The 576,716-nt window shown below is 43.1% G+C and overlaps 5 protein-coding genes and 2 long non-coding RNA genes across 20 annotated transcripts in view; 1 reads left to right on the top strand and 6 right to left on the bottom strand.

Moving 5' to 3' along the window:
* DNAJA2 (DnaJ heat shock protein family (Hsp40) member A2) overlaps positions 1 to 14,715 on the bottom strand; it is a 19,745-nt gene extending 5,030 nt beyond the window's left edge. Inside the window, exons 1-5 of the mRNA XM_079988892.1 lie at positions 14,400 to 14,715; positions 9,300 to 9,359; positions 8,306 to 8,529; positions 4,314 to 4,394; positions 602 to 735 (exon numbers count right to left, since the gene is read on the bottom strand). Coding sequence (XP_079845018.1) covers positions 602 to 735; positions 4,314 to 4,394; positions 8,306 to 8,529; positions 9,300 to 9,359; positions 14,400 to 14,477 — 577 coding nt within the window. The 5' untranslated portion in view covers positions 14,478 to 14,715. The remainder of the gene's footprint in view (positions 1 to 601; positions 736 to 4,313; positions 4,395 to 8,305; positions 8,530 to 9,299; positions 9,360 to 14,399) is intronic.
* Positions 14,716 to 44,908: 30,193 nt separating this feature from the next.
* NETO2 (neuropilin and tolloid like 2) lies at positions 44,909 to 86,886 on the bottom strand. 2 transcript variants are annotated; one of them, XM_079988847.1, is made up of 9 exons: positions 86,043 to 86,886; positions 65,929 to 65,985; positions 64,170 to 64,310; positions 58,248 to 58,496; positions 57,406 to 57,450; positions 57,184 to 57,311; positions 54,969 to 55,197; positions 50,298 to 50,411; positions 44,909 to 47,961 (listed from the first exon to the last, which is right to left on the bottom strand). In XM_079988847.1, exons 1-9 carry the CDS (start codon positions 86,074 to 86,076, stop codon positions 47,381 to 47,383), a joined length of 1,578 nt encoding a protein of 525 aa, XP_079844973.1. In that variant the 5' UTR covers positions 86,077 to 86,886; the 3' UTR covers positions 44,909 to 47,380. The 2 variants fall into 2 exon arrangements, with proteins under 2 accessions (XP_079844973.1, XP_079844974.1); XM_079988848.1 differs by having other exon boundaries at positions 57,427 to 57,450.
* A 10,156-nt stretch (positions 86,887 to 97,042) lies between these two features.
* ITFG1 (integrin alpha FG-GAP repeat containing 1) lies at positions 97,043 to 213,218 on the bottom strand. Its single transcript, XM_079988808.1, has 18 exons — positions 212,789 to 213,218; positions 209,731 to 209,803; positions 208,541 to 208,680; positions 207,224 to 207,281; positions 206,659 to 206,733; positions 200,778 to 200,872; positions 184,760 to 184,821; positions 181,714 to 181,798; positions 166,783 to 166,877; positions 162,843 to 163,009; positions 141,522 to 141,672; positions 138,248 to 138,356; positions 131,539 to 131,582; positions 128,483 to 128,561; positions 109,962 to 110,086; positions 109,101 to 109,183; positions 101,857 to 101,974; positions 97,043 to 98,205 (listed from the first exon to the last, which is right to left on the bottom strand). Exons 1-18 carry the CDS (start codon positions 212,997 to 212,999, stop codon positions 98,146 to 98,148), a joined length of 1,830 nt encoding a protein of 609 aa, XP_079844934.1. The 5' UTR covers positions 213,000 to 213,218; the 3' UTR covers positions 97,043 to 98,145.
* Positions 213,219 to 213,319: 101 nt separating this feature from the next.
* Positions 213,320 to 356,858, top strand: PHKB (phosphorylase kinase regulatory subunit beta). Of its 9 annotated transcripts, none has more exons than XM_079988739.1 (33): positions 213,320 to 213,494; positions 220,433 to 220,501; positions 228,598 to 228,612; positions 236,098 to 236,187; positions 239,687 to 239,825; positions 250,067 to 250,166; positions 260,661 to 260,768; positions 264,334 to 264,414; positions 271,170 to 271,285; positions 281,507 to 281,570; positions 290,408 to 290,503; positions 297,162 to 297,359; positions 299,728 to 299,785; positions 303,615 to 303,692; positions 305,770 to 305,928; positions 306,779 to 306,873; positions 316,584 to 316,639; positions 317,674 to 317,767; positions 320,042 to 320,125; positions 320,527 to 320,631; positions 322,065 to 322,147; positions 322,235 to 322,325; positions 327,472 to 327,533; positions 327,692 to 327,854; positions 328,675 to 328,756; positions 331,054 to 331,111; positions 334,888 to 334,978; positions 338,815 to 339,017; positions 346,275 to 346,409; positions 350,629 to 350,758; positions 352,106 to 352,213; positions 354,246 to 354,386; positions 356,098 to 356,858. In XM_079988739.1, the coding sequence occupies exons 1-33, from the start codon at positions 213,428 to 213,430 to the stop codon at positions 356,233 to 356,235; spliced, it is 3,357 nt and encodes a 1,118-aa protein (XP_079844865.1). In that variant the 5' UTR covers positions 213,320 to 213,427; the 3' UTR covers positions 356,236 to 356,858. The 9 variants fall into 9 exon arrangements, with proteins under 9 accessions (XP_079844865.1, XP_079844861.1, XP_079844862.1 ...); XM_079988733.1 differs by having other exon boundaries at positions 213,323 to 213,494; positions 220,413 to 220,501; XM_079988731.1 differs by having other exon boundaries at positions 213,323 to 213,494; positions 220,408 to 220,501.
* LOC307223146 lies at positions 233,975 to 236,650 on the bottom strand. The gene is made up of 2 exons (XR_013841989.1): positions 236,354 to 236,650; positions 233,975 to 234,149 (listed from the first exon to the last, which is right to left on the bottom strand). It is a non-coding gene; the product is annotated as an uncharacterized lncRNA (long non-coding RNA).
* Positions 356,859 to 503,505: 146,647 nt separating the features above from the next.
* Positions 503,506 to 573,968, bottom strand: LOC307223012 (ATP-binding cassette sub-family C member 12-like). Of its 5 annotated transcripts, XM_079988713.1 has the most exons (29): positions 573,586 to 573,965; positions 571,815 to 571,970; positions 569,248 to 569,395; positions 568,811 to 569,044; positions 566,278 to 566,451; positions 564,265 to 564,412; positions 563,273 to 563,421; positions 561,890 to 561,997; positions 561,197 to 561,469; positions 559,915 to 559,986; positions 557,225 to 557,349; positions 555,103 to 555,175; positions 552,099 to 552,302; positions 550,558 to 550,692; positions 549,270 to 549,354; positions 549,125 to 549,190; positions 545,900 to 545,989; positions 544,653 to 544,756; positions 543,680 to 543,817; positions 535,051 to 535,277; positions 526,867 to 527,004; positions 525,773 to 525,959; positions 520,451 to 520,540; positions 519,511 to 519,700; positions 516,989 to 517,148; positions 514,030 to 514,108; positions 510,966 to 511,079; positions 506,941 to 507,105; positions 503,506 to 504,667 (listed from the first exon to the last, which is right to left on the bottom strand). In XM_079988713.1, exons 1-29 carry the CDS (start codon positions 573,609 to 573,611, stop codon positions 504,575 to 504,577), a joined length of 3,951 nt encoding a protein of 1,316 aa, XP_079844839.1. In that variant the 5' UTR covers positions 573,612 to 573,965; the 3' UTR covers positions 503,506 to 504,574. The 5 variants fall into 5 exon arrangements, 4 of the variants coding, with proteins under 4 accessions (XP_079844839.1, XP_079844840.1, XP_079844841.1 ...); XM_079988714.1 differs by lacking the exon at positions 561,890 to 561,997 and having other exon boundaries at positions 573,586 to 573,966; XR_013841945.1 differs by lacking the exon at positions 503,506 to 504,667 and having other exon boundaries at positions 506,966 to 507,105; positions 517,003 to 517,148; positions 573,586 to 573,968.
* Positions 508,590 to 510,179, bottom strand: LOC307223154. Its single transcript, XR_013841999.1, has 3 exons — positions 509,648 to 510,179; positions 509,340 to 509,447; positions 508,590 to 509,275 (listed from the first exon to the last, which is right to left on the bottom strand). It is a non-coding gene; the product is annotated as an uncharacterized lncRNA (long non-coding RNA).
* Positions 573,969 to 576,716: the final 2,748 nt, after the last annotated feature.

The raw sequence follows: 576,716 nt of genomic DNA, 5'->3' as shown, positions 1-576,716 counted from the left end.
CACCCATGACCAGGCAGATCAGGTTATGAGGAATGTAGACCAGTTCCTTCCATGTCATTTCTTGCATATGCTTTCTATACTCCTACATTACTGGAACAACCACCTCACCACTCCTGCAATGTAGGAGTTAGGCCTAAGGTGTCATAATGCAATTGCCACTGATGCATCTAGTACATCAGGTTGCAAACATGTGGGAGGCACGCTGGCAACCCGCAGCATTGCGTCTGTGCATGTGTGATTCGGTGTTTCTGCACAGAAACCCGGAAGTAACCCGTTCCGGTACTTCTGGATTTGGCACGGTCCACAACCCAAAAATGTGCAACCCACAGTGTTCGCAACCCGAGGTATGACTGTAGATGGCTAGTTGTATGTGTATCATCCTTAAGAGTTCTATATTCCCACTGCACTGACAAACCACACCAATGAAAGCAAGGCAAAGGGCAAACCATGTTGCCAATGTGTCTAAACAATTCAATGGGGAGCAGGGATTTATGAGCTTCTCATCTTGCTAACTTGCAACCTGGTTTTAGCTATCATAATGTATTGAAACTTAAGGGACTTTTCTTGAGATCAGATGCTTGTGGTGAATTGATTGGCTTACCTTCTCCATTGCAGTCAGAGCAGACAGACTGCATCTGCTGAACCATCCCAGGAGCCAGCTGCCTGATCATGATACGCACACCTCTGCCTCGGCAAGCCGCGCACTTCTGAACTGCTCCAGATTTACCCCCTTGGCTAGATCAAAAATATGTTGATTTCATATTATTATAAGCACAAAAAGGAAATGTAGTTTAGAACTCATGTAAACATTTCGAAGGGGCAGAGGAACCAGAGACCAAATTGCAAACATGCGCTGGATTATGGAGAAAGCTAGAGAGTTCCAGAAAGACATCTACTTCTGCTTCATTGACTATGCAAAAGCCTTTGACTGTGTCGACCACAGCAAACTATGGCAAGTTCTTAAAGAAATGGGAGTGCCTGATCACCTCATATGTCTCCTGAGAAATCTCTCTTTTTTTTATTTTAAAAAAATATTTATTTATACAACAAGAAAAAACAAGAAAACACACACAGAAAAAAAACACAAGTACCAAATTACACACAAATTACAAAAATAACCATAGACACATAATTTTCTTGGCAAACAATAAAACATCTATGGGTCTTAACACTAAAGACCCAACTTCCCGTCTATTCCATATTTCAAGTTCAAATTACTTATTGCCAATACACATTTTTTTTCATGATTAAACTTATTCTCAATAAATCTAATTTCTTCTTTCTACCTAGCAACTATTACTGAAGTTCCTCGAATGCTGCAACAGAATTTAAACTACTATATTTATTTTTCAGATATTCTTTGAAAACCTCCCATTTAGAAACAAATTCCTGTTTGGATTTATTCTTTATTTTTTCTGATAAACCATCTAATTCAGCATATTCTGTCAGCTTTTGGATCCAATCTTGTATAGAGGGGATTTCATTACTCTTCCATTTTGCTGCGATCAAAACTCTTGCTGCCGCCGTTGCATATAAAAAGATACCCTTCCTCTTTTGTGGAATATCCAAATCTGTTATTCCCAGGAGGTAGGCCTCTGGTTTTTTATTGAATGAGATCTTTAGCATTTTTTGCAGTTCTGCATGTATACTCTCCCAGAATACCTGTATTTTCCTACATGTCCACCACATATGGTAGAATGTTCCTGAGTCTCCGCATCTCCAACAATTACTTGACACATTTTTATACATTTTTGAGAGTTTCCATGGTGTTAGATACCATCGATGTTGCATTTTTTGAAAGTTCTCTCTAATCGTGTAACAATTTGTGAATTTCCAATTGATCTTCCATAAATTTTCCCATTGGGCCATGGTTATTGAATGGCCAAAATCTTGAGACCACCTCACCATTGCCACTGTTACCTCCTCCAGTCAAGGAGGAGTCGGTAAGTTTTGGAAAGAGTTTTTCTTTTAGAATTTACAAGATCAGATTCGAATCGGGAAGTTTCTACTGAGAACCCCTTTTGTTTGTCAGATTTAAATTTTTCAAATAACTGATGGTATTGGAACCAGTCTGAAATGTGTTCTCTTATTTCCTCAATTTTTTTAAATTTTATTTGGTTATCTTCATTTTTTAGAAGTATTTTATATGTTGGCCAGCTTTCCTGAGTATTTTTCCGTTTTACTGCTATGGCTTCAACTGGAGAAGTCTACCACGGGACTTTAGGCTCCATCAGGTTTTTATATTTTTCCCATACAGCAAAGAGTGACTTTCTTATTATATGGTTGGTAAATTTTTTATGAATTTTCGCTTTTCCATATATTAGGTAGGCGTGCCATCCCCAACGGTTGTCAAAACCTTCCAGGTCCAGGAGGTCCGGATCCTGCAACGTGCACCAATCTTTTAACCAGGTGAAACAGGCTGCCTCATAATAAAGTTTTAGGTCGGGTAGGGAAAAGCCTCCTCTCTCTTTTATGTCTATTAGGATCAGGTGTTTAATCCTGGGTTTCTTCCCTTCCCACAAAAATTTGGAAATTTCTCTTTGCCATATCTTGAGACAACCTGCTTCACCGAGTATCGGAATCTTTTTTAATAAAAAGATTAATTTTGGAAGCACATTCATCTTTATAATGGAAATCCTACCGAGAAATGTTAATTTTAGTTTACTCCAGGTTACCAAGTTTTTTCTAATCTCTAGCCAAGTTTTGGTGTAATTATCCTGAAATAAGTTTATGTTCTTGGGGGTGATCCAAATACCCAAGTATTTCGCTTTTGAAGAGATTTTCAAGCCCAATATTTTTTCTAAGTTGTCCTTTTCTTCTGTGGTTACATTTTTAACAAGCATTTTTGTTTTTGTAATATTCAGCTTAAAGCCTGCCACTTCTCCAAATTCTTTAATCAGTTCCAGCACTCTTTTCAGACTTTCTTTAGGGTTTTCAGTCATAACGAGTAGATCGTCCGCAAAAGCTTTAATTTTATATGTTTTGTTTCCCAGAGTGATGCCTTTAACAAGCTGATCCCTTATTATCTGATTGTTCAATACTTCCATCACCAAGATAAATATCAGTGGAGACAGTGGGCAGCCCTGTCTGGTTCCCTTGTTTATTTTGCACTCCTCAGTAATTCTTCCGTTGATGATCAATTTTGCATATTGTTCTGAGTAGATGTGGGACAAGAAGCTACAGTTAGAACTGGATATGGAACAACTGATTGGTTCAAAATTGGGAAAGGAGTACGGCAAGGCTGTATATTGTCTCCCTGCTTATTTAACTTATATGCAGAATTCATCATGTGAAAGGCTAGGCTGGATGAATCCCAAGCCGGAATTAAGATCGCCGGAAGAAATATCAACAACCTCAGATATGCAGATGATACAACCTTGATGGCAGAAAGTGAGGAGGAATTAAAGAACCTTTTAATGAGGGTGAAAGAGGAGAGCGCAAAATATGGTCTGAAGCTCAATATCAAAAAAACGAAGATCATGGCCACTGGGCCCATCACCTCCTGGCAAATAGAAGGGGAAGAAATGGAGGCAGTGAGAGATTTTACTTTCTTGGGCTCCATGATCACTGCAGATGGTGACAGCAGTCACGAAATTAAAAGACGCCTGCTCCTTGGGAGAAAGGCGATGGCAAACCTACACAGCATCTTAAAAAGCAGAGACATCACTTTGCCAACAAAGGTCTGTATAGTTAAAGCCATGGTTTTCCCAGTAGTGATGTATGGAAATGAGAGCTGGACCATAAAGAAGGCTGATCGCCAAAGAACTGATGCTTTTGAATTATGGTGCTGGAGGAGACTCTTGAGAGTCCCATGGACTGCAAGAAGATCAAACGCATCCATTCTTAAGGAAATCAGCCCTGAGTGGTCACTGGAAGGACAGATCATGAAGCTTGAGGCTCCAATACTTTAGCCACCTCATGAGAAGAGAAGACTCCCTGGAAAAGACCCTGATGTTGGGAAAGATTGAGGGCACAAGGAGAAGGTGACGACAGAGGATGAGATGGTTGGACAGTGTTCTCGAAGCCACAAACATGAGTCTGACCAAACTGCGGGAGGCAGTGGAAGACAGAAGTGCCTGGCGTGCTCTGGTCCACGGGGTCACGAAGAGTCGGACATGACTAAACGACTAAACAACAAACATTCTACATATCTGGATAGGCTTGTCTAAACAAAAAAATATATTTAATTTTCATTTTTAAATCTTTGCTCAATTTTTCAAGAATCAAATCATTAATCTTTTGAAGACAGAGGAATGCAAAACAACAACAAACAAACAAACAAACAAAACCAAGCAAACAAAGAAACAACTCACCCGTTACATGAACTACAAAGGACATTCTTGCTAAGTTGTAGTTTGGTAGTCTTTCCATTATAAAGATCTTCTAAAGAAACTCTGAGTAAGGGAAAGAGATTGTACTTTAGGTTTTGGTTCAAGTATCAGCAGAAGACTGAACACATCTTGTTTTAACATACTTGCAGGCACAACTACTGAAAGGCTACATGAAGTGGCAAAAACATATTCCAGATACCAAATATACACTGGTAAAAAATGTTAGCACTATTGTTTTTAGACCAGCCCAAGAGCTAGATGAGCTGCAATGTAGAAAAAGTATGCCCACCAACTTGTTGCCATTATACGGTAGCTCTACGTTCTCTTACCAGGATTTCACATGTGCACCAAAGTCTCCATACCCCATAGCATAGCAATGCATCATTACTACATGTATACTCTACCTTCCTTCCAATGAACTCAACATACATGAACCTTCTAATTCATCCTCACATAGCCCTGTGGGGCAATTAGCCTAAAACAGAGATACTCAACTTGGCACCCTTGACAGATTGTTTGACTATAATTCCCATTCTCCCTGACCATTGCCATTGCGGCTGATAAATGCTGTAGTCCAACAATATCTGGAAGGCATGGCAAGGGCTAACCCTAGCCTGAGAGCTAGCAATAGGTCCAAGGTCACCCAGTAATTCAGTAGAGATTTGAACTTGGGTTTCTCTAGTCCTACCTCAGCACTCTCACCACAGCAAAGGACTGTCTTACTCCTATCAAGGTCTTCAGTGGAGGCTGTGTTCTTGGTACCTTCACCTTCACGGAGAGGTTAAGGCAGGTAGCTACCAGGCGGCTCTGCAAGTAAGGAACTGCTGCCTTGTGTGTATCTCTCAGATGTCTGTATTAGCATTTAAGCACCAGCTCAGTGTTCCTGTTCACACAGGCATACAGCAATATCTAGAACCCTGATCTTTCCTGACCTTCCCAATGGGGTTTCTCTTTTTTATATTGTAATTTTATGTTATGAACCACCTTCAAACCTATGAGTATATGGCAGTATACAAATGTTAATAATAATAATAATAATAATAATAATAATAATAATAATAAAAAATATTAATGGTTTCTGTTGAAAGAAATCTAGCAGCCTGAATGATTAAGTGTGGATTTTTTAAGATACAGTTATCTTAGTCTGGTGACATGTAAGATATTTTAGTGATTCTATGTTCAAAAGGCAGGCTACAAACATTTCAAATACATGATTATGACAGCAAACCAAGGTGTTCTGTAAATCAAGAGGCTTCAGCTGTTTCATGGAAATTTTTAATTCAAATTTTGACTAGAGGAATAGCTACTAGTTTTTATTGCTGTCCTCTTTCCCTTAATTGCTGCCCATCCTTTCTCAAGCAGCATAGTGAGGACTTTCACACCCAACACAGCAACCATTTTAGACCTAATCTCATAGCGCATGGTTGTTTTTCCTTTGTACCACTGCTTATTCCAAGAGCAACGCAAAAATATGACGACACATACTGTAGCAGCATAACCAGTAAAAGCCATCAGCTGAAGATTAAACAGGAAGGATCTTACAAACCAGAGTTAAAAGCTGCAGCCAGTTTCTACAACCCTTTAGTGAAAAATACAGATTTTAAAGGCAGCAGATTCCAGTTTATGCTTTCAGCAGGAAAAATAAAATATCACTGAATTCCAGATGGAGACATTTTAATGGAATATTTCACATATTATTTGTTTGAAAAATCTGTATATGACCCTTCAGCTTCCAGGGAGATTAAAAAAACCCCCAATATTAAATACATATCATATTGAGAGAGAAAAACAGACATCAAAATATATTTAGAAGGCCAGGGAAACAAAAGTATATTTTGTTGGCACTGAAAGGATAACAATGTTAGCACTATTTGGGCCTGCCTGGTAAGGAACCTTCTTTAATATATTTTCCGTACCAGTCAAGTATTTCACCCCTCCCCCCCGGGCTTTTAACATCATTTAAAATTATTTACATTAATATTCTAATCTCTGAATTTCACTGGGGTTTAAGCTCAATGAAGATGTTTTGTGGCTCTCTTTAACATGACTATGGATGAAATTATGTTATCTGCTAAGACATGGCTGTTTCACATGACAAGATGTTGGTATTCAAGTTAAAAGCAAAAAACAAAACCAACAATGATCATCACCCTACAACTCTGTTAATGGGGCAACTCATAAATGTCAGAAAATTCCACAAATGGAGCAATGGCACTGAAAAGGCTCTTCCTGGTTAACTCCCAACCCACCTCAGGTGAAATTAAGGATTTTGTTTTGACTTGGGACACATTCATGGAATAAGAACTATATGCTACAACTCCTCTAGTACATTTGCTCTGTCAGAATGCAGCATTCTAAAGTAGAAGTAACACTTGGCTAGCTCCTGCTCAGGCTTCTGTATACTCACTTTAAAATGAATCAAATAAACAAACCATTTCTGCACCAATGTAATCTGAATTTTGCAACTTGCATAATTAATGGAAGCAAACTGGCATTTGCTTAATTTTGCACCATTAATTTTGCTTCTGCTTTTTATTGCTTCAATTTTATATGCTGCCTTTCTGCACTTGGCACCCAATAAAGGCCTAGTTAAAGACTGGGGAAAGGAGCTATGCAGAACATTAAGCTCGCCTCCTGCCAAAAAAAAACGACTCACCAATACTCTAAGATAAATACACTTAGAATCTTACTGGATATAAAGGGTAGGGTTTTTTGTTCTTTAAAAAATAAATTTCAGGTTATTCAGTTCTGTACCCATCACTGCCTGCCTAGACCACCTGCTGCGTTAAACTAGAATTTCAGAATACCTGCCTCACTCCATCTACTCTTGCAAAGGCTTGCTTTCTCACCTGATCTGCTTGGAACAGTCTGCTGTTCCAACTTGTCTGCTTTTCATTGTAAGGGATTCTGAACAACTTGAACTTCAATGTTTTTAATCACATTGACTTGGTAGAACGATAGCCTCAGGTTTAAAGCGATCTATTCACTAGGCTGTTAATAAGTGGTTTTGCTGCAATGATTACTCCAACCCGTCTTGTAAATGTATCAAGTTACCTAAAGCATGGGTGAGGCTTTAATATTCCATTCACTGATGATTTAGTGGCTTGGCCTTATTTCTTTAGTAACTTGCCTTGGCAGAAACAAACCAACACATAACCAGGTACCAGTTCCTTGGGACTATCTATTACAATGCTGGATTACTTTTTTGTGTTCAAGGCTAAACCCAGAATTTTTTTCTCTAGCTTTTTAAAAAACCCCATCTGAATTTAAAAAAACCCACCTCATCTGATGAGAGAGAGAGAGAGAGAGAGAGAGAGAGAGAGAGAGAAGGCTCCATGGAGAAGCAGGAAGAACATTAATCTTTTGTAAAGGTTTGGTTATACCTCCATTGCCACATCCAAAGGGGAAACATTGGGCCCTATGGAGATCTTGTCCCACCTACACTCACAATGGAAGGGTCATGCTAATCATTTGTGTTGAGTCAAGTGTTACACAAACTCTGCAGGTAAGGTTTCAGCCTTAAAAAAATGAAGGGTTTTTCTGCTGTGGTGCCACTCTACGTAAGTTGATTGCCAGGTGAGATGCACCAGACCCATCACTGCATCCTTTCAGGTGCCTGGTGACAACATGGCTTTTAAAGACAGCTTTTAAATGTTGTGCTGGCTTAAGTTGTGTATATTTTAATAACTGGGTTTGTTTTGTTGGGTTTGGTATGGAATGTTGTGTGTACAATACTGTATTATTATTTAGTTGTCTTAAGTTTCCTTGGAAAATAAGGCAGGGTAGACTTAAAAAAACAAAACAAATAAATGCTGGATCGCCAAGGCTATTTTGGTATCAGGTAGCTTCAGATAATTTTAAATCATGTGTACTTGAAAGTCCTTCAGTTTGTCATGAGAACGTCAGCCCACCAATAGAGCAATTATGCATTCAAGACAGGAACTTCCTCCAGAGACAATAAGCCAGGTACTTACTTGAGTGGATGCATCATATCTTCACCTCTTCTTCTTCCGTTGCGACTTCTACTCTGACTACCCATGAAACTGAACAGTCCCCCACCAAATATGTGGGAGAAAATATCGTCCATTCCTCCACCTCCACCACTACCTTCTCGGAGGCCTTGTTCTCCATACCGGTCATACAATTCGCGTTTCTCGGGATTTGAGAGAACTTCATAGGCAAAGCTTATTTCTTTGAACTAAGGAGGTAAATGTAAATGAAATGCCTATTATTTGCATGTTTGGCAATATATGTACAATAGGAAAGGAAAGTGTTTCAGCAGATACACTTCTACTACATTACAATTACTGTTGTATAAGCAGATATATGCAAAATGCCAGCCCAGTCTGGACTCTGGCAACAGGCAGGTGAGCCAACTCTGGGCATCCAACTCTACTGCATTCCTTTACTGATCTATCTTCAAAGAACAGGCCTCTCCTTTGCTTCTGAGGAGGACTAGGTATATCCTGCTCTGCACAGCTGATCCATCCTTCTTCTGTGCTTTGCTCTCAGGCATCTCAGTGATTCACTACACAAGCATGTCACATCTGTGTCATTCATGAACTTTCTCCATTACTCACATTGATTTGAACAAACTGCTCTCTGCAGTCATGTGTCAAAGCACAGCTAATGGTAAGAAGGCAGCTTTGATTATCTTATAACATTCACATCCCACTGCTACTCCAAAGAGACTAGTTTAATGCACATGAATATTGTTCCATTTTATTCTCACAACAGCTCTGAGATAAAACTTGGGCTGTTAAGCTTCACCACAGAGTATGGATTTAAACCAACATTTCATCCAGTTAAAGCTGAGTACTACCCACACCTCACCGATGGCACATTTTCACCATTTTCCACACATTTTCCTCTTTTCAGTTATTCTCAGACTACGTGTTCACAAGTTATTTTGGCTAGCATTGTGTCTTGTTCATCTTAAAATGCAACGATTTGCAGGAGAAGTCTTACCTTGTCACCTGCATTTGGATTCTTATCAGGGTGGTACTCCTTGGCAAGCTTCCGGTATGCCTAAATGGCAAAAGGAACCAACACAACTAGTTAGTGGGGAAATGAATACAGATTTTCAGTTCAGCTTGTCCTTCCCCACTCCCAAAAAAGCCCCTGAAGTCAACTAGTGCTTGAAAAACCTATTTTTTATTTTTTAAAAATCCATTACAAGACCAAGATTGCATATGAGCCCCCATTGAAATGAAACTAGATTAAACAGCATTAGGTTATCAAAGATTGAACCCAATTCAACAGCAATTATTTGAGCATGGCCAAACTTCAGCAGTCTGAACAGGAATAGCTACAGTAATCTGAAGAGGCTTCAGAACAGTGCAGATGTACAATAACCTTATCAAAGCCCAACACATCTCAGATACATCCTCCTGAGGGAAAACTTTATAGCTGTCTACAGTATTTCCATAGGGGTTCATGTATCATACTATAGCACCACTGAAGTGCAATAAAAGACTGCCTGGTAGCTGTTAACCACATTATTCGTGGCAGCTTAGAAAATTAAAATTATGCTTGCTCTTTTGAATATCCTTGAGTTTCTCAATCTCTTCCATGCACACAAATCCTATTCATATTTGCTGCTGCCATAAAAAAATCTGCCCTTAATAAAATGGTGTGAATTCTCAACCAATTCATTATTCATACTCTCCCTGTTTACATTAACAGCAACCACTACTTCTACAATTAAATATGACCTAGTGCTTTTAATATGTGCTTTATAACTGTTTGTGTTTAACCTTGCAACCATCCCCTTAAGAAGATCACCACTAAAGGTTTGATATGTGCTCAAAGTCCATATGCACGAATGGAAATAGGGCCCACAAATAAAAAGTTAATTCTCAACAAGACACATTACTATTTCCTCAAAGTCAGCAAGAATCTCCAAAGATAAACAATGAGAACAATTTGGAGTTGGTTATAGTGAAGCTTCACTGAAAATCTGTGTGACTGATCAACTTTCAGTGAGAAAAGCCATAGTTGCTAAGAAGTAATTCTGTAACATGACCAAGACTGAAAAGTATTTTCAGTGACTGCTCTGAGTTAATACCGTGTGCCAAACTATTGAAGTTGAGATGCTACTAGGATTACAAACATTGTCAGAAATATCAGCCATCCTGAACTGTTTCCATTAATGACATCACCATTGGTACCTATTTGAATGGACCATCTCTCTTTTTTTTACAGTATCCCGATTCCTGGACACAACTACGCTTTCCTCTACATAGAGTGGTACCTTGGGTTAAGTATTTAATTCGTTCCAGAGGTCTATTCTTAACCTGAAACTGTTCTTAACCTGAAGCACCACTTTAGCTAATGGGGCCTCCTGCTGCTGCCGCACTGCCAGAGCACGATTTCTGTTCTTATGCTGAAGCAAAGTTCTTAACCTGAGGTACTATTTCTGGATTAGCGGAGTCTGTAACCTGAAGCGTATATAACCCGAGGTACCAGTGTATTTTGTTAGACTATGCAATGAAGTAGCATTAAGATTTACAATGTTGCTCATCAGGACACAACTTCATATTTTAAGACCTAGGACCTATCTTTAACCCAAAGCAGGCACAAACTAGCAATTGTTTCACTGAATGAATCTCTTCTCTCTAGTGACCAAAGATGGACGGAAATTTTACATGTGCAAGCTGTTACATGAGAATTTTCTTATACATTAATTAAAAGTAATGTAGCTCTGCCCTCTACTTCAAGTCATCCTGAATTTTTAACCTTTACTGTTTTAATTTTCTCCTTCCAAAAGGGAAAAAAGCAAAATTATTGTAGTACTAGTGCAAACCAACACAGGCTGGAACGCAACCCACTTCCAGGTCCTAATCTACCAATTAAAGAATAACCTTTAAAAAGTCAAATGGCGTCTTCAGCCATCTGTTATATCCAATGATTGCAATTCTGAGACCATCATTCTGTATGTACCAAAGCTTACAAATAAGCAGTGGGAATTTTGATTCCCACACAGAAGCCTTCCCATGCCACACTGTTAGCTGCCTTTGATATTCCCAGGGCTCAAAAACTGCTTGCTGCGATAAGCAATATGTGCATCTGTGAAAAGAAGGTTCTCTAGCTTCTGGAATATATTTCTCCAAAATATATGCAAGTGCAACACAATCCTGCTAGCAAGTCCAGTTAAATGTTTGCCTCTCACCTAGAAAGCATCTATTTCTGAAATATTAAAACGGCAACAGTTATTCAAAATTACACCCTAATTTGACTTTCTATTTTTTGAAAAGTTTAGATCATGCAAGTGGTTCAAAAACAAAAATCACCTATCAATGTAACTTCCATGAAGTTTTCCTGGATATGTTCTATTTTTAAAGGGACATAGTCAAAAGGAATATCAGGGCATAGTTAATTTTGCTACTCACCTAAACTTTCATTTTAAAGGGATAAGACATTGCGAAATCTCAGCAGCCCTTAGTAAGCAATCACCTATCATTGTAGTGACCAAACACCACTTTAAAGGAGGAACGTGTTCACAGAATATAAATAGGATTTTTCTGAATCTACATGAAGGAACTTATTTCCTGTTAACCTCAGAACCCTTTTATCGCTTATGCTTCCTCCAAAATACCTGCTTCCATAACAACGAATACCCAGCCCAAACAAATTATGCTATTACACGCCCAGATGAAGAGGATCTATTCCCCAGTAGCACCACCCTTCCGTCACAAACAGGCAGGACATGGTTATTAACCAGCTGAAGGCTCTGTTGTGGGATGGGGTTCTCAAAGACTAGATGAGGAAAAGAAGTGGGTTGTGCCTAACAAAAACAAGTTAAGGGCAATTAATCTTGAAAGGGTTAACATGAAGGGGTTATGTTACCTAGGGACTTTTGACCTTTCCACCCCCACTCCCCTTTTTGAACAGCCAGGATGAGAAGGGATCACCTACAGAGGTATGAAGGTCAAGAATGAAGCCTGTGCTTTTGTAGACAGAAACAGAATGTGCCCAAATGAGATTCAGCATACGTGGAAGTAAAAATAAAGAGAATATAGGTTGGGATACCATTCTTATTACCCTCCCCAAGAATGAAGTGGAGAAATGATCTTCAGGTAAAACCAATTCCCAGGAGGCATGGGATTGGGGCAGGCATGGCCAAACTTGGCCCTCCAGCTGTTTGGGAATACAATTCATCCCTGACCACTGGTTCTGTTAGCTAGGGATGATGGGAGTTGTAGTCCCAAAACAGATGGAGGGCCAAGTTTGGCCATGCCTGGGTTGGGGGTTGGTAATGGACAGAAGAGTAGAAAATAAAAGGGCAAAGAGCTAACCTCCAGATTTCCCTCACCATCATAAGAAACTCCTCAAGGTTACAGGAGATGGAGTGACAAGGGGAATAAAAAATGGTGAGATGTGGAGACTGGAAACTGACAGGTCATCCATGTTCTCACATGGCCAATCCAGAAAGGCACAAACTTGTGAGGAGAGGGAAGACAAGTAGGCTCTTGATACCATGCAGCAAGCCTCAACTGTGGGGAGGAAATAAGAATATTGGTGAGATAGTCTCTGTTTTCCCTTACTGCTACCCTAAGTTTAACTTTCAAGGCACAAAAGGGTTTTTTATGGGGGGTACAAGAAGAAGGCAAAGAGAAGATGGGGAGAGAAAAGGAAGGCCAGCCTCTGGCTCACCCTTGCCACCATGAAGCAAGGCACACAGAATTTTGAAAAATGGGGGACCTAATCCCCAGGTCTTTCTTCTTGCCACCGTAAAAATAACTCACCAGCCATATAAAATCTATGGGTGCTGTGGTTCTGGATAGAATGTTAGGTTTTAATGCTGAAATCCACTGAAGGTCAGGCAACAAATTAAATAATAAAGTCTGCAAAGGGTGGAGAGGATAAAGAGTGGAATTAACATGAAAATATCCCTCCCCTCCTTGTGATCATGAAGCAAGTCTTAACTCTCATCTAGGGGAGCGGTACACAGGAAAGAAAATGGGGAGAGGGGCAGCATCCAGCTTTCCCTCACTGCCACTCTAAAAACAATCCCCAAGGTACAAACTACTGGGAAGCTGGGATGGGTTATTGTTGCTTCTGAACATACCTTTCTATCTAGTAAAGTATTATGGGTTAGATAACAACACTAAAGATGGGAGGGGGAAGAGAAGGAAAAAAGAAAGCTTGTCTCTGTCTGACCCATGTAGTCCAGAATCCTGTTCTCAACCAGATGCCTATTATGAGAAACCCTCAAGAAGGACCCAAGCACAAGAGCACTCCATCCGCCCCCCCCCCCGTCCAACAACTGGTATTCAAATGCATCCACTTTGCCATTGTGGCTAGTAGACACCATCAGCTCTTTCCTCCACAAATTTGTCCAAGTAAGATGGCAGGGGGGGATGCATAAGCAACCCCCACCCAAATGTATATTTCAATGGTGTGGAAAGAGAAGTGGCTCTAGGATATAAACCCAATCAATCCAACACAACGCAGCACCCACCTTCTCCTTCAGGGCCTACTTACCTTCCAGAGCCAACACCACAACAAACACCGGCTCCCGCCTCAACCGGTGGCCCTTCCTCCTCCACACAACACCCACCACTAACCGGCATGGTGAGCGCGGAGGTGTGTGTTTGTGTGTGTGCATAGGTTGGATACAAGCGCCACAAGCAAATTATATATGTATAATTATATAAGCAAATTATATATGTATAATCTTCCCTCCCTCTCCTCCTGGCAGGAGGGCCACCTTCCAGGGCCAGCCGAGAGCTCACTCCCACCTCCCCCCCCCCCACAAGCGGCCTTCCCTTCCTCCTCCTCCACATACATAAACACGGCCACCCAACAAGCCGGGGCCTGACCCTGAGCTCCTGCCGCCTCCCCCTCCCCGCAACCGGCCCCGAAGGCCCCATCCAGGCCGCCGCCTCCTCCGCCCCCCCCCCGCCCGACCCCCGGGCAGGCCTAGTCAGGCGAGGCCTGCTCCAACCCCGGGCGTCTCCAATGACCCCGGGCACAAGCCGGCCCGGCACCGGCGGCTTCCCTCCCGCCTGGGCCTCCCTCTCACCGCTGCCGCCCCACCGGCTTCCCCCCCCCCGCCCCGCAGACCTTCTTGAGCTCGTTGTCCGAGGCCCCCGGCGGCACTCCGAGGATGTCGTACAGCTTCGTGTCGGCTACGTTCGCCATGGCGGCCGGCTGGGAGGCGGAGGGAAGGGCGACGACGACGACGACGATGAAGCCGCCCGGGTAGGTTGCGGGGAGAAAGGCCGGGAGGAGGAGGAGGACGAAGAGGAGGAGCAGGCCGCGCGCGCGCGCCCGCGTGTGTGTGAGGGAAAGAAGGAAGGGAGGGAGGGGGGAAAAAGAGGAGAGAGAGAGAGCGCGAGAGAGAGAGCGGGTGAGTGGAAGAAGGGGGAAGGCCCTCCGTCACGCACGCGCCGACGTCGTCACGTCGCGACGCACGCACCGCAGCGCACACCCGGATGACAGGGGAGCGAGAGGGAGAGGGTTGGTGGGCGGGGAGTAGAAGGAGGAGGTCCCGCCCACTCGCACCGGCCTCGCGGAGAAGGAACGCCCCGCCCCTCGCTTTCTCCTCCGCGCGAACTCCAGGAAGTGAAGGGGAGAAGGGGGGGCGGGAAACACCGGAGTGGAGTTAGACTGAAGGGATCGGGGTTCTTAGGAGTTTGTGCTGAACGTTAGTTGTCGCCACTGTTGCCCCTTTTTTCCCTAGTGAATGCTGGGAATTGTAGTTCTGGGCAGGGGCGGATTAAAGGCCTTTTAGAGGTGAAAAGGTGATTGTGTTCCCCCAACCTCCGCATATATAATTCAAAATAAAAACAAGCTAATTAAGCCCAAATGGCATAATGTGCATTATTTTTATAGGGGTGTGTGTGTGTGTGTGTCATATAATTTTGCATATCACGTTTACACACACACACACACACACACACACAGAGTATATGCCTATGTGTGTGTGTGTATGTGAGGAAAAACAAATCCAGTACGCATAACTCAGAAAAACTTATCAATAATAAAAACTTGGATCTGAATTCCTTGCATTATTTTGATCTATATTAGTAGGACACCCTTTAGTTTATTGAAAGAGAACAGGGGAAAATGGGGAAAGGGTGTGGAGCGGAGTACAAAGAAGTCTAACGAAGTTCCCAGGATGACACCATTGAGGTTTAACAAAAATCAAATGTAAAATTCTTAGTGATAATAATAATCCCCCCCACCCCCTGTTTTTGTGCCCCTGAATCTCTATTGGCAGAGCATTCCATAGGATTGGGCTGATGGCACTAAAGGCTTGGTTCGTTTATTTTTTGTCAAGGAGCCTCAGCAACTCTGGAAATGACCAGCAACACTCCTGCCAATTATCTCTGTCAAGCTGGGATGCCCTTGAGGTATCCTGGACCTAAGTTGTTCAGGGCTTTGTAAATTCATACAAGGAGCTTGAACCTGACTCAGTAGTAGAGGGACAGCCATTGCAGCTGTTTTAACAATGGCGTCACATGTTCTCAACCAGAAGCCATAGCTGTCAACTTACAGATTTGAAAATAAGGGACCAGCAGCCTTGAAAATAAGGGACCAGCAGCCAAAATAAGGGACCTGCAGCGTCACCTGTTCCAGGCACTCCAGTCTTCCTGTCCTCCTGCAGTCTGGTCAAACTCATGCTGGTAGTTTCGAGAACACTGTCCAACCAACTTTGGTTCCAGAGGCTCAACTGAATAGAATCTGGATCACATGCACCGCAAGGCCTATGCAGCCTCAGCTTAAGATGGCTCCCCGGCCTGGCTTTGCACTGCAACGTTTGCAGCAGCACGTGCAACAAAATGGCGTCCAGCATTCAAAAAACCCCTCAGCTTGCATTAACTAGCCACACACAAGGCATGCAAGCTCCACCCTCCAGTCGTTCTTAATACTTCTTATTGGGTGAGCAACACAGCCAAGCAACACAGTTGGAGCCTCCCTCCTCCCTGGCCAGCAGGGAGGGAGGGAGAGGAGCTGCTTCCTTTGAAATTTAAGGGACATCATTTAAGGGACATTTAAGGGACATCCATCAATAAGGGACAGCAGCGGGACATGGCGCTGGAATAAGGGACTGTCCCTTCAAATAAGGGACACTTTACAGCTATGCCAGAAGCTCCCCTTAGCAGTCTGGCTGCTGCATTCTGCACCAGCTGGAGTTTCTGAACCAGACACATTGCAGTAATTTGTGCAGAGGCAATGTGCGGGCCAAGTGGATTGTTCACGATAATAGTGACAAATACAGTAAATGGCCCCTAGGGATGTGAGAAGGCACTGTTTTCCAACCCGTTCTGGTTCATCTATTATTTGTGTAATCAAGCCCTACTGACCACAAATGCCAATGCTCTTGAAATTATGTAAATTACGTTGTCCTTGCATTATTACACCCCATTCATTTCCACGGAAAGGAAACACAGTGCAAAATGGGGGGACACACACACACAAACACGTAATAATTTAAGTATCCTTTGGAAACCGAAAGCAGAATCAACAAAATTGAATATGGAGGATGTCTGCTGGATTACATCCCACTCCAGACATGGGACAGATAAATGAACGCTGGCAATTTGTGCTCCTGTTTCCGTCGGAATTCTCCAGCATCCCTACTGGCCACAGATGCTGTGGCTCTTGAAGAACAATTTCATGGGGTCTAGAATGGGGTTGGACAACTCAATAACATTCCTGGCAAGTAGCGCCATGCACACGAAAGCTTATACCAAGAACAAACTTAGTTGGTCTCTAAGGTGCTACTGGACAATTTTTTTTATTTTTATATATATTTCGACTGCGTCAGACCAACACGGCTACCTACCTGAACCTAGATCCCTGGCAAAGCAGCATCCCCATTGCTGTCTCTCAACCATTGTCTCCCAGCATCACCTACCTCACAGGGTTGTTGTGAATCTATAATGGAGGAGCCATGCACACTACCTTCAGCTTCCTAAAGGTCCGCTTGCAGGTCAAGCTCCCCATCACAACTTCTGAAGAAGAGGCTATGAAGAAGAAGAACTAAGGATCCACGTCAGCTTACAGTATATGGTCCTTGTGGGTTAACTGATCCCAAGAGGTTTAAGGCCTTAAAGATCAAAAGCAGCACTTTGAGTTGTACCCATAAGCTATTTTCAAACATTTGGGAGATTTAGGTGTGTGCTTTCCTCGAACTTTATACTTAAATGCTGTGATAGTAACCAACAAAAGGGCAAGGTCTTTGTAACACAGGATTGGTTTGTCTTAGGTCATTATCACTTAAAAAAATAAAAAAAAACCAACCCAGAGGGAACATCATATGAACAAACGATAGTGATATATTTTGCGGCTATGTTATTCTGGCAGAAAGGGCAACTTTTCAAAGTAAGTGATGTTCATTAAATTAAGGGACTTCTGTAAGGGATATAATAAAAGGGCCTGTCTAACCTACAACCATAAGGGATATAATGCTCCTTGTCTCCCTCTCCCCTCTCTCTTTTTCTTACACACACTAATTCCCAAAGTACTGTATTTTTCGCTCCATAAGACGCACCTTTTTCCTCCTAAAACGTAAGGGGAAATGTCTGTGCGTCTTATGGAGCGAATGTGTGGTCCCTGGAGCCGAATTTCCCAGGGGCAGGCAAAAAGCAGATCATGCTGTTTTGTTTTTTTTTTTAGAAAGAGGGAAGGGGGTGTTGAAACAAAGCCGCTGATCAGCTGATCAGCAAGCGATCGAAAGGGGAGATAAGGGACTCTAGCGATAAATGAGGCTGCCTGGGAGGGGGGAGGTAAAGACAGTGAACTTGCAAGGAGAGGAGACAGGAAGATTAAAGCAATGAGGAGAGAAATTAGAAGAAAAGGAGGAGCAAAAAACTGCTCCAGCTAAGGAAATGATATACCGCTACTTTGTAAAATATGCATGAACATGGATGCATGTGTGTCTTTTATATGCCACTTTTCCTCCAAGGTGCTCAAAGCAGTGTACGTAGCTCATCTACACTATTTTATCCCCACAAGAGCTGTGTGAGGTAGGTTAGAGTGAGAGACAATGAGTGCCCCAGATCTTGCAGGAAACTTCATAGATTAGCAAGGGTTTTGAACCCTGGTCTTCCAGGTCTTAGTCTGACACTCTAAGACAGTATATTACACTGGCTCTCTCTGTGTGATTGTGTGTGTGTTTGTATAATATCATCCAACAGCACTTCATGTAAGGTGGCTCTGGAACCCTTTAAGGATTTCGTTAATCGCTAAAATAATACATACATAACTGTGATTAACAAACAGAGCAGTTAAAATTCTAGGTTGCAAAATGCTTCAGCTCTCACCTTCATCAGCTTCTCCAATAAAAATGTTTGTGTGTGATTACATACATGCAAACACATACATCACTAAATCTTACTAAACCTCTGTGTTCTGTATGGTTTGGCATTCTCTGGGCTTGCAGGGGGCTGTTTTAGAAATCCAGAAAAACATTGCGGCTTAGAATTCCCCCCATCCTGCCTCCGAGTTGTCTTTTCTTCCAGGCGGGTTTCTGCCTGCATGGTGGTGGCAGCCTTTTGTAATTCCTTTTTGGAGAACCTGGAGAGAAAAGGGGACTCCATGTACTGCATGTACATTCCCCATAGGGCTCTGGAAAAAGATGAAGAGCAAGGTCCCTATATGCTTTAATTGGAAAGGATGTCCAATTTTTTACTTATAGTGACTGCAAGAACCAAGGTAAAAGAAAAGTAAAAGGCCTCTTATGTGCTTTTTAATGATGTTCTCTGTTTCCAGGGAAGGGTGAGGGTGGACACAATTTTATCCTTTGACTCAGCTGGCAATGAAAGACAGTAAAAATCATTTTTAAAGGTCACACAGTTGATATGTCTCCTCCGATATTAACATCGTTTGGTTCTTAGATCCGTCTGCTCTTTATTCCTCAGTGCTGGGCAGATGGGAGAGGATCAAATGTTGTGTGGGTCAGAGAGGGGTCTGTCAGGAGGTTGAAGAGATAAAATGGGTGACATTTGGCAATTGCCACTGGCAGGAGCAGGTCAAGGGACTGACCTTTTGCATGAGGCAAGATGGACTCATCACTGAGGCAGGGCCTTCAGGTGGGCCCGTGGGAATGCAGTTCAGGGGCAGCAGCAAATACATGAGAGTTTTGCACAAAATGTGCTGCTGTCGCTAGAAGCTGCTTAATCACATTGACTCCAGGAACAGTGATGGAGTAGGAAAACGAAGGGGTTGAAGTGAGTTCAAGAGATGTGTCTAGTCAGAAACTCCCCTTCCCTTTCTGGGTAGAGGCAAATTTAAGGCATTGTCACCGGTTCCCCTGCACTGGCTATAACAACCAGTGGGGGCGTTCCATGACAGATCCCCACACCTTTACAATGTCTGTGCTAGGCTCAACCTTTGGGATTGTTGAAATGTATACAACAAAAATTAATTTACGGCCTAGGACCCTCGTACCTACGGGACTGCCTCTCCTGGTATGTCCCACAGAGGAACCTACGGTCTGCAAATAAAAACATCCTGAAGGTCCCAGGCCACAGAGAGGTTAGGCTGGCCTCAACTAGAGCCAGGGCTTTCTCGGCTGCGGCTCCAATCTGGTGGAACTCTCTGTCACAAGAGACTAGGGCCCTGCGGGACTTGATATCTTTCCGCAGGGCCTGCAAGACAGCTGTTCCACCAGGCCTTTGGTCAGGACGCAGCCTGACTCCCTCCTCTGGCCATCTGCACAGAATTTTGCTTAATGGTTGCCATCAATTTGATTTTAATTAATTTTTATAATGGAATGTTTTTAGAATGTGGGATTATTTGATTGTTGTTAGCCGCCCTGAGCCCGGCTTTGGCTGGGGAGGGCGGGATATAAATAAAATTTATTATTATTATTATTATTATTATTATTATTATTATTATTATTATCATTATTATTATTTAACCCAATGGGACTCAAATTAGGCCAAGGTAAAGGAACCCTTGACCATTAGTTCCAGTCGTGGCCGACTCTGGGGTTGCGGCGCTCATCTCGCTTTATTGGCCAAGGGAGCCGGCGTACAGCTTACGGGTCATGTGGCCAGCATGACTCTGGTGAACCAGAGCTGTGCACGGAAACGCCGTTTACCTTCCTGCCAGAGCGGTACCTATTTATCTACTTGCACTTTGACGTGCTTTCGAACTGCTAGGTTGGCAGGAGCAGGGACCAAGCAACGGGAGCTCACCTTGTTGCGGGTCTTTGTACCACTGACTTTCTGATTGGCAAGTCCTAGGCTCAGTGGTTTAACCCACAGCGCCACCTGCGTTCCTTATACAAATTAGGCCTAAAGGTAAAGGTAAAGGGACCCCTGACCATTAGGTCCAGTCATGGCTGACTCTGGGGTTGCGGCGCTCATCTCGCTTTATTGGCCGAGGGAGCCGGCATACAGCTTCCGGGTCATGTGGCCAGCATGACTAAGCTGCTTCTGGCGAACCAGAGCAGCGCACGGAAATGCCGTTTACCTTCCCGCCCGAGCAGTACCTATTTATCTGCTTGCACTTTGACGTGCTTTCGAACTGCTAGGTTGGAAGGAGCAGGGACCGAGCAACGGGAGCTCACCCCGTCGCAGGGATTCGAACCGCCGACCTGATCGCCAAGTCCTAGGCTCTGTGGTTTAACCCACAGCGTAGGCCTACTAGGCCCCAAATTTTGAAGCAATGTGAACTAATGCGGCTCTGGCATTAGAGTTCCTGAAGCTTCGTTAGTTTTATAGTAGGTCCATTCCTGGCCCTGCATGATTTGCTGACATGCAGATTGGAAAGGAAGCTGTATAGCCACCCTGAAATTTTTGCAGACCCAAGCCAGCCCTAAAGGTGTGGGAAACAGTATTAAATAGTAGTGATAGCAGGATCCTATATAACTGCCCTGATACCATCATGAGCACGAATCATTGTGAATCTGCAATTAAAAGGGGACACCTGCTAGATAGACTTTCAGTCTCTGTCTAATCTAGCAAGGCTCTCCTGAAATTCTTCTCTGATATATGTCACCAGCTTTTCCCTGATGTTGACAGCAGAGGGCGCTTTTGCTTGCGAAAGTTTTCCCCCCACTCACAATCTCGCTTATTTCGAGGAGGGAAACCGAAGGAATTGCAAGGTTAGCAAGAAGAAGGCTGTACAAAAGATGAAAAGTGATCGCCACTGTAAATGCTGACATGCTTTCCATTTTTCAGATTGCACTAAAAGTGGCTATTCTGTTTCAGCTCAGGACAGAGAACCCATGCTTTTTACGTAGAACAAGGGTGGGCCACCTTTCTCAGTCTGAGGAACACATCCCCTTGCTGTCAATTTCCTGGGGGCCACATTCCAGTGTGGGTGGAGCTGGTGGCAAAAGTGGGTGGAGCAACAGAGGTGATGCTTCCCTTTGTACTGTAGGCTACATTTCAGCCATGCAATTCAAGGTTTCCATATTCCCACTCACTCCCACCTCTCTATCCATCCAAGCAAGCAAGCAAGCAGGAGGCATCATTTTTTACATGTTATTTATTAGATTTCCACTTCCTCTTCCCTCCAAGGAGCCCAAGGTGCCAGCACGTATAGTTTTCTTGCTCCCCATTCTGTCCAGGGAGCTCTAGGACTTGTGACCCTGGCAAGCAAACAAGGGTTTCTGTTTCGGCTTTCCCACGGGAAAGAAAAGTGGATTATAAATACTAAGTGGAAATAGACTGAAACTGCAAAGGGGTCTCTTTAATTCTTCTAAACCGTGTCATTAGTATCTGGTGCATTTCTTTATAGGCTAACGTGGGTTAAAAAAACAATCCAACTTTAATTTTTTTTAAAGAAAGTGATTTTTAAGGCAAATGTGGCTGATGTGGTCTAGTTAAGCGATATGTATTGCTTTTGCTTTCTGCAGTTTGTCCAGGGACAGTCATCAGGGGCCGAGAGACCAGAGCATGCGAACTGACTGCTGGCATCTCCGTGCATCCTTGGTAAATGCACGATCAATCTTGCTGCATGCTGGACAGCAGGAGCAAAGGAGGGCACCATATGGTGGAATGCAAGGACCATATGGCCCTTTCCAAGGCTAAACTCACTCCTGATGAAAACAGGTGTGACTCTCCTTGAAACCGCAGAGTTGTGATTGTGGAAGCCAGAGGCAAACGCTGCACTCAGAAGTGGCAGTCTGGCACGCTGAGTAAACCTGTGTTAAATCAGGATGCAACCCGGATGAGTGAGCATGTCCTTGAAGTATACCTGGTGAATGGATTCTGAATAACAAAGCTTGCTAGGATGCTTTTATGAGTTTAATAATATTACTACTAATAACAATAAAATTACTACTAATAATAATTTTCATTTAGAGAAAATAAGTGTATGTTTTTGGCACATTTCCACACATTTATTTTATTTTATTATTAAATTTGTATCCTTCCCAAAGGATCAGAAAAGGACCATCAAAATGATCAAGGGGTTAGAGTGAGTCCTCTATGAGGAAAGGTTGCAGCGTTTGGAGTGTTTTAGCTTAGAGAAAAGGTGAGTAAGAAGTGGCATGATAAAAGTTTATAAAATTATGCATAGCATGGGGAAACAAATGTATCCCCCTCTCTTGAAATGAGAACTCGTAGACATCCAGTGAAGCTAAATGTTTGGAGATTCAAGATGGACAAAAGGAAATACTTTCCCCCACTCATCCCAAAGTTAAATTTTGGAACTCACTTCTGCAGGATGCAGTGATGAACCACCAACCTAGATGGGTTTAAAAGAGCATTTGACAAATTCATGGAGGAGCAGACTAATGTTTCTGAATACCCTTTGCTGGAAACCACAGGAGGGGAAAGTGCTCTTATGCTCGGGTTCTGCTTGAGTGTTCCCCACATGCATCTGGGTAGCCACTCTGTGAACAGGATGCTGGACTAGACGGGTCTGTGGTCTGATCCAGCAGAAGCTTCTTTCGTTCTTATTATTCATTTAGCAATTGGCAAAGCAAAGCAAAAGCAATTTGCCATGTTTTCATGTGGAGGAAATAGCCAGGAAGCCCAACTAAAAGCTACATGGAAGGAATGAGGTGAAGACTTCTGGAAGCTGAATCGTTCTAATGAAGAGGCAGAGGACATGGAGTGGCACTTGTAGTAGAAAGCCAGAGAATGATCAAGTCAGATTAGTCTGCAGACATTAATGCCTGCCTACTCTACTAACGCTCCCAATGTAATAGGTATATCTGGCAAGTGTGGGAGGGACCAAAGCTCAGCGCTGCATGCAGAAGGTCCAAAATGCAACCTTCAGCATCTCAAGCAAAAAGGATCCAGCAGAAAAGCGCACAAAAGATCTCTGCTTAAGACCCTGGCAAGCTACTGCCAAACAGTGCAGGCAAACCTGGGCACTCGGTCAGAGTGTAAGACCAGGACACACATATATGTACCACTAGTTCACACGAGCTATTTGCACTAGTTTTTCCCTACCCAGATGCTTAGGTTTTCCTATAGGGAAGTATCCCCACACACAAGACACACAGAAAGGATTGAAACTGAAGCAATTCTGTAGCGCTGCAAGACTATGATTAGAAAATCAAGTGCTAGTTATTAGGGTTTTCAAAAGCTTTCTTTTCCTTTTAAGAAAATGAACTATTGGAGTGAAATGCAAGGAATACAAACAGAACCAGAGACAACAATAAGAAACATATAAGCACGGCCAGAATCCTGAGTGTAGTTCGGTAAAAGAAAAGTGTTGTACATGAGTTTATTAAGACAGCCACATTTCATGTTGTACCATAGAAAGGGAGTCCTGTATATCTGAGTCTGAAGTATATGAGATAAACTTCCCCCCAGAACTGCACAGAACTGTTGTTGATTTTCTGTACCTTTTGAGATACTTAGTTTATGAGATTCCCCCCTTCCAAGCAATAACTAAAGTTCTCATATTTTTGTACCAGAGGGAGAGCTGCAGATCTTGTCATGATTTCCGTTTCTGGGCTACAGAAATCATAGCACCTGCTAGCATCCAAGTTAAAACTTCCTTAGAGTGAAAGTGTTTCATTTGATCATCCCAAAGCCATAATAAAGCAAGCTGCGGTGAAACCGGGATGGGCTGTTTGAGGATATTAGACTTTTCCTCACAGACCACAGCAAAGGGGGTTTCTTAAGCAGTTCAAATATATTTTCCCCAAAGGGAGTAAAAGAGTCTTATCAGTAAGTTCACTGGCCAGCAACTTAAAAAAAAAGCTATTTGATAGAAGTGCACTTAAAAGAACGTCTCGCCCCTTATATACCCATTCACTGCTGTCTGCAGGTGAGGGCCTCTTGCAGATACCATCTTATAAGGCGTTCCAATCTGCACCATAAAGGATTTGTGCCTTGAGTGTGGTGGTCTCAACCATTAGGAATTCCCTGTTTTAAAACATTAGACAGGCACCGTCTCTTCTCTGTTCTGCTGTAGACCTCCCTTCCTCTTCTGACATGCCCTTTAAACAGAGCTCTTGCCCAGTCTGCATATGTAGTGTAACATTGTTTTTAGACGTTTTCCAGACTTTTTCTTGTTTTGTTCATTGTTGTTTGCCACCCTGGGCTACTTTGTTTTGTTTTTATTTGCATTTTCGAAAACAGGAACAGAGAACATATTTAACCCCCCTCCCCTCCCCTCCCCCTGTCCCACTTACAACTTCATACCAAATACAGTGTGTATACATATACCATATGGCTTCCCTTCCACACTTTTCCTGGTTCCTTTTGCTTTTCTACTACTCCGCGTAATCCACATCTTTTTCATCATCCAATTTGTTATCTATTAAATACTCTGCTGGATTTACACGAAACCTGCTAAGCTATGTATTTGTCTACACTGGTTCTTGAAATAGTCAATAAACATTATCCATTCCTCCTTATATTCCTTGTCTTTGTTTTCTCTTATCCTGTTTGTCAGACCAGCCGGTTCAGCATATTCAAACATTTTACACTGCCATTCCTCCTTAGTGGGTACTAGACTTGTTCTCCACTTTTATGCCAATAAGGTTCTAGCTGCAGCGGTGGCATATAGTAGTAAACTCTTTTGTTTTGGGGGGACCTCAGTTGTTACCATCCCCAAGAGGAAAATTTCAGGTGTTTTGGAGAAAGTTTTTTAAAGTATATTTTAAAATTCATTATACATAGTTTCCCAATATTCCTTAATTATTTTACAGGACCACCACCCTGGGTTACTTTGGGAGGAAGAACATACGAACATAAGAAGAGCCGTGCTGGATCAGGCCAGTGGCCCATCTAGTCCAGCATCCTGTTTTCACAGTGGCTAGCCAGGTGCCCCAAAGCCAATGAAAACAAGGTTGAGTGATGCCTTGCAATTTTATTATATAGTAAGACATAATAGAATAAAATAACCTGGAAGATAGTTCAGCCTTTTAGAATATAAACTAAGCTGCTAAGAGCTAGTAGTCTACCTGCAGTTTAAATTTGAGGAGAAAAGAGGACCCGATCTGGATTGGGACTGCAAGGCAAAGGCATAAAGCTGCCTAATCTTCACATCCCACATCCATGGCATCCTGATCCAAACTGGGGAGAGGCACACCTTCTATTTCCTTTTAAAGAAAGGAATTCACACAATTGCTCAGTACATGGATGGCTTTGTGTCTTGGCAGAGCAAAGGGGACATTGATGCTGGTCAGGAGCAGACCAGTTGTGGATGACTCCAGCGTTGTGGATTTAACTTTCAACCCTCCCAGACAGCCTTTGTGTTCACAGCTAGCTGGTTTTCCCCATGCACTTCGAGGGCTATTCACCACCAAAATGAGTCCGGGAGCCTATACTGCTCCATTTATAATTATGAGTGTGTCAGGCGCATTATTTGCAAGATGTGAAGCGCATGGAACAATAACCTCTCCCCGTGGAGTTCATTATCTTGATGGTGCAGCACATCCCCCCATACGCTGCTCAGAGTTCCTGGGAGTGCACGAGTAAAACAAAATGCAATAAAGGAAGCCTCCCCTACAAAAATACACCAGGATGCTTGGGAATGTCTGTTGTTGGCATTGCTGAAAAATTGTGGGGCTAAATTATTACATTGCCAGTAAGATAAGGACGGGACATGGATGGCACTGTGGTCTAAACCACTGAGCCTAGGGATTGCCAATTGGAAGGTCGGCGGTTTGAATCCCCGTGATGGGGTGAGCTCCCATTGTTCGGTCCCAGCTCCTGCCCACCTAGCAGTTCGAAAGCACGTCAAAGTGCAAGTAGATAAATAGGTACCGCTCTGGCGGGAAGGTAAGCGGTGTTTCTGTGCGCTGCTCTGGTTTCGCCAGTCATGCTGGCCACATGACCCGGAAAAACTGTCTGCAGACAAACGTTGGCTCCCTCAGCCAGTAAAGCGAGATGAGCGCCGCAACCCCAGAGTCGTTTGCCACTGGACTTAACTGTCAGGGGTCCTTCACCTTTACCCTTAAGATAAGGACATAAGAAGAGCTTGCTGGATCAGACCAATGGCTCATCTGGTCCAGCATCCTGTTCTCACATTGGCCGACCAGATGCCTGTGGGAAACCAGCAAGCAGGATTCAAGCACTCTCCCCTCCTGTGGTTTCCAGCAACTGGTGTTCAGCAGCATTGCTGTCTCTGACCATGGAGGCAGAGCACAGCTATTGTGGCTGCTGGCCATCAATAACTCGCTCCTCCATGAATATGTCTAATCCCCATTGAAAGCCATTGAGGTTGGTGGCCATCGCTGCCTCCTGTGGGAGTGAGTTCCATAGTTTAACTATGTGCTGTGTGAAGGAGTACTTTCTTTTGTCTTTCTTGAATTTTCTAGCATTCATCATTCAGAATTTGGCCCCCTAGTATTACAAGACAATTTGTTCTGGGCTTATTGTGTTTGCTTGCAGGGGCGTAGGAAGCAGGGTGTGGGAGTGCAGTCCACCCTGGGTGTCATCCCTGAGGGGGTGACAAAATGGCGCTTACCGCGCAGCCTGGCCTGCATGGCGCCCAAGCCACGTGTCTCTCCTGCGAGTGACGCGGTAGCTTAGGGCCCGTGCTGCCCAAAACAGCAGTGTGGGGCTTCTGTCTGCCAGGCGGACTCTGTATGTGGATCGTCACAGCCCCGCCCCGGGTGCCAGAGCAACTAGCTACGTCCCTGTTTGTTTCTGGAGCAAGGCTCGGACCTAATCATGGTGCTGGGATCTGGGTCAGTTTTAGCACTTCTGCTTCCGGTGTCACAGGTCCAATGGATCTGGCTGGCCCCTCCTCATTTCTTTTATTCTTAGATTAAATTATTTAATACTTTTTGGAGTTATTTTTATTTTATACCAAACTGTGTTACAAAAGAAATGTTAATTATTGTCTAAATGTAAACATAAATTGCCCCCCTCCCCCCCCCCCATGAAGAGTATTTTGAGAGTCAGGTTACTTTTCTTTAAAACACAATACAAGCTGCTAGCAGGATTAGGAATCTTCTGCTCAACATAATATTTGATCTACTATAATATATAATACTTTTTTCCCCATTTACAGCATCCACTGTTTTCTATGACCTACAATCAGAACAAATGGCTCCATTAATTAGATCCACATTTCCTTTTCCTTAATTGATCTAACCCTTCTTCCATAAATCCTTTTTAAAAGACCAAGCCATTTTATATGTAGCTGAAATTGAACTACCAGATACCTGGCTATTTATAAAATCAATAAACAAATGCTAGCCTGCCAAAAACCTGTCTGTTTTCCTTTGACCTTGAGGTTTGTGAGACAATCTTTCCAAAACAATTATTTGCCAAAGTTACAGGATCAATGTCCTAAAATTCATGAACTTTAACAATTTCTAATATTTAGCTATTGTTGCTCTTGGTGAAAAGAAGGAGATGTGAGTAATCAGTTCCTTTTCCTTCCAATCTTTAATATTATCCTCAAATAAGTTCATCAAGCACAGGTAGGAATGGTTTTGATCCTTCATTTTACCCATCCTCATTTGAGTCAAGCCCAGACTGCTGCTTAGAGTGAGGGTCCTGAGCATCCACTTTACCTTATTCCTACTCTAAATGTGGACCTTTTCTAGTGTGACTCCAGTTTCAATTTAATGCCAAGGGAGAGGTGTGCCTGAGAAGTTTGGGCAAATTTTACAGCTCTTTTTAAGCTGCTTTTCACAGGCACCAACCTGTGGACATAGCTGTCTTGAAAACGGAAGCCAAGATTTTCAGCATCGAATTCCGAGTTAGATAACCTGTTCATGCAGTGCATTGTTGTTGTTTAGTCATTTAGTCATGTCCAACTCTTCGTGACCCCATGGACCAGAGCACGCCAGGCACTCCTGTCTTCCACTGCCTCCCGCAGTTTGGTCAAACTCATGCTGGTAGCTTCGAGAACACTATCCAACCATCTCGTCCTCTGTCGTCCCTTTCTCCTTGTGCCCTCAATCTTTCCCAACATCAGGGTCTTTTCCAGGGAGTCTTCTCTTCTCATGAGGTGCCCAAAGTATTGGAGTCTCAGCTTCAGGATCTGTCCTTCCAGTGAGCACTCAGGGCTGATTTCCTTAAGAATGGACATGTTTGACCTTCTTGCAGTCCAACACCATAATTCAAAAGCATCAATTCTTCGGCGATCAGCCTTCTTTATGGTCCAGCTCTCACTTCCGTACATCACTACTGGGAAAACCATGGCTTTAACTATACCGACCTTTGTTGGCAAGGTGATGTCTCTGCTTTTTAAGATGCTGATGCAGTGCATTAGCGAAGTACAAAAACTTTTGTTTTAAACTAATACATTTATATTCGCCTAAAACCTTGTTATGAAGGATGGACCAAGAGAGAAGCCTCACTTTCACCAAGATCAAAGATTGAACTATACTGCCAAGAACTGGAGAACATAACATTTTTGAGTCACTCACCCTTTGAAGCTTGTAACAATGGAACATTATTTTCATCCCCACTCTGGAAAAGGTCAGCGAGTAGCTGAGGAATCTTTGTTTTAGTGTAATTGCAAAAGCAACAAGAAATTTCTCTTCTCTGCCTACCCGCCATTTTGTTCTGATTCACTTTGTTGTTTCTTTGTATACTTAAAGCAAAAATCTAATAATGGCACATCTTTTTCCTGCAAAGCAAATCAGAGCCAGCCCTAAGGATTTGTGATTTCCGCACCATCATTCCTTTAAGAGGCATCAAAGAAAATGAAAGGACAAAGTGAAAGGACAGCACGGCTACACCAAGAGGCAGGTTCAGAAAAGGGCAAGCAAAATGGCCAGAGGAATGGAGAGACTCTCCTATGAAGTAAGCTTGCAGCATTTGGGACATTTTAGTTTAGAGAAAAGGTGAGTAAAAGGCAACATGATAGAAGTTTATGAAAATATGCATGGCATAAGGAAGGTGGCTAGAGAAAGGTTTTTCTCCCTCTCTTGTAACACTAGAGCACATGGACATCCAAGGAAGCTGAACCTGAGCACAGCAACACTTTACTCTCCTGTTAGAATTCCTGCTCCGTGATTGCAGTCATGGGATTTTGTCTTTCACGGTATATGTTTTCACTCCACCGAGTGGGATGTGATGGAGACAGGATGTTTGTGTTACTGTGTTCCGTGAAGTGGGACTATTGCCCTTTGTTCTTTTTCTCTTTGCTGTCTGATGCTAGAGAGAGAGGGAGCCATGTTGCAGTGCTCCATGTGTGTTTATATGTAAATAAAGTAGATTAGCCAGAACGCTGAGTTGCTGAGGTCTGTTACGCAACTGTGCAAACTCTGCGGATCCCTAAGTGTGTGAGTGTTGGTTGGCATCGGTCGCTGTGATGTTCGGGCTGAAGAAAGCTTATGAAGCTCCCGAACGATTGACCAGGAGGGAGAGATCATGCCAGTTGGGTATGTGTCTCTGCCAGGGTCCTACTCGAGTGTAGGCTGAACTCCTGACAGTTTCCAGCATCTGGCATCCAGAAGCATTGCTGCCTCTGACTCTGGAGGCAGAGCAAAGCCATCATCAATGGCGAGTAGCCATTGATAGCCGTCTCCTCTATGAATTTCTTCTATCTTCTTTTAAAGCTGTCCAAGTTGATGGCCATCCCCGCCTCCTGCAGGGGTGAGTTCCAAAGTTTAATTATGTGCTGTGTGAACAAGGACTTTCTTTTGCCTCTCCTGAATCTTCAAACGCTCAGTTTCTAGTGAGAGGGGGAGGAAAAACTTTTCTCAACATGCTTTCTCCATGCCGTGCATAATTTTATTGAATTTTATCATACCACCCCCAACTTGCCTATTCTCTAAATTAAAAAGCCCCAAAGGCTACAACCTTTCCACATAAGGGAGCTGCTTGAGCTGTTGCTCATTTCCAGTTGGGAATCTGCTCCCCTTTAATCATTTCCCTCAGTTTAGATGGATGTATGCTTTGTATATTTATTCCCAGAGCTGCTTACTTGAGAATTTACGCTTGGTTTAAAAGCATCCCCTCAATTATCATGGTAAGCATTTTGAGGGGTTATAAATAACTTGGAGGAGGGACTGATAAACGACAGGCAGTGCTCACTTTACTTAATTTGTAACAGGGACTAATTAGCTAATTATAGAGAGGTCTCTGGCATTAGAGTTTGAGTTGGCCTGATGAGGAGCAAACTCTGTTTGAGAACCGGAGAATCAAAATATAGAAAGCAGGACACAGGGGAGGGAAAAGATCTTGCCAAGCAGTGTGCCTCAAAGACATATTAGTATATTGTGAAAAATAAATTTAACAGACCTATTCAGAGAGGGACTGAGCACAGTGTGGCTGTTCAAGGACTCTGGAATCTTGCAGGAACAAGGATGGGGATATAGGGAATGTCAAGGAGGAAGAGAGGGGCTTCCCTACAGAAGTGACCCCAGATTTCTTCACTGCCTTGGGAGATCATGTGCAATCCCTGCCATCTCTGAGTAGGGCTGGAATGTCCCCTGGCTGAAACCTTGGAGAGTCACTGCCAGTCAGTGAAGGCAATACTGAACTAGATGGGCCAGTGGTCTGACTCAGTAAAAGGCAGCTGTCTTTGGTCCTCCGTAAGAGAAGCCTGTGTCATCAGCACCTCTCAGACCCAATGAGGTTGCACTGGCACCTCCAGAGTCTCAAGCAGAAGTCCTGGAAGAACTAAGGGCTCCCTGCAACTACTGAAGCAGGTGAGGCCCCTTTAAGAGAAGAGATAGATCCAGTGGCAGATCAGGGTGAGGATTTCCCTGTGGTTGAGACTACTGTGTGACTCTCCAGCCTAAGCTTAACAGGGAGCTATCCAGGGTGCTACCAACCTGCACTTTGCTCTACTGGTTCCACAAACTTGTCCTCTCTCTCTTTTTGTTGTTGTTGACATCTTCTCTTTGGAATCTCAACTCTTCCTTGTTTGACTCTACCTGCCTTCCTTTCCCATAACCTGAACTCATGCCTGGTCTCTCTTCCTACCTCCATGCTTGTATCGAAGCAACGGACCATCTGCGTTGGCCAAAAGTTCATTTGCGTTTTCACCATCTTCAAAGGGGCATGGCTATGGGGCCCATCACAAAGAGCCCTTTTGCACTTTTAGGAGATGCCACCACATCACAGCTCTGCAATGAACCATTGCTACAGTTTTTTCCTGCTCCATAAAAGGCATACAAATTAAAACGTCTCGTAACGACACCACGTCCGTGACAGCTCGCCGGTGGCTCAGAACTGCCATGGCCAATTTGTTTGAGAGCTGAGTCGTGATCCAAAATGGGCTTAATCAATACGGCAAATGGTGACCCCTCCCCCCCCATCTTAATGCTTCGTAAAAAGGATTAGCAGTATCTCAAAGCTGAGACCGGGGCTCAGGGGACGGAAAATGATGATGCTCGGGTTTCAGATTAGTCAGCCTCTATCCTTCTATCACATCAGTTTGACATGCCCTCCACTTGCATGGACTACACAGCTACTACAATGCTCCTTCCCCTCACTGCCCGCCTCCCCAATATTTCAGTTGCTGTGGATACCAAAGAATAGCCTCCAAATGCACGTAGCCAGTTGCCTGAATACTTTTTGGATCCCACACCAGTTCTTCAAAATCTTGTTAAGTATATATTTAGCTCAGAATTAAGGGAAATTATAGTGGTTGGGAGACAGATAGGAAAGTGCCTTCTACTGAGTCAGACCATTGGTCTATTTGGCTCAGCAATGTCTTGCAGTGACTCTCCAGGGTTTTAGACTGGGAGTCTCGCCCAGCCCTTCTTGGAGATGCCAGGGATTGAACCTGGGACCTGCATACACAGCAGGTGCTTCAGCAATGAGATGAAGGCTTCCAGTTGTGCTGCTGCAGATGCACCACGGCGTAGCTTCTCTCTGCTTTGGCAGCAGGACATCTCGATGCCTTCATCTGTCCCAGATGCAACAAAACATGTATCCACTGTCAGGTGCTCAGCCTACACTTGAGTAGGACCCTGGTAGAGACACATGCCCAACTGGCATATTCTCTCCCTCCTGGTCGATCGTTCAGGAGCTTCAAAAGCTTTCTTCAGCCTGAACATCACAGCGACCGATGCTAACAGACATCTTTGCAGCTTGCGTGACAGACCTCAGCAACTCAGCATTTTGGCTAATCTACTTTATTTACATATAAACACACACAGAGCACTGCAACATGGCTCCCTCTCTCTCTAGCATCAGACAGCAAAGAGAAAAAGAACAAAGGACAATAGTCCCACTTCACGGAACACAGTAACACAAACATCCTGTCTCCATTGCTTCCCACTCTGTGGAGTCCAAACATACACTGTCATGTGATAGACAACAATCCTATGACTGCAATCATGGAGCAGGAATTCTAACATCTACAGCCACAGCAGGCACTGCAACCTTCCAACTGCTTGACCTCGCCCCCAAAGGCACATTCCTCCATTGTCTCCTGAGACAGACAGATACCAACAACAATACCATCCTTCCCACTTAGATGCTCATCTGCTCAGCTACTAGTACATGTTCTCTGTGCGTTTCCCCAACTCTTTGTGAGGCTGCCACAAAGCAGCAGCCACAGAATATCCCTTAAGGAGGAAGGACATAAGAACCCGAGAAGAGCCTACTGGATCAGTCCAAAGGCCCATCTAGTCCAGCAATGTGTTCTCACAGTGGCCAGCCAGATGCCTGTGGGAAGCGGGCAAGCAGGACGTGAGTACCGCCCCCTCCTGCAATTCCCCGCAACTGAGATTCAGAAGCATTGCTGCCTTTGACTGTGGAGGCAGTGCAAAGCCATCATGGTTAGCAGACATTGGTAGCCTTGTCCTCTGTGACTCTGTCTTTTAAAGCCATCTTCATTTGGTGGCCATCACTGCCTCCTGAAGAAGTTCTTTCTTTTGTCTGTCCTGATTCTTACCTTCCCAGGCCGTGATACTCACGTGCAAGCATCTCTCTCTCTCTGCGCATGCATGCACGCACACACACACACACACATGCGCACACGCACACAATCCCCACTAGCACAGTTAATAGTATTAGTGGCAATGGTGGCAATGGGAGCATTCCCCCTCTAACACTAATTATTGCTGCCACAGAAATCCTTGTGTTCATTCCGCAAATGGGCTTCTGCTCATCCTGGGTTTGCCCACCTTTAAGCATTCAAACTGCAGCGGGATCAGTCATCAAAATCTGCCCTTTTAATTCAGCCAGCTGATCCACTTCCTAATGATTTCAATTACTCAAGAGCTATTTCCCCCTTCGCCACGATTTTAATTTCCTTAATGTTCCCCGTAATCATATTATGGCTTACAAAGGTAATGGTATTAGACAGGCTGGTTTTGTGTGTGAATGTAACGATATAATTAAGACCGTATGTCCTTAATAATTGAATCTTTTGGGAAGGCAGACGTCTCAAACGTTTCCAATGGGCCGGCAAGTAGTGCCAGGCCTCTGTGACTTCTCCACCTAGGGATGTTGACTTCTAGAAGGGACATATGGAGGGGGATTTAAAATAAAAAATAAAAAATTGCTACTTCCTCACTTTTTTGAATGCTTTTGAATTATGGTGCTGGGGGAGACTCTTGAGAGTCCCATGGACTGCAAGAAGATCAAACCTATCCATTCTGAAGGAAATCAGCCCAGAGTGCTCACTGGAAGAACAGATCCTGAAGCTGAGGCTCCATTGCTTTGGCCACCTCATGAGAAGAGAAGACTCCCTGGAAAAGACCCTGATGTTGGGAAAGATGGAGGGCACAAGGAGAAGGGGACGACAGAGGACGAGATGGTTGGACAGTGTTCTCAAAGCTACCAACATGAGTTTGACCAAACTGTGGGAGGCAGTGGAAGACAGGAGTGCCTGGCGTGCTCTGGTCCATGGGGTCACGAAGAGTTGGACACGACTAAACGACTAAACAACAACACCACTTTCATTTATTATCTGTGAAATTTGTGTCACACTTTTTAAAACATCTCTCAGCAGTCATAAAAAATTGTTTGCTAAGGGTGCTGAGACCCCTATCCACTCATGCAGCGTGGTTTAACTATGAATCCTGCTAAACAAGAAATCCAGAGTTCCCAGGCAACTCTGAAAATTGTAGCTCTGTGAAGGGAACAGGGTCTGGCGCGTGCGGGGGGGGGGGTTGTGTCCTATCAAGTCTTGGCACCTTTAACAAACTACAGTTCCCACGATGCTTTGGGGCAGAGTGTTCCAAACTTTCCATGTCAGTGACACACTTTTTAGACATGTGACACAGTAATTCAGTTTTACTAGCAAACTGGAGGTTAAACAAACTCCTTTCCAGCCCTGGGAGGAGCACAGGGAGCTTTTGCATGACACACCTATACACCGCAGCTGACACACTAACATGTCGTGACACACAGTTTGGAAATCTCTACTTTGGGTTGAAAGCTATGACTGTTAAAGTGGTATGATATGGCTTTAAATGTATGGTGCAGAGAGGGCCTTAAATCAGGTTTCTTTCTCTTCAAGGTCCTTGTGCCCAAATACTTAGAATCATAAGGTTGGAAGGGACCTGAGGGTCATCTAGTCCAACCCCCTGTAATGCAGGAATCTCAGCTAAGTCATATATGACAGATTGCCATCCAACCTTAACTCTGACTGAAGCACATTAGTCTGGCCAGATGTCTTATTATAGGATTGGTTTGCAAGGGCCCACTCCCTCAACCACAGACCTTCTGACCTGCTGCTCACTCTATGCCACTTCCAGAGTAAATATCTTTTCCCATCCTGTCCACTGCTCATTCTGTCGCATCTGAGAGTTAATCAACAATGCAGCCTGCATCTCCATCTCTTCTGCCCTTCCTTCTTTTTCTCCTCTCCTTTCTATTCTTTTCCACCTACGAAAAAAGAAAGTGAAATTGGTTTCCACTTCTCCAATTTTATGCTGAAGCAGGGCTTTCCTTTCAAAGTTTCAAAAGATCGCCTCATGTCAGTTTCCTAAAAAATTGGATGAGGACATGATCTGTAGGGAAGGGGTGTGGGTGGGTCACTTCCTTTGAGATGCGGGCTGTGTGTATTTGCCTTCAAATCCTCCGCTCCCTTTTCATATTGCTGTTCTTCGGCACTTAGAGCACTCTGGCACACTGCTCTTGTTGACGAGTAAATCCCATGTCTCCGATTCCCAAATTTTGAACCCGTACCCATGTAAGAAATCCATTTGAAAGCCTTCTAAAATATTTATCCCACTTGCGATCTGTCTTTGATTTGAATTGATATCATGTATAATATTGTTGTTTTGAACTGTTTTTAAATATTTGCCATTGCTTTTTTAAAAATGCAGATATGCAAATTGTTCTTATATATGTAACTGCTATATGTGCACGTGTGCTATAAAATTGTAAATCACTTCAAGGATTCACCTTGTGGGAAGTGATTCAAAAGAAAAAATCATAGTGCATTTGAGTGTACATGTTGAATTTTTGAAAATTCAATAAAATATAATTATACAATATCTTAAAAAAGGAAATGTCTTCCCGCACAGGCGACTTCATAGCAGTGCTAAAGACCTCTTGCTTTCTGTAGCTTTAAAAGCAAACCAGTTGACTACCACCAGTTGACAACCAGGAAGCAATATACGTAGCAGAGAGGCACAGCACACAAAAAAAGTCCCAAGTCTTTAACAGTTTGTGACCAGTTTATTTGCAAAATCACCTTGCCCCATATTTGCATACTTGACTGCTCCAATCTGCAGAACTGGCAGTGTTACATTTTGTTCCACAAAATACTTGTTCTGAATTTGAAATAAATCCCATCTTTCTGTGCATCTTTGGAACTCCCCGCCTATTGACATCAGGCAGGCAGCTTCACTGTACTATTTTTGGTCTCTGCAAGTTGTGTAGAATGCTTCGATCTGTTTTTAGCTTATTGTTGATTTTAATTATTTTTTAAAGGTTTTAAACAATTGCTTTTAACAGACCATTGCATTGTTTTATTCTTTTGGTAAACTTTGTGGTTGGTTATCCCCTCCTTAAAAAAAATAAAGTCAAGCAAGTGGTATATAAACTTTATGAAATAAATAAAAACAAAACAAATATATACAGCTCCGGTGATATATAGCTCTTTTGGGCTGAAACACAGGCCTGAGCAGTTCTGAAAATGAACTAACAGCAGTGAAGATATTCCAGGGGAACATTGCAGAGTTGAGTAATTTTGGCACAAACAGCTCCACTGGATCCTGGGTAATTTCATGTCTGGGGCTGAGGCTGTGCAGAGACAGCAGCCCCTTAGGACTCTGTCTGTCTACAGCTGTTCAGGAAATGCAATAAATAGCCAGCCGAGCTGCCTGTATAGCATCCTGGCATCAAAATGAAACAACTCAGGATTTGCAGTGTGCCCCTTCTCACTCCTCCAGAGATCTTAGGGTTGGTGTCACTGCTTTTATCCCACATCACCACACTGCAACGCTCCCTTTTGTAGATTTTGTATGTTTTGATGAAATTCCCAACTGACTGGAGCTTGTGCGTTGTTTGCTAATACTTAGGAATGAGCTGCCTTTGCTTCTTTATTCTTGCCGCAATCCATGCTGTTATACTGACATTTTCATCAAAGCCTCTCTGATTTTCTCCAAACCGGTGGCTGATGATTCCACCCACCCAGAGACTCTGTATCTTTCTCATTTGGAAACAGATGACGCAGGCTTACCTTTCCAGGATATACTGCTGCTGTTGTATTACATTATTGCCTTTTTAAAAGGACATACCCCTCCCCTGCAGGGATGCGGGTGGCGCTGTGGTCTAAACCACTGAGCCTAGGGCTTGCCGATCGGAAGATCAGCAGTTCGAATCCCCATGACGGGGTGAGCTCCCATTGCTCGGTCCCAGGTCCTGCCAACCTAGCAGTTCGAATGCACGTCAAAGTGCAAGTAGATAAATAGGTACCGCTCTGGCGGGAAGGTAAATGGAGTTTCTGTGCGCTGCTCTTGTTTTGCCAGAAGTGGCTTAGTCATGCTGGCCACATGACCCGGAAGCTGTCTGCAGACAAACGTCGGCTCCCTTGGCCAGTAAAGCGAGATGAGCGCCACAACCCAAAGTCCTGTGTGACTGGACTTAACTGTCAGGGGTCCCTTTACCTATACCTTTTACCCCTCCCTTGCACCCAAGCCCATTTCATCAAACCGTTACAGAGGATATTGTCCCTTATATTACTCAAGGTTAGCTTTAGAAAAAAAACCCCGGGGAAAATATTTGTTGGAATTTATCTGTGGGGAGAATTTTGCCACACTCAGGGCACGACCTGTTCTATACATTTAAAAATCTGTGACACAGCTTTAACACAGGAACTGCTTCCCCCAAAGAATCCTGGGAACTGTAGTTTGTTAAGGGTGCTGAGAGTTGCTAGGAGACCCCAATCCCCCTTCGTGAACTACAATTTTCCAGAGTGGTTTAACAAGCAATCCCTCCTCCCAGGGATCTCTGGGAACAGTAGCTCCTGGTGCTTTTAAACCCAAATAAGGTTAAAAGTGTGGCACTTGCTATAACAACTTCATGGTCCGTACCAGCACTTAAGAAAAAAAAGCACTGCCTGAACTCCCAACACACTTAACAAACTACAGTTCCCAGGATTCTTTGGGAGGGAAGCCATGACTATTTTAAAATGGCGTGATATTACTTTAAATGTAGGGTGCGAATGGGTACCTAGTCGGTTAATGTGCTTTTTGCTATTTGGTAAGGAAAACTATGTTATTTTGTGAGTTTCTTTCATTATACTGGCAGCCAGAAAATTTAAAGCTAAATTTACAGCTCAAGTCTGCATCTTCTTTGTTATGGCTTACAGCTAAGGAAATAAAATTATTACCTACCTACTGTTGTATTATTTTGTTGTCTTTTTGAAAGCACACATTCCCATCCCCTGCTTTAACTCCAGGCTACCTTTTCTATTTTTAATTTTTTTTACAGCATCTCTTAGGCTGTGAGCAAAGACACCAGCAGCTTCCCAGCCTTTTTTTCCACCCTTCAGAAAACAGATGAGGAAACATATTATATCTCTCCCCCCACCACCACTTCACTGCAGGTCTAACAGTAAGTTTGTGTGTGTCATCTGGCCTTATTTACATTACATCTGTTCCTTTACATTACATTTCTTTACATTTACACCTGTTACAGGTGCCACCTAAAACTCTTTCTGCATTTGCAAGAAATCCATAGTTTAGTGTGGCAGCTCCCACACTTTGGAACTCCCTGCCTATTGATATCAGGCAGGTGGCTTCCCAGCACTCTTTTCAGCACCTGCTAAAAACATGTTTGGTTTGTTTTGTCTACCTAGACGTGTATGAGAATGTTGAGATGTAGGCTTTCGGTTTATCTTTGCTTTTAATTACTCTTCCAACTTTTTAAATGGCTTGTTTTTTATTGATAATTTTGCTGTTTTATTCTTTCTGTAAACTGCTTTGAGCATTCCCCCCCATTAAAATGTATATAAATTTCCACAGGCTTCTGGTAGGGCTAGTTCAAACGTTGGATCATATCTGCTTTTGACAATGAGACTATTTATAGATCTGACAGTTCTTCCTTTTTCTTGTATGCATTTTTTTTTAAAAAGCCCACTTCCTTTTGAATATCTTCCCACACTACAGAGAAGCCTCTACAATACACTGATGCTTTTGAGCATGGCAGGAATAAAACATTCAAATAGATGCATTTATTTCTGGTAGCTCCTGTGATGTATGGGGAGGGCTGTTCAGTTAAGTTTGCAAAAAAAACAACAACAAAAAACACACACAAATGCTCATGATAGAAGAAGAGTTTGGATTTGTTATCTTGCTTTATCACTACCCGAAGGAGTCTCAAAGCGGCTAACATTCTCCTTTTCCTTCCTCCCCCACAACAAATACTCTGTGAGGTGAGTGAGGCTGAGAGACTTCAGAGAAGTGTGACTAGCCCAAGGTCACCCAGCAGCTGCATGTGGAGGAGCGGAGACGCGAACCCGGTTCCCCAGATTACGAGACTACCACTCTTAACCACTACACCACACTGGCTGGCGAAGATATTTGACATCAGCCACTAATAGCAGTTTCAATGACTCACAGAGGGCTTCCTTGAGGAAATCAATGAATATGTCCAACCTCAGCGAGGTCGACTCAGTAATCAATGCGCTTGCTGACCTCGGCGTGGTGTTGTTCTTCAAGGCAAATGTGTTAAGTGGGTCTAATTGGTTTGGCAACCTTAGAACATGGGCTGGCAAGAGACACTGTATATGACACAAGGAAGGATGTGCTACCCACCTCCCCAACCAGCCTAGGAAATGATGCTAAGACTTAGGGCTCGTCCAAACCTGCTGTTTACCACTGAATCAATTTTTTCAGACTGGATTGAGGTTTGTTTTGATTCGGTGGCAAACAGCAGTTTTCCCCGGGGAAAGTGTTGGGGTGTGTGGGTGAGCCCTAAGGTAGACGGGGAAAGGAAACGTAAAAACGCTTCAAAATTGTATAAGAAAATAAGAGTGCTCAGGTTAAAAGTGGGGAGCTGAGTGTCAGAGATATAAGCTTTGGAAGGCGCCCATGAGTTGTAGTTGATGCAGCACAATTATCAGACTAATGCAGTTTCCTAACTGGTACAGATGATCCTAGCTCAACAGTCTCTATAGCATTTCACTGGTACAGAATATTTGAACTGGGCTACCTGCAACAAAGGCTGAGCTTTTTAACGTCAGCACCCCACCAATTATTCTCAGAGCTGGCCTATATTCCCCTTGGAGGCTTCTAAAGGCAGTTCGCAGACAGAAAGGAAATAGCTAAAAATAGCCCTGGTGGGTTTTGATTTCTCCATTATGTACAAATAATGTCTCTTCTCTTTGTTCTATTGGATTTCTTGGCTTTTTCTGCCACAGCAGCAAAGGCACACACAGGCTTATCAAATTCTGCAAGATTATTACAAAAAAACCAACAACCCACCCCTGTGCGCAATTACTATAGCCTCATCTGCTATAAAGAAAAAAGAGGTGTAAGAGGCTAAGGCTGCGATCCTTTGCTCTTACCTGAGAGTTGGTCCTCTTAAGTGGGACTTACTTCTGAGTAAAAATTTATTGGCTTGTACTCTTTGAGATCTAGCAATGTTCTTTTCGGCTTTTGTACAAGTGTGATGTGCCAGAATATTTTAAGTAATTTTCAGTGCCCATCACAGTACAGGTATTTGAACTCAAAGTGTGTTGCTTTAATCACAATTGAATAAAGAAATTACCAGCTTCTAATAGTTTCAAAATGAGTGAAAACTGACAATAACTGGCTTTTTAATATCTGTTACAGATAGGTAGCCGTGTTGGTCTGCCATAGTCAAAACAAAATAAAAAAAATCCTTCCAGTAGCACCTTAAAGACCAACTAAGTTAGTTCTTGGTATGAGCTTTCGTGTGCATGCACACTTCTTCAGATACACTGAAACAGAAGTCACCAGACCCTTCTATATAGTGAGAAGGTGGGGAGGGGTATTACTCAGAAGGGTGGTGGGATTGGGTGATTGGCAGACAACAGGCTCATCACAGCTATCTGCCAATCACCCAATCCCACCACCCTTCTGAGTAATACCCCTCCCCACCTTCTCACTATATAGAAGGGTCTGGTGACTTCTGTTTCAGTGTATCTGAAGAAGTGTGCATGCACACAAAAGCTCATACCAAGAACTAACTTAGTTGGTCTTTAAGGTGCTACTGGAAGGATTTTTTTTATTTTGTTTTTAATATCTGTTTGTGAAAGTGAAAAAAGAAAATTGAAGCTTTTTCCTTAAACCAGAACATGTTGATACATCAGACATGATAAACATGTCAGGTGTCATATGGCCATATCAAAAAGGATAGTTTCTGACTGCTATAATTTAGTCACAGCCTGTTTCACCATCTAAACTGGTATGAGCTCCAAATTGTGTTACTGTCAATCTCCGGAATATGGACCTTGTGACTGAAGTTTCAGAGTCAGCTGTAGCCATGAGCGCTACATGATTCATGAACAAGGTGATTATTCAACATTTACAACACCGGGACTTTCAAAAATGGCAAATGCCTCAGCTGATGTGCTGATGTCTGGTCTCTGTGGGTGTGATTAGGGAGAAGTGTGTTCTATCTGCATGTTTTGTGCTGTATTGTGGACAAAGCATTTGCAGAGGCTTGCTTAGAAAGTTACAGAGCAAAGTAATTAGTGTTGCTCACTTGGCCAAAACTCACAGACTCCGAATGAGGCAAATAAAAACTTGGATCAGATGGTGGATTGCAATGAGGCACAATTTAAGAGCAGATGACTTTCAGGAGATTGGAAAGAGCCATCGGGCAACTAAGTATAAAGGAAAACTGTTCCTATTGAGACACTCTTGAGAGAGAACTTAAATAGCTCAACATACATTTGAGTTCTCTTAATAAAATTAATTCTACAGCCAGGGATTGAGTTTCTGATGAATCTCTTTCCAAGGTAGAGCAATGGGGGGTGGGGAGTGTCCTGGAAACTAACCAAAGGGGATCCCTTCAAAATTTATACAAAATAGCTTCGGCTATTGCATATTGAGATGATTATTTCTATGCATTGTGAAACCGAAGCACAATCCTGACACCACTCATTGAGATGTCCAAAGAAACCAAGAACTCATACAAGCCGAGATAAGAGTTTTGCATTATGAGCACATAATACCAGGTAACTATACGAATAAAAAGAATAAAAAACAAGATAACGAACGTGGGGACGGTCTCCATCTCTTAATGACACGCATGTTGACATTCTGTTAGTGAACAGGGTAGACAGCCTTTCCCCTGGGAGCTAATCTGTTAGGGGCAGTAGTGGGAAGATTCGTGGATAAGGCTAGTACACACTATAGCTCTGCTCTACCTCCACTGTTGGAGAAAGTATACATCTGAATGCTGGTTGCTGGGACCACACATGGAGAGAGTGCTATCATGTTCATGTCTTGCTTTTGAGCATCCCATAGACATTTGGCTGGCCACTGTGAGATGAGAATGCTAGATGGTTAGCCATTGGCTTGATTCAGCAGGGGGGTCCGAGGAGAAAATGGGGAGGGGCCATAGCTCAGCAGTAGACCATCTGCTTTGTGTGTAAAAGGACCTGGCCTCTCCAGATAGGACTGGGAGAAAGCCCTGTAGGAAACCCCAGAGAGCTGCTGCCAGCCCGTGCAGACAGCACTGAGCTAGCTGACTCAATACAAAGCAGCTTACTATTCTGGATAACACTAGAGTGATAAATATTGCCCTTCTTCAGTTTTCACCATGGCTGCCTCAAATTAGAATTCCCAATTCAAGGAAGATCTGCTCAGAAGCAAAATAAAGTAAAGGTTATTTCTGAGTAGTCCTACAGAAGACCGAGTACTAGACCAATACATTTGGGAAAGGAAATGGAAGTAATTCTTTTAGGACTTTAGGTGACACACAGAGTGTGTGTGGCAGAGGACAACCATCCCCCCCCCAAGACAGCTAGGTTAAAAACTTATTTTCTCCTACCAGAAAAAACATCAAAGTATCACTTGTTTTTCTCAAATAAAGCAGCACCTTCCAATTATTCTGGAGCTGCATAGGAAGAAGGAAACACACTTTTAAATGCCAGAAAAATAGGGAACCAGCAGGAGGGAAGGAACCCTGATGGGATGGGAGACGGGGGCAGCTTCAGGAGGCATCAGGCACCCCAGTTGCACACCTGTGCTATAGTGCTTAAAAATAATGCAGTTTGAGACAGCAACATTCTTTCTCTGAAATATCCAAACACCCCACATCCCTCTTATAGCTTAAAAGGACTCCTGAAAATGCCACACATTTAAATGAAAACGTGGCCAATATTTTCAGGTCTTTGCTTTCTCTCCTCATGGTCCAGTCTTGTGGAATCATAAAGGCTTGTGGCAATGAAGCCATTACATTCCTCATCCTGGATTACTGACAACAGCTGAATGCTGGAAAAAGGAGAAGCTGGATTTCAAAATTTTCACGATTTTAATACCTGAAGTAAATGGAAAACAGATTTAGCTGATGCAGCATTTGTGATCTCCCTTTTGTCCATACCTTCCTTTCTCCCCTCCCTCATCAGCTGGGTCTGAACAGTGCTTGCATTAGGAAAATAATGGAGAAAAGGGAATTGTGACTATGTGGTTCATCCAACCAGACGAGATTAAAAAAAGAGAAGTAGTAATCCACTTTTGAATTGCTTGTCATACATTGGGATGATTCAACGTTTGCTTTCATTGTTCTGCAACATGACAAAACATTTCTGCATCTCTTGTACCAATAATGTGTGGGTACCAAGTGAAATATATTGCTCGAAGAGAACACAACACAGTTTCTCTTAAGACTGTTGGAGGTTCCTGGAGATTACATTTTATACCAACTGCTTCCACTCAGTTACCTAAGCTGCCCTCTTTTTGAACGTTTCCCTTTACTAACCATGCAAACTAAGTCAGCTAAGATGGATCTGCACTGTTCTAAATGGTCTTGTGGTTAGACTGAAAGCTTCAACTTGCTCACAGCAAGCAAGCAAACTTCCAGGGAACAGACAACTCTCCTTTCTATTAGGCGACTGAAATCCAGTTGTGGGTTGAGAGAACTACTGCAGAAACCAGGAAGACCTTTCACACAGGTAGGCCGAAATCACAGATTATAAGGTCAACGTGATTAATAAAATAGGCTTGGCGCTTGATAAATTCAGCTTGGCCAACCCTATGTCACTGAGGAAGTATTTTACTCCTTGTAATGCTTGTTTTTTCTGATTGCAATCCCCTCACAAGCTGCTAAATAGTCCAGGAGTTGGAAAAAGACAAGTTTTTTTGGGGGGGAGGTGCATCGGGAGAGGTAGGGCACACCTGCTTTTAAGAACAAGATTGTTGGGAGATTGTTTACAGATGACCATGTCATGTCTACTTTGGCTCAGTTGATTGCAAAAGTAGCAATATTTAAAAATCCCACTGTTTAAAAATCTTGTACCCAGCAAGATATCAGAGCCCGAAAGTTGAAGTCACTTTGGGATTATTTTGCACCAAAGAATATGACCAAAATAGTGTGTGCTTATTGCACTGAATGCTGAAGGTACTACCCTTGCTTGTGTGAAAAACCCTTGCTGTACATCTTTGTGCAATCGTTTTTGAATGATGCTATTTTTAGGGCTGTATTATTCCACACAGTAACTGTGACCAAGTTTTTTCCTAGAAGAACAAAACTAATTATTTGGTCATTCTTGTTTTGGGGAATGCCCTAAACTAAAGACTTGAGTTGTTACGCTTTACCTTTACAAAATCCCAGTAGTCTTAAAACACAAGTACTTGAATTGCAAGTATCTTAACAGTTACACAGCAGCCTGCAAGTCAGTACAACAAATAATTTGTAACTTTCCTTTATCATACATTTTTTTAAAATACAGGGTATTGCCCATTGGCTCAGAGTTGCAAGGTCACATTTAGTGAAAAACAGATATGTAAACAAAGAAAGCTTAAGAAACCTGTGGATTTATAAAAGGCTAGATGGTAAAGAAACCAGGTGTTCTTCACAAGTAGCAACACTGCAGTTCATAGCTGTTAACATGCACACTGATAATCAGTTTGCTGTACAGGTGCTTGAGTGGCAGACATAGGTCATACAGTGTCAAGTTATATCAAAGTCTAAGAAAAGTTGGAGAGTTCCATTTATAAACCATTTGATCATAAAAATATGGAAGCCATACCTGTAGAGTTAAGAATATATTACAAAAATGTGAAGTGATACTTCTTTCTTCAGCCTGACCTGCAAACAGACCTTGGCCTAAAGTCAAGGAGCACAACTTACAATATTCCATGACAGGACAAGGCAGGACAAAGACACTAGAGAAGTGGGATTTGTGGCTCCTAGTCCAGCCCCTGACCAAGCCACATTCTTCAGAGAACCTTCTTTCTAATGGATAGAGAGAACACCTTGTGTCTAGAGCAGCAGTAACAAACTTGTGGCCCTCCAGATGTTGTTGGACTAGAATGCCTATCTTCCCTGACCATCAACCGTGCTGGTTGGGGCTGATGGGAACTGAAGTCCAACATCATCTCAAGTTCTTTTCTGAGAGGCAACAAGTAGAGAGAATAGATGTTTTGCATTACAATTTCTATAGATTAGCATATGGCATAGGAGCCAACTCCTAGGGGCTGAGGTCCCTTTGGCCCACCCAATAAAATATTTGGGGGGTCACCCCCAAAAAAGTTGATGGGTGTTGCCATTCAAATTGTGTGCATGCACTGTATCATGTGATCATGTGGGGTTGGGCTTACCTGCTCCCCCCCCCCAATATTTTACTCATGTTGGCATCTGGGCTTTGATGGCTTGGGCTGACTAGTAACCAATGCTACTTGTGGGGAAAGAGCTCAATGAATGGTAACCAATCGCAGGTTAACGCTTTTTGCCTTTGAAGATGGTCAGGGAAGCCTGAGCATTGTGGCACTGGAGAACCTTCCAACAACAAGGGTACCAAGATTCCTGGTGGAAAGCCTCATAAAGGCATTTGAATCTAACTTGTAAGTAGGCATTCCACACAATATGTAATGAATTTAAATAGTGTTCATGTAATACACACATCATAAAAAAGTTGGCCTAGGGCTTGGCTCAGCTCTGCCATACAGAGTAATCTGAATTCTTGCAACACAGGGGGGAAATGTATTTCTCAACAACTTGCATCACCAAAGGAAAGCAAAAGCTGTTTATTCCACCAACGATATGTGCGGGAAGAACGCTCAGACTGCTTTAGGACACCAACATTGCTGCAAATCTTTTGAAAGACACGGGCCAATATTCTTTCACAGTTAAGTACCTGCAACAATAACGTTTGCACCATGTTAATATGGCAGAAATTGCCTTTCAGCAGTTTTCGAAATCCCTGATGTATTGCTGCAAGAAGATAAAACAAGTCATGGTCTAAACGTTGTTAACACATTTTTCTGATAACCGTCAAACAAGTGTTGTGGTGATGTCTTACCTGTGCTTAGCACAAAGTGCTATCAGTGCATGATAGGATGTTAACACAACTAGAGATTTGGTGTGATGCTGAAATTACCAATGGATTTTCTCTGCCAAAGACAAAAAACTTGATTTTCCTAAAGGAACTGAGTTCAAAGATAAAATTAAAACGCTTTTAAAAGGCAAGAAACCCATTTCATTCATTTCCCCCACAGAACTTGGAGGTCCTGAATATTTGTGCTGGTATGATGTCCTTAAAATCTTGTCCCATTGTCACCAGAAGCAGCCGCCAGTGTACCATTTATTTGCTGGCATAGAAAGCCTTAGGACTGGGCTTTAAGGAGTCAGTAATTAAAAAGGCAGCGATATAAAAATTAGACAAGATGAACCAGATGGAATGCAGTGTAACTCATTTGAGTCTTAATTGGCACTTAACACAATAACTCTAGCTACAATTTGACAAATATGATAACTGCTTTCGATGTTAAGCTATATGGTGTTGTACCCACTTATTTTTTATTATTACTGGAGTAATTAAGCTTTTGACTTGAAGACCAAGAACCTGCAGGAATGAAGCAAGGGAGAGAGTATACACTAATTTATATCTTTGTGTTTGTGTGTGTGAAGCCTCATGCAAAACCTGTTATTCTGTTCTCCAAGCAGATGGGCAGTTCACAAGGAAAAAATGATTTATGAAGAGTTTTTTTTCAGGGGGGAAAAAAACAACAACCCTAAAATAAATGAGCTAAAAAAAAAGAAGGAAAAAAGAATGAATACACATGTCTCCATCAAATTCCGTATGGTACATTTTTGTACATTCACATACATTATATTTATATAATATTTACACACACCCATTTCACCTTCAAAAGCAGATTAGAAGTCCATTGATAATGAGCCTTGAGCAGCGTCCTCTCGACCCCTCACGTAGATTTCGCAAGGGATCTCTTCCATCACCCTGTCCTCTATCACCTGCTCTGGACACTCGTGAGCCTGTTTGAAGGTATAGCTACTTTTTTTGAAAGTGCTATTGAAGGTCTTCATTGGCTGAGGTTGTGCAAAATCGTTGCGGAAAGGAAGTTCCATGGAACTGAGGTTGGTCCTGCTTTGCTTTACAGTTGCGGCTTGGGAGCCACAGTGGTGGTCATGGATGCACCTCGAAGCTGTTGAGGAGCGTCTCATTTTCTGGTAGTTCTCAAGTTCTTCAGACAGGTCGGCCAAGTCGGCGGAGATCTCTTTGTCTCTCAGGGAGAAGAGCTCGTAATGAGGTGGGTCAAAAACCTCCTGGAAACCAGTTTTGTTGAACGTGGTTTTGCACGCCATCACCTTCTTGCGGGGCTGCTTGACCTGCACCAGGATCGAGATGATGAGAAGGACCAAGACGATTCCTGAAGTAATACCAATTATTGTCCCATGGGTTTTGGTGATTTGCTCAAACAGCCCTGTTTTTTTCTTTTCTAAAAAAAAAAGAAAAGAAAAATGGAACGAAGCAGCAACAAGCAATATTAAGACTGTCATATGACAATATTAAGTCCGTCACCCAACAGAGAGGGAGAAAACCCTGCACTCTGCTTTTAAAAAAAAAATCCAGCTTTTGCTGCTGAACTGTTTTACATGTTTTATCTGCTATCTTTCGCCCTGTTTCCTCAAGGTTGAACCGGTGTGGAGCAGAGTAATCATCACCCAGGAATTCTAAAACTTAACAAGTTTTTTGTGCAGTTTCTACCAGCTCCAACTTCTTCACTTCTTTTATTTACATAGGAGCTGCTTATGTGGGAGATTATGGTCGCAAGCAGGGCAACTAACTATGAGGGCAACGCTACATAAGAATACATGCAGAGCCTTGTGGATCAGGCCATGGGCCCATATTGGCCAGTATCCTGTTCTTGCAGTGGACAAGCAGGTGTCTGTGGGAACCCAACAAGAATGGTTGGAGTATGTCAGTTTGCATTTCTTAGTGCAGAAAGTATTGATCTCAGCTTTCCTATTATAATTAATTCAAGAGGGTTCTGGAAGCTTCTCTGTGTGAAAGAAACAAGCAGAAGGTTCATGATGTTTAGGTTATACCTTCTGAGAAGCTGAATACAGCTGACTTAAACTGGTTCTGTTCTCTCTTTCAGGCAAGGTCATGCTGACTATAAAAGTAGGACCAGAAGGAGCCTGGGTTTCACTTTCTCTTTCTATCTCTTTTCCCTCTGGTGTGGTGTTCTGTATATAGCGTTAAGGTTTAGACTTATTGTAAGTTAAAGTTAAGTCTGCTGCAACTGGATTTCTTAAGGACAGTGCCAATCCTGATTGTATTGGATTTGCGACCATTATGCTCATTTGCCTTCAGTAGCAGTAAAGCTCTGCTGGATGAAATATTAATTGTCTATTATTATTATTTTAATCCTGCAACGTGTTTAAGTTGTTACTCTGCTAACTATACATTGGAATCTACTCTGGATCAATATTGAGTAGAATTTCATGACAGAGTACAAGAGCACTCCCCACCCCACCCCCCATGATTTCCTGGCATTCAGAAACATTGCAGCCTTTAACCCTGGAAACAGAAAATAGCCATCATGACTAGTAGCCACAGACAGCCCTCTCCTCCTTTTATCTTTGTTTTGATGACTGGAGGGTCGGGGGAAGAGACGGGCCACAACCTGAAGCGCTAAAAGTTAACACCACGTGACAAAAACCATAAAGTGATGTGAGCACTTCATATGAAAGCACACAAGATGGCACTAGCGGACTGCAGTAATTTTATATATCTAGCTACTTAAAGAGAAAAAGGGGTGGAAAAGCAAGCTTTAGAAGAAAAGGTCATTCTTCTGTATGGCAAGAGGCACGAGCATGAATAAAATAAGATATTCAGAAGGGGTATAGTGACATTATTATCTCTTGGGTATTAAAAAGAAAAGTCCATTCACATCTACAGACAAAATATGAATAGTAATTTATTTCAGCCCAGAGGATGGTGTTTGGCTCCAGCCACGCAACAAACGCTAGAACAGATTTCTGAACTGAAAGGACACAGGCAACATATACAGAAGCATCATAATTGTTGCCTAGAGAATTGTTGGTAAAAAGGCCACCCCGACTAGGATTGATTCATGCTAGCAAGCTGGAGGTTCGTTAGGAAAAAGATTGTTGTAAATGATCCAGAGTTGGTCTGTGGCTGATTTATTTTTGTTAAGCTATAAAACAGGAAACCGAGTCACTGTGAGCAGAGAGATATAGTGTTGCACAGTAAGTGCATCTGTATGGTTTACTAACTCAAATGAAGGTGCTTCAAGGTGAAGAAACAAATCACAATTGATACCGAGCTAGAAAATGCAGCTTAATACATAAATAATCCAGAACTGCACTTCAAGTTTAATGTGCACTTTGCCTTATAAAGTTTAGGTAGGCAGATCTCCATTAGGGAGAATAATTCTATTAAATTTTAATTTTTTTGCTTATACAGTGGTACCTTGGTTTAAGAACAGCTTAATTTATGAACAACTGGATTAAGAAGGCTGCAAACCCAGAAGTAGGTGTTTGTGAACTTTGCCTTAGAAGGGGAACCTGTTTTGCTTCCTGTTGAGTGTGTTCCACTTGTAAATTGAATCCCCCGCTGCTATGGGAAAGCATGCCTTGGTTTAAAAACGCTTTGGTTTAAGAACGGACTTGCAGAACAGACTAAGTTCATAAACCAAGGTACCACTGTAGTATTTTGGTCTCAGAACCTGACCTTGACTCATTTGAGAGACGGGGGGAATCAGAAGGCAGGCAGCCCCAGTTGCCCCTCATAGCAACACACACTCACCTTTGCAGTGGTTTTCATCCCATGGGTATGCACAGTTTTGAATGCCGTTGCAGACTAAAGAATTATTGATGCACATGTTGCTATGGCAAAAGTATGTGCTGCCTGAGCAGGGGGCTATGAAGGAAGGGGAAAAGAGTTATGAGTTACCCAAACTTAAGAGTGATAGATAGATAGTCACTTCCAGTGCTTTTCTTCTAGGAAAAAGGGTGCCGGTACTCTCCATGAACTTGTTACAGTAAGTGCCACACTTTTAACCAGTGGGGGGGGAAGGTACCCTTGAGTACCCCCCCAACCCCCAACAAAATAAAACACTGGTCGCTTCATAATTGGACTTAGAATTTAAGGAAGAAGAAGTCTTCTGCATGCTACAAAGTGGCACATTCATAATAATCCCACAGCTGTGACCACTAAAGTACAGCATCAATCTGCAACTGTTGAGTTGGAATATTAATGGGTGCAATTCCCCGGAAAAAAGGAGGAAACTATTTCATATATTGAAAAAAGAACAATTGGACATTATTTGTTTTCAAGAAACACATGTGACTAGGCTCCACAGAAAAGTGCTAATAAATAAAAGATTAGGCCAAGAATTTATTTCTTCGGATCGAGTTAAGAAAAGAGGAGTGGTGATCTATGTAAAAGAGAGCCTGTCACCTAAATTTTTGTTCAAAGATGAGCAAGGAAGAATTTTGGCAATCGAGATACAATACCAAGGAGAGAAGTTTTTGATATTAGGAATTTACGCACCAAATGAGGGGAAATCGGAATTTTATAAGAAGTTGCATGAGAGCGTCCTGGACTATCTGGACTATGACAACATCATTATGATGGGAGATATGAACGGCGTGGTATCAACCAACATGGATAAGTCACATAATCAAAATGTTACAAAAGATGGCAGACTACCTAAGACCTTTTTTTTTTAATAATAATATTTATTAAATTTTTGTATAACCAATAAAAAACATACATAATAACAAAATATTTTCCATTATCCACATTTCATTCTCAACTTTGGACTTCCTCACATCTCTTGTTCCTGCTTTCTAAACATAGATTTTACCAGCAAATTATTAACTTAATTTAATTCATATAATATAATTTTCCAATATTTAATGTCTCAAATTTTGGGATTTAACAAACTCTTATTGAAGCTTAATCATAAAATATTACTTATCCAAAATTTATCTTTTCATCTACCAATTAAATTTAAATTTATATTCTTTATAACTAGTTTGTTGGAGCCATGTTTTTGCTAATCTTACATCTTTCTTAACATTCATACAATTTACAATATTTTTGTAGATAGTCCTTAAATTTCTTCCAGTCCTCCTCCACCAGTTCTTCTCCCAGGTCTCGGATTCTGCCAGTCATCTCCGCCGGTTCCATATAGTCTATCAGTTGCATCTGCCATTCTTCCAGTGTGGGTAATTCTTGAGTTTTCCAGCTTTTAGCGATGAGTATCCTTGCTGCTGTTGTAGCGTACATAAAAAAGGTTTGAACTGACTGACAATATGGACTTGATTGACATCCCAACTTAAATTAAGAGAGACTTAGAAACTTGGACAAGATTGAAACTTTCCTTGTTAGGCCGAATTGCTGCTGTAAAGATGAATGTATTGCCAAAAATGCTGTTTTTATTTCAAACATTGCAGATTGTGGACAAAACAGAGTGTTTCCGGAAGTGGCAGAGAGATATTTCCAAATTTGTCTGGCAGGGCAAAAAGCCCAGAATTAAGTTTAAGATATTAACTGATGCGAAAGAAAGAGGGGGCTTTGCCCTGCCAGACTTAAGGCTGTATTATGAATCAGCAGCTTTCTGCTGGTTAAAAGATTGGCTGCTTCTTGAGAATACTGATGTATTGGATTTGGAAGGTTTTGATAATGCGTTTGGTTGGCATGCATATTTATGGTATGACAAGGTTAAGATTAATAGGAATTTCAAGAACCATATCGTCAGAAAAGCATTGTTTAATGTCTGGACAAAATACAAAGACTTATTGGAAAACAAAACTCCAAGGTGGCTTTCACCATTGGAAGCTAAGGCCCGAAAAAGACTCAATATGGAGGCCAAATGGCCGAAATATTGGGAAATATTAGAAAAAGATGGAGACAACTGGAAATTGCAGAGTCAGGAGAAAATGAAAGACAAAGTGCGAGATTGGTTACATTATGCTCAGATTAAAGAAGTTTTTAAACTTGATAAAAAGCTAGGATTCCAGGTGGAAAAATCGAAGTTAGAAACGGAACTGTTAGAGCCTAAGACTAAGGTACTTTCAAGAATGTATAACTTGCTGTTAAAATGGAACACACAAGATGAAATGGTTAAATCGGCTATGATAAAGTGGGCACAGGACATTGGGTACAATATTATGTTTGAGGACTGGGTAAAATTGTGGACTACTGGGCTGAATTTCACTGCATGTAATGCTTTGAAAGAAAATGTAATGAAAATGATATACAGATGGCACATGACCCCAGTCAAACTTGCAAAAATATACCACTTGTCTGATAATAAGTGTTGGAAATGTAAGGAAAATGAAGGAACGTTCTTTCACCTTTGGTGGACTTGCCCTAAAGTGAAGGCTTTCTGGGAAATGATATATAATGAGCTGAAAAAGGTATTTAAGTATACCTTCCTTAAGAAACCAGAGGCCTTCCTTTTGGGTATTGTTGGCCAAGGGGTACTAAAGAAGGATCGAACATTTTTTATGTATGCAACAACAGCAGCAAGGATACTCGTTGCCAAGCATTGGAAAGCTCAAGATCTACCCACACTGGAAGAATGGCAGATGCAACTGATGGACTATATGGAACTGGCTGAGATGACGGGCAGAATCCGAGACCTGGGAGAGGAGACGGTGGAAGAAGATTGGAGAAAATTTAAGATTTATTTGCAAAAGTATTGTAAATTGTATGAATGTTAAGCAGGATGTTTGATCATAAACAATTGGGCACCATGGAAACAAATGAAGTGAATTATGAAGATAAGTTAAATTTATGAAAAAACTAAATTTTTAGATAATTATTGGGTTAATCTTAATGCACTGAAGAGGAAATAAACATATCTAAAATTTAAGATATAACATTGTAAAAAGGGATTTTAAGGTGGGGATAAGGTGAGAAATTGCTGGTTTAATTTTTATAAATTTGGAACGTAGGAGCGGGAGATGTGAGGAAGTCCAAGGAGGATCAGAAAATATGTTATGACACATGACATTTCTGTATGTTTTATTTTGTTTGTTGTATTTAAAAAATCTTTAATAAAAATTATATATAAAAAAACAACAACAACAAAGATTGTGTTAAGAGCACCAGGGGGCAGAGTGGGAGCTGCAATTATGGGTGCCAGCTTAGGTTTGCAAGGGCAGTAAAGAATGGACAGAAATCAACTGGTCAGCTATGCATCCACAGTAACCCGCCCTCAGACCTTAGGGTGAAGTGTAGGCAATAAAATACAGTATAAATATAATAAATAAATATTATAGCAGCTGCAACAACAATAAATAATACATATTCAGTATATAAGCATACAGCTGCTATGTGAATTAGGACAAATGCATACTTGAAAACGTGTCATGCAGGTATAGGAATCAGATATCTCTGATTAGCTACAGTTCCTTGTTGGGTGTGCTCTTGTGAGCACCCTGAAATATGCTCCACTGAGAAATACAACATGTCCCTCCCAGAGAACTGGTATTTTTTAAAAAACAAACGAGGCTATGAAAATAAAGCTTGCTTCAGGTTGTGTCCTTACTAAAAAAAAATAAAATAAAGTACAGCATCAATCATACACAAGCACACAGAGTATTTATTCAAAGCAGCATATCAGCGCTATTCTACCCTCTCACCCCGGCAATGATCTTTGGGTGGTGTTTATTTTGAGGGTTATTTTGTTGTAAATACAAGTGTTCTAGCATTTTTCTTTACTGTGCTTTCCCCAGCCTAGTCAGTGGTTGAAAATGGCCAATGCTTTTAGTTATGAGTCATATTCTCTAAATTATAACACTTTTTGCCTTGTTGTTTATTGAGGCTTAAAGTGTAAAGCTGATTATTAAGGTCAACAACCAATTAGGTATCACATTAATGCAATTTAAAGTTAATTACGCTTCTTGCTATTTCCAGCTGTTCTTAACCATGAGACTTAGTTTAAGGAAGGCAGTGACTCCGAAGTTTCCAGGAGACTGCACTGAAGACTAGATTTAGATCAAAGCGGTCAATGATTTCAGATAGACTTCCAGTTTCAAAATGCCCAATCTGTTAAAGAAGAAACCCTGTTTCCTTCTATACTCTAAAAGCCACATTCATTATTCATCCTGCAGTTCTGCCACAAATAAAGGAACAGGACTTTTCCAAACACAGAGGTCAACCGCCCCGCTCTAAAGAGAGAACACAACACTGTAGAAGTGTAGCTGTTCTATAGCAAGGCAAAGCTTGCAAATGACATCTGAATCTCGCAATCGCCTTCTCTTAAAAGATTCCAGCTGATGAGTCTTACATGATATTTTATATGGTTTGGAGTCACCCACTAATATATAGCAAAAGTAGTGTCCGTAAGCAGTCATTGTCAATTCCGTACATTCATGGAGTAAACAGAAAACAGCTCTGAGTTTAAAGTTCTAAACAATATTTTGCCATAGTTCCTAAAAGGATGCATTACAGTACACTTACGGTCCACGAATGATGTGAAGAGCATTCTGAACCTGCTCAATCTACTGCCTTCGTCGGCCCACATTCGTACCACCCCAATTCCGGTCTGCAGCATCACATCGTTAGCCACCGTGCTGCAAAACTTTGCTTTCAGGTTTTCGATAGAACTGCTCCCATCATACACAGCCACAAAGTTTCTCTTGCATTCATTTGAATGTTCCATCTGGTAGTCTAGAAACCTCAAATATATCTGTTGGTAAGGGGCAGGGGAAAGCTTTTAAAAGAAGTAATAATAATAATAAAACTAAAAGCCAAATATGTAAACATTATTTTCAATTTTAAAAGTTTACACATTTCGTTTAGATGAAAGGCGCAAACAGCTTGTAAATATATTTTAGGCATATATAAATATAAACTTGCAATTTCCAGCTATACTCCTTACCCTGCCATTCTCATAATAAGCCTGATTTTTTAAAAAAACAGTGACTAACAGCCATTCCATGCTTAAATAAACATGGTACTTTTGCAGACAAACAGAATAAATATATTTTCCTCAAACAATTCACGCCATTAGCTCACCTAGTCACATCTGCATTTACATGCATACCTGTCAATGGTACTGTCTGGTTATTAGATGGATATTTATTTCCAGATGGAATTTTAGCCGTAAAGTGCTAAAACACAAGATAAGCCCAGTAGCATTTTGAATCCTGACAAACTTAGAGCTTGATACACCATAAATAATCCAATCAAAGCACTGCGAGTTAGGAAGATAATTCAATTCAATAAGCGCAGAACTGAAGATATGCATTCCAGCAATATTCAATGAAATTTATAAATAAGCATCAGATATTTCAAATATAGATGAATTGGGAGGGATATAATTTGATTTCTTACTCTTGGAATACAAGCTGCGATGTCGATAGCTTACAGTGCTTTAAGATTCACAAATCAATGTGAACAGCAAGTATATTGTTTATATTCCCTTATGCACTACTCTTAAATAGTTTTTTTAAAAAAACAAAACAGAGCAAAACAAAAGCACCAGAGAACTTTTATGGATGTGTGTGTATGCTGTTGTCATGGTCCTACCTAGTTCTGGGTATCTAAATTGTGGGGAAACTTATGCACAGCATCAAGCCCTTTTCAAATTAATCTGCAAGTTTAACCACAGATTGGGTGGAGATGTTATTGAATGTTAACCAAGAAAATAATTTCCCATCATAGGCTTGTGTAGAGAAGATGCATTGTGGTGTCAACTAGAAAAAGATGCCAAGATTTGAATAAGTATATTGAAGCTAGACTGGTTACAGTTTTCTTTAACCTGACATAACACAACAAAGCATGCAATTTGGTAAATGTGAAGACTATTTTGTTGCACCCTCAAATAGTCAACAATCTGCAGTATTAAAATATAGATCTGAATCAGAAAACAAATTAAAACTATAGCAGAACCACCCTGGCCCAACCAGATTCCATGAGATTTTGAGAGTTATGTAGTTTAGGAGCTACCTAGCAAAGCTTATTAAGTTTGGAAAGAAATGTTCGGTTACGAAATGTAACAGTGGTGTCCATTAAAGCACTGATGAATAGTTTCCAATATGTTGCACAGCATAGTATTTTAAACTGAGTAAGTTGTCTTGTAAGCATGGCCCAGGGCTAGGCCCAGGGTGTTTTGCTGCCCTAGGCAAAACTGAAAATGCCCCCCATTGGCATGCATGGTAGCCTGGGGAGTAAAAAGAGGTAGGCAGCAGTGGTTGTGGGTAGATCTACCACCTGAGGTGACTGCCTCATCCCACCTTATGGGTCTGCTGGCCTTGGCCTGGCCCCATAGCAAAGGGATTTTTCTGATAAAAGAATACTATTTCCATGCATTTGGACCAACACCTAAGTTAAATCTAAAGAATAGTAACACCAAAGAGGAAAAATAAATCAGACATTGGAGCCGAGTTGGAAGAAACCATATTCAAATATTTATATCCATCTTTTGACCCCCACAACCACTAATGGCTGGTTTCTAAACAGCAGAACGGTGCAGATTGGGTCTGAAAAAGTAACACTTTTTTGTGCACCAGAAGCAGTCTGTGAAACCAACATCTGTCTTCGTTTCTCATTACCACCAACAGGTAATTAATTTAAATGAACGAGATGCAATATGCAAACCATTACTAATGGCCATTCCCAGTTACTAATGACCTGAGAGCTCATTACACAGTGAATGATTTGGAGGGCCCACCTTGGCATTTGGAGTGGCCTTGATGGTCCATATGCAGTCAACAGCCTGCCCAGGCTTTGTTTTCTCTTCTTGTTCCACCTGACTGGAGCGCACAATCCCATCAGCCCCTGAGAGCTCAAACTGGCAATCTAAAGCGAGGCAGACACAATGTGCTGTCAAATTAAAGGTAAGAGAAATTTAAAAATCTAATATGCAAAAGAGATTAGTACTGCAATACTAGACCTGGGATGGGATTTAAAATACCTCCTAGGTATGTGAAGTCAGGATCTGTAATGAAGAAGAAAAAACATAATGATTCAGGATCTGTAATGAAGAAGAAAAAACATAATGATTGGCCTGGGAGAGCTGAAGGTTTAAACAGAAAGAAGGACCTTCTAGATGCCAAAAAAATAATAATAATATGGTACACTAGGATACTGAACTGAGGGGAGACAGGTTCCTTATCACTCAGTAACATATGTACCTTACATTTCAAGCTCTATAATATGACTCCAAACAGTCATGGCTTCACCCAAAGCATACTGGGAGCTGTCATTTGTAAAGGGTGCCAAGAGTTGTTAGGAGGCCCCTATTCCCCTCCCAGACCTACAATTCACAGAGTGGTTTAACCACCAGTCCCTCTTCCCAGGGAACTCTGGGAATTGTAGCTTTGAAAGGAGAATGAACATGCACACAACTCTAATCATATCTGCATGGTGTGTGGATTTATATATAAAATGCCAGTTTCCACATGTGTATGTGGAGTGAGTGAATGAACAAGAGAGAGATGCCAATTTCCCTATTTAAGGATGATTTTAAGTTTCAAGGCCTACAAGGCACCCTGTCATTCACAATCTTGGTTTGTGAATCTCTGCTTCTGGATAGCTGTGTTTACCCTCCTGCAGTCATGAGCACAAGAACATTAAAGAGAAAGTTCTGCTCCATGATTTTTATATGCAGCCTTCAACAATAACCAATTCTGAGCAAAATATATTGGGTTAATATTGATTTACCCAACTAAATTCAATACCAGTTGGGCAGAATCTCTAACAGGCAAAGAAAGGAACAGCATATATTTTTTTTACCTGGTATAAACGAATATTTTGCTTTAAATCCCTGTCCTTCTAGTTCTTCATCTGAGGTAAACTTTATCCACATAAATCTCCCTGTTGACCTAATTAGAGTAGGGCTTTTTAGACCACAGTAGCGATCAATGAGTGGGGAGAAACCAAAAGGTCCATCTCGAACTTCGAGGTGATCAAATCGACATTCAAATGAAGGCTCTATGTAGTATGGTTCATCAAAGGTTAGCTCTATTCTTTGCCGTGGGGCAGCTGTGACAGAGTAAAAACAATCTAGATCAATATAACTTTCAGCAACAATGAATTAAAACAATTTCCAGAAAGACGTGAAGTTTTGTATTTCTCAGCATAGGTGTGGAGTTAATTGGTATTGCAGTCCTAGCATGAATATAAATATAGATCTTCACAAATAGAATTTAAGATGCCTACACAGAAATTAAGTCTGACTGACTTCAATGGTTTTAGCTAGTTGGGCACAGGATTGCAGCCTAAACATTATCCAGAACATGCACACAAATGACACATGTGTTAGAGACACATGAGCGCCATGAGTTGGTTGCCTCTAGATTTGATGCTTTCGTTCTGGAATTTGTCCCATGCTGAAATTCTTAAAAAGAAAAAAGCACAAAGCAACTTTCTGAAAAAACACCTATTTGCACATTTTTAACCTATTTTACATGAATAATTCACAAGGCTGCAAAAAACACACATACCCAGAACAAAACCTCATCAGTTTATGCAACAAAGTAACCGAGCCAGCAATCAACAGAAATAAACCTAATACCTAGGATATTACTCTGATTAAAGCACTTGGTTTATATTGCAGGTTCATGCCAGCCTGAAATTCAAGATTTCTTCCAAAATACTGACTCATTCAAGTGTCAGTTTCAATATGAGATTGCAATGTTCAGCAAGGTGGAGGATGTAAACATCTCCGGAAGAAAAAGCTGAATGCAAGAATGCACAGTTAGATAGGCTGTACCATTTCATCCGGTACTGGCATGCTATATTCATTACATACCTGTAAATACACCATCGTGGAACCCAGGGTGGTACATGCAGAGTTTTCCCAGACACTTTCCCATCCACGGCCAGACCTGATTGACTTCTGCTTGGTGGTCTTTCACACTACCAACTGGGTCTACTCTTGTATTTATTATTATTAACAATTTGCCTTTGGGAAGGTCATCAGCAGATCATTAAAAGATTATACCCATTCCATGCTTTCTTTCCCACTTCAGAGGTATACTGTCTCTGAACATGGGGGCTCCATTTAGCAACTCCCCACTGCTGACAAGTGGGAAACCGCAACAAAATGTTACAGTGCATTTCCAACCCCTAACAAAACTATTCTTGTTTAGGGTTCCAACTGACTTAGAAAGGAAAGTTTGTAGTGCTTCCTGGAGCTGCTTACAGAAAACATCCCCTTGGTACTTTCTCTTGCTGTACAATATATGCTTCCAGGCTTAAACCTGATCACTTTATTGCTGCATCTCATGGTGTATATGTGTGTTCCTGGTGCAGGACAAAATTGCCTTTTGCTTTTCCCCTCTAATAAAACTTCTTCATATGGGAGGTTGAGGTTGAGGTTGTAAGAGGGAAGGCAGTTTTTCTAGCTCTGCAATACATGTTTCACTCCCTCCTCCAATGTTGAAGTTATTAAGTTCTGAAATACTTCATTTCTGTGCTGTATGAAAGCTCAGAAAAGCGACACCACACGTTTTACTTTGGGAACATGACATTTAGCTGTCTATGGGAAACGAAGCCAGCCTGCCATTGTTCTTCTTCGGTTTACCTGATGCAGCTTGGAAAAATCCTAACCAACCTCCTGGTATCCACCTTTGTGTCTTCAAAGGAAGGCCCAGTTTGTGCATCACATTAAACCATAGTTAAAAATAAATGAGCACAGTGTGCTGGTGTATGCTGCTCATTAGTGCCCACTTCACTCCACCCCAGAAGTGGCTCACTGGGTAGGGCACTCACTTCCTAGCAGGTGGGTTATTGTTGTCTATCAGAAAGGAAAGGGGAGAGGCAGTGGGGAGGTTCAGCATGGTGCAAACGAACCAGCATGAGCACTGGATTTGCTCTGCTGGTATGTTTGCACTTCACTGACCCCCCTTGCTGCTTCATCTCTTCCCCTGCTGGTAAGCAACAGTAACCCATATGCCAGGAAGCTACTCTTGACAAGTCACTTCTGCTTCTCCCCCATTCTCCCTAGCCACACCATGTTGGAAACAAACCAGAAGCTGGCTTAGGGTGGTCTGTGAACCAGTGCTTGCAGGTTGTTTCTCTCCAAACATGAGGGGAAGCCAGGGTTTGTTTTTGGTTTACTGTTCAGAACTCACTTTTCACATTCTAACAGAAGCTCTCAAACAAACCACAAGTGCTGGTATGCACATACAGCTTTGGAGATAGATACTGTAAAAAGCAAAGTTTGCACTTTTTGTTTTGTTTTGTTACAATGTGGAAAGTGGGCTTTGTTTTCAGGTTTTAATTTATTTATTTAAAGGAACAACTCACTGACCAGAAAACCCATTATTCCACAGCAGGAAATAACATGGAGACGAATGACCAAATTCTATATAATTATAACATTAATTAATACATTAGTATGGCAACATAAGATTTATTTATTCACAATGTTCCAGAAAAGTACCAAATTTATACCGTATGTAAAAGAATACATAGTAATCATTTTCAGATAAGGAGGACGTGTGCAACTGATTCAATAAATTCGAGCATGGTATAACACATACAGTAGAAAGTCACGTAACAACTGTGTACTTTTTCATATGAGCACCAAAGTCACACTACATGGACCAATGCATCATGAATATTATGGGGTATTGTGGTATTATACTTTTAAGCATGCACAGCCCATTGAGCATGGTATAACACTATGAATGGTGTGACAGACATGCTTTTTCATTTAAATGCCAAATGTGCACTACTCCATTGTGATCATTTTGAGATATGACTCAGTGTGGTGATGCACATGCGCCGCCAATTCAATATTTGAGCATGGTACAACACATAGTGAATGAAGGTTATATGAACACCGTTCTTGAAGTCCCAGTTAAGGAAGTCATTAAAAACACAAGGATAGCTTTGGAGAATCATATAGTTATAATTTTTAGACATTTTAGGCATAATAAACATGCACAAAGTAATGTCTATTCGTTGCATATCAGGGTCATAGAATAAAGCAGAGATTTGGGTAATATGTTGTGAAAAAGTAGCTTCGGTTTTTCATTTGTTAAAAATCAGTGCTGATCCAAGATTGTTTCAGATGATCAAACTGAATTGTTGGAGCATTTCCCCTCACAAGAGCAGAGTGCAGTGCATAAGTCCAGCTTTTTTCCACTTGTAGCTCTTCCCACCCCGTTTCATGCAGTCACAAGACAGTTCATAAGAAGTCAGGGAAGTTAAGGGATTATTGGCCAGAAAGGCTCAAATAGTCCAACATCCATCTGAATCCAGCCTAGCTTATAGGGGAAGCAAGGGCAGGCCTTGAAAATAGTGCCTCACCCCTGATGCAACCACGAAGGTGGACTTCCTTCTTTACATGCTACTCAAAAGAAGCTCACCCTAGTTCATATAAAGAGGGAAAGGCTGAAGCTCAGTGGCAGAGCATCTCCTTTGCAGAAGGTCCCAGGTAGGGCTGTGAGAGACCCTTGCCTGAAACCCTGGAAAGCCACTGACTGCCAGTCAGTGTAGACAATGCAAAGCTAGATGGACCAATAGTCTGATTTGGTAAAAGGCAACTTCTGATGTTTCCAATTTGAAAACATCTTCTTTCTTGTCTTATCCAGATCAGTCCAGCTGCTTGTTCAGTTATAGACCTGTTTGATGAACCTCTCGAATGGTATGCATAGTTTCTTCTGGAATGTTAAATGGGGCCCGTACACTAGTCTTAGAGGTACATCAGCCATATCTGACAGAACATTCCATCTGGACCAGGGTGTCATCTTTGCACGCCCAGCAAATGATGATACAATGCTGCATTCTGTAAGTGTGTGGGATATTGGTGTAACATGTGATTTCCCAGGCTCAAGGCAGGTGCGATTTGTAAGGAGCAGCCAGGTAAACCATTCCATGGCTGCTAGAGATGCAATGAGAATCTTGATTTCTTCAGACATGAAAAATCAGGCATGGTCCTCCTTTACCATCTAATGAAGGAAGTCCTTCCATTTTCCTGGTTCAGGTAAAACCCCTACAACATTCAGTTGCATTTTTACTTTCTGGTCTTGCTCTGGTTGTACTTTGGCAGAAAAGGCTGCTCTAGAGAGGTCCTGTGCCACATCCTGGCATGATGCACTTCGTAGTTGCCCAGGTCATGTGGCATGTGCATACATGTGCAATACAACATGCCCCCATATCTGAAAATGATCACAATGCATTTAGTCCACATTTGGGTACAATTTTTGGTGCTTTCATGAAAGAAAAGGGAATGGTTGTTGTGAAAAGATGAGCTGTGCTGCCACACTTAATGCCAGAAATACATAGGATGCTGTAACTCAGTCTCTCCACATTATTTCCTGCAGTGGAAAGAGAAGATTTTCTCTGGTCAAGACAATAATCCTTAAAAAAAACCAACACACACAAACTTACTTTGCAACAAAAACTTTGTGCAAGCATCATTCCTAATGCCTTTTCTGGGATTTGACTCAGTGTAGTAAAGAGGAGTGGGAGAGGAACAGAGGAGACAGTAATGACCAGAAATACACTGCTCACTTTCATGAAAACCACAATCATTGTGCACCTGTAACAATGAAACTGGATATCTTTATCTGCCTCAGCTGCAATAAAACATGTCTCTCCCATATACCCACAGCAGGCGCTGTAACCCTTCAATGGTTTGACTTTAGCCCTGATGGTGCATTCCTCTATTGTCTCTTGAGACAGACAGATGCCAACAACAACTGATTTAATGTGACTGGATATCCGGATATGGTTGTGTTTTCTTTATGGGATCCATTGCGGTATGGGCACTGCATGTGAATGAAGAGTATTTTCCTGTATCAGTGTTTGAAGTCGGTAGAGAATAATGTATGTATGTGTATCTCAGACAAGATAGTAGCAATGGTAAAAAAAACAAACGCTGCCCTTGCTTAGTTTAATGCTTTGTGGTATTTTCATTTAGAGTCCAAGTGATTTATTTACTCAATAGTTGCCTAGATACCTGGACTGTTGTTTCCCTGGTTTTCTTCCCAATGATATCAATATTTGTTGAAAGATATTTGAAACCTCTGAAACTCTAATCCCCATCTCTAGAATACTCACTATAATCTCTTTGGGGTATTAGAGAGAATAATTAACCCATCTTTCCATGAATTATTATAGTCCTGTTTAGAAGTTTAACTCTCACCCTCCCTATCATAGTCTGGCTAGAACAGGTAGTATTGATATTTCAAGGGAACCCTTCATTGGCACCAATGGAAGCACCCCCTGAAATGCAAATGCTGCCCTCAGAGAAGCAATTTCTACAGGATGGTAGCAGGGAAAGAGAGAACGACAAAGTTCTGCAGTTGCCATTTATTTATTTAAACAAAATTGTCTACTGTTTGTATGCAGTTAACAAAAATATGAAACAAAACATTAAAATTATTAATAAAGAGCTATTTAAAAACATCCACAAGATAATTAAAATCAACAATAGGTAAAAATAGGGCTGCCATATCTTGTAGAACAAAAAAGAGGACAGCCTGAGTCACTGCCAACCCAAGCTGGGGAAAGAAGCACATGAGGCCACGGAGGCAGCTACGTACCTCTTTTCCAGCTTGGGCTGGCAGCGGCTGTGGTGTGTTGTCAGACTCCTGCCAATGCTTTATGGATTTTGTTTTATTTAGATGTCACTAAGTTGTGCTTAAACACGCATACTTTCATCAGTGGAGTACACAAAGATGTAAACAACAATGTCAATACCTTCTAAAATATAGACACACTCCTGGTTGGGTGGGTAGAAATTAGGGAAGTTTGGTGAAGCGAAGTGGCCTCCGTTGCTTGTCCGTACCCAGTCGCTACACTGGGTAGTTGCTAAGCGGTTACCTCCAATATTCTGCCCACCTTTTCAGAAGAAAACACAAGAAAACAATTCATAATAATTCCAGGATATCTCCACAAACAACAATCCCCCTCAGAAAGGCAAGCTCTGGGTACTGGTACGAAGTCTGTGAAATTTAGAGAAGAGTAAAATCTCGTTCGTAACCAAGTTCCAAAACCACCCATTAGTCTGAGACATGAGGATAAGGTCAGTTTAAATCGGAATGAGCAAAGATCGAATTCCTAAAGGATCTCAAAACCACACTAAATGTGAAAATATCTCTAAAGGGAAAGTGCTTGTTTCTTAAAACTGTTTGCTCTTCAAGGCTAGACCAGGGGTCAGCAAGTTTTTTCAGCAGGGGGCCGGTCCACTGTCCCTCAGAACTTGTGAGGGGCTGGATTATATTTGGGGGGGGGGAAATGATGCAAGAGCACCACAAGCCCCAGTGGCTGTTCACCTGTGTCTTGCGAGTGGCAGGGGCTGGCGGCGGAGGGACGATGAGCAGCGTGCAAACGGGCTCTGGAGAGGGGCTGCTTAAAATGGCGGCTGCTTGAGTACTGCTGCTGCTGCTGCTGGCACCAACAAAGCCCAGCCCCCTTCCTCCTCTAGGCAGGGCAGGGAGAAGTCAGGGGGAGGGAGGGAGGGAGGAGGAGGAGGAGGCACCAGTGCCGAGGGAGGGAGAGGGAAAGAATGCATGTGCTGGCGATCCACACGGTGGTTCCCAGACCGTCCGCAGGTCGGATCCAGAAGGTAATTGGGCCTGATCTGGCCCACGGGCCTTAGTTTTCCTACCCATGGGCTAGACCGATCCCACAGAAAGGGCTCCGAGATTGCCAGAGCAAAGACTCCGCTCCATGCTGACACTCAGAGGAAATACTGTTGCTCAGAGGTGGAAAGGCAGCATGCTGAAAAGAACGGGCAGTGTTTTAAGCAGTGCCCATAACTGAGACTCCTGTTCCCTAGACAATTCCTCAAAGATTTCTAGAATTTCAAAAAATGTATATGTTCCACGTTAGAATGCTCACACCTTTAGAAAAAAAATTAACCCCATCCAAAAATTAAGAATTCAGCTAGTTGTTTCTTTTCTCTATAGGAAGAGACTGCAATCTGCTCTTCCTCCCCAAAGACAGAAGCTTTGAAGGCAAAGGTACATATAATGCATATAAACATCTTAAATGTCAACTTATTTCCAAGAAAGCAAGCCAAGTGCTAATTACTCAGCAGTGACTTTCCCCCCACGAATGCTTCTTACCCAGGGAGCAATTAACACACACAGTATTGCCTTGTGAAAAAGTTAATTAGCATAGGCCTTTAACAACAATATGCATGTGAACGTGTGTTGAATTGAGAGTTCTTGTTCTTCAATCTCTATGGTCGCGTTTGTCACAAAACCACCCCAGATATGCACTGTGGCCACAAGCTCCCCACTCTTCTCATTGTGCACCAGCTTCAGTGCAGAAATCCTGGTTCACATTAAGCCAGAGTTCCCTGTAACATCCAAATTGGGTCCCGCCCGCTTAATGTTGGTTAACTAACAAGGATAATAAGCTAGGAACAACATTTAAAATTGCATTAAAAAAATAAAATCAAACTTTTTATGTACCGACATGTAATTACAGCGAGCATTCTCCAGAGAAGTACCTTGAGTCTTTTGGGCCACAGCAATTCCTTCCACGACAAGTATAGTTATCAAGAACACTGGTGAGAAAAACAGAACAGAAAAAAAAACATAGATCTATAAATATAGCAGGAGGCGCTGTATCTTAGCTTCACACCCATCCTGTGAGGCAAGTTTGGGTATCTCAGAGTAACTGGATCAATATATTTATTTAGAAGGGAACACAAAGTAAAATCCCTCAGCTACTTCATCACCGAAACAACTCCCTCCCCCCACTACAACCTTAATTTTCATTAAGTGTTGAGTTTTTCTGAACCAGTAAAGGGACCAGTGCTGTACAATTCCTCTGGCTATTATGCCAATACATCAGTTAAGACCGCTTTCTGAGATTAATTCAGTGTGTGTGTTTTAAACAGCAAATCACATTGAATAACAATTTCTGTACAGAAATGGCCCTGTATAATCAGCATTGATAATAAAAAAGGATTAAAGACATTCATTATTGATGGCTGTGCCATCCAGTTGATGACTGTACCATCAAGAGAAATCTTACTGAGACAGTGGTGGCTGGTACCCATTGATTGGGACTGGTAGGGCAGAAGACAGGGAAAACCCACAATGGGCAGAACCAGAGCCAACGACAAGCAGAGCCAACCAACTCCAGTTTTGTCCTCCTCTTCCTCCCTGCTTCCAAAGCTCCAAAAAGATACATGCAATGCCTGGGCAGATCAATGACTGGAAAAACCCACTAATAAAATTTTGCCATATAGCCAAATGGGCCCAACTATGTATTATTTTTTAGTCCACGGGTAATCTCTTGAGCTTCTGATCGCTCAGTATTCATATTTAGTAAATTACGAACAGCAGGCAATATTTTGGAAGAGTAAGTTTTTCATAAAGTGTGAAAAACTCTGGTAAGAGCTCTTCTGTTATATAATGTGAGTTATTACTTTACAGTGCAGCCCTATGCGTGCCTACGCAGAAGGTAAGTACATATAGGCACAAGTAAACCATGGTCTCAGGTAAGTGCATATAGGACTGCAGCCTGTTTTTTATTTTAGTAATTACCTTTTCCCCACTGCCAGTTTCTATGAAAATAACTTTGTTACCCAACGATATCTAAGTAAGATTGCTTATGTTCTGCTCCCCAATTTCCTTGATAAGCTTTCCTTCTGTTATTGCTCTCTCTTCATAAGGTGATATTTTCTAAGCCACTGTGTGCAGAAAGACTTTATTCAGATCCCAATGAGCCTGCAACAATATTGCCCTGGGAAAAGTTCTGGGTTAGCACCAAACCTTTGGAGGTCTTCATTTTGAAGAAGTAGTACACTGAAGCACTATGTGTTTCTCTTACTCCACCCCAGGCATTGCTCCTCTGTCGTTTCAGACACATGATCAGAAACAGAATCTCTGTTTTACTCATCATATGATCTGCCGTTTTCTGTGAGGTCAAAATATTGTCTCTGTAAGAGTGCAAATAGTATGATATTGAACAAAATGTATATTCTTCTCTGACAGATTGATTTCCCTCTCTCCAAATATCAATATTATTGTTCCTGAGGCTATTTTGTTAATAATCGAGGTGCTTCATCAGTGCCACACTTCACTTTCCCTAATATATGTACCAGCAGCCTTGTGGGACATCTTCGGGAGAAGAAAAGGCTAAGGAGTAAACCCTACACAAATCCAGAGTGGAGTCCCCGAGGCATTTGGATGGTGCCTTGTACACCTCCTTCCAGCAACTCTTGCAGCCAAGCTGGTGCCAAATGTATTGCCTTGCTTTCCTTTGGACCACATCTGCAAGGCTAAGAGAGGGGTCTTGTTGTCTGGGCAACCCAGGACATCCATACACACTGCCCAGGCTTTGCACTTCAGTGCTGCTAATGCAGTGGATAGATTTCACCCCCGGAGGCACACTCTCTTGTCTCTCAACACAGATGGATGCTAACTCCATTTATATCTCTCTCCAATGATTAAAAATCTTTATCTTTTGAAGGGTTGCTGAAGTGGATTATTTAAAAAAAAATCTCCACTTAGTACCCTTTTCATAAACAACTCTCAATCAAGTTGAAAAGCATTCAACTCTGAACTTGAAGCATGGGAAGTCCTTTTCAAAATTTATAATTTGGCAGAATATTCAGTTTATTTGATATGTACGGTATATGTATAATTTGGAATATTTAATGTGATTTGATTGGATTGTTAAAGTGGAAAATTTAATAAAAATGAATTTAAAAAGAAAAAGAAAAGTATTCCTTGCCAAAGAGAAGCCCTCCACCAGTCCAGAATTACCATGCCAATCGCACCATTTTATTGACACCTTGGTTGAGATTAAATATGCACCTAACCTACCTTGTTCATTGTTAACTGGTCATTAGTTGAGGGAAGGGTGTATTTCAGTGACAGAGCACATGTTATGCATCAAAACGTCCTAGGTTTGTGACAGAAGAATTCAAGATTGAGAAAGGGACACGACAAGGTTGCCCAGTCTCTCCATTGCTCTTTATATCGGTCCTTGAGGTTTTGTTAAATATGATTAGAAAGGACCAAGAGGTTAAAGGTATACAAGTGGGAGTTAAACAGTACAAACTGAAAGCATTTGCTGATGACTTAGTGTTGACTTTACAGGAGCCAGAACCTAGTACTAAAAGGGTATTGGAACGGATTCAAGAATTTGGACAGGTAGCAGGTTTTAAGTTGAATAAGATGAAAACTAAGGTTTTAGAGAAAAATTTAACTGTGAATGAGAGAGAAAAGTTTCAGGAGGAGACAGGATTAACATTGGTTAAGAAAGTGAAATATTTAGGGGTAAATATGACAGCCAAAAATGTGAATTTATTTAAGGATAATTATGAAAAATGTTGGACTAAAGTGAAAAAGGATTTAGAAATATGGACAAATATGGACCTTTGGTGGACATGCCCAAGGATTAAAACATTCTGAGAGATGATTTATAATGAAATGAAAAAGGTATTTAAATATACCTTCCTGAAGAAACTAGAGGCCTTTCTCCTGGGCATGGTCGGCCAACTGGTGTCAAAGAAGGATAGAACATTTTTTATGTATGCAACAACAGCAGCAAGAATACTCATCGCAAAATATTGGAAGACACAAGATCTACCCACCCGGGAAGAATGGCAGATGAAGTTGATGGACTACATGGAATTGGCGGAAATGACTGGCAGAATCCGAGACCAGGGAGAAGAGTCGATGGAAGAAGACTGGAAAAAGTTTAAAGACTATTTACGGAAATACTGTAAAATTAATGAATGTTAGAAAAATGTTGGAATGAAGTTATATGGCTTTAGCAGAAATGTTGTAAGGAATTAAGGACAAATAGATTAATAGAGTATTAAAGGGAAAATAAGGTTAGAATGTGAATGTGTTAAGATAAGTATAGGATTAAAAATAGAGGAAGATGGAAAGGAATTGCTGAAAGAATTAATAGAAGTGGAATACAAAAAGGGAGGTGTGAGGAGGTCACGGAAATAAGGGAATGAAAGATAAGATATTGAAACTATTTGATGTGTTTTAAATTGTGTTTGTTTTGTTTTGTTAGTTTAATGTTAGTGTTTTGGTTTTTTGTTTGTTTTTTGTATTGTATTGTATTGTGTTGTATTGTATGGTTTTCATTCTTTGTAGTGTTTAAACTGTTGGAAAAGGTAATAAATATTATTTTTTTTAAAAAAAGGTCCTAGGTTCAATCCTTAGCATCTCTAAGTAGGACTGGGAAAGACCCATGATTTCAGTACAAAACACCATCCTATGTTTCTCCCCAAACTTGGGAACTACAACTCTTTCAGCTTCCAACTGGGGCAAGGGATCTCCAAGGGATCTCCAAGGTGGGCTGCTGTGGAGATGGCAACAGCTCATGCTACTCTAGAAAACTTTCTCACGTACTCTCCTCAGTCTCACACTATGGGAAATTCAGTTCATACCCATCCAGTCCATGTAATCCAGGCAGAAACGTAAACAAAGCTCACATTTTGTGATGGAGGCAGATAGGCACTGGATAGGCTTAGATTTGGATGGAGGGGAGGTTGTAGCCTCCACCTGCCCCTCCATGGTAAAGGGTATCTTGTTAAAAGGATCAAATGGGCATCCCTTGGGGGGCACCCCTATGTGATGTAAGTCATAGGGCGCCCCTCCTGGTTGGGTTTACCCTCAGCCCCACTTTCAGCAGGTGGGCTGGAGTGGATTAGTGGTGGCTTCACCCAATGCCTATTGTCAAACTTTCACATCTGTAACCAATAAAGTTGTGGCCTTAATTTATCCCATAAATCAATATACTGTGTTTTGTCTGGTTATTTCACCATGGGGACAGGGTGGTCTCTGGGCCTCGTCATGCAATGGCTTTTTGACAAAACCAGTGTTCTGTCCACTATTAAGAAACATGCTGTGAGGCTGTTGATTGTATATTTGTGTGCTTTTGCTGAAAACTGATTACTAGGATACTCTCAAGTAACCAGCAGCTCTTGGGTTAAGGACTCCTGAAAACGGCAGCAGCATTTGCACTGAACCATCACTATCCAGAAGGCAGGTCCAGAGAAGCGATTCATCACAGATTTAGTACATGCATTAAAGTAGTATTAACTAGCATTATTCAATTAAGCCAATTTTTATATATATTTAAATGGATGTGGATTTGCATAATTATTATTCTTCAGGGGCAGAATTTCTCTTCCTCAGCATAAGTTTTTTCACTGGCTTGTCTCAAAGTTCCTGCAACCATTCTGTGTTGGGACTGTGCCTCTTCAGTTTTAAGATTCAGCACACGGCTCGCACCAGATAGTTGTAAAGTAGCAGTAAAACATTAGGCATCCCACCCCAGAGCACTTGAATAAGGCATCTTCAATGTTTGTTTTCGGAGATTCTGGAGAGCCTTGGACTGTTTCATGATTGCATGATTATAATCTTCCTTGAGAGTGAAATGGAAATGCATGTGAACATTATACCACTTCTCAGCAAGAAGCCCTACATAGACCTGGGGACTGAGGATAAGGCTTATCACATTGCCTGCAAAGCAGCAGGTATACCAGCATTGCTGCAGGTCTAACCCAGGACTGCAGTGGTGCAGAGTGAGCTGAGCCATCCAAGGATAGAAACTTAAATCTCAGCCAGCACCGTTTCCTTAGGGAACTAGCAACAGTTCTTCAGCACTGCATGTAAATCTTAATCCCACCCCCATATTATTTTTTTGAGTACAATAAATAAAACTTTTGTACAGTAGAATTACTGTATAAACAGTTGTCTGCTGTGATTTGCATTATGCTTAGACGGGCTTCCTTCTACCTGGTAGTAACTACTGAGCAAGGGATTTTATAGGACCCATGACTGAGAACACCAGGTGCAGTGTCATTGCTGAAATTAAGCAAGTGCTGCCTTTATTATTTTACTGGATGTGAAACCTCTGGGAACCCAATGTCAGAAGACATATATATATTTAAAACACAGTTTATTGCAATAAGAAACAGAGACTGTCATGTGAATCTGAGTTTTTCCTTTTTAAAAAGTATATTGGATATGTGTAATGCATATATGCAAGATACATGTCTTTCTTAAAAATTAAAACACAGAGCAATTGATACTACCAGCACATGACTTCCTTGCAGCAGATATCTCACTGTGTTATGAATTTGTTTCCCGGGTTATCATCAGTCTTGCTTTTTTTTCAGCTTTTTGATGACCCACATTTTCTTTTTCTGAGCTTCCCCTCGCACTCATGACTCCAAAGCTAAAATGGTTTGTGGTCCTCTATCCCTAAACAGTAGACATCAGGTAAGCCTGTTGTAACAAATTAATTCTCAAGGCCTCTAATATATGTACAATGTAGTCCAATACGTACAATTTGAATGACAGCATTATTTTGGTGTAATGCTTTCTTTTCTTTCTCCTAGCACAGCAATTCCCAACTGGGAAATCATCAAAGACTTGCAAGTAAAGTGTCAGGCTCAGCAAGAAGTGTTGCCTCTACCATGTACATTGGCAATTCTTTGTCTATGTTAGAGGAATGGTGCAAGTTTTGGCTGTCCGACATGGTTGCATGTCATGGGCAGGTGCTCACAGAAACTTCCTTGATGCAGGAATTTTTGAGGCACACCTCTAATTTGTACAGGGATTATTTAAAACCACTCATACAGCCAGCAAGGACTACTATAGTCCAGACCTTGTTGAACTACAACTCCCATCATCCCATGCCATTGGACATGCTGGCTGGGGCTGACGGGAGTTGAGTCTGACAGCATTTGGAGAGCCACAGGTTCCTCATTCCTGTACTACAGCGATACTTTTATTCTGACAAATGCTAGACGACTGATAAGATATACTGCAATGTATGTAGAAGACAGCACACTCTGCAGACCACTTTCCTGCTAAGAACTGAAGTACAAATTGCATGTCTTTTATGGCCATGTTATACAATGGTCCCAGTGTACTTAGCTCCAGAAAGTACGCTCTGCAATCCTACACTCCCATAAAAACCAACACTTTGCATTTTGTACTCTGTGACACAAAGAACATGTGCTTTTTGAACTTTTCCTACAATATTTCCTAACCCTGGTCTTCAAATGCAATGCATTATAGATTTCAGACTGTGAAATGTGGGAGAGATCACATTTTTTAATACTGACCAGCAATTTATTTATTTTTTCAAAACAACCACCACTGCCATGTAAGTTGAAACCTGGTAGAGTAGGTAGGAAACAGGCTGGGCTTGAACCTTTCTGCCTGGTGCAGTAGTTAAACTGATAGTTTTGTACACAAGAACACAACTGCAGTTTGAAGTGGCACAGCCCACTCTACCGCCTCCATTTTGCGACCTGTATAAACCAGGCTTGAGTTTCAATTACAAAGTGAACACATAAGCATATCTGGGCAAAATTAGGAGCTGGGGAAATACAATCAGTCTCCTTAACAAAAAGTATTGGGGCTGATGCCTATGTTTTGGACTGCTATGATAGATACAGATCCATACTTTAGAATAATTATTCCATTTTCAACCCCTTCCCCAATGAACTTGTACCACGTAACTGCCTCTTCGTACAGACAACCATTTCCTTACTGCAGCCAATGCACGTAGCAGCTCACAAAGTCTGTCAAACAATGTTAATGTTTCTTAAAAGACATTGCTCCCTCCCCCTGGTTTAAGCATCAGACAATGTTTGGTTCTGCTCTAGCCTTTCAAATTCCCATATGTGCCGGAAGTTCCATTAGTGTTAATCTATAGCAAAGTATGACTTCCCAACAGACGGTCTCCCATCTGCAACAGATGGTTAACTGCTTTCCTTCACTACTGACCTACTCTGGACATTGAACAAGCTCCATAAAGGAGAAAGTCGTATTTTCCATTATGGGTTTCCAGGGCATTGCTGAACAGCCAACTACTTACCACCAAGAAAAGAAAAGACAGAATTTCAACCAGTCTCTTGGTTTCTAGATGTTGCTGTTAACGGGTTCAGCTGTTTACTGAAGAACTCTGGAACTCTGCCAAGTGGGGCAGCCCTTCCATGAAGTGGGTAGAAGGTTGGCCGCTGCCCTCTCAGTGTGTCTTACCACTCCCAACTTGTGATACTGGGCTATGGAGACCTAGTAGAACATAGATTGTTCTGATGTAAGTGTGGGTGACATAATTTATGTATGGTGGCTTGTATTCAATATCAGACATCCTCAGAGAAGACCCGTTGTAATTAGTCAACCTAAGTTAATCATGCTAACTAACTTCAATAGGTCTACTCTGAGTAGGACTAACATTGAATGCAACCCAGTGCTTATAAGAGAGCCAGAGTGGGATAGTAGCAGCTAGAGTGTTAGACTAGGACCAGGAAGACCAGGAAGACACCTGGTCATGAAACTCACAGGGTAACCTTGGGACAGACTGTCTGTCTCTCTAACTAACCTACCTCACAGGGTTGTTGTGAGGATAAAATGGGGAGGGAGGATGTATTGCACTTGAGCTCCTTGGATGAAAGGTTTGATATAAGTGCAATGACGGTAATAATGATTATAATAATGAGAACCCGCCCTTCACCCAAGGGTGGGCTACATAAAAGTATTACAGAAAACAAATGAACAGCAGAACACCAAAACAGTAGAGGATTCACTAAAACTTCATCTTGCCCTACCCATCTCCAAATACCTGGAGGGGGAGGCGCATTGAGCATTTCAAATAGTGATGGCATTGCCTGAATTGTCCCACAGAACTTTGCCAATGGCTCCAATTTCTCTTGAACAAAATTAACCCAGTAAGTTCTGAATCCCAACACAGCATGCTACTACCAAGGATAAACACACATCTGAATCTCTTTTACCCCAGCCTGGAGGGACAGAAGCCTACAGGGGTGGACCTTTCTACCAATCTGGCAATGAAACAATGCAGAGAGTGTCTGGGAGGCTTTATGTAGTGCTGTGGGCATCGAGGAAAAATATGGTGCTTAATTATCTGTGATTGAAGATGGAATAGTACTGAGAAGTCTGTTGGATACAGGTGTGTGTGTGTGTGTTAATGCTAGGTTCTGTATTTTCTACAAAGCTCTGAGCATAAGGATCCATGTGAAGGAGAGAGTATTCTGTTCCATTATGCTCTAACAACTGCACAGGAGGCCTCTTCAATTAAGTGGGTAGGTCAGTGTGTTCTTCAGGGTTCTGAATTACTGCTAACAGACATGTGCATCGGATTCTGTAAAACTGCACTTTTGGTTTCAAACCATACCCTATGAATTCAGATGCTCTCTGTCTCTCTGCCTTGTGAAACTGTATCCTTCAAAGCTGCACTGCACACACAAAGAGTGGGTGGTGTACATGTGTCAGTTCCATGGATACTGCAAACAGATCTGGGACTGTTTAAATACCATTCTGTGTTTGGCTTGCACACTCCTGAAAGAACTGGAGCTTTATTATGTGCAGCTGAATAAAGAGAACTAGATTCTGATGCAAGGAGAAAGGAGATCTTTCTGACTGGGATGGTAAGTAGAGAAAGAATGGGCGATAAGCTCCCCTGACACAACACACTGCTACTTCGCAGAAGAAGGATGGGATGGTCCACCTAACCAGGACAAAATTATGCCCTTGTTCACACACATGACGCTAAGCCAAACCAAGGTATAGTGTGCATGAGCAAACATGTAGGCTTCTGGAGAGGAGACTGCGGCTGCTTTGCTCCCCACCCCCCAATCATTTTGCTGCTATGTTGGCTCACCATGCCATCTGAACCTAGGCTCATGGTTGAGCTCTCTCCAGACAAACCACAAGCTGCAAACCATAGCACAAACTCAGGTTGGACAAACTGGAACGTGTCCAGAGGAGGGCAACCAAAATGGTCAAAGGCCTGGAAACGATGCCTTATGAGGAACGGCTAAGGGAGCTGGGCATGTTTAGCCTGGAGAAGAGGAGGTTAAGGGGTGATATGATAGCCATGTTCAAATATATAAAAGGATGTCACATAGAGGAGGGAGAAAGGTTGTTTTCTGCTGCTCCAGAGAAGCGGACACGGAGCAATGGTTCCAAACTAGAAGAAAGAAGATTCCACCTAAACATTAGGAAGAACTTCCTGACAGTAAGAGCTGTTCAACAGTGGAATTTGCTGCCAAGGAGTGTGGTGGAGTCTCCTTCTTTGGAGGTCTTTAAGCAGAGGCTTGACAACCATATGTCAGGAGTGCTCTGATGGTGTTTCCTGCTTGGCAGGGGGTTGGACTCGATGGCCCTTGTGGTCTCTTCCAACTCTATGATTCTATGATTCTATTCTATGATTCTAGGTTTCTGTTCATGGTCTGTCTGTGAGAGCTGAACCATGAGCTCAGGTTTAGACAACATGCTAAACCAAACCATGGTTTAGCTCAGCACAGCACAGTGGCAAAACAACTAGAGACAGGGGTGCCAACTTGAATAAAATATTTTTGGGGTGGGTAAGCCCCACCCCACTTCACTGATCACATCATGTGGTGCACACACACCATGGCTAGGGAGGAGCAAAGTGGCCACAATCTCCTCTCCAGGAGCTTGCATGTTTGTTCAGTCACACTATGCCATGGTTTGGCTTAATGTTATATGTGAATTGGGCCACTGTATTGGCGGTATAGCTCTTCAGCTACAACATACACTGCTTTTACATCTAGCATATGTAGGTGAGTTGATAGGGCTGATACACAGCTGTCGTTTTACACAATGGGGGGGGGGGATAATAAAACCATGGAAGACAAGACAATACCCACAGAATCCCATACAAGAAATATGCAGGCTTCTTAACAATAATGCACATTTAACATTCCAGGCATCCGATCACTTTCAATTGACAGTGATAAGTCTATTTACTACTGCTGCCCCTTTATTGCACACTTATTTTAAGAGAAGGAAAAAGAAAATCAATGAACATCAATGCTTGTTTCTGTGGTACGAGCCTTTTTGGCATTCTGAATTAAGAGGGAAAACAAAGGACACCACAGGCTACATTTTTCAGTGCCACTATCCAGCAATTTCACTTCTTTCACTGCTGCAGCTACAGAAACAAACCTCCTGGAGGATTTATAAAATCTGATTGGTTTTCACTAAAGCTCATGTTGATTCTATAAATAGTTGGAGCCGCTGCGTGTGTGTGTGTGTGTGTGTGTGTGTGTGTGTGTGTGTGTGTGTAGAAGAGAAGCCTACACTACAGCATGGGTAAGTAGCAGATAAGCAGCCAATTACAGCAGATAAAGAGGCAAGACATTTGGGGTTTTTTCCAGACCAGACCCCATCCCATTCGCTTTTGTTCACACACCCTTTATATTTCCCTCGGCATCTCCCTTTTTGCACCCTTTCACTACTGGAAGCCCCTTTTCTTTTATTCTCTCTCTCTCTCTCTTTCTGCCATGCTTCTGGAGATTGTGAAAACATCCCCACTCAGTCCCTCCGACTTTGGGCAATAATATAACAAAAAGAAGGCAGTGCTGCAGACACAAACTTCAAGGAAATAATTTTCTATTATGGTTCCTCTCTGTAGTGCTAGAGAAACAAAAAATAAAATAAAAATGATGATGACCTAGCAGCCAGGTCCTAACAGAATGGTTAGTGCAGGCACTGTGGTCTAAACCACTGAGCCTCTTGGGCTTGCCAATCAGGTCAGCAGTTCAAATGCCCATGACAGGGTGAGCTCCCGTTGCTCTGTCCCAGCTCCTGCCAATCTAGCAGTTCGAAAGCACGCCTGTGCAAGTAGATAAATAGTACCACTGTGGCGGGAAGGTAAATGGTGTTTCCGTGCACTCTGATTTCTGTCACGGTGTTCCGTTGTGCCAGAAGCGGTTAAGTCATGCTGGCCACATGACCCGGTTTAGCTTAAAAGTTTTTTACAGGTGAAACTGAACTTGGCTGAGATATTAAGTCTCTCTCTCTCTCTCTCTCTCTCACACACACACACACACACACACACACACACACACAGTGCTTCATTTGGACATCAGGGTTTCCTACAAGCCATAAAACGGAAGCTAAACGATGAAAAATCACCACAGTATACATGATGCAATTATCACTTGCTTTAGAAATCACATTAACCTTTCTTTTTTTGGGGGGGGGCTGCAGACACAAGAACTGTAAAGTGGAACTGATAGCAATCTATTAAGTGGTTATTGCCCCTGCCTTGATGGTATCATATCAGTGCTCATGATCACCCTCGCAAGGTTCAGGTTGGGAGTAGTGAAATTAGGACATCTGTAAGCATACTCTCTTCCTTTGCAGGTGTCATTCCTTGGTGCAGTAAACATATAGGTTTTTCATATATCTATAACATGGTTCAGCAAACTAAGGCCCGGGGGCTGGATCTGGCCCAATTGCCTTCTCAATCTGGCCTGCTGACGGTCTGGGAATCAGCGTGTTTTTACATGAATAGAAGGTGTCCTTTTATTTAAAATGCATCTCTGGATTATTTGTGGGACATAGGAATTCGTTCATTCCCCCCAAAAAATATAGTCTGGCCCCCCACAAGGTCTGAGGGACAGTGGACTGGCCCCCTGCTGAAAAAAGTTTGCTGACCCCTGATCTATAATTATCCATGAATACACACACACACAGTGTATATATATAATTTCACAGCAACATAGAATTATAGAGTTTGAAGAGACACTGCTCTGCACTTCCATTTAATCCTCACAACAACTGTGTGAGGCAAGTTAGGCTGAAAGGCAGTCATTGGCCCAAGGTTACCCAGTAGGCTTCATGGCTGCATGGAGATTTGAACCCTGGTCTCCCAGGTCCTAGTTTGACACTCTAACCACTACACCACACTGGCTGTCATATTGGTTATGCTAGGCTTCCCCAATCTGGTGCCCTTCAGCTCTTCTGGGATGCAACTCCCATCAGCCCCAGAATCATAGGGCCATGCTGCCTGGGGTGGAAGGATATCCAGTGTTCTTAAAGCAACCTCTGGCAACCTAGTGCCCTCAAGTTGTTTTGAACTACAACTTGCAGTCAGCCCCAGCCAGCAGCTGTGCTTCGGGGCACCAGTTTAGGGAAGGATGAGCTATGCAGTTACAGTTGCTACAGTAGCGAGCATCTATTGCCACTACAAACTTCTGCCTGAGAGAGAAAGGAAGAGAAGCAAGTGTTTTGCAATAACACAAGGAGGATTCATTGGGGATAACAATTCAACAGTGGTAGCAATCAGTCCGTGAAGAATGTGTTTCTCCTCTCTGTCAAGTCCAATGCAAAGCCTGTTTAATCTCAAACAGTTATAAGGCATCACTCTTCAAAAATTGGCATTGTAGCCACAGGGGCTAAGAATTTAGCTTTAACATTCCGAATTTTATTCTTATTATTTAAAAAGTGGTGGCAGTAGTAGATTCGTAATTGGCATCAAACTAGCATTTCTGGCCAATGATCTTGAGTCATTCTTCCTTACATGTTAGAGAATTCTAATAATACCATCACTAGACTTTCACAACCATATCTAATGCTATATACCACCCCTCTTCCCAGTTACTTGGGTCACAGGTCTACAAGCCATCTAGCAGAAAAAGGAAGGGAAATATCCAGCAGAAAACCTCAGTTGCAGTCAGGCAAGTAAAAGATACACAAATAGCATCCTATTACAGTGATGAGGTGTGCTATGACTATTTTAAAAGGGGGCGCAGTATGGACAACAATATTTCACCATTGTATCCCCAAAGTACTGATGCCTCACTTTCACCAACCCTATACACAACTGGGGGAAAGGCACAGCACATCTGCTGTACAACTCTATATTCCCTTTCCCCAACAGAACAGTTTGTGTGTGACTAGAGTGCAATCTCTTTGTGCGAGAAACTGGAAAGGTAGACAAAAAATTATACTGATGGGTTGTAGTCAACTAAGTTTTACTTAGAGTAGACCCAACAAAATTAATAAATGAAAGTTAGTCATGTTCATTCATTTCAACAAGTCTACTCCAAGTAAAACTTAGTTGAATGCCCCAATATTAAGATGTGTGTTTGTGTGTGTAGAAAAATAGCACAGATATTAATTGGCTACCTCCTATCCCATCATCTACTTCCCATACACTTGATGAACTCTTGTGAACACTATCCCTGATCATTTTCCTCTTCTCTCAACTGATTTTAAAGTTTTTATCTTAGAGAGTTAAAACCCCATCCTATCACAAAGGCCAATTCTGCTCCTAAAACTATATATAAAATTGGTTCTGCATAAACTGAAGTCTTGGATAGAACTTACTCATTCTCACAACCAGAGTTTATAGGTTTTATAGTAGGGATTGTATGAAAAAGTTTAACAGCATCTGGCAAAGCTTCCTAGTTTTCCCACTTCTCTTCCCCTTCCCAATATCTTTTCCTTCTTTTTTTCCTTCAAGTTGTACATTCCATAGGAATTGGTGACTGGGACTGAGTGGGGAGAGGAAATGAGGTTCCTCTTGTAGGATTTTGGCTTGGCTTGGCGGTGCGTGGGGCTGTATTGTGAAGAGAATGAGGTTCATTAGATGACTGCTTTAGTAAACTGTTTCTATATAAATAAATGGAAATAAGAACCACTGTTCTTTCTTTTAAGCTGCCAGCACATTATCTCAGCTAACAGTGGAATCACTGCCATATCAATCTCACCTTTATATACAATGGGGCTTTGCAATGATTACTAGAGACCTATTATAGTTTGTTTCAGCACCGAGGCAGATGCTCTCTGCTTGCATGCTCTCCTCAGAACCCAGCAGGCCTTTTGTGAGTGGAAAATCTGGGATATTAATTCCACTTGAAGCAGCATTAGCTTCCATTCCATGATCTCTCTGTGTGTGTCTCAAAGGAAGCTGTACAGGGAACCAAAGGCAGTTCACTTCCCAGAAATTCAGGCATTCCCATTCTGTTTGCGCACACAATATTTAGATCATAAGCTGGAGACATGTTCAGGAGCCTTCAGATCAATGTCTATTCTATACTGATGTTTTGCCTCTCCAGCTGAAACAATTCAATATGCTTTCTCTTCGGTAAAGGTCAATGGGTTCTTTGCTGCTATCATGCAAGACATTTCAGAAGGTAATTTAAAATACACATAAAAAACGAGTATTGGATATGAAGCCACAACAAGTGATATCCAGCTAAGTCTTAGTAGGCCCAAGTAACTTATGTTCATTGATTTCAATGGGTCTACTCTCAAGTATGAGGAACATTGGCTATCACCCTATAACTCTGTACAAATGACTGATGTTTCTGGGTTTTCATAAAAAGAGAAAATGAAACACACACAAACACGACTCAAAACAATAACAAGTGGTGGGATTCAGCTAAGATCTACTAAAAGAAGACGCGCTGAAATTAATGGACTTCAGTTTGTTACATCTAATGGTTTTAATTGGTCTGCTCTGAGTAGAATTACTGCTGGGTATGTCTGAGTTTCTTACATGTTTAATTCAACATCTTGCTCATAGTCATTCTTTTTTCAATGCTGCCCCAGGGTGATGTTAATCAAGTTCACAAGGAGGTTCTGAAGTTGGGTCTGCCTTCCTCATCCCTAGAAACAAGAAGCTTAACACCTGGGCAACATTACTCTCCAGAACTCCTGGACAAGGATGGGTAGGATAAAGTACAATTACAAAAACCCCAAACGAGAAGTTTAATATTGTTGCAGAAGAACAATATGAAAAGCACCCTCAAGAAGCAAATTGCAGTGAAGGCTTCGCTATTCTCCCAAACCAAAGGTTTCGTTTTGAAAATGAACAAGGAGCTTTCTTTAGCAAATGGAATGCAGCAGTTAACAAACCCTGAAGTGACTCAGAAATGTAGGCTTCTACTGAATGCAGATTGAACTCTACTTATAATCATAAAGGGACTGGAATGTTAAATCTTCAGAAAGAAATGTCATTAAGTGGCAGTTCTCCCTATGGTTGGAAAACATCCATTAGATTCACAGGAGAGTAGTTTTTACACACTGCTTGAAGTTTCATTGTTACAGGACCAAATAGGAGTACCCGAATTTACAGAGGCTTTAGTTCATTCCAGAATTTGATACATTTCAAAGGAATGCTATTACACAGCCAGAGAAGAGCAACAATGTGTTCCTATATAGCTGGTTTTGCAATCGGCAAGTTAGGTTTTATGTCTTAATATTGGGAGGTTTTATGCCTTAATACTGCGTGACAGTTAGAATCAAGGCATTTACATTGCTAATGTTCGGTTCTGGAGAAAGGAGGAGGGTGGAAACGCCACTGAGAAATGTTTCCTCACAGTCTTAACACACTTAATTGAACAGTGGTGGCTGGCACCCAGTAAGACTGGTGGGAGGCCAAGAGCTGGAAGAGTCGGAGCCAACAAATTCTTAGTTTTGTCCTCACCCTCCTCCCTTCTACAACAGCAATACTGAGAGCAGATCCACACTATGCACTGACAGCACATTCAACACACCTTTAAAAGCACATGACTTTCCCCAAAGAATACTGGGAACTGTAGTTTTCTTTTTACATGGCTCTTGTTTCCAGCAGCCTCAAGAAACTACAGTTTCTAGTTCTTCTGAGGAAGTCATGTGCTTCAAATGCATCACGTAGATCTGCCCACACCAGACTAAGGAGGAGGAAGCGAACAGGCATTGCCACACCCCGGGCAGGTTATAAATAAGACGGGAGGCTGGCTGAGGGCAGACTGAGATTGCTGGGGCAATGCCCCAAATGCCCTAACAGACCAGCATCCCCCCTGTAGTGGAAAGTTAGGTTAACACTGGTCAGGCAGGACTTGCTCAGCAAATTCTGTCAGATACCACAACCTCAGGATTGTCCTTTCTCCAAAATTTGTTGAAATTGTCTACTGTAACTTCTTTGCCACATAAGAACTTTAAGGAACTTACTTTTATACCAAGTAAACTAGATATAATTAATCCAAGTATACAACTTACTTCAAAGCCTAACTTTGGGGTCAGCAAAATGGCGAAAGAAGCTACATTTATCATGTTGGATCCAATTATGTTTTCAGCTGTGAAACAGCTAAACCACCCAGAGCAATCCTCCAAAAATGTAACTGCGTTACACAAGTTATGTAATATACAGAACTGCTATCATAGTGAATTCAGCACCAAGTTAAAAACTAGTGGGATGACATACTCTTGATTCTCTATTAAGTGTCTAAAAATGGAATTTCAGAGGGATTACAATCTTCAGAAAGACTGAGAACTATTCATAGCAGTTTCTTTTTAGATCATCAGATGGAGACACCTTCTGGATTATGACTAAGAAATTATCTTATAGAAATCTCCTTTTAAATTCATGCAATAGCCTGGTTATACAGGAACCTAGCAGACAGGATAAAGCAATCATAGGTTATTTGCAAAGTCAGTGTCAAATTATTTGAAGTATGCTATGCAACACAAACTCAAGTGTCACAAACGAACAGCGAGATGAATTGCAGGCGCTTTGATTTATAACCACAATATCCTATTACTGTTGGTGCTGCTACCAGCATGCATCCTACCCCAAATATGCCACCCCAAAGTGTTGGGCTTCTCATCCAAGGATCAGGAGGGAAGACCTGAGCTTCAAAAGCTCAGTAAGCTTTGGATGGCCCTTGGTAACTTCTCATTCCTATTTAAATGCTAAATCTTGCTTGTCACCTTCTATAGCAAAGTATCAGAATTAGGTAGCATACAAACTTATTTTAAATATTAGCAGCATCAATGAAACAGGCTGGATAAAGGTGTGGGAGCACTAAAAGATGTAGACGAACTGGTGCCTGCTTATAGCTCACTTACACTTTGCATGTGCAATTAACCTTCCAATGATGAGCTCATGATACACAGGCTTTATACTACAGATCTTACTACACCATTGTTAATGGAATGTTTCAATATCTATATAGATGTGCTGTTAATAGCTCTCTGTTTTCTTAGCCAAAGCTGAAAAATCACTGAAGCACAGCAATTAACTCACGTACAAGGCATTCATAGAGGCAAACATCGTGTTACAGAGTAATATTCCTGGACCTAAAATGTCAGTATTTCTTTTTGTCATTAACTGTCCAAACTATTCTGTGTCATACAAAATGTATGAATACATGACAGGATGAAGATAAACTTTGCCACCTCAACACCATAAGAGGTCAGCCTAGCACAGGAGGCAAACATCATTCTATTTGCAGTATTTATCAGCTTGCTCCTTAAATTAGGAAAGCAAACATTCCATACAACTCTATTTCCTGGTAACATATTTTAGCCATGTCCAAAGTAATTAAAATATATGGAAGCTGCAAAACATCTGGTGCACCTCATTTTCATATAAATGGTTCTCTTTCTACACTTTTGCTGCAGAAATATGGAAGACGAATCCTATATTGTATAAACCAAGGAAGTTTCAGGTTACAAGGATTTTTAAAAACCAAACAACAACATCAACAACAAATAACCGACACACTGTTTCAACCTTGCTCAGTGAAATCAAAAATTAAAAAGATTCAGGAGCTTCCTCTTGTTTCAAAAAAAAGTATTCTAAACATGCTTCCACTTATGATTGGCAATAAAGCTGCACACTTTGGAAGGTTCAGTTCTCAATACCATCACCTGTGCTACCATTTCCAAAGACAGTAAGAGAAACTGGGAACCTTGGATTCCCTCCAGGTTTCTTTGGCTTTCAATGCACTCGCTATTCCTGGCTAGAAACCTGGCTGGGAATCTGTTATTTCTCTCCTTATGCAGCTTAACAGTTCTAAAATAAGGGCTGTCTCCTGCTACCTGCAGCTCTGTGACAGTCAGCAACAAGACACAACAAAACAAACACCTGGCAGTCCTTAAAGTTGTAGGTACTCATAGGGACACTCCACAATCACCTGGACTACCTTTGTCGGCAACAGAACCAGAATTCCACCCACCCACTGAAAACCTAGTGGGTGGGATTTTCCTTGGGATTTCCTAACTCTCAGTTGCTATTCAGTCATCCCCACCCACCCCAGAGAAACAAACTTCCTCAGCTTTGTAGTTGGACAGAAGCATACTCAGATGAGCCCAAGGAATCAACTATGGATGTTCTCAGGTGGCTGGTCTCCATGCACTATGGAAAAATAAACCAGTGCATGTATATAAAACCCAGGAATTTGGGGGGTGGGTGGAAGGGAAGTGGGAAAGTGCCAGCTATAACTAGCTACAGCGCTGCAGTTGTTTCCAGAGAGCCTATAGCTGCAGATCCTATTGGAACAAAAAAAAACACCTGGGCAGTTTCTTCCACCCTTTATGGGATTTGTCACCACTGAATGCAACACATACTTTTAATAAAAGTTTAATGGTACGTTGTAAATATGCTACGGATTAGCTGGTGGGACCCCAGGCAGACAGGCACCGTGCCAGCCACAGCCATGCTGAGCACTGCTGACATTTCCTTTGACAGGTAAAGGGCACCTTGCCAGAAGTGTCTTGACCCAGACTCTGATTAGTAGATCTAGGCCATTAAACTTTCACAAAGAGCAAGAAGTGATACAGATCTGGGCCAAACCTTAATCTTAGGAAGGATGGGGAGGAGAGAGGAAGAGAGCTACTTGCCTAATGCCAGCAACCCTGGGCTTGGAAGATATTGGTGTGGGCCACAGCTTTTCCAAGAAAAAGTCACAGCACACCTACCACACTGAGGTGTAGAACACTGGGCTCTGTTTTCTGGGCGTGCAGGTGGGGTGGGGATAGAAAGAGGAAGGGGGGGAAGTCGTGTGCCAGTCAGGAAATGCCAGGTCTTTATGTAGAGGGCAGAGGGTGTCTCAATGCCTTTGGGGTATACTTGGATGTCCAGATTACTACCCAATGTGCTGGCAGCATCATGTACCTGCAGAGATGCCAAATCACAGGACATATGGATGGGAGTGGGAGGTTGGTTAAAAATGGGTCCAGCTCTTCACTCTCTACCTCCCAAGAAGCTTAAAAACCGTGAGGCCGGAGCAGTATTTACCAAACAGGGTTACGACCTGAATGGAGGCGAACCCCACCCAACCCTATCTCTCCCATAACATTGCAGCATTCTCAGATCACAGAAATTTGGGGGTGGCGGCGGGGCAGGGGAATGAAGAGCTGAATGCTCCACACATCTTTGAAAAGTCAAAACATGGCTGCAACTGGAGCAGAAGAACAGCGGGATCACACACACACTGAGCAGAAAACCTCAACACACCCACATCCTTTTCAAATAGAAAAAAAAGGCAGCCCTGGAGATGTCCTGGGGCACACCTCCACCTGCCCACTCCCCCTAGCCCTTTCGTGGCTGGAAGACTGCAGCAACCCTTATCTGTGCTCCAGCATCTAGCTGTTCTCCTAGATGTCAGGGATTAACCCCACTTAACCCCCTAGGGTGGATGTGAGGGGGGGGGGAGAGAAGCAGCTGGCTGGCCACTTTGGGGAGCTGAGAGAGGGAGAGAAGGTCCCCGTTGAGCTGATCAGGGGGAAGAAAGGGAATAATTCTCCTTTTCTCTCTCTCTCTCTCTCCCCCCCCCCCCCCCCGTCCTTAAAGAGACTTTCTTCTCCATGCTTCCTGCCATTCTCAAGTCTTGGGTATCCAGATTTTTCAGGGAGGTGAGCAGCAAAGGAGGCTCCCCTGTTAAGGAGAATAATGGCAATAACGGCAGTGGTGACTAGGAAAATAAACGATGGCAACAACAAAAAAAGATGATCGAGATGAATGGTGATGATGTCTGAAATCCTGGGCGCTCTCCAACCCCTTCTCCAGTTTTCCTCCTACCTTCCAGCACCGAGTAGACCTTGACCAGAGCCATCTTCCCTCCTCCTCCGCGGTCTCTCCGCGCACCTGTGGCCGGGGAGGGGCGAAGGGGGTCGGGGGCGAGAGGGGTGAGAAGCGCCGCGCTCCCTCCCTCTCTCTCAGCGTGAGGGGCTCCTCGTCTCCTCACCCGCCGCCGCCGCCGCCACCATCATCGCCCCCCGAGCCTCCGCCAGCGGCGACGACCACCCCCGCCGGTCAGACTCGCTTCGCCCTTCGCCGGCACGACGCCCTCGAGTCCCGCCGCCTCTGGCCACGGCTCCAGCCCGGCCGCCCCTTCATGCCCACCAGGGCGCGCCTGCTGGCGGGAAACTTCCTCGGAGGAGAGGAGCGGGAGGAGGGGAGGAAGAAGAAGAAGAAGAAGAAGATAGGGGCAGCGGCGCCGCCGCTCCCGCCTCAGCCGAGTCCCATGGAGCGCGTGGAGTCCGCGCGCAAAGAAAGAAGCAGGACGGAGCGAGGCTGCGGGTCCCTCCCCTCGGCGCTTACAAGTCTTCCGGCGGCGGCGGCGGCAAGCGGAGGAAAGCCACGCCGCTCTGCATCCCCTCAGCTCGCTCTCTGGAAACGGCTTCCCCCCTCACGCCGCCTCCGCCACCCGCCCCTCGAGCAGCAGCTCCGACGACGAAGCGCCCGCGCCGCCCAGGCAGCCTGAGAGTGTGTGAGAGGCAGGCAGGGAGGAGGGGAGAGTCCGCCCGAGAGGAGCCGCTTTCTACGCATGTGCCCCGTCGGCCCGTCTGTCTGTCTGCCCGCCCGCTCGCCCGCCCACCGCCCCTCGCGCGCCGCCTCAGAGGCAAGGGGCACCTCCGGGGTCTTTCCCGCCCCTCCGTCCCGCCGCCGTCTTGCCTCGAGGCACCGGCGAGGGGGCGGGTGTGTGGGGTGACGCAGCTTCGTCCTCCGCCCCCCATATGCCCTCGCCCCACTTTTCTTTTTAAGGTGAGGGGATACGACAGGGCTGAATCCACTCATTTTACACATACGAGGCCGAAGGGAAAGAGTCAAAAAGTAGCCTCGGCTGAGGGTTTCTTCCAGCGCGATCCTATACGGGTGGGTGCGTAGGTTCGTTCGCGCAGCCTGAAAAAGCCCGAGGCGAGGAGCTCATTTCATTTTGCTGCGAGTCATTTTAGGTGGGTGCCCGAGGAGCACCCACAAAATTCCCCCTGAGGGGACCGGGCACCCACCAATTTCGGCGCCGGGCCCATGTGCGCTGCATGGCACCCACGGGCACCCATGCTTTTTGCACCCGGCTCTTCTTCCCAGGAGCTGAGGGGTCATTCCCCAGGAAGGGACCCGGCAGGGTCGTCGTCCCCGCGCGCCCTTTACGGGACGAAGGAGAGCCGCTGACCGGCTGACTTCATGTCGCCCAGTTGGCTTGAGTCAGAGGGCGCGCTTGAAAGCAGGGCGTCGCCAGACCGAGGGAGGGGCCTGGAGGTGCTTTTCAGACGGAGATGAATCCGCCACTCTTAATAACGACATCGCCGACTCGGCCGCGTTTAATTGCCACCACCTCTTACTCCCGATGTAAGGCGAGGAGTGTCGTTGCCTGTGTAGCCAAAACGGCACCATCCGCGCGCAAAAAATCGGGGAAATCCCAAGATCTATGCCCCCAACTGGAATAAAATATTGTGTGTGGGGGGGGGGGGTCAGCCTGGAAAGCCCTGCCCCATATAATCTATCTATCTAAATATCTATCCATCCCAACGCAGTGTGACGTGGTGGTTGGAGCGTTGGACTAGGACCTGGGAGATCTGGGTTCGAATCCCTGCTCAGCCTGAAGCTCACTGAGTGACCTGGACCAGTCACGCTGCCTCGGCCTAAGGTCCTTGACAGGGTTGTTGTGAGGATAACACGAGGAAGCGGGAAGAGGCGTCTCTGTTTCCACCTTGAGCTCCCTGGAGCAAAGGTGGGTCACTATTGTCAAAATCAATGGAGAAAAGGTTGCGACTGATTGGAGAGGGGGGATTTTGGGTGAAGTGAAAAGAAAAAAGGGGTAACAACTGAAAAGGCTAGGGAGAAATAGGAAAAGGTTTGAGTTATCCTTTTTTTCTGAGATAGGAAATGAAAAGGGGGTTGGCGGTCCTTATTTTTGCGCATAGCAATAGGAAGGAGAGTGGACGAGGTTAATTGAAATCAGGACTGCCCAAGAGAGGGTTGGCCTCAGAAACCAATGCCAGGCCTCCCATGAAAGCCACACTAAAGGCGAGAGCGTTTCTGAGCATACACAAAATGCCTTTGCCTCTGCTGTCAGCTGGAGGAGCTGGAGTTGGGGACCAAGAGAGCGCCATCTGTAGACTCGCTTGAGTCCTGGCAGCGCACGGTTGCCTTCCCTTACTCGTCACATCAACCCTGCGAGGTGGGCTCCGAGACCCGCCTGTCCGGGGATGAGAAGCTCTGGGCTCCCCAGTCGAAGCGCAAAATCCTCGGTGTTCTTCCACGATTCACGCGTTTCTCTCCGTGTTTCGAGAGCTCACAGGGCGCGGCAGTGTCCCTCCCGGCGTCTCCCTTTCCAAAAGCGCGCGTCTCTCTCCCCAATTGCCGCCGATACAAGTTCCTGACTCGGTGGGAGACGCTGGGTGGATCCCAGGAGGGATCGGCTGGTCCAACCCCCAAGCGCGCGGATTGAATGGGGAGCAGCAGGCAGACCTCACGTTAAAAGTGCCATTTCTTCCCCATTACAGGGCCAAGCAGAGAAATCGGTGGATGAATTTGCGGTGGTGGCGCCGCTGACACGGCTGGAGACTCCGGCGAAGTGCAAATCCCCGCCGATCGCGCCTCCGCCTTGACTGCGTTTTGCTCATCGCGCTTGCCCGAGAGAAACCCAGTGAGTTAAGATGATCGCACTTTTTATCGGATTAACTTCTGTCCCATCTTCTGCGACTGGAGGGGCCGAAGCAAACAAACAGCGATACACACACCCTCCCATGCACCCGCGACCGAACGGATCCATCTCGATCTGGACGGTCGTTCAGATAAGGTCCTTCCTACTGGACATGCTCTGCGTGGACGGCAAAAATGCGCAAGCAGTGGCTGCTTTGGAAAGATTCAGGAAGAGGCATCCTTGATCGGTTGGCTGATGGATGCCTTCTGCTGCTGGTGATCTTGACCGGGGGCAGCCAACGCTGCGTGGCCCTCCAGATGTTGTGGACTACGACTCCCAACATCCCTGGCCATGGGCCATGTTGGCCGGGGCTGATGGGAATTGTATCCCGCAGCACCTGGAGGGCACCACGTGGGCTAGCACCCCTGTTCTAAACCGTGCTCAGCTCCTAAAGGAAGGGCACTCCCGAAGATCAAAGTCTGCCTGGAAACAATGCCCTCTCATGTGGCTGCTGTCCTCCCTCCACCCACCCTGTTGCTGATGTAGAGACACTGGGGCATGGCTGATGTGGAAAGGCAGGATACCAACCTAATAAGTAGTTCCTGAGGGGTGAGGCAAATGCACTCTGCATCTGTTCAGAGCTGCTGCTGCTGCCACCTACTCTTAACCAGAGAAGTTTCAGGGTTGTGTCCCAACATTGAAAATGCACACCAGGACTGAGCCTTTGCTGCTGTCAAAGTCTTGGTTCCAGAGAACTGTAACTATTTCCTGCCAGTAATTGGAGAGTCACTATGAGTGTGAGCACACACATTCCATCTAGGAGATGCCTGCACCACTCCAGAGGGAAGAACTGGATTGTTTTGTGTCCTTTCTTCATCCGTCTCCATTCCTGGTCCAGCAGCAATATTTGGCTCATCATGCTGCTTCTCTCCCACAACGAGCCACAATCTCTTCTCAGCAGCTTTTCCTTTTTTTTTTTTTTTGGTTGCAGCAAAGTGGTGGAAGAAAGCTAAAATCTAGTTAGATAATGTTAGTCTTTGGACTTTGAACCTCCTCGCTAGATGCCAATGTGTAATGACTTCACTTATTTAAAAATGTGATAAGTCATTCCTGCTGTGTTTGTGGCTTCTGCTCATTCCACTGTTTGTGGACCTTAACTTCTGCCACAAAGTCCTGCTCTGTTGTTGCCACTCTAAGCTTAGTTGATTCTAATGATTTCAAGAAAATGTTCCCAACCAGTTTTCCAGTGGAAACATCTGAGACATTTGAAAAATGAAGGTGTGGGAATAGCTGCTGAGAACACATAATTCAGAATTCACTATAGGGCTGTTTGCCATTATCACATTGAAACTGTCTTCAGAAAGCTTGCAGCTTTGGTCCTCTCCCTCATTTTCTGGGTGTATGATAATCCCACTTTTGCAAGCCTATCATCACTTCTGCCCTTCTTGCTACCTCAACCTTTGAGGCAAGGTTTAACAGCAGAGCTTTCCCTGCAAACTTGCTCCTAAACAATATTGAAAAGGGTGATGATACTTATGAATGGCCTCAAAGTTCTAGGTGCTTTACAAAAACTGTGAGTTAAAGACAAGCCCCGGTCTCAGGCTTTCAATGTAGTAAGGTTATACGAGTTCATGTGTGCATCACACAAACTCCTATGATTATTAAATCTGACAAGCCAATTACTTGAGAATAATGCATATTCTCAATAGCATGCACAGGAATGGGCACACCTGCCAATACAAACTTTAGTGATCAATATTGTTTTGCAGTTGGTATCCTGATGGCAGTATTTCACTTGTCAGGGTCTCAGTACTTAAGGAAGCAATTTGCAACTGAATCCAAAGAGCTAGTAAATCCAATAAACTGCCTGTAAATTAGATGGACACTTATAAAGGTTGCCTTTTGATATCTGTTTTAATGGCTGAGCTTACTCACTAGAGCTTGAACAACAATAGATTCCATCTCTTATGAATTCTGGTGTTGTCCTAATGTGTTTTAGCCACTTTGATTTTTTTTGTATTACTATTATTATTATTGTGTTGGTAGCTTAGCCATCCTTACCCAAACCGAACAAAAGTAATTTGCTAGCTTTTGTACATCTTTTTTTTCCAGACGTGCAAGGTCTAATGGTGACAAAATTGTGCACACTTTCAATTTGCACAGCATTTTAGAGGAGCCTATGAATCTCGTATGAAGTTAAATAGGGGGATGGGCTGGAAACGAGCTAGCAACACAGGAAATAGAGGTATCAAATGTGTATTTTTGGTGCAGCAGATGGCGCCATTTCATCTAATAGCCCCTCTCTGGCAGAATAGGATCCTGGGCATTGAAGATGCTGCATCAGTGCTGTAGAAGTCAGGGTCATAAGCTTGGTGCTAATTTGCATTTCTCTTTGTAATTCTCCCCCCCCCCACAGTTTCTTCATAGGGTAAGCACAGCCACAGGATTTTCAGACATCTGAGCTACATGCTGTACTGTAAAACTATTGTGCTATTTCCCTCTTAGGTATCCTGAACCTCTTTATGTATATACACCTAGTTGGAGATGTAGTTGCTGTTAGCCTGTGAAACTTAAATGAATGAAACAAACTATATAGATATAAAGTGAGGCCTTTTTTCAGCCGGAACTCACCGGAACTCAGCTCTGGCATCTCTCCGGTGGGTACCATTGCCATTATAAGAGAACAAGGCAGGCGTTCATGGTGAGTTCTGGCACCTCTTTTTCAAGAAAAATAGCACTGTATAAAGGCTATGTTATTCAGCAAAGCTAGAATGCTAGTGTTAAAAGTCACCTTGAGTGACAGAAATGCAACTTGTTAAGAATTCTGCTTGCACTCAGGCTAAAGCAGCTGCTTCCAGCTCAAAACTTGTGCTACCTCCCTGTGTAGGTGTAACTGGGACGGCTGTTGAGGGTGTTGCTATTCTCCATACTGCCCTCAGTATACATAGGGTGGTCCAATGGTTGCAGTGTTGGACTAGGACCTGGGAGAGACCAGGGTTCAAATTCTCACTCAGCACAGAAGCTGGCTGGGTGACCTTTGGCCAGTCACTGCTAACCTGTTGCACTCACCACATGGGAACTTTCCCTGCTAATTGATCACACCCCCATCAATAGGCTGAGAAGGCTGGAGGGAGGGTGGCAAGTGTCCTATTTTCCAGAGGAGAATCCTCTGTTGCAAAGTGTCCGCTGATGCTGTTTAAATAAATAAAAAAGTATCTTGTAGTGTTGTATGCTTTGTTTTAATTTTAAGTTGCCTATAGCCATCATGTGTTAGGCAACACACACACTTATTCTCTCTCTCTCTCTAAATAATAATAATAAACTTTTTACTTCGAAGGGCTTTTAAGATAAACAACCAAGTGAAGTGGCAGCAGAATCATAGAAGACTTGAAGCAGCCCATCAACAGCTAGTACCTGGCTCACCTGCTCACACCCATTAAGGAGAGGTGTACTGTATTGCAATTTGCATTAATTATTTCCAAATTAGCATCTATACATATCAAGCAGTATAGATGTCTTCCTCTTCTTAGCTGATTAATTTCTTCTAGCTGGAGGGGATAGTGAAAGGAAGTTTCTACTCCCCTTATCTACCCATCTCCCGCTCAGTGGATAATTATCCCTAGAAGTGTGTGTGGAAGGATAAGGGAAAATTAACCACTGAGAGAGAGAGAGAGAGAGAGAGAGAGAGAGAAGAATAGATCAATAAGAGAAACAGAGGGGGCCTGTGGCTCTTTTTTCAGCCACCCCCCCCATTTTTCCTCACTGGTGTTTTGTTTGTTTGTTTGTTTGTTTGTTTGTTTGTTTTGCAGAATTCTCAATATACAGCAGTCTTAAGTGATCAAGTAGAACATATAACCATGCAGGTTCAGCTTTGGGGGTAATACCAGCATGCAGAAATAAATCTCAACTGGCTGTGAGCCATGGCACTTCTTATGTCAGATTCTAGGGTAGGTTTCCATCTAGGAATAAAAATAAAATGCACAACTAGTTATGCAAATTGGAAACAAACTGTTCTGAAAGTGGAACCCCCACACTGATGTACTGAAATAGTGTATGTTAACATATGTGTGATCCAGGAAGAATGGTCTCTAATATGGCTAGGTCACTCTAAACCTAGGTGGCTCTGTTTTGGCACTACAGAGATAAGCACCTGTGAAATAATTTATACAAGCTGGCTAAAACTTGTGACTGCCAGTCAGTGAGGATTAAGAAGCACAGTGTCTCTCCAGTGTAATTGTACCATCATTATTCACAGCAAAACATGAGATTCCCTAAGCCTCTAATATGCAGGTGAGAGACATTTATACACGTGCAAATTATAGACCCTTATCCCACAAATGCTCAGTCGTGCATATGCTTAGTTTGGCCCAAATCTGCGGTGGCTCCTCATGCTTCAGAAGTCAAGGGTGCATCTCTGCCTTGAAAACATAGCTTATTTATAATAAGCCGCCTGCCTCACACACAAACAATACGCAGAGTGCATTACAGATTCAAGTTACATCTAGGAACACACAAATCTGCCGTGTGCCAGGTCAGACTATTTGTCCATCTAGCTCAGCATTGTCTACTCTGATTGGCAGCTGCTGACCAGAATCTCAGGCAGAGGTCTCTGCCATCGCCTGGTATCTGACCCAATTAATTGGATATGCTGGGTACAGAACTTGTGGGATTCTGCATGCAAAGGATTGCTCTACCATGGAGCGATGCTGCCTCTGAAAGACTGACCTTGCTTCTACCAATCTCCTGCTGAGACTTGAGCTTGCCTCACCTGTTTTTCCCTGCATTTTGGAGCTCTGCACCAATGCAGGTGGCTCAGAAGTGGTGCATTTCCAACGCGAATCCGATGCGACCTCTGTTAGCTGCTCTGTGGAACAAAAGATACAGGCCCCCCACATTTGCATGGTTAGTGTGCATTCCCAAAAGGCGTCTGCATGAAGCTTCTGTGCAGAGGCATCCTTAGGCAGGTGAATCTTCTCTTGGCACATTGTGATCTGATTTACATAAATCAATTGGGGTGTGTGTGTTGGCGGAAAGGAGAATTATTCCTCACAGCAGTAGGTTGAATTCAGTGACATATTTGTCCCTGCAAACTTTGGCTCCATAGGATTCCGTCTTTAGAGTTTCCAAACCAAAGCAAGACTAGGAGAGAAAAATATGCCCAAATGGAGTCTTTACAGCTAGGAACACTACACATGATCAGTACACATGAATAGTAAACAGCTGACAAAGGCACCTCCAGGCTCATCTAGACTAACCATCTGAACTGCAACGTAACATGCTATACTTAAAACCCTGCATCTGCTAGACAGTTGTCTGGAGAGCTTTAAAAAATCCAAGCAGCTGTTTTGTAGAGTACAAAATTTTTACACTGAAGTCAAAGCTATTTAGGAATTTAAACACAAGATTGTACCCAAAAATTTACATGTGAGATTGCTCACTTTTTGCTGGAAGCTAAAGATGTCTTCCAACACTGCTCACCAGCAGGATGATTCATAGTTATCTTATTTGGACTCGCCATAAAAAAATTTTTTTAACCACACTTGAACAATCAGTTTTGAACTTGAGCAGAGCTACTATTGTTTGCAGCGGAGCTTATTGATGTTACTGCTAAGAGTTGGAACATCGCAAAGAAGCAACACATGTTTTCTTACCATTAAAATGGGGTAAGCAACCGAAGTAACACTAGAATGTTTGTTTTTCCTATCCACTAATCTGTCAGTTTTATAATTACATTGTGCTCTTCCTGCTATAAAGAACACTGTCCAGGCATAGCTTTATAAAAGTGGTGAACCTCAAATTGTTCTGACGATACAAGCTCCATTCATTTTAGCCGAGACTCAGGTGGTACAACACTCAAGAGGCTGTGCATCCCATGGACCTAACAAACGATTCGGCAAAAATCTAAAAGGTGATGAACAGTATTTTTATATTTTTTATTTAATTGCATTTATTATAAATTTTATTCATTGGGGTTTTTTTAATACTGCCCTTCACCCTAAGATCACAGGGGAGTTTACAATATAAAAACACAAAGATACATAGCATAATAACAAACAAAACCAGTAACACCTTCTCTTGCATCACTGTTTTAAAGAAAGACGGGCATGGTTCTCAAGCAGTGAACACATTATTAGAATAGAGAGAAGAAAACAACTTCCACACTAGTGGCTTCTTGGAATAAGAACAGCCTATTGGATCAGACCAAATGGCTCAACTAGTCCAGCATCCTGTTCTCACAGAGGCCAACCACGTGGCTATTGGAAGCCCACAAGCAGGACTCGAATTCAAGAGCACTCTCTTCTCCTGTTGTTTCCAGCAACTGATATTCGGAAGCATTGCTGCCTCCAGCTGTGGAGGCAGAGCATAGCCATCATGGCTAGTAGCCATTGATAGCTTTCTCCTCCATGAATTTGTCCGATCCTCTCAAAGCCATCTAAGCTGGTGGCCATCACTGCCTCCTGTGGGAGCAACTTGCATAGTTCTAACTATGTGCTGCATGAAGAAGAACTTTTATCTGTCCTGGATTTTTCCAACGTTCAGTTTCATGTTTTGGTGTTGAGATCCGTTTTTGAAACCTTACCTATCACATTTGGGAAATCTGGGGCCACAAGACATAGGAATAGTCAGTTTATAGACTACCCCGAATGTGCACCCTTGTCCTTTCCCCTCAAAAGATAAATATCTCAGTGTGAGATGAGATATTTCAGGCATTTCTTACCCTTGGTACAACCACCAAACTGTAGCATTAATACAAAATCCCCGTAATACTCCCTATAGCTTTCTCTGTGTATTATCAGTGATATAAAATGGATGGAAATAGCTCCGTACAAAGCCTACTTTCTCTATATTTGGAGTGCACCACAGGAGACCTCTGTTTGCCCTACTGCCAGGAGCAGGGATGAGGAACCTCAGTTACTGAGGGCAAGTGTGGCTCTCCAGACCTCTCTACTTAGCCTATCCTTGACAGTGACTACTTGTCATGATTCCAGCTTTGCGCATTCTTGGAATGCTTTTGCTTGGCTGAAATGTGCCCTTGACCTGTAAAAATGCCTCTTGTTTGCAAGCTGCCAGTGTGGTTTAGTGGTTAGAGCAGGCTTCCTCAATCTCGGCCTTCCAGATGTTTTGAGACTACAATTCCCATCATCCCTGACCACTGGTCCTGCTAGCTAGGGATCATGTGAGTTGTAGGCCAGAAACATATGGAGGGCTGAGGTTAAGGAAGCCTGGGTTAGAGTGTTATACTAGGATCTGGGAAACCCATGGTTCAAATCCCCACTCAGGCATGAAGCTCACGGCCTCTCAGCCTAACCTACCTCACAGGGCCATTGCAGGGATTAAATGAGTAGGGGGAGAACCATGTATGCCGCTTTGAGCTCCTTAGGGGAAAAATGTGGATTTTAAGCACAGCAAATAAATAAGAAGCTTTATAGAAATCTCATTGACTTTTGCATGGCTTGGATGTGTCCTACTGAACAAAGGTTGTCACATGCTTTTCTCCACCTACTTTTGTCTCTGTTCCCACTGGCGTGTGGCACTTGGAAGGTTCCTCGCAAGGGAAAGTGGCTCCTAGGCTGAAAACGGTTCCCTACCCCTGTTCTAGAGCAGTTAATAGCAGTCATACAACATGTGGGCAGAAGACTCCATCAAGCTTTCTCTAACAAGCAAGGCCTGTGGCAACTAGATAGAAAACGAGTTTCAAAACCAGGGCAAATTTGCACTTCTCTCTTGCTACTGTCCCAGGAAGTGCCAAGACTGGGAAGAAGTAAAGCAAATGCAGTCATGACTGGGGACGATTTTGCATACAGTTTGCTCTACATATAGATGATCCCAGGTTCAGTTTCTGGCGTCTTCATGTGAAACGAATTCAAGCCATAAGCTTAGGAAAGACTACTGGTGTGTGAGACCTAGGAGAGTTGCTGTCAGAGTAGACCAACGGCCTGAGTAACTCAGCATAAGACAGCTTCACATGTTCATGTGTTTCTCGTTTCTCCGACTCATTTTTCCCCCTTTTGATTTTCCTTTACAGGTCAATGCCGAAATGACAAGATTGATTCAATGGTTGATTCAAGGGGCCACACAGAGAGCACAGATGTTGTATTGAAAAGAAGCAACATTTAGATTCACCATCCATAAACTAAGCCAACATACATGATTTAACTTAATAGATGCCATTTATTAGGAATGCAGAACAACAGTTTTCAAATCATGGTCAATTATAAATAAATCTCTAAGAATAAAGGAACAACCATATTATACAAAGTATGTTTCCAACAAAATCTGTTTAATAAAAAAGCCCATACCTCCTTTTTGGAAAATGATTCTTAAACTTAGCTGGAATTCTCTTTGTTCATGCCAAATGCAAAAAAATTAAATAATTGGTTTGGTATGATTATATGAAAATACAGCACAGTCCAGCCCTTGATTATAAGTGAATTTGGAAAGATCATACAACATATTTTTCCATGGTGGATTCTTTCCTTATTCCTTTCCCAATAACTTCACCTTATTGGTCAACTTTTATCATGATTAATCTTTAGTGCAATTACATGATAACCATGAGTAAGCCATGCAAAATTATTCCACTTTAGGAAGGCATAATTTAAAATAGAAGTTGAATTATATACTTCCATCTTAAAAATATTAATATATTAATAGACATTGTGACCAGTTTCTTTTTCTTATTAGGGTGTTTGTATCTTCCAATTTACAGCCTTTCCTCTCACTTGATTGGCTGCGTAGATTCATACAAAGCTGAGTAACCCAGAGAACTACACATCAAACACCCTGGAGGACAGTCAGAATAGCATGAGATATCTTCACTCATCTGACAATTATAAAAATGCAATTCACATTTGTGGAATCTGTAAGTGACAAGTCTTACTCAAGTAGCACTAATGGGGATTTTGCTGACTGAAACTCACTTCTGAAATTTACATACGACTTTCCTTTTCGTCAGTCGTCACAGTGAGGATATGCAAACAATTGAACACATGCAGTATGATCCATTATTAAAGCAGATTTTACAGCTTTTTTAAAAAGAAAGAGAAAACGTCTATCAGCATATATACAACCAATTATTGGAGGGCCAAGTGAAACAGGCTTGATTTTAACACTTTACAAATAAATTAAAACCAATGCAACATTTACAAATAGCACAGGAACAATACCCTCCCCCCCTGACCCTCGCAGGCTCGAATACAGTATCTGAGACCAAGCAAATGTGTAGTACGTCCTCCATCAACATATTAAGGCGCATCACATAGCATCAAAATGGAACCGATGGGCTTCTTGCCTTTTCTCTCTGTCATCTGCTTTCTGTGGGGGGGGGGGAGGGATGAAAGAGAGTATTTTGGTAAATGCATCTTGCATTTTGACTTCCAGAGTTACTGAATTGCATGGAGTAGCTGCTTTATCATGTGAAGAGGTAATGGAAAGCTCACTAAAAGCCTTAACGGTTAGTACTTAAATAGGTGTCATTTTAGAGGAGAAGAGAAATGGCCACTGCAGTTCAGTGATCAACTCTCTTTTGTGTTAATGGTCCAGTGCTTTGGGCTGGTTCATTAAATGCTTTTCTTTAAGAGCGATTAATTGTCAAAGTAGAAATGACTCTTGGTACACAAGGATTTCCTGTTGGACTGTGCTTATATGCTGAGACGTGAGGGGAAGCTCTAAAATGACTAACATCTGGTGGGCTTGCTCTAGTTGTGTTTTAAAAAAGCATTCTCCTTCAACCACTATTCAAAATGCAAACTTATAAGCCACAATGTTTGGCTCAAATAATCATTACAGGTACAGTGGTACCTCGGGTTAAGTACTTAATTCATACTGGAGGTCCGTTCTTAAGCTGAAACTGTTCTTAACCTGAAGCACCACTTTAGCTAATGGGGCCTCCCACTGCTGCCGCGCCCCGGGAGCACGATTTCTGTTCTTATCCTGAAGCAAAGTTCTTAACCTGAAGCACTATTTCTGGGTTAGCGGAGTGTGTAACCTGAAGCATATGTAACCTGAAGCGTATGTAACCTGAGGTACCACTGTACTGCAATGCAGGAAAAGGAAATATTTGTAAGCATTGCACACGATGCTTGACATGCCCGTTCTCTAAACAAAGGAAGGGGTATATTTAACCTATGTTGGTCCAGGTATGTCTTCTGCAGTTTGCCATCTTCCATATGCCCTGGGCAACCTGTCCAGTAAAAACTGCCCATAAACCTGCCTTTCTACTGTTTAGTGGACTAAGCACAAACATACACCTGTAATTGAGGAGAGGCCTGGTGCAGAAAGGGAAATGGTTGTTACATCTTAAGGTGGCTTGTGAAAAGTTTGCCCTCACCTACCTCATCCTTATCTGACAAGCTGTGCTTTCTCTCTAAGGGCACTCTGGGACTTCACGTTGAACTGACAGTACCCTTCTGGATTTTGCTGTCAGGCCTTTTATCTTTCAGGAAAAGAACTCCGGTTTTAAGGCGTTATCACTTCTGGCTTCTTGGCAGTGACATGCTCATGCCACTAAGGCTCTGACACATCTCAAATGTATAATAGAAGCCTGCAACATGTTCCCTTCTATCCCACTCCCAGTCTTGGCAAATTCACACAGCATAATGTGCTGGCTCCTCTCTTCTCCCATTCCTGCAGTTGCTCCCTTCAAACAGTAATTCCAAGCCAGCTGTATCCTCTTTCTCTCTCCCTTCCATGGCATTTTGAAAAGGTTACCTGTAAGACTCATTTAACACAAAAGTCTAAAAAAACCACCCCTCGGATACATTGTGGTTTATACAGAGATATTTCTCCGCTATATGCCAGTTCTCGCACACAGAATTAAAAGATGCATCTTGAACTGTGGGATTTATATTTGAATGGTTTTTATTTATTTATTGCAAAAATAGTTGGTTTTTAAAAAGATTAGTAGAATTATAAAAAGTGAGGGGGCACCTTCGGATCTCAACCTGCTTGTCAACTTCCCCAAATAGCTGTTCTTCAGAATATGCATTTCCCCCCCCTGTAATAGTACAATGCCCTTCACGGTCTTCCTCCCAATTTCAGCTAATGCCCCTGATAAAGCTGGAGGTGTGTGAGGAGTCAGCAAGCATTTCGTACTTTAGAGGTGAGAGATATCCCCGCTCAGTAAAAGCGCAGTTGTTGCTAACTTGGTTCTGTTTGCTGAGTTGAGTGCCACCCTGAATATCTAACTTCATGGTTGTTTCTGTACCTCCTGCCTTTGGCATTTGGTGTTAACGCTTTGGAAGGGTTTATGACAATAGGCTTACTAATTTCCAGGCGCCGTGCAAAACCTTTCTAAACATTTAGCTCTTGCTCTTTTGTTTCATGAATGCCAATGACAAGCCGCCGTGAGTCTAAAATGCGGTAATTTTGACAGTTATGATTACAGCTTGGCTAGGCGGCAGCACTTATTGGCTACCCTGCTGGCTCAACTGTTTGCTGTGAATGGAGAGCTATATGGGAAATTGGGACACAGTTTCCTTTTGTAGTATGAAAAGAAGCCTCCCAAATGGCTTCTCCGGATCAATGCATTTCTATAGAGAAAAACAGTCAGTTTTGCTCATGGTAAAATATCACGGTTTGAAGCATGTCAATAAAAAGTCAGCAAGGGTTTCTTAAACACAAGAGGGAAGAAATCCCTTTGTATTACAGCCTGACTGAAAATAATGAAAGCATGGGTTAAATTTCATTCATTGACAGAGTCACAACGTGCCTCAAGTATCTTTCAGTTAAACTACAGGCAGAGCAAGACACCCAAAGCCACAGCCACAGAAACAAAGCTTAACGAACGAAGGCACTTTTTGACTTGTGTACTGAGGCCACATATAGCAAAATGTGATGGGAGGAAGGGATAGTACCTCTTCAGAATGAAGAGAGCAGATACTTATGGAAAGTAAGGTAAAGGTAAAGGGACCCCTGACTATTAGGTCCAGTCGTGACCGACTCTGGGGTTGCGGCGCTCATCTAGCTTTATTGGCCGAGGGAGCCGGTGTACAGCATCTGGGTCATGTGGCCAGCATGACAAAGCCGCTTCTGGCGAACCAGAGCAGCACACGGAAACGCCGTTTACCTTCCCGCTGGAGCGGTACCTATTTATCTACTTGCACTTTGACGTGCTTTTGAACTGCTAGGTTGGCAGGAGCAGGGACTGAACAACGGGAGCTCACCCCGTTGTGGGGATTCGAACCACCGACCTTCTGATCGGCAAGTCCTAGGCTCTGTGGTTTAACCCACAGCGCCACCTGTGTCCCTTACTTATGGAAAGAAACTCCACTTAAAAAAACCTAGCTCATTGGGGAGGGAGTTTCTAGCTGGGCTAGCTTTCTACTTACAGGGTTGTTTTTAATATTGATGAGAATTCAAAAATGTGACTCCCACCTGCAATTTCAAGTGACATATTGTATTGCAGAAAGAAAGAAAGAAAGAAAGAAAGAAAGAAAGAAAGAAAGAAAGAAAGAGGAAGACACGAATGCACGGGAATAAGTAGGCCACAACTTTATTAAAGGAACATGGCATTCATCCACCAGCTAAGGCCAGTATGGAGGGGCAGATCTAATCCTCCCCATATGACTTGCTCAGAAAGACTGGGATGGATAGCTAGCTGCAATACCTGCCCCCATCCCATCATTAAGTTGTAGGGCCAAGCTTGATTTGGGGCCGGGGGTAACCCACTATCCATTCTGACTAGCAATGGCTTCTCAAGGTCTCAAGCAGACGTTTTTCTCAATCTTGTTACTCAATATATTTATAATAGGAGTCTAATTCTGGGACCTTCTGAATACTTTAACATGCATTATTTCCCCCGTTGTTTATTGAAGAAATGACTCAAAATCATCATCCTGAAAATGGCAACTTTTCCCAAAGTGAAAGGCTTAATTAAAAAAAGGATGATGCGGAGTTTGGTTTGCAATGTTGTATTGTCTGAACTTGATGCGAGGAAGACAAACACTTGTAACAAATTAAGCTTACCTTCTCTTGCCAGTGAAGTATGCCGATTATTGCCAGGATGAAGACACAGACCCCAATTAGGGCAATAGCCGTCAGCAATACGATGTTACTTGGGGTTAGGTACAGCTTGGCACTCCAGCTGTGGGTATAAAGGAGAATCCAAGAAAACATCAGTTTACTTTCAGGACTGATGGCAAGATGTTCCACAGAGATTATGGAAAGCAGAATGATAAAAAGCTGCCTGACTTCGGGCCTATTTGATTTGGAGCTCTATGGGATGTAAAGCAATGAGTTAAGATCATCTCCCTGCTCCCCAGCCAGGGCACGTTTGTCGTGTCAGAGTAACATTTTGACTTGTCGTTTGATGTGTTGACTCACTGCAAAGTTGATGTTCGCTTTTGGAAGCAGAGACAATGCGCAGAGAAAAGGAAGGATTTAGGAAGCAGGAGGCAGCAGCAGTGAGAGAAGATAATCTACTGCACATTAGTCTCTGAGTATGAAAGGCCACATGTTTCAGGAAGGAACTACACCCATGATATGAAGCAGTACAAATTGGGAAAAACTGGTAGGTGTATTTCTCCAGCTCCTGTTTTTAACGGGGTTCTATTAAATACAGGAAACTACACTGCAATAAAGCTTCCTTCAAAGGCTTTAGCAGAGAAGAATTATCGGCAAAATATACCAAAACAGAAAAAAGGCAACCCTTTCCATCATCTTTACCAAAGTCACTTTTCAGATGATATTGCTATGTTCTGAGTTTATAAGCTTACAAATGCATCACACTCAAAGTATGCTAACATCAAAAGGTTTTCCTTTCTCAGCTAGGACTAAAACGGCGTATGGAGTTTGGAAACCTGAAACCCTTATTTCAGGAAAATAATATACATAAGAATTCTTCAATTATCTTTGGGGTACCGAAACACAAAAGAACTTCAAGTGTTCTTGTGGCGTGCTTTGCAAATGGCTCCATTGATTATTGGAAGTTCATAAACAGGATGTCAATTCAAAGCCACAAGGCGGCATTTAGCCCATCATGTGTCATTTTGCTCTTTTCTCACAGCCCAGGCAACGGTTTCATATCGATCTGAGTTAATGTGTTTCAGCAAAATGAACTCTTAACTGTCCCATTTGTGGAGTGTGGTTCCAACTCAGGCATGCAGAAAGCAACACAATCATAATATACCCGTCAGGAGATCATTTAAAATACATTCTCCAACCCCTGCTCCCGTTTTTGTAATTGATCCCTCTCTTGTTTTTGGATGGTGGGGGGTGCAATCAACCAGTGATGGAGCGGGTGCAAACTATGTGCTTCTGTAATCCTTAGGTCTGCTTGAAGAAAAGAAGTATTAGGATTGAAAAAAGTATGGCTCCAGAGTTAATTGCCAGCATACTCTTTAGGATAAGGTGAAACACTCCCCAGGCGTCCAAGCACAAGGCTTCTTCTAAAGCATTTTGCAAAATCGTGCATTCCATTCAATTCCATTCTAGGGGCTTATTTTATGGAAGGTATTTACTATTGATGTATGCCAGCCAAAATATTTAACTTGTATCTCTGGCCAAGGGAAGCCAACTCACCTGTTTTGAATCCGCTCTATGGCTTGCATCTACTGTTAGTTCTATGCAGAACAGACCCACTGAAATTAATTGGCATGATATAACTGAAGTCTACTAATACCCACGGGTCTCCTCTGAGTAGATTTTAATGGGCTACAACCCCATGTGTTTCTGAGTCAACCTGTTATTCGAGTCTGAAACACTGTTCCCTCCTCCTCACTGATTACAATGGGAAATCTAAAAATGGCTGCATTTCCCCCCTTTTCCCCCCAGAAGTGGATAAAATTTGCAGATAAAGGTGCTCCTCCAGGGTGGATTAAGCCTGCCAAATTGCAGACAGTTTCACTGAAGGATTTTGTGCAGCAAGCTTTTAAGGTTTGTTTTTTTTAAAAAAGCAAAAAAGTCTTAGAATTCAGTATAATGGTTCTCCCTTCTCAGGGGATGAATACTTTCAGAATAATAGGTGCAATGGTTTTCCCACAAGGACAACTTTTTTAAAAAAAAAATCAGTGATCACTTTTTTTTTTAAAAAAAAGGCAAAATGCAGCATTTTTGGGGGGATGCCTGTGTTTACAGAATGACTTGGGGCTTCCTTGATCTAGCTTCAGATGCCTTGCAAATGGCGTAATCTGACTAATCTCCCTTGAAGCATTCCTGTTTCCTCCTACTTTGGGCTGAACACAGAGTCAATGCACACTGAGTGGCAAGCCACCAACGTTTCAGCATCCACGACACCGCATAATATGCATGGGGTGAACAACCTGAAGTGCCTAGTAAGGATGCAGTGTAGTTCCAAGAAAAACTGGAGGACAACGACCCCCTCTGCACTCTCATTTGTGGGTGCACAGGGCAAAGTCTCACTATACACTTCTATTCCTCAGACAAAACTATATTCTAAGGGCAAAATTCTGCTTTGGGATGCAAATTAACTCAACTACTATATAAAAATCCTACTGGGGCACAATGAATACTATGGTCTAAATCCAATATTTTACTACATCTGTTAGACTGGTGAAAATCAAAACAACAAAAAAAACCCAACTGTCACAACTGAAAAAAATTAAAAACAAGAATACAACAACAACAACAAAAAAGCAAAGGCAAATTAGAATAACAAACCATTTTACTAAAATGGAAGATTTACAGAAGCTTTTCTAGACAAGCCATACGAAAAGGTCACAAGCTTGTCAAGTATAAATTATGATAGGAGATGGTTACATTAATTAAATCTAGCTTGAAAATGACTTTCCGGATCCCTTAGTACTGCATTTCAATGCTCACTGTTTTTTAAAACAACATATAATGAACTTTTCCCATAAAAATATTTTCCGATCTCTCCTTCCAAAGGTACACAGGCCATTTCAAAAACTAGAACACAGAGCTGAACCACATATCTGTGGAAAGATCAATTAGATTGCTTTGGAGTAAGCAGGTGGCAGAATACATTCTCCTTTGTTTAATATCTCTCAACTACCATGTGATTACATTAGTATAAAGCAAAACTGCATTCTCTTTTCACTTTTTCAAGTGCTGCTGCTTTATTTCAAAGATTAATAAAGCTGTGATCTCTCTAACAAACAGGCATAGTTTTGTTTTAGGATTACAATAAAGATTTATTGGCCACTGAGGTCAGCCACTGCAATCAATAAATCTTGAAACTGACTGAAAACTAAAATCAATGTGCATTTTATAAGAGGCATAAATTTGAGAGAGCATTCTTTCAGAAAACACAAGGAGCAAAATAGGAGATAAGTGACTAAAAACTCAATTGTAGGAAGAAGTAGTACTATCCAACAGCTCCTAAAATATCAGCACCAGAATTTACTCGATGCTGGTTAAAAGGAGCAATAGCACAGCCCACTGTGTTGCTTTGACTAAATGAGACATTATTGTAACAGTCGCTCTTGTGACATTTATTGCATCTGGATTCAATGGAGCTTGAACTGGATTACAGAGTTAACTGAACGCTTCGGGGTACTTCACATCGTGATCAATAGCATGATATCTATAATATTTCAACATATTTGGTAAGCATTTTGGGAAGTGTATCTGAATATGTCAGTCTTCCTACCTACAGTATGTTAGTTCTAGGAGTAATTTGCTTTTCTTCCCCCTGCAGTACATAACAAGGTGTTGACTGGGTGGAGAATGAACATTAAAATCTGCTCCAACCTTACCTTCCACCTTTTCTTAGTGATTGGTTACTGATGGAATCTAGCAGGGTTTGGGAACCTCAGGCCTGTGGGCCAAATGTGGCCATCCTGGTCTCTCTATCTGGCCCTTTGGGCTCTTCCCAGGACACACCAGACCTTCTTTGCAAGTGTCTTTTCTTGACCCGATTGTATCACTGAATTTGATAATCCTTCTTGCTTGCCTAGGTAGAAGGTGCATGGCAGGGGCTGGGACTAAATGACCCTTTGGGTTCCTTCCAACTCCGCAGTTCTATGATTTTATATATAGAGTGTGTCTACAGTGAGCTTACTGTACACCAAGACAGTCTCAACCCCCCCTAATCTGCACAGAAAGATAATTAAAGATCCAGTTCACAACTCCAGAGAAATCTGGTTGCCTGAACATCAGTGAAATGGCCATCACGCTTGACATGCAAATTAGGGGTAGGATATATCTCCATGAGGGGCAATCATTTCATTCTGCCTTCTTACAAGTGTGATGGCTGGTCAGTTTGTCTCGATCACCTGTACATCTGATGGCAGGAAGAATTTGTTCTATTAGGTAAGTTTCTTCCATCTTAGTGGGCACTGGGAAGCAGAAGGAATCAGTGCTGCCAACAGGGTAATGAGTTAATATTTGCCAATGGATTTCAAGGCAAACACCTTTGGAAAAAACAATAACTGAACCAACACCCTGGTTTAGTTTTAGTAGTTTTCCGACTTTTTTCATAGTAGAGGTAGTTGGAAAGATTGGGGGAGGGGGGAACAGAGGGAGGTTGCATATGTATGGAAGAGCGTAATAAGTGATTTCCTCTCCAGAAATCCCTAGGGGGAAAGGGTGGCGGTTCCTTGTTTTATGCAAGCTGCTTCTGATTGCTTTTAATAGCACAATGTAGTCTCTTTTTATCTCAAATGGCCTGTGATGTCAAATGTGGATATATGGAATGCTATCCAGTGCTGCACAAGCAAGTTCCCCTTTCTTCTCTCATCTCCCCATCCCTCAGCCACCCCAAATCTGAGCAAGAGTCCTCCCCCAACACTTTGGAGTAGATATGGGGGGAACATGGGGGGATGAAAGGGGAAGAGATTTTTGCAAAAGCAAAAATATGCTGTAGTGGACAGGCACATTTGCATATCACCCACAAGATTTAGAGAAAGTTTACAAACTGTTTAGTTTACAAACAGAGAAGATAATCACAAAATGTGATTAATTATAAAGCAAGGGTAGGTCTCTATAGCTTTTAGTTTAAAAATGGTCCTATTCTCATATAGTTTTTCTCTGGGTCCCTGGATATATGAACCAATGGTATAAGTATATACATATATCACCATCATAAGAGAAGTAAAAAGAGTGTAGTAATTCAAGTGATTTTGCTTTTCTGAAAGGGAGAGATGGACACCAATTTATCAGCCTAGAAATTCAAGTTTATCAGCCTGTAAATAAGTGCCACAAGAGTTACTGACTTGTAAAATCTTTTGCTTGCCCTCCTGTCCCATATTTATCCATGCTGCCCAAGTGTGGATTAAAAGGAAATGGTCTTTTCCTGGGCATCTGGAAGCAATGGGTCTTTGTTACAGGTGAACAGGTGAGTTGCTGTTTACAGCCTGTTCGATACCTCAGGTTACAACCAATTGTTCGTGGTTAAAGAAAAATAGTTTCTATCCAAGAGTGGAGCTTTAATATCAACATAGTTACACAAATATATTGCATACATTCAATGAGATGTATTCTGCATATAAATTGCAATGGTTGGTGACTGATGCAAAAAATAAAATAAAAAAATTCTTTCTTTTATTTTAAGGTAAACTGAAATTTCCTTGCACTGGTCATCACAATAAGAGCACAACTACAGAGATAAAATCACCAAATTATAAACCATACACATCTATCTATGTAGCTTTTAGTTATTTTATTGATTTGTTGATTGTAGTTTTATTTTTATTTTTGTTTTTTTGTTTTTCTGTGCAACTGTGGGAAGCCATGAGGAACACATTGGAAAAGCAGTGCATAAGTAAATAAATAAGTAAATAAACACTACCTACGGCACATTTTTAACTTTACTATATGTCAAGGGGGTTCCTAGTAGGCCAAATATAAGGGCAGCTGGGAAGGAAAGCTAATTACTATCATGCAAATGGGACTTTATTTCAAGGGGATTTCATTGTGGAAATCCTCTGCTAAGCAAGTTTCGTGCCCCTAATTACAACAGAATTCAAAGAGCCATGGCAACACACAGCATGTGCTGGAAATCTGAATAGAAATCTTTTTGCACTTCACTGGACACAGAGAATGTATATTTGATTAGAACCAAACTTCCTAGGAAGCCATTGTCTCCACAATTACATTTGCTACTTGACAAAGAAAACAAAAACCAAAAACCCCAGACAGAACACATTTTATGAAGACACATTTTATTATACATCTATGGTCAATTCTTTGGAATCTTTCTTTTTTAAAAAACCCTGCCAGTTAACACAACCCACAGGGAACATCTTCTGAGAGGTTGCAATTGCACAACTTCCATCCAATAAGGCTTGCCTAAGTTTCCAGAAACCTGCAGTCAGCCAGTATGTGAAAGTGAGTACCTCATGTCCATAGCTCCTGATCACATGCCCATTTTCAGCTTTGCTCATTCTTTGGACAGGAATTATTTCTCTCTGTTGTCTTTGACACCCATTTTCGCCCCTACAGCTTCAATCTGCCTAGTCTCTATGCCAGTTTTGCTTCTCTGCATAATCCTCTCAGACTCGCTCCATAAACCTTCTGCTCTTTCCCTCATTTCTCAGGACCTTTCCCACACCAAACCTAATTTCCCAATAGCCGGGGGGCTTTCTTAGCCTGTCATTGCCTAAATCTCTTAAGAGTCCCAATCCCATGCTCATCGCTCTGTTCTTTCATTTCTAAGCAGCTCGAGCCAATGGCAACAAGTCCCTGCTTCTTTGGCTCAGCCAATCACAGCCAGAGGCTTCACCATCATCACTACCAACACTCTTATTAAATTGCTCTAAAGACTTTGTCTCATCTTAGTCCAAGCAATATGGCCCTATGTTTATAGAATTATACTCTACTTCTGGGGCACGGCCAAAGTTTTGTATATTCTCTCTGCAACTCAGGACATAAGAGGCGCCTGCAGGATCAGGCCCATCTGGTCCAGCACCCTGTTCTCATGGTGCCTGTGCAGATGTCTGTGGGAAGCCTGCACACAAGTACAACATTTGCCTGCTTGCAGATCGCAGAAACTGGCATTCAGCGGTATGATGCCTCTGAGAGTGCAGGTAGGACGTAGTCTTTGTGGCTAGCAGCCACCAATGGCCTCTGCCCCCCCCCCAAATTTGGTGGCCATCACTGTCTCCTGTGTGAGTGAGTTCTATAGTTTAGCTATGTGCTGTGTGAACGAGGAAAGTAGTTAGATTTTTGAGTATACCAGGATTTCTGTGAGAAAAGGAAACGGTCTGGCTCCAACCGCAGCATAGGCTCAATATCCTTAAAATCAACAGCCATTGCAACTCATATAACAGGATTTAAATCAGTGGCATTACCTTCGAGGGGAGTAGTGAGGATATGGAATGACGATCAGCTGGGAGTTTGGGATGATGGCTGTCCATTCCTGTTTCCTTATGGACTGGAAGAGGAAAAAAGGAAAGCACTCAGTGAATGTCGTGCGAGCTCATTTCATTCTTAATTCTACTGTGTAGTCAAAGCAAAATCTCAACATTCTCATTATCTTAGAAAACTGGCTGGAATGACATTTCCAAAAGACTGTTTGGTTCCTTCCCACTTTCAAAGACAAAACAATTTTGACCTGATACATTTTCAAAACTTAAGAGTAAATAAGTTTACAAAACTTAAAAGTAAATAAGTGCCATTTCAGTATGTATGTATGTATGTATATGTATGTATCAAGGGATAATAATGCTAGAGGGAACCCTGCCTTTTGCTATCATAAAAATAATTAAGTAAACGGTGGATCAGGTTTGTAAAATGGCAGCCTGGGATAGATCCTGTCTGATCAGGATTCACAACTGTATGAATGTCCTGTGGGTGGAGGGCAAAATAGATGTAAACCCACGCCCTTTGGGTCCCAATCAGGCTTAGGTACAACCATAATGTTAAAGGTATTCCAGGTTGAGAATGCCTTTCCAAGGTCTCAAAGGACTTTAAACAACAAAAATGCCCATGCTGCAGGGAAAAGGTCGACTGGGATTCCACTGGGCCTGTTTACCTAGTCATTTTAACCTGTAGGTCAGCCATGGAAACCACAATTCTCTGGCTGAAGCCCACATCAACACATTCTCACCATCCCACCCTTTTAAGAAGAAGCCAACGTGATATTGAGCAAGGTATGAAACCAAATGCACATTGATATCAATACAATTATATGAACTGGGGTCCCAACATACCTTTTCACCTAATGGGCGAGGAATGCCCACATACAAGTGATCAAGAAAATTAGCGCTGCGTCCCAAGCCTAGCACATTATATGGGAGCTGGAGGGCAAAATGTGCTGATTGACTCAGTTGTCCCGCTGGAATGTAATTGAAAAGATGACACAATGAATACATTGCTTAAGGCCTTCTAAGCAAAACATTTTTGGTTTAGAGTCATAGGATTAGGTGCTCTTTATCCATATTTGAGCCCTAAAATCCATTAATACCTTTTAACAGCAGAAACATTTAGCATTGATATAATACTTTGGAGAGTTCCAAGCACCTCACATACATTACCTTGCAGATAGGTCTGGGAATCAGGAAGCTGCCTGTTGCTGAGTCAGACCATTGGTCTGTATGGCTCACTACTGTGAACAGTGACTAGCAGTGTAATGACAGATTGAGAGTATATGGGTAAAATTGTAGGAGAGGGAAACAACATTGACCATACTGTGCGTGTCTGCTATAGATCTCCAAATCAGATGACTTGGATGATGCCTTCCTAGAGCAGAAAGCAAACCTTATGAGGAATGGTTGATGGAACTGGGTATATTTAGCCTGGTAAAGAGGAGACTGAGTGGAGATATCTTAAAATATCTAAAGAGCTGTCACATGGAGGATGGAGCAAGCTTGTTTCTTCCTACTTCAAAGGCTAGGACTCAAATTAATGGATTCAAGGGAGATGAAGTAGCAGGAAGAATGTCCTGACGGCAAGAGCTGTTTGAAAGTGGACACCCAGAAGAGATGGTAGACTCTCCTTCCTTGTATGTTTTTTAAACAGAGGTTGAATGGCAATCTGTCATGTATGATCTAGTTGAGAATCCTTGACCCTCAGCCCTTCCAACTCTACCATTTTATGATTCTAGGGTCTCTGAAGGACTGTATTCTTCTGTACAAACCTACCTGGGCTCTGAGATCTTCAGGGGAGGAGACCCTTCTCTCAGTCCCACCACACTCAGACATGCTTGGTGGGAATGCGGAAGAGGGACTTCTTGGTGGCTGCCCCCAGACTTTGGAACTCTCTTCCTAGAAGGGCTAGACTGGCTCTCCCCTTTTGTCCTTCCACTGGCAGGTGAAGATCTTTTTTATTCCAGCAGGATTTGGAATCTGACCGCTTTTAAGGAAAGGGCTTTTAATAGTGTGCTGCACTTTTTTCCATTCTTTTTATTCTAGATGTTGTTGTTTTTTTACATAGTTTGAACTCCATAGATAGTTTAATTACTTTTTAACCATAACTTTTTCTATGTTTTTAGCTATGTTTGTTCTATTGGTATTTGTTTTAATTTTTGTGAGCCCATTTGAGTCTTGGCTCTGGCTAAAAGGTGGGATATAAATAATAGTCACTGCCATCAACCAATGACCACCTGGGGTTGAAGTCCAACAAAATCAGGAGAGCTACAGATTACCCACCGCACCCACCTCTGGCGCTTAGTCCTTAACTTTGTTTATAAAATAAATCTGGAGGCATGTTTGTGATGAATATACCACCTTGACCCATCATTTCATTTTGCTATGGTTATAATGATGGCATTCTTTCTATGTTTTGTGTGCTCCAAGACATGCTCCAGCATTTAAATCAAGGGCCTTAAATGAATCAGTAAGATACAGGAGATGTAAATTACAATACAATAAATCACACAGCTTTTGTGATAGATGGGAGCTTGAAGGCAGAGTTTTGTCACTGCAATTAAGGCATGACTTATCACACCTTAATGCACCCTCTGCACTCCTTTCCTTAGTCAAAACCATCTTTGTATTCCTGTGAGGCAAGATACACTTTTGGACAGATAAGGTGGGAGCACATGTAACGGTAAAGTGGAATTGTCAGAACTTTTCACACATCTAATGGTTGACTTTCTGATCTTCCGGTGCTTAAAAGCTGCTGAGAATTTCCACTTTATTTTCAAGATGAACTAGAATAATGGTTCTCCTCTTCATCTTAGTCTGCAGCAGCAAACTTACTCAGCACAAAATTGTACACGTAACATGTTTGTATCCAATATTAGTCCTATTCAGAGCAGATCTATTTGAAAATGATGGCTGTGACTAATTAAATTCAGTGTGCTTACCCTGAGTTGATCTTATAACCCCAAGTATTCCAGTACTATTACTGCACTCGGTGACACTATTCACATGAATGAAACCATGTGGTTGTTCCTTTATAATAATAATAATAATAATTTATTTGTACCCTGCCCATCTGGCTGGGCTTCCCCAGTCACTCTGGGCGGCTTCCAACAAAGATTAAAAATACATTAAAATGTCACACATTAAAAACTTCCCTGAACAGGGCTGTTTTTAATGAAAAACTTTCCCGAACAGGGCTGATGGTTTAACTTCAAGGGTAAGTTTATTTCCACATAGGACAGGCTTAAATACGATAGCAGCCACTATAATTTCTATATGATGGTTCTAAAGAGTGTCACTGACAAACCAAAAATTGCATGCATAACAATCCCTGTGTTGGCTCTACAACTTCCCCAAGTGATTATGGAGAGACCACCTCTGCATCATGCCAGCAGCGTTTTCACTTTCCATTGCCTCTAGGCCATTTATATTTAAATGAAACTCACACTGTAATATCTAAATATTCAACTCTCATATGCAGAACTATGTAAACATATTTCTTGAGAGTCAGCAGTAGTGAGCTGCCTGTTTGGAATGTATGTCTTCCTTCACTGTGTTGATCTGGGGATTAGGACTGATTGACAGAGTTGACAATTTATGCAAGTGTCGAAAGGAACAAGGGGCAATGAAGTTTGCCATCTTTAATTCATATTCTGAGACTTTGTTTCATATCCTAGCATGGCCGTGTGCCCAGTTTTATTGACTTCAGATACTTGTGCCAGGTGAAAATTGCAATTATACCCACCACACTGACAATGAAACATTACTTCAACAAAAGAGAACAGTGTTACCAAATGCTTGAAGAGGGAGTCTTATTGTAGCAGCAGCAGCAGCAGCAGCAGCAACAACAACAACAACAACAACAACAACAGGAGTTTAAGCCTCAATTGCTGATGAAAGTGTTACAAAAAAGAACTGGGAAATGTAAAACACTCACAGATCCAAGAAATCAGTCTCAATTAAACTCGTATGGTTTGAGCACAGTGCACAGGAGCAGCAGAGATCATGTCACTTGTCATGACTTCTCAGGGGAACATAGAATTTTCTGCCTTATGCCAGGTCAAATTATCTGTCCATCCAATGGTGGCTGGTGCCCATTGGGGCTGGTAGGGTGAAAGGCAGGGAGCCTAAATTGTAAGTGGAGCCAGATCCAATGACAGGCAGAGCCAACTGACTCTAGTTTTGCCCCCACCTTGCTCCCCACTGCCAAGCTCTACAAGGGCAACACTGAGACTAAGGAGAAGGAAGCTGACAGGCAGTGACACCCTCTCGACAGGATGTAAGTAAGAGGGCAGGCCAAGGCTGATGGGGCTGTGCCCCATATGCTCTATTGGACCAGCCTCCCCTGCATACAAATTGTCCACATAAGCAGCAGTTCGGGGATGGAGATCTTTCCTATCTGTTACTTTTTCCTTTTAATGGGAGATGCCGGACATGGAAATTGGGACCTTTGACAGAGCGATGTTCAGTCCACAAGGGCTTTTTCCCCACCACGTTCACTGGTACAACAGCTCATTCTTAACTCCTCAAAGAAGCAGTACAATGTTTAGCTAGGGAAGATGGAGGAATCTCAGCAATAATAGGAATTTCAATCAAAAGCATTCAGTGCACAATAGACGCATCAAACAATGCCTAAATATCTGAAATCGCCACCAGAACATGAGCAGTGAATCTTGGGTATAGGCAGCAGAATAAAGGCATCCCACGGAGTCATTCCGGTTTTTTAATATGATTTTCTGACATTCAGAGTGATTAAGCAAATGCAGTGGCAGAACAAAATCAATAATATTGACCACAGTAGTAGGAGGTAAACGTTAGGACAAAAATGTGAATTTTAAAGACACTGGAGTGCATTTTAACTGTGATGTTTCCCTATTGGATCTGCACTATGGGGAAAGCAAGAGCCACAGACTTTAGAGTATGATAAATAATTTGGAAGGCTCAGGATCCTGTATCGGGGAAGGTAAGGCAGGCCACCTGGTCTCCAACTGGATCTCCATCTTTCCCCTTAAGATTTCTACAGCTCACCCAAACTGTGGAGCAGGACTCATGTGTGGAGGTTTGGGGGATGCATGTTAGACTAGGTTATTCATCGTGGGGTAAACAAACCCAAACATGAATGGGAGAAGGTGGACACAGAAAAATGGCCTGGTACTAGGGTGCCACCTGTGCAAGAAAGGCTCCTAATTTACATTTCTATTAGAGGATTCAAATTCAGGTGTTAGAAGAAACTCTAGTTTCAATTTACAGCCCACCACACATTTCGTACCTTTAGATTAGGAAGGAAATCAGTTGTTCCTTGCTCTATTTAATATGTGAACTTCTTGGGTTTTAGTGGCTGGAAATAGGAGTAATTTGTTTAGAATGACAAGCCTCTGTCACTGAAAAATATGCATGCAGGAACAGCCAGCAACTGAGGCAAAATCTAAAAAATAAACAAATGGAGCAACTCAAGGAAAGCACTAATGTACTGAGCGCTTATCGATTTCTTTGTATTGCCAAGTCATTCATAGTTTGCTTGTCAAAAAGCTGAAGGATAATTAATAAATGGCAGAGTTCTAATTAGATTCAAAACCTAAACTAAGATCATGTTCAATTCTCCACTGGACACTACTTCTGCAGGCCTCCATCTTCTTTACAGAAATCCATCCCCTCATTTTCAAGCGTTGCACACTGTGGCCTCAAATGCAGCAACAATTCATGGTAAATACTAGCAATTCACAGGCAGGATAATAGCCAGCATTTCAGAACTGCTGCTCTTAGCACCATTTTGTTCCTTTCTTTTCTCTGTTCTAGAAGCCCCAAGTTGCAGGTGGCTCAAGCCCCACACAGACTGCACGGCCGACATGCCTAATTCACCTCAGTGCTTTTGTTGACTTGATGATGAACCTGACAGGTGACACAAATGGGGAAGACTGATTTCCACACTATATTTTAAACTGATTTTTAAATACGGCGGCTTGACTTCATACTGTCATTATGAAACAAGCTGAGTTACTTGACCAGACAAACTGCTCATTTACCAGAGTTCTTTCCGACAAACACCCAATTCTTTCACAGGGGAGTTCCTTCACTCATACATGCCCCACCATGCATAAGTGATGCAGAAAGGTTGCTATATACAATTTAAGCGAAGAATGACAGAAAAACAAACAAACATGGCTGGACATCCAAACGGTAGTGTTATTGTTTGGAAAGAGGTATGGATGAAGAATCAGGAAACGGTAATGCTTGACAAAACCAATAAATAAAAACCCAAGAAGAAACTGCTGGATCAGGCCAATGTCCCATCTAGTCCAGCAGCCTGTTTTCACAGTGGCCAACCAGATGCCCGTAGGAAGCCCTCAAGGAGGATCTGAGCACAAGAGCCCTCTCTCCTTCTGTGGTTCCCAGCAACTGGTATTCAGAAGCATTGCTGCCTCCAACAGTGGAGGCAGATCATAGATAATTAGTCACTGATAGCCCGCTCCAGCCAACGAGAAATCATTTGCAACTTCTCTCCTTTGCTCTACTGTTATCACCTTCTCCAGTCAAATATCCAAAAACCTGACTGGTCTAAAATAAAAGAGCAAGTTGCACAGAGGTTGGAACACACTGAACAGCCACCCTTGTGGCTCAGCCAAGGGAAAGAAAATGCCTCTCATCTCCTGAGCACATTCAAATGAGCTCTTCCACCATGTTTTGTGATTTGCTTCTGCTCCACCACCTCCCACAGAGGTCACTGGAGTGGGCTGCCAAATATGCCAGGCTGGCTCTCATTGTTATGGAGATCGGTACGGCTGTGATTATGAAAAGGAAAACAGCTGTGCAAATTTTCACTTCCCCCTTTCAAGTTCCACAGTTCTGGCACTGTTGATCAAAGTGAAGTCACAGATGTAAAAATTGTCTAATTTATTGAGAAAACTGCAAACAAAAACAAGAGAGACCCTGGTTTGTTTTATTTTAAAAGAAAACAGCAGGTTCAGGCATACTAAGGAAAGAAAGCTAAGAGCGACTCAGTACCTTTGCAAAGATACCTGGAAAGGTGATTTCCTCTGACAAGGGCGCAGGACCTGGGGCCACTGTGGTAATTACTTAAACTTACAAAGCCAAAGGCAAATGGAAGCAAGTGAGTTCGTGAGATGGGCTGACTGGAAGAGGAAACAAGAGGAAGGTGTCAGGAAGAGGAAGAGTTTCCATCTGCACAATCTCATTTGTGCAGATGTTTTGCAAATTGGACCATTGAGCTTGAACGTTGTATACTGTGGCTGAACCAGCTTTCTTCTACATCCCCTTTAGAGGAATGATTTTTTTATTAGAAGAAAAAAATGGAGGAGAGAAGCCAGTCACATTCCCCCCTCTCTTTTTTTGTACCCCCATCTTCTGATGGTAGTACAAGGCTCTATTTTTCTTCTACAGAGGCACTCCTCCTTGAAAGGGGATGCAACTTGTTTCTTTTTTCAGTCATGAGTCTGCAGACTCATCACATTATGCTTTCTTCACTCCCCCTCACTTTGGCCTTGCAACCTTCATCCTACTCTCTTTTCCGATTTACGAATATTTGCTGCTTTCCCAGTCAAGCATCCCTCCCTCCCCTGGCTGACAGTTGTCACTCCACCCCCATCTCTCTAGCTTCGCCTTCCAGTATTAGCCTGTTATCCCTTCCACCCACCTACTATTCTCAAAACTCCATCACTATTCGCTTCCTAGAACTTCTCACGCTTGGCAGCAGTTCGTAATATAGATGCCATATTAATTCAAGCAAAAGTGCACATGGTTAAGATTATGCCTTTTATTTAATCAAGGGATGCTGGCACAACTACAAGCTTTTTTTATGTTGGAAAGTATTATTCTTGCCTGAAAAATGTATTCTGGAAGTAGGAAACCTCAGGCCCACCCCACCAGGCCTTTCTCTGTGGTCCTTTCTCAAGGCCACACAGCCTCCCCAAGCTTGCTTCACACCCTTGTTGAGAGTTTTTGGCAGGCTGTAATGCAGGGGTAGGCAACCTAAGGCCCAGGGGCCAGAAGCGGCCCAATAGCCTTCTGAATCCGGCCCATGGACAGTCTGGGAATCAGCGTGTTTTTACATGAGTAGAATGTGTCCTTTTATTTAAAATGCATCTCTGGGTTAATTGTGGGGCCTGTCTAGTGTTTTTACGTGAGTAGAATGTGTGCTTTTATTTAAAATGCATCTCTGGGTTATTTGTGAGGTATAGGAATTCGTTCATCCCCCCCCCCCAAAAAAAAAAAAATAGTCCGGCCTACCACATGGTCTGAGGGACAGTGGACCGGCCCACGGCTGAAAAAGGTTGCTGACCCCTGCAGTGTAATGTGTCCTTGAAGTCAGTTAATGACTCTTGCTTTCCTGGATAGAGGAGAGACAGGGAGAAGTGTGTGAGAGAGTGTGTGTGCAGAAGTCAGCCAGAGTGGTGTAGCAGTGGTTTTCAAAGGTTGTGGTACACCACACTGGTGTGGGGGGACAGGATGGCGAACGTGCCAGGAAGATTCAAGCACAATCAAAGAAATATTTAAACATTTCAGCTCAGCTCAGCACAGCACGACAGAGCTTTCCAAATAGTGTGTCACGACACGTTAGTGTGTCAGCTGCAGTATGTAGGTATGTTGCGCAAACGCTCCCCGCGCTTCTCCCAGGGCAGGAAAGGGGTTAGTTTCAACCTCTGGTTTGCTAGTAAAACTGAATTACTGTGTTGTGAAATGATGCATGGCTAAAAAGTGTGTCACCAACATGGAAAGTTTGGAAAGCTCTGCACTACTGTATCTTTTTTTTTGAGGGGGGGGGGGATTATACAACCAGAAAGAGTATCCACACCTCTCTTCAAGAGAACTGGCTATTCTTCTACAGTTCTCCATGGCATATTGTTGCGAACAGGGATTTTCAACGCTGAGAAATACGAAAGATCAGAAAAGAGAAAGGCTTCTTTGCGGTGATGGCGAGATTAGAGTTTGATTGTCTCAAGTTATACTTAATATAAATGAGATTACCCAGTAAAAGCAAGCTCACACCTCTCATTGAGTTTGTAGTTAAGGTATATATATGTAAGAGGCTTGTTTATAATTATATTTTGGGAACGATTCATGCTCCTATGGAGCTGCATTGTTTTATATTTTCTGGATGTCCCATGATCGTATGATAAAATAGTTGTGTTCTATGTTACAAATCAACCACTTCTAGGAATACAGTGGTACCTTGGGTTACATATGCTTCAGGTTACAGACTTTGCTAATCCATAAATAGTACCTCGGTTTAAGAACTTTGCTTCAGGATGAGAACAGAAATCGTGCAGCGGTGGCGCGGCGGCTGCGGGAGGCCCCATTAGCTAAAGTGGTGCTCTAGGTTAAGAACAGTTTCAGGCTAAGAACGTATCTCCGGAACGAATTAAGTACGTAACCAGAGGTACCACTTTTTGTTTCCCAACGTATTTCTTACAAATAAAAAATGTGGAGTGGTGCAAGCAAATTTTTATTCTGATAGAATAAGAACAAAAGGTTTGAGGCCCACTGGGTTACGGTGTTGGACTAGGACCTGGGAGACCAAAGTTCAAATCCCCACACAGCCATGAAACTTTCTGGGTGACCATGGGCCACTCACATTCTCCCAACCTAACCTACACCACTGGGTTGCTGTGAGGACAAAATCGGGAGGAAGAGAACCATGTACACCACCTTGGCCTCCTTGGAGGAAAAAGGTGGGATATAAACACAATACAGTGGTACCTTGGGTTACATACGCTTCAGGTTACAGACTCTGCTAACCTAGAAATAGTACCTCAGGTTAAGAACTTTGCTTCAGGATGAGAACAGAAATCGTGCTCTGGCGGCGTGGCAGCAGCAGGAGGCCCCATTAGCTAAAGGGGTATCTCAGGTTAAGAACAGTTTCAGGTTAAGAACAGACCTCCGGAATGAATTAAGTACTTAACCCGAGGTACCACTGTAAATAAATAATAACAAAAACTAGCCTACTGTACAAAGGTAAAATTCACATTCAGTGCTCCGCGCACTTTTTCCTCTGGTCATGCTCACCGCTGGTTTATGCCCCCCCCCCAAGAATGTGCAACTTTGGGCTGCAAAAGGTACCCACCCCTGATGCATTCTACGCAGCTATTTTGGACCCTGTCTGAAACTGGATCCCTGGCCCCAGGGAATGTTCTCCCTTTCCTTTTCTAGGGAATATTCTGCCTCCTGTAAGCATTCCTTTCAAGCACTGCCTCTCAAGTACAAAAGAGAGGGGACTCCCTAATGAGAATTAGCCTTCTGCTCCATGAAATGATTGTATCTTACATGCTGCTGAAAACGTATTTATCATAACTATATTGGTAAAGCTGCTGCAAACAACTTGTACGCAGCTTGCACTATTACTGCAGATCATAAGTTCAAGGACCTAGAACGGCGCTAAATAATAATGGCATTACTAAACTGTGTAAGCCCAGAAGGTCTAACGAAGATGCTGGCTCAGCAGAAGGTGAAAGGCCAGACTGCCAAGGAGGGTTGAAAATCGCCAGCAAAGAACAAAAACTCCGTGATAAGGCATTGGTTGTGGAATCTAGTTTGAATCTGGACATAAAAAGTAATGAATCAAGAAGAAAAATGATCCCAGAGCTAAGGACAGAGATATGCTCTTGCGGCCCTTTCATGCTTGTCGGACAGAGCCACGGGGTTAATATGTTACAGAATTTAACAGTGATTAGTCATGTCTCTCTGAAACATTATAGACACAGCTTCCTAACTAGTTAGGAAAATAAAGTCTGAAGAGAATTCTCCTAATAGTACAGGAAAACTGCAGCCAAAAATATAGTTTAGGAAACCTAATAATAATAATAATTCAAATCTTTTTCAGGTTTCTTTGCTGGTCCCCTGCTATTCAAGCACCAATGGGAGAATTCTAGCAATAGAGGAGAATGACAGATGCTTATAGAAGCTGCTCATTGTAGTTTTCTGTAATCTGAATTAAGCAGCACACTCCTTGGGGCGGTGGAATTTTATTCGACAGCAATTCGTTCTGCAAAGCGCTTTGAATGCAGTAATAGCACAGTATAGGCCGGAGGTCTAAAAGCTTGAATGGCAGCCCTGATGCCACAATAACACTGTGAAGGTGCCACAGGGCTCGTTTGTTGTTCTGCCTGTTGTTGTTTAAACTAGCAGTGTTACGTTTACTTTGGAATTTGTCCTGGATGATGGTATGCCTTCCTTGCTCACAGGAACATCTGAATGAATCTCGGTTCTGCAAATAATTGATTTCCCTCAAATATTTAGTTTGACACTTAGGAAGTCTTTCCCAAACTTCAAGAAGCTCTGTTTAAAAGCTGAAACTCGGCCTAATCCCCCTTCACTTCAGAAAATAAATCGTTTCAGCTGGGTGATTGATACTTGAATGTGATAATTTCTAGCCAAACAGACCCAAAACAAAAGTGAGAGCTGATCTTCAGAGAGAGGGCTTAAACTACAAAAACTTTAAAAAGGAAACTGTCAAGCAAGTTCTTTAATTTGCACTAAAATGCACAGGGGTTCTATCTGAATAAGACATACTCAGAGTAGACCTATTTAAATCAAGGGACTCTAACTTAAGTCCATTGATCTTGAAGAGTCTGCTCAGTGGGACTTAGTTGGACACAAGCCATCAGCATACCTATGTCCTGTGTTTAAATTAGAAAAAAATGCATTATTAGTATAACGAAATGCACAATGCATTGGGAATGAAGGAAAAACCCCAGTTCATTTGCTACCAATTCACCAGGTGGCCTCAGGACAGCCCACCTTTTATGAGGCTCAGCTTCACACCTACAAAACATGGATGAAAATATAGACATGACTCGCAGGGCTGTTGAAAGGATTACGGGAACAACATATGCGAAACACTTTGAACACCCTGAATGCTAGATATAAATGTCAGGAATTATTTTAATTATAATTTATTAATGTATAGCTTGGGGTAAGATGAACTAAATTCATATCTGTGTTTTATTGCTCGGCGCTTAGTAAATGCTAGGCGCTAATAAGCTAATCATCATCTGTTTGATGGCAAGGTTGAAGAGTGACACCGAAGCCTGACACTCAAGAAGCTGACTATAATATTGCTTGCAAACAACGGGCCATTAATATTTAAAAACTAATCTCACAAATTCATCAATATTTATACATCATAAGGCTTTAATTCTGGGCTGAGCTCTATTGCAACTTGAAGTTATCACTCCTCCACCTACATACCTTTGCAATTCACACACTATTAACTCCCCCAGTTCCTGAGAAGATCTGCTTCACAAAGCATAAGAACTTTAGATGCTAGAAGACACTGCAGTGGGGTCAAGCGTAAGCCAGTGGTAGCGAATCTATGGCATGTGTGCCAGAGAGGGCACTCAGAGCCCTCTCTGTGACCACGTGCGTAATCACCAAAACAGGACCGTTGCTGGGTGTTTGCGAAGTGGGTGGCTTCTCTCCCCCCCCATGCCATTATGGGTGGGAAACGCTCCGTAGAGCATGGAAGGGGGGGATTGGAGCAGGGAAGCAACGGGTCTATGGGTGAGAGAGCGAGAGAGCGTGCACACACAAAGGGACTAGGCAAACTTTTTCAGCAGGGGGCCGGTCCACTGTCCCTCAGACCTTGTGGAGGGCCGGACTGTATCTTTTTTTTTGGGGGGGGGGGGGAATGAACAAATTCCTATGCCCCACAAATAACCCAGAGATGCATTTTAAATAAAAGCACACATTCTAGTCATGTAAAAACACGCTGATTCCCAGACTGTCCGCAGGCTGGATTTAGTAGGCGAATGGGCCGGATCCGCCCCCCGGCCTTAGTTTGCCTACCCATGGACTAGGCGGATGGTACTCTCCGGCTTCTCTGGGCTCCTGAAAGGCACAAGCAGGAGATTCCCTGCGTCGCCAGTGCATGTGATTGGTGGCTGTGTCAAGTGCTGTTTTCGACTGGCTGCCATTGTGGTGGAGACAATTGGTGTAAGTCTGTGATGGTGTTGAACGATTTTATGGAATCCCCCCCCCAAGCTCAACTCAGAACAATTCCCCCCTCCCCCCGAAGCTCTTAGTGGCTCTTAGTACAAGCCCTCCAGTGCACCTTCTGGGAAAAGTGTATTTCCAAGGTTTGATGGCTCATAATACTACTTTTTTGGGACTAATACCAGTGCTTTTTTTCTGTGAGGACACAGGGGGATGCAAACCCCTAAACATTTTGTGAATTTAATGGGAGAAGAAATTCACTGTATTTAATTTCCCCAATTAGAACTGTATTTATTTCCCCCGAGGGTGATTTTCTTGAGTCAAAATGAGAGTATCCCTAAACACTTTTAATAGAAAAAAGCACTGAGTTACACCATAAAATTATATATCAATGGAAAGGGTTACATTAACCCTAATATATGATTTGTTTTTTTCTAAACTAAAACCTCAGTATTCAGGTTAAATTGCCGTGTTGGCACTTAGCGATAAATAAGTGGGTTTTGGGTTGCAGTTTGGGCACTTGGTCTCTAAAAGGTTTGCCACCACTGCCCTAAGCCATCAAAAGCACAGGGTTCCTCTGGTTGGGCTGGACTCCATCTCTCATCAGCATCGCCCGGCATTGCCAATGGTTAGGGATGATGGGAGCTGTAGTCCAACAATGGCTACAGGTTCTCAGGGTTGGGGCAAGCAGTTCCTCTGGTTCCTTCTGCTGACCACAGTAATATATCTACAAATATTTATCTAAGCAGCCATCACAGCAACATTAGAATAATACTAAGTGGCACTAGTTTTTCTAAAGGTGCCTGTGACTATAAATAGTCATGTGCCATGGGGCTAATTTTTGAATTCCTGTGCTACTGCAATTGCTGGTTGGAGGAAGGAATTACCGTATTTTTTGCTTTATAAGACTCACTTTTTCCCTCCTAAAAAGTAAGGGGAAATGTGTGTGCGTCTTATGGAGTGAATGCAGGCTGCACAACTATTCCAGAAGCCAGAACAGCAAGAGGGATTGCTGCTTTCACTGTGCAATGGTTCCTCTTGCTGTTCTGGCTTCTGAGATTCAGAATAATTTTTTTCTTGTTTTCCTCCTCCAAAAACTAGGTGCGTCTTGTGGTCTGGTGTGTCTTATAGAGTGAAAAATACGGTAGGTAGGTCAAACATCTGTCACCACACAACTTAACAAGTCCACCATTATCCCCAACTACTGTCTTTTAATGTCGGACAAGGAAAATTGTGTTACCTTCCTTATTTCTCTATTTGTGTTGGCAACCAGGAAATTAGGAGTCAAATTTGTGGCTGAGCTCTGAGTATCTTTTATCTTTGTTATGGCTTATAGCCAAACAAATAAAACTGTTACTATTCTATTCTGTAAAATAGTTCTGAAAGGACTCCACAGCTGCACCTTTCAAGTCTAACAAGTCATGATTTTTTAAATGGAAAGGACAGAAAATTTTGAAGGTAATTATACATTACTGTGTAAAAGAGGGCTGCAAAAGATTGACCTCCTGCAATCTTTAAAAAACAAAGTTAGTTATACTACAAACTGCACATTGGAAAATTTAGGGTACACAATATTAATTGTTTCTCTTTTATAACGTAAGAAACTACAAGGCTTTCTATTTAGGCCCTGATTTGAAAAATGTCGCTTTTTTGCACCTTGTGCTTCACATCTCTATAGGAACTGATCTCCTAGAGGATGGGCTTTCTTGGTGTCTTTGGTGAAGTGCCCAAGGAGGTTAACAGCATAAAAAATGTGTTTGAGATGAACGTCTGCACAGTGTAGGTTGATGGATATTGAGAAGGCATAACTCAGCTACAGCAAAAAGTTCACTTTTTCCCCTAGGCTATGCTGTATGGAAGATGTTGGTCACAGATTGAGTCTTTAATATGTTTAACATATAGAACACAAACATCATTTTATTGCCAAACATACAACAAAAAAATGCTATGCCCAGACATACATTCTGCAAGCAAGTTGGTAGCATTTTTTTTCTGAAATGACAGACCATCGTACAAGAAAACTATTATACCAGAACCCTTTTCGTTGAGCCCTTTTTCACAAAGAACTATTTTTTGTTATCTACGGCTACAATTTTTGGTTCAAATGAAAGTTCATCATTCATGAACATTTCATGTTAGCGAGCAGCATTCTGGCTGGAAAAGACCTCCATAATAACTTTCACAGACCTCTTCTCCTCCAAGTTAATATAGTTGCCAAACCAGCTCCTAACAATTATTGCTTAAGGATAATGACTTTCCTTGCACTGACTGCAGGCTAGCTGCAGTGCTAGACTAACATCCCGCATTACTTTATTGGCATCTAGGTCACCAGCTTCTTTTTCTTGAGAATTCACTACATTACACATGGTATCTGGAATTATATATATATCTGACATATTTGTATCATGTATTAAAAGGCCTCGGATGATTTGAAGCTACATTGTGCCTTGCTAGTGTTATTTGCTAAATGCAATTAGACCCGCTCCAAAACAAATAATTCCTTATTTTAAGAGTTTCTTTGTAGAAGGGCTCCTTTGACCCTCAGAGTTAAGAACTGCTCAGGCAGCTTTGAATTAAGTTGTTTCTGAACCACCTGTGATTTGGGAAAGAGCCTAGTAAAGTTTAACTGTTAAGCAGCATTTTAAATACCTAGAATTCTCAGTACATGCTCCAAACCAGCAGTGATGAACCTTTGACCTGTGAGTCTAATTAGGCCCAGCAGTTAGGCCCACGTGGCTGTTTCCTTCTAAGGCAGACCCACCTCTGACATAATATACAATAGTGTTTTCCAAACATTTCATGTTGGTGACACACTTTTTAGACATGCATCGTTTCGCGACACAGTAATTCAGTTTTACTAGCAAATCGAACATTAAACTAACCCCTTTCCAGCCCTGGGAGGAGTGTGGGGAGTGACACACAGATTGAAAAGCTCTTATATACAACATCAGGTGTATCGTAGATAAAGATATGACTGCAAGAGAACAATTGGGAGCCTGAAAATATGATCCTGATTGCTCTTTGGCAAGTGGGGCTTGTGTTTATTGTTCCTAAAATTTGGTGCTAAACGCAATCCCTGCTGGGATTGGTCCCAAGTGGAGTTTGGGAAAGTGGAGAAGGAAGTCAGTATTCATCAGTGGTGACTTCAAGTCCTATGTGGACTGGCTGGGAATTTCCTTTGCAGTGCACAAGCCACATCACAAAGGAAAAAGTGGGCCACATTGATGACATGAGACTGACAGGTGACCAAAGTGACCTCCTGCCAGCGGCTGAGTGAAGGATCTGTCTCGCCAGGTTTAAAAGGTTCATCACCTCTGCTGCAATCATTAGTTAAACATTCATATTCTGCTCTGACGAATTAAGTGTCAACTACTTTCAAAACAGACAGAATATAGATTAGAACCTGGGTTTCTGCTAACACTGAGGAAGCAGGGGATATATTTATAAGATGTATGGATTTTTAAACTACCAAGATGGCAACATTTTACCATTTTCACTATGGAAAGAAATGATGTATGATTCATCACCTCACCCATACTAACACTCGCTGTCTGGGGTTTGATCCATTTGAATAAACCATGCTTCTTTGCCATTTAAGCTGTGCTGGAGTCATCGTATCTCTTATCATGAGGCTTGAGCCCTTTAGCAGCCAGCCACAAGCCTTCCCTTCTAGATGTGACAGTGCCATTTCAGACGGCATTGACCCCAGAAGGCAGCAGTTGTGAATGGTCATTAGCTGTTGGTATTTTAGAAGCACAAACGGCTCGTACTTGTGATTTCATACTGAAATCCTGTAGGAAATTGGAGTGAGAGAGATTCTGGATGACCCCTGGGCAAAATCCACAAGTCACATGTCTGATGGCATGTCACAAGCTGCACAGGCCTTTGAAATAACTGGAACTAATGAACATCCAAATTGGATCCATGTAAAAAGGCTGGGTCCTCAAAAGATCCCTGTTATCAATCATTATGGCCTGCCCTACTTAGTCTATGTATGTCAGTCTGCTGGAAGTTTAGACAAGCTTGGCTCCCAGGGAGCTGAATTCTCTGCTGGTACAACCTCCAGGCTGGTTTTCTACCTCTCCCTCTGTCCTCCTATCAGAGGGACAGGTTTTCCTTACCATCTGTGTGCTAAAAATGTTTTCATTTATTAAAAGCCAACATAGTTATAAAACCACCCAGACTGACAGTTTTCATGCAGAGATCCGGTCTGCTGCCAGTTCTGAATAGTTAAAATATGACCACCCTGTCTGTATATGAGATGCTTATTATAATCTGCTTAATTATATGGGTACCTGCAGCCAGCTGTTCCACAACCCTGTGTGCGTTTACAAGGCATCAGCTCCCTTGAAATATTAAGGATTGCAAGCCTGAGATTGCACCGACCCCATTATCATTCATGACCAGCAGAGTGAAAAAGTAAACAGAAAAAGAAGTTATGACTGCATAAACAGACCCAATGAGTGCACTTAAGAGTAACTAAAGGTCATGATACATTCATTCAAAGCTGCATTAACTGTGTACATCCTCGCCCTAATAAGGAGGTTAACAACTTAGCTTTCTTAATATAGAAAAAAACTTCATCCATTCTCCCATTCCTAAAAAAAAGGGCACATAACTTTTCTGACGAGAAAAGGGGACCCATTTGCCTAAAGTCACAACTCTTGGAGAATACAATTATAGCACAGTCATGTATATTCATGGGTCATCATTACCTTTGGGTCTTAGTAAAGAAGTGGGCTCCTATCAGCAAATTAACTATCAAGGGGACTCAAGTCTGAAACAAGCAGGCAGAGCTGTGTAAAAGACAGGACAGGGCCTTTAAACAACAACATACTCCCTAGGAAAACAAATGTAGATAAAAATTGAAAATGATTTAGAAATTGATAGCGTTAACCCCGGGGTAACATCTTTCGAAGTAATTTGCTAAAAACATGCCCAAAGCTATTGATGTTAGATTGTTACATTTCTATCTCTTCCATCATTCACTCCCTTGACAACAACCATCACAATAACTCTGCTAGGCAGTCAAAGCTGTTTTCCTCTACACCCAAGACCATTTTTCTAGCCATGGCGGCTCTCCAAGTAAGCAAAAACTCACAACTCTGGGAGACACTTCAATGTGTTTCCACACTAACACTCTAGACTGATTAGCTCACATCCAACAGTCTAGCTAGCTACAAGTGTGTGTGTCTGTGGTGCAGGGGGCAAGATAACAGCAAATATGACATTTTATTTTTTACTCTCTTTTTTTCTATGGAAATTTGGCTACTATTTGTTCCTTACACTGGCAACAACAAAAGCACAGCACCCACAACAGAAAGACTGAAAGATGCCTATTTGTGGAGTCTCCTTCTTTGGAGGTTTTTAAGCAGAGGCATGACAACCATATGTCAGGAGTGCTCTGATGGTGTTTCCTGCTTGGCAGGGGGTTGGACTCGATGGCCCTTGTGGTCTCTTCCAACTCTATGATTCTATGATTCTATTCTATGATTCTATGTTATAAATCCATCTTTTGTCACTGTTTTCTCGTTTAACGATTCAGGTTCTTAAAAAATGTTTGCTGAATACGATGCTGATGGGACAAAACTTAAAGAGAGGTACAAATTGTGGGTAACTAAGTTAACTGAACTTGAGCCCACTGAAATTAGTGAGACACACTTAAGTTCTGACTTACGTGCCCCACTGATTTCAATGGAATCTAAGTTCAAGTATCTTAGTCTTGATCCATAATGGGTCTTAAACCGAGATTATTTCGTTGTTTTCTTCCTTTGCTTCTGCTGTCTAGTATCTGAACAACTATTTTAAGAATGCCAGCTCTCTCAAGAACGCATCAAGTTTGCATAGACAGGATATCCTGTCCATATTCCCTTGCCTGCAAGCCAGCAGCCCCTCACCCCTTTTTGAGCACCCTCCCTTGCAGATTGTTTCCTCAGCCTCCTCCCTCTCCCCTCTCCTTGTGAGTCCTCTGAGCAGCCACCGCCACTGCCGCCCTTGGTCCTCACGCCACCCCCAGGGGCCTAGGATAAGGACACCCCCCGCCTTAGTGGCCCAATGGAGACTGGCCAAAAGTGAACGTGAGGTAAATAGTCACACAAACCTTTGGGAGGCAGACATGCGATAGGGCATCAGAGGTGGAAAGGAAGGAGAGGGACAGAGGCCAGTGTTGCCCTTGGCACCCCTGACTCTCATTCAAGGCACCCCAGGGTGCTATGGCACACTGGTCGAAAACTACTGGTTTATGGGATTATCATTGCCTGCCATGCTCTTGTGTTTCCATGGAGGGTTTGGTGAATCCAGGCAATTGCCAGGCAATTCTTCAACTGGTTCCCTTTCTCTGAAGACATCCCCCCACAACCAATGCTGGTGTGCTCCACATTGGGAAATTCACATTGAAAGCAGTCAACAGAAAGAAGTCTTACCTGAACCGTTTTTCAAGTATCCATTGGCATCCACTGTGGTATACATAATGTAAGGTCCAGGTTGATTCACACCGAAGGGCTGGAATGAAAGATAATGACTTGGATTATTTCCCCCTTTTCTTTTCAAAGCTTAAAAATCAGCAAAGAAAAAAAAAACACCCCACCATGAAATGACTGCAGACTCATTTTGATGTGCGCAATATTGGGAACTCTACAATGATTTATTTTTGATATTCTGAGACTAGAATACAATTTTGTTTTCATGTGGCAAATAACCACGAGGGGTGCCTACCCTTCCCTACCAAACTAACAATACGGCTGACAATTTGCTCCTGTACGTGCTCTTCTGAATGTACTGTGATTGCAAAGAGAAGACAGCAGTTCCAAAGCAACCCAGCACTAACCTAGTCATTGTGTTCTGACGTCGATTTGAACGAGCATAACAGCATTTAAAGTTGCAAGTCCAATCTGGTGTGGGAAAAGGAATGTTTGGAGTCCTTTTTAGCCAATGATGCAGAAAACAGCAAATGTTTCCAGAGAAGATACTTATTCTCATCAGCTAATGCAAGTCTAAAAGATGAGTGACTGCAGGCTGACAGTTGATAAGAAGAGCAGATGCCAAGAAAAGGGCTTATGCAAGTTGAAAAACACAATGGTTGTGCAACCATTTCCCAGGCTTTTTATTAGTGGGCCTCTCTCTTTTAGCACTGGAAAGGGGTACCATGGAGTCTGCTTTTGCCTTATTCAAGTCTGCCACTCCATTCGTCTTCTGAGTATCACTTTGGTTACACAATTTCACCTTGTTGTGATTTGCTCAATCATGTTCAGCTCAAGCTTCTCCTACATATCTTTTAAATGTGTCCATTTCTCTCACTCCTTTCTGTCTGTTTTATCTTCTTTCACCTTTTTGGTCTTCTCAGTCTTTCTACCTGGCCACCACCTATCTTGTTTCTGAGTCCAGAATTTCAATCACTGTCATCTACCGGGACATATTTTTCATAGCTGCCCCTTGCCAGAGAAATACTCTCTAGCTCAGGTGTAGGGAACCTGTGGCCCCTTCAGTTGCTGCTGGGCTGCCATCATCCCTGACCATTGGCTATGCAAGGTGGGAATAATGGGGCCTGGAATCTAGTAGCATCTGGAGGGCCACAGTTTTCCCACCCCTGCACTGCCTGATAACATCTGCTTTGCTCCATCCACAACCATCCTTAAATACTGTTCTTGGCCCAGGCCTTCCTTCCCATGATTTGCTTCATTTACCTCTTCCCTTTCCTACCTCCTTTCTTTATATAGATAATATCTTTTCTTTAAACTGCAAACCTGTGGACAAGAAGTTGCCCATATTAAGATGCCAAATCTGTCTTTGGTGCTTAACAATATGCAGTATTAGATGGTATCTGTCTGTGGGTCTGATATTTTAGTTCCCCAGGGGGAACTTTGCAGTCTACATATGGCCATGCAGTACACACCAATTTATTGAATATCAATACAGCTCTAATGCTCCAAATGATCTGTTTACAGGGTGAACATTTCTAGGGCTTGCCGTCCCACCTCCCCCAACCCAAGAGCTTTGTAGGCATGGGGATTCTGGTGCATTTATCATATTCACTTAAGGCAGCGTTGCTTGGTACTATAAATAAATTATTCTGAAGTCAAAATCATTATGAACTTCACATATGCCTCCTAGGGAGATTAATACAAACATGGATACAAGTCAGAAGGACAAAGCATATGGGAAAGAGAACATTGCTCATTCCCCCCCGCCCCAAGTGTCAAGATTCAGTACCTTTGGGAAGGGAGAATAAAGAACAAGGCAAACCGTTCAAGAAGATTTGGATCCTCAAAGTCCAAAGGAGATAAGTGAGAGGCAAATGTTTCAACTACAGCATGCCTTGGGGAACCCAGCTGTCAAGCGAGCCAGTGTGAAAGGAGTGCTCACAAATTGGGCCTTGCTGACATGCCTTTCAAAATTATTGCTTTAAAATTTTTGCTCAAGGCTTATTATTCAGAGGCTTCATTGCACACGATACAACATGGTCAATGAAAAAGGCAGAGCAAACTTTGCAAAGTTTCATGCTGGATAACCAGTGCTGTGATTTAGCAAACACTTTTACATGTGCATTGGTGCTCAGTGGAGCCGGCATGTGCACTGGGGCTTTCTCTCCATCTCCCCTGGTGGAAAAGGCAGCCCACTCACTGCCCACCTTGCACTGTGGGCTGCTTTTAAAATCTGGGTGCCTTTTAAGTGTCATTGTGTGACAAAGTGAGCAGGGGGGGGAAATAGGATGCTGAAGGGGAGCGGGGAGTTCAGAATGCATAAGGAAACAAAGGACTAAGAAAGCAAAGCACAACTTTACGAAAACCAAGCCTTATGAGGAAATGTTGAGGGAGCTGTCTATGTTTAGCCTGGAGAAGAGAAGACTTAGAGGTGGTATGATAGCCTTCTTCAAATACCTGAAGGGCTGTCATATGGAAGATGGAGCAATCTTGTTTTCTGCTGCTCCAAAGGGCAGGACCTAAACCAATGGATTCAAATGACAAGAAAGTAGATTCCAACTAAAGATTAGGAAGAGCTTTCTGAGGGTAAGAGCTGTCTGACAGTTAATGGACTACCTTGGAAGTTGGTGGACTCTCCTTTGTTGAGAGTTATTAAACAGAGGTTGGGTGGCTTTATTGGTCAGGGATTTTTTAGCTGTGATTCCTAAACTGCTAGGGTTGGACTAGATGACCCTCATGGTCCCTTCTAACTCTATCATCCTATTAACATTTTGGAGCCTTGCTTCTAATCTCTTGGCAGAAGTCTTGAAGCCTTCCTTCACTTTTTCCATATGGGCAAGATCTTGCAGACTGCCTGAGGAATGGAGATAGTGGACTATGAACTCTACATACAACTGAATTAAAAGTTAAGCTTCTCTCATCCAGGAAGAAACGTACTGGGTTATCATAATAGCACTTAGCATGCAAGATATGGGGGTTAAACTATCCTCTGTCCGTTGCCTTTTAGATTAAGGACACCAAATCATTTCAGTAACAACAACCTTTAGCAGCATACTTACTGTTATCTTTCGCGGACAGTCATTGGAACAAAGACCGCTGAGCACTGTGGATAAACAATGGGGAGGAGTCCAATGATTATCTCTGCTGTTAACAGGCTTGTTCTGTACACATCTCCCCGCAATCTTATAATTGTCACTGCTTCATGCTCAATTTGCACATCCAAGTCAAGTTGCCTTTTCTTTATAAAGGCTCCTAAAAATTTTAATTACTGTTGTTTATCTCACAGTAACATTCTTTAAAAAAACATTATTGATTTGTCCAAATTATGCTGCTTCACATAATGAAGGCATTAATTAGGTAATCACTGTTCTATCACACCTATTTCTTGTCTGGGTGACGTGATGCCAAATATAGACTCAATATTCATGTAAGAACGAAAACAAATTAAAATGCATGCTAAAAATAGAGGTTCCTCAGGCTTATTTTTTTCAACTCTTGATTCAATATTCCATTTATTGTTTCTCATCGTTTAGCCAGCCTTCCACCAAACAGCTCAAAGAGTGACATACAAGGAAATCTCCTGTTTTATTTTCACAACCATCCTGCATGGCTGTGGGTTGTAAAAAAGGCGATTCATTAATTTAAGAGAACTATCATCAATTCTTGGATAGGTCAAGGATTTAACTTCATTCTTATCTTAAATAAGAAGTATATTTGCTCATGTTTAATGTAACATTAACAGCCATTTTATATGTATTATTTGCAATGGCCTATGAGCATGAAAAAATACTATCCTACATTATCCTTACAACCACTCTGCAAAGCAGAGTAGGCTGAGAGATAGACGGAGACGGAGACACACAGTCACTATTCCAAGGTCATCCACTGAGCTTCGTGCCTAAGTGAAAATTTGAACCCAGGTTTCTTCTGATCAAAGCCCAACAACCTGCAATAGAGCAATATTATGTTAAAACACTGGAACATATCAGTGTTTTTGTGCCACACAGCAACATTTTATAAATGGGTTTGTGTGCTTCATCATTTGGAAGGAAAAGCCCCAACTAAAAAGAAAAAACTGAGCAAACTTATGGAGAAACGAAGCAGCCTCTGTTTAAGAAGCCTATCTATGCATCCAGGAAGCAGGTCACGGGAGGCTGAGTAGAAAATACTGCTGGAAAAATGCTTGGAAGATCTGGGTTAAATACTGGCTCAACCACAGACTGCCTCTCTGATTTAGCCTCACCACCTGTACTATGAAAAGGTGTCCATTTACTTTTGAAGAGCGCAGTGAAAGGATGAGCACGGTGCTGACTTTATCATATAGACCACAAAGCACTTAAAAATAAAGCTTTATAAAAGCGTATTTGTCTCCTGCTTCCAAGCTTGTAATAGACACAACCTTAGGTCTCATCTGCAATAGAAGAGTGCCATTTTATCACTCCTAAACACAGATGTTAAAAAATTCTATCAGTTTGGGGGCGGGGAAGAGAATGCCTGAGAAAACAGCTTACTGATCATGGAAAATGAAGAAAGGGCTTGTTGCCAGCAGGCTACCAACTCACATCTCTTTCACTTTTTCCTTCCTTCCCTGCCCCTTAATACCTCCAAGAACATCTGCTCCTGAAAGCACTTCATCCTTCTGCCAAGATTTAAAGCTAGTCCAACCATGTAGCACGCTGTGATTAAGCAGCCAATTCCTTAATAACTTAGTGCCAAAGCTGGGCAATTCTGGAAGAAAAAAGTTTGCCCTCTACAAAACTGTTCTTTTAAAAGTAATGGGTGGGTTTGCAATTTTAGTTGCAAAAATACCCACAAAAAACCATGAATGCCGCTTCAGAGGGAAACAATGGAAAATAGAAACGGAAACCAGCAAGTGCATACACCATTATTCTGGACTTTTTATAATTTCCAACTTTGCACAGCATCTTAAATAGGATATTTAGGTCACATTTTTTTTGCTCAGCAGGTACCCAGAAGAAGAGAAAGCTGTATTTAGCTGAACAATTTCATTACATACTCTGCTGAATTAAGCAATCTTGCATACATAGAACCATGTGAATTCTTTTGCTTTCCCTGTTAAGTGATGTAAGCTAAAGTGATGGCAAAATGGGCTCTTGTGAATGAGGCAAGGAGCTCTCACCATTGTATGCACTGATAAAGTTGAGCAGGTGCTTAGCCTGGATGGGAGACTTCTGAGGGCTCCATGTAAGCCATACAGCAGCATATAAATGAAGAGCCCAGGACTGATTTAGCTATTTATCTATTTACCGTAACCCATTTGTGCATCACTTGTCACACAATTTGATTCTGGGGTGGTGTTTTTTTAAACAAAAAACAGAACAAAACGCAGTACACAAAACAATGCAATAAAAATAATCTAGCAAAGAAAAGCAGGAAGTGAAATGCTAATAAATTCAAATGCCTAGGTCAGGCATGCCTAACTCCCAAGAGACTGTGATCTACTCCCAGTATAAAAAACTGGCAGTGATCTACCTATTGTCATTGGAGGGTGGAGGAGGGTGTGTGTGGGAGCGGTGGATTGCCCAGAGTTGTTGAGATTTTTATAGGAGGGAAGGGCCCAGAGGAGTTGAGCTTTTTTTGGGGGGGGGGAGAGGATTGCACTGAGTTTTTAAGCTCCCCCCCGTAACTTTTTGTACATGATAAGAATCCCGTGATCTACCAGGATCAGCCGGGGATCTACCAGTAGATCACGATCTACTGGTTGGACATCCCAGGCCTAGGTGAATAAGGTAGTATTTAAAGGTAAAGGGACCCCTGACCATTAGGTCCAGTCGTGGCCGACTCTGGGGTTGCGGCGCTCATCTCGCTTTATTGGCCGAGGGAGCCGGCGTACAGCTTCTGGGTCATGTGGCCAGCATGACTAAGCTGCTTCTGGCGAACCAGAGCAGCGCACGGAAACGCCGTTTACCTTCCCGCCGGAGCGGTACCTATCTATCTACTTGCACTTTGACATGCTCTCGAACTGCTAGGTTGGCAGGAGCAGGGACCGAGCAACGGGAGCTCACCCCGTCGCGGGCATTCAAACCACTGACCTTCTGATCGGCAAGTCCTAGGCTCTGTGGTTTAATCCACAGCGCCACCCACGTCCCTAAGGTAGTATTTACCTAGCACCTAAAAAAGCAATGTTGGTGCCAGGCAGGTCTAATGGGAGATGGCATTCTATAACTGGGGTGCTGCTGCTGAAAAAGCCCTCAGCCCTCAGATTGTCACTCGCCTCACTTCTGATAGTGAAGGTACACAAAGACAGGAATCAACACAGTAGTCAACATAGTGCCTTGAAGTCCTTGTTGGACTCCAACTTCCATCAGTCCCAGCCAGGGGTCAGGAATGACGGCAGCTGAAGTCCAACAACATTTGGAGGACACCACATTGGCTACCCTGACCGGAGAGCATGGGCAGGTGGATAGCATGCACTCCTGTAGGTACCCTGGTTCCAATCCGTTTAGGACTTAAAAGCATTAGAACATTTGTTGGGTTTGGAAGTAGAGAGGAAGCCACTAAAACTCTTAAAAGACCACCAAGATATCATCGGAACGAGCTGTTCACATTCAAATTTCAGCAGTTGTATTCTACACTAGCGTGCAATTTCTGAACAGTCTTCAAAGGCAGCTCCATGTAAAACACATTGCAGTCATCTAATTGGGAGGTTACCAGTGCATAGGTAACTGTGGCCTGGGTCCCTTTGTCTAGAAGGGGTTGAGGCTGGCAATCCAGCTGTACTTGGCAAATGGCAGCCTGGGCAATTGAAGCTACTTGGCAAGCTGGATCTAAGAGAAATGTTTGTGAGTAATTTATAGGGAACACCTTCCCCCATATGAACTGACCCATCTTTTTTGCTTCAGGTGGTGGTATACACTCAAAATACATCCCTGATTTCATCTGCAAAAAACTGAAGGGTAAACTTCTGAAATGTTCCAATGTTTTTTGTTTAATACAATGTTCCTAATGCTTTGTGCTTATCATCTGCTTAAAATGTTAACTTTATTTCAGTTTAACCTTTAAGTAGCCTAAACGCACCATGAATTATGTTCTCCAGAGGCTGAGGATCAATAGTCCTCATCAGAGTGCCTGGTGATCCAGAGTGTGCCTCTTATTTTATTGAACCAGCTGTGTACTGGAATCACTGCTGCCTACGTACTCTGAAGCAGCAAGCGGTAGATTGTATTGAAATTAATTCTCCGTAGCCCAGATTAAAAGCAACCCAACTCCTGGGCTTTGGACAAAAGCTGCTGAAAGCAGTATTTTACTTTCGTTTACCTTGCATATTTTCCCTTTTTGATTAAAAAGTTTCTGGTGCTCATTAAAAAAAAAGACCCTCTAAACTTTTGGCATAGCTCAGTACCTTTTAAAATGCAGAATGAAATGAAATGAGAGTGCACACACACACACACACATACACACAAATGTAATGAAGGCTAAATGGCCTCATTTTTACATGCAGCCTGACCACTTGCAAGAGAGCTGGTTTATGCTGCTGTGAACACTTCTGGTCCCATATTTTGAAAACAGAGTGGTCTTCATTAATATAGACATTTTGTTTCCTCTCCTTCCCTCTTGTGCAAGGCTGACTGTGAACCAGTAGCTTCAGGGTTTAAAACCAAATCCTTGAGTCTAATAATAATAATAATAATAATTTATTATTTATACCCTGCCCATCTGGCTGGGTTTCCCCAGCCACTCTGGGCGGCTTCCAACAAAACACTAAAATACAATAACTTAAGAATTATTACTCAGAAGTATAGGTTACAGAGATCTCAAATAAGCTTTGAAGACTGATAAAAGTAACAAAGGGACAGGTTCACAGCATGATGCAAAGCCACAGCCAGTTTTTAAACAAACCGTGGTTTACAAAGCTTGGTCATTTAACTGGTTTATTTGAAACCACCATCTTTGGTTTATATGTGGCAAGAAGCCATGATTCTGTGGAAAGGGAAACTAAAGTTTGTTGAAGTCCTCCTCCAAGAGGCTGGTCCACCAAGCGAACTCTGTGCTCAGCTAGTCCTCATCTGTCTGCCTCCCTTCTTACAAGTCTGGTGGGGGAAGTTGGCTGCCAGCTTCCTCCTCCTCTTCCTTAGCCTAAGTGTTGTCTTTTATAGAACTCAACAGGGAGCAGGATGCAGGTAGAAAAAGAATTTGTTGGCTCTGCCTAATATGGACTCTGCTTGTCCTGGGCTCTGGCTCCACCCACTATCAGCCTCCTTGCCTTCTACCTTAACAGTTCCAATGGACATCAGCCTTCACTGTCCTCCTCCCAGAAGGGCAGGTAGAGGCAAGGGGAGACCGAAAATCCAAGGCTTGTGGAGGTTCCTTCCTGCTCAAGTACAAATCAAGTCCAATAACATTTAAGGGCAAGAGCAAGCATAATGAAGGAGCCTTCTTAACCATGCTTAGGAGATTGGGAGGGTGTAGCAGGCTTCCCTGACCTGGTGTCTTCCAGATGCTTTGGACTACAACTCCCATCAACCCCAGGCTTTGTTGGCTGGGGATGATGGGAGCTGTAGTTCAAAAATATCTGGACAGCTGCACGTTGGGAAAGACTGGCTGATGGGATCACTAATCTCAGTCCCCCCCCCTTCTCCCCTTAATCACAATGAATAAGCATCACCCTTTAACCAGTGCTGAGATCCAGGACGATGTGGTGTTTTATTGCATACAAAGTATATCACCTTGATACTTTACATTAGTTGGTGGTATACAAACTTTCAAAAAGAATTAAAACAAATTTTAAATATTGTATAAAAGGAAACACATAACAGAACAAGCATGAGCAAGTTCTGTACTGGAGTAATACACTACAGTGATCTAAATATACAAAACTGGCTAACATGAGAGTGGGAGCACTAAAATAAACAAATACCCGTATTTTTCGCTCTATAACACGCACCCGACCATAACACACACATAGTTTTTAGAGGAGGAAAACAAGAAAAAAAAATATTCTAAACGAAACAGTGGATATATGATTTTTGTGGTTCATGCTGTGGCCACAGACATGTGATCTGACGGTGAGTTTGGGGTAGCCCAATGCAAAAAAAGGATGCTGCTAATAATGCAGGCAAGGGGTTTAAGGGGAGAAGGAACATGCATGGGGTGGGTGAAGAAGGATGCTGCTAATAATGCAGGCAAGGGGTATAAGAGGAGAAGGCTCCTCTAATCTCCCGCTTTATTCCTTTGAAGCAAGCAGGCTTTGCTGCTGAAAAACTTTGCTGCTATTTAGCAAGCTGAGTGGGGAGGAGAGAGGGACAGAAAGCATGGTAGCTTTAAAGGAGCCAACCGGACAGGAGCCGATTACACTAGTGTAAGCGGCTCCTTTCCTCTCCCGCTTTGCTCCTTTAAAGCAAGCAGGCTCTCTGTCCCTCTCTCCTCCCCACTCAGCGGCTCTTCTCCCGCTTTGCTGTTTCAAAGCGAGCCACGGAGGAGGGAAGGAAGGGGAACCATGGATCCTCTGCTCACGACTGCAGCAGATCCCCCCGCCATCTTTAGGCATTCGCTCCATAACACGCACAGACATTTCCCCTTACTTTCTAGGAGGAAAAAAGTAAGTGTTATGGTGCAAAAAATACGGTAACTTGAATCATATGTCATCAATTAGGTTTTCTTTAACCCAGTTCTCCCACACATAGCATTTCCCTTCTTACACTATTACTATAATACAATCATTTTTCTATTGTTCTTGGTGGGCAATGAGAAACAGAATCAAATTTCCCCTCTAACAGCATTTTGATGTTTTCGTTGCAATCCACTTACCAATGACTTTAACAAAATAGGCATCAGCTTCAAAGTTATTTTTTAATGTGTGGATGGCAAGCTCTGTCTTTGTGCTATCCTTGCTGAGGACAATAATATCCAAGATTCCCTAAAGAAACAACAAAATATCAGTATTCTTTTTTTAAAAAAGAGCAGAAACCTGAACATCACTAAAATGCAGTCAATACAATGAAGCAAAAAAATACAATAACTGCTGGCAAAAACCATGAGATCACAAAATTAGTTTTCGCTTGAAACAGAGCTTCCAGAATCAGAGCTGTGGGTCAGATCACAGTTGCGAAGAGTTTAATCTATCTATCAAAACACCCACTGAAAATGGTAAATCAGGCTGCAATAAAAGCTTAGCAACAATTTCACTTGTAAAGAATAGAAAATTGTTTTCAGACGTTGGGGAAAAGAGATATTTTTCATTTTAACATTGAATTTCCTTTTTGGTTTTGAGTACATTGCCCTGGCTGCAGTCACACACGTTTTCTCCATACCTGTGCCCACTTTAAGACAGAGCCTCACAACCTGCAAGGAAGTTGGTTTATGCAGCTGTGCAACTTTCTGGCTCCTGGGCTGTATTTTGAAAATGAGTGGCCATCACCAATAAAGTAGCTAGAGCCACACCAATTTTGAATTATGAGCATTGCATGTAATAAAGGAAACTTATTTTAAAAACTCTGAATATTTCCATTTAGTGAAATGGAAAGGAAAACAATTCTTTTATAGTTTTACAGATACAAAATGTTGATCTCTTTAAATTCACCAAAACGTAGGGCTTAGGCCAGGGAAGGCAAAAGGGTCCACATACTCCTGCTTTTGGTCAGGGAGAATAATGAAATAAAAACTGGGTCCCTTTCACCTCTGTCAATGGCACACTATCCAAAAGACACAGGATAGCACACTCTTGAGTGAAAAACAACAGCGCAGTTCTATGGGATTCATGTCTCCCAAATCCAAGGACTTGGCTAAAGCTATAAATGCCAATTTCAGGCCGGTTTAAAGGAGATGTTGGAACTTCCATTAAACAATTTCAAGTCTCGGGTAATACACAATGAAGCATGTCACACTGGTGTTATGGGCACCATAGGGTTGAGATGTCCATCCTCATTCTAAAAACTAAAGGGAAATATAGGAGACACATGGCCAAATGATAAGTTTCCTCTGTGTGTGTTCCTTTTCTGCTCAGTTTTGCACAGATCTAGGCTGCAAGCATCTGCTTTAAGCACAACTTGATGCATTCCAGGCAATGGCATTCCATCCTTCATTATGTTTAAGGGGAAACATGTCAGATTTATGACTTCTCCACAACAGGAAACACTGCTGTGCTAAGCAGATATCAGGCCTGCATTTAACAATGTTTCAAAAGTGTCAAGCGTCACCTCCAGATATTACGGAACATGAAAACGTTTTGAATGACTTATTTGGTAGAAATATGCAGGAAAAATGTGGAGATGTACTTTTCACCCTTGGAGCTTTCAAAGAAACCTGTGGCCTTGGGGAGGGGGGGGAAGGGAATAAGAAATTACATCTAAAAGAAGGGACTCAGAGTGCCTTTGCGATTTGGAGTGAATGGATGTACAGAGGTGGACAAAAGTTTAAAAGTGAGAAATATAGCTGAGGCCAGGAGAAATTTGGCACTGAATGCAGGGTGCCAGATGCAGTGTCTGTTCATGTACTGTGCAGAAATAAATTATTGTGAACATTTGGCAGTCAGTAGGGGAGAAACTAAGCTGGAACCTTATGATTTATGTTAGCTTAGCTTAGTATACAAATGTCCCCAAATTGCATGGGAGGGTCAAGTCGCTAGGGTTTGAGCAGATCAGCTGTCGTGTGTCCAGCTTAATAGTGCAGTATACACCCCTACCTTAACAACTTGGGAATATCAGTTTGCAATATTTAAAGGCAGCATGGTTTCTGGACTAGAAAGATGGACTTGGTCTAGGAAGTAAGAATGCAAGAGCAGCCCTGCTGGATCAAGACCAAAAGACCATCTAGTTCAGAAATGTAAAACTTCTGGATGTTGTTTGACCCCAATTTCCATCAGCCTTAACCAGCATGACCAACGGGCAGGCTTAATGTGAGTTGCCTTCCAATGATGTCTGGAGGGCCATAGGTTCCCCATCCATGAAGCAGATAATTAGCTGGTTTCCAACAGTAGCCAATCATAGGCAGCTAGGAAGGTAACACACAAGGCATGAAGGCAACAATGCCTCTTCCTTTCCCGTGTTGTTTGTTCTGGTATTCATCATATGCTCTGGGCAACTTTTCTTTTTTGAGCCTGAGATTCTCACCAATAGAAGAACGGGCTACTAGCTGGGAGGAAAGACACAAGGATTGTGAAAAAGCAAACCCCTTGTATTTGCTGCATACACACGTATGCAGTTCTGGAAGTATATTTTTTAATGCCACTTTGGCCTGTAAGTAAAAACTGGACATGAAGAGGCTTTTAGAGAGCAACCACTTGTTTTTATTTATATTAACTCCCCAAATTCCTGTTTTTAGGAGCACAGGAAACCGCGTTCCACTTAGACCATTCCTCTATCTAGCTCAGCTTGGTTTACACTGGCAGAGGCTTTCCAGGATTTGGGCAGAGGACATTCCCAGACATTCCTGGAGAGGGAGTTGCTAGGGCAGGATCAATACTCAGTGGTAGTGGCTCTCCATAGTTTCAGGACAGGTAGTCTCGCCCTGCCTGGATATTCTGAAGCTCAAACCTGGGACCTTCTGCATGCAAAGCAGATGCTCTTCTACTTAGCTTTGGTCCTTCCCCAATATTAGTTTGCATATGCTTTCACATGCCTTCTTACTACTCTTTTACTGTTTTTACCCTGTATTTTTGTTTTGATGATATTGCTTACTAGGTTTTCTTTAAATAAACAAAATAAAGCAATGCATAAAAATAAGCCTGAGAACTTCATCTAAACAGATTTTAGCAGATACAAGTGATGGTATACACTGGTGCCTTAGGAAAGTGCCACTCCCTTCCTTTAAAAATAAATAAAAATCAAATGTAAAAAGTGAAGCCCATTACTAACAAAGATCTATTCAAAAGAGCTGAAATGAAGGGTGACTGTTCATATAATCTCAGCGGCTCTCTCTCCAGCTTTAAATGACTTCTCTTCAAACAACTCGTTTGTTTTCATTATGTGCCGTGGATTTGCCCAGTCAAAATATTCCAAGATGCCAGTTTGGAACGAAAGCTCAAATAAGAACGGGCAGATGGCAATTAAGCAGGCAGGAAAACAAGGAAGAGCGCTCAACTCACATCTTCATAAATGTCAAAGAAGGTTGCCACCACAGCGTCTTTGATCTGATTCAGATCCGAGAGCTCCCAGTAGACCTTAAACATACGCCGTGCACCCGCGCAGCTTGCCTCATTGCACTCAACATTCTCCAGCAGGAAAGCTTGCTGGTTGCTGCAAAGGAAGGAGAGAAACATTGGGTGGGTGCAGTTTTGTTTTCCTGCCTTTATTCTTGCAAAGCTGACCGTGAGCTGGGCCCATTTAGGGCATCATAATAATAATAATAATAATAATAATAATAATAACAATAATAAATTTTATTATTTATATCCTGCCCATCTGGCTGGGTTTCTCCAACCGCTCTCGGCAGCTTAAAGCATATATAAAAACATAATATACAAACTCCTGCAACCCTAACACTACATATCTGGGAGTAAGACCCACTGAATTCAAAAGGGCCTAGTTGTGAATAGACATAATTAGGATTGTGCTACTAGTCAGTTAATTATTTTTACTCAGAAGGGAAAGAGCTATTTAGTTCCTCTATCTATCCCCTTTGGGAAGTGCAAAGTGGGAGTGAGTAACCTTCCATTTTTCTTCAAAAAACCTAGAACTCCAGGGAGCCTTATTCATAATCAACATTAAATTGTAAGCAACTTGAAGCAGGGACTAGCCTCCATCCTCCTCACTTGATTATCTTATTCTGTAAAGCAGTATATTTATTTATTTGATTTGTCTTGTTATGAGTTTGGGTGGTCAGTCTGGATGACATCCTGGGTCCCTTCAAAACCTGTATCTGTGGGGAGAAGAAGCCTGCCAAACCAGGGGATTTTTTTTGCTTTCGCTGGCTTGTTAAGTACCACAGTTTAACATAACCAAAGAAATCACTCTCCTGCTATAGACAATTGGGTACATCATATACTTACTTGCTTGCTTACCACCCTTCATCTAGAGATCACAGGGAAGTTAACATTATAACAACAAAAAATAAATGTTTCCATTGCCCTCTTATTTCCAAGAGGTGTCTGTTGGTTGGGGAGCAGGGGAATAATCTGATTGGAGCAGGCCATGATCTTGTATTTGCCTCCCTGCCTCCCATGCTTCTTTCTTTTGATAAGTGCATTATATTTTGAACTTGACCGCAAGCCACCTAGAGACTATCCTGATTCATTTAATATTGAGGCTTTTGCTGTTCTGCTGATGATTGCTCTCTTTTCACCACATTTCTGGCACGGGGCCCACCATACGGCTGTCAGACATGACAATCTACACACACTTAACATTTTTTACATGGAAGAGAAAAAAGAGCTCAGTTTGCAGTAAAGTCACCCTTTTGCCCCTAAATCAAAGGAATGGAGCGACAGGTTAAGCAGACTCCCACTTTTACTTTTAGATTCCGAAGAAAAAGGCACTAGAGGGTGCTGGGAAAGAGATCCTTTGGGCAGGACTAGACATTCCTGAATTCTGTGTTGCTGCCAGAAATGGTATCCACCAGTCTGTAGGCCTATGCCAGGGTTGGCTAATATGTGGCTTTCTAGATATTGCTGGACTACACATCAACCCTGACCATTAGTAGCTGGGGCAGATGGGACTTGGAATTAGTAATATATGGAGGGCCACAGATTCCTCACCTTAATCTATGTCCTGTAATGTGAAACTCACCACACAATATTATGTCATCACACAATGACTTTCCCCTTTCCCCACTCTAAGGATGGATTGCTCCTGGGGTAGAGATCTTAATGAGGTCATTATGTTGATTCAAAGCCATGGTTTTCCCAGTAGTGATGTATGGAAGTGAGAGCTGGACCATAAAGAAGGCTGATCGCCGAAGAATTGATGCTTTTGAATTATGGTGCTGGAGGAGACTCTTGAGAGTCCCATGGACTGCAAGAAGATCAAACACATCCATTCTTAAGGAAATCAGCCCTGAGTGCTCACTGGAAGCACAGATCCTGAAGCTGAGGCTCCAATACTTTGGCCACCTCATGAGAAGAGAAGACTCCCTGGAAAAGACCCTGACGTTGGGAAAGATGGAGGGCACAAGGAGAAGGGGACGACAGAGGACGAGATGGTTGGACAGTGTTCTTGAAGCTACCAGCATGAGTTTGACCAAACTGCGGGAGGCAGTGGAAGACAGGAGTGCCTGGTGTGCTCTGGTCCATGGGGTCACGAAGAGCTGGACACGACTAAACGACTAAACAACAACAACATGTTGATTCACAACTTGACCTAGACACAGAGATACTGTTTTGGGCAGCATGGCCTCACTGTTCATAGAATCATAGACTTTTAGATTTGGAAGGGACCCTGAGGGTCATCTAGCCCCAACCCCCCGCAATGCAGGACTCTCCCTGCCCCCAATGTAACACTTAGTTCCCTCTTAAAGTGGATTTTACTAGAGCTTATAAAAATTCTGTCCAGTCTCTGGGAAACACATAAATCTCAAGGCTATTTTGTCAACATTTCTTGGGTATCTCCCTATGTGTATGTGTTGACAAAGTTTTTTGAAAAGGGAAAACTTAACACACACATAGGATGATTTCATCAGCCAAATCATTTATTCTGTACTGTAAGCTTTGCTTCCTTACTGCGCAAAGTCTTCAAAATGCATGAATCAGACTTCCCCACCCCCACAACTCAATGTTCTAATGAAGCTTTTCATTACCACAGCAATTTTATTCTCAACACCTTTCATGAATATTTACATATTTACTTCCAGTATGAGTCACAACTATCATTACATTGCATCTCCATTATTTCCCTTTGTGTCTCAGCCAAATATCAAAACACACCATTATACAATTTACAAGGTTATTTCAATTTCTTCATTACATATCCTATAAATGTTCCCATTCAGGTGTGACAAAAGGGGACATGCTGGGTGTTGATTTTTTAAAAAATCCTTTTGATGTATTCCTGGTTGAAATTCTGCAGATTAAAATGACTGAAAATGCTTTTCTTCTCCATTTGGTATGGCACTACATGCCCCCTTAACACCAGAGTATAAATTATTAACGTTTGTGGAGCTGTGTAAAATGTTCAACTGTAAATTAGACAAATTCATGGGGGAGAGGGCTATCAAAGACTACTAGCCATGGTGGCTAGGCTCTGCCTCTATACGAGGAGGCAATAACACTTCTGAATACCAGTAGGTATAAACCACAGGAGGAGGAGATAGTATTATGCTCTAATCCTACTTGGAGGTCTTCTACAGGCATCTGGATGGCCAATGTGAGAACAGGATGCTGGGCCTGATGGGCCATCAGGCTGATCCAGCAATGCACTTCTTATTTGCTTACATTCTTAATCTGTTGCAGTAACAAAATGAGTCTTAAGCTAACTTAAAAGAATAAAAAACTTTCATTGTAACAAGCTTTCATGGATGCCTTATGAAGCGCACAGTGTGTTACTTAGCAGTTATGTAGATATATGAGAGTTCAGAGCAGAAGAAAACAGGCAAACGATGGGATCAGGCAACACACACACTAAAAGGTTCTCCAGGCTTACTGCATTTGTATTGCATTGCACTGATATTGTACTCAGATGCAAGTGCCTGCATAACTGTATCTCTCAACCAAGTGAACATTAAGATTTCATGCATCGTGAAGTAGGCCTACAAAAACCTGGACCTCAGTACAGTGGTACCTCGGGTTACAAACGCTTCAGGTTACAAATGCTTCAGGATACAGACTCTGCTAACCCGGAAGTAGCACCTCGGGTTAAGAACTTTACTGGTACTTCAGGAGGAGAAGAGAAATCGCGTGGCAGTGGCGCGGTGGCAACGGGAGGCCCCATTAGCTAAAATGGTACCTCAGGTTAAGAACAGTTTCAGGTTAAGAATGGACCTCTGGAACAGTTCTTAACCAGGTACCACTGTAAACACATTAGACTTTAGAGCACTGCAAGAATCCTTGGTTGTATTTCTTGTAAAGCAGATTGCCCAGAGAGCCCGTGATTGGCTCAACGTCACCCAATAATCTTAACAGATGATAAGTGATTTGAATGCATGATATTCCTTTCCCCAAGGCTCAAACACACCTTTCCCACTATTCCTCAGTGCATGTCAATTTTGAAAAAGGCAGTCACTCAGTGGCAGAGCTAGCTTGCCCATAAAGCTGGGTCTCCTCCTTCTTTGGTGATCACTCATAACCGAGTAAAATTGTCTTCCATAAACATGGTTTTAACAATGAGTCCGTAAGTGACTGTGGAGGCCAATTCTGGACCCACACGTGAGGTGGCCACCTCAAGCGTCACCCATTTTGCTGCCCAACTTTGCTGCTGGTCTCCTTGGCCTCTAGGGGCAGAGAGGGACTAGGCACCAACACCCAGATTTCCCGCAGCAGCGGGGAGGGATCTCCCCCCCCCACCTGGTGGTGTGTGTGTGGGGCTTTGCACTGGCTTCTCTCCTTACAGAGTTTGCACCCCCATCACAAGGTCAGCAGCTGAGCGTTTCACCTCAGGTGATGAAATGCCTTGGGCCGCCCCTGGTAAAAGTACAGGGAAAATAACCATCCCATTGCAGAACAATGAAAACAGGTAAAATAAGATATTCCGCCAGCTAGAAAGGAAATAGTGCTTCAAAGGTCAGTTGCCCTGGAGCTGCCAACGTTTGTATTATTCCAATCTGTTGTAAATTGCCTTGAGGGTCACACGTTTGAATGGTGGAGGATAAAATATTCCAAAATAGATGCATATTGCAACTAATGCAATCTCCATTTGTCAGCCCATTACCCCTATAGCTTTGCATACTATTGTCCACAATTTATGGGGACACAGGTATGAAAACCATGCATTTATTACTCTGTTAGAAAGATTGTGTGATTGTTTTATTGGTCTCGGAATTAATCTTGGGATATTTGCATTCCCCTTCCTTCCATCTCATAAACAGCCCAGTAAAACCTATACAATTATGCATCCAAGCACTTTTGTTTCTGGGGAGACCAAAACGAGACACTCAGGTTGAATTCAAATATTACAGCTCCCACAGGAAGACTGATGAAAAGTGCTTCTGGATGTGGCTGTAACATTTGAAAAGCAGCTCTCAATAGTCTGTTGGCATATTTTGGGGGTGGGGGATAACGTTCCATGGGACCATTAGTGGTACAAACATGGGAGTGGTATCAGTCTTTTTCATTAGATCATGCAGATTACATTTTTTTCTGATGGGAGACTTGGCTCTTTGGGAAACAGGAGTTACAAAATGATGAAAAGTTTTTCTCTTTTACTGTTGACAGACGAGGTCACACTTTTCAGTCTGTTCTTTATATAAATGTTTGATTAATTTTAATAATTACTTAATGTTAAAGTGGCGGAGACAATGATTTCTGCGACAACTTAAAACATTCAGATGCAGATTCAAATTACCTGGATTCTGATATTAGTGACGGCATGGAAGCAGCATAAGCTACATTGCCATCTCATGTTCAACTGCAGTATTTACTGTTTATGCACTGCATTTATAGCATAAATACTATGCACTTGATAGATTTTTCACAATTATTGGCTGAAAAATAATTTCTGACACAACACTGTACTTATTAGCAGAAGAACCCATCATTTCAGATTTTAGTAAAATAAAATATTACCCTTAGTTGTATCAGGAGCAACATGTCACTCCAGAGGACAGTGGGAGATTAAAATGGCAGCTCCTAGTGGGGGCCTGGGAACTGGTGTTTTAATTTCCCACAATGCCCCACATTGTTCTGTGGCATTGTGGGAAATGAACATGGCAGCTCCCAGACTCTTTCTGGGAGTTGTCTATCTGCTGGGTAGGCACTGATGATGATGATGGGAGGAGCCAATTTGTTAGAGACCCACCTCAAAGCTGGACCTGGACCTGAACGATCATAATTAATTGTAGGAACCCCCATCAGAGAGGAAATTCTGAACAGCATCCCATAATACAGACATTATTTCAAAATAGTGGGTTTGAGTCTTCAAGTGAGCCATAAGAAGCCTACTGGAAAGGCTGAATAAAGCAAGTCAATCATGAACGGGTGACTGCTGGATGACAAACTCAGACCTGCAGATGGGTCTGGAAGACAAGCAAGATTCGAGCTGTGAATCTCTTTAGGAAACAGTTTGGGAATTACTGTTTGAAAAGAGTAGTGCTCATCTGCCATTCTTTTAAAATATAGGATGTTGGACAAATATAGAATGTCTACTTCTGCAAAAAGTAAAAGTACATCCACAGACATAATAGCAAGATGCAGGAATAAATCCAAGACCAGTGTCAAGCCTGAAAAGCACACTAACATGATAAAATGCTGAGTTATGCTAATGTTTTCAGTCAATTTCTAAACAATTAACATGAAATACGGACATAGTTGAGCAAGAGTGAAGGTATTTTGATTTAAGGCTGATGGGGAGCCCCCTCCCCCCTTTCCTTTCCCTTCTGAGCTTCTTGGGAAAAGGAAGGAACAAACAGCAACCTCACTGGCACATTTCTGCCTGTTCTTTCCAGGCAAGAAGCAGCAGCAGTAAAAACAACACAACACAGGAACTGCCAGAGAGGGAGAGAGACAGAAGGAGCAGGCCCAAGAGAGATCTTTATTTCTCTGGACCAATCCAGTGGGACACAGGATGAGACTCCAAATTTCACTGCATACTACTCTAGCCTTCTTGCTGTAGGAACATGGGGTGCTGCCTTACAATGAGTCAGACCACAGGCTCATCTAGCTCTGTGACTGGTATGCATTCAGAAAGGAAACCTTCCCAGCCCTACCTGGAGCTGCCCAGAGACTGAATTTCTGCATGCAAAGTGCTTGCTCTGCTACTGAGCTACAGCTCCTCCCTATAAACTATACCAGATTCTTGGTCTACGCTTGCAGAAGATGCTAGAATGGAGTGTACCATTTCATGCTGCAGGGTGGAGTGTACCATTTCATGGGGGAGGCTGAGCATTTCTCAATGCTTCCTTGTGTTAAAAACTTCCTGCAAAAAGAAAATCAGCACAGCGGGCTCAGCTAAGCCTTTCTTCCTGATGTACCAGTTTTCCATGTAGTGTGTGTGTGTGTGTGTGTGTGTGTGTGTATTCCTACCTGCAGTCTGCGGTACAGTCCATTCTACCACTTAATCCTGCTTCAGGTGCTGACCCATCCTAAGGCTCAGCAGTAGTTCCCTAGTTAACTGGACTGCATCAAATCAAATGTGGTTAGTAAAAGATACGCTTCTTTGAATTTCTCACGAGTTTCAAATAAAGGTACAACCTGCCCTCCAACACTGAATTTAAATAGATTTTTCCTTTAAGAAAAGCCACAAAGCAAACTCATCAAAAGCCCTTCATAAAATCACTTAAGTTCTCCGTTTGGGATATTCAGAGAATAAATTCTAAAACTCAGGCCTGACGTGATCACAACTATGGCCAACATCTGGAAATATGCACTCTGCCCCCTCTCACACTTTTCCTCTATGGTGTGTCTATCCCCTTCTTTTCTCTACTTGGTGCTAACCACAGTTTTGCAATACATAAGCACCAACTGCAAGCCATCGTTAACATGAAACAGTTTCTAATGTAACCTTGGCCTGAAAACCTACTTCAAACTCTGATTTACCAGGAAACCATAGCCCATGCTTAATTCTGGAAAGGGGATGAGAGAAGGGAAATTGCTCAAGAGATGGCAGTGGGGGACACACTCTGAGCTTGGCTCTCAGTCTGCAAACTATGGTTTGCAGGGAGCCAGCATTAAATCTGCATGGACCTAAGAGTTGAAATGAAACAACCTTATTCCAGCCACTTACTGGATTCTCCCTGCCCCCTTATTAGCTCACCTAGGAAATATATCCAAATCACCCCAACATTCTTGTACTGTATTATAAGCACCATCCCACACATTGCCAGAGCTTTCTTTCTGAGAGCGAGAAACACCACCAAACTATTTTGAATCCATTTTTGAGAATGATGGTAAGAGCATATAATTAAGTCACTTCTGTGTCATGAGGCCATTATATACATCAGTGTGGCCTTGGATGAATAAAAAGAGGCATGGCCCCTTTTAATTTTACTTTGCTACGGATCCTAGCAATTAAGAACAAGGCTTCCTGGACTAGTAGCACAGCCTCAAGCCAAAGGTTTGCAAAAAAAAAGCTCTTATCACTTAATCACAGTAATCAATCATCAAAATTAGATCCGTGGTTACTAGTATTAAAAGCTGGAAGGGAAAGAATTAAAAGGTTTGCTTCAATTCATGATGTATCCTTAGCAACTAGCTTAAGATTTCTCTCTCTCGGTCTCTCTCCCTCTCCACCCCTTAACTTAATTGTTGAGATTTCTTGGTGAGTCACCTAATACAGCTCATGGAAGTGAATCTTGTGCACAATCTGAAATAAAGGGGGAATTTGTTTCAGTATACTGAATGTTCCTTGTAATGTTAAGAGAAAAGAAAATCTTTTTAAAAAGCTATACTCCTGCATGTTCTTCTCCATCCCTTAGATGAGCAGCAGATGCACTGTTCTGCATTTTCTCCTTCATTCAAGGGAGGTTTGGCAAGGACACAGGGCAGAAGCTCTCTCAGTTGCGCCACTCACTTTGTTGCAGTTTAATCGGCTCTTTTGATTTCTTGACTTTAATGTTTTATTAATTGTGTAGCATTGTTTGCTATACATTTTTAAACTGTACATTAGTTTGAGTGTCACCTGGAAGCCAAAGCTGGCTTATAAATGTTTGCACTCAATATTTCTTTTATTACCAGGACATCCATACAGTTTGAAAAGAAAAACACATTGAAAAATGTGGTTTCTCTGGGGAAACATGATGTTTTATCAGTTATCACTTCAATTTTTGCAGCTCTCTCTCAGACACAAAGCTGACATGTGTTACCGTCAGGGACTGGGCAGAGGAGGAATGGTGGAGACCGCCTCCCCACCCTGACCCTTCCAGGGAGGAGGAAGAGGAAGACAGTAGAGATTTACAACAGTGGTTTGAAGGAGGTCACAGCTCAGAGGCAGATGAGGGGGAAAGTTGGGAAATAATGGCAGAGGAGGAGGAGGAGGAGACAGAACCGGAGCGGCAGCTGGCTGACACAGTGTCATTAGAAAGCATCCCAGATGCTCCATTTCCCAGAACCCAGCAAGCCTTGAAAGTAGGAGAGCAAAGAGCTCAAAGACAGAAGGCATGTGGCAGTGCCCACAGAAGTGACAAATGAGGATGTGGGAGAGACAGGGGGTGGAGATTCACTCGGGACAACACCATTATCCAAGAGGCTGGGTTTTATAGACTCTCTCTGTAAATATCAAAATAAAAAAGGACGGTAAGAAACTTTCCTTTTTCTTTATACTTTCCTCGGCAACCAGCCAGAAGTCACTAACAGCATCCTGACAGTTACATTATTATTATGTCTCCTCCTAGTGAACTCAGGGGGTAAGTGCCAACAGGACTGTAACCAAAACAGAGCTACTGAAAACCAGCATGCCCAAGGTTTGCAGCAGTATAACATATCTTCAGGAAAAGAACCACAAGAATTTGAGGAGGACATGGCTGGCTATGAAAAACCCTATGAGAAACTTCTGCTGCAACATTGCTGCAGATTCTACTCATGATTTATTCTAGATCGCTTGATCCTTTGAGAACCTACAAAGTTTTCAGGATCTGACTTAATGGTCTTCTTGAGTGCGTGGTGATTGGACCTAGCCATGCTTAGCAAACAGAACAGAGGAAATTGTGACTAAGATACTGTGCACACTCCACTAGCTCTCTACCTTTTCTTTAATTTTCTGACCTAACCCACATTTAACATTGCACCAGGTGTTTTTGCTAGCCATGATTAGCTTGAGCCAGTTTGCAAACCAACTCCTCAAAATCATGGTGGAAAGGATTGGTTTCAACCGTGCCATGTTAGCAGATATGGTGATGTGCAATACAAACCGTAGTTTACTCCCGAAATAAAGCAACTTAAAGGTGGGGGATTCACACACAACAGGGGGAAGAGATGTCATCAGGATACTCCCAGTCTTCTAACCATGGTTAGATAATTATGCAAAATTATATCTGCACCAGTATGGTGATGGCTGCGTCTGGAAGCAGGAAATGGCAGGGTGGAAAAGAATCATCTGTGGGCAGAGTAGCAGGCTATTACATTGGTATTTTGCTGCCAACGTCAAAATCGCCCATTTGGGGATTATCAACTTTGAGTCAACAAATAAGCCAGCTGGCTGCTGCTGAAAATTTAAGACCAAAATACAGGTCAGGCTGCTGCAAACAAGAATGAAGGGAAAGCTCAGCTTAGCAGAATAGCAATGTCTAACCTCATAGGACCATCTGTTTGATGTCAAGGCTGAGTATTTGACTTGTAGGATGAGACAACCTCAACTAATTGTACCATTGCAGTTCTTTTATAGTAACACTTACTGGGCAAAGGAACTTGTTTCCAAAGTCCACTAATGTATCTGATGGATGCTGCCTTGCCATCTGCCAAACCACCAAATGGTTTTCTTCTTCCCGATACATCCCTCCCTCTCTTAAAAACAAAAAACTACTACTGTGAACAAATTATGTCTTTTGTAACTAGTTCAGTAACTTCACAACATTTTTAATAGCATGAGCAAGGAATTGTTTGAGTCCCTAGATAGTACTACACACATCAGAACTAAAGTGAATCCTTAGAATATATCAAAATGATGTTCCAAATGTGCCTCCAGAAGGTTCATACATATATTTAAAGGACACTTGGCGCTGAAAACTTTAAAAATTCAGAGATAACTCGCTTTCCTTGTGCATAAGCACTTGGGTTCTGGAAGACATGAAAACGATCTAATCAATTGTTAATCCAATCTAGGCCACCTGTACGAAGACCAGTTCCATGAGAACCACAATAACCTTGGTTTTATATTGCAGCTGTTAACTACTGTCAATATATTTCCTCTCCAAAATGGCATACTAAGTGTTTCATGTTAAGAGTCTCCCCTGCCAATTATCAGCTCAGATTTTACAAGAATTTATAAATATTTATAACCACCTTTGGCAGTTCATTTGCCATTGGGGAAAATCTGATTTTATTTTTAAACGACCACTTTTTTCTTTTTTTTTGAAAGAAGCATATATCCTTACAGTTCTTTACTCCAGTAGAAGAAGCGTGGGTAAATGTGTTAAAATTCAAGTTCTAATCAATTAATTTATAGGCCGTAACAATATATTAAAGTGTTTAAACATAAAGGGGGAAGAAGAACCATGGCAGAATGCTGGAATAGAGGAGACTCCTCCTGTTTGAACTCCTGCCAGTTTGAACCAGATGTGCGCTGTCTCAATCTGGGGGAATAAAAACATTTGCCAGCATACATTAAATGGGTATTTCTCAGGCATTACTCATATAATTATTTCTTTTGCTTCACTGCCTCATTCTTTCTTTTCTTTTTTAAGCTGTTTTGTTTTCCATCCTACCCACCCCCGCCCCGCAAACACACCAAGGAACACATCTTCATTCTATACCCTTCCTGTTATCTTTCTTCTGCTCTTCCTGCATTTGAAAATGGGCTGACATCTCAGCGAAATTATCTTCAATTAAGCAGCTGTGTACAATTACTCCTTAAAAGTCAGGACGATTTGTCTCCTTGAAAAATCACTTGCTTTCTTAAAAGCTTTTAACTGGAACTGAAAGTGGGGCATTCATTAATAAGCGGTTCTTAACTGAACCTTGAAATGGTCCAGAATTAAGGGGAAAAAATGCCCCTTGTTTCACCGTCACATGCTGTGGAAATGCTTCTTTATTTTAGGAAGTATGTCTTCCCCCTCAATGACAGCAATCAGCAACTGCTTTCATCACTTGCTTTCGAAACAGAAAAGGGATGGTATTATAGATGCAACACTAACGCACGCATCACACCATGTATTTGAGAAGCCCTCAGTTGTGAGACACAGTTATAAATGTTATGCACATTCACACATCTAGGCTCTAGCATGAAAAGTTGCTAATCAAATGCTGCTAATCAAAGCCCAACATCTCTGCATCACAAACCATGTTTTTGGCCTTTGGACTGGATGCACAAGCTCATTTTGTTCCTGTTTCAGAAGCATAAGCCTGCAGTTGGGCAGTGTGCGAGAGCTGAACTGCATTTTGGGGAACATGTTCCACACATTTTGTATTTTGTAGCGCTAAGAACATACGTCCACAAGAAGCACATGCCAAACATCAGTCACATGTCGTCCAAATTGCACCACCTGTATGTAGCCACTATAGGTCACTATGTCTTCCCTAGCCCTTTGTCTAAATGGTAAGGGACCATCCTTCATCCAGTAGGATGGCAACCCTCTTACTAGTTTTTAATTAATGGCAGTTTGACACCCTATGCCTTCTTCTCTGGGTGTCTTCAAAAGAAATAAGGATCGAGGCTGCAACATCAGTAGCTGAGTAGGATCTTGTTGAGGCAGTGCCTCCTCTAGTCAATACATTAGGATCCATCAAGGTTAGGAACTTCCACGCAAAATATGTACACAGAAACCCCTTTTGTACTCATCACTCCTAGTAGGAAAACTTTGTACTTTGTACTTCAAATAATCTCCTCTCCATTTGATCCATGAAAGCCCCTTCCTGAGATAACCAAGCTTTTAAGAGAAACAGCTTGAAATCGGTGGTCAGTTCAGCTGAAGTCACTCCAGGTTAGTTAGCTTTGCTCACCCTCCTATCCTTTCTCCCACTTCTGTCCTTCCACGGCTCCATTTTTATTATTTTGTACTCTTAACTGAAGTCAGGGGTCCAGGGACATGCACACTCTTAGAGTCCCCTCCAGGTTTCTGTCAAAGGAATCCCTGTAACACACAAAGCTAAGGAACCTGAGAGGGTCCTGCTTGCTACCAGTTCCCCTACTGCTAATTCAGAAGGAACCCCAGTGGCCTGGAACAAAAAACCACACCCAGAGCCATAGCATTCCCCAGGAGAAGAGGCTGTCCCACCACTCTACTTTGGGGTAAAGTAATATTTATTTTTATTTATTAAATTTGTATACTGCCCTTCATCTGAAGACCACAGGGCAGTTCCCAACATAAAAATACAAAACGAGGATGAAAAAATGCATAATATTATACAAGATATGCCATATGAAATGTCATATGATATAAGAGATTGTTAATAAAGCAAAAAAAATTGAACAGTAAAAAAAGCATAATAAAGCAAAAATAAATACAAAGCAACAAGCTACCTCCCACAAACACATTTAAAAGACCACAGAATGTTAATCAGCCAAAGGCCTCGTTTTAGATAAATGTTTTTGCCTGGTCCCTAAAGGTACGTAATGAAGACACCAGGCAAACCTTCCTGGGGACAGCATTCCACAAATGGGGAGCTTCTTATTAAAATAGTTTGCTGTAGCTGGATAATAACATATTAAAAGCCTCCTGGATCAGGCCAGTGAGCCAATCTATACGAGCATCCTGTTCCCACTGTGGCCAACCAGATGCCTTAATGGGAAATCCATAAGGTGAACCCAAGCATGAAAGCACTTTCCTCTCCTGTGGTTTCCAGCAACTGAAATTACTGGCTCTGACCCTGGAGGCAAAGCAGAGTCAGTGTGGCTTGCCAAGGTGGGGGCTGGGGTGGGGAAAGAGTGTGTGTGTCATCTTATGAGCGCACCTAAGTATCTTCTTTGGATCACTCCTTACTACTCTTCTCCAAAGGTTTTCTACAGCACCTAAGACCCAGCATCTGTGTGACTGCTGATAATAGAAGTATTATGAATTCTTTCTACAAAGCTTCACTTAATCAGAGCCTTGGCATGTAGAAATTTTAATATTACTATGAAAATCACCTTTTGACACTGTCAGCAAGATTTTCTTTGCATTTTATACAGCAATTCCATACATCAGGCTGAAAACGGTTCTTCGGATTCAGTTTTCATTTTCTAAAATGCTTTAGGTGACCATTAGTTCCAAACACTTTTTTTAAAAAAGGAAAAGGAAAAGGAACTCAAAAACTGAAAAGGACTCACTTGAAGCATATCTAGAGCTATGAACAAGAGCTTATGTTTATACTTCGAATAGGTCAAGAAGTTCCACTGCTGAGCAATTTCTTATCTAGCATTCTGTGCTTGCTGAAGTAAATCGTGGCCGAGGCAGCAAGGTAAATATAATATGCTTTATAGATGTATGGCAAGAAGTCAAGAATTTGTAACAGAAGGACATTATTCTCAGTCTCGTTGTAAAAGAACAGTATACTTGGTCTTTTGTATTTCACCTACAGAATATGCTTCCTTTCTGAGAAGATGCTGCAACTTGCATCTGGAGCCATGCAGTATGAATACTTTGATTTATGTAATTGGTAGATTAATCAACTTAGATTAAGGAGTAAAGTGCTAAGTCAGCTATGAAGGCAGATGGTTCCCTCCTACTCATGCGAAACCTGATGGAAAAGAAAGAAGCTCCTTCCTCTTTGCAACCAAAGCTAGTAGGTATTTTTCACTTCAAAACAAAACCCACAAGGATCAAGGATTTAAAACCACAAACAACTTAAGCCGGAAATGTTCAAGTGGAATCTTTCTCCATGCAGGTTTTAAACTTGAATCTTCTGCAGTACTGATCAGATTTGAGATTCTTCATTTTTAGAGGCATTTTGACTAATACAATGTGCAAGAAGGAACAGGAGAAAATATGGCCAATTTTGGTTTCCGGGAGAGATCTTTTTCCAAAGGGTGTTTGGCTGTATCTGGAATTCCTTGAAGATTAACACATTAATAAATAGTTGTTTGAACCCCTTCCTCCCACAACACAATTTTTCATATTAGTGCCATTTTATGATGCATGGGTGAAAGTAATACAAATAGCTACTACAACATAGAACAGATTCCACTATCAATTTCCCTCCAATTTCTGTATAAGAGATCCTCCAGCAGATTATTAGAAATAATGAGATGACATTTACTTATACGAAGTCTGAGACTGACCCTTCCCTTACATAGTAACAGGTCACAGCTAAGAGCTGAGCACAGATAAATTAAATCACTTTCAATAGCAGCCTTCTAATCAGCAAGACATGTTCCTTCCAATAACTACCTACAAAGACAACAAGGAGAGTCAAGAAAGTCCACCAATGTATTGCCGGGGTGTGTGTGTGTGTGTGTGTGTGTGTGTGTGTCTGCTGAAACAGCTTCAGTGAATTAAAAGCTGGCTGAACGAATCAACAATTAGAACAGCAAAAGACATCATACTTGCTGCTGCAAAGCGGCTGTCCCTGTTATTAGTGTAGTACAGAGAGCCTTGAAAAATTAACGTTCAAAGAAAATTCTACCTATTTTGCAGGCACTGGGCCTTCCTGGATTCTGTAACACTGCCTTTGCAACATAAAAATTCACAATCCAGAAACACTGTAGAACGGGTTTGGGGATTTAGGATTACAGAGGATGGTAAGGATTAAATCATGCAAGTTGGGGGGGGGGGGAAACAGTTAAAAGGCTGGGAGGGGGAACAATTGAGGCATGGGGCATGTGTGCAATCGCTTCCTTGCAGAAACCGCACCTCTGGAGAGCTGCAGTAGCAACTCTGGTATGAGAGAATGATGGCAGATAGAGCTGGAAGTGCTGGCAAAATCCATCCTCACCTAAACAGGCTACAGTGCTTTTCCTACTTTGCCTGAGCTCCCAAATATATTAAGTTTCACCAGTAGCACAAGAAGAGGATGCCTACCGGTTCTGTTCAATTATGAAATACAGGAAAGACAGCGTAAGAAACTGGCAAGTTCACTTGGCCAACATTGTTTCTCTTGAATTATTGTGTTACAGTAATCTCATTATATATATCTAATAACATGCTAAATCCTGGGTATCACGAAAGGACTGATGTCTCCCATATGAACCTGTCTGCCTGCTCCAGGGGCCCACAGCTCAGATCTTCACTGCTCCTAGAGGTGACCAGGCCCCACGACAATATGGAACACTCAGTTAGCACTATAGTTTTGAAAATGGTAAAACACCACAACCACGGCAGGGAAGCTTCTTCCCCACGATGCAGCCCTACCATTTTAGGAACCTTTCATTAAACACCTTGAATTTTTTCTCCTTGCTGGCTTGATGCTTCCAGCAGGGCAAGCCAGGAATTTTCCTTACTCCCAATTTTCAGAAGAGAGAGAGAGGAAAAAAAACAACACAGTTTAAGTAGTAGGGCTATTTTCCCTGCAGTGAAGTTACTTCAGTCCAACCCATTATGAGCGTACAGGATATATCACATTTACTGGCTCCTGGGTGCTATATTTGAGCTAGCTCAGAAAAACTGTTTTTTGTTTTGGTTTGTTTTTAAAACATTCTAGAAAAACTGCACTGATATAAACTAATGGATCTGACTTGAGAAACACACGAATAATGATTTGAGCTTATTCATAATATATCTGTTGGTCTCATTCTCAACTCCAGAATTTATGCTGTCCTTTATTAATTTTTAAATAAAAGTATTTATATATTGCTGTCTCACAAAATATCTGGGTAGCGCACAGCAACATGGAAACATTAAAAAATCCATTAAAAGCGGTACAGTTTGCTTATTAATCAACTGCATTTATATTTTGCTTTCTTCTGCAAGGAGGCAACCATGTTTAGGGAAGTTTTTAATGTTTGATGTTTTATCGTGCTTTTAATATTCTGTTGGGAACCGCCCAGAGTAGCTGGGGAAACCCAGTCAGATGGGTGGGGTATAAATAATAAATAATACTAATAGTAATTTGTTGTTGTTGTTGAGTACATGGTTCTCCTACTCCTCATTTAATCCCTACAATAACCCTGTGAGGGAGGTTAGGCTCAGGGGCAGGGACTGGCACGAGGTCAGTGGGTATTTGAACCCTGGTCTCTGAGGTCCTAGTCTGACACTAACTACTACAGCACACTGGATTTCACTGGCATTAGCAGTGCTCCCAACACTGTTTGAATCCATGTTAGTTATCAGTTCCTATGTGGACACTATATCACTAGCTGGGAATCAATAATCAATTGTTCCTTAGATTAGGGAAAATTGGAAGTCTGCTACTAATGACCCAGCAGTAACAATGTGGTTGGCATCTGGATAAGAGATAACTAGCAGACCTGCTGAAATCAACAGACCAGCTTGTCCACCTTTGGACTTAGTCAGATACCACCTTGCAATTAGATACTCAGTACAGTACTTAGAAATTAAAATTATTAACTCGCTGAATCATAGAAATATACAGTTGGAAGGGACCCTGAGGGTCATCTAGTCCAACCCCTTGCAATGCAGGAATCTCAACTAAAGCATCAATGGCAGATGGTCATACAACCTCTGCTTAAAAGCCTCCAAATTAAGGAGAGTCCACTACCTTCCAAGGGAGTTCGCTACGCTGTCAAACAGAAAGTTCTTTCTGGTGTTTACTCAAAATCTTCTTTAATCTATTTGCTTTGGGTCTTACCCTCTGGAGCAGGAGAAAACAAGCTTGTCCCATGTTCCATGTGACAGCCCTTTAGATATCTGAAGGCAGCTATCAAATAGATTCCTTGATGAGCATCAAATAAATGCTTCCTCGGATTTGATACTTTTACTCTCAGTCTATCCTTGAGCCTTTGCAACACTGTTTGCTCCCTCTAGAATTTGGATTAGGTCATCCATTACCAGGAACCAAAAATGACTATAAGAAATACCTCCACTTAGCCCTAATATATTGTACCACTTTTGTGGGTTTTAATTATAAGCTGCTTGGAAGACGATATTGGCTGAAAACACAGGGCACAAATAAAATAAATTTAAAAATTAACTTAAGAAAGTGAATTGGTTCCTTGGAGGTTGCCCATATTAAAGCATCTCCTTCTGTCATTGTTTTTTAATGCTCAGCACAGAAACACTATTTCACTGTTAGCTGTTAGACGTCACTAAAACCTTAAAGTGACTGAACAAGAGTCTTTGCTCAAAACACACACATTTTAAATTCCCCCTTTATTATGGATTACATTTCATGTCTGCTGCTGTAATCTGCATTTATACAGCTCTTAAAATGGGGATTTAAAAGGATTTCCAAAGTATTAACAAGGTCTTTGAGGATTCCCCACCCCGCTCCAAACTAAACAGCAGTGTGATGTTAGAGTGCTAGTTTGGCTGGCCACTGAAATATGACAAAAGCTGTTTGGGGGGAAAAAGAAGATTTTGTCTTGATGAGCTATGAAGCCCTGGATTATTGGGAGGGATTGAAAAAGCAGATGGGCGATATATGTGCAGGAACTGCACCCTGCTACTTGAACTGTGTGTACTTGATTTAAATAGCTAAAGGGAATATGCTTGCGCTCAGCATCAAGTTACAGTGTGCTTTTGGGGCATAGATAGTCAAGATGTTAAGATGAATCCATCAAGCTCTGCAGATTCTTGGGATATGGCTATTTGAAAAGACTCATAATACCATAATAATTAGGTGATTAGAAAGGCTCTGCATGGGACTAATGCTTTTGCATATGATCTCAAGGAAGTTTGTACATGCCCTGCAACCCAAGCCTGCACTCAAGCAATATTACAGATCTGGGGCTACGCAATGATATAAATACAATCATAGAATCAACACAGAATCACAGAATAGGAAGGAACCATGTGGGTCATCTGGTCCAGGTCCCCTTTCACCCAACATATATTATGTTGTTTTAAAGTGTTGAATCCCAACTTGGGGAAAAAGCAGGATGTAAATACAATAATAAATAAATAAAACACAGGTTCATTCAGCTCAGAGGTACTGGTAAACTGTTGCGCTTCTGCATATGCACTCTTGCGGAGGAATGGAAGTGCCCTGTTATGGCCTGGTTTCGATATTATGTTAAAACTTTTTAAAAACCAACCAACCAACCATGGTTTAAAGGTGACAGACCAGTGCACTGGTGGCATATGCTGCTCATAAGTCCCTGCCTCGCTCTTCCTCTTGCCACACGAGGAAAGAATCAAACCAGGGGCTTATGTTATGGTCCGTATGAACCAGTGGATGTGGTTTATATCTCTTCAAACAAGCCATGGATGGAAGCCAAGCTTTGTTCTTGGCTTACTGCTTGCTGTTTGCTTGGAGGGAAACAAACTGTGAATGCCGGTTTGCATCTAATGCAATGCCAGCCTCTGGTCTGTTTCCTGCTTGGGAACAAAGCGGGCAGTAATGAGCAGCACACACCAGCATGGTGCTTGTGCACAATAAACCATACATTATTTTTAAACATTGGTTTAACATGATGTCTTTACTTGAAAGAATCCTGGGAGCTCCTAGGAGAACTGGGGGACTGCAATCTACTGCCTGCCCACCCGATTCAGGAATCAGTCTAACCTTCCCTTATCCCTTATTCTTGTTAAAAATCAACTTTGTATTTTAATCGTATCTTTTGATTCTTTACAAGAGCAATGTAAATTTATACATTGCTATCAGCTCTGCTACTTTAAACCTTTGTCTTAAGCTAGCTTTCAAGAACAGGGTTAAGATCACCAACTCTGATTTAAACACCTGGCGATAAATGAAATATGTACCCTGCAAATATTTTGCAGGCATTCATAGAAATGTTCCCATTTCCAACGTGCATCCTTGGTATTGCACAGCAGCTCCAGGCAATGCATTACTACAACGTAATTCATCCAGATGTTTGCACATGACAATGTAAAGGGGCAGAGGTAGGAAGCAGTTGAGGGTCATGACAGCGGCGGTCTTCCAGTGGTGGGAGAGCTGGTGACTGAGCAAAAACGTGTATGACAGCTACCAGAAAATGCATCTGCAGTGTATCCATCAAAATAAAATGGGTCAACAACTGCTTGAGGGAAGAGAAGCTGCCTCAGGCAAAAATGGAACTGACAATGCACACTCGCAACCACGGCCATGAACCAAGATCCTCCAGGGTATAAAGACTGCCTCCATTTGCCAGCCATAATGTCAAAATAAAAGGAGACAATGCCCTAGAAGCAGAACCAAAATTCTTCCTATCTAGCCGGCCAAGAGGAAGGGTTGGCAGGGGGAGGGGAGGAATAGCATCTTTGAAAGATCAGCAGAAATGTCTTTAGAGAAGCTTCAGCTGGTGTGAATTATTATTGAAGGGACTTGATGCTGATGAAGGGACTGAGATGTTGACGCTTGCTTTAACAGGAAAATGGCATCTCTGGGTATGCACGCACGGTTGGAGCCCGTTGGCTATGCCTCTCGTCAGGCAGCGAGTGACGAATCTGCTGTTATGTCACAAAGTGGCTCGGCATCAGAACATAAGAAGAGCCTGTTGGATTAGCCCCAGCATCCTGTTCTCACAGTGGGTCTATAAGAAGGCCATAAGCAGGAGCTGAGTGCAACAGCACTCTTTCCTCCTCTAGACTCCAGCAATGGCTTGTGCATGACCAGTTGCCTTTCTAACTTTAGCTCCCTTTCAACAGCAGAGCTGTTCATGACATATCACAGACTGCCTTTGAAAGTCCTGTTGCAAACGTGAAGGAGGGAATCAGCACATGTCAGGGAAGGAGGGATTGGTGGGAAGAGAGCATGTGAGCCCACAGCATGTTCCTAATCATAGAACCATAGAATTGTGGAGGGGGAACGGACTGCAAGAGTCATCTAGTCGAACCCCCAGCAATACAGGCATCCTGCCCATATGATTCCCTCGGTGGGCTCAAGGATGAAGTTCTCCTGCCTCCTTCAAATGAGTGGGAGGATGACAATCCCACATACTGGTGTCCTGGTGTCCACTTGAGTGTAGTGATCAGATGGAGGCCTCAGAATGCAGCATTTGAGGACATCTGGAGGACACTAGTTTAGGGAAGGCTGCTCCAAGTCAGCGTAGAAATTTAGGAATTACACATCTTTAAGTACAATTTCTGAAGACTTCTGCTACAGAACTATTTACAGAATCTACACAACAGCTTTCAAACAAACAAAACTACACAATAAAACCAGTTCAATGAAACAAAGTTAAAATACCAATCACAACAAAATAACATTAAAATATCAGTCACGGTAAACAGGAATGATGGGTCAAGAAAATGCCTGGTAGGTAAGTTTTCAACTGCTGGCAGGATTAACCACAGCTGGAGCTTGCTTGATCTCCATGGGGAGATCATTCCACAAGGAACCATGATGAGTATGTGCTTTTCAGACAATTGGAACTTAATAAGGGGGGGGGGGGGAGAGCTCCCCATGCTCCTTCCACACATTTTTCCAATGGGAAAGGGTGAAACAGGCAGCATTTCTTCACAATGCACTCTTCTTCCTAGATGGCATTTGTAACATCCTGCTAAGCAGCAGAAAAGAATAAAAGGGCTGCTTGATGTAGATAAATAGATCCATTCTCATACCATTCAGGCACTTCTTTTTTAGAAGAAGCGATTCAGCTTCTCCATGGGCCTACGGTATTTGAAGGTGAGAATAATTTCATGCACCATTATGCCAAGTAGAAGAAACACTTGAAAACACTATTTACTGAATATACTGTACCTTCCTGATGTATTCTTCAGTATGGCAAGTGCGTCTGGATAGCCATCCATGTTATAATCTCCAATGTGAAGGGTGATTGGGAAGGAAAAATTGGTTTGAGCGGAATCATACGGAACAAAGCCCCAGAGGGTGCCTTTGTATGTGAAGTTTTGCAACACTGGAAACCACTGAGAACCAGAAAACAACAACACAAATTGTCAGGATTTATTGAACACATATTGCTTTATTTTCCTTAGATTAAACCCCACCTTTCTTCCATCATGGAACCCTAGACTGCATACATGAGATTCCTGGGTGGTCACCCATCAAGGCACTGACCTGACCCACACATACATTGTACTGGTGGCAATGTAGCTTCTGATGTGACAGTAAGGATTTTTCACAAGCACTCCAATTGTACAGGGGAGAATGCTGTCTGCCCAGCTTCTATGTGGCTAGATTGTCAGAAGTTGCTACTGAGAGGGAGACGCTGAAGAAATTTCGTAGTGCTTAGAGTCAGAAGGGTATGTGTGTAGGTGGGGGAGGAAAGGCAGGAGTATTAGGGAGACTGACCAAGAGGCAGGGGGGCCTAAGGAAATTAGGCAAAGTAGGCAGTGCGCTGTAAAACAGTGGCTGGAGGAGCCAGTGGATGGCAGAAAAAATGAGCGGATGAAGAAAGGAGCCAAGTATTTAGCTGCAGGCATCTGGTAGATAGTGTTCCTTTTCTTAAAAGGGAGAGATGGTTAATCTCTTTTTAAAGAACACCTCTCTACTGAAATTATCTTATGTGGATTACAACTAACCAATAACTTGATTATAAAATCAGTACATAAGCCAAATACTAATGACTGCACATACTTTTTCAGAGCAGAGATTAAATCACTGCAATATCTGATTCAGAAGGACAGGGAGAGAAAGGCCTTGGTGAACAGGAATCTCCTTAACCAACCAGGTGCATATGGAGAGCCCATTGAAGACTTCCACCCTGGTGACCCCAAGGCTGCTCAATCTCTCTCTCTCTCCCCCTCTGATTTTCTGTTCTGGAGTGCTCTAAATCCTATAGGACTGTTCCATCCATGAAACTGAGCTGCATATTAAAGAATTAAAAAGCAACAGGAATAAGACAGTATCTCTCTGTTTCTGACACACATATACACCATTCCTGCTATTCCTGGCTTTTGTAAACTTTGTGCGTTATGCATCTGGGTGTTTTAGTGGGCTGCCAGGTTTTTGAAAAGTCTATGGCAAGATGCGAAAGAGAGACAGTTGTCTTTGGGGAACTGTGCGAAACAAAGCAATGATAGATTCGTTAACGCTGGTTTTTGCTCAACAGAAAACAGTCAAATGTTCTTGTTGCCTGAGACAAATCATTTGTACAATCCCTCCCACTGGTTTAAGACAGAACAATCAAGTTCAAATAGCAGTTTTACTTCACTCAGAAGAAGAATTTACACTGCAAAAAACCCATTACTAGAAACAAAAGAGAATCAGAAATGGGGAGATCATTCATACACCATTCCTAAATATCTTCTAGATGGAGCTATAAACACTAAAAATAGGGGTTCAGTTGTATCCACTACAATACTAAAGGCATAAAGGAGCTGCTTGATAGAAATCTACTGGGTTTTCACTCCCCCCCTCCTACCCCCTTCCTCAGGAAGATTAGTTTGTAAACAGAAGCCTCAAATACAGCTTGTGCTGATACTTGGAATACAAATAAGATTCCAACAATGGCTGAACAGAATGAGGATTTCTCAGGCTTTCAAATAGAATGTCGTGATCTGGAGATGCATGAGCTTTACTGTTCTGGGTATATACAGCTGTTGGAAGTGTTTCGGCAACAACCCTGCTTAAGTAGGGTTGTAACATTTTGTCGATTACCCAGGTTGATTGATTAACACCATTTTGAGTGACTCAAGAAGGTGCCCCTATTAATTTCCATACATGCCCTGGGCAGCCTTGTTCCACTGCTGAACTGCTCTTGCGGTTAGAAATGTGTTCCGAAAGTTGCCTCTCCTGAGCTTGAAGCCATTGCCTCTTTCTAGTCTATGGGAGACAATCTGAATTATAAAGTTGTCACATGTGACAAGGAGTGCTTGGGTGTTCGCCTGTAGTAAAGTACACAAGGGGTTAAAGGGAGACACAAGCCTGTAAACATTTAGGGCAGGTATCTTCAGCCTTCTCAGCAGCAAAGCTTTTAACCCAAACATGCATTTATTAATCTTTTATCATATATTTGCTCCTGTTGTGACCCACCTTGGATCTGGCCATGACCCACTTGTGGGTTTCGACCGTCCGGCTAAAGACTAATGAATGATTTAGGGAGCTGGCTCACATCTCTCTAATGAGCATCTGACACATCTCCAAATATACAGATGTTAATAATAATGTAAAAAGTTTGAGGGGCTTAATTAAGCTTATGTCAAAAACTGTATCAGACTATCCAGGGGTTAGAATCTAAGGAAGTGTAGTGTGTATTCTAAGCATCAGTGATTAGCTTAGCATATAAAAGCTAATTAGGTTAGGCACATTTCCTGGGTTGTGCATTAGACATGGTAGGTAAAGGTAAAGGTACCCCTGCCCGTACGGGCCAGTCTTGACAGACTCTGGGGTTGTGCGCCCATCTCACTTAAGAGGCCAGGGGCCAGCGCTGTCCGGAGACACTTCCGGGTCACGTGGCCAGCGTGACATCGCTGCTCTGGCGAGCCAGAGCCGCACACGGAAACGCCGTTTACCTTCCTGCTGGTAAGCGGTCCCTATTTATCTACTTGCACCCGGAGGTGCTTTCGAACTGCTAGGTTGGCAGGCGCTGGGACCAAGCAGCGGGAGCGCACCCCGCCGCAGGGATTCGAACCACCGACCTTTCGATCGGCAAGCCCTAGGCGCTGAGGCTTTAACCCACAGCGCCACCTGCGTCCCCATTAGACATGGTAATCCTAGCCAAATCAGCAAGTGTTAATTGAAGTCAGGCAAACTTCTTTGTGAGGTGACTGTCTGGGGGGGATAAGGAGTTCAAAGCATAAAAAGAAAAAGGTGTTAGAATGCAAATTAATGGAGGCCTTCCTCCCTCTGTCAATAAACAGGGCTTAGTTTAGGGAGGGTGGAGTGCCATAATCAGGTAGCAGAGAGAAGCAATTAAGCTGGGCTGTGCCCTGCAGAACAAGAGAGGCTGCAGAGAAAGAGTGTTGATGCTGTTACTATGGAGGAAGTTGGCATGTTTGGGGCTGCTACTGCTGTGAGCCCCTCCACTGAAGGCTTCAGGTTGTATAGAGGTGTAAAGAAACCTATAGACACCACAGTCTCCACCAGGCATAGGCAAACTCCAGCCCTCTGTAGTCCCAAACATACGGAGGGCCGGAGTTTGCCTGGTCTCCACTGTGTCTCATTTTCCAAAGAAAACACAAACCCTAGGTGAGTGCATGGAAAACATCCAAGTCTCACACACCGCTCAGCGGAGATCGGGGTGGAATGCAACAATAACAGCAATAATAAAGCATTAGTTGTAATTTGTATCCCATCTTTTTCTCCAAGGAGCTCTAGGTGGTGTATGTGGCTCTCTTCCTCCTCACTGAATGTCCACAACAACCCTGTGAAATAGGTTAGGATGCACATTCCTCATTTGCACATTTATGGTTTTATTTCTTATTATTCATGTATTTCATAAAATTCATACAATGCTTGACTGCCCAAAACCTCAAAGTGGTTTACAAAGAAGTTAAAACAATAAAATTATCATTAAGAAAAACAACGGAAGATGCACAAATGTTAAAATAACAATAGACTAAAAACAAATTAAAACTCGCACCAACTTTCTACTGCAGCATATGTGGCTGCTGCTGACATCTGGCATGGCCCTAATTGTTGTCCCTTTGGGGCTAGATTTGGATCTTTGTCATTTCATCTGATGTACAAAATATAAACACGGTTTAATTTAATCTGCGCAAACAGAAGCTCAACATACCGAATCCAATCCTGGTTTAGATAGGTAGATGACACTCTTCTGACAAGCTGAATCAGCACAGGCTGGCAGCAAATGCTCCGTCTGTCCGTCACCATCTGGCAAAAGAAGAGGGAGATAAAAATAATTCCGCAAAGGAGAATAAAAAAGGTGTTCTTTTTATTGTCAGGGAAGAACAGCGCACTCACACAGGAAGACAATGTATTTTGATAACATGTAAACAATAGAGGCGTCAAGATAATTAACCAGATAGCTGTAATGCTAAACTCTGTCAGCCTGTTATCTAGTCTTTCCGTTAATCTCGAAACGCACAAGATTCTCCCTTGTCAAATGCTGAAGCTGATTTATATTACTAATATGACACTGACTTGCAACCCAAGAGGAGTGAGGTGAGCCTGACTGCTCGATTTCATTCCCAGGGTAGTACAGAATATTTAATCACTTTATGATTGAAAAAATCCAACACATGGGCCTTGGATACAGGGACCATTCTTGAGATCCAAACTCTGGTTAGGATTTAACACCAATGCAAACCAAATACTGCACCACGGCTACTCCTGAAAAGGGCAAAGCAACTGGGAGGGGGGCACATCCTGCAATCTAAATAAGCTCCTAGGCTTATAAAGTTTGGGACAGCAGATCTACATTTGGTCTTAGACCTATGTACAAAATTTTATTGATGATGTGATAATTTCATTCACGCCTCCTTTTCTTCATTGAGAAGTTGTGTAATAATACCCCTAAGAAAAAGGAAAATACATAACCCAGCACGATCGCCATGGCCTTATTCTCACAAAGAGCCTTTGACAAGATCAAGGCCAAACCATTTCAATCTACCAAGGTGGGAGACTCACATTACTACAGACTTTTTGTTTGTAAAAACAAAAATCGAAGGTTTGTGATTACGTGTGTGTATGTGGTGGTGGTGGGGACTTGCTACACACAGCAAACTAGATGTCAGGGAAAAGGCTTGCAGTTTGGGCTCTTTGCCAGCATGAACAGTGGGCCGGGTGAAAGTGCTTCTATATTCCTGCTATTAAGATAACCTTTAATGAAATGGAAACTGCCAGGAACTTATAAACACCCCAAAGTATACATTTCCTTTACTACGTGATAAACTGATTCCATTATGAGTAGTTATGAGAATTATTCATCTATCGGAGAGACTTTTAATACAGCAATTAAAGCCTCCCCCCCAATACCACAGATGCCTCATTACCTGTAAATGCACATTATAATGGTGTTTTGAGCCTGCACTTTTGTTACATAAGTGTTATGAGTTTGTGGGTGCCATACTCCTCTAATTCCTGGATCCAGCAAGTGTTTAAAAGCTAGGCTAGTTTCCTCATCAGGTGATCGCCCAGGGGATGGGCCATTAAAAGAACAAAGGGTTAGAAGCAATACGGCACATGGATAGGGCTCCCTCCCTCAATAATTAAAACCAGAGTTTATTGTAGGGCGGTGTGTGATGTCACCGAGAAGGAAAGCAGTAAAGAACAGAGTTTGCTGTCATGTGATCTAGAAGCTCGAGAAAAAGCTGCAGACTGGACAGGCAGAGAGAGCGCCATGGCCGATTTCTGCTGTCAATCCAAGGCTGTGGCTATGGGAGAAACAAGACCCTTTTGGGGCATGGGTGTTGTGAACCCCTCCTTCGTAGGCTCAGGTTATATATACAGTGGTACCTCGGGTTAAGAACTTAATTCGTTCTGGAGGTCTGTTCTTAACCTGAGGTACCACTTTAGCTAATGGGGCCTCCCACTGCCACCGCGTGATTTCTGTTCTCATCCTGAAGCAAAGTTCTTAACCCGAGGTACTATTTCTGGGTTAGCAGAGTCTGTAACCTGAAGCGTCTGTAACCCGAGGTACCACTGTATGCCATAAAGTCACCACAGTCTCTGTTGTGCCTCATTTCCAGGAGAAAACACGAACCCTGGGCAAGTGCCTGGAACCTCTGGAATCTCACACTGCTTGGAGACTGGGGTGGCGTGCAGAAATAATTTGAGAATCAACTTCACAAGGAGGTCAGTAGTGTGCTCTCAAGACAGGCAAAACTTGTGTTGTGGGCATTAGCCAGCATTCTGTTTCTGTTCCGCCACCCACTGAGATAACTTTTGTGTCACTGTTCAGATTAATTTTCAATTTAAATAAAACCCTCCCAAGGCTTTGTCCTTTTTAATTAGGGATGTAAATACCTCAGCAGGAGGTGACAGGGATGGGAAAGGAATTACAGTAACACAATCTCTCCACCTTGGCCAACTTATTAAAATAGGACGAGGCAGCCCCTGCCGAGCTTCCTAATGAAAACATTACTTTAGCAGATGCTAAAACAATTTAAAGATTTGGCCAGCTAAAAGATGCGATAACCACAAATAATTTTAGGAGAAAAATTTGAGGCAGAGAGTCCAGGGTGCCTACTGACATATTGCCAAAAATGAGGAAATACAAGAAAAGGACACCAATTTACATAAAATGTATATAAGTTTTATGTGCACATTTCAAAATATGATTATTTAAGTAGAAATACATCTTGTCATAGTGATGAAGACTATGACTGGGTCAATGTTTTTCTTGGCTTTCCAGGACTGATAGCTAGGCAGCTGTACACATGAACCTCACAATAACGACAAGTCTAAGTACAGTGGTACCTTGGTTTTTGAACATCTCCGTTGATGAACATTTCGGTTTTCAAACGCCGTAAACCTGGAAGTAAATGCTTCAGTTTTTGAACACACCTCAGAAGTCGAACATGTCACACAGCTTCCGCTGAGTGCAAGATCCTGAGGCCTAGCTGTTGGCTATTGAGTTTTCAGTTTTCGAACGTTTCAGAACTCAAATGGTCTTCCAGAATGGATCACGTTCAAAAACCAAGGTACCACTGTATATTTTACATCCTGCAGAAAGCACTTCTAAATTATATAGCCTTAAACTCTGACTCATGTAAACATTCTGGGCATTCTTAAAATGGTGTTTCATATACTTGCTTCCACTTTTAAAACAATGATTTAAATCAAATTATGCAGAATAAAAGCATATTAAAAGCCAACTGTGCCTTTCTGACAGACTTAAATGTTACCTTGAATATTCAAAAGGAGAGTTGCATTTTCTGCTTTTATTCATGAATCAAGAAAAAACACTGGCATCATGCACCCACTCCAGCTATTTGTAACCTCGACTAGATGTTTCAGTGTTTTCCCCTGCAGGAAACCTATGGAGCAGATCCTGGTTTTACCCACTGTCTAGTCATATTTAGTGATTATTTAGTTTTTAAATGAATTGTTATGGCTAAAAATAAGCAAACAGAAATGAGCAAAAGCTATTTGTAATGGGAACATAAAGGCACATAGAGATCCTTTATTACAAGTTTTGTCCCTTCAGTAAGAGTCTGAATCAGTGGAAATGAAAAGGGATTGTTTTAATGCAGAGTTAGTTGCGAGTATATATTCACTTCTAAAACCTCACCAAAGAGGGAGGAAACTGAAGATTTTTTTTAAAGACTGAAACAAGGGATGGGATATACCCAACATCAGTGTTCCAAATTGAGCTTCCAAATCCATTTCCAGGAGATGAATGCTTCCAAAATTGCAGCCATCTCTAGAAATTACTGGCAACTATATTAAATGATTTTAATCAATCCCAGTGCTAACCACTTTGCATGTAAATATATTCTAGACATTCGCATGCGCTGGAGAGAATGCAATTCAATGAAAATGACTCATAGATGAAGATTTCTAATTTACCCATTATTAATGCTCATTGTTGAACTGAAGTGGCTGAAATAATATTTTCCAGTTTTCTTAATGCTGTACTGCTGCTTCAAAACCAATTTTTACAAGAAAATTAAACTGATTAAGAGGAATATTGTAGGAGATGAACAATACAGATATTAAAGATGAATTTTATTTGAAGAGGAGCTCACAACACATCACAAAGGGAGCAGCTTATTGCAGAGGGGGTTGCGGGTAGTGGAAAGGAAGACCTGACATATTGAGGCTTTAATCCCACTGTCATTTCCTGGGGAGCAAATACGTCTTTTGGGGCTTTCGTGAAACTTAAATTGCTCCAAACTATTTAAGAAATCGGCAACTTTAGTTTCACCAAGTCCCCCAAAAGAGCCACAAGTGCAGCAGACATAGTGTTTAGAGATAATGGCATAAGATCATCCCTGGGGCAGGGGGATCAGATTAAAGGTCCATCTATTCCAAAATCCTGCTACCCACAGCAACCAACAAGCCACCTTTGGTAATTCCACAAGCAATGCAAGATTCCTCTGCTGTGGTTGCACCACAACAACTTCAAGGTCACTGCCTGCAAACATGCAAATTATCTCCAAGAGTAAACTGAGATGGTCAGTGCTAGCAGACGTAGACCCTAAATAAAACATAAAGGGCAACTCACCCCCCCCCATTCAATCTGATTGAGAATCAAGAACACTCAGTAGCCACTGAATGTTGGGTATCAGTTGGAAAAGGGGAAGAAACATAATGGAACATACTGAAGAAAGTCATGTCTAGAGGTGAGGTCCCAGTTTTCGTAACTGATGTCCACTGAAATACTTATCCCCCATGAATGTTATGAATTCCCTTTCAGTCACCTAAACTATCCGTCACCATCAATTAATTCTGCTATGTGAAGTTGTCTCTTTTGTCTCTCCTGAGTCTCCAGCCAACAAGTTTCATAGAATGATGTTCTAGTATGACTACTAAGTTGAATGCAGTCCTCCAACCACTTGGTGGCCTAGTGGGGCCCACTTCCTCTTTTGGTTGCTTGCCTAAGATTGCAGAAATGGAGCAGTAGTGGCTTCATGTGGCTTAGAGGACGCTGAGGTGGGTAGGTCTGGTCTAAATTGCCTTCCCCACAAACTCCACCTTTTCTTTGTCCACTCTGGTTGGCCATGAGCCTACAGCTGGTCTGAAGACCCTTTGGTATAAACTAGGGCTGGAATCTAAAGCATCATGTAAAATATAGGGGTATTTCAATTCTCCGAATTTCTAATAATCACACCAAAATTGTTATGCTTACAAAGCCTTAGGATGAGAGCGAGAATGCATGTGCCCCCACTTCTGAATGAATCATAAATTTATTTCCCCTTGCCACAACTCCTCACAGAAGTTGGATTTGGAGATGTTCACAACAAGAGAAACAATGCTTTGCTTTCAACCTAAGGACTTTGTGAGGGTAATGTAGACAGAAAAGCCGACCTTACGTTTTAAGGGGACGTCCATGGTGCCTCTGCAAATAATGCCACCAGCAATGGGGCCCATCTAGCAGGGACTTTCCTTTTAAAAAAAGAATACTCTTGACGAATATTCCACATTAAAGGAGTCTCTTCTTATAAAGATGGAACTATGCACGTTAAGTAGCCCCACTGACCTCAGTGCATCCTAACTGCTCCATCTGGGCTCTGTGTGTTCTCTTGAGTGCTTTGCAGCTGGTAGCGGGAAATGCACACACAGTAACAGACCATGCTACTAAGGGGCAGAGTAGATGGACTGGCATCAGATCTGTGAGTTTCTATGTGATTTTGTTGCAACTGCTGGAAAAGAATGGGTTGGAGGTCTGGTATTTAAAAAGCAAAGGGAACGCACAGGGAAGGAACGAAAAAGATCTCCCTTGCTTGAAGTTTATCCTCCTCCCCATACACAGTATGCTCCCTCTTCACCACACAATGCTTTTCTCCACAGCTGAGCTCAGATATAGAAAGGACTGGTGATTTCTGCAATCACTGTCTTTGTGCCTCTTTTGCTGCCAAAAAGCAGCCCCCTCCATCCACTTTTAATAATAATAATAATAATAATAATAATAATAATAATAATAATAATTTTTTATTTATACCCCGCCCTTCCCAGCCAAGGCCGGGCTCAGAGCGGCTTACAAGCAATAATAAAAACAAGATGAATGATTGCAACTTAAAAACAAAAATAAAATACAACACTAAATAATGGAACATTAAAATATTAAAATGTAGCCTCATCGCAGGAGGAGAAGGAAAAGAAAAAAGAAAGAGAGCGAGGGAGGGAATCAAATTGGCTCCAAGCCAAAGGCCAGGTGGAACAACTCTGTCTTACAGGCCCTGCGGAAAGATATCAGATCCTGCAGGGCCCTGGTCTCATGAGGCAGCGCGTTCCACCAGGCCGGAGCCAGAGTTGAAAAGGCCCTGGCTCTGGTTGAAGCCAATCTAACTTCCTTAGGGCCCGGGACCACTAGGGTGTTGTTATTTATGGACCTTGAGGCTCTCCGTGGGGCATACCAGGAGAGGCGGTCCCGTAGATACGAGGGTCCTAGGCCGTGAAGGGCTTTAAAGGTCAAAAGCAGCACCTTAAATCTGACCCTGTACTCCACCGGGAGCCAGTGCAGCTTGAAAAGCACTGGGTGAATATGCTCCCATGGCAGAGACCCTGTGAGGAGCCTCGCTGCAGTATTCTGCACCCACTGGAGTTTCTGGGACAGCTTCAAGGGCAGCCCCGCGTAGAGCGAATCACAGTAGTCAAGCCTGGAGATGACCGTCGCATGGATCACTGTGGCCAGGTCGGGGCAGGAAAGGTAAGGAACCAACTGCTTGATGCGGCGAAGGTAGAATAATGTCGCCTTGGCTGTTGCTGTAACTTGCGCCTCCATGGAAAGAGAGGCATCAAGGATTACACCCAAACTCTTAACAGAAGGCAGTGGCACTAATTGGGCCCCCGCAAGAGAAGGGAGTTGGTCCCTCATCCCCATGCCATCCTGACCTAGCCATAGGACCTCTGCCTTTGAAGGATTTAGTTTCAATCGGCTCCCACAAAACCATCCAGCCACAGCTTCCAAGCATCTGGTCAGTGTGTTCGGGGCCGAGTCGGTGTGGCCATCCATCAGCAGATAGAGCTGAGTGTCATCAGCATATTGGTGACAGCCCAGCCCAAAGCTCCGGATAATCTGGGCAAGGGGGCGCATAAAGATGTTAAAAAGCACTGGGGAGAGAATTGCGCCCTGCGGTGCTCCACACACCAAGGAGTGGCGTGATGACATTTCCCTCCCTAGTGCCACCCTCTGTTCCCGACCAGAGATAAAAGAGCACAACCAGTTACGGGCTATGCCCTGTATCCCCACGTCTGCGAGGCGGTGGTCCAGAAGATCATGATCGACCATGTCAAAGGCTGCTGACAAATCTAAAAGGATCAGCAGTCCTGACCCGCCTCGATCCAGTTGTCTACGGAGATCATCTGTTAGGGCAACCGGAGCCGTCTCCGTCCCAAAACCAGGACGGAAACCGGACTGAAATGGATCTAATGCCGATGTTTCCTCCAGAAACCTACCAAGCTGTTCAGCAACCGCTCTCTCAATTACCTTACCCAAGTATGGAAGATTTGAAACTGGGCAGTAATTGGATAGGTCTAAGGGATCTAATGAAGTTTTCTTTAAGAGTGGGCACACCACTGCTTCCTTCAGTTCCCCTGGGAATGTCCCCGTGTCAAGGGACAAATTGATAATTTCACCCAGGGGGGTCCGCGCAACATCTGGACACTCCCTAATCAGCCAAGACGGGCACGGATCAAGGAGGCAGGTGGTGGGCCTACCAACTTGGAGGAATCTATCCACATCAGTAGGGAGTATCCGATCGAAATGGTCCAACACTGGACCTGAAGTCAGTCGAGGGGCCTCCAGTTCAGTCACTGTATCTAAATTGGCAGGGAGGTCACGGCGGAGCAACAGGACTTTCTCTGCAAAAAAGCTCGCGAATGCCTCACAGCTGTGGGTCTAATTTGTGCTTAAATTTGGTTGTCCTCCTAAGGACGTTATTGACCTAAATATTCTAAAAGGTTGTGCCGTGCGAGAGCTAGCAGATGCAATGGAAGCTGCAAAGTAAGATTTCTTAGCAGCTTTAATAGCCATCTCATAGGCTTTCATAAGCGTCCTATAAGATGTTCTTGAGGCTCCGTCACGAGTCCGTCACCATACTCGCTCTAGCCGTCTGAGATCCCGCTTCATTTTCCAGAGCTCCTCAGTAAACCAAGGGGCCCGGTTTTGACGGGGTCGCAGAGGGTGCTTAGGCTCATCAATGGCTGCCAAGAGCCGGTTATTCCAGTCCTCAACAAGGTCATCTAATGAGTTGCCAGGAGGAGCAGGGTTCTGCAAGGCTTGTCGGAATCTATCAGGATCCATCAATTTTCGCGGACGAGCCCAAATAGGTTCGCCACCCGAGGGGGGAGGAGCGGGAAGTCAATCTTGGCTTTCAGAGTGTAGTGATCAGACCATGGCACTTCCACAGTGGGGAGCACGATCACATCTATGCCAGCCCCAAAGATCAGATCCAGCGTGTGGGCTGCTTGATGAGTGGGGCCCAAAACAAACTTGGAGAGCCCTAGTGTTGCCATGGAAGTCACTAGGTCCAGAGCCTGTGAGGAGGGAGCGGCATCGGCATGGATGTTGAAGTCTCCCAAAACCAGTAGGTTTGGGAACTCCAAGGCCCAGCCCGCCACCACCTCCAGCAGGTCTGACAGGGTGGCTGCAGGTGTGCTGGGTGGTCGGTACACCAGCCAGATAGCCAAGCTCTCCTTGGTGCCCCACACGAGACCAACACATTCAATGCCGGAGATCGCCCGTGATGGCAGAGCTCTGAAAGAGCAACCCTCCCGGAATAACGCCGCTACTCCTCCCCCCCCCCCGACCCACAGTCCGCGATTGATGGAGGACAGAGAAACCTGGGGGTGTTATCTCATGAAGGGAGACTACTTCACCTACCCATACCCAGGTCTCTGTCATGCAAGCCAGGTCAATCCCCTGCGAGACAAAAAAGTCACGCATGGTGGCGGTTTTGTTGCCTATGGACCTGGCATTGCACAGCACCAATGATGGAGGTGTGTAATCCTTGCTCTCCCTACCCTCATCCCTTGGGATGGGGCGTAGATTGGAAGGGGTTCGAGGATCACTGCATCTCGAAACCCTTCGCCGATAGAGATATCTAGCCCCACCGCCATTCCTCCCTAGTCCTTCAATTGTGGAAATCCCAGATCCCATACTAGCTTCCCCAATAGATGGGTAACATCCCCTCAATAACAAGTCATCCTTGGGCCAGGACTCCTGGGTCAAAATGGTATGGGAAAGAGGTGGAGGTCTGATAGGGTAAGTATCCCTAGAAGATAAAACCCAACCAACCGCACCCCAAGCAGGGGGGGGACAGTCCCATGGTGTTTCATTAACTGTCAATCCCCCTCTCCCTCCTGGGTTAATTGGAGGATTGTTGGTTCTATCTGTGGCTGTGGAAATATTAATAAGGTATGTGTTATAAAATGTGGATCACTGGCCAACAAAGAGCCAGATTCGAATTCGGAAGATCTGTCCATCCTGTCTCGCCAGGAGCACAGTAGAGAAGGCTGATCATTCTGATAAGTTTTTGGAACATTAGGCAAAGGTCCAGATGTAGATTTGGTGCTGGTTATCTCCAGATTATCAGCAACATAGAGTTCTGTAGGTGTTGTTGCCATATAAATGTTGGAGGCGCCAAATTCCTCATCTAATTTGGTGTTGTTTGAAAAGGGATTTCTGGTGATTGTGGCAGATCCACGTGACAAACAAAAAACCGCCACTGCCGCTGCTTCCCGTTTAGCCCTAAGAGCAGCCCTCACTCCTTAGGGAAAACGCATCTTGGCAAAATTATATCCTATTATGGAGGTGCAGCGCTGTCAGGTGAATGGTAATTGTGGGACTGTGACTATCCAGTTTTATCTGTGGCAACTGAGGACTTTTTTTCTGCAGCAAGCTGATTAATTTTTCCCTTCAAAGCTGACACAAATATAAGATATCAGATGCTGAAATATATCAATACATGTTTTGCATCCACCTCTAACATGTTATAAATGCTTTTATGATGTATGCAAGGAAGCCTAAGAGTTATTTATTTAGAACATCTCTTCCCCTGCTTCTACAGCACTCGAGGCAGCTTTGTTAAGGCATCACCAACACAAACCTGTACATATTTACTCTGAAAAGTCCCACTGAGCAAAATGGTGCTCACTCCTAGGGAAGTGGGTATGGGATAAAAGCCTCAGCAACTATATTTGAACGACATTTGCATATTTGTCATCAGTTGAGATACCAGAATATTTTACTGCTACTATGCCTTTAGGGACGCGGGTGGCGCTGTGGTCTAAACCACAGATCCTAGGGCTTGCCGATCAGAAGGTCGGCGGTTCGAATCCCCGTGACGGGGTGAACTCCTGTTGCTCAGTCCCTGCTCCTGCCAACCTAGCAGTTCAAACGCATGTCAGAGTGCAAGTAGATAAATAGGTACTGCTTCGGCGGGAAGGTAAACGGCATTTCCATGCACTGCTCTGCTTTGCCAGAAGCGGCTTAGTCATGCTGGCTACATGACCCGAAAGCTGTACGCCGGCTCCCTCGGCCAATAAAGCGAGATGAATGCTGCAAACCGAGAGTCGGTCATGACTGGACCTAACGGTCAGGGGTCCCTTTACCTTTTACTATGCCTTTGGCAGGATAAAGCTAAACTAAATTGAAGGACCATACCTGGATATAACCTTGTGGTGCTTTCTGCCCCCTATGCTACAGACTTGATTTACCTCATAAGAGAATTCCTTCTACCCATCAACACTACACAGATTCCTGTTAGAACTTCACGGGGATAAGTTAAATTGACTTGCTGCATGAATAATATGCCTGTGATCCAAAGGACCACCCACATATTGGGGATTTGCAGGGCTTCCAGTCATAGCTATGTGCTGCCTAACAAGTCACCCGTGAAGGTCAGGGGACTGTCTGGTGGGACACTCAATGTGGTGAAGGGACTGCAGCCAGAAGGGGAAATTGCCAGAGCCTCAGATGCAGAGCTTTAGAAACAGTCAGGCTTATATGGAGAAATATATTCCCATCGTCAACCTGGTCCCAAGTTGTCAAAGTCGTGATGGGAGGCAGGGTCAAGACCGGCACTCAGCTATAGCATTACACCAGCTCCCGTGCCATTTGCCCAATCCAGACCCATGCAGACTGACTCCCACATGATTCCAGGCTTTTCAATTTCATGGTTACGGAGGACTCATGTGTTGGACAAAAAACCAGATCGAGACTGGGTGAGGCTTCACATGCATCCTGCACAGCTCTCTATTATCTATTAATGAAGCTTTCTTAGCTTTCCTTTCATGAAACTTGTGTGTTAGTTCCATTCTCTCTAAATGCATTTGTCTCACCTTTTGTCCTAACCAGTCCTTTGAATGCACAAATGCAGTACTGCCACCAGGACTATGCAAACCAAGCAAGCTAAACTGAAGGCTTCAATCTGGCAGAGAGAAAAACTGGTTTTCCTGGGTACAGAGCAATCAGCTTTGATAAGGGTGTATTTCAAAGGCCATAAATGTATGCTCTTTGAAAGCACCTTTGACCACTCAAATGTCTTACATGCTGGCTTCAGTACCAAAGAAGCTTTTCAGGTTGTAGCTCAAGCAAAAATGGCTATGGGCCAGCTTTTGTGAATGTGCTTGACATCCAGAATGAATATGAATATGACTCTACTGCTGCATAGAGAAACTCTATGCAGATGGTGAACATGGGTGGGAAAAGGGACCCAAGCTTAGGTGGTGTCTGGTTCAACTACCCTCAACTACCCACTCAACAGCTGCGAAAAACAGTTCAGTATCTGCCCATGCTACACCATTTATGGATCCTGGCATGCAAATATATCCTATATTTTATTCAAAATCAAAATCAAGCATGAAACAAAATCAACACAGAAAACAGGCAGGGAATATCGAAGCAAAGATGCTGCCTGAATTATCAGTCTAAATATTTTGCATCGAATTTACTTTATTTTTAACTGCATGTAATTTAGTTCAGTCAAGGGAAAAACATTGTTTCATGGTAGTAGAAAAACTGTTGCTTTAAAATGGCATTAATGTACATTTACTCAATTGGCTACGAGATGTAAGCTGCAAATGTGTATGTCTCTCTCTTCAAAATACAATTACAAATTTTATATTGAATTCATTTTCAAGAAGACAGTAGAAAAATGTATGTTCTGTTGCTTCTAAAGAATTTATTAAAAACGTTTTCTATTCCATTCTCCATTTCATTACATTCCACAGAATAAAATAAAAGAAGAGCAGGATGATTTATTGCTCCATAAATATTATTTGGACATACACTGAAGAAAAGATTTTTATCTTCCATTTGTAAAGTTAAGAATGTTTGTAAATTCTCCTTGTCTCCCTGCTAGATTATAGTATAGCATCCAAACAAACAAACCAAGTACCAAAACTTCTTTTTATAATAATTCCCTCCATCTGAGCCAAAGTGTCTTAGTTGCTATATCTTGTTAGAGTCATTCAGATACAACTGAACATATGGAGGTAACTCATCAGGATTCCACTCCCACATTTTCCAAAGGTGATATTTGCAAGGCGCCTAGGCAGGCGTATCTGAATGCATGTAGACTTATGTACATGTGATCTAGCATCTTGGAAAACAGTCTGGGATAGCGAGTACAGAGGCCTACATGCAGTTGGGTGTGCATGCACAAAATCATTGCAGACGGCATCTTAAAGCATGTGGGGGCTGAGGGCAGGGCCACCAAGGTACAAATACAATGTTGGTTTGAATATAAGCTGCACCCGGATATAAGCCGCACCTTTAAAATTGGAGGGGTGAAAAGAAAACAAAGAAAATATATCCGAATATATGCCGCTCCCTTTCTCGCTGCTCCTGGCAGCATACTGGAGGCAGGGAGCCACGGTGCGTTGTCGACGGCCTTCCGCCTTCCTTGCTCTCTCCCTTCCTGGTTCCTGGCCTTGGGGGAGAGTGCGGGGAAGTATGTGCTGTGCTATGCTCCTGGCACTGTTTGCCCCACGTTCCTGGCTGCATACGGTAAGGTCGCAAATATAAGCCACACTTTAACTTTTCACGGTCTGAATTTTGGGGGGAAAGTGAGGCTTATATTCAGACCAATACGGTGAATGTATGAACAGGGTTTGAGTGAGGACCGGATACATCCTTTCATCAGTTAGAAAGTTAGCAAGGCTGGGGTATGCGAGTCTAACAGAGAAAAGGAAAAGCAGAAAGGCACTGAAAGAATAGGAGACCTCTGCTTTATTAAACCCAACCTGTTTTGAACTCAATTCGTATCCACAGGCACACTTAGGCATAAGAAATTTTCTGTCTTTAGTCTCCAGACTCTCTTGCCCCTGGCAATCTCTACACATCTTTCAATGCATTCCAAGTAACAAAACTCTTCAAAGCTATAAGTGCTTTCAGGAGAAGGAAGTTTTGCACTTCTTTTTCAGTATTTTATTTATTCGCAACACTGAAACTGTTAAATTTTTGTTAGGATTCTTACTTTAAAATGATAACAAGAAGTAGAACTCCAAATGGCACATTGTATATAGAAAGTATATGTTGCAAAAGGTTTGTTTCTACACTTCCTGAAATCCAAGTTAATTCATACTTCCTTGAAATATGGCAGATTTCTAAAATTACAGTGCAGCCTTTGGTGATATTATCCACTGCTGCTAGCTTTAACACTTGGAGAGATGAAATTTGATTCCAGATTACTTCTCTTTCTTACATCTTTCAAAATAAATGTATCTGACATATACTTTATGCTTATTAGTATTCATGGCATTTTTAGCACCATCTGCTTTTGGGGGAATCATTAACAGCTTTCTGTACCAGGACAATGTAAAACTGAAGCAGCATGGACAAAAGAGAGTTTAGATCTTCCCCCCCTTCCCCCCAAATCAAATCTCACGGGTATTCTTTCTTTCAAAGTAAAAGACAAGGGGGGAGGAATTGCATGCAGATACTTATTTGAGTTTTAATGAGCATTCTAAGTTAACACTATGGCAGAAAAGGGGGGGGGGGGGAACACAAATTGGATCCTATGGCCCTGTGCTTTGTCTGTTGTAGTTAACACAGTTACCGTAAATGTCTTCAGCAACCCCACCAGAGGCAAACCACAGTTATATGAGTGAAAGGTATTTGCTTGGTTCCTCATTCTAGTCAATGAAGGAAACCTTGGATGTTCTGAAGCAAGAGTTTTTGACTTGGACCTGAGTTGAGGTGGGATTCCTCCAAAACGATCTTGAGCTGAAGCAGCCTTCCACCCACAAATAGGATCTGAACCTAATCCTGACTTTGGCGCACACCCTTAGTGATCATAAATTTAACTGAAACAAACAACATGCCAACCCCAACCCCCCAAAAAAACCACCCCTAAGTTATGCATAGAAAGAGCAAAATTTTGTGAAGCTTTTTGTGGCCAACTGGAGGTTCTAACTTGCCACAAGAGACTATACGAATGGCCACTGACAATTTGCTAACTATTATAAAAGTTAACTCTCAGAGGGTGTAAAAGCTCTACCCAAGAAGCCCCTACTTAAAAAGAAATATAGATTATTTATATTAACCTATGTGTTTAAATTAGGAATGATGGAATAAAAAAATAACATTATCTGTCATCAATAAAATTAGAGTTAAAGAAAAAGACCTTTTGGATTAACGAATTAGTAACAACTATATTTTAGGCTTTTAAAATATACACAATGATTCCCAAAAGCTAAGCTACTGCTTAAAAAGTACATTTTGCTGGTCAAAGACTGTTCTAAACTAGATTTACATATAAATTACGTATTCCCTTTGTTCTAAAGCTTAGTGAAACAACTGGCAATTATAACTATTAAGAATGTTAACACATTTCATCAATCTTTTTATAAGCTACTTTAATTAATTTAAATGTTTCTCATGCATGACAGAGTTTTATAGGCAGTTTATCTGTTAAAGTCTTGTAAATGAATGCCTTAGGTTTGTAGAAAAGGTGTTTTTTAAAAAATAATAATAATAGCAGCACTATAAATCCATTTGTTAAGTCAACAAAAGAGTTTATTGTGTATGTGCTTTGTCGTGCCACCCCTCTGCACTGGCAAATGTCAAGTATTTTGGAAAAGGAGAAAAGAACCTCACCAAAATCAGCGAACACTGATTGCCCAACAATTTTTACATCTTTGGGTTTCCTCTTCATATGTGTAGCTTTGGAAAAATTCCCATCCTGTCAAGAGATAAATAAAAAAGTCCAAATATTACCCAAAGTAATCTATAAACAAGGGACGTGGGTGGCGCTGTGGGTTAAACCACAGAGCCTAGGACTTGCCGATCAGAAGGTTGGCGGTTTGAATCCCCGTGACGGGGTGAGCTCCCGTTGCTCCGTCCCTGTTCCTGCCAACCTAGCAGTTCGAAAGCACCTCAAGTGCAAGTAGATAAATAGGTATCGCTCCGGCAGGAAGGTAAAGGCCGTTTCCGTGCGCTGCTCTGGTTCGCCAGAAGTGGCTTAGTCATGCTGGCCACATGACCAGCTGTCTGCAAACAAACGCCGGCTCCCTCGTTCAATAAAGCGCCGCAACCCCAGAGTCGGCCACGACTGGACCTAATGGTCAGGGGTCCCTTTACCTTTACCTTAATCTATAAACAACTCTGTGAGTGTAGGGAATACCCCGGCATAAACACATGGGGAAAAGTAGAACTTGATACTTTCTGGAACCAACATAATTCTGTCTTACTTTGGTTTTTTTAATGGATCTTTATGCCACCCTTCAGCACAATGGCCATGCAAGCATTTACTTGGATTTTCACACCTGATGGTTTGCAAATCATTTTTAATGACTTTGATTTGGGGAAAACCTGTCTAAAAAAATGGCTCCAGTGCTAATTAACAATGCACTTTCCCAACTTTTTTGTAGTGGATGCAATCAGTGGAGAAGGATTACGTTACCTATATCCATTTTCTCAACTACTAGAACAATTTGGTCACCAACCAAAAGGGTAGTGGCAGGAGAACACCACATACACTATACCAGAACAGCCACCTCCTGAATACTCATTCACATCTCCTTCCAAATAATCACTGCAATAAGATCTGTAGTGATCAGAGGAGGAAACCCTGAGTAGATGGCTTCTGAAAAAAACATCACTAGTAGTGTGGGATGCTCAGATGAGCTACCTGAGACTATATAACAGGCATCTCCAAACTTGGTCCTCCAACTGTTTTGGGACTACAACTCCCATCATCCCTAGCTAACAGGACCAGTGGTCAGGGATGATGGGAATTGTAGTCCCAAAAATAGCTGGAGGGCCGAGTTTGGGGATGCCTGCTATATAACATACCCTACCTGCACCCCTGGGAATGGGACGGGACACAATGCAGTGTTCTTAGATGCAAAAAGGGACGTTCTTTCTGGGTCAGAGGTGGTTCCTTAAAGCACAACATGAAAGTTAAGAGTTATGCTACTTGCCTCTGGACCAAAATTTTGACCCCTGGTTATGGCAAATAGAAGTTTATTGCTGAATAGGAAATCAGCACATGACAATTAGCAAGTAAAACTTTTGACTGTATTGTCACTGGAACATGTCCTGCACAAGTCACATTTTAGGGAGCCTTGCACAATTCCTATTCATTGCAGCAGGGTCTTCCAAGCAGATGAGGTTTCTGGTAAGCTGTAATCATTGACGAGGCGTTGATGATCCTGTTTCTCTTGTACATATAGCCACTTCACAATGAGCTGTGATAAAACTAGGAAGACTCCAATTACGTAGTTTTTCATTTCGTCTGAACCAAGGAAACTAAGGATTTGTCTTGATCCATCTTGGCTTGATCCAAAGTTCCTAATCATAGTTTTCAAGTTCAGACAAAATGGCTAATGAGACACTTCCTGGTTTAATTGTGGTCCCCAGGAAAGAAGAAGCAAAGAGGCTCTGTGCACTGGCAAGAGGCTAGCACATATTCATGGCATAATAAACCAAGATAATCTGAACTGGGTCATTGTGCATCAAAGCTGGTTCCAATTTTGAACAACTTTATTTCAACACACCTGAATCATTAATGTGAATAATCCATTATAATAATGTTTGAGTGGCTTTGAAAACAATTTGGATTTTAAACTGCAATCTCCCATTAACTCAGAGTGTGTTTTCATGTACTTTAGTCATGTGGAAATTATTAGAACTGAAAAATTGAATTGTCTTCTAAACACTGTTGAACTCCTAGAACACTTCAAGTTCACTGAGGACACATTTATGTTAGCTCTTCAAAAAACTGAAAAACAATATGCCAATGTTTGCAGAGAACTAGGAAATGTGAAGCAGATTATTCTGCAGAATAACCACAAAGTCAGTATAATTCTTACAATTCCTTCTGATCATGAAACAAAAATCTCTCTGAAACAAAAAGGTGTGGGGGGTGTCAGGTGACCCCCCCTCCACCCTTTCTAAATGGCAAACTCAGAAATAACCTGAAGTGCCACTCCTTAAAAATGATGTTCAAGTATCTGGGCATTTTTTTAAAAAGAGATTGTCATCAGAATTGACTTTCTTCCTCTTGATATTTAATTTCTTTCATGATCAGCAGGAATTGTAAGAATTATACTGACTTTGTGGTTAGCCACTTGTCCTAAGATGGGTGATTCCTATTTTGCAACACACCAAATTGCACTGGGATGTCTTCCTTGGGAATTAAACAGGTGGGAAGAAGCCTGGATAAATAACCAAACTATCTTTTGCCATTTCTCCAAGGAAGAAATTTCAGCCATGTTTAAACCTACAGGCAACAAAGAATGAGCACTGTGTTGAAATCTTTTTCTTTTTCTTTGTAAGCCATCATGCTGACAAATTAAATGACAGTAATCTCATACAACAGATGACATCACTACAGGAGCCCTGTTAACGCACACATTGGGGCAGACTGATTGGTTTAATTGGCAGTCATGCTAAAATCCTGCAGAGGCAGGGATGCTGAGTAAAACATTGCCTCCAAGCAATCTTTGAAGTTTGAATGCGCTGAAGTTATATTTACTATAATGACAACTATTTATCCTTGAAATCAGTATGATCAGACAACCTCTTCATTTAACAGGCCCTAAGCATGCTTTTATTTTTATCTATTTCTTCTGAGCATGCTTTTATACATTTTTTAAAAAATTATATCTATCCTAAAACATTTACATATAAACTTCTTTACCTGATTAACCCAGATTTCAAACTGGATTTCATCGGACGGTGCTAATGTAGTAAGAAACAAATCTGTAAAGATAAAATAAAGGACAAGGTCAACAGGAGACCGAGAAATGTATCATTTACATTTTGCTTGAGTATTTAATTCAGCCTAGGTACAATTAATCCTAAATATAAAATAATACATGTATGTATATCTGGCAGAAAGGTTCCCAGAATATACACATTCTCCAGATTGGGGCAGGGAATGTGTGGCCCTTCAGATATTGCTGGGCTGAAACTCTCATCATCCCTGACCATTGGCTATGATGGCTGGGGCTGACAGGTAGCAGAAACCAACATTGGTAGGGCCACAGGTTTGTCATCCCTGCTGTATAACATTTTCGATTAGCTTCACTCATTCCTGTTAGGAGTACTATGGCTCCCAGCTTTCAATGAAACAAATGAACACACTTCAAGTCAGTTCACATGCAACTCCAGATCACCCTTGAGCTTGTGCTCTGCAACTTCCTCCCCACTTATGGTTTCAAGAAAACAGTGGTCTGCCACGACATCCAAAATAGGAAATGATGGCTTTCTCCTGCCCTCGCCCCACCAGGATTTGCATCAGCATCAAATTCTGATCTGAAAGCTGAAGACCGTCCATAGTTTGCCAATTCAGATAGAACAGCAAACTATAGTTGGTTCAAAATCAGAAGTCAGGGAACAAATTATAGTACCCAGAAAAAGGAGAGGGAAGGGAAAAGGGAGCATGCAAGCTAAAGGCTTAGAGTTGATGGCCAGACAACAGTTTTGCTATTACATCCAAATCATCCATTGACTAGTTACAAAAATAAAACCTTGCTAGAGGTTCATCTAGCTCTGGGAAGGTTATAAGCAGGGATAAATGGGATAGACCCCCCCCTTTTTTTTCTTCCCAGCATCTGGCATCCAGAGCTGTATTGGTTCTGAACAGGGCACTTCCTAGCTATCTTGGCTAATAGCTGTAGGTAGCTCTATCCTCCATTAATTCATCTAATTCTTTTCTCAAAGCCACCTAAGCTATCCAGACCCATACGCGGAATCAAACCTGCAACCTTGGCATTATCAGCACCACAGTCTAACCAATTGAGCTAATGGCCATCACACTACTCTTGGTAGTACATTTTATTCAGTATGCATTTTGTGGTTGTGCAACTAAGTGGCTGGAAATACAACTGAGCAAAAAATCCTGCTTATTTCAAGGTGTCCGGCGCTGAAGCATTCAGAAGAGGAATTTAAAAGCCAGCCACATTTTATTTAACAGGCTGTAGTTTGTGAGCTAAATTGAATTCTGAGATTTCTTTCTGTCTGAACAGTAACAAAAACACACTCAAGAACTAAAACAGCTTTTTGCAAGAATTGCGTATTTACAATTAAAAACTTCTACCAACTCTGTACCAGGTGACTAATGCTTACAAATTTCATGGCTGATTCAGATTCTAAAACTAAAGAGAGAGAACACAACTTTAGAACAACAACAAATGTTGACAAGATGATCTACAAATTAAATGAAATTAAGATTAAAATAAGGTGTTGTTTGGCCAGAACACTGTTCCAGGGCCTGGGACAGGGGGACCTTGACTGACTCCAGTTACAAAAGCTGAGGCTGCCGAACAGATTCTTGGGTTGGGGACTTGTTGGAGGAAGTTGTTGCTGTTATTATTATTATCTTAGATCTTATTGTGATTTATGTGGAAATTGCTTCAGCTTGTTGGTTTACTTTTCGATGTCTCATTTATTGTTTATCACAACTTTTGTTATGCTCGTAATTATGTAATATTTTTCACGTTGGAAGCTGCCATGAGCATGGTTTTGACTATGGAAAGGAGGCATACAAATAAAAAGATGTATGATGCAAAGAACCACTTAGAGATTTCAAAATATTAAATGAATTATAAATAAACTTTTATATAAATAAATACAAACACACGGAGGGAAGGGGAAGTTGAAAACACACGCACCGCTTACACCTAGAGCAGCTCTCTGATTCTTTGCAAGCAAGTCCAGAATTTATTTTTATTTATTACATTTATATCCTGCCTATTGCCCCAAGAACTCGAGGCAGCATACATCCCCTCTCCTATTTCATGCTCACAACAACCCTGTGAGGTAGGCTAAGCTGAGAGACAAAGTAACTGTCATGGCTGAGGGGTAATCTGAAGGTGTGTCTCCCCAGGGACTGAGGTTGAAACCTTTGCCCATTCTTTGCAAACATGATGCTTTCCATGTGTTGTTGTACCTATCAGCCGCAACCAGCACAACGTGGCATACTGCTTAGGGACAACTGTAGTCAAGCGGTATATAAATTGTTTGAATAAAATAAATTATTTAGAAATCTTTTATTTCAACTTTCTAAAGAGAAATTCCCAAAGCAGCTTACCATATTTTGAATAAAAAAATATACACATTAACAAAACCATACAAGTTGGTATCTGTATTGGATCTGAACTCATTAAAACTGTGTTTAAAATTATTTTTATACAGTGGTACCTTGGGTTACATACGCTTCAGGTTACAGACTCCGCTAACCCAGAAATAGTGCTTCAGGTTAAGAACTTTGCTTCAGGATAAGAACAGAAATTGTGCTCTGGCGACATGGTGGTAGCAGGAGGCCCCATTAGCTAAAGTGGTGCTTCAGGTTAAGAACAGTTTCAGGTTAAGAACTGACCTCTGGAACGAATTAAGTACTTAACCCAAGGTACCACTGTATAAGCAATTGTTTTCAGTGTTTTTATACAGGTAACCATTTTATTTGCTACAACACTAAACAGCTGGATTCAAACACCTACTGTAGCAACAAGCCCTAAACTAGGATAAGCTGCATGTACAAATGTGCACAAAGATCAGTGAACATCTATTTTAAAACTGCTCAGTGGAGCTGCACAGATGCCTGCCTGGGCCAAAGCAAACAAGTCAATACTATTATTCTAAAGGTGGGATTCACAGATTGAGAGGTAAGCGATTAGCACAAGGCCAGAAATGAGAAAGATTCTGCCATTGCTACTAAGGAACTAGACGTGTTTGCTGATCAACTGCAAATAATCCAGAGATGTTGGATCCTGATCTACCTTTTGCCTGCTGCTGCATTAGGTGCAAAGAGCTATAAGGTTCAATTGCGCGTGGAAGGACCCAGCATGATACTGATATTGAGGAAATGTATTCCATACAGCTGGTCGCTACCAATACACTAGCTGCCTTATTTTGTGCCGAAGAGGTTTTAGAGTTAGTCTTGGAAAGGTTCAGACACATTTTCCCTTATTTCTATTTCTATGTGTGGTATAGAGACACTTACAAATCATTTTTCTGCACCATGTCAGAGGTGAGGTTCTCTACTCCCTAGTACTTTAAAAAAACACGGATGTCAGGAAGCAGCACAATAGTAGAAACCAACAGAAGCTCAACCATGTATGAACAGAAAGTAGGTGGCTTTGCTGTACACGGTTGAATCCAAAGAAGCCATCCAATTAGGACATTTGCTTATGCATCTCCAGCCTCTCCTCCTCCTGTGCCCTCCTCTAATCCAATATTAGGGTTTCTCTAACCCTCTGGAGCAGATTTGAGGTGGGAGGAATAGGAAGAGGAGAAGGAGAAGGAGAAGGAGAAGGAGAAGGGGAAGCTATGCCGGGCAAGAAGAGGTCCTTGTACAAATATATTGGTCTTCAACTGGTGGGTCACCTGTGGGGGTCTGCATCCTGATTCAAGGTGGGTCGTAACAAGAGCACCATCACCATGCAAATATTTAGTAAAATATTAATAAATGGGTCCTCAAATGCACGTTTGGGTTAAAAGTGGGTTCAAAAAAGTTGAAGTTACCTGCACTAATATAATAAATAAAGTCCTTTCTTTAATAAAGATTTTTTTGAGTAACAAAAGTACATACATACAGAAGTACAACTGTTTTCGGTTCATAGAGTCCTTTCTAAAGATCAGTTACATCTGATGGAGACACTAATGTTATAGACAGTATGATGTTGGGGGAAAAGAGCGGTGGGAAGAGAATGCGGAGGAGAAAGTTCATTGTTTTTGAAGCTTGCTAAAAGCTTTTATGATTAGGCAAGCAGGCCCTGACATGTAATTTTACTATGAATAATTGTTCTTACAAACTATAGATTGCAAATTCTGTTGATTTTACTAAGATTTTCTTGTGAATATTTTAAATGATTTTAAGGAAATTGCTTAGAGAGTTTACCTTGATTAAGCAATATACCATCAACCTTCTATGTTAAAATAAATTTGTTTTAAGGAAAGTGTACACACACAAAAAGCCACAAAGCAATAGGACTGGAATAATAACCATCTCCAAAACAAAATGGAGATTGGGTTTGTTTTTCTTAAAACCAGCCAACAACACAATGGCTCTGATGTTGGGCAGCTTAGCAATAAAACAAAACATGTGTTTAGCTATTTGCTGTGTGGGAGGAATAAATGTGAGGATTTGTTAAAAAATACAACACAATAGCACAAGTCAAGCTACAAAGAGCTAACACAAAGATGATAATTTAAATGTCTAAAAGGTTTGGTGAGGTTTTTTTTTAAAAGGTGTTTATACAGAGAGAAGCATGCTCTGTCTATTGTAATGCATGTTGCCTTTTCCTCACTTTTAGGATGAGATTGGTTTGTTCTGTTTGTTTTCTGAAAAAAGGGGAGATGAGAAAGAAGAAAGAATATTGCCCCCCCCCCCCAGTAAGTGGCTGCCTAAAACATCTAGCACAAATCACACAACTGGTACCAGCTTTGGGAAAAACTATGACAGCAACCCAGAAATGTACTTGTATTGCACAGCAGCCTTGAAGTAGGTGGTATCCATCTTGGATTTCAGCTCCACCTTGGGTCACAAGGAGAGAGATACAAAAAGACTATAGTAACACACTACTGGTGTTTCTGCAATTAAACTAAGAGCCGCCAACTGCAATGCTTCTTTGTTGATGGAGAAATCGGTGTTGCACTCTTTCTCTCTCTCTTTCCCCACCCATCTCTACTGTGGGAGCCCAGTCTGTCTTGCAGAATGGCAATCAGGTCAGTTTAGGAATACAGGAAGCTCCCTTACACTGAGTAAGACCCATCTAGCTCTGTACTGTCTACTTTGACTGGCAGTGACTCTCGAGTATGACAAACCAGGTTTGCTCCCATCCTTATACAGTGGTACCTCGGGTTAAGTACTTAATTCGTTCTGGAGGTCTGTTCTTAACCTGAAACTGTTCTTAACCTGAAGCACCACTTTAGCTAATGGGGGCTCCTGCTGCTGCCGCACCGCCGGAGCACGATTTCTGTTCTCATCCTGAAGCAAAGTTCTTAACCTGAGGTACTATTTCTGGGTTAGTGGAGTATGTAACCTGAAGTCTATGTAACCCGAGGTATCACTGTACTGGTGGTGATGCTGGGGACTGAACCTGGGACCTTCCACATGCAAAGGAGATAGTCTACCACTCGGTTTCTTCAAACTGAATTCCAGGTTAATGCATTACTCCCTCGGGGTTCCTTCCAACTTTACAATTCTATGATTCCCTTGGCCAATCCCAGCTCCATGCTGGTGCTTAAATTGGATATGGTTACGTCTTTGGGGTTTTTTGTCAACTTAGTTTTGTACTGTTTTTATTTTAACTTTGTTAGGAACCCCGAGGGTCTCTATGGATTGAAACAGTAAGGTATGAGTGCTGAACAGACCCACAACAAATAAGATCTGGAGCCTTGTTAGCCCATGGTTCAATGTGAAGGGCTGCTTTTAATCTAGTTCCAATCTGGAATTATGATGTCAGGGAATCTGGATGGCTTGTACCCCATCCTCAAATGTATGGCCATCAAATAGTGCTTGTGAGAGGTGCAGCTGTGCTGGAGTTGGTAGTGCAGCCTTTTGATCTGGCCAGGATGCAGAGTGTAATGACTTTGACCTGTATTTCTCCAATAGCAATGCTACCTGGAAGACCAGGCATTTGGTGGGTTCTAAAATACAACTGAATAATGTTATCACCTGCTGTTTTGTTTTTTAAGCTGATGCTGTTTTGCGATTGTAAAACATTTACTTTGTGATTTTATAGCATTATTTTATTCTATGAAGGCTCTAAATTATTTGTTTGATAGCTGTTGTGAGAGCTTTACTGGCAAAGGGCAGGATATTAATTTATTTCTAGGATTTATAAGTACATAAATGGCTTTGGGGGAGTTTTCAAAAAACCTGCCATGCGACACAGGGGTCACCTATTCAAAAGCTTTTTTTAAAAAAAATCATACACCCTCTCTTTATATGCCCCTAGGCTTAGCCTAAAGTATATTTTTGGATGCTGCACATTCACACTCCTGGACTGTGAAATGAAGGACTGTATATTTCATAAAAACAGATTGCAAAAATATTTCATATTCTGCTTCTTTGTGGAAACCTGAAATGTAATTACATTGAAAATAACAATAAAGCTAATGTATTTTAATCTTTGAAACATAAAATATAATCTTATAAACTATATTAAATTGGAGAATTTTCATTCTGCATTAAGTAACACTCACCTGAAAAACAATTATTTTAAAACACTTATTTTCAAGCATTACAGCATTTAGGCTGTTAGTGTTAGGGGAATGTGAAGGAAATAATAATTGGGCAATTCTGACTTTCTGTCCCCAGGTTTCAAAATATAGTTGCTGTAATTGTTTTCTGCAGAAATTAGTCTGCAAAGAGTTTGCAATCTATCCCCACCACAACATTTACATCAAAACCATGTAAGCAACCTTGCTTATCGAGACAAACATAATTCTTATTTATTTGTGTCTGTTATGCTACAGTCACTTTATTCATTGATTTAATTTTATTTTTTACCTTGTGCTGAGCTTTAAACGTGTTTTTGGCTGGGATCAACAGAATTCATAATTAGTTCCCCACACCCAAGGAAGCTTTGGGTTGTTGTTTCTTAAGCAGCACCCCACCCCCATATTGCATGACAAATCTACAGAATCAGTTTGTGAAATGTCACTGGGATCTGCTGTTTGAAGGTTGTTGGGGTGGGAATATCAAAACTCTTCCTGGGCATGACAAAAGTAGGTCTTTGGTCATTCCCCTTATCTCATTTTCCCTGTCACAATCTTGCGAGGCCAAGCTGTTAATAAGTGCATTTAGAGACAGAGGCCAGAGACAACTGCATTTTCGTACAGTGCAGACACAAACCTTGGTTTATTAAGCCATTCTGTGCATGGGTGCAAGCAGATAAACAAACCACAAGTGGGCATAGCATTATGCAATCTGAACCCTGGATTGTGACTGGCTTCACTATCATAAACCATGACAACTAAGCTGAAAACAACCCTTGATTTCAGGCTGACCTGCTATTGTGGTTTATTATGGTAAAACAAACTAATATCCTAGGTTCAGGTGGACTGTTAAAGTAGCCCACTTCATGGTTTATTTACCCTTTCACATGAAGGGAGGAGCAAAGAGGGAGGAGTGTTTGGGCGGTGTGCACCACTACACACACCAAGCACATTACAGCTTCAAAAACCAGCCTCGTGGCGAGATGCAGGGGTAGGCAAAGTGGTCCTTCCAGATGTTGTTGGACAACAACTCCCATCCCCAATCATTGGCAATGATAGGAGCTGTTGATTGGAGGACACCATGTTGGCTGGCTACCCTCTGGCTTAGTGTTGCGTGAGAATGCCGCTGCAGCCTGACTTCAAACATTGAGTTTATAAATTTATAAGGCACTTAGCGAATACCTGAGAGATGTACAGAAATAGTTCTAGGTTGCAACAGGGACAACAGCATTGCCCGCTGGGTAATCTGATGTAATAATAAAATTTTTTAAGCACTGATTCTTTCAGATAGTACTAAATTATGTAATTAAAAACAAAGCCTCAAAACAATCTATTACTGCTAATAAAGATTATCACAAAATATTTTACTGGAAACAAGGACAACTGGTGACTCCAGATTTCTAGAGCAAAGCCTTAAACAAATGTTTCAAAACTCAACTGATTTATGACAATAATTGTTAAGTACTGCACTGAGCAGAGATTATATTGGGCATAACTAACGGCTCATCTGTGAATACGATCGACTACATCTACATTTTTAACCCTGGAGTTTCATTTAAACATACAGGTATTAAGATTTCTTCTCTGCAGATAAATTATGTTTCCAATTATGCAGATCAACTGGGATTCATCCTCTGGGATTTTTACATTTACTGCATGGCAATGAGGACGGGAAATACCATTATTCTGCATGCAAAGTTTGCTGTGTTTCCATGAACAGTGGAAGAAACCCCACTCCACATCAGCAGGCTTTTGAAACTCATTATTTTTATGTTCAACAGTTCATAAGCCAAACATTATTGCAAGAAAACCAATTAATTTCTCATTTGCATTCAGTATCTGATTCTCATTAAAAAAAACTTTACCAGAGGAAAAAAATATCCCAACACAATCATGTTGCAAAAACATTAGCCCCCTGCATATAATTTGAAATGTAGTTCTGCAAAATATAGTTGCAAGCTCATAATACTTTTTGGTAACCAATTATAGGCTACCTTACTCATTTAAAACCCTTTTACTAAGAATGATTAAAAAATGTATCTTCAAGGTAGGCTATAAAATACAGTTTAAAAAATACAAGAACAAAGATAACAAACAGAAAAAGCAGCATCAGCTTCAGACATCAACAGATCCTATCAATGACGGCTCTTAAGAACCAATTTAAAGAGGCATTAAACCCAGTAAACATCCAGGACAATCAAAACCATATCTACCTGGTACCTAAGTGACATCAAAGACTGATAAGGGGAACAAGAAGCACAGTTGAGATGCTGCCACAAGAAAGACCCTATTTTTGTCAACCAGAGACCTTTTTTTTCTCAGAAGGTGAGAATACCAGAGCTGAGCCTTTGGTGAATATATTAACATCTGGGCAGGTACATAGAATCAGAGGGCTAGTTTGCACCTAACACAGTTCACAGTTAAATGGAGTGGCCTCAGTCAGCTGAGCAAGGCATTGGGTTTGGATGCTCCTCTCTCATTACAACCCCAGACCCTCCAAGTGTCCCTATTTTCCAGGGACGCCTCTGATTTACAGAAGCTGGCCCGGTTTCTGATTTGATCCCAGAATGTTACACTTTTCCTTAGGATGTCCCTATTTTCATTGGAGAATTGTTGGAGGGTATGGAGTTATCCAACCCCTGAGCCATCTGAAGGCAATCCTGTATAGGGAAGTTTTTTTAAAAAAATCTTTAATGCTTTATTATATTTTTATATACAGTGGAAACTTGGGTTACGTATCGTCCTCCTTACAAACGCTATGGGTAACAAGCTCTGCTAACGTGGAAGTAGATGCTCCTGCTTGCGAACTTTGACCTGGGATGCGAGTGGAAGTTGCGCGCCAGCAGCGCGGCAGGCCCCATTAGCGAAAGCGCGCCTCATGTTAAGAACGGTTTCAGGTTAAGAACGAACCTCCAGAATGAATTAAGTTCGTAACCGGAGGTACCACTGTATGTTGGAAGCTGCCCAGAGTGGCTGGGGCAACCCAGTAAGATGTGTGGGGTATAAACAGTAAAATTATCATTATGGAATGGGACGTCCCTATTTTCACCAGTGAAATCTTGGAGGGTATGCACCCCACACCTCCATGAAAAGGGCTTTAGCTGAGGTTACTTTCAATTTCAAAGAATCTTGGCTTAATATGACGTGTGAGCCAGGAATAGGGATTTAAAAACAAGCAATTGTTAGTTACACAAGCCAGGTTTTTAAACTATGGTTGAAGTTGGCTTGTTTAGCTAAGAATCAGCCAGCCAGAGTCTGTTTTACTGACCAGCGGGGGAAAAGGAGGGAGTGTGCAAGCCCAATGTCTTGCTCAGGGGCTTGGCCACACATTGCTAAACCACACTTTAGTATCATGGGACAAACCAGTCAGAATATTGGTTCCATGGGGAAAATCCAGCTAGAAGCCCAGCCAGGTTCACTATACAAAATGCACATTGAATACATAGCTTCTCACGTGCAAGGAAAATCACGCTACGTACATAACGGAAACTACTCTAGGGTCATTAGCACAGGATTCTTTGGAGGGTAATTGAAATCAACATTAAGGGTAATTGAAATCAACATTAAGAGGGCAGCAACAGCAGCTAAAGAAATTTCAAGGATTTGCCAGGTTCCCCAAGAGAGGAGTGCTTTGCTTTTCTTCCCCACTCCACACTGCAAGTGCCACAATTGGCAAGGATAAGCATTCCTAAAATAAAGTCGCCTGTTAACAGCAATTAAAGAAGGGTAAACTAACTTGTGCTGCCAGAGGACAGCACAAATCCTGAGCATTGCAGGGTACAGGTACGTGTGTGAAGGACCAACTCCCCCAACTTGGCACTCTCTAGACTTTGTAGTTCAACCCCATCAGCCCCAGTTAGCATGGGGAGTTGTAGTCTAAAATATCTAAAACGTTCTGAGTTGGGTGGGGGACAGTGGGGCTAGTGAGGGACATGAGAGGAAATCTTTTCCCCTTACGATGGTTACATATAAATAGGATTACTAACAGGTTTGAATGGGAGGGGGAACCATCTGGACAGTTGCCCGAATTGTTCCAATTACAACCAGGTTTATTAATAAAGAGACTCTGGTCCTTTTCTCATTGAAAAATTGTTTTGTTGCCTTTACTTTATGTATACTTCTTTATTTCACACATGTGCAAATATAGTGGCGGTGGTGGAGAAGGAACCCTAACCCCAGAGAGGTGAGGCTGGCTCCCTTTTTGTAACCCTTCTGCTGGCAGGCTAAGACCTTTCGACAGAGAAGGCTGTGAAAGCTAAGGTGCAGATGATACTGATCCCTGGGCTGCTGTCAAGTCAAACTGCATTTTATTTACAGGTTCTAAATGGGTTCCGATGCATTTTAATTATTGTCCTTAACTAGTTTGTTTTTATTACTTTGTATTTCATAATGCTGCTTTAAAATGCTTTAAGCCGCCTTGAATCCAACTTGGGGGAAAGGCAAGATGTTAATACATTAAATAATAATGAAAATAAAAATTCATTTAACTGCATAGATGCAAGCCTGTGTGGTCTGAAGCTGCTACCAACTCTTGCTGTTCTACTTGGTTTGCTGCCTGCCCCCTTCCCAGCTTGGCATAGGCCAGCTGCCTTGCTTGCTGTGATCACTGACAGTGCTCGTGACAGCAGAAAATGCATGGCAATAGCAACAAAGGGTGGGAGGTAGCCACTCTGTCCTCTTCCCAGAAGCCTAGGTAAATCTCATGACCCTCCTCCACTTGAACCTGCAGCACCCTTGGCAGTAGGGCTACTGCAGCAGCAGGAATGCATTACTCTGCTATGCAGTTTACCATCAGAGCAGCACAGAAATGGCAGTGCCCAAAATGTATTAATGATCGTACCAGCCAAATCTCCCTGTGGCATCCTCTGTCAGGGTGCAGTCAGGGCAGCTAAGAGGGCAGATGAATGCAGATAAGAGATGAACATGTAGTTATGAATGGATGCCGTTATCCCTTCCAATTCAAATGGGCTCTGACCCCCGAGTGCTTTTAATTTCTATTTGGCAGCTTGTATTGCGAAGTTATTGGGCTGCATGCTCAAACTCAGGCTTTAGATAGTCTTGTAATGAACAGGATACTAGGAACAGGTTTGTGAACTATTGTCCAACTAGCAGATTTATTGCTAGAAGGAAAGGAATTGAGGCAGTAAACAAAGCAGCGCCTTTGCTTGTGTAGGGAGGGATGTTACCTGCATTACAATTAGCAATGCACAGGGCAGAAAGGCGCCGTCTCTTTCCCTGAAATGTCTTTGCTTGCCTCCGCAAAGAACTGATTACACAAAGCATCCAACATCTCAAGCAAACAGCCAGCAGCACATCAGGTTACGCTTTTTTGCAATGCCTACACTGTACGAGATGTTTAAAGAGAGAAACACACGTTGAGATTTGCATTGACTGCTGTTGAGCAAAATCTTTGCAGACAGCCACTTAATTCTCTTCCCAACACTCATTGTTTCCATTATTCCAACAGAAGATATCTTGTGTGACATTTACGTACTTATTTTTCTTCACTGCAGACGATTTAATGGAACTCAGTGAATTCTACATTCCCAATAAGCACATTTTGTGCATAAGGAAATTGGGACGCAAAAATCTAAGCATGCAGATAGCTGTGCAATTTCCACACATAGACAAAAATGTCTGTTTTATAATACACATTCTTCCCACTAAAGTTTCTGCACCTTCATTCCTGTGCTGTCTGAACCTTGACTCTACGCATGTAAAAACTCACAAGATCATACACAGCTTCCTTGAAGGGTTCCTAGTACAGGCTTTCATGGGGTTTTCCTAATGAGGAAGGCAGGTTAGGGGATAGAAGAAGAGGCAGAGCTGTACTCATGGAGTAAGTGCACAGTTAATTCAGTTTTCTTGCATACATCGCATCAATTTTCTACACACTTCACTCCTTCCTTTCTTACACTATTCCTGCTGAAAAAAAGTAATGTTGCACAGAGAATACTAATATATGATAAATAAAGCCATCAAATATGACAATCACACAAAAGTTTCTTTGCAATTCTTTAAAGCTTTAGGTCACAATCCAGTTTGTAACTTGGAATAGAAGGACTTGTGCTACCTGGTGGGATGTCTGGCTTCTTCTATTGAACAATGGACCCCACCAAGACCATATCATGTTTTCAGATGTCTTGATGGCTTTATTGTTTGTGTCTGTGCTACTCTGAGCTCTTTTGGGAGGAAGGGCAGGATATAAATTAAATTAATAACAATATTAGTATCACAAACAACCTCAGTTCAAAGAACAGCTTTACCAAGCACTGGTGCTTGATAACCACAAATCCAAAGCCCGTTGGGTGCACAGTACTGGTCAAATCATCACAGAAAAAAAAAAGACTGTTTCTATATTCTCACAGTAAGAGGAATGAAGCTGAGCAGAACTGAAGAGTGCAGGTATAACTTACCACCAAATAGCTACTGCAATAAATGATAATGGCCACTGGCTACAAACAATAACAACTGACTACACTCAGACTGAACAGTTTCCTTCATAGCAAACCACGTCGCTTTCACACCACGGCTATCTGTATGGAGTCCATATTTTATATGCTGAAAGTACTTTTGTATCCAAGAAAATACGGTGGCAGCTCTATACTTATTTAGGCAGGATTGTTTTCACATTTATCTAAACAACCTGTGAATTTGTTCAGCAATGCATGGAAATACATTACTTAGGCCAATGCTATTAATTCCACTGATAAAGAGGTTTTCAAGACCAGGAATAATTCTTGAAATAACGAATCTGTTTTTGTAGGCAAATTAAAATACCCTGGAATACGAAAAGCATCTGAAATAGTGTTATCTCATTGATTAGGCCAATGCTATTTTCACTCTGGTTGATGTATTTATTTTCAAGGCTGAGAGAACTCTTATGCAGTTTACCAAACTGGGTCTGGTCCACACAATCAATCTCTGGATTAATAAGGCAGGATACACACGAGCTGCATGCAGGTCAGGGCCGGTCCAATATATTTTGGCACCTGAGGCAAACCACAAAATTGTGCCTTTCTCTGCTAGGGCTGAGAGGCTGCTGTAGAGATGGCATGTGGGGTAAGGGCTGGTGAGGAAGAGGCAGATCCAAGCAGCGTGCCACAGCCATCGTTGCTACTGCAGCAGCAGCAGCGGGCAATGCATTCCTTGGATGCCAGATCTCCTGCCTCTGTGGATTCTGCTGCCTGAGGCGGATGTCTCACCTTGCCTCATGGGTGGGCTGGCCCTGATGCAAGTATACAGAGGTCCTTTCCAGCCCAGTGGCTGAACAAGCCAGGATTCAGCTCTTAATCTGTTATGAACCACCTCAAAAACTACGCTTATTTGCTTACAAACAAGCCAGGGTACTAATTTTAAATCAAGGCTTAATATTCCGGCTTGTTTGCAGGGCATTAACGGTAGTTTATGGGTTCACATTTAATGGGAAAGCTATTGTTTACAGTTTATTTTGCTGCTCACATGCAAGGGGCGAGAAAGCGCATGGTGCCATATCCTGGCTTTAAGTGAGGATTTGAGTGCACAGATTTGTCCATGGAATTCTATTATGAAAAATGATGACTCTTCAACAGAGTCTCCTAGATAACTGCTACATAATTACATTATTGCTGGTAATAATTTCAACTTTTTAAATAAAGTTTTAATTGCTGCAATGTTGTGTTATGACTTATATAGCACCATCTATGTACATGGTGCTTCAGCATAGGATGAGAGGACAGAGCCATACAGTATTTTTTTTTTAAAGATGAAAAGGAGTGTGGCAGTTGGAAAATGGATTAGGCCTAAACTAAATTGGCATAAAGATGCTCAGACTAGAGAGGATCCCTCTCCCCTTTCAGGCACAATTTAAAGCTGTTAAGCTGTTTATAATGATATAACTGTCAAAAATAGTTTAGCTAGCGTGACTATTTTGGCTACATCTGTTGCAAAAATAAACAGCGTGTTCTTTACATGCAAGGCACAGATCATTCGCATCCCTTCTGAGTTGTCCTCCTCTTTCACAGAGATGAAGAATCTGTGGTGCTCCAGATATTCCTGAACTTCTAGCTCCCACCAGCCCCACCCAGTTTGGCCAATAGTAAGTGATGATGGGAGATGTAGTCCAGTAACATCTGGAGTGCACCAAGTTCCCCATTCCTACTGTGTCCCTTACAATCCAAGTTTAGGTTACCATCTCATACCCGCTTACCTTAGGATAAGTCCCACTGAACCCAAGCATAGGTTTGCACTGTTAATCTTTTTAAATCCCTTCTCAAATCCCACATTTTCAATGCAATATTTGGGACATTGCCTGTAGTCCCTGTATCACACGGCTCCTACTCAACCTGAGTACACGTAACTGAAATGTAATTTGCATTTATTTGTATCACACTGCTCCTACTCAACCTGAATACATGTAACTGAAATGTAATTTGCATTTATTTATGCAAAAATTTACACCCCGCTCTTCCCTTCCAAAAAAAGATCAACTAAAGCATAAAAATGAGTATAAAACAATAATCCATCATTTTAAAAAATCCCAGACTAAAAGTAGGAAAGAGAAAGAACACAAGAAGCTAAACTATGAAAGAATAAATTAAGCAACAATAGAAAGTCTTCTGTTCTTCTGTTGGCTCCTCTCTTGTAGAATTTTAGCTGGCAAACTCTTTGAGGCTGTACCTGTCCTTCTGTACTTTGGAAAGTGCAATGCACTTATAGCTCTAAACAGTGTTTTTTTATTATTAAAAACCGGGGTGTTGCTATTTATATATTGGTCAAAGTGCTGTGGGTGCCAAATAATACCCTCCACAAAGTTAGGCACTATTTTTAGAAGGTTAAGGGGGCATTCAAAAGTGAAGCAGGGAATACACCTTCTGATTCTCTTGTCATTAAAGCACTGAGCATGGATGCTTCTGAACAGACATCCTGTGCAAACAAAGCGATGGAGAGCTACAGACCTGACTGCGCTCCTCAGCCAGGCACAGAGAGCAGGGGTGCCAACTTGAATAAAATATATATTTTTTTTTGGGGGGGACAGGTAAGCCCCACCCTGCATAACTGATCACATGAGGTACATGCACAACATTTGAATAGCAATGCCCGTCAACTATGGGGGCCCCTGCCCCCTCAAATATTTTATTGTGGGGGCCAAAGCCCCCATGGCTCCTAGGAGTTGGCTCCTATGACAGAGAGATATTGTAAAGACAGGGCCATAACAAAATGCTGTCCTATAATTCAAGCACTGTTTTTTACTGCCCGCCCCCTTTTGTCTAAAAGGAGCTTTTCTTATAGGACTCCCATAGACACAGAATAACCTGTTAAGTTTTGGGTTCTTTTCTCTTCCTCCTGAGAAAAACTCTTCCTGAGAAAAAAACATTGTTGGATCTGAGTCCTGGACGCCACTCAGCCTTGGAAATTCACAATGCATATGCAATTGCTTAATGTTCAGTTTAATTGCTTGTAGATGTAATGCCAAACTGAACTTAAAAGATATTTCAAAAGTAGTGACTCACCTGCAGTGAAATCATTATTCAGATCAATGAATGCATGGGAGTGAGGTGTGTACAACTTCTTCTGTGTGTCCAGAGCTATGTGCCATGATAAATTCCTATGAAGGGAAATTGTTAACAGTTAGTTTTAATAACAAGGTTAACACCTGAAGATCATCAATGTTGGCATTCAACCACTTGCACATAACTGATTTGACTTCAGTTATATAATATGTGTGCAAGAGAGAGCAACCTCTAGGTTTATACATACTCAGGTGATCATTTCATGTAATTGAGAAAGCAGGCTTTACTGACAAAGAGCTTATGCTACAATATATGTACCTGGTAGCCTTCAAAATGCAATGAGCCTCATGCTGTTTTGACACAGTTCATTCAAATGGAAGAACAAAGTAAGAGGATAGAAAAACACAATACCACTTCAAAGGACTAACACTGCCTTACGTTTGATCTGAGTAAACATTACTTGCATTCATAATACTTCTATTTTCCAGAAGAAGAAAGACCACTCTCCCATTACAGAGTTGTTACCTTGCCTTCTGCTTTTAACAATGAGCTTGCTTGTTGGGATAATTTGCTGTTGATTTTCTGGAATATGATGTTCCTATTTTGTCATTTTAACCTTTTAATTAGCCCCTATTTCCCCAAAGCTAGCTAAACCAATGGGCCAATTTGTCTTGAATTAAGCCAGCCAACAATTTCAAATGATAGTGCCCAGAACGCTATGTGTTCCCTCTATTTAGTATTCCACCGATCATCCCCAGTATTGTAACTTGCTAACCAAAAGATCTTTGCATTATCACCATCTCCTCTCTCTCCATATTTTGATTTACACTGAGTGACAATGGTTAGGATTTTTGTTTTTGTTCAGTTTCATACTTATTTGCCTGTATTCTGCATATTCATAGGAACATTTCCAAGCAACAAATAAATGGAATCTCAAATAAGGTTGTTAGTACCACGCAACACACAGCTGGGAACTCAGCCAGACAACTATACCCAAGATTCTGCCTCTGTGAGAACGACTAAGCAAGCAGACAAATAGTGAAAATGTATTCTACACATTTGAAGAACTCGATTTTTAGATCATGCAGAATAGCTATAACTGCATAAGACAAGGCACTCTGGAACAGGAATGAGAAAGAAAGCTTATGTGAAATCTCTCTGAGTCATTTACCGGGTGGGGAGCTTTTTTTACTTCCAAACAGTTGCCTAAACATACTTAATTGGTATTGCTGTTGCTCCTGCTGAACTTCTGACTAGTTCATCCAATGATTAGGTATTCTTTAAGAAGATTTGGCTTAAGATACTTTATTCCTTCAAAGTCTTCATTCTTACTTAAACCGATGCCCCTTTCTTGTCTCAGAATTTAACCTTCAGCCCTTATAAGCAGAAGCCTACTCATTGCAAGAAACTGAAAAATAATGGCTTATAAAAAATAAAAACACACACAAAATCCCAGTCAGGCTGTCCTTTGATGATAAGAGCTCAGTTGAATTTGACTTCTTTGCTTGAGGTATTTGGAGGTGAAAATAAATTAAAGAAACTGCTAGTTGTGAGTAGGATCAGGCCAACATTACCTGTTTCTTCATTTAGGGTAGGTCTGGGGAACCTGTGGCCCTCCAGGTGTTCTGGAACTACCATACCCATCAGTCCCAGCCAACATGACTGAGGGCCAGGAATGACGGGAACTGTAGTCCAACAACATCTGGAGGGCCACACGGTCCTAATCCCCATTATAAAGGGACACATACCACACTGGAAACAACTTGGATGATCCACATCATCAACATGAACACTTCAGGACAGGTGAGTGCCTGTGTGATCTAGCTTCAGGGAGACACATGTTGAAACTTAACCATGAAGCCTGCTTGACCGTGAGCAAGTTACTCTATCTCAGCTTAAGCCATCCTTACATATCAAAGGTACATCCTTCTGAGCTTGTTGAAGGAAGGGCAACATAGAGATGTAGTGTTTTTGCTTTTTGTTTTTTAAAAATAACAACACAGTTTTGGCTTCTCCATGTCAGTCAAGGCTTATAGGGAATCCTTAAAAAGGCAGCGGTAGCCAAGTGGTGCCCTCCAGGTGTTGTTGGTCTTCAACTCCCATGAGTTCCCATGACTGATGGGAGTTGCAGTCCAAAAGCATCTGGAGTGTACCATTTTGGCTACCCTTCTCTAAGGAGACAAGTCAGCAAACTGCAAACAGCAAACCGACTACATGCCTAGTGGGAAGAGGATGAAATATATTATTCCCCCCCCTTCTTTATTCCATACTTATTAGTTCTATTGTTCATATTTTGCACCTACTGCTGTCCAAGTACGTTTCCCAAAAATGTCCTCTAGATTTGACAGACACATGTTTCCATTTCCAAATGGATAAAGACACCATCCTTGATAAGTCTGCATTAATTTCGTCAGAAGTTCCCTATGAACTTATACACTTCCCCCCTTAAAAGACAAAGCATGAAATGCAAAGGAGAGTTGTGCTCTTCACACACTGTGAGGAATTTATTATAATGTGATCCATAATATTCAACCTTTTATTTCTAACAACCACGCTACTTTCTACTAAAACTATTCCCCCTCACTGGGGATGGGGGGGGGGGGGAGGAAAGAGCAAGGAGACTTTTTTGTTCAAAAGCTGATAAAATCTTCCAACACAATCATTGCAAGGTTATGGTTGCTGTCATCCACACCCTTGAGGAATGTGCAGGCTTTGTTCCATAAGTCACAGTTTTTAAACAGAAGTCATCTTGATAAAAATGAAAGAGATTAATGGCCATAAAACTATCTCAGAAGGGCAGAAGAACTTCCCCCTAGACACTTAAAATGATTTCAACATCTAAACACTGTTTCTGTTTTCATAGTACAAAATAATTTGCCCTGTCAAAAACAGATGTTATAAACAGATTTCTGAGATGAAAAAATCAAGTCTTAAAAACAGGAAAAGGACAACAATCCATCTAGTTATCCTAATATAGATATATTAAATTACTGGGTAATTTACCTAAATGAGGGAATATTTTACCTTTTTATTGAAGAACAGTACTCTGAGCCTGAATGATACAAATAGGTTTCTTAATTAAAACATTTAAGTGCCTGGGGACACAAGTTAGAAAAACTGATGTACTGTTTCTATGGAAACAGTGGCATAATCTGATTGACTTCTCTAGGTCTAATGCGCTTCTCTTGACACAATAGCTAAAAAGCCCCAGGGAAGTGCAAAACCCTTCACAACAAACCATTTCCTTTAGAGCTGATGAGCATCACCATTGATTACATATAAAACTGAAACATCTGTCAAAGGCTTCAGACACCTGGATTTATTCTGCACTCAGTACCCTTCCATATGTCTATCTTCCTACATACATAAAAATGTAAGCCTGTCATCATACTTTCGCACAGTTCGCACAGCCACCGACAGGCTGCCCTGATCCGTTAAGCCCAAAGAGCTCGTGGGAGTGGCTGGGTGCAGGGATACCAAAGAAGGATGTCAAAAACACCAGAACAATTAGTTCTAGTGCTTCATTAAAAGAAAGGTCTAGACCATGGGTAGGCAAACTAAGGCCCAGGGGCCGGATCCGGCCCAACCGCCTTCTAAATCCGACTTGCGGACAGTCCGGGAATCAGCGTGTTTTTACATGAGTAGAATATGTCCTTTTATTTAAATTGCATCTCCTGGTTATTTGCGGGGCATAGGAATTCGTTCATCTCCCCCCGCCCCCCCCCCAATATAGTCGGGCCCCCCACAAGGTCTGAAGGACAGTGGACTGACCCCCTGCTGAAAAAGGTTGCTGAGCCCTGGTCTAGACTTACAGTAAATCAGCCTGCCATGTCTCCCAGCATTTACAGGGCATCGCATCAAGGAGATGGTTTGTCCATGCCCAAGTAAATGTTCCTATGTTCTTTATACACAAAGCAGCAAACACCACTTTGTCCAGGACTTCCCATGACTTCACCTGACCAGATAAGGGCATAGGTGGCAACAAATAGTTCCCCTTTCTGTGCTCAGAGCCCAGCACCCCAAGCTCACAGATATGGATAGCTTCAAAACAAGTCATTTCGCCTATACCAAAGCAAGTGAATATAAACATATATGAGCTCATTGTTACAACAACTACCTATTAATTGTGGGATTATATTGACTACTAAGATGGCATTTGCAGAGCTTCCAGAATAGTTTGCCTTTGGTTCAATGCATAGGCAGCCACAACAACTGCAGCATGACAAATGGCAGGCAGGTGAGCAAGGAAGTGGTATGGGTGGCAAGTGGCTCAGGAGAGCTGTTTAATGGAGGAGGAGGAGCTGTGAAGCACCACCCTGCTTTGTTAAAGGCACCTACAGCAAGGTTTAACACACAGGGAAAGGTGCTTCACATAGAAGTTTAGTAAGTTACTCTGTGATATGCTTCCTCCCTCCTTTAAAATGGTATGGGGAATGGAGCAAGCTGTGTGTGGAGGGGTTGGGTCAGGTGGTGGGGAAGGGCAGTTAGCAAAGGCGCAGCAGCCCCTAGTGTTCATATATACCTCTAAAACGATGGAAACATTAAACAATTGATCATGTGGATTAATTTATTTAATAACATGATTTAGAAAAGAGGAGCACATGTAAAAAATGTAAAAAATAGGGCACATGGCCCTATTGGATTTTCAAATAGAGCCACAACTTATTACCCAACTGATTTTTAAATTACTATTAAAAGGATGATTTCTAGCAACATAATAGATAGCAAATATATGCAGTACTCCTAAAAAGAGGCATCCTCCCTTCTCTCACAAACAGGAAAGGATGCCTCTTCTAAGATGATTTCCTATAACAACAGGAGGAAGGAACCTGCAACTCAACTCCCAACAACCCCAGCCATAGCAATTACTGCCTTATCTTGGTAAGCACAAGTGTTGTGCATTTATGCCTTCAACAAGTCAGCTCACACCAAGCTTCTACAATAGGCTTCTTTCCATCCTGCCATACTTTTCTCTATTGTTCCTAGTGACCAACCATCACAGACTTGTTCCATTGCAGTATTGTAAAGAAACACAGCAGTCAGATGTAGAATCTAATTTGTTTAATAAGATTTGAGTAAACTAACAATTCAATTTTAATCGGATAATGTATAGGTTTAGATATTATTCTGAATAACAGACATTTGTGTTCATAATTTGTGAATATTGGTAATTTTGTGGTTATAGTGTTTCGTAAAATTGATTTGATAAATAAAAAGAAACACAGCAGCTAGAGCTGAAACATCAGCACGCAAAAAGTCATGCACCCTTCCACATTTTCAGCACAAAATTTCCCTCCAAGCTCTTGTTTGCATCGACCATGGTTTAACACCACCATCCACACCGTTATATTATCATTTATGTTAGAGTCCTTTTACAAGGATCTGAAACCATTGTTTAAAGCTCATTTGCAAATCCTGATTAAGTGTGAAACTAACAATGGCAAGCATCATAGTGCAGAAGTAATTCTTAACTACTGCTCAAACAAACCGTGTAAGAATAGCCTTGCAGGATCAGACCAAACTCCTGTCTAGTCCAGCATTCTCTTCCCTCAGTAGTCAGTCAAATGCCTTTGGGAGTCCACAAGAGAAGGAAAGTAGGGATTTGTATCAGAGAGCACATAATCTGCTCTCAATCACTTACAAGGCCTCCTTTTCGGTCATGATACAGGACAAGCGATAAAGATGCCAAAATGTGATAAAGCACACATAAATGTTGGTATGTAATGCTATGCCAAACCATTACTCAGTGTGAATGAGCAAACATGCAGGCTTTCAAAGAGGAGAATACGACCGCCTTGCTCCCCATCACCAATACTGTAAGACAGAAACTTATGACTCAACAATGCATATTTTCAAAAAGTAATAAATGAATTCAGCTTACCTGCCAAGTAGTACCTGTGGCTTGTCAGAATCACTTGTAGCTCCAAATACATCAGGAATTAAGTCACCATTGAAACTGCAGGAGCAACAATGATAAGCTGAACTTTCCAGCTGCTCTGTCAATAATAGGACAATTCCTCCTCCTCTAAGTTTAATACTGCTTCCCCAAAAGTATGCAGAAGCTTAGAAAAATATGAAGCTGTCTTATAGCAAATCAGGTCACTGATCCATCAAGCTCTGTATTGTCCACATTCAGACAAAGGCATCTCTTTACCTGGAGATGCAGCCAATTGAATTGGGACATTCTGCATGCAAAGCAGGTGTTCTGCCATTGAGCTACAGCCCTTTCTTAAAATCTGAAGAACAGAGGTTGGCTAAATACCACATTTTAAATGATTAGTACATTTACACTGCAATCCTATATATCCTTTCCTGGGAAAAAGTCCCACTGAACTCAGTTGAGTTTATTTTAGAGTGGACACTGCACAGAGAGTGAACTACATTTTCTCTGTTTTATTCTAATTTACAGTTGTAAACTCTTCTCATAATAATGAACATATACTTACTCCATGATTAGTGGCTCATCATGAAATGTTTTATTTAATACAAACTTACGATTTACATCTGAAAAGAAAGAAAAAATACAGTTGTTAACCTCGATTCTCTCAACTGCTAAGTATTTCAAGCATTCTGATTTAATTCTGTGGGCTGACTATTAATACAGTTCATTTAAATTAACACTTTTTAATGAGCTGATGTGCATGTAGCACTAAACCCGGAATGGGGAACCCCTTGGCCCACAGGACTTAATCCAGCCTTCTGGGTCTCCTCCTGCCCATGGGGAGCTGCTGAGTGGGAAAAGGGTTTTGATGTCATGCAAACTGAGCAACTGCAGTTTCTTTCTCGAGAAGAAGATACGCTGCCAGATCAAATCAGAGAGGAGTATATGAAAGCAGAGACATAGACTTGTGTTCCTTGCAAATATGCAAGAACTGTTCATAGATTTTATAACTGCATCCACACAATTTTCTGGATGCAGCTACATTTTGCAGCTCTGAATAGTTGTTAAGGCAGTACTGCTATTCAGTTGTGCATTGACATTATTTGCATTCTTCTGCTGGGATTAAGGAGTCCCTTTTGCTTTTTGTGCAGTCACAAAAGAAAGTGTTAGAGAGGATTTTTCTCCCCCTCTAAAACTTACCAGATTTTTTTTTTTTACAATGTCCTTGGAAAGAGAAACAGGAGTGCAGTTGCTAAGAATTAAATATATGCCCTTTGTTTCCATAGATAGCAGTCTGAGTGTGTGCGTGCATGAAGGTATGAGACAGAGACTGTGTGAGGATCTGGCTCCACACATTACTTGAACATATATCCCAACAGTCTAATCGTGTATCAATATCCATTACGTGAACCCTTATGAGGCATTATTATTGCTACATTACAGAGTAAAGGAAGTCATAAAATTGTTGTCTATTGACTGTGTGCCTAGAAAGGACAGATTTGAACTAGGCATATTCACTCTACCCCAAAACAATAGTGGTGTATGTGTGAACATAGGAAGCTGCCTTATATCAAACCAATCTGTCTGTCTATCTATCCAGGGTTTCAGACAGTGGATTTTCCCTGTCCTACTTGGAAATGCCTGGGACCTGGACCTGGACCCTTTTAGATGTGCTCTACTATTCACCCATGGCCCTTACCCATGTGTGAAGGTACCGTGCCCATAGGGCCCTTGAACACATGGAAGTCAATGGTGGCATGAGCAAGTACGACACTAACTCTCCAACCCCCTCTCCATACATGTGAACAGGGCAATGGCTAGACATCCTTCAGGACTGAATTTGATGATCACTTTCTAGAAATTTTAAAATGGTATTGCCTACCTAAAGTTTGATTATTTCCCCAGAAAATTAAAACTGATAGGTCAGTGTTAGGTTGTTTTTGAGGACGAGTTGTCAGGAGGACATCCATTTGTGAATCACCATCATAATCACCAGGAACCACACTGGTTATCACCACATTTCTAAAATTAAAAAAGGTAAAGTATTGTTAATTACTTAGTGCGTGATTGCAAACAATCATGCTTTCTTTAACAGTGATTTGCACATAATTCCTCTTTTAATGCAGCACAATATTTGAGCTTATATCATTCTCTATATTCTGCCCACAAAACTCTTGAGATGTTTCCAACTGCTGAATCTATTTCATGCTTTTAAAATAGGGCTTAATAAATTGCTTCCACATAGAATATAGACTCAAAGGTGAAACCCTGGACAGAGAAGGAGCGAGCGGAAAAGAAGGACTGTCATCATAAAGCTTTTGAAAGATAAATAGAAAGTTTATTAAGGCATACATTAGGCAAATGGCAGGGCTAACATCCATTCCAAAGTCTACCAATGGAGCCAGTGTCTCTACCTTGGCTCACATTTGAACAGGGTCTTTCCAGTTCCCTGCACCAACCAAGAATGATCCCCTGAGTAACACTTGGTGGTGCACAGGATTCTTTTCTACGTGTCACACACAAGGAGATAAGAGGCATTCCTAGAATAAGTTCCCCAAAGGCCCTCCCCCACAAAAAATGCTTCAGCTGGGTTTAAAATGAGGAAAAATTAAACATGCCCTTGTCTGTAGCATAAGAAAGAAGTGGAATATTTTCTCAGTAATTTTTCACAAACTAATGGCAATGCCAGTATTCAAAACTGCAATCCTAAACAAACTTATTGGACAGTAATTTCCATAACAAACATGTTCAGGATTGCTCTGCCCAATTCTGAATGTAAAGCATCATTTCTAGTCTACAAGCCACTAATTATGAAGGTTATCACATATCAGGTTACCACAAGTTTCCTATGTGCAAATCACAAAACCACAAGCCACAAACTTCAGACTTAAGTCCCATGGTAAATAAATTCAGCATTTGGACAGTTCATTTAAGTTCAGCAATCAGACAGTTATAACAAATAGCACACAACAGCCTTCTGGAAAGGCTTATGCCTGTTCTGATGGGATGAGAACAGAATTCAATCTGCTATATATCAGATGTATTTAACATACCTTATAAAGAGATACTTACGTTAATAATAATTTGACTTTGGGCTTAAAATAGGGTTCTTTTTGGTCTGCCAGGAAAATATTTAATTCACCATCTGAAAACCAAAGAAAAACATGACTGTAGTCTAAAATGAAAACATCATATCAGGAACTGTCATGTAATACATGGTTTTTGAACGACCCTCTGGGAAACCTGTTCCACAATAACTCATCTGTTGCATGTCTAGACCCTGCAACCACCACCTCGTAAAGAATAAGACACCAGGACACAGACATTACGTTAATGTTATTGGGCAAATTTTGGCCACAACTTTATTGATTACAGACTGTGAGCGGTATTGGCTTAGGCATTGAATGGACCCGACTATATCTGACTCCTGCCTGTTGTGCAGGAAGTCTGGTAAGGGTAAACCACCAGAAAGGGGAGCCCCGTTGATGCAGACCAATTTGAGCTCCCCCAGATGTTCCCGGTGGGGTCATGTCATGGCCCTAGCCCTGCCCCAGGCTTCGGACAAAATTCATCCCCAGATTCCTTTAACGGAATAAGCTTCCCTCCTGAAGCTTGGAGAGGCAGATGATGGCCACACCTCCCCTTCCCCATCATAAGGTCAAACAATGCCTAACCACAAAACCTTACAAAGTTGTGACGATTGCTACAAGGTAGGTGAAAACCAAATGGCCCCATGCCAATTTTGCAAAGTGTAAAATATCCTACCAGGCCCCTCAATGGTGACCAACCAAGGTCCATAGCAAGGCGAATGAAAAAGAAACCTGAAAATAGGGAGGGAGGGCAGGAGTTTGAAGAAGCAAGCCAAGAGGAAGGCCTCTGGCTCACGCCTCAGCTTAAATGGTCCCAGGCACGCCCCCCCAGCCACCGGATTGGCTGGCTGGACAATGACGTGGCCAGGATTCCCTGGGCAACACGGGACTTCATCCCCAGCCCCCAGAGGAGAGTGGGTTGCCATGTGGTCCACCGCAACTCCTCCCCACAGTGAAGTGGAGTAGACTTAAGGAGCCCTAGAGTAAGTGTCGTATGCTTTACATAACTTTCTAGGGTAAGTGTACACACGCGTACACACACACACACACACACACACACACAGTTCACAAGACACACTGCCAGCTCTGCTAGACTTTCACTCTTTCTCTATACAAAGTGGGAGAGTGCCCCTAGAACAGATCTAGCACTCCCATGAATGCTGCAGGAAAATATAAGTAATGATGAACAAACTTTTCCAGGGAACCTTGTTCAGCATTACTAAACTTCTCACTGAGTAAGCCCTAGGTTCCCTGGAACAAAGTTTGAAAACCACTGTTGCGCTATAGTGAGACACCCCCCCCCCATGTCTAAATGTAATGCCAAATCATACTTTGTCTTTACATGAACACGTCTAATTGGTCTACATGCTCAGGTCAACATGCTCCCTACTCCCACTCATTTCATAAATGGTTTCCCTCCCTCCTTTCATGGTTCCCCTAAATATTAGACTTTTGTTTTGCCTCAAAAAGAAAACTATGCATTGAAAAATATCATGGGTTTCAATTCTTGTTTGCAGGGCAAGCACAAACCATAGTGTTCTGGTTAACACAAAACTAAGCTATGGTTTGCCTAAAAAGAGGTAACTGCTGCATGTGAAGGAAAGTGAGTTTGGCTTCACAACTGAACCACTTCAAAGTCACATCTTTCTTTATCTGGGCATTATGAATCTTATCTTGTGTTATGCAGTTTCCCATTTCAATATGTTTCTTATCAGTTTCAAGGGTAACAGAGACATATCTTGACAAATCTTGTTCTTTATCACTACAGAGACAATTGCCTGCTATGAATTTATATGAATTTACACAGAACAAGAAAACCTACGAAACTTACAGAATTCTGGGCAGAAAAGTTGCTCTAACCGTGCTGCTGGGCTTCAGTATACAACAAAAGCCCATCCCAACTACTTCTATGAATTGTCATTTAGCCTGGAATCAACTACCAAGTCTGAGGCATGCTGCAGACATGTGAGTTGTATTGAGTCATTAGGGCGTGGCATGCATGAGGACCAATAAACAACAACAGGTTTCTTTCACCAGCTCAGAGCTTTCCACCCTAAAGCTAACACTCCTTTTGTAAACACCGAATTCACTTCATTTCCACAATTGGCAGACATGGGGCTGCTCAAGCCATGCTCTACTTCGCTCTAGTCAGAGTAAACCTATTGAAATGAATGCACCTAACTCTACCTATATGTTCTATTTTATACGGTCGTCAAATGTCTGTAAAACAATCAAGTGGTATATAAATTGTTTAAAAAGAAACAAAACTTAGCTATGCCCATTCATTTCAGTTCTTCTGTGATCAGAACTAACAATGTAAACAACCCTTCACCATTCTTTGGGCAGATCCATTGCAACTGATTAATCTACTTGCCACTTGCCTGGGTCCAACACCACCCCACCCCCAGGTCCTTTGCCTCCCCAGGTGAGAGGTGGGCCACTAATGGAGAAAGGAGACATAGCTGAAATCTGGGCAATATCTCTACCATACAGTGTACTGTATAAAAGTTCATCGTGATTAGTTTCTGCGAAACATCCTTTGGGAATAGTAATTAACCCCCACCCAAAAAAGTTTTGTGTACTACCATTTTGTTCCCATTCATGTTGGGTATAATTCTCTCTCCTGCTTCAGTCCAAGCTGCTCAATCCGGTTAACTTATATGCATTTCTCTTCTGTATTTACTGACTTCACGATTACTTCCAATTGTTCATAATATAACAAGTAAATGACGTGTCATTGCTTTTTTGAATGTTTTAAAAGCAGTTGCTGCTGATAATACCGTGGTCTTACCCTCTTTTGTCAATCGATCTGTGATTTTGTTTTGTTTTGGCAATCAAGTACTGTAGTGTATAAATTTTATGAAGTAACAGATAAATAAAGAAGATATTTATGTGGTGTGTTGCACGAGGGATGCTGTAAACACACCTGTGGAGAAGTGGCATACAAATAAACGGATGATGAAGAAGATGAGGATAATGTTGATGTCAAGCCCACCCCGACCCAGCCAAGGTCCGCCCTCCCGCCTCGCCTCCCTCCTCACCTCCCCTCAGCACGAAAAGGTCCGTCTGCTTGTCGGAGTTGAAGTCCCCGAAGGCGGCCAGCGTCCCGTAGGCCTGGTTCCCGAAGAGCTGGGACGTGACATTCTGCAGGGCCCAGCCGGGCCTCGCTCCCACCAGGAGGGACGAGAGGAAGAGGAGGAAGGGGGGGAACGGGAGGCCCCTCCGCGGGCGGCGGCAGCAGGGAGCCCTCATCGCGCACGGGCAGCAGCAGCAGCAGCAGCGCCAACAAACTGGGTCCTCCTCCTCCTTGCCACCGCGACCACCAACATCACTTACAGCCCCATCCGCTGAGGCGAAGAATGTCAGGAAGGCGGGGGGGGGGGGGGAGACAGAAGAACCACCACGAAGCGAGAGGGCGGAGGGGGCGCGCCTGTCACAATCCCGACCGGCTTCCGGGTTCGCTTTACGACAACGTCGCGCCCGCTCCCTTCTTCACGGCCCGCGCGCCCTTCAGCCCGCATGCGCCGCAGGGACGCGTTTACGGCCAGGCCGGGCAACCGCTCAACCGCCGGGAGTTGGGGCGGGGGAAGGGAGAGTCCGGGTCTGTGAGGCGAGCGCCAGAGCCGAGCTCCGAGGCTTCCTCTGACGGCTCGGCCGCCGCCGCCGGTCCTCCCCTCGCCATGGCGTCCGCTCTGGCCGACGTGAGCTGGAAAGTGCTGGAGCTGAGGGCCCGCTCCAAGCGTTCAGGTCTGACCTCTGCCCCCCTCGCCTGCCCTTTCGCCTCCTCAGGGGGAAGGGGAACCGCGCTTGTTTTGCCTGAGGCTGTGAGGGCGGCGGGTGTCGCTTGACTGGACTGCCGCCCACCCGCCTCACCCACCCCGCTGCCCTGGCTCCCTTCCCTGCCCCCGCTGCTTCTTCCTTCTCCTCGGCCCTTGCCTTTCTCTTTTCCTTCTGCCTCGCCTCAACTAACCCAGCGCTCTGTTTCCAACGGCGGAAATCCCAGCCAGATGTCTGCCCGACAGGAACCTCACCAAGCAGGGAGGCAGAGGCAGAGCACCTGCCCTCAGGGCCTGGCATTTGCAGCTATACTACCCCTGAATGTGGAGGTTCCGTGCCTAAGAAGATGCCCATCGCTGAGACAAACCTTCTTGGCTCAGTGTTGCTACTCTAGTGGCGGGGAACTTGCGCCCCACAACATGTTTGCTGGGTTGCAACATCCATAGTTTTCGGCTTGGCACGGGGGGGGGGGTTGAGGGGGGGGAAGCTGATATGTGTTTGTAACCCAGCAACATCTGAGGGCCACAGGTTCCTCGCTCCTGGACTGCTCTGACCCGCAACAGATTTTCAGGGTTTTAGGCAGGAGTCTTTTCTAGTCTTCTCTGGAGTTGATAGGGATTGAATCAGGAACGCCTGCCTGAAAAATAGGTGCTCCACCACTGAAAGAAGGATGAAGGCCTTTCTCCTAAAGTAAAAGGGACCTGCTGAATCAGGTGAAGGTCACTGTCCAGTTTAATGCACTGTTTAATCTGCTGCATGCTTACTCAAAAGTAAGTCATGTTAAGATCTCACGAAACTCAGTGGTACATACTTATCTGAGCCAATATGCTCAGCATGGTTGCCATCTTATGCACTTTGTTTTCTGGAAGCATGCTGTAAGGGACACAGTCTTGTCCTAAGAAGCCCACAAGCAGGCCATGAAGGAAACAGGCCTCCCTTTCTCTTCCCACCTGAATGATATCTAGTAGTCCCCTGTCTGAGCTAGCTGTTATGGTCAATGACTGTTGATTAAACTCATTCTCCATAGCTTTGTCTAATCTCACTTTAAGTCTTCTAAGACAGGGGCTATCACATCTTGTGGCAGTTAATATCTGCCTGTTCTGAACTGTAGTATTATAAGAGGAGAAAAACTTTACTTTGCTCACTTCCTCCACAATGTGCATGTTTTTACAAACCTCTGATGGCTTGTAACAACAACAACACAGATGTTTTAGCCTCTTCCTCATAGGAGAGGTGCCCTTAGTTTTCACAGCATGGAGATAAAACATAATCTCCCAGTAATGTTGCACATTTAAGCAATGGCTAAAGACAAAAGGACGCGGGTGGCGCTGTGGTCTAAACCTAAGCCTAGGGCTTGCCGATTGGGAGGTCGGCGGTTCGAATCCCCACAATGGGCTGAGCTCCCATTGCTCTGTTCCTGCTCCTGCCAACCTAGCAGTTTGAAAGGACGTCAAAGTGCAAGTAGATAAATAGGTACCGCTCCAGTGGGAAGGTAAACGGCATTTCTGGGTGCTGCTCTGGTTTGCCAGAAGCGGCTTAGTCATGCTGGCCACATGACTCGGAAGCTGTACGCTGGCTCCCTTGGCCAATAAAGTGAGATGAGTGCCCAGAGTTGTCCTAACGGTCAGGGGTCCCTTTACCTTTACCTTTAAAGACAAAAGGTGACAACCTCCCCCTCCCTTGTTTTTTAAGGGCAGGGTCTTGTACAAGAGCTTCAAGCTAAGTAGAAGTGCATCAGATGTGGCTTTCCCTCATCATCACATACAGTGACATGGGGACGAGCTAATGGGGAAAAGCATCACAGTTTTATCTCTTCTGTCACATAGATGCTGAAGACACAGAAACTCTGGCACAGCAGAATTTAGAAGTCCTAGACTCAACTTTTTCTCTTCTTCCCCTGCATAACTGAAGGCAGAGGTTGAAGCATCTCTCGCCACCCACCCCACTTTTCTTTACCTTCAGAGTTGTCCTTTCTTTGTCACCCTCATAATATGGTTTTCCCTGTGTTCTCCACCCCCCCCAAATGATTTGGCCTCTCAACTTTTCCAGCACCCTCAAATCCTCCTCCTTCCTCTTCCTTTCACTACATGCTCCGTTTCCCACTGTTCTCACTTTCCCTGGTCCATCAACAACCTTTCCCTGCCTCAGCTTGTAGCTATTTTTGTCTTGCTTGTTCCATCTGGCAGCTTTGCAAGTCACTTGAAAAGGCAGCAGCAGCTCTGGCTGACACTGAAGATGCAAACTCTGCTGTTGCCTGTTTATATTTCTCCCTGTGGCTCTGTTATAAATATCACTAATAAAAGTCTTAAGAGAAAGTTTAGCAGAGGCATGTGTTGGGTCTCAGTAACTTGCATAATTTCTTGCATGTGTTCAGCTGCATCTTGCCTTATTTCTGTGCAAGTTTCTCAACTTTATGGGAACACATCAAAGTCTTGTATCAAATTTGTAGTTCCTTCCCTTGAGAAGAGAAAACTTAGTTTTCGACCACCAACCACTCATGCCCATTGCTTTGTAGTACTGATGATCCCTACAAATAAATTTGGCCAGTAAATGACTATCATTTGGGCTTGATATTTGAAATTCACTTTATCCAGTGATGAGTGACTTTGCTACTTATTTCATTTAATTAGATAGTTAAATTTCAAATCACTTCCAGGGCCATGCACTTCCAGAACAATGTTGAGCACATTGTAAATAAGTAGCCTACTACACACATCATTGTGTTAGACAAGCTAATAAACATTAATGTGTTCTTAAATTACTATCACCTTGAACAATTACTATGGTTCCCTTGATTTGCTTGTTCCATTACAACACACTTCAGAACATGACTTTTAAATTATTTACCTGACAAATAATATAGAATAGGCTATAGTGACTCTACAAATGATAGTTTATAATTCAGTGCTAAAACAAAAGTAAATAAGGTAGATACCCTTTCTTTCCCCTCACATTTTGTATTTGACTTATGAAGTTTTGTTTGAATCCTAAGGCTGGCTGGCCCAAACTGCAGTTAGAAAATATCACAGAGAGCACACGTTTTCTACAATACATACGCTAACCTAACTTTCATATGGCAGTATACATGCTTATGGATATATGTTTTCATTGCCAAACCTGACCAGGCGTAAATTGATCTATAACCAATGACTTGCACCCCAGACTTAACCTTACATGACACTGTATGTGAAATTTCCACTGAAAGTACTATATGCCCACCAGCTAATCAGTACAAAATATCCACATTCAGAGTTGGGAAGCTTTTGGCTGCTAAGAAATTATGCTCTGGCATGAATTTAAAACATTTTCCAGGCCTTTTCAAAAGTGTTTCAACATTCCATCTTTTGAGCTGAATGTGTTTCCCAGTCTGCCTTAAAGGAGTGTTGCCAAATCAAGTATAAACTTAAGCTCTAAAAACTGCAAACATGTTTTGGTATGGATTTATTTGATTATAAATAGAAGTTTGTGATTGTTTAATTGTATTGTGTGCAGGGAAGAAAACTGCTGGGAATTTTAAAACAGATCATTTAAAGTATGCTAATGGGTGTCCTGAAAACATCGCTGAGGTCAAAAAGTATTTATATAGGCACAATAATTTATGCACAAGAATACCTGGCAATACATTGATATTGTGTTAAAAAGTTGCAAACCTTTTGACCGTTACTGACTCAGTATATTGCAAGTGAAAACTTTTCTTTGGATTGGGGCCCACATTTTTCTATAGTACTTTAAAAAAATGCCATCAAGTATGGCAAAAAGTTATTTTAACCAGCATAATACACAGTACATTTTTAAAAATACATTTTTTTACCAAATAGTTTATCAACCAAAAATAGCTGACCATATTAAAATAAATGGTAATAAATAGGAAAAGTGTATTCATAGAATCAAAGAATTGTAGAATTGGAAGGGAACTCAAAGATCATCTAGTTCAACCCCCTGCATGCAGGAATCTCAACTAGATCATATATGACAGACAGATCATACATCCAACCTCTGCTTAAACACCTCCAAGGAAGGAGAGTCCATCACCTCTCATGGGAGTCTGCTCCACTATCGAACAGCTCTTACTGTCAGAAAGTTCTTCTAGATCAGTGTTTCTCAACCTATGGGTCCCCAGATGTTGGACTACAACTCCCATCATTCCTAGCCAGCATTACCAGTGGTCAGGGATGATGGGAGTTGTAGTCCAACAACATCTGGGGACCCACAGGTTGAGACAGATCATACACCTAACCTCTGCTTAAACACCTCCAAGGAAGGAGAGTCCACCACCTCTCGTGGGAGTCTGCTCCACTATCGAACAGCTCTTACTGTCAGAAAGTTCTTCTGTTTAGTCATAGAATCATAGAATTTTAGAGTTGGAAGGGACCCTGAGGATCATCTAGTTCAGTGTTTCCCAACCTTGGGCCTCCAGCTGTTTTTGAACTACCATTCCCATCATCCCTGACCACTGGTCTTGCTAGCTAGGGATGATGGGAGTTGTAGTCCAGAAACAGCTGGAGGCCCAAGGTTGGGAAACACTGATCTAGTTCAACCCCTGCAATGCAAGAATAGGCAGCTGTCCTATATGGGAATCAAAGCTGCAACCTTGGCATTATCAGCATCACACTCTAACCAACTGAGCTATGCAAGTCAGAATCTCCTTTCTTGTAACTTGAAGCCATTGGTTCGGGTCCTAGCCTCCAGAGCAGCAGAAAACAAGCTTGTTCCATCCTCCATGTGACAGCCCTTTAGATATTTGAAGATGGCTGTCATACTTCCTTTCAACATCAGAAGTGTTTTTTATCTTCAAGATACTGTTCCTGATACTGTTACTGGAAACAGTGCTACAAGCAGTGGGTTTTTTTGAGGCCTTACAGAGTTAGACTGATCAAATAATTTTTGAGGCCTTATAGACTGACAAAATAATTTTATTTATCCATATTTATGCAGCTGTGTATCATTTGGCCCCCCGGCCCTTCAGTCCTGGCAAAACTGGATGAATGAACAAACAAACAAACAAACAAACAAACAGTATAGTTGAGAGTGATCCAGTAGTTGGTGAGGTTCTCAGAGACATGGAGCCTATGGCCAATGGGGGAAAAGGATCATAGCTTCTTTACTGCCAGATATGCATATTTCTTGTATTTGAGCCTGAATAGTATGTAGTTGATCTCTGCAATTTTGGGCGCTGCTGAATGTGGTTATTTCTAGGATTAAATACATATTATTGCAGCACAGCAACCTCAGTGTATGATGTAGGCCACAAGAAACATATTAATGCCAAGTTCCATGCCATGTCAATGAGATTGTCATGTACATGCCTTGCTAAAATCAGCTTGGGTCATATTTTGGCACATAACCACAAGCCTAGTTATTAGAGCTGCTTCTGCTAGCCACTGTGTGCTAAGGTGATCATGGGAGTAGACCCAAGTTTAACTAAATGAAATTTTGAGTATGCCCCTCTTCAATGTAGATAATTAAATTTAATTAAACAATTTAAAAAAATAGAAACCAGCCCTGTTCAGGTGTTCTACAGAAGTGTTAGGCCAACATGTTATAGAAGAGAGTGAGGACAAGTGTGCTAGATCTGTATCCCTCCACAAACTGGAATGCTAATTTCTGAAGCAGGGAGCTTTCTCTATTCATGTAGGTTCCTGCACAATGAAGAACACTGATTTTCAGGGTTCTAAATTTCTCAGAAATCAGACACTGCTAGAGTACACTCCCTGTTTAAGAAGTTATCCCTACAACATTTGGAGAGCAAAGGGAGTTGGGGCTAACTTGCTTGTCCTTGCTTCTCCCTGCGTGTTGATTTAACCAAGACACTCTTCTGCAATGTAAGAATATGTAAACTGAGTTGTGTAGAACCCTTTATCAGACATAATAGAAAGGAGGTTGCTACCATAGATACTACAAATCCAAAACAAATGCATTATGTAATAGAGACAGTGCTATCTACAAATACTGGAGTTAATCTGTGTCCTTCATATGCAAGTATCTGGCCTGATGAAGAATTGTGCTTAATTAAAACCTTTGTTTACACAGAAGGATGCAATAAAAGTTGCAGCGTATACAGTCCTGATACTGTAGAATCAATTGCTTCCCAAATTGTCATCCACATTTTCCAAATTCTTACAGAACAGACACATTCCTTTATATTTTTCTGTATCCAAGAAACAGAGGAATTGCCAGTGTTTATATTTATGATTTTTCTTGTATTCCTTTTAGCACTAATTTCCCCAAAAGTGAGTTGGGAACAGTCACCAGGTTGCTGAAACCTTGTTGAATTTTAAGTAGGATATCATAAATGAATGTGTTATGTCTAAAATAGGGTTGACATAACCCTATGGTGAAATCATCAGATGAAATCTGAGCCAGTACAGAAACGTACTGAACAAATTTGAAATCTGTTGTTGGGTACGTTAATGAAAAGCTTCAAAACTCTATAAAAGCAATATTGTATTGAAAAATGTGTGTAATTGCATACTATTTTGGTTTAGAACAATTATATGTTTCATTAAGCAAAGAATAAATGCATTTCGTTCAGACCTGGAATTTATTTCAACTTAGTGGAGGATTTCCCCCTCTCTTTGTTGTAAATATCCAATATTATCTGGCATAATAAGATATGTTAATGTCAAATAACATTCTTGTTATAGAACAGTAGGCTGACATTATGTAAAAGTAGGTAATGGTACTTCAACCAGAGAGATTTATTGAAAATTATGATATAGGAAAATCAAGTTTTGCAGTAGAGGGAAAACATAAAATATAATGAATCTAATTATCCTCTTTATTGTACGCTGCATCATGTTAATAACTCTGCTAACACTGCTTTTGCTTAATTCAAAGCTGATTGCCTCTAACCCTCACTAAATATTTTCAAAAATTGCTGTAGCTTAGCCTGAGACGGTTGTGATTAGCTGCAGAGCTTGAAATGGCCACTTTGGATGCTGACAGAACCACCTCTGCCCGTGTATTCTCATGGTCTGGTAAGTGTGCTGACCTCTTAGAGGTCACTTGTTTTTGTTTTTAAGGCTTGTGTGTGTTACTGCTTGTTAATGCACTTTTGAATTATTAGCATAAGAAGAGCTATAATGTGTGCTAATGAGGGCTGTGGGTGAGTTTCCTTGTACTGGCCCCTTCCCTTTTGGAATGATCTTTCCTCTGAGGTGCATCTTGGGTGCGGACATGCCTCATCTTCCTGGCTTTTGGGAAAGGGTGAGGTATCCTAGGCATCTGAATTTCTGTTTTTGCTGCTGGTCATATTGGTACAATAATTAAATTTTATACTGTGTCTTACATAGTTTTAATTTTAATGTTTTTGGTTTGGGCTGCATATATTTCCACCCTTGGTCCTTTTGGTGAAGTATGAATTATAATTTTTTTATTCAGTCTGTCAATAATAAACATTGTGCCTGTCAATTTTGAAGCAATTTTGAGCTGTCTTTTGTACTGCCAGGCAGGGTTGGCCTATCTATGAGGTGGGATGAAGCAGCTGCCACAGGTGGTAGAAGCCCCCACATTGGCACCACTGTGGGTGCCCAACCTGCCCTCTGTTTATGCTGCTGGCAGAGAAGCAGCAGCGGCAGAGGCAGTGTGGCATGGTGTTGGTGCTGGCAGCGACAGCAGAGTGGGGGGCACCTCTCATTTCACCTCATGCGGCAAAAAGGGACGTGCTGCGCCTGTCACAGCAATTAATGGTCAAAGCGGTTTTAGTATCACCACCCGCCCTTACCTCACTCCACAGTCAAGAGCAACAAGCCCATGATTCCCCTTTCTTCCCATTACTGGATGCTCCAGGCTTTCAGTTCCTTGTTGGGAGCTATTGCTACTGACTGTTTATGGCTGCTCTGGTAGATGTTGCACAATTGCTTGTCAATGTGAGATTTGCCAGGGTTTGGCAGTTTGGTTGGGAAATGAGGCAGCCATGTAGGAATTTGTGGATCTTGCCCTGTGTGTCTAATCAGATTTGTAAACTTCTTGCAAAAAGAAACTGTCAATGAATATATAGAAGTATCAAGCTACATTTAAAATAAGTATTTCAGAAATAAGGATGCTTTACTCCTTTTGGCACGCTGAATAACTTCCCCCTTTCTAAGAGAGAGAAATATGATTATTGCTATTGCATTCTTAGCCATAATAATTTGAAGCAGCAAGAGCACAAAGTGTTCTGTTCACTTCAGTGGCTACCATCAAGAGAGATGCATCTGGGGGGTGTACGGCTATCAACTACAGAGGTTTGTGCACGGTATGCAAGTTCTTACAGCATTGCTGGAGGTTTTTTAAAAGCTTTAGGTAAAAAAGTCCAAATACATTAATGTTCATTTTTATAGCACAGACACATTGCACTAGCAGGACAAGTTCTCAATCACCTGTGAAGCAAAACCACATGATCAGTAATATAACAATGTTTCTTCTTTTGTGCTCATATGCATTGCCACAAGCGGTAATGATGCTTAAGATCATGAGAAGAGCCCTGTGGATAAGACCAGAGATCCTTTCAGTCCAGTATCCTGTTTCCCACAATGGCCAACACGATGCCTATGGGAAGCCCTCAAGCAGGGCATGAGAAAAATAGCCTCCCCCTTGACTTTGCTCTTCAGCTGCTCGTATTCAGTGACATACCACCTATGAATTTTGAGGTTCCATCATGGCAAATAGCCAGTGATAAACCTATTTTCCACAAATCTCCATCCAAGCTTGTGACAGGGAATTTCATAATAAAGTTCTGTGTTATGTGAAAAAGTACTTTCTTTTGTGGCCTGTGTCTCCTGCTAAGTTGTTCCATTGGATGACCCAGAGATGTGGTGTTACGAGAAGAAGGAAAACTTCTGTCTGGCCATTTTCTGCATAAGAGCATAGGAAACGGCCATATACTAAGTCATACCATTGGTCCATCTAGTTCAGTACTGTCAGCACTGACTGTCAGTGGCTCTCCAGTATCACAGACAAGATTCTTTTCTCGCCCCACCCTGGGGATGCTGGGGATTGAACCTGGCATCTTCTGCATGCAAAACAGTTGCTCTGCTACTGAACTATGGTCCTTTCCCCATGCATAATTTTATAAATCTCACTAATGTGTCCTAGTTGCCTTTATTTCTAAACTAAAAAGTCATGGTAGTTGTAGCCTTTCTTCATAAGCTTTATTAAGTTTGTTCTATGAGGCTAGTACAAAATAGCAAAATTAGCAGGGTAATTTTTGACTGTCATTGGAATTACTGTGAGCCTTGTGATGAAATGATTCATTAGCTGAAATGGTTGGGTCACAGTTCGAGACTGTAAATTGAATTTTGCATAACATACAAGACAGCAGGACTCATTTGCAGTTGTAGCCTATACCCACACAACAGTTGACCACTCAGCTTTAGCTAATAAGTAAACCAGCCATTTAGGCAATATACAGTAATATCCTTAGGTAGTCATGTGTGGATGAATTTGCCCAGACATGTAACTATGGAAGGATAACATGCCTTGTCAGGGAATAATGAAGGATTTTACATTATGTTGTCAGAATAGCATGAAAAATGGAGAGCTATAAACTGCAATTTTTGTTGTTTGGTGAATTCCAGTTTGTTAACATAGCATGTTACCTTTAACAATAACAGGAAACATTTAAAACTGTGAATACATTTTTAGAGCAATCCAAACCACAAACCACCATACTGGAGGGATTTGGATGGGGCAGAGGTGTCTCTCTGTCTGACTATTGCTAACCATGCTGGCTTCTACTGTTATGGAAGATCTTCCACTGACAGAAAACCCTATCAATGAGGAATGCCCCGATGTGCCTGGCTAACGTGTGGGTGGGTAGAAGCTGGCAGAAACCCTGGAAGATCCTTTGGCGACCCTGCTGCCAGCATGTGATGATAATGGACCCAATCTGAACCTGAGACTGATGCAGCAAAGGGGCATTTTATTCCTGCTGGTCTATCTTTTGCCCTGGCTGGTCCAAGTCCTGGGGCTGTGGATGTGATGCTGATGGTGCCACTTCAGTGAACCCTGCTGTTGTTGGCCAGATGTTAGGTAGCAGGTAATTTTTATCCTCAGTCTTTGATGGCAGACACTGAAGAAAATATGGTTGCAATTTGACATAATGCTGTGCAGTCACTGTGTGCTGTTGCACAAACCAGCCATTCTCAGCTCCAGCTGTTGATGTGCACAATGGAAATAATAATACTGACCTACCTTACAGGATATTTTGCAATGATTACAACATTATATATGTGAAGTGCTTTAAACAAGCTATATGTGCTATATACATATTAAGTATGTGATCTAGTTTTGGGCCGGCTTTTAGGTTTGAATCAGGGCCAGTCATTTATACGATATATGATATCTTTATTGTCATTGTCCCTTGCGGAACAATGAAATTGAAAAACTACATAAAACTACATAAAAACTACATAAAACATTCAAAAACCCCTAAAAACTCTAAAACCCCATTTTAAAATACACTATACTACAGAGACCCCTTATGCTGCGTTTAGAACCAGAATTGCATTAGCGTAGAAACTGTTTTTCAGGCGGCTAATTCTGGCCTTTATAACCCTATACCTTCTTCCAGAAGGCAGAAGCTGAAAGAGATCATTTCCGGGGTGCGTACTATCATGTGCTATCTCTGCCACTTTCTTATGGCACCTGGCAGCATAGATTTGATCTAAGGTGGGAAGAGTGCACCCAATAATTCTCTCTGCAGTCTTTACAACCCTGGATAGCATTGTTTTATCCCTGGCCGTGCAGCTCCCAAACCACACGCACAGACCATAAGTTAGTACGCTCTCCACACTGCAATGGTAGAATGCCATCAACATGTCCTTTGAGAGATTGTTTTTCCGGAGGATTCTCAGAAAATATAACCTCTGCTGTGCTCTCTTCACCAGGTCTTTGCTGTTCTCTCCCCAGGTTAGGTCGTCTCTCAACTCCATTCCCAGAAATCAAAACACTGAGACCTGTTCCATGCACTTCCCCTCAATAATAAGTGGCTGAATATTCAATTTACATTTCCTAAAGTCCACAATGATCTCTTTTGTTTTCTTTAAGTTAAGCAGTAAGTTGTTTTTCCTGCACCACTCCCCCAACTGCTCAACTTCCTTCCTATAGGCCGTCTCCCCCTCTCCAGCCGTAATTAATCCAACCACCGTTGTATCATCTGCGAACTTAATGATCTTATTACTGGGGTATTTGGGGGCACAGTCAGCTGTATAGAGCGTGTATAAAAGCGGGCTCAAAACGTACCCCTGCAGCGTCCCCGTATTCGTGATGAGATCCGCAGAGACGTGGGAACCCAACCTGACCCTTTGGGAACGGTTTGATAGAAAGTCTAATATTCACCTGCACAAACATGGTGGAAGTCCCAGGTCTAATAATTTGGGCACCAATCTATGTGGAAGAATAGTATTAAATGCAGAACTAAAGTCTACAAATAACAATCTCGCGTAGTTCCCTTGCTTCTCCAAATGAGTCAGGACAGCATGTAAAGCCATTGCCACAGCATCCTCTGTGGATCTCTTTGCCTTGTACGCAAACTGGTAAGGGTCAAGTCCCACTGGCAGACAAGATAAGATGCGCTTCCTCACCAGTTTTTTGAAACATTTCGTTATAATGGGTGTCAGCGCCACAGGGCGAAAATCATTCAGACTATCTTTGATGTTTTTGGCAGGGGTATAATGGTAGTGGATTTCAGACAGGGTGGAACAGTGGCTTGGGCCAGAGACTAGTTAAAAATCTTCGTAAAGATTCCTGCCAGTTGGTCCAAACAATCTCTTAGTACCCTGCCAGCTACCCCATCCGGACCCATAGCCTTCCTCGTGTTTACCTCCTTTAATATTCGCCTCACTTCTCCCTCTTCCACCCTGGCAGCATTTCCTGTAGGTAGTGACACCAATAGCTCTGGCATCCCTGTTGGAGTCACTGTTGGTGTCACCTCAAATTGGGCAAAGAAGGTATTCAACTCTCCCACCATTTGATGTAGCTTATCACTTTTGTGTTAAATTATTCAGCTATAATCTTGATAGGTTTTAGGGACAGGCTTGAAATGTTGATAGTTCCTGCTTTAAAGTGTCAAATGAGGCGTACTTGCTGCAACTAGTTTCTGTTTTTAGTTGTGACTACAAAGGGACATAAGATCTGTCCCTGTAACAACAACAAAATCTATAAACCAAATAACAATCTACAATGGCTGATATTCAATTAAGTCATATTTAGAGTAGACAATTAAATCAATGTACTCATCATTTAGGTCAGTTGATGTCAGTGGGTCTACTCTTCAGTGTGACTTAGTTGGATAACACCCAATGTGAACCCTTTCCTGTTTTAGCAGTAACATCCTAAAATAAGACAGGTACATAAAGGTGGCTCTTCCAGTAGTTTTTAGGATACTGTAAGACCGCCACAGTTTCAGTCATACACATTTGAGTGTCTGACAGGCGTGAGAAATTTCTAACTTTTTCATATTGCTTGGGGAAGATGTAAAATGCCTTTTGAGAAAAGAGAGCTGTCTTTTCTACACAATTCTTTGTCCTTTAATATGGATATTTCTCATTCTGATCTGTTAATGACCTTACTCTACTGCAGAGTTTGCTTTCTTAATCTGTGTCATGTCCCTGCTGGAGCAAGGACACCAGCTTTGACCGCACATAGCCAGTGGGATGTTATGTCCCACTACAGCAACTCATAAGATCAGACCATAAACCTGTAAGGTATTACTCTAGTTATATGCTACCTTCTGTTGAAGCTGTTGTCACACAAAGGTTTGGTCCATCCCACCAACTTCTGCCCACCTTTTTTGTGGGATAGGTTCATCTACCACAAAGCATAGGATTAGGTTTAACTGTCAAAGTCGCTGTTCTAATGTTTGTTTCTAGAGTGCTTTGTTGCCTCCTGTTGTCCAAGCAGAAATTGCAGGAGATAGTCTGAAAAGACAATGTGAACTGCCCTTATGTAGCATGGAGCTGTAAATAATCACCATTCAGCAATATTGATGCTACATAAATGGCTTAGGCTATACAGAGACTGAGCAATGAATATTGTGTTGTGCATTAATGGTTGCCCAGTAAAATACAGAGCCTCCCAAGTCAATGCCTAAATGCTTTCTAATGTAAAATAATCTTTCTTGGATGTGGCAGCTACTAATCCAGGGCTGTTTCATCTTCCTGTAAAATGGAGCTGTGTTTCTAAAACATTGTTATTTTGGCAAACTTGCTGTTGGTTAAATGAGAAAATAAGCACAGCACCCTATCAAGAATATAATTCTCTGCTTATCTTAATGTTTGCTAATTTGTGAACATTTGGATATGATTTTTTTAATAAACTAGATAATAGCTTTTTCACAACAGAATATGTTTGAAAGGGGGTGGGTGGGACACATACAGTGCTTTGTAGCAAAACACTGCTTTTTTCATTATATGCCTTCCCTGGTTTATCATCAAGATAGGCTATGAAAGATATTTATACATATCTTTTTCTGCTTGATTTTGCAGTGAAACCATAATCCCATGTTTATGACTTCCATTTGTTGCTATGGAGTAGATTGCAACACTGATTAAGCGTAATTTTAACATAGGATTTGTTAAGCAGAGAATTTAAGCTGTCTGATCACAGCAACATATTTTGTCCATTTAAAATCCTTTTGAGCAGAATGAGCTGTCTGGAAATCATGAAGCATATGAGAAATGGATTTGTGTTCTGCTGGTCAGACAAGATATAATTGTTTCTCACATTTAGTTACTTATAAAGAAATACAGGTCACTGTTAATTTGTGTACAAGTCTTAAATTCACATGGTGTTCCCATTTTACTTTTCAGTTTTGAAATGGTTGCGAAGCTGGATCAATTATTCTGAAATGATCTCATTAACTGGTTTCAACCTTGGATTTGTTTACATGATCAAGGGATGAGCCTGAGCTGAGTTAACGGGATCATTAATTTTAACAGCACCTTTGGCTAGCTAACCCTGTGAATGGCAGTTGGGATGGTATCTTCAAGGCACCTATAATTCACAATTGCATGCCATAAACACAGGATTCAGTCAAGCTGAAAGGATGTTCATGCATTTAAGAAACCAAACTACTAAGGGGTGTGTGATTACAGGATCCCGGAGTGCACTACATGTGTAACCACACCTCTGGGAGATTTTTGGTTGGGCTAAAAGCACCTGGTAGTCATGACTGAGCTATCTGCTATGGGCAAAAAAGAGTCATTCCAAGGGCCAGACCAGAGTTATTAAGCCAAAGGTCAGAGCCAATGGAGAAAACCAGAATATAGCAGAGCCTGGTAGATGGTTGCTACTTAAGCAAAGACCCAACCAAAACAGGAAGCCATTTTATAGTCCCTTCTGTCTAGGAGGATCCACTGGCCAGTCTCTGTGGGTTGAGCCAATCCAGAGAGAACATTACTTCCCAGGAAGATGAGAGTTACTGGTTCTAGTTCCAGCTCCTGATACTGGTTAACATCTTCAGTGTCCCTGGGTAATTTAAAATAACTGATGTGGTAGCTATGTGTTAATAAATAGGAAGCCATCACGGGGCAAGGATTTGGTGTAGTCACATGACAAAAGATTTTATCATCTTCCCAAAGAAAGCCTATCATTGTGTTTCATTTTGCACCCCACATTTCAAAGGAATTGCATGAATTTATAAGCGGTGATCTTACCTCTTGTTTGTGTTGGAATAAGAATAAATGGTCACGGTGCTCAAACATTTCCCAGTAGTGGCTTCACTACTGAGACTGTTTGCATCTTTCCTCTCATCAATATGAGTAATGTCTTTGAACAGAGTGAATGAGGGAAAGTTTATATTTTAAAGCAAGTTTACATTTAGTCAGAAATTATAACTGGGAATAAATGGTGATATATGATACTTTGACTATTCTCAGCATCTGCTTTGAAAATCAAGAGGAGACCAGTGTAGACTGTGCACTAGTGCTACATGATTAAAGGAAATTGATGTATTGAATGGACACACTGAAGACTGGTTTCTCTGCTTGAAATTTTCCCATTGTCAATATATAGAGAGAGAGGGGGGGGGGAGGGAGACAGAGAGAATGATGTGATTGTAACAACAGTTATTTTATTTCTTTGTTGGCTGCAGATGGCAGATTTCCTGGTAAGTGTATATATTTTGCAATGACAACATTTCTTTTTGTAATCTACTCTGCTATATTATTAATGGGCTTTCTTTAGGACTGTTTTTTAGGGTGTCATTGTTTGGTATTAGAATAAGACTATCTGGTGGCAAGGTGGAAAAGTACTGTTAATGTTGCATTACAACTTGCATTAGTATCTTTGGTGATCATATTTCTTAAATACAATTATAGTTCTTATTTCAGATGATGCCAAGAACAGTTTTTATTCTCTGTAACAGCCATTTTATGATATGCACGATCCTAATTTACTTTGTACCTGGGACGCAGGTGGCGCTGTGGACTTGCCGATCGAAAGGTCGGCGGTTCGAATCCCTGCGGCGGGGTGCGCTCCCGCTGCTCGGTCCCAGCGCCTGCCAACCTAGCAGTTCGAAAGCACCTCCGGGTGCAAGTAGATAAATAGGGACCGCTTACCAGCGGGAAGGTAAACGGCGTTTCCGTGTGCGGCTCTGGCTCGCCAGAGCAGCGATGTCACGCTGGCCACGTGACCCGGAAGTGTCTCCGGACAGCGCTGGCCCCTGGCCTCTTAAGTGAGATGGGCGCACAACCCCAGAGTCTGTCAAGACTGGCCCGTACGGGCAGGGGTACCTTTACCTTTACCTTAATTTACTTTGTGGTCTCGCCTTGTTGGATTCTGAACTGAAGTTTTGCACTGAACTTCCACAACTATGTTTGCAGACTCATAAATGTGACACTGCATTATAAGTCGCTGCCTTGTAAGGCAGTTTCATGACCACACTTCTCATAATATTTTGAAAAACAGCAACATGAAATGTTTGTATAGGACAAGCTACTTGTGAAATAAACTTGGGACAAATCAGCTTACAGTTGAAAACTTAAGATCAAGTTGATTTTGATGTTTTTTCTTCTTTAATGTAGAATGTCTTGTCTGTGTGTTTTTCCAATCTTGTAACTTGGATGGCCTAAATCTGCTTTTGGATTGTTCGAAGAGCATGAAGGGTTGATTTAATTTATGTTTCCATTGATGCACTATTAGGGCTTATACAGTAATAATTGATTATGTACAACAAAATGGCAAGAGGCAAGCTGAAAGTAAGTTAATTTGAGATTCATTATGGGTATTTAATGCACTCCTTAAACCTAGAAAGGAACTAATTAATGCCATTTTCCCAAAGCCCTCTTGCATTTTAAACCATCAGGGTTGCAATGCAATGCAGGGCTTTCAGAAGAATGTCTCTTTTCTTGTCTTGCCTTACTATGGATCTAGATTGTATATTTCTGCAGAAGATGTACCCTGACATTATTCTCTGTTTTGTTGGGGTGTTGCATGCAGGCCTGGTGGGCAGCAAAGTAAGCTGCAGCTGTAGGAAGAGAAGGCAGATAGAAATACAGTGGTACCTTGGGTTACATACGCTTCAGGTTACATACACTTCAGGTTACAGACTCCGCTAACCCAGAAATAGTGCTTCAGGTTAAGAACTTTGCTTCAGGATGAGAACAGAAATCGTTCTCTGGCGGCGCAGCAGCAGGAGGAGGCCCCATTAGCGAAAGTGGTGCTTCAGGTTAAGAACAGTTTCAGGTTAAGTACAGACCTTCGGAACAAATTAAGTACTTAACCCGAGGTACCACTGTAGAAGGAATCTTCCTCCATGGAGCAATGCAGCTCCTCCTAGGGAATCCCGGGGCAGAATGGGGCAGCAGCAAGGGTGTAGCCAAGAGGGGAAAGGAGGGAGCTGCCACTATCTTAAGTAAAACAATAGAAATACTTAACTAACTGACCAATCACATTGGTTCTCCCTCCCCCCCCACACACAGAAGGCCTCTCCTCCCTAACAAAGTCCTCCTCCCCTCCTTCCAATAAAAATCCTGGCTACTCCCATGGGCAACAGAGAACTTACTGTCCAAATGGAAACTCTCTCCCTACAAGAACCTATGGTATATATGGATGTGAAGTCTTTTAAATCCTCTGCTGGTTTAGAGTAAAAGGCAACTGTCCTGCTTCACTGACCTTGGTCTTAGCTCATCTCATTGTTTGGGAAAGAAACATTTGAATTTGAATCCAATTGTATCAGGATATTTTGGGGAAATATTTGTGTTTGTTGACTTCATAGTTATTGCTATTTCTTTAAGTGCTTTGTAAGCCTCAAGACCAGAGTGTGTCTTATATTTATATTTTTACCGATGCAGCCCCCCTCCCACGTGGGAAACATTAATTTATACACATTTATTGCTGAACATTGCCTGATGTATTTTGGTCTGTAATGCAAATATGTGAGTTTCAACTAGCTTCAGATGAATTAGGGCAATAGTGGAGCAAGGCAGGCATGGAGGTCTAAAATGTAAACCCTCAACAGGAGAAAAATGCCCAAGTATGAGCTCCCCCATGGTCTTCAAGTATAAAATCTGAAAACTGTGCATTCAAGTAAGAGGAAATTTGCAAAATCACCAGCTGGCATGCTATTATTTTCTTTGTAGATTACACTCAATATCTCAGCTTTACCTGAAATCAAAATACAAATGCCTTCAAATAAACAAATGTATGGTGAATGCACACGTATATTTGTTGTAGCAAATCATGGCTTCTCAGTGTGTGTAAAAGGATTTGCAACATGATTAACTGCAGGTTTCATATGGTTTTTTAGGTAGAATTGCTCTTTATTATGAAACCTCCAGTGGAGGAATGCAGTGGAACCTCCAATCAGTGAACACTCAAGAGCTTGTGTGGTCAAGCAAGCAAACATATTTTAATAAATTAATACAAATCAGAGGCTTCTGTCAATACCTCTTTTCTTTCATAAGTTCTCTTATAAGACACCATGAAAATGGAAGGTGATGTTTCAAGTTAAAAGGATGCAATTTTCTTTGTAAGTGGAAGCAGCAGCACGGAGTAATCAAATTAGATACATCAAAGACTTGAGAGTACATGGCTGATTTCCATTATGTCTCATTGATATGGAATTAGTTTTGTCTAATTTTGAACCTTGAATACTGAAGTGTGCCTTGACTTTGTTTTCCAGTTCTTTTGCATGTGTATTTATGGAACTAGGCTGCATAGAATAGTGAACAATACTTTCTGTAGAGGTGATAGTGTTAATAGCAGTTGTTCTACCTTTATTTTGCTGAATTCGTTTAGTCAGTAATACAGACTCATTTTCTGCTGAATCTTTACAAGGGCTGTTGTTTAATTTGGTGACTTTACTATGTAGCAAACCTTTTCATGTTTGTATTTAGGACTATTCTTTATACATGCTGACTGCGTAAACTGACATCAGGGTTCATTTTAATTAGAATGAATCAGTTGTGTTCATATTAAATAGTCTACAGGATTTCTCAGTATACAAAGTACTGACCAGTTTTCCTAACCATGATAATGATAGCAAAAGCATGTTTTGTGGCTCCTCTCTGTCTCCCTCCTTCCCCCATCAACATGCTAAGTAAATGCAATATAAGAGCTATGCCACTTGTTCTCTTGATCTCAAGTATTGACGTTTTTACAAAAATGTGTCAGCAAGTTAGAGTGGAAATAGATTTTTATTTTTAAAGACATTTGGTTACATTCTGTATAGCTGATTTTTTTTTGGTAAAGCATTGATAGAAAAACTTGTGACTTAAAACTGTTTTTATGCTGAGAGTATAACATTAAGGAATTACTTATTGACTGACAAATAAATGTAAGATGCATACTATATAATTTAACATGTCAAATTTTAGAGAGGTAGTTGTGTTGGTCTGCTTCAGCAAAACCAGCAAAGAATATTGATTTACTGTGGTATAAACTTTTTGTGGGCAAGCTCCATTTCATCATAAACGTAGTGTTATCGCTAGTTGGTAGAGATACCTATTGTCATGAGTGCATGGAGTCTGACCCGGAGGAGGGCATCAGTGGATTGGGAGGTGGAGATCCAGATCCAGGGAAGATCCTGGTGGGCTATCTGGAGAGCAGGCCATCCTGATTCCTGTGACATTGGATGTCCCAGGTGCAAAGTCACAAGCCATTGAGCCAATCCTGGTGCCTTCCTCTGTCAGCACAACATCTTCCCATTTGGGGGAGGCAACTGAGGATACGTTTGACAGCAAGCTGGCTCTCTTGACTCTGTTTCCATCTCCAAGAATGCAGAGGTGACTGTGTCAGTGTGAACAAACCATGTATGCCCAACATTTCCGTGCTTCCCCAGTCCCAAGGTTCAGATTCCATAACCAGCAGAATATGGTTTATACACCAGTGGTTTAAGCACCATATACAGAATATTCTTAATTGCTCTAGCCAAATTTTCCACAGTATGGGAGTTTCAGTCTCTGTTGTGGCAGAGTCTATTATGCCAAGATTGTTATTAAACATAATTGAAGTTTCGTTATATGGAGGAGCTGAGGTTTTCTGGGAGCCATATATATTAGTTCTTAACAAGTCCAGATCAATTGACCAGTTAGCTAAGCTTTCATTAGAGGAATATGTAGCAAAATCTCTTATTTGGGATAAGACATCTCCTTCCCCGTTACTTGCATACGTGCTATATAAAGGACCAGGGTTGTCCTTATAAGACATATTAATTACACCTTGCTGCAATTGGTTTGTAGTTAACTCTGCCTCCCTTGATCCAGTTGCTGAGTCACAATAGTCCAGCATAGATTTCTGGACTAAATTGGCAATGGAGTGCTGGACGATTTATCTGAAGCACTGAGGTTCTGTGCTCATGTAGTCACCATGTGAAAACCATGTTAAAACAGTTGCTCTCCCAGCATCTGTCCTTCAATTAAAACATATGACTTTTAAGCCCATATAAAAGTAAAACAGATATGCTCCTAGCCTGTATGTTGCATTTAACATTAACTGCTGAGCCAACTGACTTTAAAACTTTAACATTATTAAAAATAAAACAAATTAAAAGTAGAACAGACTGCAGAATTCAAGGACAAACAGCCTTACTCATTGCCATCTTTACCTGGAAGAACAGCACCCTATTTTGCTCATAAGATGCTATCACAAACCATATTTTAGTCCTGATTTGTAGGGCAACTAGCATGCAAAACCTATAGCTTGCCAAGTGTGGATGGTTTGGCAAACTGTGATTTGTCAAGGACCCAGAATTAAGTTAATCTGTTGTTGTATGCAAGGGGAGGGGAATGTAGAAGCACTTAAGTCTGCTTGTGCATGTAACGTTATACCATAGTTTGGCATTGCATCTAAACCACATGTTTACTTGTTCTAAATCAATCCATTGTTAGTGCTTCACATAGTTAATCTTTTACTCTACCTCCATTGAAAAAATGAGCACGAAGCATCAAGCTTAATTAGAGAGGCGTCCATCTTTATAGCCCATATACACAAGCTATGAATATATTATTCAAGGAACAGACTTTAAAAAATATATTTAGCTAGTTACCGATTTGTAATTAGCCTCTTGATTTTAATGAGCAAGGTTGGCAATACAAAGGCAAAGTGAAGTGGATGGAAGCACAAACAGTTCTATTCTTCACAATTATAGAAACAATAATAAAATCAACCTTGACACTTCATCCAGTACCTGAAGTTCTTTATCTCCTATAAAGAAAAAAAATGAAATTATTGCATACACTTTTATTTAGAACTAATAAGTTTTCAGACGTTGAAGGAAATAATATAGCTATCGTTATTGTAAAGGTGTAGAATGGATGTTTGTCTTTTCTGTGCAGTTGTGTTACATTATAAGGCTCTGCAAATAATTATCCAAATAATTATTCTTTCTGGTGAAAACTGATTGCTGAAGAAAAATACTGCAAGGTAGTAAACATAGTTACAACTTGCTGTTGCGGTTTTGGTCTTGGTTGACGCCTGCCTCCTTAGCCAGCCTGACTGGATGTAAACAAGACTAGCCTAGAGGCAGCATGCAATGGCCGACAGACCCATCTGATCCTTCTCTATCCTTTCCCTGACTGTACAAAGAGCAGAGGTAGCTGGTGGGTGGCTCTTCTAAGCAGAGCAGCAGAGTAAGGGCGGAAAAATGAGGCAGAGGGAGCATTGCTGGGTTTCCTAGAAGCTGACTGAGCACCCTCCTTGGGGCAGCCAACCTCCAAGAGGGGAACACACTGCAGGTAAGCCGCATGCTGAGAGCCCAGTGGTGAGCCAAGGCCCAAGAGAAGAAACTGGTGCTGCATTGCAGGCTTGGGGTAGAGTGCCGAGGAAGGTTAGTGTATTAGCCAACTGAATAAAACCCTTCGTAGAATAGGGACTATAGCAATAGCAAGCTTTCCCCGGACTAGAGAAAGGAAGTGGGGTTCTGAGGACTTGTCTGTTGTAATCCACTCCCAGTGGTACATCTCACAGCCCTTATTCTCCCGCTCTCTTCAACTGGTTCATCTGGAGAAGGGGGAACTCTTACTCACCCTTCTATTCATTACCATGTGGCTCAGCTACTTTTTAGATGGAGCACTGACTGCTATTATGAGGAACTGAAACATTTGTACTTTGTAGGTAAATATGCTGTTTTCAGGTGGTTTTTAGTAATCACGGTATCTTGGACGCCTTGGGTTGCATTCATTGTCAAGCTGTCACATGTGTTCTGTCTGTTCAGGCATATCCACTTGCCAGATAGAACGAGCCACTCTCCCTTCTCCCCTGTGTGTTCTTGTAGGGGTTTTCCCCCTCCACCTGAGTCAATTGTGGGGGCAGGATGGGGGCAGGCTGGTTACGCAAGCGAAAGCTCTTGCGCAAGGCTTCATTTGATGGATTCATTTGGTGAATTCTGCTCCTAGTGTACCAAATTTCAGCATTCTGTCTGTTGTGGAAGTACCCCCACTTAAAAAAAGAAATTCCCAGATGGGATTTCCTGTACTAAAGCTTAGTTCATCCTGACTCCTTTAGCTGTTTTAGAAGGAATACACAGGGATAGGCCCCGTTTTGACTGTCCTTATCCATTCGGTTTTAAAAAGTTGAAGACCTAGGATTATTTTTTAAAAGGAGAATAATGTGGTATTTTGTGAGGAAAATTCAGAATTTTAAATTGGTCTATACTTTTAATTTCATTTATTCAGGTTTGCACAAATTTTATTTATGTTAACTTGTGTTACATTTGTACATCTGGAGTTCCTTTTGTTTGTCAATTTTCTGCATTGTAGTAGTCCAGTGATTAGATACAAAGAATTGGATATGAATATGAGGCTCTATTCCAACACACTCTTGGGGTGGGGGCCTTTTCAGCTGTGGTACCCAAGATCTAGAAGGTTTGCCTGGCCCCTTCACTATTTGCTTATAGATAGACTGCTTCTTCAGCAAGCTTTTCAGTAGCTTATCCACATTATTTTATGTTACTATAGGCTTTTTAAAAATCTTTTCAAAATATTGTTGCTGGTTTATCCTTTGTAAGCCACCTTGGCTGTTAGAAAGGTGAAGTATAAAAACTGAACATGCATACACGAAAATGAATAAAAGGGCATTCTTGACAATATCTTTATGGTTTAATTTCATGTTACTGCTGTAATTCTAATCAAGGTGTTATAATCTCTTCCTTTAGGTTCTGTATATGAACCCCTTAAAAGCATTAACCTTCCCAGGCCAGATGGAGAAAGTCTGTGGGATAAGCTGGATAGTTACTATCGGATAGGTAAGTCAAAGGAGAGGCAATTTGTTTTGGAAGTAATATGTTTACTTTTTGTGAACGTAACTTATTTAAACAATTAGGAAATCACAATTTTTGTGTCTCATCCTGTGGAACCATCAGTATTGGTGAAAATTCAAATGTTCTTTAAATGGTTTGGAAACTTGAATACCTTAGGGAAGGACTACCTCCTCCCATTTATCTCCATTCTGATCCATGTTGAAGGTCTTGCTCTGGGTTCCACCAGCTGAGGACAAGAACAGGACCTTTATGATGTCAACACTGTGAAATGTCCTCCCCCAGGGAAGTCTGCCTGGTCCCTATTTTGTTGTTGTTGTTGCTAATCTTCTGTCACAGTTAGCTGTTTAAGGAACTTCCTTTGGGGGCAAATGGACCTGTGCTTTCCTCTCTCTGCTATGTTGCTGGGCAAAATACCCTAGTTTCTTGCTGATTTCTTTCTGCTTATATATTAGCTGTGCTTTATGTATTTCTTATTGTTTTATTGTTTTACTTTATTTCCCCCCTCTTTTACTGTCAGCCGCTTTGCCTTTATTTTTTGAAAAGTAAAAGAAGTAATTTGAATACAGAGTTCTATGTTCTTGTAATATCACTGGGATCATGAAAAGTACAGGTGTTTACATTGTAGCAATGCTCACCTGTTTTCACATATTCAATCAAAAGTACCATGTAGATCAGGGGTCGGCAAAATTTTTTAGCTGCAGGCCGGTCCACTGTCCCTCAGACCTTGTGGCGGGCTGGAGAAGCGGCAACGGGGGGGGGGGGTTAGAGCTGGAAGAAGAGGCGAGGGGGGCAAGTAGCCCTCCTCCCCAACCCCAGCCGCTGCGCTTACCTTACCTGGGGCTGCCGCTGCCACTGCCACCACCGCTGCTTCTCATGGGTAGGCAGAGAGAACTTGTCCACTCTACTCTCTGGCCCACAGGAGCACCAGGGGGGTGGCGGTGGAGGGAAGATGAGCGACGCGAAAGGACTGGCTCCAGAGAGGGCATGCTTAAAATGGTGCTCAGCCCAGCTCCCTTCCTCCTCTAGGCAGAGCAGGGAGAAGCCAGGAGGAGGAGGGAGGAGGCGCCACCGCGGTGTGTGTGTGTGAGAGAGGGAGGGGGGGAATGGAATGGCGCAGGGGGGGAAATGGTGCAGCCCGAATGAACAGAATCCCCATGCCGATCCATGGACAGCCCGCAGGCCGGATCCTGAAGGCAATTGGGCCTGATCCAGCCCGTGGACCTTAGTTTGCTGACCCCTAATGTAGACTAAGATTATATTTGTTCAGGACTGAACATTGCTTATATTCAGGGACATTCAGTTGTTCTGCCACGTTAAATCTATTAAGGCAAATAAGCAACCAACAGTGAGACATACGGCCTGCTCAAATGTGCTGTGTTTTCAAGCAGTGAATGCCTACCCATTTGTTTGAATCCTGCCAGAGTAGGATTCCACTAGAGCAGCGAGCTTAATTATTCAGTGGCAAAAAATAAGCAATGACAGTGTAACCTCAAAAAGTCAAGCAGATGCACTTGTACAGTGTGTACAACACTACCTTCAAATAGAGGTTCTCACACAGACCATCCAGTTTAAATTCTAAAACTTGGCAATGGCTAACTTTGCTGCTCCTTGCTATCCTTTTCATAATTATTCAAAAGTATTCATAATTATTCAAAAGTATTCATAATTATAAAAGCAGTTGTTTCATAATTACTCAAAATTGACAGCCTACTCTAGAAGGAAGTGCCTTCGCTTGAGTGACCCAGCTGGCAAAGTTCAAATGTAAAGAATTTGTATCTTAAACTTCAAAATATTTTTAAATGAATGTTCATTTTTTATTATGGCAGGTCAGATAAAGAAAGAAGGGCAGGGGGAATTCTGAGCAGACAGGTCTGCTGACTTATTGTGCTTGGTAGCTGTTGTGGCCAGATTATGGTGTCCATTACAGTGATGGACAGCTTCAATTGGTTGCACCAATTTCTCTCCCTCCCTTGGCAAGCCAGAATGACTGAGGTGTGCCTGCCACCTTTTTTTTTGCTACCAGTCTTGGCTCCTTTGACATGTGGCATTGTGAAATTGTGACAATACCCACTTGGATATTGTTGTGATAAGGCAATGAAACACGAGTGCTGCTAGGGAAATAACACCAAGGACTGCGGGGCTTTTTTGCCTCTTTCTTCTCAGCGCAGTGGATTGCATCCCACCCCAAGTTACTCCCAATGGTGATATGGGACATGGTGTTGTGGCAGGAGGGGCTACAGGCAGAGGAGAAAATCAGAAGAAATTGGGCATCTGTTTCTCCAATTCAGATAGCACAAGAAGCTCTTTGGAGCCCAGTTGTAATGATGAAGTTGATATTATTTGAGAAACAGCATATTCAAACAAACACGTTTTTCCTTCTCTGAGCAAGATTCCAGTTCATTTTACAATCTATAATACATTAAACAAATCCATCATTGTTTTTCATCTGTCTCCCAATATAGAAGTTATAAAATGACCTTCTAAAGTAGTAATGGGCTGTTCTTGGAACCTCTAGCCTAGTTAAAATAAACTTTAAAATACTATCGGTAGAACTTCCTTGAGAATAATTAAAATTTATGGTTTTCATTGCTTGTAGGCATTTTATATAAATGCTGAATAAAAGTTTACTTGTAAAGAGAGAAGGGACTGAAGACTATCCACAGAGTAAAAAAGATTTTTGTTTTAATTTCCCCCCAGAAGCCATAATTGAACCATAAATAGCTTTCACATGGAAGGGCATTTCTTCAGTATTCTGTTCTGAGGTACCAATAATGCTCTGAATGTGATTGTTCAATAACTAAACTCTCTATAAATCATAAAAAGTGGAAGAATCTAAACTAAAGGTGTTATAAAGAGCACAGTAAGATTACATTACATTAGAAACACAAACTGGATAAAACAGACATAGACATGGCCGACTCTGCACATGATGCATTGTAATATATATATATTTGCTACTGGGCAGGATGAGCAAGTGTTAAGGAGGATTTCGCCTCTTATTAGGTGTTGAGGTATGCTAAAATATGTGGTATAATGGCAGTTTGTTTCCATGCAGTGTTCCAAAGGAACTGGGAGTTGTATCTTTGTTCAGGGACTGAAAATTCTGTGATAGCATTCTCTAGGCATCTCATAGAACTAGTGTCCTCAGGGTTCCTTGAGGGGATGCTATTACAGTTAAACTGCTTTTTGTAGTGTAGACAAAGCCTAGGAACAGCAATCAACAGATGTTGCCAAGAACAGATCCAGAGCAAAAGGCACAAAGGATAAACAATAGAGAAACATGGGGAAATGGTGAAAACTGATATGCAGTTTTGTATGTGCATCTTTTTCCTTGCAACATCATTAACTTATTTATTTTTTCCCACTTTTCCTTTTCCATGTTATCTGGTTTTTGCAGGTCGTATTCCTTTGTTTTAAAATACTGTACTTTCTGAAACTGGAATAAATTTGAAGTAATAGTAATAATTGTTGTTTATCTTGGCAGTCAAGTCAACAGTGTTACTTTTCCAAAGTCCAACCACTGGCCTCTTTCCTACAAAGACACTGGGCGACAACCAAAGGGCAAAAGTACATGACAGTCTTTACTGCGCTGCCTGCGCCTGGGCCCTGGCACTTGCATACAGGTAAAAATGGATACGTTCTTGTTTGTGTGGTCCAATGCACTTAAGTTACTAGTCCACTAAAATGTTTAGTGACCAGCCTTCCTTCCTTCTTATGCTAAAAAGGCATTTGTGGCAGTGGAGTGGAGTGGGGGGTGGGGTGAGCAGCCACCACAAAGTTTTGTAAAATTTATATGCACTATGTCTCAGGTTGTTGTATTATAATCATTGTCTTTTGCCCGGCAAATCTTAGCAACCCAGAATCTCCTCACTAGATTTTAGCATCACTTTTATCCATGGAAAATCATTAAGGTCAACTACCTTGGCTTCTGTAAGCAGTAGCAGTCATTCTTACATAGCTGATTGTTGGCTTGGCAATCTGCATCTTGCATCTAAAAATTCATGTTGCCTTTCCTCATTTTCAGTTTCTTGAGTCATTCTTGAGACCATTTCAGTAAGCACCAAGTAGCTAAACTATGCAGACTCACAGCAGTATACATCCAGTAATAAAACATTCAAAAGTAATATTTGAAAATACCCAAATAACTCAAAACACCCATTAAACTCTTTTACAACTGAATAAAACAGTTAATTTATGTAATTAATGTACATCATTATTATACATTGAAGAAATTTGATCAGCAGAGTTCCATGCCAGTCATCAAAAACTGACCCCAATTTCTCCCCCATCCTTAATTATAGAGGCTGTTTCAGCAAATAGAGCTGCCTTGTCTGTCAAATATTGGCACTCTCTATGTAACAATAATATTAATTTTAAAAACACTCCAATAGTTCATTTTCTTAAAAGGAAAATAAAGCTTTTGAAAACCCTAATAGCTAGCACTTGATTTTCTAATCATAGTCTTGCAGCGCTACAGAACTGCTTCAATTTCAATCCTTTCTGTGTGTCTTGTGTGTGGAGATACTTTCCTATAGGAAAACTTAAGCATCTGGGTAGGGGAGAACTAGTGCTTGTGTGAACTAGTGGTACATATATGTGTGTCCTGGTCTTAAAAAAGGTAAAGGTAAAGGTACCCCTGCCCGTACAGGCCAGTCTTGACAGACTCTAGGGTTGTGCGCTCATCTCACTCTAGAGGCCGGGAGCCAGCGCTGTCCGGAGACACTTCCGGGTCACGCGGCCAGCGTGACGAAGCTGCTCTGGCGAGCCGGCACCAGAGCAGCACATGGAAATGCCGTTTACCTTCCCGCTAGTAAGCGGTCCCTATTTATCTACTTGTACCTGGGGGTGCTTTCGAACTGCTAGGTTGGCAGGCGCTGGGACCAAGCAACGGGAGCGCACCCCGCCGCGGGGATCCGAACTGCCAACCATGCGATCGGCAAGTCCTAGGTGCTGAGGTTTTACCCACAGCGCCACCCGCGTCTCTGACCTGGTCTTACACCCGGTCAAACTATTTGCCCAGGTTTGCCTGCTCTGTTTGGCAGTTGCTTGCCAGAGTCTTAAGCAGAGATATTTTGCGCGCTTTTCTGCTAGATCCTTCTCGCTTGAGATGCTGAGGGTTGCATTTTGGACCTTCTGCATGCAGTGCATGTGCTCTACCGCTGAGCTTTGGTCCCTCCCACACTTGGCAGATATACCTATTACGTTGGGAGCGTTAGTAGAATAGGTAGGCATTAATGTCTGCAGACTAATCAGACTTGATCATCCTCTGGCTTTCTACTACAAGTGCCACTGCATGTCCTCTGCCTCTTTATTAGAACGATTCAGCTTCCAGAAGTCTTCACCTCATTCCTTCCATGTAGTTTTTAGTTAGGCTTCCTGACTAACTAAAATTTAGGCTTCCATGTAGGCTTCCTGACTATTTCCTCCACGTGAAAATGTGGCAAAAGGGGCTGCCTTTACCACAATCAAGAGATGGGAAATGTGCTCCCTCTTTCCCCAGCCTTACACATAGGAGATACATTGGCACCAGTGTTAAATTTGGTTAAGCAGGTTCCACACCTAAGCAGAATTCTTAACCAGTGTTTTGGTCCAGTTGTATTCAGCAGTACTTTCCTTTGAGTGGATTTGGTTAGGATTGTGTCGTATGAGTGTTTAAAAGGTTTAAATTGGTTTTTTGTTTGTTGTATAAGTAATGTATCATGTATACTACTTTGTGAGGATATGTTCGTGAAAATCAAAATATAATTTATGAAATAAATAAATAGAACATTTCCCCCAGGTACCCTAGACTAGAGGGCTTTGTTTGTTTGTTTGTTTTGCAGGTGTTTATGTTTGCTTTCTTAGGTGGGTTCACATTCAGTTGTGGTGTCCTCCACCTGTAGCCCATTGTGTTGACACAAACAATGTATTTCTGAACAGAGCCTGTTAAACCTTTTGAGTCAAAATGTGTCCTTGGGCAGCTCCTGCTGTTAATTCTTCCACCTATGTAAGAATGAATAAAAACAGCTTTGTTGTCTACACATAGTTGAAAGTTGTTGTTTTGTGTGATTTTGGCTCATTGGATATCTTTAGTGGTGCCTTGGTGCTAGAATTCAGAAATTAATGGCAAATTGAAATAATGGAAAACAACTCAGTCTTGAAAAAGGAGATGAATATATCAAATGGAAAGCAGAAATAAATGTATCATAATTAATGTATGATACTTTACTACATTGCATAATTAAATATGATGAAACTGTCTAAATTATAAATGATGAGCAATTGTAGCTATAGAAAGATTCATTATAGGGTGGTGTTACCATAGTAACTAGTGAGAATACTTTAAAATATGAATTAGTTTTACAGTGCATCAGTGTTCAATAAATATTTTTCATCTATAAAATAGGATCTATTTTAACCATAATTTTAATTCAAACCAAATTACCTCTCCAGGTGTATAAAGTATGGAACAGAAGTTAACAAAATGAGAGGCATAGGATGATAATTGAGCTGTGCAAGGGCTCCAGCATACCTTTCCCAAGTTTGGTGGTTTGTTTTCCTTTGAAGCAGTTCAGAGAACTAAATCACAGCTGTAGTAGTATTGGAGCTGCTACCCTGTGAGGTCTTCAGCTCTGAAAATGAATGCATCACTCGGGGAGGACCAGTAAGATGGTTTCTTGCCAAAGAATGTTGGAGGATGAGTGGCATTCATGTGAGAAGGAACCATCTCATTGACTCCACCTAGATGGTTCTTTTTTTCAGACACTCCCAGGGCAGCATAGGATTGTTCCTTGGGGAAGTGGTGGGCCTGAGCTGCTGCAGGTGGAGTTATTTGGGCCAAAGCATTCTAAGGTTGGAGGAGAGCACAGCAAAAAGGTAGTGTTGAGGGGTTAGAGCAGATGAGGAAGTCCTTGTCGGCTTTCCAGAGGACACTGGTTTGGCCACTGTGGGAAACCAGATGTTGGACCACCGAGTCTGATACAGTGAGGCTCTTCTTGTGTTCATTACAACTTTTGGGAGAGAAGAGGAAGAGCTAGAAGCAACTAAAGCTGGGCTGGGGACTGATCCCATGGATTAAAAAGTCTGAGAGAAACTGGAAAAGCCATTAAGAAATGAGTTTGTGGACCTCTAATATGTTTCCTTCATGGATTTTGAACACTTGACAAGAGTCCCTTCTTTGCATGCCTTCCATCTTCAGCTTGAGAAAGTACATGTGTGGTTGTGCAAGGAGGGTGTCATTCAAACTTCACTTGCCCCATGCCTAGAAAGCACAGGTCTTATAGGTTTCCTGCTTCTCCTTTTCTAGGCATGGGTCTGAGCGGTTTTCCATTTGCCCTGCCACTTTCCCTGGGAAAACCCACTATTTGCTCCTGAATTGGAACAAACATCAATCTGCAGAAAACTTGAATGACATTTGCTCTCATTCTGCAGTAAAGAGCGGCTTTCACCAGGGGAAAGTGGTTGGACAAGCGGAAGTGTGGATGAGCCCAGTAGCAGAGAGAGAGAGGATCAGTGGTCCACACATCATCAGAGATTTGATTTGGCTAAGCCATTCATCTTTCAGCTTTTTAATTCTGTTAGGTAATGCAAACTAAAGCAAAATGGTGTGCACCCTTACGTTAGCCATGTGTGGAAGCACGAAGTGGGAGCTGTTGTCACAAGTACAAATATCTGTGGGAGGGCACAGGTATTTGCCTGAGGTCAAATGCCCATGATTAAATGATTCAAATCAGTGTGTCTTGTGTTCACACATACAGCTGAATTATTGTCTGGGTATCCCACAGTGGCTGCTTAAAAGCTTGTTTCTCCACAACATGTTATGCAGTCCTCTGTTTCCTCTGACCCATGAGCTTTTATGGATTTCTAGAGGTTTAAAATGCATCTAAAGCCCTGAATACCAGTGTGCTTTTAGACACAATGGCTGTTGGTTTCATGTCATGTTTGGATTTACTGGTGATCACTTGGGATTTGAAACCTGTTACATGTACCTTTTACTAATGCTTCTGTGTTCTTGTTTTTTGTATACCTTTTAACACTTCTGTGTTCCTGTCTTCCTAGAAGAGACAACTTCCTTTTTTGTTTCACAGACAAGACAGTAGTTCTAAATTCTCCATTGTGTTGGCCTAACACTCAGTCTGGCCATGCTACTTTTCATGAGCTTTTTCCAGAACGACTAGAAGAGATTATGTGTATTCTCCTGGAAACATAATTTTGAAACCTTTTTAGTTATGTTACTTTCCCTGTCCAAGAATCAAGTAGGTAGCCATGTTGGGCTGATGCAGACGACACAAATAAATAAGTAAGTAAGTAAGTAAGTAAGTCAGTCAGTCAGTCAGTCAGTCAGTCCAGTAGCACCTTAGAGACCAACTAAGTTTGTTCTGGGTATAAGCTTTCGTGTGCATGCACCAGAACAAACTTAGTTGGTCTCTAAGGTGCTACTGGACAATTTTTTAATTTTTTTAAATTTATCCTGTCCAAGAAGTTAGATCAAGCACTCAGTCCCGAGGGCAGGCAACTGCCTTTGGGAGGCTGGCAGAGTGAAGGGAAAACACATAATCTAGTGTTTTCCCTTCATGCTGCCAACCTGTGGAAAGTTAACAAATTTTTGATTGACCTCGTGGTGTAACTTGACTCCATAGGCTGGGAGGATAATATTCTATTTTTCCTGCGTATCTGTTTCAGCTGAAACTGCTTGTTGTTCCCACCCCTGATCTGCAGCTAAACTTGAGTTCCTGTGGTTTCTCTGAAATGGTGTGTCATTTTGGCAGATGTGGGCAGGTGATTTCATTCACCTAATTTTAACTGTACAATTTTGATTCTTAATTTGGAAGAATTTGAGGTCTTCAAGCACATATTTCAACACTTCCCACAGAAATAGATTGTCATTTTTACTATATTAAAAAAATGCAACCTTTTCTACAAACTCTTAAAATGCAATTTAAACTAGTAGTTCACCTGTTATCTTTGTCCAATTTACTCTAACTTACACTTAAAAGAAATTCCCCTACCTCAAGTTAAGAGTATTTTCAAACTTTAATAATTTTCCATCAAAATCTTCTTTAGCATGGTATAATGCACACTTGTCATTTGTTATCGTTTTAATTTACGTTTTACATTCAGTGTTCAAAATCAGCATATATGGTTTTGGAAGCTCCAGCCTCATTTAGTGGTTGATTAAATATCTGGTGCCATTCACAGTATCATTTTTATAGACATAATTTCCTCTTCCAATTCCCACTACCTACTCATTTAAATAGGTTCGACCTTCATGTTCTTTGAAGGATGCCTTCATATTGAAGAAGTTATGCATGTACCATTTTGGGGATTCAAGTGTGGTTTGTATCCAGAGCGTTGCCAGTATGGTTTTGCTCATGCTTCCCACTGAATTATTAATCCCTTTTAACATTTATTTAATTATCTGAGGTCATGCCCTATTGCAGTTCATGAATTTTGTACTTTATTTCAAATGTCAGATTTTCAGTACCACTGTCAGGGTTTAAAGTGGGAGTCCAGTATGCCCTTTACCTGCTGCCATTTCAAAGATTTGAGCCTTTTCAGGAAGGTCAGCACTGCCTGGAGTCTCTGGTTCAAGTTTCAGATAGTGTTCTCATATCCATAAAGGAATGCAAATGAATATTAAAGGCCTTTCTCACATTACCTTATTGGCATGGGATCAAATCTCTAGATCACTACAGTGACTCCTCCCCATGTCAGCATCTCCACTCCCAGAAACTGTCACTGTGATGATATGTGGAGAAGCCACAGCGTGAACTCTTTCCACATGGCCTGAAGGATGTTACCCACACTGAAACAATTTCCACACTCTATATGCAATGGCTGTAGCTCAATATTCTGTGTCTGCTAGTGGACAGGTGAATTCTAATGTTGTGCAACAGAGGAACCCAGTGCAACAGTTGTACTGGTGATCCATCTAACTCAGTATGTTTACACTAATTTAGCAGCAGCTCTCTGGGATTTCAGGCAAGAGTCTCCCCCAGCTCTACTTTGAGATGCCAGGGATTGAACAGGTGACATTCTGCATGCAAAGCAGATGTTCTACTGCTGAACTATGGCCCATCCCCAAACTGATTGTGCGATCTATTGCACAGTAAAGTTAACAAATCACAAGTACCCTTATGCATTCTCTTGTGCATCTGAGTTCTGCTAGTGCAAAACATTTCGCTAGCAGAACAAGTATACTGCTAAGTTACTTTGACTTCGTACAACATTGAATACAACCATGTCTTTTTTTGCGTCTGCCTGTAGTTTTGGATGGTGTCTGTGGGTTTTTTAAAAATAAAACACCCATACGTTAGCAATGACCTGTTCAAGAATATTGTGTGCTTTAATGGACTTCTGGGAAGATTTTGCTTCTGCTTCCAGTACAGCTTAGACAGGGATAAACCATTCTACAGCAACCAAGGAATTTGATGATACAGTGGTGCCTCGCAAGACGAAAAGAATCCGTTCCGCGAGTCTCTTCGTCTTGCGGTTTTTTCGTCTTGCGAAGCAACCCTATTAGCGGCTTAGCGGATTAGCGCTATTAGCGGCTTAGCGGCTATTAGCGGCTATTAGCGGCTAAGCGGCTATTAGCGGCAAAGCGGCTTAGAAAAAGGGGGGGAAAGCGAAAAAAATCGCAAGACTCGCAAGACGTTTTCGTCTTGCGAAGCAAGCCCATAGGGAAATTCGTCTTGCGAAGCGCCTCGAAAAATGGAAAACCCTTTCATCTAGCGGGTTTTTCGTCTTGCGAGGCATTCGTCTTGCGGGGCACCACTGTATGAACAATTGGGTTAATGCTTGAAAATTTCTTTATGGTTCATTCAAAAAGGTGTTTATCTCCTTAAAATACTGCTTCCCTGTGGTCATCAAACTCTGTATTCTTTTTCTAATGTGTGCTACACAGGAAGGTGGTGTTAGTTTAACTGATATATTTATGAGGGAAGAAAAATGACTTGGGAATGCTGAATAATTTACTCCTATATCCAGTCAGCATCACACAGTAGGGAGATAATTTCTTCTTCTTGAGCATTGCTTCAGATCTGCTAGATTTTCATTGAAGAGCTAATTATAATTTTGTTTTCCTGCACAGACTTTGCATCAAGTGTGGATGATCTCTGTGCCAAACAACTTATATGCCAATGAAATCTTTTTTTTCTTCCTGGTTTAAACTTAGACTTTGTTGTTTTTGAAAGCTGGATAGCTCTATCAGTGCCTTCTCTTGAAATATTCATTTGCCACTGTTTGATTCCTCCGACTGTTTTTTTCCTCTTGGTGAACCTACTCACCTTTTAAAAGCCTGTCCTATTCTCTTTTTTAAATGACAGCTCTGTCTGAAGTACCCTTGGTAACTGCAAATCAAAACCCAAAGGTTCTTAACCAGCAGAGTACCTCCTAAGGAGTTCCATTTAATTACAAGATAGAAATGTCAGCTTTTAGAATTTATATGTTTAATTTCATTCCACTGCTTCTAAAAATATTATAAAACACTTAGTAATAAATGCAGTTACTGAACATATTAAAACTGGTGAATAAAAGGTAGCCAGAATGTCTCCTGCGTTCTGTTACTTGTGCCTCTGGAAGGAATCCTTGACATCTTCCTTTCATTATAGCTTTAATTCCTTCTCCCCATGGGATTCATGCAGAACTAGGTAGCGATGATCTGAAGGTTTGTGCAGATGTTACTTTTTCTTTCTATGTTGTCAAAAGAAACAAGATCTTCCTAGAAGCTTTCCCTACTCTTCGGTGAGAGCTTTTGCTTTGATTTCCTGTGTGTTCTCTCCACCTTTGTTGCACAGCTCACACAAGTAGTATTGAAATAAGTCTTAAAGTGAGTGCACAGTTGCACAGTACTCAGTTCTGGCCTTAGACTCTCTTACACTGTGGTGATTGAAAGCATTCGTGTAGCACAGAGAGAGGGAAACCTTTTCAACCCAAGGATTGCATTCCTTCATGTGGAAACTTTCGGGCAGTGCATGCTAGTGGTACGCAGGGATCAGAGGCAAAAGTGGGCAGAGCAATGGATGCAGGTCCTTTGTACAAAAGTCAGATTCCCTATGTTTGTTGGAGGTTTCTGGCACCTGCACATATTACACCAGTCTCTATCCAGGCAAGAAAGATTATCACACTTCACAGACATATATTTATGACAAGCAGAGACACTTGTGAAGGGTGTGAAGCTGGGGCTAGGGAGTGTGGCGTGCAGAGAGTCATAAAGGCCAGATAGAGAGACCCAGAGGGCCACATTTAGCCCCCGAACCTCAGTTTCCCCAGCCTCCAATATAGTAGAGCAACAGTGATTTTTAACTTGCCTGGTGCTTAAGATTTACTAATGCAGGGCACTGTTATTAATTATTACATTTATATCTCACCTTTCGTCCAATGAGGCATACATGGTCTCCACGTCTCCAACTCTTCAAGGTAGGTTAGGCTTAGAGATGGTGACTGGCCCCCAGGCAAGCTAATGAACTTCATCACCAAGTCGGAATTCGAAATTTGGTCTCCCAGGCACTAGCAGACTACCACCGTCTATATTTTATGAGAATATAATACCAGGAGTGTCAATAACATGGTGTGTCCATATAGTTCAGGGATTATTCCAGCAGCATTTTCTGTCCCCATCCTTGTTTTACCCTTCGGCCACCACCTACTAGGCCACAGCTTCCACTGGTGAAATCTCTCATCTGGGACAAAAATGGGGAACAGTGCAGTTTAATCTCACTCATCCCATGAGTGCTTGCTGGCACTTGGCAGTCCCAGTACTGTGCATCTTTTTGCAAACTGCGTTGAGAGCCTTCTGGGTCTTCAGTCTGAGATTTGCATGTTCTAAATAAATAAACAAATAAAATGGCTCAATTGTACTTTCAACCCTATAAGTCTGCATATCAGCCATTGTTCCCTAATCCTGCATATCTCTATGCATCACATATTTTCTCCTGTCATTTTTGGTTTCCGCTTTCTGAGCCATTGGTAATCCAGGTAATGCATTAAATTTTAAGGAGCTCACATGCTATACAGTAATTGCATTAACAGGCCAAGGAGGAGGGATGAGCCGTATGTTTGTGGGTATGTTGAAGGCTGAATGCCACTCCGCAAGCTAATTTTCCTGGCATTCTAAGTGTCCTGAGCAAATCCGTTGAGTGTATTAAGGTGACAGCTAACTGTATTAATGCCTTAATCACACATGACACCACCCCTAACACTATGATGACACTGAAGTACACCAGGTGGGTGGAGCCTTTTAATGAGAGGGCAAGGCTTTTGTAAGGACACTGCGAATCATACTGGCATGAGAGGCAGAAGATGCAATGGCCTGTTTCACAGTACTGTCCCCAGAAGTAATACAAAGGAATCTGATGCATTATGCTCACTTCATACTGTTTAGAAATGATTAGCAACATTGCAAACCATCAATATGTCACAGTTATTTGTCAAATAAAAATATTGTTTCTGCTTGTCCTTTGATGATTCAAAATTATTTGGATTTACTTTCTTTAAAATTTGTTTTAAACTTTTTAGTACTGTATTCTAAATTGTTGCAACTCACCCTAGACCTTATGGTGAAGGGCAAGTAATACCTTGAAATAATGATGATGATAATCGAAACTAGCAAATAAAAGGGTATCAAGTTTGTGGGCAACTTTTATTTGACTTCATTTCCTGAAACCTAGACATAGTGTTTGATTATTATTATTATTGTTATTATTTTTTTAAAAAACCTATTGGCTTTATTGTGGCAAGGTTGATAAGGCCTGAGTGTATCAGACTTTGCTGGTGCCACTATATAAAGCATTCTTAATACTTAATTATCAGGAAAGGGATGCTGGTACCTTTTACTTCCTTCTGAATGCATTTCCAATTTGTTTCACGGGTTATCTCTCTTACCCAGGCGTATTGATGATGACAAGGGAAGGACCCATGAGCTGGAGCATTCTGCTATAAAATGTATGCGAGGAATTCTCTACTGCTACATGCGCCAGGCTGATAAGGTAAAACTCTGCAATGTGGACACAAGCACACACTTAATTCTAAAGGATTAAGTTAATTGTAAGCATTAAAAATGTTCCGACTGGGAATCAAATTAAAAGGGCAGTGGGTGTAATGCCACAATGCAGCCTGCTAGGAAAGGTCAGTTCCCAGGCTCTGGGCCCAATGCGTTTAAAAGCTGAAGGCAAAGAAGTGCCTGATGTTGTAAACGAACAACTGAATATATGACAGAAATCCCATCTTTCAGTTGCTCTTGGAACTTAAGCAAACAACAGACGGGAGCTTGCTGGTTTAAGTAATGTTGAAAATGCAAAACAAGCTGGAACACTATGGAAAACATATACAACTGTTTTGGTATTTTAACTTTGGTATGTTTTAAAGGATTGTTCTACTCCCCCCCCCCCCGCCCCCATTTTCTTATTTTATCCTTTTATAAACTGCTTTGAGCTTTGTTGTTTTTACGATCAAGTGGTGTGTAAATTTCATGAAATAAATAAATCTATCAAATTATAGAGTTGGGAAATTCCCCCCGCCCCCGAAAACTGGTTTTGACAAGACACTAGAAGCTCCCTCCTTGTTGTCTTTCAGCCAGCAGGTGAAGACTGTTTTATTCTAACAGTCTTTTGGGGACTGACTTTTTTTTAAAGGAAAGGATTATTAAATAGTGCTGTGCTGTTTTTACTCTCTGTATTTTAATAGATCTGTTTTTATATTCTTTTAGTTCTATTATATTTTAATTGCTTTTTAACTATCTTATATGTTTTTAGCCTTTGGTGTTTTATCTGTATTGCTTTAATTTGTGTAAACTGCCTTGAATCCTAGTCTGGGGAAAAGGCAGGATATAAATAAACAACAACAACAACGACTTGTGGGAGCCATTTGTACAGATGGGAGCAGGGAATTTGAATAGTCTGCTCTTTTCTGTGAACTGAAAAGTGGCATTTTCCAGTTCTAGGAGGGAGCAGTTGATTTTGTTTGCTTTTGCTCCAACCTTGTTATATGGCTCACATGAGTAGACTGCTTACATCAGCAGCGTTTTTGTACAAATTAGCTTACATTGTATGGTTGGAACTGACTGAGCCATGCAGCCAACTAGGATTCTTGAGATTTTAAATCACCTTCAATAAATCTCAATACATTCTTAAAAGCACCTGGGAAAGGAATTTGTATGACCTCTGTTGCTCAGCCATTCTTAGTGTTAGGAAGCATCTTTCTGCCATTCTGGTTACAACATGTGTCAACTGGTCCATTTCCATGGACAATTCAAAATGCTGGTTATGACTTCTAAAGCTCTTTATGGCTTTGGGGCCCAAGTTACTGTAAATATTATATCTCCCTTTACAAACCTGGCCTGCTAAGATCCTCAGGTGAGCACCTTCTCTTGGTCCCATCAACATCAGACGTATGGTTAGTGGTGACATGAGAGAAAGCCTTTTCTGCAGCTACTGCCTTATTGTGGAATTTCCCCCAAGGAGTGTTTAGACTTGCTTCTTTTTTGTTATCCTTCTGCTGGCAAGCTAAGACCTTCCTGTTTAGACTGGCCTTTGAAAACTTAGGAGCAGATGATGCTGATCACTGGGCTATCAGGGCAAACTGTGTTTTAATGCTGGTTCTAAATGTAAACCACCTTGAATCCCAACTTGGGAAAATACATTTAATAAATATATAATCAATAAACTATATTGTGGTGTAACATTTGTGTATGGGATACACACTGAACAATTGGGGCTATCCCAACACTTTTCTGTCGGTAGAGAGGGAAACATGTCCTCAGAACAACATTGTCCAATGCAGTTGACTTGTATGAACTAGCAAACGAGCTCACCTTTTAATTTATCTCCTTTTAAATGCTGTTTGGGAGAGATTAATAATCTTTGCACATTTGCAATCTCTTTAGTTATGTGAGGGGAAAAGATCTTAAGGGATAACAAATACAGTCGTACCTTGGATCCCGAATGCCTTGCGAGTCGAACGTTTTGGCTCCCGAATGCCGCAAACCCAAACATCCAACGTGGCTTCCACAGCTTCCGATTGGCTGCAGGAGCTGCACCTTGGTTTCTGAACGTTTTGGAAGTCGAATGGACTTCTGGAACGGATTCTGTTTGACTTCCGAGGTATGACTGTATTTTTTTTTTTTTTAAATAACATTGTCCCCATTCATTAAACCTTAAAAAAAATAGCATGGAACTTTAAGAATGAATTCAGACCATGCTATTAAAAGAATGATTCACTTGACATGTCTTTTATTTATCTATCTGCTTTGAAAAATTCAATGTGACAAGGTCTCCTTTAAGTAAGGTATTTCTCTCCTTTCTGTATGGGTTGATTTGACAAGGTGCTGTGCAAACATCTTTGATAGAGATAATTCAGGAAAGATTATTTATGAGCTCATGTCCCCAAGAGGATCTTGTCTTGCTCTTCAGAAATGGAACAACTTTCTTTCCTTCCATTTACTCTGTATGTGGAGACCATTTTCCCTGTAATGAAACTGGAACTTGTTCCTGAAGCGTAATTATTGGATATTGCTTGAAGATAACGAAGGATGTTCCCATATAATAACTTTTTAAAGTCTTAGTTTCCTGCTAGTGCTTTATCACGAGCAGAAAAGCTGGGATCAAAAAGCTACTTTAGGCATGCCCAAGCCTTTCACTTTTCTAGGTGTTCTTCCCCACCCCTCCCCATATATATATTTTTAAACAGTGTAATAAAGTGAACCGTAAGAAACAAACTCGACCTTGTGTTAATCATGGTACATCAATGTAGAAAGGGAGGATGCCAGGGTGCCAGAACTACCTAGCATGAAGTTGTCAATTTTATATTGTTTTAGAATTAGCAGGGTTGGAGACTGTAATTGACCTCCAGGTCTCTTTTTCTTGTTATATCCTTCCAAGGCCATAGTATGACATAGTGGAAAAAATCAGTGTAATACCTTCCACTCCAGTTGTCTTCTGTCTCCCCTGTCTCCCTCCAGTCAACAAAGGTAAAAGGAACAGTAACATTAATTCCCTAAAGTTCAGTCTTTCAGATATTTCCCTCACGCAGAAGCTTATTCACAATCACTGCATGGGGTCTTCTGCATGCAGCGTATCTGCCTTACCACTGAGCTATGGCCATTTGCCAAATAAAGCAGCCTGGGCAGATAATTGCCTCCAGCCTTCCCTGTGGGGCTGAAGCTGGGCCTCCACAGTCTTACAACTAGCCTTAACCTGCTGTCTAGATGCCATCATTCAAGTGGATTTTGTTTGAACATTCCAGCTAGGGAAAAGGATGCACTCCTGACGTGGGTAATATCTTGCAGACTGGGTGTTCATAGAAATATCACTGTATGGCTCAGTTTTCATAATTGATCTTTTCCATTTATGGACTTTGGGAAACAATATTTCTTTGTCTTATTTGAATCCCTCTCCCATTCTCTCTCTCTCTCTCTCTCTCTCTCTCTCTCACACACACACACACACTTTCTCCATATGTTCAGTCTTTGAGATACCTATGCATGCAGCTAACCTGAGAATACTCTGCCAAGAAAAGAATGCATTAAAATGATAACAAATAGGAAAGTGAATGTATTCATTAGTTGATGGCAGAGCTATTTAACAAGCCTATAATTTGTCTACCCAGGCTTGACATTGCACATCATTATCAAGAAAGATCTTTTCAAATGTTATGCTACAGTAGAACTAATTTCATTCCAGAGTACAAAGAGGTAACCAGTTGTGCTAATGGTGGCAGTCATTTACAGCATGGCAGTGTAAAAATCCAACTCATCTCGCCATATCTGATGAATTTTGAAGGAGTAATCTAATATACCAATAGTTACACCATGGCCTATATTTTCATTTTATGTATGTGAGCAATGTCAATATCTTGAGATTGAAGATGCCTGCAAAAAGCTTCACTTAATCATAAATGGAATAGCACAAGTGAACTGAGTTTGCAGTCCTGTGTTTTCTCTAATTTTAGCTTTTAAGCTTTTGGTAAGCATAAGCTAAACACTTTCTGTAAGCTGTTATTTGATGGTGCACAGTGCCATGCTGAATATAGCAATTCCAAAGCAAATAGGAATAACAAAAATGCATGGATAGCTATTAAGTAAATAGTAGATATACAGGTTATCTATCACATTTTATATATAATCTCTCCAAGGAGCTCAAGGCAACATATTTGAGGGTTTATCCAGTTTTATCCATATCCTTTTGTGGGATAGGTCATAGGTGTGATTTTTTTTTAACCCCACCTACCCTGTTATTACACAGGTGGCACTGTGGTCTAAACCACAGAACCTTGCCGATCGGAAGGTCGGAGGTTCGAATCCCCGCAACACGGTGAGCTCCCATTGTTCGGTCCCAGCTCTTGCCCACCTAGCAGTTCGAAAGCACGTCAAGTGCAAGTAGATAAATAGGTACCACTCTGGCGGGAAGGTAAATGGCGTTTCCGTGTGCTGCTCTGGTTCGCCAGAAGCGGCTTAGTCATGCTGGCCACATGACCCAGAAGCTGTATGCCGGCTCCCTCGGCCAATAAAGTGAGATGAGCATCGCAACCCCAGAGTCGTCTGCGACTGGACCTAATGGTCAGGGGTCCCTTTACCTTTACCTTTACCCTGTTATTTAAAAATACCATTGCTATTCAGAACAAAAGATGGAGGGCACAAGGAAGAAGGGGACGACAAAGGATGAGATGGTTGGACAGTGTTCTCAAAGCTACAAACATGAGTCTGACCAAATTGCGGGAGGCAGTGGAAGACAGGAGTGCCTGGCATGCTCTGGTCCATGGGGTCATGAAGAGTCGGACACGACTAAACGACTAAACAACAACATTCAGAACAAAACAGGCCATACTAGACTAGATGGATCTGGACCTTTCCTCCCCCTCCTCCTCCCCCTCCTCCTCCTCCTCCTCCTCTTCTTCATCATTTATTTACAGCATGAATGCTCTAGCAAATACCCAAGGTGTATCTCAATGGACCTGATTTAAGGCAGCATACTGCTAAACCATTTTCTCTGTACTTTTGAGCCCGAACCTCACTCAGATCCACTTCTGATTAGGTATATGTTTTTTCTTCTTGAACATGAGAGTTGGAAATCCTCATTAAAAAGTGTAAGGATAATTCTAACAGGCTGGGACCCTTAGCCCAATAGTGTGCCTGCTTACTTAGAAATTAGTCCCACTGAATTTAATGCAATTTGCCTAGTGTACATAATATTGTAATCTTAATGGTGTGTGTGTTTGCACATGTGCACACACACAAACCAGCACATTTTCTGGCATCTGTCCAAAACTTGTTAAATGCTTTTCTTCATTTTATACCAAGAATGGGGAAGCTGTGGCTCTCCAGTCGTCATTGGCGTACAAATCCCATCAGCCCTGTCAACATGGCCAATATGCTGGGATGGTGGGCATTGTAGTATACCAACATCTGGAGGTCCATGGATTCCTCATTCCTGCTTTATACTAATCCTGTAATATTTATGTTAATCCCCAAATAGCATGCCTCCCTAATCATTAAAGGTTATCAATTCTGCCTTTTTACCTAGTATTTTTAAATTGCTTGTCTGTTAACAGCTTCAGAGTTTAAGAACCTTGATACTGTTTCCTTCATTGTTTCTTTTTCTAAATAATTTTTTATACCTTTGTACTTAGTATTTCCTCTGCATAATGGTTGTCTTGAAATTTTTAAGCTCTGATCTCATGTGTATTAGAGGGAGATACAAATGATAGAGCACTGAAATATTATTTGAGGCCCATATTGCTTTGCTAAACTGATACAATCTTTACATGTTGAGATGTCTTTGGTATGAAAAAAAGATCAATGTTGATCTCAGAACTGAAGCTGCCAAGAGCATTTTCTGGAACTGGAGAATAAGCAGCTCTCTGTTGCACTTCCAATGCATTGTTTTGAGTATGCAGGATTTTGTGTTAAATATATTTGCAAAGAGAACTTAGTAACTGCTGAAAGAGCCTTGTCCTCAGTGGAGGTTAGAAAAACTAAAATGTCTTTTGTAAGGTAGAGTGGCATCATTCTGAGGAGGAGTTGTGTCCTAAGCGGTGGTGACTTAATTAGTCAATTACACTGGAAAACAACAAATTTGTTGTCTGCGTTTTTTCAGTTGATTTAGGACGAATCTGATGCACTGAATCCCAAAATCACATTGGTTTTGCTCAGTCAGATCAAGTTTTTGAGCTATGGCCACATGTCGGTTTTTTACGTTTTTGTCCACATGTACGCTTGTGTGGAACATTTTAGAAGAAGTTGGTGGGGGTAAAATGCCATGTCGAATAATTGTTTTGATTGGAAATGATTATTTTAATGACAAGAAGTATTGAGGTCCGATAGTTCTGGGTGATTATGTTGAAAAGGGATCAGTTTGAAGTCATAAAACCATGTCACTGACTGCTACTTCTGCGCTGTTGATGTGACTGGGATCAACAGAAAGAACCGGAGCAGCCTCAAGTATCCTGATCTTCAATCAGCACTTCATCTTGTAGCTCATTGTGATGAAATTCCAGTGCCTATCTTTGGAGAACTTCCTGACATTAGTGACGAAGATGCCTCCAGTGTTGAAGGACACATGAAGAAGAAGCAGTGGTTCTTGAAGATGATGCTCCACATCCATTTTCCCAAAAGGAGTTGAATGATCTAGTTCGCGACCTCAGCTTGTCAAAGGACTCTGCCGAACTGTTGGTATCCAGAGTGAAGGAAAAAACCTCCTCTCTGACAGTGCTCTCATCAGCTTCTTCCGCAACAGGCATCAAGAGTACCTCTGTTTTTTTCTCGGTAGAGAAGGACTTTGTGCACTGTGCAGATATTGCGCAGCTTCTGCTCAAGCTTGGAGTGCCACAGTACGAACCCAAAGACTGGAGACTGTTCATTGACAGCAGCAAGCGATCACTGAAATGTGTTCTGCTACACAACGCCAACCAGTTTGTCTCTATACCCCTGGCTCTCTCGAGTACACTGAAGAAGAACTATGAAACGGTGAAGTATGTGCTGGAGAAAAATGGTTATGATCAGCACAAGTGGTTTATTTGTGTTGACTTGAAGATGGTGAACTTTTTGTTGGGACAACAGTCTGGCTTCACCAAGTACCCATGTTTTCTGTGCATGTGGGATAGTAGGGACCGGGCTCAGCATTACATGAAGAAGGACTGGCCTGTGCAGGAGAAATTGGTGCCTTGCAAAGAAAGGAACGTCATCAACGACCCTCTGGTGGACAGAGACAGAATACTCTTCCCACCGCTGCACATCAAGCTTGGCTTAATCAAGCAGTTCACCAAGGCTCTGGACAAGGATGGTGACTGCTTCACTTACTTGTGCCAGGCTTTTCCAGGATTGACCATGGAGAAGTTGAAAGCTGGCATCTTTGACGGTCCTCAGATCCATCTGCTCATCAGAGATCCAGAGTTCAGAAACTCAATGAACAAAGTGGAACTGGAAGCGTAGAAGGCATTTGTTCTGGTAGTGAAGAACTTTCTTGGCAACAATAAGGCCAGAAACTACGCAGAACTTGTCAACAACATGCTGACTGCTTTCAGAAACCTGGGCTGCAACATGAGTGTCAAGATGCACTACCTATTTTCACATATGGACCGGTTTCCTGAGAACCTGGGTTCAATGAGTGACGAGCAGGGGGAGAGATTCCATCAGGACATGAAAGAGATGGAGACCAGGTATCAGGGTCGCTGGGATGCAGTCATGATGGCTGACTACTGCTGGACTCTGAAGAGAGACCTCCCTGCCGCTGAGCATTCCAGGAGTTCCAAGAAATGGAAGTTCAAGCCCTGAAGTTTGAAAAATGGTGAAGCAACATGCAATTTACATGTACTTACCTTTATCAATGCCCACCATTCAGTTTACAGTAAACCTGACCTGATGGAGAGAAACGGATGCCATTTCCTGATTCAGCAGTGCAAAAATACCCTAAATCAGTTGTAGAAATCTAGACAACATTTAAAAAAAGTAAAAAATTGTTCCCCAGTGTTGTATTTCTATATAATCTTGTATCGTATTTGTTTTATTATTGTTAGCCTCTTGGAGCACGATTTGTTGGAAAGGCAAGATTCAAATTTGACAAATAAATATATAGAATCATGGAATTGTAGAGTTCTAAGGGTCCCCAAGGGTCATCTAGGCCAATATTCTGCCAATGCAGGAATCTCAACTAAAGTATCCATGATAGATGGCCATCCAACCTCTGCTTGAAAACCTCCAAGGAAGGAGGGTCTACTGCCTTCCGAAGGAGTCCATTCCACTTTTGAATAGCTTTTACCACCAGAAAGTTCTTCCTGATGTTTGGTCAGAATCTCCTTTCTTGTAATTTGAATCCATTGGTTTGGGTCCTACCCTCTGGAGCAGAATATTTGAAGATGGATATTATATCTCCTCTCCATCTCTTCTGATCCAGACTTTAACATACCCTGCTCCCTCAACCGTTCCTCATAATACTTGTACTTCTGCCAAAGTACTTAAGGCACAGCTTATAATTTATAATTATGACAGAATCCAAGAGACATGACCCTGATCAAAGTTGTTGGTTTGTTTGGAGCTTTTTAAAAAAATGTAATGTTGTTTACATTGATGTGGGCAGTACTGAAACATACTTTTTTTAGTGTAGTATCTATTTTATCTACCATCTATCTCTCTATCTATCTATCTATCTATCTATCATCTATCTATCCATATCTTATTTGAGGAGTGAGGGATGGGTCACCTTTTGAAAACTGTTTCTGGTTAGTAATCTAAGATGCAGATAGTCCAACAAAGCGGAAATAAACCTTTGAAGGCTCTTTGTGAGGTATTATGGCTGCTACTGCCTTTTGGTGGAGTGGCAACACAGCACATTCTTGATTGCTCTGTGCTTTTGCTGAAGTTGCTGTTGGATACTGCTTTTACATTTCTATTGTAAGCCACCTTGCGTAATTGTTAGTTGGAGAGTACACACTGAAAATAAAGAAAATCATATAAATAATAAATGATACAAAAGGTGTTGATTGGGAAGATGAAATTCTTTTGGAATGCCAAATTTTGCAGAAGATTTTAAAAAAAAAAAATCTGCAAAAAGGGGGCAAATTGCCCATTGACAACCAAGCACACTCATTGGGTATGTAATGCTGACTGGAGGAAATGGAAAACTGGGGAATGGAACATTAATGGAATCTCCTGGAAAAGGGCAAGATTTTATAGAATCCTCAGAAGGAGCACTCCACACTGCTACATTTTCATTTTAGTTTTTTGCAGATATTACATGCTTTGTATAATTTACAAATATCAGTATTCTTTACAGGGGTATACTTTTGTTGACTTTAAAAAAATGATGGTGGTTGACCTCATTTGGTCATGTCAGCCTTTTTCTGTTGATTGCATATGCCCAGGATTTATTACTTTCCATGTGCCAGTTCAAGTAAGTTAGAATTGTCTGTGGTTAAACAATAATAAAGATGGATGGATTCATAGAAGAGATTAGTGTAGTTCCTGATTGTGATGATAAAGCATTTGTGTCAGTTGTCTAGTGAAGATAGCTACCTTTCTTAGGGTAGCAAAATTACTCATTTTCATCACCTGCACCAAAGATCAATGAGATGAACCACTCAGTTAATTAAATATCTTATGTTCTCTATACACTTTCTATGTGGGGAGGAAAAAAACTACAGGCTAGGTTCCAGGCCAGTGTTTCCCAACTGGGGAGCATATGACCCCCTGGGGCCCCCCAGGTTATTCCGTGGGGGCCACAGGTGAAAAATGTGTAAATGGGGGACCATAGCATGAGGCTAGAGGGGCACAGAGGGAATTGAGAAGTAATTGCGGGGTGGAATCATTAAAAAAATAATCCTGAACAATCCAGAGAAGGCCTTGGGCTTCCATGACCCCTTCCTTCCCCACTCACTTTGGGAGTCGGGAAGAGTCTAGACTGCTAGGTTTAAAAGGACTTCTCACATTGAAATCGCCACAGGGTATATTGGTTTTGCCACTCAGCTCGTTCTCCTTCAAAAAGGGGAACGGTGGAAAGACAGGGGAATCTGACCTGCTTCTGATCTCTCTGTAGTGTGAATTCTAGTAGGAAGATATAAAAATAGCTGGAAGGAAAGACCCCAAAATGAAATCAGTGGTTTTCGCCAAAGTAATAATAATAATAATAATGCCACATTTTCCATTGCCATGTGGAAATTGCATAGAAAGTCCATCGATGTGATAGGCCATTCTGGACCCTTAACAATCATGTGGAAGAAAGCTTATGTTTGGAGATGGATCCTGCCACCTCTGCTGTCTGGCTCTTATTCATAAGACTGGTAAGAATATGGGTTTTACCACTCCAGTAGGTGATCTTTAGAATTAGCTTTATATTTAGAATATAGTGTTTTGCATTGCATAATGGGGTTTTTGTTTGATAAAAAAAGTTAATCCAACAATTATAATCTTCAGTGCCTTGTGATACTTTCATGACAGAAACATAATAATCTGTATATTTATTTAGGAGTATCATCTCTGTTTTCTCTCTCTAAAGGTTCAACAATATAAGCAAGACCCTAAGCCATCCAAATGCCTCCATTCTGTTTTCAGTGCCCACACAGGTGATGAAGTCTTGTCCCACAAGGAATATGGACATCTTCAGGTATGAAATAAAATTCTTAAATATACTTCAGGGACTGAGTGGCTTTGAGTATTGTTCCTTTCCCCTGCTGCTCAGTTAAAGACCAGAGTTCTTTAAAGATGTGCCAAACTCTGGAGCTTGGCAAATTGATTTTCCTGCTTTAACATACCAATAAAAGCAAGCTGTTTGTAGCCCAACTCTCTGCTGTATATCTTATTGAATAAAATAGCACTACAATGGCCAAAAGTTGCTTTCTTTGAAGCAACACAAGCTGTTGTCAGCAAGTAATTTCAGTATTTATATATTTAAAAAAACCATTTGTATTATAAATAAAATTTGAGAACATCTGATGCTGTATGCTGTAATTTTGTACATGTTTTAGCTTCACTTACTAGGAAACAGCTTAATTAATAAGAAGGACTTAATGCACTCTGATACTGCTTTTTCATTTAATTTTTAACTTTGGTTTTCATAGTTCACATTTCTGTGATTTACAAATGCAGTTTCCTTCCTGCTTTTGTCATGTTTGCTTATGGTCAGAAATTTATTTGTCCAGCCAATGGAAATTAGAGTTTCTCCTGGATAATTGCCATGAGGAAATTTTCACTAGAATGGCTACTTTTGCCTTGGCTGCAAGCTTCTTCAAAATTACTTTGACTCACAGTATTGCTGATTGTAATCATTATGTTTGCTGCTGAGCCTAGTTTGGCATTGAGCTGTTGATACATTGTAGGCTTTCTTTTATGTGGATTTCTTCGTTTACTGCCTGATGTGTTTTATTGTGTTATTTTTAGTATTCTACTTTATCATTTGTCATGGCTAGTAGCTGAAACAAAGGAACTGAACTGAATGTTGCAGATACCTTCAACTAGCCTTCTCACATCGAACTTAGTCATCACTATTTATTGGCATTGTTTGTCTACCTTTTTTGATGTACTTCTTAGATTTTTTGATTTACTTCTTAGGAATAGACATGTTGTTGCAAGAACAGCAGAGCTAAGATCACTTTTCAGAAAATGGTCCAGCTGCTGTTTTCAAACCCGTGGCTGGCATCTAAATTAGAGACCTATTCCAGGGGAATCAGAGTCTTGCACATCTCTAGTGGAAATTTGGACTTACTTCTTTGTGGCATGCCAATCTTGTGCTCAAAGTGCTTGTGAGATTTCCTTCAGCTTCAAAATTGGTTTCAAAGGGGGGCTGCTCTTCAAGAATCATGAGTCCAAATACCCCCTAGGCATGGGCAGCCTGGGGACACCTTCAGACCACACATTTAAAAGCACTGTGACACCATTTTAAGCAGTCACATTGGCTTCCCCTGTTGGGTTGAAATAAACGACAGACGAATGGCAAGTGTCATATGGGAGGCATCTCCCGAGCATGTCTCGGAGAGTCCCTTTTATTGAATATTACAGCATTGCCACATACGTGCTTGTTGCTGATTGGTTAACACAAATACGATGCAAGGGTTGCATATAGGCATTAATCATCAATAGATTAAAGGTTGGGAAAGGGAACACAGAATTGGACAGGCGTGAAAACCTCCTTATTAAACTATTACTAGTGATTGATATAGCAAGACTTAAACTATTACTAGTGATTAATATATAGCATTCATCCGTAGATGTGTTAAACCAAGCACTAAGAACAGGTCAGGATGCAATGTCTCATGAACTCAATGTGGACTGAACATTCTAGGGTGATGAAGGAATGTCTCAGCTTAAAATGGTTTAGCCAGAGTCATGTGTAGAAGCAAAACTTCCCATCATTCCCCCAAAGGATTCTGGGAGTTGTAGTCTGTTAAAGGTGAGGAGAGTTGTTGTGATACCCCTATTTCCTTCTCTGAGCTATAGTTCCCAGTGTTCTCTGTGAAAAGGGATTGATTGGTAAACTACTCTGAGAATCGTAGTTTTGTTTTGAAGAGAGGGGTCTCCTAACTACTCTCAGCACCCTTAAACTACAGCTCCCAAGGATTATTTGGGATAAACCATGGACTGCTTAAAGTGGCATAGTGCTTTAAATATATGGCATGAATGTGGCCATAATCATAAAGATTTTTGGATGTAACCTGTGGTGAGCATAAAACAGTGATTCCTGTGACTGGTTAGTCAGAATACATATCATCACCTTTAGAATAACTACTGGCATTTTATCTGGCATTTACAACCTGGTGCCCTCCAGATGTTTTGGGTTTCAATTCCCATCAGCCCTAGTCAGCACAGTTGGTTTCAGCCTTTGCATCTTTCTATGGCTTAGAACTGGGTGCTTAAAGAGGCATGCACCTGTATAAACCAGATTGTTATGGTTTCAGACACTCTCCTCCTGGTACCCCCATCAAGGTGAAGTGGTTGGAAAATGGGGAAAGGGCCTTTTTGGTAGTAGCACCCTCAATGCCCTACCCAAGGCTGCTTGCGTGGTGGCTCCTCTCATGATTTTTCGGCACCAGACCATAATCTGCTTAGTTGTTGTTGCTGTTTCAAACTTTCTATTTTAACGGCAGTTGCTCTTTTTATTCCTGTCATTTTATTAGCAATGTTTGTTTGTAATTAATTGTTTGTTCTTCATTTTATTGTTATTAACTGCCAGGAAAGGAGGGTTACAATTCTTTAAAAAATAAATAAATTGAAACTATTCTGTTATCTCCAAATGGAAGGTGCATGAATAAGCAACATGTAATCTTAGCTGCTGTGAAATGATTGTATTTTGTGTGCATTCATTTCTCTGATAACTTGGCTTTTTTTTTTTTTTTTTTTTGCCCCTACGATGCAATATCTTGGCAGTGCTACGGCAGTTGATGCTGATATCTAATAGATAATTATGTTAACAGAAGAAAACAACTCATTTTTCGTAAATATAATTTAAACTCTATTAATCAAATGCGGAAGAGTTGATTGAGACTAATATTTCCCTCTGCAGGAGGCTGCATGAATATTTTGTTTACAAGGTGGGAGATGGGGGTATACTGCCTGATACAGTAATATCCTCCACTGTATGTCTTTTCTTTTTCCTTTGTCATCTGCACTGTCATTTGCATCTACTAGAAGCATTTTGACATGAATGGCACTGAAATAAATCCCTGCTTGTTTAAAACAGAAGACCAAAAAACAGCTAGCTAGCTAGCTAGATTAATTTCACAACTTAATTTGCTTAATTTCACAACTTCCAACTGCAGGTAAAAGTTTTTTTTTTTACCTTCTAAAACAGTTGCTGTGTGGATTCCGCTGTAAGCAACATTGATTGTGTGTGTGTACGTCTCCTGATGCCCCAAGTGTGCTTTAATATTCCCATGGGCCATACTTCAACAGATGATAGTTAATTACAGGAGCAAGCCAACAGCTCTTAGCTTACATACACCTTCATGTACAGGACATGCAGTAATTCTCCATCTGTTCCTGTTCTTTCTGCTCACTCTGACAGTTTCACTTTAGCCACCTTCTTTTTGTTTTTGTTTTTTGACAACTTTGCTGCAGGACTTCTTATTCAAGTGGGAGCACAAACTCAACATGAGATATAATAGGTGATTCTTTTTTGCTTTGAGGGTCATTTCTTTTACTGTCTGACCATTCTTGTCCTTTTTTCCTTTTAACAGATAAATGCTGTGTCGTTGTTCCTCCTCTACCTAGTTGAGATGATATCATCTGGTTTGCAGATTATCTACAATACAGATGAGGTATGAATTCACCAACCCCATGAATCATTAGAACATGTTGAAGGTATTCTTACAGTCTTCATAAAATCACCCTATGGGGTAGGTTAAGCTGATAGAAAGGGGAATGTACCAAAGTCACCAAGTGTGTTCTATGGTTCCCCAAGTTTTGCTAGTCCTAGCCTAATGCTTTAGGACACTAACTACACCAGGTTAGCCTGTCTTCCATACAACTTAGTTAAGAGATGTTCTGTGGATTGCATCTGGATTGTTTTAAATCTAAGGTTTCACCCACAAGGTTGATTTTAAAATATCATATGTGGTGACCCATAAGTTTTCCTTTTACTTATATATTTAATTTCTATACCGCCCTTCATCCAAGGACCACTGGGCAGTTTACAATATAAAAACACAAAAACACACCCCATAATAACAAACAAAATATCCCCCCACCCCCCAGTTTAAAATGCCATAGATTGCTCAATTAGCCAAAGGCCTGGGAGAAGAGGAATGCTTTTGCCTGGCACCTAAAGATATCTGAAGAAGTGTGGTATCTGAAGAAGTGTGCATGCACACGAAAGCTCATACCAAGAACTAACTTAGTTGGTCTTTAAGGTGCTACTGGAAGGAATTTTTTTATTTTGTTTTGACTATGGCAGACCAACACGGCTACCTATCTGTAACCTAAAGATATGTAACAAAGGCGCCAGGCAAGCTTCCCTGGGGAGTGCATTCAATAAGTGGAGAGCCATCACAGAAAAGGCCCTTTCTCGTGTTTGCTATCCTCCAAGCCTCTCATGGAGGATGCATATGAAGAAGGGCTTTAGATGATTGTTGTAGGGTGCAGGTCAGTTCATATGAGGAGAGCCAGTCCTTGAGGTTTTGTGGTCCTGTGCCGTTTAAGGTTTCATCGGTCAAAACCAGCACTTTGAATTGGGCCGGGAAACTAATCAGCAGCCAGTAGGACCAAGATTGGTGTTATACGCTCAAACCGTCTTGCCCCGATGAGCAACCTGGCCACTGCATTCTGCACCAGCTGAAGTTTCTGAACTGTCTTCGGAGGCAGTCCCATGTATAATATATTTCAGTAATCTAACCTAAACATCTTGTTGCAATTTTAGAATATTCTAGCAGCAGAGATTGCTCTGTTCGACATTCAGTCTTAGTAGTGTTGGCTTTGTATATGGAAACTGTGGTTCAAATCCATGTTCAGCTATGAAGCTCCAGGATGGGGAAACCTGTAACCTTCCAGATTTGGTGGGCTACAACTCACTTTCTTTCTGACCATTGGCCATGCTGTCATAGGCCAATGGGAGTTATGACAGGCTTCCTATTCTCAGTTTATCACTATTCTCAGTTTATCTTGCCTCATAGGGTTGTTGTGAGAACAAAAATGTAACCCTGTGGAAGCTACCCTCTTTGAACTGTTTGAAGAGGGGATGGGAAACAAATGTGAAACAAATCTGTCTTCTCTCCAAAATTCATGGTGCTGTCATGGAAATAAAGGATAGGTTGGTAGAACTTCAAACTGTCATTTAAATGTGACTTTTTCCTTTCATACCATTTTCATTCATCATCCTTCAGCTGCTTCTAAAGCCCATATAGATTGATTTGGATAATCAGTGCCTTTCAAAATAATATAAAAGCCTTAATCTCAGCAGCAATAGTGGGTTTTTTTTTAGTGGTATTACAAGTTGTGCATTAAAACCTTGCATTCTTTTATGGAATTTACTTTGTTGGTTTTGTGTGTGTACATGTATGTGTATCAGGGATTACCACTAATAATGAATAATGCCCTTATTGTTGTGCTAGGAGCTGTACATATTCAAAATGCATACAAAATGTCCATGCATGTCCTTGTTAATGAGTCACAACAGATTTCACAGTCCCCACCATTTCTTTTTATGGATAGATTCAGAAATGGCCCTTTGAATGCTGGTTTTTTTAATGTGGTTTCAGTCTTAACAAAGTTAGAATTTTGACAGTCTGTTTCAATCAAATCTGAATCTCGCGGTCACAATGTAATTCAGTCTTCCATTTACAACTGCGGGTTGCAGCATTTTATTCTGGACTGATTTCCTGATTGAAATTGCACGCAAAGCTGATATTCAGCCTGTATAATGGGTTTCCAAACATGATCCATGTGTGCACCCAAAGCAGAGGAGAAGTGCATAGAGCTTCTTTGTGTGAGCTTCTTGTGTGTGGTGATAGCTGATGTAGGCGCCTTTACCTCAAAGATCAGGAAGCGTGCCCATACCATTTTGAGGTCCTGTCTCTTTGCTTGTTTTTTTTAGGTGTGGCAGCCATTTTGCATTGTGCCATGCCCCCACAGCAGCCATTTTGTAGCTGGAACTCATGGCACTTTCTCAAAATTTGAGATGTGGCCTGCATCTCAAATAGTATTTAAACAGTGTGTTCAGAGTGTTTCTCCTGAGTTACCTACAGTGGTTGGTGAGATTTGCTAGGTGAGAACTGCTAGTCACTGCATGGTGTGATAAGAGTAGAGAAAGGGATTTCCACCCTGTTCTGTTGATGGTGTTGATGGGGTGCTCCATCTAACTCAGTGCTGAGTACCCAGCTGAGTTGCCCCTCTTGATGCCAGTAGCCTGCACTCAGACCGTTAGCTACACATCAGTACCCCCACCATCACCTCCACCAGTTCTGGAAGGTGAGGTTTAGGATTCCCCATCCTATCTTTGTCAGGATATAGCGACTGCCAGAAATTTCACCTAGCCAATTGCCTGACTGGACACAGCTGATTAACCTCATTAATCTTTACAACTATCCTGGCATTTACAGATAGGGGACTGAGTGGTAGTGGCTTGCCTACAGCCATCTGATAGGTTCACTACTAGGCTGAGGTTTGAACCCAAGATTGACTGGTTCACAGCTCGCACTCTTATCCATTACACTACACCAAATCGCCTCTTCATGTGATGAAAATTGATCCGGCTGTGCAAGGCGGTAATAAGACTCTGTTGCCCAGCTGGATGTTATACACTTTGAATTTGCTCCTAGCTCTGAACTGCTTTTGACTTCCTTTGAATTGGCCCCTTTTCTGTATAGCTGAGTCTATTTTAATGCTTGAAGACTTCTTTGGGACCTCTTCCCCCTCTCATCTTCCTTTATTTCACATTAGACAATTCACTTGTGCAGGATGTTACGCCTATTGAATGCAGTGAAGCAATTCATTATTACTCCTTTTTCCCTCGGAGGTAAATGAGCTGCCTCTGGTAGTAGATGAAAATGCTGAGCAAGTTTGAATGGTTGGGCAAATTTAATGGGGTTTGTTTCCTAGCATAGAACAGCAGTATTTTGTTAAATCCTTACAAACGGGGGGACGGGGGACGGGGGGGACTTATTTCCAGTTTTATTATTTAAGCAACAGGTGTATACAATGTACCATACCTGGTTAAGTATCCATGAACCTGGTCTATAGCTTCAGGACTCCATATATGAAATGGCATGTATATGTTTAAAATAAAAAATGAGTATTAATAAACTATGGCTTAGCAACTGAGCGGGGGGGGGGGGGGACTTGTGGAAGGAGACATTTGGGGCCCCTTTGCCTCCTGGAAAGCTTCTCAGGGCACTCTTCTGAACAGAATGTTTTGTGACTCAGATGGCTCCTGGAGGGAATCACCTATATTGGGAACCATGAGTGAGCAGAGTGTTCATGAGACTCTCACGACACACTGGAGAGTCTTTTAGGAGGTCTGCAAGGGAGGGGGAGGAGGGGTCAGTCCCATTCCACAAGATTCATTCTGCTTCTGGAATTCCAGAGCCAAGACTTCATCTTGAATTATTTGTACACTGAAATTTCTAGAGAAACAAAACTTCTCATTTCAATTCAGTTTGTTTGTAAATGTGCAGTATTTACAATAAATAAACTTAAGTTGGTCCAAAGTCAGGAGCTGCAGTGGTTGGTTATTAACTTTAATAAAAAGTGGGCTAGATGGCCATACTGAAGTGGCTGAAGGTTGGATGATACCAATATAATTTACAAATGCCTTTCAACCTTTCCTTTATTTCCATCTAAGTGCCCAAGTTCACCAAACTGGGAGGAAAAATAACAATTTTGTATGTGTTAGGCTCTGTGTAGTTTTCTTGCAGGATTAACAAGATGCAGACAGATGGCCGGTGGTTGCAAAGCTGTCAGCTAGGAAGTGTCTGCTCTGTGTGGGGCTCCTGGACAAGATTAGACCATTCAGTAGAATCTCTGTTTCTATAGGCCCCCGAACAGCCAGAAACATGTTTACAAGATATTTATATGTCAGGGTTGTTTAAAAGCAGCAACCACTAGGCAAGACAACTGTCACTCATTTGTTAGTTAATGGTACCAGAAGAGGCAGAAAGAAGGAAGACAGGAGAATAGCCTCAGCAGTGAAAAATATTGATTTATTTAGGCACCTCTCTACTGCCCAATCAATTGCGTCCTCTGGGTGCTTTATAGAAATTAAGCAGTGTTATAGCAGTTGCAGCTGTGTATCTTTCTCCTCCTCTGCTGGAAACAATGCAGAAGAAGAGAGAAAGAGTTGGCAGTTGCCATAGCACAGACTACTGCTGACCAATCAACTCATAGAATCATAGAATCATAGAGTTGGAAGAACCTACAAGGGCCATCAAGTCCAATCCCCTGCCAAGCAGGAAACACCATCAGAGCACTCCTGAAATATGGTTGTCAAACCTCTGCTTAAAGACCTCCAAAGAAGGAGACTCCACCACACTCCTTGGCAGCAAATTCCACTGTCAAACAGCTCTTACTGTCAGGAAGTTCTTCCTAATGTTTAGGTGGAATCTTCTTTCTTGTAGTTTGGAACCATTGCTCCGTGTCCGCTTCTCTGGAGCAGCAGAAAACAACCTTTCTCCCTCCTCTATGTGACATCCTTTTATATATTTGAACATGGCTATCATATCACCCCTTAACCTCCTCTTCTCCAGGCTAAACATGCCCAGCTCCCTTAGCCGTTCCTCATAAGGCATCGTTTCCAGGCCTTTGACCATTTTGGTTGCCCTCCTCTGGACACGTTCCAGTTTCTCAGTGTCCTTCTTGAACTGTGGTGCCCAGAACTGGACACAGTACTCCAGGTGAGGTCTGACCAGAGCAGAATACAGTGGCACTATTACTTCCCTTGATCTAGATGCTATACTCCTATTGATGCAGCCCAGAATTGCATTGGCTTTTTTAGCTGCCGCATCACACTGTTGGCTCATGTCAAGTTTGTGGTCAACCAAGACTCCTAGATCCTTTTCACATGTACTGCTCTCAAGCCAGGTGTCACCCATCTTGTATTTGTGCCTCTCATTTTTTTTGCCCAAGTGCAATACTTTACATTTCTCCCTGTTAAAATTCATCTTGCTTGTTTTGGCCCAGTTCTCTAATCTGTCAAGGTCGTTTTGAAGTGTGATCCTGTCCTCTGGGGTGTTAGCCACCCCTCCTAGTTTGGTGTCATCTGCAAATTTGATCAGGATGCCCTTGAGTCCATCATCCAAGTCGTTGATAAAGATGTTGAATAAGACCGGGCCCAAGACAGAACCCTGTGGCACCCCACTAGTCACTCTTCTCCAGGATGAAGAGGAACCATTGATGAGCACTCTTTGGGTTCGGTCAGTCAGCCAATTACTAATCCACTGAGTGGTAGCATAGTCAAGTCCGCATTTTACCAGCTTCTTTACAAGAATATCATGGGGCACCTTGTCAAATGCCTTGCTGAAATCAAGGTAGGCTACATCCACTGCGTTCCCTTCATCTACCAGGCTTGTAATTCTGTCAAAAAACAAGATCAGGTTAGTCTGACATGACTTATTTTTCAGAAATCCATGCTGACTATTGGTGATCACAGTATTCCTTTCTAGGTGCTCACAGACTGTTTGCAGTCTCAACACAGTACCGAGTTATCTGTCCCTATAGCCAGGGTGGGGAACCTTTGACCTGTAGGCCAGATTTGGCCCAGCAGATGTCCCATATTGGTCCATGAAGCCTTTCCCCCAAAACCATGCCCACTCTTCGCACAGGTACCATCATAGGCAGGTACCAACATGGCTACATGGGAAGAATCAGGAGCTTAAAGTGAGCTCTCAATTTGTTAGAGCATGGCATGCTTCCAGCACTGATCAGCTGATGGGTGGTGGGTGGTGGGAGCAAGCCTTATTCCAATAGCACAGAGCAATTTGCTCTGAAACCACTGCTAAAACTGACCCCCCCCCTTTTAACTGGTGTGCCAATGCAAACTGCTTTGTGCTACAGAGCCCTGCAGAAATCAGGCTTAAGCTCATACCCCTTCAGCTGATGGACGGTGAATTCTAGCCCACTGAATTGGTCGCACAGCCAGGTTCCCCATGGCGAACTCAGTCTTGCAGCCAACCCCTGCAGAAATCAGACCTGAACTCACTGACCATAAGCTGAGCTCAAGAATGCCGGAAAGCACTTTCCGAGCCCTGTGCTCAGTACTTGCCAAGTGTGAAGCATGGGTCTGGCAAAACCCCTTGTGCTACAGCTTCCAAATGTTGCACAAGGGACTTTGACAGGTGGGCAGAACAACCTACCTCTCAGTCATCTAACGTCATCATGACATTACTCTCAGGGGTGGTGGCAGATAATGATACAGACAACAAGAGCCAAAAATGCCCCCCACTCCTGCCCTATATGCTGAATCAGAAAGTAAGAGCAACAGAGACATCTGAAAATTTTGTAGCATCCAACTATGGAAGAAATATTGGCATAGTTCAGGTTTTTCTTTTTTCTCCTTCATCTCCTTTCTGTTTTCTTTTTCTCTTAGGTGACCTTCATACAAAACCTTGTATTTTGTGTGGAAAGGGCATATCGTGTGCCCGACTTTGGTGTGTGGGAAAGAGGAAGCAAATACAACAACGGCAGTACTGAACTGCACTCCAGGTATGGTGTGGGCAAGTCCTTCTGTTTCCAGTCTGTGCCGCTTTTGCATGTATTGATCTGTAAAACGATTTTGTTCCATTTCCACATTAATGCACATTAAAAAAACAACACCCACATGAAAATTGTTATTTAAATATGTATGTTAAAACATACCTTCTCTCCAAAGCCACATTGCCAAATGAATTTTCTCTCCAAAACTGCAATGGAACATTTGGAAATGTGAAATCATGTTGATAGTTAAGTTCTGATTCATGCATTAGCCTGGAAGGTACAGATGAGGTCAGTTCATATCAGGTTTCTAAAATATTGGAGCCCTAATTCAAGATGAAAAGAAAATGATTTTGCTTTTCCTTTCAGATGGAGTATCTGTAAGTGAATTTAGCAAATGGTTCAAAACTATGGTTCCTACAATATTTACTAAAGTATTGTATTTGTAGAATATTAATATGATAAAGCAGAAATGGCAGCTTTTTAAGACCAAACATCCTAAAAAACCCCACTGGTGAATAATAAAGTGATCAAAAGCAACAAATAAACACTACAAATAATAATAATAAAAACTTAATAGGGATTCCACCAGGTATGCTTGCCTGGAGAATGAATCCCCCTAAGAGGACTTTACAGCTGAAAAGGTCTAATTTTGGATTATCCTAGCCTAACCTCCATTGGCACAAGGACCCATAGAAGGGCTTCTGATACCTAGGCAAATTTGTATGGAATGAGGCAGTCCTTGGGGTGTTCCGACCCTAAGCTGTTCAGCGCGTGGAACAGTTCAGCCAGTACCTTGATTTGTGTTCAGAGGTATTGAGAGCCCATGCAGTTGTCTCAGGACTGGTGGAATTTGTCCTACATGCCCAGTACCAGGTAGTAACTGCTATATTCTATTCTAATGGTAGATTCTGGTCTGTCTTCAGGGGCAGTCCCACATGCACTGCATTGCAGTAGTCCAAATGGTACAATTTTAAAGCTGCTTCGGTAGTGTTAGGGAAAGCCATTATATTTCTGATCAACCTGGATACTGTAAAACAATCCTTATATTTGTCAGTCTTATGGTTAATGAAAGATGACTTGAATCAATTCACATGACTGTATAGAAAATGTACTCTGGCTGTAGTGTAAATGAAATCACTTAGATTGCCAGACATGAATAGCTAATGTACATTTCTATTCTCAGTTTGATTTGAGTGCAAAGTTTTGAGTTTTCTTGATACAGCCTAGGAGCATATCCTACATCCTACCAGATTAATAACACTGGAAACTGAAAATTGTTCCTTTTCCTCCCCCATGCGATAAAGCGAGCCTTCTAAAGCCACTTCACTTCCTAAGCAGTGATCATCTTAAGGGCCAAGTGGCAGGCTCCCCTTGTTTTAAATATAACTCTGAATATCAGACCATACTAGGTCTGATATTATTCTGGGAGTGTTCAGACAAATACATCTTATGGTTCATGTAGCCAGATCATTACAGACTCCAGGATAATGTTAAAGCTTCCGTGGTCTGACTGCTTCTGTGTTTAAGAGTGCCAATATTCTTTGTAGTTGTGCTCTTTTTATTACCCATACCCTCTTGAAATAAAATTCTGAAATTATATGTTACCTCTGTTTGTGCTCCATTACCAGTGAAGTCAGTAGAACTGTGGCCTTTTAGATGACAACTGTAATAATTTTCCCGGGAAAATGGCTTACAAATACTGTAGACTAAAAGAGAAGTCACAATGACAATAGTTATATGTAAAATTTGCTGTATTGGCTCAGTGCATTTATTTCAGTATGCAGTAACATTAAAGGAGTCAGGTGGACGCTTGTGTCTGCAATTTTATGTATTTGTAAGTTCTTGTAATAAAAATGAGATACTTGTAACAATTTTACATGTTTCCTTTTGCTGTTTTAGTACACATTAAAATATATATTGGTAACTTAACTCAAGAAGCCGAGCTATTTCAATAGACCTTAAACTACTTTTTTTTGTGTGTGTGTCAGACTTTAGTCCTTGATCTGAGTGGTTGTATTCAAAGAATGTGTCAAGGTCATAAACTTAGGGCTGTTTCTGTGCTGGAGAGACTGTACTCTTTCCCAGTGCAAGCAAAGTACAAGATGTTCAGCAAGGCAGAAGGGGGGCGGGGGGACCTGAAGCATCCTAGGGTCATGTAACATTACCTAGATTTTTGACCACAGAAAAGGTGACTTCTCAAGCAGCTAAACAGTTATGTCTAATTCAGACATCACAGCAAAACCATGGAATGCCTTTGGGACCATGTCGCGAGCCTGCATACTCTTTTCTTCCCTTATTTCTGGTTTGTGATAGTCATAATTTGCCATTGCATGTGAACCATTGTTTACACTTAAACCCAAACTGGAAGCCGCAGGATCATGTGAGCATGATAGCTTTGAGTTTTTTTTTCTACGATCAAATGGTATTATTAGATAGATAGATAGATAGATAGATGATAGATAATGACTCTGAGGGCCAAACCATTACATTCAAAGCAGATTTGAGGTGTTTTGGCACCAGTCAGATCCTTGAAAGTTGTAGGAACCATTCAGGCTGTGTTTTTCCCCTGTAATCTTGAGCTGTGGCACAGTAATACAGTTCTATCAGCTATCTTTTAAACCTGCAAAATATTTGTTTCAGGTTTAACAAATGTAGCCATAGCAAAGAAGAAAATGAGGAAACAACTGACCAAAGGAGACTTTTCTCTCTCCCTGCCCAATTAGTTAGTATGGGGAAAGAGAATTCTGCTCTTCATTAGGTGTGCACCTGATAGCCGTGAGACAGTTTGTGACAGATAAGAGTGTTATGAAAAACCAATTCAGTTTGCTGTGTGGAAGGGTTAGTAGCAGGAGCCATAGGCCCGTCTCAGTAATTAGAAGAGTCATGCCAATAACTGAGTCAAGGGTCAGAAATGGATAGCATTTCAGGGAGTACATGGGAATAAGCGCAGAGAACAACCTGAGGGTAAGGTCAGGCAAACCTTAGAAGTTAGTTAGACAGTTCTTCCTACTGACACATTGATAACTTGACTGTTCTGTATTTAGGCACAACAAATTAACTGTTCACTGTCCCTTTAAGGGTAACCCAGCTCTGCACACTTGCATTAAGTGTCTTGGCTGGGAGCTGTTTGGATGCCTCTTAATAAATCAGATTACTAACACCTGTGCAGCCTGAATTTTGTAGTTGGAGTCCAAGTGATAATACATGGACCAGCCAATGCAACCCTGGGGTGGTGTAACCTTAAATACTAGTGAGAGAATAAAGCAGCCCTGAAAAGCTGGACCAGGGAAAGCCATCCCTGGTCCCCAAATCTGTGCCCGACACAAATTCATGAAAGAGGAATGCCATGTTTTCTAAATTACTGTTGGTCCTGCCTAGTAAGACTGCTCATTTAAAGAGAGCTGCACCCTAATACAGTGTGATAATTACCAGCCATGTCTATGCTTTTAAAAATGCACCGCACTTTGAAATTTTTTTTTGGGGGGGGGGCAGTCTCAAACCCACACAAAATCCAAACCTTGTATTTTGGACTCCTTGTGAAAAATAGGTTCATAACATTTCTTGCAGACAGCACAGCTTTTACTGCTGAATTTTCAGCGAGGAAGATTTGCTGGTCTGCAATCATCCGCTGATTTTTGAACAGCAAGCTTTGCAACATCTCGCTAGAATCGTACGATTCCGTCCCATGTGTTCGAGCTCCTGAAGTATTCATTTGTCCTGTAACCATTTTGATCAAGCTGTTCCCAAGCATCTGCTGAATACCTCTGCAAAAACACTGTTGACATCTCCCATCTGTGTTACTGATAATAGTGGTGTTTCTGAAATGCAGCATCTTTGTGTTGAATTTGCAGTGTCCCAAGCACAGCGGAATGATGAGGAGCACGTGCCACATACTCTATATTATTTTATTTACACTTCAAAGCTGGTAGATTACAGAAAAACATCTTGCCTCTGCCGGAGCAGAGAAAGCATCCTCTCTCCTCTGAAGCACGGAGAGAACTGAGAAAAACAGGAAACCAGTGTACGTCACATCCAGTCTCCTTTCCCGTGAGAAACTCCAACAGCAACTCTGACTGGAATGTAAACATTGTCTTGTGACAAGCACTTCCGCTGCACAGTGAAGAGAGCAGAAACCAACATCCTCCCCCTTTCTGTGAACATCACTGGGCAGCGTGTTCGTACAATATCAGTACAAACCCAACTTCTGCACATAGGTACAGTGTTGATCCCTTGATACAATCTTGGACAATACATCAGCAGGAATTTCATTACCTGGCATATAGGACACCGTTACGAGTCCCTTCTGAATACGTTCCCTAGCATGTTGCAACTTCAATTGCAAGTGCTTCGTGCTTTGCTTACAACCTTCAGAATTCATCAAAGCCAAACATGCTTTGTTGTCCTGGTAAACCTGGATTGGACATTTGACAGGAATTTTCATGTCTTTGCACAATTGTAACAACCATTCACAATCTTTGAGTGAATAAGACAGTGCATTCAGTTCAGCTTCACAAGTACTTAAGCTAACTGTTGTTTGCTTCTTGCATGACCAATCAAATAGACCCTGATTGTACATGTAGCAAACTCCAGACGTGCTTTTCCTGTCTGTAGTGTCACTTCCAAAACTTGCATCTGCAAATATCTCAAGACCACCAGACTTCTGATTGTTAAATCTCAGTCTGTAATGCATAGTGCCTTTCAAATACCGCGCTATGCGTATCAGAGCTTTCCAATCCTTAACAGTAGGATTGTTGACTTGTCTGCTTAGCAAATTACAGCTAACAGCAATGTCTGGTCTTGAACATCTGGCAATGAAGTTTAGCTTGCCTAGCACACTTCTGTACAGTGTAGTGTCAGAAAATGCTTCTTCAGTGTCATCTACCTGATAACCTGTTGTCATCTGTGTGTCTACAGGGTTAGCATCCATCAGGTTTAGTCTGCTTAACACATCAGCAATTTTCCGTGACTGGTGTACTAGAATGTTACCATCTTGATCTCTCTCTATTTCCAGAGATAGGTAATTGTTTACCTCACCAAGATCTTTCATGTCAAAGTGCTTTTTCAGTTGAGCTAGGGCATTATTGTACATTGTGACATCCTTCCAAAAGAATAAAAGATCATCAACATAAAACAAACAATACAGTTCCTTTTGCCCCTCCTCTTTGACAAATACACATGGATCAGCTTTCCCTTGCGTAAAACCTAGAGAAAACAATACTTCAGTGAGTTTTGTGTGCCAACACCGTGCACTTTGTTTGAGACCATAAAGGGACTTCTTCAGAGCACAAACAAATCCCTGTTTTACCTGTACGCCATCAGGTGGAAGCATATAAAGAGATTCACCTAGAGATCCGTACAGAAAAGCTGTATTCACATCATGGTGACTAATGTGTAGATTCTCCTCTGCAGCTAGCTTGAGCATAAGTCTAATGCTCTCATACCTCACTGTGGGTGAGTAGGTCTCGTGATAGTCTTCACCTGGTACCTGTGCAAACCACTTCAAAGCTGGTAGATTACAGAAAAACATCTTGCCTCTGCCGGAGCAGAGAAAGCATCCTCTCTCCTCTGAAGCACGGAGAGAACTGAGAAAAACAGGAAACCAGTGTACGTCACATCCAGTCTCCTTTCCCGTGAGAAACTCCAACAGCAACTCTGACTGGAATGTAAACATTGTCTTGTGACAAGCACTTCCGCTGCACAGTGAAGAGAGCAGAAACCAACACTTTGTACTCCCGAGCGTTAGAAAGGCACCGGAATCTTCAACTTGTTCTCCTTTGTTCTACAGCTAATATGCTGCTGTCATGATGCCTGTCCCTATTAGGGTTATTTTGTTTGTCTGCTTGGCTGCCTTTTTAATGTAGCTTTCAGTCCCAAACACCTACGTACGGTTTCTTTTATTTTCTTTAATGCTGTTTAGCACTGTTCCCAACGTTTCACACAGATTCATCATTTGAGAACATGGGGAAATTATACTCAGGATACATAGTAGGTTTCTGAGGTTCTCAGTAATTGAATCCGAGTCTTAGTAGCTGGGTTTCTTTACGTTGCTTGTAACCTAGTTTCTTTGTTTTCTGTCTGAAAGCTTTTTCTTTCTTTTTAATCCCATATATCTAGTCTGGATTTGTTGCTTTTGATCACCTAATTAGTAGTGGCTGGAAACCAGCATGTCCTGAATGAGTGAAGAATTCAGCAGGCAGCTGTAAGCATGCAAAGAACTTGTGAGCTGGGTGAACAGCCAGGATGGGAGGCAATTTGAGGACAGCAGCTTTTATTCTTGCAGTGTCTGTAGCTGAAATTTTGGAAAATCTTAACTAGCTTCCAAGGGGCTTTTAGTGTCAACAAGGTAACGTCGGATAGGGTTTTGAAAACTAGGTGCGGACAATGTGGATTACTGAGCTGCTGTCACTGTCATCAATATTTTAATATTGGTTCTAAATGTGTTCTATTGGATTTTAACAAGTTTGTTTTTATTACTTTGTATTCTGTTATGATGTTTTAAAGATGTTGTAAACCATCTTGAATCCCAACTTGGGAGAAAAGTGGGATAGAAATGTAATTAATAAATACATACATACATACATACATACATACATACATACTATCCCTTTCATAATTTGGGGGAGTTTTGGCTCATGCAGTTAAAGGACAATCTTCCCATAGTCTTCGAAACCTGCACCTTTCCTGAAGTCTTTAGCTCTGATTGCATGTTTCTTATATTAATCCTTGGAGCCTGCAATTAAAGATGCCCAGAAGACAATGGACTGTAATTTAGTAGTGGAGTGCCTTGTCTTTCATATCTTTTTCTCCAGCAATCATGAAGGCATCAATCAAGTGCCGAAAATTTTACAGCAGCCATAATACCTAATCACAGAGCTTGTTCTTGGAAATAGCTCTTTGGCATTCTTCAGACTTGCCAGCTCCTGTTAGCTGTTAGTATATTGGCACCTCTAACAAGCTCTTATATCCGTTTTATTGGTGTCTACGCCCTATGTGTAGACAAAAGGCAGCAGCTAATGTTGTTGTTCCTCATTGCAGTGTATTGTCTGTTCCCTTTTCTTTATATTTCTGCCGCAGTTGATGTCTTAAACTAGGGGAACTGTACCAGTTGGCTAATCTTGTTTCTGGAAAAGCTACTCATTTTTGCTGGTTTAAGCAGGGAGGTCTCCATTAATAACTAATGCAAGTGATTATCCAAGTGATGAGTTGATCATGGCTTGGTATTATTACACTTTTACTGAACTGCTGTACTTGTAGTTCCTGGAGATTTTTTTGTGAAGTTTGTGTTCTCATCCATTTTAGATTTGCTGCTCTTTGAATAAACCTTTTAAATAAATTGGAATTGGACTGGATATAAGAATGAGTTGAAAGAGAAGCTACTTGATTTTTATGTATTTATTATTAATTTAAAGTGTTTATCTCCTACCTGCTCCTTGTAAAACAGCACTCAGGGTGGCTCACATCACATTAAAAACCATTAAAGAAATATATTCCCAAAATAAACGAAATCAACTCCCAAGTGCAACAGATAAAAAGAAAAGATGAAAGAAAGGATTGGCTCAGTCCTACAGCCCTGGCACCCCCCAAAAAACCCTCCCCGCATGTATAAATCAAATACATTAAGGAGAGGGCTACATACTTTTACCCAGATGTGGAACCTTTCCATTTGCAGGAACCCTTTTATTTACATTGCAGGGGGCATTCAAAAAAAGTAATCCCACCCACAGTGTCAAAAGTTTGGTCCACTGCACCACCCCATTGTGTAGCTCAGGCCCCATCATGGCACTGTCTAATATTTTGAATTTGCTTGTGGCTCATTAGCCCTAGAGATTGGCTTTCACTGTTTTTAGAGGCTTGCTGTTAGTGAAACAGCATGCTCGCCAGTCCAGCTTCTGTTAATGTGTCATCCCATTATCTGGATAACAATAACTTCTAATCAGCAGAAGATAGAAAATTGTGGAGTTTCACCAACCTTTGATGGCAGCTGCTTAGAGCGGAGTTTTGTAGCCAACCTAATCAGCTTTTCCTTGTTGAACCAATTAGAATTAAACCCCACAAGCCTTTTCTCTCTCTTCTTTTCCTGGCACTGCTTCTGAAAGGCTTTGAAACCTATTGGTGTGACGGTTAGAAATAAAGGAAGAGTCTAAAATCAATGTTTCATGGTAAGCTGTTAATGAAAATGTTCCGACAGAAGCTATATTTATGATAAATATGCTACACGCAGCAAGACGTTTGTTCCCATTTCCATTCCTGCTTCTGTGAGGTTGCAGTAAAATCATCAGGCTAAGGTTGCTTTTAATTTGAATCTGATTAGTTTTTCCAGCTCATATTTAGTATCTGTATTACAGACTGGGCTTTAATTTTCTAAACGCCTGCATGCTACTGAATGTGAAGGCCAAGGTTAAATCCATCATTGCTTTCTACTTTGATCTTAGGGTCTGTTGTCAGTGCCATTTTTACATTAAGTTACTTTACTTTCCCCTCACCACTATCCCTCATAAATGATAGTTGCCCTAATGAAGGACTTTACACCCAGAACACACCAGACCCATGTACATGCACTGGCCTGTATGAACTATCTTGTTCAGTATTGCCATTCTGACAGGCAGCAGTTTACTCAGGATTAGCTGCACAATTTTAAGATTATTTTTATGTGGTGATAATGGCAAATTGAACGTGGGACCTTCTGTGTGCAAAGTCTGTGTTCTACAGCTGAGCTTCTCCTATCTATTGTGGTCTCCTGATCTCTGACCCACCTGTGTGTGTGTAACTCAGCAACAACCCTCCATTGTGAACATTTGCAATCGCTGCTAAATAATCACCAGATAACCTCAGGGTATACACAAATGAATCATCAGTCCATCTACCACCTATTCTTAATGATTGAATTTCATGGAAACAGCTGGTGCTGTTCGGGTTCATAAAATAGATATTCTCTGTAGATATTAATGAGGTGTTTATTTTAAAAGGGACAGGGTAATGCCCAATTAACTAGACCAAAAATGTTTCAACTGTCAGAATATGTCTTCCTCAGCAAAGAATGTGACCCCAATATGATTCGGGAGGAGGTTGGATAGTCGTATATCGCCTTGGTGTAGAACAGGGGTAGGGAAATGTTGACCCTCCAGAGGTTGGACTCCACAATCCCCAATTGTTAGCCATGCCAGCTGGTGCTGAGAGAAGTTGGAGTCCAGCTATACCTGAAGGGCCAAAGGTCCCTGCCTGTCTGTTCATTTCCTGATGTACAGTCTTAAAGCCAACACAGTGTGTTACCATGTGGGCTGCCATGATAGTTGTAGAAGCACTTATTCTTTTTTCCCAAGCCTTTGATTGATTGAGTTGATTATGTTTCATTGTTAGTGTGCTGCCAGATTTACTGTCTGTTGGAGTGTGTTCACTGAATGATAAACAATGTCACTGATTTATATTACTTTTCTTCTTTCTTTTAGTCCCTTTTATGGCATAATTTATTCGTGTTTATTTTAAGTCATTCGGAGACCTTCTTAGGGTAACAAGCAACTAATAAGTGCTAACATCAACAACAACCTCCCATCTTTTCTGCTTTTTAGAAATATTTGCTCTTCAGCTCTTTAGTCCTCACCCCAGCTGAAATGAAGCTTACCCTCACTATTGCCATCCCTCCTGTTATTGCCTCTCCCTGCTGCCCAGCCTGGCAAAATTTAGGTTTGATGCATGTGGTGCTATTCTGCAAAGTTCCATGTCTAGCGATGGTGCTGGGTGACCTCGGACCAGCCATCTTCTCTCAGCCTAACCTACCTCACAGGGTTGTTGTGAAGATAAAATGGAGAGGGGGAGAACCATGTACACAACCTTGGACTCCTTGAGGGAATGGTGGGATAAAGTGAAATAAATGCGTTCACATGTGCAAAAGCTGCCAGTGCTTTATCATCAGGCTCTTGAAAGATGAGCACATAGAGCACTGATATGTTTCCTGTCACTGGTGCCCTCTCAGCAAGACCTTCAAACCCATAGCCCCAGATGTCCAAACATAAGGTGACTCCATATATATAACAGATGGCCAGTGACCTTTAAGGATAAACTGCTGAAATAAAGAATAAGCCTACTATATCATCATTTTACCCTAGTTTTGTTTTTTTCAGTTCCTCAGCAAGAACAGATCTGATGAGCAAGGTAGCCTTGAGGGAGTTGGATTTTATTTCCAGAGTTGTGAGCGTAACAAACTTTTATTTCTTCTTCTTCTCTCTTTTTCAGTTCTGTTGGGTTAGCAAAAGCAGCCCTAGAAGCAATTAATGGATTCAACCTCTTTGGCAATCAGGTAGTAAAAATATTTAAGTATTTGTTCATTTTCCATTTTTAATTAACTGCTTGTTCTTCAGTAAATTGCTTTCATTGCAGATCAAAGGACACCTAATATCCATATGGTAAAGCCTGTTCACTCTCCAATTTTCTATTATTCTTTTTTAAAGAAGTAGGCTAACAAATTATTTCTTTCTACTTTAGATACAGGATTCAAAGGCTAACAGAACCAGCTCTTTCCTCAGTTAACAGAAGTTACTTTTCCTTTCAGTCATTTATTTAACTCTTGTGAAAATGAAAAGTATAAAATTTTTGCTGTTCTAGTCTTTTGATCAAGACATTAAACAGCTCCGGCTGCTTATACAAATACTCTTTCCATTTTTCTCTTTTCAGCCTCTGATACAGCACACCATCACTTTCTTTCACTGACCTTCTTAAGGGTCTTCCCCCATACCTCCTATCAGATAATTTGGGAATCCATCGAATAGCCATGCTTTTCATCAATTGCTCTAAATCTGCTTTGATATGCATAGCCTTCTCTTGATTATCACAGAATCTGGTCCTAGCTGTGTCTCACTCTCTACGTATTATATGGCCATTAAAAATGAAAAGAAAAGGCAAAAGCACAAAGGGATAAGGTCTAATGCCTTGTGTGCGATCCGTATGTCCCTAGTCTAGAATTGTTTTACAAGAGACCCATTTTCAGAAGTAAAAATAAAAAATAATAATTGTCCAGTAGCACCTTAGAGACCAAGTTTGTTCTGGAATAAGCTTTTGTGTGCATGCACACTTCTTCAGATTCCTTTCATGCATGCATGAACAATGGTGTGCAAGCACTTATATAGACTTTTGAAATTGTCCACCCTGTAGCTCAAGACCACCCCCAAGACATCATACATACATCACAGAAGAAGGTGGTCTCCAATAGAAATCCTGTTTGTCAGGACACCTGATAATGGTCACTGATTGCTTTACCTGGGCAGCTTGGCCATTCCTTTTGAGATGCTAAATACTTAGTTCCTGAATCCAGGTCACAGGCTCACCCTGTTCATACACAAATACGCCCTTAAGACAGGATTTTTGAGCAAAAAGACAATGTGGAGTCTTCCCCATTTCCTTCCTCACTGCAGAGGAATATTTGAGGTCACGGAAAGACCGAAAGAGTTAAAATGGCTTCAGAATTGCTTTCCTGTACTATTTCAGACACGTGGTTTATGTACTTATGTATGTGTTTATCTTGTACATTTATTCTCTAAATATATTGGCTTTCCTAATCTAGTGTGAATTAATGCTACTAAAAGTGCAATAAATTATAAAGTATTAATCATGTTGTGTGCGCTGGGTTTCCCCCACATGAAATGAGCTGTTTTCATTTACAAATCAAAAGTGCAGGATAGATAGCTATATAAAAAGGTAAAGGGACCCCTGACCATTAGGTCCAGTCGTGGCCGACTCTGGGGTTGCGGCGCTCATCTCGCTTTATTGGCTGAGGGAGCTGGCGTACAGCTTCTTGGTCATGTGGCCAGCATGACTAAGCCACTTCTGGCGAAACAGAGCAGCGCATGGAAACGCTGTTTACCTTCCCGCCGGAGCGGTACCTATTTATCTACTTGCACTTTGACGTACTTTCGAACTGCTAGGTTGGCAGGAGCAGGGACCGAGCAACGAGAGCTCGCCTCATCGTGGGGATTCGAACCACCGACCTTCTGATCGGCAAGTCCTAGGCTCTCTGGTTTAACCCACAGCGCCACTTGCGTCCCAGATAGCTATATAGCTACACATTAATTAAGTTATTATTAGCTATATATAGGAAGATCGTACAAATGGTAAAAAAGAAAAGAAAACCAAGACACCAAGGGTTTCTTAAGGATTAGTGACATACACCCCCCCCCATGGTATCAGTTTCTTTTTGTGGAAATATTGTCGCATTTGTTTAATCTGAGGACACCACTGTCAAAGAGACCACTGGCATGCAGAGCAGCAGACATACTTATCTGAAAAGCTTAAGGCTTCTTAAAGGGATTCAGCTTAGTTTTAACTGGATCCTTATGGTGAGCACAGGGCAAAGTGTAAACAGCTACCAGGAAAAAAGAACCTTTCATCTTTAATTTAACTATGTCTTAATCTGGGGGATTTGGAGGCTTGAACGTTTGCAAGTAACCTCTGTTTGGCCTTGAAATAACAGAGCTCATCCTTCTTGCTCTCTGAATGCTTTCCATGAATATAGAGCTGATATGTTTTACAAAATGGATCCGTGAAATCCAAGACTTAGGCCTTATTGCCTTACGTTATGTTTATCCCCTACCTCAGTACAGAAGACCAGATCCAAGATGTGTCCTGCTGTGTGCATTGGGCTAGATACATGAGACAGGCCCATGAACTCCTGATTAACTCCAGGCAAGTCAGCTTCAGCATATATGTTGAAGTCCCTGAAGACCAAAAGTGCTGGGGGGGGGGGGGGTCCTCAACACCACCTCTGAGACTACTTCTGTAAACTCAGGGAGGAAGATTGTTAGGCAATGGGGTGGATAGTGCACCAGCTAAATCCCACTCCTGTCTTGAGTTTCTAATGTCTAATGTAACTGCAGGATAAAGTACCTGACCAGGGAAATGAAATCCTTAATGATCACAGCTACTTCATTTCCCCACCTCTCAAAGCATGGTGGACACTGACCTAGAAACCTAGGGAGATTTACACCTTCTCCAACCACATTTCATTTATACAGGCCAAGTTGGCATGTCCTTCTAGGATAAGGTCAATGATAACAAGACCTTTCCATTGACTGACCTTAGCATTTTTTGCTTCAGCCCTGTGAGGACTAAGATAAGCCTAAAATATTTGTAATGATGGAAGATGGATAGAACTAAAATGTCTAACCATCCTTGCCCTGGTCAACACCTCCATTTTCCATCACCACAGCACCTCTTTCTCCCTTCTCCTCCTTCTCTAGTTCATTCCTTTCAGCCCCATCACCTGTATAATACCAATACAGGCCCTGAACCAGCACAAGAACCAAACATGGAGTCCTCCCAAGTGTCGGACTCCAGCTGCTGCCAGCCCCAACCAGCATGTTATGGTGCGAGTTGTAATCCAGCAACATCTGGATGGCACCACATTGACTCCTCTTGAATCAGAACAGTTGAGCTATAGTCAGTAATGACAAAAATTAATTGCACTATATATCAAGTAATCATTAAATTATTGTTTAGCCAGTCAACTACTTAAAAAATCTACTCAAGAAATTAATAGCCGAGTCCAATCCACCCTCCCCACCACTCAGTTAATATAATTAATCCTCTTCAGCCAGCTGAATTGTAGTCTTCACTGTAGGCAGCTGCAACCTTTCCAGCCCAAGCAGCACTTCTAGGCACATTCTTCCTACCAGCTCCTCATATAATTCATGGATCAGCATTCACAGAGGCCAGAACCCTGCCCCCCTGGTGTTAACCTTTTGGGGGTGACCCACTTTGCATGAAGGCCTTTGGGTAAAAAATGTAGCCCTTGAAAGTCATGGCCACTGCTGTCCTCACTTTTCGGACAATTTGGGGGCCTCTCTGGGCCTCCTGTCAACAAATTCTGTGGTGGTTAGCTGCTTTTCACTCTTGGCATCAATAAGTGGTATGCTGTTATGATCCAGGTCTTTCCTGCTGCTCCTATACAAAATATGGCCTTTGTCCCCAAGGCTTAACATAGATTATATGGTCATTTCCCTCCAAGAGTAACAGGTACTCTCCTTGCTATATTTTATACTGAATATGATTTCTCCATGCCACTTCTGCCACTAATCCTTAATGCTACTGGAATTTCCTCATGGACCACTAGCCCGGGACAACTTCTTTAATTTCTCACGGTTGTCCCAACAACTGTCCTGGTGGAGATTTGTAGTGTTGAGGCACCTAGCTGGAGGCACCTAACTGGAGGTCACTGAGGAATGTCCTATCTCAGCATCCTTCAAGCTGCAGAAAGAACCCCCACCCAACTGAACACAATTTGGTTGCATGTTCAGTTTTGTCATTTTATGCTAGTGTACTTCCCACTAAGGGACGCAGGTGGCGCTGTGGGTTAAAGCCTCAGCGCCTAGGACTTGCCGATTGAAAGGTCGGCGGTTCGCATCCCTGCGGCGGGGTGCGCTCCCGCTGCTCGGTCCCAGCGCCTGCCAACCTAGCAGTTCGAAAGCACCTCTGGGTGCAAGTAGATAAATAGGGACCGCTTACCAGCGGGAAGGTAAACAGCGTTTCCGTGTGCAGCTCTGGCTCGCCAGATGCAGCTTTGTCACGCTGGCCACGTGACCCGGAAGTGTCTCCGGACAGCGCTGGCCCCCGGCCTCTTAAGTGAGATGGGCGCACAACCCCAGAGTCTGTCAAGACTGGCCCGTACGGGCAGGGGTACCTTTACCTTTACCTTTTACTTCCCACTAGGCTTAGCCTGCACTCATCACTCCCTTTAATAGTAAGCACAAGTGGTGAGTACTGATAGAAATGGATCTCAAATGGAGTTGCTGAAAAAGAGGAATCCTTATGCTTGGGGGGAGGTCTTGGGTTTACAGTACAACCCCCCCCCAACTCTAAAATCTCCCCCAATCTTTTGGGGACTGAGCAAGGTAGGAGCCAAAAGATGGAAAACCGAGTACAGTGGTGCCTCGCAAGATGAAAAGAATCCGTTCCGCGAGTCTCTTCGTCTTGCGATTTTTTCGTCTTGCGAAGCAACCCTATTAGCGGCTTAGCGGATTAGCGCTATTAGCGGCTTAGCGGCTATTAGCGGCTAAGCGGCTATTAGCGGCTTAGCGGCTTAGAAAAAGGGGGGGGCGAAAAAAATCGCAAGACTCGCAAGACGTTTTCGTCTTGCGAAGCAAGCACATAGAGAAATTCGTCTTGCGAAGCGCCTCGAAAAACGGAAAACCCTTTCGTCTAGCGGGTTTTTCGTCTTACGAGGCATTCGTCTTGCGGGGCACCACTGTAGGTGGGAGGAGGGTGTTGATTGCCTTATAACTTACAGTATCCTGGAAGAGGGCATTTATTTGTTATAAACTATCAAAGCAGTTCACAACAACTATACATAAAAGCATACAATAAAAAACACATTAAAAATGTTGTTTTCGCTTTACAAGGGAAGAGTTCATCATGCTCCCTGTGTGATGGTGTGGGCGTAAAGCTCAGTGTCCTCAGTTTGCTCTTGATGAATTCTGAATGTTTTTCTCTGTCAAGATTGAAGTGGTTCTCTAGTAATAAAAAGTGAAAATGACAGTAGTCTTACTTCCTCTCATCCCTTTCTGGAGCAACTCTCTTGGGTCATGTCTCATTGCACCTCACAACAGAATAGTAATTTTTGTTGACTTTCCCTTGTTGTTGATCCATGCATCTAGTTCCATGTGTTCAAGCAAGCTTTGGGCTCATGTTTCTTGATGATATGCCTAAAACATTTCATTAAACTTTCAGGATTTCCAATGAGTTTCAGTAGAAGTAAGTAATAGGTGCATTAAAAACAGAGGTTATTGCTTTTCAGAAAACCAAAACCTTTTACATTGCTAGCTTGGGTTAAGAATTTAATTTGTTCTGGAGGTCCGTTCTTAACCTGAAACTGTTCTTAACCTGAGGTACTACTTTAACTAATGGGGCCTCACGCTGTCACCCCGCTGCAGCGGCGTGATTTCTGTTCTCATCCTGAAGCAAAGTTCTTAACCCGAGGTACTATTTCTGGGTTAGCAGAGTCTGTTACCTGAAGCCTCTGTAGCATGAAGTGTCTATAATCTGAGATACCACTGTACTGGAATCTGCTTCCAGCAACCCCCCGCATCCTCACAAAAACTGCCTCTGAATTTTAGTGACTTTTCAGAGCACTATTCCAGGAAAGAAGAACAACGACTTGAGCGCCACATTCCCTCATGAGAGTGCTGTCAAATGGTGGGCAGGGCAAATGTGGGAAAAGTAAAGGATGTGACCCTTTCCTTTGCAAAATATGCTGCATTCTAGCCATGCAGAAGTCATAAACAAACACACACATAATCTCTACATCTTCCATCGGGCAAAAAAAGGGTGTTAATCACAGTTCAAGGGCACTTTCAAACCAGTCCAAATCACTTGAAGGCATTGAGCAGAGCCAGTGAGGGGCATAATTTAGGGAAGAGGCTTGGGGAGAGTCTCAAAGGCCAGATAGTGAGGCCCATGGGGCTCATTTGAACCCCTTGTCCCCCCAGGCCAGAGGACCACACTCTGTGCTATTTCATTTGGAACTTGGGGCTCCCACTCGATGGAATAACCATCCCATGTACAAATTAAAATTCATTGTGGTTGAATAGACCTGCCCTAATCCTAGCCTCTGCTTATCCATTTAATTATTTTTATGCATTTTACTTCCCCTCCCCTTGGATCTGGAATCACTGGCTGCCGCTCTTTCTGTGCTACAACATTTTCTGATCATGACGCAGTTGCTGTAAACAGTGCAGTTAGATTTTGTAGCACCGTTCCCCCTGCCCCAATTCCTCCCCCACACTGATCACACACTTGAAACCATGTAAATGAATGTAGATATATTTGAGAACTATTTGAATGTGTGTTAAGGAGCAAGATGACATAATTGCAAATCTTTTAAAAAATCAATCTTGGGTTGTTGACCTGCGTTTGCCTTTGAAATACTGCAATATGGTTTTTTTAAAAAAATGCATGAGATAGAAATTATACCGTACGCGATTCAATAACTCAGAACCAGTTGCTTTTTCTGTGAGATCTCTGACTGATAGAAAACTAGCTGTTGTTAAACTTTTTAGATGAACAAATACTGTCTCAACATTTAGAAATGATCAAGAAGTTCTAAAATTAGGATTGGCAGGAAACAAAAGAAATTATATCCTGTAAAATTCTGTTCTATTAACAAAATGGAACAAACCTTAAATGACCTGAGAAATAAAATTTAAGTGGCCTTCAACATCTGTGTAACTGTCAAGAATATATTACATGCTAACATTTTGTGCACATGATATTTCCTGCAGTTTCACAAGCAAAGAATCACATATCCTTGCCCCCTAGGAGCTTAAAATCAAGCCTAGGAAAGACAGCAGAGGGAAGGGAGGGAAACTGGAGAGTAGCAAGGGATGAACATGAGCTAATGCAGTCACAAATGTTAGCATCTGGGCCACCGTGAGCAGGCAGCACCTTTTAGCAGCTTTCAGGAGGGTTCCAGTGTCTCAAGAGGGCACAGCACTGCACTGATACCTGCCCTGGTTTTCCTAGGTGTGGAAACCACAATTTTAATGTCTCATAGTGCCCCAACAACACATAACTCGTAGGGCATTGTAGCAGAATAAAATGGTGGCTCCCAGTGCTTCAAACCACCTGGCACTGTCTCCCCACCCCTAGCTAAACCTGCAAGTCAGAGAGAGCCCACCAGAGGCCACTTTGCCCGGAACCCCCTCAAACCTGACACAGGGCCAGACTTATGCTTCATAATGTGTTCAAATCATGGGATACAGCCTCCATACCCCACTGCAGAGAGTTCCCTCGACCTTGGGAGCAGTTTTTGGAACAAGACAGAAAGCCGCAGAGCTGCTTTTGCCAATGTCCCACAACTCCCATCAGCTCCCGGCAGCACAGTTGTGTTGTAGTCCAAAACATCTGGAAGGCACATAGTTGGCAAAAGCTGCAATATGGGGAGGGAGGAGGTTGGAAACCCCTGTTCCACATCTGGTTGTTTGCTTGCAATTGAATAAGGTCCCTGGCATATTCCTTTGTTGGGATGAGGGTAGGGTCATTTCACCACGTCAATGTTTTCTTTCCAAGATCTAGCGGATGTTACAGTAAGCATGGGAGCATCTGTCAGACACTCCAGCTCATTTGTTTCTTTTCACGAAGAATTAAATTTCTGACTTTGACATATTTCATAGGCACAGTAGGTGGGCAAACAGTTATCATGCTAAAACTGTTTGTAACACATTAGTGGTACTACAACACCATTTTAGCTTCTGCTACTAATTTGTGTGGATCTTGTCATCTGCTGCACTGTCAAATAAGACTGCTGTATTGTCGTAGCTACAAGCCATGGCAGTGCACTCGCACTCTCAGCACAGTGGCCAACTGACCCAGGACATAGCAGCAAGGTGGGCTTATACTTTTGGCCCAGAAGGGGCTTCTTGACCCAACAGGTGTGGTCCCACAGCATTTTCATATTGATGTCTTGCATTTGATGCAACATCACCAGTGTGATGCAGTGGTTAAAGTGCTGGATTAGGACCTGGGAGACCAGGGTTCAAATCCCCACTCAGCCACGGAGCTCACTAGGCGAGACCTTGGGCCAGTCTCTCAGTCTAACCTAACTCACAGGTTTGTTATGGAGATAAGGAAGGGGAGAACCATGTTTGCCACCTTGAGCTCCTTGGAGAAAAAAAAGGGTTACAAATGAAATACTGTAAATACATAAATAAAATATCCCTACAAATTCTTCTTAAGCTCCTTGTTGGATTTTCTAGATGCATCCAAACCACTATCCTGCTCCCAGATCTGTATTCTTTGATCAAATTGTTTTTAGTCATCAAGTTATTGACTGTATAATTAAAGCTTTTATCTGTTTGCTAGAGGTGTAATTAAATAATAGTGGTAAAAAAATGAGAAGATTTAAGTTTCTGTAATCTCAAGTCTCCTATCTGCTAACTGGTTTTAAAATGTCTATTTAATCCCTTTAATATTAGTGAAATGGTATTATGTACATTTGTCTTGGAAATGTCATTGTCTATTTGAAGTTACTAGTATATGATTGCTGATAGCAATAATAATATTTGAAGAACCCATTCACTTTTCTTGTCTTTGCTATGCCAGGCTTGGGCTGTCTATATCCTATGTTGTGTTAATTTTCTATTCCATTTACAGGGTTGCTCGTGGTCTGTCATATTTGTAGACCTTGATGCCCACAACCGGAACAGACAAACTCTTTGCTCATTACTTCCCCGAGAATCAAGGTCCCATGTAAGTAATTATTGATGAAACAGAGTTTAACAAAACATGGAGCAAATGCATCTGGGTATAGCTATTAGCTATACTGCTAGTTTAATAGCCTGTTTTTTATATATATTTGCTAAGCAAGATTTATACACCCCTTAATAATATATGTGGTTTGCATAAGGGTATAAAATATTCATTTAAAAGTAACAACATTAAAAACAGTAGATGAAATTAAATTATGAAAATAGTGGTAAAACCAACAGTTTATAAAAGAAATAAACACAATAAACTAAAGGTCTGCTGGTCAGGGAGAAATTACAATTTACTGTTTTAAGTACTACTGCACAAGGGAGATTTTTCTAGATAACTGCTATACTTGTCGTTCACAACAGGGCAAAGAGCAAAATCCTTTCATTTTGGAATGAGCACTTCTTCCCTGCTCCCGGGGCTTGAAAGTGGGTGCCACATTTTCAGGGTCCCATACCCCTCTTGGCTTCTTTCAGGACCGCAGTCTGCACTCCCTTCTTTCCCCCCTCTTTTTAATTATTTTTTATTAATTTTCCAAATTATTACAAATCAAACCAAATTAAGTTTCCCGCTCCTGTTACAAACATATGTCAATCATTTCCTCCCATAGCTGCATCGTTTCTTCTTTAGTGCTCAGTTGTCATCCTTCACTTGCCATTCGTCTGCACTCCCTTCTTTGCGTGGACAGGCGGAGTCCCCAGATTCCGAGCGCCCCCCCCCCGTCATGTGGAATAACGACTCAAGACAACATGCTATGGGATTAAATTGGCCACAACTTTATTAAATTTCAAATGTGGGTAGACCTTGGCTCAGGCATTGGGCATTCTCCCTCCCCAGTCCCCAGCCGGGGACCTAGGGAGCATCAGGGTTATCCAGTGTTTGTGTGGGGGATGGGCCGGCTCTGGAGAACATATGTTCAAGCAGAGATAGCCGCCCCCGTTACGCCGCCCCCGCCGCAGGGGAGAGCAATGACGACCTTTCAGCGTACGGTCAAAGCCTCCCTTCAGAAACCCCTTTAACAGGGAACCCTGGTATCGCCGCCACAAAGAGGAAGATGGACAAAAGGATTCCGCCCAAGGCCTGATACCGCCAAAGTTGTGACGTTTTGCTACGGGAAAGGTGAAACCTGCCAATGCAGGGAAATTCCTTTCTGGCCCTTTGACAGCGACCTTAATGTAGCGGTGCCTGCAAAACCTGTGAAGAAAAGTTAACCTGCAAAATAAGACATTAACTGAGGGTGGGAGAAGCTCTGGAGCCAAGTGAGGATTCCCAGGTAAGATCCTCCCTCTATTGTGTGGGCAGGTAATCCCTCCCCTACCTGGCCTGATCTCCTTGACAATGCTTCCCCCAGGTGGGATTGGACAACTGACTGGGGTAGGCGGAGACCTCCAGGTATCCCACCTGAGGGAAGGCAAAGCCAAGCCTATGCTGATGGAGCCGCTCCAGATCCAGGGGCTGCGCACGTCCACGCAAAGGTCGCCCCCTGTTTTATCCGGGGAGCGGTCATTGTCAGATCAAAAGAGCCCTGCTTGCAAAGGGGAAATAGATCACCCCGTCTACCACTCCCCATCGCTTTGCTTGCACATCATACAATGATAGGGCAGGTCCACACCATACATTTAAAGTACATCAAATGCACATTACTTTCCTCCAAAAGAATCCTGGGATTTGCAGTTTCCCCTTCACAGAACTGCAGTTCCCACCGCCCTGAACAAACTTGACATGAGCCAACAGTGTGATGCGGCAGCTAAAAAAGCCAATGCAATTCTGGGCTGCATCAATAGGAGTATAGCATCTAGATCAAGGGAAGTAATAGTGCCACTGTATTCTGCTCTGGTCAGACCTCACCTGGAGTACTGTGTCCAGTTCTGGGCACCACAGTTCAAGAAGGACACTGACAAACTGGAACGTGTCCAGAGGAGGGCAACCAAAATGGTCAAAGGTCTGGAAACGATGCCTTATGAGGAACGGCTAAGGGAGCTGGGCATGTTTAGCCTGGAGAAGAGGAGGTTAAGGAGTGATATGATAGCCATGTTCAAATATATAAAAGGATGTCACATAGAGGAGGGAGAAAGGTTGTTTTCTGCTGCTCCAGAGAAGCGGACACGGAGCAATGGTTCCAAACTACAAGAAAGAAGATTCCACCTAAACATTAGGAGGAACTTCCTGACAGTAAGAGCTGTTTGACAGTGGAATTTGCTGCCAAGGAGTGTGGTGGAGTCTCCTCCTTTGGAGGTCTTTAAGCAGAGGTTTGACAACCATATGTCAGGAGTGCCCTGATGGTGTTTCCTGCTTGGCAGGGGGTTGGACTTGATGTCCCTTGTGGTCTCTTCCAATTCTATGATTCTATGAATTCTTTGTGCGAAGCCATGTGCTTTCAATGTGCACTAAATGTGCTTTAAATGGTACAGTATGGGTCTGCCCATAGCAGCGTTGCTCCATCTTCAACTTTCTTTAAGATGTCTAACAATAGATGTTAGCGCCCAAGTGGAAAACCTGAATATCCATTTATCTTCTTCCACCTCATTTTTTAATCACCTTGACTGAAACAGAAGATGAAATCAGCTGTTAAGTCATGACTAGTTGCATGTGAACACTGATAAGGATGAGCTCTTAGATGTACATCAGAACATACATCCTATTCAAAGTGGCTAGGTGGTACACTCATCCTGATGAAAATCTGTGCATCAAATTCAGTCTTGCAAGTCACACACACACACACTGCATATATGCACAAGTCTCATCATGGGGACTAAAACAAATTTGTGGCAATTCCCATATAATGCACTTTTCTTCTAATAAGCACATTTGCATAAACCCATGTTCTTTAGGAAGAGAACTGACCAAGTCTAGTGTGGAGTGTAAAAACGCTGAGAGTCTCAGCTGTATTTTTGTCATGGACTGGCTAGATGCAGAGGAGCAGTGGGAGGAACCAGCTGGGGAACCCCCAAGGGAAGAAGGCTCAGAGCCTGGGAATTGGTGGTGGGACAACGATGAGTGATCAGAGGGAGAAGAGGGAGCAGACGGGGAAGAGGAGGCATTGGAAACTGAAGAGGTAACAGGGTTTAGTGAGCAGGAGGAGTCTGTGGCAGAGAGCAGTTCAGAATCAGAGGCAGAAGTGGAGACGAGAGGAGAGGGGCCAAGAGATGAAGCAGGTTGATAAGGAAGCCAGGCTGTCTCCCCCTCCTGTGACGGGCAGCTCCCTTTGCCCCTGGTCACCCAGAACCAGCAGAGTCATGAAGAGGGTGGAGCAGAAACAGGCAAGGTGTTGGAATCTCAGATTGCTTGGGAAGGAGAGCTGTGGGAAGGCGAGGACCTTCAGTCCTCACAACTTGCTCATTGGGTCAAGATCTACTGGGAAGAGTTGCTGTGCTCACTAGGTCTGAACTGTTTTGTTTCTTTGAAGAAAGAGTTAACATTACTGACATCTTGTGAGTTATCGCTGACCAGCTCCCGACACACACCTTACAATTTTTCTTCTTAAGATTAAACTTATGGGCCACTAGGGGCGCATTGGAAGATGGCCAACAATACCATCTTTCCGACCCACACAGGGTAATTAAGAGGCTGTTATGGAAGTAGGCAGCCTCCCTTGTTGCCCCAAGGGAATGGGGAACACTGCCCTTGCCTGCTGTGCCCATAAATCACCCCCAAATTCAAAAGAAGGGGGTGAGGGCACTAGGCAGAATGCCCCCGTGTGGACCTCGGCTCTCCTGGACGCTGTCTCTCATCGCGCACTAGCTGCAGCAATTTGGAATAATTAATTACAAAAGAAGCAAATGCACATATTTCAAGTGAAAAAGGGGAGTGAAGACTGCTAATTTAAGTGACCTCTGCGAAAGAAGACGACGGGCTGGAGAAACAGGAATATTTTACGATGAAGATACACCAAAGGCTGGGTATGTCGGCAACTGGACTGAATGGGGGACAGGGACCTTTTTTACTTTCCTTCTGTGTGATTTACTAAGAACCCCTCCTCATTAGAACCGTCGGTTTAACTGACCCAAGCAGGATGATTAAGGTCTGTGTGGAGATAAACTTTAACCAGAAGTATGCTTTATGGAGATCGAGAAGCAATAAGAGCTTTTGGAATGGCGCAGCAATTAATTCAGAGTCGCCATCTTGCCAAAGGATTTATAGCCGGGAGGAGGAATCGACTTGTTTTCAGACTGCATTCCTGGTGAATCTCCTCAGAGGTTTGAGAAAGGAGGCAGATTGGTGAAGATTAATGACGCTAAGACTGTTTTGATGTATGGAAGTGATGTTATATGGAAAACGTCTGGATATGGCTACTGGATAAAAAAATAATAATGTCCACGCAGGATTACAAACTGTTTTAACCAGCTTGTGGAGACTATCAGAGGTCACAAAGAGAAAGGAAAAATATATGAAAATAACAACAAGAGATGTGGAAAAACAATAAGAAAGGACTGGATAGTACTGTGAACATCATATGGTTAGATTTGTGGACATTAAAACAGCAGCAAGAAGCAAGAAGTTGATTGGATCCCCTTCGGAACTTGAAATATGGGTACCCCCAACAAAAATTTAAAATTCGGCTGTGTAATTTGGAATTTATGTAATTTGGTTTGATTTGATGTGATTGGTCGGTTAATAAAAAAATATTCTTAAAAAAAAAAGATTGAACTTATAGCGCTTCTAACCACAGAGATAGTTTGAAAATGGGAAGGCATATAGATGTGGTTAATAAAATAAAATGCAGGCCAAATGTATATGGGGTTTTAAAAAAATAAATCTTTTAAAATATATAAATCCAGACCTTTCCTTTTTCCAAGAACCAACTTAAGGCTTTTGCATTTGAGGGCAACAGTTCCAAATCAACATGCATACTTAATGTTGTTTGGCTGCTGCTGAGTTCATGAAAATTTATATTAATTACATGCACCTGAAACATGCAAATCAACTTCAGTTCTCCAGCTCATGGCCTATTTGCAGCATGAATTCCAGAGCTGAACATATTAGCCACACTTATAAGTTGTCTGCATTGTCTCTAAATAGTGTGGGTGGAAGGCACAGCCCGTGTTCCTTCCCTCTCTGGGCGTTAGACCTCTAAAAAATTATAGTGTGGGGGATCTTAAGGACAGAAATATATGTCACTTGCCTCTGGGGCTGGTAGTTTACATGTTGGCTTTTAGATTATTTTCTTGGGGAAGGCCCTGCTGTGAGGCCAAGTTAATATGACATAAGATGCCTTTAATCAAGAATGCTATTTCAGTGTTAGGTACTTTTCATTAGCATCACAGTGTGCTCTTGTTCATTGTCTTAAAATTAACAGTCATGACATGATGCCTTGTTCTTCATTCCTGGATCTGGTAGCATTTCCACAAATTAAGCAACACATTAATCTTCACTGCTAGTGCTGCATTCGCCTCATGGAAGAATTAGAATTTAATTTTAGAAAATTAAAAGAAAATGGCACAGACAGCTATTTTGTTTATATTTTCTTTCGCTCTTGAACACAGCAAATAAAATCTATTTCCCTCTGGACCGTTGATTTCAGCATTGCAATATTTAGTTCACATGCATCTGAATACATATGGATCACTAACACAATGAAACGTATTCTCTATACCGTTTCTCCTGGTTGTAAACTTTCAAGATTTCTTTCCATTATTTCTCATGGGATTTTGAATAACTGTCATTCAGTTACCGTAGCTTATATTTTCTGCAGCCCTGATGTTGAAACTATTTTACCTAATTTATTGGTTTTTCTCCAAACTCTTTTTGCAAAGGAAGCCTCCTTTGGGAGTTTGCTATTTGCTCAATATATATTAGCGTATTAAAAATGTGCTGATTTCTGAGACCTCTCTAGAGTTTCAGTACTAAATTGTTGTTGAGTATTTCAGATGTAAACAAGGAACATGGATAAACATGGTTCTTAAGTAATTATAATATTTCTTTAAATGCTTGAATGCAAATAGTTTTAGGGCTTGAGACGATCTGTGCAATTGTTATAGATGCAGCAGAAACAGTTGGCCCAATCTGGTTTTAAAAGGATCCAATCCAAACCTTGATGGGTGCTCCAGAGGGTACACAGAACTCTTATACAAAGTGTTTTCAATTTCAGGGTCAAAGCAGCTCCATTCACACATTCTCACTTTCTTTAGCAAGCAGCTCCTGACACTGAAGTATGAGAGGAAATCTCCAATCATCGGAGCTTCATGTGGAACACCCAAGGAACTTTGGATTGGAGTTATTGAATGTGGGGGACTTTTATGTGTAGCTATTAAAGTAGGGATGGGAAACCTTTGGCCTACAGGCCAAACAGGTGATGCCAGGTGTGGAGCAGGTATAATATATGGCTGGATTGGTTGCTCAGGCTCTACAAAAAGCAGGATTGAACTCTCTGCCACGCCACTGTGCCAACTTTCATCTGTGCATAGGACAACCTGCCTGACAATCACCTGATGTCATTATGACATCAGATGATTGACAGGTGGGTCACGACATCCCTCTGGTCAAAGTTGACTTGCGGGGTGGGGGAGATAAAGATTTGGTTTGCCAGGCCAACAAAGTTTCCAACCTATGTATTAAAACATAGATAAGTAGCTCCCATTATCTAGATTCCAGTTTCATGTTTCATTTCGCTCTGTATCATCCATAATTTAGAAAACATCCCTTTTTCTTCTGCCAGAACACTGATGCTGCCCTCCTGCCCTGTATTAGCTATCCTGCCTTTGCTGTGGATGATGAAGCTTTGTACAGCCAAACAATTGACAAGGTGGTTAGGAAGCTGAAAGGAAAATACGGATTCAAACGGTTTTTGAGAGATGGCTATAGGACTGCATTGGAGGACAAAAATCGACATTATTACAAACCAGCAGAAATTAAGGTAAAGGGTCTGTTCATGTAATACTGGAAAGGATTGGCTTATGTGTGCCCAAGTGTTTGATGTGCACTTGTGTATAGGATTTGTTCCTTCTTCATTGAAATGTGTTTTCTATGATTACCAGGCAAGGAAATTCTAGGTTTGCCCACTGTGAATAATTTTTAAACTATTAATTACCTTGACTCTGAATGTCAGATTCAGATTTCTAATTAGCTTCACTGTACTGACATGCTTGTGTATGCTTGAGTGCAGATTCTGTTAGTGCTTCCTATATAATCTATTGCTTTAACAAAAAAATCTAATGTTAGGTTACTTTTGATCAGATTTCCTTGTTGATTCCTCTTACATTCCCACCTGTCAAAATATCTTAATGCAGAGGTGGGGAACCTCAGGTCCTCTGGGCCTCTCTAACCCTCAGGACTCTTCCCAGGCCACCCCATCTCACCCTAGGTCACAGCCCAGGTCTCACCAGCCTTGCTTCACACACTCCTTTTCCCTGGAATGTGTCGTCTTGCTGACCTTGATGCTGAGATTAGTGTGTTTGTAAAAACTCTGACTTTCCTACCTAGAATGTAGTCCACTATACAAGAGTCACATTCATTACTCCTGCTTTTGCCTGTAGTCACATCTACTTTTACCCCTGGCCCTCCCCACCACTGGCATGTGGCTTCTGGAAGATTGGTCATGTGGCTCTCAGGCTAAAAAGGTTCCCCACCCCTTACTTAATGGAAAGAAGCTATTGCAACTACTGTTTTGGGGACTAGATGCCTTAGAGCAATGTTTACTGTACAGATTACCAAGCAGCTTCACTATAATTGAAATTTGTTCCAGGTAATCCATTAGCAGTCTTGGTTGTGAGATTAGATGGCTTTCAAGTTCCTTCTAAAAGTACAGTTCTGTGAGTCTAAAGTTTGTGATTCACCTTCTGGTAGAGCCACAGCTCCCATGTGTTTTGCATGCCGAAGCTCCCAGGTTCAACCCCTGGCATTTCCAATTAGGGCTGGGAGAGAACCTTGTCTGAAATCTTGCAGAGTTGCTGCCAGTCAGTGCAGACAATGTATGGCTAGATGGAGTAATTGTCTGATTCATATCATGTGGCAGGCCTAGGAAAGAGGAGACCCTGGAAACTCATGTCCAGTCTCAGAAGACCAAAAGGGACTGGACAGCCCATTGGTTGGGCTCATTATCCAGCAGCTTCATTTATTTAGGAGAGGAAGTATACAGTTCTGTGACCCATTCTGAAGCTGCCTTATACTAGGCCAGATCATTGGTCCATGTAGCTCGATATTGTCTTCACTGACTGCCAGCAATCTTCAGTGTTTTAGGGTAGAGTCTTTCTCAGCCCTGTGTTGAGATGCTAGGGATGGAATCTGGAACTTATGCATGTAATGTACATGCTATGTCACTGAACTCCCTAATTCTTGACCCATTAGCCATGCTTAATTGCTCAGGAGTGGTACATCTCCACTCCGTGTGCTGACATGCTCCACCCAAGAATGAATTGAGATGTGAGCCATCTTTCAAGACAGATTATCCCTATGAGTGGGAATGGGGGTGGGGGGCAGGGCAAGTGGTACATGAGAACTTACATTTTTGAGTTAAGCCTGGCTTAACTGTTTTAATCCTGATTTTGCTTAGTGAAATCTGTGGAGAAAGACAGAGGTTCAGTTTCAAGTGTTCTTTTAATCCCTGCAAGAACTTCCAAAATGGAGAACAACTTCATTCTATAAAGGGGAGCAGAGAAGAGCCAGCAAATCATATGAACCATTAGCCTTGGCACTTCTTTGCAATCTATTTTTAGCGAAGGAGATGGTTGTGGAGCTTTGGGTGTGCAGTGCCCAGGAGTGCTGCATCAGCACTCTTCTCCCTGATTGATTTGTTTAGAGGTAAATGTGCTTACATTTCAAACTCAATGTACAGTTTGTTTTCCCCTAACAAACAGCTGAGTTATTTATCATTTTATTTAATTTCACAGCTGACTACAGGCTGGAGTGTATTAATATCCAAATTTCTATGTGCTTCAGAGTATTAATGTTTGCCATTAAAGGCTGTCTGAATAGAATCCTTGCTTTTCCTTCAAATGCTTTTGTTTTTGCCTTTTTCAATTCAAATGAAAATTTCCTTGCTGAGAATAAAAAGCCTGTGATGCATTTTGTGCATAAAATTAGGCTACAACACTTTTTGAAAGTCCCGTGAATCTTTTTGCAGCAAGCTGAAATTTTCCTCCTCCTTTTAAAAAAAAATTTGTTGCATCTAAATGAATAATTTGTTTTCATGTTTATCTTTGGTTTCTTTGATGTAGTGGGAAATTTGAATAGATTTTCAGAAGCAACACAAATGCATCTTAAATTCTCCCCTTTTCTAATTTCAGCTCTTTGATGGGATTGAGTGTGAATTTCCTCTCTTTTTTATTTTCATGATGATTGATGGTAAGTATGACTTTACTTTCTTATTCTGTCAGAGATGACTCTTAGAATTCAATAATAAAATGTTTTTAGCAATCCAAGAGGGAAGGCTATAATCTACTTATGCCAAGGTTTTCAGGGACAATGTTGCTGCCAAAGTATAACTAATGGAATGATTTCAGCTCTTGTAGAATAAACTTATTTTCTGTTATGAATTTTATATCTGAGTGTGCAATGCTCCATTGTGCACATCAGTTTTTACTTCTGAGAAGAGTGCTTGGGTTTGTTTATGGGCAGGAAAATTTCAAAAGTTCTGTTCTGTCCCTTCACCGCAAGTCTCCTCGATGCAAATACTTTAAGCTGAATTTCTCTTGTTTCTGTCATCAGCAACTGCATGTCCTGTTTTGCTGCCTGAGGCCAAATGGGAAGATGTTCCCCAACTCCTGCCCCTCCCAGGTCTTCCTTAGCTGGGTTCCACAGTGGCGCCCACAAAGCAGTGGCAGCAGCAGGTTCCAGTGAAATCTCACGAGATCTTGTGGAGCTTTCACGAGATCTTGTGGAGCTTTCACGAGATTTTGTGAGGTGGAAATGCAGAAGTGGATCAGATATCCATTGAAACGAATGAAGAAAGCCATACACTCATGAGATTCCCTTGTGCTCTAGGCATGTCTCTAAATCATTGTGACCCCCCAGATATTGCTGGACTACAACTCCCATCATTCCTGATTGTTGCTCATGCTGGCTGGGGGGGGGGCACACGTTAGTCACCCCTCCTCTCAGTATCATCAGTGTCATTGTAACTTGCTTCATAAGTACTAATTTATTGAGTAGCCCTAAATGAATTGATTTGCCATGCAAATGTCCATTTTGTCCATCATTCTGGTTCTAGGAGTGGTCAGCTTGATAGGTTCAGGACAGCCACAAGCAGGGCATGAAAGCATTTACCTTCCCTCGGTCTTTATCCCCAGCAGCTGATATTCAGCAGACACATGGCCTCTGAATGTGAAGCCTCCGTTTTGCTTCCATACCTGGTAGCTGTTAATGGACTGCCCATTTTCTAATCCATTTTTAAAAGCCACCTAAGCTAATTGTAGTCATCACATTTCCCACAAGTCAGTTGCGCATTGTTTGAAATAGTTTCTCTTGTCAAACTGACAAAATACTTTCTTACAAGCCATCAATTTCATTGGGAGACTCTAAAAGCGTTAGTTGTTATCTGAAAGAATGAAACATTTTTTAGCCATCCGGTCATTCCATACCATTCCCACTGCACACCATTCATAATTTTATAAAACTTTTTATCATGTCCCATTTTGTGAGATTAAACAATTAAATTAAAATGAGAGAATGAGGAGAGAATGCTGGCATGCAGGTTCCTTAGATAGTTTGATTTTATCTTAGCCGTGAGCTTGTGGGGTTTTCTTTGTATTTATCATGCGTAAGTCTCTCCTGGGGCTCTTTGCCCTCAATCTGCGAAGTTAAGAGATGAGCAAATTATCATAATTCTCCATTTGGAGTTTCTGCAGCAAAAGAGCATGGATTCCATTTTCTCTTGTAAGTTGATGGACATTAGAGTTTCCAGATCAGGATGTAACTTAGTGATACAGCACATACTTTGCATACAGAAGGGACCAGGTTCAATCCCTGGCATCTCTATGAAGGGCTGGGAAAAACTCCCTTCTGAAACCTAAGTTCCAATGTGTTCTGTAGCAAACATACAATATTGCATTTTTTTCCTCAATATTCATGCAGCATTGGAAATATGCAAAAAGAGAATTCCTAGCTAAAGTCTTGTGAAGCCTGGTGTGTAGTTAGCACCTTTTGAATGATTAATGAGAGCATATATGTGTCATAAATCTTTTATAAAACCTGTGTAAGGTAAGTGGGTATTATTATCCCCATTTTACATGTGGGAAGCTTGCTGAGATGGTGATTTGCCGTAATTCTCCTAGCTGAGTTCATGGTTTAAGTGAAATTTGAATCAGTACTTCCTGGCTCAGATTTAATACTCCTAGCCACTGTACAAGAGCAGTTTTTTTTTTTTTAAATGTAGCTTTCCAGGACAATAATCCAGTTTGCATCCATTGAAAGAGGCATTTGCATGTTGAATAATTAGAAAAACGAAGAAAATTGAAAATCAGAGAAGACTACGAATTTGAGCCCTCTGGATAGGAACAGAATAGAATCCATTATGCGCAGCACCTTATATAATGGTAGTAATGGCAGTAGTGAAATGTCAAACTTTTAATCTAAAAAGGGAGGGCAAAAAGGAAAATTAATAGGGAGGGAGGAGGAAATAAGCAAACTCAGGTACAGGTTCTTTGTTACTAGTTCTTCTAATGACCAGATGGTGTAGGGATGTTCAAAAAGAGGAGAAGCCAAAAGTTGCTGGTCTCTCAGCTGTGTCCATGGAATGACCCTGCATCCCTTCTTTTTCCACCTACCTTTTCAGCCTGATGTAATGTAGTGTAATGGCTGCTTGATAGAGTACCTTAGGTTTGGTGATGGCAACTCCATGAAGGATCAGTCTTTCAATTACTATTAGCCATTATGGCTAAATGGAGCATGCCTGTATATAGACAGTATACCAGATGTTTCTCCTATTGATGTATAGAGGCATCTGTCTGTCCATACTAGAAACAATGCTGAACTAGATGGATCTTTTTGTTTGACCGAGTAAGAAAATTCATTTGTTTCTGCCATTAGGATTTTCATTTATGGAGGCAGGCCCTAAAGCCACAGCACTGTAAAAAAATGGTGAGAATAACTACTTGTAAAAATAACTCTAGCTGAAACCTCATCTAGTTCAAAAGAAATAATTTTTTTTTGCTTTGCAGCCTTGGTCTTAAAGGAAATATAAAATCTGGAATTGTATATGCAATTTAGTTTCTAGGAAAGGGGGAAATGGAACAGCCAAGAAGTGTGAATTACAGACAAATGTCACCAAATGAAAATCCACACTGATCACAGCTTAACACTGTGATCCTAAGAGCATGTAGGAAGTCAATTTGCCACTGCATTACCTCTACCTGAGAGGGGAATTTATTTTCAGCCAAGAGACACCAAAGTAGTGGGGATGAGTGCAACACATGAAAAGTGACTTTGTGGACTTTTGTGGTAGCTAGATTGAGAAGAGCATGCACAGGGAACAGATTTTGTAATTCACTGGGATTGTTCAAGCACTGAAGAGTTTGAAATTCATAATCTCCCATTCCTTCCTCCTCTCATGTGTTGACATTTGCTTGCAGCAGATCACACTTTGCCAATTTGCCTGCACTATGTTTTGCTCTTGACTGGATTGCCAGAATTAGATCCTAACTTGCAAACAAGCACAAAACATAGTCAGTAGTCATATGGAACCCTAAACCATGGTTTAACATTACATGCACGAGCCTCATGCTGGCATATTTCCCTTTGCTTCTATGGTGCAGTCATGAAAAGGAGACAGAAGCATTTCAACCAACTTTGGTTTGTTGTTATGACTGAACTGGGACAAACTGGTTAGTTTTAATTGTGGATTGTCCAAACAACCCAACTTCAAACTGTAGTCAAGGATCAAGGCTCATGCTCTTAACTCTAATGGTGTTTGAACTAGACCACAGCTTGCTGGGTTGGATAAAATGGCAAACTGTGTTTTGCAGGGTGGAAATCACTAATTGAACAAGGCAGGAGGCCCCACATGAGCCCAAGGCTCCCTGATCCTAGTTCCCATTTGAATGACCCCATTATTGCTCACAAGAGCACTTCAAAAATGGCCTTCCCGTCCAACCATCATGGCGCAAAATATCTGAAATGATGCTGACACTTATTATAAGCACTATCTTTCTTTAATTGTTCCTGGAATTGCTTTTAGGAGTCTTCAAGGGTAACACTGAGCAAGTCAAAGAATATCAAGAGCTTCTGGATCCATTGCTACAGCAATCAGCAGAAGGTACGGTGCAGCAGTGACACTGGAGAAATCTGAACTTTTGCAAATGCAAATGATGGGGGTGGCCCTACAGCGTGGAACTGTAGGGAGTGCAGATCAAATCCCAGAGAATAAGCCTATGTTCTTACAAAAGCAGAGCTCCAGGCCAAGTGTGAACATAAAACGTGATTCATTTCTCCAGTAAAATATGGCTCATAATAAAATGGAGTTCATTAACTGGTGAAAGAAACGCTGATAGGTTAAATGTTAGGTTTGCGCCAGAATCATTTCCCGCCCCCACTCCTGCTGTTATTTACTCAGTTGCATGAGAGACCTTATAGCTAGTAATTAGAAAACCCTAAGCATGTGATCCATTTTTAAAAAATTATTATTTTAAGCATGGAAAAGCTTTCCATAATATATAAAGTTTTAATATATGTAATATATGTGTCAATAGAGGTGGTTAGCCATGAATATGATACACTGGTTGCAGTTTGGTACATCAGAGGATGGAGAGACCACACATTAAACTAGGCATGGCAATAGTTGCTCACTTCCCTTTCTCTATGTAGTTGTTTCTCGCTCCCTTTTCTGGCACCTCTTGCCTTCTAACTCTTTCCAAGCCTGAAAACGTGAAAAGGTAGTTTCAGTTCCTTCATACAGTAAATAAAATCCAGAGGAGGCATATGGGATACCCATTCAGTATTCTTTGCAGCTCAGAAAAGGGCAGTGATTGCTTTCTCCAGACTTTGGATTGCACCGTATGCTTATCTCAGCCGCCTCCTGCAACTTAAACAATTTGGGAAGAATGCCTGAGATGTTGCTCCTTCCCATTTCTTATTACATAAATTATGGAAGATCTATCATTTACTGAACAAAATTTTTGCTTATAATCTCATACATAGCACCCCTACTGACGTAGCATTTAACTTCCATTGCAGTTTGTGTGTGTGTGTGTCTGTGGTCATATTTAATTTCATTAAATACATACACATGCCCTCACTCACCCTGTACAGTATAATCAATATTCTGATTAATAACTGTTGAAGCACAGTTAATGAGGGCAAAACATGGGGGGGACTCCCTATTTTAAAGAAGTTTCAGTTTAAGATCACATTCATCTGTTAAAGACTCCAAACAGTACTTTTGATTGGGATTACTTTGTGCTGTATTCACACGCTCAATTTACACAGAAGTTCTAGGGTGAAACTAGATGTGAGGTGGTCATACACTTATCTTGCTGTGTCTGTAAAATAGATGTGTTTGCAATTCCCCCCTACTCAACCTGCTTATCTCTACTTCCAATCACAGAGTGGAAAGCAGCTTTAAAAGAGGGAGAGAGGTGGACAGTGAAAGAACTGCAGGCAATTGGAGACTTCAGCTCCCTTGCCCTTTTCTGTCCATGCTGCACTTTTTATGGGACTGCCACCGTCACGTCTAGTTTGACCTTAGCAAGAAGGTACAAACAGGCAGACTTCTTCCAGTATAACCAACCCTCCTCTCCATTTTGTTCCTCGTTTGCACGGGAAAATTCGAGTGCACCCTTTAAATAGCACATGGGAATTAAAAGTGTATAGCCTTATTGTAGAGGACAGTGGCTTAAATGCAAGAATCCACAGCTAGTTTGTGTATTTTCTCTTTCACTGATAAATACATCAGAAGTGACTGAAAACATTTTTGCTTATCATCAGCCTTCTACTTTTTTCAATCCAAGACTTAGGTTCATTTTTATTCTGGCCTGAAGCTTTTGTACTCCTTTACCAACAGCAGTTGTACATATTTTCTCTTCTGTTGCACAAGAGCAACAATAGTACCTCTAAATAAATGCAGGGGATTTCCCCCCCTCCCATCTGTAAAACATTACTATTTTTTCGGAACCAGTTTATAGGCACTGCATCTGTTCAGTCAAGAAGAGAGACATAAATAAACCTGTGCTCAGGATAGCAGTTAAGTGTTCTTAGCTGACTGGCATCGAATTATAACTAGGAACGACAATCAGCAAGTTTTTACTTCATTTACATTGTGCATGGGGGATACGTTTCTTCACTTTGTAATAATGTAATTTTACATGTCTTTAAGTACATATTTTAAAACTTCGCAGGCTTTCCCGTTGTACCTAAATATTATTATGTGCCAGCTGACTTTGTTGAACTGGAAAAGAAAAATCCTGGCAGTCAGAAACGATTTCCCAGCAACCATGGGCGAGATGGAAAATTCTTTCTCTGGGGACAGTCGCTTTATATCATTGCAAAACTTCTTGGTAAGTAGACACCTGCAAAAGTAGAAGAATTTGAGTTTTCTCAGATTTGATATGTGCCCCTGCCTGCCTCCAAAGTTGCATTTGTGTGACTATGAGAACTTTCAGACTGTGTTTGTCACCTGATGGTCAGTTCAGATTTAACACATTAGCCCAATTGAGATAGAATATTCTTGAGCCAACGATTAATCAGTTTAATGGGCAGAGAATGAACCATTCACCCACCTGGTTTCTCCTTGCCTCACCCCTCATATCCCTAGCTTCAACACTGGTGGTGTGACTTGTTTCCTCTCACAGCCAAATACAAAAGTATGGTTTAAGCAAGGCTTCCTAACCAGGACATGAAGCCAGAGTAAACAGGGGTTAAACTACAGTTTCCTGGTGTAAATGTAACAGGAAACTGTGGTTTGAACAAGTTTCACCTTCAGTGCTGAAGATGGAATGGTGGGAGGAGTATGTGAGCACATGTTTTGTTCATGGTTTATTGGCCTGAGATCATTATCTCTGAACTAGGTCTTTGTACACATTCAAAAATATTTCTATCAGAATGGATAGCCTGTGCAGCTTTCATGTAGATAGCCCTATGAGCCGAAACTGGATTCATGATCACTGTAATTCACAAAACCTGCTACAATCACCATGTATGGATAACCCATTCTGGAAAAATATGTTCAGATGCATTGAACCATTGAAATACCAGCTTCTACATTTCATCGCTTTTCTGGGGATTTATTCAAATGCCAAACTTTAAATCCATTGCTTTTTTATTCTTGCATGCTCCAGGGTAATAATGATGACAAATGCTTTGGGCTATAAAGAGACAAATGATGAATTGTTGGTGGTTTCCTTTCAGTTGACGGTTTAGTAAGTGTTAAAGATATCGACCCAGTGAAGCGTTACATACCTCCCCAAGATCAACGGAACGTTAGCATGAGATATTCAAATCAGGTATGAGTGTGTTTAATAAGCTGATTTTTTAAAAAATGCAGTTGAGAGGCATGCCATTTATTAATATGTTGCAGCAGTAGTAATATTGCATTAGTCCCTGCTGGGCAGTGGCGTAGCGTGGGTTGTCAGCACCCGGGGCAAGGCAAGTAATTTGCGCCCCCTAACCCAAGGATTTTAGCAGGGGACAGAGAGCTGTGAGTGCGAGCGCGCCCCCCCAGATGTTGCGCCCGGTGCAGCCGGCCCCACCTGCACCCCCCACGCTACGCCACTGCTGCTGGGGTTTGTTCTGTACGAAACAAATACTAAGAGTTCAGATGGCGTAAGTGAACTCTATGCATCCTCAGAGAAAGTGCTGGGTAGACATTTATTTTGAGTGGCTTGTTAAAGTTTCTGGCTGCCCGAAACTTTATTTTATTTTTAATAGGATGGTATACCAGCCTGAACAGAGCAAGCTATAACTTCAGATAGTAAATGGCAAGGTGAGGTGGTGTTATGGCCACTTTTAACTTCATGGACCTGTTTGTTGCAGTGTGTTTCTCCTCTACTGGCTGGGGGGGGGGGGGAATACCCACATGGTTTACTTTTTCAGCGGAGTATTTGCTCTTTCTCACTTTGGGGCAGTTGAGGTTGTAGCATCAGCCAGGTCTTCAGAAAAGCTTTCTTGAAGAAGTGACTCTCTCCTTCCCCCCAACATAGTGGCGTTCTAGGGGTCAGATCAGTCAACTAAGTACATGCCAGCCCCTCCACCTGCTCAGTGTATCTGCCCCTCCCCATATGTGTGTAATGGGAGGGACCATGTGAATAGGCCTATGATGTGAACCATGTGGCTATAGGTTAATTTTATTATTTTATTTATTTATTTATAATATTTTATACCACTTAATGTGCATAGACCCTATGCCAGTAGAACTGAAATATAAATACTTGTCACAAAATAAAGCAAAGAAACAATGACTGTTGTTGTTGTTTAGTCGTTTAGTCGTGTCCGACTCTTCGTGACCCCATGGACCAGAGAACGCCAGGCACTCCTGTCCTCCACTGCCCCCCGCAGCTTGGTCAGACTCATGCTGGTAACCTCGAAAACACTATCCAACCATCTCGTCCTCTGTCGCCCCCTTCTCCTTGTGCCCTCCATCTTTCCCAACATCAGGGTCTTCTCCAGGGAGTCTTCTCTTCTCATGAGGTGGCCAAAGTACTGGAGCCTCAGCTTCACAATCTGTCATTAAAAACAGAACAGTGCAGCAAAACATTATAATCTAGGGAAAGCCTGCTTATTCCCTTCCGTAAGTAGATATGGATGTTGAAGGTGGATCAGGCACACCAGGTGGGCAGGGAGAGCAAATCCCCCCTCCACCTACCCAGAGATAGTTCACTGTGGATCCATCAGTTCTGTTCCATCTGGATCACAGCTCACATTGTAATAGTTCTAGGTATACTGCAGTACAGAAAATAAAGTCAAGTCTGATTTTTGTTTTTTTCCTCATGACACAAATGCCAGACATCTTTCACTGATACCCCTAACTCTCATTTCATTTCATTATATTTATTTATTTATTTATTGAAATACTTTATCTGAATGTTTGCTAATGTATGCATAGTCATAGTGTACAGATGAAAGTTACAGATGCTCCTGTCTGTGTTTGGTTTGAAGTGTTAAAAGAACCGGCCAAAAATGGAATCTGAAACTGGAACACAAAACGTTTCACCTAATAATGATGTCTTCAGAACCCAAACACCACTTCACTTCTTAAAAGTGCTTTCTTCCTTTTCCTCTACAAAATGTATCAAATTAAACCATCTCATTTTGTTCAAAAGCAAATTAAAAAATCCATTTAGTCATCTCAATGTATATAACGTTAGATAGGCTTGTGGAAGCAAAATCAATCAGCCCAAATTTAACACTTTTTAAAAAAGCAATCCCATTCATTAATGGGGTTCATTGAAGTTATTCTCATTAGTAATAAAACAATTTAATCAGACTCAAGGTTTGTTGTAACACAGATTGCCATTACAAAAGTCTTTTTCTAGTAATTGGCACCATTTTATATAAGCAGTTATCTTGGATCCAAAACTATCAAAAGGCAGCTTTTTCTGGCACCTAAAGCTGGAATTTAAGCATGAAGGACTCTATGCAGGAAAATGCTGGTCTGGAAGGCTTAAGCTTCCACGATGCTGCACTAAAGCATCAAAACTGAAAATTCCCCAGTAAGCTGAGCATCAGAGTGATCGAACGCTCTGGCATTAAACACTCTGCTAAAATAACAGGTAGGATCCTTGCCAAATCATACTTCATAAAGTCCAGTGGGGGTTCTGGTGGAAGAGAGAAGGAGGCATTTTGTGGCAGTTCTGCCTTGCCTCATTCCACCTCCTATTATTCCACCTCCAATTCTACCTCCAATGGGGTCTATCATTCCACCTCCAATCCTTCCACCTCCAATGGGGTCTCCTACCAAATGCCAAAGCAAGGGTTATGTTGTGTGCCTTGAGCTTACACACTCCCTCCTGCAATTAATCAATTACTTCTGGATTGCCGTGAACCATACTTTCCCATTATATCAGAATTGACAACAATAAAGGGCACTTGCCCTGTAAACCAGGATTGTAAACCAACTTCAGACCATGCTTTGCTTTCCCTGTGGCTATGAATATAAAAACAAATCATACAACATAAGCATATGCAGGCCTATATGTGTGTGTGTGTGTGTGTGTGTGTGTGTGTGAGAGAGAGAGAGAGAGAGAGAGAGAGAGAGAGAGATGGGGCAAAATCTGACTTTTCTTGATGCAAAATGTGGGTTACCTTGGAGCAAAAATTGGTAATTCCGACCCTACAGCACATGGACTTGCCTTTAAACCCATACAGGCTTGATTGAGGTTGGGTTGTGGCCATTCCCTTTGTGTAGCTGGTCTTTTGGGAGTGCATCATGGCATTATATCACCATAAAAACAAAGAAGGCACATGCTGATTTGTTTCTTCCAGCCAGCACCATAAAATATCTTTATTCAAGCATTTCCCCTTCAGTCATAAAGCAGACAGAATCACAAATCCAATAAATAAGTCATAAAAGGTTCCTTCCTTCCCTCCACAATGGATTCATCAGGCATTTATTAAAAGTTCATTTGCATTTAACCTTGCTTTACAACCTGTGTGTTTGAGCTGCAGTCTTCCATTGCTATATCTGATGCTGCCAAATATTCCTTAGATTAGTGATGGTGGTGAAGGTGGAAGATTGTTCTGCATATTTAGGATTTGTCAAATCCCTCTGTGGGCTGGTTTAGTTATTTAAACCTGGGGTATGGAGTCTGTTGCCCTCCATATGTTGCAGTCCTGCCTCTGATTTAAATTCACAATTGCCCCACTTCTTCATACCATTAGAGGCAGCTTATAAATATGACTGAAATCATAATTTTAAAAATTGTAAAAACAAAATTGCTAAGTTGAAACTGACCACACAATTTTTCTAGCCGTGTTAATATGACATTCACAGGCATGTTCATTAGCCTGTGTCACCATGTGGTTTGGGGTTCATGCAGTACACATGCCACCATGAAGAATTCTCACTTCTGCATTGTGGGGAAGGAGTGTTACATGTTCCTGAACAATGTGATGATGTAGCAGGTGTGTGTGTATCATTGGGTATTATAGTGTATTACGCCCAGGGACAGAGGTTAGGGAATGGATTTAGTATTGAAAGTATCTAAGTTCTTTGATCAAACTTGGGTATTGTTGCTGATCACCCAAACAGTTGCACTTTCATCTTGACTCCCCCACCTTTAGAAAAAGCATGGATCCTGTATACATCAACATGATCTGATCCTGAGAGAGATCTGAATGATTTTCATAGCTTTTAGCCCCTTTTGATTCAACTCAGCTCTGTTGATTAAGGTCACACACCAATCACACACACACCAGGATTCTCTGAGAATGGTAGCTCAGAGTGTGTATTTTAGGAATCTTCAACAAAATTATTTGCACCTCACCAAACTACAAATCCCAGGTTTTCTTGGGAGACAGCTAGCTAAGGTGGTATAAAATTTGTCCGCATTCGCAAATGTAGATAGCGCGTGAAACCACAGGCAGTGCACACTGCCTGGTTCCATCCTCAGCAGGTCTGTTGCAGTATAAGATAACATTAAAGCTTTATTTTCAAGCCTGTATTAACACTTGTAATGCTGCTTAGATCATACTCTAATGTGGGCACAGTGGCTTATTTTAACTCATGTTCTAAAAACTTTGTCTCCGTGCTCTCTTTAAAGAATTCTTAATGTACTGAAAAAGATTCAGTTTTAATGAAAGTACCAGGATTTACAAACAAAGCCTAATGAGCACAAATTACGCTTATATGGGGAACAAAAAACTCAAGATATTTTAGATACACACGCATACGCACAAACACACAAACACAAATTCCCTTGAATGTTGTATAAAATTAGATGTGCCATGTTTAAGGATTCTGTCACTCTGATTGTAGATCTTTCTCCTTAAGACTCCTTGTGGGTTATGTGTCCACATTATCCTGTACAGGAAATAAGGCCTTGCTGAGTGATTTATAATGCATTGCCTGTAAATGCAGCATTATCTCTCTGGAGTGCATTAGCAGTTATTACAGCTAAAGCTAAGCCACTAAAGCCTATAGAGGCCTCTAGAAGTCAGTGCAGCAAAGTGACAGGTTTTGAATGTGCTAGAACACCGACCAAGCACCGTTGGAAAACCACCCCAGCATAGAGCTGTGTCAACACAACAATCATTCTGTACGTCTGTTGAAATTATAGAGTTTCACAGTGCTTTAAAGACATTTTTCTCTGATACATTTGGGCTTGTGACATCATGTTAAGTCACCATAATGTCATTTTAAGTTTTTTTTTTAAAAAAAAAAATATTATTATTTCACTCTGTGATACCAGAGAATGAAAATAGCACAAGACGGAGGTGCAGTGACTGGGCTATACCTGTACCAGTCTATTTAATGGCATCCGGTCAATATTCAGTGGGAGATATTCAGGGGGTTGTTAATGGTTGGCTTGGCACTGACAGGTGACTTGCAACACTTTGGGTTTAGAGAACTTGTGATCCTTCAGATATTGTTGGACTAAAAATTCCCAACACCCCTTACTATTGGCTGCGCTGGTTGGGGCTAATGGGAATTGGAGTGTAACAACATCTGGAGGGCTGCAGGTTCTCCATCCTGCACTATAGGAAATTGCTGTTAATTTGTTAATTTTTCGGAAATTCCGTCGGAGTTGTGGGTGGCATAAGTGTGTTTGCCTTCCTCTGTAGCAATTCCAAGGGAGGTATTTTTTGATGATAAGTTATATTTCTTCTGAAAGTTTTGCTTGATTGTCAGCATTTGCTGGTTCAATGTCCTGCAGTAGGCAGAGGCCCTGGCCTTGAAAAATGTAAGAGTAAGCTGTGATCTTCTAAGTAGAGACATCTTGGGGCTCTTTACACCTGAAACGGTCCTGCGACTGGAGAAGTTTCTGTAAGTCATGCCCCCTAGAGAGTAGCTAAGAGCAGGGAGGCCTGATTAGGATTCGTCTCTGACTTGATTCTCCTGTTTTGGAGTAGATTAGATTCCATTTTTCTGGGTGAACCAAGTTTCATTCTGGGTCCACATAAGTTCTAAGTGGCTTTCCAGAAATGTCCCTCAACCTTCCTTCCTTCCTTCCTTCCTTCCTTCCTTCCTTCCTTCCTGTTTTTTTAAAAGTAATGAATAAATCATGATGAATAAATATGCCTTTTTCAGATGTCTGATCTCTCACCGTCTTTATCTTTCAAAGAGTTGCTTTTGGGTTAATAATAAGAAGCAGCATTCCAGTTTTAAGCACAAAACAGAGTTGCTTGCAGAGTCCTCCCCACTTCCCAGACTGACTTTTCTCACAGCCAGGCACTCTAAAATAAAAATGACTGAAGCATCAAGTCACCTAGAGAAAAGATTGCAGCTCCTTGTTGATAAAGCACTTCATCAAGTGCAGCTATCCATGAAATCCTGCTCACTAGCAAAAAGATTTAAATGAGAAATAAAAGCAGCCGCCATTTATTATCAGGCAAAACCGCAACCAGATTTTTATTCTCGACAGAATTTGTCCATTAAACTTGTGTACCGAAATTCTTTTGCTTATATATATATATTTCTTTGGGAAATAAAATGCAAAATATCAGACGAGAGCAGCTGCTTTTCTTGATTGCAAATAAGAATCTTCCTACTTCTCGCTATTTGTGAAAAACCTCCTCTCTCCCCTGCAACCCTGATTGTTATCTGAAGTACAAAATTCTTATCAAGGCCACCTTCCCAAATGACTATATTTGTCCAAACAGGAGAAAAAATGCCGTCAAAAACAAGGGCACACATTTAATTACATTTCCAGTTTTTGTGTCCCTACATTTCTCCATCTTTCTGAAAGCGGCACACACTTTGTCCCCCCAAAAAATCAGGAGTTTGGTGTAGTGAATAGTAACATCCAGAATCCCACTGTAAAGTCTGTTGTTGAGTGGTCGTTAAAAAAATAGAATAAAAGGCTTGCAACCACGGTGTCATGCCAGGCAGATCAAAACTGAATCTCCTAAATAACAGCTGGAAATGGCCCACTGCAGAAGTCCACCAGTATCCGTGATTTTCCTGACTGCACTGTATGCTGTTTTGTCTGACACAGAGCTGCCTGACTGGAATTTAATCACCCCCAGTGTTCAGGTAGATGTGACTTCAGTATTCTGCTCTTGTATTCTCCCATCTCACAGACTGCAGCTGTTCCCTTGGAGTAGCTCAATGTAGTTACACACCTAAATCCAGGGCCTTTATGAGCAAGGTTGTCAATTCATTTCTAGGCAAGAGGATCCCGTGCCTTTAACAGCTACATGACAGGGTGATGCTCAGCTTCCTTGCAAGAGTCGTGGGCTAATGCAGAAACATGCAGAAAAAAACTAGCTTGCATATTCCTCAACAGTTACGTTAGGATCCATTAGAAGGGCAAACCTCACACATTTTAGAGCCATGGAACTGGCAACATCTGCTATAGCAAGCTATTCCCAGGGAAACTGATTTTCTTAAAGCAGGGAGCTCTGGCTAACTGAACTTGCAACAATGCACCCTGCATTTATTAAAAGAGAACAGCAGTGTTTGCATCCCACCGCATTACAAAAATGTACACCTCAATTCAAATAACGCACCTCTGACCATGGAATGGATTGCAGCCATTTTTCCAACGGTGTATGGCAACTATGATTTTCACCTAAAACAAACAGCAATCTGGTAAGCAGGTGTAGTGCAAGTGAAATGCATTGTGTATAGTTTTATTTTGATTTAGAAAAATATATATACCACTTTAAAAAACCCATATATCTAAGTAGTGTCATCACAGTAAGTTATAGCTAGCCAATGTAAAACCCTTCACGCTAAAAAAAAGGAAATTATTTTCTTTTCTCTTAAGCTTTTTTTTTATTGCCATCCAATTATTGATTTTTAATTTATACGGACAATTTATATGCTACTTATATTTAAACAGATCTCTAAGTAGTGTTACAACATAGCGGAAGACATGTCAAAGAAAAAAACAAATACAAAAATACAGAGAATTTTTGAAAGACCCGCATTCGCATCAAAATAAGTATTATTCATAAAAACCAGCTACAAAAATTCAAAGAGAGTTTACATTGTAAAACGCGGTCAATGGTTAAACAAAGTACCCTCTGTGAGACTTTGTGCTGGCTTTTTCCGCCTACCTTGCCCCACCTTCATAAGAATTTCTTCCAGAGGAAGGGGCGAGGTGAGGGGCGAGAGACATTGTCTGTCATCATGGGATGACCTGTGCTGCCACACCTCCAACCCAAGAAACCTTCAGAAGGGCATTACTGCCATGGGCATTATGTCTATGTGTATATTAAGGAGCTGAATGGAGTGAAATATTATGAGTCATGGGGGTGGAGAGGGAGTGCATGTGAATTCAACAGTTTGTTTTCTGTTTTGCTTATTTCTGGTTGCTATTTTGTTAATGTTAATATTTCATAATACTTTATGAATGCTATAATATATTATTTTCGTTGTAATTGTGCTGTTTTGCCTTTTTAGTTATTTTGTTAATAGCATATTACTGTTATTGTTTTACTGATTATATATAATTGCTTTGCTGATGATTTGTTAATTCATCTATATGATTTATGCTGTATTTGTAATGATCTGTTATGTTCTATAATGTTATTTTTTGTTTTGTTTTTGTAAGTCGCTTTGCGATTCATTCAAGAATAAGAATAAGAATTTTATTATTTATACACCGCCCAGGCGCTCTGGGCAGCTTCCAGCAGAATATAAAAATATAATAAAACGTCAAATGTTAAAAAACTTCCCGATGCAGGGCTGCCTTCTAACATTGTATAGTTCTTTATCTCCTTGACATCTGATGAGAGGGCATTACACAGGAATGAAAAGTGGCATGGAAATTGTCAGGGAACTGCCATTGGAGAGTCAGGTGGTGGAGGGGCTCAAGGAGGTTAGGAGACCCTCGGATGCAGAGGAAGGAACCAGCAGGGGGAGAGAGAGAGTTCATGGAGAAACTCAGTCGGAGGGATGGCTCCAAGAGACTTCCAGTGAAAACAGCGGGGAGGTCTCAGGACCTCCTCTGGGTACACCTACGCCTCGCAGGAAACTGTCACGCCGAGAATCCCGAAGGAGAGTTTCTGTTAAGGAACTCTTATATTGGCGCAAATTCTGGAAACGCCCACTGACAGATTCTGCCAGCGATTGAGGGAGTCATGCCTTGAGGGCTCCCGTAAAGGCAGAGCTTTGAGACCTATGCCAAGCTCTGAGGGATTCAGCTTTTACGCACAAGCAGCTCATTATCCCATCACAGAAATATAATAAATCAAATAAAACCAAACCTCTATAAACATTTGGAAATAAAATATTACAAGTGAGAATAAACTAAAAGGATCAGTTTCTGGGCAGCTTGCGGGGCACAGGTTGGGACCCTTGTAATAAGGTTTCTTTAACTTATGTTATTTAAGAATATGGGGAGGGAAATTTAAATAATTACTGATATAACCTATTTGCACACATGCCTCACCTTAGAGATTGCCCTATGCTCGGATGTAGAAATGGACACTCAACCATATTTGTTCATTCCTTTGTAGAGATCTGATCTGTGTACTCCAAGGAATGCACAGGGGGGTCATCACGCTCCCATCTTAGGTAGAGGAGCTCCATATATACTGTCAATGTACATTTTTTGCTATGAGGAGTGTGTGCAGCAGATGAAAGCAGCATTGGTGCTGGAAAATCATCAATAGACTTGCAGTTCTTGGCAAAATACATGAAGGTTTTGTTTTGTTTTGTTAATGATGCAAGGTATGCCTAATAAATCAAATGCTGTTGATTCTCTCCCCTCCCTTCGCTTTTGATGCAAAAATAGTAAAAAATAAATAAATGAAGGAACCCGTCCTTAACATCCCACTATTGCATCACTCAAAAGTGCATTGACAATTCAGCTCCTCAGGTGGCATTGAGATTTATGTGTGCTACCTCCCTGGTGTTCCATTTCCCTGTCTGCACCGTCAAATTGATTAGTGGGCAATAAAGAGCGAGGGAAAGCAGCAATGCGGCCAGACAATGTCAATCATATTAATGAATGGTTATTGTTCATGTTGTCCTTGTATCTCATTGTGGCTCACAATCAGCCAACACATTGCACCAATAAAAATGTTGGTTTTACTCTTGCGTTTTAAGGGTCCTCTTGAAAATGACCTGGTGGTCCAAGTCGCGCTGGTTGCTGAAAGCCAACGGTAAGCCATTCAGATAAGTGATCTGAGCCTCAGTGCTTGGATTTGAATGCATTATTTGGAGACTTGTGTGACTGAACCGGAAACTTTGTGATTTGAGACTTAGAACTGTTTTCATGAACTACATGAGATTGGGAATGCGCAAGCCTCAGAGCTGTTTTCAGGCAAAACAGTGTGCAGTATAATTATAAGAACAATTTGCAGACTATTGGGCAGTATGAATCCCCTGGACTGACCAGACTTGGTATACATATTAGGAACATGGCTTGGTATACATATTAGGAACATGGCTCTTTTCTTGGTCAAAAGAGTAGCAATTTCTGTGTGCTGAATTTCATGATCCAGCTCAAATCTCCAGTTCTAATGCTGAGTCCCCAACATGCCCTGAGATGCCCAACTCTCTAGTGGTCCCTGTCTCACCTGTTTGCTAATTTTAAAAAAAATATTTTTTGCTTTCTGGTGGTGTGATGCAGAGGTGCCTAAGTTTTTTTCATGGGAGGAGCTGTTTGCCTCTGTTTCACTTGTTCTGACTGGATGCAGTTGTTTTGCTTATTGGGGGTTAGTGCTGAGGATTCCCAGTTTTTCTTCTGTGAAATGGGTAGTTTGTGATACCCACAACTGTTTATTAGATTTCCAAATGTGTCCCTGGGCTCATTTTTTTTGTAGACACCCCTCCCTGACTCCAGTTAAGTTCCCCAGCTCCAGGAAATGATGGATTTTGGTAGCAACTATCGCATGTGGTCCCAGCTTGGCTCTAGTAGCCTACGATAGTTTAATTCTTTAAGGAGACATTTTGAGAAATAGGTATTGCCAAACACACATTTGCTGGCTTGCTGGCTTTAGCACATGTTCTGTCACACTAAGACATCCTATTTCTAACAGTCTCATCACAGTCTTACAGCCTCTGTGGGGTGGATTGCATTCTAGGTGTGAAATCCAGTATTTCAAAGCCAGTTGCTACCAGGATCCATATTTAATAGCAGGCTCCAGTTCTGCTGCATTTGAATTCCTTGTGATTTCCGTTTTTTTAAAAAAAGTCTGCAGGTTTTCTTGAACACATACGGAATCCAGACACAGACTCCTCAGCAGGTTGAACCCATCCAGATATGGCCACAACAGGAGCTTGTGAAAGTAAGACATTGTTTTCAACATTATAGGTAGACCTCTTGTTTCTTTGCTTACTAAATATGCTTCCTATGCTGTGATGAATCATCTGGTGTCTGTTCCATTCCAGCGATACCTGAAACTCTCCAAAATATGAATGGTGTTGTTCAGTAAATACACATTTAATTACAAAACTGGGAATAACTTTAGAAATAAGGTGGGAATGAATCATGGTGAGATGCAGTAGATGATGTACTTTCTTTGGTATCTAGGAAATCTCTAATATGTGTTCAGTACTTGTACTTAAGAGCAAGGAATGCTCCTAGTGCTGTTGTAATCTCAAGTTCATTGTATTGAATAATGTTATTCAGGTAATCTTCGTTGAATAATGAAGCGTTCTTATCAGTATTGTTTGTCCATAAGTTTCATAATGGTGATGATAAAGCTTCACTATTCAGTAATGGACAGGATTTTTATTTTAAGGGGGGGGTGTGTGTGCAAAAAATTATTTCTTCTGTCTGGTATCTTCCAAGTTTCATTCTAACCACTTTTAAAAAGACAAGGGGCCACTCTCTCTGAAATCCTTTCCTGTGCTCACTTTTCTTTCCAAGTAGCTCCACACCCTCCTAGTGCGAAAGAGGGTGTTCTTTCCCTAGATATTCTGTAACGAGATGACCTTTAATTTCTAAAAAGGTCACTCTGCTGCAGAACCATTGACCATGCTCCCTGTAGTCTACTTGGCTCAGAAAGCAGCAGATGGATTGCCTTGGCAAGGGCCCTAAGAGTTAATGTGTTCAGTGAAGCTATCTTGTGTGCAAAAAGTACTAACTGGTGAGATTTTTTTTTTGGGTGTTCCAGATCATTTCCCTCTCCTGTTCGCATTCACTTGTCATCTCTTCTCTCAGAGACCATAAATATCCTCTTTTAGCCTGAAGGAGCATCTAATCTTAAAACCTAAGGATTAGTCATTCCAGAAACCACACCGACCCATCCCAGCTAAGACCCTGCTTCCCAAGCTAAGGGGGCTGCTATTTACCCCAGCAGCTGCTTGAAATATATGTCAACCATTTATACATCTATTCAACCATTTATACATCTATTCAACCAGTGCTTCTTTTTTGGTAAAAGAAATGAGCTGTTGGTACTCATATAGTGATAAAAGTGCCGTGAGTATCAAAAAAGAGAGGTGCTGGTACTCCATATTAATGAGTACCACACACACACACACAATTCAGTGAGTGTTTAACTTATCAAGGCTTTACTTCTATTTAAATGAATGGGACATTTATTTGTTCATTTGTTTTTAGTTTAAATTGTTGGTCGCTTTTTCACCAAGGTCACTCAAATATATAAACAACGTATCCACAAACAAACACATTAAAATTGTCATAAGAGAAAACGAAGACAAATCTAAAAGACAATATTATTTTTAAAAGACAGAATTAAAACATCCTACCTGCTCAAGGCAGCAACAGGTAATTAAAAGCCAAAGGCCTGTTGAAAAAGAAATGATTTTGCCTGGCACATAAAAATATGGAATTCTGGTGCAAGACAAGCCTGTCCAGGGTGGGGGCATTCCACAAGTGAGAAGCCACCACTGAATAGGCTGGGCTCTTTTCAAACCCCAACAACTTATCAAATTCGGGTAGGGAAAATGGCATCTTACCTGCATCATTTGGTTGTTACTTCAATCCCTTAAGAATACTGAAGGAGATGCTTTTTGTCATTTTGCAACAACAACCCTTTACATTCCTTTGTATACAACGACAACACACACACATGTGCACAGACACATGTATTACAGATCCATATAGGTGCTCATTGCACCTGGGAGTAAATTTTCCATCAGGGATTAATCCTGCTGCAAGCTGACTTTATCTTGACACCAGAGTTAACAATACTAATTTGCAACAGTGATTTCTTATTTTTAAAGTTATTTTAGGAAAACCAAACTCTGTTAGGCTATAAGGGTCCATTGGACCCCTTCCTTTAGTTGCTATGAATCCACCTGTGCAACTCTTCTGGTCCCCCCCCCCCCCGGGCCTCTTGAAAGCCCATTGAGGAATTTAAGTTAACATTGTATGGCCCAGTATTCCCCGATATTTTTTATGTTAGACTGTATTTTTGGACTATTATATCAATAAATAGTATTTATGTTAAACTGGAGCCAGTTTGAAATCTTTTATTTCTAGTTAGAACTTTTAAAAGGCCTGTTGGATTCCAGTAGCAAATAAATACTGCCAAACAGCATGCAAGCTGCGTTTCGTGCATTAGACTTTGTGCATTGTGATGTTTTTACAGGCTTACTTCCATCTGGGGGTCAATGACAAACTGGGACTCTCGGGAAGACCTGACCGACCAGTAGGCTGCCTTGGAACATCAAAGGTCCGTGCAAGAAATGGCTCTTCTGCATGCTTTCGTTAGTGTGAATAATGGAGGAGGTCTGTGTGTAAATATTGGAGGACAATTGAATTATCCTCTAAACTCTGAAAGCAATTCACATGGCTTAAGTTTACCAAAGGCTTTGCCCAGATTCTTTAAGGAAAAGTCACCTCTGTGGTTACTTGCCTGAAAATTTTCATGCATATGATAAAGTCAGGCACTTGTCTATGAAAGTTTATGCCACACTCAAAATGGAGATAAAAGCTTCCTTCATTTGCATGATTTGTCTTAGTGTCGAGTTTTAATTATAAAACAGAATATGGATTTTTTCTTCTTCATAAGATTTGGTTAACAGCATCCTATATACAATATTAAAGTAAATGTTTCTTTTTCCCTTTTGGTAGATTTATCGAATCCTTGGCAAGACTGTTGTTTGCTACCCAATAATCTTTGATCTAAGTGATTTCTTCATGTCTCAGGATGTGATGATGCTGATTGATGACATTAAGGTAGGTGTAAATGTGCACATGTAAAACCTGGTGCCCATTAAATGTTTTACATTTTAAAATTTAGGCAATGGCTCATTAGGCTGCAACCCTGAAAAGGAGGGAACACAGTTTTCATTTTGAGGCTACAACTCCATGTTTGCTTACTTGAAACTAAGCCTCACTGTCTTAATTCTGGGGAAGCCAGAATTGGGGGTGCACAGATCTCATGTTCACAGCACAGTGAATGTTGCTGCATTTGGAGTTGCACAAGAACATCAGTGGGGTTTGCATGCCTTTTCCTACACAGATGTAGAACATTTCCAACATTTCAAATGACACATCTAGGGTAAACATGAAGGCAAAGGATAGACAGCCTTGAGAAAGGGGGTATAATAGAATATTAAAGGGCAACTACAGCAACCATTGGGACACGGGTGGCGCTGTGGGTTAAACCTAGGGCAAGCCTAGGGCTTGCCGATCAGAAGGTCGGTGGTTCGAATTCCAGCAACGGGGTGAGCTCCCGTTGCTCGGTCCCTACTCCTGCCAACCTAGCAGTTCGAAAGCACGTCAAAGTGTAAGTAGATAAATAGGTACCGCTCTGGCGGGAACGTAAACGGCGTTTCCGTGCGCTGCTCTGGTTTGCCAGAAGCGGCTTAGTCATGCTGGCCACATGACCTGGAAGCTGTATGCCGGCTCCCTCAGCCAATAAACTGAGATGAGCGCTGCAACCCCAGAGTCGGCCACGACTGGACCTAATGGTCAGGGGTCCCTTTACCTTTACAGTAGTCATTGGAAAGTATTGCAGAGTAGTCACCCACTATCACCCACTTTGTGAAATTCAGAATTATTTGCAGTGTTCTGTGCTATGAGAGAGAAGGCTGGACACCATATGGGGATGGTGGATATTAAATTGATTGAAGTTGGTAACAATACATGCTTGCATAGGTAGGCGTCAGAGTTATACATTCATGGATGGGGAGAAGTGTGACTGATGCAACCAGGGGGCAGTTACAGAAAACTGGTCACCTGTTAAAAGAAACCTTTTTTGGCTGGGCCATGGGGAGAGACAGCAGTTGAAATGCAGCTCCTCAATGAGAGATTTTGTTGACTCCCAATCAGCATCTGCTGGCTCATAAGAGCTGTTCTGGGAACTTCAGAATAACATGCACCAAATGTCATTTCTCTGTTCTTTTCCTTTTGGTCCTTGGGCTTTTGAATGGCTTGATCTGGCAATTTGCATGTAGTGAAACCCTCTGCGTTGCAAAATCATTTGCAATAATCACGACACTGGGTCAGTTCAGAAATGCTTTTATGATTTTTTAATAAATAAAGGAAATGAAATGAAATCTTCCTGACCCGTTTTGAACATTTCATGAGTTTCCTGTAGTTGAAGTGTTCTAGTTGCACCATTCTGCTCCCTCCTCTCATTTATTGTTATTTTTGTATTTATGCAGAATGCTTTGCAGTTCATTAAACAGTACTGGAAAATGCATGGCCGCCCCCTGTTCCTTGTGCTTATTCGGGAGGACAATATAAGGTAAGCCCTCAACAGATGCAAAAACTCCTATCACTTCTAGATGGTTAAAGTTTGCCTTATTGATGCATTTCATTTTCCAACTATCAGGGGAAGCAGATTCAATCCGATACTTGACATGCTGGCCAGTTTCAAGAAGGGAGTTGTTGGTGGAGTAAAGGTTCATGTTGACAGGCTACAGGTAAGCTGGCCTTTTTGTACATGCAACTATGTAGCCTTGCCAAATGAAATTTGATTGCTGCTGTTTTTGGAAACCAGACGAGCCGTTTCTCATTGCTCATCCTGCCCTGAAATACAGAGAGACAGAAAGTACAGTAGTTTAGGTGGTCCTGTTGGTTTTAATTATCTTTATTTTGTTCCTGCCGGGATAAAATCTTACAGTAATATGTGTGGCTCATACGTGTCCATGCTTTATTATTTCCAGACATCAGGGGAATTTGCATCCTTTCTTTTTTATTTAGTAATCCTTTATCTGATTAAAAAGCCATACTATCATATGGGACTTTTCTCAGTCCTATGCTACAAAGTGTGTTATTCTTTTAAAGCGGGGCTAATTCAAAGTCCTCAGAGGACACTTGTTCTCCTTCCCCCATTGCCTTTCCATGTAGATTTACTTAATAATTAATAAGCATTTTAGAAGAATGTTTTATTTCTTTGACGGTTGTTGCTGTTTATGTAGTGTGTTTATTCATGGTGGGTATTAACTTAAAAAAATGGGCTAATTTTTAATCAAGATCTGCTTTATGCTTTATTCTCTACCTACAAGTTGCTGAAGGTGACCTCAGCTTTGTTGCACTGTAGTGTATTTTTTTTAACATCTTCAATAAAGCATGACTGAAAGTTAGACATAATCAGTTATATGATGGTATGCTGTTGTAGAAACTGCCTTGCCTCTCCACCTTGTGCTTCACTGCACAAGGTGTGCCTGTCGAATTGGCTTTGACAGTTAGGTGCCGGCTCTACAGTTTCCAGGGTTCCTGTGCATGTGCAGAGCCCTTTCCCATTCTTTCAAGTCTGGCTCCTCTGCCCCACCCACCCTTTGATCCACCTACTCACTTCGGATCAGGGACCCAACACAGGTGCCCCATTTCAGGGAACTTTGAGGGCGCTTTCTCATTTTCTGAAAAAACACAGGGCTTACCCACACTCACCTTTTACTCCACTCTTTCCAGCTAGAGATCCATGCTCCAATGCTCTGTGCTGGAGCATAGTGTGTGTGTGTGTGTGTGTGTGTGTGTGTGTGTGTGTTTCTTTGTTAGTTTTGGCCCCAAGTTTTCCCCAAGAAATTCCACTCTTTGAAGCTGAATTGGAGCAAACACCAGTTCAGGTTTTCTATGGGGGGAAAGTGTGGTTCGGCGGTCCTGTATTTCTATCCCTTGCCTTTTGAAACTACTAGAGTGCTTAGATCTGCTGATGTGTGTGTCGGGGGGGGGGGGATGTTTGCAGAACTCTCAGCAATTAAGAGTTTGGGATTGGTTGCTAGAGTCACACTGGCATGATCAACTTGATCTTTGCACACTAAATTTCTCAAGTTTTAATCATGCTGCATTTTCTTTTGCTAATGTTTAATCATTAATTTCCTAAATTAATCTTGTGTCGTGTCTTGGATATCATCCATTTCATTAAAACAAGGAGAGAAAACTGAAATACTGAGATTGTGAAATGCCGATAATGCATTATCTATTAAAGGGAATATATACTGCACGTTCATAATTTACTTCTAGCTTTTGCATTTGTATGCATGCATATATATATATATATATATATATATATATATATATATATATATTTATATGCTTTTAGATGTTAATTCATGGGAAAGCTGCATAATCTTAGCTTGCAATATTTGCATAACAATATTTCCATCCGTTTCAGCTGCAAAATTTATAAGGTTCCCTGTCTTAGCCATAATTTTCACATTTGCAGCCTGTAATTTGTGCTCAAGGGGAATACGCAAGTTAAACAAAAAAGAGCATCGGCATTAAACAAAATCCCCAACCAAACCACCGTGTCTTTGCATTCCATTCAGTATCCTATTGTGGTGGCATTGCTATCAAAATATTTTTTCTTACATAAGTTTCACTGTACCTGAATCTGTTTCCTTTCCTTCACTACTTTGAAACCCTTTTTAACAGAAAGACCTTAAAAACAGGTTTAATTGGAAATATCCCCCTGCCAAAAAGGTATGTGAATACTTGATAAACTAATAGCAAATAGTATGGGTGCCTAATAAAATATTGATAGCATAAAGTGTAGCATTGTTCTCCAATAGCACATAAATATTTGTGCAGAGAATTCAGCTGGCAGGGTTAGGGAGAAGGAAAAAAAGAGAGGAAAGCCTAATAAAGTCTTAGATGTATGCTTTATGTATCTGTAGCACAGCATGTTGTTAGAAGAAGACTAGGATAATTACATACAGAGGTATTTTCCTAAAGACATCTGGAGGTCAGTCAGCATCCAGGATACTGTCTCCTCTTGGCTTGGACTCAAAATAAAAATCCTAACTGCTAAGAGAAAGGGATCGGGCCTTCCTGTCTTTGTGTAGGAAACAACATCTTTGTGAGCCGCCTTTTGGAGATATAGGTCATGTCTGCACCATACATGTAAAGCATTCTCTAACAGCCCTCACCAGATTTTGCTGACCACAGGATGCATTGGATTTGGATGTTTTGGAGTTGGAATGACCATCAGCTCTGATGTAGGCGTTCCCTCCCTTTTCTCTGATTCAGAAGTCATCTTTGTGGCTCTGTATTGGTCAAGGAGGTCCTAGTTTCTGCATCTGGTGAACATATCAGTCTGGAAATTGTAACACCTTCCAGTGGAAGAGAACATCGTTCAGGGCCCAACAATGCATTTTTGGCCAAAGCTCCTCCATCTGATATCCTGGAGGCTGAGATGCTCTGGCTAGCCCAGAAGTATTTACCTGGGAAGTTACTGTACTCAGAGGAAACAAGATGCATAGCACTAATTTGAAAGCTTTTTTTGTTCTGGAGTGCCTGGTCCAAGGTTAACTCCATATCAATGGATGCAAAGGACATGCTGGGCTCCATTCAGGCCAAGGTGCATAAGGAACTAAAAACCAATACTATTAAAAAGGCTGGTGGCTGCTCTTGGTAGGATTCCCTTAGAGTGCTGAGACTTCCCTCCCTCAAACATCTTCAGTTCCCAGAGTTCCATGGGCAGAGGGATTGATTGTTACATCACTTTGTAGATTGTAGCTTTGTGAGGGGAATAGGGGTCTCCGAATAACTCTCAGGACCCTCAGCAGACTACATTTCCCAGAATTTTCTTTTGGAAAGTCATTGAGGTTAATGTGATATAAAAGTCCTTTAAAAGTATAGTGTCCCTGTGAACTGAGGGGCTTTTCTTTTTCTGTTTTTCTTTTTTTCTTTTGACTTCTCCCCTGCAAAAACCTAGTTCCTAGTTTTAATCTGAGAAGAGCACATCAATCCATTGCCAAACTTCCTTACTCCATGAGTAAAGTAAGCGAGCAGGGGGTAGACAATGTACAGATCTTTATAGCCTCCCCCATTCTCCCCCATCCGCTCCCCAAGATACATCCAGAATGGGCATTTCATAGCCCTCCCTTACTATATGAGAAGGAATACAACACCATGAGCAATGGCATTAACACATTTTTAAGGACCTCTGAGTTAAAGGACAACTTCACTACCCTGTGACCTGTAAGTGCTCTGAAAGACTGCCTGGGCAATATGTGATTTATGGCTACATGCTGAGGGGCAAAGATCCAGGAAGACTTGTTTCTTGGGGGAACCAACTGCAGTGGCAGCAGTGCAGGCCCTTCAGGGATGCATATCCTATTTCCGAGAATATAATCCAAGTAATCTGCTACTAAATAATTTGTTTGCATCATGTACTGGAGTGCTTCTAGAAGGCTCTGTGCATTCCCTAACTTCTTTAATATGCTTTAACCGGCTTCAGTGACTCCTTGGTCTATGCCCAGAATGAGTCAACAACCATACCTCAGTTTGGGATGTCAAAGACCACAATTTTAATGCAAAAGTACCAACATCTAAAATAGTTAGGCACCCACAAGGCAGGGACAGGAGGATATAGCATATACTGGTTGCGATGGGGTGAGCTCCTGTTGCTCAGTCCCTGCTCCTGCCAACCTAGCAGTTTGAAAGCACGTCAAAGTGCAAGTAGATAAATAGGTGCCACTCTGGCAGGAAGGCAAATGGCATTTCCATGCGTTGCTCTGGCTCGCCAGAAGCGGCTTAGTCATGCTGGCCACATGACCCGGAAACTGTATGCCCGCTCCCTTGGCCAATAAAGCGAGATGAGCGCCGCAACCCCAGAGTCGGTCACGACTGGACCTAATGGTCAGGGGTCCCTTTACCTTTACCAACATCCAAAATAGTTAGGCACCCCCAAGGCAGGGACAGGAGGATATAGCATATACTGTAGGTTGCACTAGCACCACTCACCTGTTGGCTGGTTCACCAGGGAAGATGCCAATGCAGGTTGAGCTTTCTCTCCTTTTTCCAGCCTCCTGGGGACATAGTTCTAAGCCCCCTCTCCAGTTACATAACCAGTTTGGGCCCCTTAGTCTTATTAAGAAGATCCCCACCCCACCCCTTTGTTGCTCACAAATTCTCCTTGCCACTTACCTCTTAAAAACCCTACTCCAAATCACCCTTGCTTGGAAAATTGCAGCTGATAAACAGTGTGCAATAAGTGACCCTAAGCAAGACCAGCATGGAGCAAGGCAGGTGTGCCCATACTTCCAAGGTTAGTGAGCACGGGTAGCAAGAAAGTCTTCCTTGCCTTGTTCATTTGTTCATTATATTTCTATACAGTGCTTTATCAGAAGATCAGTATAAAAATTAAATATATATAACACAGTAACAAACGAAACAATAACATACAAGACACATGCCATTAACCTGTGTTCAACCCACATCCACAGTGGTGCGTAGTGTTAATGTATTTGCTGATCCCAAGAGTGGACAGGGCGGGAAGCTGGAGAATAAGTGATGGTGCTGCTGGCCATTCCTTGTTATCTAGTGGACATGAGCTGGGTCATTCCCAGTCAGGTCTGCCCTAATTCATTCCCCTGCCAATGCCACTTGCAACATCAGGGAAGATAAAGCTGCAGTTCTCTTGTCTCACCAGGAACAACCTGGCACCATGCCTGAAGATGGGAACATTTATTAGCATACATATATTTAAAGCTTTAGTTGGAGGGAATAGCTTCGATATATCCCACTTAGTTAAGTCTTTCTGGATCATCCTATACGAGGGCAGTGTAATGTCTTTGTTAACTTTTATTATTTCTCTCCTATTCCCTTTCTTCTCCATTACAGACAATAATTTCTGGAGCAGTCGTTGAACAACTGGATTTCTTAAGAATAAGTGACACAGAAGAGTATGTATGCTTGAAATCAAATTACAGTAGGCCATTAACGTATAGCATTCCAAAGCCCCCTCACTAGATTCCCCACCACCACCACCAAATCAAATTACAAAGATTGATAGTTAAATTGTGCACTGGATTTGGGAGATTTCAATATTGTCTTTCTGCAGGCCTCCAGAATTTAAGAGTTTTGAGGAGCTTGACCTCCCAAAACATTCAAAAGTAAAGAGACAAACCAGCACACCACACTTGACTGAACTGGAACAACAGCCAGATATTAATGCTAATGACTGGAAAAACAGGCCGACTTACGAGATTCTTCAGAAACTGAATGTAAGTTTAAAGGAAAAACTAAATATACTGTGACCCATCTGTGCTTTTCTCTTAAGGCATGCAGCTCACTGAAGAGGATAGACACTGGCATGCATCCTACACAATCTGTTTTATTTAATCTAAGCAAGCGGGAATGTTCATGAAATATTCCCAAACCTCACCTTTTTGTCAAAACGGAAAATATGGAAGGTGATGATAATACAGGAGGAAACATAGAGTTTACCCTATCTGGTCCAGAGGTCTTCAAATCGGGTATTAGCATGTTTTACCACAAGCACTGTAGAGGTTTCTCTAAGGAACTGCAATGTCAGGGATAGAATCTGGGAGAATCCAGTGTTTAATTTCATTATGGCAATCTTTCATAAATGTTGGAAGTCCTTGCCTATAACTCATTCAGGGATTAAGACCAGCTTTCCCCAACCTGGTGCTCTCCTGATGTTTTGGACTGCAATTTTTATCATTTTTGACCCCTGGAAATGCTGGCTGGAGTTTATAGGGGTTATGGTCCATAACATCTGGAGGACTTCAGGCTAGAGTTTGGTGGTATAGAACCACTCAGGATGTCCTACAATTTTTCTGACTTTGTTATATAGATCTGGAAGCTTTCAAGTGAGCATTCCTTCACATAGACTGAGTCTTTTTTCCTGTTAAGTGTCATTACCATCATAGGAAATGAGATGGAGAGTTGAAATTTCCGAAGAGACGCCTTCCTTAAACACACCTGGTTTTGTGTACATAGCATCAATGAAAAGCAACTTAAACTTGTAACATTTGGCATTTCCTTGCTATTGATTTACATTTTATGGCTGTTCCTTATCAGGACTGCAACTGCCTAGCAAGCCAAGCAATTCTGCTGAACATTTTGCTCAAAAGAGAAGGCCCGAATTTCATCACCAAGGAAGGTATGATTGCAGGAGGCAATTTTGCACATCCATAGATGAACATGAATAATGGGTATGCACACTGCAAGTTGTGTTGCTATTTTCCTCTCCATTAAAGCACTTTCAATTTAAAATGGGAAACATGCATTCGTACACTGTAGAGTGGAATGAACCGTTAAATGTATTAACTCTTTTAAATAGTCTGCACACCATATGGTTGCCTGTTTATAATTCTGAGCATGTGGTTTGTGGGGGAAGAAGGTTTCATCTGCTATGGTAAGGTGAAGCTGGAATGCAGGTTGTGCATGTTTGAAATTGTAGAATCTGCACATTGGTTTTCTATACAAATATGTTATTTTAATGTTGCTGTTGGAAGCTTAATACAGTTTTTAAAACTGGCTGCACTGCCTTAAGAAGTGCAGAGACACAGATCAATTCACAGGTGCAGCACCCAGCCCCACCCCCCCAGGTATTAGTCCTCTCTTTCTTTAAAATGTAAAACGTTTTGCAAAACATCTCAGTGATAATATTTTGCAAATGTGTTACACGTTGTCTGCCAAAAACAGTTTGTGAAATAAAGGGGAACATATTCAAACTTTTGGATCAATGTCACATCTGTTTAAAATGTATATCTCTGTGATAAGGAGATAAATTCCTTTCCATTTTCCAGAGGTAGCTGATTGCATCATGGTGACCATCCTCCTGTTGCTAATGAAAAACATAAATCAGTATCAGAATGGCTGGTTCATAGATCTTATTTATTTTATCTTACTCTTACTTTGTCCTCTATATAAAAAGTATCTGTCTGAGTTTAGCCACAGGAAGAATTTGCTACACCAAGTGAGTTTGAATGCTTACTTGCATTGGCAACTTAAGAAATCAAAAGCCAAATTTATGGCTCAGTTCTCAGTTCTGAATGCCTTCCTTATGGCTTACAGCTAAACAAATAAAATTATTATTATTCCTCCTCGTGTCTATTTTTCCAGACAAGTAGCTTGGCATATAAGTAAAAATAAAATCAATATTACCAAAAAACTCCCAAAATAAAACAAATTCTGAACTCCAATGACATAACAGTATTCTAAACTCTGTCCAGTGAGCAGGAGGAAAAAATACTCATGAAAGGTCAATCTTTAGGCCAAAAAGTCAGAGGTGCAGCCATGTGCTTCATCTCTACTAGGAGAGAGTACCAAAGGCCCTTTCTGTCATGGATGCCCACTTTACAAACCTGGGGGTGGACACACCAAGAGGGCCTCTGATTGAGATCTCATTGTGTGAGCAGGATGGTCGTAGACCTTCCATTAAGTAGTTTGGGCCCAATCAATTAAGAGTTTTGAATGTGAAAAACAGCACTCTAAATTGGGGCTGGAAATGAATTGAAAGCCAGTACAGCTAGTATATTACATGTGTTCTTGAATGTGATGTCCATACACCCATCTGGACCACAGCGGCTGCATTTTCAACCAGCTGGAGCTCCTGGACTTTCTTTAAAGACAGATCTCCATAGAACGCATTGTCTAGCCTCAAAAACCTGTTTAGTTTTCGTACCAATTGATTGATTCTCCCTCTTGGTATGTTACAGGAAGCTTACACACACACACACACACACACACGCACACACACACACACACACACACACACACACACATATATGAGAAACTATATAACAAGTAATATTATATAACTAATAGAAACTAGGAGTGAAATTCTTCAGTAGGGTTTTAGTGAAAATCTGCACTGGGATTCTTAGCAATTGGGTAATTCAGTCCAGCTGGTTTGCTCCATTTTTAGCTTCTCTGACAAGTTCCATCAAAATGACTCTTGTGGCCCAGTTTGAAGAAACTCTACAAATAAGGGCTTTGGAAGAGGCTTAACTATTGCTCTGCTAGTGCAGAATCACAAAGCAACTACCGGCCTGCATTGCACAAAGGGCTCGCCTTAGTAAAAACATTAGCAATTGGTATTCTAACTGCTTAGCTACATAACTGTACATTAGCTTACGAATGATAAGGGCAAGCTCCGTAGGTTACAATTGCCAAAGGATATCTGTTGCTCATCTGTTTTCTGCCAGAAACCAATGAAGTACGTAAGCAAAATGCGCGTATGCACATACATTTATGCTCTTGCATATTCATAAATGGGAAAGTGGGGTCCATCAGGTATTTCATATTGTGGACAGAATTGGCAGTGCTGCCCTTACACAGCAAGATGAAATGAGCTTACAGCATAGATCAAACTCATTACCCAACTGCAGTATAACCTCTCTACCTTCTTTTCCTTTCTTTCTTTTTCTCTTTTTCACTTTACTTGTGAATTAGGTACGGTCTCTGATCAGATTGAAAGAATCTATCGAAAAGCTGGCAGCAGAAAGCTCTGGTTTGTATTTAGTGTTCAGCTTCTTGTTAATATTTTTGCACTATGTTCGTTGAATTCTGCACTACACATCTTTACATCTAGTTTTCTGCAATTTAAGTAAATGAGCTACATTGGGGGGGGGTTCTAATGCATACACTTTAATAATGTGTTTTTGTTCTTCTTCTGGCTGTGTGCAGCCATTCTTTAAGTTTGTAGAAAAGGGAAGGTGGGTTCTTAAGTTCTGGCTGGAACACTGGTATATTATCTGGAGGCTCTTCCCCTTAATATCTGATGCTGAAGGATTCTCTATAGTTATTCAGTGGTAAGTGCACTCTGCATCTGGTGAGGAACACTTGCATCTCCTCTTCATAGTATTCAGAAGTGAGTGCTGCTGTTGAAAACTAACTGAGTCCTGATAGCACCTATAGGATGAATCACATTGTAGAGTTGAGTGCTGGTTAAGAGAAAAAGAGGGAAAACAACCAAGAAAGATTGCATTAACAGACAACTTGCACTATTAAAAAACCCTTTTGATTACTGCAGCGTGGATGTTATGAATTAGATAGGACCCATTCTTTTCACTCTGGGAATTACTGACTTGCTAAAACTGCTTTTGCTAAGCCCTTTAAAATACATGTTGGCATGTATCCAATGCAGCACTAAGTAACTGTCCCATCAGCACAAGGATTTCTGCTTGCACAATGGAACTCTTTCCCTGTCCTGTCTCCTGCTTCCTCTCCCAATGCTCTCCCAAGATCTGCTCTGAAGGGTTGGGGGAGTCCACAGAACAGATTTAGAAGGGGAGGAGAGGGGGAAAGTCCTTTTGTGCAGGCAGAAATCCTTTTACTGATAGTTGCTTACTGCTGCCTTGGATACAAGTCATTATTTTTAAGGTTCATGCGTGTCATCTGTATTTCCTACCCAGTTATGATTGCTTTGATGCCTTGCTTCCCATGTCATTGCTTCACCCCAATACCTTTAGAATTAGATGTACAGTAAAACAGGAGGAATGTGCAGCTGTCTGGCCACCAGTCTTTCGAATGGGCTCCTGTGATACCTCAGCTGTGCAAGGAAAGGAGTCTAGTGATCTTCTTTTGGAAACCTGTTTCTGTCTCAGAATGGAATTAAACTGAGATGCTCTCAGTTATCCAGTCAGTGGCCAGAATAATAAATGCTGTGTCTGGTTCAGCATTTCGTTAACAGCAGTGACCAGTCATATTTCTCTGGGTGTTCCCAAGGAGACCATGAAAGTGGCAGCTATTTCCCCTTGTTTGTCTGCAGCATCTGGAATCCGGAAAGATACTGTCTCTGTACACGGGGTTCCATTTAGCTATTGTGGCCTGTGCTCCCTGTAGTTGTCTAAAAAGCTGTCTAAGTCAGTGGCTACCAACTTGTTGACTATGCCCTACCTCCACTGTCAGAGGCAGTATGCTTCCGGATTCCAGTTGCTGGAAACCACACGATGGGAGAGTCCTCTTGTGTTCCAGCCCTGCTGGCGGGCTTCCCATAGGATAGGCATCTAGAATGGCCACTGTGAGAACAGGATGCTGGACTAGATGGGCCACTGGCCTGACCCAGCAAGCCCTTCTTACAGCCATATCTTCCTAATAACACGTCGGAATAAATCACTTCTAAAGAATTTCATGGCTAGTTCAGCTTCCCCAGTGGGTGTTTCAGTTTCTGGTTCTCAAGGCACACACACACCATTCTTCTCAGACATGCCTAACTAGCTCTCTAAAGTCCCTGGATCACTAGGCATATTTTGTACAAAATAAATGTGGAAACGGCCTTCCTCTTGAATTCCTCTTTCATAATTGTCATATGCCACATCTAGGTTGGTGCTTCGCTGCAGTGCGGCATACATTCAGAAATTCGCTGCCTCTTTAGCCCCCCATATTACAACTTTGGTAGTCCACGGGAAGCAGGTAAAGGGCATAGAGGTTTGGAACTGTGCTGCTTGACATGTGCTGTCTTCTTTGCATTTTGATGGTCTTTGTTTATGGTGCTGCTGTTTTATCTTTTCCCAGTGCTTGGCTCTTGATTTTAAGGAGTTTGTGCACCGCCATCATACAAATCCACATCAATTTGGTTGATGGATTGACGCCACCTTAGTGAAATATCACACACTCATTCATTAATGTTTGTGAAAAATGATAGTTGCGGTTACAAATCCTGTGTTGGGCAATGTGAAACATCCAGTTACTTCAGAAATATTGTTACGTTTGATTTTCTTTTGTAGAAAAGATAGCCGTGTCGATATCTATCACTTTAAACACTGCAGCCCATTTTAAAACCCAGCACTTTACATGGTTTACGTTTTCACTGCTATGGTATATCCACGCACACACATAGAAAGTTATACTGTTCCCACATCATCTGCTGAAGAAGACATGGTTTATCTGCTGCTGGGCTGTAACATTTTGGGTGTGGTGCTGAATTTTTGAATCAAAAAAACAAGTATAATGGATTCATTGCAAGCGGCTGTTGAGCATATATTTTCCCTGCTTGTAGAAGTGCATTTTGTTCAGTCTGAGAAGCAGAGGTTAAAAACCCTGGGTTAATGTGATCATTATTTTCATGCTGTGAATGCTCCGATCACATGATCATATGTAGTTTTCAATATGTGCTGGCTGGCTGCATATATTTTTCATTAGTGGGGAAGTGAGCTTTGCATATGGCGAGTTTAATCACTATCAAAATGGACCTACTGAATCCACCATAAAACACTGCTGTCTTTGGCAAGTGGCTACCAAAACTTGACCACTGAAATTCATTACCTACATATATGAATGTGGTATGTTTATTTTATTTTAAGACCAGGAGACTGTCAAGTGGTGTTAAATATGTCTTGCATGCCCTGTAACTTTCCCTCACAACAGGAAACTTTCTGCTTTCTCAAGCAGTGTCTTTAGGAATCTGAAACACTTCGAATTCCTATACAAAAAGGCAACAATGGCATTTGGTTTAAGTACCTTAATTCTTAAGGGACGCGGGTGGCGCTGTGGGTAAAACCTCAGCGCCTAGGACTTGCTGATCGTATGGTCGGTGGTTCGAATCCCCGCGGCGGGGTGAGCTCCCGTCGTTCGGTCCCAGCTCCTGCCCACCTAGCAGTTCGAAAGCACTCCTAAGTGCAAGTAGATAAATAGGTACCGCTTTATAGCGGGAAGGTAAACGGCGTTTCTGTGTGCTGCGCTGGTGAAGGATCGCCAGAGCAGCTTCGTCACGCTGGCCACGTAACCCGGAAGTGTCTCCGGACAGCGCTGGCCCCCGGCCTCTTAAGCGAGATGGGCGTGCAACCCCAGAGTCGGTCACGACTGGCCCGTACGGGCAGTGGTACCTTTACCTTTACCTTTTTACCTTAATTCTTATTCAGAAGATCCAAAACAGAAGAGCTAAAACACCTATCTAATGAGAGATTTTTTTCTGAATGCAAATTGTCAAGGAGGTCTGAAGCAATGAATGTTTTTTTCTTTACATAATTTTTATCAAGCCATCATGTTGCAATGTCAGAGAAAGGAACAGCAATGTCTTGTAATGTTGTATGCAGTTTAATGAATTCAAAATGTGTTCCCAACATAGCCGTTTTTACAGTGTTCTTGTTTCAGTGCTTAAATAATTGAAGATTTAGCCTCTCCCCAAAAAAAGAGCTTTCACGAAAAGAGAACTCAAGTACAAAATACCATATACATATTTTAATGTTTAGTTTTGGGGATTGATGAAATATGGCAACACAGATTCTCGAATTCATTAAACTCATGTTTGATATCCAGCAGGACTGCTCTGTTTTCTGCCCTTAGGTCTGTTGTGCGCTTCGCAGCAAGTCTTTTATGTAAACTAGTGGACAGCCTTGCACCGTCCATTACTAATGTTTTAGTTCAGGGCAAACAGGTAAGTCTGTGTTTTTTGAAACTGTTAATCAGATAAAACATTAGCTTTAGATTTCTGAAGATTCTTACATTAGTTGGCTTAATAAAAAGAGAGGAGCCTTTCAAAATAAATAAATAAAAATAAGATGCATCCAATCTAGATAATGGCTGCTCTATCAAACCTTTTCATAGGACCAGTGCAAGCATAATGCTGGCACCCTGCTAACAGGGATTAGCAAATTGGTTTCCCTTCCTTGCTGTATTGCCCTCCCCACCCCTGTAGCACCCCCCCACCCCACAGTAAAGAGATTTGCTCATTAAATGTAGTTAAGTGGGGAGAACATGTGAGAAAAAGAAATACTTTATAAGTTACAGCTTGGGTGACGGGTGGTTGTTCTTAACATAGAAAGCTAATAGTTAAGAGTTACTGGGTTGAAAAGGGAACACACATAGTAGGGGAGATTTATTTTTTACAGACAACCCACCAGGCCTCCAAATAAATAGATTTTGAGGGCAAGAGTGGGTGCTGTCCACTTGACGAATTGCTCTGTTTCAAGTCTAGAATCCCTGGGTTCAAACCGGAACTTAGCCCTGGGCATATTGTGTAGCCATGAGCAGGGTGTTGACCGTCTGTTGTTCTGCCCTGTTTAAAACAGGAACAGTGTGGCATGTCTTAGACGAGTAAGGCGTTTTCTTCATTTAAAAAAATTGAAGTAGGGGTTATTATTATTTGTCATTCTGTGTAAGCAACATCAGTGCGCCTAAGGCTTAGTTTGTATAGTTGCATAGCCAAGGGTCAGGTCCCTAACCTATGATGCGTACAATATAAAAAGCAAGTAGAGGCAGGAGCAGCAAATTGGCAGATAGAGGGAGAAAATGGGGGGTGCCGGGATGATAAGTGTAACAAAGCAGTGATTATTTGCTGCAATTGTCATTTTAAAGAGAATTTAGCAGCTATCTTCCAGGAGCAGATAGACACATTATTTCAAAATTTCCAAACGGAAGCATTTTCTGCCTGCCTCCTGACACAACAATTTTAAAGGCTGACACAGTTGTATGATGCCCAAAGCTGTTATTGGCCATCTAAATAGAAACTTTCCAAAGTAAGTAGCTTTGGGTGCAGTCTAATTTTTTTTCATAGGATTCTTCCAAACTTTGCAGTGGCTTTGTCAATCTTGGACAACAATGGTACACATTTTTTTTTATTCTGGTGTGCTTATAACACATTCATTTAACATAATGCTGTCATGCAAACTGCTCACCTGAGAGGGAATTCAACCACCACCCTAAACACAGGATCCTGTGCCTTCCAGTAGAAGCATACCTTACAGCCATGCCACCAAGATTTTATCTGGCTGCCAACCAGCTCTTTGTACTTTCTACACCTGCTCCCAGCTAAGAACTGCCCACAGAGTAGCTTTACAGGAGAATGCACCACTCCTAAGGTTGCTGACCTCTTAGTTGCTCTGGACACAAGAAACATAGGAAGCTGCCTTATACTGAGTCAGATCATTGTTCCATCTTGCTCCGTAATGCCTACTCTGACAGGCAGTAACTCCAGGATTTCATACGGGGTCTCCCAGTCCAACCTAGTTATTGAACCTGAGACTTTCTGCATGCAAATCACGTGCTCTAAGCTAAGGCTACTCCCCAACTTTGCTTCTTCCTGTTCCTCTCCAGCATTGTTTCCCAATCTTGGGTCGCTAGCTGTTTTTGGACTACAGCTCCCATCATCCCTAGCTAGCAGGACTGGTGGTCAGGGATTATGGGAGTTGTAGTTCAAAAACAGCTGGATACCCAAGTTTGGGAAACCCTGCTCTATAGTATAGTTAGGTGCCTAAGTGGGTTTTTGAGTTTGCAGTATTACAAGAGCACTTGAACTCTAAGAAGATTTAAAATAATGATGGATGATGATGATAATAATAATTAATAATATGGAGGAAAGGCAAAATCAAAGAGAGCAAGCAGATCATTGAGGAACAATAGTATACTTCAGACCTACTAGCTCTGTGCTGGGAGTAGTTTGCTGAGCTGGTTCTAAAAAATTAGCAGGTTTTTGGGGGAAGATGATGGACAGCAGTTTCTCAGGAATGGACAGAAATATGTCATAGCTCCATCAACACCCAGGGTTCTTTCAAAGGGCATGCTAGGGATTTAGCTTCTGGCATGCTGGTCCAATCAACCTCTTGGGGCTAAACCAATTCTAGAGCTTAATTTAACCTCCACCACTGCTAACAAGACTCTCGAGGCCATGTACTGTACTTTGAAGGTGCTTCCTTGAAGCATATTACAACTTTACTTAATATGCTAAAAATGTTTTCAAGCAATTATTCTTTATAAATTTGAAGAGTCTAGACTTTACAGAGTTTATATTAGGCCAAAAGTATGGATCAACCATGAAAAACAAGGGGGAAAGTAAATGTTTCAGCAAGGAATTGAATTTGGCTTTGACAAGCGCCTCAAATGATTTCTAGACCAAAGGAAAAGGACTGACACTTGAGCATGCTTGTTCACAAAACTGTGGCTGTAATCCCAGCCGCTTGCCCTACAGGAAGGCAGTGTTGTTTTATAGGGGGCTTTTCCATCACAAGTGCACTGTGTAATCATTTTTTTTAAATGATAAGCTTTTATGTAGCATGAGCTGGCACTGTTGGTTGTTGTCTGCTTTGGCCGAGAGCTTCCTTTTTCTTTTTCTCAGGGTCCAAGAGTCAGTATTGCTGCCTGAGCCTTAGCAATGGTTAGGGGAACAGATGGTAGGACTCTTTGCTTTCAGTTCCTGGTGAGAAGTGAAGCCTACTTAGTAGGAACCTTGGGTGACTCTTACGCAGACATAATGGCCATAACTGTAGAGAAACCAGGGTAGTAATTTGAATGCCCAAATGAAGGGGTTTGTTAGAATGTGATCTCACAGCTCATGAATCATTGTTAAAAGGACGGGCAGCATTGCTGACACCAAGGGTGTGTCTGTATGTGAAGAAACAGATAGAAGCATGATGCAACCTAAGCATGTTAAGCAACCTAACATTAGGCATTGTAGCATTGTGTTAAAATGCAGAAGTGAAAATATGGAGGGGGGGGGCTTTAAACACAAAGGGTCCATGACTATGCATCCCGCATCTCAGTTGGGTTTAGACCTGCACCAGCTATGCCATGCCCACCCCGAGAACAACCTAAATCCTTGGTTTGTAGCCTGCCATGCCATGACCCCCACCTCCAAGCAATTTGAACCCTTGGTTTGAAACCTGCATCATTCATGCCATGTGCCCGCACCCCTGAACAACCTGAACCTCTTGGTTTGTAGTCTGTTCCATCCATGCCATGCCCCACTCCCAGATCAACCTGAACTTGTACCGCCCTAACCCTTCATCTTCAACTCCTCTTCCCCTCTTCCCACCTTTCACTGGAATTTGCGGCAAAGTAAGGCCTTGAAGGCTGCCAGGGAGGCATTCCATGACTATGAAGAACTAATGGTGGTCATAGACAATTTCTCTCCTGCTCCCCTAGAAGTGAACTAGAACAATTTTATCTTTTATTATACCCGGAAAGTTTTAATCATAAGGAATCAACAGGGCAGATTGGGCCACTTTCTTGAACACACATTCTCCCAAGTCGTTATTTTGGCTTTTGGAATCATGCTTCTTTTCATTACAAATGCCTGTTTTAATACAAAATAACAAAGCCATGTAAACCCTCTTTTACCTATCGGCTTTAAATTTAACTCAGCTAATTATCCTCCCTTCTATCCAATATTGATGCAAACAGGGAGAGTTGAGTCAAGGGGGTATAATGAATCAGGACTCCTTCACTGCTTTCCTTTTTCAGGTTGTAGTTCTAATTGCTGCTAATATATTCCTCTAGGTAACTCTTGGGGCATTTGGCCAGGAAGAAGAAATTATATCTAATCCCTTGTCTCCTGGTGCAATTAAGGACATCATCTACAACAAGTGTAATTTGCAGGATGAAAGAGAAGCTGTTCTTCAGCAAGAACTTGTCATTCATATTGGCTGGATCATCTCCAACTCCCCAGAATGTTTTAATGGAATGCTGAAGATCCGAGTGGGGTTAGTAAACCAACTTCAAATTTTATTCTCATGATCATCTGAGGAACCGAGTTGGCCTTTGCCTGCCTTCTAAAGTGTGCACACCAACAAAGCAGACAGGTTGCTCTCTTTGAAGGAAATAATAATTCAGAATATTAATGTTAGTGAATCAAGGTCCAGGACATGGGGGGTCTGTTTGCCTTCTTGGCTGGTCTGTTAGAGCACATTAAACCAACATACCAATGGTCTGTCTCAACTCCCAGTTCTCTTCTGAGAGCTGGTTCTAACCTCTAAAACTCTAAAATACCTGAAAGATAATCTCACCCCTTATATACTTAAGTAATCATGATGCTCTGCAGGTGAGGACCCCATGTAAATACCATCTTATCAGGAGGTCGGTTCTGCACAGTATAGGAATTAGGACTTTAGTGGTACCTACCCTTCATAATTCCCTCCCCTTAAATATTACACAGGTGCCATCTCTGTTGACTTTTTGGGTGCCTACTGAAGATGGTCTTCTTCCTACAAGCCTTTTCAGTTAAGATCTTTCCCATTCTGCACCTACTATACTGGAATTGCTTTTAAGATTTCTTTATTGTTTTATTGCTTATTGTTTGCACCCTGGGCTCCTTTGGGAGGAAGACCAGGATATAAATTTAAAAATAAATAAAATAAAATGACTTAGGCCCAATATGCCATATAGCTTACTTCCTCCTAAGTGTCTCATTGCAATTGGTCACTCAATCGTGTTTTTTGAAAAAAAGGTTTTGGATTGACTAATATATTGAAAAGGGCATTTCTCCTGTGTGTGAGAGAACAAGGAATATCTCTTCTAAAATGATACTTGCCGCCACAATTTGAAAACTTTCTATAGAGCTATTGTTTTGATATTCATATTTATGCAGGTTTAATCAATAGATTAATAAACTGAAACACATACAGTTACTTGGCTAATTTCTTATATTGAATGACAACCCTAATTATATCCTCCTTAGCAGCAGAATCTGTGTCAAGTTCAGACATGCAGACAGACACGAAGAAAAGCATCTTGAGAAGCTGGCCCTCAAGTGCAAATTTGCCCTGTTGTAAATCTCTGTAAAGCCCCATCTGTTTTGGCTGATCTTTGTTGTTGGCCTATGTTTGCCTAGTCAGAAGTAATTCCTGCTATGTTCAGTTAGACTTTTTCGCAAGCCACTGTATCAATAAGCATGCAGAATGCTACCTTATACTGAGTCAGAGTATTGGTCCATCTAGCTCAGTATTACCTACACTGATTGGCAGCAGCTCTCCAGAGTTCTCAGCAGTTCTCCAAGGTTTCAGGTTGGTTTCCCTCCAGATACCAAGGACTAAACCTGGAACTTCCTGCATGAAAAGTAGATAGATTCTCTACGACTGACCTATGGTCTGTATACTGCATAGGATTAATGCCTAAGCTGGCAAAGGATGGGGCAATTTCAGCAGAAGTTTTAAGTCTACAGGTTGAACTATGTGGAGAAAAATAAATCAGCCAATCAAAGTATTTTCTTAGCGGTAGGGAGGCAACCCCTCTTGCTCGTGGGTAAAGCTCAAAACATACCTGGCAGGCATTTTCTAAGTCATTGGATGTTCCCTGTGGCAAATCCTGTGTAATTTATGCTCTCATCTTGTGTTGTGCTTATGCTGTTTTCCCAATGGCACTTTAGATTGTTAAGCTGTCGCAACTCTGTGCTGGAGCACCGAAAACACAATACACAGCAATAAATTATGGATGGCATACCTGGGGTCTGGATCTAGCTATTCCATTTGCCTGGAGGTAGCAGAAACCTAAGACAATGCATCTCCTCTATCAGCTTTCATCGTTTGATCAAAATTAGTTGCCATAGCAGTTAGAAATGGGATGCTCAACTCAGTTCCATTTCATACAGAGCCCATAACTCACAAGCCACTTAAGGCAATGCACGTGTGCTTAAACTGGTGCCTCCCCATTGGCTTCAGTGGGAGTAAGCCAACTGAGTGATTTGTGGATTGCCTTTTTCGCTCCTTCAGCCTCTCAGAGCTTAGCTTTTGGCTATCTAGCAGGATTTATTATTGCTGTAACACTTTCAGTGCCACAGATTTCTGCATTCAAGCTGGAGGAAGATGTTTGTGTGCGTGACTGATCCAAAGAGCAAGCAGCTCACGATGTGAGCAGCCCAGTTGCGGCAGTGCATTGATGTGTCGTTTTACATGGCCCTAAACAAAGCTTTAAAGGGAAGTTGGCTTTTTCCAGGCTTTTATGATGCTATGTTTTATTCCCTTGGATATCTCTGCCTTATTGCTACTTTGCCTTCTCAGACTGAATTTAAATTTGTTTCCATCCAATACCAGTTTCTTATTCTGATTCCACACCTCGCTGCTGAAGCTTTCTTAGACTTCATGCAATCAGTTTATGTGCCTACCTTATTCCATAACACACACACACACACACACACACACACACACACAAGTTCAGTTTTTTCTAAAATGCCACCTTTCCCTCTTAAACCTGATATAAATAAAAGGCTAAATAGTGTTACATTTTTAAATACTTCCCCATTAACAACAACAAAAACAGGATGCATTACATTCTTAATTGTAATCTATGTCTTTGGTTGTTTCTCTACTGGTGAAGAAAATAGTCTTTTAATAAATGCCGCCACCTTTTAATTTTTGTACAACAGGTGTATTGTGCCTTTCCAGCTCACAACCAAGAATATTTTGGTTCTGCTATAACTAGTTCTTTTAAAAAAAATAATTAATCCATCCTCTCTAAAAAAATCAGCTTGTTGACAAATTCCATTGTATATCGTCATTCAGTAAAATATGTCAATGACTGGGTCTGAGTTCCTTCACTCATTGTTACCCAGCACCAAAATAGAATTAGTACAAGTCAATATGGCCCAGGTGGATTGTGTGGATTTGAACAACTCAAGATAGTTGTTCAAAGGCATTGGTGATTATGTTTCTAGCAATGCTGCTTTGGGAAGTAGGAGTTTGCATAAATCCTCCATACTTCCTCTGTTGTTGCGATAGGTAACTTCACTATGTGCAAGAAAACAAAAACAGAGTTTGGGGACAGTCTTAACAAATTCATTGTGGCATAAGCCAGAGGTAGCCCTCGTGGTACCTCCAGATGCCGTTAACGACAACTCCCATCAGTCCCAGTGTGCCTGAGGAATGGTCTGGGATGATGCCTACAGCATCTGGAGGGCAACATATTGGTTACCCCAGGGCATAAGCTACTCCATGAAGGACAGCTGAGTCTACCTCAGCAGATGCAAGAAGTGTTAACCTAAGTTGGCAGGAGTAGATTTGAGGAAACATAAGCAGTGAGGCCAGAAGGAAATAATAACACTTCATGCATCTTAGTTGTTTTCGTTACAACAAATTAAGATGACTACCCCTCTGGAAATCGTTTCACCTTGTATGGGTTGTGTACCTCCTCCTCCTCCTGTGCAGGTTAATTAGTTGCTGTTACGGGGCATACTCCTTTCCCTTTTACAAGCCACTTAGCTGCTTTTAGATGCTGAGTGCTTGCTTGGGTGTTAATTAGGAGTGTGATGCAGTGGTGGCCTAGCTAACTCTTCAGTTTGCAGGGAGCATTCTGAGCTCATCTAGGCTTTAGTTTCACTGCCTCTGCAATTTTACTTTAGCCACCTCTGTTCTTTAGAACTTGATAGTGGGACCTCTGTAAAGAGGCACACCGCAGTCGGGGCAGCATATGTTTCAATGGAACTACTAAATGGGTAGCTGAAATATTGATCTCATATAAGGACAAGGAGGGAGCCAGTCTGGCTTCAGAGAGCTCAACAGGTGTGGTCTGAGGATGCATGATACAGCCACCTTGAGGATGCTAAGCAAAGCTAGTTCTGGTCAGCACCTGGATGGGAAAGAAGCCCTCTGAAGTTCCATGGTGCAAGACAGGCAGGATCTTAACATACTAAGTAAACAAATAACAAGATTTTTATGCAGCCTTCATTAGCTTCTCTTGCCCATTTAAATAGTCTCTCTCTCTCTCTCTCTCTCTCTCTCTGTGTGTGTGTGTGTGTGTGTGTATCAGAAAGAGAAAACCAGTCTCCTTGCTTCTTCCAAGGTTAATTCCATGCATTCAGTTTCCTTTATTTCACCTTTATCATCCACTCCAGTGAACAGAATTAACCTTCTCCCAGAAATAGTATTCTGGCTTGATAATGATTAGATTTGGTACCTCATTATTGATTTGTGTGCCAGCTTTCATGCTGAAATAGATCCAGACCCTGACAGCCCCATTACCGTAAACACCTCCAATCAAATGTTTACTACCCAGGCGCTGTCAGTCAGGTTTTTGCAGGCCATGCCTCTAAAGATTTGGAAGGGGCGCGTACGTGCCATTTTTCATCTGCTGCTTTGCATTACTAGAACATCTCATGTGAGCAGGTGGAGGATACATCAGTGAATTGGATGCCTACCTCTTGGTGAATTAACAGCATCTGTGTGTGTGTCCTTCAGGCTGTTTCTCCAAGCAGTGTTCTCCAGTATTGTATCAGAGCTGCTTTCTATGGAGGGCCGGTGGAGGGAGAGAGACCAGAATAGTAACTGAGGCTGGGAATGGTGTCTCCTCACTGCATCTTCCTTCTCTTAGTTGGATGCTGCTACTTCAGTAGATCTGCATGTTAATCCTTGACACATTTCTGGTCTCTGGAGCCAAAACTGCCTTCATTGTGCCCCTTGATCATGCTATTTGGCAGCTGAGGTGCCATTGATCAAGAATCATCCACAGGCTGTAGATGCTCCCCTTTCCATTCTTTCTATTATTAGCTTTTCTCATTGTTGTGTTTGATTTGTCCTTTTTAATATTTCCAGAGCAGTCAACTATTACTAGTAAATAAGTAGGAGACAGCCTGAGGGTGGGAAGAGTGTCAGGGGAGAGAGATGGAGGAGGTTTAGTGCTACCCGCAAGAATAACCTTGTCACTATTTGGCACTTTGTATATGATTGAAAACCTAAATACACTCTTAATAGCAAACGGTTTCCCTCATTTCTCAGCTGGATTTGACACTCAGTTAAAGCAGTTGCAGGCAGAAGGTAGACTTGGGATCTAGTGGTAGATCTCTGGGTGATTAGTAATGGAAGTGAAAGGGTCTATGATTCCCAATTTTAAAACACAGCAGCATCTGAAAGAGTGCCTGCCCTCCCCACTCCAAGATTAGTCTGCTGAAAGCAAAGAAAGCTTGGTGGAAAATCAGGTGCAGATTTGAAGGTGAAAGGACTGAGCACTCAGTTCTGCTACTGAAAGCAAACTCCTAGGGAAAACAAACCTAGGTAAAAGTAGTGGTGAGGACAGCAGCAGTGCCAATGTCTAAAAGTACTAACACATTTGCAAAATTTAAATGATGGGAATAAATCACTTGGTGCTGCAAAAAATCATGACGTAAATACCAGGCCAGCCTCTCTGAGGAGGGTGCTCTACAACATGGGAGCCAGCACTGAATAAGCCCTCACACGGGGAAGGTCCTCAGAATCTGACCTTATAGTCTGGGTAGGTATGGAAATGTGGGAGGGAGGGAACACTTCAAGCCATTCAGGGCTTTACAAGCAAACAGTACTTGTATCATTTAAGAAGCAACAATTAGCACAGGTTATGTCTTCCCTACAAATACATTATTAACTGTTCTCTTTTGTAATGCAGTAACTATGGTACAAATATTTACTTTAACCATAAGTTTTAAAGAGAAGGGAGAGCTTTCCCACATTCTCACCCAAATTGCAATTTATTTTGAGATAATTCCAGAATCTTAATCAGTAACAAAGCACAGTTAATGTAAAACATTGTGGGCCCGAGATGTGCTTTGGTTGATGCTAGAGTGGCATTTTGCCATTTAGCCACAGACGCACTCATGGGAATGTCAGTGCTTTCCCCCCAAAAAAATGTATTTCTAAGATGTCTGTTGAGGCTAATTAAACAGTAAACAAAACTTCTAATTTAAATGATTATTTGGTAAAGCAGGGTGAGGTGACTTGGTCCAGATTAGCTCCACTGAGCAGACAAGTTCATTTTCATCTAAATGGCGTTGTCTTTTAAAGGCGAGGCACCAGCTTTTGGAAGCAATTTGAATAGCCCATTAAGCAGTCGAAGTAAACAGTACATTCTGTTTGCCGTTTACGGCTTTTCAGAGAATTGTGCAAAAGATGGCTGGCTGGCCACATTTCATGTTATCAGACTTTTCAGCTGTACCCTCGCAGAGTAGACCTTCCAGAGCATTTAACTGTGCCTTGGGGCACAAGAGAATTTGTTTAAGTTTTTCTTAGAGAACAAGCTTAAAAGCTGCTATTAAAATGACACATCTTGAAGATTAGTTCCTGAAATCTGTCTAGCTTTTAAAAACCCATTGCACCCTTCAACCTGTTCCTCTTGGCTTCTGTACTAGCTAGTAGATGTTTAGGGGTTGGGTGGGGTAGAGGCTGCAATAGCTGGTGTGCCAGGGGACACTCTGGAGGTGTTGTTCACCAAGAGCAGTCACTGTTGCCAAATGCAGCACTGGAAGGCTTGGCTTGATGCACCTACCCAAGGCTTCATCTGCTTCCTTGGCCAATCCTCTCTATCACCTGAAAGAACTGCATCTTATGAGAGTGCTCTCTCCAGCAACTGGCAGCTGAGGAAGCATTTGGGTAAGATGCATTGGGCAACCCTTCCACATCCTGCACCCCAGATGAATCAGTCATTTGCAGGAAAGGTCCTTCTCTCCTTCTCTCTTTCCAAACTGATGGGACAACTAAAGAAACTGGGAATAACTAAGTGCAGAGTCAAATCACAATAAACAGACTCCCCCTCCAGCCACCGTAAATAGCTGGACATCCTTTGTCACCCATCCTTCAACAACTGTATTCAGGCAGCCACATGAAGACAGCCTCAGTACTCAAAGTTTGGGATGCTGGAGAAGTCCTACAGAAAAGGAGGCAGAAATTGTCATTGTTTGCATTTTCATGTCTGGTCAGGAACTGAAATCAAGTGAATTAGTATTCAGTCATTATTGTTGTTGGTTTTAAATCCTCAAAACAACACACAATCAAATGCTTTTTATTACATTGTTTTGGCGTTTCCTCTGCAGTACATTGGCTGTGCTCAGCTTGACAGGCTACAGGTTGTGTAGACCTTAATATGTTCTTAATAACATCAGATTTTCTCCTGCTACCTTTCTTGATTGGGGAAACTTCAGCTTCACAGGTCCACCCCCCACCCCCGGTTTCCTCTTGGATCTTTAAAAAACAAAGATTGAGTTAACTGATGTTTTTATTCTTCAGATGGATTGTGCATGCCATGAAGTATGAACTGAAGATCCGTGCAGGGGAGATGCCCCCCATGGATTTATACCAGCTGTCACCCAGTGAGGTGAAGCAACTTCTCTTGGATATTCTTCAGCCTCAGCAGCAAGGGAGGTAAGGAGCTCTCTCTCTCGCAGCACATCTCATGCTGGCATTCCTTGCTGATTGATTGCACAAACAGTGTTTTCTCTGATTTTCCTCCCCCCCTCCCCTTTGCAAATGGTTCTTTCCCCACAGTACGTTATTTTATCTTATTTTGAAGCCAAAAAAGCAAAGACAGACACGGGTGAGTCTATCCGCTCTCTTTATTGCTGTGCAGAGAGCTTTGCTCTCTCATCAGATTTTGATACCTCACTTGGCAGTGGCTGCCAGCATCTGGTGTGTAGGGTTTCCCTTACCTAGTTTGACACCGGGAAGGAAGCCAACGTAACCCAGAGGCCAGTTACTTAAGAAGTTTGTTTCAGTCAGAGCAGGATTTAGCTGCTGATCGCTGACCCTTTTCCTCTGGGTTGTCATTAAACATCGTCAGCAGGCTCAAGACACAACCATGTTGTCTTCCTGAAGTGTGCCAGTTCTGTAAATATGCCACTCCAGTATGATGACAATGGCAGACTCCCAACACAGAGTGTCAAGGCCAGATTGTTTGGTTCAAGACCACTGGTATTTTTCAGGGGGGCTCCAGTCTCTTTACACCTGGAACAGCATTGAACCCCAAAGTGGTAGGAAAGCACTGGATAACATGCCAAGATTCATTTTGTTAAACATGTAAAGTTTAGTGGAAATAAATTAGGCTAATTTACTGAGGTACTATGCTGAGGAAGATGTCTTTGCTTGGTCTATATGCTGCATCACAAGGAGATTTTACATATTTCTCCATCTGTCGTTAGGTAATGGGAGTGAAAGTGGTTGTAAGCTGTTACCGTTTGGGAAAGTCAGAAAGTGCCCTTGCTGTTCTTGTGACTTGCACATGTATATGGAGCTCTCTTGGTTGGGGGCCGTGAACTCAAAACCATCACAAAAGAAAGGCTGAATTGTTACAGAAATTGAATCCCTAAACCAAACTTTTCAATAGGCTGCCTGGACCCATTTTCTTGTTATTCTTTGGACAGCATCATCTACCACTAATTTGGATTTGGTGCTTTTGTGTACAAAGTGATACAATACTTTTAAAATAACTCTGAACATTTGGAGCAACAACTTATCTGCCAAGCACATCTACGTGAATGTAATATCAACACCTTCCTTGCCTCCAAAAGGTGGTGTTTAATTTTCTCTTTGCAGGAAGCTCTGCAAATATTGATAACACAGCATTATCTTTTGAACTGGGGAATATGAGAAACCTGGTAAATGAGTTGCTTCCTTTCTCTTAGCCACCTTCTACGTGTGGAGATGGAGTTCTCAGAAAAGCTGTTCTCCTAAGCTCTTAGCTTATCTCTTTATGAAATCAAACTTCTGAACAGCATCAGCAACATTACTCTCTCTCTCTTTGGCTACATAGAGATCTTCAAAGGGAAGAACAGTTCCAAGGAGATACTCTTGCCTTAAGCAGGCAAAAAGCACTTTGCATAATTTAAAAATCCAGTTAGCTTATTTCCTTTTCCAACTATAGCCCAGTGACAGTCAGACTTTCAGAAGATTCCTGCTCTTGATTATGCAGAGTTGGGATTCCTTCTTGTATTGCAACTTCCAGAGAGATGGCTATGTTAGTCTGTTGCAACAAAAACAACAGGGTATTGTAAACCCCAAAAACTAGTACAGTGGAACCTCTACTTACGGATGTAATCAGTTCCAGAGGTCTGTCCGTAAGTCAATCTGGGTCGCTGGTAGAAGCATCGTTGTGTGCAGGCGCATCCGGCGGCAGCATGCTTCTGCGCATGTGCATACAGCAGCAGCTTCTTCTGCGCGTGTGCAAATGGCAGAAGTTGCTTCTGCATGTGCACGAATCATGGCAAACCTGGTATTTACTCCCGGGTTTGCCGTGGTCGCAACTTGGATCAAGCCCAAGTAGAGGTGGTCGTAAGTAGAGGTTCTACTGTAAGTTTGTTAATCTACAGAAGGTTGCAGTGTGACAAATTGGTTAGTGCTTATGGTGCTGCAGGACTCTCGTTATATGACAGCTGTTCCCTGTCTCTACCATTTTGGGGATTTGCAGGGGGCATGATATGAACCTGTTCACCACAGGCACCTTTAAAATGAAAATGAATGAGTACATCAATAACACAAACCAGTCTTCCTAATATGATACTTGCAACGCCTCCTCCCTTTCCCAATGAATCCCTTGAAATGTGCGGTTTTCTCCATTCATCTACGTTCCAGCTCTTTTACAAAAGCTGTGATAGTGAGCTGTGGTTCAGTTGAAATGCCACCCAATAGCCATGTCATTGGTCCACCTAGCTCAGTATTGTCTGCACAGAATGGCAGTGGCCCATCAGAGTTTCAGACAGGGGAACTTTTCTCACACCACCTGGAGATGCCAGGAATTGAGTCTGAACTTTCTGCATGCAAAGCATGTGCTATACCACTAAGCTACCATCCTTCCTATATCTTTTTACTTTCTGGAAATTGATAAATTTTAAGCCAGTTTCAGAAAGAATTTCCAACAACAACAACTTATTACTTGTATGCTGCCCAACTGACTGGGTTGCCCCAGCCACTCTGGGTGGCTTCCAACAGAATATTAAAAATATGATAAAACATCAAACATTAAAAACTTCCCTAAACAATGCCTTTCAGTCTGTATAATACTTTCTCTGTTGAGTCTGAAACACTTATGAATAGCTAAGAGGTGTGCACAGGTCTCAAGATCTGCTGTGCATCTATCTCTGTTTTTTTGTGTGTTTTTTTTACAACAGGCATAGGCAAACTCTGCCCTCCAGATGTTTTGGGACTACAACTCCCATCATCCCTAGCTAATAGAACCAGTGGTCAGGGATGATGGGAATTGTAGTCCCAAAACATCTGGAGGGGCGAGTTGCCTATGCCTGTTATGGGGGAACTAAAAATAGCTATACCTTTTTTCCCTCTTGGCAAAGGACTCCAGAGGGAATTAAGCTTGCCAGTTGCAAACAAACTGGTCCAAGTGCTTTTGTGGGGGAAGTAAAAGGGATTCACTATCCTCCATAATCAGGTAATATCTATACTAAGCCAGGAGAAATCCCAAAAGGCATACTTTTGGGGGGTGGAGAGGTTTGTATCTTTCTCTTTCTTTCCTTAAATAATTAAGAGGTGGCCATGGTGTATATTCTTGCTTGTATATATTTTTAAACATTAGCAGCTTCACTCTTTCCAGTGCTTATTTGTGTTGGGAGGGGGCATCCTGTTACAGGGGAGGTTTGTTCAGATTGCTACCTGCAGAATGCTAAATTGCTCCAAAGGATTTCTTTCCCGCAAGCACAGCAATAGATGATTTTTAAAAAAAAATTAAGTAAAGCTGATAGCTTTTTAAAAAAATATCATCGTCATTTACTGCTCCTCTTTAACAAATTAATTATCCAGAGCTCTTCATCACTCTGAAGGCAGCATTCCAGACAGCCTCACTTCTGGCAAAGCTCATGGACATAGAGAAACATAGCTATGTAGTGTACATAAAAGAAGAACATATAAAAAGCAGAGCAACGTGAAGTTTTCTGTGGGCCCTGATCCAGCTCAGTTGCTTTGTTGCAGTTTGACATGGGGAGGGCTAAAGTCACCCCAAATTGCCTTGTTATTTTAACCTCAGCTGGGCTGAGTCCTGGGATCTTTAGTTGCAAAAGAGAACAGGTGATGGTAACTTCCTAAATGAAATATAACTTTTTAAAATGATGTTAGGGCGCTGGGCGACAGTTGAGATGAATTACAGGCTCAAGCTTTGCTTACATTTTTCAAATGTGTCAAGATGGTGAAAATACCTGAAAAGCCAGGATGCTTTTTCGCTTGAAGGCTTTGACTGCCTCTAGTAGATTAACTTTCGGTTGTGACCTGAAGAGATTAATTTGGTTGATTTCCTTTGTTTTCCCACTTAAAGAGATTTAACTTTTTGAAAATCTTTAGACCTATTAATAAGGCACACGTTTAACTTTAACACTATGACTGTGAGGCTGAGCATTTTGCTTTGTTCTCATTAGAGTCTACTTTTGTCCTTTTCATTAAAATAACCGTATGAAACATTTAGCAAGAAATGCAGCACAGCATGCTGTGTTTTGCATTATTGATGGATTGATTTTTTTTTTTTGCTTTTATTTCATACTGGGTTTAATTAATCCACAAAGCAAGCATTGTTTTGATCTGGAAACAGATTGCTTTTGTGAGCTCATCCACATTTTCTTCTTTTCCCTCTTCTTCTTTTTGTTTTCAGATGCTGGTTGAACAGACGTCAGATTGATGGTTCATTGAATCGAACTCCCAGTGGGTTCTATGACAGGGTGTGGCAAATCTTAGAGAGAACACCCAACGGTTTAATAGTAGCAGGGAATTTTTTGCCACAGGTAAAACCACCCACATGTTGCTCTTAAGTCACTTTTGTTTTTAGATGACTACCTTGTTTTCTCAGACAGGGATGAGGGTGGCGCTGTGGGTTAAACCACAGAGCCTAGGACTTGCCGATCAGAAAGTCAGTGGTTTGAATCCCTGCAATGGGGTGAGCTCCTGTTGCTCGGTCCCTGCTCCTGCCAACCTAGCAGTTTGAAAGCATGTCAAAGTGCAAGTAGATAAATAGGTACCGCTCTGGCGGGAAGGTAAATGGCGTTTCCGTGCGCTGCTCTGGTTCCCCAGAAGTGGCTTAGTCATGCTGGCCACATGACCCGGAAGCTGTACGCCGGCTCCCTCGGCCAATAAAGCGAGATGAGCGCCACAACCCCAGAGTCGGCCACGACTGGACCTAATGGTCAGGGGTCCCTTTACCTTTACCTTTACTTTGTTTTCTCAGAGAGGAAGCAAATGTTCACCAGTGGTCAGAAAGCTAGGCTTGTAACTTGAGTCCCAGCAGGCGTGCCAACTTTAGGGGGCCAAAGGCACCTCGACCCCCCTCAATATTTGTTTTAAGGGGGTTGGGTCTCCTCAATCTGGAGACAGCCCTGCATGTTTTGGAGAACCAGTGGCCAGTTCCTCCAGAGCACTTGTCCTCTGTTGCCCGCACAATGCATGCCAGGCCCCCTCAATCTTGGGGGCAACCTGGTGCCTCTGAGTCCCAGAATTCAGTTCCTCCCCTCCCCATGGATGCTGTCATGCTAGTCTGGACACAAGGACAACAAAGCCTGCTAGATCAAGTCAAAGTCCCATGTAGTCCAACTGCCTTGGTACTGGGCACAGAGTTCCTATCCAATCAAGTTCTATTGATTGTGTAGGTGTCATCTATATGCATTCATCCCCTGTAGTGTATCCCTCGCTATTAATGGGTATGTCCAAAATTTTCAAGTTTCTCCATGCTCTTTGTTCTGAACTTAGGTTCAGTTCTGTGCTAGTTGGTAGTTTTGTAGTGCAAAGCACTTTAAATTGGCAAAGCCTTGCATAAATGCATAAGACAGTCTACAAATTCCAAAGAGAAGTGAAATTAATTGTTGATTTCTTGGCTCTTCAGTACCAGAAGAACCTTGGATGTGTCAGACTTGTGGATTAAAATAATTCCTTGTTCTGCAAGGAGCTTAATCTTACCCAGGCAGATGACACCTATAATTGGTTCAAATAACCCACTCACCACCTTGAAGAAATAGGGCATGTGCTTGTTTTCAGTTATCAAACAACATATTTGCTAAATGCTTTCTACTTTCTAGAAATTGGCTGATATTGCTATTAAAGTTCACTTAAGCATCTGCTTTTGTTTGTTTGTTTTACAGCAACCAACATTGTCAGACATGACCATGTATGAAATGAACTTTTCCCTTCTGGTTGAGGACATGTTAAAGAGTATTGATCAGCCTGAATACAGGCAAATCATTGTAGAGGTTTGTACCATACGATGATGAGAGATATGAATTAGTTGTTTCATCTTACATTTTTAAAAAAGCAGCGAGTGAATGAATGTGTTCAGGGACTTAAGTCATGAAAGACTTTCAAAGAAAATGACACTGTCTCAGTCTTGTCTCAATCTTGTCCTGTAGTCTCCCAACATCATAATTAGAATAAGTAATATCAACTGTCTTGGTAATGTAAAAATAGCCCTGATGGCTCAGGCCAAAGGCCCATCTAGTCCAGCATCCTGTTCTATAGATGCCTATAGAAACCCCAAAAACCAGAACTGAAGTGTAACAGCACTCTACCCATTAGTGATTCCCAGCAACTTGCATCCAGGAGCACACAGCCTCCGACAGGTGAGGCAGAGCATAGCCAGCATGGCCAGTGGTCATTGATAGCTTTATCCTCCTGATGGACAACAATGTTTCTCAACTTTCAGTGGTCCTCAGAAATATATTGAATGGTAGCTAACAGTTGCCTAGTGCTGCACAGCTCATGGATGGGGCATCTTCTCTGCATGCAGAACATCCCAGGTTCAATCCCTGGTGTTTACACATAGGTTTGGGAAAGACCCCTGCCTGAAATCCTGGAGTATCACCGCCTGTCAGTGTAGACCAAGGTTTCCCAAATTTGGGTCTCCATTTGTTGTTTTTGGACTACAATTCCCATCATCCCTGACCACTGGTCCTGCTGGCTAGGAATGATGGGAGTTGTAGTCCAAAAACAGCTGGAGTCCCAAGTTTGGGGAACCCTGGTGTAGATAGTACTGGGACCAATGGTCTGACTCGGTGGGAGGCAGCTTCCTTGGTTTTGTATTCCACACCCAGTGGTTTTATTTATTATCTTTTAAGTGCCAATTTGTGATGCAGTTTATGTGGAGTGATGGTGGAGACAACTGATGTTAAAAAGAAGAAGCCTCAGGTTCTGCACGTTGTGCACAAAACTCCAGGGAACACTCAGAACCAGTTCTCTAGATGGTGACCACTGTTTGCTGATTACAGTGGTACCTCGGGTTACATACGCTTCAGGTTACATAGGCTTCAGATTACAGACTCCGCTAACCCAGAAATAGTACCTCGGGTTAAGAACTTTGCTTCAGGATGAGAACAGAAATCGTGATTCGGCGGTACAGCAGCAGCAGGAGGCCCCATTAGCTAAAGTGGTGCTTCAGGTTAAGAACAGTTTCAGGTTAAGAACAGATCTCCAGAATGAATTAAGTACTTAACTCGAGGTACCACTGCATTCAGTTCCCAGGAAATAGATCTTTAAGGATTCCCACCACCACCACCAAATGTTGTTTCTTGCATTATTTGAAAATAGCTAAATAAAAACTAAGTTCAGCTTTGTCAGCTGCAAATAACATTATGTTATATGTCAAAAGAAAATTATTTGCTTTCCATGAAGTTTAAGTTTGGGGCAGGGAGAGGAACAGAGAGTTTTATATGAGTAAGTGGAAAGGAAGGCGGAACAGAAAATATTTCAAATGGCTTTTTCTTTTGTCACTGTATTTCAAATCCATGGATGTTTATTTTTATCAGTAATTACCTCTTATCCAACATCTGGCTATTATTATTTCTACTTCAGATCATTACCTCTTTTCACACATTAAATACTAGTGGGGCACTCATGCATTGAAAGACTAGGTTGTATTGCTGGCTCCACCCTCAATCCTGCATGCCTAAGCTAACTCTCCTCCAACACACGGACATATGAAGAGGAACTGCTGTGTGTGAACAGTTGCTCATTTCTATGGGTTCCTCTTTGGATGTCCATGCTCAGCACACAAATGTTGGGATCAGGGATGCACAGTTCTTTCTTCAAGGCTTGAGCACCCTAAATGTACGTAATGTATGAATGGGGCTATTGTAATGATCTTTTGAAGTGTTTGGTATATTTTATGTATGTTTTTAGTCATTTCTAATTTCCCATTTTACTTTGTGGCTTGAAACTACCCAGATTTTAAACTGCCCTTGAAAGGGAAGGTAGTGTGTCTAAATCATTTGCTTTTATTTTATTCTTTAGTTGTTGATGGTTGTCTCCGTTATTCTGGAAAGAAACCCTGAATTAGAGTTTCAGGATAAAGTGGACTTGGACGGACTGGTGAAAGAAGCATTTCATGATTTCCAGAAGGACCAGAACAAGCTCAAGGGCACCGAGAAACAAGTCAGTACAAATCTCATGCCAAAGCCTAATGCAGTGGTGGCCAAACTTGGCCTTCCAGCTATATTGGGACTACAACTCACATCATCCGTAGCTAACAAGACCAGTGGTCAGGGATGATGGGAATTGTAGTCCCAAAACAGCTGGAGGGCCAAGTTTGGCCACCACTGGCTTAATGCCTCTTTAGCTCTTGTTTCTTATTAGGACTGATTAATCCAGAAGGCCAGTTTCCCCCCCATTTTTTCCCCATCATCCCTGACCACTGGTCCTGTTAGCTAGGGATGATGGGAGTTGTAGTCCCAATACAGCTGGCGGGCCACATTTGGCCATCACTGTTCTAAACCATCATATTGATGACATTCTGCATGCTTCTAAATACAAATGTGTGAGATGGGTTGTTTCTTCCCATATCTTTTTTAAGAACAGGAATGGGGCATCTGTGGTCATAGGTTCCAAATCACTGTATTTTAGAACATGGAGCTATATTGCCATATATCCCTACATATATCAGTAAAGGTGGCTGCCTCATATCTAAATGGCAGAGCAAGCAACTGTTTCTCTCACATGCAATTTTATTATGTTTCTATCACACCATTCTTCCAAGGAGCTGAGGGTGTTGTTCCTGCCTCTCCCTCCTCCACAGACACTTTTGTTCCACAGCAGCTCTGTGTGCTGTGCTAAGCTTGGAGACACTGATTGACCCAAGGAGTAACCACAGAGTTCTGTGTCTGAATTGGGGATTTGAACCTGGGTCTCTCTGGTCCTCACCTGATACTCTCAGAGGCTCTTATTGCTGGGCAAGGAAGAAAAGAATAGAACTTTTCTTCCTAACGAGCAAAGCTGAGTCAAGCTTCATGCCACACTCCTACAGGAAGCAAATCAAGGAATTGTGTAGTTCACAGATGGGTGGCTGAATTCCAATGCTTCACCCAAAGTGTTTGTGAAAGTACATAATCATGGCATGGGCATCAGATGAAACAGACACCTACAATCTTGCACATTTCTTTTTTCAAATTCTCCCTCCCCCGTTCCCACCTCCCTTCTGCTGGTTGTCTGCTCCTCCTGCTACCACTGTCCCATCACTGCCCATGTGCTCCACCCTCTCCCTCCTTCCTCTGCCGCCACTTGCATCTGTAGCCCACAGGAGCTCTGCTGTGCTATCTGTGCCCTCGAAAGCCACGGGCTTCTCCATTGAGCCCAGGGGGAAGGTTCACTATCACTACAGGGCACACAACCATGATCATGCCTCCTCCGCCACTCATCTCCTTGCTTGGGGACAATTGCTTCTCGCAAAAGGTGAGCCTGCAGCTTGATGAGCTCTGTACCTTTGGCACCAATGAAGTGGTGACTCACTGAAAGACTACGGTATGATCTGTGGCTGCCTTCCCACGGCCTAAAGCTGATGTTCTGAAGCAGCATGAGATCTCTGACTCACAATGTTTGAGACAATGCATATCAGATTTTTTTTTGTCTGCCTCTGTTGCTGTTAAGAAGCTTCCTTGTTCCCACTGTCTCCCTCCCAGTTCCCCATTTGCTATTTGGTTGGAATCCAAAATATTTATCAGACTGCATGACAGAGAATGTCAAGTGTGTGAAGTGCCCTCTTCATCACCACCCTGCTTTTCCATCTGTGGCTCCCTCCTTGTCCTCAGTTGTGTCTGATTGTTACCCATCAGCATTGTGACTGAGATCAAACTGTGTTTATCTTATGCAGGATGACATGACTCCCTTTTACAACACTCCTCCGCTGGGAAAGAGAGGGACTTGCAGCTATTTGACAAAGGCGGTGATGAATCTATTGCTGGAAGGCGACGTGAAGCCCAGCACAGATGACCCCTGTTCTATTAGCTAAAAGCAGGTGGACAGGATGCTGTATCTTTAGCAGTCTCGTTTGCTTGGCATGTGATGTTCAATTCCTCACTGTACAAGGGATGCCGTTCGGGTCCCTGTTATAAATGGCTGCCGTGACAAAGCTCAGACACTTAGGGTAGCAAAAGCACACAGCTGATTCTGTAGTAGCCGAGAAGCTCATTTAATCAAGCGCCGTATTCCTTTCCTACGTCTCCAATGGCAACCTGCACTCTCCACCTAAGCACCGCGGTCGCGAGTCAGCAGAGCAATTGCATGAAACGGCTCGTGCTGATTGAGACTTTGGATGTTTTAGAAAAAATTAACTGGGCTCGTATTTATAGTTTAAGCATTGCTTGGGAATGATTGCAGTGATAAATTTATTTATGTAATAGTGAATTAAATGCGCGCTGAAAAATTTATCAGCTCTCCCCCTTCATTTGTATTGTAATTCATTATTGAAAGGCTTCATTATGAATACTGGATGAAATACAGGCATAAATTTTAAAAATAAATGAGCCCTGTGTTTGAAGTTGAGTTACTTGTTAACTCCAGTAAGATAACTGTGACTTTGGATCTGAGTGCTCCCAATGAAGCTCAAGGATAAAATAAAACAACTGTGTTCTATATATGCTTTAGAATATTTCTGTGATCAGTTCCTCCGTTTAATAATTGCTTAGCATGCTAATTGCTTAAACACATTCGTTTTCTGCAGTTGAAAATGGGAAATAATTGTTATGTTGGAGAATATCTTTTCACATCACAGATTTTTCTTTGGCCCAGTCCAGACACCTTAAGGGACATGATTTTAAATTAACCTTTAGAGAAGGTCCCCTAGATCAAAGAGGACAGTAAATCATATTAGAAGAAATGCCCTGAATGAAAAAGCTTATAGTCAGAACCCACTCCCATCTGCAGAGCATGTCTGCGAAGCAGAATTGTATCCGTGCACATAAGTGGACTAAGGTGCATCTGTTGTATTTGAAAGCTCCTGGGTTCAATCCCTGTTCTTAATCCAGTTACAGGGAGCTAGGAATGACCTCTGTGTAAACCCCTGGAGAGCTGCCAGTCCTGCTCAGCTAAATGGACTCCAGGGTCTGGCTAAGGCAGCCTCTTACACTCTGTTTGCCTGAATGCACCTCCACATAAAAAAGAAAGAAATTAAGAAATCTGCCCTTACACCAGGTCAGACTCTATCTATCTAACTAACTAGACCAGGATTGTCTCCTCTGATTGGCAGCTGCTCTCCAGAGTTTTAGGCAGGAAAGAGGTCCTCCCCATCCTCTCTGATCCTTCTCACTGCAGAATGCCGGGGACTAAAGCTGGGACCTTCCGCATGCAAATGGGGAAAGGACTAGAGCAGAAGGGCTCTTGCATGCGGAAGGTCCCAGCTTCAATCCCCAGCATTTCCAGGTAGGACAAGGAAGTACTTGTTCCTTGAAACCCTGAAATGCTGCTGGACAGTCAGTGTAGACAGTACTAACCTAGATGGACCCAAGGTCTGACTTGGTATAAGGCAGATTCCTATGAAAGAATGTGCTCCCAAGCCTGAGCTATGAGCCCTCTACCCAAGAACACCTTGCATGTGGGAAGAAAAAAACTAGTTGAAGAATTAGTTGGGGTGAACAATTCTAGCCTGTGCTAGTTTTGTGCATGCAGGAGGAATATTCCTCCCCAGCAACAGCCTGAAGAGGAATAGTGCGGCAACGTTTTTACTGCCTCGCTTGCAGTTTGAACTAAACCTACTGATTCCAAACAGAGAATGAGATTCTAGAGCTGAGGATATTCACAGACACAGTTTACAGCCCTTGTTTGAGGTGCTCGGTTCTTATGCATTCAAAGGAGCCTTCTTCACGGTCGTCACCAGCGAAGCGAGGACGTTTTCAGAGCCAGGCTCGCTCTTGATTGAATCTTCTTCTGTGTATTTTCTATGAGGACAGAGCCCTGCTTAGATTTTGATCCAACTTTGATCCCAAAGGTAAATTCCAGGTATCGTAAGGCTGAGGAGATTGTAGTGCCTCGCCTCTACTTCAATCTCAAAACATTCTAGGGAGATTATCTGGCATGCATCAGGATAGAAACCTGCCTTAAAAGCCTCCCGTTATTAGAAGGGGTGGGTTGGAATTCAGAAAGGAATAAAGTGCAGTTTCTGCTGTAAAAATGGAAAAGGCTCTCCCAATGCAAGATGGATTATGGCCTGTTTCACAAAGGCACTTCCATCCAGTTGGAATGTGTTCCATTCAGTTAAGAGTACATTGACTTTTTCTAGGGGGAATCCTAGAAAGTTCTCGCTCTGTTATTTAATAGGGCTTTGCAACGGTGTCAATCTGGCTTTAGCAATGGTAGAGTTTGATCTTTAGACATGGCTTGTCATTAAAGCGGCGGTCAGCAGCTAGTTTTGCCATCAAGCCGGGCTCTCCGCTCCCCTCTTCCACTGCACGTTGGCTTAGCAGCACATCAAATCAATATACTCTCGTCTTCTGAATTGTATTTATTTAAATGGTAGGTTGCTGCCTGAAGGCTCCTGAGATCAGGAACAGATGAAACTACAAACAACATTAGAAGCAAACAGCACCAGCAGCAAATGATAGATGAGTTATATTACTCCTTTTGTAAACCACACTGAATTTTTTTTTTTGCAAACTGTGTGTGTGTGTGTGTTTGTACACACATGCACACACACATAAAAGTAGAGTTGGGAGGGACACCAAGGTTCGTCTAACCCACTGCAATGCAGGAATCACAGCTAAGAATCCAACCTCTGTTGAAAAACCTATGCAGTAGAGTCCAGCTCCATCCAAAATGGTCCACTGTCCAACAGCTCTTACTGTCAGCAGATATATACAGACCAACAATGTTAGCTCACAAACCCAGCAAAATAGCACACTCTTGATGGTCAAATAGGGGCTAGACAAACTCCATTGACTTGGGTGCCACTATGGAAAAGGCCTTGTTGCTGCCAGTGGCATCTCTGTTGGTGATGACAACTGAAGCAAGGTCTCATTAGATGGCAGGTTTGCATGGGAGAAGGGGTTCGTCTACAATTTGATGATTCTATGATTTAACTACTACAGATGCACACCATATTAAGGAAGGGGGAGGAATGCATAAGTAAGCAAAAACAGCAAGGGTCTCATATCTCGCTCCCATTTTGAACCTTTTCAGGGGTATAGAGTCCCTTCTTTTCCAGTCAAACAATCCTTGGAAACCCTGACAAGGGCAGAGGCAGAAGGGCGTACAAAGCAGGCAGTTCTCTCCATGCCCTGCTCTGCCTCCAGCGCCATTTCCTCTTGGCTTCCTGGCCCCTTTTCCCAGCTGCAAAACAAGCCAGAAAACCAAAGGCGGGCCAGGAGCTTGCATAGGAGTGAGTTCTTCCCTCCAGCTTCTATGAGCAGCTTCAAGAAGCATGGAAAGGGAAGCGAGCTGGTAATTGGGGAGCCAGGTGGCACCTGGTAGGGTGCTGGAGACCAGCCATGGTTGGCTCCTGAACTCAAACAGGAACCCTTGGAGCAGTACCGTTGGGGGATTGGCACAGCTTAATGTCAGCAGCTATGAATGTACTGTGCATATCAACATTTCATTAGGAACTGAGTAGGTTTGAATTGTTTCCGCCTTTGGTGGAACTGTTGACAACCCATAATTTAGAGGATTAAATTAATTCCTGAAGCACACACACATAGAATCATAGAATTGTTGAGTTGGGAGGGAACCCGAGGGTCATCTAGTCCAACGCCCTGCAATGCAGGAATCCTGCCCACCGCCATCCCAGGGTGGGCTTGAACCGCCAACCTGCTGGTTAACAGCCAGATGATTCACTGACTCATTGTGCACTTAGCATTTATATGGTGCATTATTTCAGTAAATCTTTACAACAGCCCTGTGAGGCAAGACAATGTTGAAATGACCCTTGTGGGTTTGACTAAGGCCACCAAATGGGCTTATGGGTGAGCTGGGAGTTAGATCTGACATAGCATAGTGGCTTATTAAGCTTTTTTTTCTGGGGGTGGGGAATATAATGTAATGGCTAAAGTGTTGGACTTAGATATGGGAGACTCAGGTTCTAATTTCTTCTCTGGGGTAATTCTTGTCCTAACCTATCACAGAGAAGTGATAGAAGGGGAGAACATTTATCATCATCATCATCATTTACCTGCCTTTCAGCTTAAGATCCCAAGGTGGTTACAACAATTAAAACACACTGTTAAAAACAGTTTAAAAGAACTTACAATCACAGAAATAACAAGGGCCTTGAAAATATACATCTCAAGTGTCAAAAGCTGGGGCGAAGAGGTGTGTTTTCAGTATTTCCTGAAAGCTGTAAAACAGTGGTGCCGGATGTACTTCTGTTGGATGGGAGTTCCACCACTTAGGGGTTGCCACCACCCTGAGCTTTTGAGGACAGTGGAACAGCCCAGACTCTAGAGATTGGCTTTCTCTGCCAATCTTACTACCTGGTAGGGTCTGTCGGGAAGGAGGTGGCCTTTCAGGTATCTGGAGCATACCTTGCATTGGGACCGGAAACAAGCTGGCCATCAGGGCAGCTGTTTTAAAAACAAATGGAATCCTGGCCAGTAATCTGGCTGCTGCAGCTTGGACCAACTGAAATTTCCAAGGCGTCTTCAAGGGCAGGCCCAAGTAGAATGGTGGCACGCTGGAATGCGGAGTTAACCAGGGCTATTGACTGTCTGGCTCCGAAGCGCCCTCTCCGATTGCATGGAGCCCGGACAGCCCCGTGGTTCTCCCCGGAGCTGAGGGTGATGAAACAATCGTTGAGACGGCTAGAGCGCCGGTGGCGGAAAACTCATTCTGAATCAGACCGGACACGGGTTAGAGCTCAACGTCGAGCCTACCAAGTGGCAATGGCGACGGCGAAGAGGGCCTTCTTCGCCGCCTCCATTGCATCTGCAGAAAACAGCAGCAGGAGACTTTTTCAGGTGGTTCGCAGTTTATCGGAACCACCTGTACCACCGGGGCCTGGTAGGGACCCCAAGATCTCCTGCAATGCTTTTGCAAAGTTTTTTGCAGATAAAATCGCTCAGATTCAGAAGGAAGTAGACTCCACAGTGGGAGCAGGGCCAGGGCGGGAGAGTGCTAGAGTTCTGTCTGGTCCTGTTATATGGGATCAATTCCAATCTGTTACCTCCGAGGATGTGGACAGGCTGCTTGGACGAGTGAAACCGACCACCTGTCTTCTTGATCCTTGCCCATCCTGGCTGATAAAAGCGAGCCGGGAAGGGCTGGGCGATGGGCTTTGCGGGGTGGTGAATGCTTCCCTCTGTGAGGGAGCCTTCCCAGACCCGCTGAAAGAGGCGGTCATTAAACCGCTTCTTAAAAAAACATCTTTAGACCCGGCCAATTTGGCCAACTATCGCCCAGTCTCAAATCTTCCATTCTTGGGCAAGGTGATTGAGCGGGTGGTTGCTGAACAACTCCAAGCACGCCTGGAGGAAACGGACCATTTGGATCCCTTCCAATCGGGATTCAGGCCTCACCATGGGACTGAAACTGCCTTGGTCGCGCTGGTTGATGATCTCCGGCGGGCTAGGGACAAAGGTGAGAGCTGTTTCCTAGTTCTGCTGGATCTCTCAGCGGCCTTTGACACCATCGACCATAACATCCTTCTGGACCGTCTAGAGGGGCTGGGAGCTGGGGGCACTGTTATACAGTGGTTCCGCTCCTTCCTCCTGGGCCGTGTTCAGAAAGTGGTGGTGGGGGATGAGTGTTCAGACCCTTGGGCCCTCACTTGTGGGGTACCTCAGGGTTCCGTCCTCTCCCCCATGCTTTTTAACATCTATATGAAACCGCTGGGAGAGATCATCAGGGGGTTTGGACTGGGTGTTCATCAGTATGCAGATGACACCCAGCTCTACCTCTCCTTTAAATCAGAACCAGTGAAGGCGGTGAAGGTCCTGTGTGAGTGCCTGGAGGCGGTTGGAGGTTGGATGGCGGCTAACAGATTGAGGTTGAATCCTGACAAGACAGAAGTACTGTTTTGGGGGGACAGGAGGCGGGCAGGTGTGGAGGATTCCCTGGTCCTGAATGGGGTAACTGTGCCCCTGAAGGACCAGGTACGCAGCCTGGGAGTCATTTTGGACTCACAGCTGTCCATGGAGGCGCAGGTTAACTCTGTGTCCAGGGCAGCTGTCTACCAGCTCCACCTGGTACGCAGGCTAAGACCCTACCTTCCCGCGGACTGTCTTGCCAGAGTGGTGCATGCTCTGGTTATCTCACGCTTGGACTACTGCAACGTGCTCTACGTGGGGCTACCTTTGAAGGTGACCCGGAAACTGCAATTAATCCAGAATGCGGCAGCTAGACTGGTGACTGGGAGTGGCCGCCGGGACCACATAACACTGGTTCTGAGAGATCTGCACTGGCTCCCAGTACGTTTCCGAGCACGATTCAAAGTGTTGGTGCTGACCTTTAAAGCCCTAAACGGCCTCGGTCCTGTATACCTGAAGGAGCATCTCCACCCCCATCGTTCAGCCCGGACACTGAGATCCAGCGCCGAGGGCCTTCTGGCGGTTCCCTCATTGCGAGAAGTGAGGCTACAGGGAACCAGGCAGAGGGCCTTCTCGGTAGTGGCGCCTGACCTGTGGAACGCCCTCCCATCAGATGTCAAAGAGATAAAGAATTACCTGACATTCAGAAGACATCTTAAGGCAGCCCTGTTCAGGGAAGTTTTTAATATGTAATGCTGTATTGTTTTTAACACTGATTGGGAGCCGCCCAGAGTGGCTGGGGAAACTCAGCCAGATGGGCGGGGTATAAATAATAAATTATTATTATCATTATTATTATTATAGAATGTGTTGCAGTAATCCAGTCATAAGTTAACTAGAGTCAAGTCAGGTCAAGTCATCTTTGTCCAAAAGGGGTTGTTGCTGGCAAACCAGCAGGAGCCCCCTTGAGCTCCTTGAAGGCAAGGGAAGGGTTCGAAATAAATACATAGTTGCCTAACATGGATATAGCCAAAGTGAATTTGAAAAGGCATAGTTTAAAAAGAATGTTAACAAAACAGCACAGGACTTAAAGCAACACCTGGTGTAGCTTTGGTGTGTTGGATCTCCAGCAACCTGCAGATATTTTATCTGATGACCACACAGCAAGCTCCAACCTTTGCAGAACTAAAGATCTCTTAACTCAGTTGGTGGGGATGGAGGTGAATCCATGAAATGTTTTTGCTCTCCTCCGCACACCCAGAAAGTATTCTGTAGAAGAGGAAGGTTGGTGCTTCACTGGCCGTTAAGATTCAGAAAGGATAAAAGGGTCCCACTGGCCTTTTTGTGCTTCCAAATATTTAAACAGCTGCAGGAGAGACTGGGTAAAAATATTAGCACACTTAGCAGAGCATGACCAGCCTTAAATCTGATTTAAAGCTTATTTTCTTATAATGGCAGAGCTTGAGGATGGAAGGTTATCTCATATGCCCCATTTGTTCTTTGTTCCTTGTTCATCTTTTAAAAAGGCTTCCTCCAACTTTGTGTCTTGTAGTGTAGAATTTGACCACAGGAGGAGCAAGTGCTAGGTAAAGGTAAAGGTAAAGGTACCCCTGCCCGTATGGGCCAGTCTTGACAGACTCTGGGGTTGTGCGCCCATCTCACTTAAGAGGCCAGGGGCCAGCGCTGTCCGGAGACACTTCCGGGTCATGTGGCCAGCGTGACATCGCTGCTCTGGCGAGCCAGAGTCGCACACGGAAACGCCGTTTACCTTCCCGCTGGTAAGCGGTCCCTATTTATCTACTTGCACCCGGAGGTGCTTTCGAACTGCTAGGTTGGCAGGCGCTGGGACCGAGCAGCGGGAGCGCACCCCACCGCAGGGATTCGAACCGCCGACCTTTCGATCGGCGCTGAGGCTTTAACCCACAGCGCCACCTGCGTCCTGGAGCAAGTGCTATTGCACTTTAATCCTCTTGGCAGGTTCCCAGAATTGGATGCTGGACGAGATGGGTCCTCTTTAGCCTAATCCAGCAGGCTCTGCTTATGTTCTTATGTCAAGATTTAAACCAGGAATAAGGAAGCTGTGCCCCTTCCTATGTTATCTCCAGCTACCATTGGTCCCAACAGTCAGGGAAAGATGGGGATTGTAGTCTTACAGCATTTGGAGTGCCACAGATTCCTAGCAAGACAGAGAAAATGAAACCTTCAGCTTTATAACCCAGCAGCTATTTGCACCCAGCCACAAAGCTCCAAAGGGAAGAAACAGAACTTCTTGAAAGATGTTCCCCATGACACATATGCTGCTTTTGGGTATTCATGCTGATGTGTAGACCTCTCAGTTTGGAAGACACAAAGGTTTCTGCAGAGGGCATTTTACCTTCATAAGTCCATAGTGAATTGTTTTCTTGGGTTTGCATGGAGAACCATGGACTTTTATCTACAGAGATAGAGGAATGAAGCTGTACCGTGTTGGAAATAGTAGAGGTGGGTGGTACCACTTCAGAATACAAGTTGGGGAGGCTCCCAGTTTTGATTGCTGTTTCATACTCCAAGTAAAAACAAAAGAAAGCTGGCAGATAAGCCTAGGGATTCAATCTAGGTCTACTTCCCGCTGTTCTACTTTTCTGATTGCAGAGTGTTTTGTTTGTTCATATGTAATGTGCTTTGTTTGTTCATATGTAATGTACGGGAGCAATAAAGAGCATGGTTCACCCCACAGTCTGAAATGATGCAGTTCATTCTACCACTTCACTCGGCTGCTGCCTTGTGTAGATCAGGTATCAACCTTCATGAACTGCCTGGGTTTTTACAAGAGTGCTTTTTAAGCATTCAGCTCATGGAGAGGCTGTAAGAGAAGGCTCAGGAAATCCAGCGCCAAGGGCATCTACTGTACCCGTTTCCAACTTGCTGCATGCGCTTGACTGTCCAAAACCAGGATTACAAATGAGCAAACATATCTTTTTCTTTTGCTCATTGCATCACAAATGGGGCCTTTCTGCTTTGCCTCGTCTAATTTGGCCTCTGTTGGTTAATTTAAGAATCACTGCACCAAGCCTCAACCAATCACTTATTGATCGTTGGCAGAAAAAATGGCAGAAACGCTGTTCCTGATGTGAGCTGTAATGACTGCTTTCATTGGAAAGATTTTGATTTGGGTTATCTGTGCACTGGTCAACAGCACATTCCCTTGGACCTATGCAAACAGTTGCATTGTCTCTGATACGGGTCCTTGTGTCAGCAAAACAGCACCATCCGCACAGCAACAGAGGAAACCTGCCGTATACAGAGTCAGACCATGGGTCCACCTAGTTGAGTATTGTCTACATTGATTGGCAGGGGCTCTCCAGGAATTCAGGCAGGTGTCTCTCCCAGCCCTACCTGGAGATGCCGAGGACTGGACCTGAGACCTCTTGTATGTGAAACAGACGCTTATTGTTAACTTGCAATTATTATTATTTTATTTTTAAAAATAGTTCTGGGGAGCATTCCAAAGCAATATCACCACCCCACTTCTCTTGTAGTCCAAAGTGGTGCAACTCAGTTGGTAGAGACTCTTAAATCTCAGGGTCATGGATTTGAGCCACACGCTGGGCAAAAGATTCCTGCATTGCCGCACTTTGGACTAGATGGCCCTTGTGGTCTCCTCCAACTCTATGATTCTATGATTCTATGAATCCATTCTGCAGCAAGCCCTCTTTTATCCCAAATAAAGAAATGGCTGGTGTTTACCTCTTTGGGCTGAGAAAAGAAAGTAACAGTGGGAGTGTGCCCTCTAGAGGACTGGAAGGTGCACAGCACTTATGTCACCAGACTGCAGAAGCCACCCAACTGGGGCTTTTAATATTTGGAAGCATAAAAAGGCCAGTGGGAACCTTTTATCCTTCCTGAATCTTAACGGCCAGTGAAGCGCCAACCTTCCTATTCTATAGAATACTTTCTGGGCGTGCGGAAGAGAGCAAAAACATCTTTCATCAGTGCAAGGGGCTTTTTAAGTTGTACAAAGTTGAGAAGTAGTAAGTAGGTTGTATGTTGACAACATCTTAGCTCAGCTCAGTCAGCACACTCATTACCAGCTTTTCCCCATTCTGGGAGGGCATTAATCTTTTCTGATTCTTTTGCAACACAGGCAGAAAAGATGCTGTTTTCTTTCTTTCTCAGTAACAGGCCAGTTTGTGTAGGCAGGATCCTGGCTTGTGTGACAGATAAATGATGGTTTTTGAGGTCGTGTTAGCTTAAGGCCTGACTCAGTAGCTATGTCTTCGAAATTAACTCCCACCTTGCCCACCCTTGGCAGCTGCCCTGACTGGGACCACCAATTTATTTTGCACAGTTGGATTCTTTTCCATAGACCTGAGCACATGTTTGTCACAAGAAGTCTTCAGGTGTGCTTATAAACCACAACTTTGCATAGAATGCCTTATGCATACTTTTGCCTGGAACCAAGTCTCCCTTGCTATTCTAATTGTGCAAGTAGCCATCTGTAACCCAAGTTGATCTGGCACAAAAAGAGCTGTTAAGCTCTCTGCCTTGCATGGGGAGTAAGGTCCCCTTTGCATGCTGGCTCTGGAAGCCTAGGGATGCTCAGGGGAGATCCCTTGGGAACTTGGATGGCTCCCACAATATTTCATGATAGCTTCCCCAAATTGGTGTGCTGGGCAGACCTTGCCCCCTCAAGCAAGGCAGAGAGCTTACAAGATCTTGCTAAGCAACACCAAGCAGACCTGGCACAAAAAGAGCTTTTATTTAACCTGCACAATTTCAGCCAGTCTGCTTTCAAGTTACATGTATTTAAGATGTGAACATTCTCTGTAACATCCTAACATATCCTTACATATCTGACGTAATCCAGTTTCCATAACTTTAAAAAGTCACTGAACTGAGGATCTCTTTTAGTGCCAATTTTGGCTTCACTTGGTGCAGAATTCTAATTTGTTGGGTTTAGTGTGGGTGTTTATAGCACAGTATACACATCTGTCCTCAGCTGGGTTTAACTGACTTTTGTATCTGTTTGCAGGCACCTGCTTTCTGTCTGAATTTTCACTGGAGAAGATAAGCAGAGTCATATTGAGTTATTACAATGCAAGTCCCAGGGCATCCAAATAAAAACATGCTCCAAATTGCTTTGGAGTTTCTGTTATTTAGTTCAGCTCACATATGAGCAGAAGGCTCAAGATGGATTTTCCTGTAGCCAAATCTCTCTGCCAGGCTCTCTCTGGTAATGAATTTTGATTGCTAATTTGCTGGGTCAGATTGCACACAGTGGTAACTCGGAGATGAAAGTCCTCTTCTCTGTTTTCTTGCCCTCCAGCCATCACTCTTGCAAAGTCCTGTGAAACCTTAAAGCTGTCACGAACTCCCATTCTGTGCATGCAGCTTCAATTAATATCCCAAATACCTATGTATAATTTGAAGTCATCCCTTGTTTCAGGATTTAGTTATTATCTTCTTACAGAAAAAAAAATTGCAGATCTGAAGTGAAGATTCTTAAAAGTTATTGCAGGGTTTAGGAAACCATTGCAAGAATATCAAACTTGAGAGGTCAGTGAATAGCCAATACAGCATATGGGTTGGGGATCTTCCCTAGCCTGGCATCCTTCAATTATTTTTGGACTACAATTCCCATCTTTTCCAGCCAGCAGGCCCAGTGGTCAGAGTGGTGGGATCTAAGAAGACCACTGGATTGATTTGTACAAGCCACACTCTCTTCTCATCCTAATCCAGGTGCAAATCTCACCTCAGTCAGGCATTATTTTAAAGTCAGACTACATATTATGCTGAGAAAAATGGGGATTAAGAATTTATGGGCATCAGTATCATATAAAAAATAATCTTGAGGATCACAGATTTGCACACAAACCCTCCTTATACTGAATTAGACCATTGGTCCATCTAGCCCAGTGTTGTCTGCTCTGACTAGCAGTGGCCCTCCAACATTTCCAGGGGAGATATTTCTCATAATCTATCATGTGACTCTTCACTGTGAAGATGGTGCCAGGGCCCCAGTCCAGGTATCCTCATAGGCAGAGTGTGATGATGGCAGCCCTGGAGTGCAGATGGATCCTCTCCATGGTCTGTCCCATATGGAGAGGTCAGGAGACTCCCGAAAAGATGTTGCCATTGCTTGAAACCCCAAGGCTCAGAAGAAGTTAATGGGTCCAGAGTAAGGTGCTGTCCTTCCTCAGACCAGAAGCAGAGTCCAGATGGAGGGGCTTCTTTTGAGTGAATACCTCACTCAGGTTCTAAAGGTCCACCAGTTCCTCTAGGACAATGTTTTTCAAACTTGGGTTCTTAGTTGTTGTTGGACTGCAATTCCCACCATCCCAGGCCATTGGTGATGCTGGCTGGGGATGGTGGGAGTTGTAGTCCAGCAACATCTACTGGCCCAAGGTTGAAGAATACGCTGCTAGTACACCATTGAGTCAACATGCATACAGCATTTTCTCTCAGTTGCACTAGCCATGGTCCTGAAGCCCACACCTTGGCTGCTCTCCAAGGTGCTGATCTTATCTGCCTGCAACTATTGACCTCCTGCTTGCTTGGTCCATCACTTATGGCAGGCATCCCCTTGGATATCATGGATTGTGCTTGGGATCCTCTGCAAGGAAAACATGTGCTCAGCTGCTTAGCTATTGCTTTCCTCTCCTTTTAAACAGTGCCTGTTAGACTCTCAAATAAACTCAACTCAAGCCTGGCACTGAATCCTGTATTGTGATGCTCTACACTCCCACACTTGATTGACTCCCTTGTCTTCAACACCCACTTCTCTGGAATATTTTAGCAAACTCTGGGGTGGGGGTGGGGAGAGAGAAATCATACACTGGGATCAGAATTAATGATCTCAATGTATACAGTTCATCCTGAGAACAATTTTCTTTTTTTGGGGGGGAGCAGGTGTTGAAAGGGCATTTTAGGGCCTGTGTGTGTGTGTGTGAAATTGTTTGCTTAAACAATGTGTGTGTGTGTGTGTGCGCGCGCGTAGTGAAATCTGTAGTTTTCTTGGTTAGAAAACTGATCAGCTGGAGAGCTTGGAAGGAGTCCTCTATCCAACAGGCTTGTTTACTTTCCCTGTGTTTGAAACTGCATCGATTTCTTCTTTTGAACAGCAGGCTTTTACATCGGAGGGTTTGTTTTCCAGCTCTTCTTTTGTTTAGGAACACTGAATTCATTCTTTCCCCCTCAACCGCCACCCCCAGTGCTCTGCCCTCCAAAACTTCATTTGTGTAAACAGAGCAGCTGAAAACTGGATCCCATGTCATTCCTCCACTCAGCTCTCTTTCCCACCCCCACCCCTGCATCTTTCCCTTATCTGACAGCCTCATTCAGCCACTGGCATCCATTGAGACTTGAGCCAGAGAGCAGTGGGGGCCCTTAAGATGTCCCTGGCCAAGCTCTTTCTTGCCAGGGTTTGGTTATAAATAGCAGTGCATCTGAACACTGGATTCCACGCAAAGAGGAATAAACCAAGCCCATCAGTTCATTGGAAGAGACATAGTGGCCAGCTCGACAAGAATGTGCCAGTTTGTTTCCTACATTTTCCGTCTCTAACCTGGTGTACAACCACCTCTGCAAGGAAGCTGCAAGCAGTAGGCCTCATTCTGAGCACATGTTTTATTCATGCTTGCTAGTAATTGGCATTTCCCACATTCTCTAATATGTTTTCCAGACAAAGCACCTGATGGGTTTGTCATATTTCCAATAACTGACCTTTTAAGTCATCTCACACCCTCTCTCTCCCCTGCAGCAATTTTTTAGAACTCGTGCTATTGTTCCTTGCCAGGGTTCTTAATTTGAGCAGAGGCTTCCTGGTATTGGCTGCTGAGATCTGTGTTGGGGCTTACAGCCCGAGTCTGCTGTCTTGCTGATTAAGTGGGAATGTGTTTTGTTTTTCTCTTTATACACAACGACTGGATGGAGAAAGGGGGTGCCTCTGAGCATGTGCAGAGTACCTTTGCTTTGCCACTGTGTCAGCCATGCATTTTTGAGGTCAGATGTAGAACTTCAGGAGCTAGGTTGTTCAATTTTAGGGAGGGGGAGCCAAGAGTTATTTTTGTTGTGGAGGTGGGTGGGTGGGGGTTGATTAACAAAATCAATCCTCTTGGCAAACTGGGAATATCCCCTCACTCGCCCAAGTTTAGGATATTCCACCTTTCTTTTTCTTTGGGAAAAATAAGTGGCTTGGGTAAATGTAAACAAGCTTTAATAATAACAAAATAACATAATGAGAGAAACTGAATACAACAACAGGAGGCAAGTCTGAGGCAAGAAACAAGAAGAGGCAGTTGGTGCCTCTTAACTGACATTCTTAATAGAACTCACACAGAAGGGAGGGGATGATTCTGGAGCATAGCACACAAGCCCCGCCCACCAGATACCAAGCACTATATTATTCAAATTAGGCCCCAGTGTTTTTCTTACAATTTTAAAAACAATTTGGCTCAAAAGAGGGGACTTTGATAATGGGAGATACTTCACAGGGTTTTCCTGTGATCCACACTGACTTTTTCATGTAGGATGTGACAATTCTGTTTCCAGTTACTCCCTAGCATCACTTCATCCACCCTCAAAGCATCAGAGTGATAGCAGTGGAAATTGCCCTCATTCTGATTTGGCTCCTTGATGACACCACATCATCACTTCTCATCATGAAGCAATCAGGGGGAGGGCCATGTTTCCTGCTTTGTGTGAAGAAAACAATGGTGTATGCCAACTACTCTCTCTGCATGTTTGACCCACAGCTGCCCCTATTCACACTTCATTCCTCCCCCCAAATCACCCAAATGCCCTCTAAAACTTTTTATCCTATGAACAGAGTTGCAGTGTTGCAGGGGACTTTGACTCAGCCTGATGTGAAGATCTGAATCTCCTTTTTTTTTTTTTTGCATTCTTTCAGATCATATTTCTGAAATATGTGCAAATAGTAAAATTAATTAAGATGTTTCATCATGCAAAACCTTTTGGCTAAAAGTAGATTAGTGTTCCATTTTACTGTGTGTATAAATTCTAAGCTAGGCACCTCTTGCTCAGCTTGCTGGAAGAGGTGTGTGTGTGTGTGTGTGTGTGTGTGTGTTTTAAAAAGAACATAGCATCTATATAACGCCAATCAAAAGTTCTACTGAAGTTTTCAGGAAAGGCTGAGGGATGGTGATGGCTTCAGTCCCTCTTCTTGCTCGTATGGGTTTGCCCAGGATTTGAACCCAGGCCCCCTTGTACCTAAAGGGGCAATCATGCCCCCTAGACCCACAAGCTGCATTGTGGGATGTAATTCCTTAAATGGAAGTAACAGCCATGTAGCATCTGTTAATTCACTGCTGCTTTGCCTGCACAATGCATGCTTAATAACAATACAAGCATGTTGCGCACTTCAGGTCTGTGGCAATAGGTGTATACAGTAATCCCTCTATTCAGCTTGCTCAAATGGAACATGCCTTTCTAATTGCATGACAACAGTGGAGACAATTGTTAAAAATCCATCTAGCTTAAACCACTCTTGTAATTCTGGGGGATTATAAAAACACAGAAGCCCATGAGTGATGAGTGAAAAAGTGGTGGATTATCAGCATGTAAAAGTCTACAATGAACCACCATGGCTCTCTGATAATTGGCTTCTTGCTGAATACTGTATTTAGATCAGTTTCTCATTGTGTGAAAACAAATAATGGAATGGAAGCATTACTGCAGCCTGCATCTCTGCATGTTCTTTCATCCTGACTTTTTATAAAAAATACATAAAGGCTGTTAATCTGACATAACTAAAAGGCAGGGATACTTAACAGAATCCTTCTGCCATCAAATTAAGTGCTGGATCCATATTGAAGAAGTGTAGCTTTTTAAGGAACTGGACAGATCGCTGACTGCCAGCCAAAGGAGGAAGAAGAGGGCATTTTACATGACAGCTGACGTAGAGTGACAGCTGGAGAGTCTAGCTGCTGGCTCTGGAGGGGTGACCTGTCAGCATGACCAAAGGGAGTTGGCTCTTGCACTGCACAAAAGCCCCTGTACAACTGAACCTTCACCTCTGCAAGTTCAAAGGAGGAATCTGACTGCCTTATCACCAAGGAGCTCTCCATGGTCCTAGATCCTGCACTATTTGGATGCTTGGACTCCTGCAGTGCTGCCTGCTCCCTGCCTATGTAGAGTACAGGGCCATAGACATCAACATTTTCAGGCCCAGAACCCATGTAAGAGAAGACCTTCTGGAACAGCCAAAAATCCATCCAATCTGGCATTCTACTTTGCAGGGCAGAGGCTTAGATGACCCTTGGGGTCCCTTCCAACTCTACAGCTCTATGCTTCTATGATTCTCATGGTGGACAACTGGATGTCTTCATGGAAAGCTCCTGAACAGGGACAACAGCACTCCTCTGTTCTGTTGCCCCCCATCCCAGCAACTGGTCTTCAGGGATATATTTCTTCTAGGCATGGGGAGTCCATTACGGCTATAGCCTTTGATGGGCCAAGGGCTGTGGGAAAGGGCTGTGCTTCTGTAGTAGAACATCTGTGTTGCATGCTTCCATACCAGGCATCTACAGATTCCTGTCTGAAATTCTGGAGAGCAATGGCCAGTCAGTGAGGGCAATACTGAGTTAGATGGACCAATGGTCTGCCTCGGTATAGCTCAGCTTCCCATGTTCCTGCAAAAAGGAGGTGTGGTGATCACACAGGGTCCCTGGACGTTTAACAGTCTATTGATCCCTGTGCCACCACTGTGCTCACTTCCCTGCAGCCACCAACCCATTACTCTCGGGTAAACACTGAGTCCAGACAGTTGTTAAAAGTGAACCAAATAAACAAGTTTATTTTATAAACATTAACAAGTTTATGGTTTCTCAGATAATATTCCTGTCAGTATCTTAACTTTAGTTTCTTTACAGGCCTATACCTTCCTAATACCTTCTGAATGATTATCTCAACTGTTTGACTGACTCCTCTTAGCAAATTCTCTCACTCTCTCCCATCAGACTATCCCAACCCACAGACTTATCTTCTCTGTCTCTTCTAACTCCAGACTGTCTTCTCAACCACCCTAACTCTAACTCCTCCCCTTGGCTTCCCATTGGTTAGTCATTTTAAAATTAGTTAACCCTTTCCTTATGAACCCAGTATGATGTCACACACCTAGGAGGGCAAATGCCACAAGCAGGGTACCTTTAAACTCAGTCTCCTGTACACATTATTTTTTTTTGTTGCTACATATACATACAGTATTACTATGGATGTCCATGTTTATAGGTCTCTCCTTCAACCTTTGTCAGGATCTGACTGCAGCAGCACTCACCCACTGGTGATTCCCAGTGACTGGTTGTCAGAGGCTAGTCACCATCTCTCACCCTAACTAACCTACCTCACAGGGTTGTTGTGAAGAGAAAAGGACCAGAGGTCCCCTACCCTGAGCAGTGTGAGTTAAAAATAAAGTTTTGTTTTGTTATGGTTTTTTAAAGAAAAGGTTTGCCAGCACAGTCCTGTGAATGAAATCTTTTATGGAACATGACTGTCATCTAAGAAAGAAAATCCTGGGGACATTTCAGTGAAGTAAGGAGTCTTGAAAAAGGAAGCTTTGTGCTTCTCTGTGCCCTTTCCTTCCCCTCCTGCCATCAGGACTTTTCCCAGCCACAACTTTGCTGCCATTCATATCTGCAAAGGGAATTGCAGGGGCTTTATAATTCATCACAGGCTGAAAGCCTGGCACCAGGCGGCAACTGGCGGCCCGCGTCAGTTCTTCCTGAGACAGGACAAAGCTGCAGCAGACAAGTTGATTAATAATGCAGTGTTTCTATATTTCCTCTTCATTTAATCTTGTCATTTCCCTGCTTTTTCCAAGGCTCTTCTGCTGGGCCTCCCCTTTTGCTAGGTTAAAAATCCCATAGGCTGACGAGTGTATTTTATGGAGTTGAAAGAAAAAGCAAAAGCATAGACCTGTCTTTTTCTACTGTGTGGGTTTGAGAACAAGCAGCTGCATCAGAATTAACTGCAAAGACATAAAAGGTAACTTTTAGCTCACCCCTTCCATCTTCTTTTTCTGTGTCCCTCCCCTGAAACTGAATAAACCTCTAGGGAAGAAAGGATTTACCTTCTCTCTCATTCTCCCTCCCTCTCTTCTGCTCATATGTTTCCAGGACTGTAGAAGCACTGCAGCATTTTATATAGATTAAAAGATGATCAGTCTGAGCTCTGAAGTACTACCCTGGGGGGGGGGGACTCCTTTAGTTGCATTTGTTAAAATGAATGCAAAGGGGTGGTGACAGTTCATGGTGTGCAAGCAGTGGGGTTTGCAGATCAAGGTTTGAGAAAGAGGTGCCTGCCACAGTCTGGGCCCCACACCGAATAGCTGCCTCTGCATTTTCATGAGGACTAGAGAGTTGCCCATTTCAAAACTGACAGTCTAGGGTTTTGTGAAAGTGACTGATGCTTTGCTACAGAGCTTTGTAACATCTGTGCCGTGACTATAGCAAAAGCGTAAGCTGCTGCTTTATACCAGGCCAGATGATTTGTCCATCAGGACTCACATTGCCTGCTCCAGCACCTTCTCCAACCTAGTGCCCTCTGAATATTTTGAACTGCTCTACTTTCATTTACTTGTTTGCAAATAGCAACAACAACAACAACCACCTAACATGCCAATGTTAAAGGGGGCTGTGGAAATATAATGGTGGTGCACAGCAAAAAATTTTTTTTTGTTAGGGATGTTTTAGGGGTAGCGATTCATAAATGTAATTAAATAATTAAAACAAAATTGCATTCATATAGCAAATTCATAATACACCGCAAATCAGTAGATGATTGCAATACCTCAACGAAACTGGATCACCGCTCAAGGAAAGCCAGAGTGGGACAGATGAGTTAAGAACATCTGAGCATAGGAAGATACCACCATTACCCAAACTGGGGAAACATTTTGGCCTTCCAGGTGTTGCTGAACTACAGCTCCCATCAGCCCCAGCAAGCATGGCCAATGGCCAGGAATGTTGGGAGTTTTAGTGACAGTTGGTGGGCCAAAGGTTCTCCACACATGCCCAAACTGGGTGGCAGTCTCTCCCCAGTGCTTCAGATAAGGGACAACCCCAGATTTACCTGGGGATGCCAAAAACTGAAACTAGGACCTTTAAAATACTTGCTCTATTACTGAGCTGTGGTTATTCTCCTATTTTAAGCAAGTTTCTAAACATCACTACTGTAGGTGCCACCACACTAAAGGCTCTAGTCATAGTTAACATAGCACAAAACTTGGGTGTAATTTTGGTGCCTGGGGTGGAAACTTCAGATGACTGGATACACTCCCTTGGGTGGGGTGGGAATTAACACAACAATAGATTAACAGTAGCAATTTCTTGCCGTTTAACTCAGTCATTATTTCTAATACAAAACTACTTCCATAATGTAATTTCTTAAAACTAGATACACCCCTATTAAAAAATAATCCAATAGCAGATGGTGCCCATTTTCAAGTTTCTCTATTGATGCAGGAAAGCTACTAATATTAAAAGACTGTATGTGCTATTTGATCAAATCACCTGATAGAAAACCAAGATGTAAAAAAGAATGATTTATGATTCCCTCTCCATCTCTAAGAGCTCCGAGACCCTCACTGGGTCATTTATTTCCTGAATTATTTTTTAAAAAGAACAACATTTATCTTAACCAGTGATGCCTAAGAGTATAATTTTCTGTTATAAATGAAAATGCAAAGATGGGCCATAATATAAATGTAATAAAATTAAATAACCTACCATTAGCAAATGCAATGAGGACCAAGTGAACAGCTGTTGTGGTCTAATGATAAATAGGTGGAGGTACTCATTATGCTACTCAATATATAATATGATGCTGGGGATGGAGAGCCACTTTTTAATAGGCCCAGTAAAATAGCAATCAATGTGTCCAAAATATTTATTTTGTGAAGTTTTTACACAATTGATAAATCTTGCAAAATGAAAGATTAAAAGGAAATCTGTATGGCAATAGGAAGCAAATTCCAGGGGGAGGGGGTAACTAAAGTGATTTGCACAGGGGCCCTATCAACAGGCTTTTAAACAGGCCTGGAGCATCTTCTTTCAGCTCAAGGACCACATTCTTTCATAGGCAATTTCCTGAGGACCACATGCCATGGTAGGTGGGGCCAGAGGCAAAAGTAGACTGGGAACAGATACCTTTCTGCTATAGCACAGGCATCCCCAAACTCGGCCCTCCAGATGTTTTGGGACTACAATTCCCATCATCCTGTTAGCTAGGGGTGATGGGAGTTGTAGTCCCAAAACATCTGGAGGGCCGAGTTTGGGGATACCTGTGCTATAGGCTACATTACAGCCATACAAAAGTCAGTGTGTTTCTCTCTCTCTCTCTCTCTCTCTCTCTCTCTCTCTCTCTCTCTCTCCATCCAGGTAAGCAAGAGGCATGATTGCATCCCAGCCTGACAAAAACAGGGTGAGGTCTAGGAAGAGTTTCAAGGCAGGTTCTAATAGGGAGACCTGTAGCTGCTTCTTCTTGTTCTATATTATTGCTCAATTCCCTGACCATGGGCCCTGTTGTATGGGGTTATTGGGAACTGTAGTACTACAACCCAGTAGTGATGTATGGAAGTGAGAGCTGGACCATAAAGAAGGCTGATCGCCGAAGAATTGATGCTTTTGAATTATGGTGTTGGAGGAGACTCTTGAGAGTCCCATGGACTGCAAGAAGATCAAACCTCTCCATTCTTAAGGAAATCAGCCCTGAGTGCTCACTGGAAGGACAGATCCTGAAGCTGAGGCTCCAATACTTTGGCCACCTCATGAGAAGAGAAGACTCCCTGGAAAAGACCCTGATGTTGGGAAAGATTGAGGGCACAAGGAGAAGGGGACAACAGAGGACGAGATGGTTGGATAGTGTTCTCGAAGCTACCAGCATGAGTTTGACCAAACTGCGGGAGGCAGTAGAAGACAGGAGTGCCTGGCGTGCTCTGGTCCATGGGGTCACAAAGAGTTGGACACGACTAAATGACTAAACAAAAAGTACTACAACAGCTTGTACATAGCATTGGCATGAGTGGCCAATGTAGTGCCTTCCGAATGTTCTTGCACTGCAAGAACAGGGCCAATGGTTGTGGATGATGGGGGTCGTAGTCCAGCAGCATCTGGGGGACATCACGTTGGCTACCCCTGATGTCAACGACACTGTCTCATTGCCTCCAGACATCTTTTAGTCCCTCTCCTTTCTCTAAAAGTGCAGTGCCTTTGAGAAGTATGAAGTTTGCCATCAGAGATATTTCACTGTGCATAAAATTGACACAACATTCTATGTGTTTTGCTGTCCCTTTTAAAAAGGAAATGCTTCTGGAGAATCTTTGCTTTGACATTGCTTCTGCTCTTTCACTCTGCTAAGTGCAGATATACTGAGGCTAAAGCAAAGTGTTTGGGGTCACACTGTGCAGCTCTCTTCCTCTGAATGCTATATAGCAATTCTGAGCAACCTTGCATGAACCCCCAGCTCTCCCCAGTGACTGCAAATCAGAGAGGACACTTTGCAGCCTGGCTAGCTGTAGAAGGCCAGCAGCCACAACTGTAAAGCAGAGCTGCAAAAAGCAAAAGGAAGTCACCCCCCATCACATTTGCTAACTTTTGATAATGCAAAAAGAGGAAGAAAGGGGTTCTTTGGACCTCTTTTAAACCCACATTGCTTGATTCAATATTAAAATTAAGCTCACCTCCCCCCCAGTGAAGCTCTATTAATGTTTACAGTCACTCTCATCATGCTTTTATTCAGGGATAGCCAATATAAGATAGCCAAATGTTCCTGGACTCCAACTTTCATTGACCTCAGCAAACACGGCAAATGGTCATGGAAGACAGGAGTTGTAGTCCAACAACATGACTTCATAGTTCAGGAAGATCTAGGCGAGGATGATATGGAGCCCCCAAAAACTTAGGAGAAATGCCACATAATGCAATAGCTTGCAGTCAAAGTATATCAAGAATTGTCTCCTATGTGAACCTGCTTGAGTGTTGATATATACCTCTGATGTCTCGCCTCAGTTTCCTTTGCTATCTAGAATATGGTGGGTTGCATGTGGGAGAAGGTCTTTTCTGTTGTGACAGCAAGGTGTGTTTTTTTATTGGGTTTTTCACACACAAACAACAAGAAAATAAAGCAATCTTTTACAATCAACATTTTAAGTCATCATATTTACACTGCGTGTCCTCACGCCTCGGCTTCCTTCCTTCCCTGCTTCAGTTTGCTTGAGATATATCCCCTCCTGTAGATTCTTATTCCCCTTCTATGCACATCACAGGAATTATGTTGACAGCAAGGTTTTGAAAAGCCCTTAACTAATTGAATATTGGTTGAGCATTGGAACTGTCTGAGGTGCTGAAATATCTGAAACTATCCTAACTGGAACAGGCGATCTTAGCACCTGTTTTAGGTCTGTTCTTGCCTAGCTTATCATGGACTCTTCATTCTGCTTGGGACAAGCCAAACTGGAAGAGATGCCAAGTCAACTCCAAAATATGCCGGAAGTGCTATGTAAGCACAGTCTGATATAAAACCTTGCGATGATTACCCTGCATTGAATGACAAAGCAGAAACAAGCACCCACTCTGTTCCCAGTTCCTCTAAACAACATTAGCTTGGATTAGGTTCCAGGGACTTTGCTGAATGGATGTGTGTGCACAGAGCAGGGGCCTTAGGGGAGATACTTTTCAATATTCATCAAACCAGCAGGGGCCACTGAGATAACAGTCTCCCTTGATGGTGTTGATTGCAAGAAAGCTCTTACGCTCTTTGCAACATTAAATTAATTGTGCCTACAAATGGGAGAAGTGATGTTATGTAAGGATAATAGCGGGAGGCCTGTTACAAAACCTCCTGGCCTCTCTCTCTCTCTGGCATAACACAAAATGCTTACGAAGATGGAGAAGCTTTTAAAAAAGGTCTCTGGTGGGAGAATATCTCACTTGGAGAATTTCAGGCTCAGTGCCAGCAGCTTTGGGGAAAGTAAAGAAGGCCCATCAATTCCCACAATTGAAGAGCAGGGAGTGAATGTGGAAAAGAAACAAACATTCATGGAGGATAAGTCTCTCAGTAGCTGTTAGACGTGGCATTGCATAGTTCAGTTGGAGAATTTGTTATCATAAGATGAGGATGAGCTTGGGTGGCTTTCAAAGAACTCAACAGATTCATGGAGGACAAGGTCTATCAATGGCTGCCAACCATGACAAGAGCATAATATAAGCCTGCTGGATCAGGCCAATGGCCCATCTAGTCCAGCATCCTGTTTTCACAATGGTCAACCAGATCAAACAGAACATGGGTACAAGAGCACTCTGCCCTCCTGTGATTCCCAGCAACCGGTATTTAGAGGCACACTGCCTCTGGCAGTGGAGGTACAACATAGCCATCACAGCTAGTAGTCACCAATGGCCTTGTCCTCCATCAATTTGTCTAATCCTCTTTTAAAACAATATACGTTGGCAGTCAACACTGCTTCCTGTAGTAACAAATTCCGCAGTTTAACCATGCACTGTGTGGAGCACTGCTTTATTTTCTCTTTCCTGAATATTCCTGCATTCGGCCTCATTGGATGTCCACAAGTTCTAATGTTATGGGAGAGTGAGAACTTCTCTCCATCCACTCTCTGTCTAGGTATATGCTACCTCCAGGTTTAGAGGCAACATCCCTCTGAATAATATCAGCTGCTGTGATGTGACAATGGGAAAGGCCTATTGCCTTTCTCCCTTGCTCATGTGTTTCCTAGAGGCACCTGATTGGCCACAGTAGAAACAAGATGATGGACTGGCAAAGCTCTTCTTATGCAATGGTTGATCCAACACATTCAGTGGCAGGATGCTATGGATGCCTATTGCTGCAGGACCACAGCAGGGAAAGGCTATTGCCTTGTGAGTTCCCTAAAGGCATCTGATTGGATACTCTGGAAAACAGTATGCAGGCCTGGAGCAACTGCTGTTAAAAATGCAAGAATAGGGCCAGGTCAGCTTTTGGAGGTGAACTCTGATGCTAAGTTATAACTACTTTTTAAAAACTTATTGGATCTCCCTATGTGTGATATATTTCTGGCAGTTCTTTAGATCCAGCTAAGGCTCCAAATCCTGGTTCCTTCTTACCCATCTACTCACAAAATGTCTTAAGAAGCACAAGCTTTCCAGTTCTCCTAGAGAACTGGGAGGGCATGTAGAAACCTCTGGCTGTACAGAGGGAAGAATTACATCCACTGCTTTGTGTGCTTGAGCCTCTGGCCCTTTCCCACCACAGGCATGAGGCTGGTTGCCTGGGGGAAATGTGGCCCTCGAGCGGAGGTGGGGGGGGGCATTCCACATCCATGAGTTAAGTAATGTGTTTGGAAAGTCTGCTAAGTTCCTTTAGAACAGGCCGTCAAGCTGTGTGAAATAAGGCAAAATGAGCCTGCTTCTTAATGGAGCACTAAAAAAGAAGCATTTCAGAACTGGCCTTGCTGTGTTTATGCCCAGTTGCCTGAATCCAAGATTATTGCATTCTCAAAACTGTTTAATGTTCCCTTCCCTCTCCAGTTGTTCCAGTTTCAGTATGATGAGAACTTCAGAAGTCTGAAGGGAACAATTCTGGGAATTAATGGCCTCCACCCCCATCAGTTTCCTCGTCTCTTCCTTTTTTAAGAAAACAAAAGAGGGAAATTAAAGATGTGAGCTTGAAATCAGGATGAAACACATAGAGTTCAACAAGGTTTCTATTCTGCCATTTGGGGCTTGACCTGACTTCACACTTTGATGCCGGACAATTCTAGTCCGAATAAGACTGGGAGGTGCATTTTGTTATACTCATCTGTTCTCACAAGCCTCTGGAGCTTCAACCAGGGAGATTATTATTACTACATTTTAAAGTCAGTATTTGCTTCAGCAAACAAACAGCAGAGCTAGCTTCCCTCTCATTTTCTCCTAACATTAGCCCTATGAGGGAGGTGAGGCTCAAAAGCAGTGACTGGCCCAAAGTCATTCACTGTGCTTTGTGGCTGAGTAGGGCTTTGAACTTCTGTCTTCCTGGCACCGGTCTAATACTCTAACCATTGCACCACATTTTCTCCACCACAGTCTGTGTGCATTTAAGCCTCAGAGCTATCATCTGGCACACATGTGAACTATGGTGTCCAACATCCTCTCTGATTGGCAGGCAGCATCAAGCCTCTGGATTGGCTGGGCCTGGTACGAAAACTCAGAGTCTAGCTGTCTCCCTTTGTCTAGGCCAGTGGTTCTCAACCTGTGGATCCCCAGATGTTGTTGGACTACAACTCCCATCATCCCTGACCTCTGGCCTTGCTAGCTAGGGGTGACGGGAGTTGTGGTTCAACAACATCTGAGGTCCCAAAGGTTGAGAAGGCTGGTCTAGGCAGAAGAACTGAATTTTTTGGTTGCTGCATAACAAGTGGCAACTCTCAGGGATTCTGTTCCAGAACAATCTGGGTCTACATTAGAGCAGCGGTGGAGCAAGCTGATCGAGCACCTGGGGCGGGGCAAGCCGCCCATGGGGCGGGGCGAGCTAGGGCAGGATGCTCTACGGGGCCTCCAAGGCATCTGTCTGCCTCCTCGCACTCAGCCACCCTACAGCTGGGGGAGAGGCAGTAGGTGGACCGTTTGGGGCAGCTTGGAGCCTGTGGGTGCCCAAGCCACTGCATCACTCCCAGGAGAGACGTGTGGTTCAGGCACAATGCAGGCCCCACGGTGAGTGCCGCCTAGCATTTTGTCACCCCCTCAATGGTGACACACAGGGCAGACCACCGTCACCACACACCCCTCCTCCGCCCCTGCATTAGAGTTCCCTGGGAAGAAGGATTGACCACTCTGGGAACTGTAACTCCTAACAATTCTCAGCACCATTAACAAACCACAGTTCCCAGGAGTCTTTGGGTCTTCTTGACTAGAAGCTCCTGCCAGCAGTCTGACTGCCACATTCTGCACTAGTGGGAGCTTCCAAACCTGGCCCAAGACCAGAAATCCAGCCTTGAGGTTACCAATGCATGGACAGGAATGGTCAGGCTATCCCTGTCCAGGAACAGCCGTACCTAATGAAGCAGATATGGCTGATGAAAGGCACTCTTAGCCATAGAGGACATTAGGGCTTCTAGTGACAAAGATGGATCCAGGAGTACCCCTGAGCTATGCACTTGCTCCTTCAGAGGAAATGCAGCCCCATGCAGAAGAGGTAATTTTCCAATTTCCCAAACATGGGAACCACCCATCCAAACAGCCTCCATCTTCCCAGGATTAAAACATGGTTTATTAGCCCACTACTGCATTCAGATGCTGATCCCAAGTTTTCACAGTCTCTCTTTTGTCAGGAGAAGCCGGGGAGCTTTGCCTTATGGCTCTCCACCTCTTGTGTGGTTTGCTAAGGACATGGCACTTTTGGTCAGCAGCTGTTAAGCTGGCGAGGGAGCAAGTGGTGTTCTTTTGAAGGACCCACCTTGGATGCGTGTTCCTCTCCCACCCGCATTTCAGTTCCACTTTGTGGCAAGATTTTTCTGCTGAGCGGCTTCCCAGTTCAGAGGCACTTTGCATTCAGGCATTGGCTGTGCAAGGCAGATGGAGGCAGAGCCATTGCAATTACGGACAAGATTGACTATTAGGATGAAGCCCCCCCTGGAGCAGTTGAACTGCATTCAGCACATTACATCAAATGAACAGTCATTAACATAGGTTGTAAACAATTTACATGGTGGTATTGCTGCTATTTTGTCAAATTTCCTCCAAGTTCAAAACTGAATTTCTGCAACTTAGCATGTGAGTCTTTAATTTTTAAAATGGGGTGGTGGAGGTGATATGTTTCTTTAAAAAAACTAAATCAGGGGTAGGGTACTGTTGTCCATCCAAGGGCCACATTCCCTTCTGGGCATCCTTTTGAGGGCCACAGGCCAGAGGTGGGTGGGGCAAGTGGCAAAAATAGGTGGAGCAACAAATGTACATTTTCCACTTCTAATAGAATACAACACATTAGAAATACATAATGTTGCTCTGTAGGGTATCAGATATGGTTTAGGCCTGCGTGCCACAGCTTCTATCACCACTGCTGCCTTTATGGATGCTGGCTTGATCACTGAAGAAGACAAGAGATTTGTGGATCACAATAAAGTCAAGAGGACCCAAGAAAAAGTTATGAAATCCCTGGATCAGGAATCTGATGGTCTTTGTCAGAAGGGTGAAATAGACTGCATCTTCTTTGGCAGCTGTGAAGATACAACTAAATTTATGCTGAAAGCAGACAATTCAGATCAGCAGTCCCCTAGCATCATCACAGAAGATCATTATTCCGTGCGCAGTGAGCCAGGTGGAAAACATCTCAACCACTTCACTTTGGAGAAAGGCTCAAAGAGAGAGAAAACAGTTGACGTTATTGCTAACTATCTAGTAGATTTATTGAAGAAGGGCCTTGATAAGAGCCTGCAGGCCATTGGAGGTGACTCTGAAAATGTTCACACTGGCTGAAAAGGTGGTACCATGCATTGGGTAGAGGGCAAGCTTGGTTGTAAGCTGGTCTGGTTGGTTTGTGCCCTCCACACCAACAAGTTACCCCTGTGACATTTGATTACAGCACTCAATGGGAAGACCTTGTCTAGCAGAAAAATGGAAAGGTAACATTGGCAAGATGCTAGACACTGTTGCAGAATATGAAATTGATCCTTCATTCACCAGACTCTCAATTGGAGTGCCTCTTCACTGAGTGGCAATGCCGTAAAGAATCTGTCTACTGATAAAGTGTAAAGGTGTTGGATCACACAGGCCATAAGGACAGGAAAACTTCCCATTAGTCTGGCCCATCTTGAAATGAGCCATTCAAGGCAGCTAACAGGCTTTGTTCCATATGGGTTTCAAACGTCTTCATACACATGTTATTTGTATGTAATCGCTATCTATCTACAGTTGTACCTCGGGTTAAGTACTTAATTCATTCCGGAGGTCCGTTCTTAACCTGAAACTGTTCTTAACCTGAAGCACCACTTTAGCTAATGGGGCCTCCTGCTGCCGCCACACCGCCGGAGCACGATTCCTGTTCTCATCCTGAAGCAAAGTTCTTAACCTGAAGCACTATTTCTGGATTAGAAGAGTCTGTAACCTGAAGCGTATGTAACCTGAAGCGTATGTAACCCAAGGTACCACTCTATCTATCTATCTATCTATCTGTCTATCTGAAATGCAATTTCTCACAATATAATGCATTCTTTATGTTGTTTTTAAACTAATGCATGTATTTTATGCATACTTTAATCTAGTATATGCATTCTTGTGCACATAATTCAGCTGGACTGCACTGCAAAATTTGGAAAAGCGTGAATTTTTAAGGATGCCTGCATCTTGGTTCTTGCATTATTTCAGAAGGTGTGAATTAAGCAAACTGAACTTTATATTTCCCCTCATCCCCGTCTTCTGTGCAGTTGCTGAAATCTGTCTTAGTGCCATGGGGTGTGGCTAGCAGGCATGATTCTGCTGCCTACTCATGCATTCACTGAAAAGGCTTAGGCACTATACATTTAAAACAATACCATACCACTTTAAACATTCTTTGGCTTTCCCAAAGAATCCTGGGAACCGCAAGTTGTTAAGGGTTCTGAGAGTTGTTAGTAGACCCCTCTTCTCCTTGCAGAACTACAATTCCCCAGAGTGGTTTAGCAGCCAGTCCCTGTTCCTAGGGGACTCTAGCTCAGATTTTTGAGAGGGGAACAGTGCTTATTATTAATGCATTTTCAACAATTCTCCCCCCTCCCCAGTCCTTGTCTCTGAAGAAAAGCCCCACACAGCTGTCATTGTCACCTGCTTGGCAGCCGTCCAGCACTTTGAAGGCAGGAGGAGCAAAACTGCTTGTACAGTTTTAATGAAGAAGTAACATTCTTGCTTATCAGCTACTTAATTCTGTGGGTTAATGAATGGCGGTGGTGATAATTGCACCTGTTTTTAATTATAGGCAGAAGCTGCTTCATAAATATTTAAATGTGGGCTGTCTTTTTTTTTAAAAAAAACCTCTAAAGCCCTCCCCCTCCCAGCCCTGCATAGTTTAACAGCCAATCCCTCTTCCCAGGAGACTCAGGGAATTGTAGCTTTGGAAACCCCTTAACTAACTACATCTCCCAATTTTTTTTTGTGGGGGAACCCATGAAAGTTTATTATTATAATTTTTATTTATGATTTTCAATGTTATACATTTCAATAATTTTTCAATCATTTTAATATTTCGAAACTTGACTTCCTTCCCCCTCTTCCTGCATTTCCTTAAATTCATATTATCTGCATATTCCAAATTAACTTAACTTAATCATTTATCCATCTACTTTAAATGCATACTCTTATAAAAAGAACTGCAGGTTATTACAAGAATCCTGCCAACATTCTTATCTGTTTACAATTTGTCTGCAAAAATTCAACAAACCATTTCCATTCTTTTATAGAAAGTGTGTTATCTTGATTTCTTATTTTTCCAGTGTCTGTGATGGTTTCAAGTGGTATAATGCTTTAAACATTTAGTGCCAGAGGTGCTAACTTGAGCAGAAGACTGGGGGTGGCCGATGACGTGTGCATGATGCGTGCATAACTGCGGGATGCTGGGAGGAGCCGGGGGTGGAGCAAAATGCAGTGGCTTCAATAACTGGCAGTTCCTCCTCCCTGGCACTCAACAACCTCCTCCTCTTCCTACCACTGCCGCCAGCTGGGAGCTGCTTTCCCCCTCCTTCCCCTCCATGGTAGGAAGAGGAGCAGCAGTTGCCAGCCGCTGGAGCTGTGCGTGCTGGGCTCCGTGCTCATGCAACTGATTGTTCTCAACATGGTCCCTCCCAAATATTTTATTTGGGGGAGGGGGCAAAGGAACTGGGCTCCTTGGAGTTGGCGTCTATATATAGTGCAGATGGGGACAAAGCGTGGCACGTTAGGAGAGGGAGTGTGGTGACAGTGATTGTCAGAAGCTGGCTCATATCAGGTCAGTCCCCCACATAGAGCTACAATTCAATCCCTCTGGGAGGAAACTCTGAGACTTCTAGCTCTGCGAGAGGAGTAGGGGTCTCCTAAGAACTTGTATCACCCTTAGAATAAAATAATCTCTTTCCCCCCCCATGCTTATTTCCATGCTTATTACATACAAAAAAATGGAACAATACTGAAAAGGGGGTACAACTTAAGAGGGGAGGGAAAAGGAAAGAAAATAAAATTTACACAATCTGTAAAAATTATGACAAAAATTTGTGATTACAATTTCATGTTACAATAAAAGCAAAAAAGTCTCATTATCTTTTATACCCGACTTCCCATTTATTCCTTAATTCTTTTTACATAAATTTACTGCCTTATCAAAATACTATTTTTTATGTTAATATTTTCACAATTTATAAATATTTATATTTATATAAGCAATTACTAAAAACTGCTGGGGTCACTCAAAAGCTGCTACAGATTTTAACATAGTATAATTTTGTTTAAGATATGTTCTGAAGGCCTCCCATTTTGATACAAATTCAATTCTCGGTTTATTTTTTATTTTTTCAGATTAGATAGTCTAATTCAGCAGATTCAGTCAATTTTTGTATCCACTCTTGTCTAGAAGGAATTATGTCGCTCTTCCACCTTGTAGCGGTGGAAGAATAAAAGAATCTCATAGAGTTGGAAGGGACCGCAAGAGTCATTGAGTCCAACCCCCTGCAGTGTAGGAGCCTGTTGCCCAACATGGGGCTTGAACCCATAACCCTGTCATGGTTATCTGTCATCTGAGCCATGAGCCCTCAATGAACTTCGGTTCCAGGGGGAAGCTTATCGGGGACATGAGAGAAGCTTATAAAACAATGCATGGCACAGTCACAGCGGACAGGGGAAAGTTTTTCTCATAACACTAGAACTCATGGACATCAATGAAGCTTGAAGTTGGAAGATTCAGGGCAGATAAAAGAGAATCCTTCTTCATGCAGCACATGACTAGAGACTATAGATCTAGCTTCCACAGGAGGCAGTGATGGTCACCAGCCTATATGGCTTTAAAAGAGGATTTGACAAATCCATGGAGGAGAAAGCCATTGATGGCTTCTAGTCCTGATGGCTATGCCCTGTCTCTACAGTTGGAGACAGCCATGCTTCTGAATACCAGTTGGAGAGGAGAGTGCTCTTGTGGTCAAATCCTGCTTGTGGGTTTCCTACAGACATGTGGTCGGCCGCTGAGAGAACAGGAAGCTGGACTAGATGGGCCACTGGTCCCATCCAGAAGACACTACTTTGTTCTTATGTCCAAGCTGTGACTGTTAAGGTGGCAAACACCATTTTACATGTATAGGGAAGATGTGGTATCTAAGTCGCTGGATGCCACTCTATTCAGAACACTATCCATGGCTAATGTTCTTATTCTGTCCTTGTAAGGTTGCTATCACCTCTGGGCTGAGAGAAACCAGGATGCAGCTGCAGTAAAGAATGGTCCCTCCACCCAGCCAGCCATTCTGTAGGCAGCATGTGAGCAGCTTCCCATCCCGGCGACTTCGGGCCTTTTAGAAAAAAATCTCACTTGACGAGTGACTCATGGAAAGAGACAGGGAAGATATTTTGCTTTCGCACAAGCACTGTGATGAACCTCCCTCCCTTCCCATTTGCTCTGAACAATGTGTTATTTTGGAAACACTTTGATTCCCCCCCCCCCCATGTTGCGAAGAAGCGGGTCATTGTTGGGGGTAATTAGGCATTATGTACTACATAATTGCACAGATTGCAAAAAAAGCGGCTTGTCCTTTTTTCCTGGGGGAGCGGAGAGAAAACGTTTAAATACATGATTACCACGAAACCCGTAACAGAAAAGCATTTTGAAAAGCTAATTTAAAGCGCCATTTAATTTCGCAATTGTGGCTTGATAACAACAGCTATCTTGGAACTGGGAAAACAAAAACAATGGCTAGCTAACGCTCCTCACCAACCACGACCCATTATTGAGGTGGGATTGTTTGTTTTTCCTCATTGGAAGCTTAGAGCCTTGCTAGAGATGTTAGTCAACATACTAACAGACGTTAACTTCTTTTTTCCTTCTTCTTCCTCCAAGAAAGTGGACAGCTTAGGCATTGATAGGCCAAGTGGTGGTTGGGTGGGTGCAATGGAATACCAGGAGGGGATAGGAGATGCAATGAAGTATCTTGGGAAAGGCTGTGGCTGGCTTGCTTGAACGCTGAACAGTCTCCATGTGTCCACACCCCATGCTGTAACGTTTTGTTGAAGGTCCCACTTGCAGGATTCTATTACAGATTGATGAAAGCTTGTTTTTTGGGTGGGGGTAGGGTTGCCATATGTCCTCTTTTCCCAGGACATGGCCTCTTTTTCATGGATATGTAAAATGAGAGTCACCATAGCAATCCATAGTTAAAATTAGAAGTTGCCAAACGTGTCCGCTTTTTTGCTCTTCACAATATGGCAACCCTAGAATAGGGCTTAAATGTTTGATATAAATAAAATCCACTTTTGCTATCACTGAAACAAAGCCATTTGTAGCTATATTTCCATGCCCTCAGTCTGTTTACCTTCCCCACCATCTCTCTCTCTCTCTCTCTCTCTCTCTCTCTCTCTCTCTCTCTTTCCCTCCTCCCCACACTCCTTTCCTCTTTCTGCCTCTCCCTAGCAAAACTTTGTAAAATTGCAAGAAAAAATGCAGGTCTTGCTTCAGTTGCATTGTGCAGAGTGCTGTGATTGTACTAATAAAGTATTGTAAAAGAAAAGGCATTATGATGTCAGCAATTGCAGATGAAATTTGTTCTTTTGTAGCAACTAATGCAAGGCACCAGGCATGCGGAAGGTCATTTCTGTGCTAATTTTGCCTATAAGTCGATGAAAACTACAAACAACCCCTCTTCCACAGCCTTGGCGTAAAATATGAATCTCTCTGCAAAGGACAGGTGTACTTGCAAGATCATTCATGACAGGCTTGCCTGCAGTGTCTCTTTTTCAAGGTTTGAAAAAGTTCATCGTTTGAGGCTTCAAAGAACCCTTCCATTCCCAAGTCATAAATACAAACTCCCAACGCTTCATAACTTATTTCTCCTCTTGTTGAAGAGAGGTGTCATGCTGGAGATGAGAAGACTGTTTTCCTCACCAGCACATTTGCAGTGCTCTCTAATAAGCGCAAGACTGCTGTGAATTATTTTCTGTTTGCACAATTGATCCTTGAGAGCATGGGATTGAATATTGTGTTTGGTATAGCTCTCGTCTTGCGAATCTTAGCTCTCGTGTCAAAACAAGGCAAGCTTCTAGTCCATCTGGCAGTGCAAAGATGCAGCAGTCAATCTCTTATGTGGGAGAAATGAAATGGATGCTCTTAGGGAGCAGGACTAAACCTAATCCATCTCCTTGGCCTGCAGTAAAAGCAACCCACAGCCTCATCATATTATTGAACACAGTGTCACGAGAGGCAGTGATGGCCACCAACCTGGATGACTTCAAAAATGGACCTATTGAAATGAATGACTCTGACTCATTTTGGTCTGTTCATTTCAATGGGCCTACTCTGAGTAGGAACAGTGTTGCGCACAGTCCTTTACTCTTCTTTGCTGCCACAGACTCAGCGCAGCCATCCCTCTGGAGGTTTTTGGGGACAGCAGTGGTGAGTGGGTTACGCCTTTGCCATCAACATTGCCTCTTTACCCTGTACAGTAGCTAGTGGGAGCCACTGGGATCCAAGCCCCCTCCTATCTACATAGATCCACTGTTCATCTGCAAAAATGCCACCTCGGCTTCTGTTTACTGGTGATGCCAGGAGTCAGCCTTTTCAAATACGAAAAGTGATTGCGGGACCTTATGCCACAATTCTGAGCTCATCTTTCCAACATGTTGTACAATGAGGAAGGCTGGCTGTGCAAATGAGTTAATCGTGTGCGATGGCCCAGGCCCATTGTAAGCGCTGGAGCAGCCCGGCTCTGCAACATCTCCTCCCTTTTCTCTCTAATGTGGGCTTGATTAATTTGAATTGCACCAGGCAGCTCCTTTTAATTAAAAATAAACGGATCACGACTGAGCACTGAGAGCTGGCTTCGGGATGGATGGAAATGCTCTAGCCATTCAGATTATATGCGGGCTGCTCCTGTCGTTCTGATGACTGCAGTGCATGGAAGGAGGCATTCTGCTGTGCTCAGGGCCTGCTTGTGTGCTGCCCATGTAGGGGTCTGGTTGGCCACTATGACAACAGGATGCTGGACTAGATGAGCCACTGATCTGAACAAGCAGGGCTCACCTCACGTCCTTAAGGAGAAGGAAGAGGGGACAGCCATTCCAATGGGCTATCCGTCCTGAAGATATATGTAATCATATGAATACTTTGATTTCCCTAGGCATGGTCATCACTTTTGTGCTTCTTCTTTCTGGAATTTGGTCTGGAAACAAAAACAAAACAATGTTGAGGGATATCTGGAAACCACAGGAGTGGAGAATGCTCTTGTGCTCAAATTCTGCTTTCCAGTTTCCCACAGGCCTCTGGTTGGCCACTGGGAGAACTGGATGCTGGACTAGGTGGGCCATTGGCCTGATCCAACAAGCTGTTCTTATGAAATGAGGCTGCATTTTAATGTTGTATTTTAATCTTGTTTTTAAGTTGTATTTCAGTCAATTGTTTTTATACCTGGTGTTAGCCTCCCTGAGCCCGGTCTTGGCTGGGGAGGGTGTGGTATAAATAAAATTATAATTATAATTATAATTATTAGGTTTGTTGCCACCCGCTTTTTCACGTGAGAGGGGTGTGTTTCTCTTTTGTTGCTGCCATGGACAAGGGGTGGGAGTCTGGGAGGGTCTTGCTGTGGATGCTTGAGGGCAATGATTCATACCGCTCAGGCAAAGAGCGTGGATGGCTTGGAGAGGTTTGGTTTGTTGCTGCACCGACATCCTGCTTATGGGTTTTCCATTGGAGCATCGGGTTGGCCACTATGAGAACAGGATGAACCCAGAATGTTGTCAGAAAAGAATGTTCGAAATCTGGAGCAGGAGATAAGCACATAAGATGAGCCTGCTGGGTGTGGCCAATGGCCTGTCTAGTCCAGAATCCTGTCCTCTCAGTGCCCAACCGGATGCCCCGGTGAGAAACCTGCAAGCAGTACTAGAGCACCAGAGCTCTCTCCCTTCCTATGGTTTCCAGCAAATGACATTCAGGAGCATTAGTCCAGGGCTCAGCAACCTTTTTCAGATGTGGGCCAGTCCACCGTCCCTCAGACCTTGTGGGGGGCCAAACTATTTTTTTTTTTTGGGGGGGGGGAATGAACGAATTCCTATGCCCCACAAATAACCCAGAGATGCATTTTAAATAAAAGGACACATTCTACTCATGTAAAAACATGCTGATTCCCAGACCGTCCATGGGCCGGATTGAGAAGGCTATTGGGCCACATCCAGCCCACGGGCCTTAGGTTGCCTACCCCTGCATTAGTGCCTCCAACCCTGGAGACAGAGCATAGCCATTACTGGTAGTAACTGTGGGTAGCCAGAATGAGAAACGAAACAGAATATCCTATAAGAAGGCATGGCCTGCATAAGAAAGCTCCTATTAAGGAGAGAGGTTTTGTTGCAACATTTTGTTGCAGGTCCCACCTGCATCCTACTAATTCTCTTTCTTTCTTTCTTTCTTTCTTTCTTTCTTTCTTTCTTTCTTTCCATTTACTCATTCTGTTTCTTAACCCTTTGGACAGTTTCTTGAATATACCTGGAATCATGGTACAAATTCACTGATTATTATTTTTGCAGTTCTCATTTCCTGCACTGGAATTATTTGTGTCCTGCCTTTAATATTGGGGGATCCTCTATTTTTATTTCCCTGTATCATGACCATCACATTTTTGAGAGCAGACTCCTGCTTTGTTCCAGGCACTTCAGTGAACCATATCTCCTATTCCACCCATCAGCTTCATTGGCTTCTTACTCTCCTCCACAGCAGAGTCCAGCTGAAGGACAGATTAATGCTTCACTTGGCATCTGAAATGCAAATCCTCCATCACTGCAGTTATGCTGTTGTTCCTGTCCACTGGCCATATTTCCATTCAACAGCCCAAACTATGTTCTCTCTCGTATGCCCTGCAGCAGGTGGGGGGGGGACTGTTCTAACCCAATGGCCACATTCCCTTCTGGGCAGCTTGTTGGGGGCCACATGTCAGTGGTGGGAGGCGCCAGAGGGAGAAGTGGACAGAGCAATAAATGTCATTTTGTCCTGGTCCACTAGCCTAGTTTTTTCACATGTGGCAGCCCTTTAGATATATGATATCAGTCTCAGTCTCCTCTTTTCCAGGCTAAACATACTTAACTCCCTCAGCCATTCCTTCCAAGACCCCTTATCATCTTGGTCACCCTCCTCTGCACATGTTCCAGCTTGTCAATATCCTTCTTAAACTGTGGTGCCCAGAACTGGACACAGTGCTCTTAAGTGTGGTTTGACCAAGGCGGAATAGAGTAGCCAGTGTGGCGTAGTGGTTAAGAGCTGTAGTCTCGTAATCTGGTGAAACGGGTTCGCGTCTCTGCTCCTCCACATGCAGCTGCTGGGTGACCTTGGGTTAGTCACACTTCTCTGAAGTCTCTCAGCCCCACTCACCTCACAGAGTGTTTGTTGTGGGGGAGGAAGAGAAAGGAGAATGTTAGCCACTTTGAAACTCCTTTGGGTAGTGATAAAGCAGGATATCAAATCCAAACTCCTCCTCGTCTTCTTCTCTTGATCTGGACACCATACTTTTGATGCCTCCTAGACTAGCATTAGCTTTTTTTGGCTGCTGCATCACACTGTTGACTCATGCTAAGCTTGTGGTCTACTAAGGTCCTTAGGTCCTTATCACATGTACTATTGGCAAGCCAAGTATCCCCGTCTTATTTTGGTGCAATTAATTCTGCCTGCCTAAGTGTAGAATCTTACATTTGTCCCAATTGAAATTAATTTTGTTTGTTGTGGCCCAGTTCTCCAATCCAGTAAAGTCATCTTGAATTCTAATGCTCTCTTCTGCGGCATTAGCTACCTCTCCCAGTTTGGTGTCATCTGAAAATTCAACGAGCATCCCCTCAGTTCCTTAATCCAAGTCATATATAAAGACGTTGAACAACAGATACACTCAAGGTGCTAAACGCTTTGGTATAAGAAGCTTAGAATTCAGCTCTGCATTTCATTGTCACAATAGGGAATTGCAGTATCTTTTATCCAGCAATATTGAAATGATTGCTGCTTTCCTGATGTTATTGGTGCACCACTGATATTAAACAGAATGCAGTGCCATACTATAAGGTGCTCAGCTCTGTTTTCCTCTTTTTGAAGTGCTGATTGTTACTATTACATTACTGGTATGAAACTTTTGCTTTCTGCCAGCAGTCTGCTCTGTTCCTCCCACATCATCCCAAGCTGCTTTTCAGACTGAGCAGTTTGAAGGCACCCGTGGTACAATTAAAAACTCCTAGGTGTTACTGAATGGCATTTTATGGAAATGCATATTTACCTAGATGGCTACCTTGATTGATGGGCAGCCCAAGGTATTTTGCTGCTTGAAGTAAATGACAAAATGGCACACATACCTCAAGACACACTGGTTAGAAATTGAGCAGGCATTGTCCACACATCTGTTGTGGGTTCCCTGGTTATGGAGTTCTTTGCATCTAGCCGGCGACTGGACTAGATGGTGTAAGTAAGGCCCACACCAATATGATAATTCTATGCGCTGACTTGGGGAGGAGCTTGAATTCCCCTCCATTTTTTCCTCTTTTGGTTCATTCCGTACTGGCTGCAAATCCGCTACTGAGCCAAGTTAAAGGTGTAGGTGTTACTAACATGTAAGTCCATATACAGCTCAGGACCAGGTTACCTTATATACCCAGCAGATTGCTGTGTTCAGGGGGAGAGTATCTCCTGCAAGTTCCAGAGATCCCTGGAGCCCGCTCTGCAGTGACCCATAGCAGGGCTTTTAGTGTGTCTGCCCCTGTTTTGCATATGTACTGCAGCAATTGAAGCATTAAAGCCTTTTGGAAGAAATCTTCCTCCACTCTCAGTTCTTCCGCAATTGGGGGCCAGGACAGGCACTGGTGATGTGAAAAAGAGGGACAGGAAGGAGTTAAAGTATGGGTAGGCAAACTAAGGCCTGGGGGCCAGATCCGGCCCAATAGCCTTCTAAATCCGGCCCGCGGACGGTCCGGGAATCAGCTTAGAATGAGTAGAACATGTGCTTTTATTTAAAATGCATCTCTGGGTTATTTGTGGGGCATAGGAATTTGTTCTTCCCCCCAAAAAAATATATAGTGGTACCTCGGGTTAAGTACATAATTCGTTCTGGAGATCTGTTCTTAACCTGAAACTGTTCTTAACCTGAAGCACCATTTTAGCTAATGGGTCCTCCTGCTGCCGCTGCGCCGCCAGAGCACAATTTCTGTTTTCATCCTGAAGCAAAGTTCTTAACCTGAAGCACTATTTCTGGGTTAGCAGAGTCTGTAACCTGAAGCGTATGTAACCTGAAGCGTATGTAACCTGAGGTACCACTGTAGTTCAGCCCCCGACAAGGTCTGAGGGACAGTGGACTGGCCCCCTGCTGAAAAAGTTTGCTGACCCCTGAGTTAAAGTCTCAGCTCAGAGAAGCTCAGAGGGTCTTCATTTATTGGTTTGCAGGCTGCCTATTGAGGAACAGGGAGCAAAATGCCCCCTTTCTATCCTGAAATATTTGGAGAGTGATTGCAGCCAAGCCTATTTCTGCTTCCTTTCCCTCCAGGGGCATTCCCACTGTGCTGCTGTAACACAGCTTATTGTCTCAGCAGCACAGCAGTTACACATGGCTGAGGGGAACTGCAGGCCACATGAGGCTACTTTGTCTAAAATGGCATCCCGGATTAGTAAATACTCAGGGCAGCCTCAGAAAGGCACGTCAAGGAGCCACGGCCTCCACGAGGAAAAATTGCCAAGCTTCTTCCTCGCTTCCCCACAGGAGTCTTTGAGCTACACAGCCTAAAATAAAGGAACAGGCAGTTTTTAAAATGAGAGGAAGGGAAGATGGAGGCGGCAAAGGCAGGTGCATCGGTGCTGGGATAATGAAAGGGTTCTAGTCAGCTTTGGAGAACCATGGAATCCCTCAGCCGGCTGAGCATTTGTGTTCATTTGAAGTGGCCTCTGGTAAAGTAATTGTTCGGTAGCAGGAAGGGAAATATCTGTTGCATATGTGCTAATCTAATGCCCTGTTGCTTTTAGAGTGGAATATACCAGTGTGGTGTAGTGGTTAGAGAGTTGGGCCAGGACTTGGGAGAGACCACGGTTCAAAGCCCTGCTTGGTCATGAAGCTCACTGGGTGACCTTGGGGCACAGCCACCACCTCTCAGCCGAACCTACCTCACAGGGTTGTTGTGGGATTAAATGAGGAGGGGAGGAAGAACCACGTATGCCACCTTGAGCTCCTCGCAGGCCTTCTCTGGGGTAGTTCCAATGCTTTTAAATTCTTTACCTAGAGAGAGTCACCTTGGCCCAGAAATACCATTTTCTGAAATGCTCTGCAAGACATTTCTATTTTGGTAAATACTGTATTTTTTTGCTCTAGAAGACTCACTTTTTCCCTCCCAAAAAGTAAGGGGAAATGTCTTATGGAGCGAATACAGGCTGTGCAGTGATCCCTCTTGCTGTTCTGGCTTCTGAGATTCAGAATATTATTTTTTCTTGTTTTCCTCCTCCAAAAACTAGGTGCGTCTTATAGAGCAAAAAATACGGTATTTAGTGCCTTTCTGTGGGCATGTATTTCCCCCCCCCCCCATTGTTTGTACGGAATCATGTTGGGTTTTTTTTTTAAAAAATACATCTTTTATATTTTTTATATTTTTTTATTATTTATCTATCTATTTATTTAATTCATTGAATTTATATACCCCTATACCCGGAGGTCCCAAACCATCTTCTGTGGTTTGGGCAATAAAAAAGAAAACAAAAGCCCAACATAGATGCAAGTGATTTGTAAGCATCTATGAATTATTAAAGTCTTTTTTTTAATTTAAAACAGAGACAGCTCTCAAACAGGTTGGTCCAGCGAGAGGAGACAGACTCTTTGGCTCTTTGATTCTGCCCCCGCCAATGATATCCTCTGGCAAGAAGCTGGAGTCTTGCTCGAAGGATAATAAGGCCCCGTGTCCCAGAGCCACCTTGAAGAGAAGTTCTTTTATATAGGAGGAGTAGGTGTGTTGTCTTCCTAGAAAGAAAGAAAATCGATGGCTTGGCTGTGTGGTCCGACTGCTAATTGGGAATGCCTTCAGAGTGCTGAGTCATTGATTTCCTCCTCCTGCTAAGGAGGTTTGTGTGTGATCCACGCTGCAGAAAACTCCTCTCTGTGTGGACAGGTTTGCACTGGATGTTGCTGCACATAAGGACACCAGGTGGGGATGCATTTCCCATGGTTTATATGTGCATGGCTGTGCACATGTTGACATGATCCATAGCATTTTTCCTGGGGATCCCTGCCCAGGAAAAACGAGGCCACACTTTCCATCTGCCTCCTGCTGCAGACACCAGCCTGCATCCACATCTAAGATCTGGACTGACATACACTAAGTGCATTTTTCTGTGTGCAAGTGTCCCTGGATCTGGGCCAAAATCATTAGGATCCAGAGGGGTGTTGTCCCCCCCCCAAAACAAGCAGAAAGAGAAAAAAATAGCAACAGTAATTTAAGACTTAATTTAAAAAGTTAAAATAAGAATAGACTAAAAACAGATTAAAACTTGTGTAAGGTTTCTGAACATTTGGGTAGGCTTGTCTAAACAAAATTTATTTAGCAGGTGCTGAAAAGACTATGGTGTCAATAGGCAGGGTGTTCTAAAGGTTAGCTGCTGCCACACTAAAAAACAACAACGAGTTCTTACAAATGCAGAACAGGTGGCACCCATAAGGGTGGCAGTTCTTAAGAGAGTCTGTGTACTTGTCCAGTAAATGCTTCCACTGCGCAACCAGCAACAGTTCTCTTTGCAGAGCATTGATTAAGTCCAGTGCAGAGATTCTTGTTGCAGTACAAGCTTCAGAGTCTCAGCAGCAAAGAAATAACGACACAGGGAAGCCTGTCTTTCCAAAGACAGGTTTATTGCAGAAAGATAACAGAAACACCTCCGGAGCTTTCAGACATTTTTGCTTCACGCCCCCACAGGCAGAGAAAACAAACACTCTTTATATAATGAGCAACTTAACAACTTAACGAGCTTGACTACTTAAAGTCACATAACATTGCTAACTTGCCAGCGTCTTAGGTTTCACACCCTAACAGTTCTGCCTATCAAAGTGGGCAAATATGGGGTAAGGCAATCTTGCAGGTAAACTGGTCCCAAGTTGTTAAAGGCTTTCTATACTAACACCTTGAACTTGGCCTGGTAGCAAACCAGGAACCACTGCAGATCTCTGTGTTATATGCTGACAAGGCCTTACTTCTGCCAGCAATTGTGTTGCAGCCTTTTATAGCCACCGCAGCTTCCGGATCAAGCACAGGGGAAGCCGGACGACTCTTCCCAGTCCACGCCCAGCATTTTGACCCCCTGCTTCACAAGGAGCCCAAGATGCTTGTGCTGGAGAAGGGCTGCAATTCATAGCTTGTCAAGCCAGTAATGCAAGACTTATGCTCTTTGATGGATGTGTAGACTGAGTGAGGAGCTCTATGCTGCCTCACAACTCCAAGCCTTTGAAGTGCATGATGAGAATCAAAGCTGATTGATGAGATGTTTGCGTGTGTGAGTGTGTGTGTGAGAGAGAGCAGTTTTGTGTATAATGATTTACTACTTTCTCTCTGAGTTTCTCCTCTCTGAAAGATGAGAGGCACATCAAGATGTGTATGGCAGTCAACCTCCCAGAAGATGAAGAAGCATTTCCATATTATTCTTCCACTCTGCTGATTTCCCCGTCCCCCTCCTTGCTGTAGTACAACACTTTCTGCAAAGTTAAGAATGCTTTCTTCCAGGTCCTTTTCCTATCATGGCTCTCCTGGTGTTTGCCAGCTTGCATGTCAGGGGTCAACAACCATTTTGGAACAGTAGCAGGGGGTGAGAGGGTGTGGCGTCACAGAAAATGGCTGTTGTGGTGGAGTGGCTTTGCACAAAATGGCTGCCACGCAAAAAGAGCAGGAAAAGAAACAGAAGCTCAACATGGTGAGGATGTGCCATCCTACATTCACCACTGTCGTGCTTCCTCACAGAACTGACCTCTTCAAACCTCTTCAGAATAGATGGCAGTGGGTGTCCAATCCTGACATCCAGTGAATGTGGGCAAGTTTAAGGGGTGATTTGTTCAATGTGGGAGAGGCTGGACCAGTGCAAACAGGAACTGAACTGGAAGAGCAAACAGGAAATGATGTCACATAGATTGGTAGAACTGGAGGAGCAATGCCCCGGTTTCCCTGGGGCTTGGGGCTCACTGGGTGCAATGCAATTACCCAGAGACTTTTCTAGTTAGGTTACATCAGGCTCAGGCAGGGCAAGGCAGATCAGGACCCTGGGCAGCTCCCAGTGGGCTGTGATGGCCGAATTGTGATGCATGTTGTCTCAGTAAAGGACCAGAGTCACCTGAAGGCTTAAGACAGCTGGCAAGGTGTTCCCCAACCATGGCTTTGCTCCCTGGGACACCTGTCTGCAATCCTGAAAAGCAGGTATGGGGAACTTTTGGCCCTCTGGATGTTGCTGAACCACAACTCCCATTCTCCTGAGCAAGAATGGCCAATGGCCTGGGATAATGGGAGTTGTGGTTCAGTGACATCTGCAGCGCCAGAGGGGTTCTTTACTCACATGCCCCTACAAGGCTATGGAAACTCTGTGAGAGTCATCCCCAGAGCTTAAAAAATGATGAGGGAGCCACATCCTAAGGCTGAGAATGTGTAGGAAAGGGTTCCAAGGGTTCCTCAACCCACAAATGAGGTGATTTATGCCATCTGTAACTGAGTCCCCCTTGAGGTGACACAGAAACCTGGATTCAGGGTATTACTACTACTACTACTACTACTACTACTACTACTATCAACATCTATCGATCACTGTTCCCTCAAGGAGCTCAAGACAGTGTACACATTCTTTCCACTATCCATTTTACACTAAAAAACCACCTGTGAGGTAGGTTAAACTGAGATATTTCTGGTCCATGACTATAATAAACTGATTCATTCATTCATTCATTCATTCATACTGAGATTTATGATGGGGTTTAAGTCATCCAGTGGGCTTCATGGGGATTTGAACCCTGGTCTCCTATCTGACACTCTACACCTCACTGGTCCTTCAGTCTGTGACACCATGATCAGGACAGGGGTAATCATAGGAAATGATATATGGAGGGGTGGGGGAAAGATGGGAAAAGAGTTTGGGATAGAGTTTGGGCTAACATTGCAGATACTTCAATGCATTGTGTTCCCGTGAATTGTAGCTATAAATGGCCCAGCTCCCGGGGGGGGGGGGGGAGATCTGTTGAAGAAATGATGGGTACATCTTAAGAGAGGTCAGCCTGGAGAGAGAAAAGAAAGAAAGAAAAAGAGTTTTATTTTCCTCACTGGTACCAGCACAGCCTATGAGCTCTTTGCTCACTTCAGAGGCACTTTACATAATGGAGACTGAGATTAACCAAGGAGATGGTATTCTGGTCCAATCCTTTGCTGTAAGACAGACCTGCTGTGTTGCTGTTATTTTTTCCCCTGGAGGTGGGTGGGGAGAAAGTTTGTGTGTGTGGTGTGTGTGTGTGTGTGTGCCTGCAAAAGGGGAGGAGGACGAGGGAGAGGCAGTCCCAGTTGACACAGGTTGTCAGATTAAATCACTCGTGTTTGCTTATATAACATAATAGGACTGACACAATGTAAGGAGATGTGATGAGCCTCAGAGCTGTCAGTTGTGAAATGCTGAAGTTGTATGGCTTGTTTGACGCTGCCGGGATAGAGGGTGTTATTGTTTCTGAGACAAGACAGAGACCACCGTGTGAATGGCAAGTGAGACGCATGTACCACATCGCAGGCACTGTGGCAGTAGACATGGAGCATCTCCTAGGAATGGAGAGTCGTTTCAGCATGAGCAGATTCCTTCTTTGCATTTGCCTGCCAAGTCCATTATTTATTTTTATATATGAATGAGAGAGACCCCCCCCCCCGTTAAATAGATAAATGCCTCCTGGCAGAGTGGGAGGCCCAAACTAACATTCTGATCCAAGCCACATGGCATACCATATGTGCCATTGCCATTAGGGCAGGTGGGGTGCTGCCCCACCAACCTCAGTGTGCCCTTAGCCAGACCCCACCTAAACCTTACCCCCATATATGCCCACTCGTCCACTTCAATCAACGGAAGTGGCACTGTTACAGGTGCCATATATTATGCACTCCACATGCATAATAAATCAATCTATTAGCACCAACACTTTGGAACTTCCTGCCTATTGACATCAGGTGCCTTCATTGCACTCTTTTCATCACCTGCTCTATAAGTTTAAAAAGTGTGTTCAAAAATACCGTTTCTTGAAAAACAACGGCTAGTGGGTCACCTATATTAGCTACGGTCTTTCTCCAATATAGCAGTGTGAGGAATCTATATCCTCTTTTTGTATGTAACCCTTTGGTTCCTGCTTCTTCCATACCACAAAATATCACCAACACAACTCAAGAGTAAGGACTTTGAGACAAACATCCTTTGCCTCGCTTCCTTTCATGCTTTTCTAATGATTCACTTGAAGAAGCGGTAATCTTCCAAGCTTGCAACTTCAGCCCATCAAAATCTAATCTTTGATCTCCGTTGACCAGGCTCCCATTGATGTTGGATTGCTTGACATTAAGGACGTTTCCTTTCCCTGTCAGTTGCTCATGATATTCAAAATCTGCCTTGAAGTATTCTTTTACAAAACAGTCAAATTTTAGATGCTGTGGCTACACTCAAAGCAAGGAGAGTTGGGGCGATGATGCGGAATTTGTAGCTATCCAAATGTTGCAGAACTCCAGCTCCCATCAAGCATGACCTGTAGTCAATGGGAGTTGGAGTCCATCCATATCTGGAGTGCCGCATGTCCTCCACTATGGCCCTGTGGGAATCCATCAACAAAACAAGTTCAATGGGTTTTTGCCAAATGGCCTCACGTTGCTTAGATCCAGTGAGAGCCAGTGTGGTGTAGTGGTTAAGAGCAGTAGTCTCATAATCTGGGGAACCGGGTTCGCGTCTCTGCTCCTCCACATGCAGCTGCTGGGTGACCTTGGGCTAGTCACACTTCTTTGAAGTCTCTCAGCCCCACTCACCTCACAGAGTGTTTGTTGTGGGAGAGGAAGGGAAAGGAGAATGTTAGCCGCTTTGAGACTCCTTCGGGTAGTGATAAAGCAGGATATCAAATCCAAACTCTTCTTCTTCTTCTTAGATGCATGATGGACATGGGCTCCCTTGAAGCCTAGGCCAATATATTTCTAACCCACTGATTTCAGGTAGGCCTATCTGAAGCCCTTGTAGCTTACCCATCAGCACAGTACACAGAAGCCAAGCTTACTGATAAACAGTTCCCACCAACGAGCAATTAATGTTACTTTTTCATTCCCCGTGGCAGTAGCACAGTAGAAAAATAAACAAGTGCACTCCTAATGGGTGACCCCACCAATTAGAATTTGACCCTCCCGTTTAAAGATGATCTTCCCAATTAATCAACTTGCACTTATGTGAGCACTGGCTTCAGCAGAGGCAAGACGGGGCAAGGGGGTTCCATGCAGGGCTTCGGCTGAATGCTATGTTCAGAATAAATAAAAAGTGCAACTAAAATGATCAAGGGGGTGAAGCAGCTCCCTTGTGAAGGAAGGCTGCAGTGTTTGGGGTTTTTTTTTAGTTTGGAGAAAAGGCAAGTAAGGTGAGTGCAAGATAAACCCGCTGCCCTGGTTCCAGCAACTGGGATTCAAAAGCATGACTGCCTCTGAACATGGAGGCAGAGTGTAGCCATCATGGCTGGTAGCCACCAATAGCTTTATCCTCCATGAATTTGCCTTGTTTTGCAAAGCCGCCCAGGTTCGTGGCCATAACTGCCCCGTATGGGAGAGAGTTCCCCAGTTTTAATTATGCACTCTCTGTGCGAAGAGGTTCTTTCTTTTAATTGTCTAATGTCACCCAACATTCATCTTCATGGATGTCCATATAAGAGAGGGAGAAAAACTATCCACGTTCTCCCTGCCGTGCATCATTTTATAAACTTCCATCATGTTGCCTCTTAATCGCCTTTTCTCCAAACCAGAAAGTCCCTAATGCTGCAAACGTTCCTCAAAGGGGAGTCACTCCGTCCCCTTGATCATCAGGGTTGCCCCTTTCAGAACCCTTTCCAACTGTGGAGTGGAGTGGTGGCTTGACTCTGGCCACCTGCCAGCTGACATTGGCCAGGAAGGAAGGAAGGAAGGAAGGGGGGTTTCCTTTAGTTATGGCTGCACCAGTTCCAGGTGAAAGTCCAGGTCGGGGCACTCTCAGGCGAAGTGACCAGCTTAGGATCTACGGCCAGCTCTGCTCTGTACCCCTTTCCCTGGGTTATCCTACACCAGCTACCATTGATGAGGACCCCAATGACAGTAGCATCGTCCCAGGAAAGATCAAGGGGTTATACTGCAATAATGTACAGTGGTACCTCGGGTTAAGAACTTAATTTGTTCTGGAGGTCCGTTCTTAACCTGAAACTGTTCTTAACCTGAAGCACCACTTTAGCTAATGGAGCCTCCGCGCCGCCAGAGCACAATTTCCGTTCTCATCCTGAAGCAAAGTTCTTAACCCGAGGTACTATTTCTGGGTTAGCGGAGTCTGTAACCTCAAGTGTCTGTAACCTGAAGTGTCTGTAACCCGAGGTACCACTGTACGTACTTGTCTGGGAGTAAATCCCATTGAACCCAGTGGAGATTATGTCTCAATAGGCATCTTTAGGACTGCACACAATTTTTTTTAAAAAATCAAAGAATTCTTTTTAATTTACAATTTGTGTGAATGCTGTCATTTACCAGCTCCTTTTTTATTGTGTAATACACACAAATATGAAGAAGCTGCCAAGACAAATCTTAAGCATGGCCAATTTTTCTACTTTGGGGCAATACTCCTGGTGTTTCGGCCACTTCACACACACCCACAGGGTTAATTCAGAGCCCCTGTAAATTACCAATCTAATGTTTAATTTGCATTGTAGAGAGATGAAACAATTTCCATCTGTTTATGTGGGGGGTGGGGGAATTAGATGCCTACTGGAAGAATTACAATTCATTCGGGCCACTTATGAAGCAATGTTTACCCCTAAAAGTATTCTTAATGTTTAATCAAAGCTGGAACAGATGCTAAATTCATCCGAAGGAAGTCTCTTTCCTTACCCGTCTAGATCATCTTCACCAGAGGCCTTGAACGAGACACTAATTTGTATCCTCCAGCTCCATGTTGCACTGTTAGCAGATCTTCAGTCCAAATATTTCATCTGCCAGGGATCATTTTCTTGATAAATGTAATCACTGCTGCAAGATGAAAACAACAAGAGGCTCCTGGACCTGACTTGAAAAGCAAAGCAAAACCACGAACAATTTCCAATAGAATTACACAGGCCCATGTCTCTATTTTCGCCAGCAGATGCCCTCTCCTTGAAGAAGAAGCATCCATCATAATGATGGGAACATTGAAACTTGCAAATCAGGGTAAACAATTGTACATGGTCTCCCTGCTGGCAGACTTCATGCAAGCCCAGGCATCTTAATTTCACAATCTCTAGATCCAGAATGCTTTCGTCATCACTGCTGTTGCCCGGAATACAGTTTTTACTCACAGAACAGATGTGTTAGGACCAATTTAAATGCTATTTTCTGCCAGGTCTACCAAGTACCATAGAAAAATTGAGTAAGGGATGACAGTCCCCATCATTCTTGGCTATTGGCCATGCTGTCCGGGGCTGTTGGGAGTTGAGGTCTGACAAGTTGGGGATGGCTGGGTTGTGGCATCAGAGGAGGGCTGGGGAAACCTGAGTTCAAACCCTCAGTTAGCTGTTATTGTCTCTCAGCCTCATCTACCTTGCAGTTGTTGTGAGAATAACGCTGGGGAAGAAGAGTAAGTGCCTGTCACAGGAGTGCGCTGGCAGTAAATCACACTGTTGGAGTTAACTCTTTATTAGCAAAATGTCATCTCCACAGACTTGGTTATGTGTCAGGCCTGAAAGTCCCTGCCTCCTCACAGCCATCTCAGGGCTTTCTCCAAGTAACCAGAGACTGTGCCTGCATACAGGCAACCTCTCCTCTTCACTTTTCATGCCTCTTCTGGTTCTGGGACACCGGGGTAAACAGAGCTTGTTACAGCAGGAGGGCAAGACACTTGTGACTCTTCACCAGCCTGACTCAGCCCTGACTCTTGGTCTCCCTCCTCCCCTGATTCAGCTTCTGCCTCTGATTCTGAACTTCTCTCTGCCATAGACTCTTCCAGCTCACTAAGCCTTGTCACCTCTCCAGCTTCTGACACTTCCTCTTCCCATTTTTCTTCCTCTTTTTCCTCTGACCACACATTGCTGTCCCACCACCACTCCCTGGGCTCTGAGTCTTCTTCCCTTGATGGTTCCCTAACTGGTTCCTCCCACCATTCCTCTGGGAATCTATGACAGAATTAAAGTGCGGAATTAAAATGCAACAAATAAATATGTTTCACCTTTCCTGGCATGCCTTTGACCTATCCCTTCAGTCCACAGCCCAACCTTAACATCTGATCCTCCGTGCCTTTGCCTGCACTGCTCAGCCTGCAGCCATTGCCCCCAAGTGAGTTCACCAGGTGTCATGCCCAGCCCTGACCTGGTTCTAGCAACTGAGCCTTTGAAGGATGAACCCATCACTCTGCATGTTGAGGACCCTGAGGAGTGGGCAGGGTCTCCTGGAACTAATAGTGAGGATCCCTTAGAGGGGCCTTCTAGTTGGAGAACCCTTGGAGAGGTCATAGGAGGAGGTGGAGCCACCCCGTAGTCCTTGAGAACATTGGTGCCAAAAGGCTCAAATCAGGACTGAAGAGGGAGGTGGGATTTCTGTAAAACCCATTATCAGTGAGACCAGTGTCACATATGCAGGAATACATCCTGACCGCAAAACTGGTAGAATTAGTTAAGGAGGAATCTAAATGTTAAAGTGAAAAACAACTCCAGGTAAGGTGCAAGGAGGATTCAGCACATACAGGAAAAGAAACTGGGTTGAATTCCAAGGACTGTGGTTGGGTGAGAGATGGTGGGTCAATGGGGTGGCAGAAGATGGTTGGGAAGAAGATGAAACAGCCAAGATGACATATATTTTGCCTATATAGTGTGTGCCCTAATGGAAAGCTCTTGCAGACTCTTTGGGCTTAGTCCATTAATACCTTACTGAATAAATTCTAATTGGGAATTTGCTATGAGCCTCCATACTTGAACCTCCAAGGGAACTTCCCCCCACCAGAGTTATGACATACGTTGCATGTATCTATGGACCCAGAGTTTTCATGCGGTCTCCTTGTGAGAAGTCAATCTCTGGAAAGCCTTGACTACCAGCAGCTTAGGTTAGGAATGGCTATGATATTGACCTTGGACTACTTGCCTCTTGATCTCATTTTGAACTGAGATTGATCCTCTGTGCTAGACTTTGGGTTGTCAAGACGATGCTGCACAATGAACTGCACTCTTTTGGGTGTTTTGGATAAGAGGCTTTTACCTCCTTGAGACCCTTGACCCCAAGGGCACCCCCCCACCACAACACCAGTACTTATTGATAGAGGAGGAGGCCTAGTAGATGGAATTTTAGCCAGGCCCCCCATCCAACCTGGAGGTGGCCCTAATGTTGGCGGGTGGTCCCTTGTCAAAAATGTCAGTGTGGAAGAAGTCCTCAAGAGGTCGACAGGTTTTGGATGCCGTAAACTCCGTGTTAGTCTTCTGCACATTTGTCAAGTTTTGCGACTTGCCAGTTGTGTGCATCGCAAAACCAGACTGCGTAGGAATGAATATGAATGGTTTTCTAATTGGCATGTGATTCTCAAGTAAACATGTCACATTATCAATGCACATGTTTTATGACTCGAACCTGCTACACTTTCCCCTCTCATTATTTTTCCCGGTGACAACTGTCGCTTTTGAGTGTGCGTGTATATATATATATATCTCCAGCTACAAAAAAGCAAACATCAAAACCTCCCAATCAAAAGGAGCATTAACTGGTAGGAAAATGATTTCCGAAGATTAATTTGAGCTTCATTTTACTGCCGTGTTCCCATCCTTCACTTGGGAAAGTTTTTTGCCAGAATATTATTAGCAAGTTACATCCAGCTATTGGGAGTTTAGGCTCTTTGACTTAAGCCTCAAGCGATTCTGTGCATGCACACAAAAGAAAATGACAATTTTCTGCTCCACATAGAAGCTACAGGATATTGTTCCTAACCCTCAAAAATGAGAACTTGCAGCATAGCAGAGTCCCCTAGAGCTAGTATACAAATCTCCCCAAAATGCATACAAGGGCAAAGGTGCTCTCTTCGATATTAACGCATTGGTTTCCAAGGATTCTTTATCTTATTTTTGGTCCTTCTGGTGGTAAAATAACATTTATAAAAGTCTCCAGCATGGAATGTAAAAGAATGAAAGATTGCTCTCGAAAGGGAGAATAATCTAATTACTGAAAACTTAAGGACTACAAGAGTGCTCTCCCCTCCTGTGGCTTCCAGCAACTGGTATTAGGAAGCCTTGGTGGCTATCCGTCCTGCAGGAGTGAGTGAGTTCTGTAGCCAAACTATTCATTGCATGAAGAATGACTTTCAACATTCAGCTTCACTGGAAAATTAAAACATATGATATATTTATCGAAATAGTATATTTGTTATCACCTGTGGCTTGGTGTGATTCTGCTGCAAATAGCTTTGAGCATGCATTATTATTATTTTTCCTGCTGCTTTCCCCGAGGAAGAACATTTATGTCCAAAACGTGATGGGAATCAGCTTGGTGATAAGTTCATTTATGCACCAGGTGTTTTCTGCTTCTGCTTCTTTCTTTCTTTCTTTTTGGCATCTATTCATAAATATTCCAAATATTGCTGTTTCTTCTTCTTTCTCTTTTTAAAAGCCTCCCACTCTTGTCTTCCCGCATCATCATCCATTGGGAGTCAAGCTAAAGAGGTAAACAGCAGCTTTCCTGTGACCTTGAAAGGTGTTGTTTATTCCACCAAAGGGAGTTTGCAGATGGATTGGGGGGCGTGAAGAGGGAAGGGCTTTGTATCCAGTTTGTGCTGTCCCAGGGATTCAAACATGTCCAGTGACCTGACAACTTCAGTGTAAATGTAAAACCCTTTTGAAAATGACTAGAGGGAAAGCCTTCAAATGGCACAGCTATTACCATGACAAAAGCAGCTAGGAATCAGTCTTGTGTGTAACGAGACGAAAAGTTGTGTGTGATGCTGACCAGGACCAGATAATCTGCCATGCTCTGTCCTGACTTGACCCCAGAGGATTCATCCTCTGATGAAGGACCAGACTTCTTGGAGCCAGGAGATGCTGGGGAGCAGAAGGATACCTGCCTCCCAAACTCTGGCACTGATTCAGAAGACTTCAGTATCCAGGGGGAGACCTCATCAGGTTAAGAACAGACTGGCTCATGAATAAGGAGGTAAATGACTAGTCAAGGGCAGAATTAAGAGCTTGTTGTTGGTCTGGATGGAGTTCTTATGTTCTTATAAACAGTTCCTAACAGGTGCATTTATTCTAGCCAAGGTTGGTGAACCTCTTCTCTGTAGGCTGAACGTGGCCTCCATACCTCTTCATCTGGCCTTCATAACTACACAGACTATGTATCCTCACTGGCCATGCCCCTGGTTGGAATGCATCCTTGAACTGGAATGATACCACTTGCTTGCCTGAACAGAGGGGGGTGGGTGTGGGTGGGTGTGCACAGAATCCTGTGAATTTTGCATGGCTGCAGACCCTCCAAGTGTCCCTATTTTCCAGGGACAGTCCTGGATTTACAAAAGCCATGCTAGTTTCTGACTTGATCACAGAATGCCCTGCTTTCCCTTAGGATGTCCCAATTTTCATCAGAGAAATGTTGGAGCTTATAGAATTATGCAACCCCCCCGAGCCAAAGGGGATGGGTAACAATACAACAATACAACCTAGAAGGGAAGGTTTTTGAAAATATTTTAAAATGTTTTATATATATTGGAAGCCACACAGAGTGGCTGGGCAACCCAGTCAGAACGGCAGCATTTAAAAATAAAGTAGGAGTAGGAGTAGGAGTAGTAGTTGTTGTTATGGAATAGAACATCCCTATTTTATCAGATAAATGTTGGAGGGTATGTGGTAGAATGTAGCCTACTGTACAAGTTACACCTGTTGCTCTGTCTGCTTTTCGTCTGGTCCTACTCACCATTGCAATACATTCCCTGGAAACTTTCCCACAAGGGGATGGAGCCGTTCATCTGAAAAGAATCCCCTGCCCCTGGGTTCAGCCAAAGTTGAATCAACATGGTGAGAAATAGGATGAATGTTTTGCCAAAGACCCGTTTTTGGTTTTTCTGGGCTTTAGCTTTCCTCTATTTGGTCAACCAGTTCTGTGGGCTGTGTGTTTATATTTGAATTCAGGAGCCAACAACATCGCTAGGCTTTGAAGATTGTATCACATTCTTTCTGGGTTAAGTGTTAGCGACGTGTTAGGGCCTTCGAGAATTTAAAATCTGGTCCTTCGAAGCAGGTGAGATATTTTTAAGTTGCTCTTTTGACTCACAACATTCTCAACTTGGGATTTAAAGTCTGTGCTTCTTAAATGTAGCAAACTTTCTGTTCTCCTGCAGGGGTTTTTTGGGGAGTGGGGAAGGAGGGAGGCAAAACTAATGAAGGCATCAGGCAACAGGGACAAGCTTTTTTTTTTTTTTGAAAAACTGAACACTTTGCACAAATGGATTTCTGGGGCCATAAGCCATTGATTAACGCAGTAGCCTATAGTAAGGCAAGTTCCAGATCTGGGGCACTGTGTTCCCCTTGGGCTTTTTGAAAACACTCCTTGCATATAAATAGCATCACAGTGACACCCCTGGAGATATACTGCTAAAAAAAAAACAAGAGTTCACAGCAGATCTGCAGAGGCAGAAGGAAAGGACTCTGTAAAAGGTGTATCTGAAGTAAGAAAAAGATGTAGATTAGTTTCAAGGAGAAGTGTGAAGCTGATCCTCATGGGACTGAGTGCCTCTCCGAAACAGCACAGGTTTCAGTCCTGTTCCATCCCTTATTGTTCCATGAGCCAAACCATAGCACTGCATTCCCATTTTGTTCCAAGAAAATGAAGACAGGTCCTTCTTTCCTCCCTGACCTGAGGTTCTGCAACAACAAGCTGAATTTCAGCAGGTAACGTTTTCCACATTGTTGCATTTCCATATTGGGGGACGCTGCGCCTAAGAATACAAGAATAGCCTTGCTGAATCAGGCCAAATGCCTACTGAATACACCATCAGGCTTCCTAGAGTGGCAAAGCAGTGGCAGAATGTATGATCTGCAGGCAGAATGTCCAAGGTTCATTCTCCAGCATATTCAGATACCCAGCCCTCTTTGAAATCTCATCATTATTAATTATTTATTTACTAAATCTCTATACTGCCCTTCAGGGTGGTTTAGAATATAAAAACACAAAAATACATACCATGGTAGCACACAATACAATACCGCCCCCACCCCCACCCTAGTTTAAAAGACCATAGGTTGCTTAATTAGACAAAGGCCTGGGAGAAGAGGAATGTTTTTGCTTGGCACCTAAAGATATGTAATGAAGGCACCAGGCGAGCCTCCCCGGGGAGAGCATTCCACGAGCAGGGAGCCACCACCGAAAAGGCCTCTTCTGGACCTCTTGTGGAGGAGGCACATGAAGAAGGTCCTCAGATGATGATTGCAACATCCAGGTTGGTTCATACGGGGAGAGGCAGTCCTTGAAATTTTGTGGCCCTGAGCCCTTAAAACCTTTATAAATCAAAAGCAGCACTTTGAACTGGGCCTGGAAACTAACTGGCAGCCAGTGCAGCTGGGCCAAGATTGGCGTTTTATGCTCAAACTGTCTTGCTCCAGTGAGCAACCTGGCCTTTCAATTCTGCACCAGCTGAAGTTTTCAAACTATCTTCAGAGGCAGCTCCACATATAACACATTGCAGTAAAGAAGTGTATCATCTGCATTTGCCAAAAGCTGTACAGTCAGACCTTGTGTTGCTGTAGGTTCATGTTGTGTCTTTTCGGCTTGTGAACACGCCAAACCCAGAAGTGTATACTTCCGAGTTTTGCCACGCATGTGCACGCAGAAGTGTTCTGTGCACTTCGCAGATGTGCAGAAGCGCTCTATTGTGCTCTGCGCTTGCGCAGAAGCGCCGCTCTAGTTGTAGACTTTTTGGGGTGTGAACGGCACCCCGGAACGGATCGTGTCCACAACTAGAGGTACCACTGTATAATGAAGGTGCCAGGCACACCCCTGTAAAAAGGGAATTCCACAACTTAGGAGACATCACAGAGAAGGTCCTCTCCTAGGCTACCACCATTCCTGAGCTTCTGAGGGTGGAAGAACTACCAAGAAGGCCCCTCTGCTGATCTTAAAACCTGAGAAGGTCTGTAGGTAAGGAGGTGGCTTTTTAGATATTTGCAGCCTGAGACATTTGTGGCTTTGAAGACTAATGTGAGCACCTTGAATTGGGCCTGGAAGCGGACTGGCAACCTGGGCAGCTGTTTTAAAACAAGGGTTAGATGGATTCTAAATGGAACCCTGGCCAGTCACCTGTCCAAAACATGGGAAAGAGAAACTGAAGTTTATCCATGGTGCTATCATTTGCATTCAAGGCGACAGTTGGATTCAAGGTGTCATTTTGGGCACAAATGTAGTCTGTCACCACTTTCCAAATGGCTTTAATTATCTGTTTTTAAAAAGTCTATAATTGAAACCATTTAACTTGATGGAGCATATTATTTCTCAAAAAAAAAAGAAAGAAAGAAAGAAAAGAGAGCAAATTATGCTAATACAATTATTGTTACAATAAAAATGGTGCTACTTTGAGGCTTTTAAGGATACAAATTCACCACTCATAAACGTTATGTTCTCATTAGTCACCTGCAGAAGAACATGACACAAAGCAGGTATTTCATCTTTCTTGGAAACAGAGCAGCTCAAACAAAGGAAAGATAGCTAATCAATTCACCAACGGAGAAAAATATGTCAGCTTCAGCAGACTGGGTCTTGCAGAAAACGTGGAGCAGGGAGCAGAATGGGGAAAATACCGTCTTGAAGGGGAGAGGAGATTAACACACACACACACACACACACACACACACACACACACACCTTTCAGCTTTCAAACCTTCAGTGTTTAGTAACACCTTTGCCACCTGCACGCGTGTACCAGAGATCCCCATCATTGACAATCTGCTAAAGCAAGGCTTCAGAAGCTTCCCCCCCCCAGCCTGAGGGCCACATGGGCAACCTTCTGGGGGCCACATGCCAGTGGTGGGCAGGGCCGGAGCTAAAAGTGGATGGAGCAATGGATGTTTTACCTGGGTACAATGGTCTACTTTCTACATACATTCACACACCTATCCAACCACCCAAGCAAGCAAGCAAGGGGCATGATCAGAATTGAAGGTCACACCCCAGCCAGGTAAAAACACTAAAGAGTGCAAGTGAGTGCCACAGGAGGGATGTGGCCTGAGGAGAAGGGGTGTGGCCTGAAGAAAGTCCTGAGGATCAGATAAAGAGGTTCCAAAATGGCGGAAACACTCCAGGCGGGTGTGTAGCAGTGCTGATGAGAGATGTGGCCTGGGGAGGCAGGATGTGGCTGGGGAAGAGGGGCAGCCTGAGGAAAATCAGAAGTGCCAGTCAGAGGCCCCTCACCAGCCTCACAGGAAATATGGAAGCTAAAAGACTTTCTGGCTCCCTTCTCCACATTTTCCATCCTCTCATTCCTATTCAGCAATGTATGTGTTTTCCAGATGAGTCAGTTGCTCCAGACATATGAACTTAATCCTCTGCCTTTTTATCTGTTTGTCTTTCTTTTGCCTTATTTTGTATCCATTTTTCTTTTTTGTATTGTACTGCAATACTGGGGGGGGGGGGGAACTTAACACAAATTACCACAAAAGTAATGATTTCGTGCCCTGAAATGGCAGAGATACTAAAAAGCTTTGCTGCATTATTAAACCCATGTTAAATATCATTGTGGGCTTGTCCACACTTTCTAGACATGTGTCTGAGAGGTTTTTTGTTTGCCCTGGCAAAACCGGCTGTTTACCGTTGAATCAGAAGACGCATCAATCTTCAGAAAACCCAAATGACGTTTGTTCCGATTCAGTGGTAAGCAGCTGGTTTCCCCAGAGGAAAGCAATGGGACAAACAGGAGTGTGGCGGAGTCCCAAAGGCACATCTTCTGTGCATTTTATAATCCATGCTATCTCTCGCTTTATCTCTCTCTAGCCAAGATTTTAAAGCCTTTAAAAACGACTGTTTCTGTTAAGCTTGCAGCTCTGTCAAGACCAGTGAATTCATCTCCCCTTCAGGGCCTGAGGACTCCAATAACATACAAGAGGTGTAACTTAACAGAAGTGGTTCAGGACGCTGCCATCCATTTCCTCGGCTCTCCCACTTAAATATCTGCCCTGTGGGTTTTCTTTTAGGGTCTGCTTGTTTTCGTTTAGGTGTTTATACAGGTGCTAATGTAGATTTAAGCACTTTTGAGGCCAGGATGTAACTTAGAAGGCTGGCATTCTTCCCTGCCCAGACTTCCAAATGCCCTGATTTGTTTTCCCTAGCCGAGCATTATTTTTAATTTGCCTTTAATCTGCAATCATCTTCTCCATCCTATTGAGAACAGAGGTCGCCTGCTCCATTAAAGGGGAATCTGCATGAGTGAAGGGCTCCCTTTTGCTCTTCTTGTTGCTTGAATGCTCGCTCAGAGAGGGCAGATGAAGAGGAGGAGAGTGGAGAGGTGCCAGTGACTGGCTGTGGGCTCCCTCCTGGGGTGCTGGCCTTTGCAGCGCAGAGGTTGGGTATCCATCTGCCATGTACAATTAAGTTGAGATTCCTGCATCTCAGGGGGTTGAACTAGATGATCCTCTTCTAACTCTGCAGTTCTATGATTCTTGACAATGGTGGCCCCCCACCCGATGCTACCCATTAGCACAAGGGTGGGGAATTTCAAGCCCCAGGGCCACATGTGGCCCTCCAGCCATCTCTATTTGGCCCTTAGGACTCTGCCCTGATTACTCCCCCCACCAGCCCTGCTCCATGCACTTTCTGAATGCTGTTGCCTGGCTGGAATGTGTCCTTGAACTGTGCTCATGCCTATTGCTTCTCTGGATGGAGAATGTGTTGAAATATCAGAAAGGTAAAGGTAAAGGTGACTATGGGGTTGTGGCACTCATCTCGCTTTCAGGCTGAGGGAGCTGGCATTTGTTCACAGACAGCTTTCCGGGTCATGTGGCCAACATGACTAAATTGCTTCTGGCACAACAGAACACAGTGATGGCAACCAGAGCACATGGAAATGCTGTTTCTCTTCCCACCACAGTGGTACCTATTTATCTACTTGCACTGGTGTGCTTTTGAACTGCTAGATTGGCAGGAGCTGGGACAGAGCAACGGGAGCTCACTCTGTCACAGGGATTCGAACCACCAACCTTTCGATTGGCAAGCCCAAGAGGCTCAGTGGTTTAGACCAATGAGATGATAAAAGGTAAGAAACTCCATTTATATTTGTTTGTTTGTTTGTTTGTTTTCTGGACTGTCCAGTCACACAGGGACTGGATGAGTCTCTCTCTCTCTCTCTCTCTCTCTCTCTCTCTCTCTCTCTCACACACACACACACACACACACACACACCCCTCTCACCTTTTGCTGCTTTCCAGAACTGATTACTAAAAAGCAGCCACTGAGAGTCTTAATGGACGCCACATCTCATTTCCCCCTTTCCACTAGACACCCAAAGGCATCCAGAAATTTCAGTGAGGGGGGTAGGGGAAAATACTTCAGGAAACAGGCATCCAGAAATGATAGCTGTAATGCATTTACTCTGGGCCTTAATATTAACAGGTAAAGTGTTGCAGGAGAGAAAGTTGTATAATCAAATATATTCAATTTTGAAAAGCCCCAAAAGGGCTTTGCCCATAGAAACAGCAACAATGCTTTTCACAACAGTAATTTGCTTGGAAACTGTTGGAATAATTATATACAAATAGCACCAAAACCCGATAAGGCTTTAAAGAGCTTCTCTACCCCCCTGCTCCCCGCCCCCTCCTCCTTTGACAATTGTAATAAGTCATTCCTAATTAAAAAGATGATTCTTAATGGAATTGGCTGTCAATTCCAGTGGCAATCATAATTTAGAAAAACGTTGCTTTTTGATGCCTTGCTTTTTAATGCGCAACAAAAGCCCAAAGCTGCTTGTGTTCTGCTTTTGCAAGATTAGAGCATAATTTAATGGCAACATCTTGCTTACCTTATTTGTCTGTATGTACAGTGTATAGCAGATTTTGTGTAAATACATAAAGATGTTTGTGGCTTTTCAATTTGTCTTGCAAAAATTACTGGTCCCGTTTGGAAGGTGCTTTAGATGCACTACCTTGCAAATGATGGCAGCACAACCCAGTGGCAGTCAGTGCTGTGATTAGACAGTCCCCACCCCAAGTGTAGCAAAATAACAGGAGCAACCCATCACACGTGGTATGCGGTGGCATGGTGCATAAGATGGCGGTGGCAGCAGCAGCAGCAGCAGGCAATTGTTTCTTCTCTTGCAATCCCCTCTCCCTCCTTGGCCAATACAACCACCCCACCTCAGTTTCAGTGTGGTGCTGTGGCTGTAGAGTTGGACTAAGACCTGGGGGTTCAGGGTTCAAATCCCCCCTTGACTATGAAACTCACTGTGTGTGACCTTGGGTCAGTTGCTGCCTTTTAGGGCTGTTGTGAGGATTAAATGAGAAGGGGGAGAAGAACAATGTAGACTACCTTCAACTTCTTGGAGAAAATGGTGGGATATAAATGCAGTCAATCCATAAGTATGTTTGTTTGTTTAATTTGTATTCTGTCCTTCCTCCCAAACTAGCACAGGGCAGAAAACAACAGGTGATAGAACTAGATGAAATCATCTTTAAAAAGCAAATCCAATACAGATGCAGGCTGGGGAAGAGCTCAATTCCAAAGGTTTGTGGAAAGAGGTAGGTAGGTGCCCAACGCTCACCTGTCTGCTCTTCAAGGGAAGGCGCAAATCCTACATCCTGCAGAATGAACCTCCCGATAAGGTGGGATCTGCAGGAGGCCTTGCACCTGCAAAGCAAAGGGATCAATTTTGTATATAAGGGGTGAAACAATCTTTCAGGTGTCCTGGTCCTAAGCTGTGTAGGGCTTTATACACCAAAACCGCCAAGCTTAGTCCAGTAGCTAGCTGGCAGCTAATGCCATTCTTTCAACAGACGCTGGTGATCTCTTGCCCCAGGGAAAAGCTGAGCCACTGCATTTTGCAACGGCTGCCACTTCCAGACCAGCTTGAAGGGCAGCCCCACATAGAGCACATGGCAGTAATCCAGCCTGGAGGTTACCAGTGGTCAGGCTATCCCAGTCCAGAAATGGCTGTAGCTGTCTTACCAGCCAAATACTCTATAATTTTGAGTATTCTCTAGTATCTAGTATGATTCTCTAGTATCTTTTGCTTAAGCCACCCATTCACAACCTGGTAGACGAAGCTCCAGTTGTGACCCATATGTAAACTGCAGGAAGGCCCCTGATTATTGGGGAGGTATATATTACATTACACTTGACATAATGCCCAGGTGAGGGTGGAGGTAAGGAGAGGTAAGGGACGCAGGTGGCGCTGTGGGTTAAACCACAGAGCCTAGAACTTGCCGATCAGAAGGTTGGCGGTTTGAATCCCTGCGACGGGGTGAGCTCCCGTTGTTCGGTCCCTGCTCCTGCCAACCTAGCAGTTTGAAAGCATGTCAAAGTGCAAGTAGATAAATAGGTACTGCTCTGGTGGGAAGGTAAACGGCATTTCCGTGTGCTGCTCTGGTTCACCAGAAGCGGCTTAGTCATGCTGGCCACATGACCTGGAAGCTGTACTCCGGCTCCCTCGGCCAATAAAGCAAGGTGAGCGCTGCAACCCCAGAGTCGGTCACAACTGGACCTAATTTAAGGAGAGGTAACAGTGAAAGTCTGTATGCTGATGTGGGCAAATAATTGTGCAGTATGCTTTTGTTTAGCTATGAGCTTCTTCTGTTAAATACAAACACTTCAAAGAGTTGGGATAAATATAAAAATTACTTCCGCCAGAACCCGCCCCCCTCCCTGGCAAAGATGTGAAATCTTTCCTCTAACTCAAAGGCCAGCCTTGTGATTGGCGGGTATAAAGGCCTTCCTCTCTTTTGTAAGGAATGGAGAGCTTTGCTAATGAAAGCTGGCTGGATTTGACCTTCCCACAACTCTGCAGGGACCATCTCAAGCTTCTCTCGTTAGTCTTGCACAAACAATTGTTCCGGCTCACTTCAAATGCAGTGTCTATAGCAGGAGGAAAGAAGTGCAAGGAGGATATTATCTTTCAACTCTGTTGAAACACAGACTCACATGTATGTTCATCGCTTGGGACTTTTTATTTCCTAAATTCAGTAACTGTGTTAAGGTTTCTCATTGTCAATAATGGCAATAATCTACTGTATGCTTTGGAAAGTTGTTTGTTTATCCACTATGCATTTAGACACCTCTTAAGATATTACTATAAAATTTTGCATGAAATCAAGGATCTCTAGAAAGCTTTGTGTGCAACCTAGGGTGGATCTAAACATGGGGGGGGGGGGGAGGACCCGCTATAAATAAGTCAGGCATTAGATCATTTTAACAAACGAAAAAAATCTCTATGGAAAACCGTGTTTTAAAATTTACTGCTCTCTGGCACCATCTGGTGTTGCATGTTTATAGTGCGTTCAAATCGCTGTTTCTTTACTAATGTAGCTGAGTCCCTAGATGGCTTGAGAAGAGGACTGAACAACTTCATGGAGGAGAGGGATATCAATGACTACTAACCATGATGGCTATGTTCTACCTCCACAGTTGGAAAACATGATCTCCACAGACTCGAATTCATGCGCCTCCTCCAAGAGAGGTCTGGAGAGGGGCAACAGGAGAGCGAGCATTTTCTGCAGTGGCTCCCAGCTTATATAATGCTCTCCTCAGGGAGACTTGCCTGGCAGCTTTGTAACATATCTTTAGGCACCAGGAAAGCAACCACATTCCTCTATTCCCTGGCTTTGGCCTTTTAATTTGGGGGTGGGGTGTTGGTAATTGTTTTGGTTTGTTATTATGCTATGTATTTTTCTGACTTTTTTATTGTGAACCACCCTGAGATTTTCAGACGAAGGGCAATATAGAAAATTAATAAATAATAATAATAAAATGATGATGATAATAAAATTATTACCTGCCCTTCACCCTAAGGTCCCAGGGTGGGTTACAGCATTTAAACAGGTTACAGTGGTACCTCAGGTTACATACGCTTCAGGTTACATACGCTTCAGGTTACAGACTCCGCTAACCCAGAAATAGTGCTTCAGGTTAAGAACTTTGCTTCAGGATGAGAACAGAAATCGTGCTCCGGCGGCAGCAGGAGGCCCCATTAGCTAAAGTGGTGCTTCAGGTTAAGAACAGTTTCAGGTTAAGTACGGACCTCCGGAACGAATTAAGTACTTAACCCAAGGTACCACTGTACTTAAAACAGTTTGAAACAACTTATGAGTACAAAAACTAGGTAGGTCCAAAAATATACACCTGAAGTGTCAAAATTAAGGGTACAGAGGTCCATCTTCAGAATATGTGCAATGAAAGTGAGAGAAGTTCCTCTCACAGAGTAAGCAACAGTTTGGCTTACCATGATGTGTGAAGTGGGAACCAGGCCGCAGTGAAGAAATGAGGAGATTTATTTCAGTCACACGTCTGTCGTTCTGTATACAATGGCCCTATATTGAAAAGGCTTTTCCAGCAAGAGAGAAAGAACATGACCTGCGATGGACGTTTCCAATGCTCATCATATTCCTGAAAGGGCTTTCTCAAGTGTGGAAACTGTAATAATCATAGTAAAAAGAGAGAGAGAGAAGAAGAAGAAGAAGAAGAAAACAACTTAACCATTTGCTCCTTTTGTGTGATGAGGTACAAAAGGAACCCACTGGAAGAACGATTATAGAAATATGACAAGATTTGTAAGAAAAGAGAGCAGGTTCAATAGAATCCCAGGGCAACAAAGGAGAACTTTTTTTATTATTAAAAAAAATCTTTCTCTTCTCCATGCTTGAAAAAGAAAAAGAAAAATCAAAGCTCATCCATAAAAATAGCAACAGAAAAATAAAATAGCAGTAGTTAGTCTTACAACTCAGTCACCTTCAGGAGGAGATCTGCTTCCAAAGCAAAAAGCACTTCGTTTATAAAGGTATCCTTAAGAGTGGTGTGTGTCCCCCCCTCAACACCCCCCCTTCTCTGTCAAATATACTTATTGTAGAAAATTGCTTCCCCATCATTTTCCAATTTTATTCGTCTTTTGTTAGTCACCAAACCGTGCTGTACTTATTCCCTGCATGCTGTCTCTATCTTCTCGTGACTGTCAGATGCTCATTCACTTTCTTGGCATTTTTCTGAATATCTCATAGGCAGAGGAAACCTTTCCCAAGATCATGTAAGGGCTGCATACACAGCATGGATTGCAGTCAACTAAACCCTACTCAGAGTAGACCCATTGAACTAAATGCACATAGGGTACTTAATTGATCTCAATGGGTCTACTCCAAGGAAGGCTAGCATTGGCTACCATCCCTATACATTTAAAGCCCCCCTCCAAATGATCCTGAAAACTGCTACTTCCCCCTCACAGAACTACAATTCCCAGTGCCATTAACAAACTACAGTTCCCAAAGTTGTTGTTTTTTGCATGTGCTTGAAATGTACAGCCAAAGACAATCTGTGAAATGAACCCTCCCCCCAGCGGAGCAAGGCTGAACCAAAACATTTTGCTACCTGAGGCAAAGGATAAGATGGGATCGCGCTCCCCTAGTCCATACACAGGGCCCACTTGCACTATACAGTTAAATAGCTTTGACTTTTCCCAAAGAATCCTGGGAACGGTAGGTTGTTAAGGGTGCTGAGACTCCCATTCCCCTCACAGAGCTACAGTTCCCAGGTTGGTTTAACAGTCAGTCCCTCTTCCTAGGGAACTCTTAGAATCAAAGAATCATAAAATTGTAGCATTGTAGCTGTGGGCTAAACCACAGAGCCTAGGACTTGCCAATCAGAAGGTCGGTGGTTCGAATCCCCGCAATGGGGTGAGCTCCCGCTGCTCGGTCCCTGCTCCTGCCAACCTAGCAGTTCGAAAGCACATCAAAGTGCAAGTAGATAAACAGGGACCACTCCGGCGGGAAGGTAAATGGTGTTTCCGTGTGCTGCTCTGGTTCGCCAGAAATGGCTTAGTCATGCTGGCCACATGACCTGGAAGCTGTACGCCAGCTCCCTCGGCCAATAAAGTGAGATGAGCACCGCAACCCCAGAGTCGGTCATGACTGGATCTAATGGTCAGGGGTCCCTTTACCTTTACCTTAGCATCTAGTCCAACCCCTTGCAATACAGGAATCTCAACTAAAGCATCCATGACAAATGCCCATCTAACATCTGCTTAAAAACCTCCAATATTCCTCAAAATGTCCCCCCGCCCCCAATAACCTTAGTGCGATTGGGTATGCTTGACATCTCTCCGTGTTCATAAAGCTGTCAGGAACCCATTGCGAAAGCCTTTCCTCCCATGGCACATTTATCTTAATATATAAGGAGTGAGGAAGGGATGGTTTTGATCTCAGGTATGCACATCTTCTGCAACGGCAGTTCTCTCATCAATATTTCAGTCCCTCGGCGTATTACAATATCTTAGCGCTACCTCCTCTTCCGAGTGTTCCTGGGATACAGAACTGGTATGTAAATCGAGGGGAATCAATGGAAATGTTTAGAGATGTCCAGAGGTTATCTCTTTGTAGGTCTTGAGAGTGAGAATTGAGCAATGAGCAATCTTCAATCACACAAAATGGTGTTAGCCCCAAACTGCTTTGTAATAAGGTTACCAGATTTTTTTCAGTGAATCAGGGGACACTATAAATAAATAAATAAATAAATACTACACGTTCGGGACGTTGATGCTTCAGCAATGGCAGTGGCAGAGGGTGGCCACCGCCTTGACCTCAACCGCCATGTTTCCCCTACCTCCGAGGCTTCTATCTCCTTTCTCCATGGGCCTGGGCAGCCCCTGAGTTGCTGGTTCTTTCGTGGTGGGAGTGGGGAAGCGGTGCGTGGTGGGTCAGGCATGGAAAGTAGAGAAGGAGGGCCAAGAGCAGTGGCGAGGCTCGGGCAGTGCGATGCCTCCCTTCCCATTGGAGCAGCCCTAATCCCATTCCTACTTGCGTGCAAGCAGGAGGGGGCGGGGATCCCTCAGCTGGGAAGGGAGGCTTCTCATTGCCTAACTGAGAGATCCCTGCCCCCTCCTGCTTGCACGCAAGCTCTGACAGGCAGCGTGAAGCCTCCCTTCACAGCTGAAAGATCCCCGCCCTGCTCCTGCTTGCACAGAAGTAGGAGTTGGGAGGCTTCTTCCATAGGCAGCATGAAGCCGCCCTTCACAGCTTAGTTGCTGGGGTCAGGGAAGGTGGAGGCAGCCCAGAAGCTGCATCTTAGAGCCCTTGAACCACCATCGTATGGGGACTTCTGAGCAGCTCCTGAAGCCAGCCAGAGCCAACTGCTCCAGGCTGCTGAGGCTGCCGCTGCTGTGTTTCCCAGGGACATTAGATGAAATCCAGAAGGGACATTCCAGGAATGAAATTCGTCCAGGGACTTATTCACAAATCCCGAGACTGTCCCCAGGAAACGGGGATGTCTGGTACATAGCTGTCAACTTTCAGATTTGAAAATAAGGGATCAGCAGCCTCGAAAATAAGGGATCAGCAGCCTCATCTATCCCGGGGACAGTCTACAGGATATCTAACAATGCGGGATAGCAGCGGGAAGCAACGGGAAACGGCGCTGGAATAAGGGGATTTTCTGCAAAAAAAGGGAAGGTTGACCGCTATGGTCTGATAACCCTACTTTATAAGCTTGAGGTACCTAAGAATTATAGTGTGATTGCATGCTTGGGCGTGTCCAGTAAGAAACAGGATGCTGAGCTGGCTGGATCTTGTTCAGTCATATATCTTCCTATGTACATAAAATATAAGGCTGTCATCATGCTAAAGTTTGCACTGCCACCACTAGGCAACCACGTGATGACAAAACAGCCGGCAGGTGAGCAAGCAAGCAGTGAGGGTGGCATACAGCCCAGGCAAGATGTTTAATGGATGCAGGCAGGCGCTTCAGAGAGCAGTTTACCAAAATACTCTCTGAAGCACCTCCCCCACCATTAAATGCAGCTGCAACCAGGTAACATGAAGAGGAGGGTCTTGGGGTGAGCTGTGAGGGGATAGGAGAGGGGGTGGGTGACGTGTTGGCCAGGTACGGGGTAAAGTAGGTTGGTGAGCACAGTGGTCAGAGGTGGCAGCCCCAAAGCGTGTGTGTTCAATGAGCTTCTTGCGGTTTTTAGGCTTTGTGAGCACATTTGGATTTTAGTGCCATGTGTGCCCCCTATGTGGATATTTTCTCTCATCCTCCTCCAGATCAGTGCCTCCATAAAGAAAAAGAGAAAGCATGCACAGAAATAAAGAAATAAAGAAATAAAGAAATAATGAAATGAAATGAAATGAAATGAAATGAAATGAAATGAAATGAAATGAAATCAATCAATCAATCAATCAATCAATCTAGTAGAGTTGATCTGTGCCCTGAAAAGCACATAGAGCTGAAAGAGGAAGTGGGAAAGATGTAAATTCAGACTATATATATATATATATATATATATATATATATATAGACATTACCTAAGAACTCAATAGTTAGCTCCCTGGATCAAGCTAATGTAGCTAAGTGGTTAAGGCTGCAACTCTATCCTATCTGATTTTGAGTCTTGGCATTTGTTAGGGCATTTGCTTGCATTTGTATTGAGTAGGACATTTTCGAAAATGCCATAATTACAAACACTGCATATTTACCTTTCCATATACATTCATTCTTTCTTCCAGAGGCCCGAAGCCTTACCAATTAACACTTTTAAAAAATGAGATATGTATTGACTTAACCTTGCAAAACACGAAACTCCTACACATTCGCAGTTGAAAGGGAAGGGAGGGAGGGAGAAGGAGGAAAACGCATCGTACAGGATGTAGTCCAAATAGCGCCAAGAAGATTAAAAACCACATTTTATCATGCCTTTTAAACACGCTGTCAGGTGGGCAGAAGATCAAACATTTTTAATATATATATATAAAAGAAGTATTGCTTTGAATCCAGTGTATGTGTGTTTAAAAAAATATCCAAAGATAACCTAGTTTGCAATGTGTTTAGCCCATCTATATTAAACGAAAGAGGCTTTCTTAGGCACATACATTTTTTGGGGAAAAGAATTCTCATTCTACTCGATTTCTTTAGAATCAGATACAACAGAACACATCTTGCTGGATCAAGAGAGCACTGTGGTTAAGGGTCCAAATTTGCACCCCCCAACCTGGAGAAACAGGTGACTGATGCTCTCAGTCTTGAAAGTGCTGCTCATCGCTTGGGAGAAGTGGGTGTCTGGATTCAGTTCCGTTTCACCAAACAGGCATCATATTCTTTGGTGTTCCCTATGGAATTCCCTCCTCACAGAGGGACACCAGCCAGTTGCATTGTATGGCTTGTATCATATGCAGAAGACATGGTTCTTTCCCTTAACCTGAGATAGCTGCATACCCTCCAACATTTCTCCAATGAAAATAGAGATGCCCCAAATAATAATAATAATAATAATAATAATAATAATAATAATAGTATCTATACCCTGCCCATCTGACTGGGTTGCCCTAGCCACTCTGTGTGGCTTCCGACATATATAAGGTAAAGGTAAAGGGACCCCCGACTATTAGGTCTAGTCGTGGCCGACTCTGGGGTTGCGGCGCTCATCTCGCTTGATTGGCCGCTTCCGGGTCATGTGGCCAGCATGACTAAGCCGCTTCTGGCGAACCAGAGCAGCACACAGAAATGCCGTTTACCTTCCTGCTGGAGTGGTACCTATTTATCTACTTGCACTTTGATGTGCTTTCAAACTGCTAGGTTGGCAGGATCTAACATATATAAAAACATAATAAAACATTAGACATAAAAAACTTTCCTCTACAGGGCCGCCTTCAGATGTCTAGATGTCTTCTAAAGGTTGTATAGTTACTTAGTTACTTATCTCCTTAGTTTGGAGATCACATAACTCCTCATTCTCAAACATTTCTCATGAAAATAGGCACATCCTTAGGAAAAGCAGGACATTCCGGGATCAAATCAGAAACCGGGACGGCTTCAGTAAATCCAGGCCTGTCACTGGAAAATAGGGACACTTGGAGGGTCTGTAGCTATAGCTATAGATCAGGACCCACCCTATTCTGCTTATTGTTTTTTTAAAAAAATATTTTTTTTCAATATTGTATTTTGATATTGTTGTAACACCACCCTGGGGTCTTATGGTGGAGAGTGTGTAAAAATGCTAATTAATAATGGTGACAATTGGATCACAAATCACCAACATGCCTCCCAATTTCATCTCCTGTGAATCAGCCAGGGACAGTGGGATTTTCAGTTATGGCTTTACGCACTCTAAAAATAAACATTTTGGGGTGTAAGACCCAAACGTGTCTGCAATTCAGACATTCAGGAAATGCTGCCTTAGGCCAAATTAGGTGAAACGCCATTCATACAAGTAGAAATTCATGAGCAGCTCTTAAAAAGTAGATTTCAGGTGCGTGTCTGTGCAGGAGGCTGGACAACAGCATGCAGAGTAGTGGAAGTTAACCCTTTGAACCTTGCTATGGCCCCAACCTGGATTGGCTATTTACACTGGGGGAGAAAACGTCCAGTTGCTCCAAAGGAAGCCACCTCACTACCCTGCAGTCTGCACTGGGATTGCAATGGGAGACTAAAAATTAAAACCCTGATCCAGATTTCCCCCCCCCCTCCCACACACACACCCATGGCATATGTGTCATTTATTTTCCAAAAACCACTGTGTCAAATCTGGCCCTAAGCAAAAAGGGGCAAATAAATGAATCGTCCGCTGGAATCCTCAGTGCCACAAAGGAGCCCCTGCAAAGTAGGCCATTTGTGGGGCTGGCCACAACTCACCACCTTTTGGGCACAGCTCCCCATTCATTTCTCAGTCCAGTTCATTGCTACTTATGGACCTCAAACAGAAAAAAACACACACAAAGCCCACACACCACAGGAGCCTGATTTGATTTTTCTGCTTAGCTGCTTCCAGGTTTTTTAATCAGCTGAGTGTAGTGTTTTATATATTCAGCAAGGATATTTTTAGGAACCTCTTGGATATGTATACAAAAGGTGCAGAGGAGAAGTGGATTTGATCCAGTGAGCTGTTACTTGTTTCTGTTGGGGCGCTAATGAAAAATGACAGCCTGGCTTTCGAATCTCAATCCCCCTGAGCCCCCCTTTTTATACTAAAACGCTAATTTTGCTCACAGTTATACTCCTTGTTGAAGAAAGGGCACCAGAGTGCCTTGGTCTATAGAAGAGTTAATTTTTAATAACCAGGGAGAAAGCATAGTATTCGCTCATTCAATCTTTATTATAAAAAGCAAGCTCCGCAGAGATTTGCCTTGCCATTTAAATAATATACAGTGGTACCTCTGGTTAAGAACTTAATTGGTTCTGGAGGTCTGTTCTTAACCTGAAACTGTTCTTAACCTGAGGTACCACTTTAGGTAAAGGGGCCTCCTGCTGCTGTTGCGCCACTGCCATGCGATTTCTGTTCTCATCCTGAAGCAAAATTCTTAACCCGAGGTACTATTTCTGGGTTAGCGCAGTCTGTAACCTGAAGCGTCTGTAACCTGAAGCATCTGTAACCCGAGATACCACTGTACTTGGTATGGAAATATGGGGAAATTGATTTCTTATATTTATGGGAAGAATTTTTTATGGCCACATCCGCAGCCATATATTTAAAGCACTATTATAACATTTTGGGCTTCCCCCAAAGAATCATGGGGACTCTAGCTTGTTCACAGTGCTGGGGGTTGTTAGGAGGTCCCTGTTTCCCCTCCCAATTTGTGGAGTGGTTTAGCAATCAATCTCTCCTCCCAGGGAACTCTGCATGAGGGGTACAGGGGTCTCCTAAAAACTCTCAGCACCTTTAACAGCCTGCAGTTGCCAAGATCCTTCAGGGGAAGCCATGACTGTTTAAAGTGGTGTGATAACGCTTTAAATGTGTGGTGTCAATGTGCTCACATATATCTGCTATTGCATCATGAAGTTTAGGGCGGAAAGATGCAAAACAGGTGAGGGCTCGAGCACCTTTAATAGCTCCACTGCATGCCGTACCTGCTGAAATTGTCTCTTCTGCATAACTATTTAAGGTGCATGGGCCCCATCCTCTTCTGCGTCTGACCACCTTCAGGAATTTCTCTTCTCCTGTGAGCTGTTAGTTGCTAAGCAGATGCATTTTTGTGTAAGTGTAGCTATCAATCAACCCTTAGCAAACAGAAGTGTTTGGGTTTTTCTGTTGCCTCTCTTTGTGGGCCGATGGGGGTTAGGAATCCTCTAAATCCAAAGAACCAATTTTCATTACCATGGATAGAAATAGCAAGATACATTTGCCCATACGCTCTGGTCAGCCAATCTCACAATTAGTCCATTACTCAGTTCATTACCTAATTGCTTCCTTTGGGGCCTAATGGTCAACTATAACCAATATTAATGCATCACTCGACGAATGTAGGAGCTGCCTTATACAGAGTCAGAAGTGTGCTTGAAAAGAAGACTGGACAAATTCATTGATGAAAGGGCTATCGATGGCTGCTAGCCATAGTGGCTACGCTTTGCCTCCAGAGTTGGAGGCAGCAATGCTTCTGAATACCATTTGATGGGAACCACAGGAGGAGGAGGAAGTGCTCTTGTGCTTGGGTCCTGCTTGCACTCAGGTCTCGCTGACCACTGTGAGAACAGGATGCTGGACTAGATAAGCCATTGGCCTCATCTAGACGTTAGTGGCCTCCCATCTGCCCCAGCCAGCCTGCCTAGTAGTCAGAGATAATGGGGTAGGTCCTGACCTCACATTCTCTCAGTCATACTGGTTTCTCAGGGATCAGGAGTTCATTTATATGGACAAGCATTCAGATACCTGCCACCCCCTTCTCTCTGGAGCAAATGGTGCAGGCCAAAGAGGGCTGTACCGCTCTGTATTTCTCAACGTGCAATTCAGCGCTAACTGAAATCTCATTTTCTTCTTCTTAGCCTTCGCTCTCCTCCTCTGCTGCCTTACTGCCCTGCTTTTTTGGCAGCTTAAAATTCACATTACTCCTGACTGTCAGCCCATCTGTCACTCAGGCAAAGGTTCCGCTCTTCCAGAAGCGAAACCTACAGGCAGCTCATGGTTTCTATTCTCTGGCTAGAGGGAAGGCTGGTTTCAGAATTATAGTGGAGACAGCAGGACTACCGTCAGTCCACTGCTGAAACATGCCCGTTGAAAGGAAGAAAAGTACTTTATTAATTAGAAAAGTATATTTGCATGCTGTGCGCAAATGGCATCAGGGAGAAGCGGAGTTGGAGACTGACCTGGAAGAATGAATAGGTGATCTAAAGGAGCCAGGACAGCCACACTCAGCCAGTTATATCATCGTAACTCTGTTGTAAAGATACAGAGCAAAAAACTTTGTGTGATTTTACATAGGTTTTATTTTCCCTTTTGTTATAATGATCTAATTTATGACTTATATATAGCGTGTTTTTTTCTCCTGTGGATAGATCCAGCGTCAGAGGCAGGAGAAGCTTCAGGATTGGAGAGTGAAGAACTTGTGCAGGAGGTAGAGATAGGCAGTGGCGTAGCGTGGGGGGTGCAGGGGGTGCCGGCCGCACCGGGCGCAACATCTGGGGGTTAGGGTTAGGGATAGGGTTAGGGGGCGCAAATCCAGGGTTAGGGGGCGCAAATTACTTGCCTTGCCCCGGGTGCTGACAATCCACGCTACGCCACTGGAGATAGGTCAGGATGGTGTAGAGTCAAGGTTTTCACACCTTCTCCTGCTGCTCCCACCTCTCCTGCTCCCCTGTCTCCCTAGGCCCAGAAGAGGATTGAAGCAGGAGGAGGAGAAGGCTACATGCAGCTGGAGTCTTCACCTGCTTGTGCGCAGCTCAGGTGGGGAAGGCAATAATTTGAGCTCAGTGGTGGGGCCTTTCTGTTGCAGCAACTGCCTCATTGGGTACGAACCTAGAAGCACTCGAGAGACATAGGACTGATGGAGATGCCTTTTCCTAATTTGTATGTGTACTTTTGACGTTAAAGAGTTAATTCCTCACTATGGACAACTGTCCTTACCTGACAGCTCCGGGATGCAGCACTCCCCTGAATGCCAGTTGTTGGGAATCACTGCAACAAGAATATTGCTGGCACCTGCCTGTTTCAAGAGACAATAGAGCGTGCCTCTAGGGGTGAAGGTCATGGGCTGCCCAGACACCTCCACTCAACCTCACTGATGTGGTCAAAATGAAAGCAGAGCAATACACCTGGCACCAGCTTGGCTGGAGGAGTTGCAGGAAGCAGGTGTAAATTACACCATCCAACCTCCTTAGGGACTCCGCTCTAGATTTGTGTAGGGCTTACTCCTTAGCCTTTTCTTCTCCTGAAGATGCTTTGCAAGGCAGTAGGTAAAGATTCTTCCTCAGCGTTTACTCTCAAAGCATTTCCCACTAATAATAATAATAATAATAATAATAATAATAATAACAAACAACTTTATTTATATCCTGCCCTCCCCAGCCGAAGCCGGCCTCAGGGCGGCTAACAACAATAAAACAGTACAACAGTACAATACAACACAACACTCTAAAATCATTCATTATAAAACTGATTCAACTCATACCAGTGGCAACCATTGGGCCAGAGCTCCGCGAAGATTGCTGAAGGAGGAAGTCAGGCTGTGCCCTGGTCAAAGGCCTGGTGGAACAGCTCTGTCTTGCAGGCCCTGCGGAAAGATGTCAGGTCCCGCAAGGCCCTAGTCTCTTGTGGCAGAGCGTTCCACCAGATCGGAGCCACAGCCGAAAAAGCCCTGGCTCTGGTTGAGGCCAGACTAACCTCTCTGTGGCATGGGACCTTCAAGATGTTTTTATTTGAAGACCGCAAGTTTCTCTGTGGGACATACCAGGAGAGGCGGTCCCGTAGGTACGAGGGTCCTAGGCTGTATAGGGCTTTCAAGGTTAAAACCAGCACCTTAAACCTGATCCTGTACTCCACCGGGAGCCAGTGCAGCTGGTATAGCACCGGGTGAATGTGATCTCGCAGCGAGGACCCCTTAAGGAGTCTCGCCGCAGCATTCTGCACCCGCTGGAGTTTCTGGGTCAGTCTCAAGGGCAGCCCCACGTAGAGCGAGTTACAATAATCCAGTCTGGAGGTGACCATCGCGTGGATTACAGTGGCTAGGTCAGGGCGAGAGAGGTAAGGAGCCAACTGCTTAGCTTGACGGAGATGAAAAAATGCCGCCTTTGTTATAGCTGTAATCTGTGCCTCCATGGAAAGGGAGGCGTCAAAGATTACACCCAAACTCTTAATGGACAGTGCTGGCACTAATTGCGCCCCCGCAAGTGATGGGAGTTGACCCCCCCAAACCCGTATCATCCCGTCCCAGCCACAGGATGCTGTCTTCGAAGGATTTAGCTTCAACCGGCTCCCACGTAACCATCCAGCCACAGCTTCCAAACATCTGATCAGTGTGTCTGGGGCCGAGTCAGGATGGTCATCTATCAACAGATAGAGTTGGGTGTCATTGGCATACTGATGGCAACCCAGCCCAAAACTCTGGACAAGCTGGGCGAGGGGGCGCATAAAGATGTTAAAAAGAATCGGGGAGAGTATCGCACCCTGAGGCACTCCACACACCAAGGAGTGGCACGATGATAATTCCCCCCCAAGCGCCACCCTCTGTCCCCAACCGGAGAGAAATGAGCGCAACCATTGAAGGACTGTGCCCTGGATCCCCACGTCGGCAAGGCGGTGGTCCAGGAGTTCGTGATCAACCATGTCGAAGGCTGCTGACAGATCTAGAAGAATCAGCAGCCCCGACCCGCCTTGATCCAGCTGCCTGCGGAGATCATCTGTTAGGGCGACCAGAGCCGTCTCGGTCCCATGACCAGCACGGAAGCCGGACTGGAATGGATCCAGAGCCGATGTTTCATCCAGAAACTCACCAAGCTGTTCAGCAACCGCTCTCTCAAATCATCTTACCCAGGAACGGAAGATTCGAAACCGGGCGGCAATTGGTTAGATCTAAGGGATCTAATTATGTTTTCTTTAAGAGCGGGCGCACCACTGCCTCCTTCAGTGTAGCCGCAAGGCAGCAGACGTTTAGGATCAGAGATTTCCTTCTCCAAGATGGACTACCTTCCCAGGTTGACGAGCCCCAACTGGCCCTCATTTTTCTCTACATTATGTGCAGTAACTGCCGTCTTGACTGTTAGACCCAACATTGGTCTCATCCACTCAGTCCGCTGTAACGTGTCTTCACATGCAGGGAAAGTCCCTTACTCACTGAGGGTTTGAAATCCATTGGCTACCCTCACCTGTGGTGGATCTAAACATGGGGGGGGGGGTCACTATTAATAAGCTGGAAATTAGATCACTGTAACGAAAGAAAAAAATCTCTATGGGAAATTGTGTTTTATAAGTTCCTGCTCTCTAGCGCCATCTGGTGTTGCATGTTTATAGTGCATTCAAATCAGTGTTTCTTTACTAATGTAGCTGAGTCCCTAGTTTAGCCTTCCAGTCAAAGCTGTTCCCTGGGGTGTTGCCGCTGTTGCATGCTGGCAGCTTCCAGGAGCGACAGGTGAGAGCTGACTGCAGAGTTGGGACCAAAGGTGGGGACCAAAGGTGGACAAAGTGGTTCTACCCTTCCGTTAGCACCCCAACAAGAATACATACGCTTCAGGTTACAGACTCCGCTAACCCGGAAATAGTACCTCGGGTTAAGAACTTTGCTTCATGATGAGAACAGAAATCGTGCGGCAGCAGCAGGAGGCCCCACTAGCTAAAGTGGTGCTTCAGGTTAAGAACAGTTTGAGGTTAAGAATGGACCTGCGGAATGAATTAAGTACTTAACCTGAGGTACTATTGTACAGTTTCAGGTTAAGAACAGACCTCCAGAACAAATTAAGTACTTAACCCAAGGTACCACTGTATAGCAAGAAGAATACTGCAATAAAGTGCAGATAATGCAGAGGGCATCTGATGATGATCCCAATGCATAGGCAGGCTGATGTGGAGGTGGGTTCACAATAATGGCCTACATATGCAGAGATGCTTTAAGGATAGCAGAGATAAGGTTCATGGAGAACTTAGGGGAAGAGCTATAAGACTGCTAATATTAAGCCATGACACTAGGAAAGGGCCCTGAAACAGGGAAGGACTGGTAGAGCATTTGCCTTGCATGTAGAAGATCCCCATCAGCATCTCCAGGCACGACGGGGAGAGAGCCCTGCCTGAACCTGGAGAGCTGCTGCCAGTCAGTGTAGACCATACTGGGCTAGATGGACCAATGGTCTGACTCAGTATAAGGCAGCTTCCTGTGTGTGGCTGCTCCTTTCGGAAGTCAAATTAAGAAAATGTGAATAAAAATGAAATAGAAGGGAGACCCTGTTGTTTTCCTATCCCACCCATGGTTTCATGCTATTAAGAGCTCCAGTAAGATAGATATTTATTATAGGCGGTGGACATATATTTTTCCAGCGTTCTCCAGATTGAGCTGAACTGACAGGCATGTTTTGTAGTTTCAAATGTTAATGAGGTTCGGCTTAACTTTACTCGACTCTATTATCTCTACATTTATAATCCATAAAGCACAAGAGTTTACATCCGCTACAGATTTACTGGGTAAACTGTCGTCATGAGCAATATCTTAATCCTATTAATTGCCATTTCCATGGATAAAAGTGCCATTTGCGTATCATATTTTTATTGGGAGCCTCATCAGTATTGTATGAGTAGCCATCAAAGAGCAGGAACTGTGCCAATAAAAAAGCGTTTATTGCCGGCGCCAAAATGTTGTTAAAACCAAAATTCAGCGCAGGTTATTCTCCGTTTTATGACTGTCACAAATGTAATTAGATTAGACGCAAGCTAGGATGCAGTTTATGTCATCTCCAGTGTCTGGGAGTTTTTTGACACACTTCCTAGGCTGAATCTGCATTTATTCTTCATGAAGACACTTCAGTTGGTCCAAAATGTCTCAGGGCGTTTTGATAGGATCCCTAACTTGTCCACAAAGGTGGGGGAGAGAGAGAGCACGAGAGAACCCAGCAAAGTGGACAAACTGCACCCTGTATTGAGTCAATACAGTACATAGCATTTTACATTGAAATATGGCACAATCCCTTATTATATGGGGTGGGTAGCACAATTCCCTACAAACCATCTTGGAGAATAGGCGGAGGAGGCCATCTTTGTTGTTCTACCACCCTCAGAAGCTAGGAAGATAGAGACATCCCAGGAGAGGGCCTTCTCTGTGGCAGCCCCTAAGTTTTGGAACTCCGCCCTCACAGAGGTCCATCTGGCACCTTCATTATACGTTATGAATGCTGAAGACACCATGGCCTTTGACACCTGAGATGTATATTTTTAGGATCCACCTTATTCATATCATACCCTCCAACATTTCTCCAATGAAAATAGGGACGTCCCATTCCATAAATGATAATTTTACTATTTATACCCCACACAGCCTACTGGGTTGCCCCTATACAGGGATTGCCTCCAGACAGCTTGGGAGTCGAATAACACCATTTCCTCCAGCATTTCTCCAATGAAAATAGGGACGTCCTAAGGAAAAGCAGGGCATGCCGGGATCAAATCAGAAACCGGGACGGTTTCTCTAAATCAAGGATGTCCCTTGAAAATAGGGACCCTTGGAGGGTCTGTTATATGATTGTATAGTGTTTTGTCCTGTTTTTAATATTGTGTTTTAATTGTTTAACTGCGTCGTCTCCAGGGAAGAAAGAGGGCGAGCCAGGGGCTGCCCTGACCTTAAGTGGCCCTAGGAAGGCCCGCCCCTGCCGCCAGCCAATTGGCTGGTGCCACAGGGTATGCTAATTGGGTGAATCCCTGTCTCCTGCGAGGCTGACGCCAGCCTCGCAGAGTGAGTGTGGGCGGGGTCGTGATCCCACAACCCCCCCTCCTCCTGAAGATCGGAAGGGGCATTTTTAATATTGTGTTTTAATTGTTGCAGCCTGACTCTGGGACCTTGGGGTAAAGTGTGGGTAAATAATAACCACATCAGTAATGATATTATTAGTAATAAAATGTTAATCATAACATACCCATGCTGTCCTCATGGCACACCAGGATTTTGTATGACGTGGATGAATTACAAATGTCTGCTCCATGCAAAGTCCACTATGCTTGTTTGTATGAAGGGGCCTTCATAACACATCCTTTGCATGCAGAAGGTTTCAGGTCCAGTCTCAAGCATAGGCAGGGAAGGAATCTGGTCTGAAGCCCTGGAACGCTTCTGCTAGATAACGTTGCTGGATGGACCAATGATATGACTCAGAATAAGACAGCTGAGTATGACTGCCTTGCCTACATGCATGCACACACATCGTTTTATTTGTATGTTGCCTTCCCATAATTCAAACCATGCTCAAGGTGGCTTACAACGCACACAAAAAGACAATTACAAATATAACAAAAGTCTATCTAGAGAAAATGGGTAAAACAAACATCATTAGATGTGTTGCTGGATAAGTGTTTAATGGTTATTGCGTCTGTTTAAAAAACAATGAAAAATTGTGTATGTGTATATATATTTCTTTGACGGAAACTTCCTTTCTACCCAGTTTTGGAGCTGGGAAAGAATGTCCATAGTGCAATACTGTTGTTGAATGCAAGAATTCCACTGACCCCTCTCTTTGACTATCACAACAAAATAACTACAAGCCAGCTCTTCAGCTGGGGTTAAATGCCACGTGCTATTATGCACATTGACATCTGCACACCACCCAACAACATGCTTTAAAAACGGGGAAGGAGATGATTTGATGTGTTGACAATTTTGCTGTTAGCCCCTAATAGCAAATCATATTTTTAAAATTTGCTTTTATTGCTTCCCATGTCACAAAAAGAAAAAAAAAAGAATAGAAGGCAGTGTTTTTAATACAATCTGCATAGAATGAATTCTGCCATGCATGAAATATTTCTCATTTACGAAGATTCATAAGAAGGGTCCCCCCTCCCTTCCCTTCTTGTCGGAAATAGGAGTGTTTTCATTGCAATACACATTACTGTCAGAAATTACGATTCTCTTCACTGAGTGCTTGCTTTTCTTATCATATTTCCTTGCAAATGGCCTACCTAGTTTATTATTTCCATGAAATATTCAAGCTTGCCAAAGCATGAAAGGAAATGTCAGTTTGGTTGCTAATGTTGTCAGATCCCAGAGACATGGAGGAGGCAAGTTTGGGCAAACCACGGGGCCAACTCTTCTTCTCCCTTGGTAAGCAAAATACCAGATTTGGACTGCAGCAGCTAGGATTGGCAGATGACATGTCATTGAATTATGATTCTAATTAGCAAGTTGATAATTAGGAGCAGAGGGCTTAGAGTCTTAGGGGAGTCACCTCTTTAGTGTTGCAAAGGACGGACAAAATCCACAAAGCATTTGGGTTGCATTCTGTTATTATGAGTTTATGTTTAGGAAGTTTGTCCTTAGCATGTCCCAGTAGTTGGGAAGGAAGGGGGTGAGGAAAGAGGCAGAAAAATATATATGCTGGGAATATGATTGGATATTGTGAATAAAGATCTCAAGCATTATATTTGAATCTATTCTTCATAAGCAAAACAGGAAAAATAAAAACTGAGAAGGGGTAAATTTTTATAATAATAAATTTTTATTTATATCCCGCCCTCCCTGGCCAAAGCCGGGCTCAGAGCGGCTAACAACAAGTAAAAATAGCACAGTGTACATAAAATCACACAGTCAGTTAATTAAAATACATTCTAAAATCAATTCAGAATCAAATTAATGGCAACCATTGGGCTAGAGTTCTGTGAGGATTACCAAAGGAGAGGGTCAAGCTGTGCCTTGGCCAAAGGCCTGGTGGACAGCTCCATCTTGCAGGCCCTGCGGAAAGATGTCAAGTTCCGCAGGGCCCTAGTCTCTTGTGACAGAGCGTTCCACCAGATCGGGGCCACAGCTGAAAAAGCCCTGGCTCTGGTTGAGGCCAGCCTAACCTCCCTGTGGCCCGGGATCTCCAAGATGTTTTTATTTGAAGACTGTAAGGTCCTCCGTGGAGAGGCGGTCCCGTAGGTACGAGGGTCCTAGGCCGTATAGGGCTTTAAAGGTTAAAGCCAGCACCTTAAACCTGACCCTGTACTCCAGCGGGAGCCAGTGCAGCTGAAGTGTGGAAGGTCATCCTGACAACACCCATATCTACACTCACAAGGAGCATCCAAAAATAGGGACATGTGTGTGAGAGAGTATGTGTACACACACAATTTTGCCCAAGTAAATAGCAACCAGGACTATCTGTGTTTACTAGGCATGACGGCTATGCTTTACTTCCACAGCTGGAGGAAATAACTCTTCTGCTTACCAGCTTCTGGAAAACACAGGAGGGGAGAGTGTTCTTGTGCTCGGGTCCTGATTGCTGGTTTCCCACATGCATCTGGTTGGCCGCTGTGAGAACAAGATGCTAGACTACATGGGTTATTGGCCTGATCCAGCAGGCTCTTCTTATGTTCTAATGTTCAAAGGGAACATCCAGTGGAGCTGATTAGCAGGAGATGCAGGGCAGATCAGAGAAAGTACTTCTTCATATAGTGCAGGAATGGGAAATCTTTGGTCTTCCACATGTTGCTGAACCACAGCTATAAGCATGGCCAATGGCTGGGGATGATGGGAGTTGTACAGCAACAACTGGAGGGACAAAAGTTCCCCGCATCTGACATAGTGCATTATGAACTTCTGGAATAGGTTTCCAGAATCACGACATCACAAGGTGTTGTGATTTCCCACCAGCTTAGTTGGTATATCAAATGGAATTTTCCAAATGTATGAGGGACAAAGCTATCAGTGGCTACTAGTCCTGTTGATTCTATGCAATTATTAGTAGGCAGGGTGCCTCTGAATACTGGGAAAGAGAAGGATATAGTTATTTTGTATCATGACTCACCTGGGCAAGTCCTCGTTGTTGTAATATGCAATTACTGACTCACCCTTGCATGCATGAAAGGGTTAACTTGAGCCCTGAGCTCAAGTTACCAGAGTAGGTGTGGCTTGGCAGGCTCGCAGCAGTCTCTGTTCCCCCAATCCATTCCCCCACTTCTGAGTCTTTTACTCTTTGCACTTCCTGGAACAAGCCCTGAAAGTGAACTGAATCTTTCTAAAATGAGATTTTAACGCCTGCATCTTTGCTAAACCAAAGGTTGCATGATCCTTTTGCAAGGAAACCAAGCACTTTTCTTTTTAAATCATTTGGAACCCTTTTCATCTTTGTTTTACTGCCAGCAGATGAAGAATTGTTTGTTGTAATGTCTAGAATAAGCAGTCGCTTATTTGCAAAGCTAAATGTCTGTGATTTATTCTAGTCTAAGTATTTTTTGTGGGGAATGTTTGTTTCAAGGTGGATGAGGGCAGATACAAATCTAACCAAGTCTAAATGTGTTTGGTAGCAATCACCGTTGTGCTTAGCTGTGCTATGAAAGTGTAAGAATCTCTCTTCCAAACCTCTCTCTCCAATCACTTGTCAGAGGAATCTCTGGCCTTACAGCAAGATCCATCTGGGGGCATGGAGCCAGGATCCTGCAAACAGACTGAGAAGAAGAAGAAGATGAAGAAGAAGAGTTTGGATTTGATCCTGCTTTATCACTACCCTAAGGAGTCTCAAAGCGGCTAACATTCTCCTTTCCCTTCCTCTCCCATAACAAACACTCTGTGAGGTGAGTGGGGCTGAGAGACTTCAGAGAAGTGTGACTAGCCCAAGGTCACCCAGCAGCTGCATGTGGACGAGCGGAGACGCGAACCCAAATCCCCAGATTACAAGTCCATCCCTCTTAACCACTACACCACACTGGCTCTCTGAGGAAAGATGTCTGAGGAGTCAGTGTCTGGACCCAGGGTCAGTTCAGCCTTTGACATCAAGGCCAAATGGTTCTCAAGTCTGAGGAAAAGGCAGTGCTTTAAAAATCAGGTGGAAAATCTTGGCCTCATCCTGGCTTCTCACTCCCAGATGGAGCTTGATCCAGGACTTGGTGAAAGGCTGGGTCCTCCTGGTGCTCCTCTGCTGAGGACTCTTCTACCAGAGACATGACACAAGGACTCCAGAAGCTGCCCAAGGGTGTGAGTTGCTCAGACCAGCCCTGACTGTGTGCCAGGGATTGCAGACAGAAGGGGAAGAGCAATTACCTTGATGCTTTATTGTTAGATCACTCACCCTCCTCAGTTTACCCCCGGATTATCCTTGTGTTCCTGCAGCTGATTGTCAAGCAGTCAGTTCCTGCTTCTGTAAGAGATTTGCAAGTAGGCCCCTTGACAACACAACTCCTTATCTTGGTACAGGACATGCATGTGTTTCTGGGTCAGGAAGATAAAACATTTTTATCAAAACAGCATTCATTTAAGGATGCAATGTGGGCATCTGCTCCCAGCCTCCTCTAAACCAATTCGGTATTTTGTTGAAAAACTGTCATGAAGATCCAAAAAATGTGATTATGTATATCTTGGCAGGAAGGAGACCCACATATCTTTAGGAACTGCTACACTTGCTGGGGCTGGGTAAGGCATCTGCTTCCAACAGCTTAATTTTTTTTTATCAATAATGTATGCAAAAAAAAAGAGACATACCTAATTAACATCTCCAGTTAGCAACACAGCAAGAGTGTTGGTCCGTGTGCAATGACGTCCTTATAGTTTTCCCCAAGTGCAGGGACAAGAGTCTTGCATATTTCAGGGGGAACCAGGACTCATTTTTAAACTTAGGGAGCGGGCTTTAATGGAAAGAAATATGTGCCAATTAGAGCATAGCTGCCTGGCTCATTGCGCAGATGGTTTCAAAGTCCCCATCCAGTCCGTGTAGTAGTCAGATAACGACTACTTCAGCCTAGGTTTGTCTCCTACTAGGTTTGATGGTTGATCAGGCAGATGGCAGGATCAGTGCTCCTTCATCTCACAGCTTCATCCTCGTCTTTTTGTTCCCATGCATATTGTGGTATCTTGAGGTGGTGTGCTCTCCTCAACTGGAGGTATTTGAGCAAAGGCTTAATGGCCACCTGCAAAAAGTATTAAGAACGTGATGAGTCAGTGGCCCATCTGGTCCAACATCCTGTTCTCACAGTGGCCAATCAGATACCTGTGAGAAACATTCAAACAGATCCTGAGTTCAACAGCACTCTCCCCACTTCTGATTCCCAGAAACTGTGGAAATTCAGAAGCATTAATGCCTCCAACTGTGGAGGCAGAGCATAGCCTGTTAGGTTTCTGTTATGCCACTGTGCAGTTCTTGGAGTCACAAGACTCTGTTTACATTCCAGACTGTTGGGAGTCACACGGGAGATGGATGTTGATGTTACTGGTTTCCTGTTTTCTTTGTTCCAGTTGCTCTCTGCCTTTCACAGAGAGAGGGTGTATATTCTTTTCTGTCTGCGTAGTTAGAAATAAATCATAGCGATGTAGCACACATTTCTCATCCTTCTGCTGCTGTTTGTATACTCTGTGTAATGGGAACGTGCCTGGAGCCTCATCAAAGGCTTAGGTCATCAATCACCGTCGGAGGAGATTCCAAAGACTCGACCTGAGGAGCAGCTCGGTCGTGCGGAGATTCCGACATAGCCATCATGGCTCGTAGCCATCAATAGTCTTTCCCTCCATGAACTTGTCTAACCCTCTTTTAAAACCATCCATGTTAGGGGCCATCCTCCTCCTGGAGGGATGAGTTCCATAGCTGAACTATGTGCTGTGTGATGAAGTACTTCCTTTTCTCTGCCCAGAATCTTCCAACATTCAGTTTCATTGGCTGTCCATGAGTTCCAGTGTTGGGGGAGGGACTTTCCACTTTCTCCATACCATACATAATTGTACACACTTTGAACATGTCATCTCTTACTCAGGTTTTCTTTAAACTAAAAAAGTTGTGACCTTTCCTCAAAGTGAAGATACTCCATCTCCTGGATCATTTTGGTTTCCCTTTTCTGAACCTTCTTCTAGCTCCACAATATCCTTTCTAAGGTGAGGCAGTACTTTGTGGTTTGCAAGATTCCTGCACTGAGTAGGAGACTAGACTAAATGTCCTCCCTGGGCACTTCCAACTCTAAATTTCTGGGATGGTGCTGGTACCCACATCCCTTTCTGCTCCCTTTCATTCTCCAGATCTCTTGGTCATTGCAAAGTATGCATGACAAATAGATCTGTTGTATCTATGCCAGGTTATCATCACCCGATCCCCCAAATTCATGCACCCATAAACATTTTTATTCTTTATAGCACTTACAATAAGTTCCTTTCTGATTTCCAGTTTGCGGACAGACTAAAAAGTGAATTTAAGATTCAATTTCTATTACTTCTTTTGGAAGTTTTACTTGTTTTTAAAATAAAAATACCCCTATTACACAGATGTCAGCTCCTGTGATTTTGTACTAGAATCTGGAACATTGCATTTTCTCTCCGTCGGTCTCCATAACACACTTCCAGTGACAAAATGGTCTTGTCACTGATTGGATTTACCCAAGGAGAAGATCGTTCCACAAGATAATACCTTCCATAACCTGATGGGCTGCTCATTAGGGATTCCCATCACGTTAGCAGGCACTGCCACCTTTGGATCAGAAATGAAATTTGATTCTAGCTTCAGATAATTACTTCTACCCTTGCCAGAAATTCATAGATCAAAGATCAGCAGCCAGACCATAGCAGAACCCCACCCCACCCTCATTCTTTAATTCTCCTCTGCATTTCATGCTTCCTGGCTGGCTCACGACTTTTGGAGTGCATGATTTATCTTATGCCTCATTCAGTTTTTGTTCTGTTCTTTTACATATCCTACCTGTACTAACCTGCTTGACTAAATCTATGAATCGTTGTCATTGCTTTATTTTTGGGATTCCTGTGAAAGCTTCCCTGCCATCCCCGAAATGAATGGAGCATTGATGCTCAATAGTGGGCATCCTTTCTACAAGTTTTTTTAAAAATTATTATTATTATTATTATTATTATTATTATTATTATTATTATTATTTTCTTGATCTAGTGTTTTACCATTCTTCCAAGCTTCGGTTTATGCTCACAACAGCCCTGACAAGTAGGCTAGTCTAAGGTAAGGCTATGTTGAGCTAACAGCAACTGGCGCAAAGCCAACCACTGAAATTCAGAGCTGAGCAGAAACCTGAACCTGGAATTGTAGGACATATCCTGGTATCAATGTCAAGTGCACAGTAGTTACCTGGGTCTTCTTTTCCCCTCTTTTTGAAGATGGGGACAACAGTTGCCTACCTCCAGTCTGCTGGGACCTGATCTGTTCTCCAAGAATTCTCAAAGATCACAGACAAAGGCTCTGAGATTACATCCGCAAGCTCCTTTAGTGCCCTTGGATGCAGCTCATCAGGACCTGGAGATCTGAATTCATTTAAAGTAGTTAGGTGTTCGCTTACTACCTCTTTTCCTAACTTGGGCTGCAGCTCCCTTCTTACACCATTTATTCCAATATCACCAGGTTGGACATTCCTTTCCTGTTTAGTGAAGACGGAGACAAAGTCAGGGTTGAGTAGTTCCACCTTCTCTCTTTCATCCAATAGCATTTCTCCATCTTCTCCACGCAAGGGACCTAGTACTTGCTTGCTCTCCAGCTTGCTTCGAACATAGCTGAATAAACCTTTTAATATTATTTTTGACCTCTTTTGCAAGCCTGCGTTCATTTTGAGCTTAGGCCCACCTGACCTTTTCCCTTCAACTGTTGACTACTCATATGTACCCTTCCTTTGTAATTTCTCCTTTCTTCCATGTCTTATACATGACTTCATCAAGCCACAGAGTCCCTCCAGAAGGACTTTTGAATAGCAGGAAGCCTGGACTCCTTGGATTGGAATTTAATAAAAGAAATAAAGAAGAACCAATCAGTCTCAAATGTGTCTTTGGTAGTTTCACCATTCTAGATTTTTGCTTAAGCTTGTCTGCCAATGCAGGTTCTACACTCTGTCGTACCATTTACACATTACGTCCCTCTGCAGCCTTCCAGTCAAGTGCTATTCCCATGCTTGTGACAGTCTGAAGGTGTCAGACAAGAGTCTTGCATGGAAGATCTTTATTTCGCCCTTTGGAATTGGAAAGGAAGGTAAGCCCAGCTTCCACCCTGGTGCAAAAATCTCAGATATAATTGAAAACACAGTGAGTCAAACCCCCTGAACTTTGGGGCATTCCTACCAAAGATGTATCAGGGTCCAGATAGTCAATTCTGAGCAATGCACCACCTTCTGAAAGAGGAGACCCAGCAAAGAGGAAATTCTAGTCAATTATCACCTGCCATGATGAACCATCAGCTTCTCCCCACGTCTTCCGGTTGCTATAGAAACATGACTCATGCTTGTTTGTGTTTCTCCGGTAATCATAGAATCATAGAATCATAGAGTTGGAAGAGACCACAAGGGCCATCGAGTCCAACCCCCTGCCAAGCAGGAAACACCATCAGAGCACTCCTGACATATGGTTGTCAAGCCTCTGCTTAAAGACCTCCAAAGAAGGAGACTCCACCACACTCCTTGGCAGCAAATTCCACTGTCGAACAGCTCTTACTTTCAGGAAGTTCTTCCTAATGTTTAGGTGGAATCTTCTTTCTTGTAGTTTGGATCCATTGCTCCGTGTCCGCTTCTCTGGAGCAGCAGAAAACAACCTTTCTCCCTCCTCTATGTGACATCCTTTTATATATTTGAACATGGCTATCATATCACCCCTTAACCTCCTCTTCTCCAGGCTAAACATGCCCAGCTCCCTTAGCCGTTCCTCATAAGGCATCGTTTCCAGGCCTTTGACCATTTTGGTTGCCCTCCTCTGGACACGTTCCAGTTTGTCAGTGTCCTTCTTGAACTGTGGTGCCCAGAACTGGACACAGTACTCCAGGTGAGGTTTGACCAGAGCAGAATACAGTGGCACTATTACTTCCCTTGATCTAGATGCTATACTTCTATTCATGCAGCCCAGAATTGCATTGGCTTTTTTAGCTGCCGTGTCACACTGTTGGCTCATGTCAAGTTTGTGGTCAACCAAGACTCCTAGATCCTTTTCACATGTATTGCTCTCAAGCCAGGTGTCACCCATCTTGTATTTGTGCCTCTCATTTTTCTTGCCCAAGTGCAATATTTTACATTTCTCCCTGTTAAAATTCATCTTGTTTGTTTTGGCCCAGTTCTCTAATCTGTCAAGGTCGTTTTGAAGTGTGAGCCTGTCCTCTGGGGTGTTAGCCACCCCTCCCAGTTTGGTGTCATCTGCAAATTTGATCAGGATGCCCTTGAGTCCATCATCCAAGTCGTTGATAAAGATGTTGAATAAGACCGGGCCCAAGACAGAACCCTGTGGCACCCCACTAGTCACTCTTCTCCAGGAGGAAGAGGAACCATTGATGAGCACCCTTTGGGTTCGGTCAGTCAGCCAGTTACAAATCCACTGAGTGGTAGCATAGTCAAGTCCGCATTTTACCAGCTTCTTTACAAGAATATTATGGGGCACCTTGTCAAATGCCTTGCTGAAATCAAGGTAGGCTACATCCACTGCGTTCCCTTCATCTACCAGGCTTGTAATTCTGTCAAAAAACGAGATCAGGTTATTCTGACATGACTTATTTTTCAGAAATCCATGCTGACTATTGGTGATCACAGTATTCCTTTCTAGGTGCTCACAGACTGTTTGCTTAATGATCTGCTCCAGAATCTTCCCGGGTATTGATGTCAGACTGACTGGGCAGTAATTATTTGGGTCCTCTCTTTTCCCCTTTTGGAAAATAGGGACAACATTTGCCCTCCTCCAGTCTGCCGGAACTTTGCCTGTTCTCCAGGAATTCTCAAAGATGACTGCCAGTGGTTCTGAGATCACATCTGCAGTTCTTTTAATACTCTTGGGTGCAGTTCATCTGGCCCTGGAGACTTGAATACATCTAAACTAGCCAAGTATTCTTGTACAATCTCCTTAGTTATTCTGGGCTGTGTTTCCTCTGCTGAATCATTTGCTCCAAATTCTTCAGGTCGGGCATTGTTTTCTTTATCGGAGAAGACTGAGGCAAAGAAGGCATTGAGGAGTTCAGCCCTTTCTGTGTCCCCTGTTTGCATTTCACCATCTTTTCCTCTGAGTGACCCCACTGTTTCTTTGTTCTTCCTTTTGCTATGAACATACCCATAAAAGCCTTTTTTGTTGCTTTTAACCTCTCTAGCAAGCTTGAGTTCATTCTGTGCTTTAGCTTTTCTGACTTTGTGTCTACACGTGCTGGCTATTTGTTTGAATTCCTCTTTGGTGGTTTCCCCCCTTTTCCATTTTTTGTACACATCCTTTTTTAATCTTAACTCAGTTAAAAGTTCTTTAGATAGCCACCCTGGCTTCTTTAGGCACCTTCCATGTTTCCATCTCATTGGTATTGCCTGAAGTTGTGCTTTTACTATCTCCCTCTTAACAAACTCCCAGCCATCATGAACTCCCTTTCCTTTTAGTATTACTGTCCATGGGATCTCACCCAGCACTTCCCTAAGTTTTATGAAGTCGGCTTTCTTAAAGTCAAGAAATTGAGTCCTAGTATGCTTGGCTGCTCCTTTCCGCTGTATAGTAAACTTCAGAAGAGCATGATCACTCGCGCCTAATGATCCTTCCACTTCTACCCCACTAACCAGGTCATCAACATTGGTTAGGACCAGATCTAAAATGGCTGTTCCTCTTGTTGCTTCTCCCACTTTCTGGACAACGAAGTTGTCTGCAAGGCCAGTGAGGAATCTGTTTGACCTTATGCTCTTGGCTGAGTTTGACATCCAGCAAATATCTGGGTAATTGAAGTCCCCCATTACTAGTATCTCCCTTCCCTTTGCATGCTTGACCATTTGTTCCAGGAAGGCATCATCTATGTCCTCCGTTTGGCTTGGGGATCTATAGTAAACTCCCACAATGAGGTCACTGTTATTCTTCTCTCCCTTAATTTTGACCCAAATGCTCTCACTTTGGCTTTGAGGTTCTAAATCTTGGATCTCTTCACAGGTATACACATCCCTGACATATAACGCCACTCCTTCTCCTTTCTTGTCTGGTCTGTTTCTCTGAAATAGATTGTATCCCTCCATTATTACATTCCAGTCGTGGGACTTATCCCACCAGGTTTCAGTGATGCCTATTATGTCATATTTAGTTTGCTGTACCAAGAGCTCAAGCTCATCTTGTTTATTTCCCATGCTTTGCGCATTAGTGTACAGACATTGAAGTCCATTAATCATTCCCTCGTGTCTCTTATTTAAGGATTTTTTCCTCACCACTAGGTCTGCGTGCTGTTTGCTCCATTTGGTCTATGACATTTGGATGATCATCTTCATCAATTGATAGACTCCTACCTTCAGGAGCACTGTATCCCTCCCCCACATTAGTCAGTTTAAAGCCCTCCTGATGAGGTTTCTGAGATTTTTGGCAGAAACATTCCTCCCAACCATTGTGAGGTGCAGCCCATCGCTTGCCAGAAGTCCATCTTCAAGAAACTGCAGTCCGTGATCTAAGAATCCAAACCGTTCCTGTTTACACCATTTGCGAAGCCAGCTGTTCACTTCCACTATTTTTCCCTCTCTCCCTGGGCCACGTCGTTCAACTGGGAGGACAGATGAGATGACAATTTGTGCATTTAATTGCTTCAATTTCCTGCCCAGAGCCTCATAGTCTCTTTTGATCTTCTGGAGGCTATTGCTTGCAGTGTCATTGGTTCCCACATGAACCAAGAGGAAGGGGTATTTGTCAGTGGGTTTTATGATTCCTTGCAGTCATTCAGTTACATCTTGGATCTTAGCCCCGGGGAGACAGCACACTTCCCGAGACATCTTGTCAGGCCCACAGATCACTGCTTCTGTTCCCCTCAGTAGGGAATCCCCTATCACCACTACACGCCTCCTCTTAGGTTTGGTCGGGGTTCTTCCATGAGCTGTCCGTTCCAAGGTCACCTGCACATTCCCTGAGGACTGACTTTGCTGCTCATCTTCATATACCTGATCGACTGTAATGAAGGAGAGATCCTCAAATGGAGTCTGCTCTTCGTCTTCCATGCTAGGGGAGAGGACCTCAAAGCGATTGTGTATTTCTAAACAATCAGAGCGAACCCTGGGCCTCCTACTTCTTTGAGTCACGTTTCTCCATATATCTGGCTCCTGTGTTGGTGAACAAGCCTCCTTCTCAGGGGAGTCCCCTGTCTCCTCCTTGGTGGAGACGGTGTGCTCTGTTGCTTCCAAGAAGAGCTACAGCTCTCTAATTCTTTGGGGCGTAGCTACACATTCCTCCAGTTGCTGGACTTTGTCTTTTAAGAGGGCAATCAACATGCAATTGCTGCAGGTAAAGCTGCCTGCAACCTTTGGCAAGATGGCAAACATTGCACAGGAACCACAGGCGACTGCAGCTGTTCCCTCACTCTCCATCTTGAGAATGTGTCGTTGGGGGTGGCTACAGTGGTCCTCCATCATAAGAAGCGTGCAGACAGGACAAATAACTCCCCCCCAAAAAACCCTAGGTCTCCCCCAACAAACGTTTGAGACTAGCTCCCCTAAATCTAAAAGATGGATCAAACTGTGCGCGCCGCTGCCCTGCAAGCTCTGATAAGCTCCTCCCACAGCTAATCACCTGCCTCAACAGAAACCCTGCCCCCTCTGACCTTTGCACAGGGAGAGCAGCTAATCAGCCACAAAGAAACACACACACACACACAAACACACACACGAGAAAACCCTTTTTGCTCCTTCTTCAGCTGCTGCCCTGCAAGCTCCCCTACATTCTGGCTGTGCTCACACATTCGTTACCTGTGTTAATACTCCCTGTTGTGGTTTATGTAGTAGCATCCGAGAGCTTGCTGTTTGACATTACTTTAGAAAATGCCGAGACAAGAATGGGGAAACCCAACACAGTGTTGTTTAAACACATGCCAGTGGAAGCAATGTTCAAGTAGTATCTGAAATGCCTGATTGCTAGCGCAGTGGCTTGAGTTCTGGCTTCCTGCTGTTTCCAAGTGAAGGCTGCAGGTCTTAGGATTTTTGGAGAGTGCTACCACATGGGACGCGGGTGGCGCTGTGGTCTAAACCACAGAGCCTAGGGCTTGCCGATCGTACTGGCCACATGACCCAGAAGCTGTACACCGGCTCCCTTGGCCAGTAAAGTGAGATGAGCACCGCAACCCCAGAATTACCCATGACTGGAGCTAATGGTCAAGGGTCCCTTTACCTTTTACCTAATAATACCACATAATACCTGTTCTGCATTTGTAAGAACTTAAGTCTTCTAGTGTGGCAGCATCTATACTTCAGAACTCCCTGCCTGTTAATGTCATGCAGACCCTTTCATTGTATTGCAAGTTTTAATCTGTTTTTAGTTTATTGTTATTTTAACTTTCTGGAAGTCTTAAATTATTGTTATGAATTCTTCTTGGTAACTTTATTGTTTATTGCATCATCTTTATTGTAAATTGCTGTGAGGCTTTTTTTTTTACAATCAAGCAGTATATAAATTTTGTGAAATAAACAAGTCTGAATTTGAGGCAGGGAACCTGTTTGCATCCCTGGGCCAGATGCCTACCAGGACTGGTCTTGTGGGCCATATCTGAGAGGTAGGCAGAGCCATCAACTCACTTGATGTCATAGGGAGGTCAGGTGTAAGGTACTCCTAAAACTAATGTTTTCCCCCTTCATTGAAGGTCCTGCAAAGTCCTACTAAAATGTAGGTGAGGAGCATTTGTTTAGCTGGTGTTTTCATTGAATACTGCCAGACTGATTTAATCCCCGCTTACAAGCTGATCAGTAGGGTTAAATTCTGCTGCTTTGGCTGTGCACCCCTGTTCCCTACTGAAAACAGGCACACACAGCCAAGGTAGGAATTAACCCTGCCCTTCTAAAGAAAGGAACTAGACAGAATGGTCTGTTTTAAGAATTAAACATAAGAACGTAATGAGATGAGGCAGCCCAAACTCCAAATATTCTAGTGTTCCAAGTGCAGTCGCACCACAGAGTTGTATAACTGCATTATGATATCAATAGCTTTATTTTCAGTTCCGTTCCTAATGATCCCTAGCACGGAATGGAATTTGCCTTTTTTTCACAGCTGCCACACACTGGGTCAACATCTTCATCAAGCTGCCTGCTACAACCCCAAATATTTCTTTGAGAGTCGCTTGCATGCTCAGGATCTGATGGGGTGCATGCTTGTTAGGAAAGTGGAAAAATAAAATCCATATGGGGGTGGTTCTCCCCATCACATCCGATGACTAATCCATGTACCCTCCCGTTTCCCAGTGTGATGCAGCCTGCTTATTACAGCTGAACAGCAATCTTACTGATTGCCAGGTTGTTCCAGAGGTGGTGGCCCATCTTGCATTTACAGACTGTTTTCTGGCAAAGGGCAATAATTTGGGGTTGAGCCTAAGCTGTAAATTATAATTTGTTTCAAAGGAAGCTTTTCATCTAATAACCTCCATGCTCATACTCCAGCCCTTTCTCTCTCTTTTTATTACCCTCCTTGCTGTCTGGTGTTCTAAATTCAAACTGAAAGGATGTAGCATCTACCTATTATATTATTAGCATCAACAACAATAACTATAATGATACTTGAGAGACTGCCTTGTACACTCAGAAGATCGCTGCAGTCTGTGAAAGACCTTGTTCTGCACATTCCATAGATTTCAGAAGCCCACTCCCTAACAACTTGGAGCAGGGCTTTTAGTGTGGCTGGCCCTGTTCTGTGGAATAGCATCCCTGTCAAGAAATGACAGACACCCACTAGCTGCACTTTCCAGAAACATTTGGAGAACGTTTTTCTTCTGACAGGCTTTCTCAGACCCTCCAAGTTTCCCTATTTTCCAGGGACAACCCTGATTTAGAGAAGCCATCCTGGTTTCTGATTTGATCCCAGAATGTCCTGCTTTTCCTTAGGATGTCCCTATTTTCATTGGAGAAATGTTGGAGGGTATGGAGTTATCCGACCCCTGAGCCATCTGAAAGCAATCCTGTATAGGGAAGTTTCTTTGAAATGTTTTATTATGTTTTAATATATGTTGGAAGCTGCCCAGAGTGGCTGGGGCAACCCAGTAAGATGTGTGGAGTATAAATAGTAAGATTATCATTATGGTATCAGAAGTCCCTGTTTACATCAGAGAAATGTTGGAGGGTATGCTTTCCCATGTGTCCAATCATTTGATACCACCCAGTTGCAAATGTTTTCTAAGCAGCTTACAAGTAAAATAAAAATAAAAATCAAACCATAGAAAATAAAAATAAAATCTAAAATCAGCAACAGGGTGAAAGCAGAATAAATCCATAGCATCATTACAACAGGTCTAGCAAGTACTAAAATATTTATGAATGGAAAAGCCAGGTGAACTTCTCTGGGGAGTGTGTTCCATTACTGCAGGGCCAACACTAAAAAGGCCTTCTCTGTTCTAGCCACATAGTGGATTTCATTTTGACAGAGGTAACTGAATAAGGGCCTCAGAAGACAATATTAGGGCCTGGGTAAGTATATGTGGAATTACGGAACCTACATATGGGAATAACAACAGCGAACAGTGAGGTGGAATATGAAAGCTCTTTGCTTGCCATTGTTGGACCATGTTCCAGATAAGCATTTGGGCCAAGGACTTTAGAAAGAGATGGCCTTTTGATCTGAGTCTAGCTTGGGTTAATGACTTGCATACAAAATGACCCTTACCATCACCGATATCATTCCCCTGACTTTTGAGGTAATGAATACATTAATGATTTAGTGTTATGACTAATTAATTGCTTTAGTGACTTGGGAGAAATATGTCTGCATAGTTGCTGCCTTTGGGTTGTAGACATATTTCTCTCCATACACATTTCCGTAGGTATACTGTTTCTGTGAAGAGCCTAGATTTAGAGGCATGAACATAGTCGATGTTGAGGGTAACCATTTACATGCAATGTCTAAAGCAGACATTCCCAAACTTGACCCTCCAGCTGTTTTGGGACTACAACTCCCATCATCCCTAGCTAACAGTACCAATGATCAGGGATGATGGGAATTGTAGTCCCCAAACAGCTGGAGGGCTAAGTTTAGGGGTGCCTGGTCTAAAGAGTCCCTGACAGGTGGCCATTCAACCACAGCTTGAAAACCTCCAAGAAAGAAGAGTTCACCTTCTGAGGGAGTCCGTTCCACTGTTAAATTGTTCTTACCACCAGAAAGTTCTTATTGTTGTTCTTTTTTGTCAGAATCTCATTTTTTTGCAATTAGAACTCATTGGTTTGGGTCCTAGCCTCCGGAGCAGCAGAAAACAAGCTTGCTGCAGCTTCCATGTGACGGCCTTTCAGATATTTGATGCGGTAGTCATCACCTCTCAGTCTTCTCTTCTCAAGGCTGAATATACCCAACTCCCTCAACTTTCCCTCATAAGGCTTGATTTCCGGACCCTTTATCTTCTTGGTCACCCTCCTCTGCACATATCAATACCCTTATTAAACTCTGGTGCCCAGAACTGGATGCAATACTCCAGGACCAAATTAATTCTAGTCTGTACTCCCTTCCAGAAGGTTTTGACAACTGGGCACCTCCATAGTAGGTGGGTTGTGTTTGTTTGTGGCACTTTACAACTCCAGCAGTCATCTGGGGGTGTAACGATCATGACAGTGTCCAGTAGGCCCAGAGGAGTATTTTCTGTTAGATGAACCTCAGTCTACTGTCAAATGCCTCTTTGACTTCCTGGCTACAAGTGCTTCCTTTTTGCTCTGACTGCTGTTACTGATACCTACTCCTTTATTTTTTAAATGTTTCCTTTCTTTTTTTAAAAGTGGAGATGTGGAGGATTTGATTTGGTGCATTCCGCAAGCAAAACATGAGCTCTAGGACTGAACTATGGCTGTCCCCTAACTGGACAGTCTCCCTAAGGAAGCTTCGTGCGATCCTCTGGGACAAATAACCTGCTGTTGATAATTCCTAGTCAATAACTGGATATATGGTTTGAGAGATACACACACCGTATTTATTTGCCTCTCTGATGAAAAGGGTTATCATTTCATGTGTTTATCTGAGCAGAGAGCAATATGCTTTCCCCGATATCGTATCAGGTTTGCAATTTGCTATATATAATGCACGCGCAACAACTGTGTTAAAACAAATTCTGATGATTTTGCAAAATTGATGGTTTCCGTTGAGTTTAAGGAGCTGCTTTATCTCCCTTACTATCAGAGCTGTCTGTGCTTTATTTTCTTCTATGCTGCTTTCTGCAAGTTGAATGATGGTTTTAAGGAGTGGGGGGAAAGCACTGTGTTCGCAATTCTTCCCGAGGATGCTCGAAGGTGCAGCAGAGATCAGGGTTTTGTTCTGTACAAACTCTAAATTAATTAGCTAAATACAAACTACCATCCAGAGAAGATTTGGAAATGGCAGACATTTAAGAAGCAATTGCTCCCCTGAGAATCCCAGCCTCTTGTTACTGCGAAGTCAAAGGAAGGTCTGCAGAAATGAAAACAGTGCCAGACTCTCTAGAGATATGACTGTAGAGATATTTAAAATTTGATGGTATTCTTCAGTCCCATGACACGTGGCCTGCTGTTAGCATGCCACAGCAATAACTGCCAGGATAGGCTCACTATTCTCCAGCGGCCTTGTAAGCATTTGGAAATGCAGAATAGTTTTGCTTCTCTTAATCCACTGCAGCTTCTGGGCCCAACCATAACAGCCTATTTACAATGCTCAGGGTGAGTGTCATTGCTTAAGCAGCCAAAACAGTGCCTTCCATGCACAAGAGGGTGGTATTGTGAGGCATGGCAAAAACACCAAAGTTTGCAGGAGTACCAAAAAGAATCTTGAGAACCACTAGGCACCTTACACTTAATTTTGTATTTTGCCTCCTTGTCTGATTTGCAATAGAGGTGGATACACACACACACATACACACACCCATGCAAAACTCTTGCAGAAGGAACGGCTGAGCGGCCATAAAAGAGATCTGTAGGCTCAGCTTGCAAAGTTCAAAATGAACATTCACAGCGTTGCAATTGCTCTGGGTATAAAAATTTGTCCCTGACCCCATGCGGAGTTCTTCTGAGTCCCTCTGGCAGGAATTTATATTAATCATCATGATGGCTCCCTTTCCCTGTGTTTCAATTATAAGAGGGTGGTCTGTAAAGTCCTCGGCTGTCTAAAGTTACACTTCCCAGTTGATAGAGAATAATTACTTTTTATCGTTGGAAATGTTTCAGCTGATTGCAGCAGTCAATGTTCTTTTTCTTTGCCGGTGGGTTTTTAAGCCAAAGGGGGGCACAGGAGGTCACCTGCTGAAATACAGCTTCACATGCCAGTTTATTTTCAGCCTCCCAGTGGGTAGCAAAAGAGGCGAAGAAGCCATTCAAATGTTGCTTTTGGTGCCGCCATTTACGGTGATCACTTGGGATGCTGGTGAATACTGACGGAAATGGAAGCAGAAATTGCCAATGTGCACTTATTCATCCCATGTCCAGAATGGAAATCAGCCTAGTGAATACAAACAATGTGTAATTGACAACATATCCCCTCTCCCCATTTGCATTGTGCTTTCATTGCATTGAAATGAATGGGATGAAAAACATATTGACAATGGCCAGGTAACTTACATAGTTAATTACGTAAGTTATGCAATTTAGTCACAGAGGAATAATGTAGGTTTTGATGGAAGACAAACTGCAGTAGAATGGAAACAGCGCTGCATGCAATGAATGATTTATGAAATTGCATCCCTAGTGATCGCACAGTATATTGAGTGTCTGCCTTAGTTAGGGGGTGCTGGTGGCTGGGGTAACAGTCGCAATTTCCCCAGTGGTTCCCCTGAGCCTCCGCACCTGCCATTCCTAATCTCCTGAACCAGTCTAGGTTGTCTGGCTATCTAACCTAATTGCCTTCTCTTAACATGTCAAATACATTAGGAAACAAGACAGAGAGACAGCCAGTCCAGGCTACAAACACCATCAGGCATCTTGTGTGCCTATGCATGGATGCACTCTTGTGATTCATGTCAATGCTACTTCAGCCACCAGGTGGAGTGGTGAGCAAGGACTGAGCTGTATTTGCCATGCGCTCTTCCCTACACCCCTAAGTTAGCCTGGTGCAATGGAGGACACCGCCCCATCACCAATGTTAACTAGTAACCCAATTGGCTTCTGTATATCAAATGGAGACCACCACCTTTTCCTTCATCACAGGTATTCCATCCCCACTGTCTGTTTGCTTGATCCTGTGGTGCAGGTAGGTCATTTTAGACTCTGGACTTTATGGCTTAACCAAAGAGGGGAAGAGGTTCTCTGGGTGGTAATGTGTATTACTTGCCTTACTTTAAAATGTGGCAAGCCCTGCTTCATTTGGGGACCTTCCTGCTCATACTGCTGAGTTGGGCCCTGGGCTTCTGTCCTAAAGACCTGTCCTGGTGGCATTATTGGCAAGGCCATGGGTTCAAGGTAGCAGTTCAGTATACAGCAGTATTTACTGTGATTTTACAACCGCCCATTTTAAACTGCGCCCAGTTACAGGAACCACATATTAAGAAGGCTGTTGATAAACTGGAGTCTGTCCACGGGAGGGTGGGATGGACCCATTCAAGTTCAGTATACCCCAGATCTCAGAGGGGATAGAAATAAGTCTATCCAATTTCCAGGTGGGTATTTAATGGAAAACCTATGAAAATCCACCTGGAAACACACATTTAAAAGACAATTGAAAATGCTTACATTATCTCTGTTCCCCCTCCCAGTCAGCCATAGTGGCGAGCATATGGGGCTTCTTGCCATCACATGGAACAAGTCTCCTTGGAGCAAGGAGACCTGATGGCATTCCATTGCTCCTGGGGGAATTGAACATAATAAAACCATGGCTGCCCCCATGTAAACAGCAGTGATCTATATGTATCAATTGTTGTTGTGTTTAGTCGTTTAGTCGTGTCTGACTCTTCGTGACCCCATGGACCAGAGCACACCAGGCACTCCTGTCTTCCACTGCCTCCCGCAGTTTGGTTAAACTCATGTTTGTAGCTTCGAGAACACTGTCCAACCATCTCGTCCTCTGTCATCCCCTTCTCCTTGTGCCCTCCATCTTTCCCAGCATCAGGGTCTTTTCCAGGGAGTCTTCTCTTCTCATGAGGTGGCCAAAGTATTGGAGCCTCAGCTTCATGATCTGTCCTTCCAGTGAGCACTCAGGGCTGATTTTCTTCAGAATGGAGAGGTTTGATCTTCTTGCAGTCCATGGGACTCTCAAGAGTCTCCTCCAGCACCATAATTCAAAAGCATCAATTCTTCAGCGATCAGCCTTCTTTATGGTCCAGCTCTCACTTCCATATGTATCAATAGGTGCAGTGAAAAGAAGCCCTGCACACTAGCTGCTCAGGCTGTGAGTAGCTGGATACACTCTTCCTGAAGTTCTGAAGGGAATTTTTGAAGAAGGGAAATAAAGGCAGCATGCAACCCTCAATCCCTCTCATAACGGAATTTGTGAGGTTGCAAATTCTGGAGTGGGGGGAGTTAGAATCCAGCTGCCAGTAAGATTTAATTTCCTACTCCTGCCATACTACAAAGAACACCCGTCTGTGCTTGGATGGTGTCTCATTTTAGGGCAGCAAAGAGGTGCATCTCCCAGACAGATTGCATCCAGATGCCAGACCCTCTTTGCCAGAACTAGCACACTTTGCAGATGAGTGTCCTCCTCCTCCTGCTGCTGCTGCATTTTGCATTATTTTGTCTACAGCTGCCCCTCTGTTGTCCTTCGATCAAATTTTGCCACCTGCTGCTACTAACAACTGGATTTGCATGACACAAAGGCCGGGTCCCCAGCTGAGTGGCAATTGTTAACAAGGGATATTTAACCGAACTCCTTTGATAATAGACTCCACCTCCCTTTAAAAGATTATTGTAGTAATCTACTTTTCTCTCTTAGATGATAAACTTTTATTATAAGCAGTGTTCGACAAAACTTGAAGGCAGTCTCTGGTGACTCACTCTAACAGCAGCCATATGGAAGTATAATTTCAAAGTCCCACAGAACTAATTTAGTTTTATGCTGTGTTGGATTACATGTCAAAGTCATTGCTATGCCATCTGCAAGATTTCTTACACTCTGAGTGGCTTTTCCTCTGGCTCCTACTATCAAGAGATGCATTCTTTACGTCGGGTTACCAAAATTAGAGTTCTTGTGGAAAAAATGTTCTACAACTTAATTTATGTCCTTGCCTTCAGTTCTGCAGACCGGATGTTAATTTTTACCTTAACAAATGACAGAAGAGAAGCCTTCCCCAACCTAGTGCCCTCCAGATGTTTTGGTCCCCACTTCTCATCATACATTAAGTGATGTGAGAACCAGCTCTGATATTTATGGTATACTGAAACCAGATGGAGGAGCCAACTTGGATTGCTATCAATGGCTACCAGGCTCCTTTGCTATGTTCTACTTCCACTATCAGAGGCATCATACCTGTTGCTGGGAATTACAGGTGAGTCAAATGCTCTTGTGCACAGGTCCTGTTTGTGGGTTTCCCATATAGATATCTGGTTGACCACGGTGAGAACAGGATGCTGGACTAGATGGGCCATTAGCCTGACCCAAAAGGCTCTTCTTATATTCTTATGGCAGTTATCCTGAGTATTTGGAAGGTACTTTCCAGCCTTGGGACCACATTCCCATCTGGGAAATCTGGGGGCCACATGCAAGTGGTCGGTGTGGCCAGGGGCAAAAGTAGGCAGCGCAATTAATGTAAAATTTACCTTTGTATAGTAGGCTAGTTTCAACACACTCACACACCCCTCTGTGTCCTCCAAGCAAGGAAGAAGCATGATCAGAGTTCAAGGAGACATTCCAGCCAGGAAAAAGCCCTCATGAAAGGTGCAGCCAGTGATGGGTGTGGCCTGAATGAGTGGGAGTGGCCTGTTGAGAGTGCCATTGGCCAGTTAGAGAGGCTTAGCAGGCTGCAGGTGGCCCTGAGGTCCCCTACCCAGCCTTATAGCCTTTCTCATGCCAATATGAAAAGCAGCTACAGTGCTGGTGGGAGCAGCTGCTGAAAGGGAAGCCTGTGGAAGATGTCTGGTGTGAATGGTGGTTGTGTAAATAGATTTGCACCTCTGAATTGCAGCTTAAACCTGGTTGCTTTATGATATGAAGGACTGTAGGAGAGAACTTACATCACACTTGTATTTGTAGGATGAGGAAAGCCTGGGTAAGTGTCCATAGAGGCATTCCGCTGCCCACTGTTGGAAGCAACATGCTAGACTAGATGGCTCTAGGGTAACCCAGACAGTCAGTTCTTATTGTCTCCTTCCCCTGCAGCAGGTCACCTTACAGCTTAGGTAGTCTTCTTCCATCAGAAGAGCAGAACTTTCTCCTTCTCCTTTATCAACTGGATAGAACTAAAAATGACCAAGTGGAAAGAAGATTGTTGTGGTAGGGGAAAGATGCTGAATCAGCAAGGGAAACAGACCATGGGGCTGTCTTGCATTTTAGGACTTTCATATTGGTAATGTTTTATGCTAGATTTTTGAGATTGGTATTGTTTTATTATTTATTTGTATTTATGTTAGGGTTGTCATACATCCCCAAAAAAGCTCAACAACAAGTTTCCCAAAGAAAGCACAACAACTTTTTCTGTCCAGATTTTTATTTCTTGAAATATGGCAACCCTATTTTATGTATAAGCCTCTTGGAGGTTTACAAGAAATGTTAAAATGGTCAAGAAACAAAGTCTAAAACAATCCAAAACATTTAAAAATGGTTAAAAAACATGTCAGCATCTCTGTCTGGATAAAACAATTTTTTTTTGTTGTTTTTTCTGAAACAAAAATGTTTTAAGCAGGAGCCAGAAAGAGTACAGCAAAGGCCCATGCCTGGTGTCAATTGCCAGGGAGTTCCAAAGTGTATTACATTTGTATTTGTATTGTTTTAATTTTCTAAGGTACCGAGCATTGAATAAATTCAAATCAATGGGATGAACAACATAAATAAAAACAAAGACTCCTTTTTCTCATTCCAACTAAACATGCACATGCCGCAAGTGGGATACAGAGAAGAACAATGGAACTGGAGGGAAGGAAACCAGTAAGGCAAAGCATCACTGTATTGAACTGCAGTAGGCAGACATCTATTCAGTCGTGACAGGGAATCTGCAAATTCGGCAAAGCTTGAGTCAAATGTGGGCTAAACAAGTGAGTTTCTAACTTGATTTTGACAGAGCTATAAATCAGTCTTACTGTAGTCTTTCTCTTGATTCTGCTTACCAAGCTTTTCATTTCATGGCCCTCATGCATCCTGCACAATTGTCTCTTTTAGCAGTAACAAGGTCACGGACAGAGGTGGCCATTTCTTCTAATCATTGGTATTGTCGTCTTTTTAAGGTTTTCCAAAGACCAAAGGTTCATGGAGGTACATGATGCAGTCCTGTCATGGTGACTGGAGGGAAAACAAAAAAAAAGTGGGAGATGAGTTCAGCTTAGGTCCATGAACAGTTCCAAGTGGAGCTAGGAAAAGTTCAGGCTGGATAGAGGCACTCAAGACCAGGCATACAGGGTGTTGCTCCGGCAAAGTTCTGAATCCTATGTTGAGTTTAAATAGGCCATGGTTCTCCTCCTTCTGGGGAAGCTCTTGGTTTTTCAAGGGCCCTACTCAAATCTTCAGGTGTGGGCTCCAGTGATGAGGCTTCTAACAACATAAGAAGAGCCTGTTGGATCAGGTCAGTTGCCCATCTAGTACAGCATCCTGTTTTCACAGTGGCTAACCAGAAGCCTGTGGGAAGCCTGCAAGTTGGACCTGAGCACACTAGCGCTCTCTGCTCCTGTGGCTTCCACTAACTGGCTTCCCTTTTAAAGCCACCCAAGTTGCTGGCCATCACTGCTTCCTGTGTGAGCAAGTTCCATAGTTTTTCTATATGCTATGCAAGTAAGTACTTTTTGTTATCTGTCCATGAGTCCTTGTGTCAAGAGAGAGGGAGAAAAACTTTTCTCTATCTACTTTCTTCATGCATAATTTTATAAACTTCTATTATGTTGTCTCTTACTTGCCTTTTCTCCAAACTAAAAAGTCCCAAATGCTGCAACCTTTCCTCTCAATCATTTTGGTTGCTTTTTCCTGAACCTTTCCCAACTCTACAATGTCTTTTTTGAGATGAGGTGACCAGAACTGTACACGTTCTTTAAGGCCAAGAGTTCAGAGATGAAGTCTTCAGGAGGCGAGGGCAGAATGACCTCTCCAGGCTGCAAAGGTAGCATCTGGGGCTTCTCTCTCATTGAGGCTCTTGGCTAAGCAACATCACCTGGAGTGATTTCAGTACCCAGAGCTCTCCCTCACAGGTATAATCAGGGGGCCACCTTCAATAAGGCCTTGCATAAGGTCATCACCCCTATGGCTTCTAAACATGTTGGAAGCCAGAAATGGTCCTCCATCGCAGATCTTTTAAAGAGGGCAGATTAATATGGGAGCAGTGGTCCTTCCAACCCAATCCTTTAAAGAATTAGCTGAGAAGGCATCAAAGCTGACAGCCTGTGCACATCAGAGGTAGCAGAAAATGCCTTTGAGCACTGGCAAAGAACATTTCCAACTCACTTACACATATTCTGAGATGAGGAAGAAGGGCTTCAGGGTCAGAGGATCTTTTTTTCTTTTCTTGCAGGCAGACCAAAGTCCTACTCCCAACCACCACCTCTTCCCCCCATCTCTTACTTCTGAGAACGAATCACAGCAATATGGAGGTGAATATTTTTCAGCTGCATCACAGGAATAGGAACCATCCTTTGCGCTGCCATCCAAATTCACAGAGACTTAAGAGACTTTCTCTAAAGGAAGAAATAAAACAGCCTTCCAGTCCCCCCGCTGACAAATGCATGTGCTTCCCTTGTATGTATTCCTCACCAATCTCCCTACAAAGCTCATTCATGCCTTTATCTTCTCCAGATTAGATAACCGCAAGGCCTGCTCACTGTTCTATCAAGCAGCTTGATTATTAAGGATTCTGCTTGTGCAAAATTTCTCCTGCTGCCAGCGCCGTATTTCATGCAAGAAAGCACATATTCTCTCTCTCTCTCTTTCTCCTTCCAATCTCTGCACAGGCTACCTATGAAATAACAGATTGATTTTTAAAAATCTTCTTATTAACCTCAAAGTCTCCCCACAGCCTGGGCACCAGCTCTCAGAACAGTGTGGATTTAATTATAAGACAGGCCTATCCAGAGTCTCGGTGGCCCGCAAATTCCCAATTATTTCGTTGTCAAAGTCGTTGTAATGTGAACAGTGGATGACAGGGTGTTCTGGCTTCTGCCCCCTCACCGCGCCTCAAGGCGTACACTTCTGTCTGAGGGCTTGATAGCTCTGTGTGCCTACTCATGAATATAATTTTGAAGCTGTTTCTCACAACAGCATCGCTGGGCTGGCCTCATTCAGCTGCCTTTACAGCCATCAGGCTGCCTGGTGTAGTGATATTAACTTAGGAGGGAGATTGCAGCCTCAACAATTATCTAAAGGCAGGGTGTCCCTGTGCAAATTTGGGAGCTAATGTCATTTAAGAGGTTCCATCGACCCTGCAAGACCAGGGTTCATGTCCCCACTCAGCCATGACACTCACAGGGTAACTTTGGATCAGCCACACTCTGGTCACCTTCACACCATTCATTTAAAGTGCTTTTATGATGATACTTTAAACAGACATGGATTTCTTTAAAGGATTCTGGGAGCTGTAGTTTGTTAAACCATGCTGGGAACTGTAGCTCGGTGAGGGGGAATAGGGATTTCCTAACAACTCTCAGCACCCTTAACAAACCACAGCTCCCAGGATTCTTGGGGAGAATCCATGACTGCTTACAGTGGCATTATAGTGCTTTAAATGTGTGGTGTGAACAAGGCCCCTCCCAGTCTAACCTGCCTCATAGGGAGTTTGCATTATGCATTTAAAGTGGTATCATGCCACTCTAAATAGGGCTTCCCTCAAAGAATACTGGGAACTATAGTTTGTTAAGGGTTCTGGGAGTTGTTAGGAGACCTCCGTTTCCCTCACAGAGCTTTTCCTGTCTCTGCCCCCACCCCCGGCCATCCTTCTCCTGCCCCACTCCAAACTATTTCAGCCTGCCATTCCACATCTGTGTCCAGTGACACCTCAGGACTCAAGGCAAAGGTGGTAGTCATTAAGCTTTAAATTTAAAACTTTGAAAACCAAGCAGGGTATTGACTTTCTGTCAGTGGGGGGAGGGGGGAGTGAAGGGATGAACACTGAAATGAACAGAATGGATAATGTGAGTCTACTCTGAGTCTGCACTATATACATAAAGGAGTACCATACCACTTAAAAACAGTCATAGCTTCCACCAAAGAATCCCAGGAACTGTAGTCTGTTAAGGGGGCTGAGAGTTCTTACGAGATCCCTATTCCCCCTCACAGAGCTACAATTTCCAGAGTTCCCTGGGAAGCAGGATCAATGGTTGCACCACCCTGGGAATTGTGATTCTGTGAGGGCAATGGGCTCTATTAATTTCCAGCTTTCCTTGGGGAAAGGGTGGCCCTGCAGATAATATTTTCCGCATCCTGGACAGATTTGGCTCATTAGCTTCTGACTTCCATCAAATCAAGACTTCCCACTTCCACGTAACTTTGTGCCTTCGGAAGTTCTGAGCAAATTTAATGTCTCTGCTCAAAATACTTGGAAAGGGAAGAATGGATTTTCCACTTTCTTGAATCCTCCGTTGTAACTACAGCCTTAAAGTAACCTTACTTTTCACTTCCTTTCAGAGAAAGGCACGCCTATACTTTTGCTTGCGTCTAAACATTTGCCCGCAACTGACGTACAGCAGCTGAGAAAACTGGGGCTTCGTTTCCTCCGTCCTCCTACAAGAAATGACTGTCTTATTTTGCAGAGTGAAAGCCCCACTCTGCATAGTGATCAATATTAAAAAAAAAAAAAACCAACCCAAAATACCCAGCAAATCCCAGGGGGCTTTGTAGAGAATACATTTTGAGAAGCTAAGAGTATGTTTTACTCACTTTCATGCTGCTGCCCACTGCATAATAATAGTCTTGTCTCTGCACCATGACCAAGAGGAAAATGCATTAGGAATATTGGGCACAGAAGGTCTCTCTCTCTCTCTCTCTCTCTCTCTCTCTCTCTCTCTCTCTCCAGTGCATCTGCATTGGAGTTTGGACTGGAATATGAAATATGAAAGCTTACCCGCCCCTGTCTGTCAGTTTAGATCAGCAGTTAAATGCTCAGTGTCTTCAAGCATTGGCTATGGAAAGGAGCTGTGACTGCACTGAAACTGAATCTGCATTGAGGTACCTGCTGTTGGCATTTGACATATAGCCAGCCCTGCAAAATTATGTATTGAAAATTGCCACGCTGCTGCCGTGGTGGGGAAATCTATGACCCTCGCTCTTGTGCATGGCATGAAGAAAGTGGGTAGAGAAAAGTCCCTCTCCCTCTCTACTAACACTAGAACTTGTGGACATCCTATGAAGCTGAATGGTGGAAGATCCAGGACAGACAAAAAGAAGTGCATAGTTAAACTGTGAAACTTGCTCCCACGGGAGGCACTAATGGTCACTAATCTAGATGGTTTTAGAAGAGGACAAACTCATGGAGGAGAAAGCTATTGGATGGCTACCAGTCATCGTGGCTATGTTCTGTTTGCACAACTGGAGGCAGTGATGCCTCTGAATGCCAGTTTCTGGAACCCACAGGAGCAGAGAGTGCTCTTGCACAAGGGTTCTGCTTGGGGGTTTCCCCATGGTCATTTGATTGACCACTGTGAGAACAGGATGCTGGACTAAACTGGCCATCCAGCAAACTCTTCCCATGTTCTTGCACCTCCTGTCATTGTTGTTCATTGGCCATGGCGGCTGAGGCTAATGGGAGTCCAATACCATCTGGTTCCCTGTCCCTATAGCAAACTATGGGCTTTCTGGGGAACTGTCCAGTGCTGATTCCTGATTTTCGCTCCCCAACAGCTGTGGCACTGTGACATTCTGATAAGATCTCTTGTTGTTCTTGTTCGGTCCTCTAAAAGCTGCCTCTCTGTGGCTCCCTATCTCTTGCAGCAGCAGGACTAGCTTGATTTTCTTTTTTAATTATCATTATTCATTAGAGTTTATATCTTGCCTTTCTGTTGCAGCGCTCAAAGCAGCTAACATAAAATACGTATCAACTCTACATAACATGGGAAAATCAATATAAATGTCTAACCTTTTATCCTCATGCCACATCCTCACTTTAGAATGCCTGGGGTTAATAACAAGGGAAGGTGAAGGCAAAATGGATATAGGGAAAATCTAACTGCCTCCCTTTCACTGGCTAATTTAAAAGGGGGGAAGGAGGCAAGAGCTCCCAGTATGTTTCTGAGCACAAGTCAAAATGTTGGTGCTAACCTTTAAAGCCCTAAACGGCCTCGGTCCAGTATATCTGAAGGAGCGTCTCCACCCCCATCGTTCTACCCAGATGCTGGATGCTGAGGTCCAGCTTCGAGGGCCTTCTGGCGGTTCCCTCACTGCGAGAAGCCAAGTTACAGGGAACGAGGCAGAGGGCCTTCTCGGTAGTGGCACCCGCCCTGTGGAACACCCTCCCATCAGATGTCAAAGAGAACAACAACTACCAGACTTTTAGAACACATCTGAAGGCAGCCCTGTTTAGGGGAGCTTTTAATGTTTAATAGACTATTGTATTTTAATATTCTGTTGAAAGCCGCCCAGAGTGGCTGGGGAAACCCAGTCTGATGGGCGGGGTATAAATAATAAATTATCATCATCATTATTATTACAAATCTCCCATGTCATTTTTTTGTCTTTTGTTTTCTTATTGACCTAGGCCCTGCAGCTTCACCTTAGTGGGTTAAGCATGCATGAAACATCTGCAAAAGTTGGTAGAATTGGTAGAGTCAGCTGTGATCTCAGCTGACATGCAAAGAAGCTGAATGTTGGAAGACTCAGGGCAGGTAAAATAAGGTACTTATTCATGCAGTGCACAGTTAAGCTGTGGAACTCATTCCCATAGGAGGCAGTGAAAGCCACCAACCTAGATGGCTTTAAAAGAGGACTGGAAAATATGCATGCTGGCTATGCTCTGCCTCTATGGTCCAAGACAGTAGTGTTTTCATAGTCCACGTTCTAGAAACCACAGGAGGGGAGAATACTTTTGTGCCCAGATTCTGCTTTCAGGTTTCCCACTGGGACACCTGTGTGGCCACTGTCTGTTGGAGGAATATCAGGGAAGAGGACTGTATTGCCTCTTGGTGGGAAGGAAGTTTCCACCAGAACAAACAGGGAAGCAACATATCGGAAGCAGTGACCCCAGCAGTCCTCTCTCAGGTGCCATTACGCAGTAATCATTGGCATATTATGGACGTCGGCTGTATCAATTACCAAGCTAAGATAGCGCTTCATCCCTGCTAATGAGGCACCAAGCCTCCATCATATTCTGAAGTCATGCAGAAAAATGAGCTAAGTGATACGCCAAGGCAGACTATCAAGAGACATCCAGATAGAGTAGAAAGATTAATGTGAAATGCAAAGCTGGAACGAGCACTTGCCAAACACATGTAAAGGAACAAGGATTTATCTAAGCAAGTCAAAAACAAGATCCTGCTTCAGATGGTAATTCAGATATATGAAGAGACAGGGGACCACTAGGAAGTATTGGGAATGCTGCAGTGAGCTGGTTCAAGTTATTATATTTGCTGGCCTAGTCATGGAAGTAAACTGCTCATGCAAGAGGCGCATTCAATAGAGAAGTGTCCTGGTGGAATAGCACCCTCATGGAAGAAGTAACAGCAGTTTCCTTCAGCAGGCCATGCTGTGGATGATCTATTTACATAGTTCAATGATTTATGTATTGTTTAACACCATACTTTACAAGCAGTGTACAATAAGGACATAAGAAGAGCCTGCTGGATCAGGCCAGTGGTCCATCTGGACTGGGATCCTGTTCTCACAGTGGCCACCCAGGTGCCTGAATGAGGTTCCTTAAGCTATGTTGCATTGCCCACATTTCTAAAACGGCTGTTGCTCAGAGTTAGGGCACACCAGTTGCATGCAGTTAAATCCAGAGCAGTTCCAGAGTTGAAATGATCTTATTTTTACTCGCAGGTGAGCATAATGCTATGAATATGACCTTGCACTTGAGTTGGCACAGACCACATCATACGGGTAGCAGCTGTTTCGTATGGCATAGTTAAACTATGGAATTTGCTCCCACAGAAGCCAGTTATGGTCACCAACTTGGATAGCTTTAAAAGAGGATCAGGCAAATTCTTGGAGGACAGGACAATCCATGACTACTAGACATGATGGCTATGTTCTTCCCCTGGTGTAGGAGGTAACAATGCTTCTGAATACCAATTGCTAGGGACTGCAGGAGGGGAGAGTGCTGTTGCACCCAGGTCCTGTTTGTGGATTTCCCACAGGCATCCCACAGTTGGCCACTGTGAGAACAGGGTGTTGGACTAGATGGGCCACTGGCCTGATTCATCAGGCTCTTCCTATGTTCTTTTGACTCAGAGAAGTAATATGATGTAGGGGCTGAACGCTTTGTAATTCTACCAAGCTCAAGCTTCAGCAGCTGAATGTGAAAGCATCCCAGGTCCATCTAATGCCCTGTGCTAATTATCTGAACATTATCCTGCCATTGCAACAGTGATCATGCCACTAGATGCTAGAATCCCCCACAGCTGGGCATGCCTTAGCATACAATTAAGGGAGCGTCGCTTGGATTGTTTAAAAATAGGCATGCCATGTCACTACTCATTTGTGCCAGCGCATTTCTGAAGAGGTTGATACCAGCTGGATGCTCAGCAAAACCTGGTGATGTTGCACATATTGTGTAGGAGAAACAGAATAAGTACAATTAGCAGACAAGCCACGCAGTAATGGCCAGAACAACTTAATTTCAAACTAGACTCGCAGCCACAGTCCTCAGCACACAGTTACAGGCTGCTGGGTGAACTTTCCTTTGTTGGGGAGATTGCTTTCTAATTGCTCGGAATGGTCAGTTGATGCTGCCTCAATGGTAGATCATTGTGAGGAGATGGTTGGAGGATAGTTGGCATGCAATGAATCTGAATGTTTTGAATAGGAAAGTCGCCAGAAATTGGAGAAGGTGCCATTCCCACTCGCTCCAAGGCAAGACGCCAGACCATCTTCCTTTGACAGCCAAATATCACTCCATGTAGATCCAATCCAGTCTGATCCAGCCAAATCCCCAAACTGGCCCCCAATCAGCCCTATTCGACTTGGGATCCAGCCAGATGCAGTGCACAGCCTTCATCCTAGCTTTAGAAAATAGCAAATGAAGTGAAAATGAGAAGGAGGAGAGGAGAGGAAGAAGTGGGGGAGAGAAGCCTCTATGCCTGCCTTTGGCAGCAAGGAAGGCTTCCGTTTCTCCCATTAATCATGCGATACCAGATTCTTCTCTCCCACAAGATAGTAATTTGCAAGTTTCTGGAACGTTTAGACCAAGGCAAACCCTCACTTGAAATCTGGGCCCTCTCTGCTACAAAGGTTCCCCAGTTTGGCTGAATCGTCACTCACGTCATTGGTAATAGATGTGAATAGATGATTTAGTGTCCTGAAGGACTGCACAGAGGCTCTGACTGCTTTGGCTCTTTTCTTCTCTTTTCTTTTCTTTAAAACCCCCCACTAATTTCTGCTGTGGAAAAGACAGCAGCTATCCCAAACCAGAAAGGTTTGTGTGTGTGTGTGTGTGTGTGTGTGTGTGTGCGCCCACCCAGTGCTGCTGTTGTTTTTAGACTTATAAGTCAATGGCTACATGAAAGGCTCCAAGCCACTTATGACACATTTAAAAGCATAAATACAAATACATTATACCATAAAAATGAAACAAGGCAACCCCCATAACAGCCATAGAAAGCTCTGGCAATGCACTAGTAACAAAACAGCATCATCTGAGTGCATCAAAAGGTGCCTTTACTTGGTGCCAAAAAGAGGAGAGTGTCTTACAGATGCGGGGCCACAACTAAAAAGGCCCACCCTCCGAGCCTTACTCAGAGCCAGGACCTGGAGGAAAGTCTCAGAAGCTAGCATTTCCTTATCTTTCTAAGTGTGTGTGGCAATGTTCTTCAGCCTTGGGTCCTCATACCCTGCTGGCCCCATCATCTCCAGCTGGCATAGTCAATGGGCAGAGATGATGAGGGTTGTAGAAGCCACAGGAGATATGAGTGCTCTTGTGCTCCAGTCCCACTTGAGGGTTTCCCACAGGCATCTGCTTGGCTACTGTGAGAAGGGGATGCTGGACTTGATGGACCATTGCCCTGATCCAGCAGACTCTTCTTATGGTCTGAGTGGCTTATATCCTTGTGAGGCAGGGGGGAACACTCTCATCTATGAACACATGAGACATGGCCTGCAGGTATGTAAGAGGACAGCAACTCATTCCATAAACCCCTCACAACTTGCCAAGTTGAGCCAAGTCCACAACAGGGGAGTGTACATCAAAAGTCAACCTGGGGGAAAGTCCCCACTTTCTTAATTGTTATCTGACTATTGCAAAAATGTGCTCATGCGGCTTGATTTTAGTCATTTATTTCCAATCAGGTAAAAGTTTCTCTTGATGGGCTTCTTTCAGAACCTAATGAATGAACTGCTTAAGGAGTTCTCTTCAAAGGGATGGGAGTCTTCCTTTGCAAAGGCAAACCCCAGGGGTCTTTTTTTAGTTCCTTTCATCGTTTGAAGAGGAAAAGAGATCCTGAGAACTATCACTATGTCTTTACCGCTGCAGTGTGACGTGCCTGTAGAAAACTCTGCATCGAGATGAATTTAGAGCCAAAAGAAGCTGCTTTGGGAAATGGGGATGGGGGAAAAACTGGAGCCATTTCTTCATTGGTAATTATATTAGAGCAATTCTCCACTGATGGTTGAACATGTCCCCTTTACCACATGAGTAGAAACATCATGCAGGAAAGGGTTTTGAGGCAACTGGACATACAGTTACATCAAGGCTAGGCATGGGGGAGATCCTTGATTCACTTCGCATTTAAAGCCACCATGATAAGCAAATCAAAACACAGCCATGCATTGACATTCATGTTGTTGTTGTTTAGTCATTTAGTCGTGTCTGACTCTTCGTGACCCCATGGACCAGAGCACGCCAGGCACTCCTGTCTTCCACTGCCTCCCGCAGTTGTCCCCTGTTGTTCCCTTCTTCTTGTGCCCTCAATCTTTCCCAACATCAGGGTCTTTTCCAGGGAGTCTTCTCTTCTCATGAGGTGGCCAAAGTATTGGAGCCTCAACTTCACGATCTGTCCTTCCAGTGAGCACTCAGGGCTGATTTCCTTCAGAATGGATAGGTTTGTTCTTCTTGCAGTCCATGGGACTCTCAAGGGTCTCCTCCATCACCATAATTCAGAAGCATCAATTCTTTGGCGATCAGCCTTCTTTATGGTCCAGCTCTCACTTCCATACATCACTACTGGGCAAACCATAGCTTTAACTATACGGACCTTTGTTGGCAAGGTGATGTCTCTGCTTTTTAAGATGCTGTCTAGGTTTGTCATTGCTTTTCTCCCAAGAAGCAGGCGTCTTTTAATTTCGTGGCTGCTGTCACCATCTGCAGTTATCATGGAGCCCAAGAAAGTAAAATCTCTCACTGCCTCCATTTCTTCCCCTTCTATTTGCCAGGAGGTGATGGGACCAGTGGCCATGATCTTCGTTTTTTTGATGTTGAGCTTCAGACCATATTTTGCGCTCTCCTCTTTCACCCCCATTAAAAGGTTCTTTAATTCCTCCTCACTTTCTGCCATCAGTGTTGTGTCATCTGCATATCTGAGGCTGTTGATATTTCTTCCGGCTAGTAGCCTTGAATTTGTCCAATCTTCTTTTAATGCTGACTTAGTTGGCAGCCATCACAGCTCCCTGTGGGAGAGAGTTCCATAGTTCTGTGCATTGCATGAGGAAGCACCTTTTAGAATGGCTAGAAGTCAGAGATGATGAAAGCTGTCCATCTTGAAGGTACCAGTGAAGGTTTCCTTTCTTGGAAGATTTCCTTGGACCTTGAACTGCAGGGCCCACTTTTGCCTTTGGTTTACAACAGTGGTAGGGAACCTGTGGCCCTCAAGATGTTGCTGGACTACAACTCCCATCAGCCCCAGCCAATATGGCCAACAGCTGAGGGTGATGGGAGTCAGAGCCCAACAGAATCTGGAGGGCCACAGATGCACCATCCCTGCTTTAGAATTATTTCTTCTTCTTGATGTTGCCCTTGACATTTTTATTGCCGGCCACTCAACTTTTTAGAAATTAATATCGTTTATAATATTTCAATATTTATGAAAGCTAGTTCTGAAGGCCTCTTTAGTTTTAAAAAAAGCAGCCTAGAAATATGAAAAAGAGGAAATAATCATGCATGCTGAGTATTCGACAACACCATCTTAGTGCTGTATAAGGACGGCATAGGTGAGCTTATGTAGATTTGTAACAGGAAAAGTAAAAAATGACAGTCCTACAACTCGAGTCTTAGATGCTAATCACACTTATGACTTCATTCAGTACCTTTCATTCCCAGGGTCTCAAGGAACGTTGCCAGCATTAATTAATTCTCTCAACATCCTCAAGCTAGTAGGAACATACAGTATTATCTGCATTTTGCAGGAGGCAAAAGAGGGCAACGGGGTCACCTAGGAAATCTGGAATAAAAGCCAAATCAATGGCAGACTCTCATAGCTTTGCAAATTCGCTGAAACCTCCTTCAGAGAGATGTCAGCGCAGGCTGTGTTGGCACCTTCTAGTCACCTCTCCATATTAACAAACAAGCAAAGCTGGGAAGAAAAGCCTGGCTCCCCGAACCTAATCAAAAGAATTGTTCACACTCCAGTATAGGCTGCAGATGAAAGAAATGTTTAAAAATACTCATAGAGCTGAAATACTGTAGCCCAGATTCTTTTTCACCCTTGTAGATACTTTAAAAAAAAAAAGTGTTTGTGTAGTTATGTTATTGGACAGAGTTGTAATGTGAATAGCGCAGAACGTGCCCTCATTCTTGCTTTGCATACAGAAGATGCCAGGTTTCACCCTTGTAGAATTCAGAAGAACTTGGATGGGGACAGAGCAAGAATTAGTTGGCTCCACCAATCATTGCTCTGTTTCTGCCTGTCATTGGCTCTCTGGCTCCACCTAGTGTTAGCCTCCCTGTCTTTGGACCTTCCAGTCTCAATGGGTGCCAGCCAGAGCTGATCTGGAATAAGAAATTTCTCTTTCTACCCTCCTGAACAGCAAGGACTTCACCAGCTAACTCCAACTGAAGACCCTGAGTGCAAGCGGCGACCATTTTGCATGTGTCCAATTGGTGCACGGCTACCAATGCATGTGCAGCTTTTGGCCCTGAAACATTATGGGCATTTTGTATCAATTAAACTTCCCGTCTTTCTGTGACAGCTTCATATCCTCCTTTGGGGCTTCTCAGAAACATCTGGTTGACCACTGTGAGAGATAGGATGCTGGAATTAGGAGTGGGATAGAAATCTGCCAAATTAACTGTTTCTGAAATAACACGTAAACCTAAATTCATCCACCCTTTGGAATTTGCATTTATCTAGATTTTGTAATGCTGTTCCCCAGCCAAATATTGTGTACAGAAATGCATATACTATGGTAAAGTTTGTGTCTAAATGCATATATTGGTGAAAATAACATAATGCCTTATATTGGGCAAAATTGCCTTGCTAATAATATGTGCATTGGAGGAACTTGCATACAAAAATGTCTATTATTGGGAGAAATTTACACTTAAATGCTGAAGAATTTTTCTGAGGGCTTTTTAAAAAAAATGCAAACTGATGTGGAACGCGAAGAACTGAATTTAAGATTGGAAAAATGCAAAAGTGAAAGAAATTGAAATCGACACACCTACTCATCCCTAACAGAAATATATAGGCAAGTGCTTTGATTCAGCAGAGTAACTCAGATATTCTTTATGAACAATTTGCCAGGAGTTTGTTTGGGGGTATTTTTAAAGAAGAAATGTAGGAGGAAAAGAATTAGCAAGCAATATTTTGCAAGAGATACTTCTGGCACCCCCTTAATTTTTATGCAGAGGAGAAAGCAGTCAGTGCCTCCGCGGACGCTCTCCTACAGAAATGACATTAAATCAATAGGCAAGCCCATTATGAGTCATTTGCTTTAATGACTTGAAATATGACAAAATGCTGACCCATATCAAAGCAAATCACAACAAATGCCAGGACCGAACGCTGCAGGAGTTACATGGTCTGAAAGAGATTGAGCGTCCTCACTTAACCATCAGAGGGACACCCAAAGCTGTATCATTTCCATTCAAATCAAGACGTCGAGCTGCAGAGATGTATTATTTCAGTACAATTGTCAGAGTGAAGAAAGGAAGGTATGTGATGAAGCAAAGGCGGGCTTGAAGAAGACATAGATGCAATGCGGAAAACTGCTAGCTAAATATTACCATTTGCCTAAGGGTTGTGAGTAAGACATCAGTAGCACATATAACAAAAACAGAAAAAGTCAGTGTGAATGAAGAAAAACAAAAGCAATGAAAAAAGTAATCAAAGAATACACCGATGGAGACAGACTTTAGTTACACTAGGTTGTATTCAACTAAGTCCTACTCAGAGTAAACCCATTGAAAGTAATGAACCTACACTAGTCATATCCATGAATTTCAATGGGTTTAAGACTAGCATGTCACCCAAAATATCAAGGCTCAGAAAATGTGGAAATCAGGTGTGGGTGTGTGGGTGTGTGTGAAGCTAACAAGCATATGCAATGTGCTAAGTGTATTTATAATAGATAATGAAATGAAGATTGCATAGAATAATAATATGAGCAAGATTATTAAGAAGGAAAGATTAGGGGGATTAAAGGATACGTGCCAACTTTTCCAAAATTTTGTGCCCCCCCCCCCGAAAGGGATAATTTGGTTGCTGGCTTGGCCGGGGAGCAAATAGATGATAATTTGTTAATTCTAAGAAATTGAAAGAGCTCAGTTCAGGAACTAGATGGAAATCTCTACCAAGCAGCAAACAGCTGCTCCTTCTCGTGCAGAAAAAGAAAAATGAAAGCAGCAGAAATTTAGTTAACTTAGGCCAAACTGCATTCCTTCCAGAAAAAGCCAATGAGAAGGCTCTTGCTGCCCTTCTGAATTCCTGATTGGTCATTGGATTCCCACAGGAATATGGTGGGGCTCTTTGAAACCTGTAATCCTGTGTACGGGAGGCTAGAAACTACAAGAGAAAGCTTGCTGAACCAGTCAGGCCAGTTCCTTTGCCAAGGCAATGAGCTTAGCGGCTCATCTAAGTGCCTTCCATTCAGATCTCAAAAGAGCAAGCCCCGTTGCCATAGAGACAAAAGGGTAGGCTTTTTCCCACCTCACCTGGCTCGATGCCATGTCATCCTAGGATGGAGAACAATAGTCTGGTGTAGAAGAGAGTTGTGAGTGAGTGAGTGAGTGAGTGAGTGAGTGAGTGAGTTAGTGAGTAGGGCAGTGAGTGAGTAGGACTGATACTGGAATCTGGAGACACAGAGGAATGCCCAGCTCTGTGCAGGAACTGGGAATCCAATGGAAACCTAATGGGGAACCAAGATCTGTTGGAGTGCTAATACTGTGAGCTCCTCCATCCAGTGCTCAGGTTGTATATAAGTGTAAATAAAGCCATATATCATAATGACACCAGAGTCTCTGCTGACCTTCATTCCAAGGAAACTGAACAATGAGCAAGTGCAGGCACCCCTGGAGTCTCCCGCCACTGGGAGATTGGTGTGATATATAACATTATTTAACAGTTAAAAATATGTTCTCCTATAAATGTCTGAATTTGGTGATGGTGCTGAGATATTAAACCTTCAGAAGAAATTCTCTGTGTGAAGGAAAATATTAAAAGAACAGCAGTTGCCCATTGTGTTATCCATTGCAGGAATAAGAAAGATCTGAGAGAGAAGTGGTCAATAGTTCTGCATTCAGGGAGGACCTGCATTTATATATATTTTTTAAAAAACCCTTCTCACTCATCAGTAGGAGAAAGTTCTGGGGGAAGTGCAAGAAGGAGCAAGGTAGCCAAGCTGTTGATTCATCACAGCATCCAGTCCCTAATCTGTTACACTTGATATCATTCCCTACATTCACGTTGTTTTTCTTGGTCCTAGGAAATAACATTGGCCTCGCCTGCCAGCTCTCTGACCCTGGGAATATTTGCTCCTTCGACTCTTTTAAGTTTCTTAAAACGAATCTTCAGCTCACATGGCGACGGCAAATAGAGTCTGTTCCAAGTAGGGGATTTTTAATGCAAAGGCAGCACTTTCTCTGTCCCTCTCTCTCTCTTGTTCCCCCTTAGCCTATTTGAAAGGTAAGTGAAGGTGAAGGTATTTCATCTAAGGGACATGAAGGTCTCTGTTAAGACAGCAGGAGGGAGGAAAATTCCACACAGTGCTTTGTGCATGCCTTCGGAGCTTACCTACTTATTGAACTGCAGTGGAAAGTTTTCTGTCCACTCCTGCAACTTTTAACAGCTCACTTCTTCTCCAATGCAGAAATAGTGTGATTGTATATAAGTGATGATGGCATATACAGTGGTACCTCAGGTTAAGTACTTAATTCGTTCCGGAGGTCTGTACTTAACCTGAAATTGTTCTTAACCTGAAGCACCACTTTAGCTAATGGGGCCTCCTGCTGTTGCCGCGCCGCTGGAGAACCATTTCTGTTCTCATCCTGAAGCAAAGTTCTTAACCTGAAGCACTATTTCTGGGTTAGCAGAGTCTGTAACCTGAAGCGTATGTAACCTGAGGTACTACTGTATCCCAAATTGGATTACTGGAATGCATGCTCTTGGAGTTGCCCTTGAAGATGACTCAGAAACTTTAAAGGGTCCAAAAGGCAGCAGGCAAGTTACTGGCTGGTGTTGCCCTTTGAACTCATATAAGTCATTTTCTACAGTAGCTGCCTTGGCTGCCAGCTAATTTCTGGGTCCAATCTAAGGTGCTGATGTTAGTGTTTAAAGCCTTAAATGGCTTAGGCCCCAAATATCTTAAAAGTCCATCTCCACCCCAGTGCTATTTTCTGGGGGTACTCATGAGTATGCAGTGCCTGAACCTTTCCCCCCAAAATGTTAAAAGTGTGGTACTTACTGTAACAACTTCATGCTGAGTATGGCACCTTTTTTCTATTTAAAAAAACACTTTTTATCCCTACAGACCCTCCCAGGTGTTAAGATCAGCAGTAGTAGCTCCATCTCTCATAGAAGGTTGGAGTGGCATCAGCCCTGAAGAAGGGCCTTCTCTGTGGCAGCCCCAAATTTGTAGAGGTACATCTGGTGCCTTCATTATACAGCTTCTGGGAAATGCTGAAAACACACCTCTTTACCCCAGCCTTTGACATATGAGATTTGTGTTTTCAGGACCCACCCTATTAATGTGAATGTATTATGCTTGAACTGTTTTTAATTCTGAATTGTAAATTGTTGTAACCTGCCCTGAGATAGCTGGTGAAGGGTGGTTAATTAAAAAATAGTAGTAGTGATGATGATGATGATGATGATGATGATATATTGGTAGTTGGGGGAGCTGCATGGTATTGGTGTTCCACTTAGGGTTTCTTGAAATATAACAATGATATTCAGTGCTAGTGCTACTCAGAGTAGATAGACCCAATGAAGTTAATAGACACAGCAGGTTCATAAATTTCATTGGGTACACACACACCACCTGACATAGGACACCTGCCATGCACCAGGTCATCCTATTTGATCATCTAGTGCAAGGCTAACCAACATGGTACCCTCTGGATGTTGTTGGACTCATCCTCCCATCAGCCCCAACCAGCATGGCCAATGGTCAGGGATAATGGGAGTTTTAGTCCAGCATCTTTTGGAGAGCACCACATTGATAATCACTGATCTGGCTCAGTATTGCCCAATGCTGCCAGCATCTCTACATAGTCTGCCTAGAGGTGCATCCAATCATTTGATGACTTACTGCTTTATGGGTAAATGCTGGGGACTGAACCTTCTCACATGCCTGTTGAATGGTCACTGTAAAATGTGAAGGTTCATTATTGTTTCACAAGTTGTGTATGTCTTTAAGGGCCAGGGCAAATAACAGTCTTACAGCTGTGAAACATAGCAGGTGCTGCTAGGTGGTGTTAATTAAGCTGTGTCAGCATTTGGGCATAGTATATAAGGAGCAGCACCTAGCTCTCTCATTACCCTGGGGGATGGGTTGGTGGTTGGGTCATGTTTGTTGTTATCTTTAGTGTAAAAGGAGTTTTTGTTTTTGTTATTAAAACCTTGTTAAAGTTATTTTTGAGTTCCTTGTCATGCATGGTCTCCCCAGCAAGCTCTCTGCAGCGCTACTAACCTGCAAATAGCCAACAATGCCATGCGTGTGCTCCACCACTGAGCTAAGTTCTCTCTGAACAATCATGTCATCATTATGTGTATTTTAGTATTTTTCACATTATCCATCTTAGCGCTGTATTCTGTATAACACTGACCACCAGCTGCTCTCCAGGATTCCTCTCCCAGCCCCTACCTGGAGAAGGCAGGGATGGAACCTGGGGCCTTCTGCATGCAAAACACTTGCTGTGCAACAGAGCTATGGCCTTTCCCTGAAATAATTCAGAACCGATGCTAGCAATTATCTGCATTTGGGGTTGAAAGAAACATCAAGTGAAAGCTTTGATATGCCTCCAGAAACAGCACACAGAGACAAATAGATCATTGCTGCATAGCCAATGAAGGTACCAAACTGCAAAGAATCAAAACCTTTATTTAAAAATCTCAGGCTGGCTAATATAAAATAAGAGCCGGTGAAACTTATATGATTCCCTTGACTTCAAGCCTTGTAGTGTTCAAAGCACAATGTCAAAAGCCCTAAAAAACGGTACTTGCAACAGACTCCTTCCCCCCACCCCCACCCCAAAAATGGAAAACCCCTGGGGAGCATTTTATCACCACCAATCACATCCATAATGCGGCAAAGAGAATGAATGGGAAAGCTGAAAACATCTTCATTTTATCTTATTCACCTGAGAAAACTCCCCAGAGAGTGGGTTACAGGTAGATTCCCACAGCAACATTTATACAAAACGAAACAGAAAACACCCCCAGAGGTCATAAAGGTCACAATTCAATATTGAGTTTAGTTTGCCATTTCAATTTGCATGGACTCATTTATATGCATAGAGACCGTATCTATGCTATACATTTGAAGCAGCCTCAAGTCACTTTAAACAGTTGTGGCTTCCACCCCTCCCAAAGAATCCTGGGAAACGTGAAGGGTGTGGAAAGTTGGCAGAGCTATAATTTGCAGAGTAGTTTAACAATCCCAGGGAACTCTGAAAGTGACAGCTCTGTGAAGGGAACAGGAACCCCCTGACAACTCTTAGCATACAGTGGTACCTCAGGTTAAGAACTTAATTCATTCTGGAGGTCTGTTCTTAACCTGAAACTGTTCTTAACCTGAGGTAGCACTTTAGCTCATGGGGCCTCCCGCTGCCACCGTGTGATTTCTGTTCTCATCCTGAAGCAAACTTCTTAACCCAAGGTACTATTTCTGTGTTAGCGGAATCTGTAACCTGAAGCATCTGTTACCTGAAGCGTCTGTAACCCAAGGTACCACTGTACTTAACAAACTACAACTCCCAGAATTGTTTGGGGAGAAGCCATGCCTGCTTAAAGCAATATAATACTGCCTTAAATGTGTGGTGCAGATAGGGTCTTAGTGCTGGTAGAAGAAGAGAGAAGAGTTTGGACTTGATATCCCGCCTCCCACTCCCCTTAAGGAGTCTCAAAGCGGCTAACAATCTCATTTCCCTTCCGCCCCCATAACAAACACTGTGAGGACAGTGAGGCTGAGAGACTTCAGAGAAGTGTGACTAGCTCAAGGTCACCCAGCAGCTGCATGTGGAGGAGCGGAGACGCGAACCCAGTTCACCAGATTATGAGTCCACCGCTCTTAACCACTACACCACACTGGCTCCCACGCTGGTAAACAAGCTAAGGAGATTCTGTAAGCCTAAAGTCAATGTTTGAGTGTATGTTGTGGTATCAGCGGCTCTTTTAATTAGGATTCTGTTGATCATCTTGTATTGGGGGGAGGCAATATATTCGTTATTTATTAGTGAAGATTGCATTTAGTCTGCTCTTATTGATTTTCATGTTATATTTGTTGAATTGTGCTATAATGAATTTTTCCGCTGTGCGACTTGTTTCAAGGCTTTTTTTTTTTAAAAAAAGCAACCAGTAAATTGAATTATTCCTAATAATGGCAATCATAATGAATAAAACTTGCCCACATTTAATAATAATATAATAATTAATAGAATTTGCCAGCGCCTGTTCTATACTACACTGACTAACTTATCTACCAGCATGCTTTTAATATTCAGAAAGCATTTCGGTATAAGTAGCATTAAAGTTAACTAAAGAGATTAAGCCTAGATGTAACAGGAAATCAGTACAGATAAAAAGATGCATGTTCTGACATTGCAAGTTTTGCATCTAATTATGCCAAGGGAAGGAGATTCTAAATGCAAAGCAACTCTGCAGTTTGAGAAAACTGATTATTTTATGAGTTAATGAATCATCATCATCTGGCCAAACTGAGGTTTAAAGGAGTAACATAAAGGTAAAGGTCCAGTCGTGGCCGACTCTGGGGTTGCGACACTCATCTCGCTTTATTGGCTGAGGGAACCAGCATACAGTTTCCAGGTCATGTGGCCAGCATGACTAAGCTGCTTCTGGCAAACCAGAGCAGCGCATGGAAATGCCGTTTAACCTCCTGCCGGAGCAGTACCTATTTATCTGCTTGCATTTCGTGCTTTCAAACTGCTAGGTTGGCAGGGGAAAGGAGTAACATAAGTCTTTGTAAATAAATAGCTATGGAATTCAGAGAGAGGACATTGCACCATCCTTGATCAACATTGCTGCAGCATTTTAGGTCATTCATCCCCAATTAGGTGACAAGAGCCTTGGTCCAGTATATCTGAAGGAGCGTCTCCACCCCCATCGTTCTACCTGGACACTGAGGTCCAGCACCGAGGGCCTTCTGGTGGTTCCCTCACTGCGAGAAGCCAAGTTACAGGGAATCTGGCAGAGGGCCTTCTCGGTAGTGGCACCCTCCCTGTGGAACGCCCTCCCACCAGATATCAAAAAGGAGAACAACTACCAGACTTTTAGAAGACATCTGAAGGCAGCCCTGTTTAGGGAAGCTTTTAATGTTTGATGTATTACAGTATTTTAATATTCTGTTGAAAGCCGCCCAGAGTGGCTGGGGAAGCCCAGCCAGATGGCTGGGTTATAAATAATAAATTATTATTATTATTATTATAAGAGGAACCTCATACAAGCTAGTTTGTCCCTACCCCTCCATTTTTTCAATATCAAGTTCCATTCTCCACATTTCCACATCAGCTTGCAATAATAATAATAATAATAATAATAATAATAATAATAATAATAATATCGATTTAGTGCATATTTCTTCTAATACGCGTACCTTAATTATCACAGGGAGGAACAAAGATGTTTCGTAAGTGTTTGTAGTTATGGGAACAATTCTGGGGCACACCTATTGCATGGACTTGGTTTTGATTTGGAATGCAGTGATCCACCTAATTCCATTCAATGTTAGTTTTGCATGTGTAGGGTCAGAGGTCTGTTCCATCCCATAGAGCCAGTGTGGTGTAGTTGTAGAGTGTCAGACTAGAACCTGGGAGACCAGAGTTCAAGTCCCTATCAGGCCATGAAGCTCCTTGGATGACCTGGGGCCAGCCATATCCTCTCAGTCTAACCCACCTTACAGGGTTGTTCTGAGGATAAAATGGAGAAGATGACAAGAACCATGTATGCCACTTTGAGCTCCTTGGGGGCTGGGGCTGGGAGGTAGAATATAAATCAGGCATAGGCAAACTCCTGCCCTCCAGGTGTTTGGGACTACAATTCCCATCATTCCTAGCTAACAGGACCAGTGGTCAGGGGTGATGGGAATTGTAGTCCCAAACATCTGGAGGGCCGGGGTTTGCCTATGCCTGATATAAATGCAATAAATAAATACTTTTAAAGACTTTTAAAAGTGGACATTCGACACACAAATAAAATATAAATATAAAAGCAGTTTTATATGCTTTTCAATGCAGCTCCACTAAAAAATAATAATTTTTGTTGCACACACCTTCCAGTAACATGTAGTTTGTATCTATTTGAACAAAAACTGCATCGCAAAATTCAGAGGACTTAATCTGATAGACCATTGCTTTATCTAATCTCTCTCTCTCTCATCCAATCTATATGTACAGTATAATCCCAGAATGGCAGGTTTGGTAGGCTTGCTTTAAAATGCAGACAGAACAAGATTCTCATCCATCTGTACGTTTGATGTAATGAGCAGAAGCTTTGAAATTTGGGGGGTAGGGAAAATGAGGAGGCTGGAACTGGCATGCCATTTACGTCAGAGTAACTCCATTTTCTAGAATAAAATTTGTTTTAAAAATCCATGATCCGATTAGTAATTCTCTACTTTTCTTCAGCCAGAATTGAATAAACATCTTTAGATCAGGACAAATTCTGAGCCCTCCCAACGTTCACTTGACAGCGCAAATTTCCCCGGTAATCCTTATTGTTCTCCACAACCAGGTATGCTCCTACTATGCCACGGTTGCTCTCTGCATTATGATTTTCACACTTGCCTCAAAATTCTAGCACTGTAAAAATCACTGCTGCCACTTCATGTTTTGTTGAGGCCATTGGACAAAAAGGGAAAAAAGAAAGAAAGCATGATAGATAAAGGGACATTTATTATTGATTTTCACATGCCACTGTCAGGAAAATCCATTTCATTTCCCCCCAAAGATGAATTCATTTGGTGCAGAAGTTCACTCACCATAGCCCTATTGCCTTATAGTGATGGAATTCTATTAAACAGGCAGAGGTTAGGAAATAGCTGCTGGATACTGTTAATACTGGCAAAGCTCTTCAAAACATCCTATGGGAGTTAGAGCTTCTTACTTATACAGACTTACAATGAATGGGCCTTTGTTCCAGAGGCTGGACATGTATCTGAGTTCTCAGGATGGAGGCCAGGCAATATATCTCTCTTGCCCCATTCTGTGAACCCAAATTTAGACAAAACTAACCAAAGGAACGTATTTTGTCTTTGAGTCTCTCAGAGCAAGCTGGAGTGATGGAAACAATACTAACCAATAGAAGTATGAGGCCAAGGGGGAAAGAACCACTGCGTCTAACAATACTAAAGCGCTGCAACCTCTCCCATTCTCACCTTTTTGCAATTAAATTGTTGGGAATGGTGCCACACAGTGTGAGAGGAAGGGAACAGAATAGATCTGGGAGTTTTCAATAGCATTTCAACATGAGAGGTGAAGGTCTGGGTCAAAGTGAATCTCAGACATGTGGAAGCACAAATGCATCATGGTGGTGGGATTAGGCTACAGGGTTTTTGTTGTTGTGCACAATATTTGATTCCTCCTCTGTTTTTCCTTCCTTCAGGAAGGGTAGAGAGGAAGACGCTGCTTTCTAATCTGTTTCGGTTGTGGTTTTCTCTTCTCCCCTTCTTTTCCATCTAATGAAGCTGGGTGAAAATGAATAATGTGGATAGGGGTTAGGGCCTGGGGGATAAATGCAGCCCATGTGTCCTCTCTGTGTGGCCCTGGGGATACTCCTCAGGTGTTGAGCCTAATGAGCACAGCAACTCATTGCTGGCAGGTCTTGCCCCCATGAAGCAGTTGCTCGGACGCAAGATCCCTCACCTACTTACAGCTGCCTAAGTCCCCTCTCCACTGTTTCCCTCAAACAATCTGAGACTGTACCTGCATGAAGCTAACTTCTCCTCTGCCCTCTTTATGCTGCCCCTGGTTCTGGGAGACCAAAGGGACAGCAGTTTGCCACAGCAGGAGGGACACTGATGCCTCTTCACAAGCTGGACTCATCTCTGCTTCTGGGCCTCCCTCCTCTCCTACTTCAGCTTTCTACCTCTGATGCTGGACTGCTCTCTGCCACAGACTCCCCCCGCTCACTAAGCCCTGTTACCTCTTCAGCTTCTGACACCTCCTCTCAGTCTGCTCCCTCTTCTCCCTCCAACCACTCATCGTTGGCCCACCACCAGTCCCCAGGCCCTGAGCCTTCTTCCCTTGAAGAAGGTTGCCCAGCTGGTTCCTCCCACCACTCCTCTGCATCCAGACAACCCATGACATCAGGTCATTCTTCTGCCCCAAGCAGACCCTTCACTGGTTCTACACACCCTTGAGTGCTTTTGCCTGGCTGGACTGTGCTCTTAAACACATGCCTCTTGCTGGCCTGGATGAAGGATGGAAAGATGGGGAAGTGGAGAAACCTCTGGTGTTTGCATGGCTGGAATGTAGCCTACCACCAGGGGCTGGTCCATGAGGGCCAACGGGGCACTGCCCTACCAACTCCACACAGTCCTCAGCCAGCCCCCACCTGCTTGCCTTCTTGCCTTTTAACCAGTCCAGAGGGTGGCCAGGACTGTCAGCTTTCTCCTGCAGTCTCAGGTTTGTTCCTTGTAAAAATCAGCAGGAAGGAAGATTGAGACAAAATTAGAATTCCCATTGGCTTTAGCTGTTCTAGCACGGCTCATCCTATGTTTGTAAGTTCTCCCATTCTTGAGTCCCCTTGTTCTTTCTGTTGTCCTTCCCACCACTGCCCACAGTCCTGAGATGAAGTCAGGAGTGTTTGGTTTTCTCTTTGCCCCCTACCCACTTCCTGAAGCCTTTGATGCTCTCTTCCAGGTCAGGATGACACCCCCCCCTTCAAGAGCTATATAGCACACCCCTTTGAAACTTGGGAGTCCATACCAATTCAATTGAGACAGTTGACTTGTAAGCATTTATAAATCCAGCCTGTTACGAACTGGCTGAGCATTTGTGCAGTAAGTTAACATGTGTTTCCAAATTCTAAGCTCGCTCAGCTCCTAAGAAGGAAATTGGAAATGTCACTTTGGCGGAATGACTGCTCTTATAGCTGGGCTCGGTGAGGCTCTTTGTTATAACCTCTTTGCTGTTCCATCTCCTGATGGAAGGCATTTTTTTCCTTAATCTAAGAAGGGTAGCTAATTTAATTTAATGGAATAAAAGGCATATTTATACAGCCTGAGCTTTTCTCTCAGAGCTTAAGAAGAAGAAAGCCACATTTATATTTATTTGCAATGAATATCTGAGTGAAGAATCCTGCATCGTCCAGCAGCACTGCACAAGCAAGATCTCAATTAAATTAATACATGAGTTAAGACTGTAATTTAGCTACAAATTTGACAATAATGCCATAATGCTGTACATCGCTCAGACATATCTAATTTACAATTGTAGTGATAAATCAATAGTAAGGGCAGCCTCGCTGTCTTCTGCAGAGTTCCCCACCACCCTCTGCATTTAGTTATTTTCTTTTTTTTTTTTTACTCTGCCAGCCAACTGTTGAAGCAGAAATAGTATCATTCTGTGAGAAAATGAACGGTGCCCCATCCTATGCAATAAGCCACCCCTGAACAAATGCTGTAAGGATTCAGAGCTCCATTGGGTATTTTATCAGGAGGGACAAAACAGATTTGGGGGAGTTCAGGACTACTTTATCTCAGCAATCAAAGATGAGCTCATTGCTACCTGCGCCAGAGTTCCCCAAGCATGGAGAAGTTTCAGGGTTCCAGTGCTTGACTGGGTTTGGCTCCCTTTGGGAGGAAGTAGCTGGAGACTTGTACCGGTGTTTTGTAATATTTGGTGCATTTTCAAATAGACAGGTTGAGCATAGATGGAGGACCCACAGTTTAAACCTTAAGGCACACGAAAGCCACTAAGTGCCCACTGGCTTCATGTGTCCCTCCTAGGCAAACAATGTCCCCTGCACCTGATTTTCCAATGCCTAATTTTGTGGCTTCGTAGCTCATCCCTTTAGCATCCCTAATAGCTGCTGAACTTGTCGTGGTAGAACTTCCTTTTCTCCCAACTCTGAATCCACACAGAAGATGACTTCTTCAGTATAGTCTGCAAGAATGTACACACTGCGGTGCCCTTTGCTTGACAGGGGAAGGGTTGTGGCTCAGTTGCAGAGCACCAGCTTTGCATGCAAAAGGTCCCAGGTTCAATCCCTGGCATAGTCAGATAGATATGAGAAAGACCCCAGATCCTGCAGATCTGCTGCAAGTCAGTGTGGACAGTATTGAGCTAGATGGAGTGTCTGTCTGGCTTGGAATAAGGCAGTTCCCTTTGTTTGGTGTTCTTGTGACCGTCTCCTTCAATATCCAAGAGTTTGGTGAGGCCCCTCCTGCTGCATCATGGGGATCTGCTTCCGTAGGCGTTTCTCTTGATCCCTGCAGTTCTGCCAGAGACTCCAATGTTCTAGCTGATCCGTATTGGCCACCCACGACGTAGTCAGCACTTTGCAGCTTTTGATCAATTGTCTCCTTAAAGCCCCGTCGTGTCTCATGGACGCTCAATTTATCAGAATTAGTGTGGGCTCTGAAAGGACGTTGCTCTCTGAGTTATATGGATTGGGAACGGGAAGGAAAGCCAAGCTAACAATAGCTTGCTGCCATACAGGGTTGTTCCTCAGTTTCATAAGGCCATTTCATGGCGGTTGGCTTTCAACACAGAAGGCAGACCCTTATGCTGAAGGGTGGATAATAAGCAAAGCAAAGGAAATAATAAATAATATGGTTGATGGGACTTGTGGGGGGATGGTGCCCTTTCATAGAAACCTGGAGTTGGAAGGGTCCACTAGAATCATCTAGACCAATCCCTTGCAGTTCAAGAATCTTCTGCCCATCATGGGGCTTGAACCCACAACCCTGAGATAAAGAGTCTCAATGTCTACCCCTCTGGCCCTTTACGCCCGATGTGCCTATTTTGGGTGAATGCTGGACAGCAGGGCCTGGACACATGTGCTGGGTTCATATTCAAGGCTCACCTAGCAAGGAGGGAGTCATCCCCGCTCCCCCATCCTTTGCTATGGAACCATAATCTGTGGTTGTTATCACATGCCCTTGGGGTCTGGAGGAATGCTTCCCTACCTGAGTTAGCAAAAGTCCCCACCTGCTCATACTTGGCATCTTTTGACTCATTTGGTTTGCAGTTCCTCCAAGTAATATAAAACTGTTTCCCCAGTACTTTGGTCTCATAGGTGGGTGGGGGTAGGGGGCAAAGTGTGCATATAAAAAAGAGTGTATATACTGTTAGAAAAAGAATGTATATACTGTTAGTGTATATACTGCTCCATGATTGCAGTCATGGGACTGTTGTCTTTCACATGACATGGTATGTTTTGACTCCACAGAGTGGGAAGTGACAGAGACAGGATGTTTTTGTTACTATGTTCCGTGAAGTGGGACTATTGTCCTTTGTTCATTTTTATTTATTTATTTTTTGCTGTCTGATGCTAGAGAGAGAGAAAGAGCCATGTTTCAGTGCTCTGTGTGTGTCTATATGTAAATAAAAGTAGATTAGCCAAAATGCTGAGTTGCTGAGGTCTGTCACGCAAGCTGCGAAGACTCTGCGGATCCCTAAGTGTGCCGGTGTTGGTTGGCATCGGTCGCTGTGATGTTCGGGCTGAAGAAAGCTTTTGAATCTCCCAAACGATCAACCAGGAGGGAGAGAACATGCCAGTCGGGCATGTGTCTCTGCCAGGGTCATACTCAAGTGTAGGCTGAGCTCCTGGCATATACAGGGTTCCACGGGGCCTCTTTTAAAGGACTCACCCTGTATAAGAGGCGATTACATATAGAAAGGTGTGATATTTGTGCTAAAATGCTGGTTTTCACATCAGTCCCTATAACAGCAAACACGGGCGGTTCAGTGCTGACAACTTTGGCACAATATTGGCACACGTTGTCCTTTCATTTTGTGAGATGCTGCTGCTAATGGGACTTGAAGGGAAAAGGAAAGAAATGGGTGAGGAGGAGGAGGAGGATATGGGTGCATTTTGGGAAGGGGTGCCATTAAGAGGCTCCCCCCCAAAAGAGCTTCTCTCCCCAGCTCCCGTCCCAACACCCAACAACAACAACAAATGGAACTGGCCTCACCAGAGAGTCCTTGTTCCACACAAGTAGCAATCCTTTGGCACCTACAAGCAGTAGCCCGCAAGCAGGAGTCTCCCACAGCATCATTCTGTATACTCGGCGCCTAATCTTGGCTGAGGAACTCTGAGCAATGGGGAAAGCAGGATGTAACTGCAGGGGAATTGTTCTCTCTGAGGCTTTGAAAACAAGATTGTCCCAAAATGGTTTCCCAATGAGAATATATGAGTAATTGTCTACGTCAGCTATAACAAAGGGAAAACCTATTTGTGTCTTGGAGGTGGGCAGCTCCTCTAAAAAAAGAAAAGGGGGGAAAAGGCCTCCCAGTGTGTGAGTGAATCTGTTGGTCAAAAGGCTAATGTGTTTGAAGCAAATAAAATAATAATCAGTGCAGTAGATTTGGTTTCTGGGGGGGGGGGGGGAAGCCATGCGTTTTCAGAGTCGAGAAGCTTTAGGGTTCGTGACAGGATTTTGCCGAGTGGAAAAGCAAGTTTGACAGTACGGGCTGTAGCTGGAGAAGCTTAGTGTGTTTCAAAAGTCAATCATTTCCAGCTTTAAACTGGAAAGAAGACAAGAAAGAAGGCTATTTCTTTATTCTTTCAAAAACTCTTTTCTTTCTTTTTCCACATCTTAAAATATACACACCCAACATTTTCTCTACTATATTTCTATAGCAAATGTGTATGAGGATGTCAGTATCTGAAAGACCCCCTGGTGGTTTCGGTAAGATTCCAGCAGGCTGCAGAGCTTGCATGATGCTAGTTTAATGGCCTCCCAAACAGGACTTGCTAGGAAATGTCATTTCAACATGATGCCATAAGAATTCCTGTGGATATCAAAACTGTCAAAGGGAGGAAATATACATCTGCCACACAAGGTCACTTATCAATCATAAGAAACTTTGAAGAATCCATTATTTAAGCTGCACATAATATTTTTTTTTTTAATAATATTTATTAAAAATTTTCCAGAATAAAAAGGAAAGATAGCAAGAAAGAAAGAAAAAACAAATATGATTTACACTTGGTTTCAGTGGCATCTTTCCCGGACTTCCCCCCCCTCCCCCTCTTGTATTCCATTTCCCTTAAATTGATTCCACAGATTCTTACCCCAAATTTTAAAACCTTATTTGTAATTTTAAATAACCCATTTATTCCAAATTAATTTATCTTATTTATCTTAATGAACCATTTCTCCTTATATTTTATATAATTCCCTAAGATCGACCCCATTTCCCTCCCACGAATTCCCCTATTTTCAAACAACAAACATGAAAAAAGAAAAGAAAGAAATAATATATAATTTTACAGCCTTTGGATTCCAAATCTCTCCCCCCCCCCCCATTCCCCGGTTCCAATCCCCAAAGTTCATCCATTGTCTACTGCCAGCCTGGTGTATCCACGTCTATATCTCAACTCCACTTTGCCGTCTTTTGATAGCTTTTAATTTCAGAAAGTCCAATCTCGAAAAAACTCTCAGAAAAAGTCATTGTTCTTCCATCCAGACCTCTATGTTTAAGAGTCTAACTTAAATTCTATTTCTTGGTCCTTTTAAAGTCTGGATGTTCCAAATACTGCGGCTTCAAATTTGGTCCAGCTCTTATTCCTCAGGTTGCTTTTTCCTGTTCTGCTGCAGAAACCTTCTAATTCAGAAACTTCTTGTTCTCCACAGAGGCTTTTGTTATTCAGGAACATAACTTGCGTCAAGTCCCTTCCTTTCTTCAATAGATAAATCCATTGTCTCCTTTAGTATAGAAACCTCTGTAGACAAAATAATGCTTCGTTTTTGCAGCTTTCCCAAGAGATAACAGATCCTGCTCAAATTCATAGTATTTTTCCACTTGCTGCTACTGTTGCAATGTCCCAGCCTCCCTCTAGAGGGAATATGGTAACTTAATTTCTTTCAAAATCAGACCCAAAAGTCAAATAACTTGTTGCCTTTATTTCCAATAATTTATGTCCAAATTGTAACAAATCTAACCAGCAAAGCCATCGTAACAAAGTTCTCTTTTATTTTCCTGCTTTGACAGCTACTTTGACAGCTGTCAAAGTTTCTGTGTCTCTTCACCAGTCTCTCATAGCGGATCGTTCCCGGTTCCCGGGGGGGGGGGTTGCATTTTAGTTCCCACAAATCAGTCTTCTCCTCCAGCACAATTATTGTAATTTCCCTTCGTGAAGTTAAATTTTTTTTTCAGGTAAACAAGTTCATCTCTCGATCTTAGTTGTCAAATCCTTGCGTTGAGCCATCTACAACAGGGGGGGGCGGACTTCCTTTTTGCACTCCCCCCGCTCGCTCCAAATTCAAAGATCAAATTTCCCTTTTAAGTCCAATCAATTTACTCACGGGTTGTTCCTTTTAGTCCAAATCCGAAATTTTCAAAGAAGAAGTCGTTGCTCTCCGCCGAATGGCATGCGGCTTCGCTGGGCAGGGGAAGCATTGGACTCACAGCACCACACCCCCCCCCGTCACCCGCTCCGCAGCCTTTAAAAAGGCTCCTTCGCGGGTCGGGGGGGCGCAAACGGTGCCCGCCGAGTCACCAAGTCCATGGGCATCTCCGCCCATGGTTTTTGAGGGTCCCCGCGTCGCCAGCACGGCAGGACCCGACCCCTACCCAGCCGACTCCCTCCGGAGCTCGGAGGGAGTCCGCCATTCGGCGATGGCGCCGAATAATAATAATAATAAATGGTGCCCATTGCTGTTAACACACTGAATCGATACATCAGAATCCTGCGTGTTGACCTGACCTGCCAAATATTGATTACTTAGCAAGGCATACACAAATGACAATATTTTCCAACCCAACTCAGCTATGCAATCTTTGAGAACAGTAGTCTAGTCTTGTTACAAATGTGGAGCAATTGGGAAATATTACTGAGACAGAGAAGTTGTTTTTAGACTACAGTTACTGGTATACAGTATTCATAGAGTCATAGAACTTCAGAGCTGGAAGGGAATTTGGTCTCCAGTCAATGCAGGATCTAAAATGTCAGGGGTAGTCACTGTGGTACCCTCCAGACAGTATTGGACTACAATACCCATAATCCCTGACCTTTGGCCATGTTGGCTGAGGCTGATGGGAATTGGAGTCCAACAACATCTGGACAGCATCACGTTGGCCACCCCAGAGCTACAGCATCCCAGTAGGAGATGCTGAGTTAAGTAACAGAGTGGTGGAAGTATGGAAGTATGAAAATTGTCTTGAGTGCATTGACAGGTAGTAAAAATATACAGTGGTACCTTGGGTTAAGAACTTAATTCGTTCTGGAGGTCTGTTCTTAACCTGAAACTGTTCTTAACCTGAGGTAGCACTTTAGCTCATGGGGTCTCCCGCTGCCAATTTCTGTTCTCATCATGAAACAAAGTTCTTAACTCGAGGTACTATTTCTGGGTTAGTGGAGTCTGTAATCTGAAGCATCTGTAACCAGAAGCGTTTGTAACCCAAGGTACCACTGTACATTGTAATTATTGGGTACCAAATGCACATCATGTGTGTTGCCGGTAAAGCAAACAATGGGGAGAGTAAGTGCATGTCTATTACACACGTGCTATTCACAGGCTGTGCCTGAAATGTATACACAAATGGATGTCCTTAAAAAGAATAATCTGTGGGCTAGGTGAACAAATAATTGGAATTGGTATACTGTAGTTCCTATATTTCATCAAGTGCTAGATGGTGGAGCAGTATGAAAACAAAGTGTCTGAGGTGGGATTTATAGCATGTATATGCATTTGATTATGTGTCTTTAGAAATTCATTGACTGAAAGAGCCAGTTAGGAACTGTACTTTATGGTGCTTCCTGCTGTCACTCTTTCCACTTGACACAGGACCAAAGAGCTGTTCATGTTCAGCTCCCTCCAGAGCATTAATGGAACAACATTAAGTCCAGCGACTGTTCACTTGGATCCATTTCAAGATGTCAGGACTGCGGTGCTCTCTCACTGATCAAGCCTGCAGAGGCTGATTATGAAAGCAAACTTGGACTGAGTGGTGTGATGGGGAACTGGGAAGGCAGAAGCACCTAGGGATGCTTCCAAAAGCCTCATTTAAAAAATCCTTCCTGGGTTCTGGAATTTTGAATTAGTCAGACTTGTTCCTCAAGTGGAGTCATATGCTAGTTTTCAATGTTTTCCATGTTTTGCTTTCAGAATTTTCCAGTGCTTTTTTTTTTCTGGGGGTACGCAGGGGTATGCATACCCCTAAACATTTTGTGAATCTTTGTACTTTTGTCCATTTACTGTATTTATTTTCCCCCATTTGAACTATAAAACAGTGTTTTCTTGAGTCAAAATGAGAGTACCCCTAAACATTTTTTAAAGAAAGAAAGCACTGGAATTTTCTACTGAGAGCTGTCAGATAGCTTCTTTGTTAAGTCCCGAGGATCCTTAGTCCCAGAGACTGCCTGGTGGGAAACTTAATGCAAGAGCTTGGAAATGCCTTTTTCCAATGCCACAGGACTCCTCTTTCTATTTTTATTTCCAAGGTGCAAGACTTTCTTATCTACGCTTGTGTCTAATTTTCTATAGCATAGTCATTCCCTTACCTGCCCATGCTATTCTGCAATGTTCCCTTATCAGCTTACTACCACTTTCCCTTTTACTCGCCTTTTGCATTGGCTTTTTCGGGCTTGTTGCTCTTTTATTCTCTCTTCTTATTCTAAGTGGGTGTGGTGTGGTGTGGTATGCCATTTGGTTGTTTCCTCCGGTGACTGGTGTATTGTCCTTACGGACTGTCTTCCCTGGTCATCAGTGTTTAGCCAATGTTTTACCCCACTCTTTTTGCAGCCTGCCAATTTATTTATTTATTTGCTTCTTTTTCGGTGTTGTTGTGGATTTTCCTGATCTTTCTCTCATAGGCCATTTGGTTTCTACAAAAAAGCTTGAAAGTAAAAACAAACAAAAAACCACTGGTGTGTTTTCCATTGCTCTTCTTGAACAGTTGTGCTGCTTCTTGGAGAAAGGGACGCATTCAGCGGCTGAGTGGCTCTGCCCCCACAGGATCTGTTGCGAACAGATGACCCACTTCAGGGCCCACTAGCAGTGAAGGCAGGACAGCAAATGCCTTGGGAAGGAAGCAGAGCTCCCAGAATATCTCAGTCTATGGACTCACCAAGCAGAAAGCAAGCAGTAAAGCTAAAATGGTTATGAAGCAAGGACAGGAACAAGAAGCAATCACCTTTCTGTTCTGGCTCGAATTGCTGCCTTTCCAGGTTTCCTCTTACTTTCCCTGTTTTGTCCTTTCCTCCTTCTTCCATCCTCTGTTCGCTTCTGCTCATAAATCTCCTGGGCCTTCTCTCCCAACACTCCTCCATCTTACCTTTTATGCAGCCACTTTTCTTTTGAGTGACCTGGGAGAGGAACATCACACAAGGCAGCCCAAGCCGGAGAGCCTGACTCTTTTTGTCCTACCTTTTGCAGCAGCTTCCGTTTCTCAGAGACGGAGGAGAACTGTGATGCAATGACATCAAGATTATTTGAGGAGAGGTGGTGTTTTATCAGTGCTCAGGAGTGCATGTATGCAACAGTTAAAACAGCACACCCAACAAATGTATTTTATTTACTTTATTTAGAAAGGTGCATATACCACTTAATTTTTAATAAAAATATCAGCAGTTGACATAAAATTATATAAAATGTCCATTGAAGTCCCAGAACTGATTTGGGCCAGTTTGAAGAGGCATTGCTTGAACCAGGTTGAGATAGCCCCAGATTGTCGCAGGTTGAGTGGCCCAGAGAGATCTAGGGCTGTCGGGGGGTATCAGAGATGAAAGAGAGGCAGGCATCTGGTGGAGAGAACAAGAAACCACACAAACACACACACACACACACACACACACACACACACACACAGTAGAGCAACATACCTCAACAGCTGCATCTTCCAGAAAGAAGGGAAAATGGATGCCTTTGGATGCAGGGTGCCAACTTTCCCACTGAATCTCTCCCTCCAACTTGGCGCCTCCCTCTTTCTGCCTGATGCCGCACCCCCTGAAGCAGCCCTGCATAGGGGGCAAGCAGGGGATTCCAACCTGTGGGGTACAGGTTGTTGCTCCTTCACAGGGAGCTTCCCTGCAGGGAAGTTAGAACACCCAATGGTCAGGAATGGTGGGAGTTGCGGACCACAACTTCTGGAAGGCTTGATGTGGGTTACGCTTTGCTTTGCAGTCTGTAATGTCTCAACCATCTTCAGGGACAGCCGCTTGTGGAAGATGCTGACAAGCTTTCGCTCACGCTACCGTTGTTTAGAATCTCTACCTTCAGTTCCATAGCCTCACATTCTCCTCCTTTCATGTTTATGTTGCTGGAGAGGAGACTTGGCAGCTATCGTTCGCAGTGCAGCCCCTGCATCCATCTTTCAGGCACGACTCACTTCCATTGCTTCGGTTATTTAAACTGAGATGTGTGCCCTGAGACAGGCGCTGTAATTCTTGCTGTGCTTCCTCTTTTCAGCTGTGGGGGAACTGGGCAGGCTGCTCATTTATTTTCAGAGAACCCAATGGACTTGGCAGCTGGAGACATTACAGTAGTGTTGAGCAGTCAAGCAGCAGGTGGAAAGTGGCAGCTCCAACTGGTGTCTGGAATGAAGGCGGTACAATAGTTCAGTGGGATCGTAACTCCCTTGCATGCCGAAGGTCCAAGGTTCAATCCCTGGCATCACCAGTTAATAGGAATGCAGGAAACTGCCTGATACCATGTCTGACTATTAGTCCATCTAGCTTGGTGCTGTCTGCACGGAATGGCAGCAGTTCTCCAGGGTCTCAGAGAGGGGACATTCCCAATGCTACTTGGTGTTGAAACCTGGGGCCATCTGCACCTACAGCAGATACTCTGCCCTTTCCCAATGAGGAGGTGGCATATGATGTCAAAGACCCCTGCCTGAAACCCCAGAGAACTCTTGCCAGTCAGAGGAGACACTAGTGGGAGCCAGTGTGGTGTAGTGGTTAAGAGCGGTAGTCTTGTAATCTGGTGAACTGGGTTTGCGACTCCGCTCCTCCACATGCAGCTGCTGGGTGACCTTGGGCTAGTCACACTTCTTGAAGTCTCTCAGCCTCGCTCATCTCACAGAGTGTTTGTTGTGGGGGAGGAAGGGAAAGGAGAATGTTAGCCGCTTTGAGACTCCTTCGGGTAGTGATAAAGTGGGATATCAAATCCAAACTCCTCCTCCTCCTCCTCCTCTTCTTCTTCTTCTTCTGTATGACCTGGCATCAAATAGCTCCCATTGTTCCTTTGTGAGAACAGTATCCATTCATTTCAGATCTCAGTTAGAACAGAAGGTCTTGGAGATTTTATGAATACAATTATGGAGAAGCTTAAATGATAAACACACTATAACACACTTGGTCTACTGTAGGGATACCCAGTGTGGTGCCCTACAGATATTGTTTCACTGTAGCATCCATCTTCTCTGACCATTGGCCTTGCTGGCTGGGGCTGATGGGAAATGGAGCTCAACAAGATCTGGAGAGCCACTGGTTCCCCCTCGCTGCCATTGAGAGAATGTTTCAGTGGAGTCCACAATTTACATGCTCGGCTATTGGATAATTAAGCAATAATCAAGCAATTAAAGTACATGCCTGTGTGAACCAGCCTAGCTTAGGACTTTGGGAACCAAGTACCTTGAAACTGAGCAGCTACTCCCATCAAAAAGTAAGCATTTGGGTTTCTCCCTTTTCTACTGGTGTTCTTCTGGCGCTCTAACTAGAGCAGCACACATTGCAAATGAGAAAGAACCCCAAGGCTGAAATGGGCCATTGATCTGCATCCTTGTGTGACGGCTTCTGATCATGCATGGAATCATTCCGTAGTGTTTACAGCCAGATCAGCATGGATGAGCAAAGAGCTGCCATCATTTGCATACATATATTCTCCTGAAGCACCTTAATTGCAAACGTTTTGATCAGACATTTATAGCCCTTGACTCTTTTTTTATTTATTTAAAGTATCTCTGTAAGTTTCAGGTCAGGAGAAATGCTAACTGGAGTTTCTCTTAAGCACTTGAAATTCCTCTTAGCCACTATAGAAACTGATAGCTCAGTTGGTTAGAGTGTGATGCTTATAGCACCAAGGTTGCAGGTTCGATCCCTGTATGCTCCAGCTGCATAAGGAAGTTGGACTAGATGATTCTCAGGATCTCTTCCAACTCTACAATTCTATGAAAGAAAACAACTGTACTGAATTCCCCTCTTCCCCCATAGAACAGGGGTGGGGGAGCTTTTTTCCAGCCCAGAGGACATTTTCCCTCATGGAGAACTTTCCAGCAGCCACATGCCAGCAGTGGGCAGGGTCAAGAGCAAAAAAAAAGTGACCAGTACCAGTGAGTACCATAGAAAAAGCACAGGATCTGACTCTCCCTTTGTATATGCTGTAGATATGCACAAACCAGAAGTTTCCAGACACACAAACCTTTCCTCCCAGGCAAGCTAGAGGCATCCTATCACATATCTTAACAAAGGGAAAGCACATGACAGGGGCACAGAGCAGGGTCAGTGAGAGGCGTGGACTGGGGAGAGATCCAAGGGCCAGATGAAGAGGAATGGAGGGCCATATTCATCCTTGCTGTGGAATATCAAAATATTAGACCCCTAAAACCCCTTGTGGCAGGGGTGGGAAAATGTCCAAACACATCTGCAAGCGATCAGTTCAAACCTGTGTCTCTGGAACCTTTTGGGCAGAGGGGTACAGAAAGAGAAGGAGATGACTGTTGATGGCTAATAGTCATCAAGGCTATGCTCTGCTAGATACCAGTCACTGGAAACCACAGGTGGGAAGAGGGCTCTTGTGCTTGGGTCTTGCTTGCTAGTTTCCCATCATAGGCATCTGGTTGACCACTGTGAAAACAGGATGCTGGACTAGATGGACCCAATTCATCAGGCTCTTCTCATCTTCTTATGTTCTTAAGAAGCAAGTCCATTACATTCATGTAATGAGTCTTTTCTTGAGACTAGAGAATGGTGGTGGACAGGAAGGTGGTGGACCCACCCTCCCATCCTTTCTTTATATAACTGGCTAACTTAATCCAGAGGAAATTCATTTGCATACCATGCTCATGTCTTCTTTCAGGCATTTCAGTTGATTTCCACCCCCTAAGCGACTTGCATCCCTGGCCCTTTGATTCTACTGGATTTCTATATTATCTTTCTGTTCCGTGCAAAGGGGTAACCTCTTATTTAGCATTCCATTTGATGGGAAATTTACATTTTGAGTAGCGGAACTGTAACTCTTGATCTGCACTTAATTGACATGGAGAAACGTTCCCGTTTATTCAAGGCAAGCTAAAGACTGAGATGTATAATTTTGATGGCAATTAGTCTTCTCAAGTGAGGTTAGCTAATGAAAGGCGGTGTTTAACCGTTGAGACAATTTGGTCAAGGAGATCTTGGTGGGGAGTGGGGGAGAGGAAGAGGGTTGTATGTGGCAACCTGCAGAGCTGAAACTCTTAGATCAGCATTAGTGGGGAAAGCAAGAAAATAAAAAAAGAGCAGTTGCTGTAAGAATTTAGGGGCAAATAAAAACTCTGCAAATCTTGTGTTAATGGCATTGCTCTATAATGTCAAAAGTTACACTCAGGAATGAAAATACCTCTTCTGTATACACTGTACACAGGATTATAGTTGTAGGAATGAACGTGAGTCAAGGTTATGTCAAGCACAAAAAAGAAGGCTGAAATCTAAAATTATTATAATTATTTTATTTTAGAGATTTACACAAACCATATCTACATAAATAAACATCTTTCATGCCTAATATTTCTCAGATTCGTCTCACAATAATTTGCAAAGTATGACCATCTGTCAAACATTTTTTTATTTTATTTTAGGAACTCTCATTTCTCTTATGGACCAAATCTGTCAACTTGTCTGTTTCTGCTAATTAAAAGGCCCTTCAAAAGCCATTTCCCAAAAGACGGACATGAGAGTATTTTCATTTTCTCACCCATACAGCTCTAGCTGTGATTAACAAGATTTTTTTTTTTTTTTGCAAAAGACATCTGTTTATTATTATTATTTACAAACATTTTTATAACCATTTCACGGTCTCCCAAGCACAGGGACAGTGGTGGCAAAAATCCCAAATGGCACTGTGATAAAACATAGAGAAAGGAACAAAAAGCCTGAGCTTTGTCTTCTCCAGGCTAAATATATCCAGCTCCCTCAACCATTCCTCATAAGGCTTGGTTTCCAGACCCTTTAAAATCTTCGTTATCCACCTCCAGCTTCTCAACATCCTTCCGAAACTGCTGTGTCCAGAATTAGACACAGGACTCGAGGTGGGGTCTAGCCAGGGCAGAATTGTTATTGTTGTTTAATCGTTTAGTCGTGTCCGACTCTGTGTGACCCCATGGGCCAGAGCACGCCAGGCACTCCTGTCTTCCACTGCCTCCCGCAGTTTGTTCAAACACATGTTGGTAGCTTCAAGAACACTGTCCAGCCATCTCGTCCTCTGTCATCCCCTTCTCCCTTTCCCACTATCAGGGTCTTTTCCAAGCAGTCTTCTCTTCTCATGAGGTGACCAGAGTATTGGAGCCTCAGCTTCACGATCTGTCCTTCCAGTGAGCACTCAGGGCTGATTTCCTTCAGAATGGATAGGTTTGGTCTTCTTGCAGTCCATGGGACTCTCGAGAGTCTCCTCCAGCACCATAATTCAAAAGTATCAATTCTTCGGCTATCAGCCTTCTTTATGGTCCAGCTCTCACTTCCATACATCACTACTGGGAAACCCATAGGTTTAACCATACGGACCTGTGTCAGCAAGGTGATGTCTCTGCTTTTTAAGATGCTGTCTAGGTTTTTCATTGCTTTTCTCCCCAGAAGCAGGCGTCTTTTAATTTTGTGACTTCTATTGATGCAGCCTAGGATTGCATCAGTTGTTGTTTTTTGCTGCTGCATCACACTGTTGACTCACATCAATCTTGTTACTTTTCACATGTTTTGCTGCCAAGCCAGGTACCTCTCTCCCCTCTTATTTCCTGTATCTTATTTCCAGCTGATGAAGACTATCACGAAACAGTAGTATCATTCCAGAGACACTGTCCTTTTGAGGCTTTTGAGATGTCTTCCATTGAAACTTTTGAAAGACTATTGTGAGACTGTCCTTAGACGTCTGTTTTGAACACACGGCTTGACAGTCCTCACCACCACTCTGTTATATTGTACATATGAACTTTGATTGGCTTCCTCCTATAATTTGAATGATATCGGCTCTGGATCCATTCCAGTCCGGCTTCCGCGCTGGTCATGGGACCGAGACGGCTCTGGTCGCCCTAACAGATGATCTCCGCAGGCAGCTGGATTGAGGCGGGTCGGGGCTGCTGATTCTTCTAGACCTGTCAGCAGCCTTCGACATGGTTGATCACGAACTTCTGGACCACCGCCTTGCCGACGTGGGGATCCAGGGCACAGTCCTTCAATGGCTGCGCTCGTTTCTCTCTGGTCGGGGACAGAAGGTGGCGCTTGGGGGGGAATTGTCATCGCGCCACTCCTTGGTATGTGGAGTGCCTCAGGGTGCAATACTCTCCCCAATGCTTTTTAACATCTTTATGCGCCCCCTCGCCCAGCTTGTCCGGAGTTTTGGGCTGGGTTGCCATCAGTATGCCGATGACACCCAACTCTATCTGTTGATGGATGGCCATCCTGACTCGGCCCCAGACACACTGACCAGATGTTTGGAAGCTGTGGCTGGATGGTTACGTGGAAGCCGGTTGAAGTTAAATCCTTCGGAGACAGAGGTCCTCTGGCTGGGACGGGACGATATGGGATTGGGGGGGGCAACTCCCATCTCTTGCAGGGGTGCAATTAGTGCCAGCACCGTCCGTTAAGAGTTTGGGTGTAATCTTCGATACCTCCCTCTCTATGGAGGCGCAGATTACAGCTATAACAAATGCAGCATTTTTTCATCTCTGCCAAGCTAAGCAGTTGGCTCCTTATCTCTCTCACCCTGACCTAGCCACTGTGATCCACGCGACGGTCACCTCCAGACTGGATCATTGTAACTACGTGGGGCTGCCCTTGAGACTGACCCAGAAACTCCTGCGGGTGCAGAATGCCACGGCGAGACTCCTTATGGGGTCTTCGCTGCGAGATCACATTCATCCGGTACTATACCAACTGCACTGGCTCCCGGTGGAGTACAGGATCAGGTTTAAGGTGCTGATTTTAACCTTTGAAGCCCTATACGGCCTAGGACCCTCGTACCTATGAGACTGCCGCTCCTGGTATGCCCCACAGAGGAACCTATGGTCTGCAAATAAAAACATCCTGAAGGTCCCAGGCCACAGAGATGTTAGGCTGGCCTCAACTAGAGCCAGGGCTTTCTCAGCTGCTGCTGCTCCAATCTGGTGGAACGCTCTGTCACAAGAGACTAGGGCCCTGCGGGACCTGACATCTTTCCACAGGGCCTGCAAGACAGAGTTGTTCCACCAGGCCTTTGGTCAGGGCGCAGCCTGACTCCCTCCTCTGGCAACCTGCACAGAATTTTGCTTAACGGTTGCCATTAATTTGATTTTAATTAATTTTTATAATGAAATGTTTTTAGAATGTTGGATTATTTGATTGTTTGATTATTTGATTGTTGTTAGCCGCCCTGAGCCCGGCTTCAGCTGGGGAGGGCGGGATATAAATAAAATTTATTATTATTATTATTATTATTATTATTATTATTATTATTATCATCATCATCATTATTCTACTGTATGTTTTCTACTATCTATTAGCCAACATGCTGTATTGTTGTAACTGTAGAACCTGACATTTGTCCCTACTGAAATTCATTCTGTTACTTTGGGTCCAGTTCTCCAACCTGTTAACAGTGGCGGACTTGGGGCTTTCAAATTTCAGTGGTACCCTGTGCAATGCTAAAATTCACACACACACACACACACACACACACACACCACACAAACACACATTTTGCGCTCTGTTCTACAGTACTGTTGTGATGCCCCCTGCAGTGTGATGCTCAGTGCAGCCACATTGGTCATACTACCTTAAAATTGCCTCTGCTGTTAAGGTCATCTTGAATCCTGATTCTATCTTCTGAGGTATTTGGAGGGTGTATGTGTACCTGTTCAGAAACTATGAAAACATTGGTTTGTTTTATTTATTCCCTGTGGGATGGCAATGGTGTAACCTAGTATATCTTTGCTATCATCAATAGGTTAAAAAAGGGGGCATTTTGAAAAACAGGCTACATTGGAGGAGACAGCAAAATAAAACAAAATGACTGTGAGAAAGTGCTCAGAAGGTTTGCCCAAGAAAGATGGAGTGTGCCTGACAGAGAACAAACACCAAATGCATGTAAGAATTGTGACAGTGAATTCAATTCTCTCATCCATTTCGCTGATGCCCTCCTTCAATTCATTTTCTCCCCCTTCTCACCTTTTCTATTAACATCTCCCCAACACATTTGTGAATTTAAGACCTGCCAAGTCCCCAGCTCCCCACTCCCCTATTTAACATCTCTCTTTTTATATGGCTTATCTCCAACTAAGCTGTGTTCAGAGGAGATCCATTGAAATGAATGGATGTCCGTTACTCAAGTCCATTGATCTCATTGGGTCTATTCTGAGCACGTCTTCTTTATTTCCTTGTCAACATTTCAATAAAGTCCATATTGATGGGTGAGGAGAATAGCATGTTAGTGAATGGTGTAAGATCAGCAATAAAATGATATTCATCAAACCACATGCAAAATGCCTTGCAAATCGGTGGCTCAGCTTAATACAGCAGCATAGTTCAATCAGGTTGGGGGAAAAACAGGGTGAACAGATGAGATTTTAAACAGGTATCATCTCTTTCCTCCCTTGTTTACCTCCTCAAGGTATCATTGCCTTTTCTATCATTCCTCTTGGTAACCTTCTACTGCTGTCCATATTTTCCCTTGCAGCAGAATCCTACCTCCTTTTGGTGTGCATACCATAAGTTAGTTAGTTGGGGTTTTTTTAAATTTCCATGTACAGCAGTGCTGGGGAATAGGCTTGCCAGGTCAGAAACATCCCAGGCTCTGAGATTTCAGACCTTAGACTTAGCGGTGGCACCTGATGATGCCATGGGTGAGTGGGCCCCAGTGATGTCATTAAGCATGGCACATTAAGCATGAACCACGGTTGCCAAGAGCATGTCATTCAAATAAAACACACAAAATCTAACAAATGAGCAAATATGTCACTGGTTGGGCATTAAGAAAGAAACCTCAGTCAAAGAGGTTGTTTCCTGGGCAGGGAAGGTACTGTTGCCCACCTAGAGATTCAAGCCCTTCCCATGCCACCTGCAGAGAGGCAGGCAATCCTGGAGACTTCAGGTCAGCCCGGTGGGGTCTGGCAGCTCTATGGTTCATGTATGACACTCTGAGCTCACTGAACCAAGGCTGGGGAACCTGTGGAACCCAGCTGTTGACGGATTCAAACCAGAGCTGGCTCACCCATTACACAGGATGAAACACCTGCCTCAGGAAGTGGAAGTACAAGAGGCGGTGCTCTGCCCAGAGCCATCTTTCCCATTGGGCTTAGTGGTGCATTGCGCCAGGGTGCCAGCCTCTCAGGGGCGCCCCAGCAAGTGGGGAAGCTGTGTGGCTTTGCCAATGGCCTCCCCTTTCCCTGCACGCCCGTCAGCTGCACCCCATCAACCATATGGCTGGCGGGCATGCAGCTTCCCTCCCAAGCCTCTGTGGGAATTGCTCTTCCGCAGCGGCATGGGGGAGAGTTGCGCCCCCCAATGGCTGGCAGTGCGCAGCTCCCCCCCCCCACACTATCTGTGGTAATTTGGGGGCGCTGGGCGGATATTTGCACCCCAGCACCGCATCTGCTAAAGATGGCCCTAGCTCTGCCAAGCTGCCCCACCGCTTCCACCACCAAGACAGAGGCATTCCTGCATGCGGCATTGCCGCTCGTCGAGGGTGGAGAAGCCAAGCAAGCACTTTGAGGAGCACCCTGGTTCCCACCAAGTTTGGCAAGGTGTTTCTCTGCTCCATTTGCTATTCAGCTCCACCACCACCCCATGGGGAAAGCTGCTTGGCAACACTTCAAGGAGCATCCCAGGTCCTGCCGAGTTGGGCGAGAACCAGTGGTATGCGGTGCAATTTTTCGTAGAGGACGGAGGCAGCAGCTTGCGAGGGCGATGGTGGGGACGTTGCACACATGAAGCATCACACCTCCCTCCTTAAGCTGGGTAGAAGCCTCCCGGGCTTTGGGAAGGAGGCGCCAGGTCTCTGATGGGATACTGGATCCCTTCTGCCTCCTTCCCAAAGCTGGGTGAGCTTGGGGAAGGTGGCAGGAGGGCTCTTGGACCCGTCGGAGCACCACGGCTCCCTCCCTAAGCCAGGCAGAAGCCTCCCAGGCTTTGGGAAGGAGGCAGCAGGGGGACATTTAGGGGACTAGCCTAGTTCCCCTAGTCCAGTGGCTGCACACCACTGGCTAAAGCTGGGAAGCAGAGGCGCCAGAAGTGGGGTGTGGCAGGCCAGGAGGTGGCAATTCCCTTTCACCTCAGGTGCTGAAATGGGACAGGCTGCCCGATTCCAGCTCCCATCAGCCCCAGCCAACACAGTCCGTGATCAGGGATGATGGGAGTTATAGTTCAGCAGCAGCAGGGCAGGAGGCGCAGTTCTCCTAGCCTTCATGTAGAGTGATGGTGTGGTGCTAAGATGAACTCTGCTTCCCTGTGTCAGAGCTGTCACTCTGTCTGCCAAACCAGTATGCATTTGCACCCTCACCCAGAAACGCCTCTCACCCCACCCCCATTGCAAATTTGGCACCCATCAGCTGTATGCTGGAGGGGTGGGGGAAGCAGGGATGCTAAATTCACGGCGGCTTGAAATGCCAGGCTTCTTGATGGGCCTTACGGGGAATTTGCTCTCTGCTATACTGCAATTATGGTTGCTGTCACATCAATCTGCCACCTCCCCCACCCCCACCTCCTCCTCCTCCTCCTCTTTGCTGGAGCTGCTAAAACGACCCTGTTTTTCATTCTGATCAAGGACCAGAATTTCTACAGCATCAGGCATCTGCTCCAGGGAAACATCACTGCCTTGCACCCACGCAGTTGAAGAGAAAGTGAAAAAAGAGAATCAGCTGGCAATCCCTGTTTGCACTCACTTTCCTGTTTTCCTTCTCACATATTTTATTTCCTCGTCTATTACCCTTTATCTTCACTTCATATTGCCAGGACTTGGAAATCGCTGCTATACATCACTGTCATCCGATAGCACAGCTCCCCTTGTGTCAATGTCAACCAGGCATCAAGCAACTAACCTGCTGTTATGGGTCCTCATTGGCTTTCCCCTTCTCACTGTTGCTTCACCGGTTCAACCCTTGCTTCCTGAGTTTGTAGCATGGGTGATTTCTGGGTTTGGCACCCATTCGCCCTCAGGTAGGGCTTCCTCTTGCCAGTGGTAGGTTGTCTCGCCTACTGATCATCTCACCTTCAAACGCTGAAACAAGGAATTAGTCTGTGGCAATACAAGAAGTCAATGCCTACCTGGAGAATATTTCATTGAGGTACCAATTGAACTGTTTACTTAGCACTGAATAAGGTTGCCAGGTCTGTAACAACCCAGATCCTGAGATTTTAGGGCTCAGACCTGAGTCCTAGGGGCAGTCCTTGGAGATGTCATGGGCAGTGGCAGAGCTTCATGCTCCAGCACCAGGGGCAGACAGCAGGTGGAGGCGGGGCTGGCATGCATCCTGGGGGCATGGTGTGGCACCCAGCACAGGGGGCAGCCACAATCGCACCCCACCGGGATTGCACTGTCGGGGGCGGTGCGCTCTCCCCCACTCCTCTTCCTCCACCAGTGGTCATGGGGATGGGTCCTGGAGAGGGAAGTTAATTGGAAAAGGGGAGCAGAGGACAGCCCCCCCCCAGTTTCTACTCTATAATTTACAGCTGTCTCCTGCCCTATTAGTGAACCTTTGTTTGCTGAGGCTGCATGCACAGCACACATTTAAAGCACATTTAAATCCACACTGAATCCTAAGCTCTTATCATTACAAGCCCATGTTCGAAGTCTGTCCCAGGCCCAGATGGCTCCAACTGTGTATGCACCATGTCTTCAAAGCGCATTTAAAGCACATGTCCCTCACCCACAAAGAATCCTGAGAACTGAAGTTTGCTAAGGGTGCTGTGAATTGCAGATCTGTAAGCTGTAAACCACAGTTCCAAGTTTTATTGATTTATTGTGATGAAGCTAAATGTTGAAAGATTTAGGACAGATCAAAGTAAAGACTTCTTCCCATAGCATGTACATAAGCCATGGAACTCGTTCCCATAGGAGGTAGTGATGGCCCCCAACTTGGATGGCTTTTAAAAAGGATTAGAGAAATTCATGGAGGAAACTGATATTGATGGCAACTAGCTGTCAAGGCTATGTTCTGCCTCCACAATCAGAGGCAGCAATGCTTCTGAATGCCAGTTGCTGGAAGCCACAAGAGGTGAGAGGGTTCCTGTGCTTGGACCTCATTTCTTCATAGGCATCCTCCCTGGGGCTGCTTTCCAGTGTTGGGGGTGACTTTTACCTTTGCGCCGAAGGCTATCTGTGCAAAATCCAGAGGTTTCTACATAAGAGGGGCAGGTGTGTGCTGCCTCTTTCTTTGAAACTAGATTGGTCTCACTTGGATAGTAACTAGCTAAATTTCATATTTGGGTAGAAACTGTAATTATCTGCAAGATGTAATTGCTACCATGCTTATATCTCCAGCTTTTACAGATATATATGTTGTGGAAAATCCACGTTGAGAGTTTTTGTTTCTTGAGGTTACAGGTGCAATATTTTGAGCCTCTTCTGCTCAAAATATTGGGAGCCCCAAGCAGTGCTAGAGAACAGCACATGGAGATGGCTCAAAGGTTACAGTCAACAAGAAAGATTGTGTGTATATGCAAAACATGCATATATTTCAAGTGGGCAAGTTTCCACAAACTAGTGCTGACACCAGGTTCTGGGAAGGGCAAGACACTTTCAGTGCCCCCTCCCCCCACTCTCCTTCTCCTGGAACTGTTTGGAAGTGTGTTGCATCAAGTTCCACAGAACTTGTTAGTACGTGTTCCTAAGACTGCATAAATTTATGAAGACATTAAAGGGCTCAGGAATATGTTGTGATCTTGGAGGTGACTGATACGATCCCAGGCTGGCTTGATGGAGTTCATTTTGCAGCAGCGCAGATTATGTGTGTTTGTCGGGGGGTTTTTGCTGGCATTTCAAGGCATGATGAGAGATTAGTCAATGTATTGACAGCCATTGTTCAAGCTGGCAGATGGTTGCCAATAAATGCATTAAGGGGAATCTCTGTTGGTATACTGCACCGAACTGCCGAACAGGAGCTGCGGCAGGAGGTATGAGATGCATGTGGGGGATGGAAGGGAGTGGTGATTGCTTATTATTTCATCTCTGTCGCTGCCAAAGCCTGTTGCTCTGTTTCTCAGTGAAAACTTAGCTGTTAGCTATGCTAGTTAAACTATGGAGCTTGCTCCCACAGGATTAGATTTTTAAAACGCATTAGATAAATTAATGGAGGGAAACCCAGCCAGATTGGCGGGGTATAAATAAATTATTATTATTATTATTATTATTATTATTATTAGGAAGGAAACCCAGACAGATGGGTGGGGTAATAATAATAATAATAATAATAATAATAATAATGGCTACTAGCCATGATGGCTATGCTCTGCCTCGAGTCATAAGCAGCAGTTCTTCTGAATACCTGTTGCTAGAAATCACAGGAGGGGAGAGGGCTCTTATGCTCACCTCCTGCTTGCTGGTTTCCCACAACATCTGGTTGGCCACTGTGAGAATATGCTGGACTAGATGGGCCACTGGCCCGATCCACCAGACTCTTCTTGTGTTCTTACATTTTTACATGTTTTCCATATTATTTAATTCCTGGAAAAATTAGTTTGAGGGAGTTAGAGAGGCAAAATTTGGGGTGGTCAACTGGCATGCAATTCTTTCTTCAGTGGTTGGGCTCACCTCCTTTTATTCTGACTGGCTGCAATCAAGAGAAAGGGTGAGAAGACGTTTTCTCAGTAGCCGAAAAGTCTTTCATGCCGATTTGGCAGCTCTGGAACACTAGAGACAGGAGCCCTGCTGCAGAAATAGCAACAGTCCTTTGACCTCTTATGACACCCTTGCTGCTGCCGTATACTAATACCAATTTCACTCTCCAAATGTAGCCAAAACAGCACCATCCACACTCAAGGGAGGTATGAGTGGGCTTGGAGAAACCCAAGGCCTTTTGCAGAAAAGGGTGGGGGGTGGAATGGAGTATCCTGGGAAGGGAGACGTGCTTGACTGGCTGGGCACCTGGATTGGTAAACTCCACTCTGTCACGTTTCTGTTGCACATCAGAACTGTCCCCTTCAAAACACTCGGGGTATATCTCCAGCTCTCAGGAGGCCATCTCCTGCCATTTTCTCCCACTGATGGACCATCTGATGGGCTATTATCCTAACAAACAAATTGTCAGCCAGCATCCCTGGCTGCATCCTCTGATAAAGCATCATTTTCCCTGGCTGGTGGGCTGCTCTCCTTTGGGAACTTCCATCCCTGTGGATGAGTCATGCAGCCAGTATCAATTTAGCAGAGGAAGGTTTGGTTTCCTCCCTTCAGCTCTTGATGCCGCTGCTGCTTCTGAAGGCATCCAGATGAGACTCTTGTCATTGTAGCAATTGTGCACTATCCCTTAGGCATGCAATGTAGAGCTTCAGTATCCATTAGGAGCATTTTAGATTCACACCCGGAGCTCCGCTTATGGCTGCTTGGAAACAGCTTTTGCTCTTTTTTCTGTTCTCCTTAGTGCTGGCGAGAAACAAAAGAACGGCTTTGTGAAACGATTGGAAAAAGAGAGAGAGAGAAAAGATACCTGGGGTAACTCAAAGCCAGGAATTAATGTAGAACCTGAGCCAATTTGTGTAATAGAGATACACACAGAGCTGGCAACCTGGGAGCTTTCAAACCATGGAAACAGACAAATATTAACTAAATTAATATACTCAGACTTCCCAGCAAGACTGTTTATCCCATGTGAACAGCCATAAGATATGTCAATTTAACTGAGGGTGGGTATGCATTGCAGTGCTGCTGGTCTTTAATAACTCAAGAGCCACTGAGATTGTCTTTACTGGTGTGGGAATTCACTTACCACCTAGAGGTAACACTAGTAAACAAAATGGAAATTATAAACGTATTGGTGTATAAATTTACAAAGCCCTGAGCAACTTAGGCTTAGGGTACCTCAGTCCATCTCCCTAAACTCTTATATCCCAGCTCAGTCACAGAGATCATCTGCAGGAGTGGCCTAAGTTAGCGAGGCTCATTTGACAACAATGAGAAGTCCTTAGTGCCGTCGTCCTGTGACTGCCCTGCTGACAGAGTCTCAGCAGCCGCCTTTGTGTTAACTTTAAACACCTGCTGAAAACTTTTCTAATCCTTGGGTAGCTGCCCTCGGCCCCAGGACCCTGGCAGCAGACACCCCGACACCTGCAGTTAAGTCATACATCCAGATGCGGAACATCTTTCGGCCAGAGGGCCACATTCCCTTCTGGGCAACCTTTTGGGGGCCACATGGCAGTGAGCACCTTCTCTCGGTCCCACCAACACTGGAAGCACAGCTGGTGGCAAGAGAGAGACTTTTCTTCTCCCATATTGTTAGGTTTGCCATATTTCAAGAAGTAAAAATCCGGACACAGTTGAGCTGTTTTTGGCCAACTTCCTCCCAGAAGAGGTCCCTCTTTGCTGTCGTTCCACCGGCAGGTTAAGACCTCCCTGTTAAGATGGATCCTTGAAAACTGAGGTGCAGGTGTTGCCTATCGCTGGGCTGCTGTCAGGAGAAACTGTATTAATTGCTGGGTCTAAATGTGTTGGGTTCTGAGGTATTTTAACTATTGCTTTTCACTAGTTTGTTCTTATTAGTTTGTATTATATAATGTTTTTAAATGTCTTAAGCTGCCTTGAATCCCAGCTTGGGAGAAAGGCAGTACAGATTATAATATAATATAATATAATATAATATAATATAATATAATATAATGCAATATTGATGCTTTTGCTTGTAGTACTGTGCAGAGAACAAACAACAGTGGGCATGTGCCAACATGAAATATGTCTGTTGGAAATAAGAAATTGGTATGTGATAATTCCAAAACCTATAACTGCAAGAAAAGTGAATTAACAAGTGACGTTACAGTGGACGGTATTCTTTACTGCATAGTTCAATGACAAACTACAAGAGTGCTTCCTCCATTGGAGCCTATGTATCTTTTTCTCTTCTCTTCTCTTCTTGGAAAACAGATCACATGGTATACAGAGAAGTGCTGGGCACATTGCAGCCAAAGGTAAGCGTCTGGTGTTCTGTTTTGTTTATTGACGATTGATTCCAATTGGTGAGATAAGCATATACTTACGTTGTTCCGGTTGAAATCTATTGGATCCTTCAGGTGCTCAACAGGCTGGTTTGCATGGGCTCCTTTTACCCAAATACGGCAGTGCATTTTCCTTGCAAGCACCAGGTACAAACTAAAGGCAGAAGCTGTACCCAGCTAGGCTGCTTAAATCCCACTGTAGTCAATGGAATTGAAGAAGCCCATCTGCTTACAGTATGACAGCCAAATAGATGAATTGTTCCTTTAAAAACCAGCCGGAATTTTTCAGCTGCCTAAGTGATACGTGGTGGTTCCGATCCAACAGAGACCGGTTGCCACAAGTTCCACTGAAATTCCTGGGACTTGAGTTAGTTGTAACTAACTCGTTGCACTGATTTTGCTGGGGCTCAGTCACATCCTACCTTGGCTGAGTTGCAGCCATTGTGACTATGCAGTGATCAGGTCTACATCATTTGCCTTTAAAGGTTGTATGGAACGTACAATGTTTAACTGTTGTGGGATGCTAAGGGTGAATACCCTCTGGTAAGTTTGCCGATCATGTTAGCACCCTCTGAAAATGTGCTGATCCAACACACCATGTTAACAGGTTTCCCTGCAGGTGGGCTATATTTTTGAATGAATTCCAAAATCAGTAGTCCAATGCCATGTGTATTTGCAAAGTCCTTCTTGCTCCCCTTATTTAGTTCTTAGTTTCAGCTGCCCCTGGTTCTATCAAGCTTCAGAGTTTGCCCTTAAATGTGGCCTTCAGTGAAGGTTATCATATTTCTTTGTCGGCAAGACGTTAGATATCTATTCTGTTCTTTCTGTCCATATTAAGCCTTCTTTTCTGAAGTCCACAGAGAAAGCACCATTCAATATTTTCATGTCCTAGGATCCAACGTTGCTTGTAGCAGCTAGGAGTGATGCAAATGCGGAATTGGGTTTTTGAAGGAGCTCATCCGGTTTGCCAAACTCCACTATCTGAAAGTCATTGGGAAAGAAATTGAACAAATGTCAGGTGCGTTAGCAAATGTCAAGTATGAAGCAAGAATACAGTGCAGTTGGGGTCGTTTTTTTATGAGTATCCTATCATGTGAAAATTGCCTTGGGGAAGGAGAATAGCAATGGGGGGGGGGATACATAGTAATAGGGAAGAAAGGATTTTCTCAGTTCCGTTCCTTTATTGTGGATTTGCTTTGCCCTGGTTTCCAGTTGTCTGTCGGAGGATTTCTAAAATTAATTGTGGAGTGTGCAGTTTGCCTACAGCTTTCAGTTCCTTTAGATCCTTTAGTTTAATGTGCCCCAGTCTACATTACTGATGAATACGTGGTTTGTTTGTTTGTTTGTTTGTTTGTTTTTGTGTGTGTGTGTGTATACACACACACACATATTTACACTTAAAAAAAAAATATTGGTAGCATCATTTACCCCAAATGTGAAAATAATCACATTGCCTTAGAAGGCTATTTCTTTGATGTGCTAAACTTGTATGTTTTTCTGCCATTAGACAAGATGAAGCAACAGGCAGCAAGATGTTAGAGCACAGAGCTATGCCGCCATGCCAGCCTCTGCCCTCAAGTTTGCTGGAGGAAAATATCCCATTGCCAGCATTGACATGGGATGGGAGAGAAATTCCATTCAGCCTCTGCGAATGGAATGCTGTGAGTGGGGTGAGCACCATCTTACCCTTTGCCTCAAGAAGAAAAATGTATTGGGCCATCCCAGCTCCCTCTGTGAGGTTTCAGGTGTCATGCTGATTTCCAAAGCTGAGCTAAAACCCTATTTGCTGCCACCAGGAGATTTTCTGCAATCACTGCCTCCCATTTAAAATAACCCACTATATCAGTCCATGCTGCTTACGTGAAAGATTGTCCCTATTATATCCCACCAATAACATCAATTTTTTATATTAAAAAATGTCCTTGCCCTCTTTGGACACTCAGGTTTTGCATAATTTGGGCCTGGTGCTTAGCAATAGACTTCCAGGGCAGGATGGGTGCTCCCCTATGGCCACTGGAGACCTGGAGAGGCAACAAGAGCAATGAAAGGGCAAGGGGGAGGACATGTTACGACACTGTTCTCCTGGGGCAGGGGTGCCTAATCTGTGCCCCCACCCCACCCGATATTGCTGGACTACAATTCCAGTCATCATCCCTGAACATTAGGAGGCCAGCAGTTAGCCACACCTCCCCTGGAGCACCCAACAGCCTTCTCCACCAAGAGATGCAAGAGCAAAGGTCCGCTGATACCATCTGCCTTAGAAGAGCTATGAGACTCAAAGGAACTGAGACTCTTGCAAAAGCTTTAGAAACTATGTTTAGAAGATAGCTCAATTCCAAACCAATTTTATTGGTCCTCGGTAGGAGCTATGAAGCTTTTTATCATTATCATTCTTGTCAGGTGTTGGTGTGGTTGCTCAAGAGCAAACAGGCAAGACTCCAACCTGTCTTTTCCGGGCTTTATTATTAGTACAAAATATTTACAGGGACGCAGGTGGCGCTGTGGGTTAAAGCCTCAGCGCCTAGGACTTGCCGATCGAAAGGTCGGCGGTTCGAATCCCTGCGGCAGGCTGCGCTCCCGCTGCTCGGTCCCAGCGCCTGCCAACCTAGCAGTTCGAAAGCACCTCCGGGTGCAAGTAGATAAATAGGGACCGCTTACCAGCAGGAAGGTAAACGGCGTTTCCGTGTGCGGCTCTGGCTCGCCAGATGCAGCTTTGTCACGCTGGCCACGTGACCCGGAAGTGTCTCCGGACAGCGCTGGCCCCTGGCCTCTTAAGTGAGATGGGCGCACAACCCCAGAGTCTGTCAAGACTGGCCCGTACGGGCAGGGGTACCTTTACCTTTACCTTTTATTTACAGTGCAGAGCGTTGCAAGTCCATGTCTGCTCAGTCACCAGCAGAATCTGGGAGTGGGCGGTCCTTATACCTTCCCCAGCATAACAGTTGTGTGACCCCCATCCTTCTCCTCCCCTCTCTGCGCCCAAACCTACTGCGCAGAGTGGGCACTGGCAAAGGAGGACTTGCCTCCCCTCCGCTTTGCTCAGACTCAGTGTTGAGGCTCTCCCTAGCATCTTCTGGTCCCTGCACCCCCTCCCCACTGGAGGTGGGGCTTCCCTCCTCGCCAGAGGAGGAACTGCTTTGCAAGATCTTCGGAGGCTCCCTGTAACACAACTGCCCTTCCACCTCTTGCCTCTGAGCTGATGGCAAGTTCCCTGACAATTATCATTATCATTATTTACTTCTATGGCTATGTACCTTCCCCTTATCCATCACCAACACACGGTCACACTCATAGATGGTGTTCATACGATGAGCAATGGTCAAGACGGTGCAGTCAGCAAAAGCTTCCCGGATGGTCTGCTGAATCTGCACATCCGTCTCAGAATCAATGGATGCAGTTGCCTCGTCGAGAAGTATTATCTGCAGGAGTAATGATGTTTGCATTAACAATTTTAGAATATAGCCACACATACACCCCAGCAAGCATTGCAGAATGCTGGTAAGTGGGAACCATCACATTTTCGCAGGCAAAAGGTCACAGGGCTAAATTTGCCATCGCTCTTCCCTAGGTAGGGCACACCTAGCCATGTGTAAATATTAGGCCATGCGCCAGATTTGGTCGAATCCCATTCAGATGTTCCAGAGGTCAGCCAGGGCTTCGAAAATCCCCCGATACATTTCATAGCAACAAAGAAAGAGTGACCATTGGGGGCGTGTTTCTAAGACAAATTTACATAACACCTCATAGAAAACCTGCAGTTGATAATAGTCATTCCAGGTTAGCGTTTCCCAAAGTGTGTTGTGCATTCTCCTGGGCGTACACGAAAGGGTTTCAAAGGGCATAAGGCAGAATTTTTATTTTATTTTACTTGACCATAGTTGTTTTTAGCTACACACGGCAATTAAAAATAGTATTATTAGAAGCATCCCCAGATTACTTTTGCTTGAAAAGGGGCAGGGCAGTAAAACTGAACTCTTAAAAAGGGGATATGAGGTTATTGTAAGTTTGGGAAACACTGCCCTAGGGCAGATAATCAGAAGTTGTTTCATATACGAGAAGAAATGGCAATATATGAAATAGGAACATATATTAGATAAAATGTGTAACGTAATGGAAAAATGTGTGAAAAGTATGGTATTATGTGAAAATATTCAAGTATTAGGTGAAAAGTATGGTATTATGCCCTATATAAAAGGGATGGGTATAAAAACAACATGGAAGGGAATGTGGGAAGTCAAATTATAAGAGAAACGTATAACAAATTTGAAGTTGAATAAAATAAAAGGAGTTGTTTCATATATAATAAACATCCAAACACATTTCAGTCCGAAACAGCCTCTCTCAGTGGGTCTGCTAAGGTCTTCGTTCTCATATACCATTAAAAAGAAAATAAAAATTTGATGCCTTTCAGTTCAATTTTCCAGACATAACATAATGATAGAAAGCCAGTGGTGTCTCTGCTTGGGAAACCAGATACTGCCCTTTAACGATGGTGGGAGTAACAAGCAATACACATCAACATTCCCAAATGGCAGAGAGATACTGCCATGGAGACAGACTTCGCAAGGACTCACAGACACCCGTTGGAAATGGGCAACCAATTACAGCTTCCCAGCACAGAACCACCTGGTGAAACTGATGTGGGGATGTGTGAATTTCACACACCTTAAGGTGTGCGTCGCTGAAATCTCAACAGGTGCACCTTTCCTCTCCCCTACATGACACACTTCACCTGCCAAAAGCAGACATTCTCCCTTCTGCATGTTTATTGTGTTATTATAGTTATTTAGGACTCAGCAGGCATAAAAGAGTCCTGACTCTCACGCTCCCGTTGCAATGTGTGTAAACTGGAGCTCAGTGCCAATGGCAGTTACGGCCTTCATTGAGAAAGCAGAGACAGCTTTCATTTGGTTCTTCCCCTTCCAGAAGTGACTCTGCTGGCATCCCTTTCTACCTTGTTGCACCAGCGAGACAGATGAGACAGGAAGGCCCTCCCATTGGCCAGGGTGGAACCATGTGGCTCTCCTCCTCCCAGAATTTCTTCCCTGAACTCAGTCTGGCTGCAGTAGAGGAAGAATCCAGGTGCCATTTGGCTCTGCCCTGAACTGCCTACACCAACAGCCATCTTGCTTGGTCATTCTGCAACTTCATTCTGTAACAGAATTAAGTATGTGCCACCTGTGCTTGGGAAAGAGCCACGCCTTGGTGGTAGAGCATTTGCCTTGCATGCAGAAGGTCCCAGCTTCAATCCCTGGCATCTCCAGGTAGATATGAAACCCTGGAGAGCTGCTGCCAGTCAGTGTGGACAACACTAGATAGACCAATGGACCAACTTGGTATACAGAAACTTCTGTTGTTCTGAACTGTGTTAGAGACATAAGGACTGGGACCCAGAAACAAGCCTAGAGGCAGTGCAGCTGGTGAACACCCAGTGCCAGGTAATAATTTGGTTTACAGGTTTCAAACAAATCATGGCTTCCCACTGTTTGAAGGAGGGACGTGGTGAAGTTTTTCAGCATTCAGGAGGATCTGGTACCATAAACTGTGATTGCCATGGAAGAGTCCAAATTCAGTATCCCTTAAGGTCCACTTAAACCAATACTGTCCATGGGGTCACGAAGAGTCAGACATGACTAAACGACTAAACAACAACAACAAACCAATACTGGGATTCATTATTAGCTAGGGCAGACAAATCCGACATCTTTTCAAGAAGGGGGAAAGGGCAAGGGGGTATGCTAGTCATCTAAAGCAATGACCGCTCCCCACTTAAAACGGGGGGCGCCTTTTGCGTGGACGCGTGCAGCCCTGGATCTGGAGTGGCCCCATCAGCATAGGCTTTGCCTTCCCTCAGGTGGGATACCTGGAGGTCCCCGCCTACCCCAGTGAGTTGTCCAATCCCACCTGGGGGAAGCGTTGCCAGGGAAACCAGGCCAGGTAAGGGGAGGGAAGCAATAGCACCACCTTGCTTTTAGGGTAAGGATGTCTGCTCAGGTAGCAGCACCAATAGAGAAGGAAGCAGGACCCACCCACACCAGACCCTCTGAAACATTTGCAAATATTTGCAGTTGCTTTGACAAGTTCCGTGATGGTGGTGTGTCATCATGATGAACGTGAAATGTGCCCCAAATTTATTATTATAGCTCTTGAACTGTGCTATAATTTCAGCAGTTTGTCATATTAATGAGGCAACATAAATCAGCGCAGCAGCACAAATAAAGCGGGGTGGAAGTATCAACACAGCAGGGGAGGAATGAATGGGAAGAACATTTGAATGAGGTCCAATAACAGAAAGTTATTGAAATCGGCTCTGGGGGCTCTGGCAAGCTCAGGAACGGAATGTAAAAAAGAACCCTGGCTGGATCAGGTCGAAGGTCCATCTAGGTTCAGTATCCTGTTTCTTGCAGATGCTTCTGGGAAGGCCACCAGCAGGATTTCAAATGGAGCAGGTCTCTCTCATTCATCCCTGCAAGCAGCTCTGCTGTCAGAGGCAGTAAATGTCCCTGGGTACCATTTGTTGGTGGGACGCGGGTGGAGCTGTGGGTTCAACCACAGTGCCTAGGACTTGCTGATCAGAAGGTCGGCGGTTCGAATCCCCGCAACGGGGTGAGCTCCCGTTGCTTGGTCCCTGCTCCTGCCAACCTAGCAGTTCAAAAGCACGTCAAAGTGCAAGTAGATAAATAGGTACCGCTCCGGCGAGAAGGTAAACGGCGTTTCTGTGCACTGCTCTGGTTCGCCAGAAGCGGCTTAGTCATGCTGGCCACATGACCCGGAAGCTGTACGCCGGCTCCCTCGGCCAATAAAGCGAGATGAGCACCGCAACCCCAGAGTCGGCCACGACTGGACCTAATGGTCAGGGGTCCCTTTACCTTTACCATTTGTTGGGAATCAAAAGAGTGCTGTTGTTCTCAGGTCCTGCTAGCAGGCTTCCCACTGAAAGCAAGAGCTCAAGAAGAGCCCTGCTGGATCAGTCCAATGGCCCATCTAGTCCAACATCCTGTTCTCATGGTGGTCAGTGTCTCTGCATTGCAGTATTGTCTACACTGACTTGGCAGGGGCTTTGCAGGGTTTCAGATGGGGAGCCTCTCCCAGCCCTAACTGGAGATGCAATTGGGGATTGAACCTGCGACCTTCTGCATGCAAGGCAGATGCTCTACCATGGAGCTACAGCCCTTCCCTTTAGAAACGAAGGCAAAGAAGGAGAAAGGCAGGAAGAAGGACCGAGGGTGCCTTATGCATTCCGAGCAGTTGATAAACAGCGACAGCTCCGGGAACTCACTTTTGAATTTCGGAGGAGCGCCCTCGCCATACAGAGCAGCTGCCGTTGCCCCACGGAGAAGTTCTCTCCATTTTCAACCACCCCTGCTTCTAACTTTCTCGGCAGTTTTGAAACCTAGGATACAAGAGAAATGCTGCCATGATTATACATTTTATTTTTTGTTGCACACACAACAACAACAACAACAACAGGGCAGGAAACCATCTTTGACACAACATCACTGATCCCTGTCAAGTATAAGGAGATGGATGTGCAAGAGGGAAGAGGCAAAAGCCGCTTGAACGTTTGATGGCGGCAGGCAAGGGTGAGAGAGGGAGGAAGCAACTGAAGGGCAGGCAGAACGACGGAGTAATGTGAATAAAAGATCTGGCATGGAGACATTTTGGGATGGCGACCAGATTCTGTCTTGAGCAAACAATCAGCGCACAATGGTGATTCCGGCCAGGTTCAAGGTTCTTGTGTTATTTTACAAGGCCCTTAACAACTTGGGTCCAGGGTGGCTCAGGGACCACCCAATCTCTTATATCCTTGCTCTATCATTGAGGTCTTTGGGGGAAATCACTGTTAGTGGTCCCCATGGCTTAGTTGCACGACTCGCACCCACAAGGAGCCATGTGTTCCGTATAGTGGGACCAATTTTGCAGAGCAGGCCCCTCTCTGTTGAACATCTGGCGCTTATGGAATGAATACTTTATTATATTATTATTCCATCAGGCTTTTTAACTGAACTCTTGGATTCTGTAGTTTTAACTCATTTTAGCCCTGTTATATTGGGTCTCTTGCACACAGCTTAGAAATGAATGTGGTATACAAATTGTTGAAATAAATGAAGGAATTAATGAAAAAATGAGAAATCATATTTCGTGTGTGTGTGTGTGTGTGTGTGTGTGTGTGTGTGTGTGTAAAACTAACTACCAGCTAGTAGATTGACTCTCTCCCTCCCTCCCCCCTACCCTAACCTCTCTTTCTGGTTTCAACATGATTTGCTTCCCAAAGGATGGAGAACACCTGTGGTTCTCCAGATGCAGTTGAAGTACAACTTGGGGTGAATCTCTCTCTCTCTCTCTCTCTCTATCTCTATCTCTATCTCTATCTCTATCTCTATCTCTATCTCTATCTCTATCTCTATCATCTCTCTCTTTTGCACATTTACACATGAGTTTGCATTTTTTTAAAAAAGTGAAAGTCCTCATGGAAATCCATCAGCATTTAAGTGAGAATTTCTTCTAATATAGACAGTTTGTTTGCAATTTTGTCTAACACACAAATTTTTGTGAAGCACTTTCCTGTAATATAATGCATCTTTGTATGTTATTTCCATGAATACATGTGCATTTATATACAACCTTTACCCCAGTGTTTTCATTTTTGTAAAATTTGCCTGGCTAGAAAATGGCATTGCAAAATTCAGAGAAGTGTAGATTTTGAAGGACGGCTGTGTTCTGCTTCTTGTATTGTTTCAGAAAGTGCAAATTAAACCAGTTCATTTCTAAATGTAAACCAAATTGAACTCCTCCTCCATTCCTAACTACAGCTCCCATAATTGGTCAACATTGGCCATGCTGGCTGGGGCTGATGGGAACTGGAGTCCAACCACACCAGGAGGTTTCCCCATCCCTGACCTGGACCCAGAAGATTATTGGCTGCTGAGTCAATATCCCAGCTTAATCTGTTTGGATTTCCCTCCTCTCACATGGAGCACTGGTGGCAAAGCAGAACAACAAATTGAAATCCTGCGGCACCTGGGCAAATGCTCAGAGCAGCTTGTGTAAACATTTATAGTTTTACAATTAAAATGAAGGTGGGGTGGCGGGGGAGCCGATTTTATTAGAGCTGCTCTAAGGCTTTGACAGGTGCTACTGCCTCCAAGTGGGGACATGGGTGGAGCTGTGGGTTAAACCACAGAGCCTAGGATTTGCTGATCAGAAGGTCAGCAGTTCGAATCCCTGCGACGGGGAGAGCTCCCATTGCTCGGTCCCTGCTCCTGCCAACCTAGCAGTTCAAAAACACGTTAAAGTGCGAGTAGATAAATAGGTACCACTCCAGCGGGAAGGTAAATGGTGTTTCCATGCGCTGCTCTGGTTCGCCAGAAGCAGCTTAGTCATGAGGGCCACATGACCCGGAAGCTGTATGCCGGCTCCCTCGGCCAATAAAGCGAGATGAGCGCCACAACCCCAGAGTCAGTCACGACTGGACCTAATGGTCAGGGGTCTCTTTACCTTTACCTTACTGCCTCCAAGCAATTCTCTGCTCATCCCATGCTTCTGGTTGGAGGAGAAATTGCAGGTAACTTAAGCTGGGATACTTGGGCAAGTGCCCATAGTCCTGCTGACCCAGGAATTGATTGACTCTAGAGGACCTGTTCTATTCCACTTCTTTCTAAAGCTTCTAAATCTGCTAAATTCCCCATTTTTCTCCCTTTTCTGCTAAGATTCTGTCGGCCTTCTGCCTACTCGTTACCTGTCCCGAGCTACTAGATCCCTGGCTTTTGAGCCTGACAGCCTTATGAACACTATGAGGTATACATCTCTTACTATGTACAAGGGGAAAAGTTGTCTTGCTGTAGTTTGTGTGGTCACCAATAGGTGTAAATGGTGGGGGTGGGGCAGCCAGGGAGTTGGAAATAGGCAGAGTTGTCTCTTTGCAACATGGGGGCTGCATTTGTACAACTGAAGGCACAACCCCAACACACACACACACACACACACACACACACTTGAGCTTTCTGAAACAATACAAGAACCAAAACACAGCCATGCTTCAAAATCTACACTTCTCCGAATTTTGCAAGGCCATTCTCCAGCCGTCAATTATTTCTGCCTTTAAAAAAAATAAAAAGAGGAAAGGACAATTAAGAATGTAATTAGTGAACATTAATTGTTCAAATCTTAAATGGGACTGAATATTAGCCACATTATTCTCACTACTGTTTTGGTATCTTGTGATTAATGATGCATGGTTAACAGGGAATCAAAATTTTCCATATGCTGTCATTTTCATCTGGCAATAATAGATTAGATTGGGAAAACAAAGAAATACAGATATATATATATATATAACATACTGTGTTTTTCATAAATGTTCTGCTCAGAGCTTGCCAAATTTGATCGTCTGTGTGGTCTTGAAATGGATCTAAGTTGTACCTGTAGGGTAGGAATGAGAATGAAAGAAACACATTGCCCCGCAAAAGAAAACATTGCCTGCTGCTGCAGTTCTTGTGGACTAGACCCTTGGATTCATTCTTGTTGCACAGGTGAGACTGAGGACAAGAAAGATGGAGGGACATTGTTGCCATGTCCTGTTTGTCAGCTTCTGGAGATAAATGATTGTTTGGAACAGAATGCTGGACTAGATGTGCTTTGGTTTGTTTGAGAAAGGCAACATCTATGCTCTTAAGAAGTTATCTGTGGGGTATATCAGCCTCATATAAGCAGCATGCATAGCTCTAGTTAAGGCATGAAGGGATTAAGATCATAGAGTAAACTGTCCTGCCAGTCTTAGCTAGGTCACACCCCCTCACCTTGGGAGGAAGGGTTACCTACCAAAACTTTGCTCTTTCTCTTTTCCACCATGAAAACAACCAGAATGGATGTCTGGGCTAATCACTCCAAGCCAGACCGTGTGGGTTTAGCAAGCCATCTTTGTGTTTTTATACAAATAATTTAGAAACATTTACCAATTTTGAAGCTAAGTTAAACTGCTGCTGCTGCTGTTTGTTGCTGCTGCTGTATGGAAAAGCACATGAATTTGACCTTTGAAGAGTTTGTAAGTAAACCATTTTTAACTTACCAAACAGTGTGGTCTCTTTTTATGCTAAAGGGAAGTGGGAGCTTTGGAATAAACTTAGAAAGGGATATTTTAAAGTAACAGCCTATATTTCCACACTTTACTTTGCTGCATGTTTTGTGATTTTAAATCTTTGCTGGGGCTTTCTCACCAACAAGTACTTGCCCCAAACCAGCATCTGGGCATCCAGGGAATTCTCATTCTACTATTTTAAACAAATTTATTAACCAAAATACCAATATTATTGGTGTTAGCAAGGTCATTTAAATAACACCAATGGAGTCCAGAGAGAAAGGAAATCCTGATAACATTGTACTGCATGACCATTGTATAAGATCTCCTTATTTACCTGGAAAAAAGACTCTATTTCTCTCATCTTCCTCCATGTGTTTAACCCTTGACCGGCTCAATGAGACATTATACTTTTTACATGCAAATACATAGAGTTCTGAAACTGAAAAGGGGGTTTCCATTGCCTTACAGTGCAATCCTATGCATGTTGACTCAGAAGTAAGCTCCACCACGTCCAATGGCACTGCAATCTGAAAGCCATTTACTTGGGAATAAGTTGTACTGAGCTCTGTGTGACTTACTTCTGAATAAATGTATTTGGACTTGAACCCCTTTACATACAAACCGTGGCATTGACTATTTTAATAATGACTGGCTTATGTGTCCTTATGTCTGAGGGGTTGGGGTTTTTTTTGGGGGGGGCTGGGTGCTTCTTAGGATATTTGTTTGACTGTGTACAATGTTCTGTATGCATGCATTTTTCTTTCTGGTATACTATAGTTTAAAGGAAAGGAAAGGAAACACAGCGATACCTTGGTTCTCAAATGCCTTGATACTCAAATGCCTTGGTTCCCAAACGCCGAAAACCCAGAAGTAAGTGTTCCAGTTTTTGAATGTTTTTGGGAAGTCAAACATCCGGTGTGGCTGTCGGCTATTATTTCCAGGGTGACTGCACCAATCAGAAGCTGCGCCTTGGTTTTCGAACATTTCCGAAGTCAAACAGACTTCAGGAACAGATTAAGTTTGGTGCTTTTGTTTTTGCTATTTATTTTGTGTTTTAGTTTTTGAGGCTTGTTTGGTTAATTTGTTTTTGTGACTGTGTGGAACCTGATTCAGCTACTGATTGATTGTGTGACTGCGGAAATGGATTAAAGTCAAACATCCAAACAATGACTATCATCAGTGTAAGTAAGAATTTTTTAGAATTTTTTTTATCATATTCAATACTGTCTTACTTATTTTATAGTACAGTACATTGATTATTGCTTTCATTTTATGGATCAATGGTCTTGTTAGACAGTAAAACTCATGTTAAATTGCTGTTTTAGGGTTGTTTTTAAAAGTCTGGAATGGATTAATCCATTTTGCATTACTTTCTATGAGAAAGTGTGCCTTGGTTTTGGAACGCTTTGGTTTTGGAACAGACTTCCGAAACGGATTAAGTTTGAGAACCAAGATACCACTGTAAAGAAAACATACATATATCTGCATGTTTTCTGGGAAGCAGAGCTCACCCCATCAGGTCTCCTCTCCCTCAACAGACACCTGGAATCAGCCATTCCATCAGGCTGCCTCACTGGGAGAGATCGGAAGCAGGAGGCTCATTCCATCAGCTTTACCAAAAGACCAGCTCCATCAGGAACCTTCTTCCCTTGAACTGTGCCAGCTGATCATTATACGAATTCATGCCTGAGTTTTGATTTTCCTTTTCCCTCCCTGTACATTTTCCTTTGTGTGTCTTTTTTTTTTTTAAGATTGGAAGCCTGCAGGCAAGCATTGTCTTTTTTAAATTGCATATTAGCCACTCCAGGAGACTTTTTGGCTAAAAAGTGAGCTACAGATGCTATAAATAAATAAATAAATAAATAAATAAATAAATAAATTCCATAAATTGGTTTTCCGTCCTAACTTCCAATGCAAAGTACATACACCACAGAGATGCCACAGCAGCCACTTGGTGTTCGCAGGGTCTGCCTTTTGATTGTTTACCAGAAGTCCAGGTTCTGCATCACTGTACCTCCCCCCCCCTTCCTCTACGACCCAAGCCAAGAACTTACTGGGTTACTTTATGCAAACTACTTTCTCTCAACCTCCGGTCTGCAGCAGAGGGCCAATCATGTCGATGCTCTTCCCCTTCCCTTACAGAGCGATTTTGAAACTACCACTAGTTGGTTAGCTTTCACTTTTGCAGCAAAGGTGAATTTGATAATCGTCACAACAGCTACCTTACTGTACCTACAAACAGAACGGGATCTTGAGGAATGACGGACAACTTGGTCCTTAGAGACTCCAAACTAATAGTGAGGATATCAACATTGTCAATGAGGATGGTGCCAGCAGTTGGTTCCGCAAGTCTGAACAAGGCGACCCCTAAGGATGATTTTCCTGAAAGAAGAAGGCAGCATTTAAAAAACCAAATACGTGGGTTTTCATCCTACTGAAAAAGTTCTAGATCAAGTGTGCAGGATGGTGATTTCTGAGGGTAAACCAGCATTTCCCTCCAGAAACCTGAAGATAAGCGAGGGGCTTGGTTGGAGGACCATGGGATGAAGATTGCATTCCATCATGTAATGAGCTGAAATCACAGTGGGATCCAAATGGAGTCTGATTGTCTCAGATTAAGCCAAGATATTTCCTGATTCTGAGTGGGAGGGAAATGATTTAATCCAAAGCAATCTGGTGAGCCCAGAAGGGTTTACCATCCTATCCATATTCTACAAACACACACACAAATCATTTTAAACTTTCAATGCTTTTTCCATTTCTTAAGCCTATTTGTAAGGAGTTATAGGATGATAGGCAGAATATTTATTGATCCGGTCCAATTATTTGTCACTTTTCAGAACTAAGCCCCCGCAAAGCAACATAATGGAGAGAAATTTGGAGAAGTGCAAATTCCAAAAGGAGAGCTGTGTTTCTGCTTGCATATTGGTCTAGGGGAATGCAAATTGAGTAGGTTCACATTAAAATGTGAACCAAATTAATTTCCCCCCAGTCCATAACAGCACGCATAACCATCATACAGGAAATAGCTGGTTGCGTGGTTGATAGATTCCGTTTCATGCCACATCATATATAATGAGCAGTTTCAAAGAGTCTCTTACTCAAACTCTTAAAAGCCAAATATTCCACCACAGTACAACATCAGACCAAGAAATGAAACATGGGACTGAATTATGTAGATGAAGGGGTGGGACTATGCAGATAGGGACAATGACTTGGATGGATGGTTGGTGGAGTTTCATGTTACATAATATATATTAAGCAGTTTCAAACAGTTTGTCTCTTGTTTGGGGTGTTACCTAATGAGAGTCCAACTCAAAGTAGACTCATTGAAGTCAATGGACATGGCTCACTGAAATTTATAAATTTCAGTGGGTCTAATCTGAGTAAGACCCTTAGAATCTTAAGAAGCAAATATTCCATCACAGTTGTTTCTCCAAGATCCCATCATGGAACACAGCATTGCACCAAGAAACAGAACTCAGAGTTTAGCTATGCAGATGAAGGGGTGGGACTATGCAAATAGGGACATGCTTCCTTCTCAGTGATTCCCACTGGATTTGATGGGATGGGATCAAGGGACTGCAGTCTGTGACATGGCTAAAAAGGATGGGAAAACCCCACTTGTCAGGGGCTCAGGAGCAGAGGCACAGGGAAGAGAGGAGATGGAGAGTGAAGGGGAAGAATCCGAGGGGAGCGTAGGAGAAGAGGACAGTGGACCAAGGGATTCCATGAGCCTCTCCAGCGAATCGGAAGATTCACAGAAGGGGGCGCCAGTGGCCAGGGGTAGGGGGTTCCCAAGGGGAACGCCCCAGGAGCAAGGGGGCAGCAGGGACTCCCAGAGCAGTAGTTGGAAATCAGGACCAGCTTCCCCACCAGAGCAGAGTGGGGGGGAAGAGTCCCAAGGATCGGGGCCAGTGCATTCCCCACCAGGGAGAGAAGATGAGGTAGGGCTGACCATGCCTCCATCAGAAAGTCAGACAACGGAGGGGAGGTCAGATCCGGCCAGTATCCCGGAAGAGGGAAGCAGTGACCGAAGTAGTGTAACGGTTAGGAGAAAGGTCACTGGGTTGGCGCGAGAGGCAAGTTCAAATGTACAGGAGAGCAGGACAGCAGAGAATGAGGATTGGGAACCGGGTCCTAAAGCCCGCAGGAGGCAGGGGGAGGAGCTAAGCGACTCAGCGTCGGAAGAGTCCAGAAAGGGCAATGCCCCAGCGGGCAGGAGGACCCAGAAGAGGAGAGAGCAGCGGAAAAGGTGGAGCAGGGCTAGGATCTTAAACTGGTGTCAGAGGGGAGGAGACTCAGACGGGACTTCGCCGATCTAGGGTTTAAGATGTAGGGCTGCACGCTGCGGCTTTGAAATGGAACTTGAACTTCAATAAAGACTTTTGTACATTACGACAGCCTAGCGTTGGTCCTCTGTGAGCTGGGACCTAGAGGCAGCTCTGACACCACTCAACACAGATATTTGATCTGGTAGGGGATGGAAGCAAACAGATGGTGACTCTTAACATACCCATTTACTTGCATAATAAGCACTTATGGAAAACATTGCCACAGAGGCAATACTTTTGCCCTGTGCTGCTGATATGGTTGGTGGCCTGGCCTAGATCGATCAGGACCCGATGCTCTATCTTGAGCATTTATGCAGAGTCAGGGAAATACAGAAGCCCTCCTTCCACCCACCCTCCCCAGCCACAAAATAAGCAAATAAATCAGCGGGACTGAACTAAAAGTAACGCACCAGAGCCCGTCCGGCCAACAATCCCAATTTTTTCCTTGCCATGAATGTTCATGTTTAGGTCATGGAGCACCAAGGGGCTGTCTTCTCGATATTTCATCTGGTAGTTCTTGAAGGTAATTTCACCCTGATCAGGCCAGTTTGGGGGAGGGACAGCAACTGCCTTGCCCTCTGCTGCTTCAGGAACACATTTCTGGAAGAAAGCAGGGCAGGGGGCTGGTGGGATTCATCCACTATCACGACAACTTGGGTCACAGACTGGGCTTTTTTTAAAGAGGTGCAATGAGTCACTGAGCTGTGATAATGAGGGGTTGCGTTTGTGTTTGCGTGGAAGTCAATACACACTAGAAATAATGGTTCTCAAGGGCTGTGGTGATTGTTGAGAATGTCACTTCTGATCTGACTTCCCTCTCCGCATCCCTCATAATGCTGCGCTGCATTGGTAGGTCAAACTAACATGGGTCTACCTACAATTTGCACTATACACTTAAAGCAGCACCATGCCACTTTAATAATAATAATAATATAATTTATTATTTATACCTCACCCATCTGGCTGGGTTTCCCCAGCCACTCTGGGCAGCTTCCAACAAAAGATTAAAAATACATTAAAACATCAGTCATTAAAAACTTTATACAGTAGTGGCTCACCCCCACAATGATCCTGGGACCTAGAGTGCTGGCACCTCCTTTTCCTCACAGAGCTACAATTCTGAGTAGTTTAACAGCCCATCTTCTTCCCATGATACTCTGGGAACTGTAGCTCTGAGAGGGGAATACCTTTTACCTTTACCTAGGGGCCTCCTAACAACTCCCAGCACCCTTAACAAACTACACTACCCAGGATTCTTTGGGGGCTGTTCCATGTGGTATCAAACTGCTTTAGTACAGATAGGGCCTAGCTAGAATTGCTTTAAATACTCTCGCCAGGGGCCCTTCTTACCGTGATATATTCCATAATTTGCTCGACATGTGTAAATCGAGCTTCTGTCTCCGATCCCGTTCTCACACACACTTGCAGAAGTCCACTCAACTATGAAGGAGGTGAAGAAAGGAAGGGGGAAGATCAGGAAGCTGTACTGGGGGGTATTTAGCTATCTGAGCGCCAAACAGAAAAGCAGGAAGATTTCAGTTCTATTCATTGCAGTCGCTGCAGGATATACCAGACTGTTATTCTCCCACACGAGAACCCGGGAAGCTGCTGGAGTCAGTGCCAGTTTTGAAAGATCAGGTGACCTCCACCGCCCCACCACACTGTTGCTGCTGCTTCCCGGGAAGCATTGGGTGTGAGGTTGGCGTGGTGTGAATGCACTTGTGGAGCCAATTTGGTGCTCCCACTGGTGTGTCTGCACCTCACTGCCTTTCCTGTACTGGCAGTAGCATGACCAACCAGCGGTCAGGTGAGTGCCACCACCACACTGCCTGCTATTGCCTCCATGGAAAGAGTTATCCCTGCCTCTTGACCTCCCTCGTCTGACTCTCCTACTTCAGCTTCTACCTCTGATGCCACAGATTCTCCCCCCTCCGACCACTCACTAAGCCCTGTTACCTCTTCAGCTTCCGACAACTTCTCCTTGTCTTCTCCTTCCCCTCCCTCTGACCACTCATCGTTGTCCCACCACCAATTCCCAGGCTCTGGGCCTTCTTCCCCTGTGGGGGTTCCCCAGCTGGCTCCTCCCACCATTCTTCTGTGTCCAACTGGTCTATGGCATATGGGATCAGTTTCCGTACACGCATGTACAGCCCACGTCTTCAGCACCTGCATGGGCTGGGTGTCGGGAGCACCTTCTCCAGCCTTCCGATCATAGGAATGTAGGAACAACAACACAGCATTCCCAAGGAATAGGTCCTGGTGCAGTGGACTCACATTTGCTCATGTGAGCACCTCAAAACAGCAGAGTAACAGAAGCAAATCTGTGGAGGTTTTGTTGCATACCTAATTTATTCCTTCTAATTAAACAAATAAAAGAACATAACTGTTATGTACTGAGTTGAATAGGATCCAGAATGCAGCAGTCTGATTGGTCCTAGAACAATAGGATTCAGAATGCAGCTGTCTGATTAGTCCACAGGAACCACCCAATCCAGCTCAAGGTAGAAGTGAATCCACAACCTGATTGGCCTACAGGAAAATCCCGGAATTAGCTAATCACATGGGGCCCATTGTGTAAATAATGTATATAAAGCAGACATTCTGGGGGAAATTCTATTCCTCCTCACCACTATGAGCTGAATAAAGAGCATGAAATCCACTCTTGACTCCGAGTATATTTCAATAACAAACATGTACGAGAGAAACAGCTCTCTCATACTGCCATCTTGTCTCTAGACAGATCAAAGAAAAAGCCACAAAGTGCTAGGGGCGGAAGTCTGGAAGAGTAGCTTCTGCCCCCTCCTTTCTCTCAGACAGAAAGTAAAACAAACATGATCCGGTGATCGTTGCAATGGGAGGAATGATAATACTGACAATCAGCTCCTATCAGTTCATTCCCAAGTAGGTGTGTTTACCCATCATCTCACAACCTGTTGCTTATCCAAATTTGGCTCTACAGCCAGTGGTGGAGCTAACTGCCCAAGCACCCAGAGCGGCGAACATGCCATGCACCCAGGGGACAGGGCAAGCTGCTGAGGGGGGCGACCGGCACAGCAATCGGCACTCGGGGGGTGATCGGCACCCACTGGGGGTGGTCGGTTCGGCGGTTGGCATCCAGGAGAATGATTGGCACCCAGGGGGGCAGCACGGCGATCCACCCAGGGAGGATTTTTTCACACACCGCTCAGGGATGACACCCGGGGTGGGTCGCCCCCCCCCTTCCTACGCCCCTGTCTACAGCTTCTTGGTAGCCCCTTTTCATCTGCTTTCATGGATGGCTACTGGGTGAAGCAAAGTACAGGAAATATTCAAAGCGAAAAGCAGGCTAAGGAAAAGAGAGTGAGTCACAGGCCCGGCAGCAACACTCTCGAACAATGAACCCCCGAGGCCATTTCAGAACTAGTTAACAACTGCCCGTGGAGAATGACTAACTACAGGCCTAGAAATATATATATATATCGTTCACAATTTGACTTGAGGGGCCTATGCTCTGCTGGCAGCTCTGCTGACTCCCAGGAAAGAGCTGTCCTTTCGGAAAGTGAGTTGAATAAAGGGACTTGCAATTTAGCATGACCAAAATAAAAATAAAAATGCCTCACACTTTAGGGAAAACAGCACCACTTTAAGCTGCCTTTCCCCCCCTATGTGCTAACGTGCATAAAGCATAGACATGAGCGACACATCATTAATCCTGCGATAATAACAGATGGCTCCTTGCATTCACTGTATAGAAGCTTAAATGTCAGGAACAGAGTTTCTGAGTCAGGACGAGGAAAGGTTAAGCCAACAAATACAGGCAACCATTTGTTGCCTCTGAGAGATCCATTACAACTGGAAATGTATTTCCATCACTAGTCTGAGAGTGTAAAGGTTAAGGATGGAGAAAAGGGGTGGGGGAGCATATGATGAGTGTTTCGCGATAAGGATGCTTAAGATGACTTAAGAAAATAACATATCGATCGCCATGTAAGATGAAAATCACAAAAGAAAGATCCTACTGCATTTCTTTGCCCCAAGGAAAGATTTTGTAGCACCTGGGAAAAAAAAGAAAATAAATGGAAGGTCACTGACTTCAGGCATTCCAAGGACCCTCCATTCCTGAGGGTCAGTTCACACAAATTTCTGGAGGGTTGTGGAAGATGGATCCCCACCTTGGCTGTTTTCCAGACTACTCGGATGATTCCGTAAGAATCAATCACTTGGGTCGGGCGATCACTTCTGACACCGATCTCACTTGCTCCAGGAATAACCACATCAGTCACTCAACTGTTGCGACTGCTTCTATGGATGCCACAAATTTTGGACCACTGACATCATGTGAGGAAGGGCGGAGGTTCGGTGACCGAACACATGCTTTGCACTTAGAAGGTCCTAGGTTCAGATCCTGGCATCTCCGGTTCAGAGAGGATCGGGTGGCAGGTGATGCAAAGGACCTCTGTTTGAGTCTCTGAAGAACTGCTGCCAGTCAGAGTAAAACAACACTGGACTAGATGAACCAATGGTGTGCCTTAGTAAGAAGGTTTTTTATCTACAGATAGTGGTGGCTGATTCCTCTTGGGACTGGTAGGGGGAGTGGAAGGGAGACTAACAGTAGGTGGAGCCAGAGAAGCCTATGACAGGCAAAGCCAACTATAGGCAACAACCAATTTACATGCATCCACTTGTTTGGTGTAGTGGTTAAGAGCGGTCGACTCGTAATCTGGTGAACCAGGTTCGATTCCCCGCTCCTCTGCATGCAGCTGCTGGGTGACCTTGGGCCAGTCACACTTCTCTGAAGTCTCTCAGCCCCACTCACCTCACAGAGTGTTTGTTGTAGGGGAGGAAGGGAAAGGAGAATGTTAGTCGCTTTGAGACTCCTTCGGGTAGTGATAAAGCGGGATATCAAATCCGAACTTTTCTTCTCTTCTTATCGTGCTGAATCCGGAAGCTTTTCAAATGGCAGAAACGGCCTTAAAAGAGCTAGACAGGGCAAAAAAAGGAGCAGAAACAGCCCCTAGAAATCCCACAAGCCTTTGCAAGTGCAATTCCAGGAGCTCTTGCACTTACTGTTGAGGACTGTGGAGAGTTGGAGTTTGGTCAAGGAAATTCAGAAGGAGTCATTGTGGTGGAATTTGGCAGTTTGACAACTGGTAAATGCTGCTGGTTTTCCCAAGGGTTTCCAGAGTTTTAGAGGGTGTTTGCAGGCTTTTCTAATGGTGTTTCAAATATAAGAGATCTCATGTAAACGTGCGGTGCCTTGGAATGTAACCTCTGTGTAAATTGGGAGTTGCCTGTAATTCTGGTTTCATCCATGTCCTCCTCCAAGTTCTACAAAGGCAACGCTGAGATTGAGGAGAAGGAAGCTGCGGCCGTGGTGTGGCTGGAAGAAGGAGGCAGGCATGAGGGGGATAGCCAAGAGGAGAGTGGTGGGGCAGTGTCCCATTTGCCCCAATGGGCCAATCTCCACCATCTTCAGATTTGCATCTTCCCATGCATGGACTCAGGTCCACTTCACCATTTTATGTGGCAGGGTGGACACCATAGAAAGTGAAACGGCGACACATTTCAAAGCACTGGAGGGCAAACAGTAAGCAGGCATGTGGCAGGATCCCCAGTTGTCTGCAGCTCCTTCAGCGTGGATCTCCTGTGTGTTTTTGCTAACACATGCCTCCTTTTCACACTTTTAACAGCTGCTGAAAACTCCAGAAAATGCACAGAGGCACAAATTGCCCCATGTACCATGGCAAAAGAATACCACAAATCTGTACATTTTGGAAGAGCAACAAACTAGCTCCCGCAAAACAATGTGTTTAGCATTTCAATCCGTGCTTGACATTAGCAAGAAGGGGTTAGATTGGAAAGCTAACTCAACCAGATGTATTTGAAGGATGCACTTTGCATATCGGGGACCCAACAGCTGGGCTTACAAATACAGCAAGAAAATATGTTCTGTGCCTATTAAAGCGGTACAGTTGGAGGGCAGGTTCTTTCATTTTGCATTTATTTAAAGGCAAAGCTTTCTAATGCACACTTTCCAGAGCAATGCATAAACCGAAACACAACTATCCCTTCTCCAAAATTTTTAGCACAGTTGTCCAGCCAAGGAACATGTGGGGAAATGTATACACTAGGGCATAGTGTGCAAAAAGTACACACTATCTGCACTTTCTGGAGACAATTGGTGACACTTTGTTCCAAAAGGCTTTCCCAGCTAGATAAATGGGTCTTTGCCACGAGTGTCTACTTGTTAGGGTTTCGGTCTTGTTTTAAATTTATTTGATGTTTTAAGATGCTTTTTAAATAATCTTGTGGGCAAGACAGTTGTTTAGAAGCCAATTAAATCAATGATAATAAAACAAACAAATAAATTAGTGGAAAAATACATAAAACATGCTATGGTAGAGGGAAATTGGTTTGGAAAACTGCGTACATTAGGTGAAAAACACATACAGAAATGTTTATGTTAAGAGGAGAAATTTGAATTAAAATGTTGATGAATATTCACAAGGACTTTTAAAAAATAATAATAATTGCAAACTAATGGGGAAACATGGAGAACTGAACTCAAGGTTGGAAAAAGGAGAAACTGAAACAGACAGAAACTCCCCCCCCCCCAGTGGTGCATTGGGCCACTTCAGGTCTGATTTGGAGTGTGTCGGAATGAAGCTTGAGTTATCCAGGCGATTCACTTACCTGGATAGTGTAAGACAAGGCCAAGCCTTTTTCTGCAGCGCTGATGGAAGAAGGGCTGAGGACGACAAAGAGGGCGACAATCAAAGTCATGACGGTCATGAGCATGTCTGTCCTCAATGCAAACCACCGCAGCGCATAGTTGAACAGCATGAAGTGGCCGGAGCTCTCGTCGTTCAGCTTTCTAAAACTGGAACCAAAACCAAGGATAGTACTTAGCAAGTTGGCTCGAGTTTGGATCTGTTTTTAGTCTACTGCTGTTTTGGCTTTTCGGAAGCCTGAAATCGTTGTCGTCGGTTCTTCTTTTCGGTAATTTTGTTATTTTAGCTTTTTTGTAAACTGCTTTGAGGTTCTTAAGAAAACAATAATCGAGCAGCATATGAATTTTATGAAATAAAAGCTTTCTCTAGTCAGTTCATACAGAACATCAGCACAATAGCATACAACCATTGGGATTAGTAGCACTTGAGGGTCTTAACTTCTATTATTTTTTTCTTATCCTTTCCCCCTTTGTGTGTGTGTGTGTGTGTGTGTGTGAGAGAGAGAGAGAGAGAGAGAGAGAGAGAGAGAGAGAGAGCAAGCACACAAAGGGCAAACTGTGTTTTGCAAACCAACTTCAACCCCTGGCTTAAACATAGGAGGAGCCATGCTGGATCTGGAAACTGGGATGGTTAAGTGCCCTCCTTCTGCTGGTAGACTCCAGGTTACAAAGGAACTGGAACTGGAAGAAGACTCATGGACAGGTTGAATAATTGCGATTTAAAAACCAGGTCTTGACAATAGCTTCATGCTTTGCGTGGGTGGGGAAGGTTATAAAGGGTGCAAATGAGGTTATCACTTGGCTGCACATGTAACAATTTTCTTCGAGACAATGCTAAGAATTTGTGACGTAATCTGGAAAGCTTCCCCACAGCTTGTCATTTCCCGCAAATGAAAAGCCACAGGGCGCCAGTGCTTATGGAGCAGCTTCATCTATGGCCCGGCAGGTGGGAAAGATGCAGGATTGGTGGTCAAGAGAAGAAGAGTGACACAGCTTGATCTGCCCCATCTGAGGGACCGAGACAGAAAGAATGTGACTTTGGGGCCAGGCAACTTACCGAATGCTGTAGTTCTCCTTCTTATTGTATGCGTGGATTGTGCTAAGGCCTGGGACAGTGGACATGATCATGGAAAGCCATGGAGACTTGCTCATGTTTTCAAATCGCTTGAGCTCTCGGATGGTGCTCTGGAAAACCCTGCAGCAAAATGCAGGTAAGATTGCACAGAGTTAGATCCTGGCTTTGGAAGGGGACTTGGAATCCCTTCCTAATGAATATTCCTAATGAGTATTCTGGATTTGCAAACTTGAAGCAGTTGCCCACCACACCACCCCCAAGAGAAGTCTTACAGTGCAACCTCAGACCTGTCTCAGAAGTATGTCCCACAGAGGGCTCATCCACACTTGGGCTTGACCCTGTGTTTTGAACATATTGTGTACCAACTGATTTCTCTGGGTTTGAGAACTTTTCTTCTTGTTCCAAATCCAATCTTACCCACTAAATCAGATCCTGTCCGATATGCAGAAAGAGAGATTCTGCTTAACTGAGATTCAGTTCACCGGGATTTTCGCAAGGCATCGCCGCGGAACAACGAGAGAAGTTCTTGGAACCAGGGGAATTTATTTTTTTTTTTTTTAAAAAAAATATATTTTATTAAATTTTCATAGTACACAATATACATACAAGATCCCTTCACCAAAAAAATAGTACACAAAAAAGCCAGAACAAATACACCAAAAAACCATATAGAAAAAAGGAAATAAAAAAGAAAAAAGAAAAAGAAAAAAACCAACCATTCAATACAATTTTTTTATATATAACTAACTGGACTTCCTCACATCTCCTTTACCCTGCATTATTTATATTAAAAATATCAGCAAATTATTACCTTGTTTCATACCTTATTTTGTACTTTCCAAATATTATACTTCTAAATTTAAGATAATTTTTATCATTTACTCATACCTTAAATTTAAACATATTGTTGCCTTAAATTTCGACCTTTTCTTACTTATAACTTAATTTTCTATTTTACAAAATCTATTTGCTGGAACTGAGATTTTCTAAATCGTGCAGATACTTAACATTCATACAACTTATATTGTTTTTGTAAATAGTCCTTAAACTTCTTCCAGTCCTCTTCCGTTGTTTCTTCTCCCAAGTCTCGGATTCTGCCAGTCATTTCAGCCAATTCCATATAATCCATCAATTGCGTCTGCCACTCTTCCAGTGTGGGCAAGTCTTGTGTCTTCCAATACTTTGCAATAAGTATTCTTGCTGCTGTTGTCGCATACATAAAGAAACTTCTGTCCTTCTTTGACACTTTCTGGCCGACAATGCCCAAGAGGAAGGCCTCCGGTTTCTTAACAAAGGTATATTTAAATACCTTTTTTAGTTCATTATAGATCATTTCCCAGAAGACCCTCACTTTTGGGCATGTCCACCAGAGGTGAAAGAATGTCCCCTCAGCCTCTCTACATTTCCAACATTTATTATCAGACAGGTGATATATTTTTGCAAGCTTGACTGGGGTCATGTACCACCTATATATCATTTTCATAATATTCTCCTTCAAGGCATTACATGCCGTGAATTTTATTCCGGTGGTCCATAACCTTTCCCAGTCCTCAAACATAATGTTATACCCAATATCCTGAGCCCATTTTATCATGGCTGATTTAACAGTCTCATCCTGTGTGTTCCATTTAAGCAGCAAGTTATACATTCTCGAAAGTACCTTAGTCTTTGGTTCCAACAGTTCTGTCTCTAATTTCGACTTCTCCACCTGGAATCCTATCTTTTTATCCAATATAAAAACCTCTTGAATTTGAGCGTAGTGTAACCAATCTTGCACCTTATTCTTTAATTTCTCCATGCTCTGCAACCTCCATTTGTCTCCAATTTTTTCTATTATTTCCCAATATTTCGGCCAGCAGGCCTCCATATTGAGTCTTTTCCGGGCCTTAGCCTCCATTGGTGATAGCCATCTCGGGGTCTTACTTTCTAGTAAGTCTTTATATTTTGTCCAGACAATAAATATTGCTTTTCTGACAATATGGTTTTTGAACATTTTATGAATCTTTACCTTGTCGTACCACAAGTATGCATGCCAACCAAAAGCATTGTTAAACCCTTCCAGATCTAGGACATCAGTGATCTCAAGAAGTAACCAATCTTTCATACAGCAGAAAGCTGCAGCTTCATAATATAACTTTAAATCTGGCAGGGCAAACCCCCCTCTTTCTTTTGCATCAGTTAATATTTTAAATTTTATTCGGGGCTTTTTGCCCTGCCAGATAAACTTAGAAATATCTTTCTGCCATTTTCCAAAACATTCCACTCTGTCCACAATCTGTAGAGTTTGAAACAAAAACAACATCTTTGGCAATACATTCATCTTTATAGCTGCAATTCGACCCAGCAAGGAAAGTTTCAATCTTGACCAAATTTCTAAATCCTTTTTAATTTCTGACCAACATTTTTCATAATTATCTTTAAATAAATTCAAATTTTTAGCAGTCAAATTAACCCCTAGGTACTTCACTTTTTTAACCACATTTAACTCTGTCTCATTCTGAAACCTTTCTGCTTCCAAAGATGTCAGATTTTTTACCAAAACCTTAGTTTTTTGCTTATTCAATTTGAATCCCGCCACCCGACCAAACTCATATATCAGTTCCAAAACTCTTTTCGTACTAGATTCTGGCTCCTGTAATGTTATTACCAAGTCATCTGCAAAAGCTTTCAATTTATACTGTTTCACTCCGACCTGTATTCCTTGCACCAACCGGTCCTCCCTAATCATGTTCAAAAGCACCTCTAGGACTGAAATAAATAACAGAGGGGATAAGGGGCAACCTTGTCGTGTTCCTTTATCAATTTTAAACTCTTCTGTCACCACATTGTTAACTATCAATTTAGCTTTTTGCTCTGAGTAAATTGCCTCTATTCTATTTTCAAACCCCCGTCCCACTCCCATCCCTTCCAAGTTTTTCTTCATAAACCTCCAAGAAATGTTGTCAAAGGCCTTCTCCACATCAATAAAAATTAACACTGCTTTTGTGTTAATATTAGTTTGCAAAAGTTCCAAAATGTCTATAATGTTCCTAGTATTATCGAACAAATGTCTACCTGGAAGAAAGCCTGCCTGATCTTTATGAATTACTTCATTTAGCACTTTTTTAAATCTACTTGCCAAAATATCCACAAAGATTTTATAATCCACATTTAGGAGTGAGATGGGACGGTAGTTCTTAAGTTGAGTCTTTTCAGATTCCACTTTAGGTATCAATGTGATGAAAGCTTCTTTCCACAATTCTGGTGCCTTCTTCCCCTCCATGATCTGGTTACAGACCTCCATTAGTGGTTGTGTCAAAAAATCTTTCAATGTCTTGTAATACTTGGAGGTAAGACCATCAGGTCCTGGAGATTTGCCTAGTTGCATATTCTGAATGGCACCCTCAATTTCTTGTTGCGTTATTTTATCATTTAGGATTGTTCTCTTTTCCTGGGATAATTTTGGTAGTCCATTAATTTTTAGGAAATGGTCTATCTCAGTCTCTTCCTGCGGCCCTTGCATATAAAGTTGTTTGAAATATCTCTGGAAGCACTTTCTAATTTCCTCTGGTTTCTGGATATTCCTCCCTTCAATCTCTAAATTGATAACCGTGTTCAATTTTTGTCTCTTTTTCAACTGCCATGCAAGCAGTTTCCCACACTTATTTGCTGATTCAAATGATCTTTGTTTCATCTGTTTAATTTTCCACTCAACTTCTTGATTTATCAATTTAGCGTATTGTGCTTGGTAAAATTTAATTTCTCTCAGAACCTCCTGTGATTTAGGTTTTGATCTCAATTTTTTCTCACCATCTCTTATCTTGTCTAAAATCTTATCCTTTTTTTCATTCCAAAGTCTTTTCTTTATTGTGTTCTGTTGTATCAAAAACCCTCTCATAACTGCTTTACTTGCGTCCCAGATTATTCTTTTTTCCACCGTAGTATTCAAATTTATTTCAAAATAGTCTTTTAAAGTTTTTTGGGCCTTCTTGACAATCTCCTGATCTCTTAATAGGGTGTCATTCATTTTCCATCTGAAGGAACCGGTTGGAATAAGTCTCATTTCCACTTTCATAGCATTATGGTCGGAGCAGGTTTTTGGGCAGATTTCCACTTTTCTAGTCTTAGGTGCCAGTCCTCTAGTTATCCATATTTGGTCGATTCTTGTCCATGACAGGTGGGCTTCAGAAAAGAAAGTTCCTTCTCTGCCTAAGGGGTTCTTTGTCCTCCATATATCAATCAAATCCATATTGTCAGTTAGTTCAAAGAAAGTTTTAGGTAGTCTGCCGTCATTTGTTAAATTTTGATTTTGTGACTTATCCATATTTGTAGAGACCACTCCATTCATATCTCCCATCATAATGATGTTGGTATAGTCCAGATAGTCCAGAATTGTCTCATGCAGTTTCCTGTAAAATTCTGATTTCCCCTCATTCGGCGCATAAATTCCTAATATTAAAAACTTTTCTCCTTGGACCTGTATTTCAATTGCCAAAATTCTTCCTTGCTCGTCTTTAAATAAGAGTTTTGGTGACAGGCTCTCCTTTGCATAAATCACCACTCCTCTTTTCTTAACTTTGTCCGATGAAATAAATTCTTGGCCTAGTCTTTTATTAATTAACACTTTTCTATGAAGCCTAGTCACATGTGTTTCCTGCAAGCAAATAATGTCCAATTGTTCTTTTTTCAATATATGAAAAATTCTTCTTCTTTTTTCTGGGGAATTTCCGCCATTTATATTCCAACTAAGAAGCTGCAGAGACATCCTGGATCAGTCTGTTAGTCCTGTGGTGGCGTCTCTTTCTTTTGGTCCTCTGGTCCCGAGGGTGTAGGTGCAGGTGTAGGTATAGGTGGAGGTGGTGGCCAAGATCCTGTTGTTCCTTTCTGTAGGTCCTCTTCGTGGTCGTTCAAAAACTTTTGTTGATCCTCTGCTGTTTTGATTTTAACTTTCTTTCCTTTGAAGTTGAAGGATAGTCCTTGAGGGAACTCCCGCCTAAAGGGAATTGAGTTGCTTCTCAGTAGTCTTGTTAATTCTATATAAGTATCTCTAAGGTCCAAAAGTTGTTTCGGGATGTCTTTGTAGATTTCTGCCTTGATGCCTTGAATAACAAGTGATTTTCCAAAATGAAGGCCTAGTATTTTATCTCTCTCTTGCTTAGATCTCAAGATGATCAGATAGTCTCTGGATCTGTCCTTCCTCACCACTCTTCCCAATCTAAAAGCAGTTACAATTTTAAAGTCCTTATCTTCTTCTATACCCCAGAACTTTGTAATTTCTCATGTCAAATAACCAATCAGATCTTCCTGTTCAAGTTCTGGGATAGCTCTCAACCTAAGATTATTTTCCCTATTCTTCAGTTCCGTCATAGCCAGGTAGGCTTGCTGTTCCTTGATCTGTTTGTGCAAGGGCTTTACCTCCACTTTTAATGCGTCAACTTTCTGATTGGCTGCCTCTGCTTTCTGATTGGCTTCCTCAGCCAATTTACGGTTTTCCACAGTTGCTTCCTGAATATTCCCAATTGCTTGTGTGTTGAGCAACTTGATCAGTCAGTTTGCTAATAGTGGCTGTTGCTTGGTCAATTTTGGACGAATGCTCATCCGCCTTTTTATTTAAAATTGCCAGTTGTTCCAAAATTTGATTTAAAACTGTTTCAGATTCTCCAGATGCCATATCCTTTGGTGCAGTTTGCGCAACTACCTCTTCTTGTACTAGAACAGCTGGGACAGAAGATCTGCGTGGCTGAGAAGTCAAAGTTGTTTGTACTAGTTGTTTAGCTTTCGTTTTAGCCAATCTTGCTTTCCCTGTGCCACTCATTCCAATCCTGACTACGTGCCAAGGTTAAATTGTATACAGTCCCGTGGGAAAGACAGTTCCAAAGAGTAAACAACAAGGCAGCAAAGAGTCAAAACAAAATACAGTTCCCAGAAAATTATAAATCCAAAGTCCTCTAGGGGGAGTACATTTGTACTTCAGCAGAAAGAAAGGACTGTTCCGCCATTAAAATCCCAGCAGTTAAAAACAGATTTAAAGAGAGCCTTCAAATTCCTTTTGGTTTGCAGAGCTTCCTCAATGTTAAAACAAAGTCTTTGAAGATGTGCAAGATACAGTTCCCCAGTTTGTAACTAAACTGTAGCGCTCAAATGTAGCACTTTCAAAATTAAAAACATTTCAGCAATTTGACAGCTCTTTGTTGCCCCGGCAGTCCGTGACTTTGGGCTTCTCAGTTTATAAATCCACAAAGGAGAGGAAAGGTCCAATCAAAAGCCAGCAAAATTAAAGCAAAATTGTCTCTTTTCAATTATTATTAAAAACAAAGTTCAATTATTGCGCGAAAATCCACGCTTTTTACAGCCCTTTTTGAATGCTTCCAGCTTGTCAAAGTCTTTGCTTTGATCCTTTAAGCACAGTCAGGAGACGGACTTCCTGGTTACGTCTCCCGCTTTTAGCCGAATTTCAATCACTTTAGTCCCAAATTTTTAGGATCCCCTACTCACGGGTTTGTAGTTTGAAGTCTGATGTTCCAGGAAAAAAGGTCGGCGCTCATCGGCAGCAGCCGCACGGCTTCACTCCCGCAGAAAGAGCGATGAACTCACAGCACCGCTCCCCCTTCCACGCTCCGGAGCCCCTTACAGGGTTCCTTCCTCGTTTCTGGGGGGGCTTCTGGTGCCCGCCGAGTCCCACGGCCACAGGCTCACTCTGCCTGTGGTTTTTCTTAGTGGGTCTCCGCTTTGCCGTAGCGGACGACCCTTTTCTGCGGGGCCCCTCTTCACAGCGCGAAGAGGACCGCCATTGCCGTTTCGCACCGCCTCCGGAAGTCCGGAACCAGGGGAATTGAATTAGTAAACAATACAATCAAAATACAGGTCAAGCCAAAGTGTGGATGAGCCATGGGTTCCATGGGGATTTCTCCAGGAAAGTGGGTGTAGGATTGTAGACTTAGGCCAGATCTATTTTAATTATCTGTAAGATAATTATCTGTAGGATAATGAATTTATCCTGTACATAAGGTCTCTGGGCGGGTTAGGAAAGCATTGTGCATTTGTGAAAACAAGGGAAATGATTCCAAAGGGAAGCAGCACACAATGGGTTACAGAAAGCAGACTGAGGTGGGTCTTTGAAGCATACCTGAACTGCAAGAAGCTAAGCAAATAAAGTGGAAGCTACAGAATGGAGATCCTAGAGGCACCTTTGTGGGGAGGGACTTCTACAATTCAGAGGATGCCTCTCTCAGGCTATCATTCCTCACTGTGGGTGGCAGGAATGCCACGAGAGCTGACTGCTGACCTCAGCACTGAAAAAGTTCAATTACAGTGGTATCTTGGTTCTCAAACTTAATCCGTTACGGAAGCCCATTCCAAAACCAAAGCGTTCCAAAACCAAGGCACGCTTTCCCATAGAAAGTAATGCAAAATGAATTAATCTGTTCCAGACTTTTAAAAACAACCCCTAAAACAGCAATTTAACATCAGTTTTGCTACCTAACGAGACCACTGATCCATAAAATGAAAGCAATAATCAATGTACTGTGCTGTAAAATAAATAAGACAGTATTGTAGATGATAAAAAGTAATATTTTTTTCCTTACCTGCACTGATGATAGCCATTGTTTGGATGAGGGGCTTTTATCCATTTCCACAGTCACACAATCAACTAATCAGTAGCTGAACTGGGTTCCACACAGTCACAAAAACAAATTAACTGAAAAAGCCTCAGAAACAAAAACGCAAAATAAAAAACAAAAGTGCCAAACTTAATCCTTTCCAGAAGTCCATTTGACTTCCGAAATGTTTGAAAACCAAGGCACAGCTTCTGATTGGTGCAGGTGCCCCAGAAACAATAGCCGACAGCTGCATCGGACGTTCAGCTACCGAAGAAAAGTTTGAGAACCAAGGTGTTTGAGAACCAAGGTACCACTGTAGTTGGGATAAAGGGGATATCTGGGGGATTAGAGCAGCCCAAAATGGAATCTGTCCCTTAGAGACTGTGTTCTGGAAAGTCTTCTGGGGGGACTACAAACTGACAGGAGGGGAGGGTAGAATTAGAGACCAGTGGGTCCCCTTAACTTGCAAGGGGCAGAATGAACACACAGATCAAATACACACTGCAGGGTTGTTGTTATTTTCAAAAGAAATTCTGGGGTAGGAAAAACAACCACATACCGGGGGGGGGGGGGACGTCCAACTTACTGGAAGAGTAGAATGAAAAGAATCATTAGGACAGCGATTCCAATTAGGAGGTAAGGAAACACAATGGCGACGATGACAATGATGGAGAGGACCATGAAAAGCTGCTGCAGAAACATTTCGGCATGAAACGGAAGCCGCACATCCAGTTCGTCCATATCTTTAGAGAAGCGGTTCATTACTCTGCCAGTGGGAGTCGTATCAAAGAAACTCATTGGGCTCCATAAGATCTGCGGATAAAAGGGGAGGGTGCGGTAAAATGACAACAACAAATTGGGATGGCAGACATGTCTTTTGTGGCACTCAGTGTTTGGGATCACAGATCTGTGCCAGCTTAATGTGAGCTGTGGTGTGAATACAGCGTTGGGCTGTTGTTTTCGTTTGGCGGCTGGGGTGGTGGTAGTGGTGGGGTCTTGTTTGTAAATCAAACTTGAAAGGACAAGCACGAATTGTGGTTTCATTTCTCACCATCACCCCCGCAACTGTTATGGAGAAAAAACAAAGCATGCACACGAGAATCACAGCACTGCAATTGCAATAGTGGGGATGTAAAACAATGCCACTTCCGACATCAGGAGGAGGGGGTTTTGCGGTTCTCACGACCCATTCACACTCTCGCGGGGCTGACTACAGCCCCACGAGAACAGGGGAATCCCGGGATCATTAGTATGCATTATTCATCGCGCCAGCCAATCGGCTGGCGGCGGGGGCGGGGCGAGTAAGGGGCATTTAAGGTCGGGATAGCCCATACTTGCCCCTTTCTTTCCTTCCAGCAGCTGCGGTCGTCCAGAGAGTCTCCCCTGATCGTCCTGCGGCTGGCTAAGTACTTGGGGGTGGGGGGTGGTCTTTTGCTGTGGATCTTCCTAGACTAATTTTCCAGGTTATTTCTTTTCCAGGCAGGGAGGTTTAAAATTCGTCCCTGCTTTAAGCCGTGCACGCAGCTTCCCTGCTCACTACGCATCTGCTAGGACCTTGTCCAGGTGTGGGGAAGGTCCTCAAGAAGGGTGAGTTTTGTCAGTGGGGAGGCTGCCTTTGTGATCAAGTAGCTCGGAGCGTCCCCCCCCCAGCCCCTTTATTTCTCTTTATTTCTCCTCTTTCGTGGTGGGGAGGCTGCATTTGTTATTGCATAGTTTTTAACATTCCTCCCCCTCTTGCCTCTTTATTTTCACCTCGTTTGTGGCGTCGCTGCAGCTAGGCAACCAGCAGCATTTACAGGCGCACGTGGTGAAGCTTGGGTACCCATCTTTTGTAAGGGCGAGGTACTGGCAAACAGCCGTCGCCATTTTGGAGAGCTCACGTGGCAAAGCGCAGGCGGCCATTTTAAGTAAGGGAAGGATACTGGCAAGCATATTCTTTATGGTTCAGGCTTGGCTGTGATACAGGGCTGCTCCGATCTTCGGGGGAGGAATTAAAAAGCGATATTAACCTCATTCCTGAGGACGTTGGCAACCCCTGCTGCCAGGTGTTTTGAATAATCGCCCCCTTACACACTAGGGAGGCTTGCATTTTACAGCTTTGTTTTACCCTTCCCTCTCAGCAGCAGCTCTGACGCTTATTATAAATTGCCTGCATAGGCTAAGCTGCTCTGTGCAGCAGGCAGCTACATTGTTGCGATCCCTCCCACTGCTGGCTCCCAGGTCTGCAGCATTACAGGGGAGAATCTATTGCTGTAGCAGGTTTTTGAATGACAGGCTTTTAAGTGTGGTTATTGGGGGAAATACTTTAAAATAATAATATAAAAAAGGAATCTTTGGAAAAGCTGAATACTGGTTTCAAAGTCCTGATTGCTGGCTGCCTTGGAAATTAATTAGCAAACACTGTGGCTTATATTGTTATTTCAGCTTTCCATTTTAAAGCCTCAACTCATAGAGGCAATTAAAGGTCTTTGGAGGGCTGAGTGCTGGTTGTAAAGTGCTGTCTGCGTGCTGCTTGCAGGATTGATTTTTGCGATTGATTGATTGATGCAATTGATTCATTGGTGCAATTGATTGGTGCAATTGGCAAGCACTGTGGCTTATATCTTATTTCAGCTCTGCCTTTAAAAGCCTTAACTCATAAAGGCGGCAGAAGGACAAAAGAGTGCAAGGGGCTTCTGGCAGCATCATTTACTTGGCCCCTCATTGACGATAGCAATTCATTTGCTATACTTCTTTAGACTCCATCTGCCTGATTAATCCATCGGTTGCTTTTAATCAGGGCAGTTTAATAAAATAATAATAATATTAATATATTTAAATAATTAAAAAATAAATAAAATAAAATAAAATAAAATAAAATAAAATAAAATAAAATAATAATTAAAAAAAAATAGACAAGTAAATTTAAAAATAAATAAATAAATAAATAAGGAATAGTCAATAATAGCTTCCTTCTTGACTGGCAACCTGGGCTCTACCCAATAGGCTAAATAATCACTTTACTAGTAGTCTCTGTGTAGGCAGTTGTATATACATATAGACATTCGTAAGTGCATAGTGAGGGGTCGCCCAACAAACGCCGACTCAATGGCAAACAGGGGCAATCCTCAGCCATCCCAGCCGGGGGGTGCGCTAATACCGGTTGCGCACGGTAACCCGCAAGCCTTAGCTCAATTGTTTTCGGCGATTCAAGCATTTTACGCACAATGCGGGCCTCCGGCGGCCCTGGCACCGGCCATAGTTGAGGTCTCACAAGATTGCATCCCGGACACCCCCCCCCCAGCCTACAAGGCCAGGCTGGTCCCTCTGCAGCAGTGGCTAGTACGTCACAGCAGGACTTGGGGATTCCCAGTCGCCCCCAAACACGCCTACAAACGGCACGGGCGCAGAAGGCCAGGTCTAGTGCGCAGAGGGCCAAGGCCAGCGCGCCTAAATCCAAGGCCTCCTCAAGGAAATCCAAACAACCTAACGCCGCCCCTTCGGGCGCAGCCCATGGGGCAATTGGTATCCCTAGTGTTTTCCAGGATCCTCCAGCTCTCCACAGCCCATCAGAGGGGTCATCTTCAGATGAAGAGTTACCCCCACAGCAGGCGGAGCCAACTCCCTGTGAACCAGCCCCGCAAGGCAGCACCACCCGTGGCGGGAAGCGAAAAGCCAAGAAGAAGCACGTCTCGAAGAAGAGCAGGAGGGACAACTCCGATTCCGAGGATGACACAGGTACCTCTTCTTCTGAGGGTGACAGTGATGCCTCCATGGAAACATACTGGGGGGAGGGTGAAGAAACTGGTGTCCCCTTATGGATTCACGAGAGGAGGGCCAATTCTCACCGGAAAACTTTCAATGGTACTCTCGAATGGAAAGACAGGGCGTTAGTGGAAGATGTTAAAGTCTCAACGCACTCGTCTACCGATTTCATTTTGGGTAATCACCTTTCTAAGAGAAAGAGGGATAAGACACTGAACGGGGACTTCATAGATATGTTCACGTTACTACCGCCAGTGCAGGTAAAGGGTAAAGGGGAGAAAAAGCGGCATTACGGTAAGAAAAAATATAGATCCCCTAGGGCCGAGCGCACATTCGAGAACTGGCTCAATGGCTACCAGGTGTTCATGGGTATAGTGGTGGGGGCCTATCCAAAACGCAGGTTCCACCTTGCATCCTATCTGGCGCACGTGAGAAGAGCTCGGGAACTAGCGGGAGATGAGGCGGCCATTTCGTACGACGAGGATTTTCGTAGGAATGCTTCGCTTTTGTCCTCCACGCGATGGGATCAGAGGGACAATAACTACTGGATGGATCACGTAGGACCTTACATTGAAAAGAAACCACACGATCAAGCAAAAGCGGGTAAGGTGGACACAAAGAGGCGCAAGCACTGCTGGGATTTCAACAAAGGGGCCTGCCAGCGCACCTCTTGAAAGTACTTGCACGAATGCGACAAGTGTTGGGGTAGCCACCCAGCTGTCAACTGCTATAAGGGCAAGCAGCAGCCCTTTCGGGGCGGCAGGGGTCACCTCCACCAAGGTGTACCAGGACCTGCCCACGGGGCAGCAGGAAATCGCTACTAATTTATCTTTAGACCTAGCCCATTCCCCGATTAAGCTCCAACCCCTAAGAACGCTGTTAAACCTATACCCTAATAGACAAGCTGCCCGTCTACTATGGGATGGGTTTTCCCAAGGGTTCAGAATTCCTGTGGCTTTCACCCCCAATTCCAGTTGCCCCCCTAACCAGAAGTCAGTTTTGGAGAGACCAGACATAGTGACAAAAAAGATTCAGAAGGAAATTTCGGCTGGTAGGGTGGCTGGGCCGTTTGCACAACCTCCGATTGATCAGCTGCATATTTCACCGCTGGGCATTGTTCCCAAAAAGGCCCCGGGGGAATTCAGGATGATTCACAACCTTCCCTTCCCAAAGGGGGGGTCAGTGAATGATGCCATTCCCCAGGAGCTGTGCACAGTGAAATATACATCCTTTGATCAGGCAGTAAAATTGGTGCGGGGTTTCGGAAGAGGTGCTTTTTTGGCAAAATGCGACATTGAATCTGCATTTCGCCTCCTCCCAGTCCATCCCGATGACTTTTGTTGGCTTGGCTTTAAATACCAGGGAACTTATTTTATCGATAAAGCAATGCCAATGGGGTGTTCAATAGCTTGTGCAGCTTTTGAAACCTTCAGCACCTTCCTCGAGTGGGCGCTAAAATTCAAAACTGGTTCTGCAGGGGTGGGGCATTACTTGGATGATTTTATTTTGGTAGCAAGCAGCGCTAACGACTGTGCGACCTTACTTCAGGCCTTCACGTCCATGGCGGAAGAGCTGGGGGTACCTCTAGCAAATGAAAAGACAGAGGGTCCGGTCACTACAATGACGTACCTGGGCATCGAACTCGATACTATTGCCCAAACATCGCACCTTCCTGCCGAAAAATTGATGGCCCTTAGGGAGCTCATTTCACAGCTTTTGCCCATGAAAAAGGTTACCCTCAGGCAAATTCAATCTCTCTTGGGTCACCTTAACTTTGCTTGCTGAGTGGTTTCGCCCGGTCGGCCCTTCTGTGGTCGGCTGGCAAAGTTGTCAGCAGGTTTGCGGTCACCACATCATCGGGTGCGCCTCTCGAAGGCGGTAAAATCAGACCTCCAGGTCTGGTTGCAATTTCTAGAGGGCTATAATGGAATTTCTCTCTGGCAAGACAGCTTGGCCCTTCATTCCGACTTCCAGGTCCATTCAGATGCGGCAGGTTCCCTGGGGTTTGGGGTTTACTTCTGGGGTCAGTGGTGCGCTCAGCGATGGCCCTCTTCATGGCAGGGAAAACCCATTTTGCGTGACCTTACATTCTTGGAATTCTTCCCCATCGTCGTAGCAATTCATTTATGGGCAGACCAATTTAAAGATCGCAGGGTCTGCTTTTGGACGGACAATCAGGCAGTTGTGTCGGTTCTAAATAAGCAATCTTCCCGCTCGCCTAGAGTAGCACCCCTTTTAAGGTATTTTGTCCTATCCTGCCTGCGGTTGAACTTATATGCCTCAGCTAAATTCATACCAGGTGTTGATAACAGTATCGCGGATGCTCTGTCTCGTTTCCAGATGGATCGCTTCCGCTTACTGGCGCCGGATGCGCAGCAGCTGCCGCAGCCGTTTCCAGAGCACCTCTGGAGTATTGGCAACGAGAAGCCATAAAGGGAGTATTGTTATCAGTAGCACCATCAACTCTGCGATCCTATAACAAGGCGTGGTTAGATTTCACATCATTTCGTCAAAAGAAGGGGTCTTTTAAACCAGGCAAGCCTCCATCCATGGCGGAGGTTATAGAATACTTCGTGCGCCTCCGGGACCTAGGGCGGGCCCCCAAAACCTTGAATATTCACTCCGCTGCAATATCTTTCTTCTCCAAAGCTCTGTTCTCAGTCGACCCCTGTGCAAAGTTCATGGTACGGAGGATGCTGGAGGGATGGCGTAGGTCCCAGCCTCCAAGCTCTGACTGCAGAAGACCCATAACTTATGACATCCTTAGTCAAATACGTAAGAAGCTCAGGGTAATCTGTTGGTCCAGGTATGAGGCCAGGTTATTTTCCACGGCCTTTTCATTTGCTTTCTTTGGCGCTTTGCGCATAAGCGAGGTAGTCTGTGAGGACCAACCGGTCAAAAATAACAGGGGCCTCCTGTTGGAGGACGTCACTTTATCCAGCTCCGAGGTAATCTTAAACATTCGCAGCTCTAAGACGGATCAGCTGGGGAGAGGGGCCCTAATCCGCCTGCAGGCTACTCAGAAGGCCAGGCCCTGCCCATTGAAGGATGCTAGGAAGTTCCTGTGTGTAAGACCGAAAACTTGCGGTCCTTTCTTCATACACGCAGATGGCTCCCGCCTGTCACAACATCAGTTCACGAGGGTTATGCGCAAAGCTGTCACCACCATTGGGCTCCCCCCTGAGGAGTACGCCGCACACTCCTTTCGCATCGGGGCCGCAACCACTGCTGTGCACATGGGTTTACCGGCAGAGAGGATTATGGATATGGGGCGGTGGAAATTGAACGCCTACAAGGGGTATATCCGCAAGACATACTAGCATTCCGCCCTCCATCGGCCTCCACTGATCCGGTTCTCTTGCTCTCTTTAATTTTCAGGTGTCGCGACGGTGCGTTTGTGGATTATCGGCCACAGCATTGTCTACTGGGCAAGAGCACGTGCGGTTTCCAGGGGCTGGTGCGGTTTGCAACTGCCAAACAATGTTGATGTTTCTTGGATGGCACGTCGCAGAATGCGATGGGAAGAATTCTTCCCGGCTATTACAAAAAGAATCGCCGCGGAAGGCCCACCGGAGGCGGTGGTCATCCAGCTGGGTGAGAACGACCTAGCTTATAGGAAAGGGGTTGATTTAATGTGGCATATAGTTAAGGACTTGGGGGAATTGCGGGCCTCCCATCCGAACCTGTCTATAATCTGGTCATCCCTGCTCGAGAGGCGTGTGTGGAGGGATTCCAAAAACCCGAAGGCGGTGGTTAGAGCTAGGAGGCTCCTGGAGCGCTCGGTGGCGCGTAGAGTGGCAGCAATGGGTGGCCGGGTCATTGAACACCCGGCCATCCGTTTCAGCGAGGAGGCCCTCTACCGCGGGGATGGTGTACACCTTTCTGATGCTGGTAACGACATTTGGCTTGCTGACATTTTTGAGGGGATCAGGGATTGGTTACAGGTTTGAGGGTATTGGCGGCGAGCTCGGCTCGTGTGGCAGTTAGGCATTGGCAGGGGTATTGTTATGCAAATGAGATGTGGGGGAGGAACGCCATCATCTCCCCCAAAATGCTGAAGGGTAGTTCATTAAAGGACTCCGGGGGGCGTCGCCTCGTCCGAAACCTACGGAGGCAAGGGCCTAAAGCGCGCTCCCGAGCGGTAACCCCTCGGGGAGCGCCCAGGGATGTGCATCTCGGGGGCTCCCCCTGTTGGTGCTTAACCTTCCCGGTTATACCGGTTAGTCTGATAGGGCCAATGCCTAAAGCCAATACCGCTCTTACCTGTAATCAATAAAGTTGCGGCCATTTTTGGCCCATTAACCTAAATTCCATGTCCTGTGTCTTTATTTATTCCATTCAGTGGGAGGGGGCAGGAATAGACACGCAATTCTGTTCAGAACGGGAATGGTTTCAAAATGGGAGGAATCCCTGCTGTACTAAAATGGCAGAGCAACCCATGGTGGGAGCTCGTGCAGTCCAAGCATGACCAGGCGCTTCAGCAAACTGCACTAGGGTGCAGGGGAAACCAGGGGGCAGGTGAGGTCCTCTAATATTCTCTACCTGGCCCTGAAACTCTCACCAAGTCTCTCCTCTCCCAGGCAACTCTCTCCACTGAACGTAGGAGCAGAAGAAGAGCCTGTTTGATCAGACCATCTAGTCCACCATCCATTTCTTATAGTGGCCAACTAGATGCCCTATTGGAAGAGTTTGGATTTGATATCCCGCTTTATCACTACCCGAAGGAGTCTCAAGGCGGCTAACATTCTCTTTTCCCTTCCTCCCCCACAACAAACACTCTGTGAGGTGAGTGGGGCTGAGAGACTTCAGAGAAGTGTGACTAGCCCAAGGTCACCCAGCAGCTGCATGTGGAGGAGCGGAGACGCAAACCTGGTTCCCCAGATTACGAATCTACCACTCTTAACCACTACACCACACTGGCTCTCTGGAACCTTGCAAGCAGGACGGGAGCACAAGAGCACTCTCTCCTCCTGCGGTTTTCACCAACTGGTATTCAGAAGAAGGACTGCCTCTGTTCAAGTAGCTTTATTGGTTGTTTGCCCAGGCCCAGCATTAATGGTCATTATAGTCAGGTAACTGATGGGGTCCATGGATAGCTCAACAGAGCGCCTAGATGCCACCACTCTGTTTAGCTAAAACATGTGCCCAACACCTCTCTATTTATGGTACCCGCCTTCCTTCTCCCTCTTGGTTTCCCAGTGATCATCCCAAGGAGTTATCACAGATGTCTCTATCTTCCATCCTCAATACTTCCAAAATCCAGGCCTGCCATTTGCCACCTATTTGTCGATTTTTCTCCGCTTTTGGGTTGCATGCTAAAATGCGGTGCTGTTCTGAAAGCACACCTTTCATAATTTCTAGGTAAAAAGAGTGACCCGTGACTTTCTGACAGCACATAATTGGACGATAAAAATCAAGCCAGCTTGTTAAATATGCAACAATCCTGTTTGCCAGCTGGAGATTTGCGATACCTTGTGAAACATGGTGTCGTGTAGTCTCGATGACGCCCGCAATGTTGTCTTAGTGAAAACAAAGCCTTTGATGAAGCTCAGGATAATCATGGAAATGATGCTCATTCCATAGATGAGTTGGTAGAAGCTGTAGTTTGCCTTTAAGGAATGGATTTTCAAAGAAAACTATAACTGAGAGCAAATTACTTTTCTCTCTCTGAAATAATGACAAATTGAGACACAAGAACATGGGGCAATTATCTGGACTTTATAATGAGATAAAACTCCATCGGGAAAGTTAGTGATTTCGCCGAACGGAACAAAACCCAACTGTTTTGCAGTAAACATTTAAAATATATGGCAGAGTAGGAACTCTGCTTACCGATATAACCCTCTTCGTATTCTGTGTGTGAACTTGGGCGGCACTTCCATTAAATATACATTCCTATTTCTATGTGTAGTTTGAGATCGGACCAGTTCAGACATAATGTCTATATAATAGTTTAGCACAACAAGAACAAACTTGGGCTCACCCACTTCCTCTGCAGCATAGCCACAGGGAGGACTTTGAAAACTTCCATTTTCATTTTAGATTAACCACAGGTTGTCCGAACCCAACAGGCCATGATGAATCATAGCTGTGATTTGCTTAAACAAAGCCACTCCAAGCCATAGTTTAAGAAGCTGGCTTGTTTCAAGAAACTGTAGCTAAGATGAACCGCAGTTTATGCTTTGGGTGTAACACTAGCCTGTAGATAATTTAAAGTGGGAGAGAAGGGTTCAAATCCCTGCAAGCCATGAAGCCGACTGAATGACTTGGGGCCTATCACCGCCTCTTAGCCTAACCAACCTCACAGAGTTGTTGTGAGGACAAAACAGGGAGGAGGAGAACTGTTTTTGCCACCTTGTGCTTTTTGAAGGAAAGGTGGGCTTTATATGTAATAGATAAATGTATACAAATAAAACACATTGTAACGCTGAAAGGTGTGCTTACCCGTAAGCCCTGCCTTAACCAGTAACTCAACCACCAGTTGCTGAAGGCTGAACAACCGATCATCAGAACAAAGAGAAGCACAATGAAGAACCACAGGATGAATCCTAAGAAGGGACCATCGAGCCAGGTTAGTAAACAGGGAATGGGTGAACACAATGCACTGATGAGTGCCCATTTAGGGCTGAAATCAGATAGGCATTTTCCTTAGGCGCAAAGTCCCATGAACATCAGTGAAACTTGAAAAATGCATGGGAATTTGCTGCACATTTTCTTAAAAAAGGGACAGGAGGAGCTGGTGCCCATTGAGACTGGTGGAGGGGAAGGCAGGGCGACCCAGGGTTAAGTGGAGCCAGGGCCCACGACAGGCAGAACAAATTTCATGCTAGCTCTGTCCCCCAGATGTGTAAAACCATTTAAAGCATCCATGTCTACTTAAAGGCCAGCACACACTCACACACAAAAACACAACATAAACTCAAACATTCTAAAACCAGACCACAGCACCGCTTCTGAATCTCGGTTTATAATTAGTCACTGAAAGCCATAGCGAAAAAAGAATAGTGGATCTTTAAGGCTCATTTGATGATACTGGGGGGACAGGGCTTGCCAGCTTTCACACCGAATTTCACAACTGTGCAGCAACCATCAAGAGGGGGTTTATTCCATGTGTCTGCCAACCTAATTGTCTTCACATGGTAATTCTGTCTTCCAGGGAACCTTGGGAACTGTAGTTCTCTAGGAGAGGAAGGGGTGGCTATGGATCATCAACAGATCATGTATTGCACTCTTATCAACTATAGTTCCCAGGATTCTTGGGGAGGGTGACATAGAAGTCTGTACCAATTTGTACAGGAGATGTTCTCAATAGCCTCTGAGCATGTGCTGAGTACATTGCCCTCAATGCTTAGTAGTTAGGGTGCCAGTCCCAACATATACATACAGTGGCGTAGCGTGGGTTGTCAGCACCCGGGGCAAGGCAAGTAATTTGCGCCCCCTAACCCGTGGATTTGTGCCCCCTAACCCTAACCCCCAGATGTTGCGCCCAGTGCGGCCGGGCCCCCCCTGCACCCCCCACGCTACGCCACTGTGTACATAAAATCAAGAGTGGATTTTCTGGGCAGGGTTGATTCCTGAGTAGTTCCCCATTTACATATTTACATACTATAAGAGGTTCCATTTTAGCAGAAATCTACATTAACAAAATAAGGGGTTTCTTTGGGGGGAAAGAAGCTTGTTGTAGGATATACCTCCAGATGCCTTAATGTAAGCGTGGTAAGTTTTCCATCTAACAGAGCCTTCTTGCTTCTCCTCTTTCTGAACGAGTTGATTTGCAGGAGCTGGAGCGGAAACCACCGAGCATTTATTCACGCGGTAATGTTATCCAGCACTGACAAATCTCATGCATTTTAAGTAAAATTGGACGTCACTCAAGTCTATCAACTAAAATAAACATTTGAGGCTTCACAGGAGCCTCAGCGAAATGCTCTCTCACTGCCAGGTTCCCCCAGATGAAACCATATGGTAAATGCTACCTCTGTTTTCCTAATGGCTGTCGAATGAACTGGAATCCGTGACTGGAATTATAAAACAAAAGGGCATTGATTTGACGGGAAAGTGATCAATATTCCCCAGCCTTTGAATGCAAAACCTTATTGATGTGCTTGTTCTCCTTTCTGATCAAATATAAAGCTCCCCCCCCCCAAAAAAAAAGGAAAAATGAAAACATTCAGCAAAGGGACCAGTTTCTTTTTCTCTTTTTATTTTTAGCAAATCATCTTTATTGGTTTCTTTTAATTTACATTCATAGTATCACATTATAACATCTCAGTTCTCCTATGGCTAAGCATGTGTTTCTAAATAATAATAAAGAAACAAAAACAAAAAATTGCACTTACCGGTAATTGCTTGATTCATTCATATTCCTTTTATATTTGACTTCCCTCCCCTTCTTACTTGGGTCCTCTGTTTCATTTATTTGAATGCCTCTCTTAACATGTCTATGAGTTTGTTTTCCTGTTTTTCCACTATATTTTAGTATTTTTTTTCTTACAGAAGTAATTCTAATCCAGCCAAAATTTCAATTGCCCCATAATAGTCTTTCAAATATTATTTGAATATGTTCCAATCTTTTTAAAATTTTCATTTTGTTTGATCTCTTATCTGCCCAGTCAACATGTCCATCTCCGCGTACTCCATTAATTTGTTCAACCAATCTTTTTTGGTCAGTAAACATTCCCTTTTTCAGATCTGTGCAATCACAACCCTTGCTGCGGTGGTGGCGTACATGAATACATTCTTTAAAGCTTTTGAAATCTCATTTCCCACAATCCCTAATAGAAATGCTTCTGGTTTGGGGGGGTGTGTGTGAGAGATTTTAAACATTCTTTTTAATTCATTAAAGGCAAGTCTGCTTGGTGTTAGATACCATCTATAGAAAACCTTCATATAGTTTTCCTTAATTGTATAGCAGACTGTGAACTTAAGGTATTCCTTTCATAATTTTGCCCATTCTGACAGCTGTATATTGCGTCCACTAGGTCCACTGCCAACTCCGCCATAACTGCCTTCACCTCCTCATCCTTTACCGACCACTCTAATAAGATTTTATACATTTTAGATAGGGTTTTCTGCTTGTTATACAATAGATCTTGCTCAAATCTTGAACACTCCTTCCCGAAACCCCTCTTTTTCTCTTGTTTAAATAACTCATATACTTGGTGGTATTCTAGCCAGCTTGACACCTTATTTTTTATCTCGTCAAAGTTCTTAAGTTTCAATTGGTTATCTTCCTCACACAGGATTTCCTTTTATGTTGCCCAATCGTTTGTCATGTTGACCTTTTTTTACACTCATGGCCTCCATGGGTGACAACCACCATGGTGTTTTTTGCTCCAAGATACCCTTATTTTTTACCCAGCTTTTTTTCCCCAAAAAAGGAAAAAGGAAAACATTCAGCAAAGGGACCAGTTTCTCTTTTTCACTCCAGCATGGTTTTGTTACGAAGCTGTTCATGTGAAACAGGGACCTCGCTGTCAATTAATTTTTTTCATTCTGAAGTTTTTACAGTGTTCCCATAACTTTTGTTCAGCTCGAAAAGCATCTTCAGCACACTTTTTGTCTGAGAATGTTTTAGGGGAGTCAGGTTACATAGGCTTCAGGTTACAGACTCCGTTAACCCAGAAATAGTGCTTCAGGTTAAGAACTTTGCTTCAGGATGAGAACAGAAATCGTGCTCCAGCAGCATGGCGGCAGCAGGAGGCCCCATTAGCTAAAGCGGTGCTTCAGGTTAAGAACAGCTTCAGGTTAAGAACGGACCTCCGGAACGAATTACGTACTTAACCTGAGGTACCATTGTACCAAGAACAAACTTAGTTGGTCTCTAAGGTGCTACTGGACAATTTTCTTATTTTTTTATATAGTTTGACTGCGTCAGACCAACACAGCTACCTACCCGAATCTAGAAGCTTGTAGTTAAGGAAGAGAAGCCATCACCACAACCCTTAGTTCAGGCAACACACTAGGCCAGAACTTTGCTTAACTCCCATCCCTAAACGATTAAGGTCTCAAACATCAAATAGACCACCCCATTCTCTGCATACCCTCTTGGGTGTTAACATCAGCAGAGGGAGCTCTCTCCACTGCCCTCAGGGGACAGGCAACCTGGGAAAGGGCATTCTCTGTGGCAAGTCCTAGGTTGTGAAATTCCGTGTCCACAGAGGTGCACCTGGAACCTTCATTATACAGTTGCAGTTATATGCTAAAGGCACACCTCTTCACCCCGACCTTTGACAGCAGTAGTGTGTGTGTGTGTGTGTGTGTGTGTGTGTGTGTGTGTGGACCCACCCTATTCCCGAGACTGCAATTGGTTTTAAACTGTTTTCAGCCCTGAATTTCAAATGGCTGCTGCCTGCTCTGGAATGTTATGGCGAAGGGCAGGAAACAAATCAAATTAACCTGGGATAGCTCAGTTGGTAGAGCATGAGACTCTTAATCTCAGGGTTATGGGTTCAAGTCCCACGCTGGGCAAAAAAAATCCTGCATTGTGGGGGGTTGGACTAGATGACCCTCGTGGTTCCTTCCAACTCTGTGATTTTGTGTGATTCTGTAACAATGAGGAGGAGAAGCAGGAAGAGAAGGATCCTGCACTGAACTTAAAAGTCCAGGGCAAAGCAAAGCAGGTACATGCTCCTTTCTGAAATCTGTGGCATGGAAAAAAGGTCAGTATAATGCAGCTTCCTACATGCCATGCACAGGGCCAGATTCTGTAGTGATGTGGCCTTCGCGTGTACAGCACACATGTAGCCATCCATGTAAACCGAACCCTGGCAGTTCCAGACCCCTTGAAAGCTTTTGGGTGCATAGGAACCACCACCACCACCCCAGCTCAAGCCCCCATCCCAAGCATTACAGCGATACCCATTTAAATTTCTAATTGATTTAAACCAATTAGCAAGAGATTGCACAAAGTATACCTGTGTCTCTTCTCACTTTGTGGTCGCTCCTGGATTCCTGGCTCGGCTCGTCAGAAATATGAAAAGCTGGGGGGATGCGAGAGAACTGTCAGGTGAGCAGACAAAGCCATTTCGAAAAGAAGAATACGATACTAAATGATCTCACCGGGATTTTCGGTTCCTATGTAAGAGATTTCGGGGACGTCCTCCTGATCCTCCTCCACACATACATCCACCGTGTCTGAATGAAGCTGAATGTTGGAAGATTCAAGAAAGGCAAAGGGAAGCACACAGAAGTTTAACTATGGAACTCGCTCCCACAGTAGGCCGTGATGGCCAACAGTGTGGGTCACTTTTAAAGGAGATTAGACAAGTCCATGGAGGAGAAGACTATCAATGGCTACGGGACATGGTTGTTAACTCCCTCCCCAGGGAAATCAGACAGTCCACACACATGCATTCAGGAAACATGCTATTATTATTATTATTATTATTATTATATTGTCTAGGCTTTTGGACAATAGTCTCCTGGAGTTCTTATATGACTCATTTTGTTGTCTGCAGGGCATTATGGTGCATTAAACTGTTTTTGTGTTGTTGTTTTATTATGACGAGCTGCCCTCCCCTGAGGAAGGCCCGATTAGGCATTTGAAATAATAAATGATGGCTCTATCAGGGATGGGGAAAACTCAGGCCCAGGTACCAAACGTTCCCCTCTCCCAACAGGTCACTCTATCTGGTGCTTCAGACTCCCCCCAGGCCACCCCCTTCACTTGCCCTGCTTTGCATCTCAAATCTATATCATTGTTCCTGGCTAGAAATGTGTTCTTGAACTATAATCGTGCCTCTTGCTTCCCTGCATGGAAGATAGAGAGGTGTGTGTGTGTGTGTGTGTGTGTGTGTAAGAAAGAGGGAGACCTTTGAAATGTAACTATACAAAAAGTAAGCCACATCCATTGCTCTGTGTTTTTCCCCCACCAGACCTCGTCCACCACTAGCATTGGCCCTTGGAAGATTCCCCCATGGGAATGTGGCCCCCAGGCTGAACAAAGGCCCCCCCACTCTTATTCTAGCTGTTAAGTATATAAGGAAGAAGAGTCATAACAACATACAAAGAGCCAGCTGGATCAGGCGAAAGCCCAGTGTTCTGTTCTCACAGCAGCCATTCGCATGCCCCAATGGGAAACCTATGAGCAGGACCCCAGCTTTCTGTGGTTTCCGGCAACAGGTATTCAGAAGGCCTGCTGTCTCTGACCACAGAAGCAGAGCATAGCCATCATGGTTAGTTTCTCTGGGCAGCCCTCTCCTCCCTTCCTGGGTCTTTTAAAGGCCCAGCAAACCCAGCCTCTGGTTACTGACAGACATCAGCAAGATGGCCCCTGTAAAAATCTGGCACACAACCGCTTCCTCTTGTTGTTTGTCCTGGTATGTCAGCGTTGAGGACTGGAACCCACCGGCGTTTCCTCCAAGTGCAGGTTTTCAATGAGTTGAGCGTAACGCCCCTTCGCAGCCATCAGCGCTGCGTGGGTACCACTCTCGCATATTCCTCCGCCTTCGAGCAACATGATGTCATCACAAAATTCTAAGTACTGGAGTGTGTGTGTGTGTGTGTTTAAAGGCAATGGGGAGTGGGGGGGGAGAGAGAAAGAAAATTGGTTAAGCGAGAAATGAGCTGAAGGGAAAACGCACTGCAAAATGCATTTTCAGAATAAAGACAAGTTTCAGTTTGTAGTTCGGAAAACATCAAATGTTCTGCCGCCGTGCACCCTTGTTGAGGATAATAATTATAGTTTATAGAAAAAATGCTACATTCTGCGCACCAGGCAAAGCAAGGAAGAGAGCGTGTCCCGATTCTCCCTCCCTCCCAAAGTTGTTAGAGACATGTAAAGACTGCAATGCTTCAGGAACAATAAAGGTAGAAAAGTACTTTGAGTTTGGTGCAAACTGCAAGGAGACAGCAGGCTGTAGCTGGGTTCTGCCTAGGGATGAATGAACCTGTCAACTTTGGTTTCCCTCCATTTCTCGTTTTTCCAGTATTCAATTCATTTCTCCACATTCCTGCACCCATTTGCACTATTCAAATCATGAAAATTCAGCAGCCATTATTCTTTAAAATGCTATGATACTGCTTTAAATGTACAGTGCAGATGGGGGCCTTACTATCAACAATGCAGATGATGAGGCAATATTGTCTACTTGCACCTGAGGCTAGTTTAGGGCAACACTCCTCAATTTTGAGGCCCCAGAAGCTGTTGGGCTACAACTCCCATCATCCCCAGTACAGTATGCTCAGCCAATGATCTGGAATAAATGCAAGTTGTGGTCCAACCAGAGACTGGACACATGTAGCACACAGCACTGTCCCTTCAGCACTTTCGCTTCTCAGCATGTGCCACCTGTGGTGTCTGCCTCACTCTTCCTAATGTTAGGGCCGGCCCTGTTCCCACACCTGTCTGAAGCAGATGAACTAAATATTACTAAAGGGGGGAAGTCTAAGGGTGTGTTTAGCTTGAACTGCACACATATTTTGTGCGCAGAATGGCTCCATCTGTGTCGAGCAACAGCAAATTTCCAGCATCACTGAGAAGAAATACCTTTCCTTCTCTTCTGAATTTTATTTTATTTATTTTTTTAAAAGCTGAACCCCTTAAGCTTTGAGCTGTGGCTCTTGTGCCCCCTGCTGGCGTATTGTTGTTATTTCATTTTTATCAAGCTGGCAGCAGGAGAGTAACAATGAAACAACAAAACAGAGCATCTGCCTTGCATGCAGAAGGTCCCAGGTTCGATCCCTGGCGTCTCTAGGTAGGGCTGGGAGACAACCTTGCCTGAAACCCCAGAGAGATGTTGGCAGTCAGTGTGGAAACGACTGAGCTAGATGGACCAATGGCCTACCTCTTATAAGGCAGCTTCCAGCTGCTGGGTCTGTCCTATGTAAGACTTAAAAACAAATTCATATGCTAAGCTATTGAAACCCATTCCCTTCCATTTCCATTACCTGCAGCTGGTGAGTAACGAGGAGGATAGTCTTCCCTTGGAGCGCTTCTTTGATACATGCTTCAAAAATATACTTGCCAACATGTGCATCAACCGCTGACAAGGGATCATCCAATAAGTAAATATCTCTGTTGGCGTACACAGCACGAGCTAAGCTGATTCTCTGCTTCTGGCCTCCGGAAAGGTTGAGCCCCCTTTCCCCTATCTTTAAAAGGGAAGAATTGCCATATTTAGTATATATACAATGTGTTGTATGCAATCAGGGGTGCCAACCTGAATAAAATATGGAGGGGCAGGTAAGGTCCCCCCCCCAGGCATAATCAATCACAAGATGTGACACATAAAAACACCATTTGATGGCAATGCCCATTATCGGGGGGGGGGGAGGCGCTGGCTCCCTCAAATATTTTATTGAGAGGGGGCTGAAGTGACATCAGCCCCTAGGAGTTGGCTCCTGTGTATCCAATGTAGTGCTAAGTTAAAGTCCCTTAGCAGCATCCTTATTCCGCTAGAAACTGTTTTGCACCCACGGAACTCTGTTGCACAAGGGAATGCATAAGCAAGCTGGTTACTTTGTTGCACAATGGAATGCACAGGGTGTTGTGCAACGTGCTTCCACGAGAGCAACTGCTGTAATGGATTCCTCCGTTGCACAACATTAAAACCATTCTGCCTGCTAACGCAAGAGCAAGCTTGCCAAACCAGTCCATTTTGCCTAGGTAGTGGCTTTGGCCGACTAGTTAAGCACCGCAATCAGCATAACCAAATAAGTTGCTCTGTGCTATAGAACAAATGGATGTGCCTTCCTCTCTCCCCGCCCCTCGCAGCTGCTGGGTAGGAGAACAGCAGCTAGAGTGGTCTGTGTGAGCTGAGCTGGACGCAGGCTGGAAGCTGGAGACACAGAGACATGTTTGCTCTGTGCTAGAAGAAACCTGCGACAGAAGCAAGGTCTGGTGGGGTATTATTGCTGTGAGCCCCTTCATCTTATGCAGAGTTTGCATATATGTGTGTCCTATAACACCAGCACAGTCACAACTAACCTTCATTCCAAGGAAACTGGACCCTGGATAAGCACGGGAACCCCTGGAGACTTTCACGGCTTGGAGAATGGGGTGGTGTGCAACTATATAAATACACATTCTTATACCTTCTGCAGTCAATAGCAGCTCAGATGGAAGAGGAGATCTATTTATAGGGGGGTGTCTATAAAGGGAGTTTGCATGTGTGCTTCTCCAGATTATTCTTCTGGGGATATGTCCCATGGCAAACACTTGGACAGATCTGCAGACACACACTCCAATGAGGCACCTGGTGTCTTTTTCAAATATCTGCCACGGCAGTACAGAAATAGCTCAAATGCGATTGAGATTACACATAATAATAATCCCAGGTAGAGAGCGCCCTTAATATAAATTTACTCTGACGAGGTGGCCTGTGGGGGACACAGTGCCAAAATCTATTATTGTAGTGTTTCTATCCTTCCCACCCCCGACCCCCTTCCCTAAATATGGACCTGCTTTCATTTTAATCAGTCACAGGGAAAAACAGAGCAAACCAGATGGAAATGAAACAGGAAGACCCTGGGATTTTTGTTTGCTGCTTTTGTGGCTCTTTTGAAAATTAGGTGAGGTGCTTAAAAAATAAAACAGATCCAGACAGAGCTTCCCTATTCTGCTCCCATTAAACTGTCTGAGACAAAACATGCAAAGGGTGTCTTGGCCCGAAGACAAATTAGAGTCTCATCTTCAATCATAAGGCTGCCTTGAAAGGTGAGAAGAAAGGGACCCACCCACACTGTGGGTTGCTAGCTAACAAGTCTTAGGAGAGGTTGTAGTATTGGGTTTAGTTTTTTTAGTTTGCAGATAAGGTAAGTGGAGTCACGAATTTTTTTAATAAAATTAAGTATGGCATGGAGAAAGTGAGTAGAGAAGTGGTTGGTTCTCCTCCCCCATAACACTAGAAGGGCCTAAGGAAAGAAGATGAATGCTGGAAGATTCAAGACAAATAAAAGGAAGTTTTCCTTCATGCAACACATAGTTAAACTGAAGTGTGCATGCACGCGAAAGCTTATACCCTGAACAAACTTAGCTGGTCTCTAAGGTGCTACTGGACATTGTTGTTTTTTTAAAAAAAAATTGACTTCGTCAGACCAACACGGCTACCTACCTGAAAATAGTTAAACTATGCAACTTGCTCACACAGGAGGCAGAGATTGGTACCAAATTGGATGACTCTAAAAAGAGGACTAAACTAATTCATGGAGAACAAGGCTATCAATGGCTATGCTCTGCTTCCACAACTGGATGCAGTAATGCTTCTGCATACTAGTTGCTGGAAACCACAGGAGGGGAAAGTGCTTTTGCGCTCAGCTCCTGCTTGCAGGTTTCCCACATGCATCCAGCTGGCCACTGTGAAAACAGGATGCTGGACTAGACGGGCCATTGGCCTGATCCAGTAGGGAATCTTCTTATATTCTTATGTCCTGATGGTCATGTCACACAGGCTGAGTAACACGTCACAAGTGGTCACTGAGCATTTTGGGCCTACGGGTCAATTTGCAAACCAGAGAAACTGTTGTGGGAAAACACACACAGAGAGCAACCTATTCTACTGGCTACAACAAAATGCTTCATTCAACAGCAGGAGTGGACTAGAGAAGGACTCTGCAGGCAGATGTGTGCCACGGTTGCCACCCTGGCACTCCCCGTAAGGGACGTCTAATCCACATAGCAATTTATTGTACATGTCAGGAAGTGTACACTGAGGCTAGATTGATTGTTGCCCTTGTGTGCTTTCATGCACCTCCCCAGCCCCCAGCCCCAGCCCGTGAAATCAAAAGGGACTTGGCAAGATTAATTTGACAATGCCTTGATGGATAGGGTAAGAATAGGAAAGCTGTTTCACTATGAATTAAAGCCCTTACAGGAGGGCATTTGTCAGAAAATGGCGCTCGATAGCATGCGCTGAATGGCCAAGTTAAATGCAACTTGTATTGAGACACTTACTTCAGTCATATCTCCGTATGGAAGAAGGTCCATATCTGACTTCAGGCTGCAGACTTCAATGGCATAATTGTACCTTTTAAAAAAAGGGAGCATTCAGACTCTTGCAAATCACTATTTCTTTCCAAGCAAGAGACCCTGTGCTAGTTTTGTAGATATGAACTAAGTATATACTAATACATAAAAATCACTAGTGGCACGCTGGCTTTCAGTTCGCTCCCAGGCAAAATTCAAAGTGGAACTAACATAATGTTGGAAGCCACCTTAGGTCAATTTAGCTCCATCATGTCTATATGGAATGGTAGGGGCTCTCCAGGATTTCAGACAGGAGACATTCTCAAGCTTACCTGGAGATGCCAGGGCTTGAACTTGGGACCTTCTGTATGCAAGGCAGATGCCTTACCACTGAGCTATGGCTCTTCCTCTGGTTTTTACCTGGACTGCTCTAAGTAGTATGGGATCAGGATAGTTGAAGGACCACCACCTCCCATTTGCTCTGCTCACCCATTTCCCACAGCATCAGAAGTCCTGCCAAGCACCCTGTCCCTTGCAGAGGCCCAAATGGTCAGGGTGGCACCCCAATTGTGGAACCAGACATTGACCCATCTCTTCAACTTTAGATGAACTGTAAACTGGCTAGCTTTATTGTCTAAAATAGATTAAGGCTATCCTAACCATGTCTACTCAGAAGTATGCTGGATTCAATGGGACATGCTCTGAGGTCAGTGGGGTTAGAATTGCAGCAGTAAGCAACACTTGCTGCTTTATGGTCCAGCCAGCCTATATAAGGCTTCAGTTGGAGCTGGGCACTTGCTGAGACAACAACTTGCAAAGCTAGCTCAGCAGAAACCTAGGAGCTCTCCAAGGTGCTGAAGGTGCTCTGGGTGCCTGGAACTCCTGATAAGACAATGCTGGGTGAAATGTGGCCATCGATAGTGGGGTGAGGAAGAAAAGTTGCCTCCCCCTGGGCTAGATGGATGGGTGTCACTCACCACAAGGCAGTTTGCTCCGTTTATAAAGCTGGCTTTAATTAATCTCCCCAAATTAAAAAGCAATATGCATAGACTGAAATGACACTAATTAGCAATGCCATGTCTCATTAGCTGCTGTTTTTGATTTTTGAGGGATGCCTCTGTTAGTGAGCCAGTGGCAGACTTAACACATTCAGAGTTACGAATCGTTATTATTATTATTTCCCTCTTATTCTACACTTTCAAAGCACAACGCATGGCAGTTGGAATCTGACACATGCTACACGACAATACAAACGGGGGGGGGGGGTGATAATTGAAACATGAGGACCGCTATGTTGGATCGCTGGAATGAGAAGCACCCAGCTGAGAAGACAAACCAGACTAAGAACTATAGAAGCAGTCTTTCTCTGGCATGAACACACAAACCCCACACTTCCCCAAGATCCACTGATGTGTGAGGTGGAATTCTCCCCCTGAGTTTAAAAGCCTGTGAGGGAATGGGCCTTCCAGGGTGCTTCTGAGGTCAATCCCTGACCACCAGTCACAAAATGTCCACAGAGGCCTCCTTCAGGCCTGCTGCCTGTTCTGAACAAAGGAAAGGTGCAAAGACTTTCTCTCCATGGATGATGGCAACAGTGGCTGAGATAGGTGCCTTTACCACATTTTGATGGCTGGTGTATCCACCCCATTCTGTGGCTCTGCCTCTCCTTTCGCTCTTTTAGACGGGGAAGCCATTTTATGCCATGCCACACATGGGGCAGCCACTTCCTCAAAATTCCAAATGAGTCCATGGGCTGTAAAAAAAATTGTGACCCCCTGGCTGACAAAGTCAGGTTGACCTCTCTAAGGGTGGGTGCCTCTCCCTGCTCCTTGGGAGAAGAAGATCCCAAAATAAACATGTGGCTGCCTAGAATGAGCTGCGACGCACCATAAGATCGCCGCCTTGTAGTTATTTAACCTGTATTGCTCCTTAGTAATGTGTTGGGCAGAAACCTGCCTGCACACTTCACATAAAATGACCAGAGAAAGCTAATGTTCAGGAAGGAACCTGCAATGTTCCTGAGGCAGGTACACACACACACACACACACACACACACACACACACACAGAGTGACAACCTCATTATCCTCTTGTCTAATTTAATATTTACTTCTGCTCATCGTATGCTTCTCCAAAAAGAACGTTGTCTCTGACGCTCCCGTGAAATATCCATGCCTGCTGAGACACGTATGCCAAAGTCCCACCCACCGCGACAGTCCCCTCATGGAGGTACATCTGAAAAAAGCAGAGTGCATAATTATTTTATCAGTTTAAAATGTTCTGTCTTGCTTACTCCCCCCTTTTTTAAACAGAACCAGCTCAAAATGGATTACAGGAACACAACGTTAAAATTACGTATCATTGAAGAATAGATGGTTACAATAGAATCAGCGCAAATTTCATTAAAATAAAAAAAAACCCCAGCTCAGGCTACAAAAATCAGTTTCAGACTTTAAATCAAAGGTTGAGAACTTCAGGTCTGTGTGTGGCCCTCCCTGGCCTTTCTCTCTGACCCTTGAGCCTCTTCCTAGCCACACCTATTCCCCCCAGGTCACACCCCTCTTTGGCCCTGCTTCCCACCCTCCTTGATACTTTTTGCAGGGCTAAAATGTGTCCTTGAACTCTGATAACGCTCCTTGATTGCCCAGCTGGAGGACAGACAGGCGCATGTGTGGCTGCAGCAACTAACCTGCTGTGCAAAAGTAAAATTCATATTTATCGTTCCACCCACTTTGGCTTCTGATCCTGCCCACCACTGGAATGTGGCCCTCAGAAGGTTTCCTGGGAGAGCCCTTGGGCTGAAAAAAGGGAGGTCCCCACCTTGGCAATAAACCTAGGAGCAGGATCAAGCAATTCAGGATAAGAACAGGGTGATCTTCTGCATCCTATGCACGCTTACTCGGAAGCACCAGCTGAGCTGAGTGGCATTTGCCTGCAAGTAAGTGCCCATACGACTGCAAACTTGAGAGAATGTCTTGCAAAAACTGCCTGATGTCTACAGCACATGCTACTCACCCTGAAAAGCACAGCTTCAGAGGACACTGTTGCACTGCTGGTGTTTAGTCTGGATCCTCCTAATCACTCCATTACAGAAAATCAAATGCATAGAGAGGTGCCCTGATTACATCTAATTGAAATTGAGTGCTAAGTGAGTGACACAGATTTTGTAATAGTGGCGGAGAGCAGCTTCAAGAGCAGATTAGCTGCCTGCTTCCTTTTCTTCCTCTTGCTCCTAATTCAGTGGCATGCATTCCTGAATTTCCATATTTTATAGGCAATCCTTCCCCTCCAGGGCAGGAGTGGGGGTCGTGTGGCCCTCCAGGTGCCAAAGGACCACAATCCCCCCCCCCTCCATGAGCAAAGCTAGCTGGGGCTCACGGGAGTTGGAATCCAGCAACATTTGGAGGACAGCACATTCCCCACTGCCAGTCTAGAGAAACTTAAGCAGTGTTTACTAAATAAAGAAGAAGCTGCAAACATTTGTAATAAGGAAAATGGACATTAGAAAACTAGCACGATTACATTTTCAGATGTTATCAAGCATCACCATGTGCTCTGCGTTCACCTGGAGAGCTCAGTGCAGTTTGGGGCTGCGTTTGGGGACAGGCTAAAATGTTAAGTGAAACAGAAGTGGATTGTTAGTTTTGGTGGGCAAGGCATGCAGGAGGAAGGGAGGAGCTTGTCTGCTAGCCACAGCTATTAATAGATATGTCGGCCATTCTCCCAGAATGGACCAGGAGAGCTTGACCACAGCTGTTCAGGCACTGGTGGCTCCAAGATTGGATTGCTGCAAGGCACTGTATTGTAGGGCTTGCCTTTGTGCCTAACCTGGAAGCTGAAGTTAGTGCAGAATGCGGCAGCTAGCTGCTGACTGGGAGCGGCCGCCAAGATCATATAACACTGGTCCTGAAAGACCTACATTGTCTCCCAGTACGTTTCCGAGCACAATTCAAAATGTTGGTGCTGACCTTTCAAGCCCTAAACAGCCCAGTATACCTGAAGGAGTATCTCCACCACCATTCTTCAGCCCGGACACTGAGGTCCAGCGCCAAGGGCCTTCTGGTGGTTCCCTCACTGTGAGAAGCAAGGTTACAGGGAGCCAGGCAGAAGGCCTTCTTGGTAGTGGTGCCCACCCTGTGGAACAGCCTCCCATCAGATGTCAAGGAAATAAACAACTATCTGACTTTTAGAAAACTCCTGAAGGCAGCCCTGTTTAGGGAAGTTTTTAATGTTTGATGTTTTATTGTGATTTTAATATTCTGTTGGAGCCACCCAGAGTGGCTGGGGAAACCCAGCCAGATGGGTGGAGTAATAATAATAATAATAATAATAATAATAATAATAATAATAACAATATAAAAATAATACAATGTTGTAGCATGGTTGCTGACATGTAACACTTCTCTCAGAGATCTGCACTGGTTGTTACCAACTTACCCCCTATGCACCCATTCGGCCACTCCAATCTGCGAAACTTGCACTGTTACAGGTACCATGAGATACTTGTTCTTCACTTGTAACAAATCAATATTTTAGTGTGGCAACACCTACACTTTGGAACTCCCTGCCTATTGACAGAAGCTGAGTGGAGTTTTGAACCCTGATCTCTCAGGTCCTAGGCTGACACTTTAGACACTGCACAACACATGCTTGATGTCTGTACTTTGCAAGTGCTGAGGTTGATATTCTTATTCGACCATTACAACCATAGAATAATTTAATACAGAAAAATGTACAACATTACAAGTAACTCCACTAGATAGTGTGCGTTTTCTGCAAAATGTTTAAAAGGTAGCATACCTGCCCCAATATCGCTGACATGATTGAGCTCTTTCCACTTCCAACATGTCCGCAAATCCCTAAAACCTTGCCCTACGAATAAAATTTATTTTGAAACAGATCTATTCATAGAAATTGTGCATTTTTCCCAACTGGTATGCTACATGAACATGCATAGAGTGATTGCTTAACTCTTAACTGTAGCACATCGAATTCAGAAAGAAATGTTAGAAAAGATTTATTAGAAATAGAATGAATTACCCCAGTTAAGTGCATATCTATCACCAGTGCTTTTTTCTAAAAAAAATGTTTAGGGGTACTCTCATTTTGACTCAAGAAAATCACCATTTTATAGTTCAAATAAGGGAAAATAAACACAGTAAACAGACAAAAGTACAAAGATTCACAAAATGTTTAGGGGTATGTGTACCCCTGCGTCCTCCCAGAAAAAAAGCACTGGCTATCACTGTCTACTTTACTTCATCTAGACCAGGCATCCCCAACCTGGCCCTCCAGATGTTTTGGGACTACAACTCCCATCATCCCTAGCTAACAGGACCAGTGGTCAGGGATGATGGGAATTATAGTCCCAAAACATCTAGAGGGCTGAGTTTGGGGATGCCTGATCTAGGCCCTATCTGTACTATATATTTAAAGCAGTATTATACCATTTTAAATACTCATGGATTTCCCAAAGGATTCTGGGACATGCTATTTTCTGCATCATGGATAACATTGGCCCATTAAGTTCTGACATCCATCAAAACTAGACTTTCAGACAAAGGCCCATCAGTAACATTGCCGTGTCTAAAACTTTACGCACAAATTGTGTGTAAGAGCTGAGAAATCTGTGCTTTGTTTACTTCCTGTGAGAAACAATTCTTTTGGTTCTTGTTTTCTGTTTTCCTTGGGAGAAGTATGACTGTTCAAAGGGATGCAATAGATATACAGTGCAGATGAGACTTTAATCTCCCTCTGATCTCAATTTTTACCGTTCCCTCACCCAACCATGGGCCATAGCCAACTAAGTTTTAATCAGAGTAGACCCACTGAAATTAATCTACCTAAGTTAGTCATGCCCATCAATTTCAATGGGCCTGCTTTGAGTAAAGATAGCACTGGATATAACCTGTGTCCTGTGCATGTATCTGCAACTCGGGGTAACATTTCATACATCTGACGAACACCAGCCCACAAAAGCTTATGCCATAGAAACGTGTCAGTCTTCAAGGTACCACACGGCTCTTCCTTGCTGGACTTAACACAGCTACTCTTCTGCAAATTATCGTTCAGATATACCTACTTTCTTCACCATAAAACTGATGTTGGACAGGACATTGCTACTACTGCACTCCTTCCCAGAACTTGATATCTGAGAGTGAGACGTGGTGACTCCAGTCGTGGATTGGGGCTTGCGTGCACTTTTCACTTTCAGGACATTCTCCTTATTACTTCTAGCACTGCTTTCACTAGGCAAATTCACCCAGGACAAAGTGGCATTTTTCAGGACGACAGCATTCTGGGGGTCCTCCAGTGCCATCACATAGGCAGGAGGAGTTTTGGTGAGCAGAATTTTCTAAAGGAAAAAAAGGAGAGAGGCAGGGTCAAGGTTGGCACCCAATAAAGTAATGCACAAAATTAACTCCTTATGTGATTGTGGCAGAGGTATGCTTGGAGTAAAATGGGATGTCCAGAAGCTGCATGTTTAGTCACTGGATTAATAAACTCTGGGAACTAGCTTGAATGTCAGAACTAACATAATTTTTAAAAAGAAAAAGAAAAAGAAAAAGATCAAGAGCAAAGGGTTATGAACAGAGTAAAATTACTTGTACAGTTTCCTGCAATTTCCCCAGCAAGCAGCCTCTGGTGTAATAATAGATTAAAGTGCATATTGCTACAGCAAAAGTGTGGTCCGGTACAGGAACCTCAGCCTAGGCCATTGTTTCTCATGCTCCCACTGAACAAACCTAAAACATTTGTGTTGTTGTTGTTTTACCTCCATTCTTTTAATAGCGACATTTGCTTCCGCAAAGGCTTTCACAGAAAACGGCAGAATGGCAAGTGAAAACCTCATGACGTTAAACATAGCAATCATGCTGAAGGCCTGAAAAGGGAAAGGAGTTAAAAGGCAGCTGGTATCATGGCAGACTGGGACTTTAAACCTCACTCCCTGCAGTCCTAGCCCAACATTCCAACCGCTACACCATCTCGACAATGGCAACATGGACTAAAGCTGCCAGGTTGCAATATAAATTTTGATGCTGCACTGAATTTCTCTGATGGAGGCTTGAGAGACAGTTTCCCCTGTCCCCACTCCTTCTCCAGCTCTTTTGCCATATAGAACATAAGGAGCTGCACTATACTTATCATCAAAGTGCTCGTTCGTCTAGCTTAGTATTGTTTACAGTGACTAATAGCAGCTCTCATAGGAACATAGGAAGTTGCCTACTGAGTCAGACCATTTGGTCCATCTAGCTTTGTCTACACTGAGCAGCAGTGGCTCGCCAGTATTTCAGACAGAGGAAGTGCCCAGCACAACCTGGAGATGCCAGGGATTGGATCTGAGACATTCTGTATATGCTGTAAGCTGCCCAGAATGGCTGCAGAAATCCAGCCAGATGGGCATGGTATTCTTAATAATAACAATAATAATAATTCTGCATACAAACCAGGTGCCTACCACTGATCTATGGCCCTTCTCAATTTGCTGTGGAAGGAGGTAAACCAGGAATCCAGCTCATCAGCACAGGTATGCAGACAAAAGGACCAACTCCAAATACTGGTTTTGACCTATAAAGCCTTGCATAACATAGGACCCCAATACCCCAAGGTTTCCAAGGGCTGCCTTTCCAGGTATGAACTTACCCAGACCCTACAATCAGCATCCGAGGTCCTTCTCTATGTGCCCCCCTCTAAGAGGTTTCCAGCTAACCTCTTAGAATGTTGGGGGGGGGTTATATTTTTTTAAAAAGGCATTCGATCAAGTGGACTACTGGAGGAGGGGTGGAGTGATCTTTCTCATCTCTACCCCCCATGCTTGTTTTGTGTGCAGGTTGTGGATGAAGAGACTTTTCTTCTTTCACAGCTAGCATGGAAACAAAGCAGACTGGTAGACAAGGGATGGAGTGATCTATTCTTCCTCCACTGACCTTCTTACTCTCACCTCCAAAGAATGCTATGCACTCACCATCACAGAATGCCTGGTCATTCATGGTGAACTACATGGTGAACAGGTGAGTAACCACATACAAAGCTGGGATAATGTTAGTTTGACCCTAAGTTTTAGGGTGCCAGAAAAGTAATGTCAACAACATCAGGGTCAAAATATGAAACTGACAAAACGATCATTGACAAAATGTAAATTGGGGTTAAGCCTTACAACAGAGGCTGTTAGCTCTTGCTTCAGAAGAATGTGGAAGGTGAATGTCAAGACAATCGCCGTGGTGGACACGATCGGAGTTAGGGCAGAATTCACGCTCTGTACATATCCGGCTTTTTCCAGGATTATCCTTTCCTTTTTTCTGGTGCCTGGGGAGGGCAAAATACATATATCAAGCTGTTATGATTTTAGCAAAGTGGTAAACCACAGAACCTTCTAGGCTAGGAATGCCACTACCCAGATGAGCTACCGCACTGCAAGCAAATGACAAGACCCCACCGATTTTGGAGGCAGTGGTAACACTTCAGCTAACAGAGCTGGGTTGAATGGGGAGGTTTAAACCCCTTTTCCAATCCTAGGTGCCCTCGTGGGGAAGCAGATCACTCCTTCCCCAGTCATCAGATTGAAAATCATATTTTGAAATGTATTTATCTGCATTTATTTTATCAAAAACATATAATTTGATAACATATAAGAAATACAGTAGAGAGAACTGAACGAAAAGCAAACCTATGGAAAAGGTGCAAATTCAGGTTGCCACATTCACAATCCCTGGGAAGAATAATTATTGGGATTGGAGGCTTGTGACCTGTCCTTTTTAAAGCTTTGTTCTGTCTTTAGGTATCAGGATGTTCTCCTTGGGGATCCTATATTCTCCCTTGAAGTGAAAGAGCTACTAATAATTCCAAACAGTGGCATATTTCACTGTGAGACATCTGAACATTGGCTGTCATCATTTGTATATAATGCCCCTCCCATGCTGACCTGCATGGATCAGCTGAGAAGGAGGGCTGTGTGCTTGTATGTGCCACATGGCAGGTGTGCAGCGGCGACATCCACTTTTGGCCACACCACCTGTTCTAGACAATGGAATGCAATTTTGCAAATTATAATCTCAGATGACCACTGAAACAAAGACAATTGCAGGTAACGATCCACTTAAGGAACTCAGCTGAGATGCAAAAGAACTCTTCCCCCGCCGTGCCCCATACCTTTGATGGTATTCGCAAAAGATTTCTCCCAAGCATACATTTTAATCAGCTTGATGCATGTTAAAATCTCAGACATTACTCGCACACGCTTATCCGTCTTCAGAATGGCGGCTCTTCGGAATACAGATGTTATCTTAGCTATGAGCATCTACAGCAAATAGGCAAAATGTGAAGAGAGCAAACAATTTAAGAGACAAATACTAACGGGCCTGTTTAAAAAACCAAAAAAAAGCCCTTTCAGTGTTGGGGAAGGTCCAAGTAGCTCAGTGGTAGAGCACACACTTTGCACTGAGAAGGTGCCTCTCCACCTACTCATGAAAGTAGCCCGGTAGCACCCCTAAAGGGCAGTGGGATTACGTGGGCAGGGACTAAGACGCAAGAGGGGGCAGGGGGCGCTGGGGGTTTAAATTACTATCAGACTTTGGAAAGCTAGTATAACTGGATCAAGTTCATCAGTTTTGTTGAATCGATTAAACTAAATACAGTGGTACCTCGGGTTACAGACACTTCAGGTTACATATTTTCGGGTTGCACACCGCGCCAAACCCGGAAGTACCGGAACGGGTTACTTCCCGGTTTCGGCGCTCATGCATGCGCAGAACCGCTAAATCGAGCTTTGCACATGCGCATAAGTGCCGAATCGTGACCCGCGCATGCGCAGATGCAGCGCTGCGGGTTGCAAACACTGTGGGTTGTGAACTTGCCTCCCTCACATATCAAGTTCGCTACCCGAGGTTCCACAGTAGTTTTAACTGGATTTTGAATAAATGTGCAATTGATTGTTACTGTTATGAACTTTATTGTGCCATTGTCTTTCTTAGTGTGCCATGCAAACCACTATTCTGAATAATGTTTTTCGTAGGGCTGAGTAGGGCGCACTGAGGAATGGGTTTATGGAACCAAGGGGGCTGTGGCCTGAAAAAAAAAATTGGGAACCTCTGGCTTAGAGGACACATCAGTCAGAAAATTCTTGTTCAACTTCCGAACCCTCAAGGAGAAACATGAAAGAGGCAGGAAATGCCTAACTTCGCCCGGGCACTAATAAGTTCCGTGTCATCCAGTGAATAGACTATGGGCCCTTCCAAACAAGATCCATTCAGGATTATTTGGGCTCGTGATGATATGGGGACCATTACACATGATCTTGCTTTCAGCCCTGTTTGTGCCTGAAAAAGTTTTGAGAAGGACATACCGCTTCATATCCACTCCTGTAGCTTCCTGCTGAAATCCTGTGACATTTCATACTGCTAATGTTCCAGGTTGTGCTGTACGAATGTTGTACTATAGCACAAGGGTGATGCCCCAGGCAGCAGTAACGTGATAATATTGGGGAAGCATCACAGAACAACTAATAAAGGGGAGTGGTGTGCGGATGCCCAGGGATAAATCTACCACTATTATTGCATCAGGGGCCGTATTGACACACTAGGCATTTAAAGCACCACTTTAAATGGCCGTGGCTTATCCTAAAGGATTCTGGGAGCTGTCGTTTGTTAAGGGTGCTGAGAGTTGTTAGGAGACCTCTCTACTCCCCTCCCAGAGCTGCTGTTCCCAGATTGGTTTAACTATGCATCCTCTTCTCAGGGAACTCTGGGAAATGGTAGCTCTAAGAGGGGAAGAGAGGAGTTCTCCTAACAACTCTCAGCACCCGCAACAAACTTCAGCTCCCAGGATTCTTTGGAGGAAGTCATGACTGTTTAAAGCAGGACCAGAGTGCTTTAAATGTATGGTGTAAATGAGGCCAATGACATGTTGTAGAATATACCCACCAAAAATGCCCACCCATCTACAGGTTCTCTAGGGACCTTTTTTCTAAAGCAGTTATTGACATAAACTTACTTCACCAAACCTTTATTAGGCATTACAAATATAGGCCATCATAAAACATTCATATATAAAATTTTCAAATATATACAGATAAACAGCCATGTAAAAAATATGTAATAACGAGGATTTTCATTGGTTACTTCCCACTAAATAGTGCCATGATTATGTAGGAAATGACTGTGTTACCTGTACAGGTATGAATATAATATAAAGAACCAGCCCTAGGAGTGCCGTGGGACCAAGGATAATGCAGGAATAGATTGTGCCGATGGTCATTAGCAGAGGTACAGCAAGCGGCAGGGGACAAACTAAAGCAGCGTCAAATATTCGATAGCCGTCATTGCTTAGCAAATTGATCATCTGAAAGATACAAAGGAACCAAGAGTGATGCTGTGACCAACTAGTCAGAAGGAAGAATGAGGGACAAATTCAGTTTGCTTCACATTTAAAGACGAACCTACTAAATTTGTACTTTCTTAAACAATGTGCGAGCCATCCTTGAAGTTCCCACTTTTCCGAATTTTGCAATGCAGTTCTCCTGTACGTGTAATGTGTACCAAAATGCACGTACTAGAGTGACATGTGCACAGACATCTCACATTAATAAAAATAAAAATATACAAAAAATGCATTATCTTGAGGAAATGGCTTGCAAAAATGTATGTTATTAGTTTAAACTGCTTACATCTGTTAAGATAAATTTGCACTAAAATGTCAAACTTTCATGAGGGCGTTAAAAAAATTAGAAGAGTGTTGTGGAAATGCAGACTGAAAAAATTAGAAACTCAGAGAATCAAAGTCGACAGATTTGTCTGTCTCTAGTCAGAAGTGATCTTGTAATCAAAGGTTTTCAATTCATTGTCAAGGCATGTATAACACCTGAATCGGCTGATGTATAACCACCTGGCTTTTAATGCCAGCCTGCTGTTCTGGATCTTCCTGAAGGCCTACCTAGTCCAGCGTTCTGCTGCCCAGCAGGACTAAACAGAAGTCTGCAAGTAGCACAGGAGGGCAATGGCCCTCTCCCACTGTTTCCCCTCATCAATAGCTGGCTCTAGACCTGGAGGAAGCATCTGGCCATCATGACTTGCAGTCACTCATAACCTTATCCAGTGACAGGGGTGCCAACTGGGCCCCAGGTTATACTGTATTGGCCCAAATAGAAGCTGCACCCACAAATAAGCCGCAACTTCAAAATTCATGGGGGTGGGGAGAAAAAAATACATTCCCCCGGTCCAGCGCTCCCGGTCCGCCAGCAGCCTCCCTCCCTTCCATCTTTCCAGTGGCTTGGGGGAGGCTTGGGAGCAGTGGGAAGGCTGTACACCATTGCCCTGTGCTCCCGGGCTGCTCTCACGGGGAGGAGCCACACCGCTTTTGCTGGTGGCCTTCCCTTTCCCCCCAATGGCCAGCAAAGCGGCGCAACTCCCCACTCCCCAGAAAGCAGCCTGGGAGCATGGGGCAAAGGCGTGCAGCCCACCTGCTGCTCCCAAGCCTCCACAGAGCTGTTGGGGAGAAGGGAAGGTCGTGAATATAAGCCACACTTTAACTTTTAGCTGTCAGAGTTTGGAGAAAAAGTGCGGCTTATATTTGGGGCAATACGGTAGGTGCCCAGCACACGTGACGTGACGTCATGATGTCATGCACCTCACGGCCTCGGAACCTGACTCTAGGTGGCACTGGAAGTCGGGTTCTGAGGTCTTGCAAGGCCTCGGGCAGCATCTTTGAGGTCTCACAAGACCTTGGATGTGACTTCCGGTGCTGCGCGAGGCACCGGAAGTGACATTGGGGGTCCTGCGGTGTGGGTACTGAGCATCCCACAACAAAAGTTTTGTGTGTGCTCGTGGCCCTCAGGGCCCTGTATAGCTGGCACCCCTGTCCAGTGATCAGAACAATCCATTCTAAACCTTTCATCAAAGAAGTTTTACCGATCAAATGCCTCCTAGGAGGCAAGTGAATGAGAGGAGGGGTAAGGAAATATTTTCAGCTGGAAGGCCATGTTCCCGCATGAGAAATATTTTGAGGGCTGTATGGCTGTAGTGGGTGGGGACAGAGGGAAAATAGGTGGGGCAATGAATTTGACAGGAAGTTACATGCTAGTCATTCAGATTTATATATACAGTGGTACCTCAGGTTACAAACGCTTCGGGTTACAAACACCTCAGGTTACAGACTCTGCTAACCCAGAAGTAGTACCTCGGGTTAAGAACTTTACCTCATGATGAGAATAGAAATTGTGAGGTGGTGGCATGGGGGCAGTGGGAGGCCCCATTAGCTAAAGTGGTACCTCAGGTTAAGAGCTCCAGAACGAATTAAGTTCTTAACCAGAGGTACCACACTCCACTTAGGCATGCAAGTGGCATTATCACATTTCAAGGGAGCATTCCAGAGAAAGGAGAGTGTGCAGCAGGAGCAATGGTGTGGCCTGAGGAGAGGGGTATGGCCTGATGAGAGGGGTGTGGCCTGGTAGACCACATATGGTCCTCATGTCTGAGATTCCTCACCCCTGAATGTATGTGGCCAGAGTGCTAGAAGAGCAGTGTTCAAATGCCTGCTTAGCCATGAAACTCGCTTGCTGACCTTGGGCAACCACCATCCCTCATTGTAACCTACCTCATGGGGCTGTTGTGAGGATTTAAAAAATGGGAGGAAGATAACCATGTCCACCACCTTCAGCTCCTTGGAGGAAAGGTAAGCTACAGATAAGATAAAGCCAACTTACTTCGCTGACAGAGATGCGTGCCAAAGTCTTAAATGACAGCAGCTTCTCAAATGTCAGGGTCGACACGGCAACTTTTAATCGGATAGCAGTGCGGTAGTTGATGGCCCAGGCCATTGACCAGAAGAAGACTTTGGAAAACTCTGTGATGAAAAGGGCTATGCAGAGGCCAATCCCATGGATGACGTCCCAGGAGTCGTCTTCACTGTGCGCCAGGATGTTGTGGATGATCACTGTCTGCAAAAGAGTTTCTTGGTTACTTTTCAGGGTGGGGAGATAATCTGCCAAATGGAAGGTGTGCTGGCCGAGGATGATGAGAACAGCAGTTCAAACACATCTGGAGAGAGCCAGGTTGGCAAATGCCACCCGACAATCCCCCCACCCACCTTCGAAACACACATTTCAAGCGTGTTTATAAATTGTATTTCCATGCTACTCACCGGGCCCAAAGCACCAATAATAACTGAAATGATGTTAGCCGATATGTCTACCAGAATCCGGGTCCTTTGAAATTTAAACACCACTCTGCGTAAGGAAGCTTTATTGGGACCGACTTTGGCCAGCTCTTCTTCCCAAAGGTGTTGCAATCTGTCAAAGGCAAAGAACCGCACTGCACATTTCTTCCACTCGCAAGCTGGTTGGAAGAGACCCACTTCTTATGGCTAGTTACAAAGTCAGTGCTGAACAGATGACCTTTGCAATTCTATGGAAGCAATTCCTTGCAACGAGCCACTCCTAGTCTTCAGTTGGCAACCAACACCACTGGGCAGCTGCTGGGGCCCCAGGGGGCCAGACCCATCAGATCCAGACACCCTACCCTGGGTGCCTGGCTTCCTGGCTGGCTCTCAGACCTCACCCTGGTCACCTCTGGGCAGTGGCGTAGCAAGGTCAGGTGGTACCCAGCACAGTTTTTTTTTGTCAGCCCCCCATTGAAATTCCCCCTCCCTCCCTCCACCCCTCATCAAAGAAAGCTTTCTCCCCCTTCCTCCCTTGGGTGGTGTCACCAGTTACCTTAATTTAGATAAACATCTCTCTAACAGCCATAGATAGACCTTAATGAAATTTATCTTAATCCTTATTGAAAGCTCTAACTGTGCTAGTTGTCATCATTACATACTGTGGTAAAATAGTTCCACAAGTTAAAATGATTTATAGATGGTGCTTTACAACAAGTAAATCAGCAAAGATGTATGGTCAGAATCAGGTACACGTTGGAAATGTAAAGAAACAAAAGGTACATTTTATCATATGCAGTGGACTTGTAGAATAGCTAAGGGATTTGGGGAGATGATACATAATGAGATGAAAAAATATATATTTAAGAGGCCTCCCCCCTCTCCCAAAAAAACCCCAACCCAGAAGCTTTTCTCCTAGGGATAATTGGACCAGATGTACCAAAGAATCAAAGGAATTTGTTTCTGTATGCTCCTACTGCAGTGAGAGTACTATATGCCCCCAAATGGTGGGTGGATGCAGTACCTATAAAAGAGGGGTGGCGGTGGTTGAAATTTATAGACTATGCTGAATTAGTTAACTTAACTAGTAAAATCAGAGAACAAGATGAGACAGCCTTCAAGGAGAATTGGGAAATGTTTGTAGGTTATAATAATATTATTGTAAAGATAGCGAAAATGAATGGGGGGGGATGTTAAAACTCTAGTAGGTTTGGTGTAAGCTCAGCAGTAAAAGTTATTCTGAGAATAAATTGGAGGAACAAAGGTATAGATTAATTATAATATGCAGCAGCAATAGATAATTTTGAGGAAACTATGAAAGGGAGGTCAATTACTAAGGGAACGTATATTGGAAAATGCTTGACTACAGTACCGTAATTGTATTTTATTTTTGGAAAATTTAATTTTTAAAAAGGTCCACAAGTTAGTTACTCTGAGCATGTTAAAAGTGCTGCTGCTAGCTAAAAACAAATTCCACACATTTAATGGGCTTCCAGGTATGCGGGCACACATTTTAAAGTGAAATGCCGCTTACAGCTCACCTTCATCTCTCCAGTCACATTTACACTGTAAGCTCCTCAGGAGCCGAGACTTTTGCCTTGCTGGTGTTTTTTCTGTGCACATTTGGGGCCACAATGTCACACCAACAACAATAAAACTTTTTCTGTGTCTGTGTGTGTGTCTGTGTGTGTGTGTTTGAGGTTGCTGCCAATGTGTTTGTGTGTTTAGCGATTGAGGCAAAAGCCGTGCTGAGGGAGACGCTGCCCCGCAGAAGCGCCGAAGACCCCTGACTACATTCTTCGCCTCTTCCTCTGTCTTCTTAACCAGCAGGAAGGATAGTGGCGCCGGCTTCTGTATTGCCGGGGTGAGGGAGGGAGCGAGGGATGGATGGAGGGGCTTCACCGGGCTGCTTTTCCCTCAGAGAGGCGCCCCTTCCCTCTCGTGCTTCTGAGGGGTGCGGCGTGAGAAGCCGCCCCATGGCCGAAGGTAACGGCTCTGTGCCAGGTGGAGACTTGGCAGAAGGTGAGCACCAGAGAGGCATGTGCCGTGCACCTGGGGGCAGGGCAATCAGCCCATGGGCCGATAACAGCATGGTGGTGCAATCCTCTCAGGGGGGGGTGTGATCGTGGCATGGCAGCGCGATCCTCCCAGTGGGGAGCCAATTGTAGCTAAGAACTGCCTATTACACTCAGGGTCTCGAGAGCAGAGATGGATGTGAGGACATGCAAATGATCGTTCCCTGCACACAGAAAAAGCTCTTACATTTACAGTGGTACCTCTGGTTGTGAACGGGATCCATTCCAGAGGCCCGTTCGCAACTTGAAAAGAGCGCAACCTGCAGCAGCGCATCTGTGCACGCATGGGTTGCGATTTGGCGCTTCTGCACATGCGTGTGGCGTCATTTTGCATTTCTGCGCATGCGTGAGTGGCGAAACCCGGAAGGAACCCTTTCCGGTACTTCCGGGTCACTGCAGGATGTAACCTGAAAGAACGTAACGTGAAGCAAACATAACGTGAGGTATGACTGTACTGGTGTGTCAAAACCCTGCTACCTTTTAGTGTTTGGTTCTGAGCTATCAAGGGGAGACAGAGGAGGCAAGGAGTCCATGCTGAGTTTGTGCTTGAATCCTCGGAGCATGAGGTACGAGAGCCAAGAAAATGTCGCAAATGAGAGCAGCCCCGCGTTGTCTATTGGATTCACAGCTGACCTGCCCGGGAGAGTGGAGAGAGTAAAATAAAACAAAATCTATTGCATTGCTAGCAAGCTGCCTTCTGCTGCATCAAGCAGTTTGTCCATCCAAACTCACAAACTCTCATGGGTTTTCTCCTAACGTCTGAGTGGTTCGCAAATTTTCCAGGGTCACAGCCCCTTGCTTCCATAAACTTAGTGCCCTCTACTCTATGAAATGCATCATTCAGAACAGTAACAATTGCACATTTATTCAAAATCCATTTAAAACTAATCAGTTTAATTAATTTGACAAAGTTGATGAAGTTGATCTAGTGATACCAGAAAACTGCATGAAATATATATATATATATATATATATATATATATATATATATATAAAACACACATTCTTAACTAATGAAAACATAAAGGTAAAGGAAATTTGAAGCACAAACTATTTATATATAGCTACATACCAAATATGTACAAACCTTCACCTGACGCACATGTCCAATAATTGGCTAAATGCAAATAAATGTGGCCAAAAGGAAGTAGCTCTGAAAACAATAAGATTAGTTAAAGTTTCTGCTTTTTAATGCGGGAAGTCACACCCCAATTGAAGGTCCCCAAAAGAATTGGGTGTAATAGTCTGCTCTTCTTATTTGCTATCCTTTCGTTGCTTACGTAGATCATTCCACTGTTCACATGTACGTATACTCTTCTGTCCTGTATGTTTCTCCCCTGTATTTCTATTTGCAAATATGCTTGTTAGCACAGACCCAGATCATGAAAAACCAAGGGTGGAGAAGGTGTGGCCCTCCAGATGTTGTTGGACTACAATTCCCATCATCCTTGACCATTGGCTGAGGCTGGTGGGAGTTGAAGTGCAAGAAACATATTGAGGGCCACCATCTTCTGCAAATGGCTTTTTTATGCATACCCATGTGTTATTTATAATTCATTTATTTCTTGACTTTGGCAGAACTTGGAATGGTATATCTAGAGCGCCAAGCACTGACCAGATCTGGACTTGCTAGCTTCAGGAAGTTTCTGGTTTTATCACAGAAAGGAGGGGTATAAACGTCAATGGAATAAAATAGGACTTCTTTTGTTCAATATCATGGTAACATTGCATTAAACAGAGAGAGTCATAAACAGAATATTTTCAAAAGGTCTGTCTCTCATCAATCAGTGTTAAGGAGAGGCCTTAACATTTCAACAGATGGAGTATTTTTGTAGCCCAGCAATTCACAAAAGAAATTCACCTTTCTAAATAAATCAATCAATAAAATAAGGTGCAGTTTTATGCCGACCCACAAGTTTGGGGTTTATTTATTTATTTATTTATTTATTTATTTATTTATTTATTTTTGCTGGCCTTTTTCAGCAAAGAACGAGAGGGTGCAAATGCTATTCAAAGCAATCTTTGTTAAGCTGTTTGCATTCCAGTTATGGGAAGGGATGTAGCTCAGTGGTAGTGCATCTGCCTTGCTTGCAGAAACCCCCCCGCCCCCGCCTCGGTTCAATCCCCAGCATCTCCAGGTAAGGCCTGAAATCCTGGAGAGCTGCTGCCAGTCTGTGTTGACAGTACTGAGCTTGATGGACTCAATGGTCTGACTCGTTAGGCAGCTTCCTAATGCCACACAACTTGCCTTGCTTTCAGGCGGATGGGGATCATGGTTTCCAAACTTGGAGAATATTTCTGGTGGAAGGACTTTTTAGCAGTGACTGTGTTGAACCCGGGACCCAAGCAAGACTCCGACACGTACACCTTGCCCGCTTGCAGATCCCATGGCTCATCGCTTACGGTCAGATTTCTCTTCAAAGTAAAAAGAGAGGGAGAGAGAGAGAGGCTATTACTTTAACAACAAGAAAGAAAAAAGTTGTTCAACAGTGGAACAGGCTGCTTCTGAAGCAGTGGACCATCCATCATTAGGAGGTGACTAAGGTCGATGGCCATAAAGAAGGTTGATTACTGAAGAATTGATGCTTTTGAATTATGGTGCTGGAGGAGACTCTTGAGAGTCCCATGGACTGCAAGAAGATCAAACCTATTCATTCTGAAAGAAATCAGCCCTGAGTGCTCACTGGAAGGACAGTTCCTGAAGCTGAGGCTCCAATACTTTGGCCACCTCATGAGAAGAGAAGACTCCCTGGAAAAGACTCTGATGTTGGGAAAGATAGAGGGCACAAGGAGAAGGGACGAGAGAGGACGAGGTGGTTGGCCAGTGTTCTCGAAGCCACTAACAGGAATTTGACCAAACTGCGGGAGGCAGTGGAAGACAGGAGTGCCTGGTGTGCTCTGGTCCATGGGGTCACGAAGAGTCGGACACAACTAAACAACAACAACAAGGTCAATGGCCACCTATCAGGGATGGTGTATGTAACACTGGGTTTCCTGTGCCTTCAGGGATCATACCACATGGCCTTCCAACTTTAGCTTTTATTTTTTGAAAACTTAGTTGACTTTCCTATCATTGGAGCAAGAGAGGTCTCTGTTTGCCATGGCTGCGGAGCAAGATACCCACAACTATCAATGCTACAATAAACCATTTTCATTCAGGTGGTAGAAAGAGTTGGTTACTTCAACAAGTAAGGATCCCAAACTGACAGGGCACCATTTACTGGCTCTGCTCGGCTATGATACTTTCCTCCGAAAGAGTGTGGAAGTCAGATGCCCAGGTGTTGACAGACTGGCTGGGGCCACAAGGCTCTCACTGTTGCTTACCTGGAAAGGGAGTGACAAAGGGAGTGAGAAAGCTGTGGGAGATCAACATAGCACAAACATAGCGGTGACCAGGAGCACCAGACTGGCTCAGCTCCTGCATTTGCACTGCACCATCCTCTCCATCGCCTCACCTTGCCCCCTACCAGGAAGAAACAGTTACCAACCTGTTGGGAAGCCAGCATAGCAGCTCCATCCTAACCAGCTTACTGCTTCTGCTCCTTGGGATAGTATAATTAGAATCATAGCATCATAGAGTTGGAAGGGACCCAAAGCGTCATCTAATCCAGGCTTCCTCAACCTCGGCCCTCCAGATGTTTTTGGCCTACAACTCCCATGAACCCTAGCTAGGACCAGTGGTCAGGGATGATGGGAACTGTAGTCTCAAAACATCTGGAGGGCTCCTTCTCATATCTTCTCAAAAAATTTCTGCTTCTTGTGTATCTGTCAATCTGAATCTTTTATCTTTATAATAGAAGGTAATTCCTTCGGGGAACTCCCATCTATATTGTATATTGTTTCTCTGTAAGCTTGCTCCATCTTTCATGTGACAGCCATTTCAGATAGTTGACTCCCGGGCTGAAGGACCATCCATGGCCCCCTGTGTGGTGGCCCTTCAGATGCCATTTTCACAAAGGGGGTGGAGCTTAGGAGAGGTGGACTGGAGGTAGTGCGTAGCTGAAGTATGGAACTCGCTCTGACAGCAGGTAGTGACCAATTCATGAAGGAGAGGGCTATCCATGGCTACCAGCCATGATGGCTATTGCTCTGCCTCCATGTTGTGCTGAAAACCACAAGAGAGGAGAGGGCTCTTGTGCTCAGCTCCTGCTTGTGGGTTCCTCAAAGCCACCTGGTTGGCCACTTTGAGAATAGGATGCTGGACTAGATGGACCATTGGCCTGATCCAGCAGGCTTTTCTTAGGTTCCCAGCAGTCAAACCTCCCCAGTCAATTCTCCCCTGCAAATACCTCCCATCCCTGAACTGATTTTTCCTCCTGGTGGGCTCTGAAATAAAAGTGTGTCCATTCAGGAGAAAGTATAGAATTACTTGGAGGGACTTGAAACAGAAAACTATTGGGCAGGCTACTCTCTGCTTAAGCCACCCTCCTGCAAATGTTTCACAAAGCGGGGAACCCCATTTTCCACCCTTGTAATCTCTAGCTTTGCCCTTGGATATGGTGGGTTCAGCACTTATCTCTTTTCTTGCCCTGCCATCTTCTCTTCAAGGTGACTTTTCTTGGTGCTCTAATATGGCTTCCCCTCCGTCCCTCTTCTCACTTGCTTGCCATGTTAGTTTGCTTCCATCTGGAAGGAAGCTTTTGTCTCGGTCATTCTGCTCAGACCAGCTCTTCTCTTTCCAACTGCCCTGCTCAACGGTCACTCTGAACCTGCACGGAACATTCCGACATCCATGCAAAGTTCCTTCCGCAGTGCTGATTCCTGTTAAAGAAATACCAACCCAAACATTCTGTCTGGGGGGTGGGGTAGATGAAAAGTCAGAAATGTCTACTGAGATGCTCTGTGTTAGTCTAACATAAGAACCATTGGCTGGATCAGGCCAAGAGCCCATCTAGTCCAGCATCCTGTTGTCACAGTGGCCAACCAAGTGCCTGGGGAAACCCACAAGCAAGACCTGAGCCCTCTCCCCTCCTGTGGTTTTCAGCAACGGATATTCAGAATCATTGTTGCCTCTCACCAGAGAGGCAGAACATCGTCATCATGGTTAGCAGCCATCTATAACCCTCCCCTCTGTGAATTTGACTAACCCTCTTTTAGCCTTTTCAACACTGGCTCTGGCCTGGTGGAACACTCTGTCTCATAAGACCAGGGCCCTGCAGGATCTGATTTCTTTCCTGTAAGACAGAGTTGTTCAGCCTGGCTTTTGGCTTGGAATTAACTTGATTCCCTCCCCGTCTTTCTTTTTTCCTTTTTCCTTCTGTGATGGAACTCCTACTTGGGGACTTCCCTGGCTTTTTTTCTGGCCCACATCGGACTAGTCTGGATAGTTAGCCTTGGTGAAGACTTGACGTTTTCATCCCCAAAAATTTTTTTGAGTTT

The sequence above is a fragment of the Podarcis cretensis genome (genome assembly GCF_951804945.1).
Source record: "Podarcis cretensis genome assembly, chromosome: 8".
NCBI classification, from domain to species: Eukaryota; Metazoa; Chordata; class Lepidosauria; order Squamata; family Lacertidae; genus Podarcis; species Podarcis cretensis.
Note: the sequence above shows the minus strand (reverse complement) of the source record. Positions and strands in the feature narration are given on the sequence as shown.

Coding starts and splice junctions, on each gene's coding strand:
- NETO2 (XM_079988847.1), bottom strand. CDS start 86,076: ATGGCTCTGGTCAAGGTCTACTCGGTGCTGGAAG. Junction 57,451..58,247: donor AAAATATTCGTTTATACCAG/GTAAAAAAAATA, acceptor TCTTCATTACAG/ATCCTGACTTCACATACCTA. Junction 55,198..57,183: donor AGGCCACTCCAAATGCCAAG/GTGGGCCCTCCA, acceptor CCTTACCAACAG/ATATATTTGAGGTTTCTAGA.
- ITFG1 (XM_079988808.1), bottom strand. CDS start 212,999: ATGAGGGCTCCCTGCTGCCGCCGCCCGCGGAGGGGCCTCCCGTTCCCC. Junction 206,734..207,223: donor GATGAGCCACTAATCATGGA/GTAAGTATATGT, acceptor TTGCTCCTGCAG/TTTCAATGGTGACTTAATTC. Junction 131,583..138,247: donor CTATTTTGTTAAAGTCATTG/GTAAGTGGATTG, acceptor GTTTATCCACAG/TGCTCAGCGGTCTTTGTTCC.
- PHKB (XM_079988739.1), top strand. CDS start 213,428: ATGGCGTCCGCTCTGGCCGACGTGAGCTGGAAAGTGCTGGAGCTGAGG. Junction 297,360..299,727: donor ACAAACCAGCAGAAATTAAG/GTAAAGGGTCTG, acceptor TTCTAATTTCAG/CTCTTTGATGGGATTGAGTG. Junction 317,768..320,041: donor CACAACAGGAGCTTGTGAAA/GTAAGACATTGT, acceptor ATGTTTTTACAG/GCTTACTTCCATCTGGGGGT.
- LOC307223012 (XM_079988713.1), bottom strand. CDS start 573,611: ATGATCCCCATCCGCCTGAAAGCAAG. Junction 561,998..563,272: donor AAGAGCTAACAGCCTCTGTT/GTAAGGCTTAAC, acceptor TTCCCTTTTCAG/GCCTTCAGCATGATTGCTAT. Junction 552,303..555,102: donor CATACGGAGATATGACTGAA/GTAAGTGTCTCA, acceptor TCCCTTTTAAAG/ATAGGGGAAAGGGGGCTCAA.